General features: G+C 40.4%; 1 protein-coding gene across 5 annotated transcripts; it reads left to right on the forward strand.

The window, feature by feature from the left end:
* Positions 1-61,620: 61,620 nt before the first annotated feature.
* Positions 61,621-447,615, forward strand: LOC126469697 (WD repeat-containing protein 7). Of its 5 annotated transcripts, XM_050096866.1 has the most exons (29): positions 61,621-61,949; positions 62,594-62,700; positions 62,934-63,012; positions 72,718-72,886; positions 75,108-75,298; positions 90,972-91,117; positions 113,863-113,889; positions 156,177-156,267; positions 174,152-174,323; positions 205,093-205,175; positions 208,051-208,210; positions 212,604-212,824; positions 216,694-216,889; positions 234,770-234,939; positions 260,267-260,426; positions 267,656-267,793; positions 268,162-268,230; positions 294,505-294,606; positions 314,446-314,658; positions 316,259-316,535; positions 319,975-320,194; positions 335,308-335,572; positions 357,155-357,364; positions 359,062-359,248; positions 387,333-387,450; positions 401,322-401,474; positions 420,713-420,895; positions 432,957-433,061; positions 445,320-447,615. In XM_050096866.1, exons 1-29 carry the CDS (start codon positions 61,785-61,787, stop codon positions 445,500-445,502), a joined length of 4,560 nt encoding a protein of 1,519 aa, XP_049952823.1. In that variant the 5' UTR covers positions 61,621-61,784; the 3' UTR covers positions 445,503-447,615. The 5 variants fall into 5 exon arrangements, with proteins under 5 accessions (XP_049952823.1, XP_049952825.1, XP_049952824.1 ...); XM_050096868.1 differs by lacking the exon at positions 268,162-268,230; XM_050096867.1 differs by lacking the exon at positions 113,863-113,889.
* The last annotated feature ends 129,101 nt before the right edge of the window (positions 447,616-576,716 follow it).

Genomic DNA, 576,716 nt, shown 5'->3' on the forward strand with positions numbered 1-576,716 from the left:
CTGAAAGAAGGATATTGCAGAGACATGGCTTAGCCACAGAGTGGGGGATGTTTCCAGAATGAGATTTTCACTCTGCAGTGGAGTGTGCGCTGATATGAAACTTCCTGGCAGATTAAAACAGAGTGCCGACTGAGACTCGAACTCGAGACCTTTGCCTTTCAGTTTTAATCTACAAGGAAGTTTCATATCAGTGCACACTCTGCTGCAGAGTGAAAATCTCATTCTGGAAACATCCCCCAGGCTGTGGCTAAGCCATGTCTCTGCAATATCCTTTCTTTCACAAGTGCTAGTTCTGCAAGGTTTGCAGGAGAGCTTCCGTAAAGTCTGGAAGGTAGGAGACGAGGTACTGGCAGAAGTAAAGTTGTGAGGACGGGGCGTGAGTCATGCTTGGGTAGCTCAGTTGGTACAGCACTTGCCCTCGAAAGTAAAAGTACCAAAGTTTGAATCTCGGTCCGGCACTCAGGTTTAATCTGCCAGGAAGTTTCATATCATCGCACACTCCGCTGCAGAGTGAAAATCTCACTCTACAAATTCATTTCTGAAAAGCTTATAAAATTATTTCTGTGTAAATGGAGAATACTTTAATCACGAAGCTCTACAATCTAAGTATTTCTAATGAAATTAAAAAAGCAAATGAGCTAGAGATAAATGTTTTGTACAATGTTATGAACTGTGAATATTTAAATGCTAGATTTGGGGAACAACTTTGTCTAGAATTCAATAATGATTTCTAAGTTACTTTACCAAATAGATTTTCTAAATTAATTGATGATTTTATTTTGAAATAGTTAAAAAAGAGCAAATAAATTAAAATATAAAGGAATGAAGAAACTTAAAAAGCAGAAATAATGAATTTCATGATATAGAGTTCACAATGTAAAATTTTTAATATGATTTAGTTTTGTTAACTATTATATTTTAATTATTTACTTACGTACACAATTTAAAATTTTTAATATAATTTACTTTTGGTAACTAATACATTTTAATTAATTTACTTACATTCACAATGTGTCTTTTTTAAAAAAATAACTTACTTTTATTAACTAATACATGTTATTATGTTACAGTCACATTGTAAATTAAATAATGAAGTTAGAAATTAGTTAGTTACTGTAATTAGTCATGTTATTGTAAAAATTAGGTATTTTAGTTAACATTATAAAAGTCGGTTGATTTAATTAAATATACTGAATTTTTAATTAAATTTTTAAAAATCAGTTGTGTTAATTATAAAATACAGAATTTATTTGAATATTGCGTTAGTGTGACAGAACCTACAAAATTATTCTACTCTAGTAAGCACTAGAACACGCAAGAAATTACAGAAATAACTAGTAACTGCACAGGTATCTGTAAATAAGTCGCACGTGTTATAAGCTCATAAAAATATATAGCAAACGAACGGTGTACTCGATTTATTAGCAGCAGGAGGTGCTCTCTCGCTGACAGTCTAAGAGGCACTGAGCTAAGCTAACCAAAACAAACAAAAGCCTGCATGATATGAGGGTCGATAGCAATGGCGATCCTGTACGCTACACTGTTATTAAAATAGAAGCTTGTGCCCAGTAAGCACTCACACACGTAATCTAGTAGCTGCACAGGGAAATAGTAAATAAGTCGCTCCTGTTGGAAGCTCGTAAAAACATAGAGCAAACGAGCGGTGTACTCACCTTATTAGCAGCTGTAGGTGATCTCCCACTGACGTTCTAACCAGTTGTTTACCAGAAATTCTTCATGTTTCCCCTTTCTGTTCGTCTGTTAGTGTATGGCGGACGAGTTTTGCATTAACCTTCCATTTTTCCTAAATATTCACGTAAATTTTTATACCACACATCACAATTCAAATTAAGTTCTTATGCTATCGCATGGTTACATGATGGTCTTCTTGCAGTACCTGCCTTACACACTGCACGTTTGCATTGGAATGTGCTGTTGAAGGGCTACCAGCTCTGGGATCATATTGCATTGAATCTCTGGCTTCACGAAACCTTTTGTGCCTCTCAAAAACACGACTTCTTGAAAGTGCCTCACCTGCATATGGTTGCTTAATCATCATCCATATTTCACTAGTGGTTTTCCTGAGCTTAACGCAGAACTTAATGTTCACTGTTTGCTGACACTCAGCATCCATTGTGTCACCATAACTAATGCGCCAGGAGCCCAAATAGTATGTTGCTAAGCACAGACCTGCCACCTAGTGAGTTTGTGCAGAAACATGGTGAAAGTCATTTCAAGGATATGTGCTTGAAACGTAACGTAAAAACATTTGTTCCTTTATGGTGCTGCAAACTCATAAAAAAAATCCTGTCCTGGAACTTTTCTGACAAAGGGAGTATTCCTTCAGAGGAGAGATAATGTGGTGCTGCTCCAGCGAACTAGCAAGGCCTCACTGCTTCCATGTCATGAGACCTCGCCGCTATTATTCATGCCAAAGGTGGACGTAGTGGGTATTAGGCAAGTGGTCATTATTTTCTGGTTGATCAGTGTTTGTCATGGCAGACATCAGTGACAAAGGACTGTGGGTGAGGCGTGGGGCCTTATATCACTCTTGTCTAGAGCCAGTGTATCAAAATGGCTCTGAGCACTATGGGACTTAACTGCTGAGGTCTCCAGTCCCCTAGAACTTAGAACAACTTAAACCTAACTAACCTAAGGACATCACACACATCCATGCTCGAGGCAGGATTCGAACCTGCGACCGTAGCGGTCGCGCGGTTCCAAACTGTAGTGCCTAGAACCGCTCGGCCACCCCGACCGGCAGCCTGTGCATCGGGAGAATGACTCATGTGCGCACAGTGACACATGGTCTGAAGCGGGTTCAGTCGAGTACGTAGTTCTAATTTCCATCCACCAGAGTACAGTAGTGGAGAGGGACATTCAAGAAACAGGTCAAGAGAACGTTTTTGTGAATTGTTCTGTTTATTTCTTGAAGGCTTTTTTGTTTATTTATGTTCTTACAGTTTTGTATATGCTTTTAGTAGTGTGAACTAAATGTGGTCTAAACTCATGTAAATCATTGTTCTACTGATAAACGCTGTACGAACTAGCGTGAGAATTTTTTAAGACAGTGTGAATGCAGATGACGGGGAATTATGTGTCATAATATATTAAGTAAGTTTATGGTAAAAGGAAAGCTAATTCGAGTGGAAATGAAAATAGTTAATAACTTAAAGTACAAACAAAATATCAGAATGTTAAATATTTATTTCGGAAAAAAGTACAGTTCGAAAGTGTGTAGTGTGTTGATTGTTTAGCCATGAAAATCGCGGACTAACGCGGGAGAATAATGTTTTTCAATTGGCCTTAAAGAAAACTGACCAATCAGAACAGAGTATTCTTGGCGCGTCTTTTCTCTTGGAGATAGAGAATGCTTACAGCAGTCTAAGTAGTCGGAGCTTAGCTATTCAATGGTATGGTCATGTGTAGTATGAGCTTCGAAGGAAGTGTAATTGCCTGTTTTAGTTGTGCTACATGCCTCAAAAGTGCTCTGAAGTGAAGGCATATTTATCCTGGTGTACTTTTTAGAAAGTACGGATTTTTAAATAATTTTGTGTATGAGAAAAGATGAATTCCGCTTGGCATATTGAGCAGATCGGTGACTAAAAACTTGAGTGCATTAGACACCAATAAAGTTAATAGTATGGCGAGCATTTTCATTTAAGAAGAATCCGTGCTTAGTGGCTGTTCAGATTTCGGGAAATACGTCACCATAAACTTGCTAATGTGAATGAAAGGGTTTGTGCATGACTGTGTTAGCACTAGCACGGACTTGGTAGTGAACGTGTAATTCTCGACTTTAGAATGTACCGAAGTTTTGCCAGTATTTTCACCTTTCATTGAAAATTAAGACCTTTTCCTGATTCTTAGAATAGTTGTATGCAGCCTGGTGCAAATTGCAGTACGGTAGGTTTCTGCTCGGCTTTCCTACCGGCGATATGTTGCAACGAGTTCACAGATAGATGCAGGACACAAGGAACTGCAGCACCGCAGACTCATCTACACCCAGAAAATAAGCTGTAGGTGCGAATGTAGAATACAGGTCAATAGCGTATGCAAGTAGGACATCACAGAAACAGGAAAAGTTATACATTGTTACAGAGTTGGATTCTGTATTCATCTGGGCCCGCTGCATTGTGTATGTCATATAAACACATTATATATTATTTCATGACACCGAGACGCTGCTGTGTTCGATTCTATTTTTATTGCAATAGACCTATTTTGGCGCAATTGCCATCCTCAGATTATATGAGGTGATTTTGATGTCCATATGATATCTCTGTCAATTAACGTCATTACGCAATAAACTTTCATCATTGGAAAACTTCACAAATAACTTTTCCAGCTACAGTTTAAAACCTACAGTAGCTCCACCAACATCAAAGTAGCAAACGAACAGAGAAGTGACAGCAAAAACAGCGATATCATATGCACATAAAGACCACGTGATATAACCTAATGATGGCAATCACGCTGAAATAGGCGCATTTCTAATAACAATATAATCTAACACAGAAGCATCTTTGTCTCATAGCATAATATATGAGAGTATAAATTGTTGTAATGCATTGGGCAGTTTATATTAATTTAAAAATTATTTGTCGTGGCACAAAAGTGTTTTATACTGATCACAAGTCTTAAAATTGTGTACAAGAATGTAAACCGTACCACAGCAAGTTAACCACGAGGGCCCTTTTCCTGCAAAAGTTTGATTATACCACTATACATTCATAGAGGTGACAAATGTCATCAGATACTTTCTAATATCGTGTTGGACCCCCCTGTTGCCTGGCGTAGTGCATCAACTCGACGTTGGAAGCCTCAGCAGAAATAATGATCATGCTACCTCTATAGTGGTCCATAATTGCATATGTGTTGACTGTGCAGGATTTTGTGCATGAACTGACCTCTCGATTATGTCCGATAAACGTTCTATGGGATTCATGTTGGGTGATCTCGGTGGCCAAATCATTCGCTCGAATTGTTCAAGATATTCTTCAAACGAATCATGAACAACTATGGTCTGGTGACATGACACCATTATTTGGGAACATTAAATCCATGAATGGCCGCAAATGATCTCCAAGTAACCGAACATAATCATTTCCTGTCAATGATCGGATCAATTGAACCAGGGGGCTCAGTCCGTTCCATGTAAACACAGCTCCCAACATTACGAAGGTACCACCAGATTCAACAGTGCCTTATTGACAGCTTGGGTCCATGGCTTCATTGGGTCAGTGTCACAGTCCAATCTCTTACCAACTGAAATCGGAACTCATTTGTCCAGGCCACGGTTTGCAGGTCGTCTAAGGTCCAACCGATATGGTCACGAGTGCAGGAGAGGCACTGCAGGCGATGTCTTGCAGTTAGCAATGTGTGGTTTGAGGCGTCATGTCATGGACTGCAAGGCCCCTCCCGCCAGAGGTTCATGTCCTCCATTGGGCATGGATGTGTGTGTTGTCGTTGGCATAAGTTATTTTAAGTAGTGTGTAAGTCGAGGAACCGATGACCTCAGCAGTTTGCTCCATTAGGAATTCACACACATTTGAACATTTTTTTTGTGCCAAAAGAGAAAACCATCTACCGTAACGCACAGAACATCACTATTTCCAATCATTACAGTGAAACTAACAGAATTGGCTGCTGTTGACATTTTGGTACTGTTACGAGATCTAAACATGGTCATTTATTTGTTTTTGTGGCTGTTGAGCTTACCTTCACGCGATATTGCTTGTGTTTAGCACTGACAACTCTACGTAAACGCCTCTGCTCCCGGTCTTTAAGTGAAGGCTGTCGGGCACTGCGTTGTATGTGGTGAGAGGTAATCCCTGATATTTGTTATTCCTCAGTACACTCTTGACCATATGGATCTTGGAATAATGAATTCCCTAACGATTTCCGAAATAGAATGTCCCATGCGTCTAACTCCAACTACCACTTCTCGTTCAGTGCCTCTTAACTCCCATTGTGTGGCCATAATCACCTTGAAAACCTTTTCACATAAATTACATGAGTGCAAATAAGAGCTCCGCCACTGCACTACCCTATTATATATTGTGTACGCTATATTACCTCCATTTGTATATGTGCATATCACTATCCCATGAATTTTGTCGTGTCAGTGCATATAGGGGAAAGACAACCTGATTGCGATGCACTGCAAAAACTGCCAAAGGAGGGGTGTGGGGGATCTGAAGACAGCAGTGGGGAATGTGCGAAGGGGTGTAAATTAAGGTACAACGGTTGGAGAAAAATATGGAAACATCAGCAGAAATGAGAACAGGCTTGAACATAAATGCAGATGCTAGCCAAGCCTGCAAGTTGTGCTGTTATATTTGACCATGAACAGCACCTGTGCAATGTTTGAGCACGTTACTAGTGTCATTCATGTTCATAACAGTGTTCTGTTCGATCTGATCCATAGTGAAGAGATCCTAAGGGATGTGGAACATGTTAGAAAATGAGAATACACGATAAATATTTAGGAAATAAGAACAAATATTCCAATGTACCTTCCACAGATCCAAACGAAATAGACCTTGTGGATGTGGAATAGGTCAAGAAAAATCTTAAACATATTCACATTTAAAAGTATATAAACTTGTTACTAAATATTAAATGCTCAGTAACGTTAGGTGCATATGATAAGCCTTAGGCTTTTGTAGTCATACGTCATTAAATAAAACAAAAAAGTATTTCACAGCACTTGTTTACTATGATCGCATTACTGCACAAAATTTACACAGAAGTCGGATTGTACACAATATTCACATTATGTGATACTCTTAATAACATGATAAATATCATTAAGGAATAAATATATCAGGAAGCAATAATTAGTGTCCCATGTTCCTTAAACGCTCTCTGCAGCACATTCTTAAGTTCACACACAAATAATTCGTATTGCACCTTTCTGGGCAAAGAAAACTTCAGCTTGGCTTGATCAGTTACCTTGGAAAATAATCCGTATGACATTATGGAATGAAAGTAAGTACAGTACGCTAGATTTTATATTTTTATATCACCTATGACTGACAATATTCGCATAGCAAATAGAGATTTCTTTAGGCACTTCAGCTCCTCCCAATTAAATGTATTATCAAGCTGTAATCCCAAGAATTTAACACTGTCAACTTCTTCTAACAGCTTGTCATCATATTTTAGATATATACGAGCAGGAAAGCTTTTACAAGTTCTGAACTGCATATAGTACGTTTTTTCAAGGTTTGGTGACAGAGAATTGGCTAGAAGCCATTTATTAATGTCCATGAAATTTTCAGTAGCCAACCTTTCTTACCCTATACTTGATTTACTATTTATTGCAATGTTTTTATAATCAGCAAACATAAAAAATTTGGCATCTAGTAATGTTGCTGATTAAATGTCATTGATTTAAGTAAGGGCCCTAAGAGGGAACGTTGTGGGACACCACATGCTACTGATTCCCAGTTGGATGATGCCTGATAGCTTAATACACATCTCCTTCCTATTGACACCTTTCGTTTTCTGTCAGAGATATAGGATTTGAACCGTCCTGCAGCATTTCCTGTTACACAGTAATACAGTAATCAGCTTAAAGAGATATTGTGATGTATGCAAAAACAAAAAATGTCTCTGAGCACTATGGGACTTAACATCAGAGGTCACCAGTCCCCTAGAACTTAGAACTACTGAAACCTAACTAACCTAAGGACTGCACACACATCCATGCCCGAGGCAGGATTCGAACCTGTGACCGTAGCTGTCACGTGGTTCCAGACTGTAGCGGCTAGATCCGTTCGGCCATCCTGGCCAGCTGTGATGTATGCAGTCAAATGTCTGTGACAGATCACAAAATAAACAAGTAGCCTATAATTTATTGTCTAATGAATTAAGTAGATTCTCGCTGTATGTGTAGATAGCCTTCTCAGTACAGAAACCCTTTAAAAATCCGTATTCGTGACTTGGATAATTTTTATTTGTAGTCAGATAGTTAAGAAGATGACTGTGTATTATCTTTTCTAAAATTTCAGATAATTCCAGCAAAAGTGAAATTGGACAGAAGTATTTCTTTATCTCCTTTCTTATACAAAGGCTTAACTTCAGCATATTTCAACCATTCAGGAAGTTTTCCACTGATAAAAGACTGGTTACACAAAATATTTAAAGTGTCACTAAGCTCAGTTCAATCAATTCTGTTCACATACTGTCATAGCACTACGATTTTTTTTTATTTTAAAGATTTTACGATGGACATTCCTTCTACTGATATTGTGAGGGTCATACACATATTATTGTAGTTATTTGTAGTGACTGGTCTGAGATATTCCAAGACAGCATCTACTGAACCTGAAACACCATCTTTTCAGTAACAGTTATGAAGTGCTCATTGAAAAGTTCAGCAGCACTGCATACATCTGTTACTTATGTATGATGTACTCTTAATGCTATGTGCTCTTTTTCATCTCTGGTTCTATCAGTCTCTTCCTTCACTATATCCCATCTTGTCTTTATTTTGTTAAGTGATGTGACTATCCTTTTCTGAGAATGCATTTGCTTTGATGTCCACATTAAAACCTTCAATATTTTGCAGTATGTTTTGTAATGATCTATAGCATTTACATCAGAGAAGATCCTGACTAATAAATATAGTTTCCTTTTTGTTTTATAGAATACCTATATTCCTTGAATAATCCATGACTTTTTTTATCGACTTTGGACTAATCTGGGTTAGTTTTGGGGAAAACAGTTTTCAAATAAGTTAACAACATTATTAACAAGAGAGTTGTATTTCTCACAGATGCTATGAGCATTGTACACATCACTCCCATTCATGTCTTTGAGGAGTTTCCTAAAACAATTTTTTTTTTTGGTTGCTGAACTCAGATTTGATAGATTTTATATCCTGATCACTATTAACATTTAGCTAAAGGAAGTGCATGGCATGGTCTGAGAGGCTATGTATTATAGTTTTATAACATAATTTTGTTCATTAAACATTTCTATCAAGATATTATCAATAGCCATCTTTCAGCCCTCTACTGTTCTAGCTGGAAAGTTAAATGCATGAATTAAGTTGAATAACAATACTACCGACTGCAATAAGTTCTTACTGGAAAAGGTTTCTAGAAAATCTACATTAAAATCTCAAGCAAACACTAATGCTTTCTTTGTTGTTGTTACATAGGTCAATAGAGCTTAAAAGTGATTTATGAACATATTAAAATTACCTGCTGGTACTCAGTACACACTTACTATTATGAATGATTTATTACGAAATTCTACTTCTATTGCACATGCTTCCATATGCTGTTCTAGGCAGAATTTATGAATGTCTATGTTATTAAATTCATGGAAATTCCTGATGAATGTGGCAACTCATCCATCCTCTACTTCTGACCTACCAAAGTGAGAAGCTAACCTAAATCCTGCAACATTAAACACATCTATACCAGTGATCACATGATGTTCAGAGAGACATAATTTGTCAGCTGGGATCGATGACTCCAATTCATCAATTCAGATAGGTAATTCATTAATTTTACTTCCTAACGCTCAAATATTTTGATGCACTAAAGATATTTAGCATTTGGCTTTGACTGAGATAAAACTGGATAGAAATAAAATTTCTGCTGATTGGTGAAAATTTTTAACCAACAACTATGTTTGCTGACCTAGTGTGCCAGAATTATACAGTTTAGTTTTTTTTTTCAAACTGAAGGTTCGTTTCAGTCCAGACTCCTCTTAGAACTAACTTCTTTCTGTCCTACCTACCTTAAAAAGGTACTGCTTCAACACCTGTGAACAATAGTGTTTCACCACTGATGGCAGGGGCTCCCCCTACCCCTCCCCCCCCCCCCCTAGTTTTCCACCTATTAGCCCTGCCAGTTTAAGCTTCCCTTTCCTGCTGAGGCATAGGTCATTCCTAGTATAATTCCACCTACTGAGAGAATCGACAGGAACCACACAAATATGTGACCCTGCACCTGGCCCAAGCAGCTCTCCTGACAGAAGACTTCAAATGAGGTCGGTCATAGCGTCTCAGAACAGATACAGACTCAACACTGGCATGTCTTGATGCTGGTGCAATCTTTACCAGCTCACACTCTATGTTGTATCCAGAATCTCTGTCAATACTGTTGCCTGGCTCACCCACAATAATCACTGTGTCTTCCTTGGTAAATTGTTTACAGAGTGAACGTAAATCCTCTGTCATGTGACCCAGAGCAGCACTAGGTTTAAAAAAATTGCTGACCTGGTATTCTGATCCTCATTCATCGTGCAAAAGTTGGCCTACCCTCTGCTGTGGGAACTACCTTACAAGAAAGCTTTTCTTCCCTCTGCTGATTGCCCTACATTCTTCCTCAATTTTCTACAAAAAGGTTCCTATGCTCCGTCCATATCTATCGCTGCCTGTGACTCATAGGCTTCTAAGTGAGGCAACAGGTCAAACTTATTTTTTACATTCGCCACAAAGCTCTCTGAGAAAGTTCTAATCGTGTTGCTTCTGTTACCTGCTGCTACTTCCCACCTCTGTTTACCCTACTCTCTCTTTAACCTGTCCACGTCTTTTATAGTTGATCTATCCCAGCCTGAAGGTCAGCAGTTTTCCCCTCCTGTTCCACTATCTACCTACCTCCATTGCATATTTACAGAACCACTGCTGAGTCTGATGCACTTCCCCAGTTCCCTTGCCACTAGTCACCCCAATAGAAAAAACTACTGCATTCATCACACGAAACCCCAGAGCTAACAATTCTGCAGCAAGTGAGGCACTTTTCACTCATGGAAAAAATAATACTTTAGTAAGAATAACTCAATTAAATTCCGAAAAACAACATGTTTAGTAAAATTAAGCCTCTTCACATCTGTATGTTAACAAAGCTACTATGTGCAAAGTTTCTAGATCCAGCAAATTAAATTTAAGCTGTCTTTCGCACATAAGAACTGAAACAATGAAGGCATATGCTGCACTTAAGGTGCTGGAAACAAAAACGGACAATTACATGAGATTCCTTACCTTTACTGATTAAAACGAAAACAAAAAATGCGACTGTGACCCTACTTTCTGTCCTTTTCGCGTTTCCAGGAATAACACGGAACGAAAAGTGAAACCTTCAATGCTAAGCCTGAAAAACACACTAACACATGTATTTAATTATTCATCGGAATTAAATTAACTTTTATTTCAGTCTAAATCACGTATTTGTGCAAGAACACAAAGCTCGCGTGTCTCGCATGGGGCAGGGCTATCAGCACCATGGTGGATCCTTCCATAATGAAGGAAGCCGTCGAGTTTGATGTTTCAAGAGACACATTATCGAAGATTTATACCTCATTGAAAACATCATCCGCTAAGACACAGTCGAAACAAAATGGGCGTAGATGCTGCTAAAGTTGTAAAGAGTGTAAAGCATGTATGTGGAACTGTAAACGGATCATAGCCAAGACTCGACATACATTACGTTCCAAGAATAATGGAGATGTAACCCTTGTGCACAATTTATTATTAAGCCACCTCACAAGGACAATTATAAATTTAAAAATTACAGAGTCATCACCAGCCCAAGGATTTCCTAACAATTAAGAAAAGACCGAACTGGAAACCATCAGTTCAATTAAATTAAGAATTTAATTATAAGAATGTAATTTTTTTTAAAGACACTAACAAGATGAACAGCATTGTATGTCGTATATCAATGAGCTTGTTTAATTAAATTGATTTTTCCTCCCATTTTCGTTCATCACAAGCAAGCAGAATAACTTAAATAAAAAAAACGGGGAATAGAAAATTAATTTGAAATCTGGCATCAATGAGAAAGATAAAGGTCGCAGAGTTTATCTTTTACGTAGCACATTTATTTCATTACTGAATTTGATGCACGTCCTATGAATATACATGGCTGGTGCCTGAATGAAAAATTTAACTAAATAATTCACCAAAAATGGTAGAATAGCGCGATTCAAAAAGGTAAAACACACAAAACCGAAGTGAAACACAATAACTCAATCATTCCATCTACATAGCCACGACTGTACGAAAGTAACAAAGCAACAACCACATCGCCGATTTCAAAAAAAAAATAAATAATTATGCCACATTCCGAAAATACATAACTACACACGCTTCAGTTAAGCCGAAGTACTTAAATATGCCATGAATTTAACATAGGGAAGTTCTAATTCGACCTACTTCCTATCAGCAGAAAGGCTCTCTAGGAGCTACGAACTGTACTCACCAACTGCTAACTGCAGAGTGTCCTTTCTCCACCGAGCTTCGCCTAACTACTTTTGCAACGGAAGCTACCAAAGGGGTAGGCTTCCGCCACCAACCTGGCAGACAAACCCACCTCAGACTAAAATGGGTAAACCTCTGTGTCCAGGTACTGGGGCCCTAAATTGGTCATCCTGTGCTACCCTCCAAACGAGAAGCAAACATCACCTGCTCCTAGAAGACGACAACCAACTCGGTGTCCCCCACAAAAGAAACACGAAACCACCCGTAAAAACACTCATTCAGTCACATTCACGCACACATAGAGTAAGGTGAAGGGAAAACGTAATAAATACAGGTCATGGTTTCCTATGGAACACAAAAAATTATACATAATTCGTTTAATAAGCCTTAGTTTCATTGCTCAGTCCTTCTGGAAGAGTTAATAAATTAAACCGCAATCAGGCGTTGGACAGAATAGGATACGCAGAATCGAGTGAGACAAGTGTCTATGAAACGACTCTATAGAGACGTTTCAAGAGTGCTGACACTGAGAATTGGTGCTTAAGGGAAAATGAAAATAGTGGGAGGGTCCTGAGAGATGAATCTGACATAGTTAAATGTTTTCTTCTGTCATTGGTGGATAGACTGCGTGACGTGAAAGTTGTGGATAGAAAACCTGTGAGTGTGTGTGTGATATCCAGACCAATGGAGAGTTTTAAAAGAAGGAAAGTACAGCACAATTTGCAAGAAAAATATGAGGTCAGTGTTAGTGAGGAGAAAACGAGATAGCTCTTGGGAAATTTATCGATATTAGATGACGTAGTACAGTGCTCACTAGATAACGGGAGTGATCTGTAAGCCGTGAGTCAAAGTTAGATGAATTCTCTGACAGACAAAGAGTCTTTACTGACTATACTTGTTTCATATATACATCTTACGTTGTTTTAGAAAACGAAGCGACCTGTAAAGCAAGGAATGTTGTTGCCATTAACGATAAATGGGGTGCAATTATGCCAGTAATTTTCTAATAATACCAGGGTAACGTGTGGATCTGACTATTGGGACAGATTTCCTCTATAAGTTTGGGTTTTGGGAAAATATTTGATGATTTTCGAAGTAAACAAGGTAAAACTAACTGTTCCATTTCCAGGGAAGAAAATTTTGACTAAGGAAGAGAACGAATGTATACTCATTCAATACTGAAACAGCGAGGAGATTTTCAAAGACTGAAATGAATATGACGAGAAGGTGGGGTTGGATCCAGAGCAGGTACTTGTGGTCCAAATAAAAAATTAAGAAAAAGTAAATGAAATTTCAAGTTTGAATGACGGTAAGAGGGTATAGTCTGAAGAAGTGTTACTAAAGCACAGAAAGGTCTTTTCTGATAGCCCAGGACCTGTAAAAGACTCTTGAGTGTTCTTTAACTGTAAAGAAAGGAGCTCAGTTGTTTCAGAATCTGATTCCCATTGCTCAGAAACACAAGGGGGCTGTGAGATATTTAATACAGGATCTGTTAAAGTGGCGAATTATAGAAAGAGCTGTCAGTGTGTACAACAATCCAAAAAGTGTAGTACCAAAGAAGGATGGGTCAGTGACAGTGGTGTTGGATGCACGAACCCAAATAAAATGGGATTACGTGAGAGTAATAGGCGTGGAAATATGGACGAATTACTACAGAAGTTTAAGGGCTCAAAATTTTTCACATCCACAGATTGCATTTGTGGGTACTGGAATTTGTATCTAACAAAAGAGTCGCACAAATATACAGCATTCTTATTTGAAGTCCATTACTATCAATACAAAGTGTTACCTTTTGTCTTAAATATCAATGTCTGTGCATTTATCAGGGCCATGTCCCAAATACTAGGTGATGATCTGTTGAGAAATGTCACAGTCTACACTGATGAAGTGTTAATAGCCACTTCTACTTGTAAAAAACGCTGTTTCTAGGCAAGACGTTAGAGGCTGTTGGAAAAGTCGGAATGAAACTGAAACAATGTCATTATCTTACATGGGTCGAAAAATGCTTCCTTAGAAGCTCACGCACAGATCAGAGGTGGTGCGGAATTGGAGACCATCCGTTTCTTGGTACACAGATCGCTGTGTACGGGAGTGAAACAGTTAAGGTGTCAGGCTGAGATATTTCAGGTCTCTGTGGTTGGAGACGCTGCAGAATGACTTGGATGTTAGGCTATGGAGATAGATGTTGCGTTGAAAAGGAAATGAGACTCAGGGTTGACTTGCTGGTCTGTTTTTAGTGCTTCTTCACATGTTTGCAATGAAGATGCACAAGAGTTCAGACTCTAGTTTATAACTTCAGTAAGTGTAAAACATAGATTAGGCTTACTAGAGTCCACTCAATTATCAGAACAAATGGCCACCCCAGCCTGTAACTTTGTAAGGATTTGGGTATACACAGTAAGATATGGTACTACTGCCCACAAACCATGGAAGTGCCAGATTCTATTGCTCTATTCGAATCCTTAGGTTTCAGTACCCGTCACAGTGAAAGTGACATACCAGCATAGGTACATGTAGACCAACGTACAATGTAAACCAGTTACCCTATTCCAGAGGTACATACAGGCAGGCTTTTGTAAATCCTTCTTAGTGTAAAAGCTTAACTGAGTACAATACTCACTCACATAGTACCTGATGCACGCGGATAGTAGTCCACGACTGCTGTCTGGAACACTTCTCAGTCTGGAAATCTGTTTCAGTCTTGCACTCCCTGCTTTGCTCGACGTTAGAGGGCCTCTATATACGGCATTTGGGGCTGTTTGCTTACAGATGGTACGTGACTGCATCGCTTTTTACCTCCATTTCACAATCAGTGAGCGTGAAATCGGCTGTTTCTCAATATGTGTGAGCTCTTAATGGACTGAGAAAGCAGCTTGCACCGTACATCTCTACCAAAGTTACAAGGCTTATTGCTAGTTTCCATACTTAGATGATTTTCCTTTTTTCTAACAAGATTTCATGTTTCGGTCATTAAAACTGGATAAGACCAGATATGTAAAAAATGAGTTTAAATTCTTGGGACATATTATCATTGGAAAATGGATTCTACCAGACTCGGGAAAACTGGAAAAAATTAGAAATTATAAGGCACCGACAGACAGAATAGAATTAAAAGAGATACGAGGATTACTGCCAGCCGGTGTGGCCGTGTGGTTCTAGGCGCTTCAGTCTAGAATCGTGTGCCCGCTACGGTCGCAAGTTCGAATCCTGCCTTGGGCATGGATGTGTGTGTGTGATGTCCTTATGTTAGTTAGGTTCAAGTAGTTCTAAGTTCTAGCGGATTGATGAGCACAGATGTTAAGTCCCATAGTGCTCAGAGCCATTTGAACCATTTGGATTACTTAGCTTTTACACCCGTTTGAGGAACTAAAAAGTACATTATACAATAGTTAAGTTTTACATCATGCAGATTTTTCCAAACCTTTCTGTATCATAACAAGGCCATAATGACAAGGCGTGTACTGCTCCGCAAGCAGCTGTTGCCCAAGGCGATGTAATGAATATTGCAAGTAGGCTGTTTAGGTTTTTATATTGATAACACCACGTAGCCCTCTGTATGAAAATCGCTGGCTGTGCTGTGTGCAGTCTGTGGCTGGTTGGCATTGTTGAAATATTCTCTGTTGTAGTGGGCAGTTGGATGTGAACAGCGCATAGCATTGCTCAGTTGGAGGTGAGCCGCCAGCAGTGGTGGATGTGGGGAGAGAGATGGCGGAGTTTTGAGAGCGGATGATCTGGACGTGTGCCCATCAGAGACAGTAAATTTGTAAGACTGGATGTCATGAACTGCTATATATATTATGACCTTTGAACACTATTAAGGTAAATACAGTGTTTGTTATCTATCTAAATCTTTCATTTGCTAACTATGCCTATCAGTAGTTAGTGCCTTCAGTAGTTTGAATCTTTTATTTAGCTGGCAGTAGTGGCGCTCGCTGTATAGCAGTAGTTCGAGAAGCGAAGATTTTTGTGAGGTAAGTGATTCATGAAAGGTACAGGTTATTTTTAGTCATTGTTTTGTAGGGATTATTGAAAGTCAGGTTGCGTTGCGATAAAAATATTGTGTGTCAGTTTAGTGTTGATCAGAATAGGTGAAGAGCGAAATGTCTGAGTACGTTCAGTTCTGCTCAGCTGTTTGAAAATCAAATAATGTAAGAGGTTTATCTGCACAGTAATTCATTAATTTTTCTAAGGGGACGTCTCAATATGTTAACAATGAACTAAAAGCCCAAGGGATGAATTAGAATCGTGTTTAGACACTAAAATAAGCACCTCGAATGATGAATTAGAAACCAGTTTAGACAGTAAAGTAACTGCCCAAAGGGATGAATTAAGAGATGAAGACGAGGGATTTATTTCCAGGTTGAAGGTAGAGCTAAATTCCCAATTAAAACAACATGCTAAAAATTTAGAAGCAGTTAGTGATTCTTTCGCGGTAACTTCACAGGTGCACTGTGACCAAGTTACAGTGCAGCTTGAGACTCTGGTCCAAGAGACAACTGCACAGGACGAGAGGCTAAACGGTATACTTGAGGAAAACAAGGAGGCTTTTTCTAAAATAGAATCGCAGTTGAAAAAGGACGAAAGGAAATTCATCAGAATAGCTGGAAAAGTGATTACAGTCGCTCGGAAACTAGACAGTCAGCTAGTCACTTTAGAAACGCTTAAAAACAGCTGACGGAGAGTCAGACAGTGATTTCGAGGCATATGGAAATGTTGAGCGCGATAGAAACATGGATTCATTCAGCTGAGGAGAAAGTCCAAGAAATTGCTACCACCATAGCAGAAAGAGTTGCTACGCAATGTCAAGTGTTATGAGAAGCAATACAAGGTACGTTAACTAACAAGGTAAGCGCCCTGATGGACCGGACCAGCGAGCGTCAGAGCCCAGCGTGGTTACGTCACTGAAGCCTTCAACTATTCCAGCGTTGCTTGCTACAAACACAGCCTGCAGCAGAAGCAGGGAGGCGGTCTTATTCGCTGGGGTGCTCCCCTCCCCACCCTAGCCTCTGGTCACTCCCAGTCGGCCTGTACCAGGTGTTGTCTCACCAACGGTGAGCGAGAGCTGTCCTACTGTGTCTGCGCTGATCAGGGAAGCTTATGGCGCTCTTTCAATCCCGCTAACAGAGAGCCACTAACCAGTATGTGGAATCGACCCCACAGGCTTCTGGGGACGGAAAAATTCAGCGGGATGAACTCCCATATACATCTGGTGGATTTTGTACAAAACTTTCGAGATTGGGTAGAGACGACGCACATTACTCGTAAGCAGTTAATGGACATGCTTGAACAGCATTTAACCTCTGAAGCGAGCGTGTAGTTACAGATCACAGGGCGCTGTTCTATCGCTTTGAGCAATTAAGGTGCGAGTTTCTAGCATGGTACTAGAACTGGATTAGACAGCAGGGACCACGGCACTCCCAGATAATCGGTCCGTGTACAGTCCAAGTGGGGGCACCCTCTGGGAATTCTTCTGGAAGTTTGCTCAGTCCATCACCTGGACCTGTCCAGTGACACGGAGGAGTTCATACCTGTAACCTACCACCTGCCCAAATGGGCCAGAAAGCAATTTATAACTGTACCGGTAGTGAACCTGAAGTAATCGTTAGACGTGTTGACCACGCTGGACGAGTTTCAGGAAGAAAGAAATAGGCGTCTTGCCATCAGTGGAGAGCAAAACCTCGTTGGCAGTAGCGCTCAAAATTCTGGATGTAATAATGAAGGTCGCTATAGGCGATCTAACAACAACAGTCAGCCGTCATCAGCCAAATAACAGTGACAGAAATGCTATGTCTGTTCTGGTGGGACACTCGAGGGGAAGGAAGCGCGAGTATAATTACTGCCGGCGCGCCCCTCCCTAAGCAGAGAGGGTGGACACTCCTCAGGAGGAAACAGCAATTTTCAGTTTTAATCGAGGTTAGCCGGGGAAACTAATCCCCACGCGTAGAGCGTTGTTGTCGAGAGGTGGGAAGCTTGCTCTCAGCCATTGTTCACAAAAACACACTAAATGGTTTGAGTACCTACCTAACTCCGAAGAAATAATATACTAGTTCATGATACTATTGGTTATTCGCCAGCGGAATTGATGCCAGGGCAACCAGTAGCAATGTCTATCAGAACTGTGACAGAACTACCACCTCGTCTGGTGGGAGATTTAGAAGTTACACTAGCCACAGCATTGTTTTACTATATATATTTATGCATTTATGTCGATGCATAATTGGTTTGTTTTGTAAATACTATTCGTATTTTTACGCTGGGTCTTGCCTAGGGAAAACTATGCTATCGAACGAATACATCGATAGGTCGTGTGGAGAACCAAAGTGTTTAGGATCTTCGGAAGTGTTAACTCGGCCGCGTGGAGCGCGGGCAGAGGAGAGTCTGGCTGGGGTAGGGCGGTGGAGCAGGTGTGTTGTGTGACGCTCCCGCGAGTTGCCGCGCTTTCAGGGTTTGGCAGCATGTAATTGAGCTCGACTTGCTATGTTAGTTTCTGACATGGTGTCGCGGATGGGAAACGTTAGCTGGCACACATCAAGAGCCCTTTTCGGCTGGAGACCGTGTCGAGAAGAAGACGCGCCATCATCCACCTTCTGCAACAGCTATGGCCAACAATGAGTGATTGTCGCCACCTCCTCGACCGACGACTTCAAACCTTCAATCAACCAATAAGGAAGACTGGAAGCACGTAAAGTTTTAGAACTGTATGGCAGACCTCAGCTTTTAAAATTGATCCATTTGCCTCACAAAATTACAGCAAATTAGCATGAACCTATGTTGTTCATTGCCCCAATTGCATTACCAAGCAGGGTCCCTTCCTTTTCCGGAATGAACCCGAGTGTCGTTGAAATTCAAACGCCAGCATTAAAGCAATATCATTCGATTTCACTGCTTTAATTTCAAAGTTCAGTAAAGGTATTCATAACTGGCTACAATATTTAGATTACACAAGCACAAATTAAGAGTGCGAGTTTTGCTACCATATTTTAGCTTACCTGTGACTGCAGCTCAGCTTGGTATGTACTAAATTTTACTATTGTTAATTGTTCAGAATCATTTAATTCAAGTTCAAAGTTAAATTTCTTATTTCTAAATTGCGTATATTCAAGTAGCTTTTGAAGTGATTGTTGAGATAGCCCAAGACTAACCTTATTTTACTGAATTTCGTAGTGCTTCAGAAACAAAAGCTCACTATTAATTTCAGTCACTAAATTAACTTTCAATTTTCCAGTTTTATTAATTCTTTTGCTAAATTAAGTCAGAGTGTAGCGAAATTTATTACTTCTGACAAACATCCAGTTTTCAGACAACACGTGTCAACCTTCAGTTGCCACGCTTTTAGTGCTAATTATACGTGCAATAACCTTTCTTTTTCAGTTATTATAGTAGTTGTCCATAAGACTGGCGACAGTAATTTTCCCCACATCTCAAATATCTAATTAACGCCAATTAATTGTTAATGTAACGACCCCACATTTACTTTTTTTATTAACTTTACTCCTTTTCAAAATTAATTTCCACCAATTTCATTTGCATTTTTCCTTTCATTTAGATGTAACCCTTTCCTCCCTCTTTACCGACAGATTAACTTTGGTGACGATTGCTTTTCCCAAATTTCCATTAGGTACACGCAGTTTAATTTTTCACTGTCATTAAGGTCGATAAGTGAGGCGGAGGTTACAACTGGTTGTGGAATAATAAGATTCCTTAAAAAGCCAATAACCTGTGGGAAAAAACCACACCTGAGGGAGTCTCGTTCCCAAATTGTTTTTACTTTATGTACAATTATTTTGTTTTGAGGTAGGCCAGTACATTCTCAACATTATAAATGATGAACTGTGTCTTCCGTTTGTTATGTTTTTTGCTTCTTCCCATTAACCTTTTCAGAGTTACGAATTTGTTTTAATATAGTAATGATTGTCACTACTGCTGCTATTTTCTTTGTTACAACTTGAAGGATAGTAAGTCCATATTGACGCCTATCTAGCTCCTCAGCATCCTACATCTACATCTACATCTACATCCATACTCCGCAAGCCACCTGACGGTGTGTGGCGGAGGGTACCTTGAGTACCTCTATCGGTTCTCCCTTCTATTCCAGTCTCGTATTGGTCGTGGAAAGAAGGATTGTCGGTATGCCTCTGAGTGGGCTCTAATCTCTCTGATTTTATCCTCATGGTTTCTTCGCGAGATATACGTAGGAGGGAGCAATATACTGCTTGACTCTTCGGTGAAGGTATGTTCTCGAAACTTTGACAAAAGCCCGTACCGAGCTACTGAGCGTCTCTCCTGCAGAGTCTTCCACTGGAGTTTATCTATCATCTCCGTAACGCTTTCGCGATTACTAAATGATCCTGTAACGAAGCGCGCTGCTCTCCGTTGAATCTTCTCTATATCTTCTATCAACCCAACCTGGTACGGATCCCACACTGCTGAGCAGTATTCAACTAGTGGGCGAACAAGCGTACTGTAACCTGCTTCCTTTGTTTTCGGATTGCATTTCCTTAGGATTCTTCCAATGAATCTCAGTCTGGAATCTGCTTTACCGACGATCAACATTATATGATTATTCCATTTTAAATCACTCCTAATGCGTATTCCCAGATAATTTATGGTATTAACTGCTTCCAGTTGCTGACCTGCTATTTTGTAGCTAAATGATAAAGGATCTATCTTTCTGTGTATTCGCAGCACATTACACTTGTCTACATTGAGATTCAATTGCCATTCCCTGCACCATGTGTCAATTCGCTGCAGATCCTCCTGCATTTCAGTACAATTTTCCATTGTTACAACCTCTCGATACACCACAGCATCATCTGCAAAAAGCCTCAGTGAACTTCCGATGTCATCCACAAGGTCATTTATGTATATTGTGAATAGCAACGGTCCTATGACACTCCCCTGCGGCACACCTGAAATCACTCTTACTTCGGAAGACTTCTCTCCATTGAGAATGACATGCTGCGTCCTGTTATCTAGGAACTCCTCCATCCAATCACACAATTGGTCTGATAGTCCGTATGCTCTTACTTTGTTCATTAAACGACTGTGGGGAACTGTATCGAACGCCTTGCGGAAGTCAAGAAACACGGCATCTACCTGTGAACCCGTATCTATGGCCCTCTGAGTCTCGTGGACGAATAGCGCGAGCTGGGTTTCACATGACCGTCTTTTTCGAAACCCATGCTGATTCCTACAGAGTAGATTTCTAGTCTCCAGAAAAGTCATTATACTCGAACACAATACGTGTTCCAAAATTCTACAACTGATCGACGTTAGAGATATAGGTCTATAGTTCTGGACATCTGCTCGACGTCCCTTCTTGAAAACGGGGATGACCTGTGCCCTTTTCCAATCCTTTGGAACGCTACGCTCTTCTAGAGACCTACGGTACACCGCTGCAAGAAGAGGGGCAAGTTCCTTCGCGTACTCTGTGTAAAATTGAACTGGTATCCCATCAGGTCCAGAGGCCTTTCCTCTTTTGAGCGATTTGAATTGTTTCTCTATCCCTCTGTCGTCTATTTCGATATCTACCATTTTGTCATCTGTGCGACAATCTAGAGAAGGAACTGCAGTGCAATCTTCCTCTGTGAAACAACTTTGGAAAAAGACATTTAGTATTTCGGCCTTTAGTCTGTCATCCTCTGTTTCAGTACCATTTTGGTCACAGAGTGTCTGGACATTTTGTTTAGATCCACCTACCGCTTTGACATAAGACCAAAATTTCTTAGGATTTTCTGCCAAGTCAGTACATAGAACTTTACTTTCGAATTAATTGAACGCCTCTCGCATAGCCCTCCTCACACTACATTTCGCTTCGCGTAATTTTTGTTTGTCTGCAAGGCTTTGGCTATGTTTATGTTTGCTGTGAAGTTCCCTTTGATTCCGCAGCAGTTTTCTAACTCGGTTGTTGTACCACGGTGGCTCTTTTCCATCTCTTACGATCTTGCTTGGCACATACTCATCTAACGCATTATGTACGACGGTTTTGAACTTTGTCCACTGATCCTCAACACTATTTGTACTTGAGACAAAACTTTTGTGTTGAGCCAACAGGTACTCTGAAATCTGCTTTTTGTCACTTTTTCTAAACAGAAAAATCTTCCTACCCTTTTTAATATTCCTATTTACGGCTGAAATCATCGATGCCGTAACCGCTTTATGATCGCTGATTCCCTGTTCTGCGTTAAACGTTTCAAATAGTTCGGGTCTGTTTGTCACCAGAAGGTCTAATATGTTATCGCCACGAGTCGGTTCTCTGTTTAACTGCTCAAGGTAGTTTTCAGATAAAGCACTTTAAAAAATTTCACTGGATTCTTTGTCCCTGCCACCCGTTATGAACGTCTGAGTCTCCCAGTCTATATCCGGCAAATTAAAATCTCCACCCAGAACTATAACATGATGGGGAAATCTACTCGAAATATTTTCCAAATTATCCTTCAGGTGCTCAGCCACAACAGCTGCTGAGCCAGGGGGCCTATAGAGACATCCAATTACCATGTCAGAGCCTGCTTTAACCGTGACCTTCACCCAAATCATTTCACATTTCGGATCTCCGTCAATTTCCTTCGATACTATTGCACTTCTTATCGCTGTAAACACGCCTCCCCCTTCACTGTCCAGCCTGTCTCTGCGGTATACATTCCAATCTGAGTTTAGGATTTCATTACTATTTACATCTGGTTTCAGCCAACTTTCTGTCCCTAGTACTATATGGGCGTTGTGACCGTTTATTAATGAGAGCAGTTCTGGGACCTTTCTGTAGACGATCCTGCAGTTTACTATTAGCACATTAATATTGTTATTCCCTGTTGCATTTTGCCTACTCCTACCTTGCTGCGTCTCAGGAGGCGTCTTGTCGGGCCTAGGGAAGGGATTCTCTAACCTAAAAAACCACCATGTGCACTCCACACGTACTCCGCTACCCTTGTAGCCGCTTCCGGCGTGTAGTGCACGCCTGACCTATTCAGGGGGACCCTACATTTCTCCACCCGATAGCGGAGGTCGAGAAATTTGCACCCCAGATCTCCGCAGAATCGTCTGAGCCTCTGGTTTAAGCCTTCCACTCGGCTCCAAACCAGAGGACCGCGATCGGTTCTGGGAACGATACTACAAATAGTTAGCTCTGATTTCACCCCGCGAGCGAGGCTTTCCGCCTTCACCAATTCCGCCAACCGCCTGTACGAACTGAGGATGACCTCTGAACCCAGACGGCAGGAGTCATTGGTGCCGACATGAACAACAATTTGCAGTCGGGTGCACCCAGTGCTCTCTATCGCCGCCGGCAGAGCCTCCTCCACATCTCGGATGAGACCCCCTGGCAAGCAGACAGAGTGAACACTGGCCTTCTTCCCCGACCTTCCCGCTATTTCCCTAAGGGGCTCCATCACCCGCCTAACGTTGGAGCTCCCAATAACTAATAAACTCAGTGAGAGTGTTGTAGCAATGACACAATGGTGCAAGAAATCGTACCAAAAATAATTAATGTTAACTAATGAAATTTTGAGAATACATTTGTCTAGATAACGGATTAAGTGAGTCACATTGCAAGATCACAAGTTAATGTAAGCGCGAGATAAGCCATTGTAAATGTCAAATATTGGTACATAAATGACCGGTGACCGGTGTAACCTCCAGAACGTTGAATGCAGGCACGAAAACGTGCATGCACTGTGTTGTACAGGTGCCGGATGTCGGTTTTTGGAATGGAGTTCCATGCCTGTTGCACTTGGTTGGTCAATACAGAGACAGTTAATGCTGTTTGAGGATGACGCTGGAGTTATCGTCCAGTCACGTCCCATATATGCTCCATTGGAGAGAGATCTAGTGACCGAGCAGGCCAAGGCAACATGTCGACACTCTGTAGAGGATGTTGAGTTACAACAGCAGTATGTGGGCGAGCGTTTTCCTGTTGGGAAAAAAACCTCTGGCATGCTGTCGGTAAATGGCAGCACAGTAGGTCGAATCACCACAATGACATGCAAATTTGCAGTCAGGATGCATGGGATAACACAAAATCGCACCCCAGACCATAACTCCAGACGTAGGTCCAGTGTGTCTAGCACGCAGACAGGTTGGTTGCAGGACCTCAACTGGCATCTTTTTAACTAACATACAGCCATAATTGGCATCGGGGCAGAACCAGCTTTCATCAGGAAACGCAGCAGACCTCGACCCTGCTCTCCAATGAGCTCTCACTTGACACCACTGAAGTCGTTAAAGGCGGTGGTTTGCGGTCAGTGGAATGCACGCTACGGGTCGTCTGCCTCGGAGCTGTCCCTGAAGTAACAGATTTGTATCAGTTCGTTGTGTCACTGTGGTGCCAACTGGTGCCCAAACTGTTGCAGCAGATGCAGTATGATACGCAGGAACTTACGCCAAACACTATGGTCTTCCCTCTTAGTACAGCCACATGGCCATCTGGAACCCGGTCTTCTTGCATCTCTACATTCTAATGACTACCCCGCCAGCAATCATGTACGGTGGCTACACGCCTGTCAAGTCTTTCTGCAATAATGCAGAAGGAAGATCCAGCTGCTTGTAGTCCTATTACACGACCTCGTTCAAGCTCAGTGAGGTGTTGATAACGGCGTCTTTGCCGTCTTAAAGGCGTTCTTGACTAACATCAACTCACCACATCCAATCTCAAAGTTAACTAGCGCTCACGTCTGTTCCAGCACGTATTTAAAGCAAACCTGATTTGCTTCCTCATAGTGACGCAACTAGCGCCACTCTTATGCGACTGGCACAAAATTTGAATAGGTGTAATCTTTCAGATGTAGAAACACGCCTACCAATTTTTGTTTATGTTGCACAACCCCTTCTTGGTGTTGTGATTTTTTTCTGTCGGTATATATTGTGCTACTGAGCCACAAGGCATGTGCAAGCACAGCAACAGCTAATCTAGCCCTGCAACAAAGGGAGGGTGCACAAATAATATTTAATTCTTTTGATTGCAGATTCAGGTTTGTCTTCAAATTTGGAGTCGATTGAAATAGGTCACAGGCGAATGGATTCAGTGGTTTAAAAGTCAGTTTAATTAAATTCCGATTTAATCATATGAAATGAATTTTCTGCAGCAATGATGGACCTCTGTATCCTTGCCCAACCAGGGGACTCTCAGTTTGTGAAGGGATTATAATTTTCTGATATCTGGTTTAATTAAAATAGAATTTGTACAATATGGCGTATTCCTGGAAGGCTGTTTTCATTGATCCACTATTCCAGATCTTCCAACCTGGTAGGCAACATGCACTGCCTTCATGGGCTGGAACAAATTTGCAATAGGTGCACCTGTTAGGTTGGTCACGGGGCTCCTCTTCTTGCCGCTGGAGGCATACAGTCTCACTGGATCTTGGTACACAAAACCCACAGACGCCATTGATGTCCCAGATGAAGTCAGTGCCGGCCGCGGTGGTCTCGCGGTTCTAGGCGCGCAGTCCGGAACCGTGCGACTGCTACGGTCGCAGGTTCGAATCCTGCTTCGGGCATGGATGTGTGTGATGTCCTTAGGTTAGTTAGGTTTAAGTAGTTCTAAGTTCTAGGGGACTGATGACCACAGCAGTTTAGTCCCATAGTGCTCAGAGCCATTTTTTTGAAGTCAGTGCTTAGTTAGAGCAGGTTCGTGGCCATTGTCAGTGAATGAGTTGCTGCTGCTATGCACAGGTTTGCATGTTTGTTACATCGATAGTGGCAATTCGCTACAGTACTGTCAGTAATCAGTTTCCAGGTGCTGATAGTTAATAATTCCGAGGTGATGCAACAGCACATCCTCTGAATGGTAGGCTCAGTGATCGTATCATGTTTTCGGTCTAGCAGTCTAAACTGCCCCTGCCTGGGACTGGTCTTTTGAGTTTTCATGACTATTAGTATTTCAAATATCTCTTGGCGCAATCGGGGTTAGTCCTTCCATCACAATGTCTGTAATTTGCTTCCTGTTTGTTATTGTGCCTTGACCTGAAGGAAAACTGGATCTCGCCAGTTTCTTAGCTTAATTTGTGTATGGTAACAGTTATTCACTTGTAACAGGCTACCTCTCATTTAATGAGTACTTCTGAGACATTCAGGGTGTTCACAAATTGTTTTTGACTCAGAACACTGCCAATAATAATAATAATAACAGTAATAATAATAATAATAAATCCCGTGGAGGCCCGGGAAAAGAATAGGCCTCCGGTATGTTCTGCCAGTCATAAAAGGCGACGAAAAGAACAAACCACTAATAGGGCTAACCCCCCTTTTAGTGTGATTACTTGGTTCAGGACAGAACTAATGAAGCCTCGGACAAGCGCCGTCATGGTCGGGGACGACGCTTGAACCCTATGCCCGCCCACAATGGTAACGACACTGCTAGCCAACTGGAAAATGATTTAAATCCAAATAGAGGTGTTTTGCAGGATATGCTTCCTGCAACCACCCTAGAAGGAAAACAAAGACAGAGGATGAGATGGTCAGATGAAGTTAATCGACACCTCATGTTCTGTTATTACCAAGCAACAAACCTAGGAACCAACACAACTGGATACAGATCACAAGTATACACAACATTTATTACCAGATACCCAGAATTAAAATTTTTAACAGAACAACGACTAGCTGATCAGATCCGTGTAATAATAAAAAATAACAGGATACCCCAGTCAGAATTAGATAACATCAAACAACAAGTACAACAAATACTGGAACAAAATAATGTGCAATCAGAAGAAGAAGAAAATACAGTAATGGACTCAAACATCCCAGAGCAAACAAACAAAGAACAACACGCACCAATTAAACAATCAGAGGAAAACGAAATCTTAAGACAGCCACCAGAACAAGCACAAATAGAACACAAAGTGACACAGATATTAGATATAGAAGAAAAATTTCAGCTAACATATATAGAATACAAAGACACAAATACAGACATTAGACCATTCTTGCATAGACCACCAAATAACCCACAAGTCGAAACAACAATAAAAACTATCAACACAATCATACACAACAAAATAAATGAAAACACAACTATGGAAGAGTTACAACTACTGGTATATATAGGAGCACTCACTACACTAAATATACACACTAGGCAGAGATCAGAACCAACCAACACACAGAAGAAACCCACAAAACCAGCATGGCAACACAGGCTACAGATCAAAATAGAAAAACTGAGAAAAGACATCGGACAGCTAACACAATTTATAAGAAATGAAATCTCAGAAAAAAAACGAAAAAGGTTAGGTAAAATCTCACAACAAGAAGCGACAGAGCAATTAGACGAAAAGAAGCAGAAATTACAAGCATTCGCCAAACGACTCAGAAGATACAAAAAAAGTGAAAATAGAAGGAAACAAAACCAAACATTCAACACAAACCAAAAGAAATTTTACCAGACAATAGATAACACACACATTGAAATAAACAATCCACCAAACATAACAGACATGGAACACTTCTGGAGCAACATATGGTCAAACCCGGTACAACATAATAGGCATGCACGGTGGATACAAGCAGAAACAGACACATACAAGATGATACCACAAATGCCTGAAGTGACAATTTTGCAACATGAAGTCACCCGAGCAATTAATTCTACTCACAATTGGAAAGCCCCTGGAAATGATAAAATAGCAAATTTCTGGTTAAAGAAGTTCACCTCAACACATTCACATCTAACTAAATTATTTAACAGTTACATTGCAGACCCATACACATTCCCTGATACACTTACACATGGAATAACTTATCTGAAACCTAAAGATCAAGCAGACACAGCGAACCCAGCTAAATATCGCCCCATAACATGCCTACCAACAATATACAAAATATTAACTTCAGTCATTAAACAGAAACTAGTGACACATACAACACAGAACAAAATTATAAATGAAGAACAAAAAGGCTGTTGCAAAGGAGCACGAGGATGTAAAGAGCAACTGATAATAGATGCATAGGTGACATATCAAGCTAAAACTAAACAAAGGTCGCTACACTATGCATACATCGATTACCAAAAAGCTTTTGATAGTGTACCCCACTCATGGTTACTACAAATATTGGAAATATATAAAGTAGATCCTAAATTGATACAGTTCCTAAACTTAGTAATGAAAAACTGGAAAACCACACTTAATATCCAAACAAATTCAAATAATATCACATCACAGCCAATACAGATTAAGCGTGGAATATACCAAGGAGATTCATTAAGTCCTTTCTGGTTCTGCCTTGCTCTGAACCCACTATCCAACATGCTAAATAATACAAATTGTGGTTACAATATTACTGGAACATACCCACACAAAATCACACATTTGCTATACATGGATGATCTAAAACTACTGGCAGCAACAAATCAACAACTCAACCAATTACTAAAGATAACAGAAGTATTTAGCAATGATATAAATATGGCTTTTGGAACAGACAAATGTAAGAAAAATAGCATAGTCAAGGGAAAACACACTAAACAAGAAGATTACATATTGGATAACCACAGCGACTGCATAGAAGCGATGGAAAAAACAGATGCCTATAAATATCTAGGATACAGACAAAAAATAGGAATAGATGATAGAAATATTAAGGAAGAGCTAAAAGAAAAATATAGACAAAGACTAACAAAAATACTGAAAACAGAATTGACAGCAAGAAACAAGACAAAAGCTATAAATACCTATGCTATACCAATATTGACCTACTCATTTGGAGTAGTGAAATGGAGTAACACAGATCTAGAAGCACTCAATACACTTACACGATCACAATGCCACAAATATAGAATACATCACATACATTCAGCAACAGAAAGATTCACATTAAGCAGAAAGGAAGGAGGAAGGGGATTTATCGACATCAAAAACCTACATTATGGACAGGTAGACAATTTAAGAAAATTCTTTCTAGAACGAACAGAAACTAGCAAAATACACAAAGCAATCACCCACATAAATACATCGGCTACACCACTACAATTTCATAACCACCTTTACAACCCTTTAGATCACATAACATCAACAGATACAAAGAAAGTAAATTGGAAAAAGAAAACACTACATGGCAAGCACCCGTATCATCTAACACAGCCACACATCGATCAAGACGCATCCAACACATGGCTAAGAAGAGGCAATATATACAGTGAGACAGAAGGATTCATGATTGCAATACAAGATCAAACAATAAACACCAGATATTACAGCAAGCATATTATTAAAGATCCCAATACAACAACAGATAAATGCAGACTTTGCAAACAACATATAGAAACAGTAGATCACATCACAAGCGGATGTACAATACTAGCAAATACAGAATACCCCAGAAGACATGACAACGTCGCAAAAATAATACATCAACAGCTTGCCTTACAACATAAACTTTTAAAACAACACGTTCCTACATACAAGTATACACCACAAAATGTACTGGAGAATGATGAATACAAATTATACTGGAACAGAACCATTATAACAGATAAAACAACGCCACATAACAAACCTGACATCATACTCACCAATAAAAAGAAGAAATTAACACAACTAATTGAAATATCCGTACCCAATACAGCAAATATACAGAAGAAAACAGGAGAAAAAATTGAAAAATACATCCAACTGGCTGAGGAAGTCAAGGACATGTGGCATCAGGATAAAGTTGACATTATACCAATTATACTTTCAACTACAGGAGTCATACCACGCAATATCCACCAGTACATCAATGCAATACAGCTACATCCAAACTTATATATACAACTTCAGAAATCCGTAATTATTGATACATGTTCAATTACCCGAAAGTTCCTAAACACAATGTAACATATATCGTACAGTTAAAAGGAAATGACGCTTGATCAAGGTCCGCGTCACTTTCATTCCGAACCAGACCTAAGGTCTGAGAAAGGAAAGATAATAATAATAATAATAATAATGAACCCCGTGGAGGCCCGGGAAAAGAATAGGCCTCCGGTATGTTCTGCCAGTCATAAAAGGCGACGAAAAGAACAAACCACTAATAGGGCTAACCCCCCTTTTAGTGTGATTACTTGGTTCAGGACAGAACTAAAGAAGCCTCGGACAAGCGCCGTCATGGTCAGGGACGACGCTTGAACCCTATGCCCGCCCACAATGGTAACGACACTGCTAGCCAACTGGAAAATGATTTAAATCCAAATAGAGGTGTTTTGCAGGATATGCTTCCTGCAACCACCCTAGAAGGAAGACAAAGACAGAGGATGAGATGGTTAGATGAAGTTAATCGACACCTCATGTTCTGTTATTACCAAGCAACAAACCTAGGAACCAACACAACTGGATACAGATCACAAGTATACACAACATTTATTACCAGATACCCAGAATTAAAATTTTTAACAGAACAATGACTAGCTGATCAGATCCGTGTAATAATCAAAAATAACAGGATACCCCAGTCAGAATTAGATAACATCAAACAACAAGTACAACAAATACTGGAACAAAATAATGTGCAATCAGAAGAAGAAGAAAATACAGTAATGGACTCAAACATCCCAGAGCAAACAAACAAAGAACAACACGCATCAATTAAGCAATCAGAGGAAAGCGAAATCTTAAGACAGCCACCAGAACAAGCACAAATAGAACACGAAGTGATACACATGTTAGATATAGAAGAAAAATTTCAGCTGACATATATAGAATACAAAGAGACAAATACAGACATTAGACCATTCTTGCAAAGACCGCCAAATAACCCACAAGTCAAAACAACAATAAACACTATCAACACAATCATACACAAAAAAATAAATGAAAACACAACTATGGAAGAGTTACAACTACTGGTTTATATAGGAGCACTCACTACACTAAATATACACACTAGGCAGAGATCAGAACCAACCAACACACAGAAGAAACCCACAAAACCAGCATGGCAACACAGGCTACAGATCAAAATAGAAAAACTGAGAAAAAACATCGGACAGCTAACACAATTTATAAGAAATGAAATGTCAGAAAAAAAACGAAAAAGGTTAGGTAAAATCTCACAACAAGAAGCGATAGATGAAAAGAAGCAGAAATTACAAGCATTGGCCAAACGACTTAGAAGATACAAAAAAAGTGAAAATAGAAGGAAACAAAACCAAACATTCAACACAAACCAAAAGAAATTTTACCAGACCATAGATAACACACACATTAAAATAGACAATCCACCAAACCTAACAGACATGGAACACTTCTGGAGCAACATATGGTCAAACCCGGTACAACATAACAGGCATGCACAGTGGATACAAGCAGAAACAGACACATACAAGATGATACCACAAATGCCTGAAGTGATAATTTTGCAACATGAAGTCACCCAAGCAATTAATTCTACTCACAATTGGAAAGCCCCTGGAAAAGATAAAATAGCAAATTTCTGGCTAAAGAAGTTCACCTCAACACATTCACATCTAACTAAATTATTTAACAGTTACATTGCAGACCCATACACATTCCCTGATACACTTTCACATGGAATGACTTATCTGAAACCTAAAGATCAAGCAGACACAGCAAACCCAGCAAAATATCGCCCCATAACATGCCTACCAACAATATACAAAATATTAACTTCAGTCATTACACAGAAATTAATGACACATACAACACAGAACAAAATTATAAATGAAGAACAAAAAGGCTGTTGCAAAGGAGCACGAGGATGTAAAGAGCAACTGATAATAGATGCAGAGGTGACATATCAAGCTAAAACTAAACAAAGGTCACTACACTACGCATACATTGATTACCAAAAAGCTTTTGATAGTGTACCCCACTCATGGTTACTACAAATATTGAAAATATACAAAGTGGATCCTAAATTGATACAGTTCCTAAACATAGTAATGAAAAATTGGAAAACCACATTTAATATCCAAACAAATTCAAATAATATCACATCACAGCCAATAGAGATTAAGCGTGGAATATACCAAGGAGACTCATTAAGTCCTTTCTGGTTCTGCCTTACTCTGAACCCACTATCCAACATGATAAATAATACGGAACCATTATAACAGATAAAACAACACCACATAACAAACCTGACATCATACTCACCAATAAAAAGAAGAAATTAACACAGAAATCTGTAATTATTGATACTTGTTCAATTACTCGAAAGGTCATAAATGCAATGTAACATATACCATACAGTTAAAAAGAAGTCACGCTTGTTCAAGGTCCACGTCACTTTCCATTTTTGACCAGACATAGCGTCTGAGAAAAGAAAGAATAATAATAATAATAATAAGATGATGAATAACTTATCCGACAAAAGTAAGAATTGTTTTGTGGAATTTTGTTCTTTTGTACATAATTAAGTACTGTTTAGGGCAACAATGAAATAATGTGTAAGCTTTCTCAACTCTCCATTTCGCATTTTTCTGTAAGTGGGAGTTTTCGTGCTTTTCCAGTTTTTCAGATAACTGTTCAAATTGTTCAAATGGTTCCGAGCACTATGGGACTTAACATCTGAGATCATCAGTCCCCTAGAACTTAGAACTACTTAAACCTAACTAACCTAAGGACATCACACACATCCACACACATAGGATTCGAACCTACGACCATAGCAGTCGCACGGTTCCGGGCTGAAGCGCATAGAACCGCTCGGCCGGCCGGATAGCTGTGCAAGATCCTAACAGAGGTATTAGTTCCCGAATTTACTTCCATGCTGAAAGTCAAATATTCTTACGCTGCACCCACACCACAACTTGTGCTAACTGTACACTTTCTTGTTAAGTGTTTGCTTGTACTCACGCATATTTGATTTCGTCACTCTTTCAATCAAAGGATCTGTTCTCGGAGGTTATAGTTCCTTTTATGAAACTTCGTGGCAGATTGAAGGTGTATGCCGGACCGAGACTTGAACTCAAGACCTTTGCCTGTCACGGGTAAGTGCTCTATCAACTGAGCTATTCAAGCGCGACTCACGACCCCTTCTCACAGCTTTACTTTTCAGTTAGCAGATGTTTACACTCCACATGAAAGCTGATTCCCATGCAGTAAAGAACCAACTCCAAATACAAAGTGCCGTTTGACAAAATGATTAAACTCAAGTAGTAATGTCTACCAGCATGGCCACTTGATTAGAATTCAAGTGAGACTCTGAGATCCATAAGGGCCTAAAGCACACCACCATCGATCCCACATTTAAGTGACTATCACAGAAAGCAGCGATATAGCTTTTCGTGTATTTTCATATATACAATGCGGACCTACAGCACAGTTAAAACTGATTTACCATAAGATTTCTGAAGCATAAATAAATTCTACAATTTCACAACCGATGGTGATCTGCTTTAGGCCCTTACGATCCATCGTACATCCCCCCCCCCTCCTCAGATTTAGTGGTAAGAGGGCCCAGTGGACAGCCAGTCAGAAACTGAACACAGATTAAGCATGAAAACAGGAAGAAGGTATACTGAACTGTGAAAAAAGGCAAAATAAAAATAGTGAGCGGAGTAAGCTAGAGAAGTACAATAGGGAACACAGTTGAATAGCCATGGCATCTTGGTTAAGCGCTGCCGGAGTTGGACTACAAAGAGGACGAGCCCATGTTCAAAGCTCCACTGTGCCATTTTTTTTTCTCTTAACGTTATGAACTGTCCATATAGCCATTGTCATGTCTGTTTGTTGTATTTAAATTTATGTTTGTGTCTTGGTGTAACTTCCGTTTGCAATAGCGAGGTGTAAGGAACAGACCTATAATGAAAGTTGATTCTGCCCAATTCATGTCCTCCTCGCCGTGTCCAGCGACAGCGACTCCATCAGTTGTTTAGTCCGTATTGTGGTGGGCTCGGATGTGTCTTGCAAAACTCAGCTTTGCTTTGAAGATCCGGTCGCACGAAATACAATACAGTTGCCCAGTGGAGTTATACTTATTTTAGTGGCAACTTCTGCCACTGAATGTAACAGCAACACAAAATATAGCGGGAACAGGTAGAAGGCACTGTATTAAGACTTGCCTGAGCTTTCCAAGTGATTTATTGTTTCCAACTACAGTGCCCCCGTTCCTCTCAATCTGCATCACTGGATCCCAAAATGCTGAGGATACCACTTCGCTGTCTACAAAATGGCTTGGCATGGAACGGCTGCCTCAGTGACCCATGCACACACTGCTGTGAATCGGCCTCGTACAGCAGTGGAGTTGCCGCATCGTCAGAATGCCAGCAGTTGACTCAGCGGTCTGTGACCCTGCTGACTCAGGGCCACTCAGTGTGAGCTGCAGGCAGCCAGCTGTGTGCTTCTCTCTGGAGTGGCTGAGATCGCGACGACAGCAAGTGCCTACGATCCAGAGTCTGAATCTGCGGCCCTCGCCTCAGGATGCCTCCGGCGTGTGTTGGAAGCTAGGAAAAATGCCCGTGGTAGCGAGCCATGGAGGGGCCCGACGCTGGCTGGCTATGGACCCTGTGTCGGCCTCAGAGGATCGAACCAGCGACCTGCCATGGACTGGAGCTCTGGCGCCGCATCTGCTGCTGCGTGTAGCTGGTGGTGTGACATGCCCCGCCGTCCAGGAGAGCTGCCAGACTTGAATTAATCTCGTTAGAAACCCGCACCTATTTATATGTGGCTGTGCACCTCTATTTTACCATATGCGCCGCTTCACGTCATGTACTCATAACACGCTAGGTTGGCCAGTGGGCCCTTTCTGTCTGTGATTTGTGACACGCAAAACCGCTACATACAATCTTCCAGCAATTTGACGGCCCTGTAGCCTCTATTCTACTTCGAATCTCTTGGTATGCACAACTCACTGCAATCCGGCTCGCACCTGCCTGTAACTTGTGCTCAGAACATTGCAAAAAACTAACTTTCCCTATCCTAAACGGTGGTGCCGCTACATTTTTCCGCTCTTCAGAAGACGCGGTCCACGGGTCGACCCATAAATAGATCTTAAATTGTTTGGGTCGGCACCTATGGCATATTTCCTTACTATTAGAAAACTTAAATGTGGTCTAGCGCCCCTTAAAACCATGACATAAAACAAAGCGTAAAAATTCCGTACTCGATGACCACTGCTCAATCAACCTCTTACCTACTCGTCTCATGCCCTCGATATCCAATCCACTGGGACTTGACTACCCTTGGTTCCCTCTTGGAATTAGCGCTTCGCCTGATCAGAGGAAAAAAACAATACATAACAAAGTTAAGGCTTCGATGACACTTGGCACAGAAGTGCTCAAAATGATCGTTATTTGATGTTTCCTTTCCCTATACTGAGCGATATGTTGCACAAGCTGTTCGGCTGATATGTGCCCCTCTTGATCTAATATGAACTTGTTTATGGATCTCAGCAGACCTGGCTCCAGAGTTTGATTTAACAAGGTCAGAGTCTGCCTTGGCAAAAACTCTAATGTCTCTTCTGGCCAGTACAGCTGTGGCTGTGTAACATTCAATTGTGTGACTCCTGAAATTGACGCTGGTAGGTGGAAGGTTGGTCCTATTATGTTACACGTAGTTCCATTGATTAAAATTCCGCTACCCTCGAGCTCTATACGTTTCTCTTCTGAAAATACTCCCCGCTCAAAAAACTTGCCACCACTACCAAATTCTCGTAGGTGGAGAAGATCCAATGCATCCCGACCCATTGCAAGCTCAATTTTGGCTTCACGATGTCCCTTGGAAAGTCTGTTCCTTTCCCCCTGGCTAAAAATAACTGCACCGTGCATGTGTCCGGATTAGTACTTACCACCCTGGCTGGACATTCCGTTACCTTCCCTCTATAGCAGCTTTGTAATTCCTTCCTTGCCATCTCGGCATACCAGTTCCTAGCTGGCGAGATCAGTAATACCTCTTTAGTTTTTACTTCAACGCTCCCCACTTCCCTGGATATGAGTAGACCGTGTAACACTGAAACCTCGCGTTCTTCTCCATAACCGGGAAGCGGACCAAATTGTACACTCGTGTGCAGTCGGTTGTTACCCTTACTGTTGCAACATGGTAGAAAAAACGGCAAATTTTGCTCGCTGGGTTCTATTATTAAATATAACCTTGACGGTAGTTCCTTCTGTGCCTTGCGCAACCCACGTAAATATTGGTCTGGCGTTAATAAATCGATACTTATCGGGCCTTGCAATGCATGATGCAGTACTTCTTGCAGATTCGTTATTGCTCCTTGCACATCCCACACACTGTCAGCTACTCCTTGCAAAAGTCTGGTTAACACCACCCTGCTATCTAGCACTTCTAGATGCCCCTGTAGGGTTGGCAGGTTACGATTTATTACGTCTTCCGACGCCTTAGCGTATTCCACTACCTGCCTGCTAATGCGCGGAGCAACTGTGTGTTATTCAGGACTTCCAATGTCCCTATCTGAGCTGCATACCAAGCTTCTGTTGCCCTACTCTCCTCTGCGAGTTGCCTCAGCGCTTCCATCGTGTTGTTCGGTCCTTTTATATCGCTTTCGTCTGCGGTTACAAAAACTGTCTTTAAAATTTTTCCCCCTGCGTTCAGCCATCCTCGTCTCCATCTTACCCATAGCACACCTTCCTCCATCCATCCTACCTGCTTCCGTAGCGTTTTATAAGCCTCATGCAATTTCTTATACTCCCCTACAACTTCCTTCAGCATTCCCTAGCCCTCTGCACATTGCCTAAGCTCTTCGAACACTTCCTCAAGCCTCCTTACCTCTTTCCGCATTTCCCATACGTTCCATACCACTGGTGACTTGACACCACCACATCTTCCTGCCTTGAGTACAGCACACCCCCATCCAGGTGCTGCACCCGTAAGGCGTCCATCCTGATGATGAAGAGATGCATCACCGCTGACGCTCCCCCTTTCAGTGACCTGCGGACAGGGATCACTATCACCCTTCCTCCCTCTTCAAAAGGACTGCTGTCTGCAGCAGGCTATATTCGAAAATACATACCACATATGAAAATACAAAGCCTAATTACTCTATGCAAACCCAATGATACATGACACGAAAACAAAAAAACTACAAATACTCTACTACTTTCTGGATCACGAGGCATACGGTACTTTATGCTGTACTCTATCTTCCTGGTTTTCTCTGTGCTTAGCACCTATCTTCACTCTCTCTTTCTTCATCTTTCCTTCCTGTGACACGCTTGGAATCATGTCCGGGCAACCCTTAAATGGCTGTAACCGCCCAATGTGTACTATCGTTGTTCTAGTTGGCAGCTGAACCTTAACATAACGGGGGATGTGGTTTCATCAACTTGGTATGGCCCTTGATACCTCGTGAGGAACTTCTTCGTTTTCCCTTTTTGTGTATAGGGGCTGGACAGCATTACCCATTGCCCCACTCTATACTGCAGTAAACTTCCTTTTTGCTTTACTGCATCCTCCTGCCTTTCCAAAGCCTTTGTATTCGCCTTTTGTACCCGTCTCCAAACATCCCGAATTGTTCTTGCGAATTGACGTACAGATTCACCAGTCCTTCCTTTCTGTAGCCTCACCAAATCAAACGGTGACGGCATTTTTCGCCTGTACACTACCTCATATGGAGACAAACCGGTATTTCTATGGACTTTTGCACTGTATGTGCATACAATATGCTTCAAATACTCGCCCCACTGATGGTGATGAGAATCCACATAAAAACTCAGCATCTTCCCAATTGTTCTGTGTACTCATTCTGTCCTTCCGGTGGCCTGTGGATGCAACACTCTCCTCCTCAACTTCTTTACCTTCAACAGTTTACACAGTTCCTTCATTAAATCCGATATGAAGCTGGTCCCTTGGTCAGTAATTATTGTCTCTGGTACACCAAACTTCAAAATCCAGTTGTTTACTAACGCTTGCACGACCATTGCTGCCTGTTGATTTTGCATAGCCATCATCACCACATACCTCGAAAAATGGTCTATTGTTGTCAGAATGAATCTGTTCCTCGATGATGTTCGCCTGAAAGGTCCTAAGACATCGATCCCCAGCATAGAGAATGGACATGTCACTTCCAGCAATCGTTGTAGCTGTATCTGTTTCCAGCTCAAATCTGCTCTCTGCACACATGGTATACAATTCTTGACATGCTGATCCACATCTACTTTCCTACCTCTCCACCAATACCTCTCTGCAACTCTCCTATTCTTCGCTCTACTTCCTCCATGAGCAGATAACACGTGATCATGGTCTTCTATTAAAACCTCATCCCTGAACTTCGCTGGCACTTACTACCTTTGGCCCTAACGTCGTTTTCCTGCACAGAAGACCATCGTACATATTAAATTGTGGCTGTGTCCGATACAATTTACAATCGTTGTCCGCGTCCTGTAATTCTTGCCATACAGCCAGGTTATAACCTAGGACTTCTACTTTTGCCACCTTCCTACTTAGTGCATCCGCATTACCGTGCTTCTTCCCATGCTTGGGCACCACCTCGTAGTCAAATTCACTAAGCCTCACAGCCCATCTAGCGAGTCTAGTGGACGGATCCTTCAACCCCAACAACCACTTCAATGCAACAGGATCTGTCACTACCCGAAATTTTCTGCCATACAAATAACATTGATTACGCTAAGCATCTCCCTCCCAGTTGTTGAGTAATTCCTCTCTGCTGCATTCAACTGCCTAGATACGTAGGCTACAGGGTGTTCTTTCCCATCAAATTCCTGACTAAGAACACACCCTAATGCTTGATTTGATGCATCGCATGCTAGTATAAACTCCTTTTCAAAATCTGGAAACACAAGAACCGGATTTGATGTTAACACTTCTTTCAGTTTGTCAAACGCTTTCTGACACTCTTCTGACCACTCAAATTTCACACCCGTCCGTAACAATCGCGTCAACGGCTGTGCTAAATCTGCAAACTCCTTCACGTACTTACAATAAGAATTGCAAATTCCGCTGAATGGGTGCACTTCCTTAACTGTTTTCGGTTCCCAAAAATCCCTTACAGGCTGTACCAACATCGGATCTGTTAGCACTCCATCCTTACTGATAATATGACCCAAATATTTTACTTCTTCTAACGCGAAATGACACTTCTCCAGGCTCAACGTCAAACGAGTTGCCCTTAACCTCATAAAGACTTCCCTTAACCGCTGTCTATGTTGCTGTATACTACTTGAAAACACTGTAATGTCACCCAAATAAACCAGACACTGCCGTGGTTTCAAACCCCTCAAGACACTGTCTAGCAACCTCATAAATGTTGCCGGAGCGTTTTTCAATCCGAAAGGCATTCTAATGTACTGGTAATGGCCTCCAGGAGTAGAGAAAGCAGTTTTTGGACGATCCTCTGGAGCCACCTCTAACTGATGATAACCACTTGTCAAATCCATCGTAGAAAAGTACTGGCAAGGTCCTCAGTGATCCAAAGTCTCCGATATGTTTGGAATGGGGTATGCGTCTATTACTGTCTTATTATTGAGGTATCGGTAGTCACAACAGAGACTGTATTTATTAGTTCCATCCAGAGATTTTTTAGGCACAACGACAATGCCCACTCCCCAGGAACTATTATTATGCTCTATAATACTATCTGCAAGCTGCTGACCAATGAAATCCTCCACAACTGACTGCAAATACCTCAGTATTCTGTTTGGTCTACAGTAAACAGGTGCTTCATTCCCTGTTGGTATCCTATGTTGAACTAATGGAGTTGCTGGTAACGGCTCTTGTGGAAAAAACAAATCCTTAATTTCCCACAATAATTCTTCCATATACTCTCTTTCTCCTCCTTTCAAACCGAGGGAGGTGGCGCAGTGGCTAGCACACTGGACTCGCATTCAGGAGGACGAAGGTTCAATCCCGCGTCCGGCCATCCTGATTTAGGTTTTCCGTGATTTCCTTAAATCGCTCCAGGAAAATGCCGGGATGGTTCCTGCTAAAGGGCACGGCCGACGTCCTTCCTCATCCTCCCCTAATCCGATGAGACCGATGACCTCGCTGTCTGGTCTCCTCCCCCCCCCCCCCCAAAAAATCCCAACCCAACCCTCCTTTCAAATGCTTAATTTTGTCACGCAATGCAGTTCTATTGGCAGTTAGTGGTTGACCGCTTCGCCTACCTCTCAAACACCAGTCTTCGTCATCTGGCACATCCAAATTTGCTACTAAAACTCCTTTCCTCAAATTCGCGTCTACAGTGCTAAAATTATCCACGTTCACAGGAACTACTCGCCCATCGTTTTCCTCCTATACGCGTACAACATTACATTTCACAAAACAACCCAATGGACCCAAAACTTCATTATCCTCCAGTGGTTCAACATCACATACTGTACCCACAGGTAGACTTGACTCCACACTTACCCATCCCGACTTCCCAGTGCCACTAGAACACACTCATGTGAATGAAGCCTTAATGCCAATGTACGCGGTTCAATTGGTTTGTTCGTTACATTGAACGCCCTTCGTGACAGCTCTGCATTGACAACAGTTACCCCTAGCTGAAATAACATTCCACCAAGTTCCACAGTTCGTTGTCCAACGTCAATTTTGGCATGATGTTGATGCAAGAAATCTACTCCTAGGATCATGTCGTAGCCCTCGCTTACCCATGGTACTACCTCCATGAATGCATTAAATCAGACTTTCTCTATTCGAAAGTCAACGAACACCGACCCCAAAGGCGTGACATCCTTATCCCCCACTCCACGCAACCTATATTGTGGTGGGTCTACCTTCCTTCTCCCATTATATTCCTAGTAGCCACTGACACTTGCACCCCTGTGTCCAACAAAATCTTAAACTTTTTAGTTCCTATGGATCCTACCACTGAACATTCCACTTCTGCCACCGAATGTAACAGCAACGCCAAATGTAGCGGGAAGAGGTAGAAGGCACCGTATTAAGACTCGTCCGAGCTTTCCAAGTGATTTATTGTTTCCAACTACAGTGCCCCCATTCCTCTCGATCTGCGTCATTGGATCCCGAAGTGCTGAGGACACCATTTCGCTGTCTGCAAAACAGCTTGGCGCGGAATGGCTGCCTCAGCGTCCCGTGCATGCACTGCCGTGAGTCAGCCTTGTATGGCAGAAGAGTTGCGTCGTCGTCAGGATGCCGGCAGTTGACTCAGCGGTCCGCAAAGCTGCCGACTCAATGCCGCTCGGTGTGAGCAGCAGGCAGCTAGCTTCGCGCTTCTCGCCAGCATGGCTAAGATCGCGGTGACAAGTGCCCGTGATCCACAGTCCAAACCTGCGGCCCTCGCCTCGAGATGCCTCTGGCGTGTGATGGAAGCCAGGACAACTGCCCGTTGTAACGAGCCATGGAGTGGCCCGCCGCTGGCTGGCTACGGACCCTGTGTCGGCCTCAAAGGGTCGAACCAGTGACCCACCGTGGACTGGGACTCTGGCGCCTCATCTGCTGCTGTATGTATCTGGTGGTGTGACACGCCCCACCGTCCAGGAGAGCTGCCGCACTTGAATGAGTCTCGTTAGAAACCCGCACCTATTTATATGTGGCTGTGCGTCTCTGTTTTGGTATACGCACCACTTCGTGTCACGTACTCATAACACACTAGGTTGGCCAGTGGGCCCCTTCTGTCTGTGATTTGAGACATTGAAAACTGCTATGTATACTCTTTCATCAATTTGAGGGCCCTGTGGCCTCTATTCTACTTCGTAACTGTCGGTATGCCTAACTCACTGCAATCCGACCCCCACCTGGCTGTAACTTGTGCTCAGAATATTGCACAAAACTAACTTTCCCTATCCTAAACGGTGGTGCTGCTACGCAATCATTCTGCACAACTCATGTCCTCCTCGCCGTGTCCAGCGACAGCGACTCCATCAGTCGTTTAGTCCATACTGTGGTGGGCTCGGATGTGGCTTACAAAACCGATCTTTGCTTAGAAGATCCGGTCACACGAAATGTAATACAGTTGCCCAGTGGAGTTATACGTATAGATGTAATTAGGCTTGGACTTATATTTGCGGAGCTTTCGTTTATCGTCCAGGTTCTTTAGGCGGATATGCTCGAATTGTTCCACACTCTTGTGTACAGAGCGCCACTCTGATCGGTGCAATGCAAGCTCCTCACAACGTTTGCTCGGAATGCCACAGGCTGTGAGGTGGCGTTTGATGATGTCCTTATACCGCAGTTGCCGGCGCTTTCCACACGAGAACTCTGAGTAGAACACCTCTTTGGAAAGTCTACTGTCATCTATGTGTATGATATGGCCACTCCATCTCAGTTGGTGTTTCATTAAGAGAGCTTCAATGCCAGGCAGTTTCACGCGACGCAAAATCTCCACGTTTAGAACACGGTCTTCCCATTTCATGCGGAGAATTGATCTTAGATAGCGAAGACGAAAGTTGTCTTGCCTCCTAATGTCAGCTTTATAACAGCACCAGGTTTCCGAGACATAGAGTAAAGTTGGTAATGTTATAGCTTTGTAGACAGCAATTTTAGTTTGTAGTCTGAGATCATGTGATATCCATACTCGGTGATTCAGTTTGCCGAAAACTGACGATGCATTGGCTATATGAGCTGCAATTTCTGGTGTCAGGCTGTTGTTGCTTCTAATTTGGCTACCTAGATATTTAAAGTGTGACACGTATCCCAAATGTGTGTTGTCTAGCTTAATACTGCAGTCGTCTGTATTGGAACCCCTAAGTGGCTGTTCAAGGACTTGCGACTTGGTGATGTTAATGGCTAAACCAAATCTTCTGCAGGAGTCATTTGCAGGTTCATGTATGTTTGGAGAGATTCAGGAGAATTAGCCATCATACATACGTCTCTGCGTAAAGAATTTCTAAGATAGATATTTTATTTACGTGACTTTTTGCTCTGAGGTGAGAGTTGTTGAAGACAATTCTGTCTGTTCTCGAGTCAGGACCCATTTGACCACTGCAGGCTTTGGTCGCAAAATAAAGTGAGAAGAGTGTGGGAGCCAGTACACAGCCTTATTTTACACCGCATGTCACGGGAAACTGGACTGAAAGCTCGTTTTCATGGCGGATTTTTGCCATCATGTTGTCATGAAACTGTCTAATCAAGTTAATAATTTTGTCAGGGCAGCCGCTTTTCTTTGTATAATCCAGGGAGCTTCCCGTGGGACTCGGTCGAATGCTTTTTCCAGGTCTACAAAGTACATGAACAGAGGCTGATGTTGCTGTAAGCTTTTCTCTTGCATTTGTTTGACAACAAATATGGCATCCACTGTGCCTCTGTTCGGGCGAAATCCACACTGGGTCTCTGGCAGCACTTTTTCTGCAAGGTGCGTTAGCCGTTTGTTCAGTATGTGAGCCAGGACTTTACCTGCTGCTGAGAGAAGAGAGATTCCCCTGTGAGAACTACAGTCGGAAATGTCACCTTTGCCTTTGTAAATCTTGCAGATGCAGACATCTTTCCAATCTTGTGGAATTATTTCACACTCCAAATCTTTGAAATTAGAACAAAAAGTGGGTTCGTAATGTTTGGTCCATCATATTTATACAGTTCTGGTTGTAAGTTGTCTAATCCTGCCGATTTGTTATTTTTCAGCTTAGCCAATGCTAAAATGAACTCACTGAACGTACGGGCATCAGCAAGTTGATCATCGACTGGCACGCCTTCAAGTGATTTCTATGTATGGAACATTAGTCGTCTGATGGTTGGGATTAAGAACGTCATCAGAATGTTCTGCCCACCGAGCAAGGATATCAATCTGTTGCGTCAGCCGACAGGTTTTGTCTTTGTCATAAACAGGTGCTATCTTTCTTGATTTTGAACCAAAGTTTTCAGGCACCCGAAGAATCTACCTGTTTGGTTTGTGTCAGCGTATGATTGCATTTCATTGGTTTTATTCAGCCACGATTTGTCTTTGAGGACGCGCACCTTCACTTTCAGGTTGTAGTGTGCTACTTTAAACTTGTCAAGATCAGGACTGCGAAGATATGCTCTGAAATAATTAACAAGCTTTTTGATCTCTGCATCTGAATCGTCAAACCAATCTTGGTTCTTTTCCTGAGGTTTCCCCAAGGCTTCTGTGGGACATATGCGCAGTTTGGTAGCATATTCATTCCAATGCTCATCTACAGAGGCAGACTCGAATATCAAAAGCCCATTAGAACCGAATGCATCGTCCAGTTTTGCTCTCATAGTCTGATCGTGAACCAAGATTTTGCAGGATAATTTTGGTGGTATTTTGTGTGACGCTCGGCGTTGTGCTTTCAAAGTTATGTTTAATTTGGATCTCAGAAGTCGATGGTCTGTCCAACCCTCAGCAACTCTCATAACACGTGTGATCAGTACTTCACCAAGATCTTTTTTCCGTACTATCACATAATCTACACTCCTGGAAATGGAAATAAGAACACTGTGAATTCATTGTCCCAGGAAGGGGAAACTTTATTGACACATTCCTGGGGTCAGATACATCATATGATCACACTGACAGAACCACAGGCACATAGACACAGGCAACAGAGCATGCACAATGTCGGCACTAGTACAGTGTATATCCACCTTTCGCAGCAATGCAGGCTGCTATTCTCCCATGGAGACGATCGTACAGATGCTGGATTTAGTCCTGTGGAACGGCTTGCCATGCCATTTCCACCTGGCGCCTCAGTTGGACCAGCATTCGTGCTGGACGTGCAGACCGCCTGAGACGACGCTTCATCCAGTCCCAAACATGCTCAATGGGGGACAGATCCGGAGATCTTGCTGGCCAGGGTAGTTGACTTACACCTTCTAGAGCACGTTGGGTGGCACGGGACACATGCGGACGTGCATTGTCCTGTTGGAACAGCAAGTTCCCTTGCCGGTCTAGGAATGGTAGAACGATGGGTTCGATGACGGTTTGGATGTACCGTGCACTATTCAGTGTCCCCTCGACGATCACCAGTGGTGTACGGCCAGTGTAGGAGATCGCTCCCCACACCATGATGCCGGGTGTTGGCCCTGTGTGCCTCGGTCGTATGCAGTCCTGATTGTGGCGCTCACCTGCACGGCGCCAAACACGCATACGACCATCATTGGCACCAAGGCAGAAGCGACTCTCATCGCTGAAGACGACACGTCTCCATTCGTCCCTCCATTCACGCCTGTCGCGACACCACTGGAGGCGGGCTGCACGATGTTGGGGCGTGAGCGGAAGACAGCCTAACGGTGTGCGGGACCGTAGCCCAGCTTCATGGAGACGGTTGCGAATGGTCCTCGCCGATACCCCCGGAGCAACAGTGTCCCTAATTTGCTGGGAAGTGGCGGTGCGGTCCCCTACGGCACTGCGTAGGATCCTACGGTCTTGGCGTGCATACGTGCGTCGCTGCGGTCCGGTCCCAGGTCGACGGGCACGTGCACCTTCCGCCGACCACTGGCGACAACATCGATGTACTGTGGAGACCTCACACCCCACGTGTTGAGCAATTCGGCGGTACGTCCACCCGGCCTCCCGCATGCCCACTATACGCCCTCGCTCAAAGTCCGTCAACTGCACATACGGTTCACGTCCACGCTGTCGCGGCATGCTACCAGTGTTAAAGACTGCGATGGAGCTCCGTATGCCACGGCAAACTGGCTGACACTGACGGCGGCGGTGCACAAATGCTGCGCAGCTAGCGCCATTCGACGGCCAACACCGCGGTTCCTGGTGTGTCCGCTGTGCCGTGCGTGTGATCATTGCTTGTACAGCCCTCTCGCAGTGTCCGGAGCAAGTATGGTGGGTCTGACACACCGGTGTCAATGTGTTCTTTTTTCCATTTCCAGGAGTGTATAAGGTGCCAGTGCTTAGATCTTGGGTGCATCCGCGTCGTTTTATATTTATTGGGCATCCGAAAATATTTATTTGTCAAACGGAGTTCAAATTCAGCACATTAAGTTAAAAGATCAAGACCATTTGAGTTGCATTTCTCAATTCCATGGCGACCAATGACTCCATTCCAGGCATTGAAACTACTCTTTTAGCAGTCGGAAGAAAGTGGCTTTCGAATGGGAACCGCAAACGATTGATGACAGCAACAAGTCAACCGAATCCTCCACCGGAAAACACGTCTGGTGTGTCACACGCGGCATTAGTGACAGTATATGTGTCATATGACAGGAATCTCTTATCGACGCACCTAACTTGTATGCCTGATGAGTGAGTGAGATATGCCTCCTTGAGCGATTTTGGTGCTCGTATGAATGTGAATGTGATCACTCCCAAGGAAATAATGAAAATATAGTAGTCTGTCACATAAGCTGCAATAAATGAACACAACAGTTTCACAATCACATAGTTTTCTCTGTGAGGCAACAAAACACATATTTTCAACGTTTTTGAAGTTGCTTTCCATTTTAGAAGTTTTGACTGCTCAATTCCTTTGTTGTAACATTGTTCACACCCTTTTATTTGTTTTATTTCTGTGAGATGTCTACGTGGTATCTAGCCTGCTCTCACTATTCATCAGATTTATTTGCGAAGTAATGTATTCTTGCCACATTACTCATATTCTACAACCAATGTATAGTATGATAATTGTTCAAGACTAAAGAAAGAGAACAAACATTTCAATTACCAGATGGCAGCTGGTAATTTTGTGAAAATAAATAAATAAATAATTTGCCACTGGCTAGTTTAGAACACTGCTCATTTGCTTCATACTCCAACACCATGACCACTGAACCACACTATTTTTTTTATTACACCGTAACCACTTTTTTATCTCATTTTGCTCTATATTGTTCACTGAATTTGTTCGGGGCGGAAGTCCTATGACGTTGATCTGTTCACTCAGTTACTTTTATTGCAGAGAGTAGCTAACCCTCTGACGGAACACGCTGAGCTACCGTGTCGGCAGGGTATGGGTAGCTATAGGCGCTTGGTGTTATATTTGTTAAGCGTGGACCGTTCGCTGTTTCTATTTTGCTTTTTTTCAGAGTTCAGTGCACCTTCTTCCTGTTTCCATGCTTGTTCTGTGTTCAGTTTTTGACGGGCTATCCACTGGACCATCTAATCACTAAATCTGAGGGGATGCAATGGGGAGTTTCTGTTGTCAGCGCCACATATGGATTACTGTACGATAAACTTCATAGCTTATTATACTATAACTCATTCAGAAACCCACAAAATAGGTTTACTGTCAGCACAGCTTTAACATATATTGAAGTCCGACCTAATTTTACTATAATGTATAGTGAGTGAATTAGCATATCCGAAGAGTGGGCAGGCTATCATCTAGCAGGATTTATGCCGAGCGAATACGGAAAAAGCCTCCCACATTGAGCTACCATCTGGTGGCACCGACGTTAACTTCTAGTTGAATGACAAGAGCTAGTTGTGCACATCGTAAGCCGTGCACATTGTTAGTGAAATCCGTATGTGTTTCACCCATAAGGCAGTTACGTCACGCGAGTTGTGCATGCACGAAAACTCCTTAAAACGTGCGCAACTGAAGATGTGTTCATGATCCTGATGCCAAGATTCACAGAGACTAGAGGAGCAGTAGCATGGTAGATTTAAGTGCCGTGTCTTTCAGATTGTAACATCCATGTTACACAGCATTCAAAGAAAAATAACCAATAAATCCGCAAGGTGCCGAAACTTAACTGTTTACATGCTCTTGTACCCTTACATAGCAGTCGCCACTTATAATATGGAGATCGGTTTGGTTTTTCCGTCTGTGGTTCCCCCTCTGTCCTATCTCTTATTTATTATCAACTGAATCCTGAAATTCCCGCTAGACGTGATGGAGCCTGATGCCTATTGCGGTTGGGACAATAGCAGAACCGCCGGTGAGGTTTGACATCGCCAGATTGTCAAGGGAAACAGTTAAAATGAGAGCCAATTTAATTATTACTATTATATTTTCGATTAATCACATCATATCACTCTATCTCAAGAAGCAAGCGCCACAAAGTCAGTAAAAAGTTATTTAGGCAAACCTGAAAATTTAATCATTGCTATCATACTTTCGATTAATCACATCATCTCATGCCATCTCAAGAAGCAACGGCCACAAAGTTAGTAAAACGTTGCAGGGTACTGTACGATACAAGAAGATATTCTGTTCTGGAGGAGGAAGAGAATGGTAACATAGTGGAAGAATTGTTTTCTATGTCAACATGTGAACCTATTAATTGATTATATGGTCATTATGGAGCTTGAAAGTGTACTACTAAACTAAGTGGAACAATGGTTTTTAACAATATGTGAAGAAGAGTGCAGAGGAGAGCCGAAAAATGTGATCAGTGCTGAAAGATTAGAGCTAACTATAGAAAAATACAAGCCAGATATAGAGTGAGAAGCTAGAAAACAAACTTGATTTACTGAGGGTAGATCCTTCCAGTTCCTTACCAGTGTGAAGAGGAGGGTGTGACTACATTTTTGACCTGGTAGATGGTTTCCCAACGTTTGTCATATTGTACCCTATTCAGAAATTAAAAAAAAAGTTGTAGTAGAAAAACTGATAAGTGATTCGTTACAACAGGTATATCGCAGACAATGTTATCAGATAATGGCACATAATTTATATACAAGAAATTTGAAGAATGTTTATGAAGTGAAAACATTGCAATATAATGATATCTGCGTATTTCCCTCTGGGCCACAAGTGTGAAAGAATCACGAAAGAGTTAAACAGGCTTTGTAGAACATATTGACACGGAAAGCCCTCTGCATCGGATGAATATATGTAGAGTATTTTGGGAATGTAATCAACCACATTATGCATGAAGCCAGAGGCTTTGCACCTGTGCAGCTTATGTGGAATAGTTGACAAAATGATATCTTGTTCAAGTTTATGGAGGACCCTGCGATCTTTGATGTATCATTAGCTCAAAAGGAAGGGGCAGCAAAGGCTAACATCAGGAAGAAGGCACTGGAAAGAAAAAGGCAATGCGATGAAGTGTGCCACCTACTAGTTTTAAGATTGGGAACCTTGTTTTAGTGAAAACAATAGGAAAATCGAAAAGGTCACCTCAGAGACTAAGTAATTTACCGATTAGTGTAAGCGGCCGTTCGGGGTAGTGGAGAAACCTTACGCCGTGTCCTACATGAGCGACAGCAGTGAACGACAGCGAGCGACAGCTTCAGGCGACAAAACACAACCGCAAGTATAGTTACGGAAGTGGCCTACGTGAGCGACATCTGTGTCGCTGCCTTTCTTATGCTGCAGCCATATTTGAATCTTGTTTCTGCAGCACGCGCGATACACAGCGACAGCCCCGTGTCTTCTCGGTAAAGCAGTGGAGCGGACACGACGGTAGCTATGAATTACTTAACACCCGATTTTAAGGTAACTATTTGGTGAAAAAATTTGATTCTTCCGCAACTTGTAGCTTGATATCTTTAAACGATAAAGGTCTGAATTTATTTTCGTTACTCGTTATAGTTACTGCGATACACGAAATGGAGTACACGACTGCACGAAATTTTTAAGAATTTGCAGATATAAAATAACATTGTGTAGACTTTCCTTATAGTTCATGTAAGGCCATATATTACTGCGTATGAAATGTAACCAATATATCTAAATTGTATTTAAAGCTGAGAACGGAATGATATCTCTTTTCATCCCTGAGATATTGGTTGTTATATCGACACCTCCGGTTATATATGCAGACGGGTCGCTTGCGGCACGTCTGAACCTTTCCTGCGCTTCGGGAATCAAGTGGTCATAAAAATCGCCGTATCTCATAAAAGTTTCAAGATATCGAAACGACGAATTTTGGAAATGACAGCACGCAGAAAGGACTATTTTATCATATGATTAACACTCGATGCGTTTCTGTAAACACGTGAGCAGAGTGACAACAAGACTCCCTATACATTACACCATGAGGTTTTATCCGAATTTTCATAGCTAAACAAAGGGAGAAAAACAGGTAAACGGAGCATCAAAGTGACCAGCATGAAGTCTAGTTTGGCATGAAAATATTTAACTACTTGAAAGTAATCAGGGTAATTAACGAAAACTTAATTAATAAGCTGAGGGAAAATTGAAATATTTCACGAAAAGCTGCTGCCAAGCTATGTAAATAAAGTGTCAAAAATTTCATCTGTCGAAGACATAGCTATTTTGCTCATAAAGAGATACATTGGTGCGGTATTTAAATGTCAAAAAGGCTTTCTTTGAATCAAGTATGTTAGCAAAGCAAACGAGGTGTCAGTAAGATCATGCTTGCTAAATAAAACATGAAATTTAAAAAATGAAAGAAATCAGTCAAATATTTTATGAAATGATTTGTATAAAAGAAATAAGTAGATCAGAGAAACGTTCTACATGCCTTTGAATAATGGTCGAATTCATGAACAGAAAATGATGTGCACCAAATGTTTCCCTAATATTTTTTATTTCATACTTTTAGACAAGTCATTACACATAACGTTTGACTTTCTTTTCAAAAACTTTGTAAGCTTTGCTTTTACAGACTATTTAGCATAGCTGAAACGCTTGGCCTTAACACTTATTGCTGAAGAATTACGTTCGCAACCTCAAATATCTGTAAAATTTCATGGTTCATTGTAATTTATTAGGAATTAAATGCGTGCGATGTATGGGGATAGGTGTGAGGATCAGGTTCTTGGAAAGACCTTAAAAATATACTTAGCAATGCAGTGTAAACAGTATACATGAAACAGAATTGTAACCGAGTCAGTAAAAATATAAGAACAGCTGGGAATCGAACAGATGATCTTATCCTTACATGTAATCATGAACTGTATACACCACAGCTAGCTTTTGTTGACAGGTTTCTTCAATCTGCATACTTATGTTTGTATTTATTTAGTTAGTCATGTAGTAGTCATTCCTCTACATTTATTGGCTGTTTAAAGTTCATGATCATGTAACAAAACATTCGTATTTAATTTATTGATGAGATAGTCAAATGGATATTTATGAAATTCTCCATGGAAATTCCTCCCTTTGTAAATTTCATGCACAGCATTCCTTTTCGCTTTATTTTCTTAAGTCGACCTAATTCTGTAGCCGTACTCAACAGCTACAGTATTCTACAGGGTTAGGGACGCCGTTTTATAGAAACAGCTGGTTGGCTCTAAGCAGCCATCTTGTAGCACGATATGGTCGCTCGTATGCAGGACACCCAAGCTTTTCGCCCAATGCTGCTGCTTGTCGCTGGAGTGTCATGTATCCAGAAGTCGTTCGCTGTCGCTCGCTTCTGTCGCTCACGTAGGACACGGCCGTATCGTAGTACCTACCATGTGGAATACTGGAAATCTAGAAAGCCCTTGGCGTTGCGAAACATAGTTGGTCTAAAGAGGTACAAGTATGATTAAGAACAAAGTCTATTGGTAAGATAGGTAGAGTCAAAATTGCTGAAGAGGTGGTACCAAAAGTTACGAGACATGACGCATTTAAGGGGGGAAACTATATTAGTAGGTTCAAAAAATCCGATTTTTTTTGTTTAAATCGTTAGCTTAACTATTCAAGAATATGCTGTCAAAATTTCAAAGCGAAATTCGCATTCGTTTAGATTTTGTGAGAATAGAACCGAGTGCACATCGAGAACAGGCTCTGGCGGAGCATCACCACAGGTAGACTGGAGAGATGTTTAGGTGACCACACACAAAATGCGAATGAAAGTTTTAATTCCACTATTTGGCGATTAGCTCCTGAACACTTGCAGTCCGGACTAAGAGTTGTTGAATTGGCATCGTATTTAGCAGTGGGCTTATTCAATGAAGGAAATTCATCTCTTCTGATGGTCACGAACGAGGCAGGAACTGTAGCAGGCACGCAAAGCTTCAATTATGCCATACAAATGGATAACCAGCGCGTGAGCCGGCAGGATCGACGTAGTTCATTGGAATTGAAGGAAGGTCGGAAAGCTCAGAAAGCACTGCTGCAAGGGCAAAAAGAAGCCTATGAGGTATGGTGCTGGAATCGCAAATTAATCGGTAAGCATTTACATTATTGTTAACTTACTTGAATTTCTAGTTTCCGAGATTTTATTTTTCAGACGCGTTTATCTCGAAATGACTTTTTTCACATTTGCGTGCAGTGTAACTCAAAAAGTATAGAACCGCTCGTTATGAAAACTGACAGTATGATTCTTTATAAAATTACGAATTATATGAACGAACTTGTGAGATGATATGATCTTAAGGGTCTTTTTCTTTGCATAATTAGAGAAAACATCGTGAAAATCGAAGTAAATTGTGTCAACATCTGTAAAATTTTTAATTTTCATTATTTTCACCTACATTGAGGTTCATATTCTTATAAAATAAGTTATTAATGTAAAATCAAAATCTTTTTGATTTAAGATGTAAATCGGAATGGCTACACTGCATGCAATTGGAGAACTATACTCACAATCTTCAGCGGACATCACAGCATAACTTTGTTATTTTCGGCTGAAATTATTCAAAAAAATTCACAGAACTGTTCTAAATATGAATGAAATGATGTCAAAATTTGAGTAAATTGCCAGTAATTCTTCCCACCCAAAAAAATCCCAAAAAGCAGTGTCAGACAGCCTCCTAATATGGTTTCCCCGTTAATGGTAAATGAGTATCATGGTGCCTGCAGAAGTTTAGACAGAAACAAAGTTGTTTGAGCTGTATTTTGAGTGGCTCTGAGATTTTGTGTAAAGTACTGATGGAAGTGACGTAAGAGAAAATGGTACTCTGACAAAAAGAGTAATAGCCTTTGATATACAGTATGTTGGAGAAACGTTAAGTGTTTATAGATTATGAAATATCGTAAGAGGTGGCGAAAATAAACCAATTAAAAGTGATTAGTAAAGACAGTGTGGAAGAAGAGTAATGCTGATGTGTAATTGTACACTATGCACTACAGTAGAAGGACCGCTTCTTCGAAACCACCTAAATGTCTCATATTGCAACGCAGGAGTTCAAACTTTGACTCAAAGGTGCCCACAGACTTACTTTGTAATGCTGCAAAGGTGTGGCACACAAAAAAGGCCAGAGCTCAGAAATTTATGTGAGGTATAAGGTAAGTTAATGATGTCACAATGACACCAAATTTCACAACAATTCCGCGCAACGACAATGTGGACGTCTAACATGATTGGAAGGTCGTCACACACCCTCCTACTCACATTTCACCCTTTCTTTTGACGCCACTGCGTTGGAGGCCAGAACAGTGGCACCCTGAGTTGAAATTACACAGTTTTCTTATGGGTGGCCGAGGAAAACATTTTAGAATCGACACGAAAAGACCTTAGGGGGTGCTACAAAGGGCGTCAATGAAGCCACCCCTTCCCTTAGGTCTGTTCACAGCGTGGTGGGCAACAGGACAACGTTCTTGGCAATTTTTGACACTGCTGATACTGCCCCGACGCTTCAACCCTTCTCTAAAGACGTCATTGGCCAGCAATCCCATTGTATATTACTGCACCCCTTTGGTTAGCAGTGTGACCACAATTTTTGCTCTGGTGTGCAGGGTGCAACTACTAAAGACCGTTCAAAATCATTTGACAAAATTTGAATGTGATCTGAAGCAGCAAAGGATGCTTACACTTTCTCAGCCCTCCTGGTTTGCGTTCTCCTGCAGCGTGATAACGGAAGGGTATGACATTGACACATGCATGAATACAATGCCAAAGGGTCCCTCTAAGAACTCCAATTTGGCAATAGACTCAACGGCACCCCCCACATTTACTGAGAATTTTAAAAATGTACCTTTACGGATAAAACCTATGCAGTAACTCTAAGAATCTGCAGGCAGGCAACTGGCATCAGAGAGGTATCAAGTGGTTTTCTAGACAATCTTCGACAGAGGAAAGGAGGACGCTGAGTTCTCTCAGTTTCCTGCCGAGATGTCGGGATGGGGACATAGTACCAGTTTCTGGTAGGATTAAGCATTACATCAACTTTAGGATGGCGAAAAAGATAATACGTCAGGTGAGCATTGTAGTAATGAGAGAGAGGATTTGAAATATGCACCACCGGCTAGATGTGGTAGCCATGGAGCTTTCACACCTTTACTTTTATATGGCAGCTTTCTTAACAGCTGAAGACTGGCACTGGGTAGCTAGTGCCTCTTGGTCTCTAGCAAAGTGCACTGCGAAAAATGCCTCAGAATGCCAGTCTACAAAGTTCAACCACGCGAGTAAGAAAGCACAACAGATGGAGAACACTCACACTGTGATTAACCTAAGTGGCAAGCAGTTTGATGACACCACTGGGACGGCACTCCACAGGGGTATCAACTTCGCAATCACTCCTATAAATGTGCCCATTTCAGGTTCCATCAATGCAGGAGAGTTAGTAGCCAACACACTTCCACCGAATGTGGCAGAAGAAATAAGTCAGAGACCTGCAGTGCACTAATAAAGAACAGCCTCCAGAATTGATCATCTCAAGTTATGAGAGGCTTGCTCTCAAGAGGCTGCAGGAAGACAACAGTTTCATGATGTTACGAACAGACAAATGAATCTCCACAGTCGTTTTACAGCAGGCTGAATATGTTGAGAAAGTGCGCCAACTTCAGAAAGACCCTGCATACGGACTTTTGTAATGTGATCCTATGGACAAAGTTGACAAGACGACCAGGACTAACTTGCAGGAAATGGATGTGTCTCATAAGTTCATCAAACAACTACGATCGAGAGCGCCAGTTCCACCTGGACTATATGGGCTGCCAAACGTACACAAAGAGAATGTGCCACTGCACACAACTGTCAGCAACATTGGTGCATCAACGTACCCAACAGACAAGTACTTGAAGAAACTGCTGTTCCTATATATGGGGAAGTGTTTTTACCACATCCACAGATCAGAGGACTTCTTGCAACGTCTCAAGCAACTACATCTCACATAACCTGAGATAATGATAATTTTTTCATGTGGTATCCATGTTTACTAGGGTGCCACTGAAATACTGACTGGAACTGATTACAGAGAAATCAGACAATGCTCTGTTGGACCAGTTCAGGCACATGCTGATCTCAACTCATTTTCTGTATAGGGACCAATATTACAAGCAGACAGCAAGTGTAGCCATGGGAGACCTCTGTCTCCAGTGGTTGCCGATATGCTTGTGGCGAGCTCTGAGAAGAAAACACAGAAGTGGGAAGACAAACCACATGCTTCTTCAGGTGTGTGACTGATACCTTTGTGTTCTGACCCCATGGTTGGGAGAGGCTCAGTGAGTTTTTGGAACATCTTAAATCACGCCACCCAAATATTAAGTTCATCATGGAACTGGAAAAGGATGGCCATCTGTCGTTTCTGCTTATAGTTTTCAAAAAGAGAGCAGATGGGTCGTTGGGCTACAGTCTATATAGCAACCCCTACCCAAACACACACACACTGTTGTATACCTGCAAGCCAACACTTGTCACCAACCAGTGCGGAAAAATAGAATTCTGCAGACATTTGTCCACAGGGCACACATCTTGTCAGACCTAGATAGATTGGCAGCAGAACTGAGCACCTAGGATCAGTGTTTCACAAAAATGGATGCACGGCCAAATAGATTCGGAAGACACTTACCAGCCACTATACCAACGATCTATAAAAAGAGCAAGATGAAGCAAAGACTGTAGCATACCTTCCTTATTTAGGGTCTATTTCTGCCAAAATCAGCAAGATTCACTGGAAGTATAACATTAAGTGTCTGTTCTGTCCACCTACCAAAATAAGAGGACGACTGGTAAATGTGAACCAGGACCTGGGACTACAAAAATCAGGAATTTATAATATACTTTGCCAATGTGGTATGCTGTACATTGGCCCAACAACTAGGACAGTGGACATCAGATGCAAAGAACATCAGAGCCACACCTGACTAAGACAGGCAATTAAATCAGCCATTGCCAAGCACTGCCTGGAACTCAACCATCCCATAAGCTATGATGAAATTAGAGTTCTATAACAGACACCCAGATATTGGGACAGTGCCATTAGAGAGCCTATAAAGATAAAGATGATGGAAAATTTCATGAATCGTCATACTGGATACCATCTCAGTAGAGCCTGGGATTCTGCACTGGAGATGCTGAAAACACAAGGGGGTAGTAGTAGAACTCCACAAAAAGTGTAACTGAGAGTGTGGACACGAGTAACGAATCCCAGCCAGAATATGTGGCGCAACGGACGGAAGATGGAATGTCGCAGGACACTTCTAGCAGGAGAGGACTGCAGAGGGATCACTTAGATCTGCACCAAACTGGAAACAGACCATCAGTGCGCTCAGGCGTACTGGACAAAAAGACGGAATGCCAGTGCTTGGCCTGGTGCACCAGACCAAAGAGGGAGCACCCAAGGACACTTCTACGCAAATGGATTGCAGACAGAGCACCTGGAACCAATTTCATTCGACGAGCATGTGATGAAGATAACGAGTTATGATGGCGAGATACCATGTATCGGCCAGAATATCAGACATCTCAAAATCTCGACACATTGTTGGGAAACCCCAAAGAATTACAATGTAAGCGAAGTTCTACGGAAGGGAAAAGTCCACTTTGATTTTTCTGAAACACTATTGCTCATATGTCAGAGTGAATAATGATTAGATTCATATATTTGTATTCAGACAAATTCTTATATGTTTGCTAATATTGTTTGTTTAAAAAGTCAATACTTAAAATATGATGTATAAGTGGAATATCTCTTTAATGTTTTTCTTTAGAGCTGATTTTTATTATTCAAATATGTATACTAAAATTTTTTTGTGACAAGTCCTATCTTTAAATCTTATTGTTGCTCATCAGCAAACTTTTACTTTTACCAGTATGTTTAGTTACATACCATCTAAAATTTAAAATATTCTGTTTCATTACATAATATAGTAATGGTTATAAGAAATTACATACATCATAGAGCACAGCTGACATACAAAGTTTAACAATTCTTTCCTTTTGTTATTTTCCTACACAACATATTTATTTTCAAATGCCAACTTCTTTTGTCTGTTAATAGCTTGCAGTATTTCACGCCTAAATTTTATACAAGAGATACTGGGTGGTGTGTAATATAGTGAACAAAGTTGGGCGTTATGAATTGTGCCATACCACATTCTAGTAGCTGAATTTATACCACATTCTGCATACTTTTTAAATACAGATTGCGTGAATTCTTTCTCTAAACTTGGTTGCAGAGTTCAAAATCATCAATTTTACCTTGGAAATTGAAAATCAGGCATTAAGTTGGGTCCTGGGAAGACTCCAGAAGACGGACAGAATTGCCCAATGGATGACAAGGATTTTGGCCATCCATTTGCGAGTTCAAAACATAAAAGGGTAATGTAGGGATAGTGAGAGGTCAGTGTAAGGGCAGTCACTACAAAAGTACCCCTTCTTAGCTCTATATTAAAGGATTTGCCACTGTCATTTGGAGATATAGGGGAATATCAGGAAAAGGGTCAGCAATTGGTCCGATTAAGAACAAAACCTTTAAGGGACATGGTGTCTAGCCATATTTTGTTAAAGATAACATTCTCTGCTGCAGGGCACAATACAATAAGAACTTCAGGAACTGATTGCCTTGGTATTTAAATATTTCTGTGAGTTCCCAGTGGATGGACCTATAGGTGTCTTTAAAACTAGAGAGAAAGTCTGGCAACAATTCATTTGGGAAGGGATGAACAGTGATATTAAAACCAAAATATGTAAGTGTAAGGTCTGTGCTATGTCCAAAACTGCACAAAATACTAAGATGAGTCACTTGACATCTACACCTGTAGATCGTCTTTGCCAAAAATTATTCATTGATTTTATGGGACCCTTGCCAAGATCTAAAAGGGGGCACTGTGCTCTGATGCATTTACCCTGTTCACCTGGCTTCACTTCACCAATGTACTGACAACACAAGCTATTGCTCAGAATTTGAAAAATATTTTTCACACTTTCGGGCCACCTCAGTACATTGTAAGTGAGAATGTGACATGTTTTACATCAGATGAATTTTAAAAACTTAAGCATGGACATCAGGCACAGAACCACAACTCCTTACTACTCCAATCTTCCGAATGTACAAAAGGGTCAACAGGAATTTGAGAGCAGCACTGATAGCTTACCGTATTAAGGATCAGGAAAACAGGGGCCGTATGCTCCCCTGGTTAATGGTTGCATTTAACATGATGGTTGCATTTAACATGGCAAAAAATGAGAGCCATAAGTATATTCCTGCAGAGTTATTGCTGAGCTTTAATATTGACACCCTAGTGAGAAACCTATGGTCTCTTAGTGACCTATTTCCAGAAAAAAATCAATCCATGGCAAGTGGTTGTTCTGTGTAGAAGGGCAGAGAGGAAGACTTTGAGAGTATGCCAACATCAGACTCAGTACTACAATAGAGGTCAGTAGCCAAACCAATACGAGATAGGTGATCAGGTTTTTGTTAGGAATTTTCAGGCATCGCCTGAAAAGTTACAAAAAACAACTTCTGCCCAGATTAACTGGGCCATTTAAGTATTGGAAGATGCTGGTGATAGTACTCTTGTTGGACCTGGAAAAGGGGAGTACCATACATGCTCATCTCTCTCAGATTAAGCCAAGTTCCAACCCTGAGACTTAAATATTGATGAAGGCGTCTTCATTGACAACTGAGGAGGGCAGCGAGCATCACTGAAGCAGATACCTAACCATATTTGTATATATTTAGATTTAAACAAAACACGTATGAAATCATTCATATACACCATTCAAAGTGTCCAAACACTTCGATTATATTGTGAATGATACCTGTCATACATGTGAATGACCATCTCAGAAATTCTCGCGCAACTGACAGAGTGTTAAGTAATTTTACCTGGGATATTATTATTAAATGGGGTTGAGTAATAGGAAGATGATAGATGGACATTTACTTCTACTTTTCTTTCATTATGAGTTTGTGTTTAATATGTGCTGACAAAATAGTGCATCTGATACTCGAGATTCCAGCATTCACCATTATCTATGGGTTCTCTATATTTACCGGGAGTATTTTATCAAGTTGATAGTTTTGTTCCTTGGAGGTCATCTGTCCTAAACATCGTATTTATGTATACTGTTGTGCATTTATATTTGGCTTGCGATTAGCTTGCACCATTTTTTTCCTTGCTGCTATTTTTGATTCATTACATCACTTTTATGACCATCGACATATGGTTTTTGGACACTAATATATATGTTTCGGATCATGTCTGATATTTCACCCCTTTGTTAAACCTAAAATTTCTGTAGACTATGTGGTGTTGCAGTGGTACGATTTTAAATTGAGCCAAATGCTATTTTTGAATGTTCCACCTTTTTTCACACATGTCAGTAAATACATGTATAGTGACTATTGTACATTTTATATTGTGCACTTTTACTTTCATATAATTTCATCCACCTCATGATTCTAGTTTCGATTATTTTTTTTAAAGAATGTATTTAACATATACTCTCACAGCATAGTTGTTGTTATTCCATTTATGGTTTTAATGATTTTCTGGTATATTATTTTTATATTAATTCAGCTGTCAGACTTAGGCATTGTAGCTATATAATTTGTTGTTTGGTAAGCAGGATCTAAAGATGGCGTAAGTGTTCCAGTGAAACTAATCATTTAAGATAAATTTCTTTGATGATACAGCCAAGTTCCAACCCTGAGACTTAAATGTTGATGAAGGCATCTTCATTGACAACTGAGGGAGGCAGGGAGCATCACTAATGATACAGCTGTGGTGGTTCATTTCCCTTATTTATTTAACACAATGAAATCTAAGTAATTTTGCTGTCTCTTGGCAAGCTACCATTTGTCACTATAACTGAATGTAATTGTGCAGACTGTCTGTTACTGGTACTTGTTCTCCGTAAACAGTAACTGCTAAGTCAGACGCTAGTTTTCTGACTACTGTACTGAGTGGGCTGAAGTTGCTGAACTGAACTGTTTAATTGTTGGTGCAGAAATATCTGAGTGTACGCAGCGCGTCGTGTTTTGAGCCTGTCGGCGGAAAAATATCCATGTCCACCCATGAAAGCTGGAAGCAATTTGGTCCGTGGTTGACAGAATTGCCTACTGGCTGTCCACAATATCGGCGGTCGTATACGACACACTGAAGGAAGGGATGTGGAAGCAGGAAAATCCATTATCATAACATGAGTGAGTGTAGCTAGAATAGATTAATTACCGATTTCAGATGATGATACCGTCCCTTCTACCAGGTACAGTGCCAAAACTTTCTCCCCGAGAATCCTTGGCGTAGAAGGTCCTTCCTGAACCGGTCCTCCCGTTCTTTTAACGGCAAGTGAGAAATCTGCCACTGAAATACACGGTGAAATGTTTTTACATTCAGTTTCTTGACGTCCGGTGTGAATCAAACGAAAGTAAAATACTAATTTTAATAGCGGTAGCGTTCTATCGATCACTGCAGCTAAAAGTGCAGCCACAGTCTAATACATACAGCCAGGATACTCTATGGTGCGGAAATTGTTACCGTTTGACAGTTGGAGCGACACTAGCGCTCCAACGATCGGAAAGCATACAGTCGCATGCCTCGTAAGAATAATGTTTGTTTTTAATTATTTTCTACTTCATTAAGGAAATGGTTGTTATATTTTTGCGTTCCATGCGTTAGTAAGTTACCAAGAGCCATGAATTATCGTAAAATGCAAGTAAAAATCACCGAATCACACTGATTCAATCACATAAGCTACAACTTATTTGTGAAAAAATACTTTGGAATATGTATATATTTGCAGCTTATTCTACTGAAAGCAAGGGCATATAAAGACATGCTTTATGCATGAGAGGCACATATTTCTCTTGTTATTATCATAGGCATTTTCCTTGACACTTCAAAAGTTTTTGTGGATTGTAATGATTTGCCCATTCTTACACTTCACTTGAATTTCTAATAAACGAATATTTTTGTAAATGTAATTATTTTTGCTTCAAAAGCAATTTTGTGTTGATTATTCTTGTCATTCGTGGCTCAGATTTACCAAGAATTGTGGCACTGATTTCTTCTGTGTTCGAAAACAATTTTATTGCGTTTGACGATTTACTGTCACGCTTGTGTGGTTTTCCCTTATGCTACAGTTGTGGTGGCTTATTTGGTGCATTAAATAATGTAGTTATTACATTGCATATAGGTTTCTTACGTTCCATTTTCACTGGTTTATCTGAAAGTGTAGCGAACAATACTCTGCTTTCTTGGGTAGAAATGCGACGTCTTTCTGCAAAAGGTCAGGTCTTGTGGTGTATACTAGCAATTTTTTGTTATTAAATGAGAAAAAAATTATCCAGCAAATGTCTGTGCGTTACAAGAGAATCATAAACAGCCTATGCCGTAAACAGTTTCCTACCTCCCTGCATCCTTAGAAAACCAAATTAAAACAAATGTGGTGTCTTTTTTGTTGTCTATTTTTAAGGCTTTACATACGCTCCGTACTCCAAAAACTACTTTAAAAACAAAATATAAAAGCTATTATTCCGCAATCATCCTATATCGTGTTCAGTAGGGTTGCTTGCTGGCCGCTTGGGCCGCTGCTATCGCTGTGGATAACAAAAACGAGATGGAGTGTCGCGACTTTTAAGTTAGACTGTGGTGCAGCTGTCTTTACGAGCAGCGGGTTGAGGATCTTTGCTACTGTCAGCGATGTAGCGCCTGGAGATTGACAATTGCATTTTGCAGTAGTACTGGGGTGGTTGTGACAGTAATGTTAAGTGGTTGTAAGGCAATACATATTTTGTGATGATGAAACAGAGAGCAATATTTATGTATTAGCAGTGTTGTTCATAACTGTTAACCATGTCTACTGGAACAAATTTGGTTGTTCCAGTAGTACTTTGGGGTAAACACCCCCCTACACACTGCATTTCGTGTGTAATGTTGTCGAGAGATCAAAAAACATTGATCACCGGCTGCTATGACGGACAGATTTGCTTGTGGCAAATGAATCCTGATACTTTGAAGGTAATGTCGCAGTGAACAATTGCAAGCACGATCTAAGCGTGCAACAATGAAGGCTGTTATGTGTCTGTATTAATAAATTTTAGTGAATTTTTTTCTTTCCTTGCTGTTACGAACGCATGGCATGAGATATGCAAGAGAGTGGAATATATTACTTTATGTATATAAAAAGAAACATTGATACACTTACTACTGGCAAAAGTAAGGACATAAATTTATCGTGGACAGGTCAAAAAATGTGGCTTTTGGAAAAGATTTTAGGAAATGCATACATTACTAAATACAGCTTGTATGCTTCACCTTGTGTTGTTTTATTTATAAAAAAAGTGTGGTATCAAAATCGGACGACATATACATAAAGGGTAGTGAGCAATTAGGCATAATATAGCATATAAGATTTTGACAGCATTTCTAGGGCTACATAATCAGTATTGATAGTGTAGCAGAGAAACATAGTTACATATTGACTGCTGCAGCAAGATGGAAACCTTTGTGATGGCGTTAAATATCTTATTTCAAATGGCTTCTTTGTATCGCCAATTGCTGCTGCTAGAAACCCCTGTCTAGGTTAAGTTGATAACAAAACTAATAATTGATTTGATTAAAACTGAGTTTCGTGTGAATCCTACATTGATATTTTATTTCAGATGTTTCCCAGATGCCTTCTTGTTGGCCATACTGCCCCCGTCTTGTGCCTTGCAAAAGCAAGTGTTGTACTAGATAATAATTACATAGTTAGTTCTTCAGAAAGTGGGTAAGTTTATGTTGAATGAGAGTATGTTATGGAATGTTATCAGCCATTATTTCTAGCAATTAGAGCCTCTTTTACATTTAATATCAACTGTGTACAAATTTGCTTCAAGTGTTTGTTTGCTTGTGTGTTCAGTTAAATTCTAGCTTCTTAATTTTGTACGTTACTGTTGATAGGCAACTGACATTTTTCTTCTGGATTCTTTATTTACTATTAAAAAAAAATACTTCTTGCAGAGAGATGTGCTGCTGGGATCTAGTTGATGGAAAATGCAGAGAGGTGGTTAAGCTAGCACATGTGCACACAACTATTCAGGTAGGTTGTCATAAACTGCATTACATTACAGTAGTTATATTTCCCTAGATCCTATGTTGAGTGGTCTCATGGATGTGGAAAGAAGTCAAGACATTTAATTCCTGAACAGTGAAATGACATTACTGTATGACAGTGCTGATTATAATTATAGCTAAAACTAAAACAATGATGGAGTAGGAGTTGCCTATCAAAGTTATTTAATTGAGTCTTACACTCCACCATATTGTGTGTAACATTTAATGTGCCCTGGTAGGTTGTTGAAAATGTGTAACCATTTCTCTCACTGTTGTGCTATTGTTAATCCCTTGAAGTCCTGGTAGCTTAACACACAAACCAGAAAACCTCTTAAATCTATTTGTTACATTAAAGTTTTCATAATGTTTCTTCAAGTCTTCATATCACATAATAGACTGACAAAAAGTCAGGGGGAAATATGTTGTGGTTCATAGTGGCATTAAATTATGAACTGCCAAGGAATATAGGGCATTTTATTGCCTGCAATGCTGAAATGTGGTAGCACAAAAGGGTCAAGTGGTATCCAAGCCAAATTTCACACACTGCATAAGTAGACCATAATGATATATATCTCAAAATTTCAGGATGTTATTGCCAGAAATTCGTGTACAATGGAACTTTAAAGACGTATTTGGTGATGTGGCCATTGTTCCACAACAAAATTTTGTAAAAACATATCATAAACTGTTCTGCCTCTTCTTATCCTCTCCCAGAACTTTTTAATCACCAAGCAACAACATATAGACAGATTTACACAACCTATCATTAACTGCTAAAAACCAGTTGATTGTGCTTCGAACAGAAGTTCTCCCACACTTTAGCTACTGTACTCTGTACATTGAGTGGCAAATTGTACTGTCTTCCTGATGCTGTGGTAGGAACTGGAACTGTCATAAGAATATGTTCAAAAGGAATCAAACACCTGTCTGCCAAACGTGGCCAATGAAATGATCTTGCTGGTCCTGCTGGTGCCATGAAGTTCACAAATACATCACCTTCTGCTTCACAGCACTCTGCAACACATCATAAGTACCATTTGTCATCGCAAATAGCAATAACATAGCAATCTGGTTGTATGTTGCTGCTTTTGCTTCTGAAGCCTGAGACACACACTGTGAAGACACGTTGTGCATGAACCTATAATTATAACCGGACAGTCTGTTCATCTGCACATTGTCAGAGTCCACTGGAGAGAAGTGATGATGGCTCCTTGTGCCTGCAACAGTTTTAACGTGTTCTAGTCTGCTTTTTAGCAACTCTTTGACTGATTTCACCTCATCTTTCGAAACCTAGAATGATTGTATGCCAGAGGTATTTTTCTGTACCCAGGTAAATAATTGAAGAGTTGTTAGAATGTGACCTTCTGTAGGGTGCTGCAGGCTAGCTTGTGATGCCATGCCCTTAATGATAGCACCAATACCATCACATACATTTTTACCATGACTTGTTGCGAAAAAATTCCATTCTGCGTGAATCTGAAAATAATGGTAATGCATGCATAAATTTTTGATATTTTTACAGTTTTTGTACTGACTAGCTGCCCCATCACTGAAGTATTTCGCAAAGTGTATGTGAGGCATCTTGTTTTTCACATATGCCATGACAGTGCGAATGTGGGCATGAACTGCAGTGGCATCATGAATTAAAGTCGCTAAAAACGCACAGGTTCATGACGGACACATCACATGATTCACCTCTATAGTAAATCGCAAATGGCTGGAGAGTTGCTTGACTGTAGTCCCAATGATATCCTTGGATGGCATCTTGAACTATAAATGCATAATTTTCAGAAAAGTCTAGTATTACTATAATTTCATCATATTTCAAATTATCCTTACAAAACTGGAAATAAGCCAATTGTGCTGTTGCTGTGAAGCTGTGTGTGGTCAGTTTGTCCGTTTTTTTGACAACACATTTCAACAAAATCTTCCACTGTGCTTTGTTTTGTTTCAAGCCTCGTGTGATCCATGTGTGTCCATTGTTTATAAGAAACAAGTTTGTCATCCATAAGGAGTTCACCATACAGTTTATTCATGTGTTCTGCAAGATTTGCCTTACCAGGACACTTTCCACACCTGTGTATCATGCACTGGTAGGAACTGATGTCACACACTAGCAGCTTCATTGCACCTTTTTAATCCAGACCAGAATCATTTATAGCAGCAAACATCAGCTTAGCAATTTGATGGGTCGCGCATACACAAACATTGTGTGTGCCCCTTGCACTTACAGGCACAACCCATTTTGGCCGCAGATTGAAAAAAGATGATAAACCTACTTTGGTATTTGGGATACTTTTCCTTGAATTCTACATATAGTTCTGATATGTTGCATAGCAACAGTCTTTCTTTGCATCTGTACACATACATTTCCCATTTTCACTGTTACATAGTCTTTTTTTTCCAGGCATTATTCGGCGGTAGTCATTATTTTCATAAAACTCCGACACTAGCACCTTTATTTCTGAACTCAATTTCTTACCCTCAGCCTGCTGAAGTTGTGGAAGCACTCCTTGGGTTGATTTTATTTTCCTAGTTTGCTTTAATATAGGCCTATATGTAGAAACATTGAATTCCTTTGCAGTGTAGTCAATAGACCAGCTGGGAGGTGCAGGGGTAAGAATAGCTACTTTTTTCTAGCGTGTGTCAGCTATTTTGTGTTTTAATTCCATTTGAGCTTCTTGTAGTTTTCTTCTACCATAGCTGGACCTCTCTCTTTTCCCAACTTTGTGTGTCTTCATGGGAGACAAACCAAGAGCAGTCACTGAAGTATTAAACTGCTCATCCACTGTGGTTGTAGGTGGCCGATACTCTTAGTCACTGTCATGTAAATCATCAGAATATTCTTCATTTTTTAGAAGTGTAACACACCTGGAACATAACTTTTGTCCTGGTTTCATGTTAAGTCCCATGCACTGATTCACTTTCAATACTGATTTTATATCAATTTCTCTGAGGCTACACTTCACTGTCTTCTTATGAATCCGAAATGGATCAAAACAACTTTTTTGTAGGAAAGAATACTTATCCAGAAATATATCATATGATAACAAACACTAAAGTTTATTGGAACTGTACTTCTTGTGCCCACAGAGTGTATCGCGGATCTCCATAGCAACAAATCTTGGTCCGATTCATCCAGATCATATAGTACAAAGTGAATGTCACACTTTGTTCCATATGTTGTTTTGACGTTCAGATGCTTGTGCTCTACCAATACTGCAACTTGTTTGAACAAAAGCACCACTAGTACAGTCTTCTGCCTCCATACTGGCTTTCCACAACAGTACTGACCAGTCTGAACTAGAATCTTAAAAACATGAATAACCTATAATTGTGGCTTGTTTCCTTTCTTGTTCCTGCCTAACAATGACTCATCCTGTCCCTGAAAGCTACCATTGTTTAAATTTCTGTTGCCTAATGGTTCCCAACAATTGCTGCAGCTTTATCTGAAACAAGCTGTCTGCATCATCACTTTTACTTGCTAAATCGTGTTAAAAGAAATGTAACCAAGTACATCTGTCAACGTTTATTGTACGCAAATGCCTTGCAATAACAAGTTGAAATTTTGCCACGTATTATATTATGGTCTACTTATGCAGTGTTTGAAATTTGGCTTGGATATCACTTGTCCCTCTTGTGCTACCACACTTAGAAAATCCATGTTTTTCAGGTAATTTTTCAAATTTTTGTATTTTTGTGTGCATGTAACTCCATTTTTGTGACTGATATGGGCAAGATGAGTTCTGTGTGTTTAGGCCACATTAAGATTACCACAAAAAATTATACCCTTTTTGAGTGAATTATATTTGGCATAGAGGGCACCTAAAATATGTTCCTTTTAACATATTACATTTTTTTAATCACATTTTTGAATTTTTTATTTTCCTTCAGAAATATGTCATTGGTGTTTTGATTCATAGTGTGTGTTCTCTAAGTGGATGTTACTGGGTTGTAAAAATTTCACTGGACTGTGCGGAATAGTTCCAAAGTTATTAAGACCTGAAGTTGGGTCTGAAGACAGATTGCCAGATGCGGGTTGCAATTTCCGGGTCATGCCACCTTCTTTCACAAGCCATAATTCTGGAACTAATTAGCAGGGGAACTTAAAATTTTGTACATGAGTGTTCCACACTTGGTAGCATTGGTGTGCTAAATTTCAGCCAAATCTGAGACTATCAGCTGGAACATTTTCTCAAATTGGTTGAATTGACATGGAATGACCCTATAACGTGAGCAAAGAATATAAATTCATAAGCTCACAAAACTTAATATTCCTCTGAAATCCAGGCTCAGTGGAAACAAAAAAGTTAAATACAATATTTTTTGTCAGTGTGTGCTTGTAATGTCACAGCAGATTATGCAGGGCACTAGTTTGCCGACACACAGACTGAAACATCATAAAAGTAGTAAGAGATGAGTCTTACAGGATTGACAAGGCTGTTTATAAGTGTAACTTAAGAACAAGTCTAGAAGTTAACTGAAAGCTTGGACATGTACTGTATAGATACATATGGTACTACAGTGCCAATAAGTGCACATATTGCTTGAAACTACATTGTTTCCTAAGTTTTAACTTGAACATCAACATAAGAAAAATGAGGATAATGGAATGTAGTCTAATTAAATCGGGTTATGCTGAGGGAATTAAATTAGGAAATGAGGCACATAGAGTTTTGCTATTTGGACAGCAAAATAACTGATGATGCTTGATGTAGAGAGGATATAAAATGTGCCTGGTGATGGCAAGGAAAGTATTTCTGAAGAAGAGAAATTTGTTAACATCGAGTTTAGATTTAAGTGACAGGAAGTATTTTCTGAAAGTATTTGTGTGGAGTGTAGCCAGATATGGATGTGAAACGTGGACGATAAAGAGTTTAGATGAGAGGAGACATGTGTGCTACAGAAGAATGCTGAATATTAGATGGGTAGATCATGTAACTAATGAGGTACTGAATAAAACTGGGGAGAAGAGGAATTTGTGGCACAACTTGAATAGAAGAAGGGATTGGTTGGTAGCACATGTTCTGAGGCATGAAGGGATCACCAATTTAGTACTGGAGGGAAGTGTGGAGGGTAAAAAAACCAGAGGGAGACAGAGATGTATACAATAAGCAGATTCAGAAGGATGTAAGTTGCAGTAGTTACGCAGAGATGGAGGCTTGCACAGGATGGCGTAACATGGAGAGCTGATTCAAATGAGTCTTTGGACTGAAGACAGTGATGACGACAACAACAACAAAATACCCAAATAATAGTCAGTCCCAAATTTGAAGCTATTTTCCATAACAATAAATCAGTTTCTGTGGCACATGATACAAAGCGGAAGTTAAAAATTAAAGAAATCACATTTGTTGCATTTTCCAACTTGTAACCAGTCACCTTCCAAACTAACCTAGATCCTAGGCCACATTGCTGATGATTCTGTTATTTAATCTTCATACCAAATATAGTAAAAGTAATATAAAATCCAAACAAACATTTTAGCATTTTGTTCTGTCACTGATCTCAAATACCTGTGCATGCTTGCTTATACTGGCCACACAAACCACAGCCAGTCTGTGGCCTCGCTTATTCCAGTCTTCCACACCTTCCTGTCAGCTGCATCTTCATCTCCCAGACCCAGTATCTGCATGTCTCCCATAGTATTAGCCTTCCATCTCGTTCTAGGTCATTCTAGCGGTCTTTTTTCTTCAGCTTCTCCATCCATCACTGCCTTTGTTACAGTGTTCTCCCCACACCTCTTCACATGTCCATACTACCAGAGTCTTTTAGTTTTCACACTCACTACGATGTCAGTTAGTGTGTGTAATTGTTTGAGATATGTTTTTCATTATTCTCCACTTTTCATTTTCTTTCATTGGTCCATATGTTTTTCTAAGTACTTTATTTTCAAAAGTGATGAGTCCCGCGCCCCCCCCCCCCCCCCCCCAGGTCAATGTCTTGCTGGTTTGATGATGGTCTGATATAGTCTTAATTTTGCCTGCCTGGATTGTAATTTAGATGTTATGATGATCTGTGTAGCTCCTGTATTGTTAGGTCCCTGATTGGTAGATGGTTTGGTCCTAACTAAGATCTTCTTCCTATTACCGTGTACTTTGTTTTATTTTCATTTATTTTACATGTCTAGTTGCATAGGACCAAAGTGAGGAGCAAATCTCAAAGGCCCTGGAATGTCAGTACATGAAATTACAACATAAAAGTAATAACAGATAAAAAAAATTATGAAACCAAAAAAGGATGAGTCCTAAGTTTGTGTAAATGCAATTGACAGTGTAACACAGGAATCGGCTTAACTTTTCTAAGAACTCCTTGACAGGAGTAACCCATGAGGCAACTCTTCAGTTTAGATTTGAAAGTGCATGGATTACTGCTAAGATTATTGCATTCTTGTGGTAGCGTATTCAAAATCTATGCAGGAGTATTGATTTCATTGATTGATTTTAACAGGAGAGATAAAACAGCTAGGTCTAACCCACCACTGCCCACAATGAGACTAGGTTTATTGTGCAGTATTGCTCCCTGTATATCTAGTAAAGCCAACCAGTGCCCTTAAATAGTGCAAGGAGTCCCTCTACCAGTTTTTGTTACACACAATTTCTTCAGGTCTAGTTGTCCCGAAGATTCTGTATCTTTTACTCTCCAGTGCCATGCATTCAAAGATTAGGTGTGATGCAGTTTCTTCACCCTCATCACAGATCCTACATTTAGGGTCCTTTTCCATTATACCCATTGTGTGTAGGTGTTTTTTGAAGTTCCCATGGCCAGTCATCAGCCCAGTCATGAGTTTTATCTCTTTCCTGTTCAATCCCAGGATTACAGAGCTTCTTTTAAAACATGGCTTAGGCATCATTACCTTACCATGTTTTTGTTTATGGACCTTGGTCCAATATCCTACGTGTTGTTTCCTAAGCCAGTTCCGTATTTCTAATTTCATCTTAGCCTTGGTGATTGTCATGACAGGTTCCGGTCCAATAAATGGAGTTGTTGCCCCCATCCTAGCCAATCTTATCAGCTTGTTCATTGCCACAGATCCCTGAGTGGCCAGGGACCCACACTAGGTACACCCTATTGCTTCCCCCTAGCTCTGCAAGAGCCCTGTGGCAATCCGCAACAATCTTAGATCTTGTTGCAGGAGCTGCCAATGATTTCAGGGCTGCCTGGCTGTATGAATAGATGTAGATGCTACGGTGATTGTAGCATCTACTCATATTCTCCTCCACACATGCCCTGATTGCAGTAATTTTGGCTTGGAGTACAGAGACCAGTTTCCCTAGAGATGCTGCTCTCCAGTCTTGGCTGAACCCCGTACAACCATGCCCCAACGCCTTGATCTGTTTTCGACCCATCGGTGAACCAAACGATGTCCCCCATACGGTGTTGAACTGTTTTCTCCCACTGCTCCCTGCTTCCAATTATTATGTTGTAAGGCTTGTCGAAGCCGTTCAGAGTTATTATATAGTCAGTGGGCATTTCCCCAGCCATACCTATATTTACCTCACTCACTATGTTAGTGTGTGATTCTGGATATCCAAATGAGACCCAGTTTTGGCCAGTTTTAAGTCTATGTGCCCCAGCTACTGCCTCCATCTTAACCCAAAGGTGAAGTGGAGGCATATCCAGCATTGCTTCCATTCCAGCGGTTGGTGTGCTGCTAATTCTGCCCGTTATGGCTAAGCAGGCCAATTTCTGCACCTTAGCAAGCTCTTTAGCAGCAACCTGCTGTTCTACCTTCTTCCACCACACTACGGTCCCATAGGAAATCCTAGGTCTAACCACTGTGGTGTATATCCAGTGCATACCCCTGGGGCTTAGGCCCCAGTTTTTGCCACAAGCCCTCCTAGTACTCACTAAAGTGCTTTTTGCCTTGGAGCAGATACTCTTAATATGATGCAGGAGTATACAGCACGCCTTTCTGCACAAGTCAAGAAAGTGTGCTCCAAATGCAGATTGGATTTCTGCCTAATATTAACTGAGTGAAAGCTGCTAATTCTTGGGAATAAGCTGATATTGTTAATAAGAAATGGCAGTAAAGAATTATAATTTGTTGATTTTGAGAAACGAGTGTCAGAAACCCAGACTAATGAACAGGGGTCGACAAGAGGTTCGTGAACTTACACCACTTATTGCCCAAATCACCAGTTTCTGTGCCAAAAATATGCTTTGAGAATGGGAGGAGTTACCCCAAAATATAATACCATACGTCATAAGCAAAGTAGGTTACTTTTCATGTTGAATTATCGCTTGCTTCAGATACCATTCAAATAGTAAAAATGGCAGCAGTAAGTCCTTGAACAAGATCCTGGACGTGGGCTTTCCACAACAGTTTACCTACTTTCTTAGCTTCTTCCATCAGTACAGATCCCATTTTTCTCCAGGCCTTCCATGTTCTTTCCTACCACTGTAATATCATCTGCGAAAGCCAGAACATTTTTTTTCCCCTATGGTGATTCCTGCACATTCTTGTGTTACTCTCCTCTAGGTGGTGTTGAGTGCCAAATTGCTCAACATGGAGATGTATCATGTCCGTGCCACACTCCAGTTTTTATGTCAAGTGTTTCTGAGAACTCACCCCCCCCCCCCTCCTCCCCGGTACTTTCAGTGTACACTTTGATTCCATCACAAACATTTTAGTTAGTTTTATCAGTATGTCTGGTAGCCCACACACTTCCATTATACTCAACTCTCCTCTCGCTATGCTGTCATATGCTTAATTGAAGTCTATAAACCTACAGAAGTATCCTGATTGTGCTCTCAGTTCTTATCTAGTATTTGTCTTAGTGTGAATATTGGATCAGTTATTGACTTATCCTTCCTGAGCCTCCTTGTGCTGTGTATGGATTGAGCCTGTTCACGATAATGCTTGATGTTATTTTATAGCACGTACAGAGGAGTGATATTCCTCTATAGTTATGTGTCAACATTGACTCCCTTCTAGTATACCTGCTCACAGTGGGACACATTGACAAGCTTGGAAAATTGATATATTTTTCAATATGTTCCGTAATAAGCACTGTCATTGCTCATGAGTGGTTGCCATCATTCCTTCCACCTAGACAAATGTTTAAGTTTAGTCATTTTAATTTCATTGTGTTGTCATTGTAGTTTTATGTTTGATGGAGCCAGTGAAAGTCTGTGACTCCTAGTAATTTCCTAAAAATCAGTTATTACTATCCACAGATAACTGCTACATGCATACTATTCAAGTAGAATTTTATTTTTTTCTTTCCTGTGACAGAGAAAGAATTGTTTTGGGAGAATACAGGTTGTTGAACAGAATGAGCTAAGCTACTATCTCCTTAGTAAAAGTGCGAGTGAGATTACTCAAAGTACGGCAGACGTTTATCACTTGTGCTTTGCAGTATTGTTGGAAAAATGTGGTATTTCTTAAGCATTCAGCCTTTCTTGTAATTGTATCTACTTTATACCCTACAGCTTATGCAATTTTTCAGCTTACACAAAATATGTAATAGCTAAAGAAAAGGATAAACCCTGACAGATGACAACTATGACAAAAACTCATAAATTTTTTCACAGGCTCTGTTCATTGTCAATCGAGACATTTAGTCTTTGTACTATGCTTCCTAATGTTATGAACTCATATTACATGTAGACTGAAATACTCACAGGAAATATTTCATATTTGTATGTGAGTGGGTAATTAAAAAAAATTATGTATTTTTGCTTTTAGGCATACCATATGTCAGGCTGTGATGACGTTCGTCTATTCTGCAATGGATATTATTCTGAAATTTTAGTAATGGATCCATTTAGTTTGGAAATTCTCTTTACTCTGTCATCAAGGGTTAATCCTGACTGGATAAGTGCCGTTCATGTTCTTCGTCCAAACAAGAGAAAAGGCAAGTGTCAAGTAAATTTTACATCAGTTCATTTAAGCAGCTATTAGTATATAATTGCTTTTGTAACTGAAATTTTAAATAAGGCTGACCTAATCCAGAATACAATGAATTCAGTGTCCACATTATGAAGAATAAAGGAGAGAATGAGTTGTTGCTTCCTGTTAACGTTTACAGTAACATAACCAAGAAGTATTCTGGTTATTCTATGAATGAGTAATCTTAGACAAGTGCTGTCTGTCAAGTAAGTTCCAGTGATTTCTCCATGTGTGGGTCCACAACCTTGACACAATTTCCGAATGCTAAGACCACTTTAAATATGCACCATAGGCTGTAAAATTTTTCATACAACTTTCATTGCATTGGGATTTCTGTAATTACACTACTGCCACATTTTGATCTGTGGAAACACTGAAGCCACGTTTCTTCATATTGTCCTTGGCTCTTCCCACTCTGGATTGTAATCTGTTAAGTAACTTCCACATCATCCAGCTTTCGCTGGCTGAGGGGTAGATTGTGGTTGCTGTCCTCTATCTGAAAAGTTGTTCTGTCCATCATTCCAACCTCACCTAAGCTGCTTAGATGATCATGGGACATAACCCCTGGATTGCAGCTGTTCAGGAGTAGTAGTATGCCCAAGCAATGGATGGCTGCTGTTCTGCTCCACTTAACATCTCTTCCTTACAGCAGCTGTGTAAAAATGGTGGCACTGGTCCATCTGGGTAATAAAGTTCACTTGTTGCAGTAGGCTTAAGGCAACCTGTACTCAACCTACATTCTTAATTTAATGCTGTATCAATGTGCTGGTATACAGTGATTTGTACCAGACGAGAGAGGCATATTCCAGTGCATAAAAACGTAATTAAATTCCAGGTAAGAATTTTTTACCAGTTTGCAAATCACTGTATTGTGTGAAGATAAACATTTTGTTGCTCTTAGTGATTTTTGAATGAAGAGTCCTGTCAGGTGTTACTCCCAGGTATTTTTGAGCGTGCCAAGAAATACATTAAGCAACAGTTGAACACTAATCTGCCAAATTTTAGGCAGTCTGAAGAATACACACACTTTCCAAACATGAAAAATCACTAAATAGCTTTGGTTGCAATTTTCATTTGTGAAAATTTTGATGAGTATTTGGAGAGTTTAAATATGTTTCAGTTGAACAGAATATACTTTCTCATTTAAGAAGAAATTACTGTTTAAAGAACTTCCCCCAGAATTATGTTTGTTGTTACTCATTTTGATTTTTAACTTCCTGAAACTTGATTGTAGATTGACATCGTATGGTAACACAAGTTATAGAATCTTGTTATTTAGTTTTTAACTGAGGCAGAGTTCTGTCATTAATATTTAGCAGGTAACTGATGCAATTAGATGTTATAATTATCTGCTGTCTCTTACTAAACAATGAAAGCAAATATAATCAATGTACTATCTGTTTGAAAATGACAATGGACTACAGTGCTGAAGAGCTCACAATGGGAATTAAGTTTTCAGTTCATTACACATTATTATGAAGAAGGAAAAAAACCAGTAACAAAGGACTATTGATGATAATAGTTTAGGGTCTTAAATTTTCTACAGGTTTTCAGTGTCCTCTAAGGTGCAATTGTGTTGCATTGCTGTTGATTTTCTGCAACCATTATTGATTTTCTGAGCAGTGTGATTAAAAGGCCATACCCACAAAATTATTTGGTAGACCAGGTGACTGCAGGGATTTAATAATCACTTTAGCCTGATTTCGGCATTATTCTCTGCGGTAATATGTAACATACACTTGCTTTCTAACATGCAAAGTGCAGCATAACCTCTCTTCTTGAGTTCTGGTGCAGCAGACTGTTCTGTAAGGACCTAAGATAACTTTAAAGTAGGGCATACCACTAGTCAAACTAGCTACAGTGGCACAAACACTGAGTTGGTGAGTGGATGTGGTAGTTGTATTATAAACTGTTGCACCTCTGACTGGTGAGGTGCACCAGCTGCTCACATCAGTGAAACATTCTGAATGACTATAAATAGTAATAGATTGCTCCAATAACAGAAAACTAAATGTCATGCACAATGCTAAAGTTATTATAACTGAGCATTATTTTATGAAACTTCTTGCAAATTGTGCACTTTTTGTGTGTACATGTGTTTATACTCACTGGAAATTGGCAGAGTTTGATGATGAACAGAATGTGTGCAGTGACTTTAAATTATTTGTTTGCTTGTTTTATTGTAGATGATGTAGTCCTGGCATTGACTACAACTGGAACTGTGAAAGTTTGGACTTTGTTGGGCCAAGAAACTAAATCCCAAGAACCTCTATATGAAAATGAGAGCAAACAGATTCGCTGTTTGAATGCCTTGTCTATGACATGCTGCTCCTATAATCAGCGCACAGTATTGATTGTGTGTTCCAAATTCTGGCAGGTAACTTTACATGGATTTTAAGATTTGTATTTAAAATTCATACTTCAGAAATAAATTGTCTAAAAATTCTGTTAATTGCAACAGTTTTGTAGTATTTCTTAACATTTTTTTTAAATTTTGTGTCCTTGTGGAACCTGATACTGGAGAAAAATATTGACTGTAGATTTTTTTTTTTTTTTTTTTCATGTAACACTCAGCCATTGATGAAGTATATGTTACAGCCTACTTGAAGTTCTAGTAAAATAAGTTATATAATATAAATTGTGTTTTCCCTATTATTTAATTCTGGAAAATGCTAACAAAGGTGAACTTGCATGTTCACTAAAATATTAGCATCATATTACACAGCTTTCAACTTGTATATTGGATTCCTATTACAGTGACAGTTGAGCAAGCTGTTAAATCAATGTCCCGTGGAGCACGGGCATACATTACCTGATAGATGATGCTATTGCCTATTGTTTCCACTTGTTCTATCACAAGTGCAAGCCGTTTGCCCACACCTGCCTGTGTGCACTGTGGCTTGCAGTTGCTTAGGCTGTCTCTCCCCACTGCTTGACTCTCCATGCGTAAGTTGTTTGCCCACCCCTGCCTGCAGGCACCTGGCTACCTGCAAGTGGGCACTCAAGTTGCAACAGCCTGCAGCACTAAGAGAGATGGCATAGTGGTAAGATATCAGCCTTGTATTAAAGAGGATGGTGGGTCAAATCCCCATCTGTCCATCCAAAGTCAACTATTGTGTGTACACTTAAATTGCTTAAGCTAAATGCCAGGATGGATTCTTTGAAAAGGACACAGCCAATTTCTTTCCTCAATGTGAGCTCATGCTCAGTTACCGCTGACCTCACTGTTATCTTGGTACTGAACTGTAATCTACCTTCTGTTTGAAAGAGTGACTAATATGGTTGTTACATTCAAATAATGTAGATTTTATATTATCATGTGCATTAATTCAAACTTTAATATCTACAGTCATTGATTCATTTGTGTACAGCCATTTTTTCTGCAATTCCTTTTCTAAGAAACAATGGACATATTTGCATAATACATAATTGCGATAGATTTCTGATACGATGTGCTTACTGATCTTTTTTATTTTAATCAAGAAAAATGTGTAAGATAGAGAATGTTGCTGATGGGTAATTTTGAGGTTTATCTTATCTGGAGTTGCAGAAGGGTTTTTCTCAGAAATTTCTAAAGCCAGTGTGAAAAAGAACAAAAATCTGGTTATTTGCCAAGAAGTTCTGAAGAATAGGAAACATTGCCAACCAACCATGTTCTCGAAGACCAGCTCTGCCGCAAGAGTCTGTTTAGTGAATCTGAGAAATGACTGAAAGAAGTCTGAACTGGTCAACTTGTTGTTTAAGCAGCAAGCTTGATGTGTCAAAAGCAATGATTTTGAAAGATTTACACTTTATGCCAAAGAAGAAGGCATACCACATTCAGATACTTCACAAATTAGCCTGAATATATGCAGCTCAATACCATATTTACTCGAATCTAAGCCACACTTTTTTCCGGTTTTTGTAATCCTAAAACCCGCCTGCGGCTTAGAATTGAGTGTAAAGTAAGCGGAAGTTCTGAAAAATGTTGGTAGGTGCCGCCACAACTAACTTCTGCCGTCGAATTATGTAGCGCTACACAAGAATGCTTTGCAGGCACAAAGATAAATACTGGCGACTCCGCCCCAAGTTTAGACCACTGCATTTTCATACGTTATCCAATGAAGTAAATACAAATTCCGTATTGTTCATCTTCAAATGTAGCAGCATTTCAACGTACTACAAAAATCCGACTGGCAAGACTGTTTGGGATGTTTGTCAATATGCCCAACTCTACATTCTAAATTTTTACCTACCTGTGACGAGATCGTTGCTAATAAGAACTTTTATGAATCGTGAATCACATGCAGTATTCTCTTCACCATAAGAATAATACGAATATAAACATTTTTCCATGTATTCTTTCGTGTTTGCTGCTATCTCATTTAAATCCTGTCTGCCTAATAAACTATGAAACTAGAGTGAGACAACAGCAAAAGCGGAATAATATACATATGTCATGTTTATATTCGTATTATTCTTATGCCTAATAGTGATACAGTGAGAAATGAAGCATGGAAATGGACAAGATTTTTAAATCTAAGATGACTAATTTCTGTGCAGAATGTAATGTACTACAGAGGCGTCTGCAAAGATTTTAAAACGGAGAAAAATTTTCGCTAAACTCTCGTTCAGAACATCTATCATATGCAGTCTTTTATTTGGTTCTTGTTGATCATTATCCAAGAAAGCAGCAGTGTAAGTAACAACAAATAGCAGTCTCTTACCATTGTTTTGCTAATGAGATGATTCCTCTTTTTGTTAAATTGTAAACGGCGGTAACGCGCACAAAAGCAAGCCATGCCGCAAGCAGCAACAGTTCGTAAACACTCATTATCAGAATGCTACAAACAATGCATGTCACAGTACAGTAATGCATTTTCAGCTTAGAGTGACGTAAACACCTGTAACAAATAGAACGGCACTTGTCAGATCAAAGAAAAGCAATCAATTCAATGCAGACGAAGCACGTGAAAAAGGAATGGTACCCATATAAATACGGACGGAGCACCTGACGCATAGCAATGGCTACATGGTAAAGCTTAACTGCTAAGCTTAAGACTTGAACCAAACTACTGTAGCTGTATCGTCATTCATTTGACCTAAATTGTCTCATATTACAGTGGACCAACGTTGTTTCGATTTGGAGGTGCGGCCTAAAACTTTTCTCTCCCCTTGAATTTCGAGTCTCAAATTTCAGGTGCTGCTTGGATTCGGGAATTTTTTTTTTCCTTGATTTCGAGTCTCACTTTCCAGGTGCGGCTTAGATTAGAGTGCGGCCTAGATTCGAGTAAATACGGGCTGTCTTGTTAAAATTTGATAGAAATTGCACACAATCAATCTCAGGGATCACATTTTATTTACTGATGAGGCCACATTCGACATCTGTGGCAAAGTTAGCAAGTGTAGCTGTTGCATAAGGAGTAACAAGCCACCTCATGCTATTGCTGAATGCAAACACACACATTTAAAGTGAATGTGAGGTATGGATTCATGAAGACAACAGTTAATGGACCCTTCATCTTTGCAGAAGAGTTACAGGAAAGATTTGCCTTGATATGCTGGATCAATGCCTGGAACCACACCCAACAAGAAGTCATTGCTTACACTGTTGTGTCCCAATGGGATGTAGCATCCCCTCATTTTACTCTCATAGGAAGGACTTACTGCTACCTAAATCAAAGTTTCATCAGATAGGCAGAGGTTCAACAAAATTATGTCCATCCTGTTCACTTGATTACTCCCTTGGAATTCTTCACTTAGTAGTACATAAAGACAAGGGTGTAGAAAACAGTTAACAGATGTACAAGATCTAAGAGCTTGAATTCAGGATGCAGTGTCAGCTGTTCAGTAAGATTTGCTTCATAATGTATCCAGGTCTACTCTTTAATGACGGAAGTAATGCTTCGAAATGGACAGAGGCCAAGTTAAAGTGCATTGAAAATGTCTACATAGATTGACAATGAACATACATGTGTATATTGTGTTAATCAGGACTCAATGATCACCCTGTATAAAACATTTGGGTTCAGACTGAGTACTATACATCAGTGGAACACAGCAATTTGGATTTGTATGGATTTAGTCTATATGAAGTTAAGCTATAAACATTTGCCATCCAGCAGCTTAGTGAAAATAACAGATAACTCATTTAGTGAATGACTGGATGTGATTGCACAGGGTTTCATGAAACAAGTTTTGTTGTGGCAAACATGAGAAATATTAATATTTTAGTAATTTTGAAAACACTCTTTATTACTCACTATAAAGTAATTGCTGTAAGTGACTGAATATTGACTTAGGTGATTGCTCATTCAGTTGATGTGTAGGTGTTTTGGAAGTTTCAGTTCAGATTAAGATAAGAATTTTTCCTCTGTGACTATGCCATAGGAGGAAAGCAAAACCATCCAACTGAATGGCAGAAACTTACTCCCCTCAGTTCCCAATTTGCATTCTGACAAATGTAAGGTCTTTTTAACCTACTAAGATGACATTCTATGTGGATTATGTTGAAAATGTATTAGGATAAACCTCTTCCCTTAGTAAATTCTGAAGTGACACTGTTTTTATTAAAATAACGAATCCTACTTTAGGGTTACTGTTCTGTACAAAAAGTTTGGTGCTGCACTGTTACTCTAACAGCCCATAACAGCATGGTAATTGAATTCAGTTTTTCACAGGGACATAATGCTGCAAATAGATGAAGAACTATGAGATTGCTGGGAGCCACAAGGGATCCATTTCATATGTCACGTATGTTGAGGGCCACCAAACGAGGTTGACACTGGGGCATTCAACCTTACTTTAAAAGTGAGGTCTCACTGCGTGAGAAATTCAGAATGATCATCTAAAATGATGTGAAGCTGTATTTCCTACCCCTGATGCTGTGCTTGAAATGCCAGTCCTTCAGACTTTGGTCTTCCCGCTGTATGACCAACCCAGTTTGTGGGCTGTAAGTGGCTGTTTCTCCATCAGTTGTGGAGAAAGTCACCCTTTCTAATCCCCAAAGTGTACTACTGTAATTAATGATTGGAAAAATACAGGAAGATAAGATCACCTCTCGTATTTTGAAGTTTGGAAAAAAATAGGCTCACTTATATCGTGTCCCAGTGGTGTCAACTTTTGCCATGTTATTTGCCAGGCCATGGGTGATGTAGGCCTTCCTTTGTTGTAGTTCCTGCAACACTATCATCGGGGACCTGTATTCTCTCACCCCCTAGAAATCCACACAACAGTGATCCACCACCAGCCAGTGTCTGAAAGAGCCACAGAATGCAGATCCTAGGTCTGCCTGCTCCTCTTCAGTTCCTACACCTGCAGCAGATAAGCCCTTGTAAGAGTCCCTACCCTCTAAAGTAATTACAGAGAAAAAGAAGAAATCTCGTGACAAAGCTGCTCTAATGCAACCCTACCCGTGATGGAGATCCTCAGGTATGACCGGTCCCCTTGGCTCCCTTCATGCCTAACCGGGATGCTTTTAATGTGATAATTCTGTGGAATTGAAGTAGGTATTACTGTCACCTTCCGAACATAACAAAAACATCTTCCTGTTGTGTGATCAGTTTTGCTCTCCAAAAAACACATTTCACTGATGACCAGTCTCCAAGCCTTGGAAGTTACCATGCATTGTGTTGGAACCAAGCTGGCTCCTATGATGGTTTTGGCCTTCTTGCTTGCTATTACTGTTTACTTCAGCCCCAAGTCATGCATTAAACCTGCTGATAGTGCTTAATCTAGGTAGATGGCTAAAATGCACAGTTGTAATGGCAGCTGATATTAATTTTTTCCTTCAGTATTTTGTTTTATTTATTATGTTTAGTAATAAATGTCAGTATATTGAAATAGTACATCTACTGAAACATAAATGTTTCCCTGTATTTTTGTATCTCTTTTCTATGAGAGCGCCTGTTTTCGACTGTCGAAACTGAACAGTCAAGGAGTATGGCAGCGATGGATAAGAGAAACATACATTTGATGTGATGGTGTGACTGTTGTGTTGATTTTTTTTTTTTTTTTTTTTTTTTTTTTTTTTTTTTTTTTTTTCATGTGTGAGAACAGGGATAAATCATTTACGAGGGTTGACTGAAAAGTGATGCCTCTGCCTTCGTAACTCTTCAACAGTTGGCAGCATTGGTATGTGGCAAGTACTGGCTTGTTTCGTAGCCTCTTCTCTACAGCTCCAGTTGGTGGGAAGCCTTAGCATTGAACAGCTGTGTTGTTACAGTGTAAAACATAGAACCCTGTGCAGACAGTGTGCCAATGCGATTTAAGCAATGTGCAGTCATTGAATTCTTGACAGAAGGTGTCACTCCAAAGCAGATACATCAGAGAATAAAAGCAGTTTATGGTGATTGTGTTGAGTACTGTGCGTTTTCATTCTCGTAACACGAGAGTAGTTCATGGCAATTTTCAAGTCTGTGCACTTTCATTTCAGGAGTCAGCATCAGGGGTACCCATCATGCACAGATATTCAGATAGCCAAGGAAAGCAGTAATGTGACCCACATATTCTTGTGAAATGTCGCTTGTGCTTGAAGTTTCTGATTGATATGACAATTGTCCTGAATCAGTCTGTCAACATTTTGCTTGTGAAATTATGTGCTTGCTGTCACAGGACATCCAAATCTTTGTTTGTCACGCAGGTCAGATGTTGCCGCCTCAACATCTTTAAAGTTACTCGCCCAACAATGCACAGTACTCACATTAACACACGCGCCATAAACTGCTTTCATTCTCTGATGTGCAGGGTTATGTACTTCACACTGTAACAACACAACTGTTCAGTGCTAAGGCTTCCTGCCAAGTGGAGCTGTAGAGAAGAGGCTACAGAACAAGCCAGTACCTGCTGTGTACCAATGCTGCCAACTGTTGAAGAGTTACGAAGGTGGTGGCATTACTTTTCAGTCAGTCCTTGTAAATTAGTATGAGCATTGTATCAATGTGAACTACAGAAAGTCAGCAATTAATGTTACGTGAAACATATGGTGCACTTCTAATCTTGGATTGACTGTGTGGAAAGTTAAACAATGTGTGTTCACGATATGAACTTCACACTTAAAGGACTGTGCTTTAATATGAATAATCTTTAAGGTGTGTCATACCAGTCATTGAATTGAAACCGTTTCGTGAATGCTGCAGAGTAGGACATTATATAGAGGAATATACTCCACATTCGTCAGTGCCTGTAATTCTATTTGTGCACACTGTCACTGCATGCTCATAATAGCTGCAACAGTAGAGGATTTTTGTCATTACTTGCAACAGATGTATAACTGATCTGAAGACATTATTTCCAACATAGTCTCCAAATATCAGTACGCCATGTCTTTAGTTGGCAATCTCGTGGAAACCTACAATGAGGTGAGGTGCAGCCAAAATGGAGATTTTTGAAAAGACTGTGGAAGAAGGTAGGCAAGGCAAAGACGAAGGTAAAATTTATTGTTGGTAGGTTTTCTGAGAACATAAGCAACAAGCTGGAGAAAAGGTGGAAAAAATAATAGATCACCTCTGCAATACAGGATTAAATGAAGTTGCTTGAAAAGAAAGTTCATGAAGGAAATATTGCTGTTCAACTTATGGCAATACACAGAAAAGGTATGAACAATTGCAACAATATCAGTTCTATGAAAAGCAGAAAATGGCAGAACTGCTTATGATCCCTACATACAATGTCCAAAAGTAAAGCAGAATAGTATAAACAAAATGTGTGTTCCAGGCCATTGAAAATACCTTGCAAATAACAAAGGCAAAATGCATGTGGCACAAAAAAGTTTTATTTGGTTGTGATTAAATGGGTCCAAAGTAATAATTATCAATATAAGGTTTGAAAATTTTGATGCTTTTGCAAAAAATTTTCTCGATAAATACTGATCCAGAGCTAAGCAGGAAGCAGTAATAATAGTGTGTAAGAAGTAAACCCATATATCACTGTCAGTAAGGGAAAACACCAAAAAGTATTGTGAAGAATTGTCCAAAAAACAAATACATTTGTACAATTTCTGGACAGAAAGGAATACCATAAATTTATTGATGGAGAAAGTATACTAAAACAAGAGAGCAGCTCTGATAGGTAGTAACCATAATCTATCATAAATTTTTGGAAAGAGTAGGAGAAATTGAAGTGGCAAGGAGATGGTAATGCCAGACATAGTGAAGGGGGAGAGATGAATCTGTGTGTATGTGTAACTGTTGGAATGGATTTATTGGGAGAGTTTAGAGCTGATATAGATTGTGGTCAATATACAGTGGAACTGAGAACAGAAGACATATGCGTCAATGTACAGTGTGCTGGATTTAAGCAGTACTGTAGGTAGCTTAAATGTGTCAGCTATCTGTAGGAGGAAAAATAGAGAAGGAAGAAAATGATGATGAATGGGGCTGAATAAATGGATAGAGAGCTTAATGATGACTTGGAAACAGTAATTACTCAAGTGAAAGGTGGCAATATGTCAGACAAGAGTGAAGAGAACTACTATGGGTGAATAGAGTAGTATTTTGTAAGAAACAAGGTGTAGTTAAAATTTTTGAATGTGTTTGTTGTAGAATCGCATGAACCATTTACAGAAAAGCAGTATTCCATACCATCCTCAAACTGGAGCTGTAGAAGAGAAAATTGAAAGAATGTTGTATTGAGGTACAATAGTGTTACCAATTAATAAGTAAATCTTTTGTTGGTGAAAGAGAAAAAGTACACATACTGATAGGTGCAAAAAATTGTGTATTTTTACGACTTATTGCCACATTCACATGGTGTGAGCATTGTGAGTTGCTTAACATCATTTCAAGCATTAAGGAAACTGAAATGACTTCTTACATTGAAGAAAAAAAAAAAAACAGAATTTGTGTAGAGAGAAATTAAGTTTTGGGGTGACTGCGTACCACTGAAGGTGTGAAACCTTGCCCAGAAAAAATTGAGGCCATGAAAGTTCAAAATCAAAGAACAGAAAACAACCCACGTCATTTTAGGGATGTGTAGCTCTTACAAAACTATCCAAATTTGGACAGATTACTGAGCCCAAAGCAAAAATAAGAATAGAATGATGATGCCAGGAAGCATAAGAGAATTTAAAAGAAGCATTTAGAGAATATGTATTACATCATTACATCATTCAGATCTGAGCAGGCATTTCTGCAGTACAGCCAGAAATGGGTATGGTTTAAGAGTCATCTTTTTTAAAGTTTGGTGATGAAGAGAACAAAGATATTTGGCCAGTTGCATTTGCAACCTGAATTTGACTAGGTACATAAAGAATTAGTGAGAGCACCTAGCCTTAGTTCGAAGTTTCCAAAAACTTCGTATCTATTTCTGGAGGCATATGACATGCGTACACTGAGCATAGAGTATTAGTGTTCCTGAAGAAACTCGAAGTGGCTCATGGGAGACTAACTCGGTGGACAGTGTACTTACAAAAGTTACAATTTGAGATAATATACATTAAAGGAATACAAAATAACATGCCAGATGCACTGTGCATAATACATATAAGAGAGGATTGGGACGATAAAATAGGACATATTTCAAAGCATGTTGTTCTCAACATGCTTGGAAATATTTTTTTAAAGCAATCCCTGAAGAAAAGAAAATTATAGATCTATGGCAAAACGTGAGGAGGTATCAAAAGAGATGGCATATAGGAATACTAAAGCAAAAGTTGGAGGGTAAAGACAAATACCAAATTGCCAAAGTTTTATAAAATGCCATTTAAGTTAGGGGCATGTAAGTATAAGAAAATGTGTGGCAGAATGGAGAGAATCTGTTCTGATAAGATGATAGAGTATACCATAGAATACAGACATGTTAGAGATGTCACAACGTATAGGTGAAATATCAGACCAGCAGGTTACCACAGCAAAATATCCAACCAGATGAACTAAAAGATACTTTGCTTGTAGATTTTTATGGTCCATTGCAAAAAAAAAAATGAGGAGGCTTTGGTTATATTTTTGTTTTTGTTTGCAAGTGTTTTCAAAAATCTTTCAGGTTTATATCCCTTGAGAAAGGCAACATGTAAAGAAATAATTGAAAAAAGATCACCTGTGAAGTATGGTAAACTTACATAAATACGGAATGATATTTTCACTCTGTAGCGGAGTGTGCGCTGATATGAAACTTCCTGGCAGATTAAAAGTGTGTGCCAGACTGAGACTCGAACTCGGGACCTTTGCCTTTAGCAGGCAAGTGCTCTACCAACTGAGCTACCCAAGCATGACTCGTGCCCCATCCTCGCAGCTTTACTTCTGCCAGTACCTCATCTCCTACCTTCCAAACTTTACAGAAGCTCTCCTGCGAACCTTCATTTACTGTCTGCAACCCTGAGTTATATAATGAAGCTTTCACTGACTGGGAATTGCTTCAGGCTCTTGACTCATCTCACTATATGGCCAAAGGCTTTGATTTGATTCATAATCAGATAATCTATTATCTGAATGCAACCTACACTTTCCGTCTCCTTGTGGTCTCCAACCATATTTAGCTAGATGATGTTTTCTCTTCACAATGGAGAGGTAGTGTCATTATCCAATCTTTAAACGAGGCAAAAACTCAACTTCTATTGACCAGTTAGCCCCACCAATGTGCTCTGCAAATTGCTTAAAAGAATGGTAGTCCAATGATTTTGATGGGTTCTCGAATCTTGGAGCCTTTTGTCCTCCATCAGTTTTGTTTCATGGAGGGATGATCTAAAACTGACCATCTGCTTACATTGGAAACAGCAATCCTACAAGTTTTTTTCAAATAACATCTCGCAAAGCTTCTTTTTTACCTGTGTAAGGCATATGATGCCACTTGGCTCCATCACATTGTACTACTGTCCATGACTGGGGCTTCTGATGCTTCCTACAGCTTTTTAATGCATGGATTTTCAGTTCTCAGGTTGTATTAGGTCAGTGTTGGTATGTCACTCAGTTCCACTGGGTCCTTCAGGATTCTGTGCTGAGTGTTGTACTCTTCCTTGTTACCATAAGTGAGGTAGTGACCTATGTTAGACCAGTGGTTAAATCCGTGCTGTTGGCCCACAAATAGCTGTAGCTCTGTCTGTGGCCTTGGCTGAACAACTGCAAGGAAGCATCGCAAGGGTCCTGTTTGGACCTTTCTCCATGGTCACCAATTATCTCCTGTGGAAACATTAGTCATACTTTACTGTCATAGTACCACAGTTCATTCTGACCCAAAACTGTACTTAGGTACCTAGTGCTTGGACATCGTTGCACAGTCTCAATTTTTAGGACTCCTCTCTTATAGAAAGCTGACTTGGCTGCCCCATGTTAGTCCACGGTAGACTTTTCATGCGAAAACTTAATGCTCACTGCTTTCTCAGCTACACCTCTTGGGGTGCAGATTGCACTGCTGTACTCCATATTTGCTAGGCCCTGGCCTTTTCCTGATGAAACCGTGGTTGTCTAGCTTGAGATTGTCACATCATAGACTTGTAAATTATATGATCCTGCACATCATGGAGTAAGACACTACTGGAGCCTTCTGGATGAGTGCTGTAGACAGTCTTGTTCAAGTGGGGATCTTCCCTGTTAAGTTCTGACCATACCCTATCTTGCTCACTTACATAATCGTCGTGTAAAAATTTTCTAATGGTCCTCTTTTATAGAATTCTTCTTTCATGCAAGGTTTGTCAAACTGCTGATACTCACCCTTGGACCCTCTGCAGGGACCTCCCATAACCCCTGCTTAGAATGTGCTCCCTGTTCACTCTCCCTTGGTTATAATCCCATGTACTCTTCTTTGGGTAGTACCTATACCACGTACACTGTCCAGTCACATTAATGTGACCAACTGTCAAAAGCCTGAATAACAACCTTTTCAAGTGTGAGATGTGCACGAAGAGTAAGTGAGGTTCAGGAATGTACTGACAGGGATGTGGAGCCATGACAACTCCAGTGATGTGGTCAGCAGTGCTAAATTTTTTCATTGAGGAACCCTGGTGCAAACAATGTGATTGAGGTGGTCCCACCGATTCTCGATTGGGTTTTATATTCAGGAAGTTTGGTGGCCAGGAGCGAATAGTAATCTCATCCTACTGCTCTTTGAACCACACATGTACACTGTGAGCTGTCTCATGTTCAGTTGTCCTGCTGGCAGATGCCATCATATTGAAGAAAAGCAAACTACATGTAGGAGTGGATATGGTTCCCAAGGATAGATGCATACTTGGGTTGATCAATTGTGCCTTCCAGAATAATATCACCCAGCAAATGCCACATAAATATTCCCCAGACCATAATGTTCCCTCCTGGATGCAGTGTGTTTGCTTTCAGACGTTTCATGCCATACATGCCAACTGACGTCTGCCCAGTGAAGCATAAAACGTGATTCATCTGAAAAGGCCACCTGTCAACATTCAGTAGGTGTCCAGTTGCAGTATTGGCATGTAAATTTTGGCTTTAGTTGCCAGTGAACAGCAGTCAGCTAGCTGCATGAACAAAGCGCCTGTTGCACAGGTCCATACGCAGCAACGTTCACTGAACGGTTGTTGAAGAGAGACTTTTGATAGTCCCTTGGCTCTTCGGAGTGTTCAGTTCTCAACAGTTGCATGTCTGTTAAGCCGCGCACATCCCCGCAGCCATTGTTCACCCTGGTCATGTATGTATGGCCTGTGGTGCGCCACTGTTGCGTTGGTGCTGGCTTTTTTGGATAGTGCCATTTTGCCATGCTCAGTACACGTTAACCACAGTGGCACACAAACAGTTTACAAATTTAGCTGTTCTATAAATGTTACCACCCTCCACCCAAAAGCCAATGAGCAAGGCCTTTTGGACGTACGATAAATCACTCTGTTTCTGTATTATGACGACTGCTCTGTTTTGTGTGTCCCCATGACATGGTTTGTATACCTTACAATGCTAATACTGTCCTGTGCCGTCTGTGTGTGGTTATTGCATATTAGTGTTGACTGTAGTTAGTGGTCACATTAATGTGACTGTACCATGTATTAGGGCCAATCTATTTCAAGGACTTAGTTTCAGTACCCTTATGAGCTTTCACCATGTATTTCTCTTGGATTTTCAGCAGCGTCGGGGTGCTACCATCACTTACACTGATACCTGCACTGAGGTGACAGGTCATGAGATCCTGGTATAGTGTTGTACGTCCTGTTGTCCAACATAATGCAGCAACTCTCTGTGGCATGGACTCAACAAGTTCCCCTGCAGAAATATTGAGCCATTCTGCCTCTATAGCCATCCATAATTGCTAAAGTGTCGCTTGTGCAAGACTTTGTGCACGAATTGAACTTTCCTCATGTTCCATAAATGTTCAGTGGGATTCGTGTCAGGTGATCTGGATGGCCAAATCGTTCGCTTGAATTGTCAAGAATTTTCTCCGAACCAGTCATGAACAATCATGTCATCCATAAAATTTCCATCACTGTTTGGGAACGTGAAATTCGTGAAGGGCTGCAAATGCTCTCCAAGTAGGTGAACATAACCATTTCCAGTAATTGATCAGTTCAGTTGGACCAGAGGATCCAGTCCATTCCATGTAAACACAGCCCACCATTATGGAACCTCCACCAGCTTGCACAGTGCTTTGCTGACAGCTTGGGTCCATGGCTTCGTGGTTATCTGCACCATACTCGAATCCTACCATCAGCTCTTACGAGTTGAAACAGCTTCATCTGACCAGATCACAGTTTTCCAGTCATCTAAGGTCCAATCGATGTGGTCACAAGCCCAAGAGAGATGTTGCAGGTGATGTCATGTTGTTAGCGAAGGTGCTCGTGTCAGTTGTCTGCTATTTCACTGCATCGTCCTAATGGATATGTTTCTCGAACATCCGATATTGATTTCTACAGTTATTTCACAGTGTTACTTGTCTGTTAATGCTGACAACTCTACACAAATGTTGCTGCTCTCTGTCATTAAGTGAAGGCTGTAGACCGCTGTGTTGTCAGTTGTGAGAGGTAATGTCCAAAATTTGGTATTGTCGGCACACTCTTGACACTATGGACTTTGGAATATTAAGTATTGTAACAATTTGCAAAATGGAATATCCCATGCGTCCATCTCCAACTACCATTTCGCATTCAAAGTCAATTAATTCCCATCATGTAGGCATAGTCGCATCAAACAGTTTCACGTGAATACCTGAGTACAAATGACAGCTTTGCCATTGCATTATCCTTTTATACTTTGTGTACACTATATATATATATATATATCGTTATCCCATGACTTTCACCACCTCAGTGTACAAAACCATTAACTGAATGGGATATGTTTTCACCTCTCCAGCAAGGAAGAAATTTGGTGCTGGAAACGTCTAGTGTTTTTCTGGTGGAGCTGATAGCAATTAAGAGCCCTACATTTTATTAAACAGTTCTCCCTCAACTCCATTTTAAATTGTGATGGCTCAATGAGGTTCCTCCATGCTGATGATGTTACTCTTATTGCCCTGCGATATCTGATAGTCAAGATCATCTTCCTGCCCCTGCTTGTAATAAGTGGTGAGTTGTCTTTCTGGGCCCCAAGTCACAATGGTGGTCTGGAGAATGAATTGACTGAATATTCAGTTAGAGAAGCAGTTACTCAACATTCACTTTCACAGCCCCAGATGCAGATAAAATCTTTATTCACTCAGAGATGGAAAATCTAGTGGCCTCCTCCTCCTCATTCCAGAAGGAATCCACCATCCTCCTCATCAGTAAGGCCACAGTAACACACAGTTTTGTGTTATATAATGAGCTACCCCCCCCCCCCCCCCCACAGTGTTGTTACAGATCCTTAAACAGCAGCTCACATCCTGGTGGAATGCTCCCTCATTCTGGCTCTCCACGGCAAGCTTGGTCTTCTGGCTCTTGCACTTCTGATGTTGACAGATGACATACGATCAGTTGAACTGGTACTTTTATTCCAAAAAAAGTTGTTTTTATTCTCAAATGTAACACTATAAAATACTTTCAGGATGGGGCAGTCTGGTTGGACTTGGGAAACTTCCCAACTTGTGCTGTGCCTAGGCCCACTCTACATTATCTCCTCTGCCAGCTGCATTGGTCACCCCTCTTTTGCTCTGTTTGAATTGGTTTTAGATGAAGTTTGCCCCTTTCTTTCTGCCACATCTTGTCTTACTTAGTGGGGAGCCCCTGACGTATAGCACTCTGAAGTAGAGACCTTACGGGTTCCTCATCCTCAATACTAGATAATGAAAGAACAGTTGAACAGGTTTTCTTGCTTCCTCAGGGAGACTGAGTTATGTTACCGTCTTTAAAACTTTCACAATAATGAATTGGGGGTGGAATGGTCATGGGAAGGATGTCCCTGCTGCACATAGAGCCTCAGGAGACACTAGACTGACTGCCCATCCACTACTGACTTTATTATTTTTTTCACCTCATTTTACTGTTTCTGGTCCTACTGATGTTCATTGGATTTTTAGCCTTTTCACTTTTGCTGTTACTGATCTGTCAATTAGAAGGATTTATTTTGTTTTGTTTTGTCTTGTCTTACCCTGCATCAGGGTGGCATGGCTGTCAGGTACAGGGTAGGTGCCTCTCATTGCCAACAAGACTTTGGAAAGCCCTCGCCTGCCATCTGACCTGTAGACTGGCAAAACTAAACTAGATTTACCTCTTTTTTAAATTATGTTTGGCATCAGTACTTTTTTCAATGCTTCAGTTTGAGCACTCTTATGTTACCACAATTGATCAAAATCATTCTGACATCACACACCATGTGGACTACCCCCTTGAAAGAGGGATGATAACATTACTGTTCACTCCCATAACACTCTTCTTCCAACCAACAAACACTGTTTTCTGGTGCCACACTAAGCCAGAATGTATATAGTTAGCAAGCCACCAAACCCTTGCTATTCCATCTAACAATCATGCATGAGAAGACACTGTCAATAAGCCTCTTTATTTACATAACATATTTCTGGTTTCCTTGCTTAAGAATGCTTTACATTATTTTTAAAAAGTTTGGACGTTTGGTTGTTTCGGAATTCCAGCACATTGCCACATAATTGCACATTTCAGATTCCTTTTGCAAGGATGTGTACACTTAGTACAGCTACAGAATAATTCTGTTGTCAGAACTGATAGTATTGTTTCCCATGTTACTCAGATATATGACGCTGGAGACTTCTCGGTGCTGTGTTCGGTTATAGCTTCACGTGGCGAGCGCTGGATGGGTGGTGAATTTCTTGCAGCTGATCGTGTCTTGGTTTGGAGTGATGAAGGGAAAGCATACATGTACAAACTACCAGCCAAGTAAGTTTAGTAGTAACAGATTCCATAAATAATTTTTGTTTGTTTTTTTAGTTATACAGACTTTGACTAAAAAATAAAGGAATGGATAAATGTGAGCAGTGTTTTCTCGAATGAAAACTGGCATGTAAATTTTGAAGATAGCTGAACAATCCTTGTACTTTTTAGTCATCTGAATAGTACTTTGTTTACTGGCACATTTCACATTTAATGCACTGCCTACATATATAAAGTTCGTGAACACTTATTTGTAACCTCCTGAATTGCAAATAGCTCACACGACTTGTACTCGGAGGTATGTGCTCATACTGTGATTCTCAGCTATGTATGTTATAATATACTGTAGTATTTATTTTTAAAATAACTAGTAGATGGAATGTGTGGCCATTACTTACCTATTGGAGACTAAATTTCAGTACTGCCAAGAAATAAACATAAAAATACAAGTCACTGTCCTAGCCCTAGGAACTAAGCATCTTTCTTGGGGAGAAAGTAGGGACAGGTTACTCACACTAGGATGAAGGGGATTCACTTGTTGTGAGGATGAGACAAATCTTTCTCTCTCCTCTGCCACATGGCATGTGTGTTATCCTTGGGCCTGAGTGACTTGACCACCTTTCTTGTGTTCTTCTACCTATCCATCTTTCCTCCCTGAGGAAAAAACACACAGTTCCAAAGACTAGGCTAGTTTTTTTATGTCTTGCGTCCAGTTCTGAATTACATTAAGTATTTGAACAGTTTGATTTTTGGCTTTTAATGGTACCTGCTTCCAGGTTTTGCTAACTTGGATCAAAGGAATTTAAGAATTTACAAGTGTGTCCTAGCACGTAGTTTTGATGCTGAAGATTGGGTAGGAATGAACTACTGTTTTTGCAGCATACAAGGAACTTGAATTCATGTTATCAGATCACTTTTATTTAGGTAAAGTGGCTTCTAATGTGATGTTCTAGGGTACTCCAGAAGTTAGATTTATATTGGAAAATTGTGGAGGCATGTTCTTCCGTTTAGGAGCATTGTATAACAACCACACCTTAATATTTAGTATAACAACCAGACCTTAATATTTAGTGAAGCATAGCTAGCATTGTTAGAAGTTAAAACATTTTCTATAGGTAGTTTCTTTTCCTTTTGATTATGAATTAGTGTTACGTATATCAACATGCATGACATTGATACCTGATTTGACCCACAAATGAGCACTCCTTGCGTTATAGGTGGAATTGCCTTTTAATGCCTTACCATAGTGCCTCACATAGAAAGGCCATATATCCCTCTTCCCGTATGTTCCTTAAAATGTCAGAAATATGACCACACCACATTGAGACACAAATGGAATGTATTTTGTGGCGAGTGTGGATCAGCAGTGCACAAACTAATAATAAAATTTTTAGGTTCACTAGTTTGTGAAAATTGCTGGGAGAATCGTTGCTGTAGTTAGTATTGTGGGATCCTATATTGGTGGAAGACAGAAAAGATACAGGAGCTAAGAGTAAAGGTCTCCTTTCATGTGCTGAAGCAAGAAAGATGTATTCAGCTCTTTAGTCTCCAGCAGAGCCAGCTCTGCTGCAGATGAAGTGTACAAGAAAATTAAAATAATCAGAAATGGTACACATTTCACTGGGACATTCAAATCCCACTCTCTCCTACACACCTTAAGTTTCACAGCATAAGGAATACATTGTGCACCTGATTTAGTGAACTATCTTGCATGCATACTGTGTAAGGTTGCTTAGTTTTCCTGAAAATATACAATTGTCTTTGGTATTTAGATTATATTGTCACAAATTGTCAAAACCACTTTCCAGGCTGCTTTTATTTTGACAACATTGTACGTGCCAATCTACAATGATAGTTGTAAGCAAGGTGACAATTTGTGCTGCACAGATTGTGTTCTTGAGATCTACTTGCAGAAGTGCTCTGCACAGTCTTCAACATTGGAAAGTCTGTCAGAATACTTACACCAGTTCCGAAGCATAGTAATTGGTCCAAGGCTCAGTAAAAGCTCAAAAGCCAGTGTCCAAATACTTTTTGTGCTGTAAATGGGTGACTTAGTTTTATTGTGTGTGACACCAGATACTTAACTTGCAACCAATTTTATTCTTTTCATGAAACTTAAGTACTAAATAGTCTTAAATTTGCAGCCTATGTTCTTGTTAGCACAGTTATTTGACTTACAAATGTCCTCCAAAGCCAAAATATCTTGATACTTCAATGCTTTTTACATTGTCTATATGGGAAGCAGCTATATTTACAGTCCATTCAGCACTGACTGAGTACTGCTTCTGCTAAAGTGTTCCATTGAACACAGTGCCAAGGTATTGAAATGTTCTGTAGTGAGGAGATACAGTCAGCTTTGTGGTCTTACAATCCCATAACATTTCCTCTGTCTTCATTGAAATGATTGGGTAATAACTAGTTAACACTTAAACTATTCATTAAACAAGTAGAGAATTCTTTTATCAAACTGAACACTTTAACTTCCATTCTTCAACAGATTCATGAGGGATAGTGTGTGTTGTTTGTCCTATCTTTGTGAAAATCTTATTTTGTGTAGAAACTCCTAAGAATCTTCAAAACAAAACTGCAATAAGGGAACCACTCACCTGCAGCTGATGTATTTATTGAGCCCAGATTCTCTTAACAGCATAGAAAATTTCATGACCTTTTGAATGAACTTACCGCTCTCTTCCAGCATGTGCAGGCAGTTGAACACTTGCACATGTACCCCCCACACGGTTACGCGTTGTTGGTCTGGGCTCGACGTTAACTAATTGCAGGTGAATGGTTGTCTTTTGTCCTTTCTTTCCATCCTGTAATTTCCATTATTATAATATCCTCTGAACATAAGTTAATTCTGTATCAGTGTTCAGCTGTTCCCGTACTTAATGAAATTGGTGAATGACAGTATTGAAGGAGAATGATACTTTCCATAAGGCTCCTATACTTAGCAATTCAGAATTATTCATTTAATGCTCTCTCTCTCTCTCTCTCTCTCTCTCTCTCTCTCTCTCTCTCTCTCTCTCTCTCTCTCATTTCTTGAGAAGATATTTCAATTGCGCAGCAGTACATTTTATGAAATATGCTCATTAGTATCCTCAAAGTAGTTGTCTGATGCTTTCAATGGTGAATTGGCAAATTAATATCATAATGATGACGATATTCCCTGTAGTAGTCTCAGGATATTTGTAATTGTTAAAAGAAGCTCCTGTGTGCAGGACACTTTGAGACAGCGTTGTCATTCTGTAGCAGTGCTGCTGCTATGGTGTGTCCATTTGGTGCCACACACATCCAGATAAGGTGACAAATTGCAAAAAGTATGTTGCACTGTCTATACCAAATGAACCTTTCACCACTCTCTGTGGTGTAGTATTCTTGTGGCCCAGGTGTTTGTTGGAAAAAGTGTTGGTTGGAAATATGGGAATATTTCACTAATAGATGTCTGCATGATGAGTGGACTATAGTTTCACTTTTGGAGTTTATAATTGCAATCAGATGCTTTTTTGTCTGGCTAACATAATACAAGAAAGAAAAGTGTAAAAGAAGCTGAGCTCAGAAATCTTAAAATAATAAATGAACAACTTGTACAAAATTACAAGGACGTGTATAATATAAACTAATGTGAAATTGAAATGTTACATTGTTTTTATGTATCATTTTCCTTGGGTCCAAATTTGAGTGATTTTTTTTTTACAAATTTTGAAGTGTTTTAGTTTCCCTTCCTTTCCACTTTCAGATATGTTGTACTTGCAATTTGCTTTGTCAGTATTGTATTTAGATGCTAACTGTTTATTGCAGCACTTTATATTCCTTTCCTGTTTAAACGATACCAGTGGAAAATTACTATACGTTCAGGAGATTTGTTTCATGTAAGTGAATAAAAATATGAACTATGATCTCAGTTGTTCGGTGGAGGACTATATTGTTCAAGCTTTGTAATTCAAGAATGTCAGAATTTTGAAAGGCACTTCATCCACTGTCCTGTTAGGCAGCCCTGTTTGTATGTGTTAAATATTTGCAGGGAAACACAGATATTAAGCACATCATTTATTTTCTAGAATGAATTTTCATTCTGCAGAAAAGTGTGCACTGATTTGAAACTTCCTAGTAGATTAAATCTGTGCACTGCAGCAGGACTCGAACCCAGAATCTTCACCTTTCCTGAGCAAATGCTCTGTTGATTGTTATCCAGACACAACTCTTGACCTGGCACATAGTTTTAATCTACTAGGAAGTTTCAAATCGGTGCACACACAGATGAAGTGTGTAAATTGATTCTGGAAACAGTCCCTTAGGCTGTGGTTAAGCCATTTCTGTGCAGAATCCTTTCCTGCAGGAGTTGTAGTCCCAAAAGGCATGCAATTGAACTTCTGCTCTAAAGTTTGGAAAGTAGGAGAGAGGTCGTGGTGGAAGTAGAGTTGTGGGTGTGTCAAGAGTTGTGGCCGGATAGCTCAGTCAGTAGAACATATACATGTGAAAGATTAATGTTCCAGGTTGAATCACAGTCTGGCATACAGTTTTAATCTGTGGGGAAGTTTCATAAACTTTCTGTTTCTGCTATTATATGTATGTTACAGTTTGTGGATGGAATTGGACTCGGATTTAGTGAAAGGATTGGAGTTAAGACCTCAGCTTCATCACTCTGTTTCTCACTGTTTCCCTGAATCACTTCAGGCATTTATCACAATGGTTCCATTAAGAAAGTCCAGCTAATTTTTTTATTTTACTGTCTATATTTGTCATTGGGAAATCAAACTTCCTTGATGCCTAGTCAGCCAGTCTTCTCCAGTTTTGAATTTCACATTCACCTTTCTCCTCCTGTTTGTAGTTTTTTCAGCTCAGTGTGCTTTCACACACATTCTACACCTTTCATTCTGTATGTCTCATGGATCTACATTAAAGAAAGAAGAAAAAAAAATGTTATGGTATCAGCTGTCAACAATACATGTGGAAGTTAACTGGCATACACTTGGTACATCAGGCTAGTCTGAAACTAACAGAAAATTTTTATCAGAAACTCATCATTGGCTGTGTGTTAACATGAGGTTGTGAACACTTCATTGTGCTTTGTTTAATGACAGTGTAACAGGATAGAATAGTATTGTACATGTAACTGCTAAAATGTTTGAAGTAGTTGGTTAAAACAAGAAATGCAAAACACCAAAAGGTTATGTTACAGCTAACAAAAGTGAAATTATTGTTGCAGATCTTTAGTCATAAATACGCCGGTAGTTACTTCCTCCCAAACTTCGTATCAGTACAAGAAAATGCAAAATTAAAGACATAGCTAGTAAATGAAAAACAAATGCAGGCCAGTTCAACTGGGAGATTACCACCAAATTATTAGGTAATTGGTGGATGAAATGTGTTGTTCAAAACCATTCGTTATAAGAGGCTTAAAGTAGTTCTGGAGAGACAGATGTTGAAAATATGAATTGGAAAACAATGTTGTATGAAAAATGATGATGAATACAGTGTAAGAAAGAAATACTAAGGATGTAAAGGTAATGATGGAAAGTCATGGTAGAATATAATAAATGTAGTAAGGGTATCAGCCTACGAAACAGTAGAGGATTTGAGTAATTGCCAGCCACATGAACAAGACTGAAGACTTCACTAACTTTTGGACAAATCCTTTCCTGAACTAGAGTACACATGGTTGCATGCGCACACACCTAAGGGCTGTTGGTTGGGGGAGACTGCAACCAGCCACAAATGCTTTTAGAGAGATTTTATGTGATTGTCATTACAAATTTTGGAGAGATACCCATCTTCAGATGGCTGCACTAGTTTGTTAAAATGTTAACATTGCAGTGTCACCTTGTGTTTTTGCTGCGTTGTTGTTGTTGTTGTTGTTGGTGGTGGTGGTGGTGGTGGTGGTGGTTCTCATGCATTTAGTGTAATTTTTATTGTTTGAGGTTGAGTTAGGTAACTAACAGAACTGATGTATGTACTGTGTGTAAGAAGCAGAAATTGAATGAGATGTATTGACATATACGTCATTTCTCTAATGATAGATGTTTTATTTCTCCTGATAGTATGAATTAGGGAAATGCATTTCATGCCTAAAGGGAACAATGTGCACACACTCTACTAATAAATATTCCATCCTTAACTGAACAACAGTCATAAGAGTTCAGAGTGTAAATAAGATTGATAGGGAGCTTTGTCATCTCACTGTTATCAGAGGATGGAGGAAAAATGTAGAAACAATTTGCTGTTGAAATTCCTGGGAATGATTGCTATGGGTGATCCAGTATTGAAAGAAATTGCTCACCATTCACTTGCAATTAGCCAGATTGCCTTCACACAAGAATTTGCTGTTTATTTTTTTCCACTGGGTCACAAACTGTGTTCAGTCATTGAGCATCACACACAAAGTAATCCTGCATTTATTTGTGATTCCTTCATATGCTGCCATTCCAATCTTTTTTGACAGTGGTGTGCAGCTAAGATGAGCCATGGCAAATGTTGTAGTGAACAAAGTACCTCTTTGAGGTCTTGTTTGCCAATGCTGTGGGTGGATACTACTTCATTCTTTCCCCCACTACTCTGTGAACCTGTTGGACAGCAGTGCCTGCCTTCTCTCTGTCTGTCTTCTGAGTTCATCCCATGTATTTTATGTATCTTGTCCCAGCATTGTCTTCATTTTGTTTATCCTTATTCCAAGTTATTTACTAATTATAAGTAACTCATCTGTTTAATAATTGTTCGAAGCCTTCACAACATTTTGCTCAAAAGAAAAGTTGCCAAGTCTCAGATTTGGTATCTTGTATGTTTACTGTCATTCTGAATTTTCTTCAATTTACAGCAATAAAGTTTACCAGTATGTACGAGGAACTGCATTCTTTTTGTGCTACTATTTAATATTCACTAGTTGAATTGCACTTGGCTTAGTGGAAAGCATACACATTAATGCAAAGACATGCATGCTTGAAAATGCCCATATGTTCAAAATCGACTAATCACTGCTTGGAGTAAAGTATTATATACCAAACAATGGCGAATGTGTGTGGAAATGTGTCCTCCTCTAATAGATTTTTGTTAGCTGTGGACCCAAAATGTTGGATAACATCTCCTATTAGTATTTAACTTGAATCGCCATATATTAGCCAGCAAAGCCAACTGAAGAAATTGTGGAGGGTGACAGCATCATGCTGTTTATGTCTGAGAAACATGGCTGGAAGTAGTTAGAGCAAAACTCCAGTAGTCTTAAAAGTGGTGTGTAGTCATGCTCTAATGCCTGTACGTCAGTGCCTTGCATAGCCCAGCAGTTAAACATAGACTGGCACTTTCGTTTGACAAAATTCCTGATACAACCTCACTTTGCCAGCATCCATTCAGAGTATAATATGTGTGAATCAACAGTTCATCTAAATAAACCATGGGCAACTTTATTTCTTACACCTTTTTTTGAAAGTCTAATGTAGTATGTCTGTCTTGAAGCCATGTCATCTTATTCATACATTATAACACTTTTACTTTTTTGCCTTTCGAATCACACACAGTAAAATTTTTTTTCACAACAGGAGGAACCAGTCGATGATAGTTTTGGCAAAAGACTGCACAGTGATACAGCTTAAGATGCCAGCTTTGTCACCCCAAAGCTGTTCACCCTAGATCCCCTTCATACAGCAGATATTGTCCTCAGAAGGCAGAAAAGATAAATTCATCTACCATCCAGTAATACAGTAATTTTTTTTTTTTAGTGGTGAGGTAGCCTTAGCCTTATGTGGATTGTCAGAATGGCACTCTTAAGGCCTTGGGTTCAATGCAAGTTGTATGACAATTTTAATTTTGTCATTGTTGAAATACATTGATATACAACCAAAATTAAGGAAGAAGACTGCTGAATTTAGGTTAGATGCTGGTTTATGAATACAGAATTAACATGTGAAAAACTAATATTGCAAATGTATCACAAGTTTACCTTGATATTTATTAAAAATTAAATGCCATTGTGGTAAGGTGCCCTTCATATGATGGTCATGGTACAAGAAAAAATTATGTTACCAATATTTCTATGATTATAATTTTAAAAATTATAAATTGTAGCATCATAAAGAAATTCACCAGCTGCATCTTAAGTATGAAATCAATTTACTTTACCTCTTTGTTGACTGTTTTGTAGCCAGTGTACTGAATGCAGCTATCAGAAGTAGGTGAAGAGTAAAGAAAAAGGGACAAAGAAAATAAAATTAACTTTTGACTGGGGTTGCACCTACACCCCTCTTTGTACTTGACTGGAACCTTAAACTGCTTCTGCTATCATTTTGTTTTACCAACCAAAGCCATTGTAATGGCTCGTATCATCTGGTTCACTTTTCAACAATGTTATCTCTAGAACATAGGCCCACTGTTGTGAATGGTTTTAGAATGAGATAGCTGGCGCATTAAACCACATCACTGTTCAGTCCCTGTCCCCAACACAGTCCGTCCTCTAGTCAGCTTTATCCTCGAAGTCAGTTCTGTGCAACATAAACTGTGATTTTTAAAATGTCCAGGGTGAGAGGTCATGTTCTATACATAAAACTATTCCCTAATGATTTGTCTCCAACTGTGGGACATATCTTCAGAAGCAAAATAGTAACTGCATCTTTGTCTCGAAGAGCCCCTGAATTTATATAGCTTCATATAGGGCACCAGACAAAGATAATCGTGCAGTCAGCATCATGTGACGAATGTTGATGCCTTCTTCACAGCTATATAAATTCTATTGCCCCTTGAGCATTAGATGCAGTTGATCTTTCACCTCCGAAGATGTCTCTTGCAGTCAGAGGTGAAACATTAAGGAATAATTTTTTTTATGCTGGTGACCCAAAACATTATGACCACATGCTTAATAGCTTGTCTGTCTGTCTGTCTGTCTGTCTGTCTACGTCACTGTTTCTGTGTATCGGGGCTCTGACAGCTCATTCATAGGCTCTTTGAGATATGTGGCATTCTCTACACTGTGGTCGTGTAATTCACATAAGTAATGGATCACTGATTTCGGTATGTGGTGATGGTTCGTGATAGTGACAGAGATGGGTTCCATAGGGCTTACGTCAGGTGAGTTCAGTCACCGAGACATCAGTGAGAGTTCACTATAACGCTCCTCAAACCACTGTAGCACGGTTCTGGTTCAGAGACAAGCACAATTATACTGCTGAAAGACGATTTTGTCGTAGGGGAAGACATAAAGTGTGAAGGGATGCAGGTGGTTCAGAGGTCAATGTGTCTTTGATAACTATTATAAGTCCGATGCAAGTGAGAATGTTTCCCATAGCATAATACTGCTCCCACCAGCCTGTGTCCGTAATGTGCTGCATGTTTTGAGCCACTGTTCACCTTGATGGTGGCATTTGTGGAGACAACCATTGACACAGATCACCATGAATTCTGCTTTGCACAGCAGACAAGCCTCTGAACCCCACATTCTGGGAAGTCGGGGACATCCAACGATTTAGCACCTAGTGGTAGTTTCACTGTCCTCGTCCGTCTTGTCGTGGATGGTCATGACAGCAACATGTGCACATTCAACTAGCTTTGCTGTTTTTGAGATACTCATAGGCTCTGCGCAGTAATAATCTGCTCTTTGTCAAAGTTGCTCACTCGAATGGATTTTCCCATTTGCAGCCTATATCTTCGCTAGGGTGATCCCTCGTCCATGTGCAATCCACTTATTGTTACCATGTTATGTGCCTGCTATGCCACTAGGCTGCATCCAACATCGCATGGGCAGTAGCCATAACGTTTTGTCTGATCAGTGTATATCGACCATGGCCTCTCAGGTTGGGAGTTTCAAATGTAGTAAACACTGGCTGTAAAAGCTCTCATTATACAACCTGTGAAGTTGTCACAAAGTAGGTATGTTGTTATATTCTTCATAGTGTTGCAGCAGTTTATGCCTAGTAACACATTATTCATCTTGTCGCTGACAGTTTTATTGTTTGCACTTAAGTGTTTTTTTTTTTTTTTTTTTTTTTTTTTTTTAAGTAAATACTTCATTTCCTCTCATTTCAGCATCATGTCCCTTCTGCTGCAAATTTCCACATTAATGCAGCTTCAACATTTTGTCCACATGTGCTATCACCTTTTCCATCTGCGCTGTGACTTCTTTCCATGTTCCATCACCAATAAGTTTAATTTTGCTAACGGCAAGCCACTGTAGGTGCCCTTGAAGCCATTTTCTGTCGTCACTTTCCTTAATTGTTCAGGCAATGATGCACACTACTTTGTAATAGAGCATTGATGTACCTAGTCATGTAACTATGTTAGTGCCCACAGTTTCCAGGCTTGCTTTGTTTTGCTGACTAATACTTCACTAGTAGCTCAAATTATTCTTATATTTTATTTGTTTTATAATTTTCTTCTAGCAAGGGGATTTCGTAATTTTGTACACTACCTGTAGGCACTGGTTGTGTTTCTGTTCTGTGCAGAATAATTGTCAGGTTATTGTGTTCAGTAACTAATTTGTCATTTTTCCTGAAATGACATTTGCTGTTACGTGTTTCTGTTCTGTGCTGTGACTTCTTTCCATGTTCCATCACCAATAAGTTTAATTTTGCTAACGGCAAGCCACTGTAGGTGCCCTTGAAGCCATTTTCTGTCGTCACTTTCCTTAATTGTTCAGGCAATGATGCACACTACTTTGTAATAGAGCATTGATGTACCTAGTCATGTAACTATGTTAGTGCCCACAGTTTCCAGGCTTGCTTTGTTTTGCTGACTAATACTTCACTAGTAGCTCAAATTATTCTTATATTTTATTTGTTTTATAATTTTCTTCTAGCAAGGGGATTTCGTAATTTTGTACACTACCTGTAGGCACTGGTTGTGTTTCTGTTCTGTGCAGAATAATTGTCAGGTTATTGTGTTCAGTAACTAATTTGTCATTTTTCCTGAAATGACATTTGCTGTTACGTGTTTCTGTTCTGTGCAGAATAATTGTGAGGTTATTGTGTTCAGTGACTAATTTGTGTCATTTTTCCTGAAATGACATTTGCTGTTGTTGCAGTGAATACTCTTCAGTTATCATCCTAAGTTTATGCAACTTTGTTTCTTCATGAGCGAGGAAAACAGGTTTGGTTGGGGAAGGTTGGAGAGGAGGGACAGCTTTCTGAGAAGCAAAGGTGAAAGGAACTGACCTGCTTTGAAGACAAGAGGATACTTTTGAGTGTTTCTATCAACAGTACTTCAAATTCCACTTCTTGAAGACAGACTGGCTAACTGTTCTGTCTCCTTGTACTTTTCTCATTTGAATTTTCCTATGATATATAAATCTTTCTCTCCTTTTCATTTTACTTATATACAGCAGGTATCATTCTAATCAATCATTCTCCTGCCCCCCCCCCCCCCCCCCCAATTTTTTAAAGGGGGGAGAGCTTAGATCCATAAAGAAACTGGTAGGTTGTCAGCATTATTAGAAACTTTCTGTCAATTGCGATAGAGTAAATGCTGTAATATGAAAGAACACTATACTCAAATACTATTTTTTTTATCTAAGAACAGTTTCAGGCTATGATACTAATTTTATAAAACTTAAATATTAAGGTTTAGGCTTAAAATTGCATTTTCAGTTCTAAATTAATTCCTCAGTTTGGTGTTCATAACCCACTGATTTATTACTGACATAGACATTGCACAGATGGCTGTATCTCAGCTGAAAACACGCTTATCGTCTCCCATACACTTCAGTGATTTACACAGTATAAATGAAGAGATGCATCTTCATGTCAGTAATGAGCGCAGAAAAACTACCGGAAGCACTAGTATATTGGCTTGTATTCCAAGCCTAAAGGAACCTCTGCATAGTGATATGTAGAAATTTTAAAATACTGTGAGGAATAAAAACTACCAACCTGATGAAGGCCACATACCTGCAAAATTTTTTTTTATTGAAGTTAACATTAAGTATAAGTCTACACTTGAAGATGCAGAAAGTATAATTATACAACCAAGCACTCCATATTCGGAGAAAACCAAAATGAAAACTGTAGCCTGACAAACAAGGCCAAAGCCAAAAAAATAATAAAAAAGTTGTCAGAAGAGAGATGTTTAGACACTGTAGGAAAATTATTGGTCCATGGATGATTCCACATTTGAGAAGAAATGGTTAATAAAAAGGTCATTCATCCTGTTGAACTCTCTGACCCCCCTCCCCCCCTTTTCTTACGACCCCAAAACCACTGTGTGAACTAGGACTGTTGATATTTAAAACTATTTGGAATTCGATACATTGACTTAAAAAAAAAAAATCATTATTGGTCCTCGATATGTTGAAAAAAAAATTATCGATATATCGACGTACCATCAAATAGAAATATTGGCTGGACATTCAAAATACACTGCCAGTTTTAGAGCTTAAGTACTGATGTATTATTAGATATTTTGTACAGCAACAACCTAGCAGCCTGCTTATCCCACTTAGATCCAGAATTGAAAGAAAAATGATGCACATTCACGCTTGCCGATAACCACTTTGCTAGCAATGGTAACTGCAGGTAAGTGGCACAGTAAAAGGTGTCCGTTGTTAGATTTTGTCACGTACTGGATTTGACTGGAACATTTTATGTTGACTTCCCCGTTTTTTCATTTCTGCAAACGCCAGTGACCTAGCAGCTGTAGTGGCAGAATTGCATGGTGAAGTTAAATGTTTCAGTTTCTGTTGGTAGCATTGAGTGCTGATTGTGTTAGCATTTCCCCTCACACATCTGTGCCCACCACAAAGACCGATCTGGTCATTTAGATTTTTGTTCATCAGTTTCAGCAACAGTTTCTGATGAATGCCGATGTGAAGAAATAGCACACTAGTTGCATTAAAAATTGGTTTTAACGCAATTAGTGTGCTATTTCTTCACATTGGCTATCTTGTCATTCCATTCACACTGTCATCCCCCAGTGCAATTGGACTACTTCTTTGCGCCATCTATACTTGCTTCACATGTTGGGAGGGAGAGAGAGGGGGGGGGGGGGGAGGGAGAGAGAGAGAGAGAGAGAGAGAGAGAGAGAGAGAGAGAGAGAGAGAGAGAGAGAGTGGGCGTGTTGAAAGCTCAAAAAGTAATAAGACTCCTACACACAATGAAAGTAAAATTATGTTGTTCTTGTGAAAGTCTAGAATAACTTCAAATATTTATCAAAAATTGTGAAAAAAAGTATAAGGTGTACAACTTTGCTTCTGCCGTTTTTTCCCAAACATTTGAGGCTTTAATGAAACAAATTGGCTACATATGTATCATTCAAAGTATTTTCCATGGCTGGCCACTACTTTCTCCGATCTTATGGGCAGTGTACAAATCCCGCATAGAAAAAATTGTTCATCTTTTTAAGCGATCCACAAATTGATCCAATTTGTGACTTCTTAGTCGGAGGGAGCAATGTCTGGAGAATACAGCGGGTGAGGTAGGACTTCCCATTTTAATGTTTCCAAATACGTTTTGACCTCTTTTGCAACGTGGGGTCGAGCGTTGTCGTGCTGCAGAATCACTTTATTGTGCATCTTGATGTATTGCGGCCGTTTGTCTTTTAGTGATCTGCACAAATGCATTAATTGCATTCGATAACAAGCACTTACGATGTTTCACTTGGCTTTAACACCTCGTAGTACATGATGTTGAGCTGGTCCCACCAAATGCAGAGCATGATCTTGGAGCTGTGAATATTCACTCTGGCCGTCGATGTGGAAGCATGGCTGGATCCATCCCCATGATTTTTTGTGTTTAGGGTTATTGTAATGAACCCATTTTTTGTCCCCGGTCACAATGTGATGCAGAAATCCCTTCTGTTTTTGCCTCTGAAGCAACTGTTCACAAACACCGCTCAATGTCCCTTGGTTTCAGCTCACACAGGACCCAAGTTCATTCTTTCTGAATCACGCCCATTGCCTTGAGACGTTTTGAAATGGCTTCCTGTGTCACTCCCACTAATTGTGCCAATTCTTCTTGAGGTTGACGTGAGTCTTCAATCAGCAATGTCTCCAATTCTGCATCTTCAAAAAAACATTTTCCTTCATCATTGTCAGTCTGCGATGTTAAAATCACTGTTCTTGAAGCGTTGAAACCACTCGCAACATGTTCTTTCACTAATAGTGCCATTACCATACGTACTTCAGAGCATTCGATGAGACTAGGCTGCTGTTTTCTTTATGTTGAAACAAAACAGTAACACCTCCCGCAAATGATGAGAATTAGTGTCGTAAACTGATATTTTCATTCAAGAATAACTTTATGATGTAGACACAAATAGACTAATGTTTGAATGAGGTTATGTTGACCAAGGTCCAAGCTAACTACCTAATGTCTGCGATCTGTTTATTTCGACTCCTACTTACCGTTGTTGCCACCTATTGGCAAATGGTGGAAACAAAGTTGTACACCTTGTAATATAAAATAAAATAAAAATATCAGCACTTGATATTGGCATTTCGATAACATTATACCAGTGAAAAAATATTGCTGATATATATCAATATTTTTGGATAAAATATTGGGGTATCGTTATTTTATCAGCAGCCCTAGTGTGAACTATCAATCAACACAGAATAATACCTTCATTGCTTGAGTCACAAAGGTAGTAGGGCAACAGCAAAAAACATTTCAACACTATATAAGACATCTGTATAATTGGGGCTGGCGTATGTGTCAGTTTTTTTTGCTCTTAGGCAGTTTGGTACTCTGATAGTTCTCACAGAACTTCAACAAAGATGAAAAGTCGGTCATCAATTGCACAAGAAAACCTTTATTTGATCCAAATAAAGGTTTTCTTTTGCAGCTGATGACTTGTTGAAATATTCTGCAGCTGCTGAATAACAGCTTTGAGCAAATTCTCACAGAATTGTTTACACTAGGGGCAAATTTTTGCTGATAGTTACTGTGTGGTAGTGCCTTGTGTATACTTTCTGTAAATGTCTGGGAATCTACTGAGAGCAGATGTTGAAAGCATTTACACATAGCAGGGTGAGAGTGTCTGTGACAGCTTAGAGATCACTCTTTGCTAGGTTTTTCTCTTGTAGTTAGTGTGTGAAAGAGGAGGTTGCTATGGAAGAGCATTGGGCTGCAGCTACACTTTTAATACTTTTAGTGGCAAAGAAAGTAAACTATCCTGTTCATGTTGGGTAAGAGAGCATATTAGGTGGTGGGATGATTTTTGGAGCATGCAACAATCTCATTGTAGGGCTTGCAATGGAAAATCCACAACAATATTGAAATTTTACAAGAATGGTATCAATGAACGTGCAAGAAATCCTCTTTATAACCGAACCCAGAATTGCCAATTTAGATACAATTATGTGTAAATCTGTTGGTGTTAAGGACAGACTGCACGCGACACTAATATTTCTAGCATTAGCTGCATTTAATCTCTTTAATTTTTGGTAATGTAATTATGAAATATTACACCAATTTCATCTTGATACCCATTGACATTAAATAGCCCAACAGGGCTGATATCTGATAAATGAAGCATTTCCATAGAAAGATTTATTTGAACATTTTTACTTGTATTGACAGAAGGAACCTCTCATAATTTCCTGAAGATCGGTTCTTCAACACCCAATATAATATAATTAATAAATACCATGTTGTATAAAATTATAGATACAACTGTATTATTTGAAGCTAAACGACAATTTCCTCAGTTCCAAAATGATTACTTCTAAACATAATTTCACTTGTTTCTCTCTGTTAATTAATCCATGTAAAACTACTTTGCCTGATTCCTTGAATTACGGGTATTCTGGTAAATTTCTTCACTGGAGCTGTTAAAAACTGTAGCCACTTCGGCCTACAAACTTCGCCTCTTATCTCAGTTCCTGTTGTCCAGTGATTATTCATTCCATAATACTGGCCTTTCCTCATACAAACTGATTATATGCAAACTTCGTCCCGAGTCCAATTAGTTTATTTTCTTCATTACCTTTTTTGCTGACACATCACTGACATTCACTCACAATGTGTGTCCATGGCAACAGTGGTCTCCACTGTCCCGACAATCCTTCTGTACTTTATAGAGTGACACATCAGTGCCGATGTGGCACAGAGGGTAGCGTCCTATCTTTCATTCTTTTATATTGGTCTGTGATTGAGTCTCCTTAGGGACAGTTCTTTTACTTTTGTTTGTTAATTCTGTATAATATGTCTATGATGTTTTTTTATGTTATTTGCTACATAGCATTTTTTGAGTCTAGAACTTTCAAAATAGGCTAACTGCCTATGCTGTTCATGTAAGAGGTAAAACAGGCAATTCCTTCACTAAGAAACATTCCATAGCCACATATTATGGCTCAAAACATGAGTTTCTTGGATACTTCTGTTTAATGTGGGGATGAATATGGTAAAATATATTAACAAGATAAGGTAATGCACAAACTATGAAATATGGCACAGATCAGGGATGCAATATGGCTGCTCAGCACTCTGAATACTCTCAAGCCTCCTGACACTGCTGGTATAGTTTTTCTTGTCAGAGAGCTACAGTGAGCAGCTGTCAAGAGATGGATGTTGCCGTCTATATGAGAGGTCTAAACTTGAAGAGCGCAGCTCTTGGACGCTGTCAGTGGCATTTTGCAGCTGTATGGCAAAAGTAGAACATAAAAAAGAAAATAAAACTCCAGGAATGATTTTGCACACAGTTTTTATAAAAGAAACTTTTTTCCAAAAAAATGGTTTATAGGCTTTTGGTGTTAATCTTGCAAAATGTGTGTGGCTTAAGACTGCTCTTGTTAGCCTTAGGTACAATGAGTCAGTATTTAGAACCCATAGGTATCACAATTTGTATTTGATATATGTGAGGAAGCTGAACCAGGGATTAATGTACAAATAGAGATGGCAGATTGAGTGGTCTGAATTAAAGTAATGACAGATACACACTTACTGCTTGTTTTAATGGGGTACAATTATAGGGTGTACAAAGGAAATTGATGGTGTACTTGATACTTCGATGTTTGGAAATAGACGTTTGATGATACATTAGCTAAACAAAGCCAACGTAACTGCAGTATACATAGAAGGAATAAATGTGAACATCTTAAATTATATCATCCACTTTGTTTCCTTGAAAGCATTGTTTTGGGGGACAATACTGGTAGGTGGAAAGTATTCACCAGCATACAGTATTGGAACTAAGCTAGAGACTAATCATGTGATAACAGAATACTTCAAAAAGTTACCATTAACTAAGTTTCACACCCGTGTTAGACACATGTACCATGTTAAACCACAGGTAACCAAAGAAGATGGAATTAAATCTCTAAAAACTACAGGATGATGAAAAGAATGGAGAAAATTTCTGGAGCCCTTTTGAAATAGATGCTCCAGAGAAGAAATGAAACTTCCATATGATCGAGAACTCTTAAGTAGCGAAACCAGGACAGCTGGCTCAGACGACGGTGACGGTGACGGTGACGGTGACGGTGACGGTGACGGTGACGGTGACGGTGACGGTGACGGTGACGGTGACGGTGACGGTGACGAAGGAGAAATTAAGATAATGGTTGCGTGTAGACACTACCAGATCCTCTTTAAAGAAACTTCTCTTTCTTTTGTTCATGCCCTAAATAGGCATATCAAATGTACTTTCCATTATTAACTGTGCTTCTGTTCTTTCTTTTCATACTATCAATGAAGTAGTAAGTTGGAAAGTCCAGCTTCTGCTTTGTGATAACCATCATCTCAGTTAATCTTTTAAATTAACTTCATTTGACTGTGTCTTATTTTTGTGTACTGTCTGAGGTGGGCATATTTCTATCGGAAGTAGGGTTTCTCATAGTGTTTATAATTGCTGGAATGATACCCTGTACAGAGCAAGCACATCTGCAGCTGAGCTTTAATGACCTGGACATTATCAAGACATTAGACTCTTGCCTGAATTATATAACTTTTATTTTTTTGTGTAAGGTGTTTCAGCAGAATATTCCCATGCTTTTCCCCATGCACTTTGGAACAGTGAACAAATATAGCATGGCAGCACGATCATGAATCTACTCATTACTGAAGCATGTATTAATATAATGCAACCTCTGTATTGATTAAAGAACTGGGTTTGTTAATCTAATTACCGAAAGCGATGACATATCATTTCCTAAAAAATATACCTCAGAAAGCACTTTGTTTATGAAATAACTTGTTGCAATCGGCAGATGCCCTTCATTATGGTAACAACTTTTAGCTATTGATGATTGCAATATGTCCTACCAGAACTATGTACTGTCCACAAAATGTGATATACAAATAAATCTTCTGATTTTTGTATAATGAGATTAAAAATCATTCCTTTAGTCTACTTTTATTGTATAAAATACATACAGAATTTCTATGGACATTATTCCATATGGAAAGCTTTTTTGTGGAATAGATTGTTGGAGAGTCTAGAAACTTGTATCAATATAGTCAATAACTAAAATGTTAAAAGCTATGGGCTTTCAATGCAGTTACCTATGGTAGTTATGTCTTTTTTCATGTGTATAGATCATAGTTCTCATTATTAGTTTTCTTCTTTAAAAACACTGATTTATGTTGTCATGTGCTCACCTTGTTTGCTCTTTATTTTGTTTGTCTAGCTTTGTGTGGAAAGAAACTCAGTTCTGTATCTAGTAAGTGATATCTGCAGTCACCAGTTAATAGAATGGTGGTAGTAAATTTTCTGATACAGATACAACTCATAATGTTGATTTGAAGTTACTAGTATAATATACAAACAATATGTAAAGCTGTACCTGCTACCTACATCTATTTAAATTTCATTTATACTATCATGTGCCAATACATCATGTGGTCCATTGACCTGGTTAGTCTGTGACCATATTAGACACTCAACCATTAATAATTTCAAGAATGCCATGGTGAACATTTAAAGCAAGGATTCAGGATGATTATTGTTACTGAATATTACATAAATATCAAACTGTGAATTTTGAAACAATAAAAAAGATTAGTTCTTTTGCAGCAAAATCCCACAGCAGCAAGATTAAATAGTTTTAGCAAAATGAAGTCAACCCTAATGCACAATATACAGTATGTAGTAGCTACTTCATCACCATTTAAAGAAATAACTTTATTTTTATTGTCTAATCTACCATTATTAACTCTTAACTGAACTCTTTGTAAAAAATAATGTCCCAGACTGTAGTAAAGCTGATGTTACCTAATACATCATAAAAATTACTGTTAATGGAAAATCTTGGGTGGAATTCAAACGTCATTGCCAGGAAGATAACTCAGTGTTGAGGATGCGTTGAGCAGTAGACAGGAAGGAGTAGATTACAACAACTTTTGAACTTTATTTGTTCCATGTGGTTACTTATACTGAGGTAAATACATCAAAGTGTCAAATATCTTAATACATATTTTTTAGGTGGATTATAGGCATGATATCTGATCAAAAGGACACAGACACCTGTTAGTGGGATGTGCTCGTCCTTCACTTTTGATTACTTCAACTCGGCCAGTGCACTTCCGGTGAGGGCAGCTCATGTTTCCTCAACAGCTAAAACCAGAGAAGGTAGTGATGTTTGTTGCTGGGGTTTGTAGTGAAGTTGACATTCTAACTCATCTCAAAAGGTGTTCCATAGAGCTTAGATCAAGACTCTGGGCAGACCAATCCCTTTCAGGAATGTTAATGCCTACAAACCATTGCCTCACATATGCTTCCTTATGAATGTGTGCATTGTCATACTGGTACACTCATTGTCTCTGAACTGTTCTTCTACTGTACACAGTACACAATGCTGTAAAATGTGTTCATATGATTCTGCATATAGCATTTTCTTAAGTGCAACGAGACGACCACACCCTAACCATAAAAAAACGCCCTCATACTGTAATAAAAGTTTCTCTATACCTTGCTGGTGCGCTACACGATGGCAGGTAATCTTCTCTAGGTAGTCGCCAAACTGAAACCCTTCCATCAGATTGCCAAAGTCTATAGTGTGATTCATCATTCCAAATGACTCGTTTGTAGTTGTCCACTGTCCAGTGGTATCACTTTTTACACCATCTCAAGCCTCACTTAGCACTGATTTCAGAGTTGTGTGGTTTACAAAAAGCTGCCCAACCATTGTACCCCATTTTTTAAACTCCTCCACACCTCACTGTGCTAGCTGGACTTTTGGTAGCACTTTTTAACTCGAGAGATTTGTTCTGCTGATGTCTTAAGATTTTTACAACCCCCTGCCTCAATGCTCCCTTTCACTCGGTACATCAGGTCTACCTGGTTGTGGTTTAGCTGTGGTTGTTCCTATGTGTTTTTACTTCACCATCTCATCACCAACAGCCTACCTGGGCAGCTTCAGAAGAGTTGTAATGTCCCTTATTGATTTGTTACTCAGGTGTCGTTGAATGACTGGTCCACATTCGGAGTCTCTGCCCTCTCCAGACTGACCCATTCTGCTGTTACTACCTCTATACTGACAGCACAACATTCCCTGCCTCCCTTCATATATTGGTGGATCTGCCTCTCGTGAAGTCTTGTCAGTTCCACATATCCTAGGACACCTGGGTACTTTCGATCAGATAATGTATGTATGGTATTAATATACAATGAGGTGACAACACATTGGATAGCAATATACACGTATACAGATGGTGGTAGTGTTGCAGGAAAAGGGAAGTGTATTAGTGGAGCTGTCATTGCACTCAGGCGATTCATGTGAAAAGGTTTGCAACGAGATTGTGGCCGAACGACAGGAATCAACTGACTTGGAATGTGGAATAGTAGTGAGACCTAGATGCATGGGATGTTTCAATTTCTTAAATCGTTAAGGGACTTAATATTCTGAGGTTCACAGTGTCAAGAGTGTGCCGAGAATACCAAATTTCAGCCATTACCTCTCACCACGGACAACGCAGTGGCCAATGACCTTCACTTAGAGAGAGAGAGAGAGAGAGAGAGAGAGAGAGAGAGAGAGAGAGAGAGAGAGAGAGAGAGCAGCAGTGTTCGGTGGAAAGCTGCTAGTGCTGACAGACAGGCAGCACTGTATGAAATAACTACAGAAATCAATGTTGGATGTAAGATGAGTGTATCCTTTAGGAGAGTGCGGTGAAATTTGGCATTAGTGGGCTATGGCAGCAGACAACACATTAGTGCCTTTGCTACATCACCTGCAGTGCCTCTCCTGGGCTCATGACCATATTGGTGGAATCCTAGACAATTGGAAAAGTGTGGCCTGACCGGATAAGTCATGATTTCAGTTGGTAAGAGCTGATGGTAGGGTGCAGACTCACAAAGCCATGGACCCAGGTTTCTCCAAGGCACTGTACAAACTGGTGGTGGCTCCATAATGGTGTGGTCTGTGTTACAGGGAGTGGACTGGGTCCTCTGGTAGAACTGAACCGATCATTGACTGGAAATTGCTATGTTTGTCTACTTGGATACTATTTGCAGCCGTTCATGGACTTGATGTTTCCAAACAACAATGTGATATTTGTGGGTGACAAAGCGCCGTGTCATGGGGTGAGAATTGTTCACGATTGGCTTGAAGAAGATTCTGGACAGTTAAGTGTGTGGTGTGGCCATCTAGATTGCTCAACATTAATTCCATTGAATATTTATAAGATATAATCAAGAGGTCAGTTCGTCTACAGAACTGTGCACTGGCAGCACTTTCACAATAACAGACTGCTATGAAGGTAGCCTGACGCAATATTTTTGCAGGAGACTTTCAACAGCTTGGTGAGTCTGTGCCACGTAGAGTTGGTGCACTGCGCTGGGCAAAAGGAGGTCCTACACGGTAGTAGAAGGTATCCCATGACACTTGTCACCTTAGTGTATGTACTGTATGAAGTAAATAGAAGTGATGCATTGAAGAAAAACAAAAGAACGTAAACCAGAAAAGTACAGCTCGTAACGTAACTAACGCAAAATTACAGTTAATAGGTACACAAGTTAAACAGAGGCAATTGTTCAGCAAGGAAATTATGAAAGAGTGCTATAAGATTACATTTTTGACATAAGACTTTCAAAATTTTAGTATTTCATCTTAGACTAACTTTTATATTTTTGTTCAGTCTTCTGGTAATGTGTGTGCAATGTGACACGTGGTAAGTTTTCCTCATCTTTTCAAACATCCATTTATCATTCAGCAGTTTATCTTAAAGGTAAAATAGAACTCCATCTTCACCACATTAATCCCATGAAACATACTTTGTGTTGATAGGTGGCTTTAATAGGAAAAGCATTAAACATGTACGAAGCAGCTGTGTCAACTGAAAACTTAATGATGGATGAATACACAGGTAGTTCAATTCCACTAAATTGCTGCAGTATCATGTGAATCAGTGGAATATTATTTAATGACTCTGGAGTTTAGTATTTATTGTATGAATAATTATTTCCAGTGTAGTTTATTTCCATATTCCCACAGCTTATATATTTTCCCTTTCTAATTCAAGAGCATAAAAGGAAGACTGAGCAGTTCATGTAGGTATAATGTGTGTTCCATTTAGGTGATGTTCATGAACCAATTTCATGCTTAAAATTAGTTGGAAAAATTGGTACCTGTAGTATTTATGAGCAAAAAATTATATTTGTTTGAATGAATCAGACATTGAATTACCACTGGTAGTCATTACTAGACAACTGTATTGACACCAACAAGTAACAGGAAATATTTAACAACTCGTTTAATTCAGGATTTAGTTATTCTTCCTTGCACATATTAATTTTAGAGTATCATTAATTGTTGAGTCATTACTTTATTATGTTATGTTAATCTCATACAACATAACTAATTCAGGTTTTTTCTTTCATTTCTCGTGAACTTGCGTCGTGCGCACTAGCAAGCTGAAAGGGAAGAACATTAGTAGGTTGGTTGTTCATTTTTTTAGATTTTAAATGTTTGTGGTGGCAGATAACATTACTGAACTAATGAAATATTTTGTAATGAATGCTTTGTCTCTTTTAAGCAAAAGTCTGTACATCATTCTCTATTTTCACATATCTATCCTTTTTGTTCTGTTGTTGATTGTGTAGCTTTTCTTGTGCCTACTGTAATATATTTTCTTCCTTTCTTTTGTAGATAAGAATGTGTGATGTGATGTTATGTGTTTGCAGAATAACTTTCAAATACTGAATGTGTGCGCATGGCTGCATTTGCCTTTGCCCATTCCTAAATGTGTGAAATAAATTTGGCATTGTGAAGTTGCATGGTGTGATCCAGTCAGCAGAATACAGAAGTAATACTCAAATTTGTGTTATATAATAAATGACTTAAGAGAGTTCTTCTTACTCTGTATTATAACCCAAGATGTTGATGGGACATTGTCATTGATCTTTATTTTGTTGTTTGACAACTTCAGTTACCTCGGTTAATAACCCAGAAGTATTTATGAATATTTATTCAGGCTAATTTCTCTAAAGTTGCCACTTGAATTTGTTTCAGTAATACATTGTTCTCTCTTCTGTTTATATTCATACTATTAATGGGGATTGTCCAGGAATTTTTTTCTGATGACCTTCCATCAAGAGATGTTTGCAGTAAAACAAAGGAAAGTGCAAACAAAATAGTTGATTGCCCACTTGATGCTACTGGAACAGCAGCAAAATGTGGCTGTTTCTCAAATTGTAGTTCAGTCTGCTGAAATGAATCATGTAATATTTTGTATCTATTACAAAGATTAGTTGCTGCCCAGGAGCTGATTTATTTATACAGCCTACAACTAATTGTTCCTTCTGATTCAAAGTGTTTGTTAACCATTGCATATTTATTCAAGCAATTTCTCATTTGGGATGATAGGCATGAAAGTGAAGAAAGATACTGTAAGCAGAAGAGATGTGTAGCAAGATATTGAAATCAAATGAGGTGAGAACTGTAGGGAGGATGGTAAATGAGTGATACTCAGAGAGAAGTGACTGACAGATGCTTTTTGTGAGCTGGGAAAACTACTTTATGAAGTACTAGAACATGTACATTATCCGACAGTGTGTTTAGCCATGGTGAAACAACTTGTCAGATCTCTGCTGTGTCAGAAGTTACATCTATATTTATGGGAACTCTACAGCCACTGGCTATTAAGCTATTCTTAATCTCCTCTCATTCATTTCCCTGTTATATTCTACAACATGTTTCTTACCATCACTCTCAAAGTAACAGTAATCACACTTAAAGGCACCATTTATTCAGTCAGCCCCTTTACAAACTCTTAAGTTTCTTTATGAAATTTCACTAGAATGCTTCATCAGTGATAGATAATGTTTGCCTCTTAGTGGATTGTATGTTATTGTAGAACACCTTTCCTGTTGTCTGCTGTCCCATTTTCATCACAAAAGGATGTTGTCAATTCATGTTAAGTGCAGCTATGATGAAATACCACTCACTTATTGTAGTTGGGGTTTTGTGTGGTTGTGGAAACAGATGTGATGCAGCAGTGTACTGTACTTTTCACAAAGTACACCAGGAACACCATAAACATAAATCTACTTACACCCCCTTTCAGCAATCATTCTTGATTCTAGCACCGAAAACTTTATCAATTTGCAAATTCCCCCTCAGAAAGTTTCAGTTAATGTTTTGTCATATTTACCACAGAACACAGTTCAGTAACTGTAAAAATGTCCTATGATACCATGGAGCTTTATTCATAATAAAAATGTCTGTAGCTAAATTGCGTTATGATGTGCAGGATTTATTTAGCTTGAATGGAATTATTTTGACTTAATTTCATGACTTCCATATGGTGTCATGGATAAATGTGCTTGTCAATTAGTCTTCTAAAATAGAATATTCATGGAACGTCAATGCATTCATTGTAGAAAGTGTTGTTAAAGGTATTACATTGTGTTCAAATTTGTATATGTGGATTCATCTGTGTTCAAATTTGTATATGTGGATTCATCTGTCTTTCTCACTAAATCTAGATTCAATTGATAAAAAATGTAAAAGAAATCAAATAGCTGTAGTGTGGCACACAATGATTGTAAACAAACAGCTATTTCTAAGTCTGACTTCAGTATTGAGGAATCCATTGTACAGTGCTTTCCATTTATCTGATGACCACGTGTATGGTGCAATAGATGGTGGGTAGTGATCGCTTCATGGTTTGGGCAAATCAGAAGCAATGTCTGACTTCTAGTGCCACAGTACTAAATTCAAAATATATGCAAATAAATTTTGTGCTGATTCATGTCGTGCAAGGAGATGCCGGAATTGCTTGCCTTGCATTTATGACACCTACTCAAGAAATTAATCACCACACGATATAATTAATTGACTCAGGGCTGTTATCCCCGAGTTTCTGAACTTTATACTTTAATGCTCTCCACAAATAGAAATCACAAGGGTTTAGATCAAGAATTTGAGCAGGCCAGATATTGTTGCTAATTACTGTTGTGGAACACATTGTGAATTGCATGCAAAGAGAGCTCTTGCCAAATCGTTTTGGAAAAAATGCATAGCTTTGTTCCCTTTCATGAAGTGTATTAAAAAAATTTGCAAATGTTTTGCACATATATCATTAAAAAAATTGGTTCTGTTATTCTGTCAGCACTAACTGTGCACCGCTCTATTTTCTGATCGTGAGGGGGTTCCTTGTGAAGCAGAATAGATCTGTCAGCGCCCCAATGCTGACAGTTTTGGGAATGAACATACCATGTAAATGGAACAAAGCCTCATTTGAAAACAGAATTAGGTAAGGATCCATTTCACTGTTGTGACTTGTTTCAAAACTCATTCACAAAACTGAACACTGAGCACAGGATCGCAAGGTTTAAGTTCTTGCATTGCTGTTACTTTGTAGGTGCTTAACCCAAGTAATTTAGCATCTCTTCATACAGAGGTCCAAGAAATTTGTGTTTGCTGTGAAAGGTGTCTGATACTTTTTAGGGCATTTTCCAGGTGGTGTGCAATGTCATAGAGATGAGCTTCTATGTGCGCCATAAGTTGTCATACACACTTCCTGCAATCAGCACTTCTGTTTTCACAAAATTTATTTAATAATTTGTGAATCGTATCACAACTCTGAATTTGAACAGTTGGCAACTTCTGTTCAGTCAACCTCTGGACTGTACAACCAGATTTTGTATGCACATACAAATCGTAGATAAACACTTTTTGTGGAAGGGAATAATTCAGACTTTGCATTTTGCATTCAGAGTTCACTGTTAAACTTGCGATGTTTGTTTTGAACCCTAGTGCCAATCTGTACATAATCTAAAATATAATGTTCCTGTAACACCTCCATCTGAGGCAGTGGCTTGAAAACGTGTTGATGGCACAATAAATTGTATCAAATTCAAAACATGACTGGTTGCATATTAAACCTATGTAAAAAGCCAATTCAAACCACAGTTGCAATTTGCTATTTGCAGTGGGTATAATGAAAATACTAGTAAGTACACAACATAACATTCAAATTAGGTGGTATTTCATCTGAAACTGCAGTCATTACCCATTAAAGATGACGATGTTAAAGTTCAGAAAATGAATTAAAATAGACATTATTTTGCTTTACAGAACATTGTTAGATGAGAAAGAACTGCAGATGGTTTTTTTTCTCTAAATGATGCTCTGTTATCATTTTTATTGAAAAGAACAGGATGGTAGTTGTATCTATGTAAGAAATAATATATATTTTGAAACAATAAATTTATGTGAATAAATAGCTAAAGAAAACATGCAGAAGTATCAAGAGTTAAAGTATTGATACTACAAAAGCTGTAACTTGTATTTACAAAGCACCAGTTGGTGATAGAACAACCTGTTAAAAAGCATATAATCTGTGTTCAACAAATCAACACACAGAAACAAGGATGGATCTGTGTGGTAGTTCCAATTTAGACTTTCAAAGGAATCTAAACAAACAAACAGACTGACTTATTGGGCCTCCTGGCAACCTTCAATTTAAAAGCGACTGTAGAAACGTCAACTTGCATAGAAATCTAAACCACTATAATTGACTGGATAGTCACAATTGTGCAGATGAATTATCTTACAGAAACATGTGAACATCGGCTTTGGGTACTGCACTACACGGAAACTTACTCCTAACTTATAAAATCAACTAACTCAAGAAACTGCCTCGTTAAAGAATGGTTGCTTTTAGTTTATGTGCATAAACTAAAGTTTATGAGGATTTAATAGACTGTATGAAGAACAAGAATGAAATTACCAGTCTTTTCCATGTGAAATACTTTAAAACATAGCTTTGCACTGCAAGGAACTTCACATTCTGCACACCAACAGTGTTGCTTTTCAAAAGCTGCTTCTCATGCATACCACCTCCTAATAGATCTTTTCTTTATTGTGCTCAGCAAAAATTCTGGAAAATGCCTAGCTATGAGATGAGTCACTTTTGATGTTAGAACTAGACATCCAGTTGATGAGGCTTGTGGGGAGGGTACACAAAATATTTCCTGAATCTAATGTGAATTCTGACAATGTGCTTATTTTGCTACCCCTCTTTTTTCTTTTTCTGCCCCTCTTTTTTCTTTTTCTCTTTTTTTTTTTTCTTTACGGAATGTATGCAGTGAAGTGTTAAACTACCAATACACATCGAAAAATTGTAAATTTCTTTTTGTCTACTCCTGATCATTTCATAGCTTTGCAACTTGAAATTGTTCCTATCCACACTTCCCATATTCTGTTCGTAATCCATTACATCTTTTGGTTTTCGTATGACACCATGTGTTGAATATAATTCCTGAAATTTATCGCCATGGGACATGCTGACCACAATGACATCTCTCTTGTCCTTGCCTTGTTATCTGGCCATGCTCTAACCAAAACGTTGCCAAATCCAGATTAACATGCAAACCCTGTGAGGACATAGAATAAGGCCAAGGGAAAAAGAAGAAACTGATACAGTCTAAGAATTCTCTTAAGATGCACATATAAGGAAGTAATACAAAAGTGTACTTGGCCAAAGCACTCTTTACTGTGATATAGTGTTTTCTTATGGGGAAACTTGAGAGCTAGCAAAAGTTGTTTCATAGCTGAAAAGAGAACTGTAAGAGTTATGGAAAGTGCAGTTTCCAGAAGCTCATGCAAATTTTATTTTAAGATAAACTTTCTGTTCTTCCATTGCCTCTTTATGTATTTTGCAGGTAACAATTTTCATTATGAGAATCTTAGATGATAAGCAGCTTGCAGCTAAAAAAAGCAGGGCATTTATTCATAACACAAAAAGCAACCAGGATATACATGTTCAATATTGAAAGTTAGACAACACTAAAACAAAATCTACCACTCTGAAAAAGAAACAAGCTGTGCAATAAACTAGCCTGTTACAACAAAATTTGAAGTTATTTCTGCATTGAAAACAGCTGTTGATGCCTACAGCCTTCAGAAGGGTTATGCTGTAGTTGCGTATCTATCAGGTTAAAAACCTAAGTGTGTATGTTGTAAAATTTTACAGTAGTAGAAAGTTGGTATAGATGTTGAGTATAAAATAGTTGAATTTGTTGCATCCCTTGTAAAATGAGGTGATTGAATGGCTGCATGATTACTATCATACGTTACAATGAAGCTTATGTATCTATACATAAATCTGCTTGGAAAATAGTTTTTAATGAATTTCACATTCAAAGTATATATAGGTAAGCAAAATGTCCTCTCTGGAATCATAATGTGCATGCTCTATAAAAATTATTAATGATACAATAAAGAATACAACAACTGCATAATGTATTTATGGATAAGTGGGCCAGCATTTTTTCATTATTCATTACAATTGAGAATGTGGTGGTGGTGGTGGTCATCGTCCTTTGCCTGTGTATTACTAATGAGCAATGACACGGACTAATTTGATATTGAACTCTCTCACATTTTTTATTAACCACCATGTTCATCCACCCTGCTTTAGCTGGGAGGTATGCTGTCCTCTCAGCTTTTGCAGTTCATTCAAAAATCATTTAATTGGTTGCATTGCACAAACTAACTTTGCCCCAGTTTTCAATGAGTCAGTTTTACAAACAAAAAATAGGTATTTTTAAGCATTCTCGAGGTCTTCATTGACTCCTCAGGATATTTCCACCCTCCTTTTGCTTTTAATAGATGGCATTCTTTTTCTCATCGCTCTAGTGTCTGTCTTCGCTACACACACTGAATGATATATCTGGCCAGTCCAATACGCAGATATGCTTCTTCACTCCTGTTTCCTTATGATCAGTTAGCATTATTTTGTTTTGTGGATGATTTCTCCCCAAATGAAAATGTAGTAATTTACGCTAAAAGTATCGGACATGAAAGAGATGAATATAGTGGCATTGTTTTGAATCCATGAAGTATTTATGGAGAAATTACAGTATTTATAACTGTTTTTCTCTATTTTAATCATCATACGTCTGTAACTGTCATACCTAATTGACGAGTCTCTCCATGTTGATGCAGTTGATTTGAAATGGTGGAGAGAAATTTCATTTCGAACTAATACTGATCACACTTTGCTCGTTACTATCATTAATAACAGACTTAAATTTTATTTTTTTATTCGGTAATTTATAGAAATGTAATATACCCTATTGGGAGTAGTTCTCATCGCTTATTGAAAGAACACTTCTAGTGAAAAAATGTTACATCGGCATCATTTAATGTTTTGTAAAATTTCATTATCCCACAATTTTATGGTCTGAGTGCATCATTTAGATCATGTAGCTCAGCAATATCAATTAAAAAATAAGAAAACATGTAGAAAATGTAAGTACAGTGTGTTATCATAATATTTTTTTATTATTATTTTGCATGTACACGTCTGTATTCCTGGTACAGGTGGAAATCCTTCTGCCACAGTACCATAGCATTCCACTGAAGAAGCCAAAACTAAATGTTGCAGCCTATTGATGAAGTAGCTGTGCCATTCTGTTTCAGCTTTTCTAGCAGTGTGTTGTGACATGGGGATTTCAACATACACTAGGACTGCAGACATGCAGGCAAACAAAACACTAATTATTTAACTTTATTTTTTGTGTGATAGTTAAAACTTTGACAACCTCTCGTATCAGGTCAAAAAACTTATTACTGACAGTGCCTCATTGTGCTGTAAAACCCTATTTAGCAGCAAAAACTAAGTATCACACAACACAGAATGAATATTAACCTGCTGCTGCTGCTGCCACCGCTGCTGCGTTCTCATCTTTTAAAAAGTTATTAAAAAGAGGTCATTAGTCCACACATTTCAGCAGACAGTGCGGAATAATAATATAAAAACGTAAAAACCTCAATGAATATTTCCAGTTATGTTCATCCTTTCATGCTTGTAGACTCAGAGAGACAGTGTGTGGTGCAGTACTGAAACGCTTGGCTTTCGCTGTATTTTTATAAATAGAGAAGTGATAGTCATTATTTATTCCAGAGTAATGAGACAATGAGCTAATTTTTCTTTAGTATTTGACTGTCGTAAAATATGCTCAGTCTTCAGTTTTACATTGATTAACAGTACTTGCAGTTCCTGAAGAGTTTTATTATGCACAGAAATGTCACATATCACTTAATTTCCTTGCTTCATCAAGATCGTCATCCCATCACCATTTGTTTTCTAGTTCATTCAACAGTTAGTGTGCTAGTGGTGGTCTCTGAGTTCAGGGAGCACACTTCTGATCTTCCACTTCTTAAAAATGCATTTATGTAACAATAATTCAGTTTTCTTTCCCTTATTGATCTCTGGTTGCAAAGGTTCTGGGGACCCCCCCCCCCCCCCAAAAAAAAAGAAAAAGAGCACCTCAACACTGTACTATCACTTGTTGCAAGAACAAGAAAGCCAACTACTCAAAATTATCAGTAGTTAGAATCATGTGGAAAGATTGTCACGGTATTTAGAAACTAGTAATATCTTCCCTATTGTTGGCTGTTTCACCTTTTTAGTTTTGTTTTTGTCATTGCTGCAGCTTACTTCACTAATGTTTTATCGTGACAGCATGACTGGAACAAGTGAATATTGTCATGTAGAACAAGGTGTAGTTAAATGAATGACAAACACTAACTTCACTTAATGAAAATTTATTCAGCATTTGTATATACAAGAGCGCGGAGTGAAGTGCCTCCGGCCAGAACACACATAGTATAAACACAGCTATAGATGATTCCAGTGCAGTGATGCTTGACATTTGAGGATACTTCTAGTATTTACTCGAACCAAATATAGAAATTAGAATTGTACATTCCAGGTGAGTTTTGAACTCGCGACCCTCCATGCAACAATTTAGTATCATAACCACTACACCACGGTGCTACTCAGATCCTTCTGCGACAATATTGTTATAGGCGGTATTAAGAGAAACTAATTTGTCTTAGGTGAAACTGCTGTATGATTATTACTTCACAGAAAAAAAAGTTTAACTTCCTTTTCAAATTCTAGTCTAGATTTGAAAATATGAAGTAAAGTTAACATCTCCTCACTGAAGTATTTTTCAGAAAGCACTTGGGACAGCTGGCATTTTGCCAACTGGAATATATAAGGGTTGAAATAAAGCACCACAGATGGGGACATAGTACGAATATTCTGCTATTTCAGCATGTCCAGCTGACAGCTGGGGATTTTTGGGCATGAAAAGTTCATCTGGCAGCAGAAATGTATCTTACTGTGGCTCTGATAAATGAAAGTATTCCTATTTAATTCATTTCCATTTCCTATGCATTTTTTCTTTGACATTTCATGTTCAAAGTCAAATGAATAAAACAATACTTCACTTTTGTTTCAGATTATGGATTTTTGCATAAAAAAATTGATAGTTTGTTGCTAGCTATTCCTATTAGTAATTGGGAAGCAAACTGCAAGTGCACGCACTTGTCCACTCTAAGAGGACTTGCTGAAAAGTAAAGCCACTGAATTTATGTGAAACCTCTTAAAGCTTTTTAAATAAAACAAAATTTATTAACATTCTACATCTTTATTCTACATGTCTACTTCTCAACATAATCACCCTGGCATTTTTGATACGATACCATAACTGTAGAATGTTAGACTTTCTCGACAGAGCCACAACCTCACCTCTGCTTCCACTGCTTCATCACTATCAAAGTGAAGTCCTGAAAGGTATTCTTTAAGTTTTGGAAATCATATGGGACCAAGTTGGGGCTGTAAGGAGAATGATTGATGTCTGTGAAGGCATAAGATTGATGCTGATGTTGCGGCACCCATATGTGGTCTGGCGTTGGCATGCTGAAGGAGAGGTTGCTGCATGTGTGGAAGAAGTCTTTGAACTCAAAACTCAATTACAGCATGCTGTTTTTCCACCCACTGACAGAATTATGTTACACACTGCCACGTTATATGCTGCACTTCAGACCCCCCTCTAATGGCAGAGGGCTGTAAATATGTAGACACAAAGAATAGAGGTGTAGAATGTTAATGTATGTTTTATTTAACTATGATTCCACATAAATATGGAGGCATTACTTTACAGCATGCTCCTGTTTATTTAATCTTTTGTGTTACTTCTTCTCAGATATCGGTGAAATTCTGAGTCTTTCTGGGGTATTTTCCCCCCACATATATATTTGTAATGATGAAAATTAACTTTTTCTTTAAAAAAGTTGATTTATTGTTAATTTTAAGTTGTGTATGAAGCTTTTCATATCTCAGCCCATCTGAATAGTCCCTAATTGTGGCTTTACTTATGTGAAATTTATTACGCCAGTTGGTGTCTGTCAGCTGAGAAGTGTTGTGTAGAATTCAGTGTTAAAATGTTCATGAGACATCATTTAGTAATTATCAGTGAGAAAATACCAATTTTAAGGTGGGGGGAAAAGCGATTTTAGATAGAGCTATATAAATTGAGTGAACATTTATTCTGAGGCATTGTTATTGACAGATTTTAAAAATGGTTCATGGGTATTGTTATTGGACATGTTTAAAATTTTATCCCAATCGCTGAAAGTTGCTTAATTGATATTCAGATTCTTAGAATGGAATCTGGTCATATTTAGTAGTATGTTGCAGTTCTCATTTTTTAATGTGAAGCTGTCAATACAATAAAGATTAAAACTATTAAGAGTTGATGATCTCTGTGCTAAGCAGAAAATGCATGGCAGTAGTTTCAAAAAATCCACTTCCCTTGATCCAACTGATGCTAGTAAAAAGCACTCCATCTTCAGGCCACGAGTGGCCTACCGGGACCAACCGACTCCCGTGTCATCCTCAGTGGAGGATGCGGATAGGAGGGGCGTGGGGTCAGCACTTCGCTCTCCCCGTCGTAAGATGGTATTCTTGACCGAAGCCGCTACTATTCGGTCGAGTAGCTCCTCAATTGGCATTATGAGGCTGAGTGCACCCCGAAAAATGGCAACAGCGCATGGCGGCCTGGATAGTTACCCATCCAAGTGCCGACCACGGCCGACAGTGCTTAAGTTTCCTGTTCTCACAGGAACCAGTGTATCCACTGCTGCAAGGCCGTGATGCTAGTATACAGTTTACAACATGCAGCCTGGAATATTATCTCTTTTCCCACTTTGTTTCCAATATCTTGATTGTTTTAGGCTTGAGCATCTTTGTGAAACTACATGTTGTGTAGCAGTATTTACAATTTATGCTCTGCTGTATTATGATACATGGCAAGGTATGATGTAGTGAATACATAAACTACAAAGGCAGGAAATCTGTATGGATTACACCGTCCTACACTGTACAAATTATGTTACTGGCAATATTTTCGCTAGTGGAGAGGGGTCTTACAAGCTTGCCAGTTCATAAAAATTATTCGTTCACTGGAAATAACATGTCTGCTGGAATTATGTAACAGGACATTATGCGGACAAACTCTAAGGCAAGAACTGTAACAGAAAAGAAGGGGCAATGTAAACAATGTCACCACTGCCATGTGAGCAAAGTAATTTCTTACAGAAAGTGGTGTAATATTAACCCTCGTGCAGGTTCATGGCATACTTCGTACACATGTAAAGAATAAGTACCTCTGTTAATAAGGTAAATTTGTATGAGGAAGCTCAGAGCTTAATCTTAATTATAGCTTACAGTATTTGAATTAAACCACTATTTAATTAAATAACAGTAAAATAATCTTTAATTATATCATTCTGTTGCTGCATACAAGTGTTACCCCGCAACAATGACCCGCTCGAAGCACCGAAAAGATCGTTGCCATCAGATCTCAGCCAGATGCTTATTCAATTAATAATTATCTCATAGACAACTGCCTCATTGTGGGATTGTGCTTCTAGCTTGGAAATTTGGGGCATTTTCTTCCATGGGTCGAAAAATTTTTTTCTCACCTAGCCCACTGTTTATTTTACATTATTGCTGATCACTTGGACGTATGAAAACAACTTAAAACTGTGTTAGTGGAAGCAATGATGGGGAATAGGTATGGGCTCAAAGTTGTAAAGCAACAGTGGAAAGATAAGTGTTATTTGTGCACTTTATACATAGGAATGCCTGCTCAAGGGTTAAGGGGAGGTTTACTATCTTTGGCCCAAAAAAAGCATATTCCTTGAGGATTTTTTTCTCGGGATGTATTGCAGATATCAATGTCAAATGTGGTCAAAATGTTTATCGATATTTCCTTTACAAACTGGAACTTTTTTGACTGAGAATGTCTAAGAGCAAAGGCAGAAGTGCCGTTGGAATGAAACAACATTTTGATGTAGACCTCCACGCACGGTATGTCACAGGTCAGCCGGCTCATCTGAAATCAAAATTGAGTTGATGTTAGCGAAGTATATAAGATTCTTTAGGAGCTGTACCTCACTTAAGTTATATGGACCATAAGAAACAAAAGGTTTTTAATCGATTTTTTTAAATTATTTATTTATTTATTTATTTATTTTTTGCTTCATTGGCCTAGTAAAAATATTTATAGTTGATGGATTGGAATAAAAGTGGTACAACTCCTAGACAATTTAGTTAACTTCGTCGGAAACAAAGAATCATGGAAATCGGTTCAGTAGATTTGAAGGTACCATACCGCGTGATAAAAAAAAAGTAATTTAGAGAAAAACGAGTTTGAAGTTACGACTACATATAAATGCAATATTATGCAATGTACGTTCAATCTGCTATTCAGTATCCATAAACTAGTCCTCCCTCTTCCTCATAGAGGGCGTTCTACTTGATCTGGTCCATCCTGCGCTGCTCCGGAGCTGCTCATATGGATGGTGACAAGCGGTTTTCGGCCTCTTGATTCTGGTGGTTGTCCGAATGCTTGGCGAGCTGCGTCGAATAGAGTCCCAGGGTGACATCCATCATTGTCATGGTCTTCAGAATTGCTGAATACCCTTCGTTGAAGCTGCTCACTATCAGGAAAGCCGCAATCTCCATAGTCTTCGCACCAGAATGCAAATGCTTGGGGGTCAACTTCCAAACACACACATTCAAACTTTCATTCGAATTTTGTGGGTTTCCTTCCAAGTACCAGTACAATAACTTGTCCTCTGAAAGAAAAAAACTGGTGCATGGAAAAGGCCGCTTTCAAGCAGGTGTATTTTTTTGTTTAACCACTAATAACAAACATTAGAGGTCCATCATCATCATTTAAGACTGATTATGCCTTTCAGCGTTCAGTCTGGAGCATAGTCCCCTTTATAAAATTCCTCCATGATCCCCTATTCTGTGCTAACATTGGTGCCTCTTCTGATGTTAAGCCTATTACTTCAAAATCATTCTTAACTGAATCCAGGTACCTTCTCCTTGGTCTGCCCTGACTCCTCCTACCCTCTACTGCTGAACCCATGAGTCTCTTGGGTAGCCTTGCTTCTCCCATGCATGTGACATGACCCCACCATCTAAGCCTGTTTGCCCTGACTGCTACATCTATAGAGTTCATTCCCAGTTTTTCTTTGATTTCCTCATTGTGGACACCCTCCTGCCATTGTTCCCATCTACTAGTACCTGCAATCATCCTAGCTACTTTCATATCCGTTACCTCAACCTTATTGATAAGGTACCCTGAATCCACCCAGCTTTCACTCCCATACAACAAAGTTGGTCGAAAGATTGAACGGTGCACAGATAACTTAGTCTTGGTACTGACTTCATTCTTGCAGAAGAGAGTAGATTGTAGCTGAGCACTCAATGCATTAGCTTTGCTACACCTCGCTTCCAGTTCTTTCACTATGTTGCCATCCTGTGAGAATATCCATCCTAAGTACTTGAAACTGTCCACCTGTTCTAACTTTGTTCCTCCTATTTGGCACTCAATCCGTTTATATCTCTTTCCCACTGACATTACTTTCGTTTTGGAGATGCTAATCTTCATACCATAGTCCTTACATTTCTGATCTAGCTCTGAAATATTACTTTGCAAACTTTCAATCGAATCTGCCATCACAATTAAGTCATCCGCATATGAAAGACTGCTTATTTTGTGTTCACACATCTTAGTCTCACTCAGCCAGTCTATTGTTTTTAACATATGATCCATATATAATATGAACAACAGTGGAGACAGGTTGCAGCCTTGTCTTACCCCTGAAACTACTCTGAACCATGAACTCAATTTACTGTCAACTCTAACTGCTGCCTGACTATCCATGTAAAGACCTTTAATTGCTTGCAAAAGTTTGCCTCCTATTCCATAATCTCGTAGAACAGACAATAACTTCCTCCTATGAACCCGGTCATATGCCTTTTCTAGATCTATAAAGCATAGATACAAGTCCCTGTTCCATTCATAACACTTCTCCATTATTTGCCGTAAGCTAAAGATCTGGTCCTGACAACCTCTAAGAGGCCTAAACCCACACTGATTTTCATCCAATTGGTCCTCAACTAATACTCGCACTTTCCTTTCAACAATACCTGAGAAGATTTTACCCACAACGCTGATCAAAGAGATACCTCTGTAGTTGTTACAATCTTTTCTGTTTCCATGTTTAAAGATTGGTGTGATTACTGCTTTTGTCCAGTCTGATGGAACCTGTCCCGACTCCCAGGCCATTTCAATTATCCTGTGTAGCCATTTAAGACCTGACATTCCACTGTATTTGATGAGTTCTGACTTAATTTCGTCCACCCCAGCTGCTTTATTGCACTGCAATCTATTGACCATTTTCACCACTTCCTCAAATGTGATCCTATCTCCATCCTCATTCCTATCCCATTGTACATCGAAATCTGAAACATTACTGATTGTATTTTCAACTACATTGAGCAACTCTTCAAAATATTCCCTCCATCTGCCCAAGGAATCCACAGGATTCACAAGCAGTTTTCCTGACCTGTCCAAAATACTTGTCATTTCCTTCTTACCTCCCTTTCGAAGACTGCTAATTACATTCCAGAATGGTTTTCCAGCAGCTTGACCCAAAGTCTCCAACCTGTTTCCAGTCTTCCCAAGATTTCTTCTCAGATGCTGCAATTATCTGTTTGGCTTTGTTTCTTTCTTCAACATAACTTTCTCTGTCTACCTGAGTTCTAGTATGCAGCCATTATTGATACACCTTCTTTTTCCTTTTAGAGGCTGCCTTGAGTGTGTCATTCCACCAAGCTGTTTGCTTCATCCTACCTTTACACACTACTGTTCCAAGACATTCTTTAGCCACTTCTAGTACTGTGTCCCTGTACCTTGTCCATTCCTTTTCCAATGACTGTAATTGACTACATTCAACTAACTGGTACCTTTCTGAGATCATTGTTATGTACTTGGGCCTGATTTCCTTATCCTGAAGTTTCTCCACTCTTATCCTCCTACATATGGACCTGACCTCCTGCACTTTTGGCCTCACAATACCAATTTCACTGCAGATTAAATAGTGATCACTGTCATCAAAGAATCCCCTGGAAACACGTATGTCCCGCACAGCCTTCCTGAATTCCTGATCTGTTATTATATAGTCAATGACAGATCTGGTTCCCCTGCCTTCCCAAGTATACCGGTGAATGTTCTTATGTTTAAAAAAGGAGTTTGTGATTACTAAGCCCACACTGGCACAGAAATCCAAGAGTTGTTTCCCGTTCCTGTTGGCCTCCATATCCTCTCCAAATTTACCCATAACCTTTTCATACCCTTCTGTTCGATTTCCAATCCTGGCATTAAAATCCCCCATGAACAGAACACTGTCCTTGTCCTTTACTCTAACAACTACATCACTGAGTGCGTCATAAAAACTATCCATCTTATCTTGATCTGTCCCTTCACAATGCGAATATACTGACACAATCCTAATTTTCTTGCTAGACACTGTCAAATCCATCCACATCAGTTGTTCGTTTACATACCTTATTGCAACTACGCTGGGTTCCATTTCTTTCCTGATGTAAAGCCCTACACCCCATTGTGCTATTCCTGCTTTGACTCTTGACAGGTAGACCTTGTATTCTCCCACTACTTCTTTCTCACACCTTACCCGAATGTCACTAACAGCTAAAACATCCAGCCCCATCTTACTTGCAGCCTCTGCCAGCTCTACCTTCTTCCCAGAGTGGCCCCGATTGATATTAATAGCTCCCCATCTCATTACCATTTGTTTGCTGAGTCGTATCTTAGGAGTCCCTGGTGTGTCAGTTAGAGGTGGGACTCCGTCACCTCCAAAGGTCCGAGGCATTTTGCTCTGATTGTTGCCAGCATGATATTTAAAGTACCGGGGAAGCAGGTTGCTAGCCTTACTTACTCAGAGTCCCATTGAGTTTTACCCCTAATGGTTGAGGGACTAACCGGTGGATTTGGTAGTCTTTGCCGTATGAGCACAAAGGTGACCACAACTCAGAATATGTCCGAGATGCTCAGCCTTATTCCAAAGTAACTGGTATCCCGACTGTCGGGACCACTTACTTGACCACTCATACGTTGCCCGTGGTTCATGAACTAGGACATGACTACAGGAACCCACACCATGAACCACCAGTCCGTATTCAGAAAAACCTTTTCAGGGGTGGATTCTAAACACTTTTATGGTTCCAAAAATGCAATTAAAAGAATTGATTTTTTGAACCAAAAGATAGTAAACCTCCCCTTAATGCAGTGTGTAATGTTAGTGATGGAGATGGCAGACATTAAGGGATGTATTTAAATGAGGAGAAAATTTTTAAAAATTTCAAAAGCAGTCATAAGTTTGGCTAGTAATAAGGAACTGATAGTCTAATCCTTCAATGGAAATTGAGTCAGCCCTCTTATATGTGACAGACTTTTGTACGATGAGGAAAAGATGATGAAATATTTTTTGTCTTCTATGATTGTTTTTTGTTTCTCCAATGCACATAACACACAGTTGCCATATTCAAGGTGTCAGCTAGGAATTTGAAATTTTTGACACATTATTAACCGAGAAAAGTAAAATTGCCCACATCTTGTTATGCTAGCAGTCAAGTTTTGTAAAATGAAAATTTTGTGTAGCCCTAGCAGGTGGCTTGGATGACCACTGTTAGCAACAAATCTTAATATAGATCTACTTTTAACCCATGCATTACAATAAGGGAGAATGTATGTCACGCATGAACTTGCAGCTCTTGGCTATTAATTACCCTCTGACACACTTGTTACAATTTTTTTAAATTCTTTATGAAGCATGCTCCTTTTAGATGGATATTTTCACATGGTTTGGTTGTGCTAAAGCTATACTCTAAAAGACATCTTAGGATATGTGGTGGATGATACTTTTGATACCACTATCTTTTCCTCCCTCCCCTCCATTTGCAAGTGGCATATGGGAAGAATGACTGACTATAAAGCTCCGTATTAGCTCTTAATTTCTCTGATCGTTTTTATTGTGGTCACTTCATAAGATGAATGTGTGAGGAAGTAATAAGTTACATGACTTTCTAGAATATCTACACTTTCTGAAATGACATACAATTCCAATTTTTCAAGAATTTCACAATTACACTGAAGAGCCAAAGAAACTGGTAAACCTGTGTAATATTGTGCGTTGCCCCTGCGAGCACACAGAAGTGCCACAACACGACATGACATGGACTCGACTGATGTCTAAAGTAGTGATGGAGGAAACTGACACCATGAATCCTATAGGGCTGTTCATAAATCCGTAAGAATACAAGGGGGTGGAGATTTCTTCTGAACAGCACATTGCAAGGCATCCCAAATATGCTCAATAATGTTAATGTCTGTGGACTTCGGTGGCCAACGGAAGTGTTTAAGCTCAGAGGAGTGTACCTGGAGCCACTCTGTAGCAATTCTGGACATGTAGGGTGTTGGGTTGTCCTGCTGGAATTGCCCAAGTCTGTCAGAATGCACAATGGCCATGAATGAAAGGATGCAGGTGATCAGACAGAAAGCTTACATAAATGTCACCTGTCAGTCATATCTAGACGTATCAGGGATTCCACATATCTCCAACTGCACCTGCCCCACTTCATTACCGAGCCTCCTCCAGCTTGCACAGTCCCCTGCTGACATGCAGGGTCTATGGATTCATGATGTTGTCTCCATACCCATACATGTCCAACCACTCAATACAATTTGAAATGACTTTCTGGACGAGGCAACATGTTTCCAGTCATCAACAGTCCAATGTCTGTGTTGACAGGTCCAGGCGAGGCAGAAAGATTTGTGTCATGCAGTCATCAAGGGTAGACGAGTGGGCCTTTGGCTCCGAAAGCCCATATCGATGATGTTTCGGTGAATGGTTCGCACGCTGATACTTGTTGATGGCCCAGCTTTGAAATCTGCAGCAATTTGTGGAAGGGTTGCACTTCTGTCACGTTGAACAATACTCTTCAGTCATCATTGGTCCCATTCTTGCAGGATCTTTTTCCAGCCGCAGCGATGTCAGAGATTTGATGTTTTACTGGATCTCTGATGTTCACAATATACTTGTGAAATGGTTGTGTGGGAAAATCCCCATTTCATCGCTACCTCAGAGATGCTGTGTCCCATCGCTCATGTGCTGACTACAAGACCACGTTCAAACTCACTTAAATCTTGATAACATTCCATTGTAGCAGTAGTAACTGATCTAACAATTTCTCCAGACACTTGTCTTATACAGGGTGATTCAGGAAGATATGCGAAAATTTTAATATGTTGTTCTTCAAGCAAAACTAAAGGAAAAAAGTCTGCAGATTACTGAGTTGCAGCTAATATTATTTCCCCGAAATTTAGCAACTTCACTAATATGAAGCCATTGCAAAACTGTAAGAGGTTGACATAAAGCAAGATTTCCATTTATTTTGTTGTTATTGATCTGGTGAATGTAATAAAACATGTCCCAGACATGTATCTGCAGTAGTTTTCCAGAACATCCAGAAAGCAAAGATGTAATTTCATAAAATTTTTAATTTATTAACTACTGGGCCCAGTTTGTTTTTCAAATTCCAGACAATTGCACAAATTTTTCATCAGAAGTTGTAGACAATTTAATTTTGGAAAAATGATAGTACATCTACATATATACTCTGCTAGCCACGAAGCCGTGTGTGGCGGAGGGCACTATTCATGCCAAAGTCATATCCGCCCCCCCCCCCCCTCCCCCCTCCTCCTCCTCTGTTGCACTCGCAGATTGTACGAGAGAAAATTACTCAGTGTGAGCTTTAATTTAGCTTTGAATGGTGATCATTGCACAATTTGAAAGTTGGTGGTAATATATGCTCTACATCCCTGACGAAGATCGGGTTTTGGAATTTAGTGAGCAGCCCCTTCCATTTAGCGCGTCATCTATCTGCAAGTGTGCCCCACTTCAAAGTTTCTATGAGATTTGTAATGCTCTCGTGATGGCTAAATGTACCAGTCACGAATCTTGCCGCTCTTCTTTGGACCTCCTCAATCTCTTTAATCAGACCCAACTGGTAAGGGTCCCATACAGACGAACAATCGTCAAATACTGGACGAACTAAAGTATTGTAAGCAATTTCCTTTGTTGAAGGATTCTACCAATAAACTGCAATTTAGAGTTCGCCTTACCTGTTACTTGTGTAATCTGATCGTTCCATTCGAGATCATTTCTAATAGTCACACCTAGATACTTGACGGATTTTCTGCTTCCTAAGACTGGGCATTTATATTGTACTCTTATATTAATGTGGATTTTTGCTGTCTTATACACAATAGGTTACACTTACTAATATTGAGAGATAACTGCCAGTCGTTACACCCCGCATTTATTTTCTGCAAATCCTCATTGATTTGTTCACAACTTTTGTGTGATACTACTTTCCTGTAGACTACAGCATCATCGGCAAACAGCCTAATGCCGCTGTCGGTATCATCAACCAGTTCATTTGTGTAAATCGTTAAAAGCAGTGGACCCATTACACTGCCCTGGGGTGCACCTGATGTTACGCTTGTTTCGGTGAAGTCTCTCCATTCACGACGCCATACTGCTCTCTGTCTGTTAGAAAACTTACTATACAACCGTATGTCATCAGATAGACCGTAAGTGCGCACTTTTTTGAGCAAGTGACAGTTCGGTACCGAGTCAAACGCATTTCGAAAGAGAGGAAAATGGCATCGACCTGGCAGCTGGTATCTAGATCCTGCTGTATATCATGCACAAAGAGGGCAAGCTGTGTCTCACATTACCGCTGTGCCTAAAACCATGTTGGTTTGTGCAGATGAGCTTCTCAGAGTCTAGAAAGGTCATTGTGTCTGAACACAAAATGTGTTCCATGATTCTGCAACAAATCGATGTCAGTGAAATTGGCCGGTAATTATGTGCATCCAATTTTATACCCTTTTTATAGATTGCTATTACCTGGGCCTTCTTCCAGTCCCATGGAACTTTCCACTGTTTCAGTGATCTCTGGTCGATGATGGATAAGAATGGTGCTATAATTGTAGCATATTCAACATACAATCTTACGGGAATATCGTCTGGGCCAGATGCCTTCCTGGCATCTAAGGATCTTAACTGTTTTACAATCCCAGATACACTAAACACTATGTCAGCCATACTTGCATTTGTTCGATAATTGAAAGGGGGATGGTGCTGCTGTCCTCTACCGTAAATGAGTTTTTGAAAGCTAGATTTAGAATTTTGGCCTTCTGTTTATCATCATCCATTACATTACCCATACTGTCAGCAAGAGAAGGTATTAAATTATTTGTAGCGTTCATAGATTGCACGTATGACAAAAATTTTTTGGGGTTATTTTTAGAATCTGCAGATAAAATACTGCTCCCAAATTCGTTAAAAGAATCTCTCATTAACCTTTTGACTGATGCTTTCATTTCGCGTAATTTCTGTTTGTCAGCGGGGCAGTGACTACGTTTAAAACGACTGTGACAAATTCTCTGCTTTCTCGGCAACTTCCTAATATATTTGTTGAACCGACGTGTATCCTTTCCCTCCCATATATTTTTGCTAGACACACATTTCTCTAGCACATGGTGGACATTACCTTTAAATTCCGACCAAAGATGCTGAATATTTTTATGTCCCGCAGTGAATGCTTTGAGCTTACTATGAAGATATTCATTAATCACACTTTTATTTGCTTTCCCAAACAAGAAAACTTTTTTTTTTCCCAACTTCCACTGACATAGAAGCCACGACGACATTATGGTCGCTAATACTTTCTTCTTGATTAACTTCCTCAGAAAGATCAGGTCTGTTTGTCACCACGATATCTAATATGTTCCCATCTCGAGTTGGTTTTCTGTTGCTCAAGGTTGTATGTTGAGAGTGCTCCTAGAATAACTTCACATGAGTCTTTGCTTCTGCTCCCTGTGATAAATGTGTAATTTTCCCAGTCACTGGACTCCAGATTAAAATCTCCATCTATAACTAATGGATAATTTGGATATTTATTTCCTAGATACTGAAGACTTTCCCTGAAACGTTCTGCAATGTTTGTTGTGGATGCTGGTGGTCTATAAAAACATCCTAATACAATGGTCACTCCTTGTCTGATTGACAGCTTTATCCAGACTACTTCACAGTCCAACCCAGAATTGTTCTAAACCTCATTTAAACAGCTTTTAACTACAATAAACACACTACCTCCATAGCATCAGTCCTATCCTTCCTAAACATTGTACGATCAGAGTTCAAAATGTCAGTGCTGTTTGACTGGTTTCAACCAGCTTTCAGTACCTAATACGATATTGGCATTGCTACTGTTTGTTTCGGAGAGTAACTCAGGGGTCTTGCTACAGACACTACAACAATTTACTAACATGAGATGTAGCATCCTTTGGAATGACCTGTTAGGAGAACTAAGAATTTTTACAGTTGGCACACCCACATCAGTGTCATGAACTGGTAATTTTTCAGGCCAATGGTTTGTTTCCGATGGAAAGGAACCTAATCTAAAAAACTTCCATGTGCACGCCACAAGTACTGTGCTACCCACATAGCTACTTCCTGTGTGTAGTGCACAAGTACTGTGCTACCCACGTAGCTACTTCCTGTGTGTAGTGCACCCCTGATGTATTTAGGGGCGTCCTACAACCTTCCAGCTCATAGCATAGGTCGAGGAGTCTACAACCATTTTCGTCACAGTCGACATAGTCTCTGGTTTAGATTCTCCACTAACTCCAAACCAGAGGACCCCGGTACACTCTGGGTACGATGCTGCAAATCGTCAGCTTGGCTTCCACTTCTCGAGAGATGGGGGCCACCTTTGCCAATTTAGCCAGCCATCGAAAGGACCTAAGGATTTCCTCAGAACCGCAACGACTGGCAACGTTGGTGCCGACATGCACAACAATCTGCAGCTGGCTGCACCCCGCATGCTCGATAGCCACAGGAAGAGCCTCTTCCACAAATTTCTCTACTCCCCAATTCTATTCAATACCTCCTCAGAAGTTATGTGACCTACCCATCTGATCTTCAACATTATTCTGTAGCACCACATTTCGAAAGTTTCCGTTCTCTTCTTGACTAAACTATTTATCATTCACATCTCACTTCCATACATGGCTACACTCCATACACATACTTTCAGAAACTTGACTTCCTGGCATTTAAATCTATACTCAATATTAACAAATTTATCTTTTTCAAAAACGCTTTCCTTGCCATTGCCAGTCTAAATTTTATATCCTCTCTGCTTCGACCATCATCAGTTATTTTGCTCCCCAGATAGCAAAACTCGTAGGTGTTCATTCTTTCTGCACACTATATGAGATTGGAATAATAGAGAATTGTGAAGATGGTTTGATGAACCCTCTGCCAGGCACTTACATGTAATTTGCAGAGTATCTATGTAGATGTAGATCTGCTACTTTAAGTGTGTCATTTCCTAACGTAATTCCCTCAGCATCACCTGATTTAATTCTACTACGTTCAATTATTCTCGTTTTGCTTTTGTTGATGTTCATCTTATATCCACCTTTCAAGACACTATCCATTCCGTTCAGCTGCTCTTCTAGGTCCTTTGCTGTCTTTGACAGAATTACAATGTCGTACGCGAACCTCAAAGTTTTTATTTCTTCTCCATGGATTTTAATTCCTACTCCGAATTTTTCTTTTGTTTCCTTTACTGCTTGCTAAACATACAGATTGAATAACGTTGGGGATTGGCTACAACCCTGTCTCACTCCCTTTCCAACCACTGCTTCCCTTTCATGCCCCTCGACTCTTATCACCACCATCTGGTTTTAGTACAAATTGTAAATAGCGTTTCGCTCTCTGTATTTGACCCCTGCCACCTTCAGAATTTGAAAGAGAGTATTCCAGTCAACATTGTCAAAAGCTTTCTCGAATTCTACAAATGCTAGAAACATTGGTTTGCCTTTCCTTAATCTGTCTTCTAAGGTAAGTCATAAGGTCAGTATTGCCTCATGTGTTTCAACATTTCTATGGAATCCAAACTGATCTTCCCTGAGGTCAGCTTCTACAAGTTTTTCCATTCCTCTGTAATGAATTCACGTTAGTATTTTGCAGCCATGACTTGTTAAACAGCAGATTTTTCACATCTGTCAACACCTGCTTTCTTTGGGATCTGAATTATTATATTCTTCTTGAAATATGAGGGTATTTCACCTGTCTCGTACATCTTGCTCACCAGATGGTAGAGTTTCGTTAGGGCTGGCTCTCCCAAGGCTATGAGTAGTTCTAATGGAATGTTGTCCACTTCCAGGGCCTTGTTTCGACTTAGTGCTGTGTCAAACTCTTCACGCGGTACTGTATCTCCCATTTCATCTTCATCTACATCCTCTTCCAGTTCCATAATATTGTCCTCAAGTACATCACCCTTGTATAGACCCTGTATATACTCCTTCCACCTTTCTGCTTTCTCTTCTTTGCTTAGAACTGGGTTTCCGTCTGTGCTCTTGATATTCATGCAAGTCGTCCTCTTTTCCCCAAAGGTCTCTTTAATTTTCCTGTAGGCAGTGTCTATCTGACCCCTAGTGATATATGCCTCTACATCCTTACATTTATCCTCTAGCCATCCCTGTTTAGCCATTTTGCACTTCCTGTCGATCTGATTTTTGAGATATTTGTATACCTTTTTACCTGCTTCATTTACTGTGTTTTTATATTTTCTCCTTTTATCAATTAAATTCAATATTTCTTCTGTTACCCAAGGATTTCTACTAGCTCCCATCTTTTTACCTGCTCGATCCTCTGCTGCCTTCACTACTTCATCCCTCAGAGCTACCCATTCTTCTTCTACTGTATTTCTTTCCACCATTCCTGTTAATTGTTCCCTTATGCTCTCCCTGAAACACTGTACAACCTCTGGTTTAGTCAGTTTATCCAGGTCCCATCTCCTTAAATTCCCACCTTTTTGCAGTTTCTTCAGTTTTAATCTACAGTTCATAACCAATAGATTGTGCTCTGAGTCCACATCTGCCCCTGGAAATGTCTTAGAATTTAAAACCTGGTTCCTAAATCTCTGTCTTACCATTATGTGATCTATCTGAAACCTTCCAGTATCTCCAGGCCTCTTCCATGTATACAACCTTCTTTTATGATTGTTGAACCAAGTGTTAGCTAAGATAAAGTTATGCTCTGTACGAAATTCTACCAGCCGGCTTCCTCTTTTATTCCATACCCCCATTCCATATTCATCTGCTACAGTTCCTTCTCTTCATTTTCCTACTATTGAATTCCAATCATCCATGACTATTAAATTTTCATCTCCCTTCACTATCCGAATAATTTCTTTTATCCCGTCATACATTTCATCAATCTCTTCATCTGTGGAGCTAATTGACATATAAACTTGTACTTCTGCAGTAGGCATGGGTTTCGTATCTATCTTGGCCACAATAATGCATTCACTATGCTGTTTGTAGTAGCTTACCTGCAGTTTTTCTTTTTTAAACCTACTCCTGCATTGCCCCTATTTGATTTTGTATTTATAATCCTGTATTCACCTGACCAGAAGTCTTGTTCCTCCTGCTACTGAATTTCACTAATTCTCACTATATCTAACTTTAACCTATCCATTTCCCTTTTTAAATTTTCTAACCTACTTGCCCGATTAAGGTATCTGACATTCCACACTCTGATCGATAGAACGCCAGTTTCCTTTCTCCTGATAACGTCATCGTCCTGAGTAGTCCCTGCTCAGAGATCCAATTGGGGGACTACTTTACCTCCAGAATGTTTTACCCTAGAGCTGCATGCCCTCAGGAAAAATTACAGCTGTGCAGTCATTCACTGTACCAGCACAGCAAGGCCGTTTTGGTTAGTTTACAAGGCCAGGTCAGTCAATCATCCAGACTGTTGCCCCTGCAACTACTGAAAATGCTGCTGCCCCTCTTGAGGAACAACACGTTTGTCTGGCCTCTCAACAGATACCCCTCCATTGTGGTTGCACTTATGGTATGGCTATCTGTATCGCAGAGGCATGCAAGCCTCCCCACCAATGGTAAGGACCATGGTTCATGTGGGGGGCATCATCAGATAGCACACTGAATCTATTATCAAAGTGCATGGGATTTGGCAGGAGCCTGCGTCCACCATGCAGCCTTCGCCTTTAGGCTCGAGACACAGTCCGTCACCCACACTGAGGTGTGAGTGAGCCTGCCGACTCAGTTGCACCTGAGGTCGGCTCAGTGACAGAGAGCTGTGACATCCCCCCTCCCCCTCCCCCTGCACATTTAGTACAGCTGAGGCTGCCCCAGGCACCCCATCCCCACTGCACCTGAAGGTGGCACTCTGGAGCCTGTTGACTGTGGCCAACAATGCTTCCAGCTGTGTTAGGGCTGTGGCCAATTCCTCCTGCACCTGCACACAACAGACACACTCCCTATCCATCTAGCTAATATGTGATTTGCTATAAGAAACTTAAGGAAACCTACTGCAACATGAGGTTAACAGCACACTATAGTTGGCAGAAAGGACACTCAACAATGAAAAACAGTATGAATGTCTGGTAGAAGCTAGATCTGGTGCTTTTTTTCCTACTAGGTGCTATCTAGTGAATACTAAAGAAAAATAAACAGTGACCCACAGTAAACTGCTAGGGCCTATCTAGTGAATATTATTAAAGAATTAAATAGTAACCTACGATAAGCTACACCTACTGATTAACCCTTGTATTTATAATGTAAACAGACATTTACTTACACGTGAAAATGACCTAATAAAATTATGAAAACTGTATGAACGTGGAAGATTATCTGCTTTAAATAATACCATAGCCCATGTGAATTAACAATAAACTGGAAAAAAAAACAAAGCTCAGTGTTAAGGAAGCTGTAACATTCACAATAAATGTTCAAAAATGTAGAGTCCAATGCGTTCAGCTGCAAGTATATGAACAGATTTTGTTGCTAGTTTCAGTTTTACAGGGTTGTTCTTAATTTTGTCTATTGCATTCATAATGCGAGCAAGTAATGAATGCGAGCATGTAATGCCTCACGTGTATTGACTTTGTCCTCATAATACACTGTCTTTCATTCATCCCCATACACAAAAATCCATTGGTGTTAAATCAGGTGATCTGGGTGACCACATACGTGTAGCATCACGATCAATCCATTTCTTGGGAAAATGTTCATTTAAATGTGAAGTAACGGCATCTTCACATATCGAACACTTGTACTGATTATGAACGCTAGGTTGGGAACCTGTCTCCCCTAACATTCAAAATGCTCCGCTAATGGTTATGGTTTGTGCATTCGGAATCCTCAGAGTTGGATAATGTATGTAATATTCGTTAACTGCAGCTGTAGAATTACCATCACATTGGCCATAAATAAACACCTTAACGGTGTATTCCTCTGTCATAAATTTGAAAGGCATCTCTGTTTCATAAATAAGCTACGAACTAAAACAGTTCCTATGTGGTTTCACATAAATACACTGTTGTTGTTATGTTCTTTCTCTGAAAAACGCAGAGATCTAACTCGTTTCAAGGTTAGGAAATGACTGAAACAACTCACAAACTGTTGCCAACAATGACATAAATGTTTCTGCATTCTTAATGGACAGTAAATAGATTTTCTTGTATGATAATCTTTGCTTCTCTGGATATTCTGGAAAACTACTGCAGATACACATCTGGAACATGTTTTATTGGATTCGCCAGATCAATAACAACAAAATAAATGGAAATTGTGCTTTACTGTGACCTCGCACAGTTTTGCGATGACTTTATATTAGTGAAGCTGCTAAATTCCAGACAAAATCTTCTATTAACTGTAACTCCGTGACTAAACATTTGCAGACCTATCCTTATATGACCTTTTTGCTTTAGTTTTACTTGTAGAATAATATATTAAAATATTTCCAAATCTTCGTGAATCGCCTTGCATAGGCATTGCCGACTGCAGTGCCGTGTTCTGCCTGTATACATATCTCTGTATTTGAATATGAATGCCTAAACCAGTTTCCTTGGCGCTTCAGTGTATTAAGTTTGGTTTATAATGGAGTGAAAAGATTCGAGCATTAGGGAACCAGCTGTAGAGAACATTGTTCTTTTGGGTGTTAATAGCACCAGAGTGTAAGCAAACAACATTCATTCATTTCCAGTTCCTGTTCAGAGGCAGTCGTGTTGTTCAGTCAGTTGTTAGTCTTTCATCAAATCATTGAAAGAAGTTTGTGCAATTCACCTCAGCACTTGTCTTGATGCAGACATTACACAACGTTAGCTACTGCAATCAGTTTTTGTGTGCATGCTTGTTGTCATATTATGGTATTTATGAGCATTTTGTGAATGATGATTAGTCAGAGGAAAAGGTTTCGGTAATAATTGTAGCATATTGCCATGAGCTGTGCTGCATGCAATATGACATAGCACTTAGCATAGCTGGTGGGTGTGATGGAGGTCATCTGTTCCCAACCATCGCCAGTTATTTGTAAATTTTATATATATATATATATATATATATATATATATATATATATATATATATATATATATATATATATATATATATATATATATATATATAGAGTCGTATTGACCAACTAGAATCATGTTAACAACTTCAGTTCCTCTTCTTCCTTTGTTGTTTCCTATTTTTTCCAGTATTACCTCATTTTCTCCCCATGAAGTCTCTTCCTTTCTTCTGTCCATGTTGTTTCTGATTTTCTATTTCTTCTGCTTTGAAAGCTTTCCAAATTTATTATTTTATTTTTAAAACAGTTTCTTTCTGCTGTTTCTGATTCTTTAATGTTGTCTTTCTAGATCTTTCCTTACTTCTGTAATCCAGGCTATTGTCGATTTCTTCTTGCAGAAATATAGGAGTATTTGTTTTGTTAGTCTATGTCCATCCATTCAGTTGAGGTGTCCGAAAAAGGTTAATCTTCGTTTGGCCATTACTTCAGATGTTTTCTCTCTATTTTTTGTAGATTTCATTACTACTTATTTCCCAACGATCTGCAGTTTTTATTGCACCAATTATTTTTCTAATAATCCTTCTTTCCAGTACCTCTAGTCTGTCCATCCTACAGTTCATCGTTAGGCATTCAGATCTATTTAAACATTCTGGTCGTATCACTGTGGTGTAGTGTTTTAGTTTTGTTTTTCTAGATATACATTTCTTGTTGTAAATATTTTTGGTCAAACCATATGCTCTTTCCATTTTGTTAATTCTTACATCCATTGAAGATTTTTCTAGTCCATTCTGTTGAATAGCCTCTCACAGATATTTAAATTTATTTTTCGCTCTATTTTACCTATTTGTGTTTCTATGAATTTTGGCACATTTTTTTATTTGTCTTTTTTTTCCAGCTGGAATATTGAGACTAGTTCTATTTGATGTTTTATTGTTTCCTTGTTATTTAGTATTTCTCATTTCTAGAAAGTTTTAAAAAGTTCTTATGTTTGTAATGTTTGTTTATTCTGGTATTCTGGAATATTTGATGTTTGTGTAATTAGCAGCACATTCTGTTCAAAAGTTCAGTTTGGCTCTGTCTGTACATTGCTGTTCATAACAAATGTGCTTCCAGTGCTAAGTGTTACACTTCATTGACAGCCCTGCTTTCAAATTTTGACTTTATTGTGGTTATGATGTGATACTGTTTAGTGTAGAGGCCGTATCTCAATCACCTTGGCTCCAATTAGGCAACATGGAAGCTGTCATGTACATGGACAGGAACCGGAATAACAGAACATTTTTCCCAACATCTGTATCTTCAGGAAACCAGTGAATTCCAAAACAGTGGAAAAGTTAGTTGTCCCTCAAGCATCCATCAGCGTTCAACAGAGACCATGGTCAGGACCTGATGAAGTGGCTGACAGGATCCAACTGAATTTATTTATTTATTTATTGTTCCGTGGGACCACATTAAGGAGAAGTCTCCATGGTCATGGAATGAGTCAGTGCATGAAATTATAACACGATTGTAGAAACAGGTAAAATGAAATATAAGAAACATATTCAGGTGACACATCATTAGTTTAATTAAAGAAAATCAAGAATGTAACACTGGAATTGGCTTAATTTTTTAGCTCTTCCAGGAGCTCCTCGACAGAATAGAAGGAGTGAGCCATGAGGAAACTCTTCAGTGTAGACTTAAAAGCGTTTGGGCTACTGCTAAGATTTTTGAGTTCTTGTGGTAGCTTATTGAAAATGGATGCAGCAGAATACTGCAATCCTTTCTGCACAAGAGTTAAGAAAGTGCATTCCACATGCAGATTTGATTTCTGCCTAGTATTAACTGAGTGAAAACTGCTAACTCTTGGGAATAAGCTAATATTGCTAACAGCAAATGACATTAAAGAAAATATATACTGTGTGGGCAATGTCAGAATTCCCAGACTATTGAATAGGGGTCGACAAGAGGTTCTCGAACTTACACCACACATAGCTCGAACAGCCCGTTTTTGAGCCAAAAATACCCTTTTTGAATCAGAATTACCCCAAAAAATAATACCATATGACATAAGCGTATGAAAATATGCGAAGTAGACTACTTTTCGTGTTGAGCTGTCACTTATTTCAGATACTGTTCTAATGGTAAATAAAGCAGCATTTAGTTTCTGAACAAGATCCTGAACATGGGCTTTCCACAACAGCTTACTATCTATCCGTACGCCTAGGAACTTGAACTGTTCCGTCTCGCTTATAACATGCCCATTCTGTCTGATTAAAATATCAGTTCTTGTTGAATTGTGAGTTAGAAACTGTAAAAACTGAGTCTTACTGTGATTTAGCATCAAATTATTTTCCACAAGCTACGAACTTATTTCATGAACTACATTATTTGATAATGTTTCAATATTACACACAAGATCCTTCACTATCAAGCTGGTGTCATCAGCAAACAGAAATATTTTTGAATCACCTGTAATTCTAGAAGGCATATCATTTATATAAATAAGAAACAGCAGTGGCCCCAGAACCGATCCTTGGGGAACGCCCCATTTAACAGTGCCCCATTGGGACTGAACATCATTACCACTCTCAATATTGTGGAGAATTACCTTCTGCTTTCTGTTCTTAAAGTAAGAGGCGAACCAATTGTAAGCTACTCCCCGTACTCCATAATGTTCCAACTTCTGCAGTAATATTTTGTGGTCAACACAGTCAAAAGCCTTCGTTAAATCAAAGAAAACACCTAACGTTCGCAACCTTTTATTTAATCTGTCCAAAGCCTCACAGAGAAAAGAGACTATAGCATTTTCAGTTGTTAAGCCATTTCTAAAACCAAACCATACATTTGACAGCAAATTATGTGAATTTAAATGCTGCAGTAACCTTGTATATACAACCCTCTCGATAACTTTAGCAAACACCGATGGCATAGAAATAGGTCTATAATTATCAACATTATCCCTGTCTCCCTTTTTATAAAGTGGCTTCACTACCGAGTACTTTAATCGGTCAGGAAACTGACCACTCCTAAAGAAAAAGTTACAGATATGGATAAGTACTGGGCTAACATACACAGAACAATACTTCAGTAATCTTCTAGATACCCCATCATGTCCATGAGAGTTCTTGGTCTTTAGTGATTTAATTATTAACTCAATCTCCCTCTTGTCAGTATCATGGAGGAGCATTTCAGGTAACAGTCTCGGAACACTTTTTTCTACGAGCGCTATATGATTCCCTGTTGGGACTAGGTTTCTATTTTGTTCACCTGCTATATTCAGAAAGTGATTATTAAATACTGTACATATATGCGACTTATCAGTAACACGGACATTCCCACTACGCACTGATTCTATATCCTCGACCTGTCTCTGCAGACCAGCCACTTCCTTTACGACTGACCGTATGGTTTTAATTTTATCCTGAGACTTAGCTATTCTATCTGCATACCACATACTTTTTGTGTTCCTAATAACTTTTTTAAGCACCTTACAATACTGTTTGTAATGGGCTACTGCAATTAGATTGTGATTGTTTCTAACGTTTTGATATAATTCCCACTTTGTTCTACAAGATATTCTTATAGCTTTAGTCAGCCACCCAGGCTGCCTGTTTGTGCTAGTACCCTGTTTTGAACGTTTTAACACAAAGCAACTTTCAAAGAGCGCGAGAAAAGTCTTGAGGAAAGCATTATATTTATCATCTACTGTATCAGCACTGTAAACATCTTGCCACTCTTGTTCCTTGATAAGGTTTACAAAAGTCTCTACAGCAACTGGATCAGCTTTCCTAAAAAGTTGATAACTATATTTAACCTGTATTGCAGCACAAAAATCTTTTAGAGTTAAAATTTGTGCATCATGATCTGAAAGGCCATTCACCATTTTGCTAACAGAATGCCCTTCTAGTAATGACGAATGAACAAAAATATTGTCTATGGTTGTTCTACTGTTCCCTTGCACTCTCGTTGGAAAGAATACGGTTTGTATAAGATTATATGAATTAAGGAGGTCTACCAGCATCCTTTTCCTTGCACAATCACTTATACAATTAATATGGAAATCACCACATATAATTAACTTTTTGTATTTCCTATAAAGTGAACCAAGAACCTCCTCTAGCTTTAGCAAAAACGTTGTGAAATCTGAGTCTGGGGACCTATAAATAACAACAGTAAGAAGTTTAGCTCCACTAAATTTAACCACACCTGCACAACATTCAAACACCTTTTCAGTGCAGTACTTTGAAACATCAATTGACTCAAATGGGATACCGTTTTTCACATACATGGCTACTCCCCCACACCGCAAAGAGCTCCTAGAAAAGCTGCCAGCCAACCTGTATCCTGGTAAAGGAAGCCTCTGAATTATCTCCTTATTTAAGAAGTGTTCAGATATACCAATAATTTCAGAGTCAACATCTATAAGTAGTTCACTAACTTTATCTCTAATGCCTTGTATGTTTTGATGAAATATACTAATTCCCTCATTAATTGGATACCTAAGCTTTGTCGAAAGTGGTTTCTTTGTTAGAGAGACTTCCCTTAAGCAGGAATACCTGTCAGCTGACTTCAATCTAAAAAAGGTACAGCTCTAACACCCACAACTACCGGAATTTTCCCATGAGTGATCCCACCACCCCCACCTATGCTGTCACCTATAAGCTTTGCCAACCTCCCCTTTCCATACCTGTTGAGGTGCAGGCCATGTCTAGTGAAACCCGTCCTGCTGATAGACTCCACCGACACCACTGAAATGTGACTCATGCCTTCTGCCATTAGCGCACCCCCAAGTCTCATGTTATTACGCCTGATGGCTGTATTAAGATGAGGCCGATCGTGACACTGAAACAGTTCCACGAAATGCACATTCGTGTTGCCAGTCTGAGTGTCTATCTTTTCCAGGTCACCATCTATGTCATACTTCCCATCCCTATCAATACTATTACCAGCCCCACCCACAATCACTACCTGATCCTCTTTTGTAAAATCCCTACATAACCCCCCTATGTTAAGTCACCTGAGCCAATCCTGCATTAGGCTTCACAATGCTGGTGACCTGGTACTCACTCCCCAACACTTCCTGCAACTGCTGGCCTACACCTCTACCATGAGAACTACCTAACAGCAGAACCTTCTTCTTTCTCTTAGACTTTGCAACTGTCCTAGCCACTGTAACTGCTGAGGTCTGCTGCATACTTCCTACATCTACAGCCACTAGAGATTCCTCTCCACTAGACTCTGACAGTTGGTCAAATCTATTACAAACATCAATAGTAAAACTATCTGAAAATCTTCTTCTCCTAGCAGATCTCTTGCCAACAGCCAGTTCATATTCCCCAACCCCCTTTTCCCTCCTCATCCTATCTAGCTCCTCCTGTGCATTTTTCAACTGCACCTGAAGGGCACAGATCTTATACTCTTGCTACATAACCTGCAGTTCCAGGAGAGGATCTCACCAGAATGCCCACTGGCTTCCCCACTGCATCCCCCCCCCCAGTGAAAATCCTTCGAACAAGTCTCACACCGCAATCCACTACTCAAGAACCTACGGCAAAGTCCACACTTCTCACTCATGGTAAAATTTTACAGTTATTGAAACAAGAAAACAACTTTATCAAAGTCCGCTACTGCAATAAGAAGATGTTAAAAACTGACTACAATAATCACAAACTTGCTCCACAAGGAAAGTGACTACCATTATTGACAGTATTAATCAACAGCAAATGAGAATATAACAAAATACTAACACAGAAAGAAAATCAAACGTCTAATGACAGTAACGAAACTGAAAGCAATTCGCAAAAATTTCTTCTGAAGTTATTTCACTGGAAAACACCAAGAACACCGGTTGAAGACTGCCAAAGTTCCTAAATAAACTACTATACACAAACAATTAATTAGTACTTAGCTTTCGATGCGCCGCTACAGCTGCAACTGGTCAGCGCGGAATGTAAACACGGGTAAGAGGTTAAGTTGCTCGATGCGAAACACTCATAAATATCAGGTCACAACACAAGAAAGGCAGAGGTGAATGAAGAAACCACTAATAAGTCACTTATATAGTAAATATTATCACAAAAACCGTTAAAATATATATCTGCAACCTAAAAATAGATGAAAACTTAGAGAGCCAAATCACCAAATGCAACTGGTAGGACGAAATGGTATGTAGGGCATAAGTGCACTTTTACTTGCAGGTACACTAGAGGAGTTGTTAAAGAACAATGAAAACAAGCTGGATATCTGGGACAAATTCTAGGCTGAATTGGATTGATATTTGGTGGTGATAAGCAGCTAGCAGAACAATAATTGAAAAGCAGAGCCCAACATCATGGAGAAATGATAGATGTACATTTATACTTTTTTGACCCTATGCCACATTGTGAATTGGAATATGATAGCTGATAAAACCGTGCAGTTGATGACAGTAGTCACAGAAGACATGTATGAAACTGTCCTCATATTAAAGACTATCACAACAATTTAGGAATTGACCAAGTGGTGCAAGCACGTCAAGGAAATGCAACAGAAGTCTGATGAAAAAAGTATGACACTCTCGAATGTGATCCCTATGGCAGCTGTATAAGACCCCTACAACCTCACCTGTCTCAAACACCATGCAGTAAGAGAAGAGAGAAAGTGTTTTATGGCAGCTAGAACTGTGTCACTGAGTAAGCAAGAGATAGCAGCCATGAATGTCAACTCCATATGTCAGGAGGTAATAAACAATGTTGAAGGAGATTTGTATTGATCTTTATCACCAATCTTCACAACCAGTCAAATGCACCACAAAGAATATACTTCACCAACTAATACGTATGCCACAACCATGAGATGATAATCGACCATCTGACAAACATAAGTACAACTAATTCCTCAGTCAGGTATAACTCCCTGCAGAACAACAGATACCAGAATGTTTCCACAGTGGGTGCCATGGACATGTATGCTGCTGCCCAGAAAGAAGTGTTAGCTTACTTTGTCACCAGTTGTTAATCATCACAACAGTTCTCTTAACACTTGTCAACTACAGGTGATTATAGTGGACCTGTGAGATGAAGTCCATTGCCATACCCTGGATGAGGTGTGTCCCCAATGTGCTTTAGCAGTTCTGTTGCCATATGGAGGTACCAGCCACTTGCCTAGCTGCCACATTTTGGAAAACTGGAGGAAGCTGTGGAGGTGGGACCACCAAACATAAAAATCATCCACAGATGATAATCACAAAGATGTCAGGAAATCTCACTGACAACATACTCTGTGACCAACCTGTCCAAGTACTACGAAGCTCTTGGCTTCTTTTTCTGTGAGGCTGAATGCTTAGTGTTGCCAGCTGAAGAAGACTTATGTTCCACAATACAAAAGTGACTGTGCTGAAAGTCATAAAAGGAAAATACATCAAGCTGAAAGGAACAATAACTATCAATGACAGAACACAGCCTTTAATTTTTGGCATTTTAGCAGATAGTAGTCATTCTGTTACTCTCTGATGAGACTTGCTGCAGACATCACTAGCAGTCATAGACTGTGGAATTTCAGAGCTCCAGATTAAGGTATTCCAACAAGTGCACATAACAAAGTTTACTGTGGCCATTTGTTTGCCAGTTATGGTGATGTTATCCCACTGCCATTAAGATAAGTCAGCCATCAGTCTAGATGTTCACTTAAACTGTGAAGCTTTCATCAAAAAGCTACTTAGACTCAAAAGAGAAATTTACATACCAGCAACAATTACAAGCATATGATCTGATCGGGGAGCAATGTTGGTGAGTGTTAGCCTTTCTGCACCAATTTTTGGATACTTTAAATTCTTGAGTGGAGAAAAGACCAGACCATGTTAAAACACCATAACTATGGGGTCATCTACCATTTAGCCAGCACCTGTATAGGGTGTCACCAGCTGAATGATGGATAATCTAGGAGGAAGTGAAGAAAGATGCTGCAAAATGACATCACTGAAACTTCAGTGTCCTTGGTCCTTTCATTTGGCCCTTGTGAAGGAGTATAGCATGTAACATTTCTCTGTCTGCTACCAAAGGAACAAAACGAAGAAAAAGCTGTCAACCCATTGAAGTCATATTAGAATCACGAATACTTCGAAGGAGCAAAGTATTTTTCAGCTGTAGACATGCAGGTAGGCCACTGGCAATCGAGGTTGATGAGGCTGACTGTGAAAAGGCTGCCTTTGTAACTCCTGACAGAGCTCATGAATTTGAACTATGTAATGCTCCAGCCACCTTTGAACATATATTGGATAACATTGTTGTTTTTTGAAGACATTTGATGGATATCTAAGCTGCCTGGCAATGGTATTGTTGTGTGTTCAGACTACAGGCCTCTGCCTGAATTCAAACAAAATGCCTCATTGCCCAATAAACAAAAATCTTGTGAAATCTAGTTAATGGTGATGGTGTTGGCCCTCATCCAGGGAAAATAGTGGCAGTTACAGATTTTCCGACTCCTCGGCATGTGACGAGTTTTCTTGGAATGTGCTCTTACTTTTGGCGAATTGTAAGATTTCTTCCAAGGGCATGACGTGGTCTAGAACTATTGCGAGGGGATGGCAAATTTACTTGGTATTGGGCGAAAGGTAGATCATCCGTTTGTTAAGGAGGTGTTATCATCATCTCCAGTTCTGAAGTACAGCTTCTCAAGTACTCTGAGTGCAAGGAGAACTACTCAACAACCAAGAAAAATTGCTTTGTATCTGTTTAGGTCATCAACAAGTTTGAACCGTATTTATTTGGCAAAGTGCTCACGTTCGTGGTAGGCCACCGTTCTCAATGCTGGCTGACTAGCTTTAAAAATCCATTGTGTCAACTGAAGGCTGTCACAGAGGTATACAAAAATGGAAGCAAACACAAGGATGCCAACTGCCTTTCAAGGAATTTTTCTGTGTAACAAAACATATATGAAGTCTGTCATTGCTGCACTGAATGACATTGTTGCAGAACAGGAAAGATCCAGCATTGCTGAAAACTATATAAATGTTGTATTTAAGGAGTTGTGATCTGATGGGGCAGAAATGTTTTCTCAACATCCCATCTCATTTTCGGCCAGCTATCCAAAAGTTTTTCTACGAAGCTGCAACATCGGGTGATCTGGTATTTGCGAAGACTCTAGACAGGATCTCACTCAGCTATCACTGCCCAGGTCTCTACTGATTTGCTGTACACTATCTGAGCCACTGTAAGGAATGCAAGTGACACAAGTACATGCCACAAACGGCCTCACAGAACACTTTAATAAGGTTTTGACTGATATCCTTTTGATGTACATTGATGATGAACAGAGATTGGGTTACAGTACTGTCTGTTGCTACATTCACATGCGACACACTGAAGCAAGACACTACATGCTTCACACCATTCTTTCTGCACCAGTTATGGGACTGAAATGACAATGTATACACTGTTCCTATTTCAACTGGGTGATACTAAGGAAGACTACTTGAAACACCTCATTACTAGGACTGAAGAAGCAACACAGTTGGGCCAGTGAGATGCATTGCAAGAGACTGGTATGGATCTTAAAGTCTTTGTGGAAAGTGGGACTGTTGGAGAAGTCACTAAAATACTACTTGGAGCTGTACCATATCCTCCATTGCTTCTTGGTTGTCACGTGTGAAGTATCAAGATTATTTTCCTTCAGCAAGAAGACAAAAACATAGAGATATCATCCATGTCCTCCATATGAAAGCCTACTACAGTCCTGGGATGCAGGTATAGGATGGGTACTTCTCATTCAAGGACAATGCGGGCCTGTTCAACAGTTGCAAAGTTTTGATGGGAGGTACTACTTGTGATGCTCATGTTAGTGAAGAGGATGTGAGAACACAAACAGAAAGTGAGGATCCATCAGCACTAACATACAGAGGATCAGTGACGAGATCTAGATCCAGGATACTATAGTCAGCTCCAGTGAGGACTTGCGGAATAGTGTGTCGCTGTTCCTCCAGGAGAGGAAATAGTGCAGTGAGCCGTACTGCATGCAGTATGGTGTAGTGGTTAGCATTGCTGGCTGGTGTTCTACATGTCACCAGTTCAAACTCTACCACCAGCAATTATTTTTTTTATTTAATATTTATTATTTCTGGAGAGTTTTCAGAATTTTATGTTTATAATGTTAGTGTATTATGGAATATTCAGTTTTTGTGTAAATAGCAGCTATTTCTGTCCTGGAATTGCTCTGTACGTTCTGTACATTGAAGTTAATAAAAACATGCTTTCAGTGTTAGGTGTTATATTTCATTAACATCCCTGATTTAAGATTTGGACTTGATTATTGTGATGATTTAACCGTATTGCATAGGTTCTTCTGGGACTTCAGAGATTCACAACATAGAATGCAAAATGAAAAAAATATGTAGTAATATTATGCTTCTTGGCAGAAAATTGCTATTCTTAGATGATATTATTCACCTATAGTTTGTGTCGTGCATTGCAGTCCTCCCTTCAGTTGCAGTGATTGTCCAGGAAAAATTGCTTTCAGGCATACACACACACATTTTTTGACGAAACCTAAGTTTTTCAGTGTAACTCTAAAAGAATCTTAAGAAAATTGTCTTTGAAGTTTTCCAAGCTGCCTTAATAAGCCATTACAAGATTGTCTTTGTAAAGGGCTGTGAGGCTCTGTGGTAGAATGCTCATCTATCACATGGGTGGCTGAAGTTATTTTCCCATTCATGGTAAAATTTTAAACAAAGTTCACGTTTCATGAACATAATGTAAAACACACAATGATGAAGGATTTTAGTTTCTTAAGTTTTGTTTTTTAATCTTTAATAAAATGTCGGTAGCTAAGAATTAATGTTTACAATGAAAACTGGAGTTTTGTGTACAATAATGTCTTGCACTTCACAGAAATGCTAGTGGAAAATGCACACTTCTTTAAAAATTCTCTGGTTTGAATCAAACCTAATACCCCTACATGACAGGTGAGCATTCTATTGCAGAGCCATGCAGTCTTTTGAGAAAAATCGACCATATTTCAGGGTATTAAAGATGGGCAAAGAACTTCAGAGTTGATTTTATCAGGAGTTATTGAGAGTTGCATAGAACTGCTTATGATGATTGATATTTGAGTTCTGAACTTCATGTACCAAGAATATAAAAAATTGCAAAAATCAGATTGCCATGTGGTCTCCTTGTGAGCCACTTCCCATTGCCCAGAAGCATTCACATGTTTTGACACTGTCTGGTGTTGCTTTCTGTTTACTCTAGCCTATACTGCACTGCACTTTAAAATGTATCAAATTGTAAGCTGTGTTCTGTAATCATCGTAAATTTGCTGTTAGCTTGTTTGTTAATATGTTGGTGACTGGACAACTCAGGAAATTTGATTTTATTAAAATTCAGTGTATCAAAAGTCTGCATGGACACTACACTATAATGAATCCTATAAAAAGTGTTAAATTTACATATTTGTGTCTCTCTTTCAAATATATTCTTTGTCTAAAAGTTCACCATGGATGACAAACCAATTAAGTGCTGACATCTGAATAAACAAGAGTTAAATTATCATTAGGAAAAAGTTATTCTTGTAAACATAAGTGCTTCTTAGTTGGATATAACCTTTTTTATTGTTGGTTCAGTACATGGGCTTTGTAAACATTTTTAATTAGGCTGCTATAGTAGCCTGCAGAAGTTGGGCTTTATTCTATCTTGCATTTGTTATGCAACAGCTTCTGTCAGAATAAGAAGTCTCTCTGTCCCTAAGTACTTCGTAGTAAAGATGCTGAGGTCTTAGGAATGGGAAAATACTTGGAAAACTGAAGTCTGTGCTAATGAATGGCACATTGATGTGTAATGGACTTGAAGTTTGTACATTAAAAAATGAATATTTATATTTTTTCTGAAGCTGATGGTGAACTAATTTCAGTATATGACTTTGAGAGGATGTTACAGGAAAGTACCATTTCTTTTGGTTTCATTGAATAATATAGGTATAGATATGAAAGCAGTGTGCTGATTAATTTTTGTGGGGAAAAAATTAGAAAATATCTGCGCAAGACAGATGAATACCATGATGTTGAGACAGGGATAAGGGAACTACAGTGAATAAATGAAACAAATTTTTAGACAGATTGCTGTACAATAATAACCAGTCTGCAGAGTAGTTATTTACTTACACATAAATAAAAAAAAGTAGCAAGCATTGAGACTAGCCCAGTTCCTCCAATAAGGAAGAGTACTACTGATTATTTCAAAGATTTTTTTGAAAAATTCGAGGTTACATGAGAAATATCTGCAGTGACTATCGCAAAACTCTCAAAAACAAGCATTTGCTAGCTAGGCAACAAAATTCTTTATGTACATTAGTTGTTTGGCCTCGTGGATATGAAAGGATGGAAGAATAGTTGGACCACATCAGCCATGTCCATGATGACATAAAGTTTACAATAGAAGTAGGTGTCTGCACAGTAGCCGCTACCACAACCCATCACAGAAGACGTTGGCGCGTTGAGTGGAAGCCGTTTCAGATGCTGAAAACCTAACAAAGGAACTGAGCCATTTACGGAAACTATTCAGTGAAAACCGCGACAACCACCAGCAGATTTTGTAGACCATGTCTCCAAAGACACACAAGCAGAAGGCCTATTGAGAAGGCCTTCTGCACTAAGAAGCTAGTGTTTATGCCATTCTGTGGCTCAGTAACAGGAAAGATTAGCCAGTTCCTAAACAGGCAAGAAATCAATTCAGTCTTTAGGCCACCAGCAAAAATTATAACTGGTAAGGCCTTTGAAGGGCGATGTAGGCCCCAGAACACAAGGGCTATATAAAATATCTAATGGGTTTGGACAGTTTTATGTCAGACTGACTTGGGTGCTATTGAGCAATGCAAAGTAGGACATGAGGCAATTCTGTATATGGTATTTTGAGAAATCAGCAGTAGCAGGACATGATCAGAAAAATGAACACAGTACTGCATTCAACAAGACCTCTGTTGTTAAATGGACAAATAGTTTCTCTGAGAGCGTCATAAAAGAAGCAGTTGCAATTAAAGTTTGTCAATGCCCTCAATAAAGAGAGCAGTCTGCAGCTAAGCACAGCTTGAGATCCAGCCATCAGGAGGTTGAAGTAGATGTGGCGGGCACACAGTGAAAACATTACCATAGATGGCACCGAAGTGAGCAACAGTGATGTCACAGAAGGCAGTGTCGCTATACAGGAATGGTGCAATCGCATGACAGTCACCACTTGGCAGTGGCTAAGGAGCACTTGACTGAACATTTAACCACTTGACATGGCCAGAAGCTGAGAAAATTTTATCAAAATGTTTGTTTTCTTACTGAGATAGTATGTGGATGCACAGTACACTGACGTTCACAATTACTAAACTTTGAGTTACTGAAGTGGTGTCAAGGGTATTACAGAAAGAATAGAGTATCACTGAAAAGCAAACTGAAATTAAAAGTTGTTTAAAATTTTAGTTTATATAGTGTTTGGTGAAATAGTGCATGACTGATGATCGTGGTGCTAGGTGGTGGTTCAGTGAAAGGTGTGCCATTCGATTTCAAGCTATCTAAAAGATCTCTCGAGTAGGAACAGTGTTGGTGATTCTGGAGAAGTTGAGGAGGCAACCCAAGTGGAGAGTCTTCCACTGTGGCACTATAACCCCAGTGTTGACTCTGACATCTAAGATAAAAGTTAACAGCATACACACTGTTATTTGTGGTGTCGTTTATCTTGGTGTGCCAGCAATTGTTGGGCTGGAGGTGCATCCTCAAGCAATCTATGTGGCTCCATAATCTTGAGATCGACCAGGAGACAACAATTTCCACTAAGATAAATATTGCAACTGATCTTAAATTAGCTTATTTTATTTTTTATCTTTTTTAATGACGCAATCACATGAACATTTCACAATGCCATTACCAGTTTTACTGAGCCAGTGGTCATCTTCAGGCGAAAGGCACATGCTGCAAGTGGTTTCCCTCGAGTTGTCATTATTGATTGCTGACAACGCAATGGAGACCACTTGCAGCATGTGCCTTTAATTTGAAGACGAATGGTGACTGGTTCAAACCGGATATGACATTGTGAAATGCTCATGTGGTTGTATCGTAAAAAAAAATATAAAAATACAAAAGAACATAATCAGTCACTCAAATTCCATTGACAGGATCTCTCTCTCTCTCTCTCTCTCTCTCTCTCTCTCTCTCTCTCTCTCTCTCTTAAATTAGTGACAGAAAAACTCTAGGAAGGTCTTTCTCCCCGGAATGTACTGAAGTAGATGTAGCGCTCAGATGTTTTCTCATTCACAAGATTTTATTAATTTATTGATTTATGAAATGAGGAGGAAGAAATGAATAAACGTGTAAAGGAACAGCTGAATTTAGTCGAAACCTGAGTAGTACTAACATAAAACTTTCATGTTGACTTAAAAGAAACTTCAGCTTGTGGAAAGTAGATTCAGTATCCACTGTTTAATGTTAATATGAGCTGTATTAAAATTTCTTTTTTGTGTTATTGGGGTCTTGGTTTTCTTATTTTAGTTTGCTTTCATATTTTCTTCCCCTGCCTCTTCCTTAGATCTTGTTTTTGCACTGAAATCAGATGTGTGGTGAAGGACAGTTATACAAATACAACATGCCAAGTCAGAACATCACAAACTCTTAATGAAGGCACATTGACATTCCTGAAATGAGGCAAGTACATATTCAAATAGCTTGGTTCTCAATGCTGTGTGTAGCTTTCCTAACAATACTACTTAATGCAACACAAAACTGCTTCTAACTTCTTTGGAGAATGGGAACATATTGTGTGTGCAATAAAACACTAATAGTATAAAAGTGCCAGAGTAGCCTTTGCTTACATCAGGCTATAAAATTTTAGACTACTACAGTTTTTATTGTTTTTTGTTGCTGTATTTGGCTTCTCCTATAAAATTTGAGTGTGGTCTGTGAGAATGGTATTGGTTTCAGAAACATGAATTGCTTCTTTATCTAACTGTAGTCCGCTTACTTTCTGTGTGTGTACTGAATTGAGAATCTTGCCAATTTGTTGCTGAGTAATGATAACTTGTAGTTTCTAGTTTTCTTATGAAGTTTTGGATTCTGTGTTAAAAGTGGTTGTTTTGTTGTTACTCTTCCAGCTGTATTGCTGACAACAAAGACTTCCATAGCAAGTCCATTGAAACAGACAGTCCATTTCTCTACTGTGTGCTTGCAGCTCCAGAGGAAAAGGTTTGTTGCATACTTGTTGTAAAAGTGTTCTCATGAGTAATCAGTTGCAGTTAGTGTGAGAGTATCTTTTATTCTGATAACGTAGATTATTGCAGATATAGTCTGTCAATCAGTACATCAATGTTCACTTGGTGTGAGGCTAAATGAGCCTGTTTCCAATCATTGAACTCCATATCTTTCAATAGTGCACCATAAAGAATAAAATACTGTGAAAATGTTTTTAACACTTGTGTTGCTCTAGGCTACAACTGTCTCGGACAAGTCTTAATTTTTGTTACTTCACCAAGGAAACATAACTTTTATTTTGCCAAGCAAGAGATAATTTTAACAGTTTCTTCTTTTTTCCGCAACTGTTACAAGTAGGTATCTGCATTGTGCAAAACATCGTATGTCGTCTAGCGGAGGATATGTGAGGTTCCAGTATCATTGATTTTGTGTATGAAGTATGATTATTTCTCCATGTGGGTACAAATTGCTCTAATTTTAGTGCCATCTCCCTTATGTATAGCATTTGCTTTACAATTAAAAGTAATGAGATGCACCAGTATATATAAAAATACTTAAAATTCAATGCTACCAGGCCAACAAATTGGTGAAAAAGATTTCACCCAGATAAACTGTCTGTGATTTCATATTGAGTTTTAAATGCAGCGAAAAATCATGGTTCAAAAGTGATTGTCAGATACATGTTGTCGACCGTGAGTGACCATAAAAGACAAAAAAAAACCCTGTTATGGCAATTTAGCAAACTTCTGCCTCCACCATCAAGACAGAATAAATTTTCTATCAGATGATCTGTCTTAGATGAAGTGTGTAATTTTTATTTCCACAACAAAGCAGCTGCCAGACAGATACTCATCATGCTAAGTTGTGTGTTGTTTGTTGTATGTCATAAAGCCACAAGGCCAGGGATAAATCAAATTGTGCTGAATAAAGGATGTCCAGTGGTACACCAAGTACATCATGTACCAGATGCGTGGAAGCTTTTTACGAGTTTTGTTGTGTTGTGATGTGTTGCGTCGTGTCGTGTCATGTTTGATAAAATGATTGTGTTTGCAGAACATTTGACAGCTGGCACTTACAAACCTGCAAACAGTCTACGTGGCACTTTCACAGATGATTATCTCTAGGGACCTTTGTTTGTATGTAGCAGTGATGCACCAGAAGGCTTAATAGCTTGCTTACAGTCTATCATGAAGGAACACTGTAGAAAATGAACATTGTTTAGATCAGTGTGGACTGATTTGCCTAGAATATTAATTTTAATTCAAATAAGCCGACAACACAGTTTCATATCAGGCACTACCTCCCCTCATTGTATATGTCAATCGATAATGGGAATGCAATTGCTTATTGTAGTACAGCCGTTTCTCCATTCTTGTGCTTCTTGAAGCACTTGGGGTGTGATTGTAAAGCACAGGCACTAAGGAGGAAAAAACTGGGTGCAGCAGACTTCCGGGACTATGGGCAAATGATTTAGTAATCATATTGTACTGTGGTACAGTATTTTCTGAATCCTGCATCATTCCTGCTGATGGAGTAGTTTTGTGAAGACTACACTGAATAATAAATTGTTCAGTTACTAGATTTTTTGCGTGTTACTGTGGGTCCAATACACTCTGTGTACGTTGAACATGTATGAGGCTGTTTGTATACTTCAAATCACTGCCATCTAACCTGTTGTTGTTGTTGTGGTCTTCAGTCCTGAGACTGGTTTGATGCAGCTCTCCATGCTACTCTATCCTGTGCAAGCTTTTTCATCTCCCAGTACCTACTGCAACCTACATCCTTCTGAATCTGCTTAGTGTATTCATCTCTTGGTCTCCCTCTACGATTTTTACCCTCCACGCTGCCCTCCAACACTAAATTGGTGATCCCTTGATGCCTCAGAACATGTCCTACCAACCGATCCCTTCTTCTGGTCAAGTTGTGCCACAAACTTCTCTTCTCCCCAATCCTATTCAATACTTCCTCATTAGTTATGTGATCTACCCATCTAATCTTCAGCATTCTTCTGTAGCACCAAATTTCGAAAGCTTCTATTCTCTTCTTGTCCAGACTATTTATCGTCCATGTTTCACTTCCATACATGGCTACACACCATACGAATACTTTCAGAAATGACTTCCTGACACTTAAATCAATACTGGATGTTAACAAATTTCTCTTCTTCAGAAACGCTTTCCTTGCCATTGCCAGCCTACATTTTATATCCTCTCTACTTCGACCATCATCAGTTATTTTGCTCCCCAAATAGCAAAACTCCTTTACTACTTTAAGTGCATCATTTCCTAATCTAATTCCCTCAGCATCACCCGACTTAATTAGACTACATTCCATTATCCTTGTTTTGCTTTTGTTGATGTTCATCTTATATCCTCCTTTCAAGACACTGTCTATTCCATTCAACTGCTCTTCCAAGTCCTTTGCTGTCTCTGACAGAATTACAATGTCATCGGCGAACCTCAAAGTTTTTATTTCTTCTCCATGAATTTTAATACCTACTCCGAATTTTTCTTTTGTTTCCTTTACTGCTTGCTCAATATACAGATTGAACAACATCGGGGAGAGGCTACAACCCTGTCTTACTCCCTTCCCAACCACTGCTTCCCTTTCATGTCCCTCGACTCTTATAACTGCCATCTGGTTTCTGTACAAATTGTAAATAGCCTTTCGCTCCCTGTATTTTACCCCTGCCACCTTTAGAATTTGAAAGAGAGTATTCCAGTCAACATTGTCAAAAGCTTTCTCTAAGTCTACAAATGCTAGAAACGTAGGTTTGCCTTTCCTTAATCTTTCTTCTAAGATAAGTCGTAAGGTCAGTATTGCCTCACGTGTTCCAGTGTTTCTACGGAATCCAAACTGATCTTCCCCGAGGTTGGCTTCTACTAGTTTTTCCATTCGCCTGTAAAGAATTTGTGTTAGTATTTTGCAGCTGTGACTTATTAAGCTGATAGTTCGGTATTTTTCACATCTGTCAACACCTGCTTTCTTTGGGATTGGAATTATTATATTCTTCTTGAAGTCTGAGGGTATTTTGCCTGTTTCATACATCTTGCTCACCAGATGGTAGAGTTTTGTCAGGACTGGCTCTCCCACGGCCGTCAGTAGTTCCAACGGAATATTGTCTACTCCGGGGGCCTTGTTTCGACTCAGGTCTTTCAGTGCTCTGTCAAACTCTTCACGCAGTATCATATCTCCCATTTCATCTTCATCTACATCCTCTTCCATTTCCATAATATTGTCCTCAAGTACATCGCCCTTGTATAGACCCTCTATATACTCCTTCCACCTTTCTGCTTTCCCTTCTTTGCTTAGAACTGGGTTTCCATCTGAGCTCTTGATATTCATACAAGTCATTCTCTTATCTCCAAAGGTCTCTTTAATTTTCCTGTAGGCTGTATCTATCTTACCCCTAGTGAGATAGGCCTCTACATCCTTACATTTGTCCTCTAGCCATCCCTGCTTAGCCATTTTGCACTTCCTGTCGATCTCATTTTTGAGACGTTTGTATTCCTTTTTGCCTGTTTCACTTACTGCATTTTTATATTTTCTCCTTTCATCAATTAAATTCAGTATTTCTTCTGTTACCCAAGGATTTCTACTAGCCCTCATCTTTTTACCTACTTGATCCTCTGCTGCCTTCACTACTTCATCCCTCAAAGCTACCCATTCTTCTTCCACTGTATTTATTTCCCCCATTCCTGTCAATTGCTCCCTTATGCTCTCCCTGAATCTCTGTACAACCTCTGGTTCTTTTAGTTTATCCAGGTCCCATCTCCTTAAATTCCCACCTTTTTGCAGTTTCTTCAGTTTTAATCTACAGGTCATAACCAATAGATTGTGCTCAGAGTCCACATCTGCCCCTGGAAATGTCTTACAATTTAAAACCTGGTTCCTAAATCTCTGTCTTACCATTATATAATCTATCTGATACCTTTTAGTATCTCCAGGGTTCTTCCATGTATACAACCTTCTTTCATGATTCTTAAACCAAGTGTTAGTTATGATTATGTTGTGCTCTGTGCAAAATTCGACCAGGCGGCTTCCTCTTTCATTTCTGTCCCCCAATCCATATTCATCTACTATGTTTCCTTCTCTCCCATTTCCTACTCTCGAATTCCAGTCACCCATGACTATTAAATTTTCGTCTCCCTTCACAATCTGAATAATTTCTTTTATTTCATCATACATTTCTTCAATTTCTTCGTCGTCTGCAGAGCTGCAGAGCCATCTAACCTAGGGCAGATGAAACTTCAATGTCACTCAAACACTTTAATCCCCGTGGACACTTTCAGATGTCAAGACTGGAATGAAAGCTAATTGAACTGTAGATGGTGATTGGGTAATAAAGTGCTTTGCAGTGTTAAGTTTACCGTATTTACTCGAATCTAAGCCGCACTTTTTTCCGATTTTTGTAATCCAAAAAACCGCCTGCGGCTTAGAATCGAGTGCAAAGCAAGCGGAAGTTCTGAAAAATGTTGGTAGGTGCCGCTACAACTATAACTTCTGCTGTCGAATATATGTAGCGCTACACAGGTATGGTTTGTAGGCACAAAGATAAATACTTTCGCCAAAACCTCTGCGTCAGTAAATAAATAAAAAAAAAAAGGTGGAAGACGAGCTTTTTTTTTTTCTCCGCCCCGAGTTTCGACCACTGCATTTTCATACATTATCCAACGAAGTAAATACAAATTCCGTATTGTTCATCTTCGAATGTAGCAGAATTTCAATGTACTACGAAAATCCGACTGGCAAGACTGTTTAGGATGTTTGTCAATATGGCCAACTCTACGTTCTGAATTTTTTCCTACCAGTGAGAAGAGTTGGTTGCTAATAGGAACCTGATGAAATGTGAATCACATGCAGTATTCTCTTCACCATAAGAATAATCGATTATAAACATTTTGCCATGTATTCTTTCGCGTTTGCTGCTATCTCATTTAAATCCTGCCTAATAAACAACGAAACTAGAGTAAGACAACAGCAAACGCGGAAGAATATACGTATCGTGTCATGTTTATATTCGTATTATTCTTATGCCTAATGTGATACAGTCAGAAATGAAGTATGGCAACCGACCAGATTTTTAAATCTAAGATGACTCTAATTTCTGTGCAGAATTTGATGTACTACAGAAGCGGCCGCAAAGATTTTCAAACGGAGAAAAATTTTCGCAGAACTCTCGTTCAGAACATGTTCTGAAATACGCAGTCTATTATTTGGTTCTTGTTGATCATTATCAAAGAAAGCAGCAGTGTAAGTAACAACAAATAGCAGTCTCTTGCCATTGTTTCGCTAATGAGACGATTCCCCTCTCTCTTTTTTTTTATTGTAAGCGGCGTTAGCGCGCACAAAAGCAAGCCGTGCCGCGAGCGGCGACGGGCCGTAAACACGCACTGTCAGAATGCGACAAACAATGCATGACAGTACAGTAATGCATTTTCAGCTTAGGATGACGTGAACACCTATAACAAAGAAAACGGCACTTATCAGATGAAAGCAAAATAAGCAATCGATTCAAACCAGACAGAGCATGTGAAAAAGGAATGGTACTCGCATAAATACGGACGGAGCGCCTGACGCATAGCAATGGCTACCTGGTAAAGCTTAACTGCTAAGCTTACGACTCGAACCAAACTACTGTCGCTGTATCGTCATTCATTCGACGTAAATTGTGTCTCATATTACAATGGACCAACTTTGTTTCGATTTGGAGGTGCGGCCTAAAACTTTTCTCTCCCCTTGAATTTCGAGTCGCAAATTTCAGGTGCGGCTTAGATTCGGGAATTTTTTTTTCCTTTATTTCGAGTCTCATTTTTCAGGTGCGGCTTAGATTCGAGTAAATACGGTATTAGGAACTGTTGATTTTGTACTGCAGTTAAACTAGTTGTTTACAAGTTTGTGAACAGTGTGTTATAGTATGGAATTAGTCACATAAGGAGCCTCACAATTTCAGTTAGAGGCAACTGTCAATGCTGTTGAGTCCTGAAATACAAGTCGCCAGTTTTTAATTCTTGTGTATTTATTTATTTCATTGTGAGACCTTAACTTTTCCCAGTGAATTGAATGTTCAGATAACTTACGGGTTTGCTGCTGGGTGACGTCGTCGACCACCACTGATATTTTGACAGAAGCACACCCTGCCATTCTCAAGGCACAACTGGGCAGTTGTGCTGTGAGAATGGCAGGGTGTGCTCCTGTCGAAATATTGGCGGTGGTAGACGATGTCACCCGGCAGCAAACCCATAAGTTATTTGAATATTTATTTCATTCTTTATTTTTTATCCTCTACAAAACATCTAGACAGAATTTTTAAATTGCTAAAAATTCCAATAACATGCTGCCAAAAAGTGAAAAAGGGAAATGAACTATAAGCTGGACAATAAAACAAGTTTCATCTTGCTTCTGTAAACTTAAGTCTAAAAACAAGCTACACAGATTTAAAATTAGGACTGTCCATTGGCCCAATGGAAGTTACAGAAGGTAGAATCAGTTTGCATGGCAACCTAAGCCCAAAAACTACCACAGGTTTTCCACTCATTGTGAGTGTAGAGTAAATGATCAACCAGAGGTGTGATGATTATACTCAGAACATTGCAGCAGATGGCATCTGGGAGTGAACTTTTTCTAAGCATGTAAGGACTGGCTTAGGTTAGCATAGAAAACGAAACACAAAAATGTGTATAAATGACTGAAAAAGGTTATCATAATAAATGAACACACACGTAGGAATTTTAACTAGACATACCTACCTGTTAGCCTGTTGATATGAGTAGCTTGTCATGACTTGGACTCTATGAGAAACCGATAATGTTTGGGAGCTATTCTGATTTATGGCTTCTCACTCACAACCCACAACTCATGGAAGTAAGTCAGAGATGGTATTGCTCAATGTTGTCTCAGATGAGCTCCCCCTTTATGAGGGGGGAAAGGGCCCATACAAGCACCTTCATGCTTGTGGGGTGTTTCTCCAACCATTCTGACATAATGCTGGAGTAGTGAAGTGATACATTGTCTGGGTGAAAGTAAATGTCACTTATTTGTTACTGTACCCAAATATATGTTTATACGTGATCATACAGAAGGTTTCTGTATCGTTTTCCAGTGAAAGGCAATGCCCAACATATCGGGTGCATAATTTTGTTTTGTTTAAACTGCCACAATAGGAGAATACCTGCCGAAAGGTGGACTGTTGCCTAGTAGGATGCATCATTTCGTGCACCATTATCTGTGGTTTGAGCATCTGGTGGTGGTGATCCTGCACTCGTGATGATATCTGTACATTGTGATGTGTAGTGTTCATCAGTCACTGTCATCCATAGTTCATTCAGTGAGTGATTCGGTGAACTGTGGTCCTTTTATCTTGCATTAAAGTCCATGACAGTAATAGACAGATCTGTCATTGACACTCAATAGGTTGTGGCAGTTGACTTCAGAATTAGCAGTTGTGCATCAAACATCAGCAATAAGATGAACTAATTTTGTGTGTCTTGCCCATCGTGTGCTAGACTGTCGCACTGATGACCAGTTTGAGGTTTGATGACTAACAGTTATTTGACTTGGAGTCTATGGGATTTGCCACAGTGACAGGACTACTGCCTCTCTTTAACATTGCATCTGTCTGTAATGCAGTGTATTTTACAATAGCGTTTGTATTACTTTTCATTTGACAGGTGACTCCCAGCAGAATTTTTTGATTTAGTGCTTAGTGGAAAATGTATTCCTGGTCCTCAAAAATGATGTTTCAGCTCTGTAATGTGTCAGTTGTTAAATGAGCGTTAAAAAATAATGACCATGAATGATTAATTATTATTATTATTATTATTATTCAGTAACCTTAAGAGCCACTGTCATGATGTACCCTCAAACTACAAGTCAGTTCATCTGCATCTATATCACTACTCTGCAGTTCATACATTCATACATAAGAGCCTTGAATTGGGTTTATAGAACCATTTTCACACTATTTCCCCACCATTCCACTCTCAAACAGCACTTGGGGAAAACACACATTTAAATCTTTCTGTGCAAGCTCTGATTTATTTTGTTGAGATGATCATTTCTCCGTATGTAGGTTGGCATCAACAAAATATTTTTGTATTTGGAGGATCTCTGCAGTTTCACAATAATACAAAACCAGCTGTCTTTCTTTATATCACTTTGATGTCCTCCATCAGTCCTGTCAGATAAGGATCTCATACCACTGAAGAGGACATACAAGTGTAGTGCAGGCAATCTCTTTATTGGATCTGTTGCATCTTCTAAGTGTTCTGCCAATAAAACATAGTCTTTGGTTGACTTTCCCCACAACTTATCTATGTGACTGTTCCATTTTAAGTTGTTCATAGTTGCTATCCATAAGTATTTAGTTGAAGTGACAGCCTTTAGATTTGTGTGATTTATTATTAACTGAAATTTAATGTATTCCTTTTGGTACTCGCATGGATGACCTCAATTTTTTATTATTTAGGGTCTATTGCCTCTTTCCGCACCATATAGATGTTTTGCCTAAATCATTTTGTAATTGATTTTGACTTTACTAGGCAGTAAATGACTGCATCATCCACAAACAGTCCAAGAGGGCTGTTCAAATTTTCTCCTAAATCTTTTATATAGATTAGGAACAGTAGAGGGTCTATAACACTTCCTTGGGAAGACCAGATATCACTTCTGTTTTACTCAGACTTTGTCATTTTCTATGAACTGTGACCTTTCTGACAGGAAATCATGAATCCAGTTGCACAGCTGAGATGATACTCCATAGGCATGCAATTCGGTTAGAAGCTGCTTGTGAAGAATGGTGTCAAAAAGTCTTCTGGAAATCTAGAAATATACAATCAAGTTGAGATCCCCTGTAAATAGCACTCATATCATCATGTGTCTATTTGTCAATAGGGATTTCCTTCTAAGTAATTCATAATGTTCGAATGCAATATATGTTCAAAAAATCCTGTTGCAGATCAACATCAGTGATATGCATCTATAATTAGCAGAGTACTGCTATTTCCTTTCTTGAGTATTGATGTGACCTGTGCAATTTTAAGTACTGACCTTCCATCGAGAAAGTGGTTGTATATGATTGCTAAGTATGGAGCTATTACATCAGCGTACTCTGAAAGAACTCTGATTGGCGTACTTGCTGTTATTGGGTTATTTGAGATGCTTCGCTACACTGAGGATCTCTACTTCTAAGTTACTCATGTTGGCAGAATTCTTGATTCAAATTCTGGGATATTTACTCCTGCTTCTTCTTCTTGTTCGGCGAAGGAATTTTGGAAAATGATATTCATTAACTCCACTTTAATGTGTCTGTCATCAATAACATTACTGGCACTCACGCACAGTGAAGGTAATGATTGTGTCTTATTGCTGGTGTACTTTTACATACGACCAGAATCTCTTTGGATTTTCTGACCAATTTGAGACAGAGTTCCATTCTGGAAACTATTAAAAGCATCTCACATTACAACCCACTCCAAATATCGAGCTTCATTAAAACACCGCAAATCTTGGGAATTTTGTGTTCTTTTAAACTTGGCATACTTTTTTCATTGCTGCTGCAACAGCATTCTGACCTGTTTTGTGCACCATGGGGGGATCAGTACAATCACTTATTATTGTATTTGGTATAAATCTCTCAACTGCTATCAGCACTATTTTGTTGAATTCAAGCCACATGTGGTGTACACTTACATATTTGGTTCAAAGCAAATGGAGACTGTTTCTTAGGAAAGCACCAAGCAAATTTTTATTTTATTTTTATTTTTTTAAGATACGTATTTTTCTTATTTTTTTATGGGTTTAGATGTCACAGTATTCACTCTCTCTACAGTGACCTTGTGATCACTAATTCCTGTATCCTTCATGATGCTCCCCATTTGGTTAAGAGATTGTTTTCACAATCATTTTCACTTTGAGTGCACTCCTGAACTAATTATGTTGTAAAATGTTTATTTGGGATTCCAAGGGTTCCACCACCTGAGTTGGCGCAGTGGTTAGCACAATGCACTCACATTCGGGAGGACAACTGTTCAAATCCACATTTGGCCATCCAGATTTAGGTTTTCCATTTTTTCCCTTAATTGCTTAAAGGCAATACCAGGATGGTTCTTTTAAAAGGGCAAGACTGATTTCCTTCCCCATCCTTGAAACATTCTGAGCTTGTACTCTATCCCTAATGACCTCGATGTCCACAGGACATTAAACCTTGATCTTCCTTCTTTCCAAGGGTTTCATATTTTATGGATAAATGTCCTATAGCTGTGTGTTGAACATTTGTGCTTCTGTTGTTCTCATATATAATTCTACTTTCACATACTGGGCAAGCCACTGTACAGACTGTACGAATAGTGATGCACCATTCACTAGCAGAATAGTGCTAGTCCTGGAGCACATCTTCTGGAGCCAAAGGTTTCATGTCATTTCATTTGGAGGCCCCTACTTGCTCCAGTTGGACAAAAAGTACAGGACGTTCAAATAAGTGTATCGAGCTGAGTGCTTTCTGTTTTTCTCACAGAAGTTTTTTTATACAGAAATAATCATGATAATTTATAGTTTTTTTTAAAGAGGGATTAGAAATGTAGCAAAGAAGCAAATTATTTAAAATCCATTGTTAGCTTTTGACTTTGTGGGAGTGATTGCACAAATTCAGTGTAAAACTGGCTTTGTGTTTAGTGAAATACAAACATTTTTTGTAAGAGGATGAAATTGTTCTAAGGATGTTGTGAGGTTTGCAGATTGCCATTGAATTTAACACAACAATAATAGTGATAGTTTTGAAGTGGAAAGTAGGGAAAACAAATGAAGAAAAATGAAATACATGTTTTTCTGTGTAATAAGTAAAAAATGGACTCGGGACAATTATAGTAAAAGAAGTCATTTTACCAACATTAAGCTTGCAGAGACTTGTAAATAATCATTCCCACAAGAGGGAAGGAATTTCTTCTCCGCTTTGTAAAATAACTGCTTTATATCTGATCTTCACTTTCACACAAAAAATGTAAGGCTGAATGTTGTTTTAACACCACAGTGTTTTACTAGACATTGTCGTGTTGCCTGTGCTATGCAGTTTCCTTTTTCCATCCTTAGAACGGACTTTCTAAGTTTAACGTAGGTTGTGCATCACTGCGTATCTTGCCATTTTTCACGTAAACAAATCATTTTCAGAGGTGAAGGAAGCAATAAGTGGCAGGAAAAAAAAATCTGCAAACTGACTGGAAATCAAACCCCAGACCTTTGTATTTCCAGTCTTGCACTGATCCACAGAGCCACCAAGCCAACTGCTGGACTATACATGTAAATTAAATGTTTTTACTGATTACAAAGCAGTAATATTATCGGAGTAAATGTTGTGCTATGTAATACATAAAATGTATCACCACACACAGTGTGGAAGTCTGTTCTGACCATCATTATTTGTGTTTTGGTACCCATTCAGAGTGTACTGGTTGGGAATTCTGCATATTTAGTGTGGTTCAGCATCTGCAAGTGACTGCCTGTTCTGTTGGCTCCAGCTGACTTGTTGTTATTGTTGATGTTGTTGCTGTTGTTGCTGTTGTTGTTGTGGTCTTCAGTCCTGAGACTGGTTTGATGCAGCTCTCCATGCTACTCTGTCCTGTGCAAGTTTCATCATCTCCCAGTACCTACTGCAGCCTACAACCTTCTGAATCTGCTTAGTGTATTCATCTCTTGGTCTCCCTCTACGATTTTTACCCTCCACGCTGCCCTCCAGTACCAAATTGGTGATCCCTTGATGCATCGGAAGATGTCCTACCAACCCATCCCTTCTTCTAGTCAAGTTGTGCCACAAACTCCTCTTCTCACCAATTCTGTTCAATACCTCCTCATTAGTTATGTGATCTACCCATCTAATCTTCAGCATTCTTCTGTAGCACCACATTTCGAAAGCTTCTATTCTCTTCTTGTCCAAACTATTTATCGTCCCTGCTTCACTTCCATACATGGCTACACTCCATACAAATACTTTCAGAAACGACTTCCTGACACTTAAATCAATACTCGATGTTAACAAATTTCTATTCTTCAGAAACACTTTCCTTGCCATTGCCAGTCTACATTTTATATCCTCTCTACTTCGACCATCATCAGTTATTTTGCTCCCCAAATAGCAAAACTCCTTTACTACATTAAGTGTCTCATTTCCTACTCTAATTCCCTCAGCATCACCCGACTTAATTCAACTACATTCCATTATCCTTGTTTTGCTTTTGTTGATTTTCATCTTATACCCTCCTTTCAAGATACTGTCCATTCCGTTCAACTGCTCTTCCAAGTCCTTTGCTGTCTCTGACAGAATTACAATGTCATCGGCAAACCTCAAAGTTTTTATTTCTTCTCCATGGATTTTAATACCTACTCCGAACTTCTCTTTTGTTTCCTTTACTGCTTGCTCAATATACAGATTGAATAGCATCGGGGAGAGGCTACAACCCTGTCTCACTCCCTTCCCAACCACTGCTTCCCATTCATGCCCCTCAACTCTTATAACGGCCATCTGCTTTCTGTACAAATTGTAAATAGCCTTTCGCTCCCTGTATTTTACCCCTGCCACCTTCAGAATTTGAAAGAGAGTATTCCAGCCAACATTGTCAAAAGCTTCTCTAAGTCTACAAATGCTAGGAACGTAGGTTTGCCTTTCCTTAATCTAGCTTCTAAGATAAGTCGTAGGGTCAGTATTGCCTCACGTGTTCCAACATTTCTATGGAATCCAAACTGATCTTCCCCGAGGCCAGCTTCTACCAGTTTTTCCATTCGTCTGTAAAGAATTCGTGTTAGTATTTTGCAGCTGTGACTTGTTAAACTGATAGTTCGGTAATTTTCACATCTTTCAACACTTGCTTTCTTTGGGATTGGACTTCTGATTAGCTAATTTCCTCCTACAGTAATACTAGATATAACAAGAAGCAGTGAACTACTTGAAATCCTAGTTACTTGCCAGTTACCAGGATGGTCTCACCATCTCTAATACAGAATGAGGAAAAGATTACTGGCTGCATGCCATGGTATTTGCCCAAAATCTGCCTTATCTTATTCTGTATATGAGGAGTATAGTGAACCAGGGAATTGTTCAGTCTTCATCGAATTCTGGTTCTCTAAATTTACCAAGCAGGTGTTTGCTAGAATAATCTTTCCTTTCTTCCAAAGGTTCCCTTCTAAATGCTCTTGGCATCTCATTTAGTTTGTTCTATGGACTTCATTGATGTGTTGTTGACCCTAGCAGCATGTATGCTGGCGTACCTACTCAATAAGAATTGCAAACACTGGAGTTCTATTTAGGACAGCACTACCATCTTATATGCAGTTTCCTCTACAAAATCGCTTAGTATTAGTCCACTACACGAACCTGACAATGGAATGGTCCAATTTGGTGTATCGAAACCTACACTGAAATTTTTCATACAAGAAATGCTCTGTCAAAATTTTAGCTGCTAAGGTGCACTGCATGTGCTAAAGAAAATGTTAAACTTTGTCATATTTTACTGCACGAAGAACAACATATAACAGTGGTTTGTACAGCCCTTCCTCCCTAGTATGCGAAACAGCAAATGAACACACCCAGCCACGACAAGAGTGTGTAGCGTCCCGTAGCGCGAAGTTCAAAGTGCGCACACACACAAATTTTAGCATGTAAACCATACCAAAAATGTATCAAATCATTAATTCTTTTGAATAAGTTGGAGTTGATATTGACAGCTAAACTGTTACAGGTGTAACTGTTATGCAAATGACTAGCAGAGAAAAGAAAATCAAGTCAGTCTGTGATGATACATCATAAAGGGCTTCCATCAACTGGGACTTTAATTTGTTGACATCAAATATTTTACAAAAATTCCTGTAGCACAGTTCTTACGATAATTTTTTATTAATGTATGCTTTGCTAACAATTAAACACTTCCTTGTTTATTCCCCATAGTTCTCACAAAAATGTATTGGATGATGAAAACAAACATTTTGCTTCCACCAGGCACACCTCATGAAAGAAGTATTAATGCAGTTGGGAACTTCAGAGACGTACTAGTTGTATTTAGACATAACTGGAATGGAGTAATAAATGGTCATGACCATTGTTCCGCTTATTGTGCTGAGTACCGGACATACTTGATCAAATTTGTAAAATTTAGTGATGCAAACTGCCACTGCAGAAATGACTGAAGTACAGCAATACTGATCCGCTGATAAACCTAAAATGGCAAAGAACTGTTAGAAATTATATTGCCTGAGAATTTTCTTCCTTTTCTGTATAATTTTCTGAATTTGTTTAACCAGGTCGAAGCAACCTGGAGATTTTCATCTCACTTGTAATTCAGAGGACCTAGTCTCATAGATTTCCCTCAGTAATGGTGCATTGAATCTTTTCAATAGTTTTTCTTTCACAATTTTGCAAGTTTCATTTCAGTGCATATTTCGCACTTCGTGTAAATCTGTCTTCCACCTATACAATTCATGTTCAGATTTTATGATGCAAAACCGGCTTTGCACACTGCTTTAGTCTAAGCACTTTCTTCCTCTGTTCAACCAAAAACTTTACAGCCTTTTCTTTGTCATTCATTTTCTTTGGGGTAGGAAGGATATTTCGCACTTCGTGTAAATCTGTCTTCCACCTATACAATTCATGTTCAGATTTTATGATGCAAAACCGGCTTTGCACACTGCTTTAGTCTAAGCACTTTCTTCCTCTGTTCAACCAAAAACTTTACAGCCTTTTCTTTGTCATTCATTTTCTTTGGGGTAGGAAGGATATTTCGCACTTCGTGTAAATCTGTCTTCCACCTATACAATTCATGTTCAGATTTTATGATGCAAAACCGGCTTTGCACACTGCTTTAGTCTAAGCACTTTCTTCCTCTGTTCAACCAAAAACTTTACAGCCTTTTCTTTGTCATTCATTTTCTTTGGGGTAGGAAGGTACTCTTTTTGTTCTGAACTTTAATGAGCACAACAATCATCATTTGAACCACAATTCATGGACTTGTCTGAGTTATTTCCTGTTTCTTCCACTGTTTCTACAATTTCTAAAGAAATGTTGACATCATACCAGCTCTTATTCAGGAATTGAATAAATACTCTATCTGGATAATTGCCAGGTCCACACTTAACTTGGTCTTGATGAAGTGCAACAAGATCAACTCTCCAGTTATAGTTTTAGAAAGGATTTCTAATGGCTGTTTATTGGAGTGTCACTAGCACATGATGGTTTTTACCCATGATCTAGCCAAGGGTACAATGTTCATTGCTGTGTTATCTTCCCTCATTGTTATAAAGTCCCAACTATCGAGCCACCTCTTAGTGTACTATGCAGAGCTGCAGGAGGTGAAGAAAGCACTGGAGTAGATGATATTCTTGTTGGAGAGAAGTTGCTGTCTCCACAGGCTCTCTTAGTGCTCTACAGGCAATCCAGCATATGTATCCAGCAGACAGGGTAGTCGAGATGGTTCAGGATACTACACACCTGTAATGGCAGAAAAAGGAGATGGCCATCTGTGGGGTACCTAGACAAATTGGAATTGAGGGGAATGAGAAAGCTGACATAGCAGCTAAAGTGAGAGCAGCTAAATTGGCCTGTCAGAAAAAACATCACAGTTCATCATAATGCCCCCACCCCAACCTATTGTGCCATGGATAGCAAAGAGAGTGATGGCTGAGAGGGAAAGACAGTGTCAAGAAATCACCACCAAGAAGCTGCAGTCAGTCAAACCAACTATTCAGCCATGGCGCTCTTCCTTTCAGACTCAGAGAAGGGACGGAATGGTTGTCACTTGCCTTCGCATGGGTCACTGCTGGTGGACACATGCCCCTATCTCTTGTGGAATGAAGATCCACCCGAATGCAGTTTTTGTGATCTCACATTCGGACGATCCTTTCTTTTAACATTGTATTTCTTGTATGCTGATATTGGGGAAGCCTTTTATCTACTGAGGGACTTACCCTTAATTTTAGGCAATCACGAGACTATATCAAGAAAACTGTTGACATTTTGTATGCTATTAAGACTCCTGCCCAGTTTAATTGGATGAAAACATTAAATTTCTAATAAAACACACCGAAAAACCAAGAAATTTTACTAATATTTGATTATTGGGAACATAATTCATCAGCAGTCAATGTTAGTGCCAAGTGTTTCAGTTAATCTAAATAATTTCATAAATAAAGCATTAAAATTTATTTTGAAGAAGTCAACAAATTTTGTGAAATGATTTATCTAAAAGAAAAAAATAAAATAGATTAGGGAAACATTTGATGCACCTCAGTTGCTGTAATAGATTTAGATCATCATTCAAAGGCATGTCAAATGTTTCTATAATCTGTTATAATTCCTACTTTTAGACAAATCATTTCACAAAACATTTGACTGATTTCCTTTTTCCATATGAACTTCTTGACACTTCATTTACATAGCTAGCAGCAGCTGTTAGTGAAATATTTAAATGTTCCCACAACTCAGATTTTTTTCTTATTCGTCCTGATTACTTTCAAGTAATTAACTTTTTTTCTTCAAAACTAGAACTCACGCTGGTGAATTTGATACCCCATTTATTCAATTCCCACTCTTCATTTGGCTATGAAAATTCGGGCAAAAACCCAGTGCATCGTTTTTATAGGGAGTCTCGTTTCCACTCTGCCCAAAAATTTGACCAAAATATTTCAACTATTATTCATAGATGAAATACATGCCTCTTTTTGTGCTATCAATTGCAGAAAATCTGTTCCACCAGATATAAAATCCAAAATCTTGAGAATTACGAGTGTCATCATTCTGATGATATCAACTTTAAATACAATTTCAATATGTTGGCTACATTTCATATGCAGATATGTATGACCTAAAAGAGCTGTACGCAGTGTGTCTGCGGTGCGTTTTCACCTCTGCAAACTCTTAAAAATGTTTGCAGTCATTTACTTAGTTCGTGCAGCCCAGTAACTATAACAAATAATGAAAAGAAATTATCGAGTGAAGGTATCAGTCTGAAAGATTTTTTTCTTAAACTCAGATGATAAAAATTTCATAGCAGTCAGCTTGTCCACTCTAGCGCTTCACTGAGATGACTCATAGCTGTCGCTATCCATATTCTGCGTGCTGCAACAACAAGATTCAAACTCGTTTGATTTCAAACATCACCATTTATGCCAGATGACCATCAATGGTGTGGATGTTGCCAAACTAGGGCACTTCTGTAGCTATACCTGCAGTCATATTTTGTCACCTGAAGCTGTCGTGTAATGTCGGTTGTGTGTGTTGCTCCCTTAGGGCATACCCATATGGCACTTTCCCAGCATTGCACATGGAACTATAAAAATGTTGTTAACAAGGTTCCATGAATGATATAGCCTTAAAATTTGCACACTTCTCATGTTTTTAACATATTTGCCCAAACAGTTGTGAAAATGAAAAGCACTCTGATAGCCAATTTACCAGGCTGTCAGTTGAAAGTGCACCATATGAATTCAATCTGTATGTGCCTTAAAGTTCTTCATGTATGACAGTACCAGAGCAAGTCACACCAAGTTTTGAGATGTTTTACCAGATTGTCACTGTGCAATAATTAAGGCAGGAAATGCATTGGATGGTGACATTTCTTATTGTAAATTGTTGAAATGTCAGATATTACGAATGACTTTTTAGGCCATATCATTGATTTTGCCATATTTGCTGTAGTCCACAAACTTTATTATAATTTAATGCAACCAAATATTTAATATTAATTATTGTTTAAAATTAATTGGACTGGTCATAGTATGACTTGGTCGTATTAAACATAACAGCTATTTGTATGTTCTGGTATTGGACTATGTCTAAAGTTAGGCTGTCAGTGCAAAATTACTCTACGGAAGTTCTATTTTTAATTGTAATTGTGTTTTGCAGCTGCTTTCTTGCCCTCCAGCTCTACGTTACCATGTGATTCATCGACAAGGCCGGACTCTCAAGCTCTTAGTGCGTGGTGATTCAGAGGGTTCAGTAGTAGTGTGGTCTGTTCCAGATGTAACAGATGGGCAGCTATTACAGATAAAGCAAGAAGAATTTGACAAGCCACCAGGTATTTCATAATTTTTTTTCTTGATGCTGTTATCTAAGTCCTACTTTATTGTAGTCCTCTTGTCTGTAGTAGTGTATTGTGTTTTAGTGTGGTTTAATGGGTTTTGCATCCTTCTGTATTTTGTAGAAGATGGTTATCAAACAGTCTGTTACCTACAGTACAGGCCCTCCATTCAGAATCAGTCTTTTTAGCTATTCACTTGTGTTAACTGCTTTTATTTTGTTTCCATAACTCTTCAGTTTTCATGTCTACATCTACATCTACGTGATTACTCTGCTATTCACAATAAAGTGCCTGGCAGAGGATTCAATGAACCACCTTCATGCCGTCTCTCTACCGTTCCACTCCCGAATGGCACACGGGAAAAACGAGCATTTAAATTTTTCCGTGCGAGCCCTGATTTCTCTTATTTTATCGTGATGATCATTTCTCTCTATGCAGGTGGACGCCAACAGAATGTTTTCGCAATCGGAGGAGAAAACTGGTGATTGAAATTTCATGAGAAGATCCCGTTGCAACCAAAAAACGGTTTTGTTTTAATGTTTGCCACTCCAATTCACGTATCATGTCTGTGACGCTATCTCCCCTGCCCTTCTTTGTACTTTTTCGATGTCATCCGTCAGTCCCATCTGATGCGGATCCCACACTGCACAGCAGTACTCCAGAATAGGGCAGACAAGCATAGTGTAAGCAGTCTCTTTGGTAGACCTGTTGCACCTTCTAAGTGTTCTGCCAATGAATCGCAGACTTTGGTTTGCTCTACCCACAATATTATCTATGTGATCGTTCCAATTTAGGTTATTTGTAATTGTAATCCCTAAGTATTCAGTTGAATTCACAGCTCTCAGATTTGTGTGACTTATCGCATAATCGAAATTTAGCTGATTTCTTTTAGTACTCATGTGAATAACTTCGCACTTTTCTTTATTCAGGGTCAATTGCCACTTTTCGAACCATACAGATATCTTATCTAAATCATTTTACAAGTCATTTTGATCATTTGATTATTTTACAAGACGGTAAATGACAGCATCATCTACAAACAATCTAAGATGGCTGCTCAGATTGCCTCCTATGTCGTTAATATAGATCAGGAACAATAGAGGGCCTATAACACTTCCTTGGGGAACGCTGGATATTACTTCTGTTTTACTCGATGACTTTCCGTCTACTACTACGAACTGTGACCTTTCTGACAGGAAATCGCGAATGCAGTCGCACAACTGAGGCGATATTCCGTAGGCACACAGTTTGATTAGAAGATGCTTATGAGGAACGGTGTCGAAAGCGTTCTGGAAATCTAAAAATACGGAATCAGTTTGACATCCCCTGTCAATAGCACTTATTACTTCATGATTATAAAGAGCTAGTTGTTTCACAAGAACGATATTTTCTGAATCCGTGCTGACTATATGTCAATAAATCGTTTTCTTCAAGGTACTTCATAATGTTCAAATACAGTATATGTTCTAAAACCCTACAGCAAATCGACGTTAGTGATATAAGCCTGTAATTCAGCGGATTACTCCTACTTCCCTTTTTGGGTATTGGTGTGACTTGAGTAATTTTGCAGTCTTTAGGTACGTACCTTTCTGTGAGCGAGTGGTTGTATATAATTGCTAAATACGGAGCTATTTTATCAGCATACTCTGAGAGGAACTTGACTAGTATACAATCTGGACCAGAGGCCTTGCCTTTATTAAGTGATTTAAGCTGCTTTGTTACACCGAGGATATCTACTTCTATGCTTCTCATATTGGCAGTTGTTAGAATTCAGGAATATTTACTTCGTCTTCTTTGGTGAAGGAGTTTCGGAAAACTGTGTTTAATAACTCTGCTTTAGTGGCACTGTCATCAGTGACTTCACCATTGTTATCGCGCAGTGAAGGTATTGATTGTGTCTTGCCACTGGTGTGCTTTATGTATGACCTGAATCTCTTTGGGTTTTCTGCCAGATTTCGAGGCAGAATTTCGTTGTGAAAATTATTAAAAGCATCTCGCATTGAAATACATGCCATATTTCGAACTTCTGTAAAACTTTGCCAATCTTGGGGATTTTGCGTTCTTTTAAAATTGGCTTGATTTTTTTCATTGCTTCTGCAACAACGATCTGACCCGTTTTGTGTACCATGGGGGATCAGTACCATCACTTATTAATTTATGTGGTATATATCTCTCAATTGCTGTTGATACTATCTCTTTGAAAACATTCCACAACTTTTCTACACTTACATGATCAGATCAGAAGGAGTGAAGACTAGGACATGGAATACAAAATTCACCAACTATTTTCCAATAATCTAGAAATTCGCCAAAAAAAATTGTGGTTTTTGTGAAATGGTGAAAAGAAGGGCACATTTGACACTTCTTTACAAACACTGTTTTCTAGTAAAGCTTCAAAACCAGTCTCATTTGAACAACATGCTTTAAGTTGACCCAGGACAGTGGGCCTAATGTCCAACATGGACTAACGATGTTACTTAGATTGAGGCAAACTAGCCAGAAAAACCTCTCTGCGAATATAGTTTCAAATATGACTTCTTATATCTCATTGATTAAAGGCATTGATAAACATGAAACTTTGGACACAACTACTTAGCAACATAAGGTTTCCTAATATAAAATATCATTCATGTACTGCTTTCTAAAGTTCTAGAAAATCAGTTCAAACTTTACTTTTTCATAAAATTTGCAAAAATAGATCACATTCATTTTGCTTTTAGAACATTTGTTTTCCATAATTGATTTCAGACTAATCAAATTTGGAAAGAGCGTCATGTTTTATTTTCCTATGAGCACTAACAATACCAGAAAATGACAGAGAAATTTGACGGCTACATTGCAGCAATCTGTTGTTCTTGTTTCATTGCATGTGGTTTCTGTTTTATCTCACTATATTGCATTGGTCCATGTTGACATTGTGCCTACCAGTTGAAGAACATGAACCTACAACCCCACTGCCACAGGGGTGGTATCCAATAGCTATGCTATACCAGCCCAGGTGGGTTTATTCATCTGGGTTCCCAAGCATGTAATATGATTTGTTAATTTCGATTCGAAAGCCTTGTGGTGGTACCAGCCTGCTTACAAAGCCATTTGCTAAGTACTTTATCTCCGATTCTCAAGTCTGTAGGAGTATCTAACATAGGCAGCAAGCAAAAAGTAATATTGATTTTTAACTTCGCAAGATTGCAGTTTACATTTTTCGTAATTTTTGAACCACTTTCTGCCGATCATTTTCTGGAAATTGATACTTTGTGTTGTATACTGATACTGAACGAACAGTGTGTGGAAATGAGGTGTTGTTCTGGTGCGCAACAAGCATCCTGTCTTTCGGACTAATAAAATGAATGAGCTGTGTCTTGAGGGTGCATAAATTCCATCAGAGAAGTTAACAGTAAAAATTGAAATTGTTGTTTGCTTGCCGCCTATTTGAGATACTCCTACAGATTTGGGAACTGGAGATAATGTACTTAACAAATGGCTTTGTAAGGAAACTGGTACCACCACAAGGTTTAGAACCTACATTAAGAAATCAAATTACACACTTGAGAACATGGATGAAGAAACCCACCTGTGGCTGGTATTGCACAGCTATTGGGCAAGAACCGTATGGCGATGGGTTGCCAGTTGTTCTTGACCCAGTAGTGACAGTGTCACCATGGACCCATGCTATTTCGTTGGATATTTCTTGTCAATTTAAAAATAAAATCCATATGCAAGAAAACGTGGGTAGCATGGTGCTGCAATGTAGCCTGTTAACCATGGTACGTTCCCTCAAATTTCCCGTCGTTTTCAGGTATTGTTAGTGCATATTGGAAAATTGAATGTGATGTTCTGAATACTTCAAAATATGCTCTTCCAAATGTGATTAGTGTGAAATCAGTTATGGAAAACGGATTTTTTTAAAAGCAGATTGAATGGGATTCATTTTTGTAATTTTAGCAAAAGTCAAGTTTCAGCTGATTTTGTAGAAATTTAGAAATCAGTAATGTGAATGAGGATTCATACTGGAAAACCTTATGTTACTAAGTTGTTGCTGTCCAAAGTTAAAGCTTTATTTACAGTGTGTTAGCTCAAGTTGGAAATTAAACTGACTGCTCTGGTGTGGGGGGTCTTAAAACATGTTGTTCCATATGACTGGTTTTGAAGCTTTACTAGAAAATAGTGTTTGCAAAATAAGTGTCAAATATACCATGTTTCTCAACTTTCCACAAAAATTATCTTTTCAACAAATTTTTACATTACTGGAAAATAGTAGATGAATGAAATTTTGTGTTCCACATCCTTGTGCTACTGACTGCATATCAAGTTTCATCTTCAGCATGTGTTTACCCTACCAGACATAAGAATCAGAAGTTAAAATTTTTTTCTGCCATGATTTTCACACCGAACTTTTTTACACCCTTTTTTTTTTTTTTTTTTTTTTTTTTTTTTTTTTTTTTTTTTTTTTTCAAATTATCTAGCATTGTTAGCCTGCATTGGATAATCAAATACACTTTCTTTGACAGTTAAAGCCATGATCTTCCTAATGAGCTCAGTTTGGAAAGTTTTATAGAGCACAGTTTTTTGCAAAATCAGATCAAAAATGCCTTAATTTTTATCTTTTTACAAAATTTACAGTTTTGCAGTTCATTCATTGAATATTGGAAAGTAATACATAAATGAAACTTCTTATTTGAGAGCAATGTGTTTTTTAGATAACTATATCTCAAGTTTAATGTTCTTCGTACCTCTAAGCAGAAAGACCATTCTTAATAAAAACATTTTAATTTAATTAAATTTGTCTTGGTCTATAAAAAGTTATGTATCATTGTGCTGCTTTCGTGTACCTGCCTGAGTATGAATTCAGTAACTTGATGTCAAATTGAAAGAAGCAAGTAGTACTTCAAGGTCATTCTTTCTATGAGACACTTTCAGAAAATGTACATTGTAATCACCATAAACAATAAATTGCTTCCCTCTGTTTCACAGATAACATAACAAAGAATGCAAGTTTTTCAGAAATAGCAGAAAATTTCGCAATGGTGACTTATACACCACTACAATTAAAAAGTACTATTACTTAGTTTAAGCTCACAGGCGCATGCTTTTATACGTTGCTCTACACAAAAGTTTTTAGTTTCTAGATTTTTCTCTCTGTGATAAATTTGAACATTTGTGGCAACTCCTGCTCTCTTCATAGTGTCTCTACTTACATGAGCTTACAGCTTATAGCCGCCTGCATTTACCTTTTCCATATCTTCGACTGTATGATGTTCAGACAGGTAGAGTGCCCCCGTCTCACCCTCAGTTTCTAAATCTTCAAAAAAAACAAGAAGCTCATCTACTTCGTTTTTTAATTCCCTGATATTCTGATGATGCAATATACTAACTTTATTTTTCACCATATATCTATGAGAATCTTGTGATATTTTCACATCTCTAGTACCTGCCTGTCTCAGCATTTCTTTAAGCTTAATTTCATTCAGTATTGAATCATTGGACACAGATCTTAGCCTAAAAAAGAGGTGCTCCCACGAGTTTGAGCAGCCCCCTCCCCCACCCCCGCCTTAAAGATTTTGCCATTACCCCGGCCAATTTACCCTTCCTTTTCCTACTGCCATGCAGACCATGCCTTGTGAAGTCCCACCTACCAATAGTATGTACAGGAATCAAACCCATGCCTGACAAAGTAGCCACCTGAAGAACTGATAAAGCTCCATATTGACCCCCCTGACAGAGCTGTTCAGCTTAGAGACTGCTGGTGTTTCACCACCAGCAAGAGATGATGGACTACACTTCATCGCGTCTCATCCGCCCTGATGCTGCCCACTCCGACCGAGGGCCCTCCCCACAGGCATCACCCAGCTGCAGCGAAGGCCACCTGGCAGGATGGCCATTGCCGGGAGTCCCTATGCCCCAGGGGGGTGGGCATCTACCCCTTGGCATACGTAGGGAATTAATGGCACAGGCATGAGCAGAGCGATCCCTGTGTGGTCAGGGGGCTTCAACCAACAGGGTATGTGGCGGCCCCACCACAACAGACTGGCTACCGTGCTGGATATCAGATGCAAAGAAGTCCATGGTCATCGTTGACGCAGAATTGGCACTGCATAGTGCATGGTGGAAAACGCACCCAGGAAGGCATCCTCACCCAAGAGATGGAGACTGGGCAGGACTGCAACGCAACGATGAGAAAGTGGGGTGAAGATCTCAATGCACGATGTATACGATGAACCTTGGAAGATGCCCTTCCCCATTTGGCTCGCTCTTCGGAAAAATTTTGAGGAATGGGGGTCAAACTCTACGCGACAGGGGACAGCCACAAAGGCTGAAATGTGTGGAACTCCTTTTGGTCGCCTCATACGACAGGCAGGAATACCACAGGCCTATTCTTAGGGGCGTAAAAGGAAATTTACTCTGAAAGTAATGCTTTTCAAACAACCATCACAATATTTTCCCAAAACCGCACAAAAGTGCTGAAACATGTATGGGTGAAACAAAACAGAAAAAAAAATGTCTTGATAACGCAGAACTTCTCATCCTATTTTCGTAGCAAGCACGGACATAACAAGAAGAAGTGCACCACAAGATGATTAATCCGAAGACCTGTTAGAAACTGGTTCAGTAGTTGCCGGATAACAGGTGTCACCGTGCTTGTGCAGCTACGATGATGCAGGAAGCCTATATGTTCATTCTTGTAAAGCATTAAAAAATCTGACACTGTCATAAAAGAAACAAGACATTAGAGGATATTCCAAGAGCGTCAGAATATCATGAACCATGCTAAAATGCTTAATTCAAGTGCACATTCGTGTGCCCAGATTTGGATATAAATTTTCTTGGAGTACTAGTACTGTATTATCTAGTGTTTTGTTCTTTATTACGGCATAATGCCATACGTGCTAGAAGATGAAAACGAACAGTTGAAACTATTCAATAGTGTGGAATTAAACCCTTTGTTTAAAATAAATTGACTCTCTCAGCAGAAGAAATTAATAAAAGCCAAATTTTTTTTGGCAAACCAACAAAAATAACTTCAATGTTCTGCAAGGTGATTAATACTTGATTGTCACAAAGGTGAAAATAAAATAAAATCTGAAACTAATAACATATTTTAGTCTTCCCTAATTATGTGAATGTATTTTAATTCACTTGATAGCTCCCGGCCACAGAAATCTGTTTTGTTTTCATTTGACGTGAGAGCAATAAACAAAGAGGAAACAGCATAATCACCAAACATAAACATGGGTCAAGTGGAGACTAGCCACCTCCCCACTACAACTCTGACTGCTCTGCAGTTCAGCCCCGGACCTATGATATTTCCGAACCAGGGAAATAGTGGCACCCCCCCCCCCCCACCCCCATCCCTCAAGCGTTTGAGGTAAGATGCCAAAAATTTAAAAAAAAATCGACTTTTCAAAAATATGTTCATTTTGTAGTGCACATCTTTCTGAAGAGTCTGATACATAAAACAAGTGTGTTCAAGGAAATGTAAGACATGTCATTTGGTTTTAAATGTGCCAAAGTGCAGTGCCAGGCATCTTCACACAGCATTCTTCTATCACACGTCAATATATTTTGTTCTGTGGAATTCTAACTTGTAATATTTTGTAATGGATGCCATCAAACTATATTCAGGACAGTGGAAATTAAAACAGCCTCTCCCGCTCCCAGTCGGCCGGTTTAACATCCTGCCCCTTGTTCCCTTCTTTCCCTCCCCCTCCCCCTCCCCCTTCCCCTCCCCCTCCCCTCCCCCTCCTTGCATTCCTTATTGCCTATTAGCTTATAACTTCTTGTTTTGTGTGACATAAAATTAAATGTATAATACATAAAGGTAGAGACAAGCAAGACGGTACACATTTCTTCAATCCTAAAGTCCTAGCATTTTTTTCTTTCTAATATTGCTACAGCTTTACATGTGCTTTCCTTTCTGGGAAAGAATTCATTAACTCATCAAAGTTTGTCAAATGTTTTGCTACATGAAAAAACGAAATGATGATGTCTAATACTGAAAAAGCTGTCAATACAAGTAGTACTCAAGACTGGTGTGGTTTCTTGAACTGATTACATGTATTTTGTCACTATCTGATAGATAAAATGGAACAGGCCTGCCTAATATGGCAGCGATTTTAAACACACACCAAATAAATAAGACTGTTTTGGCACAAATGGTCATTTTTATAACAAGACAGAATATAATTCATGAAGTACCAATATCAAATGCCTATTAGGCCTCCTACAAGCAAAAGGTTTTATGTTATGAAATAGTTTCACATTTCATTCATACGCTCCAGCTTCTGAAGCATGGAATCGAAAAGTAGTAGTACGAAATTTTTATATGAATTTGGAATCATCATATTCTTCCATAATTTGTGTGATGTCCTCATGTCTTCTCCTTCCTTATTCTAACAAACCAATCTTGTCATCACTAATTCTGTAACTATTCCAGCCAGTGTCAAAACTTATTCTCTGGTTAACTTCACTGACCCTGCCAAAATCACCGGTTTAGTTATCCCGCATTTATTCTCCAGTTAGGCGTTATTACGTGTTCATACAACGCGTTTTCTGCACTACTCACAGAATAGAACTTCGGTGGCTGCTAGCTGGGGACTGTACAACTGGCCCTTATTACAAGTGTAGCAGTATGGCCAAAAATTTTCTGTCAGAATTTCATTTTCTTGGACACACAGAGAAGGTAATATGTAAGCTTTCTTACCTGTTATTTCCTGTTAGTCATTTATTTCCAATCTGGTGATCAGAATCTATGCATTAGGCTAGTAATAACAACAGTGCTGGTTCATTCGCAAACCCTGTCAACCACAAACAGCAATGGCCTTCAGCCATTTGGCTTTATTCCTCTCAGCTCACTGAGCCCCGTCCCCTTTTGTCTGTGGAAAAGTTTATTTCTAGATGCGACGGGGATTCCCCTGTGAGAGACATAGTGTACACTATGCATGCATTCAAAAATCAACTTATGATTCATTCAGAAATCAACTTAGAATTTGTTCAAAAACCAACAGGGATGCATTTCAAAATCATATGAATAACCGATAGAACAACATGTGCTGGATGCTAGGTGCTTTGTGAAACAATGCCCCCCCCCCCCCCCTCCCCCCCCCCCGCCCCTCCGTGAAATTGCTGCACGAGGTAGATACCCGGGTTTGCCCCCCACCCCCTACATCAAGGCCTGTTGCACATGTGTGAATTTGGCAGCTTAGACACGCCAGTAAATTTTTTCCTGGTATCATCTGGCTGCTTGCTGCTATTGCTTATACAGCTAACTGCCACACCTCTGTAGCCAGAAGTGGGAGAAGGTACTACTCATACGCAACTCAACTGCACATGTGCGTGAGCTCACTCGCAACTGCTCAAACAAATCTAATGTAAACAGTTGTGACATCTTCCTCATCAAAGGCAATTTGTTGTTATGAAGCATTGCAATGTCTTCCTAAAGCCTTTGATACATTTTGCTGGTGGCAGACACGTATGACCACTGTGTTTTGTTGTTGTATATGACGCATTTCCTTTGCCATTTAAGTTTTTTTAATCTCATTCATATTTTCTTGTTGCAGTATTATTCTGCAGCAACGAGATAAAGTACTATCCTTTGTTAGGGTATTGGTTCTTTATCAGTCAAAGTTACAAAAGTTTAACTGAAAACTAAAACAATGTAAAATTCCCAGAATTCTAAAAAATTCCAAAGTTTTCCCCTGTTTTCTCCTGGATGGAAAAATTCCCACGTTTCTCCTGGTTCTCCCAGTTGTCCCAGGTCGTATACGTCCTGTAGGTAGTAGCCATGGAAGAGGTGTGGCCACATCTTGCAGGAAAAAGTAGGTGATAGGTACCAGGTCACAAGTTCTTTCAAGCCCAGTGCACGTCTTAGCCAAGTGATAAGAGGATGTAGGATCACTGAGCAAGGATTTTACAAAGCAGAATCATATTGTAATAGTGGATGGAGCAGGAAACAGTATTGATAGGGATCAGGGCTACAATATTGAATGTGACCTGGTAAAAATAGGATCTGCAATGAACCATATAAATGTGGGCTTGATTTTTGTTTTCAAGAGGTATGATCAGGCCATACTATGGACGATGAAAAAACAAAAATACTGTCAATCCTCCTCCTTCTGGGACTGCATTACTAAAGAGACCATCGAAATCCGACTGCAGGACGATCTTATTAATAAAAGACAGTGACCTTCAACTTAGTCAGGCTTGGAACCCTGCAGTCAGCCTGGAGAGAAAGGTGCCGTCCCAGAGATCGAGGACCGCCCCCAACGGTGGCAGCAGGGAGACTGCAGACCCCAGTTCAGACCCAGGGTCCGCTTCCCCCACCACCTCCAGTAGCTGCCGCACTGGCGTCACCGAAGACACCAGGAGAGGAACAGTGGAGGGGGTAATGGCTAGTATACAGGGTGTTACAAAAAGGTACGGCCAAACTTTCAGGAAACATTCCTCACACACAAAGAAAGAAAATATGTTATGTGGACATGTGTCCGGAAACGCTTACTTTCCATGTTAAAGCTCATTTTATTACTTCTCTTCAAATCACATTAATCATGGAATGGAAACACACAGCAACAGAACATACCAGTGTGACTTCAAACACTTTATTACAGGAAATGTTCAAAATGTTCTCTGTTAGCGAGGATACATGCATCCACCCTCCGTCGCATGGAATCCCTGATGCGCTGATGCAGCCCTGGAGAATGGCGTATTGTATCACAGCCATCCACAATACAAGCACGAAGAGTCTCTACATTTGGTACCGGGGTTGCGTAGACAAGAGCTTTCAAATGCCCCCATAAATGAAAGTCAAGAGGGTTGAGGTCAGGAGAGCGTGGAGGCCATGGAATTGGTCTGCCTCTACCAATCCATCGGTCACCGAATCTGTTGTTGAGAAGCGTTCGAACACTTTGACTGAAATGTGCAGGAGCTTCATCGTGCATGAACCACATGTTGTGTCGTACTTGCAAAGGCACATGTTCTAGCAACACAGGTAGAGTATCCCTTATGAAATCGTGATAACGTGCTCCATTGAGCGTAGGTGGAAGAACATGGGGCCCAATCAAGACATCACCAACAATGCCTGCCCAAACGTTCACAGAAAATCTGTGTTGATGACGTGATTGCACAATTTGATTATGAAAATTTACAATTTGATCACGTTGGAATGAAGCCTCATCCGTAAAGAGAACATTTGCACTGAAATGAGGATTGACACATTGTTGGATGAACCATTGGCAGGAGTGTACCCATGGAGGCCAATCAGCTGCTGATAGTGCCTGCACACGCTGTACATGGTACGGAAACAACTGGTTCTCCCGTAGCACTCTCCATACAGTGACGTGTTCAACGTTACCTTGTACAGCAGCAACTTCTCTGACGCTGACATTAGGGTTATCATCAACTGCATGAAGAATTGCCTCGTCCATTGCAAGTGTCCTCGTCGTTCTAGGTCTTCCCCAGTCGCGAGTCATAGGCTGGAATGTTCCATGCTCCCTAAGATACTGATCAATTGCTTCGAACGTCTTCCTGTCGAGACACCTTCGTTCTGGAAATCTGTCTCAATACAAACATACCACGCCATGGCTATTGCCCCGTGCTAATCCATACATCAGATGGGCATCTGCCAACTCCGCATTTGTAAACATTGCACTGACTGCAAAACCACGTTCGTGATGAACACTAACCTGTTGATGCTACGTACTGATATGCTTGATGCTAGTACTGTAGAGCAATGAGTCGCATGTCAACACAAGCACCGAAGTCAACATTACCTTCCTTCAATTGGGCCAACTGGCGGTGAATCGAGGAAGTACAGTACATACTGACGAAACTAAAATGAGCTCTAACATGGAAATTAAGCGTTTCTGGACACATGTCCACATAACATCTTTTCTTTATTTGTTATTTGTGTGTGAGGAATGTTTCGTGAAAGTTTGGCCGTACCTTTTTGTAACACCCTGTATATAGGGTGCCGAGAGGAACAGCTTAGCATTCGTCAGGAACCACCTGAAGATGGCAGCGTGTACGTCTGCCGAAATATTGTGGAGAAATTACGACGCTACCCGGTCGGATACCCAAAAACCTGTTTAAATTGGAAATACGCCGCAAAAACTTCAGATCGCATAAAAGTGTTCCTGTTATCTGAGTATGGATTTTTTTTTCCTTGGGTGGGGGGGTTGTTGAAATGCTCAAGTAATAGCAGAATAAATCAGATTACATACTGCACCTGGTTATTATAGTACTTATAGAAAAAAGTGTAACCATTGGTAATGAATAACTTTCATGCCCAGATCAGACATGTGGCAGTTATAACGAAGAGCACATTCAAAGTTATTGCCAGACTTTCCAGGGCTGTTTGAGTCTTCATACTTTTCGTCAGTTCAAAGACATTTGTGTTCCTAGTATATTTTTTGTTGTCAGAGAGATGTTAAGGACATGTAAATTATTTGATTGTGTTGTGAGTTGCGATAGAGTCCTCATTGTGACATTACTTCTGCACCAGTGTGTGTGTGTGCGTGTGTGTGTGTGTGTGTGTGTGTGTGCGCGTGTGTGTGTGTGTGTGTGTGCGTGTGTGTGTGAGAGAGAGAGAGAGAGAGAGAGAGAGAGAGAGAGAGAGAGAGAGAGAGAGAGAGAGTGTTTGAGTGTAACTAAGGAGATAGGATACATTTTCTTTTATAAGCGTAGTGTGTTAGGTAGTTCGGTGTTATTTGGCCTGTGACAAATACTTTTGCAGTGTTGTATTATGTTTGAGTTGTTACGGGAGATTGTCGAAATTGAGAAATGGGGGTGAGTTACTCTATGAGCTGGGGTGTACTCTACTACTGAATATCACTGAAGGATTCTCACTCACTCATTGGTCATACCGGACTCGAGAATCCATTACCGCAGCAACGTATTTTCACCATCTTTCCCTGTCTTGGGCTATTTCCTTCCATTCACCTTCAATACCTTGGCTCCTCAAATCAGCCTTCACATTGTCCTCCCATATACGCCTTGGTCTCCCCGCAGGACGTTTTCCCTCTAAGTGGCCTACCAGTAATCTGCGCACTGCCCTGTCCTCATCCATTTGAGCTACGTGACCTGCCCATCGCAGCCTACGTGATTTAATAATACTGATTATGTCAGGGCTTGAATAGAGTTTGTGAACCTCTTCATTATGCAGTTTTCATCACTCTCCGCTAATGTCATCCCTTTTTGCTCCGAAAATTTTCCTCAAAATTTTGTTTTCAAATACTCGAAATGGCTTTTCATTTTGCACAGTGAGAGACCAAGTCTCATTTCCATACAGCATAACTGGTAGAATAATAGTTTTGTGTATTCTAATCTTTAAGTTCCTAGACAATATCTGCAATGAAAGTACTCTGTTCAGTGAGAAGTAGCATGCATTTCCCGCCCGTAATCTCTTCTTCAGTTCGGATTCAATCTCATTTCTCGAAGTGATGTCCATGCCTAGATACTTAAATGTGTTCACTTTTTCAAACTGCATGTCTCCAACTCTTAACATTTCCTGATCTACTGCTGTTGGCATTCTAGTAGTAACCAGGTACTGAAGGACTACAAAGATGAAACTTTCCCATCTGATTGGCAGATCAATATTTGTTGTTGTGAAGAGATTTTTGATTTAGTGCACATCAGTTGTGCACAGTCCGAAGTATAAGCCATCACTGCTGTACTTCTTGCTGGCCAAATATTACTGATGAAATTTTCTTATACTAGTAGGTTTCAAATTACCTTCAGATCAAGTGTTTCCACATAAATGTGTGATAGTGTCATCTGTTGCTGAGGTATTTTTCCCCTTACTCTAATACAACCAGTAAAATACAAGTTTCGCTATCTTACAAGTAGAAGCACAATTCCAATTGCCCATAATTATTTTATTTGACTGCTGTGGCATTTTCCCTCTCCTGAAATGAAATCCAGAATTTCACTGTCTTAGTGTTGTGCATCACGTCTAAAAATCATGCTTGATATATAACATTACGAAAGCTATCAGCTATCAGGAACACTACACAGATGGCTGAAGCAGTGAATTTGGTGTAGTGCTGTTCAAGAGCTCCGTAAGACTATTTAAACAGTGCGGTTATAAATTTGATATTTATTTCTTTTACTTTACAGAGCTTAATCCTTGAAATTATGATTAAATTTTACATGGAAACTGATCTTATAGTTTTTAAAAAAAAAAAGAAAAAAAAAGAAAAAAAGAAAAAAGACTTTACATTAATTCAATAAATTATCATTCACTGCAAATTATTAGCAAAGAATTCATTACTGATTGGTGTTTGACGCGCCAGGGATCTTCAGTTGTTTGTAGACACAAGTCTGACATTAATAACAGTGTTTGCATCTTGTGAAGATCTGCATACCCCTTCAGTTCTTTATGTTGCCTGTGATTTGCTCCATGTAACGTCAATAGATGATTTACAGTGGAGTGCACTGCTAGAGGATGTGAAATTTTGGTTTGGTGTAACATTCCTTTGAAGAGAATTTTGTGAAGCAGTGTGATGCATTTACAATGCCTTGCATTTTGAAAGGTAACAGGTTATTTTTCTTACAATTTAAAAGCTAATTTGGACTGCACGATTAACTGTTATGTCATTAGATAGAATCGGTATAAGTATGTTGCCTTTTGAGCTTTGCAGTGTAATTTTCAATAACTTAAAGTCAAAATACTCACAAATTTTATGTGCATCTATAGGTAGGAACATGTATTGTCAGTTCGTTTAATTTACTAACAATCAAGTAACAAAAGACACCAAATGTACTGTAATTATAATGTTTTAAACCTGTAACAATTCTGTTTATCATACTGTTAACTTAATGTGCTATTAGCTAACATAACAAGATTTAATTATCTTGTATTTAATGAAACCAGATTGACAATGTAAACAAAGTGTTTATTTGGGCTGCTATAATATATATTGAAATTCTGTTCACACTAAAAATTAATATGCTTATATTTGAAACAGGAAACATGGTAGGAATATTTGGGATAATGTAGTTTCAGTGTAATTGACAAAAATGTAATTAGCACTGTTTATTCGTATCATTTCACTTGTAACCACTGAAAGATGACATTTTTTGTAATTATCAACAACTTCTGTAATTGTGATTAGCGAATACTATACACAACAATACATCAGATGTTAGGAAGAGCATATAAAGCTCATCAGAAATTGTATGAAGGTTCCAGTACAAGCAGCTCTGTGTGATGTAATAAAAGTGTACACCTGAAACGATGACTGACTTTTCATGTATTTTGAGAATCATAGTATTCTCTGGTCCGTCTTCACTTACATACAGGAGAAGTCCTCTACAGTGAAGTGTTGAAATTAACATAAGTTCTGGCAACATTTATTATTTTGAACAAACTGAATTGCACTCATCCAACTTTAAGAACATTTATTTCAGCTACTATTGACAAAATTAATATTTCATAAAGACGTTCACTTTGAATTATTTTCTTTTGACACATTTATCCCCAGTGAGGCAGTTACGCTGCAGTGGGTCATATGAATAGAAAAGAGAATGTTCTCCAGAGAAAATTCTCAGAGCAAAAGAACATTCTCTGCAAAAGTTCTCAATTTTATGTTGTTGTTGCGGTCTTCAGTCCAAAGACCGGTTTGAAGCAGCTCTCCATGCTACTCTATCCTGTATGTGTGTGTCTCTTCATCTCTGAATAAATATTGCAACCTACATCTTTGTGAATCTACTTACTGTATACATCTCTCTCTCTCTCTCTCTCTCTCTCTCTCTCTCTCTCTCTCTCTCTCTACGATTTTACATCCTTCTGAATCTGCATGCTGTATTTATGTCATGGTCTCCCTGTACGATTTTTACCCTCTACCCCCACCCCACACACACTTCCCGCCAGTACTAAATTTGTGATCCCTTGATACTTCAGAATGTGTCCTTCCAAACAATCCCTTCTTCTAATCAGGTTGTACCACAAATTTCTCATCTCTCCAGTTGTGTTCAGTACCATCTCATTTGTTACATGGTCTACCCATGTAATCTTCAGCATTTTTCTGTGGCACTACATTTCGAAAGCTTCTATTCTCTTTTTGTTGAAGCTGTTTATCATCCATGTTTCACTTCCATACATGACTATACTCCAGACAAATACTTTCAGAAAGGACTTACTTACAGTTAAATCTATATTTGATGTTAACAAATTTTGTTCTTCAGAAATGCCTTCCTTGCCATTGTTACTCTACATTTTACATCATCTGTATGTTGGCCTTCCTCAGTTATTTTGCTGCCCAAATAGCTAAACTCGTCCACTACTTTGCATCTCATTTTCTAACCTAATTCCCTTAGCATCACCTGATTTAATTCAACAGCAGTCTAATATCCCTGTTTTACTTCTGTTGATCTTCATCCTATATCCTCCTTTTAAGACAGTGTCCATTCCACTCAAATTCCCCTCCAAGTCCTTTACAGTCTCTGGCAGAATTACAGTGTCATCGGCAAACCTCCAAGTTTTTATTTCTTGTCCGTTGACTTTCATTCCTATTCCAAATTTTTCTTTGCTTTCGTTTACAGCTTGCTCAATGTACAGATTGAATAACATTCGCAATAGGCTACAAACTTGTCTCATTCCCTTCTCAACTACTGCTTCCCTTTCGTGCCCCTTGACTCTGATTACTGCCGTATGGTTTCTGTACAAGTTGTAAATCACTTTTCATTCCCTGTACTTTACCCCTGCTACCTTCAGAATTTCAGAGAGAGTATTCCAATCAAATGCTCTCTGTAAGTCTACGTATACTAAAAACATAGCTTTGCCTTTCCTTAACCTATCTTCTATGATAAGGATCAGTATTTCCTCATGTGTCCCTACATTTCTCCAGAATCCAAAATGATCTTCACTGATGTCGGCTTTGACCAGTTTTTCCATTCTTCTATAAAGATTTTTGTTAGTATCTTGCAACCATGACTTACTAAACTGAGAGTTTGGTAATTTCCACACCTGTCAGCAATTTCTTTTTTTGAAATTGGAATTATTACATATTACATTCTTCTTGGAGTCTGAGGACATTTCACCTGTCTCATACATATGGCTCATCAGATGGAACAGTTTTGTCCTGGCTGGCTCTTATGAGTTAATGAGCATTGCGCTTCCATTTAAATCTGTGGCCGAAAGAGTCAGTATACAGGAATTGTGGAACGAACCCTGTCATCCAGGACTGTGTGCTGCAAAGGGTGCGGATTCACCATGAAATTGGGAAATTCACAGGCGTCTGTTGTCTATTGAGGCCTAAGCACTGTAGTGTGCGAGTGAGACAGACTAGAGCCTACGTCATAGAGAAACCCAGTAGAAGGCTTTTGTGGCCAAGGAGACATAGCAGTGTTAAATATGGTGGACCTAAGATCAGCCATAAAGGGAAACAATTATGAAAACTATTTAATTCTGTAGTAATGCAGGGAATGAAGCCACAGAAATTTTAATCTGCCATCATCCATAAATTTTCATGGTGATCCCAATAAAACTTGAATATTGATCATATCTATAATAGTTTAGGATTTACTGTGAAAGTGAAATTAACAGGTTTTTAACAAAGACCTGAATGCTAAAATCTGAATGCTTTGGTCGAGCTTAACAGTCGACATTCCATATAGAAGCGCATCATTAAAATGACAAGTGTTGTATATATCAACTCTGTATCTTTATTTGTTTGAACGATACAGTAAATTTAAATTATCAGTATTTTCACTTAATCATCAGATCATCATTTCCTCCACACAAAACACATTGAACGATGACAGCATGACACCTTATTGAATCATTAGGTAATAGAATATTTGCTGTAAAGTTTAGTGCATAATAGTTACTTTTGTTCTTTATTTATCAGAAAGCACATTGATGCAAGGCTACTGGCCGTGACATTCAAAGTTAAGAAGGAAATTGTATTAGTTTTATGTAAAAGAATTTAATGTTTATTATGTAATGGATATTATTGTTACTTTATTTAGAACGTGAAAGTGCCAAGCTTTGATTATTTAAATATGTTAAAATGTAAAGTGATGTAGAATAAGCTATAGCCAATCAGATCGATGGCTACAGGAAAAGGAACTGCCCTAGTCAGTTGAGCGAGGATATTCGGCGCGCGGGAAACATGGTCGTGGACGGGCAGAGGGAGTGCTGGTGCAGACGGCAAAGTGGACAGTTTGGCTGGAGACACCAAAGGGTACAGTTCAGATTGAGACGCAAAAGCGGACAGTCAGTCTTTAGCCAGCTAGGAAGTGAAACGACTTAAAAAATCTCACGTTGTGTGGTATCACGGGACTGTCTCTGAGCGGTGAGCAGCTGCGTGCCTGCTGTGAACTCTAACTTTTCCCATAGATAACTTGTATTTTTCAATGAGATTGTGAATGATCAAACTGTGTCAAATGGATATGTGCTCGAGTGTAACGGTAACGCTAAGTATGACTACTTTCGCTATTAGTTTGCTTTGCAAATAAACATTATTTTAACCAAATCACAACTGTGTGGCCTACGTCATTTATGGGTCATTAATTTAGTTCCCAATATTATTATTACTATTATTATATGTTATGTTAACATTGTATTTCGCAAACTTGCCATCAACCAAACAATTTAACCAAAGGGTCACAAGTGTCTAATTTAGGGTGTGTAGTGTGACACGCGCGGTCCAATCCTTAGATGAGTTTGAGCCAAGACATTTCGACGAAGAGGAACTGCATGTGAGCCCAAACATCTTTGGGATGTTAGCTTGCACTCGCCCAAGGCTGTCGGTTGTTCCGATAGAATGTTGTCTACTCCTAGGGCCTTGGTTAGACTTAGATCTTTCGGAGCTCTATCATATCTCCCATCTCATCTTCATCTACGTCCACATCCTTTCTATAAAATTACCTTTAAGTTTATGTCCATTGTATAGACCTTTTATATACTTCTTCCACCTTTCAGGTTTCCCTTCTTTGCTTAGGACTGGTTTCCTCCCTAAGTCCTTGATGTTCAAGCAGCTGCTTCTCTTTTCTCGAAAGGCCTCTTTAATTTTCCTGTAGGTGGTTTTTATCTTTCCCCAAGTGAAAAATGCTTCTAAATACAGACATTTGTCCTCTAGCCATTTTGCACTTCCTGCCAGTCTGACGTTTTAAACGTTTGTATTCCTTTTTGTCTGATCCATTTGCTGCATTTTTATATTTCCTCCTTTTATCAATTAAATTCAATATCACCTATGTTGTCCAAAGATTTCTAGAAGGCCTAGTCTTTTTACCTATTTGATCCTCCACTGCCTTCACTATTTCATCTATTAAAGCTATCCATTCGTCGTTTTTTGTATTCCTTTCCCCTATTATAATCAGCTGTTGCCTATTGCTCCCTCTGAACTCTCAGCGACCTCTAGTTCTTTCAACTTATTCAGGTACCAGCTCCTTAATTTTGTACCTTTTTCCAGTTTTTTCAATCTTAATGTACAGTTTGTGACCAATAAATTGTGGTTGGACTCCACTTCAGCCCCTGGAAATGCTTTGCAATTTAAAACCTGGTTTCCAAATCTCTGTCTTTCCATTGTATAATCAATCTGAAACCTTCCAGTGTCTCAAAGTCTCTTCAACATATACAACCTTCTTTTATTATTCTTAAACAAAGTGTTAGTGCTGATTAAGTTATGCTCTGTGCAAAACTCTACCAGGTGGCTTCCTCTTTCATTCCTTTCAACATTTATTGGTCACAAACTGTACATTAAGATTGAAAAAACTGGAAAAAGGTACAAAATTAAGGAGCTGGTACCTGAATAAGTGTGAGCTTCATGTCTATCATGGCTACAATAATGGGTTCACTGTGCTGTTCATAGTAGCTTACCCATAATCTTATTTTCTTATTCATTGTTGAACCTTCTCTTTCATTGCCACTATTTGTTTTTATGTTTATAACCCTGTAGTCACGTGACCAGAGGTCCTGTTCCTCCTGCCACCAAATTTCATATATTCCTACTACATTTAACTTCAACATATCCATTTTCTTTTTTTTAATTTTCTACTCCAAGGGATCTAACATTCAATGCTTCGATCCATGGAATGCCTGTTTTGTTGCTCCTGAGTAGTCCCCATCCGGAGATCTGAATGGGGGCTACTTTACCTCCGGAATATTTTACCCAAGAGGAAACTATCATCATTTAACCGTACAGTAGAGCTACATGCCCTTGGGAAAAATTATGGCTGTGGTGTCCCCCTTGATTTCAGCCTTTTGCAGTACCAAAAGAGCAAGGCCATTTTGGTTGATGTTACGAGCCCAGATCAGTCAGTCATCTGGACTGTTGCCTGTACAACTACCAAAAAGGCTGCTGCCCTCTATAGAAACCACGTTTGTCTGGCCTCAGATACCCCTTCATTGTGGTTGCACCTGTGGTATGGCTATCTACAGTGCCGAGGCACATGAACCTTCCCACCAACTGCAAGGTCCGTGGTTCATGGGGACACTCAGGTTCATATGAATAAAAAATTCAAAGCATATTCTCTGATAACAGAGGTAATTTTCACTATCTCCCCTCCTCCTTGAGAAGGTCCTCAGTGTGTGCCGTCTGCCGTGTCTAGCACAGAACCCACTCATAACATTACATTTCATTTAACTTGATCAAACAGGCAAACTATTTAGTGTAAAATATGGAACTAGCATCAGTGTGTTCTGGAAGTGTTGCACCGTGTTTCAATTTTACTTTTATGTGTGGCAACAAATTACACTACTGGCCATTAAAATTGCTACACCACGAAGATGACGTGCTACAGACACGAAATTTAACCGACAGGAAGAAGATGCTGTGATATGCAAATGATTAGCTTTTCAAGAGCATTCACACAAGGTTGGCACTGGTGGCGACACTTACAACGTGCTGACATGAGGAAAGTTTCCAATTGATTTCTCATACACAAACAGCAGTTGACCAGCGTTGCCTAGTGAAACGTTGTAGTGATGCCTCGTGTCAGGAGGAGAAATGCGTACCATCACGTTTCCAACTTTGATAAAGGTCGGATTGTAGCCTATCGCGATTGTGGTTTATCGTATCGCGACATCGCTGCTCACGTTGGTCAAGATCCAATGACTGTTAGCAGAATATGGAATCTGTGGGTTCAGGAGGGTAATACGGAACGCCGTGCTGGATCCCAATGGCCTCGTATCACTAGCAGTCGAGATGACAGGCATCTTATCCGCATGGCTGTAACGGATGGTGCAGCCACGTCTGGATCTGTGAGTCAACAGATGGGGACATTTGCAAGACAAAAACCATCTGCATGATTGCAAGACAAAAACCATCTGCACGAACAGTTGGACGACGTTTGCAGCAGCATGGACTGTCAGCTCGGAGACCATGGCTGCGATTACCCTTGACGCTGTATCACAGACAGGAACGCTTGCGATGGTGTACTCAACGATGGACCTGGGTGCATGAATGGCAAAAAGTCATTTTTTCGAATGAATCCAGGTTCTGTTTACAGTATCATGATGGTCGCATCTGTGTTTGGTGACATTGTGGTGATTGCACATTGGAAGCGTGTATTCATCATTGCCGTACTGGCGTATCACCCGGCGTGTTGGTATGGGATGCCATTGGTTACTTGTCTCGATCGCCTCTTGTTCGCATTGACGGCACTTTGGACAGTGGACGTTACATTTCAGATGTGTTACAACCCGTGGCTCTACCCTTCATTCGATTGCTGTGAAACCCTACATTTCAGCAGGATAATGCACGACTGCATGTTGGAGGTCCTGTACGGGCCTTTCTGGATACAGAAAATGTTCGACTGCTGCCCTGGCCAGCACATTCTCCAGATCTCTCACCAATTGAAAACGTCTGGTCAATGGTGGCTGAGCAACTGGCTCATCACAGTACGCCAGTCACTACTCTTGATGAACTGTAGTATCGTGTTGAAGCTGCATGGGGAGTTGTACCTGTACACACCATCCGAGCTCTGTTTGACTCAATGCCCAGGCATATCAAGTCCGTTATTACGGCCAGAGGTGGTTGTTCTGGGTAGTGATTTCTCAGGATCTATGCACCCAAATTGCATGAAAATGTAATCACATGTCAGTTCTAGTATAATATATTTGTCCAATGAATACCCATTTATCATCTGCATTTCTGCTTGGTGTAGCAATTTTAATGGCCAGTAGTGTATGAAAATGCATTTTTTGGGATGATATGAATTTTCAACATGTGGGGAAACTGTTCTGTTATTTAAGTTCGGTGGACACACTATACAAATGGAGTCTTAATATTATATGACATTTTCATCTACTGCAAACTGGAAGTGTCTCAGAGTTTTGTAACACGAGATAAGTTTGGTTAAATATGATGCATAATGGTCCACTCACCCGTTGAGTAAGTAAACAGTCACCCATGCAGTTCGTTATGAGAAACAGATTGCTAGTTTTGTAATAAAACAGTTGTTAATTTTTTGATCCACCTACTTAATTCTGACATAAAAAATATAAGATTTATTCTGTGAGAAAACGTGAAGATGAACATCTGAAAATGTCAGTGACACTGTTATGTGGCATATACCTAAATCTTCTCATACATTGGCCTGAAACTCAGTTCTACAAAATAGTGACAAAAATGTTTTAAATTTCACTTTGTTTGAAAAGTCACCCCCTCTTCTTTCATGATTTTTGGGAAGGAAGTTCATGAAGCAAATAATTTTTTATTATTAAACCCATATAAACTTCTATTGTTTCTCTCTTCAGTATTTCTTTGGGCTTTTTTTCCCTTCCAAGCAACATAAATTCTGTCATTTTACTAAAAAACTTGGTAAAACTTAACCTGAACAGGATTGACTGAGCTTGAAGAATGCTACAGAGCTCATTTCAAAAAAAGAATGTTCTCTACTTGTGCATTTTATTCATATCAAATCAGAGAATGTTCTTTGGTTTCTGGCAGGTTCACCCACCTTTTTACTCATTCTGGTAACATTCTTGGGCGTAGTATATTCTCTGATTTGCTTTATTCATGCAAACCTGAGAATTTTCTCTGAAATTTTGAGTATAAACTATATTCTCTGTATTATTCATATGGCCCAATATGGTGGAATGAGCTGAGATGGTGATTTAATTCCGGTAACAGTGCTAAAGTCAACTTGAGAGTTTCAGGTGTATCATTTTTAACATTAGGACTGAAAGCTGATTTTATTTGGAAAGTAACATTTTGGACTCGACGGTGGAACATTCTGGACCCAAAAAATTGCAAGGATGAGGGAATTGGAGTGTGAATCTGTGAGTACCGGTGGTTACAATCACAACAACTGAGGTACACAATCTTCAGTTATTTCAGCTTTTCTACAGCGCTGTCTGTTCAGTAGGCCTTGTGAAAAATTGTTATTTAATGAGTGTTTTTAATGTGTGACAATAATAGGGTTGGCAGTCAAGAAGTGAAGGAGGTAGAAAATTTGATGCAAGATAATGAGGAGACAATTGAAAATATGTTAATGACATATACTCAAAAGGAGCCGAAGTAGGTGGAAGTTCAGACAGTATTAGTTCACCAATTCAAGGTTTCAGTCATGAGGAAATGGCATTAGTGGCACTAGACAGCCAGACTGCAAAAAAGGAAAAAAGAATGCATGAAAAATAAAGTGAGAAATTAGAGAAAAAATTAAATAGTTTCGATAGAAACGTGAAGAGGGGAAGTCAAGCACTAAAATCTATCAGAAAAGATGTAGATGATGTCAGAATTCAGGTAAAGAAAACTGCAGAGACAACTGAGAGATTAGAAAAAGATTTAAATGATTTTAAAACACATGTAAACCAAGAGCATTGTACATATGAAATTTGTATTACTTATGTAGAAAACAAAGCTGAAAAAGTTGCAAATAAGCTGATCAGTGAGGCAATGACAGGAGGCTAAAAGTCTTCCAGTCTATGATTAAAAATGAAAATGACAGTATTAATTTGAAATTGAGTGAAACAAATAGTATATTTTAAAAAGAATTGTCAGATGTAAAAGTTGGTGTTGGTGCATGTATTGGTAATATTTCAGATGTTATGGCAAAAGCAGATGAAAAAAAAGTTGGAACTAGAAATTTTTGTAGTAACAATGGTATTACTGAGAACAGTATAAAAATGTAGAATTTTTCCAGGGGAAACAAAACTCACCCAGTGGACTTCATTTGCCTGTGTAAGAATACTTTTATTAACAATACGTCAGATAATGTGAAAATAAAATGTGTAAAGAACTTTTTAGTTGGGTGGGGTGGTGGTGATGGTGGTGGTGAGCCTTGTGCTGTGAAGAATGATGTTATTCATAATGATTTAGATAATGTTGCTGTTAATGATGTTTCTGATGTTGAAAGTGATGATGATAGTATGCGCTGTGAAGAATTAAGAGTTGATGAATTATGTTGAGATTAAAGGGGAAAGATTGAGGAAATGTGACAAGAGTACAATTGTAGGTCGTGATAATGATTTAGTGAAGAACAGGGAAGTACATGATGATCTGATTACACCAGTTAGTGTTAGTGAAATAGTGTCCACTTGTTCTGATGTCAGTAAACAAAGTGAGCCGATTAGTGATGAGGGTTTGAAGATACCTTGTGATTATTTTGATAAATTTAGTAATGGTAGTGAAATGCAGGATGTTTTGAAGGGAATATGTCAGGACATACATCCAGAGTGGGAGGAGTGTTGGGGTGAATTTTGAGTGTAATGAGGAGCCAGTAGATTGCAATGTTGTCAGTGTAGTTTTGGAAAGCTTGTAGCCTGTGGAAAATGGAAAATCTATAGAGAAAGTAAAAGGTACGGGTTTGAGAGAGACAGAAGAGGATTTGTTGTATGAATATGAAAACACTGATAATTTTGGTATACAGGGGAGTCCATTTATTTGTGTTTAAACCGATAATTGGAGGAGTTTTAGCCTGGTTGACACTGGGCTTCATTTGTGGTGTATCAAAAAGCTAAGAGAGAGAATAAAAGATGGGGATAATGCTGCCAAGTTTCCTGTAACTGGAGTCAAAATTAAGGGTGGCAGTGGAAGTAGTAGTATGGTTTATTAATTGAGATGTCAAGAGGTTGCAGTTGTGAAGTATGTCCTCCCAGAATAACTGCAAGCTCTGTATTTCCCTGTCTCAATTTCTCTTTCACAGAATTTTTCAGATGACTACTGAACTGATCTAGCACAAGAAGAGAACTCTTCTTCAGTAAAGTACCTTTCCTTGACTCCCACACTCTGTTAATCCATAATTTCATACCAGGCTCATCCATCCAAACTTTTTCATGTATGTGAGCACCACCACCTGGTGTTTTGCACTTGAAAATGATCATTGGATTAAGTTTAGTACAGTCAGCACAGCATGAAATGACAACTGTGTAGTGCATTTTTTCAAGCCCACTTGTTTTTATAGCTATAGTGTTACCACTTTTCATGGCAACAGTTCTGCTACTTGGGGCATCAAATGTCAGAGAAGTTTTGTCCATATTAACTATTCCACACTGATTTTCTTTTGATGTTGCATAATAAAGCAATGGAAGATAATATAGTGGCATTTTCTGAGATATTTTGGTTTTGGTTTGTATCCATTTGAATCATTTTTGTATTAATTCCAGTGCCATTTTGACAGTGTCCTTGAATCCATTTCAGTTTGTCATCTTCTAGTTTTGGCTATTTTGCACATTTAGTCTTCCTCATTTTTTTTTTCAGTTCTTCTTTACTAGCCCACCAATCATGCATGGGTTTTTCTGTTGGCGGAGGCCGAAATGCCATTCAGCCACTCTGTTTCCATCTTACATTTGCTGCTATTTTCAATTTATAGCCCACATCATATGAATACCTTTTATTTTTTTTCTGTTACGAAACTAGCTAAGAACAAAAATTTGTACCATTACAAATAACACAAATCACTTTCAATTCAAGTTCACTGGCACCATAGATTGCAGTGACACATCATAGGCTAGACACTGTTCTGGGTTTATGGTGGTGAGGTGGCAGGCAGATAGTGTTAGTAAGCTCTTAATACTCGCAACTCCATTTGTCACAGTGGTGCACTGCTGCTAGTTGAATCCTGTGTTGCCAGTTAGAGGCATGCTTACTGTGACATCAAATATTTGGCCATTTTTAAGACTGGTGGGAATTAAAAAAAAGGACATTTTTATATTAATTTTGAGTATCTGAATTTTGGAGGCAATTTTTCGAAGGAAAAAGTGAGTCTTACAATCCATAAAACTTTCTCTCTCTCTCTCTCTCTCTCTCTCTCTCTCTCTCTCTCTCTCTCTCTCTCTCTTTCTGCGCGCGCGCGCGCGCGCGCGCGCGCACACACACACACACACACACACACACACACACACACACACACACACACACACATTTGTGGACAATCTGTACTGTGCCAAGTGTCTTTCAAATTACCTGGAGCATCCATTTGAGACTTCAACACATTTTACCATAATGATACACAGTATTGGACGAGTAACCATGAATAGAGTCTTAATTGCATAAATCTTCTTATGCCCTGTGTTTCAAAGCTTTACAAACTACATACTCGGATAGTTAAATACTTACAATTGTAACTATGTGAAGCTCAGTGCCCATGGAGAGGGTCCTACACAGTTACCTTGAGCACACAGTTACTTGTGTGTATTCATGTCGGTAACAAGCTGAAATAGCATTTATATATGACCAAGCAGATGGAAACAGTTGAGAGGCAGCACAGCTATATCAAACCAAGTACAGTATTGACCCAACCACATCACCCATGTACAGGGAGGCAGCAGACTGTGCGTACACCAGATTTGGAGGAGCAGGTTCTACAGAACATTGAGGCAAACTATAGCTCCAAAGCTGGTGCACACACAGTCCTCCACCTCCATGAGATTCATTTTCCTGAAAGGACCCATAATCACACAAACGCCCCATAAAAGCTTGAAATGTTGTGTGAAGTAGTTGTTGTCTGTTAAGGTACTTGTTTTGTTATAGCCATGCTGCCATACAAAAACACCATCTCGGCTTGTTTGTGACATGAATACCAGATCATTCTGCTGCTTCCTGTACATTGTGTCAATCACAAGGCCTGCAACTCACTAGGGACACACGGCAAATGGTCACAGGAGCTGTCATTCATCAGCGCCATTTACGATAGCAACGATGCATTTCCAGATATATGTTCATAGGACCCTTTTTCCTCCATTTCCAGTCAGGAATCCATTCCCGCAGTTTGTAAGTTTTATTAATGTTCACCCTGTCTGCATATATACGTGTTTGAGTTGGAGATTTATGAAATGAATAGTTTTCATTGCTTGATACATGTGGTATGCAACAACACTACTGTTTCAAGACAAAGAAGTTTTATTTTGGCAAGGTAAATGAGATTTGTTGAATTCGGATTTGCTGAATTCAGAATTGTCATTCATATCTGTAGTGTGAACTAGAACAGTTGGCACGAACGCTACTCACTTACATTAGTTAGCTTGTATATAAAATTGATATTGATCAAGTTATCTGATAGTTAACTTGAAATGCTCTGTCATGGGGGAAAAAGAAAACTTATACTGATGTGCTCTTGGTGGAAAGAAAATATGTATTTGAATGTAAATTATCTGTTGAGTAAATATTGATAGGAGATTATGTGTGCTTTTGCCAATGAGAAGACACTGATGGTTGTTAGACTCAGATTAGAGTAAACGTGGAGAAATGATATACTGTAAATTGACTATTTGTATAGGGAGATCTATGGAACTATCATTAGTTATCGTGTTTCAAGTGGAAAATTGAGGTGTAAGTTGTGCTTGCTTGCCTCAAAACAAAAGTTAGAAGATATGTTAGTTTTTTGTGCATTGGCCCAACATTCCTGAAAAATGATTTACGTCATGGAAAAAAAGTTGATTTTGTAGTATGTAAGGGCAAGTTGAAAAAGTTTTGTTCTTAACATAGTATTACTGTTCCAAATGACCATTTGCTACAAAAAGATGTATTATTTGTTTTTACTGTCATACATATGAATGCTCAGGTTATTGTACTTTGTTTACTGTTTCCAGGATTGCCTGCAAAAGTTTTGTTCAACCTATGGTTGTACAATACTTTTGGGTGGGGGGTTATTGAAATGCAACTCATTTTTCTTATGATTTAGAAGCTAATTTGAATTGCTGATTAACTATTATGTCATTAGGCAGTACAGATATAAGTAACTTCACCTTATGAGATCTGTACTATAATTTTCAACAACTTCAATTCCGTTTACTCACAAATGTTACATCCATCAATTGGTGAGAACGTATATTGTCAATTTGTTTAATTGCATTAGAGCTTTTCACTTATGAACAATTGAGTAACAAAAGAGGCACCAACTATACTGCAATTATAATCTTTGAAACCTGTAACAAATCTATTTATCATACTGTCACCTTACTATGCTTTTGGCTAACATCACATCGAATTACCTTGTATTTGTTGAAATTCATAAAATGAAACCAGATTAACATTGTGAAATAATTGTTTATTCGGACTGCTGTATTATATATCAAAATTCTCTTCACATTAAAAAATAATAAATTAATATTTGAAATAGGACCACGGTAGGAATATTTAGGTTAATATAGTTTCAGTGTAATTAACAAAAATGTAATCAGCATTGTTGATTTGTATAATTTTTCCATGAAAATAAGAGCTCTGTAATTTTCTTTGTATCTTATACCTGAGGACCGGAAAATTTCGCATTTTGTTGTAAATGCCAAATAGATGCGACTTCTGCCCCAAAATGTGAAAATGCAAAAACACGTAATAGACACTATTTTTTCGTGAACAGTATCCAGATGAACTATTTTATTAGAGATAGTCTGAAATAGCTTTATTTTCTGCATATAAATATTGAAATGCAACCAATTTTCTGTTACTGGTATCATACATCATCTTCTGAAGCCCAGTTTGGAAAGATAATTGTGTAAGAACCTGTTTGCAAAAATGCAATGGTGTATCGGTGCACTTCATGGTCTGGTGCCAAAGCAGTAGTGGATGGTTGAATGGTTTATTTAAAATACACACTGCATAATGCAACGTAGTAATCAGCCATGGGGCCTATCATTTTATACCAAGTACATTTGTTGGTTAACTTAAGTTCAGAAGTTGTTTTCATACTGACACTTCAATATGGCAAATTAGGTGGTGAATGTATTGACCCATGTTTGCATCAAATTGCACTAGAAGTCAGGCCTGAACTATGTTGCTAACAATACTCTGCCAACCTCGACAAGCAATTGCATGGTAGCTGTTCCCAAATGCTGTGTGTTGTGCATTGCATGTTGTTTCTTTTCCTGAATTTCTAGAACAACCCTTATAACACCAGAAGAGATCAGTAATCCCTGTGTCAGTTCTGCTTTCAGAGAAAACAGGTGTAGGCTGCTGCTCTGTGAGAGAAGGCGGGGCTTCTTTCCGTGTCCCTCTTCCCCCCTTTGGCGGTCATAATCCTGTTTTGTTTACACACATACTTGTCTGCAACTATACAAGTATACTGTCTGCACTCTGCACCATAGTGATTGAAAAAACAAAGTCTGTCAAGTGTTTTGACTGCGGTGAAATTCTTTGCCTAACATTAAAATAGTTACTTTTGGTTCTATGTCTGTGCTGAGGGCCTTGCCAGCCCTGTGTGTAGCATTTTCAAGTGAGGCTGGCATAACTATAAATGCCCATGAAAGGTCAAACTTTGATAGTCTGCAGATTTTGCAATCATCAAATTGAGTGGGAAAATGTAAATCACATTCAGAAACACCTTAAATCGGACACCCATTCAGTTCAGTGGTGAAAAAATGCCACTCTTTTCAATAGAACAATCCATTGTTGAAAGCTTAAATACAGCCAAATGAAGAAAACGAAGGTCATTTCGGAAAAATAAAGTGTTGAAGTTCTCGCAAAACCAAACATTTAGGTCGAAAAGTTCCCAATCAGCACAACTTTTTTTAAACAGTTAGTTTCAAAGAATGAAGGCTTCGCTGGTCTTCACTCTTGTAGCATGACAACATTTTTAAATTTGTTCATCTAATCATTTACAAACAAAAAATGATGCAAAAAACTGCTAAAACAATGCATTTCCATTGTAACCACATTTTTTAAATTATCAACAACTTCTGTAATTGTAATTAGTGAATTTACTTTACCCAAAAACAACTCAGTTGTTAGGAACAAAATATAAGGCTCCCAAGAAATTTTGTGGAGAGTCCAGTGTGATGTAAGATACTGAGCAGCACTATGTGATGTAATAAAATTACCTGAAATGATGACTGAATTTTCACGTCTTTTGAGAACCATGCTGTTCTCTGGCTTGTTTCACTTACAAAACTTGCAGGGAAGTCATCTGCAGCGTTGAATTGAAATGAAGAGAAGTTGTGATCAGTGTTATTTCTGCTACTGTTGACAAAATTCATATTTCATGAAGACACATACTTTGAATGATTTTCTTTTGACAACATTTATCATCAGCAAGATGGTTACATTGCACTTTAGGACTGAATTGGTTTATCTACCACTTTGTTAGTTATTGTAAATTATTTAAAAAAATTGAAATACTCTGGTACTAATTTTCTGTCAAACCATTCATTGCTGTGTGGTATTATGGTATTCATGTCACTTGCAGATGGGAACTGGTGCATAATCTTACAGTAATTTACATTTACTAAAGTGGATGGATTGCATGTATGTGAAAACCCTCTGTGACAAACACTTTTATTATCACTTGGATGTATATGTAGTTGATGGCACACGAGGGAGAAAAATGATAGCGTAATTTCCTGTTCTAAATATATTTTAATTACTATCAAGCTAGTTGGTATATTCTTGGTTTCCAGGAATGCCTCCAGCTGTGACCACAAGTCTGTCAGAGGCGTGGAAAGCAATGAGGCGCCCACCTGTTGGCATTTTGGATCAACTGGTAATTTAGTCAGCCTTTTACTCAAGACAGCACTGGTATATTCCCTCACTGTTATGATTTTCATATTTTTCTTGTGAAGCCCACAAAAAGACAGAGTACATCTAGAATGTATTTTGTGGGCAATAAATGTTATTCAGTGACAGATGTTTAACCTGTCCCAGCTTTACCTTATTTTTGAGGATGAATCAAGAACATTATGAAGAATTTGGAGTTACCAGACTTAAGAACAGCTGGAAACTGAATATTTGTTAATTAGATTATAGTTCCTGATTTTTAGTATTTATTTCCCTAGTCTCTGTGACTCTTGAGAATCAAGTAACTTCAGTATATTGAGTTAATAGTTATTGTTACAAATGTAGCCTCTCCTCCCACATTTTTGTTTTTACAAAGTACAGTGTGTTGTAGAGCATGACATAGGTTAATAACTTGTTAGTTATCTAAATAGCCATCTAGCTCTTACCAATCTGTATGTACTTACTGACTTACTTCTTCCTTTTCTTGTAACTGTGGGTAACTTCCACTTCCTATGCTTTTCTATAGATTTTTATTAGTTTATTTTATAGCTTTTTCTTGAATTTGAATTTAGCTTTTCGAAACGGTGTAGTTTTACATTTATTAGTCATGTTTTATTTGCAGTAAGAGTAGTCCTGTTATAACAGTACACCATTTGTGAGGATCTGTTAAATGTTTTGTTTTGTAGGGGATGTGACTGACAGTTTACAGCAGATGTCATACTGGAAAATCATTGGCTGTCTTTTGTGGAGGGTATCATGACAGTCAACACAGAATTTAATGTCTGTTGCAAGTTTCCAGCCTTTGTTGAAATTTCTCACTAATCAAAGAGCCTTCCTTCAAATAAGTATTTGCATAGCTGTCATTTACTTTTGAAATATATTCTTACGCGTAACAGAGTTGTATGAAGGTTAGTAGGAATGTTTTACATTATGACACTCCAGTTGTAAAAATCTCGGCTTACATCTTTGCATGTGGAGATCTAACCTTTCGTGCCATCTAACCAAGAGGTGTGCACTCCCCTTATGGATATTACCATTGCTGTCAATGATTTACCATTGATAGAGATGAAATAGGCAAAGTTGATCAAGGTGGTGTAGTGGTTAGCAAATGGAATTTACATTTTAAAGGTGCTAGATTTCAGCCCTCATCTGCCCATTAAGGTGTTGGGATGGTTCCTTTGAAAATGACACAGCCAGATTCCTTTTTCCATCATTATGATCATGTGGTCCATTTCTAATAATCTTTATGTCAAAGGGGCGTGAGATTCTACTCTTTACTCCTTATTCTGCAGGATGACAATCACTCATGGCAGTTTACCATGTGGCATTAGCTAATAATGTCATTCTGTCCATTCTGTTTCTAGTATGCACTTCTGAAAAGTATTGACTGTTTAATGTTCAAACCCTTTGTGCTTGTATAGTGATGACTATTTTGTCATTTGGATGTTTGTTATTCAACTCTCACAGTGATTTTTTAATGTGAACAATGCCAGTTTGCATCACGGTTTGGAATGCCTACTAAATTGTAGGTCCCATGTAAATAGCTGGGTAAATCAGTTCAAAAATTCAGAACAAAACAAGGATGTTCCACCTCCAGTAGGACTCTCCCTTGTTCAGTACTGTGACCTTACCTAATCAGCACTATAGTGTTCAAACCAACCATAAGTTTGAAGACAGTTTCACACCTAGACAAACTGTAAGGAAATGACTACTGTGAGGCTGAACAGTGATATTCCTTGCATTTCAAGTTATTGCAACAGTGTTGGAAGGATGAAAAGTTTATACAAACAGCACACTCCTCCACATTGTTATTTTTCATGTGAGAGAACTGTCAGGAGTATTTGTGAAACAGAGTGCCAACTGCAAATGGGGCAAAGTATTCTCTCTCTTTTGTACTTGCCTCGTCACATGCAAACCACTCTGTTATTGTCATACAAATACACAAGGAAATCTTAGATCATGTCTGCAGCTGTGATTCTCACCATTCTGAAAAATCAATTTTGTTTGAGGAATTTTTATTCTTTGTGAGTACCACAATCCTTGTCTAAGAAGCAGGTGGTAGTAGGTTACATTTTGTGTTATAAATTCTTGAAAAAATGAAAACAAATGTATCTTTATGTGCATAATATTTGTATAGATAACGAAAACTGGATTATTTTAACATTCTAACCAATTCAGAAAACAAAGTGAATGTTTATAGATGAGAATGCCCTTCCTAGTCTGAAAGCATTTTTAAGTATCATAAACAAAGTGTGAAAGTACACTTTTTCAACTCTCAAAAGATAGTTTCCATAAAAGTAGTATCTGGAAGTGTGTTTCCAAAGTCACATAAGTACTTTCAAACCCATCTGATATAGATATAATAACAAATTCTTTCAATGGTAAACTACTTCACCATATCAATCAAAAGTTTTAATTACTACCAAACAGCAGAAGGCTTCAAAGTTCTCAGGCAGCTGGCCTAAGTCCCTGTCTTTCCCTTGTTGAATGCAGTGTTTCCGCACATCGGTTTCTATGCTCAAATATTATTTTAAGTTCAAAAATACACACACACACACACACACACACACACACACACACACACAAAATAAAAATTATGAATAATGACAACAAAGCAGAAATACAAATATTGAGAGAAATCTGAAATACACAGTTTGATTATTGACTTTATTTATTGTGATACAAGCAAAAAAACTATTATTGTTTAATATGTGGCTATGACTATGTGTAAGCTGCTAAATGATTATTAATCATAGACTTGTATGTTCTGAACTTCTGGTAAGAAAAGTGAGTCCTTGAGACATTTTAATTCTGTTTGTGGATTATAGACTGTGTCAGTTCCTTATGATCACATGTTACAGGATGCAGGAAGCCCAAAAGGTGTGGCTTTGACAGCAAGTATATATTTACCACAGCAGAGCAGATTGGTTGTAGGGCGTGAAGATGGCTCGATTATTATTGTGCCGGCAACACAAACGATAATGCTCCAGTTGCTTCACGGACGTCATCAACAATATGACGGTCTGTATATTACATTGTGTAAATAACTGGGCACATTATAAACTCCATAGTTTTGTTAATGTGTTTCAGTAACAAATCGATACGTATTGTAAATGAAATTGCTCCTCCACATTTTTCTGTCTGTATGTGAAAGCTAATCTCAGGAACTATGGTTTGGCATTTAATACAGTTTCCACAAATAAACAGGTAGTTAGTGCTACCTGTGAGAAGCCAGTGCAGGTTGCTAGTTATTTTATATTTTTGTGCGTATTGATAGTAAGCTAACACTTCATTGAAGTTCCCAAATTTGGATTTCTCATTATGGTACCATTGCTAGTGAGTAATTAAAATCTATTTATTCTCAATATTTATGTGTGACCATACAGAATATTAATTAACAATTATCTGCAGTTACATTAATTGTGGCTGGAAAGGTGGCATGTGACACACACACACACACACACACACACACACACACACACACACACACAAGGTGTGTTACACACATTACATTTGCAATGACTCGTTTTGTCAATTAATTGTGGAACCATGCATAAAGCACAAAATCCATTTTATCATTTTCTCTGAGAGCACATTGTGACATTTGCACCCATCACGCTAGGAAATATCTGTTACACAACAATTTTTCATCACTTATTATTACTGTAAACTGAAGTATGTAGTTGGTGTGTGTCAAAGTGTTCTAACAAATCTGAGCATGTACCATCCACTCTTCTTCAGTTGAGTAGTGCTGTCAAATTATCACCCCTAATTCTACCTCCGTAATTTTGTTCTGGATATCTTTGACTTTTGAGAGAATTTAATTATTCATACTGTGAAGCCTTCCCAAATATGGCTGTACTTCAAAGTAAATTGCGTGTAGTCAGTGTCAGGATGGTTCCTTTGAAAAAGGATGTTAAACACTTACCTTCCTTCCTTCTGCCTGTCCTTCCTTCCTTCTGCCTGTCCTTCCTTCCTTCCTTCATTATCAGAGGAATAAAAAATAAAGTAGATGAGCTGATAATGTGTTTAGATGATCTCAAAAATATGAATGAGATTGCTATACTTTGTCTGAGCACCATGTAACTGTGGGTATGGAAAATGTCAGTATAAATGGGTATAATTTAGCATCTTACACTTGTAGATCTAGTATGGATAAAGGAGGAGTTGCCATTTTCATGAAACAAGAGTATAAATACAGAACTGTTGAAGTAAGCAAATTTTGTGTTGATCAGCACTTTGAGATTTGTGCATGTGAACTTCAGATAGATAACATTATGTTGATATTAGCAACACTGTACAGGTCTCCAATAGGAGATTGGGAACTATTCATAAAAAAGTTTGACTCCCAATTATGCTATCTTTCAGACAAAAAGAAGTAGTTACTAATCTGTGGTGATTTCAATGTTAACTTTCTAAGCAATTCTGATAGGAAAGGTGAACTAGAAGTGTTGTTAACAACATGTAACTTAGAATCTGTGATCAATTTCCCTACACGTATAGCTCAGGACAGTAGTACTCTAATAGATAATGTATTTGCACAGCAAGAGGATGTAGAACAAACACATGCTTTCCCTGTGGTAAATGGATTATCTGACAATGATGCACAACTGATTAACTTACAAAACCTAATAGGGTGTACACTTCAGAAACCGTTAAGTAAAAGCGTGAGGGTGCTCAACCTGGTATCTATAGATCACGTCAGAGAAAGTTTGGGAAATGTAAACTGGGAAGATGTATATAATGGGCCAAATGCTAATGATAAATGCAGCATATTTTTTGATAAATTTATATACCTTTCTGAAAATTGTTTTCCAAAGAAAATTACTAAATGTAACCCACAAACTTTTCAAAGAAACCTTGAATTACTACAGGTATTAAAGTGTCTTTAGAAAGAAAAAGAAAACTATGGGACAGCAAGAACTAGTAAAGATCCATAAGTACTGTATAAAAATTATTGTAATATACTGAGAAAAGTTGTAAAGAAATCAAGAAATATGTATGTTAGAGAAGAAATTAACAATTCCAGCAATAAAATCAAATCAATATAGAATGTTGTTTGAAGGGAGACAGGAAAAGTAACCACTGGGTAGGTAGAATTACTGTTAAAGAGAATGAGATCATCTTAATCAACAGTACACAGGTAGCCAATGTATTTAACAATCACTTCTTAAGTGTAGGAGAAAAAATTGGCGAGAATAGTTCAAAAGAAAACGCCAGGCAGTACATGGAAGAGTCAGTTTTGAAAAATTTTAGTCAGATTAAGTTTCATCTAACAACCTCTTGTGAAATAAGGAAAATTATCAAATTTTTGAAAAATAAATGTTCTGTTGGAGTAGATGACATCTCTAACAAGTTATTAAAACAATGTGGAGCAATTACAGCTGATGTTTTGAGTCACATATGTAATGCATTACTGACTCAGGGTATTTTTCCAGACAGGTTAAAATATGCCATTGTCGGGCCTCTCTACAAAAAGGGGGAAACCACAGATGTCAATAATTACTGGCCAGTATCCTTGCTTACAGCATTTTCAAAAATCTTTGGGACAGTAATGTACACAAGAGTGGTTAGCCATCTCAACAGTTGTGGGGTACTTAGTAAATCACAGTTCGGATTTCAGAAATGCTGTCCCACTGAGGCAGCAATATACAATTTCACTGTCCACATAATAGAGTCTTTAAATAGTAAAATGTAACCAGTAGGGATATTCTGTGACTTATTGAAAGCATTTGATTGTGTGAACAATGACATTATGTTAGAGAAATTACAATTCTACGGTATAAATGGAGCAGCATATGACAGGTTTAAGTCATATCTACAGAACAGGAAGCAAAAAGTGTTTTTATATGCTTAAAATGGTTGAAAGGAGTTAGCCACAGTGAAATTACATTAGGTGTTCCACAAGGTTCGATCATGGGTCACCTCCTGTTCTTGATATATGTGAATGACCTCCCTTCTTATGTGAAACAAGATGCTGAACAGACACTGTTTGCTGATGATAGAAGCATAATTATTAATCGGGTAAAATAAAGTCCAATAGAAAATGATACAAATAAGGTCTTTGGAAAAGTTATTAATTGGTATTCTGCGAATGGGCTTGCTCTGAACTTTGAAAAAACACAGTACATCCAATTTTCTGCTGCAAAAAATATAATTCCTTCAATAAACATAACACATCAAAAGAAGTCAGTAGCCAGGGTAGAGCATACTAAGTTTTTGGGTGTACATATAGATGAGAATATTAATTGGAAAAAGTCATATTTTGGATCTCCTAAAGCAACTAGGTTCAGCAACTTTTGCAATCAGAATAATTGCCAATTTTGAGGATGTAGAAATTAGTAAGCTAACATACTTTGCATACTTCCACTCTCTGATGTCATACGGAATAATATTCTGGGGCAACTCAACACTTAGGCAAAAGGTATTCACAGCTCAAAAGAAAGCAGTTAGAATAATATGTGGGGTTCTTAGTCACACATCTTGTAGGCATTTGTTTAAAAGGTTAGGAATTCTTACAACTGCTTCACAGTACATTTACTTAGTAATGAAATTTTTTGTCAACAACATGGACCAGGTTAAAATCAACAGTGACATTCATGATTACAATACCAGAAACAAGAAAGACCTACACTATCCTTTACTTAACCTACCTTTGGCACAGAAAGGGGTAAAATATGCTGCTATAAAACTGTTTGATAAATTACCAGATGAAATAAAGTGTGTGACAGACAGCAATAATAGTTTCAAAGACAAATTGAAATCATACCTCCTTGACAACTCCTTCTATACCATAGATGAATTCTTGAATATGAGTAAATAAATCTGGAGATATAATGTATGCATTTTGTGCCATTTAAGGGAATGGGATAGATAATAGAAATATTTAGGTAAAAAAAAAAAAAAAAAAACCCAAACCCTTGTTTCCTGTACACATTTCTTGTGCATTTGACACATTCCACATCATAATGGTTTTCCGTGCTATTGATCAATGGAACACTTAATTAACTGACTAACTAACTAACTTTCATTCCTTCCATCTTTTCTTAGTAACAGCTGTGGCTCTTCCATTGTATGTTGGACTATGAATAGGAAACTGCAACTTTTTGTAACAGTAACAGATAGATTAAATCAATTAGCTATGTCTCTCTTCACATGAAAGAATCTCTCTGCACAGTGATTGATACATACCTTAGTCAATAGTGCTTTCATCCGTTTCACACATTTTTACCTTTTACATTAAAAAACCACATTCTTAGAAATAATATTGGAAAAACAAATTGCAAATGGTATTTTCTGTTTCCATAATTTTGCTGTGTTCACTATTTACTGCATTTATTTAGGGCGGTTGGAGACTCACTTCTTGGTAAAGTATAGCCCCAAACATAACATTTAAAAACTATATCTTTTTCAGATTGGCCGCCACATCAGGTCTTGTTAGGTCATACAGGACGTGTCAACTGTCTACTGTATCCCTACAATGTGCACCCACGTTACGAGAAATCACACTTAGTATCTGGTGGAGTGGATTTTGCAGTCTGTCTGTGGGATCTGTATGCAGGGCATCTCTTGCACCGTTTTTGTGTTCATGCTGGTGAAATCACTCAACTGCTGGTTCCCCCTAATAGTTGCAGTGTGAGTAGTCATTGTATAATTGTTTGCTTAAATCTTAATATAAATAATTTTTAACAGTGCTGTGTGTTGTTATAGAACATGTGATCAATAAATGTGGCGAATAATTAATTTGAAGGGGAAGTGGTTTATGTACGCAAGAATACAGCTTATTTTCCTTCCAAATAATCATCTTTGATGGTTATACGTTATAAATTTCTGTCTACACATGCAGAGGCCTCACATACTGGGCAAAAGCAGCCTATGAGATGATGTTCAGTACAGCATTCATGTTGCATTTTTGTAAGGGGTGATAGAAAGTAATCGACAAGGGCAAGGTTTGATTGCAAAGTGCAAGGAAAGGGGGAGGGGGAATAATGGAGCAAAATGACCTCCTCATGTGCCAGCAGATGATGCACAGTTATAGTGGTATTGGGCCTTTCAGTATTGTGCTCCTTTCCAGGAACCATTTGCTATGTGTTTTGAATGCACACATCAGACCCTCTTCAGAAGGCAATCCAAGATATTCATCCCCCTCCCCTGCCTTTCCCCCCTCCCCTGCCTTTCCCCCTCCCCTGCCTTTCCCCCTGCCCTGCCTTTCCCCCTCCCCTGCCTTTCCCCCTGCCCTGCCTTTCCCCCTGCCCTGCCTTTCCCCCTGCCCTGCCTTTCCCCCTGCCCTGCCCTTCCCCCTCCCCTGCCCTACCCCCTCCCCCGCCTTTCCTTGACAGTTTGAGATGATAATTCTGTTACTGACACCATACTATTGTTGGACTGCTACAAGTATGATCTGAGGTTACACTTCACCAGTAAAAAGTGTATTTCTTGAAAAAATGTAGATTTTTGTTTAATGACTTACAATCCAACAATGATGCTTCCATCCGCTGTGTGAAATGGTTTCTGTAGAGCACACTCATGAGGCTTTGTGATATTCCTGATGTGATTCAGGGAGCTCTAGCATTTATTCTTTGGCACAACGCTTAGCATTAAATTTTTATTGTCATCTTTGTGGTATTAGCAGCTGTTCATCCCGTGTTGAATGATCAGAGACTGTAGACTTCATAGTTGCCAGCGATGTGTGTTTCAGATAGTCTTATACTATTTCTTGTACTCTTGTCATTAGGCATGTTTTAGTGCATGTCTTCAAAGCATTGGCTGCAGTAAATGAAGTTGGTGTGTCATGTGTCGTGTCAGTGAATGCATAAATTATCTACATATAGGGGTCTTTGATGTCACATAAATAGTTAACCTTTCTCGTTATTAATAAACAAGAAGGTTAGGAGGGCGGAAACAGCAGTGACTTGTGCAAAGGAGCATGTTATCTGCAGAATAGGTGATCTCATTTATGACATGCTCTCCGTTTTCCGTTATATGCTGCTACTCCACAAGTTTCTTGAAGTTTAAATTTCTATATCCCTTCTAGTACTCTGGCTGGAAGCATCCTTGTTACATCAGTGTGCTGTTTTTGCTAATTTTTTACTATTTCACTAACAAAACATTTCAAACAGTATTTTAACCTTTTGTTTGTTCTTGATTTGTGTAAAATATACATGGTGTGTCAAAAAGAATCATCTGATTTTGCGTGTTTATATTTCTGAAACTAATAAACATAAACAATGAATTTTGTTTTTTGATAAATGGGAAACTCAAAAATTATATTCATAACTTTTCGTATATTTTCAATATGCCTCCCTTGAGGATGCACAGCATATGGCGATGCGGTATTCAAATTGTTCCCACACTGCAGCGAGTTTGTTGTGAGTTTTAGCTTCCATAGCTGCTGTTATGCGATGTTTCAGTCATTCATTGTAGTCGGTAACATAGGCACATAAACAGAGTCTTTTACAAACCCCCACAAAAAATAATCACATACAATCAGGTCCAGTGACCTTGGAGGGCAGTAATGTAAGGCTGAACCACTTGGTCCAGGGTGACCAATCCATCCAACAATAATCCTTTGATTTAAAAATTCCTGCACTTACAGATGCCAGTGTGGTGGTGCCCCATCCTGTTGGTAAATGAAGTTGTTCGAATCAGTCTCCAACTGTTGGCAAAGAAAGTTCTCAAGCATATCGAGGTATGTGCTTCCTGTAACAGTGTTCTCGCCAAAGAAAAATGGACCACTCACCTTTTCCCACATAACTGCACAGGACACATTAAGTTTTGGGGAGTCCCTCTCATATTGTACAACTTCATGTAGTAGTTCCGTACCCCGTATTCTCACATTATGACGGTTCACCTTTCCATTTCAATGGAATGTTGCCTTGTTACTGAACATGTGTTTGATGTCTGTGTCAGGCAATTTGCCTGTACACAAATGACTTGTTTCTTGGAATTGTTCATGCCATCGTCTAATGCTCTGTGCTGTAGAAGGATCCACTCCATACCTAGTACAAAAGTCATGCTGAACAGTAATTACTGACCCGCACTGCGTAAAATGTAGAACACAAAATGCTTTCTGTTGTCCTGTCACCATTTTTACTAGAACTGAAGTGGGTGCACACTGCTAGTACCTAGCAGGAACTACGTAAAACTCAAGAGTTTGCTCTTTCTAACAGTATGTTGTTCACGCACATATCTCAAATAACATAATAGTACGAAATTTAAGTGATTCCTAGCCTGTTTTACTCCATTTCCACTATTAATTGAGAGTACTTCTTTTCATGAAGCTGTTCCACACACAATTGTAGTTGCTCATGTGTGTCTGGAAACCATTGTGCTTACAGGACATGAAGATGCTTCAATACTAGCACAGTTACTATTCATTACTAAAATTATATTAAATGCTTTTTAAGTCTCTGTGTGTAATACCAGCACTTTTTTTCTTAGAAACTGATATCCACTACTGTCAGAAAAAGTGAAGTAAATGAAACGTGTTGTAACAGTGAGAAAATTAAACTGCCATTTACCCCTCAATCTCGGTCAGTCCTGTACTTGTACATTCCATCCACCATTACCGTTTCTGTGTAATGTAGTAATATTGTACTACAGCTTCACTGTATCTTTGTGGACTGGCTACCATTGAATCATCATTTTGAATTGTTTTAACATGTAGGAAGAACTTAGTTAATGTAATTTTCGTTTGTCACAGGGTATTTATGATAACCATTACCAGATCCTTGCACATATACAGTTATACTATCAGTTTGTCACCACCACATTCTTGATAGTGTAAAGCAAGGATGTACTTAACTTTTTGGAAGGACAAAACAAGCACCACACAGGATAAATGCTGATTACAGCACCTTAGAGAATATTTTAGCCAGTACATACTCTCCTACACTTCACAAATCAGTGAACACTATCTGTATGGTTTATCCATTGTTGAACGCATTGCTGATTGAAAATTTTTTTACTCCCAGTTATCCACAATAATTTTGTCAAATTTCAGTTGATTTTATGTGCATTCTGAAAACAATACTCTTGTTACAGATATTCTATTTAATTTTGGCCACCATGTTCATGCCCAAGTAGTTTCAGTTTCAGATTTTATTGATAGCTGGAAGCCACTATAGGAATGACTGACAAAACTGACACTCTGTGTGTCTCAGTTTTTGGAAGCCACATCCTTTCCTGTTTAGTTGACATGCATAAAGACTTCTGACTGCACTAAATCTCCCAAAGTAATGTTTCATGATCGAGCAGTGTGCTCATTGCAATGAAACTTCCTCACTGTGTGCTGTACTTGTACATTGAGCCCAATTCTTTCAATCCCACAGGTAGTTTTCTTAGTAACTGGTTTTAAGTCTTAATCCATCTTGAGCAAAAACAAAAAAAGTAAAGTAAATCTTGTATATTGATGGTTTAATTTTGAGTGTACATTATTTCTTTAAGGAGTCAGCTATGAGAATAAGTTATTATTTCATTTTAGTAATTTACAATGTTCTTGTATGTAGGCACGTATCCAGGGGTGTGTATGCAGTGTTGCAAGCGACCACTCGGTCACTCTTCTCAGCTTATCGCTCCGTCGCTGTGTGGTGCTGGCTTCAAGGCACCTCTTCCCTGTTGTTACAATCAAATGGCGCCCATTGGATGACTTCATGATTGTTGGCTGCAGTGATGGTGCTGTCTATGTTTGGCAAATGGAAACAGGTAAAATTAAAGTGTACCAGTCTTCTGGACACACACACACACACACATTGTCCACTAAGTAATATATACAAGGGCTGTGTCAGAAGCTTTTAGCAGTTCTTAAACTAGGACTCTGATAAGAATGGGGTTATCTCAGGTTGAAAGAGCAGTTGACTATCGTCATTCAGCGGTTTCTGTTCCATGCACAGCCATTTCTTCATCAATATGGCTGTAGATCTGAAGACAATCATGTGATGACCGCAACTGATCACCTTTTACTAAACATGCCTTGTTATCTTGACTGTTATAATTAGTTTGAAAGAGCATTGTTTTTTTTTTTACCTTGGAGTGTGCATGCAGCATTTCCCGCACCACTGAATTTCAAGCCATGCTGCGAACAGTGAGTGTGGACACAAGCAGTGCTGAGTGAGACATACAGACACAGTGCGAGATGGATATGTCACACTGCAGTTTTCATGCAGTAGCTACAAAAAAGTTAAATGCAGAAGAATGCCACTCTTCTTTGGTATGTGTTTTTGATGCGTTCTCCCCTTTTACATCTATTGTGTGAAAGTGGTTTTGTGTATTTTCAAGTAGCTGGGAGTCTCTTGAAGATGAACCCCATTCCAATCGCCCAGCAATGGTAGTGGCCCAAGAAAACATTGATGCTGTGAGAAAAATGATTAAAGATGATACTCATATCACATTTTGTGACATTGAAGGGGCCTAAATATTGGATTGACTAATCAAGAAATGGACCTTTTAGGTGCCACATTCCCTGACAGAAGCCTAGAAAATACACAAGAATGGATTGGTGGTGTTTTATTCTTGAAAAATTCAACAAATGGCAGTCCCAAGACACCCTCAATATTGTCACAGGTGACGCAACGTGGGAACCATTATGACCCTAAAACAAAGAGACAGTCTTCAGTACAATGTTTTCTAGGTGAGGAACCACCTGTGAAAGTTCAGAAAAGTTGAAGCTCTGGAAAGAAGATGGTAGCCACTTTCTTCACCAAGATGGGGGTCATCTCACCTGTGTGACCTCTGATGCGTCACACTAAGTCAATGCAGAGTGGTATGTGACTGAACGACTGCCGAAAAATCAGTGCCTCAGCACATATGACTGTAAGAGCAATGGATTTCTTGGAGAGGATAAAAGAGCAAGTGTTACCACATCCACCATATTCACCTCACCTGACTACGTGTGACTTGTTCCTGTTCCCAAAGATGAATGAAAAAGTTGTGGGTACCATTTTTCATCTGATGAAAAGGCTATCACAGCATACAGTGGTGCTCTAAGTTACTTCCCTAAAGAAACTTGGACTGAGACATTTTTGAAGTGGTTTCAAAGAATGAAAAATTTATAATAGTGCTCATGGACAGAATTTTGAAAAATAGTATCAGTTTTATTGTGAATAATAAAAAATTCTGAATTCTTGCTAAAAAAGTTTGACATAACCCTCCTATTTACGAAGGAAGCTTTCACTCTTATGAAAAGAAAGGATTGGTCACGAGACAAATTTGTTTACACTTATTTTCTGTAGTGTTCCCTCAACAGTTCCCTGTGTTATCTTGTGAATCATGATACATGTAGGTTTACCATGTTAACCTAACTTAATTGTTTTAAATTAATGTGCTTATATTATCTGTACCTATTGCTTTGAGTATCTGAATGTGATAGACATAATTATTACCATTGTGTGAAGAGGGAGAGGGGGGGGGGGGAGGGGGGGATAAAATAATTTGCAAAACATGCCAACCTTAGGCATCACGTACACAAAATATCCGTGGCAGGATTCAGCATGTGAAGAAGCTGTAGGAGGAGGACAGAAAGCCTTCCTGAAAAAACAGTAAAAAATCACCTGAGAATGAACAACAGTTTTTCAGGTTGAGAAAGCAGGTGATAAAATTGATAAGACAGCCAAAATGAGGCTCATGAAAGAACCACTGGACTTCATTAAAAAGAACTTCATAGAACACAATACAAGTGACTTTTACAGGTAGTTTTTAAGAAGACTCGGAGGATACAAACCACAGAACCTGTGCTTCAGAATGCCGGGCTGTTAACTTGCTCCGACAAATCATGACAACTGTTGGGACTAATGTGATACTTCTCTAAGCTATTCAGCTGTCCAGATCCACCTTCAAGATTTACCAGAGAGACCTGCAACAGTACATCTGCAGAAGACGGAATCATTGTGGAATTATTAAAGCAGATAGGGGAGAACAAATCAGCACAACTATTTGGTAAACTGAAAAACTGCCAGAATATTGGGCATTTACACTAGTCAACCCATCTCCACAAGAAAGATGACAGAGCAGATGTAAATAACAACTAAGGGAGCTCTCTTGTCATCATGTTTACTTGAAAGAGCACAAGCACAGCTTGAACATGAGATCAGCAAATACCAATAGGATTTTTGACCAGGATGCTTATGTGCAGAACAACTTTTCAAGATACACACAGTATGGAAGTATAAAACAATCCGAAACAGCTCAATTATCTGCACTTTTGTCAACTTCAGCAATGCATATGCCTCGGTTGACCATGACCAGCAGTCTCTTTTTGAGAGCCTAGAGGGACATGCACTAGACCCAAAGACAGTAAACGTCAGCAAGCAAACGTTCACGGACACAAAATACAAAGTAAAATTTAGGAAAGAAGTATCAGAGCCATTTACAGTTGAAACTGATGTTCACCAGGGGAGGGGCTATCACTGCTCCCCTTCGATCTGATCCCAGACCAAGTCATTAGGGAATGGGGAAAAGAATTAAAAATCCGAAAGCTCTGGAAGCCTACTCAACTTGTCTGGGATACTAATGACATTGAGGTTGCTTGCTTATCTTTTGCAAACAATTTAGCAATACTAGCAGACAGTGAAATCACACGCTGTCACACAGATGGATAGAAGTCATCAGAGAGTGCACCAGAAAGCCTGGCCTACAGATCTCTTTGGGAGGGGGGGGGGGGGGCGGGGGGAGGGAGAGTTTGTTTGCACTAAATTTAAATTCCAACAGGATTAGAAAAAGGAGGACAGAGAGTTCGGCTACAGAAAGTCATAGAACTTATAGGAGAATGCACTACAGTTCATGTGCACACATACAAAAGATAAGCACAACAGAATGATGAAACCTGAAGATCTGTATGCAAGCGAAACTTAAGTTTTCAATCAAAAAGGTGATCTGGAAAATATCTAGAAGGAAGAATGAAGGATCAGGAGTAAAATTTGTTACACAAAAAAAAAAAGGTTCCAACAATGAGGCTTACACACAAAATCACAGACAGTGTCCCATTTTAATCTATACCAGTTGATATCCCTGGAGTGGCACAATTTTGCAAAAAAAGTCTCTAGTAAAAGTTGTAAGGTTTGAAGGTGGTCATGGAGTGCTTACCTTGAACCCTGTGTTCCAGGTAAAACCAAGGTCAAGTTCATGTTTGTAAATGGTAACCTCTACTTTTTATACCATATTCATATTCTACATGAAAAAATATGCATTGTTTGTAGGGAACATTTTTTTCGAAAAACCAATGTTTTGTCACCAGGGGGCACGTAATTGTAAACTTCACAGGTTACCATTATCTCGAGAACAAAGTGAGATCAGGAAAAATTTTCAGTGAAAATTTTGTATGGTTTCTGACCTCTGTCCACTGGTGAAATATTTTCAATGAAACTTTTGTATGGTTTCTGACCTCTGTCCACTGGTGAAATTTTTGTAAATGTGAAATGGCCTTGAAATTCTTCAGTAGTGATTAACCTGGAAACAAATACCGTCGACATTAGCGGAACACAATGTGCACCACATGAAGGTTGCACAGCGGACTTCGTACATCATTAGCACTGAAAAGGGCTGATGAACAGGGTTCTCTCTGGAAATTTAGGATCTCCGGTGTTCGATCAACTGCCCATTTTGTCTAATGCGCATTTGCACTCCCTCTCGTTAACTGGTCTCGACATCATTCATTGTCTGATGGTTGATTGCCTGGAAAGCTGCCACAATCCTTCCTCTCATATCTTCTGGCGTCGGCGGCGGAGTTGAGTACACCTTCTACTTCACAGCTCCCCATAAGAAGAAATCCAATGGTGTTAAGTCTGGTGATCTTGGCAGAAATTCACGAATTGCACTAACGGTACCAATCCATCGATTCGGACAGGTACCTTTGGACATGTAAGGCCTGATGTGCAGTGGTGCCATCGTGTTGAAACAACATACGTGCTCATATGTCTGGCGGATATTTTCTAGTAAAGGAAGCACCAGATTCTGGAGAATATGAAGATAGTGCAAGCTGTTCAACGTTTCACCACAAAAGACAGGATCTATAACGTAATCTCAAACTATGCCCACCCAGACATTGATTGACCACTGTCTCTGTGTTCTGTGATCTAGTTGCCAGAGAGGATTTGCATTATGGAGATTGACTCCTCCCATGTTGTCGAAGTTTGCCTCATCTGTAAAGAGAGTGCGTGCGAAGAAAAAGGGATCATGACGTATTTGCGTATTGGCCCATCGACAAAATGCCAGGTGTGTCTCAGGATCCCCAGGCTCAATTGTTTGGGTGATATGTAAGCGATATGGGTGTAATTTAAAGTTTCATAAAACACGAAATACCTTTGATCGAGGCATACCATGCATTCACTGAATCTGACTACTCGAAAGGTGTGGATCTTGAGCGACAAGAGCACGAACTCCGAGCATGATCGCCTCTCTTGGGCCCATTTTTCGTCTCTGACTTTTCAAGGTCCATCTTTCAGCTCGCCTTACCATAGACCTAATTCTAACCTTCGTGGGATGACGGGCATTGGGATACCATTCGGCATACAATCTTAGCGTGGCTGCATAATTATCGCAACACTTGCCAACAATTTTTATCATTCTCAATGTTTCTAATGGCATGTTATCAGTCATTTCGGACAGATTAGAGTCAAAAAATAAATTGTACTGATCGCTTTTGCTATTACTGATTTTCTTAGTTTTTCCTTCAATGAAACATCCGGCAAGCATGTTGCAGGACAACTGACATATTACAGTGTACATGACCCATTTGTTTACACATGCTCACTGCTGTTTATGCCACAATGTGAAGCCAAAATGTACAGTATTTAAGTGCACTCTTTCAGAAAATTACTTAGGTGTTTAACGGATGTGTATCTTTCAGGCGGGCACTTTACATATCTCGATATTGACGTAAATAATAAAATAACCCATGGTAACCCATCCTTTTCGAATATGGAGAGAAGACTGAAATGAAAGATGGGTCCGCGAAAGTCGATTGGAGACAAGGTGACTCGGATAAATGTTCTCTTATGAGCTCCAGACATTCGTGTCTAGAATAATTTTGCTTGTACAGATTTGGAAAAATTTCACTTCGTAGGAACTCATTAGAGTCTCATTAGACGAGATTGTTCAGAGTCCCATGAGGTGAAAGTCATCAGAGTTTGACGAGGTAGAATTTTTCTAAGTCCCTTAACACACATTTTTTCTAAGTCCATAAAAGAAAAATTTATGAGAGTCATGCCACTCAAGACTTATTCTAAGTGAGCACAGCTGAGAAATTTTCAGTCTCCAAAAGTAAAATTTCTCTGAACCTCCAGTTGTTGTTGTGGTGGTCTTCAGTCCTGAGACTGGTTTGATGCAGCTCTCCATGCTACTCTATCCTGTGCAAGCTTCATCATCTCCCAGTACCTACTGCAACCTACATCCTTCTGAATCTGCTTAGTATATTCATCTTTTGGTCTCCCTCTACGATTTTTACCCTCCACGCTGCCCTCCAATACTAAATTGGTGATCCCTTGATGCCTCAGAACATGTCCTACCAACCCATCTCTTCTTCTAGTCAAGTTGTGCCACAAACTCCCTCTTCTCTCCAATTCTATTCAATACCTCCTCATTAGTTATGTGATCTACCCATTTAATCTTCAGCATTCTTCTATAGCAACACATTTCAAAAGCTTCTGTTCTCTTCTTGTCCAAACTATTTATCGTCCATGTTTCACTTTCATACATGGCTACACTCCATACAAATACTTTCAGAAACGACTTCCTGACACTTAAATCTATACTCGATGTTAACAAAATTCTCTTCTTCAGAAACGCTTTCCTTGCCATTGCCAGTCTACATTTTATATCCTCTCTACTTCGACCATCATCAATTATTTTGCTCCCCAAATAGCAAAACTCCTTTACTACTTTAAGTGTCTCATTTCCTAATCTAATTCCCTCAGCATCACCTGACTTAATTTGAATACATTCCATTATCCTTGTTTTGCTTTTGTTGATGTTCGTCTTATACCCTCCTTTCAAGACACTGTCCATTCTGTTCAACTGCTCCTCCAAGTCCTTTGCTGTCTCTGACAGAATTACAATGTCATCAGCAATCCTCAAAGTTTTTATTTCTTCTCCATGGATTTTAATACCTACTCCGAATTTTTCTTTTGTTTCTTTTACTGCTTGCTCAATATACAGATTGAATAACATCGGGGAGAGGCTACAAACCTGTCTCACTCCCTTCCCAACCACTGCTTCGCTTTCATGACACTCGACTCTTATAACCACCATCTGCTTTCTGTAAAAATTGTAAATAACCTTTCGCTCCCTATATTTTACCCCGGGCAACTTTACAATTGGAAAGAGAGTATTCCAGTCAACATTGTCAAAAGCTTTCTCTAAGTCTACAAATGCTAGAAATGTAGGTTTGCCTTTCCTTAATCTTTCTTCTAAGATAAGTCATAGGGTCAGTATTGCCTCACGTGTTCCAGTATTTCTACAGAATCCAAACTGATCTTCCCCGACGTTGGCTTCTACCAGTTTTTCCATTCGTCTGTAAAAAATTCATGTTAGTATTTTGCAGCTGTTACTTATTAAACTGATAGTTTGGTAATTTTCACATATGTCAACACCTGCTTTCTTTGGGATTGGAATTATTATATTCTTCTTGAAATCTGAGGGTATTTTGCGTGTCTCATACATTTTGCTCACCAGGTGGTAGAATTTTGTCAAGTCTGGCTCTCCCAAGGCTGTCAGTAGTTCTAATGGAATGTTGTCTACTCCCGGAGCCTTGTTTTGATTCAGATTTTCAGTGCTCTGTCAAACTCTTCACGCAGCATCATATCTCCCATTCCATTTTCATCTACATCCTCTTCCATTTCCATTATATTGTCCTCAAGTACATCACCCTTGTATAGACCCTCTATATACTCCTTCCACCTTTCTGCTTTCCATTCTTTGCTTAGAACTGGGTTTCCAACTGAGCTCTTGATATTCATACAAGTCATTCTCTTTTCTCCAAAGGTCTGTTTAATTTTCCTGTAGGTAATATCTATCTTACCCCTGGTGATATATCCCTCTACATCCTTACATTCGTCCTCTAGCCATCCCTGCTTAGCCATTTTGCACTTTCTGTCGATCTCATTTTTGAGACGTTTGTATTCCTTTTTGCCTGCTTCATTTACTGCATTTTTGTATTTTCTCCTTTCATCAATTAAATTCAGTATCTCTTCTGTTACCCAAGGATTTCTACTAGTCATCGCCTTTTTACCTACTTGATCCTCTGCTGCCTTCACTATTTCATCCCTCAAAGCTACCCATTCTTCTCCTACTGTATTTCTTTCCCCAATTCCTGTCAATTGTTCCCTTATGCTCTCCCTGAAACTCTGTACAACCTCTGGTTTAGTCAGTTTATCCAGGTCCCATCTCCTTAAATTCCCACCTTTTTGCAGTTTCTTCAGTTTTAATCTACAGTTCATACCCAATAGATTGTGGTCAGAGTCCACATCTGCTCCTGGAAATGTCTTAGAATTTAAAACCTGGTTCCTAAATCTCTGTCTTACCATTATATTATCTATCTGAAACCTGTCAGTATCTCCAGGCTTCTTCCATGTATACAACCTTCTTTTATGATTCTTGAACCAAGTGTTAGCTATGATTAAGTTATTCTCCGTGCAAAATTCTACCAGGTGGCTTCCTCTTTCATTTCTTACCCCCAATCCATATTCACCTACTATGTTTCCTTCTCTCCCTTTTCCTGCTATTGAATTCCAGTCACCCATGACTATTAAATTTTCATCTCCTTTCACTACCTGAATAATTTCTTTTAACTCATCATACATTTCATCAATTTCTTCATCATCTGCAGAGCTATTTGGTGTATAAACTTGTACTACTGTACTAGGCGTGGGCTTCATGTCTATCTTGGCCACAATAATGCGTTCACTATGCTGTTTGTTGTAGCTTACCCACACTCCTATTTTTTTATTCATTATTAAACGCACTCCTGCATTAACCCTATTTGATTTTGTATTTATAACCCTGTGGTCACCTGACCAGAAGTCTTGTTCCTCCTGCCACCAAACTTCACTAATTCCCACTATATCTAACTTTAACCTATCCATTTCCCTTTTTAAATTTTCTAACCTACCTGTCCGATTAAGGCATCTGACATTCCACGCTCCGATCCGTAGAACGCCAGTTTTCTTTCTCCTGATAACTACGTTCTCCTGAGTAGTCCCCGCCCGGAGGTCTGAATGGGGGACTATTTTACCTCCGGAAATTTTTACCCAAGAGGACACCATCATCATTTTATCATACAGTAAAGCTGCATGCCCTCGGGAAAAATTACAGCTGTAGTTTCCCCTTTGCTTTCAGACGTTCGCAGTACCAGTGCAGCAAGGCCGTTTTGGTTAGTTTACAAGGCCAGATCAGTCAATCATCCAGACTGTTGCCCCTACAACTAATGAAAAGGCTGCTGCCCCTCTTCAGGAACTATATGTTTGTCTGTGCCTCTCAACAGATACCCCTCTGTTGTGGTTGCACCTACAGTATGGCCATCTGTATTGCTGAGGGACACAAGCCTCCCCACCAATGGCAAGGTCCATGGTTCATGGGGGGCATGATTTCAAATTCCCCAGCAGTGATACTTATTAGTTAGCCTCATAGGTCCATGTTTCTCTTCTCTGATTGTGCCAGCACAAGCAGAGTGCTGGTCTCTGATTCTGCAACCTCCAAGCAGTGCACGTTGGGTTCCTCTGATGCAGACTGTATTTGCTTTCAGGTTAATTCCTACTGAAAATTTCAAGGCATTTTCATGCCCACAAAAATTTTACCAGTGAACAGAGTTCAGAAACTATACCAGATTTTCATAGACATTTTGTCCCAATCTTGCTTCATTCTTGAGATACTGGTAACTGGGAAAGTTACAACGAAGTGCCCTCTGGTGACAAACCATTGGTTTTTCAAAAGAAGTGTTCCCTGCAAGCATTGCATTTTTCTTTTCCACATAGAATACGAGTATTAAGTATAAAAAAAATAGAGGTTACCATTTGCAAAAATGAACTTGATCTTGGTTTTACCTCGAAAACAATGTTAAAGTTCATTTCGAGGTAACCATTCCCTGACCCCCTTCAGACATTACAACTTTTACTAGAGACTTTTTTTGCAGAATTCAGAATTGTGCTGCTTCAGAGATTGTGTGTGTGCATGCATGTGTGCATGCATGTGTGCATGCATGTGTGCATGCATGTGTGCGTGCTTGTGTGCGTTGCGTGCGTTCGTGCGTTCGTGCGCGCGTGCGTGCGTTGAATGCGTGTGTTTCTCTCTCTCTCTCTCTCTCTCTCTCTCTCTCTCTCTATAGAGAGAGAGAGAGAGAGAGAGAGAGAGAGAGAGAGAGAGAGAGAGCAGAATATGGAATCGATGGATTCAGGAGGGTAATATGGAACACTGTGCTGGATCCCAATGACCTCGTATCACTAGCAGTCGAGATGACAAGCATCTTATCCGCATGGCTGTAACAAATGGTGCAGCCACGTCTGGATCCGTGAGTCAACAGATGGGGACATTCGCAAGACAACAACCATCTGCACAAACAGTTCAACGACGTTTGCAGCAGCATGGACTATCAGCTCGGAGACCATTGCTGCGGTTACCACTGACGCTGTGTCACAGACAGGAGTGCCTGCAATGGTGCACTCAATGACGAACATGGGTGCACGAATGGCAAAACATCGTGTTTTTGGATGAATCCAGGTTCTGTTTACAGCATCATGATGGTCGCATCCGTGTTTGGCGACATCGTGTTGATTGCACATTGGAAGCGTGTATTCGTCATCGCCATACGTATGGGGTGCCAATGGTTAAACATCTCGGTCACCTCTTGTTCGCATTGACGGCACTATATATATATATATATATATATATATATATATATATATATATATAGAGAGAGAGAGAGAGAGAGAGAGAGAGAGAGAGACACACACACACACACACACACACACACACACACACACACACACACACACACACATCCATCAACTCCTATCCATCAAGTCCTCAATCTTTCCTCTCCCACATCTACATTGGCTGTTCAGAGCATCCTCCTACAGGCCAACTGCAAATTAGAACAGCATGCCACCCTCCACCTAAAAAAACTATCCAATCTCCTGGATTCCCACCTCCGGAAAGGCAACTCACTCACCCTCCACAACCTTTCCAGCAAACCTCAACCTCCTCTCATTGCACCAAGCGAGGTGGCGCAGTGGTTAGCACACTGGACTCGCATTCGGGAGGAAGACGGTTCAATCCCGTCTCCAGCCATCCTGATTTAGGTTTTCCGTGATTTCCCTAAATTGTTTCAGGCAAATGCCGGGATGGTTCCTTTGAAAGGGCACGGCTGATATCCTTCCCTAACCCGAGCTTGCGCTCCGTCTCTAATGACCTCGTTGTCGACGGGACGTTAAAACAACACTAACATAACCTCTAATTGCACACAGACCCAGTCTCTCCAATCTACTCAATCTCCCACTTCCAGCTCCACTCCCCCCAAAACCTCAAAGTTCTAATCAATACAATCTGGAACCACAACACCCTAATTCAGTAGTTAACCTTTCATCCAAACCTCTCTCCTAATCCGAAACCTCTGTCCTATCCAAAGGCTTCACCTTCAGCCCTACTCCCAGATTCAACCAAACAGCCCTCGTCAAAGATTTACTGTCCTACACTCGTACACTCTGCTGGAAATATCACTTTGCCACAAAGAAAAATAATCCTAATCCTACTCCTAATGATCCAACTCCCCAAGACACTATCCAAATTGAACCCTGCCTGGAACAGTTCCATCCTCTGTCACAGCAGGACCCACCTCCTCTTCCTCAAAATCACCCTCTCCAAACCTTCCAGGAATTTCTCACTTCCAGCCTTGCTTCTCAATCCTTCTTGAAAAACCTTAATCCTACTCCCAACATCACCACTGCTGAAGCCCAGGCTATCTGTGATCTGAAGGCTGACCAATCCATCGTCATTCTTCCGGCGGACGAGGGTTCCACGACCGTGGTACATGATCGTCGGGAGTATGTGGCTGAGGGACTGCGTCAGCTTTCAGACAACACTACATACAATGTTTGCCTAGGTAATCCCATTCCTGATGTCCAGGCGGAGCTTCAAGGAATCCTCAGAACCTTAGGCCCCCCTACAAAACCTTTCACCTGACTCCATCAACCTCCTGACCCCACAGACACCCCGCACCCTTACCTTCTACCTACTTCCTAAAATTCACAAACCCAATGATTCTGGCCGCCCCATTGTAGCTGGTTACCAAGCCCCCACAGATCGTATCTCTGCCTACGTAGATCAACACCTTCAACCCATTACATGCAGTCTCCCATCCTTCGTCAAAGACACCAACCATTTTCTCGAATACTTGGAATCCTTACCCAATCTGTTACCTCCAGAAACCATCCTTGTAACCATTGATGCCACTTCCTTATACACAAATATTCCGCACGTCCAGGGCCTTGCTGCGATGGAGCACTTCCTTTCACGCCGATCACCTGCCACCCTACCTAAAACCTCTTTCCTCATTACCTTAGCCAGCTTCATCCTGACTCACAATTTCTTCACTTTCGAAGGCCAGACATACCAACAATTAAAGGTAACAGCCATGGGTAACAGGATGGCCTTATCGTACGCCAACCTATTTATGGGTCGCTTAGAGGAAGCCTTCTTGGTTACCCAGGCCTGCCAACCCAAAGTTTGGTACAGATTTATTGATGACATCTTTATGATCTGGACTCACAGTGAAGAAGAATTCCTGAATTTCCTCTCCAACCTCAACTCCTTTGGTTCCATCAGATTCACCTGATCCTACTCCAAATCCCATGCCACTTTCCTTGACATTGACCTCCATCTGTCCAATGGCCAGCTTCACACATCCGTCCACATCAAACCCACCAACAAGCAACAGTACCTCCATTATGACAGCTGCTACCCATTCCATATCAAACGGTCCCTTCCCTACAGCCTAGGTCTTTGTGGCAAACGAATCTGCTCCAGTCTGGAATCCCTAAACCATTACACCAACAACCTGGAAACAGCTTTCGCATCCCGCAACTACCCTCCCAACCTGGTACAGAAGCAAATAACCAGAGCCACTTCCTCATCCCCTCAAACCCAGAACCTCCCACAGAAGAACCCCAAAAGTGCCCCACTTGTGACAGGATACTTTCTGGGACTGGATCAGACTCTGAATGTGGCTCTCCAGCAGGGATACGACTTCCTCAAATCCTGCCCTGAAATGAGATCCATCCTTCATGAAATCCTCCCCACTCCACCAAGAGTGTCTTTCCGCCGTCCACCTAACCTTCGTAACCTCTTGGTTCATCCCTATGAAATCCCCAAACCACCTTCCCTACCCTCTGGCTCCTACCCTTGCAACTGCCCCCGGTGTAAAACCTGTCCCATGCACCCTCCCACCACCACCTACTCCAGTCCTGTAACCCGGCAGGCGTACACGATCAAAGGCAGAGCCACGTGTAAAAGCACCCACGTGATTTACCAACTGACCTGCTTACACTGTGAAGCTTTCTATGTGGGAATGACCAGCAACAAACTGTCCATTCGCATGAATGGACACAGGCAGACAGTGTTTGTTGGTAATGAGGATCACCCTGTGGCTAAACATGCCTTGGTGCACGGCCAGCACATCTTGGCACAGTGTTACACCATCTGTGTTATCTGGATACTTCCCACTAACACCAACCTATCAGAACTCCGGAGATGGGAACTTGCCCTTCAGTATATCCTCTCTTCCCCTTACCCACCAGGCCTCAACCTCCACTAATTTCAAGTTGCCGCCGCTCATACCTCACCTGTCATTCAACAACATCTTTGCCTCTGTACTTCCACATCGACTGACATCTCTGCCCAAACTCTTTGTCTTTACAAATGTCTGCTTGTCTCTGTATATGTGCGGATGGATATGTGTGTGTGTGCGCGCGAGTGTATACCTGTCCTTTTTTCCCCCTAAGGTAAGTCTTTCTGCTCACGGGATTGGAATGACTCGTTACCCTCTCCCTTAAAACCCACATCCTTTCGTCTTTCCCTCTCCTTCCAGCTTTCCTGATGAAGCAACCATTGGTTGCGAAAGCTTGAATTTTGTGTTTGTGTTTATTTGTGTGTCTATCAACATACCAACACTTTCGTTTGGTAAGTTACACCATCTTTGTTTCGGGGAGCTCAGATAGAAGCAGTGGTTGTAGTAGACAAGTAAGTGTTCACTGTAAAGTTTATTTGCTGGGTTATGCAGTCATCAGAAAAAAAGAAACTAATGGACCAAAGAAAGAAAAATAGCACATGGAAAGGGAATTTGAAATGATGTGGAAGATCAGAAAAAGAATGTGAAAGCTCTTCTCAAGCCAAGAGGTTCCATATACAAATAAAAATATATATAAAGAAAAGGCTGCAAAATCTTTAAACTGTATTTTAGCATTTTTATAGTTCGTTCATAAGATGACATTTTTCGATCCACATGACATTTACGTGAAAAGGTCGAGACAAGAAAGTGAAAATGACATCCTGGTTGGATTGCGCAGCCGAACAAGAATCATTGCTTTGACATACGTATATCAAGCATTTGTGGTTTGCCTCACTGAATGCAATGAATAACTTCATTGAAAAGATAAGCGAAGCATTAGGTCATGGGAGTAAAGTTTCATGGAACCTTCTTCAGTATTACAAAATCCTTTGACTCAATAAACCATGCTCTGATTATCTATAAATTAGATAACTGTGAGGTCAAGGACAATGCTCTGAAATGGCTTTTCGTGATACCTGCAGAACAGAGAAGAAAAGGCAGCTATCACTTCAAATGCAGTGACTTATTATTCTAAATGGACTACAGTATCACAAGAATCCATTTTATGGTGAATCCTGTTCCTGTTGTGCATAAATGATATACCTGTAAGTATAAATTCCTCATTGGTTCTATTTGCAGATGGTACTTATATTTTAATTGAAGAAGATGATGTAAAACTCTGAGCTCTATTGTGAGCACACTTAACACCCTAGAAAATAGCTTCCAGTTAGATAAGTTGAAATTGAACATTGGAGAAACCAGTGTGGTACATTGGAAACTAAACATTCAAGAGGTGTGGCGTTTAAAATACAACATAAAAATCTACTTCTGGAAGAAGTAGATACCATCACATTCTCTGTTTTTTGTACTGTACGAAAGGATCATTTTACAATACTCATTTTTTTTATTTATAAGGTAATAAACATACAATAAAGCTACACTCCTGGCCATTAAAATTGCTACAAAAAGAAGAAATGTAGATGATAAACGGGTATTCATTGGACAAATATATTATACTAGAACTGACATGTGATTACATTTTCATGCAGTTTGGGTTCATAGATCCTGGGAAATCAGTACCCAGAACAACCACCTCTGGCCATAGTAATGGCCTTGATACGCCTGGGCAATGAGTCAAACAGAGCTCGGATGGCGTGTACAGGTACAGCTGCCCATGCAGCTTCAGCACGATACTACAGTTCATGAAGAGTAGTGACTGGCGTATTGTGACGGGCCAGTTGCTCGGCCACCATTGACCAGACGTTTTCAATTGGTGAGAGATCTGGAGAATGTGCTGGCCAGGGCAGCAGCCGACATTTTCTGTATCCAGAAAGGCCCGTACAGGACCTGCAACATGTGGTCGTGCATTATCCTGCTGAAATGTAGGGTTTCGCAGGGATCGAATGAAGAGTGGAGCCATGGGTCGTAACACATCTGAAATGTAGCGTCCACTGTTCAAAGTGCCGTCAATGCGAACAAGAGGTGACCGAGATGTTTAACCATTGGCACCCCATACCATCACGCCGGGTGGTACACCAGTATGGTGATGACGAATACACGCTTCCAATGTGCAATCAACACGATGTCGCCAAACACGGATGCGACCATCATGATGCTGTAAACAGAACCTGGATTCATCCAAAAACACGATGTTTTGCCATTCGTGCACCCATGTTCGTCATTGAGTGCACCATTGCAGGCACTCCTGTCTGTGACACAGCGTCAGTGGTAACCGCAGCAATGGTCTCCGAGCTGATAGTCCATGCTGCTGCAAACGTCGTTGAACTGTTTGTGCAGATGGTTGTTGTCTTGCGAATGTCCCCATCTGTTGACTCACGGATCCAGACGTGGCTGCACCATTTATTACAGCCATGCGGATAAGATGCTTGTCATCTCGACTGCTAGTGATACGAGGTCATTGGGATCCAGCACAGTGTTCCATATTACCCTCCTGAATCCATCGATTCCATATTCTGCTAACAGTCATTGGATCTTGACCGACGCGAGCAGCGATGTCGCAATGCCGGTCAACAGCTGTTTGCATATGAGAAATCGGTTGGAAACTTTCCTCATGTCAGCATGTTGTAGGTGTCGGCACCAGCGCCAACCTTGTGTGAATGCTCTGAAAAGCCAATCATTTACATATCACAGCATCATCTTCTTGTTGGTTAAATTTCATGTCTGTAGCATGTCATCTTCGTGGTGTAGCAATTTTAATGGCCAATAGTGTACTACAATACTTATTTACAGTGAACACTTTACTGCATTCAAATGGTGCAGAAGTTAGATTGTACTATACATATACCCCCCCCCCCCCCCCCACACACACACACACAAACTGAAAAACTGAAGCCTGCTGTGGGAACTGTGTGTTGTGAACGAATGCCCTCTGGAACTGGCAGCTAACAATGTCTGTGTCATATACATGTACATTCATCATTCACATACAAACAGAACCTACTCTTATAAACGACACAAGAGTTATCATGTATGGCAATGTTATGGTGTAAGTGGGAGCCTGGTCAGAGGCACATGTAATATTAAACCTGTTGGGAGTGGACAGCTTCCAGTGGTCCTTCACTACACAACTGGTGCAACTTGCGCCTGGATTTTGTTCCTGGATGATATTTGGTCAGCCCCTGCTGCTCGTGTAATTTGTAGATCTCTCTGTGCATCTGTTCTATGTGGACCTGTTCAGTGCTTGTGGAAATGTTTGACAGACCACTGTTAGAAGCAGTCATACACCACTGATACTTTGTACCCCACAAATGGTGCAATCCATCGATACATCCTTCCAGCTTCCTGAAACCCCACAGTGCAACCCTGTTCAAATGGCTGAAGCTGTTAAACAGTAGTACGTACTTGTCGGTGGGGCATGATTGTACCATAGAATGAATGTTGCAAACACTGTTTACTTCTAAACTTGGAAAAGTTACCACCTGCAGAGTCAAAACAGAGGGTGCACAGAGAGGCATCCTGAGCACCACTTGAGTGTCGATGACCATGAATCACTAGCACAACCATTCCTCAGTATGCGCCTATTACACTGTGGTGCCACTGAACGTAGTCCTTGAAGGTGGTGTGTTTTTTTTTCTTCAGGCGCATTTTTTCCAGATTTAGTATAAAACTAAAATCTTTAAACGTATCATAAATGAAGAACATATAATGCGTAAATTCTGTGACATATGTCTCAGAGTTTTACTGTATGCAAACTGTTTGTAGAGTATTTGACTCTTGATAAATCATCCTTTTTTCAAATGTAAATGCTTTTGAGCCAAAAGGTCATATAACGTACACAAAAGGTTAACATGTAACATTAATTTTTCGGAAAGAAAATAAACCTACCGCATATAGCACAAAAAGTGCTGAAATATGTCTGAGTAAAAAGAAAACTATTAAACGTTGTATTGTAGTTTTTCTTAACAAGCGGAGGGATAAGAAGAGCTATAACACCCAAACGATTATCATTTGACTTTCTTTTTTTCTACGGGAAATTCTGGGCCTTCTAGTGAGCCAGTATTTCCTTATAGTAGACTGGGATATTTTATAGCTTCAAACAATGGCACACTTTCATTTGAGAGCAGGTTAAAAGTCTGATTAACATTCCTTTTCATACATAGAGGGCTACAGCCAAGCTTCTGCAAGTAAAGTTTGAAAATATTTAGGATACAGTTATTGACCGGCCTGTTCAGATTTAAAGAAATGTGTAGCTTTATCACACATGTTAATGTCATTTTCGGTAAGCTGTTGTGTGTCCTTATCTGACGGTCCATTGAGGATTTTACTTGACAGTGATAGAGCTGCTCCTGCCTTTGTCAGTGAATATATTGTCAATTAAGTTTGTACAGTTACTTGTTACTCCAGTGGGAAAGTTAACTACAGCAGTTAGGTTGAACTATTCTATCAGATGCTTTAGTTCTTCCCTACTGTTTTTTTAAAGTTAAGAATTTGATATTGAAATTACCCATGATAATTAAATCAATGGTTTTTGTAAAGATTTGGCTCAAAATTTGTTCAATCTGGTTTAGAAAAATACAACTGAGGTATATTTGATGACAAGTTGCTTCTGTTTTGATACTGATTTCTGCAGCTTTTAGGAATGTGCCAACAACAGCAGTAACATGGAGATAATAATATAAATGAAGGCATGATATATTCTTTAGCTATTTAGTTAAGATATGCAAAATTACCATCTGTGCGAAATTTCATGGTCCTTAGTGTCAGTTTTTTGTCCATTCTTCCCTTAATATCTAAGTTGATCTGGTATATCTCTGCAGGCCATCTGGATCGTGTTTTGCATGGAATAAGTGCTGAAGAGGTATTGTATGCATGTGACGAAAATCCATCGGCGGCCAGTGCAGGAGAAATGGGTTTGGCCAATCCAGCCGTCCATTTTTTTAGAGGTCTCAGACATCGCAATCTGTCAGCCATAAGGCATGCCACTCAGGTTGGTGTCAATAAATCGTAAAATATTTAATATCTTGCAGTAAAGTTTCAGTTCTGTTTTTATGGACCTAAGTAAATGTTATTGGTTTAAAGGAACAGAGATGTTGTGCTACAGTTCAGTTTACACTTACATTGCTGTAAGTCTTATGATTACACAAGAATGGTGTGCCTTATTTTGTTATAACCTGAGGTTTGAATGCCTTGTGATTTGTCACTCAATTCTGCAGCAACAAAGTTGATGAGTGTCCAACAATGATGCATCAGAATGACAAAATTAAAGATTTTTCTTTTTTAAAAGTAATATTCCAGGCAGTAGTAATAAATGTAAACTTCTTTCCTTGGACAAATTCTGCATTGAGATGTATAACAACACATAAACACACTTTGTGGGACACTAGTGCCAAGGTGCAAGTAACTAAAACAGGAGCAATGCATGCTCAATCACCAACGCCAAACGAAGGTAGCTAATTAGAAAGAGAGTTTGGAAAGTAAGTTACACATTATTATGACAGGCCAAGTTATTTTTATTTAATGTTGCACTACATTTTGAAGTGACATGAATACATGACACCATTTTTCAGCATAATTATCAAGTCTCTGTAAACAATGGTTGGTCCGTTCTATCGTCTGTTCAGTTCCTTAATGATATAAATATGATGCTTGGTCATGGAGCCATTCAAGAACCACTGTGTGAACTTCCTCGTTGTGGGAAAATCTCATTCCTCTCTTGTAGTCAGATGAAAATGGTACCAGGGATTGACAATGAAGTCACCGCGCCCCCCCCCCCCCCCCCCCACTCTCAGTTTCTGCGCATAACACAAAGTGCGTGATCTAAGCATCAAATTTATTTTATATCCAAATGAACCATTTTCAGATGTGGCTTCCTTATCAAAACTTCATCTACTAAGTCCCCTCTACAACCTTTTGGAGCCTGTGATAGGAATTGTGAAACAATGAAACAACCTGTACATTACATCATCTCAGTGGAAAATAACGCAATGATTCACCCTCCCCTTACAGTAATTAATACTTAAGTATATTCTCTCTCTAACACACACACACACACACACACACACACACACACACACACACGCACACATTGACTGCTGCTGCTGATGCTGTTATTCACATTTAGAATTTCTCTTTTGGAGTAGAAGAAGTTGTCAAGCATATGTGGTTTCACTTTTTGTTTGAAGTTAATTTTATTAGCTATTAAATTCATTATATCACTGAATAGGTGATCAAACTGAGGAAAATAGTGCATACAGCTTTGGGGCAGCTTCAGTAAGGCAAAAAGAGGTTTTGCATGGTGGAAAAATGCTGTCACTTTTCAAGAAAGTGGGTGTCGTGGCAGTCCCATCATTCTTTGTACTTCGCTGCATAGTCTACACAAAAGAAAACCAAGAGAGCTACAAATTAAGACAATCATTTAATTGTCCCAATACATGCCACGAAGGAAAGATTGACCAATCCTTTACAAGACTAAGCAAGACTCAAAATAGCTGTATTTTGGAGTAAAATTGTTTAGTGCACTGCTACCAGACGCACACACTACCTCATTAAAAGCTTACATAAATTTTCTACAAAACTGGCTTAAAAAGAAAACTTTCTGTGTGATTGTGGAATTTTTTGATTGTGCAAAAGATGATCTAAAATTTTAACTTGTACTCGTTGTATGTCTGCTTGCAAATCTACTTGATTTTACAGTTTTCTTTATTATTATTATGTTTTATTCAGTTTGTACAAACTATTAACATCAGTAGCATGCAGAATGCTCAAAGATGAAATAAACAAATGGAAAAAAGGGCTAAATACCACTCTCCTTCTGTGCCACACTAACATGGAGTGATGGTTTGTGTAAGCCATTCCTCCTTTTAGAATTGTATTTATAAGTGCTGCTGTTATTTTCAAATTGTGACTGACAGAATACAACAAGCTTCATAAGGCACTAAATGAACTGTGAGGCTGTTGTCAGAATGCCCAACTGTTTAAAGGGTGGTCCACACACTTGTTTCCCGTAAATGATGAGTTACCCCATCAGACATTTCATATTCAAAATCTGGTATCGGTAATGCAAAAGTAGCAAAGCTTAGATGTTTAAGAAGAACTGTAATACATGATTTTCAATTCAGGTACTTTTCAGTATAAACACCGACTAATTCAAAATATCCTGTTTCATTTATTGATGAGTAATGAACTCAGTGACAATCCATTTGCAGAGAACTGGTCATCATTTTTAAGAAAATGCTATAAGGGGCAATCAAAAAGTTTCTGTTTGAGGGATTTGCTGCAGTGTATATGTGACATAATGTGACTCTGATGTGGATATGTAAGCACTGACATGTAGACAAGGGATCAGTGTGGCATTCATGTCTTTCTGACGTCTGTGCAGTAATTGTGGAAATGTGAACTTTAGCAACATTATTACCACATCCATCTAAACAGAACCAAAGTGGTGTTAGTCTTTTCTTGGCTGCTGAAGGATGAACACCAGTGGACATCCATCAGAGAATGAAGAATATGTATGAGGCAGGACATCTGTCTAAAACCTCCGTTGTGGAAGGCAGTATCAAGTTCTGTGCTGGTCACCATTCAACAGAAGATGCACATCACTACCCCAGATGTCATACGGCAGGAGTTACACCAGTTTATCAAGTGGGGCTTTTCAACTTGGTGCACCAGTGAAATGAATGGCTCATTGCTCACAGTGATTTTGCGTGATTGGCGTACCAGTTCTGGACTGTGTGGGCTTCAAACGGTAACTTCTTGATTGCCCTTCTATTTGCATTTTCCTGTGTTGAAGTTACTCTGTTAGACTTGATTATAGTACTTGCATTGTGTCAGCAAAGAGAATTATATCTGGGAGAACTGTATCTGCTTCTTTGATGGATGATGGAAGATCATTTATATATAACAGGAACAAGAGTGGACCCAGTATCAATCACTGGGGTAGTTATTTAGTTACTAACGAGTTAACACACACATCAATATTTGCTCCGCCCATGTACTATACACCTTTAGTGAGTAGTCCCCATTCTGAAGATGCAGTATCATTTTGTATACACACATAGTTTCTTAATTTAAGTCTCTGCATCATTTTAAATAGATAGTTGAAAACAGGTTACCAGCAAGATCTCTGATACTATTATTATATTTCAAATTCTCTAAGAGAATAGTGTGAACTACACAATCAAATTTTCTCCACAAATTAGTTACAATGTTTGAAAACACAGAGAGAGTTCAGTAATTTTTATGGGTAATATCTGCAGCTGTCCAGAAGTTTTCAAAGATGTCTTGGTAACCTATGAGAAAAACAAAGTGTGTTGTTCAGATTCACCTCAGCTTTTCACTGTTCCAACTCAGCTACTCATCCATAATACCTGTTGTTCTGCAAGTACTCCCTAATGTTCATCTACATCTGCGCACATACTCTGCTGGAAATCGTAAGATGCATGGTGGAGGGTATCTCCTACCACTATTAATCATTTCCTTTGCTGTTCCACTCACAAATAGAGTGAGCGAAAAACAAATGTTTATCAGCCTCCATATGAACCCTAATTTTTCTTATCTTCATGCTCCTTATGCAAAATATATACTGGTGGAAGTAGAATAGTTCTGCAGTCAGCTTCAAATGCCAGTTCTCTAAATTTTCTCAGTAGTGTATCATGAAAAGAACATTGTCTTCCCTCCAGTGATTCCCATTGGAGTTCATGAACCATCTCCGTAATACTTGCTTGTTGATCGGACAGCTTCGATGTCTTCATTCAATCTGACCTGATGGGGATCCCAACCACTTGAGCAGTACTCAAGAATTGGTCCACTTGTGTTCTGTACATGGTCTCCTTTATAGATGAGCTACACTTCCTTGAAGTTCTCCCAATAAACCGAAGTTGATCATTGACCTTCCCTACTACTGTCCCTTGTTTCAGTAAGTAATTAAGTTAATATTTTTGGATTACTCCTTCTGGGTTACTACTTGTTGGAGTGCAGTGTGCCATTTTACTCCCTGTGACACATAGCAGCCATCCGTATCATGGAATGGATTAGGGTTTTACTGAAGTACAGAGGATCGCATTTTATTAAAAATAGGTGAATGTTGTATACTGATTACTGGTGATATTGGTCTAATATGTTTGTGCATTCATTGTGGATTACAGTAATGTGTAACATTGTGCTGTGGGGCAATCTGTATGCTGCGATCACAGTATAGAAACTTTTACTGTTCTGGGATGACCAGTTTCAGCAATCTTGTTGTAAGTTGCGTAAGATCAGGTGTTGACAGAATAAGACTGTTGCAACAGGTGAGTTTGGAAGTACAAAAGTTTCTATACTGTGATCGTGCCATATGAACTGTGTGCGTCATTCCCAACAGTAATGTCTGTTTCATCCAACTTTTGTTTAATCCATACTATAAGACATGTCTCATAGTTTCATGTGCCATTTGTTCCTTAAACTACGAAAACCTGATTGATTAGTCACAGCATAAGTGTTCACTTAAAATAAAATCTGGAAAATGCCTCAGAACAAAACAACTATTTGTCCACTGTACTGATGCATAAATTTCCACAAGTTCTATTACCAGAGACTGATGGAATTCATTATTTCAAATTTTTATTGCATTAATACCCAGTTTAGAGTACAAAAATAAAACAAACAGTTCCAAAACACAAGAAAATTTTTGTGCACTTCCACAATCTTCCATTGCAATACATTTGAGGTCAGTAGAGTGTCAGAATGGTAAAGAGCCTTCATACTCAAATTGTAGTATGCTGCACAACATATTGTATTTTCATGTTTCTTTCACTGCACTTCTTGTCAATTTGTGAGAGTTTCAATTTTTTTAGTGTTATAGGTGGTTAACACCCACAATCTTTTATCATACCACTTGATGCCATTGTGTTAGTTGACACAAACTGGATTTCTGTTCATTTTACGTTCTCTTGTAGTTGTCAAGTTTCACCTGTCCCTATGAATATCTGGGTGTTCCATGATTGTGAAGATAGAGGAACAAATGTGGACTTGACTGCCTGTTGTCCTAAACAGGGCTTAATGAGTATTACCATTTTTGCTTGTTTCATTAGTAAAACGTATTGAAATCCAATATATGACTAGACCAACACTTGTATAGCAACAAATATTTTTTTGCAGACATAATCATCATATATGTATGAGGGTGATTTAAGTAAAAACCTTAAAAATTCCATAAAATTTAGAAAATGTGTGTGATAGAGTCGGTAGGTGGCAGTGGTATTCCTTGAGGTTCAGAAAGTGACTGACAGGTGTCAAAGTAATGCTGCAATGCAGGAGAAGGCCACAGCATCCACTACAAGATGGTTGCCCCATTGTCATCATCCACCACAATTGACCAGTGATTGAAAATCATCACAGTATGACAGCACAGTACAATGATTCATGTTTGTTGTTGTAGCAATGGAAATAGCCACAAGTTTGAAGATTTAGTGTTGATGCAGTGCAGAATATTATTCACAATGTACCGGACTTCAATAAGATATCTGCAAGATGGGTAACACATCAGTTCACTGCTGAATTGAAAGACCATGTCAATGCCTGTGAAGAAATTTTGCATCATTTCTATGTCAGAGGTAATGCATTTCTGAGAAAAATTGTTACAGGCAATGAGACTTTGGTCCACTATCACCAACCAGAAATGAAAAGGTCAAGCAATGCCACAGCTCATTACTGAAACCAAAAAATTCAACACTTAACCATCTGCTGGAAAAGTCGTGCTGATTCTCTTCTAGGATGAAAATGTAGTAATTTTTGATTATTAGGTGGATCGGGGAGTGATAGTCACCAGTAATTCTTATTCAGACATGCTGAAAAATCAACTTCACATATTCACAAGACTTTGATCCTAGTGGCTTTCATCTGTTTGGTGTAGTCAAAGAAACAATTTAGTGCAGGCGTTTCAGAAGTGATGAAAGCAGGCATTTCAGAAGTGACGAAAACCATGGTGCATGACTGGCTACACGCACACAACGAAAACAATTCTCTCATTGCAGTGTCTGTACACTTCTGAAGCAGTGGAATACGAGGGTAATCCCAAAAGTAATGTCTCCAATTTTTTTATAAGTACAGAACTCTGTTTGTGTGGCAGTTGGTCGCACTGTTATGAAGAGTGCTTCATGCGCTGTGTGTAAACATGCGCACGCCTCACTGAGGCGCTCAGTCTTGGCTTGGCAGCCGTTGAGAATGGAGCTCCTGTTGGATGTTACCGCCAAGTGTGAATTGTGTGCAGTTATTTGGTTTTTGAATGCAAAGGGCATTGTGCCGATTGAAATCCATCGCCAATTGACGGAAGTGTATGGTGAGTCGTGCATGGATGTCAAAAATGTTCGTAAGTGATGTTGAGAGTTTGTAGCTGGACAGACCGAAATTCATGACAAACAAAGGAGTGGGAGACCATCAATTTCTAAGGAGACAGTGTTGAAGGTCGAGCAAAGCATGCATGAAGATCGGCGAATCACCTTGGTTGATCTCTGCGTGTTGGTTCCTGAGGTTTCCTGAAGCACCGCTCACAGAATTTTAATGGAAACATTGAACTACCAGAAAGTGTGCGGAAGATCGGTGCCACGCATCCTGACTGAGGACCACATGTGGCAGCGAGTTGATGCTTCCCGCGCATTTCTTCACTGCCTTGCAGCCGAACAGGACAACTTTCTGGACTCATTTGTCACGGGTGACGAAATCTGGGCATACCACTTTACGCCTGAGACCAAGCAACAATCACACCAGTGGTGGCATCCTTCTTTGCCAAAGCTGCAGAGATTCAAACAAACACAGTCTGCCAGTAAAGTCATGACAACCATTTTTGGGATTGGAAAGGGGTATTATTGGTCAACTTTATGCCCACTGACACCAAAATTAAAGCTGGCAGGTACTGTGAGACTTTCAAAAAACTCAAATGGGCAATTCAGAACCGGAGAAGAGGAATGTTGAACAAGGGCGTACACATTCTCCACGATAATGCTCACCCACACATTGCTCGGCAAACTGTTGCTCTCCTACAACAGTTTCAGTGAAACATAATCACCCACCCAAGCTATAGTCCTGACTTGGCACCCAGTGACTATCACCTGTTCCCTAAGTTAAAAGAATATTTGGCCGTAAAGTGATTCAGCTCCAACGACGAGGTGAAAGAAGAGGTTCATAACTTTCTGAACAGCATGGTGGTGAGCTGGTATGACATGGGCATACAAAAACTACCACAGCTTCTACCAAAAATGCATAAACAGAAATGGTGATTATGTCAAAAAATAGCTAGATGTTCAAGCTGTAAACTGATGTAAACCATTGTAGAAATTAACAGGTCTATGTACTTAGAAAAAAACTAGGAGACCTTTTTTTTTGATTACCCTAGTGCATGCGTTTAACATCAGGGAGAGTAAGTCAAAAAATGACATTTAGGTTTTTCGTTCATTGTTACAATTAAAATATTATAGCACTTAAAGGTTTTCATTTGAATCACCCTTGTAGTAAGGATATGTGGTTCTGCCTTGAGCAAACACAATTTTTTCTTGTTTTACTACCCATACGTGTTTCAGAGAAGTTTCTCCACCTTCAGTGGGTTTCATTAATTTTCTGTTGAACAGTATACAAAGAATTTATGTATTATGACGTTTACCAGTTTTTAAGATTATAGTATTTACATTACTAAAGAATTGGCAGGGTATTAAAATCAAGAATAAATATGCATCTTATAATTATATATTGGTGTTCACAAATCTGTTTGGCATTTGCAGCACAGCTATAATTATTGTATTCCAGTATGTCATCTATGGTTTTAGGCCTAATATAATGATTTTTTCTGTAGGGCTACTGTCATTAAGTTATTCTGCAAACAAAGATTTGCTGTTTTACACTTTGACCATAATTTTTTAGGTTACGGTACTATATTAAAAAAAAAAAAAAATGTGTTTAAATGTATGCTGATTGTGATTAGGCCTTATGTATGTAAATGTGTGTACTTACGTTTTGTAGATCTTGTGTTTTCGTGGTTCTATAGGGTGCTTGAGTGGAGCTTCCTAACAGCCACTGTTTGTGTGATGTACATTTATTCTGCCATCTTGTCCTGGGTGGGAATTTTGAACTGTGTGTATGTATGTATGTGTGTGTGTGCGTGTGTGTGTGCGTGTGCGTGTGCGTGCGTGCGTTGGCACGCTCGCACGCGCGGGTGCATTCAGTGAGCTGTTTTGTTGTTGTAGGTGAGTGTGTGCCATCTGTTCGTTGTTGTGCATGCCTCTTTTTCAGATGTGTTTGTGTTCTGTGTGCTTATGTTCTGTGAGCCTGTGAGCTTATGTTCTGTGAGCTTATGTTCTGTGAGCTTATGTTCTGTGAGCTTATGTTCTGTGAGCTTATGTTCTGTGAGCTTATGTTCTGTGAGCTTATGTTCTGTGAGCTTATGTTCTGTGAGCTTATGTTCTGTGAGCTTATGTTCTGTGAGCTTATGTTCTGTGAGCTTATGTTCTGTGAGCTTATGTTCTGTGAGCTTATGTTCTGTGAGCTTATGTTCTGTGAGCTTATGTTCTGTGAGCTTGTGATTTTGTACTGGTGTTGATCTGTTTTCTGATGTGCGTTGTGGGTATTTTCCATTTTTGTTTTACTTTTTGGGTTTAGTTTGGCTGTCATGTTTGTTTCATTTCCATTTTCGACTGTTATTTGTTTGATTATTTGTAGGTCATTTTTGTAGTTGTCCTTGATGAGAGGAGTTTTATTCAATCTGTGTAGCATGTGTCAGATCCCAGCTTCCTCATGGGTGATGGGATGTTTTGTTGATGTATGGTTGTGCTGGTGTTTCTGGGTTTTCTGAGTGTGGGAAATTGGTGTTGGTTGTTGTCTGTGTATTGTAGTGTCTAAGTATATCAGCATGGTTAGAGGATTCATCTAGAATGCATATGACGTCATCTGCGTAACAATACCAATATACTATTCTGTGTTGTTTGGGTTTTACTATGGCTTCAAATATTTTGTTTTCAGTGTGATTTAGGAAGATGTTGGCTAGGATTCCACTGATTGGTCATCCCATGGGGAGTCCTTCCTGTTGTGAGTAGAAGTAGTTGTCAGATGTGAAATAGCTTTGTTCTGTGATTAATTTTAGAATGCTTGTTATTTGTTTTATGTGGTGTTTGAGAATATATGTCTGCTGTTCTAATTGCTATTTGATGATCTTGATGGTTTCTGTGGTGGGGACATTGGTATGCATGGATGTGATGTCAAATGATGTGAGTTTGGTTGTTGCTTCTGTGTTGATGTATTTGATCAATTCTATAAGCTCTTCAGTGTTGGGTATACTACTTCTGTTTGTGTTTATATAATGTTTCTGTAAGTGCGTATGCATTTCTTCTCTGGCTAGATGATATGTGGGTGTGTTTCTATAATTGATAAGTGGCCATATTGGTGTCTTCTGTTTGTGGACATCTAGCAGGTTTTTTAGTGTGCATTCCTTGGGGTTCTTTTGTTTTAGCCATTTTACTTTTTGTTTTGTGAATATGTGTGAGATGTTTTTTAGAAGTGTCTGTGTATCTTGCACTATCTTTGTGTTGGGTTACTGGTTAGTTTTATTATATCTTGTTCTCTTCTATAAATTTTAGGGTTTTACTTTTGTGCTACTCCCGATTTATTCCTACCATGATGTTGCTCTTGTCCAGTTTTGTGATGGAAGCTCCATTGCTTCTATTGTTTGTTTTTTTATTATATTTCTCCCCCACCCCCCTCATATTTCATTCCTCTCAATATGTTATTATGCATCTGATTTCCTTTTTTGTTAGCTCTCTTGTTAATCCTGCAATGAAATTAAGAGTTGTTTTCATCTCTTGTTGTTTTGTTATATTGTCACTTTCTGTTATTAGGTTCTCCATTGTCTTGTTTTTAAGCTGTGTGTTGACATTGTAATTAGGTTCTCTTTCTACTACATTTAGTTCTTGTTTTGTAAATTGTGTGTCAGTGAGGTTGACCAGTTGTATATGGAATGTGTGGTATGTCTGCTTATTGTATCTAACATTAGCGGTGTGTTACTTTGTATAAGTCTGTGTGGTTTTTGTTGTTTTCCCAACTTTATTTCCATTAGAATTTCTATGTTGTTTTTAACACTCTTCATGATGTCAATAAATATTTCTGAGATTTTTATATGATTTGTTAGTTCAAGATGAGTGTTGAATAGTTAAAAGGGTAAGCATGCTCTTCTTGGAATGCAGATATTTAATTTCCTGTTCCAGCTGGCCCACTTCTGCTTTGTGCTTGGCATGTTGTGTGCAGGTGACATAATTTTTACAGTGACATGTGAATACTTAGGTATTACTGGGAGTTTTGAATTTTATGTTGAGCATTGTCTGATGTAGTTTTTCTATTGCGCTTCTGAATTTGTTGCAGAACTTAGTCGGAAATGCCTGTCATGGCACTGAGTTAATCATTTTGAATTTTATGTTGAGCATTGTCTGATGTAGTTTTTCTATTGCGCTTCTGAATTTGTTGCAGAACTTAGTCGGAAATGCCTGTCATGGCACTGAGTTAATCATTTTGTGGTTGAAGCTCTTTCCTTGTCTGTGTTTGCTTCCTAAAATGTAATAAGGAAATGTGGTTCTACCTCGATCAAACACAGATTTTTATTTTTTTATTACCGATACGTGTTTCAGTGAAGTTTCTTGACCTTCAGTGGGTTTTATTTATTGTCTTTTGAACGACATATAAGGAATTTATGCATTGTGGTATTCACCAGTTTTTAAGAATATAGTATTCATGTTACCATAAATATTGGCAGAATATTAATGTGAGGAATAAATATGTACCTCATTACTACATATTGGTGTTCACAAGTCTGTTTAGTATTTGCAGCACAGCAACAATTATTGTCTTCTAGTATGTCATCTGCAATTAATAAGCTTTTATCAATGTTTTGCTTTGTCAATTCACAAATTTTAGGCCTAATATATTGATTCTTTCTCTATAGCAGTAATGCCATTATATAGTGTTGTTTTGTAGACAAAAATTTGCTGCCTTACTCTTTAACTAGCGTTTTTTAGCTTACAGTATTGTTTTTTGAAAAATGAATTGAAGTGTATGCTGAATGTGATCAGGCTTTGTTAAATGCTGGTTGGGAGAGGAAGCTGACTATGTCTGTAAATGTGTGTACTTACCTTCTGCAGGTCTCATGTTTTCATGCTGCTACGGGGTGTTTTTCAGTGAAGCTTTCTAACACACACTGTTTCACTATTTGTGTGATGTTCTGTTGTTTTGTAATCTTGTTCTTGGTGTTCTGGATGGTAATTTTGAATTTTCAGTGACACAGGCGTGCGTATGCCCATGTGTTTGTTTTGGTCTTCTGATAATTCCTATAGAGCTTAAATATCAGTCACAATCACAACAATCTAATGCCACTACAGAATTCAAAATTCCCATCCAGAACAGGATGGTGGAACAAGTGAACACCACACACAGTGAAACAGTATGTGTTAGAAAGCTCCACTCAGACATCCTGTAGAAGTGTGAAAACATGATATCTACAAACTGTAATTATTCAAATGTACGTAGTTTGCTCTCCCACCCCGATCAACATTTCTCAAAGCCTAATCACAATCAGCATACATTTTGAGGTATATTGTTAAACAGATAATAAATAAAATGCACTGAAGATGGAGAATCTTTTCCGAAATATGTATGGGTAGTAAAACAAGACAAAATTGTGTTTGCTTAAGGCATAATCGTGTATCCTTATTACATATTAGGAAGCAACTATGGACAAGGAAATTGCTTCTACCAAAAAGTGATAATCATCATTATTGGGATGCTACAAAACCCACATTCACTATTGTTCATTCCAAAAAATCTGTAGAGTTTCTGTCTGGTTGAAACAATGACAACATGTCAGTTTCTTTACAAAACTGAGACCTATACCACTTAAAACAGTACAATAATAACACTCTGCTCTCAGTTCTGAAGAATAGCTGAAAATGTTAAGGAAGCTGGAAACAACACAGAACCACAATAGCAAACAGAACCACAACTAGTAGGAAACTCAGCCTCTGAGCAGCTGCTTGAAAATTGACGTATGCGTGTTAACATGCACACAGGTAACTTATAGTCTGTGCATCTAAACATGTCTATGGCACTTGGCAGTTAGAAAGCCCCAGTCGCACACTTAAACATGTGTACAGCAGGTAGAGTGCCACATGCTATTTCTGCAGCAGTAAAATGGTTAGGAGTATCCATGTCTGATATTTCATAATAAAGCCAAGGAAGCTGTTAAATAGTAATTTTCTGATTCAGAAACATCTTCATTATTTGAGAAAATGATATGTTACTAGTGTGTGGGATGTCTGAAAGTACATGGAAATCACGAATATATTACAAATAAAATGTCTCTTGAACTGGCAGCACAACAAACATACAAATAAAGAGAGCTGGATTTTTATAAAATATTACAATAGCTTTTACATACTATTAAAATGTTAATAAATGAAAAACACAAGTTGAAAAGTATTTTCTTTCTGTTACAATAAGACCTTAATACAATCAGTGGTAAAACTGCGGTAACTACTATCCTTACTATCAGTGTTTCCACATTTTGTTACAAACATACAAAATATTCCCTCTTGTTTTGCAGGCAGAGCTCTATATTCACAAAATTCTTGTCGATAGTATGATTTGAGATGTTCTCTGGTACACAACAATTTTGTGTGAATAATTCATGACTAAACAAGACACTGATACCATGATTTAATGCGCTACTGTTCATAACATTTTCAGTTGAACGCTTCAGGTTTGTGACTTTGAAACTTCTCTACAGAAACAGAGTCGTAGAATAGTTATATTTATTTTACCAACTAAGAATTATGTTCCCAGAATGAGATTTCCACTCTGCAGTGGAGAGTGTGCCAATATGAAACTTCCTGGCAGATTAAAACTGCGTGCCGGACCGAGACTCGAACTCAAGACCTTTGCTTTTCGCGGGCAAGTGCTCTACCATCTGAGCTACCCAAGCATGACTCACGCCCCATCTCCACAGCTTTACTTCTGGCAGTACCTCATCTCCTACCTTCCAAACTTTACAGTAGCTCTTCCGTGAACCTTACAGAACTAGCGTGAGTCGTGCTTTGGTAGCTCAGTTGGTAGAGCACTTTCCCGCGAAAGGCAAGGATCCCGAGTTCGAATCTCGGTCCAGCACACAGTTTAATCTGCCAGGAAGTTTCATCACCCCCAGGCTGTGGCTAAGCCACATCTCTGCAATATCCTTTCTTTCAGGAGTGCTAGTTCTGCAAGGTTCGCACGAGAGCTTCTGTAAAGTTTGGAAGGTAGGAGACGAGATACTGGCAGGAGTAAAGCTGTGGGGACAGGGCGTGAGTCTGTGCTTGGGTAGCTGAGATGGTAGATCACTTGCCCGCGAAAGGCAAAGGTCCCGAGTTCAAGTCTCGGAGCGGCACACAGTTTTAATCTGCCAGGAAGTTTCAAGAATTATGTTGCTTTAGTAGTTTTCTGCATGATTTTTGTAGGCTATGACGAAAGCAGTGTACATTTTTAGGTTGATGTAAGTCATTCAGTGCGCCATCTTAGCTACTAGTCCTTACACTGAGGTGACAAAAGTCATGGAATAGCAAAATGCACATATTCAGATGGTGGTAGCGTCACATACACAGGGTATGAAAGGGCAATGCGGTGGCGGAGCTGTCATTTGTACTCAGGTGATTAGTGTCAAAAGATTTCAGACAGGATTATGACCGTATGATGGGAATTAACAGACATTAAATTTGGATTGGTAGTTGGAGCTAGATGCATGGGAAATTCCATTTCAGAAATACAGTGAAACAATTATTTTACTTTTTCGTGGAGTCCTGACTTAAAAACCTCAAAACTGAGGGAAATGCAGAATTGAGAAAAACATTAAAACCCCCAAAATGTGAGCAAAACATATGTAATTGTCATATATGATTAAAAATCATAATCCTCACCAATATAAATCGTGGATGTTTAACAGCAAGTAAAAACTCGCCAAAAAATTGAAATCAGTATCTGGCTGGGTACATGGTAATCGAGCTATTTTCCAAAATGCTACAACTACAAATTATACATCAAAACTCATGTTTTAGAGACATCTTTCCTTTGTGTTCACCCAGAAAAAAAATTATGAACATGGCGATTTAAACTGTAAACTGTGAAGTACAGAGAAAGGCGTTGGAATCTAAAATGTGGGGCTGCGTGTTTTCCTTTTGTTGCCAGTGGCAGTTTAATTGGGTTGAGTAGACTTTAAGCTGTGCACACACTAAGCGTGAAATATGTTTCCAGCTACTTGATGTGCACACCATGTGGAAACATCTCTTGAAACACGAAAACATCTAGCTGAAGCAATGTCCGTACAGATCAAAGGAAACAATGTTTCAGGCCAGCTACCTCATGTCACTGCCGCACGGTGCAAGTTTATGTTTATATGTCACATTGTGTTGTCTGTTGTGTAAGGTTGTTAGCTGTTTTGTTTTCTCTTGCTGTGTTTAGTTTTCCGGGCATGGGGCATGGAGGGGAGGGGGGGGGGGGGGGGGAGATGCAAAGGACGAAGCAGCAGACTGTCAAGTTATCATCATTGTACCAGGCTGATGGCTGATTGTCAAACATATGAAGCAAGCAGTACAAGAACAGCAAGAAAAGAAGACTCACTGCAAAAAAACTGCTGCTACATTTAGTAGAATATTGAGAGAAACACTACGTAGGAAAGAAAATAAGGTAATTTGTCGTAGCTTGCTTCAAAATCGAAAATAAATACTCAAGACTCTGGAACGAATCTCCCGTCAACAAAAAACTAAAACTAACAGCATGTCTACTTGTAATTGCTTTCCTGAAATTTCTATGTATCGGTGATACGATATTTGTCAGAAATTCAAAATCGTTAGATGCTATCCAAGTGAAATTACAGAAACTAAAACTGGCTTCCATACTCATTTCCTACATGTAGCAAGTTTTTCCGACCAGTTGTTCTGTAGTATGTTTTTACTCACCAAGGATGATGACAGTATGCAAACCAACAAATTGATTTCATACAACAACTAATCTGATTTTATCAACCATTACCAGCTGCTATACAAACTCATTATCATAATAATAATTTACTTTTGAAACCTATTGTGAAATTCTCTGATGAATGGAACTTTGTTCTGTAAAACTACAAAACACTGAGAGATTCTTATGGCCTTCAGGTCACAAAGCATGATAAATAAATAAGAAAGGAATGGATGATGATGATGTCTGTTATTTTGTTTGCATGAACCTTAGTAATGTGGCAGCATGTATTACAGTTTCCGTGGCTGCAGACATGACGTGGCAGACAATATGAAAACAATACAACAAATAGCATTGCAAACAATGCGAGTACAGTGAGAAATGTTCTCTGCCAGTGTGGACAGAAACAGTGGCATGAAACAAAGTCATACACAGATGCAAAACACTGTAGGAAATAATATCCCCAACAGAAAAATGTTTTTAGTGGCAGTGTGGACGTGGCTTCGCACTGTGTTTTTTTTTTTTTTTTTTTTTTTTTTGCAGTGGTGACATCACTAATTGGCTTTCGACTATAGTCCTTTGCGAGCACTTGTGAACAACCCCTGTGTGAACTGTGTTCATTTCAGTTATTCATTTCCTTCGTAGGGTGTGACGTAAGTGCACAGTATGCCATTTCAAAACAGTGGTGCATTGGAAGTACCATGTCACAAATATGTCACACTTATCATTAAATGTCAATCAATAAGGCATCAATCATGTAAGGCTTCGAGATATTTTGTGATAACTAATGTGCAATACAAGATTCAGAGGCGTAAGCTGTTATCGTAAGGGATAACATCATGGATAGGTGTGTTAGAGGTTTGCGACTCGATGCATCCCATTATTTTTTTTTCTTAACTTAGCATTGTCATCGTGTTCATTATGATCATAATACAATGTGTTCTGCAGTATTCGATGTTGTTAAACATTTCTGTCAGGTTAGAGAAAGAAGGATGAAATTAACATTTACTTGTTTGTTGTGAATGTGTAGCCATTTCCAAGTGTGTGGTTAGGCAGAAACCTAAGAGAACAGCTTACATTTATGTGAGTGAAATGAGCAGCAATAAAATTCATATTGTTCCTTGTCACAAATACTTTGCTGTTTTTTCGTTGTTTTTGAATATGTGGCTATTTCCTAGTGTGTGGTTAGACAGGAATCTAAGAGGACAGCTTAAATTGCTGCAAGTGAAATAATGAGCAATAACATTCATATTCTCCCTTGTCACAAATATTTCACACATTGTGCAGCTACGGATATATTCCCCTAAAGAGTTTTAGCTACAGCTGAGATTCTCCTGTTGCTAATAAACATCGACTTGATGCTATAGTGATCGACAAATTGATAGTCTCATTCCTGGTCGCCTTCGTAGTGCCACCACATTATGATTATGTCAGTTCCTGCAAAAAGTAGTATCAAATGTACTCGACCCATCATTATTGCATGGTGAAGCTAAAAACTGCAAATATTGTAGGAAATGCCGATCATGGATTACATACGAATTTCTTCCCTCGTGTCTCCCCTCTCTGCACCAGCATAAAATATTCCTTTAAGTCCACCACCACCCACAGTGCGGACCGTCTGTGTTGTGTGCCACTTGTAACTCGTTAAGTCACCTCAGATGTCAATAGAAAGAAAATGGAATGAAGTCAAGTGAGACATCAAGTAAGAATGTAGAATTGAGTAAACTTTATTAAGAAGAAACATAAAAACAGGGAATTATTAGTATTGATCTTATGATCTTTTCAGAGGGGCTACAAATTGATGATGTAGAACTGTGAGAAACATAAAATCGGAGAACAAAAAAATTGAAGTTCCACTGTAGTTAGAGAATTCAATATTCTGAGATCTGCGGTGTCAAGAGTGTGTTGAGCATACCAAATTTCAGGCATTGCTTCTCACGACAGACAATGCGGTGGCTGATGGCCTTCACTCCACAGCTGAGAACAGCTGCGTTTGTGTACAGTTGTCAATGCTAACAGACAAGCAACACTGTGTGAAATAAGTGCAGAAATCAATGTATAATGTATGATGAACATATCTGTTATGAGAGTGCAACCAAATCGATGTTAACAGGCTATGCAGCAGATGACTGACGTGAGTGTCTTTACTAACAGCACGACATCGTCTGCAGCACTTCTCCTGGTTTGGTGGCCATATCAGTTGGACCCTAGCAGACTGGAAAACGTGACCTGGTCAGATACATCCTCCTTTCAGTTGGTAAGAGCTGATGGTTGGGTTTGTGTGTGGTGCAGACCGCACAAAGCCATGAGCCAAAGTTGTCAACAAGACGCTGTGAAAGCTGGTAGTGGCTCCATAATGGTGTGAGCTGTGTTTACATGTAATGGACTGGGTCCTTTGGGCCAGCTGAACTGATCATTGTCTGGAAATTGTTATGTTCGACTATTTGGAGACCATTTTCATCCATTCATGGACTTCATGTTCCCAAACATGTCACTAGGCCACAGTTGTTCATGACTGCTTTGAAGAACATTCTGGACAGTTTGAGTGAATGATTTGCCCACCCAGATCGCCTGATATAAATCGCATTGAACATGTATGGGACATAATCAAGAGGTCAGTTCATGCATAAAAACCTCCACTGGCAACAAACTCGTGATTATGGATGGCAATAGAGACACCAAAGCTTTGTATTTCTGCAGAGGCATGCAAGGACCTGTTGAGTCCATGCCACATCAAGCTGCTGCACTACACGAGGGAAAAGGAGGCACGACACAGTAGTAGGAGGTATCGCAAGACATTTGTCACATCATTGTGATACCTTTTGGTTCAGTGATGTAGTGAGTGCTATGTTTTTAATTTTTGTACTTTGTTCTAAGCATATATTGCAGAATCTGAAATCTATGAAGTTTGTATAAGATAAGCCATGAAATTTGGCACAACACAAATTGGTACATTACATGTTTCAAAGTTGTGCCTTGTGTGATCTGGAAAATGCCACTCGGTAAATTTAAAGGATATTCATTGTCAGAACACCTTCCTCTACCAGCGTTCCTCCATTCTTTGGCATAAGCATCATGAAGTTCTCTTACCAGAGGCAGTTGAAACTCGACTATTGTCATTTTTCACCTTGTTACTGCTGTGTGGAGAGCATGAGCCTTTAAAATGCACAGGTTCAAGACATCAGAAAATAAATTTTTGTATCAGTTTGGTCTTCTGCACTGGTTTCACTGAATATAGTAGCATGTCATTGCAGTCAGTTGTTCCCATACTGGAGTTGTAATCTGGAACTGATTGTGATTTCATGATTATTTCACCAGTGTTCCTGTCCGTCTTTCGTGTCTCAGACATTTCTGTGGTATTACAAGTGGCCAACATCCACACTTCTTTTTTATTGGACCATTTCATGGCAAGCATTATACGAGGGCTATCCACAAAGTACATTACATTTTCGTTTGTGTCCGTTAGGGGTGGGGCTAGCGCGGCCATCTTGGTGTCATGGCATTCTGCCACTCAGTCGGCATCCTGCCGTGCTAGTGAGAGGTTCGTGCTGTACTCCGTTGAGTTACTGTGACAGTTTGAAATGTCAGCGTTAATTGAAAATGCCGCAAAGTGTGAAGTGCGTGCTGTAATAAGGTTTCTGACTGCAAAAAACTGTACACCGATAGAAATCTATTGGCAGCTTTGTGAAGTGTATGGGGACAACATAATCACTGAAGGTGGAGTGCATCAATGGGTCATAAAATTTAAAAATGGCCGAACTAACGTTCACGATGAAGAGCGAAGTGGAAGACCCAGTATAGTGACTGCCGGACTTGTCGAAAAAGTCGATGCCGCGGTCCGTGAAAACCGTAATTTCACAATAACGGAACTCTCTATGAGTTTCCACAAATTTCATGAAGTTTGTTGCACGAAATCATTACCAAAAAGCTTGGTTACCACAAGTTTTGTGCAAGATAGATACCAAAAATCTTGACAGAGATTCACAAAAATCAGCGAATGGCTGCAGCGTTAACGTTTTTGGACGCTTTCGAGAAAGGTGGCGACTCATTACTCGATTGCATCGTTACTGGTGATGAAACATGGGTTAAGCATGTGAACTGCTAGACAAAATTGCAGTCAATGCAGTGGGGGCACACAAATTCCCCCCAAAAACCCAAGAAATGCATGCAGACAATGTCGGCAAGGAAGGTGATGGCGACTGTCTTCTGGGACAGAAAAGGTGTGATTTTTGTGCATTTCCTGGAAAGAGGCACTACAATAAACTCTCGAAGGTATTGCCAAACTCTGCACAACCTCAGAAGAGCAATACAAAACAAGCGCAGGGGAAAGTTGGGCTCAAAGATCTTGCTGATTCACGACAACGCCTGGGCCCACACAGCAAATGCCACTCGTGAAGTTCTCGAATCTTTTAAGTGGGAGTTGTTTCCTCATCCGCCGTACAGTCCCGACCTGGCACCGAGCGACTTCCACTTATTCCCAGCAATGAAGAAGTGGTTGGCTATGCAGCGTTTTGATGACGACACACAGCTTCAAGAAGAGGTAACCACGTGGTTGAAGGCGCAGGCAGCCGAATTTTACGACGAAGGAATTTCCAAGCTCGTCCATCGCTACGATGGCAATTATGTAGAAAAGTAGTATTTAAGTGTGGCTTTCATCTGTATATAATAAAAAAAATTTCCAATACTTTATTTATTTTTAATTCCAAAACGTAATGTACTTTGTGGATAGCCCTCGTATCAGTGGACATAAGGTGGATTTCTCCTTGTTTCAATTTGTCCTGTGGTTTGGGCCTGTTCTGCCCATTTTTATGAACAGTAACACTTGTGGATGTTCCATGGTTATGAAGCTAGAACAACAGGTCTAGGCTCAAATACCAGTTTTTGACATAAATAGGGTTCCCACGTTCCATGAGAGAATATACTGTTTGCGTAATAATACTAATCAGCAAATTTAAACTTTTTTTTCTGCATCTGGTTTGTTAAAGGGCGCTTTACCTAATTTTGGGGTGTTAAATTCACTGGTAAAATCAGTTTTTCTGTATCACTTTATATTTCCTAGATATACAGTAGAATAAAAAACAGTACCATCTAACAGGGTGATTTCAGACACCGGTGCGAATTCGGACAGTATGGCTTATTTGCTCTGTGCCATATTTTGTGTCAGTTGTTTCCCTAGGTGAATAATTGATGAACAGTCTCAGTGTTAAAAATCCATGCAGAATCGTAAAGTGGAAACTTTCTATTGTTGCTCCGAGCGGGAAGTTATTTTAACCGTAATTGCCAACGGGCTCAGTAGCTAACAGTATCGAGACAATTTCTGTACAAGTTTGTCGAGTTTCTCGTGCAAGGTTATAAAATAATGATGGTTTTTGTAAAACAGTGTACTGTGTGGGGTGATTTCAGAAAATGCTAAGAACGTATAAAAGCAGGAGAGGTGCTACAATATAGTGTAATTATGACCCGGAACTTTGAGATAAAGCTGTTCATGATATTCAGCGTGGTAAATTATACAGAAAAAGTGTGATTTGTATGGTATACCTAAATCAACCCTACAAAATAAAGTGCAGGAAGCACATCCGAAAAAAATGGGAGGACAGCCAGTGCTAAATGAAGAAGAAGAAGAAGAAGAAGAAGAATGAGGAGGAGGACATGGTGAAGCAAGGTATCTTGAGGGCTGCACATTGGGGATTTCCCTTCACTAAATTGGATATTAGATATTTACTTAAACGCTGCCTTGATAAATCTGGCCAAAAAGAGAAGAAATTTTGTAATAATTTGCCAGGAGAAGAATGGGTGCATTTATTCCTCAAACGACAGTCAGAAAATCTTTCCATTCGCATAAGTGAAAATATTAAATGAGCTCGTGTAGGAGTGAACAAAGAAACTGTTAAGATGTTTTTCTCCAATACCAAGGCAAAGCTGGGAAATCTCCCACCTAGCAACATGATCAACCATGATGAAACCAACATGTCAGATGATCCAGGCAAGCAGCAGATAATTATGAAACGAGGGAGTAAGCATGCTGAAAAAGTGATGGACTCATCAAAATCTAGTGTCTCAATAATGATGGCAGCTAGTGCTGATGGTAAACTGCTTCCTCCATATGTCCTTTACAAATAAGAGCATTTGTGGGACACATGGGAAGGAGGTGGACCACAAGGAACCCGTTTCAATAGGAACAAAAGTGGATTGTTTGATCTGCCAGTATTTGAAGACTGGTTCTTTACAATCGCTTTGCCCTATTTGAAGAGGCAAAATGGGCCAACAGTCATGATTGGAGACAACTTATCCAGTCACCTGTCTTTACGTGTTATTGAAGAGTGTGAGTGGAACAATATTTCTTTCATTCTCCTTCCCCCCCAATAGCACGCAACTCCTCCAACCACTTCTTCAGGCCAATGAAAGCAGCGTGGCGAGCTGTATTAATGATTGAAAGAAACACACTCATAGGACCATTTCCAAGGATGCCTTCCCATCTCTTCTGAAGCAGACACTGACTAAGATTTCAGCAAACTCCAAGGAAAACATAAAGGGTGGATTTCGCGTCACAGGTTAATCCCTTTTGATCCAGATCATGTCTTACAAAAATTGCCTGATAATGAGGAGAGCCAGCAAAGCAACGCAGATGCATGGTCTTCCGCTTTTGAAGAAATGCTCAAAGAAATTTGTTATCCTCCAAATAAGCTTGGTAGCTCCCGCCGCCACCACAAACTAGACATTCAACCTGGAAAATCAATCACTGGCCGAGATTTTCAGGGAAAGGAAAACAGTGCTTAAACAAGTGACAGTGCTTCTAGCAGTAGTGAAAGTGAAAACAACACATCATCCAGTGAAGTTTTACTGCTGAAAGAAGAGGCTTTTCTTGTTGCAGAGTACAAATATAAACGTGGAAACAAGGAGCAAACAAGGCAGTATGTTGGAGTGGCCACAAATGTTGGTGTTACGGAAGTTAGTGTGAAATTCTTGCGCCCACACAAGAACAGTAAAAACATATTTGTGTTTCCTAATGTCCCCAATGAAGACACAATACACAAATTGTGAATTTTGAGAGTACTTCCCACACCAGTTGAGAAGAGCGGAATGTTCATTTTTCAAGATGATGTGCTTTAGAATCGAAGACAATCGTTTATTTAAAGTGTTTGCAACTTAATTTAGAATGATGAGTGAGGAAAATTATTTTGACCTTTTAGTTAAATTACTTTGTTTGTTTCTGTCTGTTTCTAATATTTCAGTTAATAACTGTAAAAAAATTTTATTTAAATTCATGCAAAATAAAATCGTATCTGTGATATATAAAATTCATTGTATCATTCCATATCAGTTATTTGTAACAAAAGGCTATCTTAATATGTGTAAAGTGTCACCAAAATCAAATAAAAAGCATGTAGAAATTAAAAAAAAAAAAAAAAAACAGTAACTGTCCGAATTCACCCTCTATATACTGTAATTTCGGGCAGAGATTTAAAAAACACACGTGTCCAAAATCACCCCAATCCATGGGGTGACTTCGGACAACTAACTGCCTCAGATAAATATACCTACAATATAATATACACTTTCTAGTTCTGGGACATTTTATTCGTCACACATATACCTTACCACTTCCATAACAATCAATGTAATCTAACAAAATATACTAAAGTTACACTCAAAATAATGACGAAATCATCCGAAATCACCCTGTTTGGTGGTACTGTTGAGCATTGAAAGAATAAAAATAAACAGGAAATACATATTCATAACTTTATAACTCAATACTTTTTATGTGTGTATATGGATATGACACCAACAGTAGGTCTAAATTAGTTCACAACATAGTTTCAACTTTAATCTTATTTGGTATTCGAAAAATGTGGCAAAGGTGCGCTTATTTTGTTTGCGATTTCATCACTGTCCCTAACAAGACCACAGCAGTAGTTACCCATCATCAAAAGTTCCCAGTGACCTCGATAATGGTGTGCCATCGTATGGATGTTTTTGTGTAAGTGTTCACAGAAATCAAGGTGAGAATGTAAAAAGTGAATATTAACTAACTTTCTACAGCTCACATTCTTGTAGCTGTCTAATAGATAATTCAGAAATATAGTTATCGTCTCTTCCGTTGCCGAAACAGCCCTTCATCACTGCTTTGAAAGCCGGCCACGGTGGCCGTGCAGTTCTAGGCACTACAGTCCGGAACCGCAGGACTGCTACGGTCGCAGGTTCGAATCCTGCCTCGGGCATGGATGTGTGTGATGTCCTTAGGTTAGTTAGGATTAAGTAGTTCTAAGTTCTAGTGGACTGATGACCTAAGCTGTTAAGTCCCATAGTGCTCAGAGCCATTTGAACCATTTTTGTACTGCTTTGAAAGAGGACCAATCAGCCTGTTCGATATTTGTGAGTTTTGTACCAAAGGTGGAATCTTTCATCAATTTCATTATTTTTGGCCCAACAAATATAATTTCTTTCAGCTTTGCTTCACTCAATTTATAAACCTTTTCTTTCAAATGATAACAGGCTTAACCTCCTTTGTCCATGGCTTTCACAAAGTTCTTCATAAGGCGCAACTTTGAGATGTCCCTCCATTTTCCTTTCCAGATACATACAAGCTCCTTTACACCATTCCTTGACTGTATAGTGGTTCTTAGTCTCACAGCTGTCTCATAGGCACAGGAACAGGAGTATGTGGTGAACCTACCCTGTAGACCTGTGTCTTGCAAGTTACAGAGAGGAATGGCAATCCTCATTTCTGGCCACCAGCAAATGCACTAAATATACATTTGGATTGTTTATGTTGTATCTAGTTGTGGTTGAATGCACTGCAGTGTTTGTATGGCAGAGTTAACTATCTCAAAAATGGTCTTTAGGCTCACACCACACCATCAGAACAGCGAATGTCATGGCTTGGCATTTTCTTCTTGGCCATTTTGCTGAAGTGATGGTAAGTCTCTGCAGGCAATATGAGGTGCAGAATGTTTATATTGATGACCAACAGGACAACTAGAATATAGTTTATATGGCTTCCTAACTAGATCAGTGAAGAGACATCTAAACAAAAGAACAGTAAAGAATGAAGTATGGAAATAAACAACCGGGGAATAAACAACCGAAATATATATTAATTTGTATCCCAGATGCAAAGTGTCTGTTGAGTAGTGTAATCGGCCTTTGAACAACAATAGACTTTTGTCAATCAGAGCTTTTGATATGGACAAAATATGCTTTGGAATGTTTTATGCACTTAATCCACAATGTTTCCAATTTTTAACAACTTGTGCTTTGGTGTTGAAAGACTTGTCACTAAAAGGAAACATTCTCAAAATCAACAGAAAGTGCTCTTTTGACATAATTTCACAGAAAACTGGAGTGTTCAAGAGTCTGTCTGTGGGGAAATAGTAATTTTCAGTTTTTCCACACGAGCCATAAGCAGACAGAGAGCAATGTAAGAATAAGGTCCCTTAAATTTAATTTATTTCCACCTTGACTATTGAGAACGTACCAATTCCGGTGTACTTAGATTGTTGTATAAATAAAATCTACGTAATTCATCTGCAATAGATTGTCACAAATATTAGGGAAAACGACAGAACGTCAGAATCTTGCTCTATGCTACACTTATCTCCTCAAGCTACACAGTTACAAAAATGAGTCAAATGCACCTTTCTTCAAGTTAGATATTTCACTACAGAAAGCTCTTTACCCAAACATTTCACTTCCACTTTCTAACACTTCAAATTCTGAAGAACTTTCAGCTGTTGTAGATGAGGACGGATGTGCAGTTCCAGCTGATGTACTCAGCCGAGGAGTCTCACTTCATGATTCTGTCAGCGAATTGTCACTGTTATAGCTTCTAGTGAGAATCTAAAAGATATCCTCTTCTCCACTACTGCAGGGGTGAGCCATTTCCTTCACAGAAATATTTATTAAAATAGGAACACACTACCACAGCAGCGAATGCAGACAGGGACTCTCAACTGAGCAGCTGAACAGCTGCTTGGTGCTCAGGAAGGAAGTATGACTCAACACTTTTTGAAGTCCAAAGAACAAAGGTACCTGAGTGGGAGCCCATCATGTCTGGACCACACGGGGGTCAGCAAGTCAGCATATGTAAACACATCTAGAGAACCTGGAGCAAGGAGGAGTGAACATGTGTTAATACATCTGCAGTAAATGGTGGAAGGTGCAGCGATGCATGCCAACACATCTAGAGCACTGAAAGGGTTAATTTGTGTGTTGTCATAAAATAGCACTTTTTACTTATATTCCTTAAATATTTATACATTAAATTGTTGTGTGTTTGCTATTAATTACAATGTTAGATGTTAAAATTTAGTTTTTCTTCTGCTTAGAGAGGACTTCATCAGCTCCAGCAGCTACATCATGCTACAAACCAGGATGGAACAGACCAACAGAAAAATCGCACATTGCCGTTGTCTATTCAAGGACTTCACACAAATCCAAAGGATCCAGAATCTCATATCCTCTTCTTTGACATTGAAGCTCTTATAGGTAAGACATAAAATGTTTCTCTAGATTTGATGGTCTATAGGCTTTGTTCTCAATGACAAGACTAATGGTGACTAATAGTGTTATGTGCAATATAATTTCCAAGTAAAATAACAAGGAATGAAGGAAGATTCACACAGTTCTCGTCATTGCAATCATGCCAGATCTTTTGTTTTACATTGTACATCTACATGCGTGTGCCATAAACCAGTGAATCTCACAAGGTACTTCACATTACACCACTTATAGGGCTTCTTCCTGTTCCATTCACATACAAAATATGAGAAAAGTTAATGCCTAAATGCCTCTGTGTACGTTGTAGTCCCTATGTGAGCGATACGTAGTGTTTTAATATATATCTGTATTACTCACTTAAAACTGGTTCCTAAAACTTCATAAGTGGGATAGCTGATAGATGGTAGCTACCTATCTCCACGTCTGTCAGTTCAGGTTTCTCAGCATCATTGTGACATTCTCCTATAGGTTAAACAAATGTATGACCATATACACTGTCCATGTTTGTTTATGTTCAATATGACATGATAGACCTGTTTGGTATTGATCCTATACCTTTGAGCTATATTCTGGGATTGGTTGCACGAGTCTGTTATAAGCAATCTCCAATGGTGGCTGATTGCATTTTCCCAGTATCCTACCAATGAATAGAAGCCTTGCACTTGTTTTACGCACGACTAAGGCTGTGTGATAATTTGTAATCAATGTCCTTGCAAATTGTCGCACCCAGGTACTCGTATGACTCAATAAGTCCAGTTGTAATTCATTGATTTTGTATAGTCATATAATATTACAGTTTTGTGTGTGAAGTGCACAGATTTTCATACCTGCACATTTAAAGGCAGTTTCCAATCCTTGCCCCACTTTTAAAATCTATCAAAATGTAACTGAATATTTGTGCAGCTTTTTTTTTTTCGAACAGTGCTTTATTATAGATAACTGAAAAATGTTGCTGACAATAACGTCTGTATTACTTACCTTTGCAGTGATGTAAGATTGGGTCAGTAATTGTGGATTTTCCTTTGGTAAGGAACATTTGAAAACTGAGTTAAGCATTTCTGCTTTTGTTTTGCAATCTTCAATTTCAGTTCCTGTGTCATCCATGAGTGTCTGGACACTGACTTTCATGCCACTGACAGCCTCTACATATGACCAGTAATTTTTTTTTTTTTTTTTACACCAATTGTGTAATAGTCACAGTTGTTTTTAGATGTTTATTTACAGAGACTGTATACCATGGAGAGCCCTCCCAATCATGAACTGTTCTACTGTTTATGTATCTGTCAAATGTATGGTCAACTATACTTTTAAATTTCTGTCACAGTTCCTCTGCATGCACTTGTCCAGAGGTAAATGTTTAAAGTTCTGCATTGAGATAACACAACTGCTTCTTTGTCTACTTCACTGAACATGTAAATATTTCTAATTGTTTTGGTTGCCTTTTGTACTTGAGTAATGCTTGTTGCTAAAACAGTCTCATGCTCACAGTTTTAATAGGAGGTATTTATTGTTATTTCATGGGATATCTTATCATGTCCACCACTTATAAAACTGAAATTAAGACAATTAGATATGAAACGGTTAAAGCCTCTTCCAGTACTATGGTAGGATTGGGGAACATGCATCCTGTTAAGCTTAGGGTTTCTCTAAATTTTTCATTTATATCTGGGGGTGTACCTTGTGGTTAATAGAAACATCCAGTTATAAGTTTATGCCTGCCCTTGGTACTGAGTGTTTTGCAAACAATCTTGCACACAGCTTCAATCTCTGTCTAAATGCATTTGAATTTCGTGTCTACTGCAACAAATAAACCACCTTCTTCCTGATTAACCTGTTCATTTGATATGCCTGTACACTTGAATGTACATCAAAAATGTCATTGTTATTGATTACAGGTTTTAACCAACTTTCTGTATCTAGTATTATGTGAGTTCTATTGATTTTTGTGAGCACTTCAAACTCTGGCACTTTGTTGTGAATGATTTGGCAACTGATCACTAGGATTTCAATAGTGTCATCTGTGGTGGGCATTTCATTAATTCATGAACTAATACTTCAGGTTCCATCAGAGGAGAAGTTCTTAAGATACATATTGAGATATCTGTATTTGCACTGCAAGAATATATTTTTACATCTAATCTGCCCCTCCAGATACAAAAACGTGTAGCAAGCTTCAACAGCAGCTGTTACTGTTTTTCTTCACGTCATTGAGAGTTTTTTGATAGCTGCATTTCATTTTTATTTGCAAATCACCCATGGTGCCTGTGGTGTAAATTTCATCAATAGATAATATTTCCACTTAAAAGAAACAAGAGATTTTTAATTGTTAGGCACAGCATATAACTTTTCACATCTTCTGATAACATGTTTCTCTTTTCGTTGTCAACAAAAGCAGGAGACTAACTTGCTCTGCACATGTACATATATATATAATTTGTAAGCGATCTTATAGTGTGTGATGGAGGGTACTTCTAGCGTCACTATACCTTATCCTCTTATCTATTCCATTCACAAGTGCTGCATAGGTAACATGAGTGTCAGTAAACTTCCATATTAGCTTTGAAGTCTCAGATTTTCATGTTGTGTTTATTCTGTGGGGGAGGAAATAGTATGTTGCCTGTCTTTCTCTGAAACATATTCTTTTAGGTTTCAATAGTAAACCTGTCCATGATGCACAACGTTTCTCTTGTAGTTCCTGTCACTGGAATTTGTTGAGCATCTCCGTAATACTCACACCAACCAAATGATATTGTGATGAAACATGCCGCTTACTGTTGGATCCCAACCATATCTTCTATTAATCCAACCTGGTAATTATCCCAAACTAGTGATCAATACTCAAGAACTGATCAAACAAATATTTCATAAGCTAGTTCTTTCGTGGATTAATTACATTTCCCTAAGATTCACCCTGTGCTTTGCACATGATTTCTTCTTGAGTTTTAGGAGCTGAGATTTTCGTATATTGTGTATTATTTCTTCCTACACTTTACTTTATTATTTCAAAACTTTATGTATGAAGTGGAATCTACAAAGCATTATAAAGTTGACCACTGGGTGGCATGACATGCATCTGGGCGCAACATTTTGAATTTCAGTGGCAGCTTCAAATTCAAGGCCGTCTGGATCCTTCCTTCCAACAGCTTTTCTGAACTACACAGATGGGAGCTATGAACACATCCTTTGCTCCCGTAATCCTCCTAGCTGTAATCTCCATTAACCCACTGTTCCCATACCCTCCACTCAACAGTTTCCCCCCATTCTTGTCCTGTCAACCTCTTAGAGTTCATGTCTCCATGTCACCTTCATTGTACGCCATTCTCCACTGACACTAACACCCATGTCAACATGCCTGACCCATGTACATGCCACCCTTCCCTCCTGCATACCTTGTGAAGAGACTGGCTCCCTCCCTCTGAGCTGCTAGCTAACCACATCAACCCCTCTTCCTGCCATCTCCCACCCGTTTTTTTCCTGCCTCTCGATAACGCCGCAAGGTGATGCATGAGGTAGCTGGAGAGGAGAAGGGTATAAATGTGCTGCTGGGGTAATGAGACATCGCATTTCCATCACAATTTCTTGGAGCAGACATGTACACCAACGAAGAAAAGTTAGATATTCTTTTAGTGTAGATAAAAGCAGAAAAAATGCTGTTAGAGCAATAAAGCGATATGGAGAGCTGTATCCTGATCGTGAACATCCTATGCACCAGCTTCTTGCATGTATTGCACAAGAAACAACTTGAATCAGGATCATGGAACACCATACAGAGGACAAGGCAGAAAACGGCAACTGGCGAGGTACATGAATAGGGCGATCTAGCGTTGACATATAACGACCCTACTGTTCCGTCACACCGTATCGCCTCGGAATGTGGTATAAGTCAGAGAACTGTTCTATGCATATTGCACCGGCATAGATTTTACCCATTTCACCTCTCATTACATCAAGCACTCTCCGGTGTGGAATTCGAACGGTGCCAGGAATTTTGCCTGTTTGCTCTGCAGCACCTACAAGATGATCCAACGTTTTTTCAATGAGTGCTTTTTACTGATGAAGCAACTTTTACCAACCACAGTATGTGAATTTGCATAATATGCATTACTGGTCAATAGAGAACCCTCATTGGCTTCGACAGGTACAGCATCAGCAACCTTGGAGTGTTAACGTGTGGTGCAGCATCGTCGTAAATGTCATTGTGGGGCCGTACGTCATTCCGGGTGTACTAAATGGCAATAAACTATGCACAGTTCCTGTGAAACATTCTGCCCATTTTGCTGGAAGAGGTACCACTAACTGTGCGTCAGTGCATGTGGTTCCAACATGATGGCTGTCCTGCTCACTCTTCCTGTGTGGCTACAGAGCTGTTGAATGAAAAGTTCCCGGATTGTTGAATAGGACAACGTGCTGAAGTGAAGTGGCCAGCCCAGTCTCCTGATTTGACCCCTCTTGATTTTTTTTCTGTGGGGAGCAATCAAATATAAAGTGTACGCTCAAATACCAACTACGCCAGATGATATGAAGCAATGTATCGTTGAAGCATGTGCTGATATCTCACGTGACACCCTCGCAGCCATTCACAAATCATTCGAACTGCGACTACAAATATGCATTGCAGCAGAGGGGAAGCATTTTGAGCACATGCTTCAGTAAAGTTTTGTATTGTGTACAGTATGTATTTTGCATCTTTGTTGTATTTGCTTCGTATTGTGATCAATAGTAAATATTTTCAAATAAAAAACAAATACATATGAAATAATTGTGACCGATAAGGGCCTCCCCATTTACATTTGTATTTCTGTTACTTAAAATGTATTAACATCTTGTAATATTTTAATACTGTATGTTGTCTTCTATTTTGGTGTCACAGTTGTCAAATAACTGAATAATATTTGCATGAAATCATTAGTTACTTTTTGCACAAAATATCGCAGTATGTATTACTATTGTCGGGTAAATGGACGTGTTTGTGTAAGGACAGACTCGTGACGTTTACCATGTACTCTGGACAACAGGAAAGGTCACATTGGACAATGCTGCTTCAAAGGATGAACATGATACAAGAACATATCTGTGTCTCAAAAACTATTTGCCTAAATATTATGATATACACGTATTTGAAACTGTCTTTTTAATCCCATCATGTTACGCTAGACTTTAGCATAGGGTTCCATTAAAAAGATGGCCTCATATATCTGTAATAAAAGTAGCACAAACATGAAATGTGATGTATTCAAGTAGCCTCGTCCCTGCAATTCACTGTCCAAATGGCATCTTCGTATCTATTACAGTTGGGGAGAAACAAGGAGTGTTATGACTTAGCTGCCTCAAGGGCTACTATCAACTTTATAAGTACTTGTTAGTTTGAACAACAATGTTGATTTCAGTGCTATTAGTGTAGTATCTCTCTGAAGATACTGAGAGCAAATGCATCATATATGGTGTCTTGCCATAACCTGTGTATGCTCTTATCATTAAAAAAACAAAGATTAAGTCTAAGTGATGTAGATTTCCAGAGCTGAAGTAGATTTTTGCAAAGAACAAATGTGACACAAAAATCAGTTACCGTATCTGACAGTTTATTACTGTTACTGCCGTGCAATTCAAGCTGCACAGATTGATTATGAGAGGACTGATCACTTCTGAGACTGGATTCACTTGCTGAGACTGGGCAGTAAGAGCTGTTAATGATTTAAATAAAGTATTATGATCAGAGTGATCCTTCTTATCTTGCCCAAAAGCAGATTGCATTTAAGCATGACAGATGCTCAGATCAACTTATGGTCAAGTGCTAATGTGGACCATAGATTCACTAATCTGACATGTAATATGACTAAAGATTTTGTGGGTATTTTACGTGGCCAAGTGGACATACATTAGTCCCTAACAAAGACACTATCTACTAAAATAATGGTCCTGTTAACACTACTGGGTCCTGTATGTCTGATTGAGCCTCAAACACAAAAACTCTTGCCTTATCCATGAAACGAAAAGTTCCACAGGTTGAATCCTGGTCTGACACACAATTTCCATCTGCCAGGAAGTTTCATAACAGTGCACACTCCACTGTAGAGTGAAATATTCATTCCAGAGAAGCTGGAAAACATCTCCTCTGGTCGATGCAATTACTGTCCTTGAACATTATTGAGCCTATGTTGACAATTTTAGAGGAGAAAATCTGATGAGTGCAGAATCTAGTGGAGTTTTCTCATCTTCATTATGACTAAAGGAATTATGTGCTGCACTGCGAGACAAATGATAACAAAATGCTTCAAGAGAATGTTCACAGGTTGTGCACACAGATCATGTGTACATTTTGCAGAGCATCCAATCAGGTTGAGTGAGATGTTAATGTGGTTCACTCCATTATCAGTTATGTTCTTTAAGCTGTTTCTTGTATTTTGGTAATCATCTGTGGTTTCCGTATTTAACCATTCCGGGAATTATGCAAACTGACAGACTATAGTTTCTATGCACACCAGTAAGAAAATTAATAATCTCCAGGAGGTATCACTGTAGTATTATTGCCTCTATCATTGACAATGACATCAATTCAGTGAGTAAGACTCCACAGATTTCTTCAGCAATGCCATACATAACTGAAGCAGTAAGCTTTATTTGTGACGGTCTTTTTGTTGTGCCTATCTGTGACTCAGCATCTCCGCTATATGGTGAGTAGTGACTGTCCTTTTCATAATATTGTTTCCTGTCAGTTTGGATCTTTTTACAACTCTGTTCTTGCACCATGTTAGATGACTGTGAGTGGTGCACCATGCGTTGTAGGAACATTGGGCACTTCTCATTGCTACAGAAACAAATTGGTCAATTTCAGTCACAGTTTGGTCACGGGCGTGACCAAACACAGTAGCTCCTATCTGCCATTCTGTTATGCCTACATGTCACTCCACCTTACTTCACGGATGTCATCCAAATGACTAGCACATAAACATTCAACTCCTATTTGAAAATGTTACCATCTGAAATTTGTATTGAAATGTGCGTACCTGTCATTTCAGTCATATCAAAATTGTGATGTTTAAAATTATGTCAAAGACTGAATAGCTAGTTTTGTGCAAGGATAGAACTTTTTTTTTAATGAATTCCATCAAGTTAAAATAAAAGTAAACCCAAAACTTGTTGTGTGCTTAATAAAGACCATCTGATGAAAAAAAAAATAAGTATAATAACCTGTAAACTACAATTAAACAATATTACAGTGCAATTGCTGCAGGAAGAGTACAGTACTATGTCCCCTGGTACCCTCGAAGCACAAGGGCTCATCAATCAAGCTGAGTATCAGAAAGTGGCTGCCCTCACACAGTCTGCATCACCAGATGCTCACAAGAAGATAGCAGGTCAGCAAAAAATTGGCTTTCTTAAAAATGTATGTGGAAAATTCCTGTAGGCTACAAAAATGTCACTTTTGTGATCCATATACTGCCACCTCTTTCACCATTCCATATACTTTATACGACAGATATTAATGTACTTAAAGAATAAAGCAAATTGTTGACATATCTGATTTGTCTGTGACTGTAATATTGAAAATTCGGAACAATTAACAGGTTAATATGTGAACATTATTCTTACTGATTTAGCAAACTGTATCCATTGAAATCAGATTATTGCGACTGTGATCAGTTTCTTTGTATTGTTCAGCTTATATTTGTTTCATGTGTCACAATTCATGACAGCCTTCTAATCTAAGTGTGACCCTGTCCAGATTTCTTTGGTCGGGTCAAGGACAAGGCGGGTGATGTGGAGCGCATCCTCAAGGAAAAGGATCGACATGGTACAACTCCCTACTTGTCATTTTTGCTGCATACTGAATGCTTTCAGTAGACTTTTGAGCAGTGTGATAGCTTTGCAGATACATGTTAACAGATAAAAATCTGTGTTGTATGAATTGATGTTCACTGCATTTCTCTTTTATGACAGTGTTTGGTGTTAATTATACTTTGCTTTTAATATGCTGAAATATCTTAGTGCATGTTGGTATTGTATGTAGCCTTGTAACATACCTTCCTGCTTGAAACTTTGTCATTGAAATGCTTCAAAAAATGTATTCAGCATCACTCTGGTTTATGTGCCTGTGTTTCGTAAATATAGCATCAGTAGTGCTGTTATCCTCTGGCTTGTTATCTTGTTATAGTTTAGCTATTACTTGTCTGAAACATAGCATTTTGTTTCAGAAAGGCATACTATTTAGAGAGGAATTTACATGGAGTTTGCTCAAACAAATCTGTAGTCAGAGAAACAAATTGCTTGTAATGGGTGTACATGTGCCTGTTTGGCAATTACTTCCACAATGAGTGGGGCAGAGAGATCTAAATTTACTTTTTGTGTGATTCTTTGTACTACACTTCCAAAGCATCAGGGCAGTGATCTGAGGTTTGAATTAATCATTACCATGTGCCACTTAGTCATGTGTTAATAAATATGATATTCAGTCTTCTGTTTGACTATATGGATTGTATATTGTATACTGCGTCTGAAAGCTGTGCATTTGAATGAATGAGCCAATGTAACTTTTGTGAAATATCAGTGCTTATTATGTTTCAAGAACAGAAATTCCAGCATGGAACAAATTAAAAAGAATGAAGAAGGGCAATTGCTCACCTATAAGTGATTGCTGTGTGGCAACAGATCAGCCTTAGAGTTACCCCCCACCCCACCCTCTCTCTTTTTTTCTTACCCCCCCCCCCCCCCCCCACACACACACACACAGAGAGAGAGAGAGAGAGAGAGAGAGAGAGAGAGCTCAGTTAATCCGAACAGGAAAAATGTTAATCTAAGTATGGAAAACTATGCATTAAACTTCTGTACATACACACTATTTTAATTTACACAGTACAGCAAACACATATTAGAAAAATTGGCAAGAAAATATTAGGTGTAAACAATGCATAACAATGAAAGAAAAGCTGTCAAACTTACTAAAAAACAGTGTACATTTTATCCCTACTTTTTAGATGACAAAAACTCAGTTGTTTTTTGGTGTAATGAAGACAGTCTGTTATGACGCATAGTTTTGCCATCGTCTCACAAACATCAAATCAGCAGGTGTAGCAGTGGGCTGTTGCTCCAAATAACGTAGCGTGAGGTCAAGGGCTTCTGCTGCATCACTGTGTGGCATCAGCTCTCCTTTGTCGCTTCCAGGCTCATTGTCACTTGTGTCACAGCAGTCCACTTCTTCCTGGTCTTGAGTTGCAGCAGCAACTAAATCAGCATCAGTAAGGTTCACCACACATGCCCCATCCACTGCCATACACTCATCTACTTCTCCTTCACTAGCTTCTTCACATCCAGGGATTGTCTGTATCATTTGTAGTAGATTTTCCTCTTCATTTTCAACTAGGTTGTCCTGAAATTCAAGAGATGTCCACAGTTTTTTCCACGATTTTCTCAGAGTATTTTCTGAAATATTCTGTCATGCCTCAGCGGGCCCTATAAACAACATCCTTCACATTGGTCTTTTTTATTTTGTCCACTAAAGGAATGCTATCATCTTGGATCAGCATTCTTAATAATTGTTTTCTGTAAATCAGTTTTATTGTTTGCAGTATGCCCTGGTCCATCGGCTGTAGAAGTGGTGTAACATTCGGCAGCAAAAACTTCGCCACAGTTTCTTCATCACATAGTTCCTCGGTGCTGGTGTGAGATGGCGCGTTATCAATCAAAAGGACTACATGGGGAGACAAATGATTTTCCTTCGAAAACCGTCAAACAGAGGGAACAAACTTGCCATGAAACCATTCTTTGAACAGCTTACCATCCATCTGTGCTTTTTTCTGGTTGCGATAATATACCGGCAGGGACTTGATGTTGAAGTTTTTAGAAGCTCTGGGCCTAGCAGATTTGCTGATCAACATTAAAGGCAGCTTGTGATTTCCAGCAATGTTGCTGCACGCTAATAGTCACATGATCTTTGCACATTTTAAAACCAGGAGCATGGTCTTCTGGTTTTGATGCCAGGCTTTTTGTTATCACTGCCCTAAAATTAAGGCCAGTCTCGTCAGCGTTATAAATTTGTTGAGAAGAATACTTTCCCTCTCTTATCATTTTTTCAAACTCACCCAAGTATTCCTTCGCTGCATCACGGTCAGAAGAAAGCTTCTCTCCAGTAATTGGTAGCGGACAGATTCCATGACGTTTTTTTTAATCTATCCAAGCAACCCGTACTCACACTAAAAGACTCATTACCATTCATTAACTTGTTTGGGTAAACAGCCTTCTCCTGAACCAGTGCTCCACTCAAAGGAGTTCCCCCTCTTTCTTGTGTAAACCGAAGGAAAAGAGCTTCGTCCATTTTATCGTACTGGGACTGTTTTATCGTACTGGGACTGTTTTGAAGTCTACTGAATTTCGAGTGTTTTTCCCGAAGATGTTTCACAGGACTGTTCAAGCTTCACCCAGTTCTTCTTCCAATCAAAAGTGGTTGCTTTACCAACACCCAGTCCCGTTGCCAGTTTAGATACATTCTCACCATTGTCTATCTGCTTCAAAGCATTCAGTTTTTCTTTGAGAGTTAACATTGTATGTTTCCATTTACTCATGATGAAAATATGTACACCACTACACCTGAATGAATACAATACAACTGTTACACATGCCAGCGATCGATAACTAACATAACCAAGTGCTTTGCAAGCCAGTTGGCAGTGCACTGACCTCAGACACTACAAAGGTCTCAACAATGCACAACAACAAGTGCAGGGAGTGAGAGCGAGCCATTGTTCCCACACTTGTTCCCATTTGTTACCATGGTGTACCTACTTATCTGCTTGGTATACTTCATTCTAGAAACTCGTCACCATAATTCCGGCTAATCTGAACAAATTGGTAATCCGAGCAAGATCCGGTCCCAATTAGTTCAGATTATCGGGACACTACTGTACTGTGGATCAATGAATCAATTGACTTCAGATGAGTGGTTGTCTATCCTCATTTTTGTTAATTGCTACCGTGCTGAATTTTCATTGCATCTTTTATTTACTGACAAAATGTGTGTGATGTGTTTATGTGCCTGTTGATGAGTCAATGTATCATGGGCCGTCTCTACTATGCTGCAAAAGGACACCGTTACGGTGTGGCTAATGGCTGTGTAGTACTTTGTGTAGCTGGCCATAATGTCTCCTTTGTTGATGCTGCTGAGTCTGCGTTGTCCATGTGGCTTCTCGTTGTCTAGGTGATGATTCCCTTGCTGCTCTGGGCCCAAGAAAAGGTGTGGGTTTTTAATTATCACTGGACTAACGAAATCATGATGCAGTATTCCACGGTTTGTGTAAAACAAAAACACATATTTATTGCCAGAACTTGAAAATGACTACACTTCACTGCGGCCAAAACTCAAGTGGCTGAAAACCCGTTGGTGACCAAAGATCACCGTCATAGCTACACAGAACATACAATTTCAGTATCGATTATTGATCATAACACCTATCCTAGTATCAAGTTAAGCAAATACTTTCTTCCAGCGCCCCTGCTTCAGCAGATATTCTCTGTATGCTTCATAGTGAAACACCACATGCATTTGTTGTTGCAATCTACACTGGTGGTAACATTTTGTCACTTCTGCCATTATCTTTAAGGTACCAAAGAAATTCATATACCTTGTATATAACACTCTTTGTTTGGCTCTGTGTGTCTTGAGACTGTCATCACTATAGTACACTTCCATGTGGTGCACATGTAAGTAAAGGCTGCATAGTGTATAGTAGCAAAGCAAAGCTGTGCCAGCAGCAGTGTGAATAAAGTGCAGTGTTGTAAACTCTGTTAATGATAGGTGTCTATTTGATAGCCTTTGCTTCTTATGGTGCTACCTGGATGTCACCCATGGCGGAAATGATGCTGTGATATCAGTGTGAGTTCCAGGTCACAGACCAGACTAGGCCAGAGGCTTTCCATGACATTTAGAGACGGGGAGAAGACAAAGGGTGAGAAAATTGGCCTCCTCCTCCCAGCCACCACTTTCACAGCTTGCTAGTATAGTGAATTAACTATTTAAATACTTTTGGAAAAAGTGGTTCAGAGAGATCCAGGATGATTTAGAAGGGTTGATTATAACAACGAAACAAATTGAAAACAGAAAAGAAAGGGCTATTCTGAGGAGCACACACGAGACATGAACAAAAAACATTTAAATGAAATCAGTAAACCATAACTAATGAAGAAAGGGCAGCCAGATCAGAAAGAATCTAAAAGTTGAGGAAACAGAAGAGGATAATGAAAAGCCAAATCTCTGCTTGGAATAAGTTAGTGTGTATGGACTGATTTAAGTGTTCCACTATGGACGTAGACTGTATAGGAAATATCCCAGATTATAATCATAGGCTGAAGAAAACTGGAATTTCAACTTATTTGTAGTTATTAGTCTTTCAGATCAAGTTGTTTGTCTGTGACACTTTGTTAACTTCTGCCATTTAGTAATAGCAATACCCTCGTGACTGTGGGTAATTTTCTGTGCCTGTTGTTTTTAACTCTTACATTATTCTCCATGTTTGTAGTGATAGTTTGTACAAATAACTTATCCCATTGTTTATTTAACTTGGCTTACAGACAAATTTTATTGTCCAGAATGAAATTTTCACTCTGCAGCAGAGTTTGCACTGGTATGAAACTTCCTGACATTAAAACTGTGTGCAGGACCATAACATCAACTCAAGTTCTCTGCCCCACTTTGAGCAAGTGCACTACCGACTGAGTTCCTCAAGCACAACTCACAACCTGTCCTCACAGCTTTACTTCCACCAGTACCTTGTCTTCTACCTTCCAAACGTCACAGAAGCTCTCCGGCAAAACGTGCAAGACTAACACTCCTGGAAGAAAGGATATTGCGAAGACATGACTCACCCGCAGTCTGGAGGATGTTTCCAGACAGAAATTTTCACACTGCAGTGGAGTGTGTGCTAATATATAACTTACTAGCAGATTAAAACTGTGCGGGACGGAGACTCGAACTCGGGACCTTTGTTTTTCACAAGCAAGTGCTTCATTCTATAAACATCCTCCAGGCTGTGGCTAATCCATGTCTGTGCAATATCCTTTCTTTCTGTAGTGCTAGTCTTGCATGTTCCGCAGGAGAGCTTCTATGAAGTTTGGAAAGTGAGAAACAAGGTACTGGCAGAAGTAAAGCTGTGAGGACAGGTCATGAATGTTGCTTGGTAGCTCAGTCAGTAGAGCAATTGCCCGTGAAAGGCAAAGGTCCCAACTTCGAGTCACGGTCTGCCGCAGTTTTAATATACCAGGAAGCTTCAACTTTTATCATGGATTTTGCTGCCCCTTTTTATTTGCTTGTGTTTCCCTGCCACACATTCACAAATTAGCAAAATGGAATTGAAAATAGTATCAGATGAGGATAGGCAGCTATTTACTTGTGGCTGATCGCTGTGTGGTGCTTAAGTGCCACCAGAGCCACAATTGGTTGTCTGTGTAGTAATATGGGAGAGAATGTGTACATGAAGTAGGAAAAAGTGTAGTTGCTCACAAGCTAGTGAAACTGTCTGCTTTTACCCATGTTTGTGTGCCTTATGTTAATCAGCAGCTGCTGAATGGCTGCCTCAGAATTGTTTCTCCTCGCATACAATGAAAGAAACCAGATGTTCAAAAAGCATCAAATTCTACATTGTCAGTGGTTTACTTTTATCTGTCACTCATCATATTTTGTTTTGAATATTGTGATGCAATTTACTATGTTAACATATCAGTTTCATACTCTCCAATCATCCTACAGCATATAGAATTTTTTTTTCTGTTGACATTTATGAAAAGTAAAATATGTATACAGTTAATGAAATGTTGCATCAAATGAAACCACAAGTTTACTGTTACCAGTCACCATTTATTTATCTCCATGACGTGTGTGTGTGTGTGTGTGTGTGTGTGTGTGTGTGTGTGTGTGTGTTAAGATTTTTTGAGGAACTTGTGGCACAGTCTCCAGTGGTCACAGGTTCCTTTCACTAACACATCGCAGATGGAGGTTTAAACCTTTGAAACGCATCGTGACTGCTAACAGTAAATTTATTGTTTCATTTGATGTCAATAACAGTCACGGTAAAGCCTAACCTAAAATGTTCGCATTTAAAGTTAAATGTTGCATCTGTTTCTGCCACTTAATCTAGCAAAGAAGCCCATAACAGATTTTACAGGTTGTGTAACAGTATTAACCAATTAGAACTAATTATTCTCTTCATATTTGTGTGTGACTTTATCAATAGTACAAGATCACAGCAGCAATACAGTATTACCCCTCTTTTACACTTTTCAGGGGATTGGAGAATTGGTGGTGTAAACTGGAGTAAAATTGTAAAGGGGTAGAATCGCTAAGCAACTGCTGATATTGCACTGCCTTCTAATTCTGCTTATCCACTGGAAAGTAGAATGGTACAAGTAGCTGAAATGTTGTGGGGTAGCCTTCCTGTGAGCTGATTCTTACGTTTTGCTTATATTTTATGGTATGGGAAATGGAGGTGTCCATAATAGGAATGTTATGTCTTTTTCAGAAGCATTCAAATTTTAATATTAACTCAATATTTACAATTACATAGCTGTAACAATTATTGTTTTCTACAAAAGAAGATTAATAGTTTTTTGTTTAGCTCTTTTGTTTGATGTGCCCTTAATCTGTTTCTTCAATTCATAGAGTGTCTCAAGCATATTTTTCACACTCTTCAACACAAGAAATATATTTTTCTAGTGCTTCCACTGCTGCAGCTCCCTGAGAACTGGTGGGCACTAATACACTCTTCTTCTTCTTCTCCTCCTCCTCCTCCTCCTCCTCCTCCATCACTGAGAGAAGATTAGCTGACAGTTTTTCTACAGCAAATTCCTCCGTGGTTTTTTCCTCTGCATCTATATCATTGTCATCTACCTGCAGAAATTCATTAAAAGAGCACTTTGGCTGCAGTGTTTCCCATACTGATGCCTTGTACCATTAAAGAATCCTGCTTTTTTTAAAATTGTTTATTGTATCCTCCTTCACAGCCTTCCATGACTTAGCAAGGAAATGCAGTGCTGTCAGCACTGAAATCCTGCTAGATGTGAGATCCATCCCAGAATCCATTGTGGACAAAAGCCTTTGAACGAAGTTCTTCCTATAAAATGACTTAAAGAAGTTTATAATTCTGAGATCTATAGGCTGCAGTTTGCATGTGCTGTTAGCTGAGAAAAATTCTAACTGCACATTTTGTAAGTTCTTGTAAATAAGGTGTGCAGGACTGTGATCAGCAAAAAAAAGTATTTTTCTATTTTCAGTTCCCATTTTCGCATCAAATGCAGCTAGCCACTTTCTGAAAAGATGTTAGGTCATCCAGGCTTTTTGGTTGGCATTGTGCGAAGTTGGAAGTAAATGTATATTTATAAAACGATGAGACATTTTTTATTTCCCTATTGAAAAGGGGTGAAGCATCTCACAGCCATCAGCATTAGCTTCCAACGTCATTGATAGCCTCAGTGTACATGTTTAACACCATGGCATTTCTTGTCTTTGAATGCCAAAGTTTTATTTGGCAACATATTAAAAAAAAGTCCAGTTTTGTCAGTGTTAAATATGTTTTTGGAATCATATTTTACAATTAAAGCCTGTAATTTTCCATTTCTCAACTGCTGCACAGTGTCACTGTCTACATCATTTGATTCATCACAGACGGTTCTATGAGATGTATTGTATCTTCTTCAAAACCTGTCAGTCCAGTCTTTGGAGGCACTGAAATTCTCTCTGTCAATAATGTTGGTCACTTTAAGTGCTTTCTCCCTTAAAAACACCTGTCAACTGCAATACCTGCTGCCCTTAATATCTCAAATCAATGTTTTGTGGTTTCCTCCAAAATCATCATATTTTGAACAGGTCACACACTTTCATTTTTCGGCGCTTTGCCTGCTTTCTGCAGCACTAGGTATGATAGTTTCTGTTTTTTACAATTGAATTCATAGTTGATACTGAAAGTTGCAATTCACATGCAAGTGCTACTCGTGTTCTGTGGAGAAATCCACTTTCTCCAAAATCCAGTCCTCCTCTTCCACAGTAAATGATTTTCTTTATTTTCTCTCCATTGATCAGAAAGAGCCGATAACAAAACAATAAAAATACCGTAACACAAAAAGATTAACAAGAAATAAAGAAGATTGTGGCAAATGACTTGGCCTCTCAATTCAGATACAGTAAAAAAGAAAAGGAAACTTAATAAACAAACTAATAAATCACCAATAACTTTAATGCTTCAACAACAAAAACAGTAATCATGAAATGAGAAACTTCACTGGCAAAAATGCTATAGACTCGCTCAACTATCAGCTCACGCTATGACGTCACACAAGAACAGTGTGTGGGATACAGTAGATTTATGACATCTCCAAACCATAAACTATGTTTCATTTAAAATGTATGACACCTGAGCTTCATTTTTAATATGTATACAAAGTTTATACACTAAGAAGAAACTTGTGTTCCAGTGAAATAGGCCTAAAAATAAGTTTCATTATCTAACAATGATTTATAGTACTGGTAGTATTGTTCCACATATGTTCAAGTTGATGTCAGTACACAAAAATAGCATTTGATTATATTTGCTTGTTAACTATTTGTTCTATATTTCAGCTCAGAGGCTTAGCCTTTCTCAGACTTTGTGAATTATACGCGCTTTAAACAGAGCACTCCTAGAGCCTGCATGAAAGTGGAGCTGCCAGGCAGGGTGTAAACGGCAAGAAATACAAAAATTCAGAAATGTACAATTGAGGTTTCCAACACATTGTCAGTGTACAGAACTTGACAGAATAGGAAAAAATGCGGAAGTGGGAAGAAAACATAAAATGCGGAAATGTGAAAGTGGGGGTAATGCTGTAGTGTGTGTTGCACATAGTGAGCAATATTATGGGGTTGGATTCCTGAAGTAAAATTAGAAGAAACACGAATATTAACATGGGTTTGGAAATGCGATTTTACCAGGCTATGCACTTGTCGCACATACCCATAGGTTAACTGAAGTAATAGTTCACTACACTTAATATTTGCTACATTTTATGCATAGTTCACATCACCTCACACAAGTGTTTGAACTTCCTATCCTCTGTCTGAATACATGTTTCAGTCTATTGCTTGTAGTGAGATTGTGTCTTAAACATGCATGACAGAGAGCATAGTGTCTCGTGTGCTTCCACAACATGTACAAAAATAAATGTTTCATTACTGATAGGTTTTACACGGACTTAATGTATCAGAAGCAAGTCCAAGGATTTTAATTTGGCATAGTGTTAATGACAAGAAATTAGCCTATCACTATATCCCACATATTAGTCATGAGAGAATTCAGCAACTGCATTGATATTAATATACATATTACTTATTGTTCAGGCCAATCGCACAATTTTTTCTTCTTTCTTTCTTTCTCTTTCTTTCATTTTTTACACCGTGACTAGTTTCACTCTGCCTGTGTCATCTTCATAGCAGTGTAGTTGTGTCTGCAGCCTGCCATGTCTGCATTAGAACTGCACATCAGGATAATGTGATTTTGTTCTGTAGTTGTGATACATACACGATGGGTTGCTGATGCAGCTACACAGATCAAAGATGATCCAGGATTCAACTCGTCTTGCTGTTACAGAAAAATGTGTAACTGGGTCTGAAAAAATAAACAGTATACATTAAGACTGTGATACTGTGGAAGACCCAATAGTCCAGCATGCATCAGAATTTGACTCATATTTATAGCTTGGCACACTTGGCAGTACAGTTGGATGCCTTCCAGAATCATCAGAACAGTTCGGCACGGCACTTCATCAGTAACGGTTGTCTGCCTCACTGAGTGAAGCTGGAAGTCGACGAAAATGATGATGAGTCGACAGTGATAAGTTTTGCATCCATTAATGAACTGTGTGCACTTTCAGCAGAAGTAGCTGACAAATGGATCAACATTGACAGTGTGGGTGTGCGCGTGGGTGTGCGCGTGGGTGTGCGCGTGGGTGTGCGCGGGGGTGTGCGCTGGGGTGTGCGCGGGGGTGTGTGGGTGTGCGCGCGTGCGTGCGGGTGTGCGCGCGTGCGTGCGGGTGTGCGCACGTGCGTGCGGGTGTGCGCGCGTGCGTGGGTGCGTGCGGGTGTGGGTGTGCATTCACTGCTGAGCCTGACATGTCTTAAGATGCACTGGAGGGCATACTCTGAAACGTGCAGGAGAACAATCACATGTACAATACATCTCTCAATGACAAAACATCCATTTACAGGGTTGCCACAGGTTTGACAAATCTGGGATTATGAGAAATTTCAAACATAGCAGGCAAATATCAGGGAAATTTGAAGAAAACGCTGGAAAAGATAGTTTTTGTCACAGTAGATGAAATGGTTTGTTTACTGAGGTGTCGTACATCATCGCTGGCTGGGTGCAGCTGAGTACGTGTGCCGCATCCCTACTTTCTCATTACTACTGTTTGTCCCCTTCCTACCACTCCACTCAGTTTGCAGTCAGTGCTGCCACCACTTCTTGCTGCTAGCCTATTGGCTGTCAATGAAAGACAGGGAGACATGAGAGGTGGTTTGTTGGGATCTGTTTCTCAGAGACTGTAGACACAGTGGCCGGAGACGGCAGCCATGTGCGCACGAGTTGTGTCTGAATGATTGCATGAATGTGTTTGTGCCTCGGATGATGCAGTAGTATATCAAGAGGTTGTAACAATGGAAAATTGAATTGAAATGCAGGAGGATCTGCAACAAATTGATGCATGGTGCAGGGAATGGCAATTGAATCTCAATGTAGGCAAGTGTAATGTGCTGCGAATACATAGAAAGAAAGATCCTTTATCATTTAGCTACAATATAGCAGGTCAGCAACAGGAAGCAGTTAATTCCATAAATTATCTGGGAGTAGACATTAGGAGTGATTGCATAGCCCCCTCACACTGCATTTTGCTTCGTGTAATTTTTGTTTGTCTGCAAGGCTTTGGCTATGTTTATGTTTGCTGTGAAGTTTCCTTTGTGGCTCTTTTCCATCTCTTATGATCTTGCGTGGCACATACTCATCTAATGTATATTGTATGATGGTTTTGAACTTTGTCCACTGATCCTCAACATTACCCATACGTGAGACAAAACATTTGTGTTGAGCCGTCAAGCACTCTGAAATCCACTTTTTGTCACTTTTGCTAAAAAGAAAAATCTTCCTACCTTTTTTACTATTTCTATTTACGGCTGAAATCATCGATGCAGTAGCTGCTTTATGATCGCTAATTCCCTTTTCTGCATTAACTGTTTCAAATAGTTCGGGTCTGTTTGTCATAAGAAGGTCTAATATGTTATTGCCACGAATCGGTTCTCTGTTTAACTGCTAGAGGTAGTTTTCAGATAATGCACTTTTTATTGGTGCATATTTTCAGTTATTCTGCATCTCTTGATGTTATCCACTGTGTTAGGTATTATTAAATATGAGGGTTGGAACTTTAATAGTGGCAGGTATTTATTTACAGCTTATACAAAACAGATATTGGTTTGCAAGTTAAACTGCCCTCCGGGGTAGTCACCAGCATTGTGTATAACCCATCGCCAGCGACATGGAAGTCGTAGGACACAAATAGCAGCACCAATTGTGTTGATAGTTAGAGTGGAATGGTCTGTTGCCTGACAAATCTCTATAACAGTTCTGAAGCAAATCCCATAAAGTGCTTCCTACAGCTTGAGTCTGAGGAGTGTGGGGTGTTGTACAGCACTTCTCAGACCCATCCATGTAATATCAGTTATAAATTGCATCACATGTGCCTGAGCCTCGTCCTGTAATGTGATGGATGAGTCCTGCAGGAAGTGTTGCTGCTTCTTTCTCTAAACTGATCACAGAACGTTTCTGAAAAAGACAGCATAGAGAAAGAAGCAGTGACAATTTAGTGACAATTTCTGCAGTACATGCTCCCCCCCCCCCCCTCCCTCCCATTTTGCAGGACAATGCTGTGGTGCATATGGTGCAAGTTAACTGATTTGTTAGATCGATGGGGCTGGGAGGTGCTGCCTCCCCCACCCCTGCCACCGCCCACTTTCACCACTTCCCTCCAATCTTTTCTTAGTCTTTTTCATTAGTTTTTCTCCTTTTTTCATGTTGTGTACAAAGGGTTACATCAGATTATGAGGTCATTTCTAATTTTTATTCATCCATTTTATTTTGTCACGTAACATGGTAATTGTTCAGTTTCTTAATAGTAATATTCTTTTTCAGATCATCTTTGTTGGGACGATCATAGTCTGCCTTACATGTAAAACAGGTTTCAGTTATCATCCCAGCAACAAAGAAAATAATCATGCAATTTGTAATTGTGATGTATGTGCACTTAATCTTAATTTTGCACGCTGTAGAGCTCAGTGACATCTAGTCGCATTCACTTAATAGTGTGGACCCATTTAAATACAAGAGGTATGAAACGTATAGGTTGCCTAACACATTTACTCAACAGATATGCAAAAATTGTAGGGAATTTGGATTTTGTATGCATAAATAATTTGTTTGTTGTGAATTTTTAGTATCTTCACACAGATGCGTGATTTAATAGCTTGTTGCTTGTCAAACCTTAAAAATGGTCTGCAATTTTGTATCCTTCTGAACATTTGTAGGTCTGGAAGCATTTGTGGACTCCATATGATTTAGTGTCACTTGTACAGCATCGTAGGATGATAAGAAAGAGTCTGCTGAATGAAATTAATAACGAATTTAGGAGTAAAGATAACAACTTTCCACATAGTGAAGGAAATGAGTTGTCGACAGGCACATAAACAAGACTGAAAACCTTGCTAGGCTTTGTGTGTGTGTGTGTGTGTGTGTGTGTGTGTGTGTCGTGCGGTTACATTGTGCTGGCTAAATGTACTGTGTGGGGAATGTAAGATTTAAAATTCACTGATAAAATTGCCAATGGATTGACTATTCATTGTTAATTCCAACAAAAAAGTTGTCATTACAATTTAAACAAAACAGTAAGACTGATCAACTGTAGATGAAGACTTCAGGAAAACTTTAAATATTGCCTACTGACAAATCCTTTACAATTAACCAAGTTGTCATTTTAAACTGAACGCACACTTAAATAAATTATGTACATTTCCGAGAAGCAATTGCTGCTTTTAGTAGCTATACCATTAAAGAAACCTGAATCACTAGCAGAATGAGATTTATCATTTGAAGTCCATACCTCGTTGTAAATGATCTTATTGATCACACAAAAAGTACATAATGAGTACAGGTTCTTCTCAAGACAAGTTTAGTTAATCCATTTTTAATTTTTAGTTAATTGTGTTACCTGCTACACTATAGAGCCTGATTTTATTTCTTGCATGACATTCTGATGTTTTCCTGAAAGTCATTTTAACTGTTGCTTTAACACTAGGTAAGTAATTAAATGACTAATACTATCTTAAGAAATTTTTCTGATATGTCAATAGTGCCTCACAGCATCAATCACAGTTGTCTTCTTGAAGAATTAAACAGTTGTAATATGAAAATGTACAAGTCACTAACTTATCTGTTAGGTTAAGTAGGGAATCATGTTAGTTAGCTTACACATTGTGGCAAGGGCACTTCTATTTGTAGAGACATAAATGATTTTATTCCACAATGCTCATCATTTCTTCACATATTTTATAAGGTCCCACTGAGCTTGTGGACTGTTAGTAACTGCCACTGTGATCTGCATCAACTGAACTTTGTCGATGTGCAGATAGCCCCCAACAGATCCAGATGGGAAATGAAAAGCTAACATGCAACAGGAATATTAAAAAATTAATAGCCCTGACAAATGTGTCCAATGTATGGTCCTTACAAAAATTTATATTTTGAGGGGTCATCTAGCTACTGAAATTAAAGTGTGGTCGAGATTTGTTATATGTTGTTGTTGTGGTCTTCAGTCCTGAGACTGGTTTGATGCAGCTCTCCATGCTATTCTATCCTGCGCAAGCCTCTTCATCTCCCAGTACCTACTGCAACCTACATCCTTCTGAATTTGCTTAGTGTATTCATCTCGTGGTCTCCCCCTACGATTTTTACCCTCCACGCTGCCCTCCAATACTAAATTGGTGATCCCTTGATGCCTCAGAACATGTCCTACCAACCGATCCCTTCTTCTGGTCAAGTTGTGCCACAAACTCCTCTTCTCCCCAATCCTATTCAGTACCTCCTCATTAGTTATGTGATCTACCCATCTAATCATCAGCATTCTTCTGTAGCACCACATTTCGAAAGTTTCTATTCTCTTCTTGTCCAAACTATTTATCGTCCATGTTTCACTTCCATACATGGCTACACTCCATACAAATACTTTCAGAAGTGACTTCCTGACACTTAAATCTATACTCGATGTTAACAAATTTCTCTTCTTCAGAAACGCTTTCCTTGCCATTGCCAGTCTACATTTTATATCCTCTCTACTTCGACCATCATCAGTTATTGTGCTCCCCAAATAGCAAAACTCCTTTACTACTTTAAGTGTCTCATTTCCTAATCTAATACCCTCAACATCACCCGACTTAATTCGACTACATTCCATTATCCTCGTTTTTCCTTTGTTGATGTTCATCTTATATCCTCCCTTCAAGACACCATCCATTCCGTTCAACTGCTCTTCCAAGTCCTTTGCTGTCTCTGACAGAATTACAATGTCATCGGCGAACCTCAAAGTTTTTATTTCTTCTCCATGGATTTTAATACCTACTCCGAATTTTTCTTTTGTTTCCTTTACTGCTTGCTCAATATACAGATTGAATAACATCAGGGAGAGGCTACAACCCTGTCTTACTCCCTTCCCAACCACTGCTTCCCTTTCATGTCCCTCGACTCTTATAACTGCCATCTGGTTTCTGTACAAATTGTAAATAGCCTTTCGCTCCCTGTATTTTACCCCTGCCACCTTTAGAATTTGAAAGAGAGTATTCCAGTCAACATTGTCAAAAGCTTTCTCTAAGTCTACAAATGCTAGAAACGTAGGTTTGCCTTTCCTTCATCTTTCTTCTAAGATAAGTCGTAAGGTCAGTATTGCCTCACGTGTTCCAGTATTTCTACGGAATCCAAACTGATCTTCCCTGAGGTCTGCTTCTACTAGTTTTTCCATTCGTCTGTAAAGAATTTGTGTTAGTATTTTGCAGCTGTGGCTTATTAAACTAATTGTTCGGTAATTCTCACATCTGTCAACACCTGCTTTCTTTGGGATTGGAATTATTATATTCTTCTTGAAGTCTGAGGGTATTTTGCCTGTTTCATACATCTTGCTCACCAGATGGTAGAGTTTTGTCAGGACTGGCTCTCCCACGGCCGTCAGTAGTTCCAACGGAATATTGTCTACTCCCGGGGCCTTGTTTCGACTCAGGTCTTTCAGTGCTCTGTCAAACTCTTCACGCAGTATCATATCTCCCATTTCATCTTCATCTACATCCTCTTCCATTTCCATAATATTGTCCTCAAGTACATCGCCCTTGTATAGACCCTCTATATACTCCTTCCACCTTTCTGCTTTCCCTTCTTTGCTTAGAACTGGGTTTCCAACTGAGTTCTTTTCTCCAAAGGTCTGTTTAATTTTCCTGTAGGTAATATCTATCTTACCCCTGGTGATATATCCCTCTACATCCTTACATTCGTCCTCTAGCCATCCCTGCTTAGCCATTTTGCACTTTCTGTCGATCTCATTTTTGAGACGTTTGTATTCCTTTTTGCCTGCTTCATTTACTGCATTTTTGTATTTTCTCCTTTCATCAATTAAATTCAGTATCTCTTCTGTTACCCAAGGATTTCTACTAGCCCTCGTCTTTTTACCTACTTGATCCTCTGCTGCCTTCACTATTTCATCCCTCAAAGCTACCCATTCTTCTCCTACTGTATTTCTTTCCCCCATTCCTGTCAATTGTTCCCTTATGCTCTCCCTGAAACTCTGTACAACCTCTGGTTCTTTCAGTTTATCCAGGTCCCATCTCCTTAAATTCCCACCTTTTTGCAGTTTCTTCAGTTTTAGTCTACAGGTCATAACCAATAGATTGTGGTCAGAGTCCACATCTGCCCCTGGAAATGTCTTACAATTTAAAACCTGGTTCCTAAATCTCTGTCTTACCATTATATAATCTATCTGATACCTTTTAGTATCTCCAGGGTTCTTCCATGTATACAACCTTCTATCATTGTTATAATCAATTACAATTGTTATAATCAATCATTGTTATAATCAATTACAAAATCATGGGCTTATAATATCACAGGATTAATTCTGGATGATCAGTTCGATTTTACACAGAGTACGCGAAGGAACTTGCCCCCCTTCTTGCAGCAGTGTACCGTAGGTCTCTAGAAGAGCATTGCGTTCCAAAGGATTGGAAAAGCGTGCAGGTCATCCCCGTTTTCAAGAAGGGACGTCGAAGAGATGTGCAGAACTATAGACCTATATCTCTAACCTCGATCAGTTGTAGAATTTTGGAACACGTATTATGTTCGAGTATAATGACTTTTATGGAGACAAGAAATCTACTCTGTAGGAATCAGCATGGGTTTTGAAAAAGACGATCGTGTGAAACCCAGCTCGCGCTATTCGTCCACGAGACTCAGAGGGCTACAGACACGGGTTCTCAGGTAGATGTCGTGTTTCTTGACTTCCACAAGGTGTTCGATACAGTTCCCCACAGTCGTTTAATGAACAAAGTAAGGGCATATGGACTATCAGACCAATTGTGTGATTGGATTGAAGAGTTCCTAGATAACAGAACGCACCATGTCATTCTCAATGGAGAGAAGTCTTCCGAAGTAGGAGTGATTTCAGGTGTGCCACAGGGGAGTGTTGTAGGACCATTGCTATTCACAATATACATAAATTACCTTGTGGATAACATCGGAAGTTCACTGAGGCTTTTTGCGGATGATGCTGTAGTATATCGAGAGGTTGTAACAATGGAAAATTGTACTGAAATGCAGGAGGATCTGCAACAAATTGAAGCATGGTGCAGGGAATGGCAATTGAATCTCAATGTAGACAAGTGTAATGTGCTGCGAATACATAGAAAGAAAGATCCTTTATCATTTAGCTACAATATAGCAGGTCAGCAACTGGAAGCAGTTAATTCCATAAATTATCTGGAAGTAGGCATTAGGAGTGATTTAAAATGGAATGACCATATAAAATTAATCGTCAGTAAAGCAGATGCCAGACTGAGATTCATTGGAAGAATCCTAAGGAAATTCAGTCCAAAAACAAAGGAAGTAGGTTACAGTACACTTGTTTGCCCACTGCTTGAATACTACTCACTGGTGTGGGATCCGTACCAGATAGGGTTGATAGAATAGATAGAGAAGATCCAACAACGGAGAGCAGCACACTTCACTACAAGATCATTTAGTAACTGTGAAAGCGTTACGGAGATGATAGATAAACTCGAGTGGAAGACTCTGCAAGAGAGATGCTCAGTAGCTCGGTATGGGCTTTTGTTGAAGTTTCGAGAACATACCTTCACTGAGGAGTCAAGCAGTATATAGCTCCCTCCTACTTATATCTCGCAAAGACACCATGAGGATAAAATCAGAGAGGTTAGAGCCCACACAGAGGTATACTGACAGTCTTTCTTTCCACGAACAATACGAGACTGGAATGGAAGGGAAAACCGATAGAGGTACTCAAGGTACCCTCCACCACACACCGTTAGGATGTGGATGTAGATGTAGATGTAGAAGTAAAAGGAAATAGAAACTTAAAATCTCTATACAGGCTCATTCTGATAAGACTGTAGTATGACTAAGCCTGTAGGGGTTGGATCAAGGAAAGGATCTGACTATTAATTCAAAACGCATCCAACAAACTAGTAAATACATGAGTCCAATGAGGGCATGATAATTGTTTCAAGACTTCATATTGCCTGAATCGTTAGTGAACCACCACGCTGGCAGGTCGATAGACACACAAACGTACACACAAGATTCAAGCTTTCGCAACAAACAGTTGTTCATCAGGAAAGAGGGAAGGAGAGGGAAAGACGAAAGGATGTGGGTTTTAAGGGAGAGGGTAAGGAGTCATTCCAATCCCGAGAGCCGAAAGACTTACCTTAGGGGAAAAAAAAGGACAGGTATACACACACACACACACACACACACACACACACACATCCATCCGTACATACACAGCCACAAGCAGACATTTGTCTGTTTGTGTCTGTGTATGTACGGATGGATATGTGTGTGTGTGTGTGTGTGTGTGTGTGTGTGTGTGTGTGCGCGCGCGCGAGTGTATACCTGTCCTTTTTTCCCCCTAAGGTAAGTCTTTCGGCTCCCGGGATTGGAATGACTCCTTACCCTCTCCCTTAAAACCCACATCCTTTCGTCTTTCCCTCTCCTTCCCTCTTTCCTGATGAAGCAACAGTTTGTTGCGAAAGCTTGAACTTTGTGTGTATGTTTGTGTTTGTTTGTGTGTCTATCGACCTGCCAGCACTTTTGTTTGGTAAGTCACATCATCTTTGTTTTTAGATATATTTTTACCACGTGGAATGTTTCCCTCTAATATATATATGATACTGCAGCCATTATGAATCAAGCAAAGTAATTAAAGACATTAGCTGCCAGGGGGCATTGATTTAATTTATATCAATTGGGCAAGTTGAAAAACTTGCCGGACTGGAATTGTAACCTGGGTCTCCTGCTTACTAGGCAGATGCACTGGCACTACACCATCAGGACAGAGTGGTCACCACAAATGCATGAACTATCCTTGCATGAGTCCAGTCAGACACAAATTCTCAACTTATTCCATGCCCTACTAATATAGTGTCCTACTCATTGGCCTCATTACTCACGGCATCTCTGCCATAAGAGTTAGAGTTTAGTGTGCACCCAAAGGGATCATTGGCTGTCATCATCTTTATTATGTATATGTTGTGTCTGTGATTGCCCCTCTGATATAAATCAGTGTCCACTGATAGCTAATCTCTAATGCCTTTGTGTTACAGAAACACACCTATATATTGGTAACAACTCTCATCTCCCCTTTGCCTGGACAGCAAGATCTTACCATATTTCCTCTATGCTGCAATGTGGACTGCATATATCACCTTGTCACTCACATGTGCATTTAAGGTGATTGGTGTGGCACCATCTGAAGATATCAGTCTCTGAATGTGCCTCTCTGCACTGTCCCGATATTTCAAAAGCTAAGAGCATAGTGAAATTGAAGTCTGTCAATTGTCTTGCTACTTCCTTGTCTAAAAGCCCAAAGCGACGAACATCTATCAATTGTCTTGCTACTTCCTTGTCTAAAAGCCCAAAGCGACGAACATCTATCAGTTGTCCTGATACTTCCTCATGTAAAAGCTGAAGGCTAAGTGCCTAAAAAATCCTCCCTGCTCCCAGTTCTTCATATTCCACCCTCCTGCCACAACACACACTTGCTTTCCAATCACGAAGTTTAGTAGCCATTCTCCCAATGGGGACACTCATAATAAAACTTGCCCTCCCTCTGCTGACAAAGCTGGCCAACTCTTATTTCTCCAAGCTGCAAAGTGTTAAGAATTTAGCTACAACCTTCCCCTCTTGAGAAAATTTTCTGCACTAGCCAATGCACACAGCAGCTGTGCTGTCTTTTCTTGGGAAATGAAATCCAATCCCCACTCAAGCTCCTCTTTTTAAGACTGTCAAATCTTCTTTCTTCCCACTATTGTTCTGCAGTGATCAGGGCAACAAACCCCATTGTCCTGGAAACAGAGGATGACACACTGTGCTCTGTACAAACCTGCTGACATTCCATTCCCAAATATAAGTCTTCTCTCACGAACCCAGGTAAGATCTTACCTACCTTTTTGAGATGGCAGGACACAAAGAAAACACACAGGTCCTGTCCTGTTCCAGCTTTACCTTTAGTGCACACTGCGAAGTGATATTCGGTGATGCCTGCCCACTGGCCACATCTACAGGTTTCCTAGAAAACCAACGTGCCGTGCCACCTCAGCACCAAACACAGGGTCAATGACCACCTGCTTATGAGACCAGTCACTACAGGGCATTGCCCTGCACCACACGGTGAGGACCTGCAGATCTCAAGTTAAGTTGTTGCCTGGGGGCACCTCTCCAGCCCCTGGCTATAAAGCTGTTCCTAGCTGAATGGCTCTTCAAGACTCGACCAAATTCTCAAGCCCAGTACCACATTCAAATTAAATACTTAGAGTTGATCAGCTTTACTTTATAGAGGGATGGCTTGACCTTGGCAGTCTTTGATATCATTCATTTTGATATCTAAGTTTGAATTAATTGACAAAAAAAGGCAATAGTTTGTCATATGGCTGATGAACAGTTAATTATTATATGAGTGAAACAACAGTCTGACACCTGCCTGATGAATTTCAGTTTATATGAATTCATTTTTGTTGTTATGGTCTGCAGCTCAAAGACTTGTATTTGTTATTTTATTTATTTATTTACATGCCAAGTTCTGTAGGACCAAATTGAGAGCAAATTTCCAAGGTCGTGGATCGTGTCAGTACATAAAATTACAACGTAAAAGTTATAAAGGATAAAAATAAATGTTTATGCGCCCAAAAAAAGTCAGTCCATAAATTCAAGTAAACGCAATCAACAATACAAGAATCAGCTTAATTTTTCAAGGAAATCCTCAACAGGATAGAAGGGGTGAACCCATTAGAGACTCTTCAGTTTCAATTTGAAAGCGCATGGATTACCGCAAAGATTTTTGAATTCAAGTGGTAGCTTATTGATAACTGATACAGCAGTTTGCTGCACACCTTTCTGCGCAAGAGTTAAGGAAGTTCAATCAAAATGCAGGTTTGATTTCTGCTGAGTATTAACTGAGTGAAAGCTGCTTATTCTTGGGAATAAACCGATATTGTTAACAAGAAATGACAGTAAGAGAGAGAGAGAGAGAGAGAGAGGCCACTGTCAAAATACCCGGACTCGTGAACAGGAGTCGGCGAGAGGTTCGTGAACTTACACCACTTATTGCCCGAACCACCCGTTTCTGAGCCAAAAATATCCTTTTAGAATGGGAAGAGTTACCTTAAAATATAATACAATACGACATAAGCAAAGTAGACTAATTTTTGTGTCGAACGATCACTTACTTCAGATACCATTCGAATAGTGAAAATGGCAGCATTAAGTCTTTGAAAAATATCCTAAATGTGGGCTTTCCACGACAGCTTACTATCTGAACACCTAGAAATTTGAACTGTTCACTTTCACTAATCATATGCCAATTCTGTGAAATTAAAATGTCAGGTTTTGTTGACTTGTGTGTTAGAAACTGTAAAAACTGAGTTTTACTGTAATTTAGTGTTAGTTTATTTTCTACAAGCCATGAACTTGGGTCATGAACTGTACGATTTGAAACAGAGCCAGTGTTGCAGACAACATCCTTTACTACCTAGCTAGTGTCATCAGCAAACAGAAATATTTTAGAGTTACCTGTAACACTAGAGGGCATATCATTTATATAAATAAGGAACAGGAGTGGCCCCAACACTGATCCCTGGGGCACCACCCAGTTGACTATACCCCACATCACAGACATTCTTAGCATTGTGAATAATGACCTTTTGCTGTGTGTTGCTAAAGTAAGAGGTGAACCAATTGTGAGCTACTCCCCGTATTCCGTAATGGTCCAAATTCTAGAGCAAAATTTTGTGATCGACACAAACAAACACCTTAGTTAAATAAAAAAGATGCTTAGCATTCAAAACCTTTTGTTTAACCCATTCAGTACGTCACAGAGGAAAGAGAATATAGCATTTTCAGTTGTTAAATGACTTCTAAAGCCGAACTGTTCATTTGATATCAAATCGTGTGATATAAAATGATCAATTATCCTTACATACACAGCCTTTTCAATAACTTTAGCAAACACTGATGGCATAGAAGTAGGTCTAAAATTTTCTACATTATGCCTCTCTCCCTTTTTATAAAGTGGCTTGATCACTGAGTACTTTAATCGCTCAGGAAACTGACCGCTCCTAAAGGAAAAATTATGGCTAAATACAGGGCTATTACAAATGATTGAAGCAATTTCATAAATTCACTGTAGCTCCATTCATTGACATATGGTCACGACGCACTACAGATACGTAGAAAAACTCATAAAGTTTTGTTCGGCTGAAGCCGCACTTCAGGTTTCTGCCGCCAGAGCGCTCGAGAGCGCAGTGAGACAAAATGTCGACAGGAGCCGAGAAAGCGTATGTCATGCTTGAAATGCACTCACATCAGTCAGTCATAACAGTGCAACAACACTTCAGGACGAAATTCAACAAAGATCCACCAACTGCTAACTCCATTCGGTGATGGTATGCACAGTTTAAAGCTTCTGGATGCCTCTGTAAGGGGAAATCAACGGGTCGGCCTGCAGTGAGCGAAGAAACGGTTGAACGCGTGCGGGCAAGTTTCACGCGTAGCCCGCAGAAGTCGACGAATAAAGCAAGCAGGGAGCTAAACGTACCACAGCCGACGGTTTGGAAAATCTTACAGAAAAGGCTAAAGCAGAAGCCTTACCGTTTACAATTGCTACAAGCCCTGACACCTGATGACAAAGTCAAACGCTTTGAATTTTCGGCGCGGTTGCAACAGCTCATGGAAGAGGATGCGTTCAGTGCAAAACTTGTTTTCAGTAATGAAGCAACATTTTTTCTTAATGGTGAAGTGAACAGACACAATGTGTGAATCTGGGCGGTAGAGAATCCTCACGCATTCGTGCAGCAAATTCGCAATTCACGAAAAGTTAACGTGTTTTGTGCAATCTCACGGTTTAAAGTTTATGGCCCCTTTTTCTTCTGCGAAAGAAACGTTACAGGACACGTGTATCTGGACATGCTGGAAAATTGGCTCATGCCACAACTGGAGACCGACAGCGCCGACTTCATCTTTCAACAGGATGGTGCTCCACCGCACTTCCATCATGATGTTCGGCATTTCTTAAACAGGAGATTGGAAAACCGATGGATCGGTCGTGGTGGAGATCATGATCAGCAATTCATGTCATGGCCTCCACGCTCTCCCGACTTAACCCCATGCGATTTCTTTCTGTGGGGTTATGTGAAAGATTCAGTGTTTAAACCTCCTCTACCAAGAAACGTGCCATAACTGCTGGTTCGCATCAACGATGCTTTCAAACTCATTGATGGGGACATGCTACGCCGAGTGTGGGAGGAACTTGATTATCGGCTTGATGTCTGCCGAATCACTAAAGGGGCACATATCGAAGATTTGTGAATGCCTAAAAAAAACTTTTTGAGTTTTTGTATGTGTGTGCAAAGCATTGTGAAAATATCTCAAATAATAAAGTTATTGTAGAGCTGTGAAATCGCTTCAATCATTTGTAATAACCCTGTACATGGCTAATATGTGCAGCACAATACTTTAGTATTCTGCTATGCACTCCATCATAACCATGAGAGTCCTTAGCCTTCAGTGATTTAATTATTAACTCAATCTCCCTCTTGTCTGTATCACAGAGAAGTATTTCGGACATCAACCTCAGAAAGACATTTGCCAAGAAAGTTATGATTGTCTGTAGAAACTAAATTTTTATTTAATTCACCAGCAGTGCTCAGAAAATGATTTTTAAATACTGTACATATATCTGATTTATCAGTAACAGAAATATTTTTACTGCGACCTGACTTTATATCTTCGACCTTGTGCTGCTGACCACACATTTCCTTCACAACTGACTGTATGGTTTTAATTTTATTCTGTGAATTAGCTATTCTATTTGCATACCACATACTCTTTGCCTTCCTAATAACATTTTTATGCACCTTACAGTACTGTTCGTAATGGGCTACTGTAGCCTGGTTGTGACTACTTCCAACATTTTGACATAATTCCCACTTTGTTCTACATGATATCCTTATCCCACTAGCCAGCCACCCGGGCTGCCTATTATTGCTAGTACCCTGTTTAGAATGTTTTAATGGGAATTAACTCTCAAAGAGCATGAGAAATGTGCTAAGGAAAGCATTATATTTATCATCTATGTTATTGGCACTATAAACATCCTGCCACTCTTGTTCCTTTACAAGGTTTAAAAAACACACTATTGCTGTTGGATTAACTTTCCTGCATAGTTTGTAATTAAATGTGACATTTGTTTGAGTACAAAAGCCTTTTAGTGATAAAATTTGTGCATCATGGTCTGAAAGGCCATTAACCCTTTTACTAACAGAATGCCCATCTAGTATTGAAGAATGAATAAAAATATTGCCTATGGCTGTGATACTGTTCCCCTGCACCCTAGTTGGAAAAACACAGTCTGCATCAGATCATATGAATTTATGAAATCTGCCAACATCCTTTTTCTTGCACCATCATATACAATATTTTTATTGAAGTCGCCACATATAACTAATTTCTGGTACTTCCTACAAAGTGAATTAAGAACCCTCTCTAGCTTGAACAGAAATGCTCTGATGTCAGAGCTAGGGGACCTATAAACAACAACAATTAGAAGTTTAGGTTCGCTAAATTCAACTTCCCCTGCACAACATTTAAATATCTGTTCAGTGCAGTGCCGTGATACGTCTATGGACTCAAATGGAATACTGTTTATTACATACATAGCCACTCCCCCATCCAGCAAGGAGCTCCTTGAAAAACAGCCAGCTAATCTGTATGCTGGTAAAGGAAGCCTCTGAATTGTCAAATTATTTAAGTGGTGCTGAGATATACCAATAATTTCAGAGTCAACATCTATAAGCAGTTCACTAACTTTATCTCTAATACCTCTTATATTTTGATGAAATATGCTAATTCCTTCTCTACTTGGAAACGTTACATCCTCGGAAGGTGAGCCCTTAGTTAGAGGGACTTCCTTTAAACAGGTATACCTATCAGCTGACTTCAGTCTAAAAAAAGGCGCAGCTCTAACACCAACTACTACAGGAATTTTTCCATTAGTGATCCGACCACCACCGTCACCCACTACACTGTCACCTGTAAGCTTTGCCAGCCTCTCCTTCCCATACCCATTGAGGTGCAGGCCATGTCTTGTGAAACCAAATCTACTGATAGACCCAACTGCCGCCACCGAGATGTGACCCATGCCCTTGCCATCAGCGCCCTCCCCACCCCCTTGTTAACGCACCTAACAGCCGCATTAAGAAGAGGCCAACCATGATGCTGAAACAGTTGCTCGAAATGCACATTAGTGCCAGCAGTTTGATAGACTCTGTCTTGTGCAAGTCTCTTCATATCTAAATAATTACTGCAACCTCCATCCATTTGAACCTGATTACAGTATTCATGCCTAGGTTTGGCTTTATAATTTTTAACACCCATCCCCCCCCAGTACAAAATTGTCTGTTCCTTGATGCCTCAGGATATGTTCTATTTAAAAAAGGTCTTTTTATCAGGTTGTACCGTAAATTTCTTTTTTCTCCCAATTCAATTCTGTATCTCCTCGTTAGTTAGTGGATCTATCCATCTAATATTCTGTAGCACCAAATCTCAAATGCTTCTGTTCTCTTTAGTGTAAATTGCTTATTGTCTAAATTTGTACCATACATGGCTATACTCCAGACAAATATTGCAGTACAGTGACACTGTGTTTCAGCACCTCATATATTATAAATTATAGTCCCCTGTATGTAAAGGCTAATCTCAGGGACTACTGTAGGGATTTTAATACTGTTTTCACTGATAGACTGACTCACTGGGAAGGTTTATGAATGTAATGTATGACCGCTATGCTAGGCAAGTCACCCAGCCATAGTTACTTAGTGCTACTCAAGCAGAGATGAGGCAGGTCACTAGTTTACAATAAAACAAAGATGTGAACTCTAAACAGTGCTTTTGAGTATGATGCCCAGATCAGTTTTGTTTTGTTTATTAGCCTTTTGATGAGTAAACACCTCTACCATTTACTGAATTGTTACCTTTACTCCATAAATTATTACATTCCACCAGGACCTTCCAGGTGATATTTGTGTAAATAGTATTGTCTTTCTGTTATTTGCACACTGTTACATTTGATTCTGAAACTAATTAAGAACATTAGGATACATACTTAATTGGACTCAATTGTTTTATTTATATATGTTTTGTACTTATGCTTAGTACATTACAGAATGTGGTGAAAAAATGTTTGTGAACTTCCACAGGCATATTGGCAAAAATGAAGGAGGGAGCTGAAAATGTTCAAACAAAGCTTCAAGCAAAAGCTGAAAATGTTAGCTTCAAACCTGCTCAGCCTGAAGGAAAAGGTATGTAATTTCACTGCGCACATTTAAGACTACCTCATCTAGGAGTTTGGTTGGAATGACAGAACATCCTAGGTGGCATATAAGTGATTGTCTTGGTTAAGGGGCATATCTGCATAGTGTAAGAAGAGGGAGGGCAGCAAGGAATACAGTGTGTGCTCTGAATGAAGGCAGATAAGCATTATGAATAATACTGTCAAAATTGCTTAGTGCGTACTTCTTTATTATATTACACTGCTCAAAAGAATCACGAGAATATGTATATGGAACATGTGTATCATTGTTATGTTGAATCTGTTTTGAAACAGGCAGTACTAGAGGTCATTTTGAGTAGTCGGAGATCTTCTCTTTCAATGTATGTAACAGCCAAAGTCATTTGCCATTTATCAGCTGTGTTATGCTTTACGGTATCAGGTGACCCCTCAGGGGGAAGGTAGCACCAGTGTCCCAATGTTCTCTAGTGAGATACCCAGACAGCAGTTGTCATTTGTGGTCGTTATTTGATCAAGCACATGTACTGCAACATCATAATGCAGTGAAAGTTACAAGGGCAGTCTGTTTGATCCAATAAGGATGGACTTTTCTTTGTGTTGCGGAAGAGCCAGTGTCTCACCATCTGTCACCCACACTACAGGGAGACAGGTCAGTGCAGAAGGTAAGTTGGACAATGTCACCAACAGATTACAGCCCCATGCAAAGACCAATACCTGGTCATCTCTGCACTGAGGCATCGTATGGCTCCTGCCAGAGCATTGGAAGACGCTCTCAGAAGTGTCACTGGAGCTGCTGTGTCCAATCAGATTGTAAGGAACAGGTTATGAGGAATGACCTTATGACCCTGATGTCCTGTTGGAGTACCCTGCTTGATACTACATCATCTCGCAGCTCATCTTCAGTTCTGCTATTCCCATGTCAATTGAAAATGTTATTCACAGATGAGTTCAAATATTATCTGATGCAAGGTGATGGCCTCGTTCATGTGTGGTGATCCTGTGGTGGTGTTGTGGTGGGTGGTACCTGCCAAATGTTGTCGAAGAAATCAACAAATTCGGCCAAAATTATGTGATGGTATGGGGAGGCATCAGTGTTGACAGCCATACAGATCTTTTTGTTGTCCATGGTCACCTTAAAACGAGGCAGTACATCCAACAGTTCCTCTTGGATTATATGGTGGCTCCTGCTTATGGTTGTAGCTCTGAATTCAGTCTCATGCACGATAATGCCAGGGCCCTTGTGGTGGACATTTCCAGGGATGTCTTTCGACCTAAATACCATCACGCATGTGTGGGACATGGTATCAGACATGTCTGTGGCAGTCATGTTCCACCACAACCTCTCAAAGATCTCTCAAGGGCTCTTGTTGAAGAATGAGGATGAATACGACAGTGTGGCTCACATGGAGCATGCCATGTGGGTGTCGGGTGGTGATAAATGTTCACATGGTATGGGGAGGCATCAGTGTTGACAGCCGTACAGATCTTTTTGTTGTCCATGGTCACCTTAAAACGAGGCAGTACATGCAACAGATCCTCTTGGATTATTTGGTGGCTGCTGCTTATGGTGGTAGCTCTGAATTCAGTCTCATGCACGATAATTCCAGGGCCCTTGTGGTGGGCATTTTCAGGGATGTCTTTCGACCTAACTGGACTCGCATTCGGGAGGACGACGGTTCAATCCTGTCTCCGACCATCCTGATTTAGGTTTTCCATGATTTCCCTAAATCGCTTCAGGCAAATGCCGGGATGGTTCCTTTGAAAGGGCACGGCCGATTTCTTTCCCCATCCTTCCCTCACCCGAGCTTGCGCTCCGTCTCTAATGACCTCATTGTCGACGGGACGTTAAACACTAATCTCCTCCTCCTCTCCTCTTTCGACCTAAATCCCATGAAGCAAGTGTGGGACATGGTATCAGACATGTCTGTGGCAGTCATGTTCCACCACAACCTCTCAAAGATCTCTCAAGGGCTCTTGTTGAAGAGTGAGGATGAATACTACAGTGTGGCTCACATGGAGCATGCCATGTGGGTGTCGGGTGGTGATAAATGTTCAGAGAGGGCATACACATTATTGGAGCTCTCAAAATCCAATTGAAAAGCACCCAGTATGATGGGAAAAATGATTGTTTCCACTTTGTTTTTGACACCTGTTGGACATTTCAGTTCTTGTTATGTAAATGAATGATGATGTAATGATTTTTTTTATGTAATTAATTTGATAAAGATAAAGGTATAATTTGCTAAGATACCCATTCCTCAGTTATTGCTCAGTGGAGTTTAGCAGATACCGGAGTCATGGTCCCCTTATTCTTTTGAGCGGTGTATTTCACAACTTTTGGCCTTGGTGTTTAGTTCAAAATGTACAACTTATGAAACAAAGTTTGGTGTCATCATGCAGTAAATATTTTTTCTAAAGTGCTGCATCATCCTTTTTTAAATATAGATCACAGACTTGTTCAATGAATTTATTAATAATATTAATAAGGGATGTATTTGTTCGGCTTTCCTTCACTTCCCTACAGTCCCCTCCCCTGTATGCAATCTCTAAGCATAGAAGGGATGGGATGGGGGGAGGAGGGATTTTTTTGGGGGGGGGGGGGTGAAGTGAGAACAGTTGTTTTCAGAAATGTATGATAACCTTTTACTCCAAGGAAAAGCAGACATTGTTGAGCTTGGAATGCAAGACACGTCAATTTTATAGACTATATCGATGAAACTCATTGTTTGTTACAAAGGAGCATTGAGTAGTGCATTCAAGTTTTTGAGCCTCTGAAAATTATCAACAGATAGCTGTAACGTGACACCCACAGCATCAAAACTTTAAATTTGTTTCTTCTTGTTTTCAAGATTTTTGGATGATGATGGACCATATATTATGAGAAAGCAATTAATGATTTGGTAAATGTTTTGGTTGTTGAGCAAAGCTGTCCATTTACTGTTAGAATTGAGGAACGGTACCATGTTCTTTTTGTCTTTTTTACATTCAATTAAAGATTTTTAATTCTTTGGTTCACAAGGAAAGTAATAATGTAAGAATTCATAAATTAAAATAGCGACATAAAGAAATAATATTACCAGTGGTGATCCATAATCAAGACCCAAGAGGAGATTGGGACACACAAATTCCATTTTATAGCATCCTGTGCACACATTTGCCGACAAACTGTGTCATGCCACAAGTGACACTGTTAGTTTCTTGGGGAAGTCTTTGTGGCAGCGTGATCAGAAACTTCATTGTGATTAAGCCCTTTGTTCTGCTTTTTTTCCCCATATTCTGTTGCTTCCATATTCAGTTCTGAACAAAGATAATTGTTCCTGTTTGTGGTCACTTAGTCAGTAAGACAATGTGCCAAAATTCTCCATCAAAATGCGCCATGACTAATGATCTACCTTCTTAGCTGATGTTACTAGTAGATGTTTGTGTGGTGTGGTATATTAAATCTGCTGATCTAATAAGTTTCTTCGTAGAGTCGGCACACATGGCACAGTTGTGGACTCTGTACTTAAAATTTTGTGTAAATATGATGAAACTTGTTTTGCTCATTTTTATGACTGTACGATTTTCACATATGCTGAGTCACTATGATTAGCAAACTGTGTAATTGGGTCTGAAGATGATCATTTCTGACCAAAATTAATAATCTGATATATGAGAAAAGGAAATAAAAACTATAATCTGTAACTGAAAAAGTATACAAATTTGATTTGTTTCAGTGACAGGCAGAGAAATTCAGATGTGGTCAGATTTGCCTTTGTTGCTTGATGAAATTCACAATCTGATGCGTTTCTCTGAGCTGTGTGTTCGGATTTTGTGCTGAATGAAATCCTGAAAACAGAAAAAGCTAATACTGTGACAACCTCAGTTGTGCATCTTAGACTTTATTTGTAGGGTTGAATGTTGGAGGGTCCTCAAAAATGGCTCACGTAAGAGGGCCTGCAAAGATTACTGTATGATGATGTTAATGTTCAACTGTAAAAACATTTGCAAGAAAGTGGCTAAGTTAGCCAAGACCAGAAATAGATAGGCCCATCATAATTGGCTACTCAGAAAATAAGTGGCATAGTCATAGCAATAGCCAAGAAACTTGAAATCTGCTTAGGTAGAAACTGAGTCTTTCTGCAAAATTATTTGGGTAAGATTAACTAATAAAAATAATAACTACCACCAAACAAATCAGCAAAAGTAGCTGGAAAATTCAGAGAGAACCTCATTTTACAGTTGTGTGTATGTACGTGCCCCCGTCTTGGTGCAACAGATAGAGGAGGTATTAACGACCCTACAATAAACGAGAAAGCTACAATTTCAGACATGCCAGACTAAGCAAAACCTGAAACATAGGAAAACCACCCTTGACAGAAATGTGTTAGATTTGTTTTTGCAAGAAACCTCTTTGACCATGGTCGTATAAAGATTGGGATCAGATATCGTGATGTGCTGATTGCTTGAATGTGTTACTGTTTTTAGCATTACATCCTCTTACACTGGTTCAGTTAAGCTGTATAAGGTTCAACTTCCAGTGCTGCAGCAGCAACTTAATGACAGTTTGACCTGTAGCCTTTGCCATTTCAACAACAATGTAATAGTCTACAAGATTATGATTAACTTGTTTAAGTAATTTAAGGTTAATTGTAGCAGGCTAGACATTGGCTCCCTATTGTACATCCATTTTTAGAATGGCTTGGTTTTTCAAAACTTTTTTTTTTTTGCAATCTGGATTCAAACTTGAATATATGATATGAAACAATTCTCCATAATTGTAATGCTAGTGGACTGCAGTGTAGGCAGAACTTAAATATTCTTCATGATAATGTCAATCTTTTTTAGGTACAAAAATCATATGAACACTTTCCATCCAAACACTGTTGCTACCTCTATGCACAATAATTAATTTTCGAGTTTTCCTTGGACTTTTTTATACCATTCAAAGACTTGATTAATTTTAGAGTTTTCCTTGTTGAATTTTTTTATACAATTGAAAGACTAGCAAGAAAATTTTGTCTTTTAACATGCATTTTATCATCAGTCCATTCGTTTAATACAGTTGTCAACTAAAGTAACATTGAAGTGATAAATGTTACATTTTTCACATCGTAAATCTTGAATTTGATGACAGTAATGCCACTTACACAAAGAAATATTATTCTATGATCATATTGTATGTGGTTTGGAGTTCTCTTAAGTCCTCTTTCATTTTCTTAAACAAATTTAGTTGGGTTTTTTGTTGTGAAAATGTCCAAAAAAAATTTCTGTTAATCTATTTTGGTTCATTCTGAAAATGTGTTCCTAAAAATCATTTCTTCTTTCCCTCGTTGTGTCTGAGAATTTTTTGGTAGTTTGGTAAAATGTTTCATTTCTGTTGTGAATTAGTTTGTTGTGGAATTTTGGATCAAGGATTTTTATTAATGTCACCCCTTTTTGCTCTCCAGCCTTTCAGCTTGGCCTAATTGGTGATGGTCAGTGTTTCAGCTGCATAAAGAGCTTTCTGTTTGATAAGTATTTTGTAATGTCTAATTTTTGCATTCCTTTAGAGTGAACTTTTGTTATGTGTTTTTGGTGAGTGTGGAAGGCCAGTTAAACTTTACTTCTTCTATATGCCATTGCCTTTTTCTTGAGGACATTTCAGCTGATACAGTCTCCAAAATATTTGAGTTCTTTGACAACCTTTTGATGGATTTTTATGTTTGTCATTATCTTGGCCTTTTCGAAGGAGATTATTGACACCTATTTTTTCTGCTCTTTTTTGTGGTTTGAGAGTCTTTTCTGTGGCTTCTTCACAGCTCTCCAGTAGTAGAACCATATCATCTGCAAAGGCTAGACAGTTGACTTTTATGCCTTTGTTGTTTGGTCCTAGTCAGATTATTAGGCTACCTCATTGCCTGTTTTTGCACTAAAAACTAATATCTTTTACTGATTTGTAGAAAATATTTATAATAAAGTATACAAGTCATTATTGTCATATACCACTGGAAGTACCTAATTTATTGAATGTGCTTCATTTCAGAAGAAAAATGTGTGCACCTTTGAATTCTAACCACTTTTTTACTAATACCAAATTGCAGTGCCTGTGCTGTTGCAGTGTACTTCGTAATGCCCTTCAGAATATCCATGCATGTCTGAAGGAACAGGCACTGCAGCAGTCTATAACCATATGAAATACAATCTCATATTTGCATTTGCGAATATGGATAAACTTTGGATGCACTGTGCATTGGTGACAATGAAAATTTGTGCCAGTTCGGGACTCAAACCCAGATCTTCCGCTTGACATGAGTGGGCATCTTGACTGCCTCGGCCACCTGAGCATATTCCATGGACTAACACACACACACACACACACACACACACACACACACACACACACACGGGTGAAATTGCATTTTATGAATAAACGTTGTTTTGGGTCAGAGGTGACAATGATATATTTGAAAAAGAATTTACATAACAGTGAACCAGAGTCATGAAAATTTAATAAGTAAATATATTCTGGATGGTGGAAAAATAATTACTCTGAAAATAACATTTCAGTCAAAAATTTACATCAGTCACAGCTGCAAGTTAACATAGCTTAGCTGCAATTTAAAGCATCAACTTTGTCACTCTGTATGGTTGCCTTGAGATTAAATATTTAGCTAGTTAGTTTAATTGTTTAGTCATCCATAGATCAGTTACAAAACTATATCGTACATATCATCTTAATTGAAAAAGGGAATAATTGCTAAAATATTAAGTAATTCATGCGTACAGTATTTTCGTCTTGTTTAAGTCTAGATTAGTAGGCTGTGTTGTTGATTTTGATATGTTGGATAAACACGTTTTTATACATATTTTCAAACAAGTTTACTATTAATCTAAAAAAAACAAAGAGCCTTTATTCTGTTCATTTGTTTCACACCAGTTTTATATAAAACTTAAGAAAACTGAAATTATGAAGCAGCATTAATGGCTTGTACTTATCTTTAGGAAGAAGATATCAATACTCTCAATAGGCAAATATAAAAATACACAATACTATCCTAGCTTTTGGAACTAATAGTTTCGTCCACCAGAAGGGGAGAAAGAGGGAGAGGGGGGGGGGGGAAGAGAGAGAGAGATGGGGAGGGGGGGGGGGGGAGGGTGAAGGAGAGTGGGAGGGACGGTGGTAGGTAGGTAGGTTAAAAAGAAAGAGCATGTCACTCCCTGAAGACAAGTGAAACCTACTTGTTCTGAGGAGGAGGGGAAATATGATTGAAGAGGAGGGCAGAAGGGAGGGTGTTATCAAAGGGATGAAAGAGAGTAAATTAGTCAGCACTGTGCATTGTGCCAGCTTCACTCCAGACATGACTACAACTGCGTGGTAAGTAAAAAATGGATTAAGAAGACAAGGAATGAATAGTGATTTGTAAGTACTAGAGAAAAAAAGGGGGAGGGGGCAGGAGGGAAGCTGAGAGAATGAGTATGAAAAAATAAAATTAAAATGAAGGAAATAGTGAGACAGAATAAATAAAAGATATATGTGATGAATAACATGATATTCATCCTCAGAAAAGGTGGCCCCTCTTGTCCTCAGGTCTGAGTGACCTGCCTTACCCTTTAAACCTCCCTCAACCACCCCTCTCCCCTCCCCAAAATGACATATGTATGATATCTGTACAATGTTTGGTACTTGTGCAGTAAATAATTGAAAGTATTCCTGGACTTTATGCACACCCTGTATATCTTCCAGGGTAAGTATCACTTATCACTTCACATTTTCCTACATTTCTCCGGACCCCAAAGTGATCTTCCCTGAGGCTGGTTTCTATCAATTTTTCCATTCTTTGGTAAATAATTCATGTCAGTATTTTACAACCATAACTTCTTAAACTGACAGTTCAGTAATTTTCATGCCTGTCAGCACATGCTTCCTTTGAAATTAGAATTATTACAGTCTTCTTGAAGTCTGAGAGTATTTCCCCTGTCTCATGGTTGGTTGGGTTGGGGAAGGAGACCAGACAGCGTGGTCATCGGTCTCATCGGATTAGGGAAGGATGGGGAAGGAAGTCGGCCGTGCCCTTTCAGAGGAACCATCCCGGCATTTGCCTGGAGCGATTTAGGGAAATCACGGAAAACCTAAATCAGGATGGCCGGACGCGGGATTGAACCGTCGTCCTTCCGAATGCGAGTCCAGTGTGTAACCACTGCGCCACCTCGCTCGGTCCCTGTCTCATGCATCTTCTACAATTGGTGGAATAGCTTTGTCAAGGCTTGCTCTCCCAAGGATTTAAATTTTCTAAGAGAATGTAGTCAACTCCAGGGGCATTGTTTTGACTTAAGTCCATCAGTGCTCTGTCAAAATCTCTTCACAAAATCATATCTTCAATCTCATTTTCATCTACTTCCTCTTCCCTTTCTATAACACTACTTTGAAGTTCATTTGTCTTGTATAGCCCATCCATATATTCCACTCACCTTTCAACTTTCCTTCTTCACTTAGTACTGGTTTACCATTGGAGCCCTTGATATTCATACAGTTGCTTCTCTTTTCTGCTGTATTCCTTTCCCCTCTTGCAATCAGTTGTTGCCTAATGCTCCCTTTAAAACTGTCAACAACCTGTGGCTCTTTCAGCTTGTTCTCTTGTCTTCTCTTCCTGACTTGTTAATTTCCTAACTTTTTGCAATTTATACAGCTTTTATCTACAGTTAATAAGCAATAAATTACGATTTGCCCCTGGAAATGTCTTAAGGCTTAAAACTGGGTTCCAATGTCTCTGCCTCAGCATTATATACTAAATCTGCATCTGTCTCTTGACCTTGTTGTTGACAGGATGTTAAAAACTAATTCTCCCCCCCCCCCCCCCCTCAATCTGCAATGTGGCAGTGTTCCCAAGTCTCTTCTACATACATAATCTTCTGTCATGATTCTTAAACCAATTGTTAGGAATGATTAAATTACACACTGTGCAAAATTCTGCCAGGTGCAATCCTTCGTCATTTGTTTACTCCAGTTAATACTATTCTGCTAATTTTCCTTCCCTTTCTTTTCCTCCTATTGAATTCCAGTCCCCCATCACAATTAAATTTTCATCTTCCTTAACTATCTGAATAATTTCTTTTCCCTCACCATATGTTCTTTCAATCTCTTATTCATCTGTGGAGCTGGTTGGCATATAAAGTTGAACTACTGTTGTGGATGTTGGCTTAATGTCTGTCATGGCTGTGATAATGCATTCACTCTGCTCTTCATAATAGCTTACCTGCATTCCTATTTTCTTATTCATTATAAGACCTACTCCTGCATTATCACTATTTGATTTTGTATTTATAAGACTGTACTCACTTGACTAGAAGTCATGTTCATCTTGCCACCAAACTTAATTCACTTTATATCTAACTTCAACCTATCCATTTCCCTTTTTAAATTCTCTAAGCCACCTACCTATCTATCTGACCCCTAGAATGCCATTTTTGTTTGTCCTGATGACATCATCTTCCCATATAGTCCTTGCCTGAAGATCCAAATGGGGCACTATTATACCTCTGGAGTATTTTTTCCCACAAGAGGATACCATCATCATTTAACCATACAGTAGAGCTTTGTACCATCAGGAAAAATGTCTATAATTTTCCCCTTGCTTTCAGCTGTTCGCAGTAAGGGCACAGAAGGCCATGCTGGCTGATGTTATGTGGCCAGATCAGTTAATCATCCAGACTGTTGCCCCTGCAGCTACTGAGAAGTTTGCTGCCCTCTTCAGGAACCACATGTTTGTCTGGCCTCTCCACAGATGCCCCTTGTTGCAATTGTACCTATAGTACGGCTATCTATATTACTGAGGCACACAAGCCAGTCCATCTTGGCAAGTTCTGTGCTTCATGGGGGGGGGGATACTGTGTATGTTAGGAAATCATTACAATATATGCAGTTATCAGAAAACACAGTATTAAACACCTAAAAGCTATGAAATCAATCCAGTTGAAATGTGAAAGTGTAGGTTGTTGCAGAATATGCACTGCTGTGTTATTTTAATATAATAAACAGTCATTTATGTGACAGTGTATGGTATATTAGCATATCCTAAACACATTCCAGTTAAAAATTGCTAAAAACAAACATAAATTACCTTTATCTCTCAAAGAGATTCTGACACTCTGATAAAATGATTTCTTCAAACAGATACTGCCACCTACTGGGTACATGCAGAAACAAAAACCAGAGATACACACAAAGCACAAGCTGTAAAGTATATGCTACAGTCAGGCACAGAACATTAGTTTATTCCCATGGATGGAAAAAATTAACAGTAGGATGTAGCATGTATGCTACATATTGACTGAGATCGTTAATATAAATCATTTGCTATATGAGGTAAGCAGTAGTAATAAAACTCGCAGATAATATAAAATAACAGAGATTGCTATTAATATATTTCATTCATGGATTCTTGTTGTTGGTGAAACAAAACTAATGCAAGCTAGTCTTCCCATATTGACTCTTCAGAATATATTGTATTCTGCACAAAATAATGAGTTACATTACGCTAGGAATATTTGTCTCTCTGTTACGAGGTATTGCACTGATAAATTAAGTTTCAATCACAGTTTGAAAACAACAGTAACATCCTTAAAGGTAATACTGGAAGGAGAAATGAAATATCCATCACTTAGCCTTAGCCAAAGTGTGCCACAAAAAACAGTGAGGTATTCAGTCATAAAATTCTTTGATCATGCATCTAATGATGTGAAGAAGTTAATGGGTAATAAAATTAACTTCAACACAAATTGAAATCATACCAGCTTGACAAGTACTCCTGTGCTATAAAAGTATTTTTGAATGGTGGTTGTGTGTGTGTGTGTGTGTGTGTGTGTGTGTGTGTGTGTGTGTGTGTGTGTGTGTGCACGTGTGTGGGTGGGTGAGAGAGAGAGAGAGAGAGACTGGGGGGGGGGGGGGGGGGGAGTAAGTGAGGTAGGAATAGATTGTACATACACTATGCGATCAAAAGTATCCGGACACCTGGCTGCAAATGACTGAAAAGTTCATGGCCCCCTCCATCGGTAATGCAGGAATTCCATGTGGTATTGGCCAAGCTTTAGCCTTGATGACAGCTTCCACTCTCGCAGGCATACATTCAGTCAGGTGGTGGAAAGTTTCTTGGAGAATGGCAGCCCATTCTGCACAGAGTGCACTGAGGAGAGAGATCGATGTTGGTCAGTGAGGCCTGACACGAGGTCAGCATTCCAAAACGCCCCAAAGGTGTTCTGTAGGATTCAGGCCAGTCCATTAAAGAGATGCGATGTTATTGTCATGCAACCACTCCGCCACAGACTGTGTATTAGGAACAGTCATGTTGAAAGATGCGATTGCCATCCCTGAATTGCTCTTCAACATTGGGAAGCAAGAATATGCTTAAAACATCAATGTAGGTCTGTGCTGTGATAGTTTCATGCAAAACAACAGCTGGCCGGCGTGATCGAGTGGTTCTAGGTGCTTCAGTCTGGAACTGCGCGACTGCTACAGTCGCAGGTTCGAATCCTACCTTGGTCATGGATGTGTGTGATGTCCTTAGGTTAGTTAGGTTCAAGTAGTTCTAAGTTCTAGGGGACTGATTACCTCAGATGTTAAGTCCCATAGTGCTCAGAGCCATTTGAACCATTTGAAGCTAAACAACAATGGATGCAAGCCCCCTCTATGAAAAACACGATCACACCATAACACCACCACCTCTGAATTTTACTGTTGGCACTACACATGCTGGCAGATGACATTCACTGGGCATTCACCATACTCACACCCTGACATCACATCACCACAATGTGTACTGCGGTTCGTCACTCCGAACAACATTTTTTCATTGTTCAGTCGTCTGATTTTTTACGCTTAATACACCAAGCAAGATGTCCACCTCCTCAGAAACTTCCTGAACAGTTAAACGACGATTTCTGTGAATCACAGCACAAACACTATCCACATGGCTGTCATCGGTTGATGTGGAAGGACGTCCAGGCTTGGAATTGTCACAGACCAAGATTCTGCCCTCTTGAAAATGTTTAAACTGCTTGTAGCACTGCGTGTGACTCATACAGTCCTCCCCGTATGCTTGGCTAAGCATTTGAAATGTCTCTGTGAAAGTTTTGTCGGCTGTACACATGCTTGCTTCAGCAGTTGTGGTTCACTTGATAATTGTCCAAGTGACATGAGGCAAATGGCAGTTTGTTGTCTAAACCTGCCACTAGGTGCACTCAGTAGCTGCAGTGTGCACTCTCTGCTGGTTAGTGCGCTATTTCAAAAGTTCGGTTTCTTTCTGAACACACCTCGTACGTCTTTCATTTTATGCAAAATGAGGCTTTTTGTGTTATACACTGTTTTGCCATTTTCTGAAGAGACAGACAGACATACATACAATGTTTCTTATTAGCAGAAATTCAACCTACATTATCACTATAGGGAGAAAAAAGAAAAAAAAGGGGGGGGGGGGGTGATCTGGATGTTTGTCTCCACAGCTTTACCTGTTCTGTTTCCCTAGCTTCCTTTTCACAAAATATAGTCTTCTTTTAGTAATACCTAGTACTTTTTCAGTAATGTTAAGAAAATATGTACCCCATGACGTTGGTGCTGAAGTATTTGCAGTCTTTCTTTACACACCTTCTGGATAATTTCTCTTGAAATTTTTGCATTAAACTATTACATTCTGTGCATTCAGCACTACCAGGTTTTTAGACACACATTCTACTGGAACATGTAGCACTTATGATGCTATTCACTGGCATTTTAATCCTTTCAGACCTGAATTTTTTATGAAGGGAGGAAAATTTTTATTTATATGGTAATGCTCTTAGTTGATTTTTAATTATTTTAGATGCAAAATTTATACAAAAATATTTACCAGTTTTCAAAACATAATTTGTACACTTGGCTTCATTTCATGGTCTAAAATAACTAATTACGAAATATTCTCTATTGTAATAAATAATAAAATGACAATTCAATAATTACCATGCAAAATAATAATAACAATATTAAATTATACAGTGGAATATAGCAAACCAACCACGTCCGCGTAGTCTGGTGGTCACAAGCTGCTGCGCACTGTCACGAGCTACTCCACATGCTGACACTGATTTGCTGATATTTTCATAGTGATGCCCAACAGTTGGCAGACTTGCACATGATGAAAATGTTGAACACCATGACACAGTAAAATTTAAGGTACACAGTTGTAGCCAGAGAATCTGAAAGGGTTAATGCTGAGGCACAAGACTTGGATTGAATGTATTCAGGAGCTTGCCTTTTATTCTTTTGGTAACCTTAAATTGTGAAATTCCAAGTAATTCACAGCTTTCATTAAGTTTTCCAAAGGTGGTAGATGGATCTGATGCGTGTGATGGATCTTCAACTTTACATTCATCGTGTATGTCTTGGTCATGGTTAAAGAAACAACTTTCAAATATTTCTTTTTACTGTGCTTCTTAAAAGCATTTTCAGATTCTTTGTCTGTCTTCAAATGTTTCCATGTAGAGCCTTTGATGAGAACAACAAACACTTTCAGTATTTTCACAGATATTTCGTAGCTTCAGCAATTCAACATCAGCTTGATTCAGACTTGACATGTCTATTAAATTGATTTCTTTGCTCCTATTACTTTTCTTACGAGTCACCATTGTTGACAAAAAGCATATAGAACATTTCTTTTATTTGGTGATTTCTAAATTGAGTGTGTGTATTGGGCTAAAGGACTGGATGACTGAAACTATTTTGACACTCTTATCTGTCAGAGATGTATTATGAAGAATCTGTAAGGAGAAAAAAGAGGTAGCGACTACTTTACGTTATCTCTAACATTCACATCGGGAAACAAATAAGATTTACACACACACACACACACACACACACACACACACACACACACACACACAAAACACCCTTCTCATTTTTTTAATGTTGGAAAGTATGATAATAGGTATTATGTAAAATAAAAAATTTCCAATGACACCAAAATCAATAGATTTGGTTCATAAAAAAATAATTACAGTGGTTACAAACTTATGAGCCACTAGTCTCTCAGTATCAGTTTATGACAATAAATCCTGTTTCAAAGTAGCCTGCTAATTGTAGTTTTGATCAAAATATGTAAGACACATTGGCAGAAATATTCGTGTCGAACATGTTGATGTCTGCAGGTAATTGCTATTTATGTTCTTTCCTTTTCTCCTTCACTAAATTTTTTCTATCAGAAAACTTTGTAGATGAACTAATATCCAGTCCCATTTGTTACGGATGCAAAAGATTGTGATGCTTTCAGTCCTCGACAACCAAACAAAGGGAACAACTTTTTTCTGCATACTGTTGAATGGAGTCAAAAATTCAAGACATGTATTTGGTTGGCATATGTTTAGACTACACGTAAAACCTGTCTGTATCTTAGCAACAAGTAGTGAAATATTTTGTTTCAGACAGCTATGGTACTGTGGTTTTAGTGTTCACAATCTCTCCAACAATAAGACCATAAAGTCCACATGTCATGGACTTGCGACCTCTTTATTGTTTCATTACTTGAAAAATAAGTGACATTTTGAAAGAAATTTAGTTTTAATTTCAGATGAAAACACTGGCCAGAATGCGATGTTAGGCTTTGATATTGTAAAAAGTAAAATGTTCCCTAGCTGACTCGGCTGTAACCAACCTATGCAATGGTACACTTAAATTAATTCTAATGTATGAATAAGGGAGAAGCTAACCCCTATTGCTTTCACCAATTAATGACTCATGAGCACCCAAGTGCATCACTGCAAATAAAAAATTCGAAAAGCTAGAAAAAACACTGTTCATAGGGCCTCCGTAATGCATGGTTGGGTGTCTTAAAATGTTCACTACGTCATTGCTCGGGGATCAGCCAACTTGTCTGTCACATTAACCCTAAATAAAGTCATTCACTCGTTCAGTATAAGCAGGCAGAAATTTTTCAGTCAAATAGTGTTCACTACTTAATAACATTTTGAAATTTTTAACAAACTGAGTTTATTCAAAATAATAAAATATCACTTTCCACCATTAATGACCATTCATTACTAAATTGATAACCATTTGTGAGGGTTTAAACAAACTGAACAGGATCATATGTTTATGGTAAATGTCTGAACATCCACAAAAAAATAATTAAAGTTCCTTTACCACAAGTGTAAACTAAAGGAACCATAATCATGAATTAACAAATTTCTAAGTGTGGCTCACTCTCATAATTGACCATGGAAAAGTTTTTAAACTTTGGACTAAATCACCTAACCCGAAATACACTTTAAAATATTCGCTATCAGCACACGCAAATATGACAAGTCCCCACTGCAAACAGTTCGTCTGATGTGAAGTCTTCTAAGTCCACACAAGTTAAAGAGTGTTTGCTATCAAAACACACACACAGATCTCAAGTTCATGACCAGATACTTAGAAATATTTGTGCTTTGCATTGTTATGCTGTCAATTAAAAATACAATTAAAACCAATAAACCTCATACATCCATAATAATATCTATTTAGTAATGCTGCTAGTACTTTCAGTATTATAAACCTTATTTTCGAGGTAATTCAAGTTTTGTGCTCGGTACATACATTCCAGCCTATAATTTAAAATAACAAACAATCCTGTTGGAGGAACATTCGCAAATGAGCATTATAGCAGAGGTTGAAAATGAAAATACCATTTCAGTTGTAAATTATTTTATTTTCACACGACTGGTTTCGGACTGTTATAAGCCCATCTTCAGGTGTTGTAGCTGTACTGTGGTCCCGGAGCGCCGCGTGTACCAGGTGCGGTGTGCTGCATATGAGTGCAGAACAGTGAGTCCCTTACACACAGCGCTCGGGGACCGCAGCACAGCTACGACACCTGAGGATGGGCTTATAACAGTCCGAAACCGGTCGTGTGAAAATAAAGTAATTTGCAACTGAAGCGGTATTTTCAACCTCTGCTAATTTAAAATAAGTAATATTAACAAAAAACCTGCTATAACAGTTTGATAGTGCTCACTGATACATAGCCATAGACACTATGTAAGAATCACTTAGTGTGTTATTGAGATATTAATGTTTAAAGATTATTTTATACATATAGTTTTTAATATTAAATAATGTGAAATTACACTTTGTAGTGAGGATGCATCTTCATCCACACGCTCATCTAAATTTTGTCTTTGTAACTATGTTACTGGCTTTTCTGTCACTGGTTGGGTTAAGTTTTTAATAGAGTTACCTGCATGTTAGATTTTCTCTATTCAGTTAAGTTGGCCATGGCAGATACCCTTCCAAGCCCACGCTACCAGCCAGGTCTTTCTCACCACACAGCCTGGGCCTCTGACCTATTGACGACACCATAAAGCTAGTGGGTATCAGCTCAGTCTCCATGGCTGTTAAAACACACTTCTTGGCTGACAAAACATTAGTTGATTCAGCTACTAATGTTACAACAGGATGTGTGCACACGGCCCTCTCTGCTTTTAAAGTCTCGTACCCTTTCCGGGATTTATCGTCTCAAGAATAAACATTTTGTAGCAATGTGCTTTCTGTATATGCTGCTGCACAGCCTGGAAATATCCAACAGAATAACTTAACTCTGCCCTGTGAGTGTTCATTCTTTCTTGTTCAGTGATCAGGATTTCTCATTAATTTCACATAAGAATTGAATCAAGTCACTAATGTTCCTGATGTGTCATTACATCTCGACACAATGCTGCACCTTTCACCATCTGGGAGGAAGACTACTCATGATATCAGTATGAAAAAGTTTACTGATTGCTACTTTTAGCCATCTGCAAAGAAAACAGTTAAACTGAAAGGGCTAAAAATGTATAAAGAAGGTAGCTCCAAGAACTAAATTTTTGTGTGGGCCAATTATACAGAACCTTAGTGTACTGTTGCAGCTCAAAACAAAGTGAATATTCTACATGAGTTGGCTTTCAGTTGGGTTTATAACAATGTAATCAAGATTAAGAAGTCAAAAGCTCAAGACTTCAGAGCACTTTTTCCTTTTGTGATGAGTGAGAACCAAAACTTTTTCAATACACTGATTGCTTGTGAAGAAAAAACAGACAGACCAAACTTGGACATATTTGGATCTTGACAACAGTAGCAGAGAGGACCAGAGAAAGTTTGATTTTTTTCATTTATAAGCCCCTTTAATGTGTCATCGTAACTGCGGTCTGCTTCACGTCTGCTGTGCAGCGAGCTTCGTTAAGTATTTACTGTATTTTTATTACTCGTCACTACTTCTTCCGTGTGTTTTTGCTTTCAGGAAGCTTTAATTGTCGAGTGCTAGTAATAGTTGTTCCATAGATTTCGTGTTTGTTTTGAATACAGTCAGAGAGAGTCCCTTTAGTCAGCCATAGTGCCAGTAGTGCTAGTGTTTGTTTTTAATACAGTCCAGAGACAGATAGTGCTATTTTCATTGTTTTCTACAAAAAATGTCTAGCAACCACAGTTTAGTCAACAATCAGCCGCCTTTAGTGAATTAGCAGTCTAGTTAAAAGTTGATTAACTCTCTACAGTAAATTGATTTCTTAGGATGGATAGGATGTGTGACTGCTGTGTACGGACGCAGGAGGAGCTGGCCACTGTTTGCGAACAGCTGAACGTGTTGATGGCCGCGGTCAGCCGTCTTCAGTCTGCTGCCTCAGAGTGTAGCGGCAGTGGGGAGTCTGGTGCGTCGCATGGTACACCCCAGGTGTTACATGCTTCACCCACTGTCCCTCTTGTCGAGACATCTTCACGGGTACCGGGCGCGGTTGGGCCACCCCCTCCCCAAGGGGAGTGGCGGGTTCAGCGGCGTTCACGGCGCACGAGGCGGAGGGTCACTGTGGAGGCTGGCCATGTGGCATCGCCCGCTCTGCCCGAGAGTGGACATGTGCCCGCTCCTTCAGCAAGGTCCGAGCAGGCACACAGGGGGAGGGGTTTATTAGTTATTGGGAGCTCCAACGTTAGGCAGGTGATGGAGCCCCTTAGGGAAATAGCGGAAAGGTCGGGGAAGAAGGCCAGTGTTCACTCTGTCTGCTTGCCGGGGGGCTCATCCGAGGTGTGGAGGAGGCCCTGCCGGTGGCGATAAAGAGCACTGGGTGCAGCCGACTGCAAATTGTTGCTCATGTCGGTACCAATGACTCCTGCCGTCTGGGTTCAGAGGTCATCCTCAGTTCGTACAGGCGGTTGGCAGAATTGCTGAAGGCGGAAAGCCTCACTCATGGGGTGGAATCTGAACTAACTATTTGTAGTATCGTTCCCAGAACCGATCGCGGTCCTCTGGTTTGAAGCCGAGTAGAAGGCTTAAACCAGAGGCTCGGACGATTCTGCGGAGATCTGGGGTGCAAATTTCTAGGCCTCCGCTATCGGGTGGAGAAATGTAGGGTCCCCCTGAATAGGTCAGGCATGCACTACCTGCCGGAAGCGGCTACAAGGGTAGCGGAGTATGTGTGGAGTGCACATCTGGGTATTTTAGGTTAGAGAATTCCCTCCCTAGGCCCGACAAGACGCCTCCCGAGACGCGGCAAGGTCGGAGCAGGCAAAATGCAACAGGGAATAACAATATTAATGTGCTAATAGTAAACTGCAGGAGTGTCTATAGAAAGGTCCCAGAACTGCTCTCATTAATAAACGGTCACAATGCCCATATAGTACTAGGGACAGAAAGTTGGCTGAAACCAGACGTAAACAGTAATGAAATCCTAAACTCAGATTGGAATGTATACCACAGAGAGAGGCTGGACAGTGAAGGGGGAGGCGTGTTTATAGCGATAAGAAGTGCAATAGTATCGAAGGAAATTGACGGAGATCTGAAATGTGAAATAATTTGGGTGAAGGTCACGGTTAAAGCAGGCTCAGACATGGTAATTGGATGTCTCTATAGGCCCCCTGGCTCAGCAGCTGTTGTGGCTGAGCACCTGACGGATAATTTAGAAAATATTTCGAGTAGATTTCCCCACTATGTTATAGTTCTGGGTGGAGATTTTAATTTGCCGGATATAGACTGGGAGACTCAAACGTTCATAACGGGTGGCAGGGACAAAGAATCCAGTGAAATTTTTTTTAAGTGGTTTATCTGAAAACTACCTTGAGCAGTTAAACAGAGAACCAACTTGTGGCGATAACATATTCGACCTTCTGGTGACAAACAGACCTGAACTATTTGAAACAGTTAACGCAGAACAGGGAATCGGCGATCATAAAGCGGTTACTGCATCGATGATTTCAGCCGTAAATAGAAATATTAAAAAAGGTAGGAAGATTTTTCTGTTTAGCGAAAGTGACAAAAAGCAGATTACAGAGTACCTGACGGCTCAACACTAAAGTTTTGTCTCAAGTACAGATAGTGTTGAGGATCAGTGGGCAAAGTTCAAAATCATCGTACAATATGCGTTAGATGAGTATGTGCCAAGCAAGATCGTAAGAGATGGAAAAGAGCCACCGTGGTACAACAACCGAGTTAGGAAACTGCTGTGGAAGCAAAGGGAACTTCACAGCAAACATAAACATAGCCAAAGCCTTGCAGACAAACAAAAATTACACGAAGCAAAATGCAGTGTGAGGAGGGCTATGCGAGAGACAAGTTAGACATATCATAGAAATGTTTTTGATATGCCTATGAAATAATATAAAAAATAAATTCGATAATGAGATGATATATGATGATGTACAATGTCTTATCCATATCTTGAAAAAATGTAATTTTATGACAAGGGCTGATTTTCTTATGACCTCTTCAATTAAAAGGCACTTGGTTAATGTGTAAGAAATATAATTGCAATTCAGCATCTCCTATATTAATTGAAACTATTTGACACATACATATTGACTATACAGTGTGGAAAAAGTCTAGTGGTAAGCATCTGATACAAGTGTTTCTTATTTTATTAACAGGTGGCACTGAAAATGGGAATGAAACCTCTTCAAAGACAAAGCCTCGTGCTGTGGCAGGGCTAGAGACCAACATTACTATGGAAACAGCACAACTTCTTCTGTCACTGATGCACGCTTGGGACATGGATCCTGATCTTGACAAAGTGTGTGAGAAGAAACTGGGTCTGCTGCGGCCAATGGTTCCTGTTTCTTTTGGTGTACTCTCCAAAGGAGGTCAGTAATGTAGTTATTGAAATAATAATAGTGTTTCGGCTTGTTATAAATATCAGTAAATTATCACTAGTGTGATACAACCAAATCATTTTCATGTGCTCATAATTTTCTGAAGTTGTACTGAGATGAAGTAATTAATTATGCATCTCAGAATATCGAACTAAAGACACATTTGATATGTTTCTGAAATATTGCCTGATGGGCTGTATTATCTCCTTTTGTAGGTCACCATTACTTACGCCAAAGAAGAGACATACCCTGCCACATCCTGCACATACCCAGTCAGTGACATGTCTGTCAAACGAACATACTGAAAAAGAACCATTTCATTCTGTACTGTGAGGATGAAGACATTCTTACAACCATTTTGTTGCAGTGTAGAATCAGCTGTATATTGAACAATATACTGGTTGTGACCTTCTCAGGTGTTTAGAAGTAACAGTTCCTTTTCAGAGCTAGATCTAATAGTTATGAGTGTTGACATTAACTCATTATTTCTCCCTAGTACCTGCCCTTGATTTAACCAGTATTATGCTCAAACTTATATGCTGCACCATGACCTTGAACTGTCAGTGCCTCATGCTACTGTGAACTGACAAATACAGTTTGGGGCATATGGGTCAGTAGCAAGTCATGTTATTGGACCAGTATCTACTAGCTTTTGGGTCATAGTGATGACAGTGCAGCATTTGGGCACAACTGCATTTCAACATACATTATCTCAGGCCCTAAATGTTCTCAGCTCCAGGGAAGTTGCAGAGTGAAAACAATGTGATTTCTTTGGTATAGTGATACCTGATCATATTTTGCTGAAAATTTTGATACCGTCTGCACTGCGCAAGATGCTTTTCCTTCCATGGCTTTTGGATAAACTAATATTTCATTGATTGGAAACACATATGCTAAGCTCATCTGGTGGCCAACAAAAAAGTATCCTGAAATGTCAGTTACAGTTAATTGTGAATTCACAGCAGGCAATACTTCATAAACACGCGAACTATTGAGATGCATCATAAAAGACCTGTGTCTTTTGGCAGTTAAATAATTGTATTAGTCTCTATTTGGAATAATTCATTTGTTTCATCATTGCTCATATGGAATAAATTGGTTGATTTTCTGATGTTTCCTTCATGTGTAACACTTCTTTCACAGCTAGGCAAAAAAGTGGAACTGTGTGCAGGTATTAGATATTTTGACCACTTGTCAAAAAGACAAATGGTACCCATCATGTTTCATCATGAGCTTATCAGAATAAAACAACACACATAAATAGCATTTATTTTGTGTGTTTAATTAACTATATTATGAAAGTCATTTTAGTATTTCGATAATAGACACAGTTCCACTGGCCAGTGTGGTGTACTTATCAGAATTTTATGATTTTAGACCTCGAACTTCCTTTGCCTGAGCTTGAGGGTGTAAGTCAAGCTGTGTTAAGTCAGATAATATCCTAAAGAAGAAGATATCATTGTTATTTGATTTCATTATATTCACATTTGGGTGCTTTGCTCATTTTAAATTCTTATCTTCTCCTATTTTTGATATTAAGGAAAGTACTTTATTTCCTGCATATTTTGTTGTACATTTTGACACTTTGCAGGTCACATGAGTTTACTGCTACCAACATGGCAGACAAGTGTAGATGATGCAGAACTAATGGCTGAAGTAGAAGTATCACCAATTGCTTTAGATTTACCAGAAGATGCTCTTCGTCTTGAAAGGCTGACACGCTTGTTCACATCACGTATACATTGGGAACTGAGTACAACACTCACTACTAATCATCTTCTTGCCATCATTGCTATTGCTAACACCCTGATGTCCATGAACAATGCAACCTTCGTACCTGAACAGGAACGCAACCGAAAATTGCACAGGTATGTAAGATATTTCTTTTCCGCCATATTCTATTGACATAAGCAAGAGTGAGAATGTTCAGAAATAAAAAGCTGCTATAACCTGATAAATTAATTTCTTAATGGGTTGTATGATCTGATTAACATGACAGAAACAAGCAAAAGTATCTCTTTATATGCATAAAAAATCATTTCCAAATGTAATGTTATGTAAGCAGGCTGTCAAACTGGTTTTCCTGTCTCTGACGATATATTCTGCTCTATGACAGTTCAACATTGCAATACATACAGGTTTGGAATCTTCTCAACAAAACAGTTTTCAGACCTGTATTTCCTGAATAATGTGGTTGTTTGCATTGCAACAATCTCTGGCTGTGCAGTAAAATGAATTATTTACAGAACTACTGGCTCGTTCATTTCTTTACCAGTGGAATCTGTCTGTTGGTTCACGACTTCATATTGAATATCACTGGGTTTTAGTTATTCCCCTCAGTTTTTGATTTCTCTCTCATTCTTTATTTACATTTCCAGTGAAACTTAGACTTACTATTTTGTGTCCCCACTAGTCACTGATCAACACAAAACCTTGAGCATGTTGTTAGCTAGTTGTGAACTTTCATTATAGCTACCTTATTCAATTATTTATTTAATTTCTGTAGTATGCGAGTACAATGCATGCATTTCTAGGCCAATTATCTTCTTATTCACATCTTCCCCCCCCCCCCCCCCCTTTCCCGCGCGCGCCCACACATGCAGGAAGTAAATGTTTTGTATCTTTGTATGTTAAAATAGAAGCTACATCAAGATTTTAAACATGGCTGCAGCAGCAACTGTTAAAATTCTTCACAATAAAGGATGGCAGCCAAACACAGTTGCAGGATAGAATTTTTTTATTACAATTCTTGACCAAGGTTTCGGTACATATAAACATACCTTCATCAGAAGTACATTTCCTGAATAGAAAGACACATTCATTAGAAAAGCCATATCAACGAAAGTGAGAAACAGAAGTTTAAATAACGGTGAAATTGCTAAAGTAATACAGGCACACAATCTTTAGTACTTACTGAAATTACATCATGCACTGGAGAGTAATGAAACAATTATGCCAAAAGGCGTCGTCAGTAATTAAAATATCATCTCCATTTGTACGACATGTGTAATGGGTACAGGATCAAAGCGAACAGTTTAACAATGTTACTTCACCTATGAACTGTTGAGACACGAGTGTGAAGGCACTAAGGTAGATTGTTTCGCCGAGAGAGGGCACTTGCATGTGCCAGACTCGCGCATATTACAATCCATAAATACATACATAAGCGCATTAAATTAGTAAAGGTTGTGGTAATTCAAACTTTGTCTTAATAAATGAAGCGTATCACGCCAATTAAAGACATTTATGTAAACTAGAAATATAGAACCAAATTTAACTGTGTCCTAGTGTCAAACGGATAAAGCTTGCGCTTGGAACATCTAACGAGAGAGGGCACTACTGTAATGCGCGAGAGTCTCGCGTAACGTAGGCAGTGAAATCATACTAGCGAAACAACCAAAATGTTATAATAAAACGAAACCATCTGTCTGTATGAATAAAACATAGTAGTCATTTAACCACACATACACATTGAAATTCATAATTAACAAACATCACATTATGTAGATCCCAACAAGATAGGAAAAGCGCATTTCACCGGCATCAACAAGCAAGAAAATAACTCCTAGTCAGCCAGACTATATTACATTAAGGCAATGAGGGGTTTGAAACTGTCTAAAAAATTTTTGTTTCGAAGCTGCACCTGTTCATTAAGAACAAAACCATCTTTTAGAGACAGATGCTTGAAAATCTCTAATTCTTCGAGCAAGTCTAGTTTGTCACCTTTATCAGCTTCATGAAGCAGCTCTACGTCGTCCAGTTCTCTTGGCGTGTGCTGTAAGAGCCATAGATGTTCAGCAAAAGTGGAATTATATACGTTTTCCCCATTTTTACCTAACTTGTGTTCTTTATACCTAACTTTAATGGGTCTACCTGTCTGCCCTATGTAATAGTTTGGGCAGTCATTACAAGTAATTTTGTATACACCGGACTTAGTGCTGAGTTCTTCTCGTGCTCCAATCTTATGAATTACTCTACGCTTGAGGCTATTATTTACGGAAAAAGCAACTCTATAACCGTATTGTTTCTGTAAAAGTCTTTTTATCTTATATGAAACGTTCCCTAAAAATGGAATAGAAATAAAGTTATTACTCTCATAGTTCTTTGCCCTGTTATCTCCTAAAGTAGAAAATTTTACTGCTATTTTTTTCCTAACAATTTGGTCAATTAATTTAGGGTCGTATCCATTGTTAGTGGCTATTGATTTTAATAAAAATATTTCATTTTCAAAACAATTCTGTGCTAAAGGTGTGCTCACAGCGCGATGAACTGCAGAATGAAAAAAGGCGATCTTGTGAGTTTGAGGATGACAGGAATCTGCTGGAATAATATTATCAGAAAAAGTTTCTTTACGGAAAATGTCGAAGCTAATGGTGTTACCCGATAACTTGAGTTTCAAATCAAGAAAATTGAGTTCTCTCTCGTGATGTTTGTTAATTATGAATTTCAATGTGTATGTGTGGTTAAATGACTACTATGTTTTATTCATACAGACAGATGGTTTCGTTTTATTATAACATTTTGGTTGTTTCGCTAGTATGATTTCACTGCCTACGTTACGCGAGACTCTCGCGCATTACAGTAGTGCCCTCTCTCGTTAGATGTTCCAAGCGCAAGCTTTATCCGTTTGACACTAGGACACAGTTAAATTTGGTTCTATATTTCTAGTTTACATAAATGTCTTTAATTGGCGTGATACGCTTCATTTATTAAGACAAAGTTTGAATTACCACAACCTTTACTAATTTAATGCGCTTATGTATGTATTTATGGATTGTAATATGCGCGAGTCTGGCACATGCAAGTGCCCTCTCTCGGCGAAACAATCTACCTTAGTGCCTTCACACTCGTGTCTCAACAGTTCATAGGTGAAGTAACATTGTTAAACTGTTCGCTTTGATCCTGTACCCATTACACATGTCGTACAAATGGAGATGATATTTTAATTACTGACGACGCCTTTTGGCATAATTGTTTCATTACTCTCCAGTGCATGATGTAATTTCAGTAAGTACTAAAGATTGTGTGCCTGTATTACTTTAGCAATTTCACCGTTATTTAAACTTCTGTTTCTCACTTTCGTTGATATGGCTTTTCTAATGAATGTGTCTTTCTATTCAGGAAATGTACTTCTGATGAAGGTATGTTTATATGTACCGAAACCTTGGTCAAGAATTGTAATAAAAAAATTCTATCCTGCAACTGTGTTTGGCTGCCATCCTTTATTGTGTAGAAGCTACATATTTATCAGTTACATATACATTCAGAAGTGGGTACGATAATACAGGTGTGTTGTTACCTATGCAGACAGAGTACAAGAATGTCACTGAGCTGGAACAGTAAGATAGAGGAAGAAAAAGAAGAACAGTTCACTGCCCAGCAGGCTCAGATCAAACAGGGCTGGAGTCTTTTGGCTACTCTGCACTGTGTGCTTCTGCCAGATAAAGTAGTGGCTAACGGTTCTCGTGCATTCAAGAGGCCACAGGTGGAAATGATGGCTAGGAGGTGGCAGCATCAGTGTCTTGAGGTAGGTGTAACATGTAATTTTTGTAGAATTCTCAGTAGTTGCCTTTGGACTTGGTCTAATAGCAAAAATTTTGCAATAAGGTGCTATTGTTGTTGACTTTTTTATTTATTTTGCGATCATTCCATTTTGTTGTTTGGCAGTCACTAATAATTCTCAGAAGTTTCTACCAGTAAAGATCAAAAAATACCAACACAAGATAAAAATTGTCTACTTAAAACTAGTTTTGAGGAAAAGAGAGGAATGAAACCATACCTTATGTAAGATACAGTTTATTTTTGCTTTACTTAAACATGTTTTAGTACATTCTGTGCTACCTTCTGTGGGTTTTTGTTAATTTTATCTGAAAATTATGACATGATAACATATTTGGAAGTCATACGGGGTGTCCCATGGGGAATGGTAAATAGTCAGGGATATGACAGGAACAATCATTCAAAGCAAGAAAGTGTGGTGAACATGGGCTCTGAAATGCATACCTCAAGAGCTATTGGCACTTCTTCATCTTCGAAACTGTGAAACAGATCTCTTCTACTGCTAGCTCTTTGTTTTCCATATTTTGAGAGATGGTAGTATGAACCAAAACAAGAGAAAAATGTCCAGGAAACATGGGCTGTAAACTGCATACCTGAAGTGCTATGAGCACATGTTCATCTTCACTACCATGAAACACATCTCTCCTACTGAACAACCGCTCATAGCTCATAAGGTATGTATTCTATGAGCAATGTTTACTATACTTCTTTGCTTCCAATGACTGTTTTTGTCATACCTCTGAATATTGACCATTCCAACTAGGACACCCTGTACAAGTCCCAGGATTATTTTTTCAGCACCAAGCCAGGTATTTTCCTCGAAAATCTTCTTCGAAATCCAGAACACAACTATCAGACTTCAAAAAACAATTCTTTATTCAAAATTAACAAAGAATGTATGGCTAGTAGTATCATCCTAAACTTGATACTTACAATTGTAAGTAATACGCCAGCTGCAAAACTACAAACAAAACTTCAAGCTGAGAACGTATGCATCAAACATGAAATACAGTCTCTGTATACAAAAAAGAAGTGGTAAATATGAAAATGCCATTACCACAAAAGCTGGGAAGGGTAACACAATCATAGTTATGATAGAAAATAAGTACACTGAATCAAACATCTACAGCTACAATGAAAAACATGTGACACAACATGAAGAATTAGAGATTCAATTTACATACATCATCCACAAGTTTTTGATCAACTAATGCATGGGGATAGGTCATACAGAGAGACTGTAGTAGAAGAGAACACAGAACTCAAGAAACATAGCTTATCAGATTAGATTAGTACTTGTTCCATAGATCATGAATACGACACTTTGTAATGATGTGGAACATTTCAGGTTAACAAAAGGTGTCTATACAAGATATTACATTGCACAAAATATTACATGACATTTAATATTTTTAATTTTTTGTGGGGGTTGGGGAAATTACCCACTTACTATATCCAAAAATTCATCTAATGAGTAGAAGGAGTTGCCATTAAGAAATTCTTTTAATTTCCTTTTAAATGCTATATGGCTATCTGTCAGACTTTTGATGCTGATAGGTAAGTGACCAAAGACACCTCTAGCTCTTTAAATAAGTGTCTACAGGATGATCTTGGATGAGCTCCAGCAATTATTCTGATTACTCGATTTTGTGCAATGAACACTCTTTTACTCAACGATGAGTTACCCCAGAATATGACGCCATATGAAAGCAGAGAATTAAAATATGTGTGGTAAGCTAATTTACTGAGATGTATATCGCCAAAATTTGCAATGACCCTAATAGCATAAGTAGCTGAACTCAAACGTTTCAGCAGATCTTCAGTGTATTTTTTCCAGTTCAACCCCTGATCAGTGCACACACCTAGAAATTTTGAATATTCTACCTTAGCTGCCGATTTCTGATCGAAGCCTATATTTATTAATGGTGTCATTCCATTTACTGTGTGGAACTGTATGTACTGTGTTTTGTCAAAGTTTAATGAGAGCCCATTTGCAGAGAACCACTTAATGATTTTCTGAAAAACATAGTGTACAATTTCACCAGTTAATTCTTGTCTGTTGGGTATGATAGCTATACTTGTATCATCGGCATAAAGTACCAGCTTTGTATCTTCATGAATATATTATCATCTTCCTAATTTCAGAAGGAGAGGTGGGTGGAATTTCAATTGTATCAGAATGTTAAATCATACAGCTTACTTGAAAAGGATTCTAAGCAATATACATACAATAGTGTATCACTGAACAAGAGAAAGTATTATAACAAAAACAGAACTCGCCCTACAGTAGCAAGAACGATTGAACACATCAGAGTTCAGTGCAGTACTTAACAAAAAAAACTAGTAATTCAGGAAATGAAACAGCTAATCATAGTATACAAAACCACCACACGTGGGGAAAAAAACATAAAAGAACAATATAGATGTAAAGGAAAAGGCCTTCAGAAAAAACTAAAGCAGAAAAACCTGTTTACCACAAAAGCAGGAAAGGGTCACAATATTGCAGTTATGACAGAAAAGGAGTATATTGAATTATAAAAAGATCATTACAGCTACAAGGAGTGACACCTATGACAAACATACAACGAACATCAGCCATTCTGAGGCTCATCGCAGAACAAAATTACTGTGGGTTCAACATTAACTTTTATTAATAACAACGAGTGCTACTAATATCAGCACCATTCAGTGGCCTTGTGGGAAATATACTCCTGAATCATGTAAAAAACAAAATCTGTGATAAGATAGTGAAATTAAAGTGATTCAATATTTGTATCAATACACATGTGATGTAATTTCTGTAGTAGCTTGGATCTCACTATTAAGGGAAAAAAACCATCTGTTCACAGTATACATGAAGGTCACGATCACAAACACCAATCTAATCATGACATAACACGTTAACAAACCAACTTCAAATATGTAAAAAAAAAATTATTGCATAGATGGTCAAAAATATTTTTATAGCTGAATTCCTCGCTAATTTCTGAGCCACACTAAGGTGAGGTGATGGATAGTGTATGTCATTTCTCATTCTGGTACTATATTATTGTGTTTGAACCACAATTAAGTCTAAACCCAAAAGCAGGTTCATCATTAAAATACAACACTTATCTCTGAAAGCACATTTATTACGAACATCGACATACAGCCAGAGCAGAACCAAACTCCTTGCCAGAGTGTGCTACTGTTTATACAAACATTGAACATTATGGAATGTACAAGCATCACAAATGTAAGATACATCAGGAACCTTCCAGGGATGGTAAATATTAAATAACAAATGATGTCAGGTGGCCAAGTTTGAACTGATGACTCGCAGCATCCCGGCCAGCAATGCTAAACCATCTCGCCACACTGCATGTACCACAGCTAATGGCATTGCTCCCTGACCTGGAGAGATAGTTACCCACTGTTTCAGAAGTTTTGATGGGAGCTGAGTACAGTACCCTGTATCTAGATCTTGAAAATGTCGTTTTTATGGCAGTGCTTTTGGATCCTCACATTCTACTCATTTTGTCACATCCTCTTCACTTTGATGATCACTGGGAGTAACCCATCCCATCAAAGCTTCGTGATCATCAAGTGGGTCTGTAGTTTCCTTGAACAAGAAGCCCCCATCATTCATTTGTGCCCAATTACTGTAGTAGGGCATAATTCAGAGGACATGAACAACACCTGCTTGCTTTTGTTATGAAGGGTCATAATCCTCGACTTCCTATGTACGTTCCAACAACTGACAGAGGATACGATGTAGCCCAAAGTAGCACTTTAGTGGTTTTTCCCAGTAGTCCCACTGTCTGCACAGTCCTAAAAATCCATACCAAGTCTCCCAATTGTACCTCACTGGCCAATGCTTGATGATATAGTGCTCCTGGTATTTCTCCAGGACATCCAGGGTCTGTATGCATGCCAACTGCCTTGCTTCTTTTGTTCAAGTGTTATGTATAGTCATCCTGAGTATCATGTTGAGTATTGTCAGTTGAAACAGGTATAGTGTACCCTATGTCATTTCAGGCTCATAACCATGGAGCAGAAAAAAATGGTGTGAAGCATGTAGTAACTTGCTTCCCAGTGTCTTATTCGAATGTCACAACAAGCAGTATTGTATTCCAGTCTTTCTGTTCAACATCTAAGTACACTGAGAGCATATCTGAAAACATCTTATTAAACCATTTTGTGAGCTCATTCGTCTGTGGGCAGCAGTCTGTTATCTTCCTGTGAGTGATGTTGCAACATGAAATTACCACTGATACTAGTCTCTACTAGAAAACTTTTACACCATCAGAGATCATGACACAGGGAGCCCTGTACTTCAAAATGATCTCATCCACAGTGAGTTTTGCAATTTCCTCAGCTTCAGCAATCGGCACAGCCTTGGTGACAGTCTCCAATTACTATCTCATCTGCTATGCTATTGTCCATCGGTTCTCATTGTCGACTTCTGGAACCTCCCCAAGACGTCAATTCCAATTCAGTGGGGAGACACTACTGCAGGTGGTATTGGTATGAGATGCCCCAGAGATAATTGTACCATTTGCTTCCATCATTGGCATTTCTTACCATGGCTCACATTATATCTAATGGATCAGTAGAGACCTGGCCAATGATACCTATGTCTGATTCTGTCTAGAGGCTTCATGAATTCCAGGTGACCAGTTGCTAGAGTGTCATGGAGATGGTTCAGGGTAGATGGCCATAGATGAGCTGGGGTGATGAGCAACCATTTCCTCCACATTGAGTCATAGTTCATCAAGGACAGTATTACATTTATTAACTGGAAATTGCTTTAATTGGTTCCTCCTCCTTCACGGCTTCCACAGTTTTTGGCAGTGCTGGATCTTCTTTCTGTTCAGCAGTAATGTCATTTCATTGCAGCGATGGCTGTCATTTCATTCACACTAGTGTGTTCCAGCAAACAATTCCTTGAAAGGTAGTCAAAAGTTCCTTTGTTTGCATTCGCTTTTTGTGTACCACAGTTTCATCATACTCCTGAAGCTAAGTCAGTGTGACAGAGCTTTCAGGCTAGTCAGTTAGTGTAGAGAAGGATAGTCTATCACAATGGTGAATAGTTTGACAGTTAAATAGGGCTGTAACCCGTTGATGGCCCCAATAACTGCTATGCACTCTCTCTTCTTCATAGAGTAGTTCCCCTCAGACTTGGAAAGTACTCTGGAAGGATAAGTTACCACCTTGATGAGAAATTTCTTGAATTTCTACCAGAATGGCACCTATCTCATTACTATTAGCATTGGTGTGAAGTTTTGTCTCGACAGTCTCGCAGGGGATGTGCCTTAGTACAGAAGTACTTTATGATTGCTGATAGTATGCACATATTCCAAGAAAATATATCACATATCAAATGTGGCGAGGAGTTGGAAAACATGACTGCTCTTATTTTCTCTGGATTGGGCTGGACTCTATCACCATTCTCAAGATTTTTCTTTCTTTTTCGGATTCAGGCTGAGGCACGCCATCTGATCACACTTGAACACAGTTGTCAGGTGACTTAAATCTTCTTCCAGTGTCTTAAATGAAAAACAATGTTGTGTCATCCAGGTAGGAGAGATACATTATCTGTTTAAGGTGTCGAAGCATGTTGTGAACCGTATGTTTGATTGTGGATAGTGTGTTACACTGTCCAAACAGCATAACTTCAAACTCATAGCTGCTGCTGGGAGCTATGATGACAATCTTTCTCAGGTCTGTCTCATCAACCTCAATTTGCCAGTAGCCTGCTACAGGGCCATAGTTAGAAATATTTTATTCCTTTACTATATATAGGGTGTTGACATCATCTTCACAAGGATCACAGGAGAAGATTGAGCACTTATTGAAAATTCAATGATATCATCCTGCAGCATCTTTCCACTTCCTCGCGAATTGTGCATCATTCTGCTGGCGACACTCTAATATATATATATATATATATATATATATATATATATATATATATATATATATAGTTATAATAGAGGGAAAAATATATCTAAAAACAAAGATGATGTGACTTACCAAATGAAAGTGCTGGCAGGTCGACAGACTGTCGACCTGCCAGCACTTTCATTTGGTAAGTCACATCATCTTTGTTTTAGATTATCCCCTGTGTTGATACTGTTTCCCTATGGGCCATTTGGTCTGCCATACCTCCACTGCAGATTTTGAAGTGTCTGAAAATTTGGGCAGAAGAGCTAACACTGGCCAAAATCGTTGTCTGGCCAGGCCAAATCCTATTGGCAGTTTGATACTACAGTGAAACCCATATATACACTCCTGGAAATGGAAAAAAGAACACATTGACACCGGTGTGTCAGACCCACCATACTTGCTCCGGACACTGCGAGAGGGCTGTACAAGCAATGATCACACGCACGGCACAGCGGACACACCAGGAACCGCGGTGTTGGCCGTCGAATGGCGCTAGCTGCGCAGCATTTGTGCACCGCCGCCGTCAGTGTCAGCCAGTTTGCCGTGGCATACGGAGCTCCATCGCAGTCTTTAACACTGGTAGCATGCCGCGACAGCGTGGACGTGAACCGTATGTGCAGTTGACGGACTTTGAGCGAGGGCATATAGTGGGCATGCGGGAGGCCGGGTGGACGTACCGCCGAATTGCTCAACACGTGGGGCGTGAGGTCTCCACAGTACATCGATGTTGTCGCCAGTGGTCGGGGGAAGGTGCACGTGCCCGTCGACCTGGGACCGGACCGCAGCGACGCACGGATGCACGCCAAGACCGTAGGATCCTACGCAGTGCCGTAGGGGACCACACAGCCACTTCCCAGCAAATTAGGGACACTGTTGCTCCTGGGGTATCGGCGAGGACCATTCGCAACCGTCTCCATGAAGCTGGGCTACGGTCCCGCACACCGTTAGGCCGTCTTCCGCTCACGCCCCAACATCGTGCAGCCCGCCTCTAGTGGAGTCGCGACAGGCGTGAATGGAGGGACGAATGGAGACGTGTCGTCTTCAGCGATGAGAGTCGCTTCTGCCTTGGTGCCAATGATGGTCGTATGCGTGTTTGGCGCCGTGCAGGTGAGCGCCACAATCAGGACTGCATACGACCGAGGCACACAGGGCCAACACCCGGCATCATGGTGTGGGGAGCGATCTCGTACACTGGCCGTACACCACTGGTGATCGTCGAGGGGACACTGAATAGTGCACGGTACATCCAAACCGTCATCGAACCCATCGTTCTACCATTCCTAGCCCGGCAAGGAAACTTGCTGTTCCAACAGGACAATGCACGTCCGCACGTATCCCGTGCCACCCAACGTGCGCTAGAAGGTGTAAGTCAACTACCCTGGCCAGCAAGATCTCCGGATCTGTCCCCCATTGAGCATGTTTGGGACTGGATGAAGCGTCGTCTCACGCGGTTTGCTTGTCCAGCACGAACGCTGGTCCAACTGAGGCGCCAGGTGGAAATGGCATGGCAAGCCGTTCCACAGGACTACATCCAGCATCTCTACGATCGTCTCCATGGGAGAATAGCAGCCTGCATTGCTGCGAAAGATGGATATACACTGTACTAGTGCCGACATTGTGCTTGCTCTGTTGCCTGTGTCTATGTGCCTGTGGTTCTGTCAGTGTGATCATGTGATGTATCTGACCCCAGGAATGTGTCAATAAAGTTTCCCCTTCCTGGGACAATGAATTCACGGTGTTCTTATTTCAATTTCCAGGAGTGTGTGTGTGTGTGTGTGTGTGTGTGTGTGTGTGTGTGTGTGTGTGTGTGTGTGTGTGTGTATGTATATATATATATATATATATATATATAAACACAAAGATGATGTTACTTACCAAATGAAAGCGCTGGCACGTCGATAGACACCCAAACATACACACAAAATTCAAGCTTTCGCAACAAACTGTTGCCTCATCAGGAAAGAGGGAAGGAGAGGGGAAGACGAAAGGAAGTGGGTTTTAAGGGAGAGGGTAAGGAGTCATTCCAATCCCGGGAGCGGAAAGACTTACCTTAGGGGGAAAAAAGCTTGTGTCTGTATGTGTGGATGGATATGTGCGTGTGTGCGAGTGTATACCTGTTTGAATTTTGTGTGTATGTTTGTGTTTGTTTGTGTGTCTATCGACCTGCCAGCGCTTTTGTTCGGTAAGTCATCTCATCTTTGTTTTTATATATAATTTTTCCCACGTGGAATGTTTCCTTCTATATATATATATATATATATATATATATATATATATATATATATATATATATATATATATATATATGGTAGATTATCCCCTGTGTTGATACCGTTTCCCTATGGGCCATTTGGTCTGCCATACCTCCACTGCAGATTTTGAAGCGTCTGAAAATTTGGGCAGAAGAGCTAACACTGGCCAAAATCGTTGTCTGGCCAGGCCAAATCCTATTGGCAGTTTGATACTACAGTGAAACCCAGCTTTTCCACACTTTTCAAGGGACTTAAAAAAAAACATTATGTAAAATGTGGGTAATAACATTTTAAGCGGTAAAAGTTATGTATTGGATACCTCCTTGCATTTTCACACTTAATGTGTGATATATGTCCATAACAGGCATCAAAAGACTTGTCGGGACTTGTTTATTATCTAGAAAAAACCGCTTATGTAACTGGAACTGATAACTGTCTGGGAAGTAGGAATGTTTGACTCCAGGTCATACATCATAATCAACATTTTTGAAAGCCTGCAGCTGTTATTCGATATTTAAATACTGAAATTCTGCACTACTTATGTATTTTTTCATGCTTAGCATGGCGTGTTTTGAGAATTTTTTCTCGTTGTTGAGGGCAAATATGTAGAAAGTATTTTGTGTTACATTTGCATGTGGTGTTCTGCGTCTCCCTTGTAGTTGTCTTTTTGAGGTTATCAGGTTCTGTGCCTCCTTAGTTATGTAGAAAACCACACACTCACAAACTATCACTCATGTTGTTTGGGTAACATGGAAAAAAAAAAAAAAGTACGTAACTACTGCACTTGACAACAAGAATATATTCTCGAAACATGTTTTGCTCAGCATGAAAAACTCGCGTAAACAGCGCTGTGTTTATACTAAAAAGTAAAAACATTTGAGCAATGCAAAAGTGAATGATGGTGTCAACTAGTGCTACAAGTGGCCAAAACATGCTAAATATGATTCTACAAAGGTGACACGATGATCACAACAATCAGGAATATGTGTTTGCGCTGTAAAGACAGTTTTGAAATGGTTGTTGTGATCGGTCATAATATATTTATTCCAATGAAACCAGTTATTTCCATCAGCCATGATGCCAAGTAGAGCTTGGCAGCAGCGGGAGATACGGCACGAATTGTTGCAACTGTTACACATTTACCGGTTCAAATCCACTGAGTATAGTGCTCTGGTGTAAAGAAACTTAACCACGTACTACTTATAAACACTACCAGATGGCCAACATCGTGCCAGCATCAATTTTTTCTCCACGAACACTTTTTCATAATGCATAAATTGTGGGAAGATTATAAATATGTTGACACAAAATAGGTCGCAGATTAACATTGTGAACATAGGAATTTAATGTCATAAACGGCAGGAAAAAATTAATTCTGGGAATGTAAAAGGGGTTTATACTGTAGTTTCCTCCATAGGATTTTCTGTACGTGTTTGGACTGGTTCGGCCAACCCTATGCACGTAACTTTTGGACGAGTTGTGGCTGTTCATGACAAGTAGGGAGTAGTCCTCCTTGACCACCTACATTGCTTATGATCATCAAAGGTATTTATATTTCTTTTTTGAGCCTAAGTAGTTTTTTGCAGTCAACAAAATCTTCTCAGTTCAGGTGAGCATATCAGTTGAGGACTGGAACTAATCTTATCAATGATGGTGGGATACCGATGTCCTCAACGGTAAAGGGCAACCATCCAGAAAAATCTTTGTTATGTGTGCTTGTCAGAATACCTTCATCAGTCTGAACCTACAATCTTCCACATTGTGTTACTCCTTGTGATGCCTTCAAGAAGTTACATTGGAGAATAAAATCATGACTACATTCTGTTAAAATAACAGATTAAAAAGGATTGTGTTCTGTCATTGCTAGTTATTGTGGGAACATGTGTTCTTGTTGCCTTAACATATTTCCAATTTGTGACCTAAAGCACAATCACTTCCATATCACAGAACATAGCCGCCCCCTTTTTTTTTTTTAAACAGATGAGCCATTGACAACTATCAGTTACAGAACACAGCCCTTCAAATTTGTCATTTTAGCAGAGTAGTACTGATGTTATTTTAGGCTGGGCTTTTTACATGCATCAAAAGCGGTCATACACTATGGAAGATAAGAGCACCAGACAGACTAAGCTATTCCAACTAGCACATAAAACAAAAGATTGGTCTGGATGGTTGGTTGTCTCTAAGCTGACTTTATCCTGCTGTCAAAAATGAGATGAATTCCAGTCATCAGTTGAGATGCTTAGTTAAACTGTGAAGCTCTTGTCAATTGCAAAAAGCTACTCAGACGTGCAATAAAAATCTAAATGCCAGTGATGGTCATAAACACTACAATTGGTCAAGGAGAACTTTGGATCACTGACTGTCACTAGCAGCCACCAAAATTCATCCCTAGAAAAGCTGAACCATTCCAGAACGGACAGCTCAGTGCCAGTGACAAAGGATCATACTCCGCTACCAATACATACAATGCAGTCGAGGAAGTTGCTATTGCACTGCCAGTAGGATTTCACCCAGCCAAGAAACAATGTCAGTGGGTTATAGCCATTCTGCATCAGTTTTCAGATGCTTTCAAATCAAGAATTGAGAAGACAGACACAGAACCTAGTAGTAAAACACCATATGAACATTAGGGGCCATCTGCTGATTATCCAGGACTTGTAAAGCATGTCACCAGCTGAACAACTTCTATTTTCAGAGGAAGTGAAGATGCTGCTAGATGATGTCATTGATCTTTCAGTGGGTCCTTGGTCCTCTCCTGTGCTCCTGGAGGGAGGAGGATGGCACATGGTGCTTCTGCATCGACTACCAATGACTGAACAAAATCCTGATCAAAGATTTTTACTATTGGCCAGTCAAGGTTCATGAGGAACACTAGAAAAATACTGCACTCAGAACTTCTGATGGCCCCTGTGAGTTCAAAGTTACGCCATTAGGACTATGTGATGCTCCACCCATTTTCAAATGTACAGTAGACAGCCTGCTTAGACACTTTATATGGATGACGTATCTTTGGTAGCAGGATGGCAATGTCGTTTTTTCAAAGACATTGGAAGAGCTTCTAAACCACTTCACAACTGTGTTGAAGTGTCTTCAGACTTTAGGTCTCCATGTGAATCCGAAAAAGTACCCATGAAATAAAAATCTTTGGATGCCTAATGGTGATGGAATTTGTCCTAATCCAGAGAAAATAAGAGGAGTCACAGATTTTTTGACTCTTCTCCCTGCTCGTGAGGTCAAAATGACAGTGGACACGCTGTTCCAGTTTCACCTGGATAATACTCAGGATGATTAAGTGAAATTTGACAAAAGAAGCAAGACAGCTGTCCCTCTGAACAGCTAGTGGAATGACCATGCGTGCCATAATGCCAAGCCCCAACCAATGAGATAAGCCCCAGAAAACTTGGGGTAGATTTTTATGCCAGTGTGGAAAGTGGGACTATTGAAAAAGTTACTAAAATGTAAATAAGGGCCATATCATATCTCTTTTGCTTGTCGGTTATCACATATGAAGTCGAAGATTATGACACTCTGCCAAGAAGCCAAAAGCACAGAGATGTTGTCAGACTCCACCATATGAAGCCCTACTATAGTCCTGACATAAAGATCATTGTCAGGGTAGGGGCTTCAAAACTTGCCCAACGACCGTGAAGGTGCAACATGAGAGGCTACCTTTGATGCTTTAGCAACACGACTTTTTCAATGCAAGAATCTGCCAGCACCACCATACAGAGGACCATTTACAAGGAGTAGAACTAGAGTGTTATAGTCTGCTCCAATGAGGACTTCTGAAACAATGTGTTGCTGTGTCTCCAGGAGAATTAGCAATGCCACGAGCTGTGGTGCATGCAGTGCAGCATAGTGATTAACTTCACTGTTTGGTGTACTGCAGGTCACCAGGTCAAACCCGACCAACAGAAATCATTTGACTTTTAATATTTCTGTCTTCTGAGAGGTTCTCAGAATTTCTTATGTTTGTAATGTGTTTGTTATGGAGAGTATCTGATGTATGGATATACAGTAACAAATTTTGTCCAAGAGTTTAGTTCAGTTCTGTTCTATCTGTACATTGGCACCTGTAATAAACTTCGTAACAATAACTATCAAATTTGTGTCATTTCCACATATAATTCCACACACACACACACACACACACACACACACACACACACACACACTTGCTAAACATCCCAACGTCAATAATGCCTTGAAGTCATATGTCACCATTCAAATACGCAAACAGTGAAACAAATTAATATCATACAGCTACAATAACATCTGAGCTGAAGGCAAAAAATTTGATTAAATAAATAAAATATGTAGGTATTGGTTAAAAACAGTTTATAAAACAATAGGAAACAGGAATACAGCATCATAAACTGTAAATAACTTGTTAAAAACATGATATGATTTAGCTATTTTTAGACTCAAAAATGTGTCAATTGTTTTAGATGACTAACTGTATACAGGGGTGGACAAAAATATGGAAATACCATAAGAACTGCATGGTTATACATAAATGCAGATGCTAGCGAACCCTGCAGATGGCAGTGTTGTATTTGACCATGAACGGCATCTCTGAAATGTCCTCAATACATCACAAGTGACAGTCGTAGTCGGAACAGTGTTAGGTGTAGTTGTGAGTGCATTATGTCAGAGCTAAGAGAATTCTACCATGACCAAGTGCTCGGTGCTCGTATGGTGGGTGCCTCCATGACCAAGGTAGTCAAAGTGTTTGGTGTTTTGAGGGGCAGTATATTGATGTTTTCTGTCACATACAGGGAAGGTGGAAAAATCACAATGCAGGCAAAAGTGTGTGTTGAATGGTTATGACAGATGGTCATTGAAGAGGACTGTGATGAAAAATAAAAGGCTGACAGTTGCTAAGGTAGCTGTAGAACTGATTGTCACACTCGGGAACCCTGTCAGCACCAAAACAACATGGAAGGAACACCATAAGTAGGGAATTACAGGACAAGCTGGAATTACAAAACCACTGATCAGTGATACAGATGCCCATAACAAGGAAATCTGATGCCAAAGTCATAAAACCTGGGCTATGGAGCATTGAAAGAAAGTCATTTGGTCGGATGAGTCATTTGTCTGATCTGATCCATCCCATGATACAGTGTTTTTTTTTCTGGTGGTGTTCCCATGTTTCAAGACAATAGGGTCCCTGTTCACAGAGCTTGTGTCATCGAGGACTGGTTTTTTAAGCACAAGGATGAATTGTTGCGCCTCCCCTGGCCACCAGTCACCAGGTCTCAGTATTATTGAGCATTTCTGGTCTACTTTGGAGAGAAGGTCACTTGATCACTATACATCTCCTCCATCATTACCTGAATGTGCACTGTTTTGGAGGAAGAATGGTATAAAATTCCCTTGAAGATCATACAGGACCTGACTTTATCTGTTCCAGCTGTTTTGAATGCCAGTGGGTTTCCTACTCTGTTTTAGGTATGGTGTTTCCATATATTTGTCCACCATTTGTAATGTACGGTACATATAAAACTGCTAACACAAAGTAACTGATAGCATTGTGTGGGAGGTGACCAACTGTATAACTATCATGTGGGGGATAATGATAAATGTTTCATTACCATTTTGAAAAAAATTGAGCTGCGGTCATGTAAGTCTGTGATGATAGTCCTCAATTACATATTCACCATTCAGTGTGACACACTTTTCTGAACCGTGTGTGACTTGACATAGACTTTGTTTGTAAATGTCTGCATTTCCGCTGCTCAGTAAATGTTCCACCAAAAAAACCATCTCATTGGTGCACTGGAAATCCTTACTGGACAACAGTTTCTTAATCTAAAGAAAGGAGAATACAGGGCTGAAGCAAAATTCAATACCCACAGAAGCAGCATGTACGACCATGTCCTGTACAGAATGAGCTGGGGTGTTGTCGTGGAGCAAAAGCACCCTCTTGAACAGCTGTTCGTTATGAGCATAGTCTGCTAACACCATACAGTACAGTCATAGTGATACACCCAGCACTTACCCATGGTGATTAGGCAACCAAAAAGCTACCTGGATTGCCCTGCCAGCAAATTCAGATGGCTTTTTGCATGAGTGTGGGCAGTTGCAGAACACAGCACAACCTTAGTTGTGTTCAAAATGTAATGCAAAATGTTAAATCAGATTGATGTGTGATTTCACTTTTTCGTTGTCACCTCACTTGCGATATGCCTGTTGTACAGCACAAGGTGCTCAGCTTCCCTTGCAATTCCTGATTCGTTAAAAGATATCTGTCCCTATGTTCTTTGTCGTTGCAACTTCTTTAATCATGCTGAGAGCATCTACACTACCTGACAACTGCATCGAAACTTTATCAGTGGGTTGCGCCATTTATGTTAGTCTCCATTAGTGGCGTGTTACAGGGACTGCAGACATGTACCTCAAAACAAACACAAAATGGAGCATGTAATTTTAATTTTTTCAAGGTGATACGTTTAACCCTACAACTACCCTTTCTATTTTACAAATTAGTAATCCAGACTTAATTTTCAACACACCATAAATGTATATTATTTCACTACTCAAGTGTTTAATCTGTATCTTTCACCATATACATAAACTGATGTAAAATTAGCATCTAATTACAATCCTTTGTATATAGAAATAGCTCTGAGCGAAAATTCGTATAACATCAATGAGATTTTACTATGTAGTCTTAATTTTCAGACAGCATAATAAATAAAAACTGATTAAAGCTACTTTTCTAAAACAAAAATAATGAACTATGTATTGTGTAATGCAGAATTTCTTTCCATTTTTTCTTTTCGAGTACAGAGATTAAGAAGGGCTACAACTCCCAAAACTGACTAGTTTTTCTTGTTTGTCAATACTTTGATTGATATTGAAAAAGTTCCACATTTTCTTAATGATTGAATAGATACGTGAAGCAGCACAGGCTCTGCTCTTGGCAGAACTGGGACGACTTGGTCCAAAGGGCCGAAAGGCACTTGCAGATAGCTGGGCAGCATATTTACCTATCTACACACAAGGTCCTGATGGCCATGGAGTGTTACAACCTGGTCACTCACAACAACAGGCGCCAGCCACTCCACAGCCTTCAGGTTCTGCCAGTGGCGACAGTCAACAGCAACAACGACAGGGTCATGACGACGAGATGGAGGAGGAAGAAGAAGGGATGGAAGGTAAAAATCACAATAAAAGTAAATACATTTGCACAAATTGTAGTATAGTTTATGGAAAGCTGTTGCAGCTGCAAAACGAGAACTGTAAACTGAAAATTAACGCAGTGCTTGTACTATTTAGAAAATCTGAGGAACTATTTTGACTGTGTGAGCCTCAGTTTTCAAGAAGGGAAGTTCTGTTCTGTTACTTGTTATTAATTTAGTCCACATGCTTGTTACCAAGTATTATTAGTGGATATCCCTAGTGGTGACAACAGTTCCCTGAATGAAATTTTCGCGTTACAGCAAAGTATACTCTGCATTGCAACTCCTTGCCTGATTAAAATGGTACGCTGGATGAAGATAATGTATTTTGTGACTAGTGCTCTTATTGACAAGCCATCACAGCCCCCAATCAACTCTTGTCTGCCAAGATTTCTCTCCTATTCGCCTCAAGCCCACAGAGACTCTTTTGTATTTTATCTATTAATTATGAGTGCGCACCAAAAAGTAATGCTTTCGAATGTTCTTGTGTGAAAATTCTTAAAGCTTTTTAATGCTCTACATCTTATTATTCATGTCTTCATATTTATTTCTCAATATAGTCACCGTTGTGACACACGCATTTCTCCCAACAAGAGACTTGTTTGTTGATACCATCACTGTAGAATGTTTGACTTTGTTGACGAAGCCACTCACTTGCCTCTACTTGCACTGGTCCATCATTATCAAAGTGAAGTCATCAAAGGTATTCTTTAAGGAAGTATCGGAAACAGGTGAAAATTGAATGGGCCCAAGTTGGTACTGTATAGAGGATGATCAATGACAGTGAAGCCAAGGGATCAAATTGTTGCAGGTGTCATAGCAGTCGTGTGTAGTCTGGCACTGTCATGCAAGAGCAGAGGGTGCTCCATGTGTGGATGAACTCTTTGGACTCAAAACTTGATTACAGCACACTGTTTCCCATGCACCAACATAGATGCATTACACACTGCCATGTTACACACTGTAATTTAGAGCCCTCTTGCGGCAGACGAATGCAAGTATGTAGACATGAAGTATAAAGATTTAGAATGTTAATTCTAATTGTTTTATTTTTAAAAAAACTTTAAGTTTCCAAATAGATTTTGGGGCATTACTTTTCAGCGTGCCCTCATAATTGATTCTTCCAAAGATCATCTCATTGCGATACAGGATTTGTCCTCATAATACAATGAAAATAAATAGCTCAAAATATTCATACACACACACGACATCTAAGTATGCATTTATGAAGATAGGACATGTGGTCAGCCATGGCCTCGACCAAGGATCTATTCCAACATTTGCTTGAAATGATTTAGAAAAATCACAAAAAATGTAAATTGGTATTGCTGGACAGAGCCAACTCCACCCTCCAGAACAGCAGATAAGTGTTTTAATGACTGCACTGTCTCATTTGGTTGTTCCCTATTGTACAATAGTCTTAGAATTACACACAGATTGATCCATGTAACTATAATATAAAACATATTTTTGCACATCATTGCACACACTGAGGACATCCATTGGTGACTCTCTTACCATGAATGTGCTGCAGTGCCCCTTACCTTAACTTCAGTACATACGGAAAATTGACTCCGGTCCCATAAACGTGCAACAGTGTCTGCTGCATGTCTGTGTGTCCTCACCTCAGACTGTATGGAGAACTGAGTTAGCATCCTCTTGTGATGAGTGAGTTGTTGAACTCAGGAGCATGACAAAACATTATCATCATACACTGTAGGTCTTGACACACGATTTTCTTGTGAAAGCATTGTGATGTGACAAGGTGGTGTATTTATCCTCTGTCATTATTGATCACTACTGTTGCTGCGATAGAAAATACTGTATTGAGTTTTTGTTCATTTTTCCTTGCTTGTTCATTGATTAGGTATAGAACTAGTAGTGGGGGAATAGATTTCATGGGCCCCTAGACAAACTTTTGTGAGGGGCCCCCAAGCCTTTTCAGCTCCATATTAGTTAATTATCACAAATATTGATTCTTCAGTGTGTTGTTTTACAAGTGAGCAGTAAATAAATGCTGTCTGCATAATGCACTGTCAATTAAATGTGCACTGTCAATTAACTGAAAGTGCCATATTTGCAGAGATACAAATTTTAGTCCACAATAATAATAATAATAATAATAATAATAATAATAAGTGACCCGTGGAGGCCCGGGAAAAGAATAGGACTTCAGTATGTTCTGCTAGTCGTAAAAGGTGACGAATAGAAAAAATCACTAATAGGGCTAACCCCCCTTTTAGTGTGATTAGTTGGTTCAGGACAGAACTAAAGAAGCCTTGGACAAGTGCCGTCATGGTCGGGGACGGCACTTGAATCCTATGCCCACCCACAATGGTAATGACACTGCTAGTCACACGGAAAATGATTTAAATCCAAATAGAGGTGTTTTGCAGGATATGCTTCCTGCAACCACTCTAGAAGGAAAACAAAGACAGAGGATGAGATGATCAGATGAAGTTAACAGACACCTCATGCTCTGTTATTACCAAGCAACAAACTTAGGAACCAACACAACTAAATACAGATCACAAGAACACACAACATTTATTACCAGATACCCAGAATTAAAATTTTTAACAGAACAACGACTAGCTGATCAGATCCGTGTAATAATCAAAAATAACAGGATACCCCAGTCAGAATTAGAAAACATCAAACAACAAGTACAACAATTACTGGAACAAAATAATGTGCAATCAGAAGAAGAAGAAGAAAATACAGTAATGGACTCAAACATCCCAGAGCAAACAAACAAAGAACAACACGCATCAATTAAACAATCAGAGGAAAATGAAATCTTAAGACAGCCACCAGAACAAGCACAAATAGAACACGAAGTCACACACATGTTAGATATAGAAGAAAAATTTCAGCTGACATATATAGAATACAAAGACACAAATACAGACATTAGACCAATCTTGCATAGACCACCAAACAACCCACAAGTCGAAACAACAATAACAACTATCAACACAATCATACACAACATAATAAATGAAAATACAACTATGGAAGAGTTACAACTACTGGTTTATATAGGAGCACTCACTGCACTAAATATACGCACTAGGCAGAGATCAGAACCAACCAACACACAGAAGAAACCCACAAAACCAGCATGGCAATACAGGCTACAGATCAGAATAGAAAAACTGAGAAAAGACATCGGACAGCTAACACAATTTATAAGAAATGAAATGTCAGACAAAAAATGAAAAAGGTTAGGTAAAATCTCACAACAAGAAGCGATAGAATAATTAGATGAAAAGAAGCAGAAATTGCAAGCGTTTGCCAAACGACTTAGAAGATACAAAAAAAGTGAAAATAGAAGGAAACAAAACCAAACATTCAACACAAACCAAAAGAAATTTTACCAGACAATAGATAACACACACATTAAAATAGACAATCCACCAAACATAACAGACATGGAACACTTCTGAAGCAACATATGGTCAAACCCGGTACAGTATAACAGGTATGCACAGTGGATACAAGCAGAAACAGACACATACAAAATGATACCACAAATGCCTGAAGTGATAATTTTGCAACATGAAGTCACCCAAGCAATTAATTCTACTCACAATTGGAAAGCCCCTGGAAAAGATAAAATAGCAAATTTCTGGCTATAGAAGTCCACCTCAACACATTCACATTTAACTAAATTATTTAACAGTTACATTGCAGACCCATAAACATTCCCTGATACACTTTCACATGGAATAACTTATCTGAAACCTGAAGATCAAGCAGATACAGCAAACCCAGCTAAATATCACCCCATAACATGCCTACCAACAATATACAAAATATTAACTTCAGTCATTACACAGAAATTAATGACACATACAACACAGAACAAAATTATAAATGAAGAACAAAAAGGCTGTTGCAAAGGAGCACGAGGATGTAAAGAGCAACTGATAATAGATGCAGAGGTGACATATCAAGCTAAAACTAAACAAAGGTCGCTACACTACGCATACATTGATTACCAAAAAGCTTCTGATAGTGTACCCCACTCATGGTTACTACAAATATTGGAAATATACGAAGTAGATCCTAAATTGATACAGTTCATAAACATAGTAATGAAAAATTGGAAAACCACACTTAATATCCAAACAAATTCAAATAATATCACATCACAGCCAGTACAGATTAAGTGTGGAATATACCAAGGAGACTCCTTAAGTCCTTTCTGGTCCTGCCTTGCTCTGAACCCACTATCCAACTTGCTAAATAATACAAATTATGGATATAATATTACTGGAAAATACCAACACAAAATCACACATTTGCTATACATGGATGATATAAAACTACTGGCAGCAACAAAACAACAACTCAACCAATTACTAAAGATAACAGAAGTATTCAGCAATGATATAAATATGGCTTTTGGAACAAACAAATGTAAGAAAAATAGCATAGTCAAGGGAAAACACACTAAACAAGAAGATTACATTGTGGATAACCACAGCGACTGCATAGAAGCGATGGAAAAAACAGATGTTTATAAATATCTAGGATACAGACAAAAAATAGGAATAGATAATACAAATATTAAAGAAGAACTAAAAGAAAAATATAGACAAAGACTAACAAAAATACTGAAAACAGAATTGACAGCAAGAAACAAGACAAAAGCTATAAATATGTATGCTATACCAATATTGACCTACTCATTTGGAGTAGTGAAATGGGGTAACACAGACCTCGAAGCACTCAATCCACTTACACAAATATAGAATACATCACATACATTTTTTGTGGACTGGCAAGACAGCCAATCCACGAGGACGGGAGGCCGAAGGGCACGCGTTTAAGCTCACGCAGGATGAGGTCTGGAAAATGACAAAGAATTGAGACTAGCAAAATAGGTACATAGCTGCTGGAATACTTAACTTTAATCCATAATTGGTGAACATCGGTCTGACAGTACATGCATCACAAGATAAATAGCAATTGATAATGGTGCCTTGCTAGGTCGTAGCAAATGACGTAGCTGAAGGCTATGCTAACTATCGTCTCGGCAAATGAGAGCATATTTTGTCAGTGAACCATCGCTAGCAAAGTCGGCTGTACAACTGGGGCAAGTGCTAGGATGTCTCTCTTGACCTGCCGTGTGGCGGCGCTCGGTCTGCAATCACTGACAGTGGCGACACGCGGGTCCGACGTATACTACCGGACCGCGGCCGATTTAAAGGCTACCACCTAGCAAGTGTGGTGTCTGGCGGTGACACCACAACATTCAGCAACAGAAAGATTCACATTAAGCAGAAAGGAAGGAGGAAGGGGATTTATCGACATAAAAAAACCTACATTATGGACAGGTAGACAATTTAAGAAAATTCTTTATAGAACGAGCAGAAACTAGCAAAATACACAAAGCAATCACTCATATAAATACATCGGCTACACCACTGCAATTTCATAACCACTTCTGCAACCCTTTATATCACATAACATCAACAGATACAAAGAAAGTAAATTGGAAGAAGAAAACACTACATGGCAAGCACCCGTATCATCCAACACAGCCACACACCGATCAAGACGCATCCAACACATGGCTAAGAAACGGCAATATATACAGTGAGACGGAAGGATTCATGATTGCAATACAGGATCAAACAATAAACACCAGATATTACAGCAAGCATATTATTAAAGATCCCAATACCACAACAGATAAATGCAGACTTTGCAAACAACAAATAGAAACAGTAGATCACATCACAAGCGGATGTACAATACTAGCAAATACAGAATACCCCAGAAGACATGACAATGTAGCAAAAATAATACATCAACAACTTGCCATACAACATAAACTAATAAAACATTACGTTGCCACATACGAGTATGCACCACAAAGTGTACTGGAGAATGATGAATACAAATTATACTGGAACAGAACCATTATAACAGATAAAACACCACCACATAACAAACCTGACATCACACTCACCAATAAAAAGAAGAAATTAACACAAATAATCGAAATATCCATACCCAATACAACAAATATACAGAAGAAAACAGGAGAAAATACCAATTATACTATCAGCTACAGGAGTCATACCACACAATATCCTCCAGTACATCAACGCAATACAGCTACATCCAAACTTATATATACAACTACAGAAATCTGTAATAGTTGATACATGTTCAATTACCCGAAAGTTCGTAAACGCAATGTAACATATACCGTACAGTTAAAAGGAAGTCACGCTTGATAAAGCTCCGCGTCACTTTCCATTTTTAACCAGGCATAACGTCTGAGAAAGGAAAGAAGTAATAGTAATAATAATAATAATAATAATAGTCACTAGAAGAAACAAACGTAACATTTAGTGAGAAGCCTTTGCAACATACTTCATTACCTTGATTTAAAAAGTCTGGTTGAAACTATCAGAAGATTCAATGTTCCATGTACAGTTCTCTGAAATTGTTCAGCTGACACTGTTCTTGCAACTGATGAAGTTAGCTACTACATCACTGAAGACCATTTTAGAAGCCAGTTCATGCTTTGTTGATGACAATGCTAGATGATCAAGTTTCTCTTCGCCTAAAGTTGATTTTCAATGATTTTTGATTATGCTAATTTACTAAATTCACTCTCACCCAAAGCAACACACACTTATAGGGTAGTGAAAATTGTGAGTGCAATGCAAAGTTCAGGAAAAAATGGTTCAAATGGCTCTGAGCACTATGGGACTCAACTGCTGAGGTCATTAGTCCCCTAGAACTTAGAACTAGTTAAACCTAACTAACCTAAGGACATCACAAACATCCATGCCCGAGGCAGGATTCGAACCTGCGACCGTAGCGGCCTTGTGGTTCCAGACTGCAGTGCCTTTAACCGCACGGCCACTTCGGCCGGCAAAGTTCAGGAAACAAAAATTGTAACTTCAACTTATAAATTTTGTTTAGAAAAAGAAATGAAAACCCTTTGTTTTCTGTTGTCTTTGTAAGATCTGGAAAAGTAGGTGCATTCACTGACTTAAACATTCATATTTCTTTGATAAAGACTATCACTCAGATCCTCAGGATAAGTTCTGCTTAATTTCTTAATTATACCACTATCATCCAAAGTTGTATTTATTCTGAAAATTGCTTCAAATATTGAACAAATATTTCTCATTTTTGAGTACTGACAATCCAGCAGAGAAACAATCTTGTGTGTGACTACATTAAAAACCTCTTCTTGGAACTGTTCTTCAGTTTCATCTGGGAGTGTGTCAAGTGCTCCACTACTACCCCAATGAGATTCTTCAAAGAAAACCTTCGTGTCCCTTCTCTCTTTTTTTCAAAACACTGTCTCAATCACAATTTCAACAGACATTTTTTAGCTCTGCTAAAGAATTCAGGCCAGAGAGCGCTTACATCCTAATCTATGGTGACTTAAGAGCTTTAATATTTTTCATTTTGCTGTTAAAGGAACATCCTTTGACTGCAGAATCAAACTTCTTACATTTATATATTCAAGAAAATTAGTGTTTTAAACTTGGAGGAACACTTGATCAGCCCATTTACTTCTTGTTATCCTATCACAATACAAATTGCATGAACTTCTTGTGTATTTTAAAGTTTCTTTTGGTAATTTTTCTGATGTAGGCTTCACTGCATCAGTTCTTCTACTCCATCTTGTTTCAGGCAGGTCATAAAGAAATCGTCTGCCATTGTATTTTAATAACCTTTTCTATTTCTGTGGGCTTGTACTGAAGAAATTGTACAGCTGGTTCAGACAGCTGAAGAATGTACCTACTGCTTCATTACTACTTGTAGCATGTAATCCTACTAAGTTCAGAGAATGAACTGCACAAGGAGAAAATGTTGCCTGTGGACAAATATCTCTAATTTGTGCTTGCACACCTTTTATTTGGCAGTCATATTTGATCCATTATCAAAGCACTGTCCACAACAGTGCTGTAAATCAATTTCATGCTTGTTAAATACATCTATGATAGCATTATTAATATTATATCACTAGTCTTTTTCTGTAAGTCAAAATATCTAGAAACCTCTCATGAATTTTCCATTTATTTTCCTATTTGTTAAAAAAAGAACTTAAAATCAGAATATTCTGTTCAGTCTTGAACACTTCTAGAATAGCATCACAGATAAATGGAAAAAGCAGAGCTTTCCACCTTTCTTCTAAGATTTTCTTTAATACTGTATATTGTCCCCACGCAAAGATTCTGTGCTCTGCAATATAAATAGTGCACTATATTTAAATGTTCCTCTTGACAGCTTTTAATGTAAATTGTATATTCTATTAAAAATGGGTTGTATTAACTCAATTAATCCAAAGAAGTTACCATTACTCTTAATTTAATGCAGACACATTGCTGCTCTAACTCTGTCATCTTGAAATTTGCAAACTGTGCAACACAATGTTGTACTCAATACACCACTGAACAATAACAAACAGACATACAACAATGAAACTTCCAGCAGTTACATATTGAACACATACTATGTCCCCTAAAAGGCACATTTCATGAGACTAACGACAGGTCACATCTAAAATTATTTTTAACAGCTCATGTAAAAAGTCCCTTTCTTTCAGCAATAGTTTCTGGAATGTGAAATGCATGCTGCTACCTCCAAGGCTTCCGTTCATCATGTCTCCGTGGTAAAGAATTATTTTTATCCAAGAAACTATACTCGTGGTTAGGTAGTATTGAGTAGAGCTCTCTCAAAGTTCCTTTTGTGTAGTCAAATCCTTTATCTAGTTTAGCTAACTTGGATATAACAGGTTTTTTTTTGGATCATTCTGAAATAATAAGCATCGCCAACAGCAGAGTTGTTTCTGGCTGTCACTCCATGTTAATCGGTCTCTTTATTTCAAATTTGTTGGTAGAGTACAAGGTCTGGCATCCCTGCACATGCCTGTGTTCAATTTGTAACTGCTGGAAGTTTCATTGTTGTATGTCTGTTAGTTATTGTTCAGTGGTGTATTGAGTAGAACGTTATGTTGCACAGTTTTCAAATTTCGAGATGACAGAGTTAGAGCAGCGATGTGTCTGCATTAAATTTTTTTGCAGACACACACCAAATGATGGAAGCCTGTGGTGATGAGTGCTTAAGCTGTACTTGGCGTTACAAATTGTTCACATGGTTTAAAAATGACCAGACGGAGGTTAAAGATGACCCTCGTTCAGGACGCACTTCGATTCTGCTGGTGACACTCATGTCAGAAATGTCAACGAAATTGTGTGTGCCAATCAAAGACTGACTGTTTGAGAGATTGCAGAAGAATGTAACATTTCAATTGGATCATATCATGAAACTCTGACACAGCATTGTGGAATGCATCGTGTTGGTGCCAAGTTCATCGCACAGCTCCTGAGTCAAGATCAGAAAGACCTTTGCCTTGCAACCTGTGAAGAGCTTTTGGATCATGCAAATGAGAATGAGATGTTCCTTAAGAGAATCGTAACTGGTGATGAGACATGGGTCAACAGTTATGATGTTGAGACAAAGATTTGATCTTTACAATGAGTTGGAAAAGATTCTCCGAGACAAACAAAAAGCTCATCAGGTCGGGTCAAATGTCGAAGTCATGCTGATCATTTCCTTTGACTTTGAAGGATTAGTTCATCATGAATTCCTGTCACGGGGACAAACTGTTAATCGATTGTACTGTTGGAATGTGTTGCGATGCCTGTGAGAAGGAAATAGCCTGAAATGTGGCAAGACAATTCATGGCTCTTGCATCATGATAACACACCTGCATGACTATTGCACAAAAATGAAATTGCTGTGCTGCCTCATCCTGTGTACTCTCCAGGCCTGGCTCCTGCAGACGTTTTTTTTTTATTTCCGAAGTTGAAAACCCCATTGAAAGGACGAAGATGTACAATGATGGACGAGATAAAAGAAAATTCACAGATGGTGCTTCATTTGACCCAACAAGAGGTGTACCAAGACTGCTTAAGGAAGAGGGGAGCAGTGTCTCAGTTGTGAAGGAGAGTATTTTAAAGAAGACAATGCACAATAAGTAAAAGATAAGCATAGAACAATTTTGTGCACGAAGTTCTGGAATTTTTTGAAAAGATGTGGTATTTGGAATGCAGGTGATGCTTGGTAAATTTTCTACTGTCTTTGCCTGCAATCAGTTAAACTGTTTGAAGATCAACATTAGAAATGCCCTTTGTAACAATTCTGTCTCTATCACTGTTATTAAATGGGTATGATCATATCCCAGGGTCATGTGGATTCCAGTCACAGTTGCTACATCCATCGGACTCAGACTTTTCTTGCTTACGTCTCCTCCGTCAGGCTGCAAAATGCCTACATCAGATGCAGTTAGTTTAGGTTTTTGCTCAGAACAAGTTTCTGCTTCTGCTGATGGGTTACGTGCATTGGACACTGGATTGCCTTTTGGAAAACAGTAGCTACCTATTTTTCTTCTGTTTTTTTCTTTTTGCAGGTCTTTCACAAATTTTTCACCATTGTACCATTTTTCTCATTGCTTCATTGGACCAGATTCATGTGCATAGCCCAACATTATCCTGGAAATAAATATTCAAAATACCTCTTAAAATATGTTTACACAAATAAGGGAAGTTTTAAATAACATCGGAAATAGTATTAGGCTATTAAATTATTTTTAAAATTTTATAAATTATCTCAGATTAAACAAACAAATAAAAACAATAGATAGAAAATTGCCTGACAGATTCACAGATACCTGTAGTACCTGCACAAGCAAAGAAGCCTAATTGTCCCAAAAAAAACAACTTGCACCCTGCCAATCACTCGTAATGTTAACTGAATAATTGAAAATAAGCACGGCACTTAAATCTGAAATAAACTACATATAAAACACCAGCACAGTGACAATAGAGCCAACTGCAAATAAAATGGTTGGCAGTATTGTTATCAAAGCTGTTTTTATGAAAATTGTAAAGTCACAATGACAGAGTTTCTAAATTCCTGTAGGCTTTTTTATCAGTGGATTAAATATTATTCATGTCACCAAAGAGGTTTTAGAAAGTCACCTAATCCCTTTTTAAATATATTTAATCTCTAGAAAAGTTATGATTATTTGTCACTTACAAATATGCCAAACATTGGATGTGGTAATTTATCATTTAATTTGGTGATTGTGATGTTCAGTCATTGCTACTGTTAAGTATCAGTGTGTGTTGTAAAGTTGATTTCAGTAGTTGAAAGGCTATAGCTTGTCCAACTTTTCTTGGCTGGTCTGAGAGGTTAGCATGGTGAATAAATGGGTAAGCACTGTGGTGGCTGCAGAGTGAGGAATATTGTGCAGGGAATATCTTTGCGAGTGTTAATAACGTTTGCAGCTTGCACCACATTCTCACCACTTGCTAAAGGAGATGACACACAGAAGTACCAAGGTTTCGTTAAGTCAACATTCATGTTCACATGTGGTACTTATTTGTAGGAATGAAAGTGATATGAAATTAAATTAAGGCCACAGCTCAAGGTCAAACAATAAGCAGAGTATTGCATAATAGTTACTGTAGTGCCTCTCAGTGTTAGCTTGCATAGATTGGCAGCAGTGACAAGCACAGTGGCAAGTGCCATGAAAACTTCAGAATTCTGTTGACGAGTGCTAAACAGTACTAGAGAGCATTGCGCCAAGAAAAGTTGGACGCACTATAAAATCTTTTTGTTGCAGTGTTTTATTTTCTGCAATTTTAAAGTAACAAAAGCATCACTAGCAACATTCACTGTACATGCTTGTATGATTGCCCAGCTCAGTCAGTTTGGTGAAGATTCCAGTCTTAAAAATAACTACAGTTGAATAATAAAAAAAACCCTTACATGGACACAATCTATATTTGTATCGTCTACACCTAATGTGACAGAGTTGCTTTCCCACTTTAAGCTGTAGTGTGTATTGTTTGTTTTTTATGTTTATTTTAATTCCAAACTGACCAATCATAAACAGCCTTCAAGATTTCATTGATTCCTCCAATAGAAGAGTTGATGTTTTATCAGTGATTAATGTGTTGCTGTCATCAGATAAGAGAATTTTTTCTCCATGCCTACAACATTCTGAAATAGCCATTGATACGTATCCAGTGGTGCAGTTGTCTAGTGCAGTGGACAGTTATTACCATTGCTTCTTTGGCATTTTTAATTAGTCCTGAGGCTGCAAATGCATGCAGAGGACAGCACTAGCAGGAAGTATCCACTGGAATGGACTGCGTGCATTTGCAGCCTCAAGACTGATTTAAAACACCAAAGAACAGACATTAACAGCTATCCACTGCAGTGCACAACTGCAACACAGGATTAAGAACAGTGTCAGACCAATAAATTAGCCTGAGGAACACCTTTGTTGATACGTTTCTTGTCAGACAATTGTTTTACTTAAAATTTATCATCAGCAGATGTATGAACTCACTCTACCTTTTGCACCTTGTTTTGTTGGTAAGAATAGAAACACTCATTCACTATTCCTCTTACACCTAGTGATTATAGCTTGTTAATTAGATTTTGTGGTCAGCAGCATCAAAAGTTTTGGACAAGTCAAAGAGTATATCAGTAACACAATCACCCTTGTCAAGAGTATCAAGCACCAGTTTTGTGAATTTTGTAACAGCCGATATTGTACTTATCCCACTTTGGAAACTAAACTGTGCTTCGTTAAAAGGGTTGTGCATATTCTTGCATTTCATTAGTCTTTCTTTCATGACTGTTTCAATTATTTTTGAGAATGCAGACAAGTAGTGAAACTGGCCTGCAGTTTTCAATACTCTGAACATTGTCAGTCTTTAGTAATGGCACATCTCACGTGTGCTTTAGGTACTCTGGAAAAATGCCTTAAATTAAATACTTATTTACTACATTAGTTAATGGTGCTTGTATGCTTTCTATGCACATCTTCAGAACATTGATTGAAGCCTTATCTGTGTGTGCTGACTTTAAGCTCTCTTGTGGGGAATCATCATCATTGTCCTTGCTGTGCAAGTCATTGTTCATGCTACATATGTTCTCAGAAAGATTTGGTTGCAAGTTCTCCACAATACCAGTGAAATAGTCATTCACATTTGTTATAACATCAAGTTGAACACTTATATTTCAAAAGACGACACAATACATATAAGTCACAGAGCGAGTAGACCACGTAAAGCATGTGTACACAGTAACGGTCAAATCTGCTCTGAGTCCAAGTTTAGCGGACGCTGGCTGGCTGGCCACTTAGGTGTTAGGTGGTGCGGCTGCTGCATGGCTGGCAGACAGCGCCGCATGTAGAGGACTCGTGTAATTGCGCGACAGCACTTTGAATGATGGGCGCGTCACAACACTTTTCCCCCCTTTGAAATTTTTGCACTGGTCTTGATGGAGGTGGCCTGTAGATGGCTAAATATTTCAAAAGACTGCACGATGGATAGGACTTCATCGAGAGTCGGATTTGCCAACTGAAGGGCACGTTGCCTCACTTCTTTGTCGGGCACCGACCGGATAATAGCATCCGATACCATGGAATCAGCATAGGATTCTTTGTGAACATCAGTAACAAATTGACACTTTCTACTGAGGCTGTGAAGTTCAGCAGCCCAAGTGCGATAGGATTGATTTGGTTGTTTTTGACAACTATAAAAGGCAACACTAGAGGCTACCACATGCTTTTGATTATGAAAATATACGGACAGAAGTGAGCACATTTCAGCAAACGACAGATACGCTGGATCTTTCAAAGGAGCCAGTTGTGACAACAATCGATACATTGGAGGTGAAATCCATGAAAGGAACAGAGACTTACATGTTTGTTCGTCCGTGACATGAAATGCCGAGAAGTGCTGTCAAAGACATTTTTCGTAATCAGACCAGTCTTCCGCCATCTCGTTGTAAGGAGGAAAAGGAGGTATAGACAACAACGAGAAACGCCCCACATTGGATACCGTGACGAAATCGCAAATCACCGACGTGAGAAGCGTTTGCTGTTCAATGAGACCTTGCAATAGTTGCTCTAAAGTAGCCATGGAAACTTGTGGGTCAATGATGAAAAGGAAAGATCCCATCCTCGTCGCCAGTTGTTATAACGTCAAGTTGAACACTTATATATCAAAAGACGACACAATACATGTAAGTCACAGAGCAAGTACACCACGTAAGGCATGTGTACACAGTAACGGTCAAATCTGCACTGAGTCCAAGTCTAGCGGACGCTGGCTGGCTGGCCGCTTAGGTGGCACGGCTGCTGCATAGCTGGCAGACAGCGCCGCATGTAGAGGACGCGCGTAATTGCGCGGCAGCACTTTGAATGATTGGCGCGTCACAACAACAATATTTGCCAGTTCCTGATGATTTTTTATTATTCTACCCATCATTGATTTCTTTGTTTGTTAAGTTTGTGCCTGCCTTTTCCAGTTCATGTTTTATGACATCCTACACTGCTTTTTTTATTTATTATGTTTTATTTCCACATTGAATGATATTTTGCAACAAGGAGTAATCATCATCAGGATTTCCTTCCAGCGAGCCAGGTAGGAACTTGGTGAACGATGTGCCTCATTGGTTTCTGTCATGGTATAGCTTTTCTCTCTCCATTACATCCCATGCTAATCCTCACCTCTTGAAATCTTTCTTAACCTAGTCTGTCCATCTCTTTCTAGGCCACCCAATTGGTCTTCTTCTTGGTACCTCCATCTCCAAATACTGGTGTGGAGTTCGAGCCGGGAGCATTCACTTCACACTTCACATGACCGAACCACTTCAATCTCAAAGCACTCATCCTCTCCTCTGTAGTCATTGTCACCTGCAGGTCTGTCCTTACATAATCATTCCTGACTCTGTCTCTCCTAGGTTTTTGTAGAGTTGACCTAAGGAACTTCATTTCACATGCTTGTATTTGACCCTCTTATCTCTTATTTATGACACAGGCCTCTAGACTATACATCATGACTGGCAGGAGATAAGTTTTATACATGGTCTGTTTGGCTCTTAGAGGGACTTCCTTTTCCCAGATTAGATTTCGTACTTGGTGGAAAAAGCTAGATCCTTTTGTTATTGTCTGCAGCTCGTGGTCTCGCAGTCAAGTTCTCGCTTCCTGAGCACGGGGTTGCGGGTTCGATTCCCGGCGGGGTCAGGGATTTTCACCTGCCTCGAGATGACTGGGTGCTTGTGTTGTCCTCAACATTTTGTCCTCATTCATGAAATTGGCGAGATAGGGCTGAGCAAAGGTTGGGAACTTATACGGGCACTGATAACCGTGCAGTTGAGCGCCCCACAAACCAAACATCGTCATCGTCATCATCCTTTTGTTATTCTGTTTAAGACTTCTAGTTTGGAACTTCCATCACATGATATGATGCTACCCAGATAACTGAAGCTTTTCACATATTCAACCTTCTCCCCCTCCGGTATGATGTTACAAGGTGTGTGTGTCCTGCTAATCTTCATTGCCACTGTCTTGTTCTAACTCACAGTTAACACGAATTTTTTAAATTTTGTGTTCCAGTAATCTAGTCTCTTCTGAACCTCCATTTCTGTCTCTCCTCAAATGGTGATGTCATCAGCAAAAACAAAGCATTGAGATCTTCATTTTCTTCTTCCTAACAAGGAGTACTCTCGTGTATATTTTTTTGTACCTGTGATGATAATCTGGGAACTACGAATTAGTGCGGTGCATTTGTAAAGAACTGAGAAATGTATGTTTCTGAAATCTCTTTCCATTACCTGCAGTTATTTTTGAAAGTGGCTACAGTTGAATGGGCCACTTTCAGAAATGTCTCCCCAAAAATTAATTTAAACAATGTGCATAATTTAGAGAATTTAGTATGTACATTATTTTCCATATACACTTCATCCCAGGATTGATTTGCCTGTGCCTTATAACAAGTATGTATTTCACTTTCCGAGAAGATGCTTTTGTAGGCATGCAGTTTTGTGGGTTTTATCAAGCCAGTCTTTAGCTTTAATATCTAAAAATAATGCTCTCAAAGGCCAAGGTCTCTTCTAAACACTTCACAAATTTTCCTTTCAACATATTCAAGTACAAGGGCCTCCTGAAAAGTAATGCATCTTAATTTTTTATGTGAGAACTGTTAAACCTTTATAAATAAAACAAATGTTATTAATGTTCTACATCTTTATTCTTCATGTTTGTATTTTTACAGCTCTGTGTCACTAAAGGGCTCTGAATTGTAGTGTTAACTTGGCGGAGTGTAACATAACTGTGTCTATGCATTAGAAACAGCAGGCTGTAATCGACTTTCGAATTCAAAGGGTTTATCCACACGTGAAGCAGCATGACAATGCCAGACCACATACAAGCAATATGACATTATCAATATAATTTGACACTTTGGCTTCACTGTCATCGATTATCCTTCCTACAGTCCCAACATGGCCGCATTTGATTTTCGTCTGTTTCCAAAACATAAAGAACACCTTTAAGGACCTAAATTTGATAGTCATGAAGTGCTGCAAGCAGAGGTGAGGGTGTGGCACCACCAACAAAGCCAAACATTCTGCAGTAATTGCAACAGACTGGTCTCTCATTGGAAGAAGCATATTGGTTGTCGGGGTGACTGTGTTGAGAAATGAATATATAGACATGACGAATAAAGAAGTGAATGTTAATAAATTCTGTGTTGTTTCAGAAGCTTTAAGAGCTTTTACATAAAAAGTTCAGAGGCATTATGCTCTCATACATGGTCTAAGACCAATGATCAACTTTTTGATAATCTAATAGCTGTGTTTACTATTTGTGGCACAGCCTCAAAACCTCTATTAATATTCATGTATCCACATATTGTTATGTTTGTTTTGGGGCTTAGACACTTTCCAGGATGTCAGCTTATTGAAGAAAGTGTCATCACCAGATGCGTGGTACACACACAGAATGATTGGCATCTTATGGATGTCTAGCTTTGTTAGCTCACTGGCTGCCAATTCAAAATGTTTATTTACACTAATAGTGGTAAGATCTTCTTCTGTCTTTAAAGAGTGGGCAGCTCTGATATAGATACATAATCACCCACTACTTAAGCTAGTTATACAGTAGCAATGCTCACATTCATGTGACGATAGTCTTATATGCTGCATTTCATTCTCTCTCCACTGGTGCTCTGTAATGCATACCACCTTGCTGTTCAAAGATTGTAATTCAACTTCAACCTGGTGTATACATTGTTGAACTAGCTCACCTGGGAGAAAAGAAACTGTGGCGAAATTGGAAATCGAGCACAGCACGAGTTGGAATTTTCTTTTCTAATGCCACTACCAGTTCAACCACAACCATTTCCAAGTGGTTATGAGCCTAACACCATGGGAGGTGCCTCATTACTGACTGAAAGTCATTATACAGTAATTTGTTTCCAATTAATTACTACAGTTCTGGGTATCCTGAACCATCATATTCATCATTCTTTTTAAATAAAACAAACTTTACTAACATTCTGCTTCTTTAATCTCCATGTCTACATATTTATTTCTCAACATAATCCCTCTGATGACGAACACATTTCTCCCAACAAGAGACCAGTTTTGTTGATTCTGTCAATGTAAAATGTTTGACTTTCTTAACGGAGCCACAACCTCACCTCTGCTTACACTGCCTCGTCACTATGAAAGTGAACTGCTTGAAGGTGAGAATGATCGATGACAGTAAACCCAAGGCATCTGATTTTTGCAGATGTCACAGCACTTGTGTGTGGTCTGGCATTGTCACGCTGAAGGAGAGAGTGCTCATTGTGTGGATGAACTCTCAAATTTATGCTTTCAGTTTTCTGAAGGTCTCACAGTACCTTGCAGAGTTTATGGTTGTGCCACACCTTGAACATCCCAGAACACTATGAGCATGACATAGCCTGCTGATGGCATGGTCTTTGACATTTTTGATGGGGGTGATCCTTTTTGGTGAAACTCCACTGATGCTCTCTTGTTTTAGGCTCAATATGGTGAACCCAGCTTTCATCACCTGCCACAATGTTGTTTAGGAACCTGGCAACCCCATACTCAAAACACACAAGAAGTTGCCGAAATGTATCCAATCTCCTCTTTGTCATGTCAGGAGTGAACATTCGAGGCACCCACCATGCACTATTTTCTCTGTACTGCACTTCTGTAATGATGGCGTGTTCACACTCTCATGATACGTCCGCAGCTTGTGGTCTTGCTGTCGCATTCTCACTTCCTGAACGTGGGGTCCTGGGTTCAATTCCTGGCGGGGTCAGGGATTTTCACCTGCCTCGAGATGACTGGGTGTTTGTGTTATCCTTATCATTTCATCATCATTCGTGAAAGTGGCAAGTATGGACTGAGCAAAGGTTGGGAATTTGTACGGATGCTGATAACCACACAGTTGAGTGCCCCACAAACCCATCATCATCATCATCATCTCGTGATATGCCGCCCTTGCTATTGCTCCTGTAAGTTCATCAACCCAATTCCAATATCTCTCATTGGTTGCCATATGCACTTGTCCACTCCAAGCTCTGTCACACACATTAAGGTTAGCATCACCATTTCCTTCATTATGAACACAAAAAAATCCCATTTTTGCACATAACTGATGTCAATACAATCAAGCAGGAAAGTTGGCCGAGTAAGGTGGATGACATCTAATACTTCAACTGATATTGAGAACAGAATAAAAAATTGTGAGGCGCTGCTTTCAGCATAGCTTCATTTTTATTATTTATGCAGTTCATATTCTGACCACAAAGAAATCTCTTTCAATTTAACAAAAGCATTCACAAATAAACACAGTGTATCCAATAACATAACCAGGACTATCCCAGTAATAAAATATAACACTCTCATAACTGTTAACATGGCAGCAATGGGTTTTATATCTACATGATACACACAAATAGTACCCCACTACCCACCCCCACATCATTCCTCATAACACAAAAACCTTACATTTTCCTCTCACTATCCATTAATCAACACATATTTGGATAACTACACAACAAACAAATAATAGTAAGTTTTAAAATCGTGAAAACCATCTACATCACTACTCTGCAATTCGCACTTAACTACGTGGCAGAGGGTTCATAGAAACTCTTCCCAATCTACATCTCGCCTGTTCCACTCTCCAATAGCATGTGGGGGGGAGGGGGGGGGGAATGAACAATTAAATATTTATGTGCAATATCTTATTTGTCTTGTTTTATCACACTGGCCCTTTCTCATTGTGTTGGTGGAACTCAGAAAAATATTTTTGCATTTGGAAGAGAAAGTGTAGTGACTGAAATTTTCTGGAAAGATTGCACCAGAGTGAAAAATGCCTTTCTTGTAATTATTACTGTTGTATTCACTAAAACAAGTCAATCTTCCAGTGTTAAAGATAGCAGGAAGCAAACCTCCTACCACAGAATACTCATTGCTGTACGAGGTAACTGGCTCGCATACTTTGCTGCATATGTGATCACAGTGCAGAATGTCTAAAATAATTAATATGGGTAACATAGTATGAAACATGTAACAAACATTTATTAAACACACACACACACACACACACACACACACACAGAAGTCAACTTGGATGGTTGGTAGGTGCATGGCACTGGAGTCGATGTCATATACGTTGTCTACTGTAACACATTAAAAGATAACTATTTAATCTATAGAGTTCTGTTTGGACTGCTATCTATGACAGTTATTATGTTTAGTCTCTGCATCTTAATGCCACAGACATGCAGACACACCTGTGTAAAGAGTGCACCAAACACTAATAAATGATTTTGCGTCATTCCATTGTTGTTTCACAATTGCAAATCCATTCCTATTCCTTCATTATTGCTTCAGCTAACACAGTGATAAATTGTGTTGTCATATGTCCAAGTCAGCAGCAGTAATATAAAATACAAAGCGAGCTACGCAAGAAAAAAATATATGATCCATGCAAGAAAAGATTACAAGCTAGCAGCACAATCCAACAATGAGGAAGTTTTCTACAAGATAATTAATAATGGAATAAGTGGTTGGTTGGGATCTGATGCAGCTGCACTGTTTAATGTTTCGAATTGGTCATTAGTGTTTCAGTAACACCTGTCCATGCCAACAGAGTGATATAATAATAGTTTATTTCATTATTGTGTAATAAAACAGTGCTTTAGTTCATATTATGTAAGTTTATTTTATTGATTTGAGTTGTCAAAAATTGTTTTCAGTGGAAGTAGTGTGCTATTGATAATCCATGCTTTGCATCTATAAACATAACTTGCATTGTATATCCATAATATGCTTGTGAAACAAGAATGTACTCTGTGCCTCATCGTACAAAAATCTTTTCCAGCTCTAATTTGTTGTTGAAAGACTGCAGGTACGACAGGTGTTTCATCACTAGAAATCAGTAAATTCTGTACCCAGTCATTGTACCCATTTTGTTATTCATCCGTGTTGTGGTGAGAGATCATCTCATATTTATGTCTCAGGTTGTTTATGTGGGTCTGAAATTGTGAACTATAAAAGCATTCTAATGCTAAATAATGTGATGAGTCACAGTTTTTATCAAACAAATACTCATAATAGACAATTATTGTGGTATAAAAAACTGCTTCCCTCAAAATGTTAGGCAATACACGTGCATACCATGAGAATGAATATACCTTCTTTGCTCGCAAACTTATTGCACATTTGAGAAAAGGGCAATATTGCTAATGCACGTAGTCCACAAGAGGATTGCAATTCGGTAGACCACTCATGTATTCCTACATAGGAACCATTGATCAAAATTGTACACATACAAACAGGCCCTACACTGCTGCTGGCACCAGTGTACATTTTGAACAATGCTACATGGTCATCTACTCTCCAAGTGGCATGCTCGTTGCTCTATGTAAAGTTTGCTAATGAGCACATATGAGACATAGTGACATTATGGACATTTGCTCATATAGCTTCTGCTATATGACCACTGTTCATTTGGTTAATGAATTTCTCTAAAGAGCTGTTGGAATGTGTAAGTTGCAGAATGTGTCACCACTTGAGCTAGTGACCTTTTGTTGGTGTCCACAGGATATCCACTGGTATAAATGGCTTGGTTGAGGTTTCAACTAGTATGCCCACCATTCTGTTACTTACCTGGATTTGACTCCTTTATGTTGTTTTGAGAATTGTGTTTGTATTTCATAATATTAGTTGTTTAGTCATCCTCTAACCATTTAGGGCATTGTGATAAAGATGACAAATTAATACAACAATAAACGTATTCTAAAGTTAACAAGTTTATATATGCAGGCATATAATTCATTAAGGTCTAGTTTCACAGGGGTTTTTACATTGTGTAAAAATATCTGCTGTATATAGGTACTCATAAACAAGCTAGCTGTAAGCGCAAAAACTAATTTTATAATATTCACTCATATCTCATTGCTAGTGACTACAAACGTGCACACAGGTGAGTGCATACACGTGTGCATGTGCTGACTCTCTCTCTCTCTGTGTGTGTGTGTGTGTGTGTGTGTGTGTGTGTGTGTGTGTGTGTGTGTGATGAAGGTTTTTGTAATTCATGTTAATTGTTAAAATTTGGATTCTATTAAATAAAATACTATAACCCATATCCTGAACTGTACGTATGTGTGTGTCTCGTTTCAGAGTATTGTGTGCGCAAGCCTTCAAGCATATCAGAATTGAAACGGAAGCAGACAACAGCAGTTGTTTTGCTGGGTGTGATTGGTGCCGAATTTGGGCAAGATGTTGGAGGTGAAGCATCTGGACGACGACGGGCTGGTGACGATCAGCGTCGTAAAACTTCCGTTGTTGAAGGCTTTGGTATTGGAAACAACAACCTCGCAATGCTGACAAGTAAGTCATTTTTATAATACTGTTATCCAGTGAGTCTCATGAACTATATTATAGTATGATAAATATACAAACTGCTGTTAGTTTTCTGTGTATTCATACTCAGCTGAATTGTTTTTTCTTTTTAAGATTTTCTTTGTCTCTTATAAGTGTGCAATTTATTTTTACCATGCAGTAGTTACTGCTAACAGATAATGTTTCTTGAGTTACATGCCATGTTCTCATGTTTTTTCAACAATGAAATGAGCCAGAGGATGCTTGTTGTTTGACTTGGTTGGCTTTTACAGAAAGTCATCAGATCATTTGCAGGTTTCTCTATATCTTCTTTGGAACTTTGAAAATTTCCTGCTGAGCTTACAACTTGTTTCCACAGCATTAATGCAGTGTTGATTTGTAGTAGCTATAAGAGAAATTGGTAGTAAATAGTCTTTCATGTTTAAACAATTTTATTCCTGGACACTGTTACTTTTATCTGTTTGCCACTGCAAGAAACAGCTTGGGGTAACATCTTATGCACCCCCAAGCCATATGTTTGTCACAACCAGTGACTGATAGTGCCAACACATGAATTACGGTTAGACAAGATTTTACAGCAAGTTTATTATTGGATCTACAGATGACTAGTGTTGGTTGATACCCGAAAGAAGTGAACAGATAAAAATAAATAAATCTAACAGTAAAACTGTTAAAATGTTATATCAGTCACATACTTCTCCCTCGACAAGATGTCAGACTGAAATGATAGGTAAATGTTTTACTTTCATATTCTGGGTGTTTATACACAGCAATTACAAACTTTCAGGAAAGATACAGCACACCTAGACGATGTAAAATCACAGAGCAATGCACAGTTGGAAACTCGTCCCTGTTGTGACATGAAACACACAAAAAGAAAGGAAGAAAGAAAGAAAGGGCACAGATAGGCTGAGAAAACATGTGTATTATGCGTAGTACAGCAGAAACCAAGAAATAAGATAAAAAATGGGTAATTGTTATCATCAAAGAAGGTATTCGAAAGTACAAGCCCGGACTGTGATGCAGGTCTCACATCTCCAGTGCATGGAGATTGCCAGACCTCACTTTTGCCTTTAGTACTCCTCTAGAGTATGAAACCCCCATTAAAACTGCTGAGGAACTTGTTGCATGCATCACGGCAGCTGCTGGGGTAGTTCAGGGCACACCTGAATTTTCCAGAACATCAGATCTACCTTGCACTGGAAATGTGAGGCCTGTATCGTGGTCAGGACTCATAATTCTGAACACCTTCTTTGATGATGATCATTGTCTGGTTTCATTCCTATATATTTCTGTTCGTGTCCTTCCTTTCTTGTGTTTTGTGTAATCACTACAGCACCAAAAAAGTGTTTCAGACAATGCGTTGCTATGTGGTTTTCCAGCATCTAGGTGTACTCTCTCTCCTGAAAATTTGTCACTGTTGTGCTGCAACACCCTGTAGATATACACTGCTTGAAGCACTTCAGTTTCGAGATCTAAGTAGTGATTGTTAGATGTTCAGCATAAATGAAATATGGTTGTTCTTGCAGTTGTTGAGCATCACTAGGCATTTGTAAATATTCAATGGCAATCTGTTCATCTCATAACTCCAATGAAATTATAAGTGAATTGTTAATTATAGTAAAACATAAAATATGGAAGAGCCATGAACAGTATTTTTGCCTTATGAGTCTTTTTTGTTATAGGTATAGCTCTTACACAGCTACTATTAGCACCACCTTCTCCACGTATTCCGGCTCACACACCCTTGAGACGTGCAGCAATTGATTTGATAGGACGTGGTTTCACTGTGTGGGAACCTTATCTTGATGTATCTAAGGTGCTTCTTGGTCTGCTTGAACTTTGCTGTGATGCTGATAAGCTTGTGCCAAGGTAATTTGAAAAAGTTAATTCTGTTCCTGTATTGTTCAGATTCCACTAGGCACCTGAGATTGTTTTTATCCGCCGTGTATCACACATTTTGCACCAATTTTCATAACTCAAGAACAAATTAAAAAATTGTGTGTTGAATGTAATGAGAACTACCAAAACATAGAATACAGATCACACCAGAAATAAAATTTGGAGCAATAGTTTAAGCCCGGTGGTTTATGTTTGAAATAAGAAACTGTTTTAAATGTACAAAATTGTTGTCCATGTGGTGAAGAACCACTAACATTAATTATAACCGTAAGTAACAATGTAGCAAAGAAATTAATATGTGATTCTGTTAATAATGGTGTCTGTGACCAGTGCTGTCATTATTGTCATCCATTAAGGTCCCACTGCTGGGAAAAGATCTCTTCTAATCACTTGTAGTATGGTGCCAGGATGGCCCAAGTGTTATTGACACCATAAATTGTCAGAAAGTCATCTCAAGATGGCCGGTTGGCCTGTAGGTGCAAAGAAACAGTTCCTCAGCCATCATGAAGTTATACAAAGAATAGTATGAACAACATATTTTAGTCATCAGAACTCATACAGCCTTGTATATGGTGTCTTGATGGCATGCAGTGACCTCAGGTGGTAGAACTTGCACCAGCAAAACATGACAGCATGTGACGGCAGTTGGCACAAGGACTTCAGGCCGGAAAGGCAGCAACAATAAAGGCACAGCATCAGCACCTCAACAAGCACGTAGCTACATCAGGCTTGCAGATGTCAGGCAAATAACAGCAGACTTGTGCATAGGCTAGCCACACCATTAGATGTGAATTTGGTGACCAGCCAATAGCTTGTAGGAGGTCAGGTGCAGGAGGCATCCAGGCATGGACTGCAAACCAAAGACCCCTGGAGAAGCCCAGGAGTCTGTTTATTTCAGCCTGCAGGAGGCCCTAGCCAGATTGTGCCAGCTTGTAGCCCAGCGGCATCAGTGCAAGGCGCACACCATAGACCAACAGCTAGTGGAAGCAGCAAACAGTTGTAGATGAAACTGCATGACTCACATTAGGTCAACAATCTGCTGTAGGTGTTCTCAGTGTAGCTAGTGTTTGGCAGTAGATACTGTAGGCTTCATTGGCCATCATTTATACTGGCTCACACTGATCTTATATGGACTGGGCATCAGTTCAAGTCACTTAGAGAGGCCCACCCAGCATGGTGTGAGGTAACCCAGGTCTCCACTGTGCCAAGCTGGTGACTTGCACCATAACAGCGATATTGTGGACCTGCCAGCAGAATTTTGCAGGCAGCATGCTGGCTCGCCTGGCTACAGTTTACGAGCTCTGCTAGGGAAAGGTGCTATCACAACCCTCCTCCTCCCTTCAGAATATCGGTTCCACTGAGTCACAGACTGATATTAATTCTGCAAATAAATTAAACATTACATGTTATATTTTTCCTTTTTACATTTATGTACACTTCTCATTCCAAATACGTTTACACTAATCCAGTCCAGTTCACAATGTCCAGTGGATGGTGTGCTTGATGACTATTTACTCTCTAAGGGTGACCCACTCAGTTGGTATATGGTGATGGAGAATTCAGGAGAGTGATGATTTCCACCATAGATTGGTACAGGCTACAAAAACTAGAACCAGAAGCAAGATGATGCTTGAAGTTCATATACCTATCAGTGTGGTTTGTGCTGGTATCTGCTGCAATACGGTTGTATGTGTTGAAATATTTGCTGTACACTTTTACACCCTCTTATGCTGCTATAAACTTGTCCAGAGAAGTGAGTGCATTGGGATCCAAGCTATTTTTTAGGAAGGTCAGGTTCTGAGTAGTTCGTATTTTCTAAAGTTTGCTGAGCAGGTACAGTAGCAGATATGTCCGGTTGAGAACCACAGTGCGTATTGTGGTTGTTGGAAGCCAAAAAGTTGTTCCCAAAATGTCACTAATCATACCGTTTATCAGTATACCCCTATCCTGCAGCTCCAAATGTTCCGTACCGTTAGATAACCCTTACTCATAGTATTACACCCTGTGTGGACTAGCTTTTTGGAAATCAGATGTGGTGCTTCTTTCCCTCCTAAGACCAGTTCTATTTCACACATCCCATTGGCAGTTTGGATCATTCTGTATCAGTATTACACAAAAACCATTCAGTGTGTTAGTGTTCTGTCAAAGATAGTAGTTTACGAAATGCCCTTCCTAAATCTACCCACAATTATGTACAATGAGCTTTCCCCCATTTAATTCATTTCTCCACCAACATCATAAAAAATTTCATTCCTCTGCATATGGTGCTTTCAAGATAAAAATGTTGTTGCCACCGCTGTGACCACAATCATTCCACCAGAAAATACCCACTGTACTACCCCTACACCAGATGCAACAAAACAAACATTATATCAGGTATACAGTGAAACAAAACAAAAGAAACCAACTCCCAGCTCACTACGCAATCAAGAAAATTAAAAAAAAAAAAATCTTCCAAAATATCGGATAAATTAGTCATCTGTCAGCAATGAGTCCCATGATTCATACCAAAATGTTAAGTTAGTCCAGTAGTTCATTACTGCCATGAATATTCCACTTACACCAAGGGTGCAAGAATCCATTAAACCTATGCCTGTCTCAAGCTCAGATTACAAAACAAGAATGATTTGCAACCTGTTGCAAAAACCTTTGCATGCCCATCCTTGTAACAGATGGATACAAGTACTTCGGTTGTTCAGTATGAAATGAAATCACCTACAACTGGCAGTTTGCATTTAATTTATTTATGCAATCAGTTTTGGTGTTCCATTATGCCATCTTCAGGCCCCTTAACTAACATAAATTGGGTGGAATTCATTCTAATGTGCAGTCATAATCAGAGCCAGTATTAAATAACAGTGTCCATAGTCTCTGGTTTACACGACACTATCCCTTTGTTTATAAACAGTCATCATCAGTTAAGGAAACCAGAGATCTGCAAGCACAAGTTATTTAATATTGCCTCCTGTTTTGACTGCACGTAAGATTGGATTCCTCCCAATTTACATTCATCAAGAGGCGTGAAGGTGGAGTAGTGGAACTCTGAAACTGGCTGCTTAAATAAATAAAATGCAAGAGAGAGGGCTGCAGCTGTTTCAGTTTTAATTTAATGTTGTAAAAACAGCTGATGACATGTTGGGAGATGGTTTGAGATCATTTTAAGTGGAGTGATTGTATCCTCATTGCGAGAAAAGAAGATGGCGCCGAATGAAACTTTGTTCTGTAACGATGTCTCAGTTTCCTTAAAAAGTGATAGTGACGTGTGTAAAATCTGCGTAAAAAAGGTAAAGAGAGGTATCCTATGCATCCAGTGCAGGTCGTGGTATCACGACAAATGTGTTAAAGTGAATCTAAAATATATAAAAGACGAACATGACTGGACATGCCGTCAGTGCGTTGTGAGTGTCACGAAAAACGAGGTAATGGACACGATAAAATCAAAAGAAAAAATAATAAGTGTGCTTACAGAGGATTTAATGACTATAAATACGAAATATGAAGAACTTCGGCAGAAATATCAAGAACTGGAAACGAAATACAAAGAGATAGAGCAAGATCATCGTCTAGCACAAGACAGTGTTGTTAACCGTCGTTCTGCGCAAAAAACGTGGCGTTTGCCGAAAAAAAACAAACAAACAGACAGTGAGTACAGTTCCGGCGATACCGCTAGCAAATAAATTCACAACACTGGACGAAGACTGTGATAAGACAAAGAACAATGACAAACAAAAATCAGTGACGAAACTTCCAATCGAGTGCGCAGCCAAGAAAACATCTAATACGAAAAATGAACCAGTGAACATCAAACGACGAGTTGTTGTACTTGGTGATAGCCACGCCAAGAAAATTGCCGAAAAAATAAATGAGTACAGTACGTTATTCACGGCAACAGGTATGACGAAACCCGGTGCACCTTTGACTGAGATTATTAAGAGCAGCAACTCACTTAATGAGCTATCTAAGAATGATGCCGTCATAATCATGGGTGGAAGTAATGATGTATACAGAAATGAGAGTAAACATGCGACCCAGTGTTTAATAACTACATTACTTGATCTGAAAGTTCCGAACATCATAGTTACTAGTTTGCCTCACAGATACGACCTGCAAGACAATTCCATCGTAAATCTGGAGCTTGCAAAAGTAAACAGACAATTCTACAAAATATGCAAGTCCCAACAAAATGTAACATTTCTTGATCTTCCAGATGCAAGAGATTTGTTTACAAAACATGGACTACATTATAATAACGCTGGCAAGTCATACGTTGGCAAAATGCTAGCGAAATTAATACAAAAAGACGACGACGTTGCAAGAAAACCAATTGCTGTGCAACCAGTTTCGACCAAGGAAATGGATAAACGAGAAAACAATTTCAGAATCGCAGCCACAGCGCCAGCTCAAACAGGAACATCACGTCCAGAAGATGAGACGGTGCCAGAACCAGCCTCGGAACATACAGCAAAGACTGAAATTATCGTCAAGAAAACTGTACCTACTCATCATCCAGATGCTCACACATAGTCAAATTAGTTTTAAAGACCCTCTACCTAATAATATATGCAGTAGTAATTTCGTTATGCACTTGAACATAAGAGGTCTGTCTGAAGGAATGATCCGGAAGCTTTATGATATAGAAATTTTGCTAGAAAGTGTGAAACAATCTGTGAAAGTAATATGCCTTAATGAACATTGGCTAAAATCTGAAAATATCAATCTCCTAAATAAACTTACAGGTTATAAACTGGCTACCAGCTTTTGTAGGGCCAATGGGTATGGAGGCTCTTGCATATTAGTTCATTCCACGGTAGACTATGATATCAGACAGAATTTTAGCCATCTGAATGAAGAAGGCACATTTGAAAGTTGTTGTATAGAACTTAAAGAGTATAACACACTAATTATCAGCATATATCGCACCCCTGGGTACCATATAAGCTCTGTATTTTTAGATAAGTTTGATACATTGCTACATAAATTAAAATGTGAGAAACTGTACAAGAAAGTGGTTATATGTGCTGACTTCAACATAGATGTAAGGACTGATGACAAATTTTCTTCACACTTAAAGAACCTGGTAGCCACAAATGGTCTAAATCTCAATTTCGATCAGTATACAAGAATTACAGCAAGCTCTGCAACATGTATTGACAATATTGTAAGTAGTTATAATTATTATGTAAAAGAAAAGTTTCTTCTAGATTTAGGAGTATCAGACCATAAAGCACTATTTGTATCACTACCGAAGCAAAATTCAGTCTGCACAACAAAAAGATGTAGGAATTTCAGTCAAGAAAATGTGGAAGTATTTTGCAAAAAACTAAGCCAAACCAAGTGGACAGTCAGCAAACACACTTCCACAAGTGACAATTACAATAACTTTTTAACTGAATTCTTGGGTATATTCAATGAATGCTTCCCTTTTGTAACAGTGAGGACCAGGTCCCAAAAAAGTAGATCCTGGGTAACAAAAGGAATTAGTGTGTCTAGTACTACTAAGAGGAAACTGCATATGGAGGCAAAAGTAAATCAAAGCCCTCAATTTCTTAAGTATGTAAGCACATACAAAAAAACATTTGACAAAATAGTTAAACTAGCAAAACGTACTGCAAATAACGACTCCATTTCAAATGCAAAAAACAAATCAAAAGCTGTTTGGTCTGTTATAAGAAGTGAAGTTGGCAGTGAGGCAGAGAGAAAATGCCCTTCTAAAATAGTGATAAATGGTAGAGCTGTTACAGAACCCAGTGCCATTTGTGAATCATTCAATGACTTTTTCATAAACTGTAACAAATTTGGTGACTGTTCACCACCAAATACAAAGCCCAATATGACAGATAGCAATTGCACATGTTTTAAGTTTTCTCATGTTTCCATCTCAGATGTCATCAAAATCATAATGTCCCTAAAAAATTCAAAATCTGCGGGGTGGGATGCGGTCCCCACTGAAATAATAAAAATAGTCCGTCACAGTATTGCATATCCACTCTCTTTCATAATCAACCAATCATTTGATGAGGGATGTTTCCCAGATCGATTAAAATATGCAGAAGTTCGGCCCATACACAAAAAAGGCAAACAAGATGAATTGGGCAACTATAGGCCAATCTCACTGTTACCAATTTTCTCAAAAATATTTGAAAGAGCTGCATGTGATCAGATTGAAAATCACAATTCATCTAACAGCATTATCTTAGGCAATCAATATGGTTTCAGAAAAGGCCGCAGCACAATCCATGCAATAAATGAATTAGTCACAAAAGTCAGCAGATGTCTTGATGATAGAATGTGTGTGTCAGGCATCTTTTGTGACCTGTCCAAAGCCTTCGACACAGTAAATCATGACCTGCTTCTCCAAAAATTGGCACGCTATGGTTTTCAAGGCAAATCTCTTAGCTGGATGTCATCATACTTGGCAAACAGAAAACAAAGAGTACTTATTAACATCAACGGCAAGAAATTTCTCTCTGGCTGGAGAAACACTCAATTAGGTGTTCCACAAGGCTCAATATTAGGGCCACTGCTTTTTCTATATTATATTAATGATATGCCATGTCAGGTCCAGTCTGATACTATCCTCTATGCAGATGACTCAACAGCCGTAGTCTGTTGTAAAAATGAGGTAGACCTAATTCGTCATATTGAACAAACACTTGGGGAAGTGGAGGCATGGGTCAAAAACAATAACTTAACATTAAACTTTACAAAAACAGAAATTGTTCATTTTACCACAAAACAATCTGCACAGTCTATAAGTGAAATAAGGTATATGGACAAAAAATTAGAGACTGCAGACTGTGCCAAATTCCTTGGCGTGTTAGTCAATAAAAACCTGTTATGGAGTCGCCATGTGGACAACATACTGGGTCGACTGAATAGCCTTGTATATATTATGAATATCTTGTATAGTATTACTGATTTAGCTGTAAGAAAAACTGTATATAATGCATATTTTGTTTCAGTCATTAGGTATAGTATAATTTTCTGGGGGTCTGAAAAAACAAATTTACTTAGAGCTTTTAGACTACAAAAAAGAATCATCCGGGCAATGGTGGGAGCAAAACCAAAGCAACAGTGCAAACCTTTATTTGTAAAACTGGATCTAATGAGCATTCCAAGCATATACATCTATGAAACTCTCACTTTCACGAAAAGAAACCCACAACTTTTTGAGGGCAACTTCTTCTTGCATCAATATGATACAAGACATAGAACGAGCTACATGTTACCTACCCACCGTTTAAAATCATATGAAAAAACCCCATACTATATGGGCATGAAATTTGTAAATAAAATATGGAAAGATATGGATGACCCAAATGTAAAAGGCACCAAAAGAGACCTGGAAAAATATCTGAAAGATAAATGTTACTATAGTGTAGAAGATTTCATGAATGGTAACAATGCATTATAATTGTAATTAAAATACCTCTTTGAAGATGTTACACCATGTATATTATTAGTTTGTTGTATTTTTAGTATTGTTATATATAGTGTAAAAACCGACAAGTCACCTATGTCACAATCTTTGATTGTATAAGGCATGTTATGTGATAATAAAAATTGAATTGAATTGAATGCAATGTCACTGAATAATCCACCACACACTGGATTTTCTTCATGTTAAGATAGTTCCAACAACACCTGTCAGAGGTGGATGGAACAAAATGTGGAAGTATCTCAAATGCACGCCGTAGCAAACCTAAGTATCAGTTAGGGTATTATGCAGATTTTTCATTAAGAAAAATGACGATAAAAACAAAGGAAGGTAAGGCCTGCCAAAGCCAAAATGGAATAAGTACATCAAAAACCATCATACGAAGACAACCACATCCAGAAACTGCATGGGACAGAGATGGAGGAAGTGTTGCACAAACACCATTTCCTAGCAGGTCACGCAACCTGTACCAGGGCAAGCCAGCCCGCTGTCTTCAAAATTCCACTGTCTGGTCCACAGTACTCCTGCAGTGACATGATGCAAGTCATCATCCTGGCACAGTGGAGGACTAAGTTACGTTATGTCATGTCATGTTGTCAGGGCTTCTCTCCATGACTGCAAGCGACACCTTGTCAAAATGGGACCTTGGCAAGCCAATATAAATAGTAGTAAGTCCAGCATACAGCATCTATTGTTGACTGCTGTCTACATTGAGGATGCCTCCACACCAACTGCCAATCCAATGTCGGTTAGCCAGGTCCTACACCTGATTGCTGTCTCTACTAGTCACTGGTCTATGGGTAGCACCTAGATCTGGCGCTGTCAGGGTATGAAGTGGTGCCATCTGGGTGAGGCATCCTGAAATTTGAAATATCCAACTCCTGGGTGTCTCAGAGTCGTCTTTGGTTCGAAGTCTGTACCTCAGTGCTTCCCGCACCTGACCTACCATGAGCGTCTGGCTAATCACTTCATTCTCAACTATTGGAGTGGCGAGCCTACATGCGACAACAGAAGAACTAGTTCTTCACACCTACCATTCATCTAAATGTATTGGAATGACTTCCTAACATTTTATGATATCGGAAGTGGCAAGTGACATCTATCAACCTCCTGGGTCAGCATACGGCATCATCAGCACAGTCCCCCCTGCAGGTCCGGGGGTTAGAATAGGCCCGAGGTATTCCTGCCTGTCGTAAGAGACGACTAAAAGTAGGCCCTCCCCCTCAAGGGGGTAGTTAGCGCCTGCGTCCGGAGACGGACGGTTCCACGACCTATATTTGCGGTCATTTTGGTTTTTCACTTCTTCTGGTTTCTTCCTTCCTTTGGTTTTTTCCTTTCTTTGTTCTTCTCCATCTCACTGTCGTACTTACTCTTTCCCTTGCCTCCTTCTCCTTGCCTTCTTCTCCTTGCCTTCTTCTCCTTGCCTCCTTCTCCTTGCCTCCTTCTCCTTGCCTTCTCTGGTCTCCGCCTCGGCATTTGAGACAGTCTGTCCTTTCTCTCCCTCTCTCCCTTCTTTTTCCTCTTCTTCCTTCCTCCCTGTGCGTGCCTGAAGGCCGACCCACGCATTCGCACACGTAGCCGGTGACGGGGTAACGTGTAATTCCCCGCCCTGGGTAGACAAGTAAGGCATGCACGTAGCCCCTGGTAAAGGCCAGGCCCAGGGAGGGGTGATTGCCTGAGCTGACACCTTCCGACCATGCCGATTGGTCCCTCCGTCCGTTTCTCGGGAGGTGTGACCTGAGGTGTAAACATTCATCTAAGGCGGGAGTGCCCTCTGAGAGGGTCCCCACAAGGAAGGAGGGCGCCATTAGAGACGCTGGCAATCATGGGGGATTCCTCCGCAATGGATATCTCTTCTTCTTCTCTCTCGACTTCTGCCCAAAAATGGAAACTTGACCAGCCACCAGTGACAAAAGTATTACTGCCTGCCCCACAGTTCCTCATAGTTTCTCGATCTTAGGATGGGAAGGATTTTTCTTCTGTCAACCGTTTTGTTATCCAGAAGGGCGTAGATGCCATAGCCGGATCTGTCAAGTCTTGTACCAGGTTGCGTAATGGTACCTTGTTACTAGAAACTGAGATCGCCTTTCAGGCACAAAAACTGCTTCGGGCCACACTCCTGTACACGTTCCCTGTCCGGGTGGAGGCTCACCGCACTTTGAATTCGTCTCGTGGTGTGGTATATACTAGATCACTCGGCGGATTGACTGACAAGGAGATTCAGTCTTTCCTCGCTGAGCAGGGCATGACGGCTGTCCATAAGGTCATGAAAATGGTCAATAATGACCTTGTACCGACCCGGACACTTTTCTTGACCTTTGATAGTGTTCAGCTGCCGTCGCGCATCAAAGCGGGCTACGAGGTTATTTCTGTTCACCCCTATGTCCCGACACCTACGTGCTGCTACCAGTGTGAGCGTTTTAATCACACTCGCCAGTCTTGTTCCAATGCGGCTAAATGTGTCACTTGTGGCAGGGATGCCCATGAGGGTGACGGTCCACCTCCGTCTCCTTGTTGTGTGAACTGTCAGGGTGACCATGCAGCGTCCTCCCGCGACTGTCCCATCTACAAGGAAGAATGCTGTACACAGGAAATTCGGGTCAAAGAGAAAGTGTCCACCTCGGCTGCTCGCAAGCTGTTTTAGGAAGCCCACGCTGCTCCCAGCGGGGAAATACAGTACTGTCCTCACCTCTCCTCGGACTACCAGGGAGGTGGCGACGCAGACATGCGATCTGACCTTCAGCACTACGGTCGTCCGTTCGGCCAGTGCTAAGATCACCCGGTCGACGTCTCCTCTTCCTCCCGTCACCCCTCAGACACAAGCACCTTCATCAGCTTCTGCCAAGACGGAGAACCAGAAGTCAGATGCACGGGCCTTCAAGAAGGAACCGTCCCATGCAGACTTCCTACGTACCTCGAACTCCCAGCCATCGACCAGTACTTCCACAAAACGACCTTCCAAGAAGGCTCATAGGAAGCACAGTTCTCCTTCTCTGCCACGGCGCATTTCTTCTCCTGCGCCACCCAGCAGTTGCCGCCCCAGGCCGTCATCTGTTTCACCTGACCGCACCGCTGGTAGCCGAACATCTGGCCGTTCACTGGCGGAGGAAGCACCCCCTCCCGGCCATCTTAACAAGATGGCCGATGAACCTATAGAACCAATGGACGATGACTGTCCGCCTACTGATAGCGGCGGCAGTGCTCGCTCAAAGCCAGGCCCTCAGTGGCCTTCGAGGTGACCCCTTCTTGCATCTTCTTTTTCTTTTTCTTCTCATGATGGCACTTCTTCACTGGAATATTCGCAGCATTCGCTCCAACCGAGAGGACTTGAAGTTGCTGCTCCGCTTGCACCGTCCGCTCGTCATAGCCCTCCAGGAAACGAAGCTACGCCCATGCAATCAAATTGCCTTGGCGCACCACACCTCTGTGCGTTTTGACCTACCCCCTGTGGCAGGTATTCCAGCTCATGGAGTGGTTATGTTGCTGGTCCGGGATGATTTTTACTACGATCCCATCACATTACACACCGGCCTACAGGCAGTTGCCGTCCGAATTACTCTCCCCACTTTTACATTTTCCATTTGTACCGTTTACACTCCATCATTGTCTGCCGTTACCAGGGCAGACATGATGCAAATTATTGCTCAGCTACCTGCACCATTTTTGTTAACTGGAGACTTCAATGCCCACCATCCCCTTTGGGGCTCTCCAGCATCCTGCCTGAGGGGTTCCCTGTTAGCAGACCTTTTCAACCAGCTCAATCTTGTCTGCCTCAATACTGGCGCCCCCACTTTTCTTTCGGACACAACTCACTCCTATTCCCATTTAGACCTCTCTATATGTACTACCCAACTTGCACGCCGGTTTGAGTGATATGCACTTTCTGATACATATTCGAGTGACCACTTCCTGTGTGTTATCCATCTCCTGCATCATACCCCCTCTCCGTGCTCAACTAGTTGGAACATCTCCAAAGCAGACTGGGGGCTCTTCTCTTCCAGGGCGACCTTTCAGGATCAAACCTTCACAATCTGCGATAGTCAGGTCGCACACTTCATGGAAGTCATTCTCACTGCTGCTGAATATTCCATCCCTCACACTACTTCTCCACGTCGCGTACCAGTCCCCTGGTGGACCACAGCATGTAGAGACACTTTACGTGCTCGTCGACGTGCTTTACGCACCTTTAAACGCCGTCCTACAGTGGCGAATTGCATCAATTATAAACGACTACGTGTGCAGTGTCGTCGTATTATTAAAGAAAGCAAGAAAGCCAGCTGGGCTGCTTTCACAAGCCACTTCAACAGTTTTACTCCTTGTTCTGTTGTCTGGGGTAGCCTGCGCTGGCTATCTGGCACTAAGGTCCACTCACCAGTTTCTGGCTTGACGGTCGCGAATGACGTCCTTGTGGCCCCTGAGGATGTCTCCAGTGCCTACGGCCGCTTTTTTGCAGAGGTTTCGAGCTCCTCTCATTACCACCCTGCCTTCCTCCCCCGAAAACAGGCAGAGGAGGCTAGGCCACCTAACTTCCGCTCCTCGAATCGTGAAAGTTTAATGCCCCATTCACCATGCGGGAACTCGAAAATGCACTTGCCTGGTAATGGTCCTCCGCTCCAGGGCCTGATGCTATTCATATTCAGATACTGAAGAACCTTTCTGCTGCGGGTAAAGGTTTCCTTCTTCATACTTATAATTGCATATGGATTGAGGGGCATGTTCCCGCATGCTGGCGTGAGTCTATTGTTGTACCGATTCCTAAGCCGGGGAAGGACAAGCACTTGCCTTCCAGTTATCGACCCATCTCGCTTACCAGCTGTGTCTGTAAGGTGATGGAGCGAATGGTTAACTCTCATTTGGTTTGGCTGCTCGAATCTCGACGCCTACTTACCAATGTACAATGTGGATTTTGTAGGCGCCGCTCTGCTGTTGACCATCTGGTTACCTTGTCGACCTTCATTATGAATAACTTCTTGCGGAAGCACCCGACCGCGGCTGTGTTCTTTGATTTGGAGAAGGCTTACGACACCTGTTGGAGGGCGGGCATTCTCCGCACCATGCATACATGGGGCCTTCGCGGTTGCCTCCCTCTTTTTATTTGTTCCTTTTTAATGGATCGACAGTTCAGGGTACGTGTGGGTTCTGTCCTGTCAGACAACTTTCGCCAGGAGAATGGGGTGCCACAGGGCTCAGTTTTGAGCGTCGCTCTTTTCTCCATAGCGATCAATCCGATAATGGATTGCCTCCCAGCTGATGTATCAGGCTCCCTTTTCGTGGACGGTTTTACCATCTATTGCAGTGCGCAGCGTACGTGTTTCCTGGAGCGCTGTCTTCAGCGTTCTCTGGACCGTCTTTACTCCTGGAGTGTCGCCAATGGCTTCCGTTTTTCTGCCGAGAAGACGGTCTGTATTAACTTCTGGTGCTACAAAGAATTTCTCCCACCGTCCTTACGACTCGGTCCTGTTGCTCTCCCATTCATGGAGACAACAAAATTTTTAGGTCTTACATTTGACAGGAAACTTAGCTTGTCTCCACATGTGTCATATTTGGCTGCCCGTTGTACCCGTTCTCTAAATGTCCTCCGTGTTCTCAGTGGTATGTCGTGGGGAGCGGATCGAACCGTCCTACTTCGCCTATATCGGTCGATCGTCCGCTCCAAGCTGGATTATGGGAGCTTCATATACTCCTCTGCATGTCCGTCCATCTTACGCCGCCTCACCTCCATACAACATCGGGGTATATGTCTTGCGATCGGAGCGTTTTATACTAGTCCCGTCGAGAGTCTTCATGCTGAAGCCAGTGAATTGCCACTCACCTACCGGCGCGATATACTGCTTTGTCGATATGCCTGTCGGCTACTGTCAATGCCCGACCACTCGTCTTATCGTTCCTTTTTTGACGACTCTCTTGACCGTGAATACGGGTTGTATGTCTCTGCCCTGCTACCCCCTGGAGTTCGCTTTCGTCACCTCCTTCAACACATTGATTTTTCACTCCCTGCAACCTTTAGAGTGGGTGAGAGCCACACGCCACCTTGGCTCCAGGCTCAGGTTCACGTTCACTTTGACCTCAGCTCACTCCCAAAGGAGGTTACCCCCGGTTCAGTATACCACTCTCGTTTGTCGAACTTTGTTCGAAGTTCATTAATATGACCTTAATTTATACAGATGGCTCTAAAACCAATGACGGGGTCGGGTGTTCTTTTATTGTCGGGGCACAAAGTTTCAAATACCGGCTCCATGGCCATTGTTCGGTCTTCACAGCTGAGCTCTTTGCCCTCTACCAGGCTGTTCTTTACATCTGCCGCCACCGACATTCTGCTTATGTCATCTGCTCCGATTCCCTGAGCGCCATCCAGAGCCTCAGTGATCCGTATCTGGTTCACACTTTCGGGCACCGGATCCAACGCTCCCTTCAGCAGCTGGTGGACGACGGCTCTCCGGTTAGCTTTATGTGAGTTCCTGGCCATGTCAGTATCCCTGGGAACAAAGCTGCAGATGCCGCGGCCAAGGCTGCGGTCCTCCAGCCTCGGACAGCTTCTTGTTGTGTCCCTTCATCAGATTGTAGCAGGGTCATTTGTCGGCGCATTTTATCGCTGTGGCATGCCGATTGGGCTGCACTTACGGATAACAAGCTTTGGGCCTTGAAACCTCTTCCCGCGGCTTGGACGTCCTCCTCACGCCCTTCTCGGCGGGAGGAGGTCGTTTTGGCCCGGTTACAAATTGGACACTGCCGGTTCAGCCATCGCCATCTGCTGACAGCTGCGCTGGCGCCGTTCTGCCCATGTGGGCAATTGCTGATGGTCCGCCACATTTTAATGCCCTGTCCAGATTTTAATGCACTGCGTCTTGATCTTGGCCTGCCATGTACTCTGGATGCCATTTTAGCGGATGACCCAGGAGCAGCTGCTCGCGTTCTTCGTTTTATCAACTTGACAAACCTGTCTAAGGACATTTGATTATGCTGGTTTTTTTAATCCTGTGCCTGTCTGTCTTTTATAGTATTGTCCCTTTTAGTTGCTGTTTTAACCTTGGGCCTCGCGGTGCTTCCTAACTTAGTCTGGGCGCTAATGACCATTGTAGTTGTGCGCCCTAAACCCACCAAAAAAAAATCACCAGCACAGTGTAGTGAAAAGAAGTGACATCTAGCAATACCATATGCTGGGTCAGCATATGGCATCATCAGCACAGTTTAGTGAGAGGAAACAAACTATTTCTCTCTGGCTGATCTCCCTTCGAGTGTTGTGCAATGGCAGAGCATGGGAAGTTTGCTTTTCAAGTGCAGTATGGGCCTGTAGGCTTAGACAGTGATTTGGTGGTGTTTAGAGTGAGAGGAGTACGTGTTAGTTTGCCCCCAGTCAGGGTGAACAATGTAACTTACTGAGCACAGAGGGCATGTCTCAGGCATCACCTACAGTTTGTGTTAAGTGTAGAAGATAAGGTCATAATGCCAGGGATTGTGTGGTTGCCCCCAAGGCATAAAGAGTAAATAATATAGAAGGTGTTATAGTATTGCTAATATTCAACCCATTTTTGTCATGCTGTGTTTGTCATGATGTGTTTGTCATATTGTGTTTTTTCCTGCTGTGTTAGCTACAGGCTTTACAGGGAGTGAAAAACACACACACACACACACACACACACACACACACACACACACACACACAGGTGGGTATCACTCAGAAAGTGGTTCAAAACTTTACTACATCGGGTAGCTCAAATAAGGGAAGGTAATATAGGCTTGCATAGGCAGTTGGATAATTTGAAAGAGAGAAGATCCTCAGGAGAATTACGTCAAGAACAAGAGGCTTCCTTGGCCATCAAAGCTTAAGAAAATGCAGCACCAATTGCTAAAATAAGTAAAATGCAAAACATTTGAGGTGGTGACTTTCTGTCAACTTGCTCTACTTTTACTTCAGCAACAGATATAATAGAAATCTACAACACAAAAGATGATTACAAAGAAACAAAAGGCAGAAGAGGAGCAAAATGATAATACGCGTGAAGAAGCTATTACGTGCATAAATGATGATGTGCAATTTGCAGCACCCACAAATTCTCCCAAGCTGTTGGAACTATTGTATAGTGCAAAAAATTGGGTAGGGGGAGGGGTGTGTGTGTGTGTGTGTGTGTGTGTGTGTGTGTGTGTGTGAGAAAGGGGGGGGGGGGAAGAGTTTTGAACTGGAAATTCAGACAGATTTTCCTCCTTGATATGTTGTGAAAAAAGTGAAATGTAAAGTAAATAAACACAGGTGAACTGTAAAGTAAATAAACACAGGAACAATATGTAAGTACATACGACAATAAACATATTTAAATTTAGAGTAAAAATACATGAATGCTGTATTATTTGTTAATTAGTGTAATAGTCTAATGTTTTATTGTACAATATACTGTAAATGAACATTTACTGTGTAGGAGTGAAGGTTTATGCATTATTTAATGCATAATTACAAATTTATACTTTTGTACATGATACCTGACAAATTTATGTTACCTCATGAGTTTTGTGTAGTCCAACTAGGAAAATTATTTTAGCCCCATGTGATTCTGTTTTGAGCAAGTTTTATTGTATAACAAAGAACCTGACCAACATGGGACATTGTAGGTATTTTTCCACAGTAGATTTACAGGAATGGCTATCATCAGCTAGAAGTAGCAGTGGAGGACCAGCTGAAATTGACATTTATGGTTCCTTGGAGTCCCGACCAGTATCGGCATATGCCATTTGGATTAAATAGTGCACTGGGCACATTTCAACATTTGTTGAACTGAGTGTTGACAGGATTAAAGTCAAAGCAGTATATCTGGTGTGAGATTAAGCATGGCACACACAACACTTGGTATTGAAAAGTGTCACTTTGTGCTGCAAGAAGTAAATTACTTAGGACATGTACTTAGTCATGAGGGAATACGAACAGATCCTAGGTTGGTGAATGGCACACAGAGTTTTCAAACAACTCAGATAGGGATGATCGCAGTCCTTTGTTAGGGTTAATGAATAACTATAGGAAATTTGTCCCAGGATTTGCAGATATAGTATGATCTCTCACGCACTCATTGACAAAAGGGGTAAAATTCAGTTGAATATCAGAAAGTGAAAGTACATTTGGAAAGCGAAAGGAATTGTTCACAGCTAGCCTGATACTGGTATTTCTGAAGTATGAAAAAGATTTCATATCATAATGTGATGATGGTAATCGTGCACTGGGCTGTGTGTTAAGTCAAAAATTAGAGAGGAAGGAATATCCAATCGCCTGTGCATCACGACAATTAAACAAAGTAGAGAGGAGCTATTCTACCACAGGGAAGGAGATGCTAAGCTTCATATGTAGTGTGTCTTACTACTTCTGCCATTTGTGTAGTAAAAATTTTAAAGTAGTAATAGATCACACAGCATCGAAATGGTTATTGGCATCAAAAGATCCATATAGTCAATTAGTGTGCTGGATGCTGAAACTGAATGTGATATTTGTAAGTAACCCAACTGGTAGACATCATGGTAATGCAAATGGTCTCAGTATAATGATTGGTGTGTTATTGGCATTAGGTCATTCCATTGTGGAGTGACTGAGTGCATAAGCTTCTGATGAAGAGTGTAAACTGTCTGTAATGCAGTCATAGTTCATCATACATGATTGTGTATTACGCAAGATAACTAAGTTTGGACTGTGCTGTGGTTTCAGTCATAAAGTGGGAAGTAGCATTAAAACAGGCACGTGATCACATGTTATCTTGTGATGGGGTTGTTAGAACCGCTGAATGGCAGGCAGCTGAGTACACTGTTGGCATAAACATAGATAAGATGTGGAGCAGTATGTTAGAATTGTGTATCGTGCACAGCAGGTTGAAGCAAGTGAACAACATATTTCACTTACAAAGGTTAACATGAGGCCAATGAACCCAAGATCCATTAAAGCACACATCTATCACCATATGAGGTGGTATATGGCTGGAAAATACTGTCGCTTCTGAAATGATGATTAAATCTAAGGTGGGGAAGAATGGAGTCATTGTGAAATTTTAGTATAACATTACAAGGACTTTGAAAGACGATACGGGAAGCCAGTACATATGCCCTAGAATGTCGTGAGAGAGGGGTCAGCTCAATGCTGAACTACCAAAGTACTATGCAGGACAATGGGTGATAAGCCCTTGCAACCTAAATGGTGAATGAAGAAATTATCACCCACTATCAAGGTCCATATCAAGTGATTGAGATGACCTTGCCAGTGAACGATGTTCAACAATGGTTGTACGTGTCAGACTTATATGTCCTTTTCAGTGTGCACTAGATTCACTACCACTGTTTCCAGTGCCAGACCTGAAAAAGGATGGAGGTGATAAGAGGAAGGAAAGGCAGGCCACACCAGTGTATTAAGGTGTCTGGTATTTTATTATCTATTTGTTTTGTGTTGTGTACCACAGTAATGAGAATATGTGAACTGGGTGTTGTACAAATGAGGAAGTAGCATGTTGTCATATTTTGCATGAGATGTGTGTTATAATGTGTGCATAGAGTTTATTTTGTGAAAGGTCAACAGTTACCTTGAGGGATATCTTGTACATAGTTTAGTTGAAAGTTTGTACGTAGGAAGTACAACCTATTCTATTGATAGTCTGTGTGATGGATCTTTGGTACTGGTAACTCACAAGGGAACTTCCCCATCGCACCCCCCTCAGATTTAGTTATAAGTTGGCACAGTGGATAGGCCTTGAAAAACTGAATATAGATCAATCGAGAAAACAGGAAGAAGTTGTGTGGAACTATGAAAAAATAAGCAAAATATACAAACTGAATAACCCATGCGCAAGATAGGCAATAGCAAGGATAGTGTGAACTCAGGGGCGCCGTGGTCCCATGCGTAGCGTGAGCAGCTGCGGAACGAGAGGTGCTTGGTTCAAGTCTTCGCTAGAGTGAAAAGTTTACTTTCTTTATCTTCGCAAAGTTATGATCTGTCCGTTCGTTCATTGACGTCTCTGTTCACTGTAATAAGTTTAGTGTCTGTGTTTTGCGACCGCACCGCAAAACCATGCGATTAGTAAATGAAAGGACGTGCCTCTCCAATGGGAACTGAAAACATTTGATTGCAAGGTCATAGGTCAACCGATTCCTCCACAGGAAAACACATCTGATATATTCTATACGACACTGGTGACGGCATGTGCGTCACATGACAGGAGTACGTTGTCGACCCACCTAACTTGTACACTTGGCGAATGGGTAAAAAGCTTCTTCTACCTTGCCCGATTTAGGTTTTCTTGTGGATGTGATAATCACTCCCAAAAAAGTGATGAAAACATAAAGAGTTTGTCATGTAAACCGAAAACAAAAAATCAAAATTTTCACTCGTGAGAAGGATTGAACCAAGAACCTCTCGTTCCGCAGCTGATCACGCTATCCACGGGACCCCCGCACTGCTCAGGTCACATTCTCCTTGATATTGTATATCGTTCGCATGAACTACTCAGTTTGTATATTTTGCTTTTTTTTTTTTTTTTTTTTTTTTCCATAGTTCCACACAACTTCTTCCTGTTTTCTCGATTGATCTGTGTTCAGTTTTTCAAGGCCTATCCACTGTGCCAACTTACAACTAAATCTGAGGGGGGTGCGATGGGGAGGTTCCCTTGTCAGTAGGGTCAGTTCATTGCTAGGCAACTGCAGGAAGCCAGCCAGGGAGCACAAGCAACATTGCTGCAAAAAGAAATGCACATGTCTGAAATGTACCAGTTAGTGCCTTAACCCTTATTTAACTAAAAGTCTGGTTAGTGGTTTATTTCTGTTTAGAAGCAAATAAAAAAAATTTATTTCACACAAAATGATATTTTTGATGCAAAACTGATTCCCTGAAAAAATTACCATATCTTTTACGGTTCCAAAGCAGTTGCAGATCTCAGGGACATCGTAATAGTCATTTACTACAAGGTTTAATTTGTGACACATGCAGTGAAATTATAAAGCCTTTTTATAAATTTCTCTCAATATTTTTTGGACTCTATCAAGTTTTCCACCTTCATAGCACATCTGTCATAGCCCTCTCCCACACATTTGTCAACATCTATGTTTAGTGCATTGCCAAATCCATTAATTTGCATGTCCAATTTTTCTACCTTGACAAAACCCATAAATTCTTCCTTAACATTTTTTCCCTTTCCTCTGAATATCTAAGACCTGTTGATAGTTGGTCCTTTCCTGATCTGTCAATGGCTTCATCAGCCAAAATGCTGTAGTCACTTGCAGTTTTGACATTACTGACCAATTTTTCTCTAATTAGGATACCACAGATCCTTATTGTAAGCATTTGCTCAAAATTTCATCATCAGACTCAATTTTTAGTGTAAGCAAATCTTGAAATACACCATCATCTTTCGCTTTTCCTCTCAATAGCAAATCATGAGTCCCACAAAAAATAATTGTGTTGACTACAGCTTGTAACACATTTCTACTGTCTTCAGTATTTTTTGTGTGTGACTTCTTTGCATAGCAACCTGTACATTTGTTTTTGTGTTGCCAAAAAAGTTGGCCGGCGTACACAACTCTCTGTGCCGTTGACTATATCTACATGTGCTTTACATTAATTGTGTGTTTCTTTATACTTCGTGAATGGTTGGAAAATTGGAGATCCCTGTACAAGGTTTAGTGGAAATAACACACAAAACAAATGCACCTTTAAATCTCTTTGTGTAAGCAAGTTTGTACATGTCTAACTATGTGTGATTGAATTTGTGTTTCAGATACATTAATCACCAGCAAAATCATAATTTTCTGGCAGTATCTAGCATTGCTTTAACATTTCCTTTCACTTTTTGGTAACCATTACTAAAGATCGTCCAACCCACTGCCCGACATCATTTTCATGAAAATTATCTCCATCTTCCAGAATCAATGTAGATTCAGATGCATGAGATTCAGAAGCTACCTCATCAGTAATACTGCCAGAATTTACAGACTGTGATTCCAATCCTTCTAGTGGGTTCAGTAGTGAGTTGCATAAGTTTTTATTACTATTGTTTCTTGGATGATCAGACTAGATTGTGTAACTGGCACTGGATCCATCTCGCTAGATTTTATGCCACCTGAATTGTCCTCTTTACTCTTTATTTTCCTCTTTTTTGGTTTTCTGATTGCAGAAATAAAGAAACAACCCTAAAAATCGTGTTTGTTACAGTCTGGTCAGTGAAAGCTGGCTTAGTTAATTAATTTGTTTTCACATTCTCTTGGATTACTCTTTTTAACCGAATTCAAAAAAGGAGATTTTATTTATTTGACCTGTATAAGTATGCAATAAGTATTTCATGATTTTCTTAAAAAGCAATAAATTGACTATGTTTGTGCATCATGCATATTTATCAGCACATTGTAATGGATTAAATAAAATGAAGTTTTATCAAATCAGGTATCAAGAATTTCATGTCTACTAACTTACACAGTGTGGCATTAAAAGTTGGCATTTGAATTGTGTGGTGTAGACATTCATAAAAATGTGAGTTTCAGCTTTCATTTGCCAGTCTGTAGAAAAATTGTGAAGTTTTTGTGTAGGTAAAATCAGTTCCAGCTGCATAAACTGATATGATCACCACAACTTTCATATCAGGTACCTACCTAACCTACACCTAGTTGAGAACACATTATTTCCTTCCACAAATAAAATATTAAGATTAATAATGAGGTAAACAGTGTAGTTTTTTGGAAGTGCTTCAAAACATCTCTAATGAGAAATCTAGAAATCTGAGAAGGCCATAAGTGATTTTATGCATAATGTATCATTTAGTTGTTCATGATAAGACTCCAGTTTTGGCACCACAAAAAGAGAATAATATTCAGTGGTTAAAAAAAAGCATGTGGATCTCTGAAGTTTTTAAGAACGTTAAATGGCTCAAAATTGCAGCACTAAAGAAACTGCAGTTTCCAGCAAATTTCATTCATGAGATTGCTAAAAGGCACAAACATGAAATGGTTTAACTTCCTCCATACGACTGTCATTTCAGTACAATTAAAGGGGTATGCCCACTAATAAAAAACAAAAAACAGAAAATTATGTCGCAGCAAACAACAAAAAATTCACGATCTTTGAAATTGAGACTCTGCTTGTGGAAACTGTCATTCAAGTGACTAGTGAGACTTGGATGAATATTATGAACAGAACTGCAAGCATCACCAGAGAGTCAGCCAAACATGAATACTTGTGGAAGAAGATGTGCGAAATTTAATTATACCTCTGGGAGGCAGTAGTGATAGCTCGAGCAGTGCTGAAGAAAACTATTCAAAATCAGATTCTAACAACGATGTCAGGGGTTTTTCCATTAGCTAACTACAACACACTCAGAAATTTAAGAGGGGAATGTGCCATCCAATTGTCAGTACTTCCTTCAGACCAGGTAAAGGGTACCATAAGCCACATCCTGTAACATCGTCACCTGGCAATGTGAACAGTCGATACCAATCATTCGTTTCACGGGCTGTACAAAGCTGGGTGTACAGATGAACATACTGATGTTAGTGTAATGATGTTGAGAGACTGGATTTACAGTTTACTTGTAGGTAAATGTCAATCATTCAGAGATAAGTATCAGCCTTATACAGTGATGCTAAAATAATTTCATAAGAGCATTAACCATGTCATTGTTTTACACGATGGAATAGAAGTAGTTGTGAAGATGAAGCAACTTACATATACTTTTAAGGTTTACCTTGTGGTTTGTAAGACATTTTATATTATTGTATAGGTGACTGAAAGTTCCCCTCTTTCTTACTCAAAGTGTAGGTTAATGAAGAAGAATGATTACCCTTTTTAATATTGTAATTGTAGACTTATTGCTTATTTTGAACTTTGGTATACTATTTACACTCCATTTCTTTAAGGAATGGAAGTACTGTGAAGCAGTAGTTAAAGTGCCTTGCTTGGGTGAAGAAACAAGTGCCAGTATAAGAAAGGCATGAACTGTAGAGCTTGATAGATAATTTTATTTGTACTCTCAACTGATACGAATAAACGCAAAAGTTTATCTTTTAGCTGCTATCTTTCTTTTCATTGTTTGGTAATGCACTACACAAGTGTTGGAGTGTCACAAGTCAGTTTCTGAGCAATGTTGAGTGGCCGTAAGGACCGAGGGGTAGATGGTGAAAACAGTACACAAATCCAAAAGGACAATGTAAGAGTAATCCTAAAGGTGAAAATGAAGAATCCACATCTACAATACATTCATACAATATACTCTGCAAGCCACCATACAGTGCATGGTGGAGAGTACCCTGTACTACAACTAGCGGTTTCCTTTCCTGTTCCACTCACAGATAGAGTGAGGGAAAAACAACTGTCTATATGCCTCTGTATGAGCCGTAAGTTCTCGTATCTTACCTACATGGTCCCTATGCGAAGTTATGTTGGTGGCAGTAGGATTGCTCTGCATTCAGCTTCGAATACTGGTTCTTTAAATTTCTCAGAAGTGTTGTTCGAAGTGAATGTCTTCTTCAAACCAAGGATTCCCACTTTAGCTCCCGAAGCATATCTGTAACACTTGCATGCTGACCAAACCTACTGGTAACATCTAGCAGCTATCCCCGGATTTACTTCAATGTCTTCTTTCAGTCTGACGCACTGCAGATCCCAAGCACTCATGCAGTACTCAGGAATAGGTCGCACTAGTGTCCAATATGCGATCATCCTTTACGGATGAACTACACTTTCCTAAAATTCTCCCAATAAACTAAAGTCGACCATTTGCCTTTCCTACCACAATCCTCACATGATAATTCCATTTCATATCGCTTTGCAATGTTACGCTTAAATATTTAAATGATGTGACTGTGTCAAGCATGACATTACTAATGCTGTATCCAAACATTACAGGTTTGTTTTTCCTACTCATCTGCATTAACTTACATTTCTCCATTGTAAGAACCAGCTGTCATTCATCACACCAACTAGAAACTTTGTCTAGGTCATCTTGCATCAACCTACAGTCACTTATATTCAACACCTTTCTGTACACCACAGCACAGCAAACAACCACAGATTGCTGCCCATGCTGTCTGCCAGATCATTTATGTATATAGAAAATAGCAGCGGTCCTATGACACTTCCCTGGGGCACTCCTGATGTCACCCCTGTCTCCTATGAACACTCGCCTTTGAGGACAAAATACTGGGTTCTATTACGTAAGAAGTCTTTGAACCAGGGAGCCTGTTCTGTATCCACGTACCTTCATTAAGTCTGCAGTGTGATACCATGTTGAATGCTTTTCGGAATTCTAAAAATATGGAATATGCCTGTTGCCCTTCATCCATGGTTCTCAGTATATCATGTGAGAAAAGAGCAAGCTGATTTGTGCATATGAGCTGTTGGGTCGCCAGGAAATTTACTATATTAGAACTCAGAATAAGCTCTAGAATTTTGCAGCAAACCAATATTAAAGACATTGGTCTGTAATTTTCAGGTCCATTCTTTTACCCTTATTATATACAAAAGTTACCTGTGCTTTTTTCCAGTCACTTGGCACTTTGTGGTCTTGGAGAGATTTGTGATAAGTGCAAAGTAAGGGACCAACGCCATAGGTACTCTGTGTAAAACCGAATTGGGATCTCATCCAGACCTGGTGACTTACTTGTTTTCAACTATTTCAGTTGTGTTGGTACCCCAGGGAAGGTTATTACTGTGTCATCCATACAGGACTCTGTGCAATGGTCATACGATGGTACGTTTGGAATTTAAAACTTAAACCTTTCTTTTGCTATCTTCTACTGCTAAACCATACTTGTCAGTGAATGACTGGATGGAAGCCTTAGACCCGCTTAGCAGTTTTAAATAGGACTAGAATTTTTTCTGGTTTTCCACCAGATTTTTAGCCAAGGCGTGACAGGGGTTGCTGTTGTATGCCTCATACATAGACCTTTTCACAGACACATGAACCTCTACTAATCTTCACCTGAAGCCATTTATGCGTCCTCTTTTGAACTGAGAGTACAACAGCCTTTGCTTCCTCAGCATTCTCCGAATTTCGTTATTAAACCACAGTGGCTCTTTTCCATCCTTAATCCTCTTAATAGGCACATACATGTCCAGAGCATGATATGCAGTCTGTTTAAACTTTCCTCATAATTCCTCTATGTCCATCAATCTGGAACTAAATGATCACAATTCATTGTCTAAGTGAGATGTTAACAACTGCTTATCTGCTGTTTCTAGCAGAAACAATCTCCTAGCCCTTTTGACTGATTCATTAACTTTTGTAACCTTAGTTGCTGTGATGACATCATGATCACTAATCCCCATCTCTATACTGACACCATCGATAAGGTCCAGCCTGTAGCTACAAGATCCAAGATACTTCCATTGCGTGTGGGCTGCCAAACTAGCTGCTCAATACAGTTTTTGGAAAACGTGTTAAAAGTACTTCACAACACTGACTATCTGTACCCCCTCCATTGAATCCATAGATATCCATTCTATACCGGTAGATTAAAGTTACCGCCAACTTGTAGCAGAGTCGATGGTTAGTAAAAACATCCAACAATTAACTTATCACCTGGATCCCTTATGTGCAACCAAATAACTTTACTATCACACTCAATTTCAACCTCAGTAGAGACAATATTTTTGTCAACTGTAGTGAACACTTCCCTTCTGATGGTGTCCAGTCAGTCTTTCCCATAAACATTCCAAGACTTGCTAAATATGTTAGAGCTTTTTAATTTGAGTCTTAGCCATATCTCAGTCCCAAGAATAATTTGAGGTTGAGAACTTTCTTGGAGGGCAGTAAATTCGGGAACTTTGTTACGAATACTTCAACAATTTACTGATAAAATTTTTACAGTCAAACTGTCCTTACTCTGAACACGGTATGATTTCCCTAAATGCATATCAACTGGTCAGTGTTCATGAGAGTACCTCAAACTACCACCTAGCCTAAAAAAATCCCATCTGCACCTCAAAAGTACTCTGCTACCCAAGTAGCTGCTTCCTTTGTGTAGTGTATCCGTGACCTATCAAGGGGAGTCCTACAAATCCCCACCTGATAATGCAAGTCCAGAAATCTGCAGCCAAGACTGTCACAGAGACAACGAAGCCTTTGGTTGAGACCCTCCACTCGGCTCCAAACCAAAGCACCACAATCCACGCTAGCAGTCATCACCACCACCTCCGCCAGCCAACTTTAAGAACTAAGGATGTCCTCAGAACCCATGTGACAGGTGTTGTTGGTGCTGACGTGAGCCACTACTGGCAGATGACTGCACGCTGTACGCTTGATAGCTGCAGGCAAGGCAACCTCCACATCTCGGATAAGGCCAGCTCAGCAGACGTACCGAGTGCACATTGGCTTTCTTTCCAGTCCTGAATGCTATCTTCCGAAGTGGCTCCATAATGGAGCACCCTGCCCCCATGTTTCTGCTCAGACCCTGCTGCAGGTACAGCCACCTGTTCACTCACAGGATGTATAGGCGATGACATATGGGCAGCCTCCACATTGGCTTTGCATCTAAAGCAACGCAAACACATTACCACCCGCCACTCACACTGCAGGTTCACCGTGTTGGATACACTTGAAGGTGCCTCAGGAGAAACAAGTGACACCTGAGATGTCCCATGCAATGCTCCAGAATCTCCGCCACTGCTACACCTCGATGCGGTAGCCTGAAGGTGACTGATCACATTCAACTGTTGGCTAACTGTGGCCAGCTCCTCCTGCATCCACACACACCAGGCACATGTCCTACCCATCCAAACAAGACTAATGGAAGAGTAAACCGTACAAACTGCCAGAAACATAGATATGCTTATCTAGGTTCCTGCCAGCTTTTACTGTTGGCCCTCCTCCCGGACATGTAAACGAGGGCCACTGATGCCTCAGTGAACTATATAGCTGGCTGTTCAGAAGATAACAACTGAGCTACAGACTGCCTGAATTTACACTTATAGATGGAAAAAAGAAAAAAAAAGTGACATGAAACTTCTTAAATACCAAAACTCAGAACCAATTAAGCAAATATATGCTATAAACGAAACACAGGAAAAGTTAAATACGTAACTTGATGCCCTGGAGATGTGTCACAGGCAATAGCTTTCACTGAACTGAGCGGCTAACTGCATTGAGTAAAAAGGGCACTAGTCTCAAAACAAACAGCTGGGTACATCTACATCTACATTTATACTCCGCAAGCCACCCAACGGTGTGTGGCGGAGGGCACTTAACGTGCCACTGTCATTACCTCCCTTTCCTGTTCCAAGCGCGTATGGTTCGCGGGAAGAACGACTGTCTGAAAGCCTCCGTGCGCGCTCTAATCTCTCTAATTTTACAGTCGTGATCTCCTCGGGAGGTATAAGTAGGGGGAAGCAATATATTCGATACCTCATCCAGAAACGCACCCTCTCGAAACCTGGCGAGCAAGCTACACCGCGATGCAGAGCGCCTCTCTTGCAGAGTCTGCCACTTGAGTTTATTAAACATCTCCGTAACGCTATCACGGTTACCAAATAACCCTGTGACGAAACGCGCCGCTCTTCTTTGGATCTTCTCTATCTCCTCCGTCAGACCGATCTGGTACGGATCCCACACTGATGAGCAATACTCAAGTATAGGTCGAACGAGTGTTTTGTAAGCCACCTCCTTTGTTGATGGACTACATTTTCTAAGCACTCTCCCAATGAATCTCAACCTGGTACCCGCCTTACCAACAATTAATTTTATATGATCATTCCACTTCAAATCGTTCCGCACGCATACTCCCAGATATTTTACAGAAGTAACTGCTACCAGTGTTTGTTCCGCTATCATATAATCATACAATAAAGGTACTACTATACTATTGACTACTGAATATACATTTACAAAACACGAGATTAAACTCTGAGATTCTGAGTCTAGAGGTCCATTGAATATTTATTATTTGCAAAGGTCATGGAATCAAGTAAATAAAGTGACACTAGTGACTTCTGGAACGGAGAACTACATTGGAAAGTAAACTCACTCGAGACAGAAGATCGAAAAATATGCAAATTCTTGCAACAAAAATATATAGCATTACTAAAAACAGCTAAACAATCAGCTACTGTTCACTTCCACTCAGAAGTAAATTAGAATAGCACTAAACTAAATGGTGTGTATAACTGGCACGATGCAGCTTCTCTCCGCTCTGCTCAAAGGCTGGAGGAGAATCAACAGTAATGTACAAACAAACCCACAACAGCAAAGCAAAAGAAAATCTAGCAGCAGGCAAATAACTGTGTGAAAGTAATGACATATGGAAATCTTCAGACACATCAACACAACTGGATGAGGAAAGCATGCGTACTTTCCTTCTAGCTTACACCACCAAAGTGTCTTACCAACTGAGTCCATGCACTCCACAGTGTGTATGCAAAGCAAAACAACATTAGATGGGCAACACTGATGCCTCCATCTCGATATCAGTGTCAGTCCGGCAAGGATACTAAACAATTTTTAAATGAAATATAAGTGTATTAAATCTCTACAAGTGTTCTCTTCTGTTATATCTAATAAGCTGCAGAATAAGAGCTTCTATTAAAGGCTTTCTTGTTCTAGATATCTTAATTTTTTATATTTGTGATCTCTTGTATTTTGCGTTTTACCAAAAGGTGTTGTGTTTGCTTCCTTTTCTTAGCATGACATATGGCCTGCCATTGACGCCAGCTGCAGATTCGTGCCGCACTGCTCGACATGCTCTCACACTTATTGCCACAGCACGACCAGCTGCATTCATCACTACTATGGCTAGAGAGGTGTGTGCATTTGTTTACATTTGTATACTGTCTCCTTAGTCTACTGCAAGTATAGCTTGCCAATGTATGTGACATTATACAAGGGTGTTTGCTGAGTACGTATGTAAATGTACATGGAGATAAAAAGTGCTGCACAGTGACTATTGTCGCATTTCTCTAAGTTGTGTAATGGAGGGTAGTTTGAATGTATGGTTTTTGAGCAAGAATTTACAAACATAAGGGATAAGTATAGCTTATGTTCCATTATATTCGTAACCACATGTAAGAACATTAAATTTCATTAAGAAAGTTGACATAATAACTAATGACTGTGTAATAAAACATGAGGGTGCAAGTCATTGGTTAAATTGTTGACAAAGACAATAGTTCCCCATTCTGTGAATTGTGCCATGTAACATAGCTTGTAGTAATGCTTCCAATTGCTGGAAATTTGCCCTTTGTAGCCAGCAGTCATAGTATTTCAATCCTTTGGCCTAGACCGGCCTATATGTACTCTATCAGATTTAAGTGTAGTGTGTAACTTGGCTGCTCAAGATGTCAGATATCATACATCAAGTTCTTATCTATGAGGTCGGTCCTTTGTGGTGGGACATTATAATAGCATACCAGATGTGCATGCACCAAAAGAGTCACACATACTGCAGCAGGGATGTCATCCCCATATACCAAGGCCAGCCATGGCATGCCAAACTTCATGCATGCAGCGTGTGCAGGCTGCAGGCATGCCGAGGCCCAGCCTGTCACTTGGGTTGTTCGGTCCTTCTCAGAAATACTCAAAACAGCATGACATTTCATTTAGCATTGCAGTATGGAAATTTTTGGTCGGCACAACTCTCCAAATTCAGCAGAATCGTTGTGTCAGCGCTGTTTACCCTTCACTATTTGTTCATAGTATGGAGGATGTTCACAGGTCCAGTGTCTGTTTGCGTAAAAAAATGCAGTCTAGCCATCTATCGTCACAATCCTTTAAAATGAATGGGAATGTCAGAAGAGAGGGATGAGCATTCTCAATTCACGTAAGCAATGGGTACTGCTTACCTGCCGTCAAACAACATTACAGTGCCATACAGAGAGAACTTAAACATTTAGATGACAGTGAAAGAACAGAAAATTGCAACAATTGACACACACAGGATTCATTGTTCTACAGATTGAGAAGTACTCTGTGCTAAATTTGCAGACATGGAGCACTCGGAGAAACTGGTGGTACAAACAGTAAAATTCATGAAGTTGCACCTATTGTTCATTGTCAGTTGCAACAGTTTTCAGTGGAGTTTAATGAAGATTATGTAAACTTCATATATTGCTGTAAAGTATGTTGGTTAAGTCGAGGGGCATACCTGGAATGATTTTTAGATTTAAAACTCACTATAGTTGAATTTCTGAAGGAAAAAGGAGTACAGGAACAAAAATTAGAACATCGAGAATGGATTGCAGTCTTTGCATTTTAAGTAGACTTGACTACACACTGCCCACAGTAAGGCATGGCAAGGCAAGAAACAACTTATTTCTGATATGATGGGGATGCATTTAAAAAGAAAATTGCATTGTAGAAGGGACACATTCTGAAAAAGACAGTCCAGTTCCCTAAGGTCACTGGCATTAAAGAAAGTGCGGGGTTTGAGTAATTCCTTGTGACCTAGCAAGAACTAAAAGGGTAGTTTTATAAAGGTTTTGAGGACACTGTCAGTCTTACACCCATTTTCCAGCTGTTTTCGAGAATGTTTGCCGTTTCTGTTTAAAATGCCCTGTGTTTGTACAGACGTAAATGATTGATGTGTAAGGTGATTCCAGTTTCAGTGATAAATCTTCATTGCTTTCCTCAGACAGATTTTCCAAATCTCCATAGTGTAGGTTGCAAAAGTACTGTAATATTTTGATCGACATATTTGTGTGTAAGATATTTTTTCGATTATGAAACTAAATAAGTCAAGATTACATTGCATACTATGTCTACAATGTGCCAAAGATAATTAATTAATACTGAAAACTTGTTTGTGATCTATGTTGTTGAGAAATGTAAAATATAAAACCAAGTCACATACAGTGCAACTGCACTGCCATTTAGATGTGGCACATTCACTGTTTTCTTCCCCTCTTCCACCTCCTCACTCTCAAACAGCGTGGTGTGGTGATGAGGGAAATGTGTAGTTAGGCTGAGCACTTTGGCACTCAGGCCCGCGCATGGCCCGCGAGCTGAAATTTTGGCCACCCTTGCTATGCCATAGACATCAGTGTACCTCTTGAGACACATGCAATGGTGTATATGCTCCTAAAATATTGCCACCCAAAATGAGATCACTCATGCCCCTTTACACAGTTTTTATAAGATCTTAATATGTCCCAGACATGAACCAAACAGTTTTACATGAAGAAGCACTTTCCAGGCTGAAACCAAAACTTGTCCTTGAACGAGACACTACCCCACTCTTCTTGTGTCCACTCATGATGGGAAATATGTCACATTCACCTAGATAATGGTTTCCTTTTTATACAGGGAACTCATCTGGTGGTTCACTGAGCATACAGAGCAACCTCTCAAAGCCACAGTCTTATGAGGTATATGTGAAGCAGAGACTATTGTGAGATCTGCAGCTATTCTGTATCATTTTGTTACTGTGCCAATTGGTTCAGTAGACTAGTGCACCGAGTTGTAGGTTTTCACATCAGAGTCTCTGTGCAATTCCATAAGCCATTCGGTAGCGAGTCGGTATGGCTCCTGAGGAACTGTGGTAGGCCCGTGCTGTCTTGCCATCTCTCCTTGTACCAGCCAATCAAAGACAAGGGACCACAGCTGCGGGCACGGTCACCTGATGACTGCACACATGGTACAGTTCACCACAGCATGTACAGTGCCCCACACCTGAAGTGACCAGCCGACTCCGCTACCAGACATGCTATTCCTATTGTTGTTTTGGACTACAGATGCATTGAGAGACCTCACAACTTCATCAGTGAACCGTGAGACATTTGAATTACTCACGGTAGCTGCACTGTCAGCCCCTACCAGCCTTTGATCAGACCCACGTCCCAAAAACCTAGGAAAAATAAAATAACCATTGCATTTGATGGCTGATAGGAACTGTTCAACTGATTTAGTCATTTCAGGACTTGCTAAACAAATGTATCTTCAGGTGCAAAGGGATGGCTGTAAGCTCTTTGATGAGCTGTCATGTATGGTCCACAGTTCCTAAACCAAATTAGATGCTTAGGCAAGATTAGGCGACTGCTTAGGGTGGCAAACTTTTAGGGGCAGCAAAGGGTGGAAAAAATTAATTTTAAATCAAAGAGTGAAAAAAATTGAGCAAATGAGGAGGAAAAATTAAAACACCAAATTGTTTTCAGTAGCATATGGAACAGTTACTTAATAAGTCTTTACTTACTTTGATGAAAGAAGATGCTGAAAAAGATTGTAGTTATTCCTCATTCTAAAAATATTTCAGTTAAAGCAGAAACGAAATAATACCACAATTATCCAGATGACCTAGTTTGATGCTTTGGTATGTCTCCCATTAGTATATCATGATTTCTAAATTCCAGGAAAAATTCATTCGCAGCAGAAAATACTTCCACACCTTTATTAGTCCAATTTCTTGCAACTGAATAAGTAACTGATGCCAAAATTGGTTGCACCAGTATATTCAGTTGATTTCTAGTTTAAAATGTTCATCCATTCTTCCTATTTCAATTATTTTAGGAAATATCAAAAATTAGGGACAAAATATGTTTTTCCCCATAAAATGAGGATGTCTGGTCTCCTTAGTTTAATGATTTAATGTATAATAGGATATTTACATTGTTGGATGTTGGTGGTTGTGGAGGAGTGAGGGTTATATAGGGAAGACTGATTGTAGTTTTAAAAAAGGGGAGGGGGGGAGGGAGGAAATATTTTTCAATTCTCACCTAGAGTGCCAAAACACCTAGCAACAGCCCTGTCTGTACGCTGCCATGTTCTCAGGTATTTCATAGCGCTTTATCGCATCCTGCAGATTATGTTGCCCGACTGCATGGTACCGCATTTTCTCAAGATACCTTGCATGCTCCTCCTCCTCCTCCTCCTCCTTCTTCTCCTTCTACCTTTTTTCTTAACAATACCATGCACACCATGTCCACTTCAATGATTCTCAGCTGAAATGCATCCTGCATCCATAACATGTACAAACTCGCTTTCCACTCAGATGCATCCCAGGGATTCTTCAGTAAGACCTGATCACTAAATCAAAAACTAAAAATCACTCAGTACTACTAAAATAATAAATTATTTCTGTAATCAAAACACACTGAACCAAACGAATGGCCTTAGAATACCTCACCACCTCTCGGTACAGTAGACAAATAATGAGCAGACATACCGATTGCTGACAGGCCTCAGTAGCCAACAGAATAGCAACTTCGGCAAGCAAACCAAAAATGACATAACTGCCGACACTTACCTATGGAACCAAATGGTGTGGATGATGCAGAATAGAGTTAGAGAGCATAGCATCCGGCTGACCAGGCACTAATCTGCAAATCATCAGGCCATCCTACTCCTACAACTAAAATACCATCTACCAAATATACACATCCTTTCAGACTCTTTATAATCCTTGTTACAATACTAGCTCATGCATCATGTTACCTATTTATCCATCAGCAATTAAGTCCACACAATTTCACTGTGGTTCAATCTTATTTGGCATCTTGAAAAGTCTGTAATTTTGGCCATCAGTGTCATTCCTACTCCCACTTGCCATCCCCTGCCCCTCTGCACCCCACCACCATCCCCCACCAACGCCACCGCCACCACAACAGCCCGCACACACCTTTCCCACGCAAGAGCCTGCGTACCCCTTCTTTCCCACACAAGGGCCCGCGTACCCCTTCTTTCCCACGCAAGGGCCCGCGTACCCCTTCTTTCCCACGCAAGGGCCCGCGTACCCCTTCTTTCCCACGCAAGGGCCCGCGTACCCCTTCTTTCCCACGCAAGGGCCCGCGTACCCCTTCTTTCCCACGCAAGGGCCCGCGTACCCCTTCTTTCCCACGCAAGGGCCCGCGTACCCCTTCTTTCCCACGCAAGGGCCCGCGTGCCCGCGTACCCCTTCTTTCCCATGCAAGGGCCTGCATATCCCTTCTTTCCCACGCAAGGGCCCGCGTACCCCTTCTTTCCCACGCAAGGGCCCGCGTACCCCTTCTTTCCCACGCAAGGGCCCGCATACCCCTTCTTTCCCACACAAGGGCCCGCGTACCCCTTCTTTCCCACGCAAGGGCCCGCGTACCCCTTCTTTCCCACGCAAGGGACCGCGTACCCCTCCTTTCCCACGCAAGGGCCCGCGTACCCCTCCTTTCCCACGCAAGGGCCGCGTACCCCTCCTTTCCCACGCAAGGGCCGCGTACCCCTCCTTTCCCACACAAGAGCCCGCATAACCCTCCTTTCCCACGCAAGAGCCCGCGTACCCCTCCTTTCCCACGCAAGAGCCCGCGTACCCCTCCTTTCCCACGCAAGAGCCCGCGTACCCCTTCTTTCCCACCCAACAGCCCGTACACCCTTCATCGCTTCCCCTCCCCTGCCCCCATCTTCTCCTCTCCCCTGCCTCCTCCTCTCCTGCCCTCTCCTCTCCTCCTCTCCTGCCCTCTCCCCTGCATCCTCCTCTCCTACCCTCTCCCCTGCCTCCTCCTCTCCTGCCCTCTCCCCTGCCTCCTCCTCTCCTGCCCTCTCCCCTGCCTCTTCCTCTCCTGCCCTCTCCCCTGCCTCTTCCTCTCCTGCCCTCTCCCCTGCCTCCTCTCCTGCCCTCTCCCCTGCCTCCTCTCCTGCCCTCTCCACTGCCTCCTCCTCTCCTGCCTCCTCCTCTCCTGCCCTCTCCTCTCCTCCTCTCCTGCCCACTCCTCTCCTCCTCTCCTGCCCTCTCCCCTGCCTCCTCCTCTCCTGCCCTCTCTCCTGCCTCCTCCTCTCCTGCCCTCTCCCCTGCCTCCTCATCTCCTGCCCTCTCCCATGCCTCCTCCTCACCTGCCCTCTCCCATGCCTCCTCCTCTCCTGCCCTCTCCCATGCCTCCTCCTCTCCTGCCCTCTCCCCTGCCTCCTCCTCTCCTGCCCTCTCCCCTCCTCCTTTCCTGCCCCCTCCCCTGCCTCCTCCTCTCCTGCCCCCTCCCCTCGTCTTCTCCTGCCCCCTCCCCTCGTCCTCTCCTGCCCCCTCCCCTCGTCCTCTCCTGCCCCCTCCCCTCGTCCTCTCCTGCCCCCTCCCCTCGTCCTCTCCTGCCCCCTCCCCTCGTCCTCTCCTGCCCCCTCCCCTCGTCCTCTCCTGCCCCCTCCCCTCGTCCTCTCCTGCCCCCCACCCTCGTCCACTCCAGCCCTCTCCCAATCCTGCCCCCTCCCCTCCTCCACTCCTGCCCTCTCGCCTCATCCTCTCCTGCCCTCTCCCCTCATCTTCTCCTGCCCTCTCCCCTCCTCCCCTCTCCCCTCCTCCGCCCTCCCCTCCACCCCTCTCCCCTATTGTCCTCTCCCCTCCTCCCCTCTCCCCCCTCCTGCCCTCTCCTCCCCTCCTGCCCTCTCCTCCCCTCCTGCCCTCTCCTCCCCTCCTGCCCTCTCCTCCCCTCCTGCCCTCTCCTCCCTTCCTGCCCTCTCCTCCCCTCCTGCCCTCTCCTCCCCTCCTGCCCTCCCCTCCCCTCCTGCCCTCCCCTCCCCTCCTGCGCTCCCCTCCCCTCCTGCGCTCCCCTCCCCTCCTGCGCTCTCCTCCCCTCCTGCGCTCTCCTCCCCTCCTGCGCTCTCCTCCCCTCCTGCGCTCTCCTCCCCTCCTGCGCTCTCCTCCCCTCCTGCGCTCTCCTCCCCTCCTGCGCTCTCCTCCCCTCCTGCGCTCTCCTCCCCTCCTGCCCTCTCCTCCCCTCCTGCCCTCTCCTCCCCTCCTGCCCTCTCCTCCCCTCCTGCCCTCTCCTCCCCTCCTGCCCTCTCCTCCCCTCCTGCGCTCTCCTCCCCTCCTGCGCTCTCCTCCCCTCCACCCCTCTCCCCTATTGCCCTCTCCCCTATTGCCCTCTCCCCTCCTGCCCTCTCCCCTCCTGCCCTCTCCCCTCCTGCTCTCTCCCCTATCCCCTCCTCCCCTCTCCCCCTCCCCTCCTGCCCTCTCCTCCCCTCCTGCCCTCTCCTCCCCTCCTGCCCTCCCCTCCCCTCCTGCCCTCTCCTCCCCTCCTGCCCTCTCCTCCCCTCATGCGCTCTCCTCCCCTCCTGCCCTCTCCTCCCCTCCTGCCCTCTCCTCCCCTCCTCCCCTCCACCGCTCTCCCCTATTGCCCTCTCCCCTATTGCCCTCTCCCCTCCTGCCCTCTCCCCTCCTACCCTCCTCCCCTCCTGCCCTCTCCCCTCCTCCCCTCCTGCTCTCCCCCCTCCTCCCCTCCTGCTCTCTCCCCTCCTCCCCTCTCCCCCCTCCCCTCCTCCTCTATCCCCTCCTCCCCTCTCCCCCTCCCCTCCTCCTCTATCCCCTCCTCCCCTCCTGCCCTCTCCTCCCCTCCTGCCCTCTCCCCCCTCCCCTCCTGCCCTCTCCCCCCTCCCCTCCTGCCCTCTCCTCCCCTCCTGCCCTCTCCTCCCCTCCTGCCCTCTCCTCCCCTCCTGCCCTCTCCTCCCCTCCTGCCCTCTCCTCCCCTCCTGCCCTCTCCTCCCCTCCTGCCCTCTCCTCCCCTCCTGCCCTCTCCTCCCCTCCTGCCCTCTCCTCCCCTCCTGCCCTCTCCTCCCCTCCTGCCCTCTCCTCCCCTCCTGCGCTCTCCTCCCCTCCTGCGCTCTCCTCCCCTCCACCCCTCTCCCCTATTGCCCTCTCCCCTATTGCCCTCTCCCCTCCTGCCCTCTCCCCTCCTCCCCTCTCCCCTATCCCCTCCTCCCCTCTCCCCCTCCCCTCCTGCCCTCTCCTCCCCTCCTGCCCTCTCCTCCCCTCCTGCCCTCCCCTCCCCTCCTGCCCTCTCCTCCCCTCCTGCCCTCTCCTCCCCTCATGCGCTCTCCTCCCCTCCTGCCCTCTCCTCCCCTCCTGCCCTCTCCTCCCCTCCTCCCCTCCACCGCTCTCCCCTATTGCCCTCTCCCCTATTGCCCTCTCCCCTCCTGCCCTCTCCCCTCCTACCCTCCTCCCCTCCTGCCCTCTCCCCTCCTCCCCTCCTGCTCTCCCCCCTCCTCCCCTCCTGCTCTCTCCCCTCCTCCCCTCTCCCCCCTCCTCTATCCCCTCCTCCCCTCTCCCCCCTCCCCTCCTCCTCTATCCCCTCCTCCCCTCCTGCCCTCTCCTCCCCTCCTGCCCTCTCCCCCCTCCCCTCCTGCCCTCTCCTCCCCTCCTGCCCTCTCCTCCCCTCCTGCCCTCTCCTCCCCTCCTGCCCTCTCCTCCCCTCCTGCCCTCTCCTCCCCTCCTGCCCTCTCCTCCCCTCCTGCCCTCTCCTCCCCTCCTGCCCTCTCCTCCCCTCCTGCCCTCTCCTCCCCTCCTGCCCTCTCCTCCCCTCCTGCCCTCTCCTCCCCTCCTGCCCTCTCCTCCCCTCCTGCCCTCTCCTCCCCTCCTGCCCTCTCCTCCCCTCCTGCCCTCTCCTCCCCTCCTGCCCTCTCCTCCCCTCCTGCCCTCTCCTCCCCTCCTGCCCTCTACTCCCCTCCTCCCCTCTCCCCCCTCCTGCCCTCTCCTCCCCTCCTGCCCTCTCCTCCCCTCCTGCCCTCTCCTCCCCTCCTGCCCTCTCCTCCCCTCCTGCCCTCTCCTCCCCTCCTGCCCTCTCCTCCCCTCCTGCCCTCTCCTCCCCTCCTGCCCTCTCCTCCCCTCCTGCCCTCTCCTCCCCTCCTGCCCTCCCCTCCCCTCCTGCGCTCCCCTCCCCTCCTGCGCTCTCCTCCCCTCCTGCGCTCTCCTCCCCTCCTGCGCTCTCCTCCCCTCCTGCGCTCTCCTCCCCTCCTGCGCTCTCCTCCCCTCCTGCGCTCTCCTCCCCTCCTGCGCTCTCCTCCCCTCCTGCGCTCTCCTCCCCTCCTGCGCTCTCCTCCCCTCCTGCGCTCTCCTCCCCTCCTGCCCTCTCCTCCCCTCCTGCCCTCTCCTCCCCTCCTGCCCTCTCCTCCCCTCCTGCCCTCTCCTCCCCTCCTGCCCTCTCCTCCCCTCCTGCGCTCTCCTCCCCTCCTGCGCTCTCCTCCCCTCCTGCGCTCTCCTCCCCTCCTGCGCTCTCCTCCCCTCCTGCGCTCTCCTCCCCTCCACCCCTCTCCCCTATTGCCCTCTCCCCTCCTGCCCTCTCCCCTCCTCCCCTCCTGCCCTCTCCCCTCCTCCCCTCCTGCCCTCTCCCCTCCTGCTCTCTCCCCTATCCCCTCCTCCCCTATCCCCTCCTCCCCTCTCCCCCTCCCCTCCTGCCCTCTCCTCCCCTCCTGCCCTCCCCTCCCCTCCTGCCCTCCCCTCCCCTCCTGCCCTCTCCTCCCCTCCTGCCCTCCCCTCCCCTCCTGCCCTCTCCTCCCCTCCTGCCCTCCCCTCCCCTCCTGCCCTCTCCTCCCCTCCTGCCCTCTCCTCCCCTCATGCGCTCTCCTCCCCTCCTGCTCTCTCCTCCCCTCCTGCCCTCTCCTCCCCTCCTCCCCTCTCCCCTATTGCCCTCTCCCCTATTGCCCTCTCCCCTCCTGCCCTCTCCCCTCCTACCCTCCTCCCCTCCTGCCCTCTCCCCTCCTCCCCTCCTGCTCTCCCCCCTCCTCCCCTCCTGCTCTCTCCCCTCCTCCCCTCTCCCCCCTCCCCTCCTCCTCTATCCCCTCCTCCCCTCTCCCCCCTCCCCTCCTCCTCTATCCCCTCCTCCCCTCCTCCTCTATCCCCTCCTCCCCTCCTGCCCTCTCCTCCCCTCCTGCCCTCTCCCCCCTCCCCTCCTGCCCTCTCCTCCCCTCCTGCCCTCTCCTCCCCTCCTGCCCTCTCCTCCCCTCCTGCCCTCTCCTCCCCTCCTGCCCTCTCCTCCCCTCCTGCCCTCTCCTCCCCTCCTGCCCTCTCCTCCCCTCCTGCCCTCTCCTCCCCTCCTGCCCTCTCCTCCCCTCCTGCCCTCTCCTCCCCTCCTGCCCTCTCCTCCCCTCCTGCCCTCTCCTCCCCTCCTGCCCTCTCCTCCCCTCCTGCCCTCTCCTCCCCTCCTGCCCTCTCCTCCCCTCCTGCCCTCTCCTCCCCTCCTGCCCTCTCCTCCCCTCCTGCCCTCTCCTCCCCTCCTGCCCTCTCCTCCCCTCCTGCCCTCTCCTCCCCTCCTGCCCTCTCCTCCCCTCCTGCCCTCTCCTCCCCTCCTGCCCTCTCCTCCCCTCCTGCCCTCTCCTCCCCTCCTGCCCTCTCCTCCCCTCCTGCCCTCTCCTCCCCTCCTGCCCTCTCCTCCCCTACTCCCCTCTCCTCCCCTACTCCCCTCCCCTTCCCTACTCCCCTCTCCTCCCCTCCTGCCCTCCTTCCCTACTCCCCTCTCCTCCCCTCCTGCCCTCCTTCCCTACTCCCCTCTCCTCCCCTCCTGCCCTCCTTCCCTACTCCCCTCTCCCCTCCTTCCCTCCTCTCCCCTCCATCCTCACCTCCCCCTCACGCCCCTCACCTACCCCCTCACCTCTCCCCTCCCCCTCACCTCTCCCCTCCCCCTCACCTCTCCCCTCCCCCTCACCTCTCCCCTCCCCCTCACCTCTCCCCTCCCCCTCACCTCCCCCTCACCTCCCCCTCACCTCCCCCTCACCTCCCCCTCACCTCCCCCTCACCTCCCCCCTCACCTCCCCCCTCACCTCCCCCCTCACCTCTCACCTCCCTCCCTCACCTCCCCCCTCACCTCTCACCTCCCCCCCCTCACCTCTCACCTCCCCCCACCTCTCCCCTCCCCCTCACCTCTCCCCTCCCCCTCACCTCTCCCCTCCCCCTCACCTCTCCCCTCCCCCTCACCTCTCCCCTCCCCCTCACCTCTCCCCTCCCCCTCACCTCTCCCCTCCCCCTCACCTCTCACCTCCCCCTCACCTCCCCCTCACCTCCCCCCTCACCTCCCCCCTCACCTCCCCCCTCACCTCTCACCTCCCTCCCTCACCTCCCCCCCTCACCTCTCACCTCCCCCCCTCACCTCCCCCCCTCACCTCTCACCTCCCCCCCTCACCTCTCACCTCCCCCCTCACCTCTCACCTCCCCCCCTCACCTCTCACCTCCCCCCCTCACCTCTCACCTCCCCCCCTCACCTCTCACCTCCCCCCCTCACCTCTCACCTCCCCCCCTCACCTCTCACCTCCCCCCCTCACCTCTCACCTCCCCCCTCCCCTCCCCACTCTCCCCTCCCCACTCTCCCCTCCCCACTCTCCCCTCCCCACTCTCCCCTCCCCACTCTCCCCTCCCCACTCTCCCCTCCCCACTCTCCCCTCCCCACTCTCCCCTCCCCACTCTCCCCTCCCCACTCTCCCCTCCCCACTCTCCCCTCCCCACTCTCCCCTCCCCACTCCCCCTTGCCACTCCCCCTTCCCACTCCTCCCTCCCCCCTTCTCTCTCTCTCTCTCTCTCTCTCTCTCTCTCTCTCTCTCTCTCTCTGTTATGCCTGTGTCTAATAACTCATACTTGTGACTCTGTTTTCCTCCTCTCCCAACCAATCCAAAACCCAATCCTCATATCCCTTTGTACATCATCTAATTTCTCCTTCATACACTTTGATGAATTTTATTATTTTAGCTGCATTGTTTTCTGCTGCTGTCTTATCCTGTCTCCCTAACCCTTGCCCCTCAATTCTCCTAATGATCCACATTATTATATTATCCACAGAATAATTTACTTAGTTATAGTACCATCAGCAAAGGTTCTTCATTATTGACTCTCCTTGTCCTCACAACAGACAGTTCCTCTGAGCCTATGATCTGAATGATATCCTTACTTTCCAAGAATTATTTGTCTGTTACACAAATGTGACTGTTGTGTTATTACTGGACAATAGGCTATTTTCCTATGGTAAAAATATGGCTCAGATTTTTGTTATTCTGATTGATTATAACATTTAAACAGCATTTACAGTTAATATTCTCACAAAATATCTGTTATTTTTATGCAATTAAAGCTTAAAAATCATTAAATATCAAGATCAGGTCACGTGATTGAAAATGCTCTGTTAACATCAAGACTAGGAGTAAGATGAAGCTACACTTCTGTTACAGGAGTGTTTGCCAAAGTTATGAGGTTTTTACATATGTTTACTGCAAACAGTTCAGCTATTTAGAGATGGAAAATGCAATTATAGTTTTTAAGTAACAATAGAAAGGAATTTTGTGAATGCTCATAGTGGAAGCCTTGCGAAAGTTGATTTGTTTATGCTCCACCCATTTAGAGCGGTGATATGTGCAATGACAGGCATCCTTTTCCCTGCCGCCTTCAACGTCATTAAACTCAGTCAAGATTAAGGAATTATAGAACTTTTGCAAATGGGTTCATATATTATAACTAGATTGTCGACTGTCGATCATGAGCTATGACCCAAAGCACAGCAGAATTACTCTTGGTAAAATTTATTGCCAATTTCCTTAGAACACAGTCAGCAGAGATGCTGTATGCGTTAGGTATTCTGTGATGCAATGGATAGTGCTTTAGACTGCAGTAAAAATGGTCAAATGTTCGAATCCTGGAAGGGTCATACATTTTTAAGACTTTCATATAAAATATTGAAATAGCATTAGCAAGAACCAATTGTAGCAGTTGTTTCAGTTGTGGGATGTATTATATAGCTTCATATTAGTCTTAGTCTAAGAAATGGACAGCAGAGGATAAATGCATTTACTTTGCGAACAAACAATTCACTTTTTTGGAAAGCATTGCTGCTAGTGAAGATATCATCATACGTCCACACTACAACAAAGTGTAGATGAGGTTATACAGAGATGTAAAGCGTGTACTACATGCGGGTGACGTAAATGTAAGCTCTTTGATGTCAGTGAGTGTAAACTAACTTTAGCGTCTGAACCAGACTTGCTTCATCTTTGTGTAAAATGATGAAACAATAAGGATCATAGCTAGACAGTACAAAGATAAAAACATTGTTTCTAATAATGCAAAACGTGTGTTGTCACATTAACTGAAAAACATCTTTTTCATCGTGACGTGTGTGAACAGTGATTGCAAATGTAAGCTTATGTAAACAGCAAGGGAAACAATAATTTTCATATGCGTGGACTTTAGAGCTGTTTTACAAATAAGTTAAAACGTTTTTTCGAGTTTGATTCAAACCACCAATCTATGGACATCGTCTTATAAAATTCAACGGTTTAACACTCTGACAACTGAGCTACCAAAAAACTGAGGTGTAGTTATGTAACATGACAATTTTCACTAGGAGTTTAATTTTGTTGAATTACGCCATCCTTCATTGTAACAGTGGGAGAGCAACTTGGAGATAAATTAATGTTAACTTCACAGTGCACTACATTTTTAATTCTGTTAGTGAAGTTAAGCATTGACATGGTAGCAAACTGTCAGTACATTGCAACCACGTTGTATGCATCTTATCATTCTCTGCAACCCTCAAAAACAACTTTTCAGGAGTTTTTGTAGATGTATTTGTACAGTGTGGCACTACACACCATTTGTAGCCCACTTTCCGAAACATAAATTCCAAAACAAGACAGCACTGTGAATTAGCGTTATGACAGTAGGAGCAGCAAGCTAGCCAGTGACGTCACAGGCATAATGTGACTCGAATGGACCATTTTAGTGAACGTTCAAATTATTTGAATTTCATTTCTGTTTTTATAAAAGAATACTGAAATTCAAGAGGGGGAAAAAGCATGACATAATTAATCATTTAATACAATTTCCAGTAAACAGTCAAATACCCTATTCATTATGACAATATTCATCATGATAATATTTAGCTTGAAATCAATGAAACTTTTGTTGATGCTTTGTGACATAATGAATTGTGAAATTGTATGGACTGAAGAATAAAATGTTCCCTTGTAACGTTTTCAGGTGGCTCGTTACAACACGTTACAGCAAAATGCACAGACCTTGAATGTAAATTTAAGCAACTCTGTTCTTCACCGTGCCAAGACAGAAATACTGAGAGGAGTTGAGCTGCTGATTGATAAAATGCAGAATGAAATGGCTGATTTGCTTGTTGAGGTATTTGTATTTTGTGTTAGTGTGTTTACTATTGAGTAACTGATCTTATGTTTTTAGTCTTGACTGCAATGATTTTGAACAGTGTTTGATACTGATAAGTTACCTTTTGATATGTAGTCATAGCTATTCTAATAACTCAGTATGTAGTTAATATTGTTTCTTTATTTGAGTAACTTCATATGGTCATCACAGAGTCTTGTTTGAGACATTAGCATTTGGTAATCACTAAGTTTTGTTTGAGACATGAAAGTTTAGTTCATATATTTTAGATATGGACTAATTTAAACTGATTATTTTGTGACACCTGAACAGTTGAAAAGACAGCAGCACAGGAAACCTTATGATATAGGTGCTGAGTCATAAGGAAATGTGCTGACTGCTTTGCTACTACACAATTTAACACGTCGAGCTTGAACTTGTCTACATACTCACAGGCTGTTGTCAACTGAAGCGCGTGAACGGACACAGACGAACTGTCCGCCTAGGAGATGCCCAATACCCAGTAGCGGTGCATGCCATCCAGCCTAATTCTAGGGACCTAAGAACCTGTTACACTGTATGTGCCTTTTGGCTTCTCCCACCCAACACCAGCCCCTCTGAACTGCGGAGATGGGGAACTTGCACTCCAACAAATCCTTTCATCCCGCCATCCCCCTGGACTGAACCTATGTTAAACAACCTCACTCCCATTTACTCTTCAGTCTTCTCCTCTTTCCCTTTCCTCTTTAGCCATTCACGCACCTTTTCATCCTACATAGTTGTGTTTATCTTTGTACTATATACCTCTTCACTTCTGTATGCATCCTCTTTGGTTTGAAGCTGGCACAGTACTTACAGTAGAATATCTTTGGCTTCCCTCTGACAACCATCCATCCTTGCTACCCTCCCTGTTTTCCTTTCCCTGTTGCTTCATTACCTGGGTTGTGAGTAACTGAATCTACTTTCCCTTCTTCCGTTTCTTTCCCCTCTCTCCTCCCTGATGAAGGAACATTTGTTCCGAAAGCTAGGAACATAAATTTTCGGTTCTGTTTTTTGTGTATGTATCGGCTGTACTGAGCTGAGGTAAGTACTGGCAAGCCCCTCTCTCTCTTTGTTAGTATTTGTTTCACATCTTTATATGAGATTTTCCATTAGTCATTTAGATCACCTATATGGTCCACATCCTTCATTGTTTTGTCCCTTTTGTTAGCTATCACTTACATCTGTCATCTTAACACTTTCTCTTCTTCAGTGTTTTATATATACACCAACTGTGCTAGTTTCATCTTCCTCTTATTATCTTGTTCCGTTTATAGTCCACTTCTCTTTTTTTTATGTATTGATTTATTTATTTAACATTCCATAGTTTTAACGTTCGTTATTCGCTGTTTTCCAGCCAACAATCACTGCCAACAATCTCTTCCACACCTACCAGTATCATCCATTTCCGTCGATTTCTTGTTGCTGGCGATATTTTTGTGGCATTGGCTATCTTTCTCTGCCACAGGAAAATTTTTTTGGGACATTTCTGCGCCACCCGCGATCTTTTTTGCAGCACGCGCGATCTCTTTTGCGGCACGCACGATCTTTTTTGCGGCACGCGCGATCTCTTTTGCGGCACGCACGATCTTTTTTCGCCACTCGCTATCTCTGTTTTTGAGCAACGTGTGTTCTTTTCCCCTGATCTGGACATACTTGCTTGGTCTGGTCAACTTTTTCCGTATTTTTCTTATTTAGTGGTCTTCCTTTGGTATTGAACATTACCAACACAATTTCTTTCTTTCTCGTCCTTCCCTCTGTGTTTTGTTCCTTCTTATGATTACTATTTCAACTTTAGTTATTTAATTTCCCTACCCATCAGTTACCCACTATGTACCCTAATCCTATACCACATTATTTACATTCATTCCGGAAACATGCATTCACCGTAGCCAAACTGCAATCCCACATACTTTTCCTCCGGTCCTGCTTAACCTTTGAAATTACCCCTAAAGGACTTACTTTAAAAGTTTCCATCTCTGGTTGCAATTCCCCCTTCCACCAGTCTCTCCTGGACTTCCAGAACCTTCAATCCTTAGCCCTTACCCAACTTGTCCTGAATCTCTACACTACTTCGTGTAAGCACCACTCCCAACAGCTCCTATCTCTCTTCAAAGTCCTCCACCTCTCAAACCCTTACTTGGAGAACACACTCAGGAATATCATCCTAGAAGCCAGCTGCAAACTTGAGTTCCATGCCACACACCACCTGAAAAAACTATCCACAGTGCTAGTGCAACACCTAAGAAGTGGGGTCCCTCTCCCTATCCCTCACAAACACCAACCACAACAGAACCTTCAACAAACCCCCCTCATAGCCAACAAACCTAGCCTAGCCACCCTACTCAATCTCCCCATCCCAGCACATACCCCACACAGACCAAATCTCAACTATAACCACAGTAAAATGCCACATATCACCAGTCCCAATTCAGTTCTAAACCTCTCATCCAGATCCCTCTCTCCTCCAGAGACATCTGTTGTAGCAAATGGCTTAACCTTTAGCCCCACGCCTAAATTCAACCACACTGCCCTGGTTAAAGATCTCCTCTCATTCACCCAGAACCTCAACTGGAAATATCACTTCACTACCCAAACACAGCCCCCAAATACTAGACCCAGTGTTGAACCCTGTCTAGAACAGTTCCGGCCGCCTTCTCAAAGGGATCCTCCTCCCCTCCCCCAAAACCATCCCTTGCAGACATTTCAGGAATTCCTCACATCCAGTGTTGCCTCCCAGTCCTTCTTGAAGAACATCCCGACAACCCCCAACATCACCCCAGCTGAATCCCGTGCCATTAAGGAGCTGAAAATAGACCGCTCTATTGTCATCCTCCCGGCGGATAAAGGCTCCACAACTGTCGTACTTGACCGTGTGGAGTATGTGGCAGAAGGACTGCGTCAACTCTCCGACACCTCAACCTTCAAAGCTGTTACCCAGGATCCCATTCCCTCCATCCAGACTGAGCTGCAGAAAATCCTAAAAATCCAAGGTCCCTCACAAGGCCTCACAATGGCTTCCATAGACTTACTCACTCCACTTGAACCACGTACCCCTACCTTCTACCTATTACCCAAAATCCACAAAGAGAACCATCCTGGCCGTCCCATTGTAGCAGGCTTCAAAGCCCCAACAGAACGTATCTCAGCTCTGGTAGACCAGCACCTCCAACCTATCACCCGCAGACTCCCATCCTACATCAAAGACACAAACCACTTCCTAGAACGCCTCAAATCCATTCCCACTCCTCTCCCACCTGAAACCTTTCTTGTCACCATAGATGCTGCATCCCTTTACACAAACATCCCACATACCCATGGTCTCTCTGCCCTTGAGCACTACCTATCCCAACGCCCACCCGAAGATCTTCCAAAAACCTCGTTCCTTATCACACTTTCCAACTTCATCCTCACCCATAATTACTTCACTTTTGAAGGCCAGAGCTACAAACAAATCAGGGGAACGGCCATGGGAACCAGGATAGCTTCGGCCTATGCCAACCTCTTCATGGGCCGCATGGAGGAGGCTTTGCTGAAGACCCAACACCTGCTTCCTCTGGCCTGGTATAGGTTTATAGATGACATCTTTGTGGTCTGGACTCATGGTGAAGAAACACTCCTTAATTTCCTCCATAACCTCAACTCCTTTTTGAATCTGAATTTCACCTGGTCCTTCTCCAAAACCCAAGCCACCTTCCTGGATGTTGACCTTCATCTTGTTGAAGCTCACATCCACACCTCTGTCCATATCAAACCCACAAACAAACAACAGTACCTTCACTTTGATAGCTGCCATCCGTTCCACATCAAACGCTCCCTTCCCTACAGCCTACGTATTCGTGGCAACTGTATCTGCTCCAGTGACGAATCCCTCAACAATTACACCAATAACCCCTGAAATGAGATCATCCCTTGACAAAATTCTCCCCACACCATTCAGAGTTGGCTTTTGTCGCCCCCCTAACCTCCGTAACATCCTTGTTAAACCCTACAATATTCCCAGACTACCTTCTCTACCCAGCGGTTCCTACCCCTGTAACCGACCCCGCTGCAAAACCTGCCCCATGCATCCCCCAACAACCACCTACTCCAGCCCCGTTACTGGTAAAACATACACAATTCAAGGCAGGGCCACGTGTGAAACTACACATGTCATTTATCAACTGACATGCCTGCACTGCACACCCTTTTACATCGGTATGACAACAACTAAACTGGCTGAGCGCGTGAACGGACACAGACGAACTGTCCACCAAGGAGATGCTCAATAGCCAGTAGCGGAGCATGCCCTCCAGCATAATTCTAGGGACCTAGGAACCTGCTACACCGTATGTGCCATTTGGCTTCTCCCACCCAACACCAGTCCCTCTGAACTGCAGAGATGGGAACTTGCACTCCAACATATCCTTTCATCCCGCCATCCCCCTCGACTGAACCTACATTAAGCAACCTCACTCCCATTTGCTCTTCAGTCTTCTCCTCTTTCCCTTTCCTCTTTAGCCATTCACACATCTTTTCATCCTACATAGTTGTGTTTATCTATATACTATATACCTCTTCACTTCTGTATGCATCCTCTTTGGTTTGAAGTTGGCACAGTAATTACCGTAGAATATCTTTGGCTTCCCTCTGACAACCATGCCTCCATCCTTGCTACCCTCCCTGTTTTCCTTTCCCTGTTGCTTCATTACCTGGCCCTCTGACAACCATGCCTCCATCCTTGCTACCCTCCCTGTTTTCCTTTCCCTGTTGCTTCATTACCTGGGTTGTGAGTAACTGAATCTACTTTCCCTTCTTCCCTTTCTTTCCCCTCTCTCCTCCCTGATGAAGGAACATTTGTTCCGAAAGCTAGGAATGTAAATTTTCGGTACTGTTTTTTGTGTATCTATCGGCTGTACTGAGCTGAGGAAAGTACTGGCAAGCCCCTCTATCTCTTTGTTAGTATTTGTTTCACACCTTTATATGAGATTTTCCATTAACCATTTAGACTATGTATCAGAATTGCTGGAAACTCATTGAAAAAGACTTCGGTGTATGACTTTGTTTAGGAGGCAGCTTCAAAGCTTACCACACTCAAAGTTCATTTTAAGTGATGGTGTATATTTTATATGTAATAAAGATCTATAGTTAACATTTTATAAAGATTTTATTAATTTTTGACTAGTAATTGTCATCTGCATTCCTATATCACATTAGTGCACAAACTTATTGCCAGTAGGTTTGGTGCAAGCACAGTAACTATAATTTTCAATTGTTAAGAAGAATAATTTGTGAGTTCTCGTATCACTAAACAGTGGCACTCCTAAATCTCTCTAGATATATTCCTAAATATTCATGTAATACAAGGCTCCTTCCTCCCTTAGTCCTTGCCAGTATGGACTAGTGATGCATGGCAATTGGTATCACTTGAAGAGAAGAATAATTTCAGGGGAACAGAGAAACTAGTGGGAGTGCTACTGCTTAAATGGGATGTATCAAACAGTTGTTGTAGCTATTAATGAAGGAGATACTAAGGATGAAAGGATGTTGTGACTTCCAAGTAATTGTCAACTTTTCTATGAAGGATATTTGGTACAGATATGATTCACATCCATTTTTGTACCATTGACATAGGGTCTGATGTGAATTTTATTGCCATTATACCCTTATTCAATTGCCTTATAAGAACATAGACAAAAATACACTGAAGAGCCAAAGAAACTGGCACACGTGCCTAAATTTGTGTAGGGCCCCTGCAAGCATGCAGAAGTGCCAGAACGTGAACTGGCATGGACTTGACTAATGTATGAAGTAGTGCTGGAGGGAATTCACACCATGAATCCTGCAGGGCTGTCCCTAAATCTAAGAGTAAGAGGGGGTGGAGACCTCTTCTGAACAGTATGTTGCAAGGCTTCCCAAATATGCTCAATAATGTTCATGTCTGGGGAGTTTGGTGGTCACCAGAAGTGTTTAAACACAGAAGAGTGTTCGTGGAGCCACTCTGTAGCAATTCTGGATGTGAGGGGTGTTGCATTGTCCTGCTGGAATTGCCCAAGTCCGTCAGTATGCACAATGAACATGAATTGATGCAGGCGATCAAACAGGATGCTTAGGTACGTGTCACCTGTCAGAGTCTCATCTAGACATATCGAGGCTCCCATATCCCTCCAACTGCCACACCCCACAGCATTACAGAGCCTCCACCAGCTTGAACAGTTCCCTGCTGGATCCATGAGATTGCCTCCATATCTGTACACGTCCGCCCACTCTGTACAATTTGAAATGAGACTCGTCCGACCATGCAGTATGTTTCCAGTCATCAACAGTACAATGTCGGTGTTGACAGGCCCAGGTGAAGCATAAAGCTTTGCGTCATGCAGTCATCAAGGGTACATGAGTGGGCCTTTGGCTCTGAACGCCCATATCGATGATTTTTCGTTGAATGGTTCGCATGCTGACACTTTTTGATGGTCCAGCATTGAAATCTGCAGCAGTTTGTGGAAGGGTTGCACTTCTGTAACATTGAATGATTCTCTTCAGTCGTCGTTGGTCCCATTCTTCCAGGGTCTTTTACCGGCTCCAGTGATGTTGCAGATTTGATGTTTTACTGGGATCTTGATATTCACACTACACTCGTAAAACAGTCGTGCGGGAAAATCACCACTTTATCGCTACCTCGTAGATGCTCAGTCTCACGCTCGTGCTCATAAATCTTGATAACCTGCCATTATAGCAGCAGTAACAAATCTAACATCTGCGCCATACACTTGTCATCTTATGTACGCATTGTCGACCGCAGCACAGTATTCTGCCTGTTTACATATCTCTGTATTTGAATATGCATGCCTGTATCAGTTTCTTTGGCACTTCAGTTTATGTTAACCAGCAGCCCAGTATTTTCCAAAATAATTGAACAGTTTCTTATAGTTGCCAGAAATTTTCGCCCAAGAAGAATGATACCTTCCCTTAATGCAGTAGTCAGCAGCTCATGGTCTCGCGGTCGCGTTCTCGCTTCCCGAGCACAGGGTCCCGGGTTCGATTCCCAGCGGGGTCAGGGATTTTCACATGCCCCGTGACAACTGGGTGTTTGTGTTGTCCTCATCATTTCATCATCATTCATGAAAGTGGTGAGGTTGGGCTGAGCAAAGGTTGGGAATTTGTACGGGCACTGATAACCCCACAGTTGAGCACCCCACAAACCAAACATCATCTTAATGCAGTACATAAAAAGGTAAATATCTGTGTTATGGCCCAAGACAGACCTATTGGACACAACCAACCACTATTATCATCCTCCACTTGTGGCATCCTCGGATATGAGATGGAGGGGCTCGTGATCAGTCCACCGCTGTCCCATTCCCCATCCTGTTTCTTGACCTTGGAATCGCTACTGATTGGTTAAGCTGCTCATCAGTTCACCTCTTGAGGCTCATTGCACCCCGTTCCATTCATCCCGCCAAGGAAAACACCCTTCCCATACTGGAAATCAAACCCGGCTCCCACTACGAGGTGGGGGGTATGTTAGGCTGTGGACGCAGACAATGCATTAAATATCTGAAACCAAGGAAGTTTGAGGTTTATTGTATATTTTAGAACAGTTACAGTAACTTAGGTGCGTCTTATGAGTCCTGAAAGAGTTGTCACACATTGTATTTATTCCACTATTTAACATTTAAGTGCAGTCCTGATTCAAATGGTGTGTCATAAGTACTGTAATCAAATAATATTAAATCGCTTCGCTTGTACAAATGCTTTGAGTCACATTTCATTTTATTGATTGTTATGTGCCATCTCTTACCAAAAAAAGAAAAGGAATTTCTATAAAACATTTACAATGAAGCTAAATGTGTTCCAGCACCAAAATCTCTGCTTCAAGAAGGAAAATGGACAGACCGCACTTAACAGCTAGAGAACTTTCTGAATGTTTTAAGTAACTCCTAAATTGCTCTGAGCCACACAAAGATGTCTGCCTGAAATTCTCTCAAAAAGCTATCCAGATTCATAAGCAGCAAATAAAGAGTAAATCGTAGACAAATAAAAAGGCTAAAAAGTAACAAAGTTCATGGTGCAGATGCTGAACTACTGAAATCAGCTGTCAAATTTACCATAAAGGAAGTTCTGTACATCATGCAGAACCTTAGGCAAACCAAGAAAATTATTAAAGAAATAGCAGTTAATGTAGCTTATGGTGTCTCTCAGTGAAGTGTGAATGGATCATTATTATTTTTTGTGTGTATAAGTGACAAGACAGGCAGCATGAATTGCTGATTGTTTCAAAACCAAGATGTCCAGAAGAAAATCGACATTTAAGCAAAAGACCAGCAAGAGTCCATCAACATAAGGAAATGATAGTAGGCGAAAAAACCCGAGACTGTACAGTGGATTTTTGAGTACAGACGTATATGGGTAATTCCACGTCAACTCACCAAGGCATCCCTGCTCGACCATCTCAGATTTTATTAAAAAATTTTATGAACACATGTCCCCAATGAACATTGGTAAATTTTAACATTCATCGAAGCAATACTGGCTGATATATATAGTCATTTGACCGACTCCGTGAGTGACATTGTGCAAAGCGAGTGTAAATTTTTTGTTATTAAAACTCTTATATCTAGGACATCTTTTATATTTAGTGTCTTCTCTTAAGAATAATAAAGAAAAGAATTTTATGAGTGGTATTCAGCCAGAACATATTATGCAAAATCACCAAAAAAAAAAAAAAAAAAAAAATTGACAAATTTTGGCTTCTTATGTCTCGCGGACTAAAGGTGTGACAAACGTGAAACTTGGCGTGTAGTAACCGAACAGACCGAGCGAGGTGGCGCAGTGGTTAGACACTGGACTCGCATTCGGGAGGACGACGGTTCAATCCCGCGTCCGGCCATCCTGATTTAGGTTTTCCGTGATTTCCCTAAATCACTCCAGGCAAATGCTGGGATGGTTCCTCTGAAAGGGCACGGCCGACTTCCTTCCCCATCCTTCCCTGATCCGATGAGACCGATGACCACGCTGTCTGGTCTCCTTCCCCAAAACAACCAACCAACCAACCAAGTAACCGAACAACCCAAGGTTCTCAAATATAAAGTCTCACTTATATATTAGTTTTTAATACTAAATAAATTAAACACAAAATAGAAAGAGTATGTAAAAAGGCCAAAAATGCAGTATTTTAATCTTGATTTTTCAAAGAACTGTGTTCTGTAAAACCCTCCAAAGTGGGCTCACTAGAAATACCATGGTTTTATCCACAAAACAGAGTCTGCAACTCTTGGTTTAGTGGCTAGCGTTGCTGCCTCTGGATCAAGGGGTTGGGGATTTTCTCTGCTCGGGGACTGGGTGTTTGTGTTGTCCTCATCATTTTATCATCATCATCATCATCATTTGTGACAGTGGCTTGATGGGACTGTGAAAAAATTGGGACTTCATATGAGCGCTGATGACCACTCAGTTGAGCTCCCCAAAAACCAAACATTATCATCATCATCCACAAAACAGTGTGTATTTGATTATCTAATACAAGCTAGTAATGCTAGATAATTTGAATCGAAGTTGATCACAAAATTCGTGGCATAAAAATAATTCAAACCTGGTGTTCTACTATATTGTAAATGCATGCTGAGCATGAAACTAATACACAATGGTTCGGTAGCACATGGATGTGGAATACAAAGTTTCATTCACATATTGTTTTCCAAAAATAAAAAAAATTCATCAAAAATATTATAAATTCTGTGAAACGGTGAAAATATGGTGTATGTGACACTTCCTTTACAAATACCATTTTCTATGGAATACGAAGTTTCGTTCGCCTATTATTTTCCAAAAAACTAAAGATTCATTGAAAATATGACAGTTTTTGTGAAACGGTGAAAATATGGTATATGTGACACTTCTTTTAGAAATATCATTTTCGATTAAAGCTTCAAAACCAGTATCATTCGAAAAAATGTTTTAAGCCCCCCAGAACAGTGGGTTCCATTTTCTACATGGGCTAACAATACTTCTTATATTAAAGCAAACTAGCCAGAAAAATCATGCTGCAAACAATGTTTTAACTTTGGATTTTTGTATCTCATTGATGAAAGTCGTGGTGAACAAGAAACTTTGGTTGTAACCACTAAACAACTTCTGGTTTTCCAATGTAAAATATCATTTACATCCAGCTTTCCAAATTTCCACAGAATAAGTTCAAACTTGACTTCTGTAAAAATTGCAGACATAGATCACATTATATTTGCTTTCCCTAATTGATTTCAAACTAATTACAGTTAGAAAGAGCTTGTTTTCTAGCATCCATAAAATCATGTCCAATTTTCCAATAACTGCTAACAATACTGTGCTCAAACTCTTTGAATCACCTCGAAGAAAAGAATTTATTGACAAATAGCCAACACTGATTCGAAAATATTGTTCTTGTGAAACACAGCTAGCTCTTCTTTCTCATGAAGTAATGAGTGCTATTGATAGGGGACATCAAATAAATTCCATGTTTTTAGGTTTCCAGAATGCTTTTGACGCTGTTCCTCAAAAGCGCCTCCCAATTAAATTTGCGTGCCAGTGGAGTATCATCTCAGTTTTGTGGCTGGATTCATGATTCCCTGTGTTATTGACTGGAGTGGTCTGTTATTCGCGAGTGTTCTTAGTTGTTCGTCCAAGCCCTACACCTCAGTAGTGTGTTTACATTTTGCGGCGTGCAGTTGCAGCTGTAGCAGTTATAAAGCTAAGTACTGACAAAGCTATTTGTACACTGTTATACAGTTATTAAATTACGTTTTCAGGGGTGTTGCATGCTGTTTGTGGCAAAATAATGGTTTAATAAACTTTTGGAAATGTTCGCTCGCTGTGTTCTTTAGAGTTTTCTATGCATTGAAGTTGTTTAGTAAATTTCGAACTTTAGTTTTCAGCTGACGTTTCTTATTGTTTCTGGTGAAATATTTCAGTAAAATTTTCATTCAGTGTTTTAACTTCGTTGGGTGTTCCAGTGGCTGATTGAATTTTTGGTTTTGGCTAATAATTTTGTGAAGTTTTATTGGTATTGATATTAGCTGTGGTGTACTTGTATTAATACAAGTAGTTGCTCTCTTAGTAGCCAGGGAATTTCGAGACTGTTATTGTTAGTTACGAACTTAGGGGGGAATGCAGTGGGAAAGCCAGTGGGCATTCTAGTGGCAGTTGGCAAGAAGGCAGCTAGGGGGAGGAGGTATTCAGACAGTTATACTTTGTGTATATGCAATAGATTTGACCAACTGTCAGAGTTGAGTGGAGAGGAGCCTCTTGTAGCTGTAGATGCAGGAAACATGCAGCAGTCCTCAGCAGTTAGGATGCCCAGGTCAGTTGCAAAGTCTAACAGCAAGGAGGAGGTTCTGCTGCTAGGTAGTTATCACGGTAGACGTGTAGGCCAGAAGTTGCAGGAAGTGTTGGGGGATGATTACCAGATCATCAACATTGTGAAGCCTAGTGCAGGGTTGGCTTAGGTGACTGACAGCGTAGGGGAGTTACGTAAGAATTTTATGAAAGAGGATCAGGTAGTGATAGTGAGTGGAGCAGGAAACAGTCTTGATAGGGATGGGGAATATTATGTAGGTGGTGACCTGGCAAAGATAGCTACTCAAACTGGTGACACTAATGTGCATTTTGTGCAACTGTTTCAGCGTTGTGATTGGCCTTATCTTTTAATGTGGCTGTTGGGCGCGTTAACATGGGGTTGCAGAAGGCTCTGGGTTACATTTCAGTGGTGCCAGTTGAGTCTATCAGTAGATCGGATTTCACTAGGCATTGCCTGCACCTCAATAGGTATGGAAAGAGGAGGTTGGCAAAGCTTATAGGTGACTGTGTAGTGAGTGGTGATGGTTGGATCACTTGTGGAAAAATTCCTGTAGTCGTTGGTGTTAGAGCTGCACCCTTTTTAGATTGAAGTCAGCTGATAGGCATACCTGCTTAAAGAAAGTCCCTCTAACTAAGGGCTCACTTTCAGAGGATGTCATGTTTCCAAGCAGAGAAGGAATTAGCATATTTCATCAAAATATAAGAGGTATTAGAGATAAAGTTATTGAACTGCTTATAGATGTTTACTTTGAAATTATTTGTGTGTCGTAGCACCACTTACATAATTTGACAATTCAGAGGCTTCCTTTACCAGGATACAGATTGGTTGTCTGTTTTTCAAGGCGTTACTTGTGGGGTGGGGGAGTGCCCATGTATGTAAAAACAGTATTCCATTTGAGTCCGTAGATGTATCACTGCACTGCACTGAACATACATGTATTTGAATGTTGTGCAGAGGCAGTTGAATTAAGTGAAACTAAACTTGTAATTGTTGTTGTTTATAGGTCGCCTGACTCTGACTTCAGAGCATCTCTTCTCAAGCTAGAGTCTGTTCTTGATTCATTTTATAGGAAGTGCCAGAAATTAGTTATTTGTGGTGACTTCAATATAAATATTGTATATGATGGAGCAAGAAAAAGGATGCTGGCAGATCTCATATGATCTGATGCAGACTGTTTTTTTTCCAACTAGGATGCAGGGGAACAGTAGCACAGCCATAGACAATATTTTTATTCATGCTTCATTTCTAGATGGATATTCTGTTAGTTAAAGGGTGAATGGCCTTTCAGATCATGATGCACAAATTTTAACATTAAAAGGCTTTTGTACTCAAACAAATGTCACATATAATTACAAACTATGTAGGAAAGTTAATCCAACAGCAGTAGAGAGTTTCTTACACCTTGTCAAGAAACAAGAGTGGCAGGATGTTTACAGTGCTGATAACATAGATGATAAATATAATGATTTCCTTAACACATTTCTTGTGCTCTTCAAGAGTTTCTTTCCATTAGAACCTTCTAAATGGGTACTATCAGTAGTAGGCAGCCCAGTTGGCTGACTAGTGGGATAAGGATATCATGTAGAACAAAATGGGAATTATATCAAAATGTTTGAAGTAGTCACAATCGAGCAACAGTAGCTCATTACAAACAGTATTGTGAGGTGCTTAAAATGTTATTAGGAAGGCAAAGAGTATGTGGTATGCAAATAGAAAAGCTAATTCCCAGGATAAAATTAAAACCATATGGTCGGTTGTGAAGGAAGTGTCTGGTCAGCAGCACAAAGTCGACAATATAAAGTCAGTTCGCAGTAAAAATATTTCTGTTACTGATAAATCAGATATATGTACAGTATTTAAAAATCATTTTCTGATCATTGCTGGTGAATTAAATAACAATTTAGTTTCTGCAGACACACTCATAACTTTCTTGGCAAATGCCTTTCTGAGATTGATGTCTGAAATACTCCTCTGTGATACAGACAAGGGGGAGACTGAGTCAATAATTAAATCACTGAACACTAAGGGCTCCCATTGTTATGATGGAGTGCCTAGCAGAATATTAAAGTACTGTGCCGCAGCCGGCCGGTGTGGCCGAGAGGTTCTAGGCGCTTCAGTCTGGAACCACGCATTCGCTACGGTCGCAGGTTCGAATCCTGCCTCGGGCATGGATGTGTGTGATGTCCTTAGGTTAGTTAGGTTTAAGTAGTTCTAAGTTCTGGGGGACTGATGACCTTAGATGTTAAGTCCCATAGTGCTCAGAGCCATTTACTGTGCCGCACATGGTAGCACTGTATTTTTCCTGAATGAGTAAAGTACTCAGTGTAAATCCGCTTTATAAAATTGAAGAAAGGGCTAATGTAGACAATTTTAGACCTGTGTCTATGCCATCAGTGTTTGCTAAAGTTATTGAAAAGGCTGTGAATGTAAGGATAATTGATCATGTTATCTCACATGATTTGGTATCAAATGTACAGTTCGGCTTTAGAAGTCATTTAACAACTGAAAATGGTATATTCTCTTTTCTCTGTGAGGTACTGGATGGGTTGAAAAAAAGGTTTTGAATGCTAGGCATAGTTTTTAATATAACTAAGGTGTTTTATTGTGTTGATCATGAAGTACTGCTCCAGAAGTTGGACCATTACAGAATACGGGGAGTAGCTCACAATTGGTTCGCCTCTTACTTTAGCAACAGTCAGCAAAAGGTCGTTATTCACAATGTTGAGAATGGCTGTGATGTAAGGTCTGAGTGGGGTACAGTCAAGTGGGGGGTGTCCCAGGGATCAGTGTTGGGGCCACTCCTGTTCCTTATTTATATAACTGACATACCCTTTTGTATTATGGGTAACTAATAAAATATTTCTGTTTGCTGATGACACTAGCTAGGTTGTAAAGGATGTTGCCTGCAACATTGGCTTGGTTTCAAATAGTGCAGTTCATGACCCAAGTTCATGGCTTGTAGAAAATAAACTAACGCTAAATCACAGTAAGACTCAGTTTTTACAGTTTCTAACACACAATTCAACAAAACCTGACATTTTAATTTCACAGAATGGGCATATGATTAGTGAAAGTGAACAGTTCAAATTTCTAGGTGTTCAGATAGATAGTAAGCTGTCGTGGAAAGCCCACATTGAAGATATTGTTCAAAGACTTAATGCTGCCATTTTCACTGTTTGAATGATATCTGAAATGTGTGATCGTTCGACACAAAAATTAGTCTACTTTGCTTATTTTCATTTGCTTATGTCATATGGTATTACATTTTGGGGTAACTCTTCCCATTCTAAAAAGATATTTTTGGCTCAGAAACGGGTGGTTCGGGTAATAAGTGGTGTAAGTTCACGAACCTCTTGTCGACCCATGTTCACAATTCTGGGCATTTTGACTTTGGCCTCTCAATATATATATTCCGTACTGTCATTTCTTGTTAACAATATTAGCTTATTCCCAATAATAAGCAGCTTTCACTCAGTTAATACTCAGCAGAAATCAAACCTGCATTTGGATCGAACTTCCTTAACTCTTGTGCAGAAAGGTGTGCAGTATACTGCTGCATCCATTTTCAATAACTACCACTCAAATTCAAAAATCTTAGCAGTAATCCACATGCTTTCAAATCAAAACTGAAGAGTTTCCTCATGGGTCACTCTTTCTATTCTGTCAAGGAGTTCCTTGAGAAATTAAGCTGATTCTTGTTATATTGTTGATTGTGTTTACATAAACTTATGGATTGACTTTGTTTGGGTTCATAAACATTTTATTTTTATCTGTTATTATTTTTATGTTGTAATTTCAGGTACTGACACGTTCCATGACCTTGGAAATTTAGTCCTACAGAACTTGACGTGTAAATAAAAAATTAAAAAAAGTTCATAGTAATTGACAGAAAGTCGTCGAGTAAAACAAAAGTAATATCTGACATTCCCAAAGGAAGTGTTGTAGGCCCTCTGTTGTTCCTGACCTACATAAATGATTTGGGAGACAATCTGAGCACTCTTCTTAGGAATGTTTGCAGATGATGCCGTTATTTACCCTCATGTAATGTAATCAGATGATCAAAACTAATTGCAAAATGATTTAGCCACAATATCTGTATGTTGCAAAAAGTGGAAATTTACTCCAAATTGTAAGATGTGTGAAGTCATCCAGATGAGCACTAAATAGCATCCGCTTAGAAAATTTTAGTTACACAATAAGTCTCACAAATTCAAAGGCGGTAAACTCAACAAAATATTTAAGGACTACAGTTACAAATAACTTAATCTGGAATGATCACACGGGTAGTGTTGTGAGGAAAGCAAACCCAAGACTGTGATTTATTGGAAGAACACTTAGAAAATTGTAACAGGTTTACCAAAGATACTATATACTCTACACTTGTCCACCCTTTTCTGGAGTATTACTGTGCGGTGTGGGATCCACATCAGATAGGATCGACAGAGGACATCAAAAAGTTCAGAGAAAAGCAGCTCATTTTGTATTATCATGAAATAGGAGAGTGAGTGTCACAAATGTGATACACGAATCGGGGTGGCAATCATTAAAAAAAAAACAGGCATTTTCTGCTGCAACAGGACCTTCTCATGCAATTTCAATCACTAACTTTTTCCTCAGAGTGTGAAAATATTTTATTGTTACACACCTACATAAGGAGAAATTATCATCATAATAAAATCAGAGAAATCAGAGCTCAGACATAAAGTTTTAAGTGTTCATTTTACTTGTGAATTGCTCAAGTGTGGAACAATAAAGAAGTAGCTGAAAGGAGGTTCAAGGAATCCTCTGCCAGGCACTTAATTGTGAATTGCAGAGTAATCATGTAGATACAGATGTAGAACAATATCTGTAAGTAACAGATGAATCTGAGAGAATGTATCGTGGCAGTGTTGCCCATGTTTTGTTGGATGTGGCTTCTGTTTTTAAATTGACAAGTAATGTCTCAATATATTGTATTGGTCCATGGTGACATTGTCACTACCTATTCCAGAACATGAACTGGTAACTCCGTTGTCATAGGGATCACACAGTACCACGAGTAGGATTCTTCATCCAAGTTCCCAAGCCTCTAATTTGGTTTCTTAATTTACATTGTGGTGGTACATGTCTGCTTACAAAGCCATTTGCTAAAAATCTTATCTTCAGTTCTCAAATCTGAAAGAGTATCTCACATAGCTGGCAAGCAGTTTTGATTTTAAGCTTCTCAAGATTACATTTTTTGTAATCTTTGAGCCACTTTTTGCAGTTGATTTTCTGGAAATTGATACTATCGGTTAGATGATGACATTGAAGGGAAAGAGTGTGGAAATGAGGTGGTGTCCTAGTACCCAACAAGCATCCTGTCTTTTGGGCCAATGAAATGAATGAGCTGGGCTTTGAGGATGCATAAATTTTATCAGGTCATCATTTTGTTTAGTTGATATGTCTGTAATGCTGCCTGTCAACAATTCATTTTCATATGTAAAGGTAACGGAACAGCCAGGTAACAGATCCATCAGTTTGAGACTTAGCATGGCTGCACATGATACTATGGCAACAAAACTTATTGTGCCATTAGAAACTTTGATAATACCAACAGAGCTCAAGTGAAGTGGTACAAACTGGTGATCATCTCTCATACCAGCACCATGCTGCTTCCTCGCTATATTATTTCTTGAAACTTTGTACTTCCTTAGATTTCTTGTTTATGTATTTGATGCCATATACATTTTGGTCACAGAAGTTGAATAGATCTAGTGTGAGTAGCCAATCGCTTAGTTGTGCCAATAATCCCATCACATATGGCCGGTGCCAAAAGTGATCATTTCAATACCAACATTGAAACTGTTTTTGAGGCTACACAGATTGACAAAATTCTTACAATTGTTGTATTTTGCAGTTAAGACGTCACTGTAATAATTTATTTAAGTGATATTTGTTTGATTTGAGGAAAAGTCAGTCAGTTTTCGAATAAACATGTGTACAGGTACCATATCATGTTGACAGTGATCTCAAATAATGCAGCAATAGACAGTTTGCAACATACCCTCGTTGAGTTAATAAGCTACAGAAGGATGTAATGTAGCTTGCGAATTTTCCCAGTGAAACCCCTGACCCCTGAGCAGTATCTTGAATAACAAACTAATAATTTTTAATAAGTCACTGGAACCTAAATTAAGGAAACAAATTACAGGCTTGGGAACCTGGCTGCAGAAATCTGTCCATAGCTGGTATTGCATAATCCATACGACAATGGGGTTACCTGTTCATGTTCTAGAATGGGCAGTGCTAATGTCACCATGGACAATGTAGTGGTCATTTAAAAATAGAATCTACATGCAATGAAGCACGGACAACAGGTTCCTGCAATGTAGTCTGCTGCTGTGATACATTCCCCCTCAATTTCATCTGTCATTTTTGGGTAATGTTAGCACACATTGGTAAGTTGAACACAATTTTTTTGATGCTTGAAAACATACTCTTTCCAACAGTGATTAGTATGAAATCAGTTATGGAAAGCAAATTATGGGAAAACAAACTCAATATGATATATATTTGTAATTTTTCTGGAAATGAAGTTAAAATTGATTTTGCAGAAATTTGGAAAGCTGGACATGGATGATATTTTATATTAGAAAACCAAAAATTGCTAAGTGATTATGTCCAAAGTTTCATGTTCATCAGGACTTAAATCAATGAGATATAAGAATCCAAAGTTAAAACTTTATTTGCAGTGCAATTTTTCTGGCTAGTTTGCTTTAATTTAAGTAGCATTATTAGCCCATGTTGGAAAAGAAACTCACTGTTCTGGGGCCTTAAAACACATTGTTTTGAATGAGACTGGTTTTGAAGCTTTAATAGAAAATGGTATTTGTAAAAGAAGTGTCACATATATCATATTTTTGCCATTTCACAAAAATCATCATAGTTTCAACAAATTTGTAGATTTTTGGAAAATAACAGCTGCACGAAACTTTGTATTTCAGATCTTTATGCTACCAAGCTACTGCACATTACGTTTTATGTTCAGCATGTGTTTAAAGAGATACAAGAATACAAAGTTTTAATTATGTATGCTGTGATTTTCATACCCAAGTTTGATTCAATTTATCTAGCATTGTTAGCCACATTGGGTAATCAAATAAATAATTTGTAGCTCAGACCATGGTCTTTCTAAGCAGCTCAGCTTTGGAGGATTTTATAGAGCATAGTTATTTGCAAAATCAGGTCAAAAATACGACATTTTTGGCCTTTTAACGAAAACTTCAGTTTTGCACTTAATTTGTTCAGTACAGTACATAAATGAAACTGAATATGTAAGAACCTTGTCTTGTTAGGTTACTACATGCCAAGTTTCACAGTAATCATACCTTTAGTCCCCGAGACATATGAAAGCCAAAATTTGACATTTTTTCGGGCAATTTTGCTTGAAATTTTCCGGCTGGGTATCATTCATAAAATTCTTTTCTTTATTGTTCTTAAGAGAATACAAGAAGTTGTACAATATGGGCAAATTTCATTTCTTTCAACCAACTGTTGCCCAAGATATAACAGGTCAAAGGCACCAGAAATTCCTGTTCTCTCTGCGCAATGTCATGCATGGGATCAAACAAGAATATACTGTACCTCTATTCTTCCAAGAAACACATCTTGCTGGTCCTGAACATCTATAACAACAGAAGTTAGTTCACAGAGGATGGTTCTCAGTCCACCAGTTCCAGCCTACTGATTGGGCACTTTTAAAACTACATGGATAGTTTTCAAAATTGTGTGTTTCAATTATTGTTTGATAATCTATTATATGAGGAGTCTTCACATCACTACACTCATTAAGCAGATTAACAAGAAGCATAGGGTTTACATTTTTAGGAAATGCTCTTTTGTTCATGTTCACCTCTCAACTCCTAAATCTTTTTGTGTGTGTTTTTTATAGGTTATGGACATAGTGCTTCATTGCTTAGATCCAGGCCATCTAAAGACAAACCGCCTGAATGACATATTCCCTGCAGTATGTCGCTTCAATCAAGTTAGTCACTGTCCAAATACACGGCGTATTGCAGTTGGCGCAAAAGGTGGACAAGTAGCTTTGTATGAACTACGTTCCAATAAATGTCAGGTAAGATGGTTGCTGTTTCCTAAATGTAGTTGATGCATTGTGCGCTTTAGAGAGAGAGAGAGAGAGAGAGAGAGAGAGAGAGAGAGAGAGAGAGAGAGAGAGAGGGGGGGGGGGGGGGAGGGAGAGAGAGAGAGAGGGGGGGGGGGGGGTTCATGGAATTCTATAGTATTTAAGGAAATGTATAGATCAAGTGATACTCCACTACAGAATTTTGGAAGTGTGTAAAGCCAGTTTTGTTTCATCAATTCTGAATATGAATTGTATAAGAGGAAGAAAGATTTACATGAAGTACAAAATATGTGCCAAAATGAAACTCAGAAAAGTCTGAAAGAAAAACTATTCAAAAAGTCTGTTACCATGGGAGATCTAAGAGATTGGGCACTCTGAATTCCAAGTGATATGAACGTTACTGGTTTCCAGGCTTCTTTGATCCGGTTAAACAGATACAGGAAATTGTATGTAAAAGGAAGTTGCAAAATTGTGAAGTGTACCTCAAGTAAATCTTTGGAGGAAATATTATCAATAGGTTATACGATACAGAAATTTGTAGCTAGTGTGAAGACAAAGCTTCTTGTTAACCTCTAAAATGTGGTGTATAAAGCCAGTCAGGTTTTGTGTAAGAATTGTTTGCAAACTGCAGTATATCATTTTGAGTGAAAAAAAGTCTGAGTCGCATGTGTAGTTGATGAATGCTATGACACATTGTTATGCAACATTGCCAGTGATAAGTATAATTGCATTACTGTTTCCACAGCTTTATATCTGTCTTCAGTAACATCAAGCCAAATTAGGACATAAATTTAAAAAAAAACAAGGACTCTTTACTTGTAAAAATCTTGGAATCGACATAGCAAAAACAGGAAAAATGGGAAAGAATAATTTTCAATGTTAAATCTAAAATGTCTTCTCATCATCTGCAGAAAATAATTTGTTGCTTTTGTTGGACTCTTGTCCTGGACGTAATGACACCTCTACCTTTAGAATGCTGATGAAAAGAAATTCAGATTCCACCCAAGACAGATAGTGTGATTAAGCCCCTCAATAAAAAAATTTTGAACTGTGTAAAACACTTTTCAGAAAATTTTCAGGCTATATAATTTTTGATAGCTCTTGTCATTTCATGTTTATCAGAAGAACAGTACTGTTAAACTTCAGTCGTTTCTGCATTGTCAGTTTGTGTCACCACATTTTACTAATTCGATCAAGTATGCCTGGTACGGAGCACAATATGCAGAACAATGTCATGACCATTTCTTACTGAGATCTATTGCTGCCTAAATAAAACTAGTAATGATTGCGAAGTGTCTGAATGCATTAATTTTTCCTTTATCAGGTGTGCCTGGTGTAAGAAAAATTTTTTTCCGTCATCCAATAAACAATTTGGATTTTTGTAATGACTACAGGAAGTAAACATGGAACGGATTCATTTTTAGTAAAATGTACTTTACTCAAAAATTATTATAAGAACTGTGCTGAGGGAATTTTTATGAAACATTTAATGTCAAAAAATTAAAATCCTGCTTATGGAAGACATTTGTAATGTATCATAATACACTTCTTGATTTTCTTTCCTCTGCTAGTCACTTGTGTAATAATTACATGTCGACATTGAGGTCATTAGAGACTGAGCACAAGCTCAGATTGTGTCAAGGATGGGGAAGGAAATTGGCCATTTCCTTTCAAAGGAACCATCCTGGCATTTGCCTGAAACGATTAAGGGGACCATGGAAAACCTGAATTTGGATGGGTGGATGCAGGTTTGAATCATTGTCCACCCAAAGAAGAGTCCAGTGTGCTAACCACGGCACCACTTCGCTCGGTTTTAGCTGTCGATATGAATGGCAAGTTATACAAAACATTAATGATTTACGACATTTTTGGTATGATTTAAGTACTTAAAATTCATGTATTTGCGCTTTGGACTTTGCACTATATGACACTACATCTGCATCTCATGGCTGTGTCTGCTTATTCAATTATTCGTGCTCTAGGCAGGAAGGGCTGTGCAAATTGTTGTTATAACCAGTTCGTTGTGTGACGAAAATGAGTAACTTTAACATATTTTAAAAAATACTTGTAGTGCACAAGATAAAATTTTGACAGTGCATTTCATTCAGTGTATTCTTCCTGCATGAAAGATTGAGGGTAGGTTTCGACTGTCAGATTGGACCATTTCCTTGTAAGAGTTTCAGAGATGTTAAACATCTGGAAGCCTAGATGATATTAAAAAGTTTCAAAAATTTTACGTTGTTATAGAACGACACTCTCAGGTTATAATTTATAAAATAGTTACTGGCAAGTATTAAAATGTTACACAGCCATTGTCCAGTAAGAGCACATGACTTTATGCTATGTATGCACTTATTACTAGTAGCTGTGAACAGACTTAGTTAAAAGTTTTGTTTCAGTGGAGCGATATTTGGCACATAATCTGTTATATAAAACAAATTAAAAAGGTATAAAGAATGAGATAGTGAGTGTAAAGTAATCTATATTTATAAGTTGGACTTCAATAAAATATTAACATGTCAAGTAATTGATATGAAATTATTTTATGTGCTAAGGAGTGTGATAACACAAGATCTTATTACTGGTGAAGGTCAGTGGTGAAGAAATGAGACAAATATTTCATTGCCCTGGAAGTCCATCACTAGATGATGATGTAGAAATTGACAGAGGTCATATACTGGGTGAACATTAATAAAAATGACAAACTGTAGGGACAGATTCTTGACTGGAAATGGGGCGAAAAAAGATCATATGTGCGTGTGTCCGTAAATGAATCATTGCTACGCTAGATGGTGCTCATGAATGAAAGTTCCTTTGACCGTGCACCATGTGTTCCTTGTGTGTAACAGGGTGTGCAATTCACACAGCATACTGTAAGCAGCAAGGTGGTCCATTATTCATGTTGGGCACAAGCCGAGATGGTGTTTGTGTATGGTCATGCAGATGCTAACTTTAGAGTTAGCATATTATGTAGAACCCGGTCCTCCAGATCTGGTGTAAACACAGTCTGTCGCCTCCCTGCACATTTGTCTGTTTGAAAGGACTCATGATCACACAAATGCCCAAAAAGGGCTTGTAAAGTTGTGTGATGTGGTTGGTGTCTGTGAGGGTACTTGTTTTGGTATAACTGTGCTGCCTGTCGACCATTTCCATCTGCTTGGCTATACACAACCACCATCTCGGCTTGTTCCTGACACGAATACCAGTCCATTCTGCTGCTTACAGTATGTCGCATCAATCGCACAGCTTGCAACACACAAGGAACTTCCATTAATCAGCGCCATCTACCGTGGCAACGATGCGTTCCCGGATATAGGTTCATAGGATCTTTCTTCCTCCATTTCCAGTCAGGAATCCATCCCGTCAGTTTTATTAACAATCACCTTGTGTAGAGTACTGGAAAATTTCATTATGGTGTGAAATGTACCTACCTGTGATTTCTCGTTTGCATTCAGTGTCTCACCAGTGGAAGTTCTGTGAATTACTGAAAACTGGTTTTAAGGTAACGTCTCCAATAACGTAGGCAAAACAACTTTTAATTAATTTTACTTGTTCCTTATTCATTGTTGCTATTGACAATGTGATGACCAATTTCAGCCCATCTGTAAAATTTTGGTCACACGCAGGCACTTCCAACATCCTACTATTTAGTGTAACAGTGTCCATCTATTCACAGTGCAAATTTCTAATAGAGTTCTGACAGAGAAACAACGTAACTTTAACTGCAGTTTACAGAGTCAGTGAACGCAGATATAAGACACAAATACACAGACGTTCATAATGTTTACAGGAGGAGGTGCCCAGATGGAAGCGTATTGACTGATTACCTCAGAGAAGTTAACAAGAAGTAGTGCAGGTTCCTGCTTAATGACACAGTACATGATTCTCACAGATATGCTGATCGTAGGAAGATGGCAATGAACTTCCATGGAAATATTAATTATGTATGAACTCGTACAGATCTTGTTACGTACTTCTTACATGATTGCCAAATTTTTCTACATGATGTGATTGAGTGATTACCAGGAACCGACTTCCTCATAGATGTTACTCATGTTACTCCTGGCAGCAGACTGAAGATTTCTGGGAGGGGAGGGGTACTTATAAACTGGCGTAATGATATTTCGGAATCTTGGAAACTACACATTTGTTAATAAATCTGTATGGTTCAAATTTATGAGAGAGGAAGGGCTGTATGTTCAGTCAGTAATTTGGTTTACAACAAAATATAAAGATTTACAGGACTTTTTATGTAACTACATTGCACACTGTTAATTACCTGTTATGGGTGTGGTGGAAAGATTTGAAATTATGTTAAATTGTGTAAATGGTTAATGGATGGCTTATTGTCAAATTTGTGTCATTATACCTGTTTAACATCCCAAAGGCAACAGCAATTTTGAGTGTGTCCGAACTTTATTTATCATTGTCTTGCAAGTCAATTAGTTTCATAAAAATTGAAACATGTTACAGAAAAGTCTGGATCCGATTATTTTAGAAAGTTCACTGCCTTTTGGTGTCTTAGTTTAAAATTGGAAAAGAATTTAAAATCTCTGAATCACTTAACTCCTACACCATTCTCCATGCAGCACAGTTCGTGACATTGCTCCCTCTCTAGGAGAAAAAGCAACACGATGGCTCGAGCACACTGGGTCTAGATCTTGTCCACAGTCTTCTATATGAGAGCCCTAGCAGATCCTTGTGGTTTTGCCAGTTGTCATGTCCTCTTCACTATGAGGAGCATCGAAAGTAGCTCCTTACTTTAAAGCTTCAAGATCACTGAGTGGGCCTTCAGTTTCCTTGAATTGGGAGTCTCTATTGTCAGTCTCCACCTCTGAACTTCAGTAGTGTTTCATGTGGAGGACATGAATAATGTCTCTGCATTTTTGTCTTTGCGAAGAAGGGTCATAATCCTCAACTTCATAGTGACATCCAGACAAGCAACAAATATTGATACAGCCCAAATTAAGGTGCAGAAACCCATACAAACTCTGAGACTGTGTATCACTGGCCAGTGCTTGCTGTTGTAGTGCTCTTAGCGCTTCTCCTGAATGTCAAGGCTCCATATGAGAGCCGGCTGTCTTGCTTGATTGGTGCAGGTGATGAGGTGTTTCACATAATCATCCTGAGTATCGTCTAGATGAAATGGGAACAGTGTATCCACTGACATTTCAGCCTCATGACTGTGAAGCAGAAAGGATGATACCAAAAAATGGGGTGAATAGAAACAAAATTTCCAGAAAAGTGCTATGGTACTGCGTTTGGAGGCAAATGAGAATATCATTCAAAGATTTGTTTTTCTATGTTGGTAGTGAACCTAACGAGGAAATTATGAATTTCCAAATTGGTGATACTGTCAGCTGATATTTTGTTTATTCTGTGATAAACATCATATGTGATGGTAAATTTGCTAAGTACCAGTGTAAGTTGTGTTGTTTTAATTTAAGTACTTGAAAAGCAAATTTGCAATTCCATTTAATTAATCAAAAGTTCAGTTTTAAAGTATGCTTTAGTTGTGACTTGTGTTTCAGCTAATTGAAAACATAGCGTTATGCTTTTGGAATTTTTGGGGTGATTATAAACAGTTAATTGCCTGTGTTGCTTCAGGAGAAGACTAACAATTTAAAGGAGATGAAGATCCACATGGCACAGTTCCTAACCCAGTAGATTATACTGTGATCAGAGTACATGGAAAAAGTAGGCAGTTTTTAGACTGTATGCATGAAAATTTATTTTATACAAAAATCAAGGCCGATTAAACAACGATTAAACATTTTTAGTGGAGGAGACAATGTTTGGAAGCTCTCCGTTACTTCTGGAGAGTACCTAAGACTTTGTAGATTCAAAGACATGATCATTTCTAAAGTTGATATCAGTGACTTAATTTATTAAGAAAGAAACCAAGTTCATCAGTTCAGTGTTATAAAACATAATTACTGACATAACACCGTTTGTTTGGAAAATAGAATAAAAGTCACAGTTCGTGCAAAATTCTTATTTCTTTACTGAATAACACTTTTTTTTAACCAGATAAATTTTGTTTCTCATCTCCTAGAACCACAACTGATTTTGACATGTTACTATTCACCCAATCAACCAATGCAACAACAAAAAGTTTAACATTGCTGTTTCCATTTACCCCCCTCTCTGGGGTGATAGAAACACAATTTCCCCCTCCCCGGCACAGCATATAATCCAGTATAATTTTGATTTTAATTTCTCTTTTTAAAATTATCAAGTTTGTCTTTTAAAGTTGAAAACTGCTTCTATTCACCCCATTTTATGGTTTGAAGCCCATATTAGCCTGTTCGTGTAAATGTTACAAAGGGTAGTTTTGTATTCCAAGTGCTCCGTTTGATATAATTGTACATTGAGAGAATATCTGACAGTGTCTTATTGAAGCATTCTTTCAGGCCATTTGTATGTGGGGGATACGCAGTAGTCATCCAGTGGGTGATCGCAATGTGAAATTACCTCTGACAGTAGTCTCGACTAGAAAACTTATAACATAATCAGAGATCGTCACATGGGGTGCTCCATGCTTCAAGATGCTGTATTCTACAAGGAACCTAGCAGTTTCCTGAGCTTTTTCAGTCATCGCAGCTTTGTTGACAGTGTAGTAGGTGAGCTAGTCATCAATTCCTATTTGTTGACTGTAGGAACCTCCCCAAGAGGTCAATTTCAGTCTGGTGGAATGGTACTGTTGCAGGCAGAATCGGTATCAGATGCAACAGAGCTAACTGCAGCATTGCTGGCATTCCTTGCATTGGCTCACACAATGTCTAATTGATTGGTAGAAACCAGGGAAGTGATACCCGTGTCTGAGAATGGTGATCTTTCTCATTGGTGAATGGTTTGCCAAATACAGGTAGAACATGTCGATGGCCCAAAAAACTGCAAGGCACTCCTTCTCAGCTGTAGAGTGGTTACTGACATACTTTCAGAGTACTTTGGAAGCACAAACTATCACCTCTTTAGCACCTTTTTCTGAAATTGTAGTAGAACTGCTTCAACCCAAAACAACTAACATCAATGTGAAGTTTTGTCTCAACTTTCGCGTCATACAATACTAGGACTGGAGTTGCTGTTAAAACCTCCTTAAGGATAAGGGAAGATCTTTCTTATGCCTCATTCCAGGAAAATTTGGCATCTCCCAGCAGTAGTTCTTGCAAGGATTGTGATTTGGTACAAAGTCCTTTATTATGAATCGCTGGTTGTACGAGAACATTCTGAGAAAACCTCTCACATCACAAATGTGCTGAGGAGTCAGAAAATATGCATCCATTTCTTTTCTGTTGCATTTCCTCAGTGCACTGCTGCCACCTGAAGAACTCCTTGGTTCTTATGACATCAATTACTAAAAGAGCTTGGTACATATCTTATGTGATTCCTTTCATAAGGTGTGAGATTTTGTTATGTTCTGTTATATTTGGACACACAATGTGGCATAGAATCCAGACATTCTGTATGTACGACTGTGTCATTTCCCCATGATGTTGCCCTGCTTTTAAATTGTTCTCACACTAAGTGGACTTGTTGCTGATTGTCCTCTCTCTCTCTCTCTCTCTCTCTCTCTCTCTCTCTCTCTCTCTCTCTCTCTCTCTCTCTCCCCCTCCCTCTCTCCCTCTCCTGGAATTTGTCCCAGCTGTCAGCCTTCTCTCCATTGTTCTTGAACCACCAATGGACTGTGTCATCCAAGTAATAGTATACATTTGTCAAACCCATCATGTCATCCCACTTCTTGTATTTGAGAGCTCAGTCAAATCCTTTGTCATTTCGTCGGGTCATGACCAGTGGCTCCGGATAACACTGAGATGGGCGCCGGATGTGCAGCTGACGTGTTGCTATTTTGGAGTCCACTGGTTTTCTTAATATACAGACAAACAATGCTCTGTTTGTATTCTGATCTCTAACAGTGTGGGCGACAGCTATTGTGTTGCCTAATTGGAGCCATGATGATATAGATGTTTTAAAGTACCCAGTGTCTCCAGAAAATGACATCATGTCTTCACTACAATAAAGTCAAAATCAAGAAGCAGGGTCATCATTGAAGTTCAATTTGTAGCACGAAAGCATTTTTATTATCAGCACCAATAGACAGAAAAGAGGACTGAGCTACTGAATCGAGAGTGCTACTGTTTATACAAAGCTCTAATATTCCAGAATATACAAACACAACATAATTTGAGAACCTGCCAGATATGATGAATACTTAATAACAAATAATTTCTGGTGGTCGGGTTTGAGCTGGTGATCAGCAACACGCCGGTCAGCAACGCTAACTACCGTGTCACACTGCCTGCAACACAGCTCACGGCAAATTGTACATGATACTGTGACATATACTTCTAGAAGAGTACCTTGTATTAGGCTCAAGGTTCTGCATAAATTACACTATAAAACAAGACAAGGAAGAAGGCTCTATCCAAGAAGCTGCATAAATTTCACTATAAAACAAGACAAGGAAGAAGGCTCTATCCAAGAAGAAAGATTTCAAGACTTCAGATATCTAGACATGTTAACCACTCCATGAAAGAAGAGTTATGCATGATAAAAATTGAAAGATGGGGGTAATTTGTGTTGAGTATACTAGAAATAGATCCCTGAAGAATACTATTAACAATTTTAGAGCCGAAAAGAAAAAAGTTTTCAGAACCAGGTGAGATTCCTTTCAATGCCTTAATTGATCAAATAGAGATGTATCTCTGTGAACTGTAGAAGTGCCACATGTAAGGAAAAAACTACACCTAAGAAAAATAATTAAGTGGTGATTATTAATAAAGGGCAGGTCAAGGATATAATTATACCCAAATCCTACATACTCATTTGTCTCATAAATGTTCAGGGTAAGATATTTGATAATCTGTTTGACATAATATTGCCAAACTGTGGGGTACCACATTCTGTGTGCCCTGACCAGTATGGCTATAGCAGAGGAAGATCAGCAGAAGATCCAATAAATAAGGGTATCTTACTGGCAATGGACAACACTACAAATCTAGCCATAACAATTTTTAATGTATGTGTATTTGAAAGCTTCCGGTCACTGGTATTCTTCAGCTGACCGAGTCGGAGTGTTCAGAGGTGCTGTACTACTGCCCAAGGCACTATTGCCATGGAAGATAGCCAGTGTCGAACCTTTGCCATGGAAGACACCCAGTGTCAAACCAGAGTTTGGGGTGTAGCATGGAGCCCATACTATAAAATTTACAGGACAGTAATAACATTAGTGGAGCAGTGCTATTAAGCTGTTCTCTGTAAGCTGCGACTCAAGAAGAATTGTGAAAGACAGTTGTAGTGCTTAGATTGCACCCTTTAAGTTTGTGGAACTACTCCAAATTCATTGTCAAAGCGTTAAGCTAATGTTAGCATCACAAAAAATGTTGTACCCTTTGTCAGTTGGCAAGTTGTCAAGACATCCTGTTATAAGTTGCTGATGTGATGATTACATCAAGTATAGTAATGAGATATCTATGTGTGTTCGTATAGGAATGCTGTAACTTCCCATGGCATATAGGATAAGCAAGCAGAAAAAGTGAAAGACAGTGCATCAAATTATTAAAATTACAATGGGACAGTTTCAACTCTCCTAAAAGCTGTTGGCTAAACCGACAGTCTATATTTAATGCCCAGAATGAACGTTTCACTCTGTAACAGACTGTGTGCTGTTTTGGAATTTTCTGGCTGTTCAAAACTGTGTGTCAGACTGAAACACAAGCTGGGAATCTTGCCTTTAGCAGAAAATGCTCTTACTGAGGGCTGAGCTATTCAGACACCCACAACCTTTTCATGATGACAGAAGTGAAGCTGTGAGGGCATCTAAGAGCATTTCCTATTGAAGACAAGGTTTGAGGTTCAAGTCACACAGTTTTTATCTGCAAGGAAGTATATTGGTTACTGTTGTGCCATGTATTTTGAATGTATAAGCCTGTGGATGTGTTCTACTGAGGTTGACGGGCTTCTTGTCCACAATACTGATGCATTGTTAGTTATTCTGGGAACCTAAAAAGTGGGAAATGAAACGCCCTATGGGCTAGAGAAAGATAATCAAATGCAATTGTACAGTTCTTGGAACTGAGGCTAATATGGAGAAAAAATTTTATCTCATTTTGAAACTGTGGAAAATTGACTGGGATGTTTCCAACAGTGGTATAACATCATCATAACAACATATAATTTCCTCCTCAACTTGGGGAATTGGGGGGGATTTAAGACTCTAATTTTTTAAAAATTAGATGATAACACTATCACCCTGAGAACTATACCTATGGAGCACATTATTGCTAAATACCGAAGCAGCCATTTGGACCCTTCCTTGTGAAAGAGCAGAGGAAATACGCACTGAAACAGCCAGGATACTGTGCAGAGCAAAACCACCAGTTTGCAAAGTGAAGAAAGAAGAGGTACAAGCTATTCAGAACCTTAAAGCTGACAAAAGTATATTGGTACTGCCTGCCAAAAAGGGAAATGCTACCATCGTAATGAAGACCGAAGATAATGAGAGTAGACCCAGGACCTCTTAGATCCAACAATGTACCAAAAACTAAGCGCAGATCTGACACTGCATATCATACGGAATACGAAATGGTTAATCATAATCACTGACAAAGGAAATAGTCCAGAAGACTGCCTGTCGCATTTGAGTGAGTGATTTCAGAAATGTGGTTTCTGTGGTTCAGTGAACCACTGTATCAATTAACGTGTTGGAATTGCTGCTGAAATGCTTTCATGTGTCTGAGGCTTACTGCACATTAAGGCTGTCTCTAGCACAAAAAGGAGTGCACAATGCTGCAACCAAAATTTTTGATCACTTGCCCAGTGATACAAAATGTCTATTAGTAGAAGTTTTAATGACAGTTGTATTTTCAGTCGGGTAACGTACCAGTAGTATTTTAATGTAGTAGAAAAAATTCCTTCTTTTTAAAAAATAATGTGTAGCCAGTAATAAAAATTATTATAAAAGTAGTGGTTCAGTACAGTTGTGTGGGATTGTAGGGCCTCTTTAGTTATCAAGAATGTAGGCTGTAATTATTACAGAATAAATAAATAAATTATGAAGAAAAAGTTTTCAAGTGAACAGCCAGATCATTGTCAGATATGAATACTATTTTGAAAACAATGAATGTACCTGCGTGACATGATGTTCTCTCCATTTGCATGATAACTTTTCCTTCCTACTATACGACATGAGAAACTGAGGTGTCTTAACAAATAAACAAATAAGTTTATGAGCTTGCTTCCACTCATAAAACAAGGCTTTTGGCATCATGATTCAGTGAATAGAAGATTGATTTGTTGTACTGGCATGTTCAAGTGTTGCCCTGAAATTCCTATGACATTTTTCTGGATAAAATAGGTCATTTGTTGCATGCCATATCAGTAAACCCAAAAACCAGCAACATTGCTGCAATAATGAAAACATTTGTTACGTCCAGTATATCTGAACTTAGTGGAATGGCTTCTGTGAACATGGGGCACTGTAATACCAGGAAGTGGTCTACATGCAGTTGGTTGCCTGGGTTAAATGTAAGAGAGGGCCTGATGGTGCTAATCTTACCAGGGTAAACAAATCAATAAATAAAAAGTAAACTTAGTTGTATATCTGGTGTTTTTGGAGTGTACAACAAAAGGAATCCAGACTTGACAACAAATAGTGTATGTAATTATCTCACTTCCAGAAATTCCATAAAAGTCACCCTTTTTTATCAGTAGAAGATGATATATGTAGCTCTGACTCTCAAGTATAAGTAGGAAACAAAGTTGTAATATAATTTTCAATGTGTGTTCTAATTATGCTAGCACATTGGTCACTGTATCTATTTTCTAGTGCCTGAAATAAATAAAAAATGACAAGGAGAGCGAAGAGGGTAGAAAGATGCCTCATTGTATCCTGTAATTTGTCTGTAAATCATTCTATCCATACGACCAAAACGTTGCAAGAATTTCCACCTATTGTACTCTTATTAAAACTGTTTCAGTTGAAACTCACAGAGATTAAAATTACTTACTTTTGCTGCATTCTTTTGTTGCCTGAATATTCTTCATTTCACAGATGATTCCAGCTCATGGAGCAGCAGTTACTGCCAACACATTCTCACCAGATGGAAAATACTTAGCCACCTACAGTTGCAGTGAGAACAGGCTTTCATTTTGGCAGGTATATTGCACAGTTGATTACATTAGTTTAGTTGTAACTTTAGTAAGAAATGGAAGTAATTATTTATTCATGTCATCAGATAACATTTCCAATGAAACCCCCAAGACTTCAGTTTTTCACTTAAATCATTTTCATTCTCATAATCAGTTATTTTGCGTTTGAAGCTGAAACATAAGAACTGATGCAAGATATAGCCATGAAGACTGTGACAGCTACTTTGTACACTGACCAAGGGGAACCAGACTTTGTTTTGGTTTAATTTTATTGACAGTATCTTCATTAAAATAAACACCTTCCAACAGTCTGTGTATTTCCCAAATTATATTTACATGGTCGCACTGTGAACTGTGCCTACACTATTGGTGTTAAGTTTCATATTATTGAAAGCTATGTTTGTTTTTCTTTCAAACAACAAATTAATTTGTGAATATGGCTACAATTTTACCTTTTTCTTGTAAATAGAGATGAGTTAGTCATTCCTACCCAGCACCTTTTACAACTTACAATAATAGAAATTCTTCTATGGAGTAGGACAAGACGTCAAGGAGAAACTTTTTCAATTTCTTTTCAGGTTTCACTTTTCTGTCTGTCAGACATTTTGTATCACTGGGCAAGTGATCAAAAATTTTGGTTGTAGCGTTGTGCACTCCTTTTTGTGCTAGAGACAGCCTTAATGTGCAGTAATAAATGTCTTTTTTACTTCTGGTATTATAATTATGTACAGTATTGTTCCTTTTGAACTGCAGCTGATTATTTACAACAAACTTCAGTGGGACAGTGAAGACTTTTATTTTTATATGAATTAACTCAGAACATTATTCTGTAAGACATTATTGAATGAAAATATGTGAAATACGTCAACTTACTGATTTTTATCTCCTCAGTATTTGCCATGATTCAAAGTGCACATGTGGCTGAACTAAGTTGTTCTAGAAGTTTCAAAATGTATTCTTTCCTGTTTAAATTCTCATCAGTATTGCCAGCTGAAATTTTTGAAGTTTCCACTCTGTTGTTTCCTCATGATGTGTTACACTTATCATTGGTATAGTACTTGGAGGTGTACAGAACTGGACATGTTGCGTCTTTTTGAAACTGAATGGGAGATCATTAGCAGAAAATAAGTCATCGATACTTTAAGAACATTGTTTACCATTTCACCTGTTGCTGCATTTATGCTTGGATTGATTACAACACTAGTGTCATTCACAAAAATAATTACTTCTGCTTGTTGTATATTAGATGGAAGATCATTTACATGTATGAGGAACAACAGCGGACCCAAGGTTGAGTCTTGAGGAACCACATCTGTGATTTCTCCCACCAGTCAGAAGAATCTCCCCCCCCCCCCCCCCATCCGATTACGTTGGTTGAATTACTAAGGACAACTTTCTGCATTCTTTTAGTTAGATGTGACAGTATCCGCCATACCATCAGTTGCATAAAACTTTAATTTACCTCAGAGAATATTGTGATTCACATGTTCAGATGCGTTAGGTCAGAGAAAATACCAACTAATGCTATTTTGTTTCTTAATGCTTGTGAAATTTGGTGAGTGAACGTGTGAATGGCTCTCTGAGCAACTATTTTGAAATCCAAACTGCGATCATTACAATTAATCATGCAAATCATCCATGGAATGTGAGCACGACTAACTCTGATTCTTCATAGACATCTACAAACAAACTCCACTATCAGTTGTCGATGCGGTCCATGGAGGAGGGTACTGTGAACAATGGCAAGTCATTTCCTTTCCTGTTGCACTCGCAAATAGAAGAAAGGAAAAATGACTATCTTAAAACCTCCATATGAGCTCTAATTTCCTGCATCTTGTCTTCTTCGTACGTACGCGAATTGTGTGTTGGTGGCAGTAGAATCATTCTGGAGTTGTGTTTTGCATTTGAGTTCATGAATCATCTCCGTAATACTTGCTTGCTGATCTAACCTACAGGTAACAGATCCAATTGTTTCAATGTCTTCCTTTAATCTGACGCATGGGGATTCCAAACACTCGAACAGTACTCAAGGATGGGTCACACTAGCATTCTGTCTCCCTTATGGATAAGCTACATTTTTCAAAAATTCTTCCAATAAAATGAGGTCAAACATTCGCCATTCCTACCACAAAGCTGATGACATTATACCACTTCATATTGCCTTGCAGTGCTACACCAAGATATTTAATTGGTGTGACTGTGTGAAGCATCTCTCTATTAATGCTGTGTTCAAATGTCACAGGATTGTTTTTCCTACTCATCAACATTCAGTTACATTTTTCTACATTTAGAGCAATCCACCATTTATCACACCAACTAGAAATTCTGTCTTAAGTCATCTTATATACTGCTAGAGTCACTCAATGACAACATCTTCTCATACACCACAGTGTCATCAGCAGACTACCGTAAAGTGCTGTTCACCCTAACCTTGTCTCTGTTGAACACCTGTCATCAAGGACAACAAAATGGGTTCTGTTACTTAAAAAAATCTCTGAGCCACTCACATATCTGAGAACCTAACCTGTATGCTGGGACCTTCATCAGCACACTGCAGTGGGGCACCATGTCAAATGCTTTCCGGAAATCTAGGGATGTGGAATCTACGTTTTGTGCTTCATCCATGGTTTGTAGGATATCATGTGAGAAAAGGGCAAGCTGAGTTTCACAGGAGCGATGCTTCCTTTGTGTAGTGCACCCTTGATCTATCAAAGGGAATCCTACCACACTCCACCCTATAATGCAGGTCCAGAAATCTACAGCCATGACCATCACATTATTGACGGAGCCTCTCATTGACAGCCCCTCTTAGTTCCAAAACAAAGGATCCCGATCGACTCTGCATACAATGCTGCAAGTTGTGAACTTCACTTGAACCATACAGGTGAGGTCAACAGTCTTCAGCACATCTGTCAGCCTCCCATAGCCTCAGAACCCAAGTGTCAGGTGTCATTGGTTCCTACACAAGCAACAACTTGCCGACTGCTGCACCCTGCACTCTTGATAGGCAGGGATAGGACCACCTCTACATCTTGGATGAGGTTCACCAAGTGCACATTGGAATTCCTTCTGACCCTGGGCACTATTCCTCCCCCCCCCCCCCCCCCACCCCCCCCACCCCCCCACCCTGTGTGTCTGCTCAGAGCCTGCTGAAGGAGCAGCTATCAGCCTATTTACAGAGTGAATGGGTGAGGCCAATTGGCCAGCCTCCAATTGACTCTCCGCTTTGAGTGATGAGACCATGCAACAATTGCCACTGTCCCTGCAGTGTGCACAGATCCTCTGCATCGGGTACACTGGAAGGTGCCTTGACAGCAGAGCCTATGGGTGAAACAAGTGACACCTGAGGTGCTCCATGTGACATGCCAACCTGCAGACATCTGACAGTGGCTCTTCAGCTGTTCACAAACTGAGGCCAACTGCTTTTGCATCCGCGCGCACTCGCACACTTTCACTATCCGTCCTACAACTACCAGCTTGAGAATTAAAATATGAAGCCAAACAAAAAAGCTAAATACATGACTAGATAATCTCCTAGTGCTTCACCAATGGAGGCTACTAGCTGGCTGAGCTGTGGCCAGCAGTTTCTGGCCATTCAAAATAAACAAATGCATGACTACTGCACTACAGAATGTGCAAATGTACACATTACCATTACTAAAATGCAATACTCTACCTCTCAAATACAAAAATATGCAATAAATTTTAGAATTAAACTTCACAAGCACACAAAAATGCACAAAGAATTTACGAATTAAATGTAGACTCAGATGGAAAGCTAAATGTGTGACTTACTAGTCTCCTGGCACTTCACCATCAAAGGCTGATTAATTATACGACAAAGATAGTCTCCTATACTAGATAGATCAGTGTCCCAAGAAAACCTCTTTCATGGAGTCTGTTGGCTACTATACCAGTAATATAATATCTGTGTATGTACCTGGCAAATATGCTGCCAATCTAGTTCACGGGTTGATTGTTTCATCAGGGTTTAGTGAATATTCATTTAATGATGATCTTTTCTCTCACTGGCATACTATGTGTAGACCAAGCTCTGTTCAAAGACTGTGAGCCTATTGTTCATGGTAAAAGATTACCCACATGTTATTCCTTTTATTTCAAATAATCTGTTGATGACTACCAAGTTTTTTGTGTGAATTCCATTGTATATGATCAGCTTGCAATATACTATAGCACATTGTTGTGGACCATCCCCATTCCTCAAGTTTTATTCACTTGGGCAGTGAAAGCAATCATTGATACATAATTTGCCAAGTTTGTGATAGTATAATGTGAAATATACCTGTTGTGATCCATTTTTGTGTGTAAACCCCAGAATCAAGATTCTTGTTGATGAGGAGGGAATGCCTGTTTTATTAAACACTGAGAAAGAAGAGCAGTGTTTATATCACATCAGGAGCAGTAATTATCATTTTCTTGTGTATTTCCTAAAAGTTAAATGCATGCAGCCATAGTTAATCAACGTAAAGAAGTATCATGTACCTGGTGCTGCTTACGTGACATTCCTCTCCAAGTATTACACCACTAAATCTTTTGATGTATCCACAATTTTCTTTGGGATTTTCTCCACTTGTTAAAGGCCTGAGTCCCGTGTGAAGAATGCTTTCACCTCTTCAGCAGCTGGAATACTTCAGAAGGTGAGAAGTTGCTTATCACAGCTCATTCTCTACTTCTTGTTTCTTGTTACTCCCCCTCCATCCACTAGGCCACCAAAATTTATGTTCATTATTTTCATATAGTTACAATATGTAGGCTCCCAGGATATACTTCCATTACTCCCACTACTGTGTATGTAGATTATCTGCAGATTCTGGCCACTGAAATATAAATTGACACATTTGGTCCCACAAGTGTTTTGTTGGGAGAAGGTCCATTGAATTTGAAAGCCAATGCAAGCTGTCACACCCTGCTGATTATGTCAGGCTTCTGTCAACTGATATTTCATGAATTACCCACAGACACTAGAATGTTTCTTGAGTCATAACTAATGGTGTCTACACTGTAACCTACAACTGCAAAATCAATATTTCACTGTAAGAGATGGTCCAGGTTGTCAAAGCGATACTAAATTGTGGTGTATCAATTTTTGTAGATTAGCGTTGTTCAAGAATTAAATGAGTGCTATGTAATGTCATTTGTGTCTCCATTGCTTGTGTGTTTGGCACCATGAAGGATTGTTTTTCTTTGAATTGGTGTCGAAAGCATCCTGTTAAACTGACATCATGTTTGAAGTCGAACTTTGTTCACTTAGCTTCTAATGACGCTTTAGGACACAGGAAGAGAACAATGCAGAAGAATTACTTAAGGAATATCAGCTATTCACATCTCTTTCCAGTCTGTAGTGTGGGGATGGGCAATTGAACCATGCTAATTTAATGTATGGTTTTCATCAGTCCGAGTTACAATATAACATATCACTGTGTCCCGAGATGAAGGTAATGGAATTACAGGTCCTAACACTGTGTTGCAAGGACAGTTCCTACCTGCAAAACTGAGAGAAATTGGTGTTGGAGGAAGATCCTTTTGCCAAAGTTGATTGTTGTTCTCGGATTCATTCTCAGCTGTTAGGTGGTCATCTTTGCCCTTGGCCACAATTCAACCATGATTGTTTCAGGTGGACGGATAATGGATTATCAAGTGCACGCAAAAGACTGCACAAATGAGTTTAAGTGGAACATTACATGATCAGTATCTTTGATGGTTGGAGTAGCATAGGGATAGACCAAGATATTTTGTGGGCTGTCTGGGCAATAGAAAAAAATAGAAAAATTCTTAAGAAAATATGGTAAGGAAAATAGGGATAATATTCATAGTACTTAATCGCAGCTAACAATTAAATATAGTCAGAGCCTTCCTTCATTCATCACTTGCAATTGAATGAATTATTCGCTATCGATTCATCTGGTGAAAACTGACCCGAAGCTCATGTTAAGTCTCTCCTAGTTCGTACCTTGGTCCAGCTGTAACCTCACCCTCCCCCCACCTGCTTCAACTCACCCATGTTAACCATCCAAGAATTCCTCTCTCTCAACCTTGCCTCACTTTTCTCATGACACAAACCTCTTGATGGAGGAAAGAAAAGCCATCAGCAGTCTCAAAATATGCCACAACCTGATAATCATCCCTGTGGATAAAAGCTCCACCACTCTTCTAGTGAACTTCAGTGAGTTTGGTTGAAAATTTCGACTCGCTGTCTATCACCTCTACTTGTAAGCCTTGCTCTATAGGTAGTACTGCAGAAGCCCTGTGTGACCTCAAATTTGTAGGCACACATGCTTTTGTATCATGTGCGCACTGTTGATGGGTGTAGAATACACTAATGCGTTTAAATGTATCCATAGCCAGAAATCTAACAGATTAAGTTCTGGTGAATGGTACAGCTGTGGTACCTGACCACCCCTTCCAACCACTCACTGATTAAACAATTGTCATAGGTGTAGTCGTACAAGGCACAGAAAATGGTGGTACCCCACTATCCATAAACAACATTCTTTGTCTTTGTGCAAATTGTGAGTAATTTGCCACATAGATGACATAATTCTTCCTTGTGGCTCAGTGGCCTGGTGCAAGTCTTTAAATTGGATGTCATTTCAGCATCTTGTGTGTATACCTAATGTACCCCAGTAATCCTACTGGGGAATGGGGACCTACAGTTTAACATCAAATCTGAACTGAATTTGAGCCAAATGTCATTTCTGGTGAATCTTCACAGAACTGACTGATTGAAGAGCATCTGTTAGTTTGTCTGGTAATGTTTATGGCTCTATGAGTCTGTCACCGAAGATTTGCTTCCCACATATTCATACTAAGTGAACCTGGTGCTTTGCTTCCACTCATGTATTTGCATATCCCCAAACATGGTTATTGTAATAATTTATGGTCCCACTGTTTATGCACCCTGCATCATCTGTTAAAAAAAAAAAAAAACTGCACACTGTTAATTGTGGACCTTGTCCTCACAAATGTACCATGTCTGCAAGTCACTGTAACAACCTGCTGAACCTTTTTTTTTTCAGATGGAATGTGACAGAGAGGAGGATATTCTTTGGTGCACATGACATGTACCAGTTGATTAATGCCACAAACCCGTAACAAAGTACTGCATCTGCCATTTCCTGTGTAGAATAATAGGACTCCATTTCACTGTTTATGTTGTTCACATTCCATGGATTGACTTATTGTGATGCCAGCACAAGCCTGTAACAATACACATGGAATGGCTTGTGTAGGAGACAGTTGTAAGAGCTATGTATGACAACAAGAAGACTAACTACAGAGACAAACACAGCCAATAAAAAATGAGCAATTAACATCAAAAGAACCACTGCATACTGACCATCCTCACCCTCGTGCATCGACCTGTTTATGGACCAGGTAGAGCATCTTAACTAACCAAGATCTTAAATCACCACACTGTTGCAAGTTTATTGGTGGTGGTGTACTGGATTCAGGACTAAGACATTAAATCTCATTCCTCCACAGCCTTAAAATCTATTTTCCATTTCATCTGAGCTTCAGCTCAGCCTGATGTCGGGCTTGGTGGAGTAGTGGTAAAGAGCATGTCTGAAAACTCAGAGATTGTTTGATTGAATTGCATTTGAACCACAGAAACTTTCCAGTATGTCTTTAACTTAGCCTTAACCTCTCAGTTATCTGAAAATTCACCAGGAATGATATGGTTAAGGACACACAAGTGTTACATTTCTTACTTAGCCACTCCACAACATGTGCTTTATTCATTCCTCCTTCCATTCTGGTGGAAGATGTAGAAGATTAAGCAGCCCGTTATTCAGGGTGAACCTAAATTTCACCAACAAAATTTCAGAAGTTGTTCAGGAATATGTTCAGAGTATTTTGGAACAAGGAACCCGTGGTCTCTTGTGGTCTTTCAGAGTAACCATGTAATTACAATTTATTCAGTATGTTAACCTATTTACACTTGTTTCTGTAAAAATAAACAAAACATACAATTCAAAACACAGAGTAAATGAAACAACCATTATACAGTTGCAAAAGTACTATGATTTGTGATCGCTCAGGTTTTCTTGGCATGATTGATTGATGGTGTGCTTCTGGGTGTTCAGTTGAGTTTTCTCACACAGAAGTTAGACTACTGACCCAGTCATTGTGCTATTATGTGTAATCACTGTCTGGACTCCAATCAGACTGCAGGTAAACATAACAATGCAAGTCAGGCACCTAAGGAAGATGACTGGGTTGGTTGTCAAAATATTGTGCATAAGATAGAACTGAAAATTCAGTTGAACGCCCAGAAGTACACCATTACTGTGCTGTGGTTGCTGTTGCTGCGAGAACGGCTCAGCCCACCAAGATTTTGCTGCTCTTCTTTTGCGTTTGATGAAACCATAAATGAGGTTCATATTAGCCAACTCTTTATTATTAAACCTGTCCATAAGCTGTGCATCACTGTTAACATAAAACAGACATCATCATCATCATCATCATCATTTAAGACTGATTATGCCTTTCAGCGTTCAGTCTGGAGCATAGTCCCCCTTATAAAATTCCTCCATGCTAACATTGGTGCCTCTTCTGATGTTAAGCCTATTACTTCAAAATCATTCTTTACCGAATCCAGGTACCTTCTCCTTGGTCTACCCCGACTCCTCCTACCCCCTACTGCTGAACCCATGAGTCTCTTGGGTAACCTTGCTTCTCCCATGCGTGTAACATGACCCCACCATCTAAGCCTGTTCGCCCTGACTGCTACATCTATAGAGTAGCAAGTACTATCTTGCCTATATCTAAAACAGACATGGCCAGAAAATCAAACACGAGACAGAACTGAGTGGTGCTGTATATAAGCTTGAGGGCAAAAAGTAATGTGAGCTTACTCTTCTTGATCTGCAAGGTGCATAATAATAAAGTGTGTCAGCTTCAGAATAGATTGCTTATGATAATTTTTCCAGAAATAAATACAGCTGAACTGGTATTACATCTTGAAAAATATTAAGCAAACAAATACACTCGGTATATTAATTTTGAGATGATGTATGAAATTTCAATTGCCTTCCTATCACATTACAACTCAGTTAAAATTATTACAAAGTTATAACTCTCTCTCTTTTGCTGGCATTCAATTGAAAGAGTTGCACCAGGTGCACACACATATGTACTTGCATGTTTTCCATTCTCCAGCCCTTGCTTATGTTCTCATTTACTGCTTAACACCTCAAATATATGGTAAGTAGTTATCTTCACTCATTTTGTTTTCATTATTATACCCAAAATGTTCCTAACTTGCTTTTTTGTGTGCTGTGTTCAGTAAAGAACAGGGCTGATTTTTCGTATTAAGGGAAGAGTGGTGGAGGGTAGTTTGTGATGGCAGCACAGGAGGTTAGGTCTATTGCAGAAGATATGAGATCAGCATGCTGACATTTTTTAATGTGTGCAATGCTCGTTGGACAGCTGTGAGCACATCATCTTCACTCTACTGTGGTGTGTGAAGGAGAGGGTGAATAAATTGTGCATAGGATGGCAGAAGTTAATGAAGATGGCCAGTACTATCTTGCCTAATGACACAATTGCAAGTTCAGCACGTAAAGCCATGTGGCACATACCCAGCAGTGCTCACTTGCATGTAGGATGTGATGTCCCAGAGTGTGAGCAGGCTTTATATGCTTCCTTTACTTACAACTATAATTCATGTTGTCATGACATAGCTAACTGGCTGTTTCCTTAGCTGCATAGTAAGGCCATGTCACCATTGAGTCACAGTCAGTGAGTGCTGTCTCACATGGAACGAGAGAGGGAGCTGCTGGCTGGCTGAGTTAGCTGAACTGTGTGGTGGAGAATGAGTGGCACTTGCAAAGCTTTGCAATGCTGATGTAGTGATTGTGTTGGGAGCAAAATGTATTAAAAATTTGAAGGTGAAGAAAAACATTAAAGACTAATAATGCACTGGATGCATAACTTCAAGCCAGCTTGATAAAAATGAGAGAAATTTCGAACTGTGATCAATGGTTCAGTGTTTCGTGATTAGCACTGGAGCTATACTTGGTGAAATAGGAGAGCTGATACTTTGATATTGGGAGGAGAATCTGACAGAGCACTAAAAGATCTAAATCAGCAGCTTTCTGTCTGGCCATGACAAAACTATTCCATCTGGTGTGCAAGATGTATGGGGGTCCTCCGTCTTCAAGAAGAATGTAATAATTCCAATTCCAAAGAAAGCAGGTAGTGATTTGTGTGAATATTACTGAACTATCAGTTTAAAAAGTCATGGTTGCAAAATACTATGCAAACATACATTTATAGGATTTGTAGACTGAAAGAAAGCTTTTGACAATGTTTACTGGAATACACTTTTTGAAACTCTGAACGTAGCAGGGCAAGAAAACAGGGAGCAAAAGTCTATTTACAACTTGTACAGAAACCGTACAGCTGTTGAGGGGGGAGGGGTTATGAAAGGGAAGTACTGGTTGAGAAGGGGGAGAGACAGAGATTGCTGCTGATCTCCAATGTTAGTCAGTATGTACACTGAGCAAGCAGTCAAGGAAAGAAAAGAAAAATGTGGAAAAGGAATTAAAGTTCAGGGAGAGGAAATAAAAACTTTGGGGTTTGCTGATGATATTGAAATTCTGTCAGAGACAACAAAGGACACTGGAAAGCAGTTGAATGGAATGGGCTGTGTCTTGAAAGAATAATATAAGATCAACATTAGCAAAACTAAAACAAAGGTAATGACATGTAGTCATATTAAATCAGGAAATACTGAGGGAATTAGATTAGGAAATGAGACACCAAAGTAGTATTTGAGTTTAGCTATTTGGGCAGCAGAAAACTGATGACTGAAGTAGAAAGGGTAGACTGGCGATGGCAAGAAAAGTGATTTTGAAGAACAGAAATTTGTTAACATCGAATATAGATTTAAGTATTAGGAAGTCTTTTCTGAAGTTGTTTGTCTGGAGTGTAACCATGCATTGAAGTGAAACATGTATGATGAACAGTTCAAACAAGAAGAGAATAGAAACTTTGGAATGTGGTGTTTCAGAAGAATGCTGAAGACTGGATTGCTAGAAAGTGTAACTGATGAGGAATTACCACATAGAATTGGGTAGAAAAGATATATGTTGCACAACTTTATTAAAAATAAGGGATTAGTTGGTAGGAGACACATTCTGAAACATCAAGGGATCTCCAGTTTAATACTGGTGGGAAGTGGCGGCGGGGAGATGCAGGAGGTGGGGGTATAAATCATAGAGGAAGAAAAAAGGATGAACAAAGTAAGTGGGTTCAAAAATTATATAGGTTGTAGTAGTTATTCAGAGATGAAGAGGCTTGTGTAGGATAGAGTAGCATGGAGAGCTGCAGTAAACTAGTCTTTACACTGAAGACCACAACAACACTAAAATACCAGTAGGCATCTTCTCATATACCTTCCATGAATCAGTATGACAAGTGACTGTTAGCTGAGTATTTTGGTTAGTTGTTGATGAAAATATTTTAATTGTCATGTTTCCTTAAGCTTGCAGTTTTTTACTTGGGGAAGACAACTGTGGAATGGCACCAGATGTTGAAGCTAGCATTTGGAGATAACACTTCAGGTCAGACATAGATGTATGACTGGTATAAGCATTTCAGAAATGGGCAAACATTGACTATTGATGATGACAGTTAAAGTTAGTCATTAGCTGAAGGAATTGGTGAAGTTTGTGACACATCTGCTTCAAGACAGTTACAAGTAACATTGCCTGCAGTTATATAGGGACCTTAAACAACTACTTCAAGTTGGTTCAGACTTTCTTTCAAAGGTTGTCACTGGTGACAAAAATTGGGTTTATGGCTATGATCCTTATATAATCAGCTATATTGGACTCTCATCGCTGGGGTGAGGGGGTGGGGCAGGGGGGAGGGGGGAGACCTTGATAAGTGGGTAACTTTTTTAAGTACATGTTGATCATTTTATTAGTATATCAACAACATTTTATACTGATAGGTTCATTGAGTATGGGAGCCGTACGAAAATGCTCCATGAGCTCAAATGGATCCCCTTCCGAATTGACCCATATTTGTGTAACATGAACTTCTTTGTTAATTTGGCAATCTCTCATCATACTTACATGTGATAGCTTTACCTTGATTGGCACTAGCTCCACACATCTTTATATCTACCGTAACAGTACAAGGAGTTATGTTTCTGTTACATATTTGTCCATTATAAAGTTGTTTATGGAAAGATATGTTCAGAAACTAAATACATATCATTTGCTTTCTGTTACAGACTTCAACAGGTATTTTTGGACTGGGAAATTCACAGACCCGATGTGTGAAATCATATTCGACAGCACCAATACCAGATGTTTCGCGCCTGAACCCAATGCGATTAGCTAAACTAGTGTGGATAAATAATCGCACAGTGTCCCTGATGCTTGCAGATGGATCTGAAACAAGATTCAATGTCTAAAAATTTGTTTACTCAGTATATTTTATGAATGGAAAAGAATATTGGGTTCTTTATGAAAAGATCTTTTAGAATGGAGTTTGTGACTGGAGATTATTAGTGGAAGCTTTGTTTGGCTTTTTAATAGCTAAACTGTGCATGAAATATTTCAAACACAAGTTTGTGTATTGAATGTTGAATTATAGCTTCGATCTTGCAATAGCCTGTATGGATTTTTAAATTTGTGCCAATTTGAAATTATTGATCACAAATCCATTCTTTAAAATCTTTATTAACAGAGTTGTAATGTTCACTCCACCCACAACATGCTGTGATAAGTTCATTGTTATAAAGTAATATATTGTTGTACAAAGTTCTGCTGTTAAATTCCATTTGTGAATAGATGCATTTAAACATTGGTTTTCAGCTCAGATTGTGTGATCTCTCTCTCTCTCTCTCTCTCTCTCTCTCTCTCTCTCTCTCTCTCTCTCACACACACACACACACACACACACACACACACACACACACACACACACACACACACTCACACTCTGTCACACACACACACACACACACACACACACACACACACACACACACACACACAAACAAACAAACCATATGGTACAATGTTCTGTTTTCCAGCTTTGTTTGTAATAATCATACTAGGATTGGCTTTTTTCCAGTAGAAAAAGCAACACTGATTATCAGTTTGTTTTTCATGTATTTATCTTCTGGAGCTTCAGCCATGTTGACCAGGATCCAGCATGATCAAATATGTGGAAGGCCAATATTCTTTGCTAATAATATGACAACATTGTTTTGTCTTGATCTGTGAGGCTTGAAACTTACTGTTAAGAAATTCTTGTGTTCGAACTCGTACCTGAAACTCATTGTACTTTGGTGATACAAAGTTTATGACTATGAAGATTAATGATAAAACAATGTAAATAATTCAAATTGAGAATTAATTCAGCATAATGTACTTTGAGAAGTGCTACATGAGATCTCTTTATCATCTGGTCCGAGATTACAATACATTAATTCGATGACTGATTTTACTGTTATACAGTAATTCTAAGGCATTGCATAGCACTTTAGTTATGTGGTGCTGTTGTCCATCAGTATATCATACAATATAAATCTGTTGTTTCATAATTCACAGCTTTCAAATCAACATGTTGCATAAAGGTATTGGTGAATGTGTGTTTAAGTATGCATTTCAGAAGTGTCCCTGTACATTCCACAAATTGAATATTAGTCCCATTAATTTCAAAGTGAAATTTTTTAATAATAGTTAATTCACTGTAAGTAACTTAAAAAGAAAATGAGGATACAAACTATCCCTAGTTCAGTTTTTGTGAGACGCACAGGCACATGCAATCCCCATTACTATTTTATGTTGTAGGTTAACAGATATTAGTAAACATCACAGAAAAAGACAGCTTGTTGTGCTGGAAATTGTCAGCTATATTTTATTATTTTCACCTAGCTATTGTATTAACATTTATATATTAATTTAAAATTATCGTTGCCTTGTGTTCCACTGAGAGAGTTGTCATTTGCACAGCTTATGATAATCATTACAGAAGAGTGTTTTGCAAATAAGACTTGCATATTCCAACATAATTTTGTCATTTCCCCATGCAAGTCATTTTTCCTAATTTTATTCTTGAGTATTTATTACTGTCTGTCTGTTAAAACATATCTGCACGTACTAAAAAAGAAAAAATTAAGGTTTTGATGGCACATAATTGGATTTGCAAATAACTGGTAATTACTGGTTTGTTTTAGGTGTATATCACTTGACTGATGAGTGTGTGTGTGTGTGTGTGTGTGTGTGTGTGTGTGTGTGTGTGTGTGTGTGTGTGTGTGTGTGTGTGTGTACACGTAAGTGATTGTTGTGAAAATATTTCTTGACCAGTTGTGTTCCATTACTTCATCATCAGATTTTTGTTAAGTTATATTTTTACTGTCTGTAAGTGGTGGTGTTAGAAATGTTGCAGTGTGATTGTGTGAAACAGTTTGTTGTTGATGCAATGAGTTACCAAATTGTTGACAATAATATGTACTTAGATGTTCATTGGGTTTATGCCCTTATGTATCCCAAAATATTAAAAAAAAAATCCCTCAAGTCTGTAGTCTTTCTTTTTTTGTTCCATGTAAAGGTCACTTTCTGCAAATTTTCTTTTTTATCTTTCACCATCAAAAACAGCTAATTCTAGATCATATTCTGCAGACTTAGTGCCAATTGTTACATACACTAACACATTATGTGGGTTGATATTTTCCATTATTTATTCAAAAGGACAAGGCTGGATCTTCATCTCACAATCTGACCTTGCTGCAGCCACCCACGAGATGATATCGTTAATTACTGTAAATAAAGTTGATATTTATATGAGGCAAACAACTGTATGATCACAATTTGCAGTGGTCACACTAAGATATGAGTACACTGGAGGTCAATGTAGTTTTGTTCAAGATTGAATTCCTACTTACCTTGTAAACTGACAGTGTCTGTGTTTTAATTTGTCAGTAAAGTAGACGCTGTAACTGCTCATCAAAAACTGTGGAAGTGATTTAATCAGGTGATTGTGTGAGTTCTGTATAGGGTTATAATATGTATTTGGATAAACACACAGATGTCATACACCTTTCCTCGCAGAACTGGACTGTTGTGTATCTATATAACAATACCATCATTGGTCTACATTTGCCTTTCATCCCTGTGTAATAAGTAATGATTTTGTCCCACCACACTACTGCTGACCAGACAGGGATCATCTCGTGCATTAACACTTTAAAGCAAGAACCATTCAGTACATGGAGCAAACAGCTCTTTCACAAACTTTAAACACTGTTTGCTTTGGATGCTCTCAGCATGTCATTGCTCACAGTCTGTTGTTATTGTGGTCATTATCCCCATCGTTGGTTTGATGCCGGTTTGCATATGAGAGAATTGTGTGTACAATGGAAAAATGATGTGGTAGTGTCTTGTCTTTCACATTTTAATACTGAAGCTGTTAAAAATTATCCAGATCACTCCTGAATGTAGCAACACTGTTGCCATAGCAGTCTCTTCCACTTCTGCCAACTAAGACTTCTGGAAGTTCTGCTGCCCTCTTCCAGGATGAAGCATGTTCACAATCCAGTTCCCCTTAATCTCTATCTCTTCACTGCAAGCAGCTTGTGAATACTATGCAGACTTAGTACTCACTGTTACACAGACCACAAACTGCACTGATCAGTCTGTATATGTGTCACTTCTTAGACATCACAATCTACTGTAATAAATACATCCTATTGTGGATGTGAACCCGAAGTTTCACAGTATGATGGAAAAATAACAACAAAACAAATGCTTATATTAAAAATCTGGCAGGGCGGGGGGGCAGTCAGAACCCTTAAGGCAGTGCTCCCCCTTTTCCTAACTGTGGCAAGAAAACTGGCTAAAACTTTCAGTTAAAAGGGAAGCTTGCAATTTAATGTGAAATTCAAACACATCTATTTGAAAGTTTATCATCTTACATTGAAGAGAGTAACGAGACAGTGGCTGGCTGATATAGTTTCACAGATTTGGCTTCACCTATTTGAATGAGAGAGAACTTTTATCAGAATTTTACAAGTTACTGTGAAAGTCAAAGTCAGCCTCAGGATTTTATACCATGCGAGTTTAGTGAATGACATGAAGATGTATCATGTGAAACATTAAATAAATGGCAGTTGGATTCCGGCCTGGTACAAGTTCAGTCTTGCTGCTTGTTTACTCACATGGCTTCTCATCTGCAAAACTAAGTGTTGGTCACTGATAATTACTTTTAGGCTTGGTTTCCTTTCACATGGCTTCTCATCTGCAAAACTAAGTGTTGGTCACTGATAATTACTTTTAGGCTTGGTTTCCTTGGATCTGTAGCCATATCAGAGCTCACAGAGGAACATATGTGCTTTTAATGGAAGGTAACAATTTGAAGCTGTGGGACAGCATTGGTTTTAAAGTCTGATGATTGTTCATTGCCCCACTCAACAAGGGCTAGCTGAGCATTTTTGTGAGTAACTAGAAAGTAGCCAGAACTTATTACCTGTGATCTGTTGTTCACTTGCTGACATCTAAACTACTGTCCTAAAAAATAATAGACTATTGTTTCAAGAAAAATGAAAAGGACATGCACTTAAATCTGCATTCAGGTGACAAAATTCTTCATTTGGATTAACAAGACAACTCCTCCTCGTCCTATGAACTATATACCGAATCGAAATTTCAGAGATTCAGGCAAGTCATTTCACATATTTTTAAAGTTGGCATCTTGCTCCTCTTGGAAAAGAAAAGCTATGAAACTTCCTCAGTACCATACAATGAATTAAAATCTCCACTGGTAAATTCAAAATAAGCTTTCTTGCCATAAAATGACAAAATTCTAGTAAAGTTCCAGTTGCTACATGGTATGTTATTCAGGTGGCACACAATAAACATGCAAAGTTCCCACAATCTAAGATGCAGTTACTTGAAATTCACTTTACAGTTCCATACCATTATTGCTCTCAAAATTCCAGTTACTAAATCCTTTTGAGATAATAGAGGTTCTTCCCATGATACAACACATTACTCTTACAGTTATCCGAGTGATACAGAATTGTGTACATACTGACAGTTGCAAACACAGACTGTTTCACTGAGACCCCCTAACGGAGACTGATGTGCCTTCCTGCAGCCATCCTATAGATATGCCTGCAGGGTTCGTACATTTCTTAAAAGTGCTTAAAAGTACTTAATTTTTATACTGTGGTATAAAAATCTTTATAGGTGCTTATTTTATCTTTTTTTAATTGTGGTCCTAATAACTCCTTATTTTTGTCTTGGCATTTGTATTCAAACTTAAAAAATTGATTAACTTGTCAAAGTTAAAAACATGAAAAAAAGACTGCACATGTAGGTTATGAGGGTTGCTCAGCTGCATGACATGTAGGGCAAGAGGGGTAAGGCTATCCCTCCCTCAGGCATGTAGAATAGTATAAGGGGGTTTGTTTGTACTGTTGCCCCGGATGATGATTACACGAATATTTTGTCAGGATTTGTAAGCGGTGGGTCCTTGAGGAACGGCAATATGCAAACATGAGAAGTAAGTTTAAACAGGTTCATTAACAAAGGCTGATTGTAAAATACACTCACTACGCGTACCCATCATCACTGTGTCTGACATCCAAATTACAGTCGTATCGAAAGGCTCCACGGTAAGCTAAGAAAAGAGACATATTTGTGCCCGAGGCCGCACTAGTTAATACTGCAAGCTGCGGACGGCGGGCAGTGGCGTACTCTGCACTGCAGTGCAGCCAGACGCACGTCTACTGACAAAGCAAATTGGCAGCATTCCAGACGGGTCGGCTGGCGAGCACATGTTACATACAGTACGGTTGCACGCAATCCGTAGACCCGTACATCACTCTCCCCAGAGAAAAAGAGCAACCATAAATGGCTCAAAATGACCTCCTGGGTGTTATGAATCTATTTCGCCATTTGTGGCATCAGAAGGCATTGCAACCTGTATTTCATTTGGAGACACAGTAACGTTCGGTACAGAGAAGCATACCTTCAGGATGACAATTGTAAGCATGACAAATGCTGTTGACAAGACAAATTAATAAAAGCAATAAAAACACAATACTGACAATCAAGTGTGCATTAACGTTACTGGATGGATCGAAGGACTTAATTCTATTTGCTGCTTCAATGAAGTTTAACTCATTATTGGAGGAAATTACCTTTTCATGGATATCCGTAATTAAATTACTGTCTTCAGAAAAACTCAATAAGGAACGCATTCCATATGTTAATACACTCCTGGAAATGGAAAAAAGAACACATTGACACCGGTGTGTCAGACCCACCATACTTGCTCCGGACACTGCGAGAGGGCTGTACAAGCAATGATCACATGCACGGCACAGCGGACACACCAGGAACCGCGGTGTTGGCCGTCGAATGGTGCTAGCTGCACAGCATTTGTGCACCGCCGCCGTCAGTGTCAGCCAGTTTGCCGTGGCAGACGGAGCTCCATCGCAGTCTTTAACACTGGTAGCATGCCGCGACAGCGTGGACGTGAACCGTATGTGCAGTTGAAGGACTTTGAGCGAGGGCGTATAGTGGGCATGCGGGAGGCCGGGTGGACGTACCGCCGAATCGCTCAACACGTGGGGCGTGAGGTCTCCACAGTACATCGATGTTGTCGCCAGTGGTCGGCGGAAGGTGCACGTGCCCGTCGACCTGGGACCGGACCGCAGCGACGCACGGATGCACGCCAAGACCGTAGGATCCTACGCAGTGCCGTAGGGGACCGCACCGCCACTTCCCAGCAAATTAGGGACACTGTTGCTCCTGGGGTATCGGCGAGGACCTTTCGCAACCGTCTCCATGAAGCTGGGCTACGGTCCCGCACACCGTTAGGCCGTCTTCCGCTCACGCCCCAACATCGTGCAGCCCGCCTCCAGTGGTGTCGCGACAGGCGTGAATGGAGGGACGAATGGAGACGTGTCGTCTTCAGCGATGAGAGTCGCTTCTGCCTTGGTGCCAATGATGGTCGTATGCGTGTTTGGCGCCGTGCAGGTGAGCGCCACAATCAGGACTGCATACGACCGAGGCACACAGGGCCAACACCCGGCATCATGGTGTGGGGAGCGATCTCCTACACTGGCCGTACACCACTGGTGATCGTCGAGGGGACACTGAATAGTGCACGGTACATCCAAACCGTCATCGAACCCATCGTTCTACCATTCCTAGACCGGCAAGGGAACTTGCTGTTCCAACAGGACAATGCACGTCCGCATGTATCCCGTGCCACCCAACGTGCTCTAGAAGGTGTAAGTCAACTACCCTGGCCAGCAAGATCTCTGGATCTGTCCCCCATTGAGCATGTTTGGGACTGGATGAAGCATCGTCTCACGCGGTCTGACGTCCAGCACGAACGCTGGTCCAACTGAGGCGCCAGGTGGAAATGGCATGGCAAGCCGTTCCACAGGACTACATCCAGCATCTCTACGATCGTCTCCATGGGAGAATAGCAGCCTGCATTGCCGCGAAAGGTGGATATACACTGTACTAGTGCCGACATTGTGCATGCTCTGTTACCTGTGTCTATGTGCCTGTGGTACTGTCAGTGTGATCATGTGATGTATCTGACCCCAGGAATGTGTCAATAAAGTTTCCCCTTCCTGGGACAATGAATTCACGGTGTTCTTATTTCAATTTCCAGGAGTGTATGTATGAATCATTGTAATAAACAGATAACATTCTCATTAATGGCAAATGTCCAGTTGCATGAAATGTAATTGGCAATACACTAGGCATATCAAATAGTTCACATGATAAATCACAATGTGTGGCATTCATGATTAATCCACTATTATTCAATTTGAGTGTAAAGGGTAGCTCAGGTGTATCATAATTTTTACATGTAAATGTGACATCAAGGGTGGAGTTAAATGAAAAAATTATACCTTCAGAACATAGTTTAAGGAATGGATGATAAAGATGCGTTAAAATTCTAGGGCAATCATCTCTTGTGGGATGATTCACAAACAATTCTTCCTCACAGCTGTACACTCTACTGTCTAAGAATACTGCCGATTCAGGGCAAATTAACTTATGACTACGTTTACACATATGCTAATCATTTTCATTTAGGGACACAAAATATCTTCGATCCTTGCTGATCAGTAGATAATCATTCAGTATGTACTTTACGTGAATACCTGCCTGTCTCCATTTCACAGGGTAAGTATACATTTTAAAATTATGCTTTGATCTAGCAATGGTTATAGAAACAATAACAGTTGATTAATCTTCAATCATTAAAGAGTGTATGGTGGTTAACTTATAGCAAAAGTATAAATTATGAGCTTTAACAGGGTACATCATAGTATAGGTTGCATCTAGCTTTCTTTCAATTGATGGTAGGATCTGTAAAAATTGTTCTGGATGTAGTAGTACATTGCTCAAACAATCATTTGGACTACTTCCTAAGGCTGTTCTTAAGTTAAGGGCATCCATTCTAGCATTTGATAAACTATCAGTAATCCTTAACAATAGAGTATTTAAATCTAAGTGAGCACTCACAGCATTTAATCTTTGGAATAATTCTTGGATATTTGCATTCGTTTTATGTTAGATAAATTGCGTTACAATCTCTTCAATGAAAACTGTATGGTTAGTAATGGTTATTTGCATATTCTTTAATACAATAATTTCATTAGAGAGGTTAGTTGAATCTGTACTGGACTGTTGTTCAAGAGCTAATATTTTGCCTTTAACTTCCAGTAGATCTTGACTAGTTAAAGTACCAAATGCAGTACGAAGGATACTCCCTCCAAAATCAAACCAGGCATGTTTGCGCCTAATTAAAGTTTTGTGTGGCAAAAGCTTTAAAAAAACAGTAAATCTCTTGTTCATTATTAGCAAATGTAGACTCTATCTGCATTTTGGCTATGATCCAGTTATTATACCAAAATGTACCCATATCCAAAATTGTATCATTACCCTTAACAGAATGAATTAGATCAATTTGCTTCTTTACAGAATTGAACTGTTGCTGGATTTCACTCAGATTGTACTTGAGGACAAGTTTTGCATTAGTAGTTGAAACTACCATGTCTGATCGTAGTTCAAACAAAACACCTGTACTCTGTGGTACTATTACTACAGCATTAGTAGCATACGCTATCATAGCAAACATTAGAATAAAAATGAACATGGTTAATTAGTTCTAAATAGTATATTTGACAGTGAACATAAAATAAATGAGTTTCTTGTGGTAGCCTGTGGAATAAAAGGTTTAGTTTCATTGTGCACACATGCAATAGCTTCAATACTAAATTTTCACAACACATTCACATGAACACATGGCTGAAATAAACACATGGATTGCAAACTCACACACTACACACGTTTACACAGATTGTACGGGTGTCTGGAACAGGATCGTTCGGAACATGGCGATGCCTCAGCCTCAAAGTCTGGGCAGCGACCGCGCGATTCTCGCTTCCCGTGTTTGAGAACAGCAGGTCTGCCTCTCGGTCAGTCCTTGTCGTCTTGTGATGCTACAGGAAATCGACCCAGAAATGGCTTTACACGATTGGCATGAACGACAATCGAACGAAATGGCAGTTGGCGCTTAAGAGTGACTGGCGACAACAACTCCAAGATTGGATATGGTCCTTTCCAAAACTACTGAAATTTTTTGACTTGACTCTTCTTTAACAACACATTGCTCAGATACACAAGATCAACTTGATACTGTGGCGCTGCTGCTTGGTGGTCATGTTGTCTTGTTCGCTGAAGAAAGGATTGACGATCTCGCTGTTTCACTCCCCTCCGTGCTTCCTTTAGTTTGCGTGCTAGATCCCTTATGTGTTCATTGCTGATTCCGGCAGCAGATTGTGCAAAGTCCAAGGGTAAATGAATTCTTCTTCTGTAGGTGACCTCATATGGACTTAGGCCAGTTGAACTGTGCATTTTGGCATTGTAACAACTTATCAAGTACAGTAAACAGACATCCCAATTGTCATGTTTGCTGCTCACATAATGGCCAACCATTTTAATAATTGTTCTGTGGACTCCCTCGACTCTTCCATTTCCTCCAGGGTGTGATAGTGTAGTCCTTAACTGAGTTATTTGCATGAGTTTACACGTCTGTTTAAGTAATTCATTCATAAAATTTGTTCCTTGATAGTGATCCAAACTTAAGAATCCATTCTTTTACAAAAACTGTAGCAATAGTCTTAGAGCTCTGATCAGGTATTGGTATCATGAGAAGGTATCTAGAGAAATGATCTAACATTGTCAATATGTATTTGTTTCCATCTTTAGTCTTAGGCACCAGTCCTACGACATCTAGTCCTACTCGTTCAAATGGTTCACTTGTCTCTGGCAATTCTTGCAATGGTGCTCTACTTTTTCCTACATTATTCCATCTGCTACAGGAATCACATTGTGAAACGAACTCGAAAACATCAGCGTTGCAGCTCGGCCACCAAAACATTTGAGCTATTTTAATGTTTGTTGCATTTTTACTGCAATGTTCTGATAATAAAGAATCGTGTTGTTCTCTCATGATTTGCTCTTTAATGCTTTCTGGAATAACTAGGTGGTTTCCTTTACTTGTGATTTTGTACAATAATCCATCTATTTCGACAAAACGTTTATCATTTTTCCACAATTTGCATTGTGGATCTTCTCCTTGAGCTGCCTTTAACTCTTCTTCTCGACTTATTGTAACACAAACATTGACTTTTTGAGTCATTGCATCAGCATTCAAATTGGTACTCGCTCAGTCTTAATGCCCATCTTGTTAATCTGGAACTTGGATCCTTTAAGCTCAATAACCATTTAAGTGCAGCATGATCTGTAATAACAGTAAATTCTCTTCCTGTTAAGAAATATCTGTTATATGTTATACCAAAAACCAAATCTCAAAGCTCCCTCTCAGTAGTAGTATAATTACATTCTGCTTTGTTTAATTGTCTGGAAACAAATGAGATTGGATGTTCATCACCATCAACTTCTTCAGACAAGGTTGCACCTATGGCAAAATTGGATGCATCTGTTGAAAGAATAAAATGTTTACTGAAATCTGGATAGGCTAACATTGGGGCTGTGGTTAGAGCAGTTTTAAGTTCTTCCATTGCCTTTTTGCACTCTGCTGACCAATTAAATGTGGTTTCTTTCTTCAGTAGCTGTGTGATTGGGTGTGCTATATTCACATAACTGGCTATAAATCGTCTGTAGAAATTTGACAGTCCCAAGAATGATTGTAGTTCTTTCAAATTCTGTGGTTCAGGAAAATTCTTTACATCTTCAATTAATTTTGGATCAGGTCGAACACCTTCACTGGTTATAACATAATCAAGACAGTTAACTTTATCTTGTGCAAAATGACGTTTAACTATTGATAAAGACAGGTTTGTGCTTCTTACACGCTCAAAAACAGCTTGTAGTCACTCAGTAAGCTGCTTCATGTTTTCACCAAAAATTATTACATCATCAAGGTAAACAAGTGCTTGTGTTGGGATGAGCCCTCGTAAAACTGAATCCATCAGGTGTTGAAATGTAGCTGGAGCATTATGAAGTCCAAGTGTCATACAAAGATACTTGTATACTCCTGTTGCTGCTACAAATGAAGTCTTTGTTTGATCATCTGGATGCACTGTTAACTGGTGATAACCACTTGTTAAATCACATACTGAAAAAATTAGACATCTGCCCAAATAATCCAAGGTTTCCACTAAATTTGGTAAGGGGTAAATGTCAGGTGTGGTCACAGAATTCAAAGATCGGTAATCAACACAAAAACGGAACTGTGGTTGTCCAGAAATTGATTTCTTCTTTACAATTATAACAGGCGGTGGGTCTGAAGGATCTCTCGGTTTTATAATTCCGGCTTCTAATTGTTCTTTAAACATGTCTTCTACCAACTCTCTTTGACCGAATGGTATTCGGTACGGTTTCTGAGTGATTGGGGCTGCATTCCCTGTATGAATATGATGCTGAACTAAATGAGTGACAGGTAAATCTGCACGTTCTCGGAATAAATCAGCATACTACAACAAAACAGGTGCTAAAATCTTCTGTTCATCACCTGTCAAATGTTCTTTTTCCAAATCTCGCGCTTCAGTTCATTATTAACTTCGCCTCCCCGTAATTTTGCGGTACTGTTACGAAAATCTGTGTTTATAACTGCAGCATTTGTTACCTTATCTGGAATCTGTATTACGTCACTTTTACTTACGTTCGACACTTAAGCAACTTTTGTTCCTCGTGGCAAAACAACATCCTCATTGCTGATATTCGTTATTGTAACTGGGACTTTTGCGACTTTCTGTCTCCCCATTGTAGCGACACCTACACTTCTAGCAACATAACAATCCATTGTATCCAGTAACTCACTTTTCTCGGATCGCTCAATTAATAACAAAGTTCCTCCCTTGCATCGGGGTGACGACTTCAACGTAGATTGTCTTTCCTGCTCCCTTGGGACTTTGCTGAGACTGATCAATTTGAACATCGACTCGGATAGTTTGAACTGATGCATCGCTTGGATGGTCTATTTCCACGACGTCAGTATTGCTGCTGCTTTGAGTACGATTTCCTAGGCCGTAGTTGCTACGGCCTAGTCTGATCTTTCTTTCTGCGACAAATATCTCTGCCTCGTTAGCGGACAAGAAATCAAATCCAAGTACACCGTCGTAACGCGTTTCGTTATTTGAAACTACTTGCACCCTTGCTGTGTATTTATATTTATTTTCACCTTCATCTTGGCCTTGGCCAAGAATGAATTCTACGTCAACTTCTCCATAGTTATGTAGATTTCCTCCGTTTAACCCTCGCAGTTTTAATAGCTGCGGTTTCAATTTATCCCGTTTATCTATGCAACACCACATTAATGAGGTCTGTGCTCCTGTGTCAGTAAGTAGATTGATGTTTCTCCCACGATATACAGCACCTATCACGAAGTCATTTTTTCGGTCTGATTTTCGCTGGAACTAACAGGAATCACTGTCTCTAGCAAGGGGCGGACGGAGTAGTGGCCCGTACGTCCCCGTACTCGTTTAAAGATCTGGCAGATTGTCTGTTGTTCGAATTACCTTTCTTCTTGTTGCGACAATCTCTCGAAACATGACCCTGCATTCCGCAATGATAGCAGATTCGACACTCTTTGCAATCCTTACGCTTGTGACCCAGCTTATTGCATCTGTAGAATTGTACTGTTGTGTTGAAAACTCTGCGTTCTTGTTTCTGCATCTCATTCGGTCGTCTTAACACTTCAACGAAACCAACAGCTGATTCTACTGCTTCCTGAAACGTTTTACATCGTGCCAATCTAACAGCTTTGCTTACTTCCTCTCTCTGCAACCCATGAATGAATGTGTTCAAGGCTCTCTGGTCGGCTTCGAACAACTGAATGCGATTTTCATCTTGTACGCTCTCGTACGTTTGAGCGTTGATGTTTCGAACTCTGTCGGCAAACTGCTGGATAGATTCGTCTCGTCGCATTTGCAAACTGTAAAGCTGTTCTTTCTAAAATCTGATCGCGTTTTTACGTTTAAATCTCTGAACAACAATCGTTCAAAACTCATTGTAATATTCTGTTTTTACACAAGTAGGTTCCGTGCTAATGAAATCTTGTGTTGCTTCCTAAATTATTAATTTGGGAACCACTAACTTATCGGAATCTGTCCAGGATCCTAACAGGGCGGCACCTTCAAGTTTACGAAAAAACACTTTCACATCATCTTCGGGTTTCCCGCTAAACACTGGTACTGATGGCAATAATGAAATTTTTTTATTGTAATCATACCTGTACTGCACGAACTGTCATTTGACAAGTCTCTCGGAATGTTATGCTAGCTTTTTTGTGTTTTTAAATGCCGAATCTCTTCTTGCAGTTCATTAATGACAGTTTGTAGATCGACAATGTTACTCTGACTGGATTGCGACATTTTGTCTAATTTAACGCCAGTGAGTCACTCAAATATAAAATAAAAATCCATCACTGTCTACCGTATTCTAGCCAAACTGGAGTAGACCAACCTGAATTCCAGCATTGGATGTACTCGCGTAGTCGGAAATGTTCACACTACTGCTGCCAAAGTTCACGTTGTGCTGCACCTCTTCAGGACTGTAGATTTTCCATAATTATTCCCATGCTGACACCACTTCTGTAAGGGGGTTTGTTCGTGTTTTTGCCCCGGATGACGATTACACGAATATTTTGTCAGGATTTGTAAGTGGTGGGTCCTCGAGGTACGGCAATATGCGAACACGAAAAGTAAGTTTAAACAGTTTTATTGACAAAGGATGGCTATAAAACACTCACGCTACGAGTACCCATCATCACTGTGTCTGACATCCAAAACGGTCGTATCGAAAGGCTCCACGGTGAGATAAGAAAGACATATTCGTGCCCGAGGCCACGCTAGTTGATACTGAGCGCTGCGGAAGGCGGCTAGTTACGTACTCAGCGCCGCAGTGCGGCTGCACGCGCGTCTACTGACCAAGCAAATTGTCAGCACTCTCAACAGGTCGGCTGGCGAGCGCGTGTTGCGTACCGTACGGCTGCGCACAATCCGTAGACCCTTACAATAGAGTAGGGGTACAATTGCACACACTACTGGCGACTGACACCGTTTGCTGTATGTAAACTAATTACTGCAGTGCCAGTAATGGGACATACTATTCGTTGGCAACAATGGCAAGGGGCACGGAAACCTAACCACTGGCTGGAGTGGTCGAGCGGTTCTAAGCGCTTCAGTATGGAATCGCGCGACCGCTACGGTCGCAGGTTCGAATCCTGCCTCGGACATGGAAGTGTGTGATGTCCTTAGGTTAGTTAGGTTTAAGTAGTTCTAAGTTCTAGGGGACTGATGACCTCAGATGTTAAGTCCCATAGTGTTCAGAGCCATTTGAACCATTTTTGAAACCTAACTAAATAGTACACCTGTGACAAGAAAATATCTGTGGCAAAGTATAATATGCAATTTATTGGCCGTCGCTACTTGTAACACGCGTTTCGTGGAAAAACTGTAGAACCGTTGTATTATTAAATTTTTGATTGAAATGCATGGAAAGTATGCATTTAGCCAACTATGACCATGACAGGATGAATATAAGCAATGGCTAGTGCCATTGAAAGACATTCACAAAGGAAAGTGTAAGATTTGCAAAGGACATTGATATAGCAATGATGGAAGAAGTGGCATTAAAAGCCCATATGAAAGGTAAGTGCTATTTCATGTTACATGTAACTGGATTAGACTGACTTGACTTGATGTGCTCCTATTGGAGTTTGAAGATTTTGTACAGCAGATTCCGTATCAAGAATGTAGAGATTTTGATGTTAAAATTTTAAGATTAGATGATTTCTTGCACAAGAATATTCATTCGAGAGGTTTCAAAGAAATCTGGAAGGTTTGAAGGAAGAGTTTAATCTGTTCACATGGTCAGGCAACCGTAGAGAATGGATTCTCAATCATCCAGGCATAGAAGTAGAGAATTTGAAATAAAGATTCTATATTGTCATGCAGCAAATTAAAGATCACCTTTAACTTTGTGAGGGGGTGCAGTATGTACAAACTACTAAGGATTTGTTGGCATCTGCATCGTCTGCAACAAAAAAATACATAGCTCATCTTGAGGAACAACAAGTGCAGAAGATAGTGTTCTGTCAGAAAGGAAGCACAAATTGCAAAGAGTAATTGGAAGGATTAAAGCAGAAAAGAATGCTGCTCGATTCCGACATTTATTCATTGCACAAATCAGCGGATGAACTTTCAGGGCCGGCCAGAGTGGCCGAGCGGTTCTAGGCGCTACAGTCTGGAACCGCGCGACCGCTACGGTCGCAGGTTCGAATCCTGCCTCGGGCATGGATGTGTGTGATGTCCTTAGGTTAGTTAGGTTTAAGTAGTTCTAAGTTCTAGGGGACTGATGCCCTCAGAAGTTAAGTCGCATAGTGCTCAGAGCCATTTGAACCAACTTTCAGGGCTTGCAGAAAAGACAGTGATCATTTCTTTCTTACTGCTCACAATCTAATACTAAGGAAAAAGGGTCATCAAAAGAAGGTAGTAGTTAAAACATTAGACAGCCAGAGTAAGGAAAAAACAGAGGAACTTAAAAACATGTTATGGTTTACTGTTTTTTATCTGTACTTTGGCATTTTTTTAATTAATTTACTTTTTACCACTTATAAATTTTTCATTTGGAAATCGCTATGTATTCTGAAAAAATGGTGAATTATTTGCGACAACAGAAAATATATAAATGCTACTATTGTTTGTTTTTATGCACAGCAATTTCATCTTTCGTTTTTTTTTTTTTTTTTTTTTTTTTTTTTTTTTTTTTTTTTTTTTTACCTACAGAAGTCATGAAGATACTGAGAAAACACGCTCATATATGCAAATAACAACGAATCACATACAAAAAATTTAACTTTCCCGAATCACAGTCTCAGAAAGTGTTACAAACACTAAGAGGATAAAAATTTATACTCATCAGGTCGTGAACTGACGACCTCTAGCATGGTAGTTCCTTGCCTTAGCCATTTGGCCACAACAAATGATACATAACACGTGCTCTATTTCTGTTGAGTTTAATGGAGAGGGACGCAGGCTGACTTTGTTGCAGAATGATATGAGCGTAAGCCATAACTGCATGAAATTCTGGAAGGTTTCCACTGTCAGGCATCACAAAATTCCTTACTTAAAAATTGTAAACGCTTTTCGATAATTAATAACTAAACAATCTACAGGAAAAAGTACGCAAAGTCACCAGTAATTTCAGCTAACACTTATGTAATAGACGTAAGCAGAGCTGATGTCTTGAAATTTAATGATTTTTAGACTCTTAATTTATATAAAAACAACAGGTTTTTTCTGAAAATATTGACCGAAAATGTTTTTTTGGATGTTATAATCATTCACAGTAACAATAATACAAACCGTATTTATAACAAATGAAAACGATTTATTATGAACTCATTTTACACTCGAGTGCAACCCAGTGTGTCTTCAGTAGAAAGTAGTCACTAAATCCAAAACTAAAATCACTCAACTGAACGAGTGGCCATACCGGAACCTGGCTAACTCTCGGTATAGTTTTAAATCCACAGGCAGACAGATTGGTAATAGGCCTCAGAACTTACAGAATGGCAGCTTTGACTAACGAACCAAAAATGACATCATTACCGAGGCTAACCTACTGCACCAAGGGGAATGGACGATACAGAATGGTGCTCCAGCATCGTGTCTCTGGGCTACCTCAGCCCACTGCAGTCTGCATCCTGCGTCACAGCGCGGGCAACGGTAGGTGGACATACTGGAGAAACATATTGCGCATGTCACTAACTAGAGAAGGGTTCAAAGTTTTATGTTTGGGTGGACTCTGTACTATACACTCAACATGAGCACCATGCTTTCGAGGAACATCGAAACGCTAGTCCACCTCTGATTATTGAATTGACAGCTCCAACAATTTGATTTCTCAGCTCTTGAAGAGTAGCTGCCATAGGTTGGACAAAGACTCTGTCATCTATGTACACCCACAGAAAAAAAATTGCAAGGTGTGAGGTCTGATGACCTGCGAGACCAAAAGCAATGAACATCTTATTGTACACCTCTTCCAGGCCAACATTTTGGGATGGTGGTGTTAAGATCACGGCACTCCTCGAGATGAAAGTTATATGGGGCGCCGCCATGCATAAAAATGAAATCATTGGAATCTTCGTGAAGTTGAGGAAACAACCAGTTTTACAGCATGTCCAGGTATGACATTCCTGTCACAGTTTTCTCCGCAAAAAAGAAAGTTCCATAAACTTATGAACAGGAACAGCACAAAACACACTCAGTTTCAGTGACTTTATTTCGTGGTCGACGACGATGCCACGAGTTTGTGACCCCCAGATTCTTACAGCATGACGATTTACTTTACCGGACAGATGAAACGTCAGTTCGTCTGAAAAGATGAGCCGTTCGGAAAACGTGTCCTCTGCCATATCCTGGAGAACTGAAATGCGAAATTCATATCTTCCGTTATGGTCGCCAGGACGCAATTGCTGTAGTAATTACGACTTGTAAGGTTCCATATACAGGTGTCATTTTAGAATATCGTTTCAGAAGACGCCGTGCCATTGTTTGAGGAAGTTAAAGTTCGTGGCATGCCCATCTTCCGAGGACTCCGTGTGAACGCACCTCGGTTACGCTCAACATTTTCATTAGACGGGCCTGTCTGATTAGTGCTCTTCCCTTTGCATGTACAACCAACTTCCTATGTTAGTCATAAACATGGTTGTGTAGAAGCGGCTTCTTGCTGAATCGGTGGCAGATGTATGCTGCAGTTAACAATGGATTGACTTCGCGCAAACTCCAATGCACGGAATGATTTCTCTTGTGGTGCAGTCACCAAGTTGCTACAAACAACCAACAGCGTACCTGTGCCAAACATGCACAATGTGTTTCTATGTTTTATAGTTTATCTCTAATAAACAAGTGAATTATATAGGGTGACAATTATTGAACTATATGAAAAAAACGTAAATTAGTTACAAAGTACGGCGTGCACACGCTTTATTCAACATGTAAACGTTACTACAGATATTCAGATTTAGGTTATGACATGTACGATGTGCCTGCTATCATTCGTGATGATGTGGCGCAGACGAATAGCGAAATTCTGCACGAGCTCTCGATGACCTCCTGAATGGCTGCTTTCAACTCGGCAATGGTTTTGGGGTTATTGCTTACACTTTGTCTTTAATATAACCTCACAAAAAGGAGTCGTACGCGTTCGGAGACAGAGAATATGGCGGCCAATCGAGGACCATGCCAGTGGCCTTTGGGTTCCCCACAGCGAGAAAGCGGTCCTCAAAGTGTTCCTCCAGGACATCAAACACACTCCTGCTTCGATGTGGTCGAGATCCATCTTGCATGAACCACATCTTGTCCATCAGGATCACTCTGGGTAATTGGGATAAAATCATCTTCCAAAACTTTCACGTACCGTTCGGTACTCACCATGCTATCAAGGAATATCGCACCGATTATTCCGTGACTGGAAATCGCACATCACAGAGTCACCTCAACGGGTGAAGAGACTTCTCGATCGCGAAATGCGGATTCTCAGTCCCCTAAATGTGCCAATTTTGCTTATTGACGAACCCATCCAACTGAATGTGGGCCGACAAAAACAACGCGCGTGCGCATGTGCATATTGTTTCCCATCATGCCTCGCGGCCAATCTTGCAGTTTGAAGTTCCTAATGCAAACCGTTCAGAAGTTGTCACGATTTTATTTCATATAGTTCAATAATCGTCACCCTACGAGTACGTATAAAAAGAAGGAACAAATGGAAAGAAACACAAAATACACTCCTGGAAATGGAAAAAAGAACACATTGACACCGGTGTGTCAGACCCACCATACTTGCTCCGGACACTGCGAGAGGGCTGTACAAGCAATGATCACACGCACGGCACAGCGGACACACCAGGAACCGCGGTGTTGGCCGTCGAATGGCGCTAGCTGCGCAGCATTTGTGCACCGCCGCCGTCAGTGTCAGCCAGTTTGCCGTGGCATACGGAGATCCATCGCAGTCTTTAACACTGGTAGCATGCCGCGACAGCGTGGACGTGAACCGTATGTGCAGTTGACGGACTTAGAGCGAGGGCGTATAGTGGGCATGCGGGAGGCCGGGTGGACGTACCGCCGAATTGCTCAACACGTGGGGCGTGAGGTCTCCACAGTACATCGATGTTGTCGCCAGTGGTCGGCGGAAGGTGCACGTGCCCGTCGACCTGGGACCGGACCGCAGCGACGCACGGATGCACGCCAAGACCGTAGGATCCTACGCAGTGCCGTAGGGGACCGCACCGCCACTTCCCAGCAAATTAGGGACACTGTTGCTCCTGGGGTATCGGCGAGGACCATTCGCAACCGTCACCATGAAGCTGGGCTACGGTCCCGCACACCGTTAGGCCGTCTTCCGCTCACGCCCCAACATCGTGCAGCCCGCCTCCAGTGGTGTCGCGACAGGCGTGAATGGAGGGACGAATGGAGACGTGTCGTCTTCAGCGATGAGAGTCGCTTCTGCCTTGGTGCCAATGATGGTCGTATGCGTGTTTGGCGCCGTGCAGGTGAGCGCCACAATCAGGACTGCATACGACCGAGGCACACAGGGCCAACACCCGGCATCATGGTGTGGGGAGCGATCTTCTACACTGGCCGTACACCACTGGTGATTGTCGAGGGGACACTGAATAGTGCACGGTACATCCAAACCGTCATCGAACCCATCGTTCTACCATTCCTAGACCGGCAAGGGAACTTGCTGTTCCAACAGGACAATGCACGTCCGCATGTATCCCGTGCCACCCAACGTGCTCTAGAAGGTGTAGGTCAACTACCCTGGCCAACAAGATCTCCGGATCTGTCCCCCATTGAGCATGTTTGGGACTGGATGAAGCGTCGTCTCACGCGGTCTGCACGTCCAGCACGAACGCTGGTCCAACTGAGGCGCCAGGTGGAAATGGCATGGCAAGCCGTTCCACAGGACTACATCCAGCATCTCTACGATCGTCTCCATGGGAGAATAGCAGCCTGCATTGCTGCGAAAGGTGGATATACACTGTACTAGTGCCGACATTGTGCATGTTCTGTTGCCTGTGTCTATGTGCCTGTGGTTCTGTCACTGTGATCATGTGATGTATCTGACCCCAGGAATGTGTCAATAAAGTTTCCCCTTCCTGGGACAATGAATTCACGGTGTTCTTATTTCAATTTCCAGGAGTGTAAGAACAGCTTTCGCTTGGATACAATGAGGACGATAATTTTGTAACTTCTACATTTACAACAGACACCTTTACAAAAGAAGAGTAGCCTAGCAGAGAGACGTTCAGCACTGCATCCCCCCCCCACCTCCCCCCTGCCATCTATCTCTCCCTAAATGGTTCAAATGGCTCTAAGCACTATGACACTTAACATCTGAGGTCATCAGTCCCCTTGACCTAGAACTACTTAAACCTAACAAACCTAAGGACATCACACACATCCATGCCCAAGGCAGCAGGATTCGAACCTGCGACCGTAGCAGCAGCGCGGTTCCGGACTGAAGTGCCTAGAACCGCTCGGTCACAGCGGCCGGTTCTCTTATATATACAGGGTGGTCCATTGATCGTGACCGGGCCAAATATCTCACGAAATAAGCGTCAAACGAAAAAACTACAAAGAACGAAACTTGTCTAGCTTGAAAGGGGAAAGCAGATGGCGATATGGTTTGCCCGCTAGATGGCACTGCCATAGGTCAAACGGATATCAACTGCGTTTTTTAAAAATAGGAACCCCATTTTTATTACATATGTAGTGTTGGCAGAAGAGCCAACGCTGTGTGCTAGAGGAGGCCGAAATGCACGCGTTTAATTACACGCTGACTGGAGTGAGGTCTGGAACAGTTAAAGGATTTGAGTCTAGCAAATAAAGTACGTAGCTATTGGAATACTTAACTTTAATCCACAATTGGTGTACATCTCTCGTTACTCTACAAGCTTCACAATATTAATTATCAAATGCTATGGCGCCTTGCTAGGTCGTAGCAAATGACGTAGATGAAGGCTATGCTAACTATCGTCTCGGCAAATGAGAGATTTAAAGGCTACCACCTAGCAAGTGTGGTGTCTGGCGGTGACACCACAACATATTCGTGTAGTACAAAAAGAAATATAAATGTTTTAGTTGGACCACTTTTTTCGCTTTGTGATAGACGGCGCTGTAATAGTCACAAGCATATGGCTCACAACTTTAGACGAACAGTTGGTAACAGGTAGGTTTTTTAAATTAAAATACAGAACTTAGGTACGTTTGAACATTTTATTTCGGTTGTTCCAGTGTGATACACGTACCTTTGTGAACTTATCATTTCTGAGAACACATGCTGTTACAGCGTGATTACCTTTGAATACCACATTAATGCAATAATTGCTCAAAATTATGTCCGTCAACCTCAATGCATTTGGCAATACGTGTAACGACATTCCTCTCGACAGCGAGTAGTTCGCCTTCCGTAATGTTCGCACATGATTGACAATGCAGCAACCAGCCACATAGCGTACCCGGAAAAATGTTACTGGCGCACCCAAGCTGCCAGGTTCACACGTGCGTAGCAGGCTCTGATCTACTACGCCGGGGCGGGGGGGGGGGGGGGGGGGGGGGGGGGGGGGCGGCTGCAAACCGGGGTATCCGAACCGGGTGGCAGTTTAGGGAGGAGGGGACAAATTTATATTCTTGAGGATAAAAACCTTGTTTGACAAAGCACCTAGCATCCAGCGCACGTCGGTCTATTGATTATCCATATGATTCTGAAACGCACCCCTGCTGGTTTTTGAACACATTCTAAGTTGATTTCTGAATGAATTATAAGTTGATTTTTGAATGCGTGCATAGTGTACGTGATGTCTCTGCCTGGGGAATCCTCGTCGCATCTAGAAATAAACTTTCCTGCAGATAAAACGGGAAGGGGCTATACGAGCTGAGCAGAATAAGGCAGAACCGGTGAATGCCAACTGCTGCTTGTTGGTTGAATCGGTTTGCAAATGTTCAGTGCTGTTATAATTACTTGCGAAATCCATAGATTCAGACTTCCGGAGTGGAAATAACGACTAACAGGAATAACAGGTAAGAAAGATTATGTATTATCTTCTTGGTGTAGGTCTCGTTCATGAGAAAGTGGAGCGTATGAATGAAATGTGAAACTATTTCCTAACGTAAAGCTTTTTGATTGTAGTAGGCCAAATAGGTATTTCGTATTGATACTTCATGAATTATATTGTCGTACTATAAAAATGACCATCATTGCCAAAACAGTCTCGCTTATTTTGTGTATGTTACAACTGCTGCAATATTAGAAAGGCCTAATTTTGTTTTATACAGCACACAGTGACAAAATAGACGTAATCAGATCGAGAAATAACGATTTTTCACGTAGCAAAACGTTTGACGAACTTTGATGAGGTAATAGTTCTTTCACAGAAAGGAAAGCACACCATGTAAAGCTGCAGCAAGATCAGAGAGAAAAATCGCCAGGATCTAAGGGTTGAAGAAATGTGTACTGTCTTGCCCGCCTCTCGTCTTTACTGGTTTCAGGTATCCTATATTTAATTTTATGTCACACAGAAGAGCAAGTTTTTAGTTAATAGGCAATAAAAAGTCCAGATTTTCTGAAGAGTTCTTGTTCTCCCGGTTACAAATAATCCCATCCACTATTAATTACGTTTATTTTTATTTTTTTATGTTTTAGAGGGGCAGGATGTCAAACCGGCCGACTGGGAGCAGGAGAGGCACTACAGGACATTTTAATTTCCACTCTCCTGAATATAGTTTGATGGCATGCATTGCAAAATATACACGTTTGAGTTCCACAGAGCGAAATAGAGCGACGTGGGGTATAAGAATGTTGTTTGAAGAGGCGTAGCACTGCACTTCGGCACACTTAAGACCAAATGATATGTCTTACGTTTCCTCGAAGTATGTATCAGACTCTTCAGAAAGATGTCAGCTACAAAATGAACTTATTTTTGAAAAGTCTTTTTTTTCATTTTTGACGTGCGCAGAGCAGTGTGAGTTATAGAGGGGTGGGAGTGGGGGTAGTCTCCACGTGACCCGTGTTTATATTTACTGATTTTTCTGTTTCCTCTTCGTTTACTGCTCTCACGTCAAATGAAAAGAAGACGGATTTCTGTGGCTGGGAGCTATCAAGTGAATTAAAATACATTCACATAATTACGGAAGGCTAAAATATGTTAATAGTTTCAGATTTTATTTTATTTCCACCTTTCTGACAGCCAAGCATTAATCGCCTTGCAGAACAATAAAGTTATTTTCGTCGGTTTGCTAAAGAAATTTGGCCTTTATTAAGCTTTCCTGCTGAGGCAGTAAATTTATTTGAAACGAAGTGTTTAATTCCACACTATTGGCTAGTTTCAACTGTTCGCTACATTTCAAGTGCACATTTTCATCTTCTAGCACGCATGGCATTATGCCATAATAAAGAACAAAACATGAGCTAATACAGTACTACTACTCCAAGAAAATTTACGTCTCGAAAGCCATACCGAAAAGCTTAATATCAGGTAGAGGCCTACGTCAATGGGAATCTGCACATACGAATGTGCGCTTTAAGGCGAACTATGCATTTTAGTATGGTTCACGAAATTCCGACGCTCTTGGAGTATCCACTGATGTCTTGTTTCTCTTATGATATAATGTAAGTAAGATCTTTTAATGCTTTACACTTAAGAACATACTGGCTCCCTGCGTCACCGTAGCTGCGCAAGCACGCTGACGCCTCTTATCTGGCGCTCTCTGGCAACTGCTGAAATGAATATTTCTAACAGGTCGCGGGAAAATATTGCGAATTGTGGTTCGAAAAGCGTTATTTTCAATGTAAATTTTCTTTTACGCAAGGTGAACTATGTGCGAGAATGTACGATGAATTTCTTAAATCGCAGAGCGTTTGCTCTCATTTAAAAATCAACTCTTTGATGACGAGCCACTTAGAAGAATTTGGAGCCCAGAAGATCGGAGATTTATGTCGGTATTAAAAATTTTACTGGCGTATTTGTATGATGTATCTTAAAGTGTAACATGCGCTAAACAGGTCAACATTATATGTGAAAGCTTAGCTTCTCTTGTAGCTTATTAATCTTAGAGACAAATACAATATGCGAAAGCTTTGCTTTTCGCGTAGCAACACTATGTATAGTAACTTAAACCATTAACTTTTCCTCTTGGTGGAATTCGAATTTATACTTCCGTAATACGAAAATTTGCGGCGAACATGTTGCTGCATATCAAAGATCTTTCCAAAATGTGTTTTTCCCCCCTGAGTTTTGCTTTCTAAAGTGCTGAGGAATTCTACGCTGCTGTATAAAACCATATCAATTCAAAGGATAGATAAGTTTTACAGTTCCGACTGAAAGTATACTGTCGCTTAACACGCAAAAGTGTATTTTCACCCGGGGAGAAAATTTATTTTTAGCCGGGAGATCCGGGAAAAATCCGGGATTTTTTTTTTCGTTGTCCGCGTATACACCCTGTATTACGCTATGGGAGACATTCTTCTGCGCTTACATGGGACCTGTGGTAGTAACCGAAGATACGCTAACAGCTACGAACCACGTGCATCCCTTCATGCTTGATGCCTTTCCCGACGGCGACGTCATCTTTCAACAGTATAACTGTCCGTGTCTCGGAGGCAGAACCGTGTAACAGTGGTTTGAGAAGCACTGTAGTGTCCTCACAACTATCCTGCGAACGGTTCTGACACTTGGATGATGTCATCCAGGATACCGAGCAGCATACATAGCGCACTTCCGTTGGGCATTTTGAACACAATAGCCAGACATCAACACGATATCGACGTTGTCTGCAATTGGTAAACGGTCCATTTTAACACGGGTAATGTATCATGAAGCAAATACCGTCCGCATTGGCGAAATGTTACGTGATACCACGTACTTATACGTTTCTGACTATTACAGCGTCATCTATCACAAAGCGAAAAAAGTGGTCCAACTAAAACATTCATATTTCTTTACGTACTACATGAACATGTAATAAAAAATGGGGGTTCCTATTCAAAAAAACGCAGTTGATATCCTTTGACCTATGGCAGCACCATCTAGCGGGCCAACCATAGCCCCATCTGGTTTCCCCCTTCAAGCTAGACGAGTTTCGTTCTTCGTAATTTTTTCGTTTGATGCTCATTTCGTGAGATATTTGGCCCGGTCACTATCAATGGACCACCCTGTATATTGTCACATAGAAGAAGGTGTAATGAGATGAATGACGAACACTAACTTCACTTAACGAAGGTTTATTTAGCACTTGCACATACAAGAGCGCGGAGTGAACTGCCTCTGGCCAAAACACATACGGTTTATATACAGTTACCGAACATTCCAGTACAATCATTCTTGACATTTGTGGATGCTTCTAGAATGTACTCGAACCGAATATAGAAATTAAAATTTTACAGTTTAGGTGAGTTTTATTTTTATTTTTTTTTAATATCACGTTTTGTTCTATACTGTTCGTTGAATTTGTTCGTGGCGGACGTCAGATGACATTCGTTCAGGTTGCTCGTTGATTCGTTCATTCAGTTTTTTATTACAGAGGATAGCTAAACCCTCTGACCGAACACGCTGAGCTACCGCGCAGGCATTTTTGAACTCACGAGCCTCAACGTAACAGTCTAGTCTTATAGCCACTACAACACGCTTTCTGGGACATCGCTCTCACCTTAAGAGAACAGGGTCTGGGTGTTACGCGCTTCTAGTCCGGGAACGAGTTTCGGTCCTGCATACTCTGACTCCCGATAACTGATGTGTCCCCCGGCGGTGATGTTCTTAGAAACTTCCTTTGCCGCTACGCTTTTCGTCACCTTTCCTCTTGTTGCCTGTCACTGGAGCTTCGAATTTACCCTGGGTTGCAGGATCCTTATAGGGCTTCATTCGAAGGATGTGGACCGTTTCTCTAATCTTTCGTCGTCTTGTGTCAGGGACGAAATCTTCAACTTCATAAGTAACATCAGACAAGCGTCTTACAACCTTATAAGGTCCAAAGTAGCGCCTGAGGAGCTTATCAGAGAGACCAACCTCCCGTACAGGAGTGAAGATCCAGTCGGGGTCACCATGTTGGTAGACAACAGGGCGGTGGCTCTCGTCGTACCTACGGCGATCGTTTCCTTGAGCCTGCAGCGTGCGGAGTCGAGCTAATTGCCGAGCTTCCTCAGCTCTGGTTAACACCTGGCTGATGTAGTCGTCGTCCACGTCATCAGAATGTAACTGAAACACAGTGTCTATCGTCGTAGTCGCCTCACGCCCATGCACCAGGAAAAACGGTGTAAATCCTGTGGTGTCTTCTTTGGCGGTGTTGTAGGCAAACGTCACGAAAGGTAGCACCTCATCCCAGTTGCCCTGCTCAACATTGACGAACATTGATAGCATGTCGGCCAAAGTCTTATTAAGGCGTTCAGTAAACCCATTAGTTTGCGGATGGTAGGCAGTCGTCATGTGATAAGTAATGTTACACCGACGGTTTATCTCTGTCACAAGATTCGACTGAAAAACTTTCCCTCGATCCTTAATTAACGACCTTGGGGCACCGTGTTTTAATACAATGTCTTCCACGATGAATTTGGCTACCTCGAATGCTTCGGCTGTTTTCACGTATTTTGTAATGGCATAGCGTGTCAGATAATCAGTGCAAACAATAATCCATCTATTGCTATTAGCAGACGTGGGAAATAGTCCGAGGAGGTCAATCCCAACACGCTGGGAAGGCGTTTCGGCTGGTGGAATTGGTATGAGTCAGCCAGGTGGTTTCTGAGGTACTGCCTTTCTTCTCAGACACTCTCAACAGTGCGACACATAGTGACAGACACTCCTAAATAAACCTGGCTAGAAAAATCTCTTGCGGATCCTATAGTATGTCTTAAAAAATCCTAAATGTCCGGCCTCAGGTGAGTCTTGGAATTTCTGTAGAACATCTAAGGGCATGTGTTTAGGAATCACTGGTAGCCACCTCCTTCCAAACGGATCAAAGTTTTTCTGGCAAAGTAATCCATTAACCACCTTAAATTGTCCTTTCACATCTTCTGACCGATTTAAGGCAAGCATAATTTGAGATATCTTGGTGTCCTCCTCCTGCTCAGCAGAGAGATCCTGGAGTGCAGCGAGACAGTCACTATCTTCATCAAAGTCTTGCACAGGGTTTCTTGAGACACAGTCGGCATCTTGATGTTTTCTTCCACTTTTGTACACTATGGTAATGTCATACTCTTGGAGACGTAGTGCCCACCTGGTGAGTTGTCCTGTTGGATCCTTAAGACCTGTCAACCAACAAAGTGAATGGTGGTCTGTAACCACTGTGAATGACCTTCCATAGAGATACTGTCGAAATCTGTACATGGCCCAGATCACGGCAAGACATTCTCTTTCTGTGGTTGAGTAGTGTCTCTCGGGTTTTGTAAGTGGCCTAGAAGCATAGGCTATAACCTTCTCTTTCCCATCCGAAATTTGCACCAGGAGAGCACCAATCCCATACCCACTGGCATCTGTGTGTAGTTCTGTAGGTGCTCTCTCAACATACAGAACAAGTACAGGGTCACTCCTCAGAGCTTTTTGCAGCACATCGAAAGAATCTTGTTGAACACCACCCCAGGTAAATTTAGCATCAGCGTTTAACAACTCTTGGAGTGGCCTGGCTTTGACACAAAAGTCTTTGATAAAACGATGGTAATAAGAATATAATCCGAGGAAGCTTCTCACATCTCTTATACTCTTAGGAATAGGAAATTCCGTTGAAGATCTCACCTTTTCTAGGTCTGGCCGCACACCTTCGTTTGACACAAGGTGTCCAAGTGTTTTGATTTCTTTTGCTCCACAGAGACACTTTCTTGGATTAAGTTTCAGTCTGTCTTGTTGGAGACACTTAAGAACGGCCTATAGTATATTTATATGTTCATCAAATGTCTCTGAGAACACTATAACGTCATCTAAATAACAAAGATACATCGTCCACTTTAGGTGACTTAGAAGATTATCCATCATCCGTTCAAAAGTTGCTGGTGCATTACACAAACCAAACGGCATTACCTTAAACTCATACAGGCCCTCAGGGGTGATGAATGCAGTTTTCTCACGATCAGCCTCATCTACTTCGACTTCCCAGTATCTAAAGTACATGTCCAAACTTGGCCCCCTCCTTACAATCTAGGGTATCGTCAATTCGTGGAAGAGGGTAAACATCCCTTTTTGTTATCTTATTAAGCTTTCTGTAATCAACACAAGAGCGCCAACTGCCATCCGTCTTCCTGACGAGGACCACTGGTGACGACCATGGACTCTCTACCTGGTCGCGAATTATTCGACATTCCGTTGCCGACCTTATTGGTTGACAGTCTCCAGTGCTAACTCGGTGGCTCACCGTAGATTTGTCTAATTTGCTCTTCACCTGTGGATTGAAGCATTCAGAGAACTCTTGAAGAATGGCAATAGCTTCTTCTGTTATTCCTTAGTGAGATCTGGTGATAGCCGAGCTAGAAGATCTTGTCTCGTAGTGGTAGCGCTAATTTCGCCCACATTTAAGGCATGGGAGGTTTCTATGATGCTCAGCTGTTCTTCAATTAACGGCTCAACGTTTGCTATGCACGTGCGTCTTGGAAGGATCTGCGGTTCTCGGCGACAGTTAACTATCCACAATTCACCGAATCAGTTCTTAAATGAGACGACAGATGCTGGGATGACCAAGTTATTCTGCAGTGGTATGATTCTCTTACATTCTACTACAAGATCCATGGGTTGATGCATGGCATGACACGTGAAAGTTACCTTTCTAGTGCTGACTGCAGGAATTATCACTTCATCCAGTGCACATAGTCTCCACACACTCGGATGTGCATCTTCCTGTCCACAGCATCACATCTTGTCTAGCATAATCTTCGAGCGACCACAACCTATAATTGCTTGAGAAGCTTTAAAAAAGTCCCATCTGAGAATGACGTCATGACCACACTCTTGTAAGATGATGAATTCTAAGGGGTGTGTACAGCCACTTATACCCACACAAATGACACATCTTCCTGTAGGTTTTACATATTTCCCATTAGCCACTTCCAGCAGAGATGTTTTGCTGTCGACGACTACGGTTTTCTGCAACTGGCGACGGTACTTTTCCGAAATGACTGAATATTATGCTCCAGAGTCCACAAGACCTTGGGCTGGTCGGCCATCCATGAGGATATCGACGTAGTTTCCTATCATTTTTGTAGTGATCGACGGCGGAGGATTTTTCTCTTCGGCGGCCTCACCTCCAAGGAAAGTAGCACCCTTTAGTTTTGCAGGTTGCGTCGGCTAGGTTATAGGCTGGAGCTTCTAAACGGGGATGGAGACCTTGGTCGGCGTGTTGGGGAGCGTCCTCTCCAGCGGCTAGCTTGCGGCGATGGTGACATACGTAGTCCTGCACCCATATCTTCTTGTTCATCTACATCGGTCTGCTGTCTTCTGGCGCGGTCGTCATCAAGTATCCGCAGCCTTTCTCGAGAATAGCGCACCACATGTTCCGGTCGCCCGCAGTGGAAACATACTGGTTGGTTATCCTGGCTCCTCCAGACGACAGTCTTCCTTGGTGCCCAAACAGGTTCCTCATGCAGCACTTTAGGAACGTAACTTCGCCTGGGTCTCGACTTTTTCACCGTTTTAAAGAGAAATGAAGGACGAGAGATTGGGTTCAAAGTCTGTTCCACTTCCTCCCTTATGACCTCTTGAAGCGTCTCGGTTTTTTGCTCGCCGTGCAATCCAAGTGCCTTCTGAACTTCCTCTCTCACTATCTGACGAAGAACACTTGTGAAATCAGTTGCTTCATCCATCATAGACATCGATACGACGTTTGGAAGCCGTTCAAACTTCTTGCGTGTAATTCTTTTTTGATGCATTGTCTCGCTATACTGGTACCATTTTATGAAGCCGTCTGCTGTCGAAACCTCCTTCAAGAGTAGGGCTTGATACATGTCCTCAGCAACACCCTTCATGAGATGTGCAACCTTATCTTCCTCCTTCATTCTAGGATCCACTATTTTACACAGCTCCAAAACGTCTTGAATGTAGGGTGCTGTTGTTTCTCCTGGACGCTGTGCCCTGCACTTTAATTTATCTTCAGCCTTGCACTTCTGTCGTTGTATGTCGCCGAAATACTTGCGCAGTTCCGTCTGGAATACTTGCCAGCTTGTGAACTTCTCCTCGTTGTTCTCATACCATTGCTTGGCAGTGCCCTCCAAGTAGAAAAATACGTTAGCCAAACACACGGTGTCATCCCATTTGTTAAATTTGGCTATACGCTCATATACCTTCAGCCACTTGTTTGGATCTTGCCATCGTCACCAGAGAACCCCGAAGGATGTCTCATACAGTTGCTGTCATCGTAACGTCCTCTTCTTCTTCTGTCTCCGGTAGATTGCGATCTGTTGAATATGACTCGAACTCGGGTTTCTCGCCACGTAAACGGCGGCTCCGTCGTGGCCTGATGGAGCCACTATGTCGTCGATAATGTGCGCTATCACAAGTTCCAGTACCCAGCGCCCCCGCCAGAATAATGTCACGTAGAAGAAGGTGTAATGAGATACTGTAAAGATTGAGCAGAATGTATATAGCTGCTTAGTATATAGCTGCTTAGTATATAGCAAGCTGTCAACTCAGCATAAGGTCATCACTGCGTGGAAGGCCGTTCTAGAGAAGTTACGGTTGCTGAGGTTAGGACATCTGAACCGAGGGCACATACTGCAAGAAATGTTTAAACCAGTTACTGAATCTCTCGATGACCTCTCTGTCAAATTATACAACGACGACGATGATGCTGTTGCCAGTTTCATTAACCGTGACAGCAACGCTAGAATAGTCAAAACATTCGGTGTCAGTGGCGAAAAACCATACATGCTGGGCACATAGCCTATAACTTTAATTGGAAAAACAATAGACGAAGAGGATAGGGGATTTCAAAGAACACCACGTCTACTGAACCTCATTTTCCCCAAACCATCAAAAACTGTAAAATCTTCACCCAGAGATCTGGAGATGTATATGAAATACTACAAATGACCAGTGTACACAGGAAAGCAGGAAACCGACACAATTCAAAATACAAGGGCATTATAAAACTTTTATTATTAGATGGTCGATGGTTCAAATGGCTCTGAGCACTACGGGACTTAACTGCTGAGGTCATCAATCTCCTAGGACTACTTAAACCTAACTAACCTAAGGACATCACACACATCCATACCCGAGGCAGGATTCGAACCTGCGACCGTAGCGGTCGCGCGGTTCCAGACTGTATCGCCTATAACCGCTCGGCCACCCCGGCCGGCTTAGATGGTCGGTATAACAGAGATGATGGTATTGACATTCAGCATAAAAGTCAGCAGTCAGTCTCGTAAGTATATGTACTACGATGACCAGAATGAGATAATAGATCGAGTATGACTACTCATGGCACCAGCTGCTGTGGGCAATACGGCTCATTCGAATGAGGGTGTCTCAATAATTTCAGAGTTTAGAGACAGAGTTATAGTCCAATAAGTATGGGGATGATAGTTCGAGAAATGCACAAACTGGCATGCCTCATAGGAATGTTATGATTGAAGATTTGGATGACTTTTGGCAGGGTGATCTTGTAGGTATGAGAAAAAATTCACATGAGAATACTGGATTCAAATATATTTTAATGATTATTAATACATTCTCCAAATTTGATTGGGCATTACCTGTTAGAACAAAAACGGGGATAAACGTTGCGGATATGTTTGAGCATTTGCTACAGACGGGGACGAATTGGTGCCCGGGCAACCTCCAAACTGATCGTGGGGGAGAGTTTTTCAATAAGCATTTCAACACCGTGATGCAGCGGTATGGAATACATCACTAGTCAACATTCACCCACCTGAAGGCGAGTATTGTGGAGCATCTGAACAGAACAATAAAATGTCAAATCTGGATGCGTTTCAATCTTCGTGGCTTATAGAAATGGACAGATATCCTCCCATTTATAATTGAAGAGGTTGGAGAGACATAGTCATGAGTAGTTTTGAGATACAGCGACTTTAAGTTTCATGGAAGTATAGAAATGTTGAAGACAAAATAGACACTTCTTTTTTTCTTTTAATTATACTTTCATACACTGCAAACCTTATGTAAAATGCATATCTTCTTTCTGTTATGTAATATTAATTTGAGAGTCTTTTTAATTATGATGTGGTCGAAAATGGCTTATGACTGTGTCTCCCTGAAAATAATTTAGAACACAAAATACGTTTTTAACGTTTTATTTTGAAAATTGTGCAACAATTAGTAATTTTTAACAATTTTTGCACCTTCACATACGCACATACACAACAGATAAGTCAGCCCAATACTTTATTTTACACTGCAAATGTGAAATCGAGGAAATTTTTCTACGTCATCATCGTTCACGTCATTTCCAACACATGACCGAAAAAGCTTTGATATGCTGCAGCTATGTATGCCATAAGAGAAGTATGTCATCAGTCTTTTTCTGATTAATTTGAAGTGGCTTTCTATATTTTATTGACAGTTGAAATAGATCTGGTTCAGCAGGTCTTCCTTTCCTCTGGCTACATAGATCCACAGTCTCAATGTGTCAGGATTGGCGAGGAAGGGAAAGCAGTAGGCACTCTTTGAGGTGATGAAGTTAAACATTTTATGATAGACATGTCGGTTTATTTCAGTAAAAAGTGGTTGAAAGCAGACCTAGAGAAACCGCCGAAACTGAATGGGCTGCTGCCCAAGAGAGCATGAGAGGAGAGCGTCTAACCGGGTCGGAGGCTACCAGCAGAAGAACGGACGGCGTGTCCGCTCTCGGCGGCTGGCCGCGGCTCCACCCCCACGTGACCACCTCCAAACCTCGCTTTTGGACAGCCAAACTGTGGGCGCGCGGTTCGGTAGCGTTACCTTGTGAGCAACACGTGATTTTAACTGCTGATGGTGGACACGTAATGGTCAAACCATTTAAGGATTTGGAAAGGGAGCAGGTAATCGGTTCTTAAGATGCATCTGACCAGATGGAAGGTGGTATGGTGGTACTATACTTCGGATGAGGCTCGGAAATGCAGAGTGCCACCAAGCTAAATGGCAGTGCACGGGGAGACACCCCATAACGGCACGCTTCATTATTGCAATGCTTTTCCGCTTTTCCCCTTTCCGCTGCTTCCAAACTCCCCTCGGAGTTATAGTCTGGTCAGCGGGCATGTTAAGGGTTTAGGTGTGCAAGTAAATTTACAGGTGGGTTTTCAAATTGGTGAAGTTACCCAGGTATGAGATGGAAGAAATCACGTTTGAAATTGGTATTACATAAGAAGATGGGACCTTTCTGTATCAAATGGCTATACATTTGCCGGCCACTGTGGCCGAGCGGTTCTAGGCGCTTCAGTCCGGAACTGCACTGCTGCTACGGTCGCAGGTTCGAATCCTGCCTCGGGCATGGATGTGTGTTATGTCCTTAGGTTAGTTAGGTTTAAGTAGTTCTAAGTTTAGGGGACTGAGGACCTTCGATGTTAAGTCCCATAGTGCTTAGATCCATTTGAACCATTTTTGTTATACATTGGATGATAGCGGAGATAGTAAATTTTAATATGTGTAAAGTCTCTTTAACAGCGGCAGTCAGGCATGCGAATGGCGCGCACGCGCAGTGAGAAGGGATTAGATTAGATAAGTACTTGTTCCATAGATCATGAATACGACACTTCGTAATGATGTGGAACGCGTCAGGTTAATAAAGGGTGTCTATACAAGATATTACATTAGACAGAATATTACATGACACTCAATAACTTTTTTTTGTGGAGGTTGGGAAATTACCCAGTTACTATATCCAAAAATTCATCTAATGAGTAGAAAGAGTTGCCATTAAGAAATTCTTTTAATTTCCTTTTAAATGCTATATGGGTATCTGTCAGACTTTCGATGCCATTAGGTGAGTGACCAAAGACTTTTGTGGCAGCATAATTTACCCCCTTCTGAGCCAAAGTTAGATTTAACCTTGAGTAGTGAAGATCATCCTTTCTCCTAATGTTGTAGCCATGTACACTGCTATTACTTTTGAATTCGTTTGGATTGTTAATAACAAATTTCATAAGTGAACATACATATTGTGAGGCTACAGTGAAGATTTCTAGCTCTTTAAATAAGTGTCTGCAGGATGATCTTGGATGAGCTCCAGCTATTATTCTGATTACACGCTTTTGTGCAATGAACACTCTTTTACTCAATGATGAGTTACCCCAGAATATGATGCCATACAAAAGCAGAGAATGAAAATAGGCGTGGTAAGCTAATCTACTCAGATGTATATCGCCAAAATTTGCAATGACCCTAATAGCATAAGTAGCTGAACTCAAACGTTTCAGTAGATCCTCCGTGTGTTTTTTCCAGTTCAACCCCTCATCAATGCATACACCTAGAAATTTTGAATATTCTACCTTAGCTACCGATTTCTGATCGAAGTCTATATTTATTAATGGGGTCATTCCATTTACTGTGTCGAACTGTATATACTGTGTGTTGTCCAAGTTTAATGAGAGCCCATTTGGAGAGAACCACTTAATGATTTTCTGAAAAACATCGTTTACAATTTCACCAGTTAATTCTTGTCTGTCGGGTGTGATAGCTATACTTGAATCATCGGCAAAAGTACCAGCTTTGCATCTTCGTGACTACAGAATGGCAAGTCATTAATATATATTAAGAACAGCAGAGGACCCAAGACCGAACCTTGCGGCACCCCATTCTTGATTGTTCCCCAGTTTGAGAAATCACCAGTTTTTTGCATATTATGTGAACTGCTTATTTCAACTTTCTGCACTCTTCCAGTTAGGTATGATTTAAACCATTTGAGCACTGTCCCATTCATACCACAGTACTTGAGCTTATCTAGAAGTATTCCATGATTTACACAATCAAAAGCCTTTGATAGATCACAAAAAATCCCAACGGGTGACTTCCGGTTACTCAGAGCATTTAATATTTCATTAGTGAAAGTATATATAGCATTTTCCGTTGAAAAACCCTTCTGGAAACCAAACTGACATTTTGTTAAAACTTTATTTTTACAAAGGTGTGAAGCTACTCTACAATACATTACTTTTTCAAGAATTTTGGATAACGCAGTCAGAAGAGAGATTGGGCGGTAGTTGTTGACATCAGACGTATCCCCTTCTTTATGCAGTGGTATAACAATGGCATACTTCAGACTATCTGGGAAAATACCCTGTTTCAGAGAGCTATTACATATGTGGCTAAGAATCCCACTTATTTCTTGGGAACAAGCTTTTATTATCCTGCTGGAAATGCCATCAATCCCATGTGAGCTTTAATTCTTGAGAGAGTTTATTATCTTCCTAATTTCAGATGGAGAGTTGGGTGGAATTTCAGTTGTATAGAATGGTGTGGGTAAGGCCTCTTCCATTAACTGCCTTGCTTCTTCTGATGAACATTTAGATCCTATTTTCTCTACAACATTTAAAAAATGATTATTCAAAATGTTTTCGACTTCCAGCTTGTTTATCAAGTTTCCATTCGATTTGATGGTGACGCCGTCATCCTGTACTCTTGGTTGCCCTGTCTCCCTTGTAATAGTATTCCAAATTGTTTTGATTTTGTTATCAGAGGTATTAATCTCAGACATGATGCACATGCTTCTGGACTTTTTAACAACCTTTCTTAATGTAGCACAGTAGTTTTTATAATATTTGGCTGTTTCTGGGTCATTACTCTTTCTTGTTGTTGTTAGATACACGTGCGGGAGGGGGAGGGGAGGGGATCAGGCGGCGACAGCCAGGGCGCGGGCTAGTGGTTGGGACGGCGCGAGTTGGGGAGGGGCAGGGAGGTAACACCAGTGCCAGGTGTTTGAAGTGATTCCACCGCCGCACGTGTGACTCTCGTTGACGGGTTCACCTGATTCTGACAGGTGGAGCGCACGTGTTTACAGCTTTGCATTATCACTGAGTGTGTCGGCCAGTGTGGCCGAGCGGTTCTAGGCGCTTCAGTCTGGAACCGCGCGCGACCGCCACGGTCGCAGGTTCGAATCCTGCCTCAGGCATGTATGTGTGTGATGTCCTTAGGTTAGTTAGGTTTAAGTAGTTGTAAGTTATAGGCGACTGATGACCTCAGGAGTTAAGTCCCATAGTGCTCAGAGCCATTTCAACCATACCACCGAGAGGCTGTACTTACTCCTGAGTTAACCTGAAAAAGAACAGGTATTCGTGATGGACGGTAGAGGGAATTTAGAATGTCACTGTTGTGTATAGGCCGCGCATCCTTGGAACAAGAATAATTATTGAGTTATCTAACATTTCTTTTGGGGTCAAAGCAACAAGTTATGTATCTTCATTAGGAGCAAATTAGTAGTTACACACAGTTAGTACTGTGTGTTATTAATTATCACTTTGGGTGTTCAAACAGGAAAATTACTTATTGAAACATGGCGTCATTTCAGGGAGAAAGTCTTTGGAATGAGAAGGTAGAGACTTAATGCATTCATTACTTCATACAATATCCTGATACTGATCCATAATTTCTCCATATGACACTTTTATTTAGAATGAAATATATTGGTATTGAAAATAGAGCTGTTGTCTGACCACTAGGCGTATCATGGGAGCATAATAAAAATACTGGTTAAAACTAGGGATGAACCAGGCTCGGCCGGCACTGCAGAACAGGCTGGGCGGGTAAAGCTCTGATAACCTGTTTCAGAGAGGGAGGCTAGGGTGACATCTTAGTTATCATAGCATGGGAGCATAAAATACATATTGTATAGGTAGAATGTTCATTTGCAAATAAAGTAACAAGGTGGTTGCTTAAGCCTTGCTCCCCCTGTTTTTGTTGATATAACTGGCAATCTCCTAAGTAAGAAGCAGTACATTGGTGTTTAGTCCCTGGGTCTAAGGGCATATGGGTGTTTAGATCTCAGATCGTATCTAGGGCGAACTGGGGGTGGTAGAACTTCTCTTTCATTCCACTTCACAGGAGGGGCAGAACCTGCTAAAGGTCCAGCGCTTGTCTCAGAAGGTGATGGGAGAGGTATAGTTCCTGAATAAGGTTTTAGTCTATCAAAATGGACGACCGCCTTGCAGTCAGGCAGTTGTAATTCTGCACTGACGGGAGAAGAGAGCCGAATGATTGAATATGATCCGTCATACAGAGCGGTAAGTTTCTTCACTCTTCCTTTTTTATACTAGGGTTTTTTAGCAAAACCAAATCACCAGGTTTATGGGGGGGGGGGGGAGGATGGCGTTTTTGTTACATCTATCCATCTGTTTCCTGGTTGCTTTGCGATTGTTCCCTTGCACCTTCTTCCAAATGGCCTTAAGGTGGCGGGCTAGCCCCCTAACAGCTTTTGTGATCGATTCCCAGAGGTAATTTATCGATCTCAAAGGGAGATTCCATAGGCGGCCAAACACTATCTCATAAGGGGTATGTTCAGTGGCTTCGTGGAAGCGGCTATTGTACGCATTATCCATGTACGGAATGTATCTTTGCCAGTCACTGTAGGCTGAGTTGATGTAATAGGAAAGCATTCTTTTCACAGTGCGATGGACACGCTCAATGCAGCCATTTTCCTGGGGGTGAAAAGTGGTGGTTCTCCATTTTCTAATTCACAGCAATTTGCAAACTTGGACAAATAAGGATGACATAAAATTGGTTCCTTGATCTGTTATCATGGCTTCAGGACTTCCGAAAGGAAGTACAAGATGATCCACAAAAGCTTGTGCTATTGTTTCAGCTGTGTCAGCGATGGGTACCAAAATAAGGTATCGGTAAAAGTGATCAATAATGGATAGAATATATTTACTTCCTTGTGTATTTACGGGAAGTGACCTGACTATGTCCAAAGCCACAAACTGAAAGGTTTTTGATGCCTCAGGAAGAGATTGTAATGGAATTTTGATTCGTGGGGGTGGTACTCTTTGGGCACATGTTAGGCAGTTTTCTTATATACTTAGCAACATCTCGCCATCTTTTGTCCCACCAACACTTAGTGGCAATGCGGGCGTTTGTGGCTCTTTGTCCACTATGGCAGGCTTGAATGCTGTCATGGCACTGGGCAATAATTGTGGATTGTAGGTCTTAAGATATTACTATACGTTTACCCAGGGGGGTCTTGCGGTATAGAATTCCATCTTCTTAACATAATCCGGATGGGAGCGATACTGGCAACATTTTGTGTCATTCTCCTGTGAGTCTTTTAATTCGTCAATTAACACATCGTCTGTTTGAGCTACTCTCACTTTTCTGCTATGGGCGTCAGCATTCTGGTGCAATGTTCCAGCTTTGTGTTGCACTTGGTAATCATACTCACTCAACTTCAGGGCCCAGCAGGTGAGACGGCTGCTAGGATCCTTTAAACTTAATAGCCACTGAAGTGCTGCATGATCTGTTACTACTGTAAGCTTTCTCCCATAAAGATAGCATTTAAAATAGTTGACTCCAAACATTAATGCCAGTAATTCTTTCTCCGTAGTACTGTAATTAATTTCCGCCTGATTCTGTCTATGGGATGCGTAACGAATTGGTCTTTCCTCACCATCAATAATTTGACTCAGAATATCCCCAATGCAGAAGGGGAAACTACTTAGAACGTCTCTGATATGCTGCACAGCAGTTTCACACTCGGGAGGCCATTGATAGGGTGCATTTTTTTCAACAGGTGGGAAGTGGTTTAGTTACTATGGCATAGTCCTTTACAAAGCGCATGTAATAATTGCTGAGTCCAATAAAGCTTTGCAATTCTTTTACATTTTTAGGGGAAGGGAATGTTCTAACTGCTTCATTTGGGTGGGATTTGGCTTTACTCCATCAGCACTAATAATATGCTCTAGATACTGTACTTGACTCTCAGCAAAGGAACATTTTTCTATTTTCAGGCTTAACTTGGTAACATGTTCATCTATGGTTCTGGAAAAGTCAGTGATATCATCTAGATAAACTAGACACATTGTAGGTTTCAGTCCTCTTAAAAGTAAGTCAGCAAAGCGTTGGAAGATGCCTGGCGCATTGTGCATCCCGAATGGCATTCTCAAAAATTCATATAGACCAGGGGGAACTACAAACGGCTATTTTTGGCCTGACCTGTGGTGCAATCGGTATTTGGTGGTACCCACTCTTCATATCAAGGGTAGTGCAGTATTTGCAATTTTCTAGCCTGTACAGTGTTTCGTCAATACGTGGAAGAGGGTAAGCGTCAGGAGTGGTTACCTTATTTCTGTTCTCATATCGATGCAAAGACGGTAGGTCTTCTCTCCATTGATTGATTTCTTTGGGACGACGACGACTGGAGACGACCAGGGGCTGGCAGAGGGTTGTATTATCCCTGCCTCTAGCTGCTGTTGGATAGTTTCCCCCACAACAGGCTGGAGGTGATCCGGTAGTCTATATGGTTTCTGCGCAATGGGCCTTGCATCTCCGGTGGGAATTTCATGGTAAACAAGGTCAGTAGCGGGCAAATAACGCCTTTCCTCGAATAACCAGGAGTGTTCATCCAAGACAGAGTACAATTTGTTTGGGTCAGCCACAGACAGATGAGCTAACTTATCTTTAAATTTGTCCCTGATCACAGGAGTAATACGACATATGCTGCGTCCTGGAAACCGTTGTTTTCGGCTAGGTTTTAACTTCTCTTGTGCAGGGTGGTTTTCTTCAATCTCGTGGCCGCTAGCTATAATGGTGCCACTAGGAATTTCTACCTCTTTCGTTCCAAAATTGTCCAAACAGACAGGAACATAAAATTTCGTTCCCTGCACTTCTGCTGTCGCTAAGCCACGTTTAAAATGTACCTGTAATCTGTCGAGGACATCGTTTTGATGGAGAGGGTCCACCAATAGTTTTTCTCAGCAGTTCATGGGATTTGACCCCAAACCAGAGAATGCGTCCCACGCCACCGCTGATTCTAACAGAGGTAGTTGTATGTAATGCCCACGATTGCGTGGAAGGAACGTGTGGAAGCAGCCTTGTTTCACAAGCACCTTGCGGCGGAATGGCGTGGAGGCCGCCGAAACGGTGGGTTTCCTCACCGAGACGGACAGTTTGCGTCCTTAAATCTACTACACACTGAGAGTGGTGGAGGAAATCATTCCCCAGGATGACGTAAAAATCTCGCCTTTGTTTTCGTATTACATCCATGTTGAAAGGGTAGTGGCTGGCTCAGATTTTCAATTTAACTAGGCAATACACAGCGGGTGTGATTATTTCTTTGCTCAGACTGTTACTGTGGTAACGGGGTGGTTTTAACACTCGTCTATCTCCATGTCCTACGAGTAGTACGCTAGTTTGCGCTCCAGTGTCGATAAGCACTCTTACATATTTTCCTCGAACTTTGCCATTGAGGAGGCTCTTCGCTGCCTCATTTACGACACCGTGGCGGACTGGGTGCGTGAATTTTCCAGGGGATCGCAGTCGGGTAGCGTGACTTGCCCTTGACCATTTCCCAACTGATTTTGATGTTGTGGTGAATTGTTGGTGACTTGTTCCCTCTGCTGATTGTGCGAGGGGCCCCTGTTTCCTCGGTTCTGCAAGTAGTTTCTACTCATATGTCCTATGGTTCCACACCAAGAACAATAAGGTACATGGCACTGCGCGGCAGCATGGCCTGCCTTTCGGCAGCATTGGCACGCCTGCTCATGTTTAAAAATTGGACATGGTTGTTCATTTGGACGCACCGAACTGGCAATAAAATGCCCTCGCCTCATCGCGAGTCATGTGGCATCATGTAATGAGGTGGGTGATGCTATTTTTACCTCTCCTCCAACATACGGGTCGATTCCATGTATAAATACGTCAATCGAGCGGGCTTCCGCTTGCTCAATTAACACCTCATTAGGGGCGGAATCTGAATGCAGCATGTAAGTGCGGCAAGCCACAATGCAGATTCAGTCAGCAAATGTCTCTACGTCCTCCTCTTGCTTCTGGTGGAAGGTGGACAACTTGTCCCTGTAATAGCTGGCGCCATGCCTGTCCGAATACCTCTCTTTCAACCCAGCATCTAACGTGGCAAAAGAGGTCGTGTCCCTAAGAGTGTGAACTGATTCAATATATGTACGGGTGTCACCTGACAATTTAAGGTAGAGTAAATTTAATAGGAAATCGTTTGGCCAAGCGATAGCACAGCCTACATCTCGGACAGATTGTAGAAAGGGATTTATTTGTTCATTAGGTTTCCTGGAAAACGTCGGAATGAAATTGACTGCAGAGAAATTGTTAGCCAAAGTTATAATGGATGGCTGGGGTACTGTGCTACTCAAGGTGCTTGCAGCCGTCATTTGCGACGCAGCGGGGTGTGTTTCTGACGCACTTAGATCGGCAGACTGGGTTTGAGCCAATTTTTGGCTTTCTTCTATCAATTCTATCTTTCTCAACATTAACTTATGGACTTCTACTTGAAGGGCAGCTACTGGGTCTGGTTTTTCGGTAGGTGGGGAGTTCCCTTCGCCAGTAGCGGTACTACAGGTTTGAGGTATGGTTACAATATTAGGACACCTAGTGCTCGCTGAAAACTTTACAATAAGAACACAAAAAAGGGCCTACTCTCGACAAGATGACGGCATAGCTGGCAGGAAGGAGGCGGAGGCGAAGAAAAATTCATCAATGAACTTACAGAAGCTGTAGTTGGAGCAGTGGTGGGTCGTTGACAGCCGCATCCTATTGGATGACGGCGGCGGGAAACTGGCGAAGATGCTGTTGGCAGCGTCGATGGCTGTGCAGCGTGCCTCAACTAGTCGGCCAGAACATGCTCGTTTCCTGGATGGTGGCACACGACCGGAACATGCCACCGTGCTGCATCGGAGCAGCGTGGAAGACGGCTACCTGTGGTGTGGCATACCATCGGACTGCCTGGGAATGGCAGCGGCGGTGGCTGGCTGTGTGGCGCGGCTAGGCGCCTGGCCACCAAGCGGCCTGGCGTCCACTGCACCAGCTGTTAGGAGAGAACGTCGAAACGATGGAAGACGGCGTGGCGAACCACGAATGCATGCTCTTGTTATTGAGTGTTGCATCTGGTGCATCAAGTGTGAAGTACTACTGGCAGCTTCAGTGGTTATGGCAGTTTGAACTTCAAGTAGGTCAATAAGACAGGCCTAACAGTGAGCGATCCCACTTCTGACACCAGATGTTAATGTGTCAGGATTGGTGAGGAAGGGAAAGCAGTAGGCACCTGTTGAGATGATGAACTTGAACATTTTATGATAGACATGATGATTTATTTCAGTAAAAATAGGTTGAAGGCAGGCCTAGAGAAGCCACTGAAACTGAATGGGCTGCTTCCCAAGAGAGCAAGAAAGACCGTCTAACCAGGTTGGAAGCTGCCAGCAGAAGAGAACGGTCGGCGTGTCCACTCCTGGCGGCTGGCCGCGGCTCCACCGCCATGTGAACACTTCCAAATTGAAGACGCGCAGTTCGGTAGCGTTACCTCATCAGTAACACGTGAATTTAGCTGCTGATGGTCCAACACGTGAGTTTCGAAGTGGTTCTGTCCGGTATAATGTAACATGACTTACGAGCTGAAACTAGCCACCAGGCAGAAGGCACTGGCGAACATCAATTGAAATATAAAAAATTATTTTTTTTATAATATTACATCCATTTAGTAATGGCTCACACTGTACAACTGACATGAAGGTTCCTATATCTGAGTAACAGTGCTTCACACTTAGTGTGATGGGATCTATATAGTCAAACTTAAATTGAGTCACTTTACTAAAATGAATGGGATCTCCAGATCTGGATAGAGTAGGTATCGAGATTAATGACTTCAGATCGCCCAAGCTTCTGAAGTCTTGTCTGTGCATTTTTGTCACAATGAAATTTTTTGGACTAGCAGATTTCACTACTTCTGCCCATTCATCTGCCTGTCTCATACAAGATGTATGAGACAGGCGAAATACCCACAGACTTCAAGAAGAATATAATAATTCCAATCCCAAAGAAAGCAGGTGTTGACAGATGTGAAAATTAACGAACTATCAGTTTAATAAGTCACAGCTGCAAAGTACTAACGCGAATTGTTTACAGACGAATGGAAAAGCTGGTAGAAGCGGACCTCGGGGAAGATCAGTTTGGATTCCGTAGAAATGTTGGAACACATGAGGCAATACTGACCCTACGACTTATCTTAGAAGAAAGATTAAGAAAAGGCAAACCTACGTTTCTAGCATTTGTAGACTTAGATAAAGCTTTTGACAACGTTAACTGGAATACTCTCTTTCAAAATCTGAAGGTGGCAGGGGTAAAATACAGGGAGCGAAAGGCTATTTACAATTTGTACAGAAACCAGATGGCAGTTATAAGAGTCGAGGGGCATGAAAGGGAAGCAGTGGTTGGGGAAGGAGTGAGACAGGGTTGTAGCCTCTCCCCGATGTTATTCAATCTGTATATTGAGCAAGCAGTAAAGGAAACAAAAGAAAAATTCGGAGTAGGTATTAAAATCCATGGAGAAGAAATAAAAACTATGAGGTTCGCCGATGACATTGTAATTCTGTCAGAGACAGCAAAGGACTTGGAAGAACAGTTGAACGGAATGGACAGTGTCTTGAAAGGAGGCTATAAGATGAACATCAACAAAAGCAAAACGAGGATAATGGAATGTAGTCAAATTAAATCGGGTGATGCTGAGGGGATTAGATTAGGAAATGAGACACTTAAAGTAGTAAAGGAGTTTTGCTATTTAGGGAGTAAAATAACTGATGATGGTCGAAGTAGAGAGGATATAAAATGTAGACTGGCAATGGCAAGGAAATCGTTTCTGAAGAAGAGAAATTTGTTAACATCGAGTATAGATTTAAGTGTCAGGAAGTCGTTTCTGAAAGTATTTGTATGGAGTGTAGCCATGTATGGAAGTGAAACATGGACGATAACCAGTTTGGACAAGAAGAGAATAGAAGCTTTCGAAATGTGGTGCTACAGAAGAATGCTGAAGATAAGGTGGGTAGATCACGTAACTAATGAGGAGGTATTGAATAGGATTGGGGAGAAGAGAAGTTTGTGGCACAACTTGACTAGAAGAAGGGATCGGTTGGTAGGACATGTTTTGAGGCATCAAGGGATCACAAATTTAGCATTGGAGGGCAGCGTGGGGGGTAAAAATCGTAGAGGGAGACCAAGAGATCAATACACTAAGCAGATTCAGAAGGATGTAGGTTGCAGTAGGTACTGGGAGATGAAGAAGCTTGCACGGGATAGAGTAGCATGGAGAGTTGCATCAAACCAGTCTCAGGACTGAAGACCACAACAACAACAGCCCATTCATCTGGCATGTATATTACTGGACGTCTGTTTCTCGCATACATTTTAATGCAACCCAAATCGTGATTGCAAGGAAGTCTAGTATGACCTACCATGGAGAAATAATGCTGCACAGATTCAAATCTTTCAGTGGCAACGATAGTCCTTTCCAGGACAATAAGATACCAATTCCTTGCCTGGCCCTTACAGTTATCTGTGAATATGTGGAGATTTTTGGCTTGAGTGTTCGTTATCTACATGTATTTTAATAAACAGCTCCCAACTTCATCTAAACCTCTTCCTCTGTCCTCACTCCAGAGAAAAACGTATCGCTTATTTGACCCACAATCATGGATACCGTTGTTATACATCCACATTTTTCTCTTGTAGAATTCTGGGCCAATTTTTAGTTTTGGCGTGGGAAACATTTGTTGCATATCCATTGCTATTATGTGGTACTCTTCCACATTCTCTTTAGCCAGAGAAGTTAAAGACATGATCATATTTGGCATCACATGTTGAACAGGTGTCGCTTTCAGCAGTTTGAAGCCTATCTTAAATTCGATCACAAAAAATGCCCTGAATTAGCTTTGTGATACAGTAGGGATACCCTTTTCCTTGGAGTATTCAGAGTTATTTGTCCCGAAATAAGGACTCAATTGTGAGATCACATCCAAAATATACTTTGTTGCGGTTCTGCTACCTGCTGTAGTGGCTGTTATATTTTGGTATAGCATTGTGGAAGTCTCTGACACGTTGCACTGCTTCATCTTGAAATTTATGTGGATGATTGCCTGAAAGAAAAGAGCACATGAGTTCATACATTACTTCATGTTATTATTATACTTCAACATTATTTTATTTGCTTAAAATGGATACCTTATAGTAAAATGTAATATACAAACCTCTTCCATCTTCTTTTGGAACTGCGCAACCCAACTTCATTCACTGTTGCAAATTTCTCACTCTTCTTGTGTGGTTCTGTAAACCAGGAACCCTGAGGAAAGCTTGCTTGCAAATCATGATTTCCATTCCATTTACTTTCACATTGTATGAAAATGTCACAGCTCTAGATGAAATTTGCCGTGTAGTCTTTTTTGCATAGCTGTGAAAGAAAGAAATGTGAAACAGAACAAGGTAAATTAAATTTGTGACAACTGGTCCATTCATGTTTTAAAAAAGTGGAAGGAACCTTCGCTCTTTTGATACCATTTTCATGCAACACATTAGGTAAGTATTCTGTGCATTAAAGTTACATATGTACCAAAACGAGTGGAAAATATTTTCTTCTTTTCCGAGTAGTTTCGTATTGCACTTATTTGAACAACTACAGGAACTTCCCAAAGATGCAGCCTGAACAGTCTTGTTGGTTTTAGAAGACACATACTGCTGACCCGCGTTATGTCAACGTTTGGCCTTAATTTTTTTCCACTGATCAATACTTCGCTTTCTTTTTCTTGAAGAGGTTGTCTTCTGGGGTGATACTTCATTTGCTCTACTTACTTCAAGCTGTAATATGCATAGAAAAATAGTCACAGAACTTTCGTGAGATATAGTCACAAGCCACACAAATCATTATATGCTTCTGAAATGGCATTGATAATAAAAATATTCTTACAAGTTTGTGGCCATATAAACTATATTATTACCGCAATCAGCGGTCATTAAAATTAGGCTCTAAAAGTTTCTCATTAACACAAAACACGACGATCAGCGGTGAGAGCGATGTTGCGACAAACAAAATTACAAGCCACTGAACAATGGTCACCAATGAAAAATATTTTTGTATGCTTACTTTTGTATACATCTTCTGAGCTACTACTGTTGCTAGATGGACACCAAGACTCATAACGATCACTGTAAAAAGGAACAGAATTCTCTTTTACGCTACTGTCACTGCCATATACGCCTAGAATGTGCGAAGCACCTCCAGATGTACGCGAATGTGGCTTGTGGCTACGTATTTTCTGAAAAAGACTCCACATGGGAGAGTATAGAACTACACGGCACTACGTCATCACCTGCCACCTGTTGGAGAAAGACGGAACTTCTTCAGTCCAAGATGAGGGCATCGATAAGAATGTCATAGCGTAAATATCTCAATTCCGTCACAATGTGTGAATTATGACTATATCTCTCCGACCCCTTCAATTGCTCAGTGTAATCGCTCCAAACATAGGACAATAAAAATGTGACCAATCGATGTTCACGATAATGGACTCTTGGATACGGTATACATCGCATTAAAACGCTGGATCAACTCCAAAATTAATTTAATGTAGGTGGTTTGATACGTATCTCAAAACACAAGACAGCATTTGAGAAATCATACCTCCCAAATGGGTCGAGTGAGACATTTACAGTTTCCAAAGTGCAGAGAACAAATCCTAGAACTTACATCTTAAAGTATAGCAATGGCACCGAAATTTGGGGATGCTTTTACAACGAGGAAATGTAGAAGAGCTCAGAAGCACACATGTTTCTCATAGAGCATGTCATAAGACATTGAGGAACACTTTGAACTCTGGCGCTTTGTTGTGAATGCTTAGGCAGTTAATCGCTAGTATTTTAATACTCTCATCTGTAGGAGGGATTTCTTTCGATTTTACACTGATACTTCTGGATTCCCCACAACTATTGTTATCTGGATTGGATGGAAAGTCTCCTAACCCAAAAAAAACCTTGCATGCACCCCACACACTATCAGCTACCTGTGCAGCAGCCTGTGATGTGTAGTGCACACCTGATCCATTTAGCTGGACGATGTAATTCTGTACCCCTTTGCGTAAGTCCAGGAATTCGCAGCCTACCTTGTCACAGAACCTTCGAAAGCCTCTGGGTCAGCTCTTCCAGTCGACTCATGACCATGGGGTCAGTATCAATTCTGAGGACAATGCTGAACACTGTGAGTGTCGTTGAAACTCCTTGCGCAAGGGAGTCTTCTCAATATTCTCTACCAGTTGCTAGAGTGAAACAAGTATGACCTCTGAACCTAGGCGATAGGCTTCATTTGTTCCAACATGCGCCACCATCTGCACTTGATTGCACCCTCTTCCCTCAATGGCTGCTGGAACAGCTTCTTCAGAATGTTGTATGAGGCCCCCAGGCATACATACAGAGTGCACATGGTGTCCTCTCCCTTGTTGCCACTTCCCTAAGGGGTACCATCATTCACCGTATGTTTCAACTACTGACGATGAGTGAACCCCTATCCTTTTTCGTTTGCCTCTTCTTGACACCGGACTAAACAGGTTTCTCCAAAACGGGTGAAGTAAGTTCCATTGGCTCAGTATCATTTTGAGGGAAAGACAGCACTACAAGCGTGTTGGTTAGGGGGATCAGTATATAACCCTGTAACGGACGAGTAATGACAGATACCTTACTTTTTTTCGAGGAGACAGGATCCAGAGGAGGGGATAGTATTTGAGGTACCTTTGGTAGCGGTGCCACAGATACATGTCACTCAAGAGCCCTTCCAACGCGCCAGTTCGCAGCAGCTGACAATTGTTTGACAATAGTCAGGGTGATTTCCAGTTGGTTACAAATGCCAACTAAGTCAGCATTCACAGTGGGACTGCCTTTTGACTGGTGCAATGTATTACATGACAGTGAAGAAATAACTTTAAACTAAGTCTCCTTATTATCTTTTAACCTATTGAGCTAAAAAAATATTAATTCTCTATTAGAAATGAAGCGAATATCCAAAATGAGACTTCTATTAAGGCAATAGAAAAATCCGCAGTAAAGATAACTAGTTTCCTAAAACTTTTTGAGGTTAATTTTTGTTGTTAACAAGTTAATTTACGATAAGTATAGATATTATATACACTCTTCTTTAAGGAAAAACTAGATTTAACGTAATATATTGGTTACAATATCTGCTAGAGTAACTAAATCATGAACGCCGATTTACTACAAATTAGATTACGCATAGGACAACGGCAACTTTCGAAAATTCTCAGAACTGCACGTTTATTTGCGTTGATATACAACGGAATCCCAGTTGATCTATTCTTTGACAGCAACTGTGAATTGCAAAGGCAGATATGATACGAAATACGTTATCCAGAACACTCGCACCGGTAACTTACGAAAATATTGTTTTGTAAGCATCAGAAAATTTTCCAAAGTAATCTATTTCTCAGGTAATTGTACAATGAGATCAGAGAACTAGTGTTTTGAAAGAGGACAGGCATACTGTACTCAAAAATTTTAAAAGAGCGGAAATAAGTTTATAAGCTACTATAAGCCTACAATTGATAACAGTACATGTTTATCGCGGCACTCGCGAATGTTCAAAACTTCACAGTATATCAAAATACGAACGGGTAATGATACAATCAATGGAAGATTATGCAGCAGTGACGCGAACAGTAAAATATGCGAATCTAGAAATTCAAATTGGCACACGAATCTTGCACATGTGGCCTCACACAAAAGAAAATTTTGGAGTCGGGTTTTGTACGTAAATAATCTCTCTCTTTGACTGTGTGAAGCTAGTGTATGTGGCACAAAAGCAATCCGACTGCACTTGCGAGTGACAATGTCAATGGAATAAGAAGATTACCGAAATAGCTTACCAGTTGCGTTAAAACAAAAAAAAAAAAAAAAAAAGAAAAGAAATCTAAATGACAAGATTGGTCTTCACAGTGGGCAGAGACGTGTGAGGGGAAATGGTGACGTAATCGGCGCTTCCTACAGAAACTGCAAAGTCTAATATCACCACGCAATTTTGACATTACAACTGCTAGGTCGCTGGCGTTGGCAGACACGAAAAAAAAAAAAAAAAACAAGAACAAAAACAAGGAAGTCGAAGTGTTCCGGACAAATTTGATATGTGACGAAACCTAACGACGTACCCGTCGGTAGTGTTACTTAAACATCGATTAACTATCGATTAATCGATATTATCTGCACTATCGTCACTATCGGTAGTCTGGCTTAACTACCGATAGTCATACCGTTTATAATGTAATTCTTTTTTAATTGGCGCTTGAAAAATTGTCGGATCCTATTACGTCCATGGCGCGTGAAGTGCAGAGGGAAAGTAGATTGTATGGCGGTATTTAATCAACATCAAAGATAGTGGCACCTTAGCCAGTCAATGCTGCTTATAAACTATGTTGGTAACACATTGGTCGTTGTTGGGGGTGGGGACGTGAGAAACGGAATTTTCTTGTTTGTCTTCCAATTATGACAATTTACGGTTGTGTACATCTCGTACCGATCAGATCCTTACGGTTAAAATCACACATGTAAATAACATGGATTCGTGAATGTGCAGTATACAGATTGCCATCTTGAAATGTGTGAGCCTGCTTACTTGTAGCAAGGAATAGAAGTGTAAATAAGGCTGCTGTAAGGCATTTACTATAGGGAAAAATATCATTTTAAAGATTTGTTAATTGTTTGTGATTGTACTGTATAATGCATTTTAAAATAAATACCATTATTATCATAATTAATTAAACACCGCTGCTACTTTCCTCTTCTGGGTCCTCATTGTACTTACAAGTGTTTTCAGTTGTACATTTTAATGTATAAGGTTATTCGAAAGCACAAAACACTGATGCAATCCTAACGCCCTGCGTCACTTCTACTTTTGTAAAAGGACAAGTATCATTCATATGTTGGTTTTCCGTGTTGTGTTCGATTAGCTGAGCTTGTTCCTTCAAGGACACACCAGCTCCCGCAAAACTGAATCTAGTAAAAGCACAATCTATCGAGTGACAAGTTTTTTTATTTGTATGGTGGCTGGACATAGTAATTAAAATATACAGCTGTATTTAAATGGTATCTGCTTTCACAGTATTGCAGTGCGTATTCGTAAATAATTCCGGCGAACTGTGAATGATTCAATGGATGTGAGACAAAACTAATCTCTTCTTGCCAAGAGTTGACGACGAATGGCCAGGAATGTTTTCGCAAAACTCCAAATCCTGTAGATATTTCTTAAGCTCTTGCCCGTTAATGCTGGAACCTCTTGTTTCAAACTTGTGCTCACCATTATTTATATTTACTTATTTTTTCCTTTTTTGAGTTAACATCATTCTGCTACGTGATTAATAATTTACGAGTGTCACAAGGAAAAATTCTTCTAGCTCTTTGGAGTATCGTAGGAGATGTCTTCAATGTGCCAACAATAGCTTCTTCGTCACTCATTTCGTTATTTAAACGCCGCACAACAAAAGGATTATTCTTCATGACGCAACGATAGTGCCACAACTGTTGAATCGCTGTCATCGGGATCAATGATACAAAGAGCACAGTAGCCACGAAGTGTTCTGGATGGTGCCGACATGCTAGCCGGCACGGTAGCTCAGCGTGTTCCGTCAGAGGGTTAGCTACCCTCTGTAACAAAAAATGAGAGAATGGATCAACGAAGAACCTAAATGGGTGTCATCAGACAAATTCAGCGAACAATATAGAACAAAATTAGATCACAAAAAAAACATGACACGATCAGTACTTTCCGCGCACCATCTGTCTCTGTTGGCCGAGGAAAGTACTCGCTTCCAAGACTACTTTGTTTTTGTAAGATTTTCGTAAATAGAGATTTTTGTTATTATTATGAAAATGAATCGTAAAAATCAGTCATCTGTGTGGAATATTTGCAAACAAGGGGGGAATAATACCCAGTTTGTAAAGCGTACAACCTGCATTAAAGACTATAAACACGATCAGAGAATATGACTAATTTAAGAGACCTCTTGAAAAGAAACCATGGCGAAAAACTAGAGAACCATGGATTAGTAACAGAATTGAAAGGTGACGGATCAACTTGTGAACCACCTAAAGTGCAAGAGATGCAAACGAAAGAATAAGGAAGCTACATAAAAAATTATTTTGACAGAAATCAGTTGTATGATTCCAGTTCAACAGTAAAAAAAAAAAAAAAATCTTGATTCTCTTTATGCACAAATGATCCCTATCGATATGCTGCAGTACAGAACTTCCGACCATCAAGGTTTGAAAAAAATTGTTTTCTCTTAGACAACAGATATGAGTGCCTATATAAAACCACAATTAACTGTTCACTGATCTCAAAACTATATGAAGGCACAAAAAATAAATTAGAATAAGCCCTTACAAAATGTAATTTTTTAGTGCTACAACGGACATGTGGAAAAGCAACGCAAATGAAGACGTACTGTCATTGATTTGCCTCTTTATAATGGACGAGAAATTAGTTTCAGCCATATTAAAAGCGACAAAAACTTTTATTCGAGGATTAGCATAAAATCCGGTCTGGCAGTTGCGGAGCCTGAACGTTCACTCCTGGACAGGTGCGTGATGACACGAGCAGGCTTTGGACACAGTCCAGTGGACATGGGATGGTAGACAGTGCGTGCTTCGCGATTGAACGATTTTTAATAGCATAATTACGTGTGATGTGGGTGTTTCATTATGGTATTCCTTGGAATAAAAAAATTGATCGATGTAATTACTTCTTTACTAAGCGTGCATATTCCCAAACAGAATGGTGAGCAAGAGAGAACCACCCACTGCAAACTGAATTTTTTAAAAATGAATAATATACCCTCTGTTATGTAATTGAATTTCCTGTCATGTGATCCTTCCTCTCTACTCAGAGTCGCCAGTTTCCAGGTAGAGGAGGGGGGTTGTGGGATTTACCAGAGGGGAAGGGGTAAATTAATTGATCAATTTAATTAAGTAGTCAAAAAATTGATAAGAGTGAGAGGGGGCTATTAGAATAACTCAGGCCTGAAAGTGTACCTGTATCAGTGAGGGGGAGGGGGGAGGGTTGGAGGTTTCCTGAGGACGAGTGGGGGGTGGGGGGTGGTTAGAGAACAATAGATTAAGGACATGTTAAGCAAAAGGATTGATTATCCCCAGGGGGTCATTGCCTGTCAATCAAAACAGAACAGTAGGTCTGCCCCTGAGTGCATACTTGCCCTGATGTAGGCAACCCACAGTAACATAACACGCTGGTGTCCTCATTGCCATACTACTACTGTGAGAAGAAAAATTGGTTCTTCCATCATCGTGATATTGATTCTTTCATTTTAAGCTATTTGTCCCTTCTCAGATAGCTCTTTGCATACAGGCAAATATTGGCTTCATACCAGTCCTAGCACTTTCAGCCGAGTATTCCAACGGGTATCATTGGATTTTTTCAGTGATCTATCAAGAGCATTAAGAAAACCACTTTTCTTTGCATAAGTGGCGAATTCTTTCGGCGCAGTCAAAAGACCATGAACTTGTGGACAGTTGATGCATTGCTCCATTAAAAGCATTCTGTAGCACTGTATTTAGGCAGGATTTGTTATAATAAAAAATAATACATATGAATGGAAAAAAAATTAATTTAAAGTATATTACATTTGCTCATAGGAATTTCGGTAAATCGGACTTCCTCTCTTACATTTCAATTGTAGATGCTGGCAGCAGACTTCAAGGACACCAGTGCACGTCAAAAATAAGAAAATCCTCCTTACTTGGTTCCACTTCACTTCAACAAAAAATATTTAATACTGATATCAAACCTTCTCTTATTTCGCAACATATATGATACAAAACACTCGTAGCCCGTCATACTCTCAGCCGCACATCTTAACAGAAATTTCTACATATGAGAGACTGAAAAAACAAAATCATGTACAAGGAAAAATGAATGACGTTTCTTTTTTCATTTGTCTGTGCCTTACCGCACATTCACAATTAATGTCTTTGCCAATGCTTATAGTCGATCGGTGTTTTATTTTTTGTTTTTGATAAATTTTAACCTTACGATATCCTGGGGATCTGTCACCATGTACCTACACAAGGAACAACTCAATCGTTAATAATAGAGAGTCGGGGGGCAAAGTGGGCATCAGGGCATTTTGTGAGTGCAGTCAGGGGAAAACCTATAGTTCTCTTTTAATTGACAGGTCCTTAACCTATTGTTGTTGTGCTAAGTGGATTATGACCCCCTGGGATAATGTGTCCTTCTGAGAAATCTCCCCCACCTGTCCTCCTCCTTCTCCTCTTCCCAACTCCTCAGGACACCTCCAACCCTCCCCCTCCCCCTCACTGATACACGTACACTTTCTGGCGTGAGTTATTCGAATAGCCCCCTCGTACTCTATCTGTTCGATTGACTACTTAATTAAATTGATCAACCCTTCCCCTCTGGTAAATCCCCCATCACCCCCTTCCCTCCCTCCCCTGTCTGCCTGGAAGTTGGCTGCTCTGTGTTGCAGAGGAAGGATCTCATGATAGGAAATTCAATTACATAGCAGAGGGTATACCGTTCATTTATAAAAAATTCAGTTTGCAGGGATTGGATCTCTCTTGCTCATCATTCTCTGCTGTTTCGGAAGATGCAGGTCTTGTAAAGAAGTAATTAAATCAGTTGCTTTTTTTTATTCTGATTTCACAAGGAATGAAACACTCATCACAAGTAATTAAACTGTTAAAAACCTTTTGATGGTGAAGCATGCACCGTCCACTGGCCAGCACAGAGCACCACCCGTGCAGACTGCCCGGAGTCAGGGTGCTCTTGGGGCCCCACAAAACAACGTGTTCGTCAGCAGCCTTGCCATGCACCTGTGTCCAAGGCGTGTCCACTCGGGGCCCATGACTGACAGACCAGATGTCACTTTAATCCCTGAACAGAAGCATCAGGTGGCAGCAACCATTTCATAATTGGTACCCAAGAAATTCCAGTCAAAACACGTACTCTCTCTCTCTCTCTCTCTCTCTCTCTCTCTCTCTCTCTCTCTCACACACACACACACACACACACACACACACACACACACACACACACACACACACACACTCACTCTCTCCCTCTCTCTCTATCTCTCTCTCTCTCACACACACACACACTCATTCTCTCCCTCTCTCTCTCTCTCTCTCTCTCTCTCTCTCTCTCTCTCTCTGTCTCGTCCGTAGTGCCCTACTGCCAGGCTTGCATAGACCACGGGTTGTGGCGGGACCGAACCATAAGCAGCATTAACTGGTAAACTCTTGCAGAATACTGACACATGCAAGAATTCCTTTCAAGGCAAATGCCTAACTCAGAATTGATCTAGAAATACAGCTGAAGTCAATAATAATTAATTTCTGGTCAGGTGATCGTGATGTAGGGGATATAAGGCGGACGGGAGAGCTCACCACCCCTAGTCGCATTCAGTCTCTGGAAGAAGAAGAACCATGAAGCATCACCAGCAGTCGAGACTCTCATCTGTTTCTCGATTGCAGAAGAAGCGTAGAAGTAAGTGCTCATTACATGTCATTGCTGCTACTACTGCATGTAGCAGTTCCTTCTCCTCCTTTCTTTCTTTGTTCAATTACATTTTTTCTGTGGATTCTTATTGTTTCTTCTTCTTCTTTGTTCAAATGGTTCAAATGTCTTTGAGCATTATGGGACTAAACACCTGTGGTCATCAGTCCCCTAGAACTTAGAACTACTTAAACCTAACTAACCTAAGGACATCACACACATCCATGCCCGAGGCAGGATTCGAACCTGCGACCGTAGCAGTCGCGCGGTTCCGGACTGAGCACCTAGAACCGCTAGACCACCGCGGCCGGCTCTTCTTCTTTGTTCGGCGGCCTCTGGGGTGTCCGAACCATCAGCAGCCACCATCAGCTCATTTATTTATTTATTTATTTATGCTGTGAACTCTGACCTGTCAGGATCAGCAGCAGTAGCAGCACCATGGGATTCTGTGGCGCACCTGACCAGCATGCTGGAAAGGATAACGAGCTGCTATTATCCATCTCGCTCATTGATTTAGACACCCAGGAAGTCCCCGACTCTCAGAAGAACTTTGCTGGGGCCCTACACCACACAGTGCGGGTCAGTATTGGTTTCCAACATATGCACCATCCAAGAACATTCTGGAGCTACTGCTAGGACAGTGTGTTGATGTGGTGGATGAGAAGCTACCAGTCCCACCCAGTGCTCTACTGCTTTTCACTTCAACTTATAATTTATTAGCTAGTGGTTCAAAGCACTTAATTATCGATATAGAAGCATCAATGGCCATTGACTAGCGTGTTGTGTTGTTGTCGTCGTCGTCGTGGTCTTCAGTCCTGAGACTGGTTTGATGCAGCTCTCCATGCTACTCTATCCTGTGCAAGCTTCTTTATCTCCCAGTACTTACTGCAGCCTTCATCCTTCTGAATCTGCTTAGTGTATTCATCTCTTGGTCTCCCTCTACGATTTTTACCCTCCACGCTGCCGTCCAGTACTAAATTGGTGATCCCTTGATGCCTCGGAACATGTCCTACCAACCGATCCCTTCTTCTAGTCAAGTTGTGCCACAAACTCCTCTTCTCCCCAAATTCTATTCAATGCCTCCTCATTGGTTATGTGATCTACCTATCTAATCTTCAGCATTCTTCTGTAGCACCACATTTCGAAAGCTTCTATTCTCTTCTTGTCTAAACTATTTATCGCCCATGTTTCACTTCCATACATGGCTACACTCCATACAAATACTTTCAGAAATGGCTTCCTGACACTTAAATTTATACTCGATGAAAACATATTTCTCTTCTTCAGAAACGCTTTCCTTGCTATTGCCAGTCTACATTTTATATCCTCTCTACGTCGACCATCATCAGTTATTTTGCTCCCCAAATAGCAAAACTCCTTTACTCCTTTAAGTGTCTGATTTCCTAATCTAATTCCCTCAGCATCACCCGACTTAATTCGACTACATTCCATTATCCTCGTTTTGCTTTTGTTGATGTTCATCTTATATCCTCCTTTCAAGACACTGTCCATTCCATTCAACTGCTCTTCCAAGTCCTTTGCTGTCTCTGACAGAATTACAATGTCATCGGCGAACCTCAAAAATTTTATTTCTTCTCCATGGATTTTAATACCCACTCCGAACTTTTCTTTTGTTTCCTTTACTGCTTGCTCAATATACGGATTGAATAGCATTGGGGAGAGGCTACAACCCCGTCTCACAACCTTCCCAACCACTGCTTCCCTTTCATGTCCCTCGACTCTTATAACTGCCATCTGCTTTCTTTACAAATTGTAAGTAGCCTCTCGCTCCCTGTATTTTACCCCTGCCACCTTCAGAATTTGAAAGAGAGTATTCCAGTCAACATTGTCAAAAGCTTCTCTAAATCTACAAATGCTAGAAACGTAGGTTTGCCTTTCCTTAATCTAGCTTCTAAGATAGGTCGTAGGGTCAGTATTGCCTCATGTGTTCCAACATTTCTACGGAATCCAAACTGATCTTCCCCGAGGTCGGCTTCTACCAGTTTTTCCATTCGTCTGTAAAGAATTCGTATTAGTATTTTGCAGCTGTGACTTAGTAAACTGATAGTTCGTTAATTTTCACATCTGTCAACACCTGCTTTCCTTGGGATTGGAATTGTTATATTCTTCTTGAAGTCTGAGGGAATTTCGCCTGTCTCATACATCTTGCTCACCAGATGGTAGAGTTCTGTCAGGACTGGCTCTCCCAAGGCTGTCAGTAGTTCTAATGGAATGTTGTCTACTCCCGGGGCCTTGTTTCGACTTAGGTCTTTCGGTGCTCTGTCAAACTCTTCACGCAGTATCATATCTCCCATTTTTCTTCATCTACATCTTCTTCCATTTCCATAATACTGTCCTCAAGTACATCGCCCTTGTATAGACCCTCTATAAACTCCTTTCACCTTTCTGCTTTCCCTTCTTTCTTAGAACTGGGTTTCCTTCTGAGCTCTTGATTTTCATACAAGTGGTTCTCTTTTCTCCAAAGGTCTCTTTAATTTTCCTGTAGGCAGTATCTATCTTACCCCTCGTGAGATAAGCCTCTACATCCTTACATTTGTCCTCTAGCCATGCCTGCTTAACCATTTTGCACTTCCTGTCGATCTCATTTTTGAGACGTTTGTATTCCTTTCTGCCTGCTTCACTTACTGCATTTTTGTATTTTCTCCTTACATCAATTAAATTCAGTATGTCTTCTGTTACTCAAAGATTTCTAGTAGCCCTCGTCTTTTTACCTACTTGATCCTCTGCTTCCTTCACTATTTCATTCCTGAAAGCTACCCATTCTTCTTCTACTGTATTTCTTTCCCCCATTCCTGTCAATTGGTACCTCATGCTCTCCCTGAAACTCTGTACAACCTCTGGTTTAGTCAGTTTATCCAGGTCCCATCTTCTTAAATTCCCACCTTTTTGCAGTTTCTTCAGTTTTAATCTACAGTTCATAACCAATAGATTGTGGTCAGAATCCAAATCTGCCCCTGGAAATGTCTTACAATTTAAAACCTGGTTCCTAAATCTCTGTCTCTTCTTTCCTGATTCTTGAACCAAGTGTTAGCTATGATTAAGTTATGCTCTGTGCAAAATTCTACCAGCTGGCTTCCTCTTTCATTTCTTAGCCCCAATCCATATTCACCTACTACGTTTCCTTCTCTTCCTTTCCCTACTGTCGAATTCCAGTCACCCATGACTATTAAATTTTCGTCTCCCTTCATTACCTGACTAATTTCTTTTATCTCATCATACATTTCATCAATTTCTTCATCATCTACAGAGCTAGTTGGCATATAAACTTGTACTACTGTAGGACGCGTGGGCTTCGTGTCTATCTTGGCCACAATAATGCGTTCACTATGCTGTTTGTAGTAGCTTACTCGCACTCCTATTTTTTTTATTCATTATGAAACCTACTCCTGCATTACCCCTATTTGATTTTGTATTTATAACCCTGTATTCTCCTGACCAAATGTCTTGTTCCTCCTGCCACCGAACTTCAGTAATTCCCACTATATCTAACTTTAACCTATCCATTTCCCTTTTTAAATTTTCTAACCTACCTGCCCGATTAAGGGATCTGACATTCCACGCTCCGATCCATAGAACGCCAGTTTTCTTTCTCCTGATAACGATATCCTCTTGAGTAGTCCCCGCCCGGAGATACGAATGGGGGACTATTTTACCTCCGAAATATTTTACCCAAGAGGACACAATCATCATTTAATCATACAGTAAAGCTGCATGCCCTCAGGAAAAATTACGGCTGTAGTTTCCCCTTGCTTTCAGCCGTTTGCAGTACCACAACAGCAAGGCCGTTTTGGTTAGTGTTACAGGGCTAGATCAGTCAATCATCCAGACTGTTGTCCCTGCAACTACTGAAAAAGCTGCTGCCCCTCTTCAGGAACCACACGTTTGTCTGGCCTCTCAACAGATACCCGTCCGTTGAGGCACGCAAGCCTCCCCACCAACGGCAAGGTCCAAGGTTCATGGGGGAAGCCTATGTGTCATTGCTTGAATGTAAATAAAATGGATATAATTGCAAATCTTTCTTTTTTATCTTATTTAACTACCCCATCAGTATATACTGTAAGGTAAGATGATTGTGCTCTAGTGGCTACACATATTATTATTATTACAAGTGTTCATTTTTTCTGTAAAAGCCCGTTGCACACCAAAACCTGATGTAGTTAGTATCATGGCTGGGTGGGTGAAGAGTCAGGACTTTGTTGTAAGTGGTTGGTACTGTGATGGTGCAGAAGAAGACTGGAAGAAGAAGAAGAAGAAGAAGAAGAAGAAAAATAGAATACTCCTCCCAGATAACGTAAGAGCAATTACTGTAGATCCATCCAACTGCAGTAAGACAAATGTTCTCATGTGACTACTAACACACTTGGATGAAGTCCGTTTTGAGCATGCCCGTGCATTTTCAGAAATTCTGTTTCAACCCAGGTTCCAGCTACTGCAAAAGATATTGCAGAGTGCCGATGGTGCGACATACACAACATTCAATCAAAGCAGTCAAATTCCCTCACCATAAAATGTAAAGCCAAACACGGTGTTCATATTTGATTATGTTGCTGTGGAAATCAAGATCAAATTCTACGATATTTTTGTTTTGGCCATCATATGGGTATTGACGTATTTTATTTGAGTCAGACATATTCCAGAATCCTAAAACAGTTGGTGAGGGATAATGTAGATCTCATTATAGCCTTCAGACAAAACAATCTGAATCTAAAACACATTCGCCAGGCATATATAGGAACTGACATGTCATTCAGTAATTTTGTAAAGGTGTGTGCAGGTTGTGGTGAAACAAGCGCCGTGTCGTTTGAGAGATGCAGAGGCGAGCGAGTGTGGTGGGACTCGCGCCAGTTCGCTGCTAGTAGCGCCACGTCACCATAACGAGTCTGTGCGTAGCATGCAAGTATTTCACCATAATTAAGAATGAAATTAATAGTTTAAGTTGCTTTTTCAAACTTTGTCAACATATGCTTTAGTATAATATTGTTTAAACTGTCAAGTATCAGATTGATTAGGTCAATGTTCTTACCTAAATACGTCGTTTCAAGAAAAAAAAATGGTGTTAAATAATAACGCTATGAAGCCAGAAATTGGTCATAATATGCAGATGTATGTCAAAATTAACTGGTACAAGTCTCTACGTGATTAAAGCAATATTTTGATCACAATCGACATTCTTAAGAAGAATGGAAGGCGCTAAATATTAGACTTAGAAATGTGAAAATTTGTATGAAGCTTCAGCTCAACTTAAAAATAATAACTACGTGACCCCATTAAGCTACCTCTAATAGTTTTCGAGTAATTTAATGAAAACTAAATGTTGAACAAAAACTTCCTTATTTGTAGTAAATTAATTATCTGTTATATTCATGCTAGAAAGTTTTGGTTACAGCACGTGATGAACCATATTAAATAATACAGCTATAACAAGTTTTAGGACACTGATGTTAATAACAGTAGTAGTAGCTTTATTCATCCGCAGATCTCTTATTACAAGGATATAGGACATGTCAAAGTATTTACAAATTTAGATCAATTTAAAATAAGCTAGTTCGCATACACATATATTTACAGACTTCTAGTTAGAGACAATCATTAGATTTACTCCTGGTATATAATACTTTTTTTACAAATAACTCATTAAATAATGTAATGCCACACTGTTCACTCATATCTCACCATCAGTCACTGCACGCACTATACACACATTGTTTCATAACACTTCACTCACTACGCACACACACACACACACACACACACACACACACACACACACACATACATACACATACACACCGGTGATCTCTGGGCCATATGTGTACCATCCTAACAAACTGAGTCAGCATCCCTCCATAATGAGTGAGATGTTGAGTTCAGAAAGAGGAAGAGGTGTTAGTATTGTGCTATACATAGCGTGCAGGTAAGTATTTCTAGAAAGGAAAAAAGAATGAAAAAAAACATAAAGTGAAGGTGTTACACTACTGGCCATTAAAATTGCTACACCAAGAAGAAATGCAAATGATAAACGGGTATTGATTGGACAAATATATTATACTAGAACTGACATGTGATTACATTTTCATGCAATTTGGGTGCATAGATCCTGAGAAATCAGTACCCAGAACAACCATCTCTGGCCGTAATAACGGCCTTGATACGCCTGGGCATTGAGTCAAACAGAGCTTGGATGGCGTGTACAGGTGCAGCTGCCCATGCAGCTTCAACACGATAGCCGGCCGAAGTGGCCGTGCGGTTAAAGGCGCTGCAGTCTGGAACCGCAAGACTGCTACTGTCGCAGGTTCGAATCCTGCCTCGGGCATGGATGTTTGTGATGTCCTTAGGTTAGTTAGGTTTAACTAGTTCTAAGTTCTAGGGGACTAATGACCTCAGCAGTTGAGTCCCATAGTGCTCAGAGCCATTTTTTTTCAACACGATACCACAGTTCATCAAGAGTAGTGACTGTCGTATTGTGACGAGCCAGTTGCTCGGCCACCATTGACCAGACGTTTTCAGCTGGTGAGAGTTCTGGAGAATGTGCTGGCCAGGGCAATAGTCGAACATTTTCTGTATCCAGAAAGGCCCGTACAGGACTTGCAACATGCGGTCGTGCATTATCCTGCTGAAATGTAGCGTTTCGCAGGGATGCGACCATCATGATGCTGTAAACAGAATCTGGATTCATCCGAAAAAATGACGTTTTTGCCATTCGTGCACCCAGGTTCGTCGTTGAGTACACCACCACAGGCGCTCCTGTCTGTGATGCAGCGTCAAGGGTAACCGCAGCCATGGTCTCCGAGCTGATAGTCCACGCTGCTGCAAACGTCGTCGAACTGTTCGTGCAGATGGTTGTTGTCTTGCAAACGTCCCCATCTGTTGACTCAGGGGTCGAGACGTGGCTGCTCGATCCGTTACAGCCATGCGAATAAGATGTCTGTCATTTCGACTGCTAGTGATACGAGGCCGTTGGGATCCAGCACGGCGTTCCGTATTACCCTCCTGAACCCACCGATTCCATATTCTGCTAACAGTCACTGGATCTCGACCAACGCGAGCAGCAATGTCACGATACGGTAAACCGCAATCGCGAAAGGCTACAATCCGACCTTTATCAAAGTCGGAAACGTGAAGGTACGCATTTCTCCTCCTTACACGAGGCATCACAACAACTTTTCACCAGGCAACGCCGGTCAACTGCTGTTTGTGATGAGAAATCGGTTGGGTACTTTCCTCATGTCAGCACGTTGTAGGTGTCGCCACCGGCGCCAACCTTGTGTGAATGCTCTGAAAAGCTAATCATTTGCATATCACAGCATCCTCTTCCTGTCGGTTAAATTTCACGTCTGTAGCACGTCACCTTCGTGGTGTAGCAATTTTAATGGACAGCAGTGTACTTTGAAAGGCAACTTACTTTAAAAGCATGAGTCAATCAGCCTCTCATACAATTTTCTTGGTTATGCCTTAGTTAACAAGTTCGGCAGAGTATCTTTTCTCTGCCTACATTTGCTAGTATCTACCATTTTCATATTTTCCGTACCAGGAAGGAACATCACGCTGGGAACCTTAATTTTTGTGTCTTTATTCTTACATTACTTAGAGCTGAGTGTCAGTACAACATATATCTATTACCACCTGTCCGAAACATGGATGCTCATTCATTTTGAATGAATGTGCGTATAATAACAACTGTATGCCACTAGACAAATTCAGGTGGAGGCTATAGGCTTAGCTTTGTAATAGCAGCTTGGGAACGCAGCTGAACATTGTTTTCCAGTAGCGTCAAGTCGGTGCGACTGCATCTCGCCAGACGCTGCCGCGCGTCCCGTAAAGGCCGGTTCCCACTAGGGCTGCCGCGCGTCAAAACGGCGCGTCAGCGGCGTGGTTGCCATGGAAATGGCGTCAGCGGCAAGGCGCGGCGGGCTCTGCGTCGCGGTTTGACCATGTCGAACCGCTTCCGCTGCCGCGTGCCGCGCTCCAGGTGCGCGCCGCCAATCACAGAACGCGCTGAGCGTGACGTCAGGTACGGACTCCCGGGCCACACGAACTTTCGCCGAACCGCTGGCGCGGACGCGGCGGCAGCTATGAAATACTTATCATCCGATTCCAAGGAAACTATTCGGTAGAAAAATTTGATTCTTGGGCATGTTACAGCCTGATATCTTCTCTCGATAAAGGACGGAATTTCTTTTCGTTATTAGTCGTGGTTACTTGCTGTATCGCATTTACGTAAACCTTTACACGAAATTTGAATGAGTGTGCAGAGGTAAAAACGCATTGCGTGGACTTTGCGTACAGTTCATTTTAGGTTATACATTATTGCGTATGAAATTTAGTCAACATATCGAAATTGTTTTTAAAGCTGAGAGCAGAACGATAGCTATCACCGTTCTCGAGATATTGGATGATATGTCGACGGACGGGCTGTGCGGTGACCGCGCGCGGGTCGCTCGCTACGCGACCGATACTTTCGTCCTGCTCGTCGTAAACCATGTGGTTGTATCAACTGCAAATTTCGTAAACGGTTCAAGAAATCGAAACGTGTTTTTTTTGCAAACGATAACTTGTAAAAACTTATGTATTTCGTCGCATGATAAATATCCAAAATCTGTTTACCTACCAAGATATGAAAGAAACTACAGTTTTTTCGGAAGGGATAGATGAATTTTTTTAAACAGCATTAATAGCATGTGTAATGAGAAGTTAAACCGAGACTAATTTGCTGGTATGTCGTAAGACGTAATTTGCTAATTATCTACAGCTATTGATTATTTCCTTTGGAAGTAACAAACGTTTTTTTCTTTATCCAGTGTACTTTATTGGTTCAAGACGCGTTTCGCCTTTTACTTTAAGGCATCTTCGGTGGAATCTAGAATGATTCAGTTTTGTTTTGATATGTGATACTTGCAGATTATAAAACAGTTCACATCTTTTTTTACGTGAATAACTGATTACTCTGAACGGAATGGACAGTGTCTTGAAAGGAGGATATAAGATGAACATCAACAAAAGCAAATCGAGGATAATGGAATGTAGTCGAAGTAAGACGGGTGATGCTGATGGAATTAGATTAGGAAATGAGACACTTAAGGTAGTAAAGGAATTTTGATATTTGGGGAGCAAAATAACTGACGATGGTCGAAGTAGAGAGGATATAAAAGTAGACTGGCAATGGCAAGGAAAGCGTTTCTGAAGAAGAAAAATTTGTTAACATCGAGTATAGATTTAAATGTCAGAAAGTCGTTTCTGAAAGTACTTGTATGGAGTGTAGCCATGTATGGAAGTGAAACGTGGACGATAAATAGTTTAGACAAGAAGAGAATAGAAGCTTTCGAAATGTGGTGCTACAGAAGAATGCTGAAGATTAGATGGGTAGATCACATAACTAATGAGGAGACATTGAATAGAATTGGGGAGAAGAGAAGTTTGTGGGACAACTTGACTAGAAGAAGGGATCGGTTGGTAGGACATGTTCTGAGACATCGAGGGATCACCAATTTAGTATTGGAGGGCAGCGTGGAGGGTAAAACTCGTAGAGGGAGACCAAGAGATAAATACACTAAGCAGATTCAGAAGGATGTAGGCTGCAATAGGTACTGGGAGATGAAGAAGCTTGCACAGGATAGAGTAGCATGGAGAGCTGCATCAAACCAGTCTCAGGACTGAAGACCACAACAAGAACAACTGATTACTTACAGTGAATCGAGTTTTTGGCGGACATCTGCGTTTCCCCTCACCTGGTCACATGCTGGAGGTTGAACTAAAACTTAGATTATGGAACATAAGCACATTTTCATGTTCGCTCTTTTTTCTTCTGTCACTAGCTGTAGACATTTTACCAAAAACACTGATTTGAAGTCATAACTACAGTGTGTTCACCTCATGTCCCTTCCTGTTTGATGTGTTTATGTGCATGTTGCCAATCTAAAGAATTATAAGCTGAAAACTAATGTTTGTTTATTTCTGTCCTCCTTATATCTTTATGTGTGTGTGGCTAGCCAGTGATTGTTATAGAAAGTTGAAAGAGAATGCAGTAGTTGTCAGACAGTGGTTGAAAGATTTGGTGTTCAGCTGATTTCAGTTCTGGTTTAAATGTTTTGTGGAGAAGTGCATGGAATAGTAAATTCACTGCTTACATTAATCGATAAAATAGCAGAATAGCATTTCAACAGATGATTATTATCAGAATACTATCACCCAACCCCTTTGTCCTCACTCTTTGACGCCTCATAATATGTCCTGTCAACTTACCCCTCTTGTAGTCAAAGTTGTGCCGTAATTTCCTCTTCCTCTTCCTGCTCTAATTCCGTTCCTCTTCTTTAGTTACATGATCCTCATATCTAATCTTCAGCATTCTTATTGATCACCACGTTTTGAAAGCGTCCATTGTCTTCTTGACAGAACTGTTCATAGCCCACGTTTCACTTACATACAAGGCTGCACTCCACACAAATACCTTTGTAAAATTGTACCCAATCATTAGAATTTATATTCGATGTGAACAAAGTTTCTTTTTTAGAACGCTTTTGTTGCTATTCACAGTCTTCATTTTATATCCTCTCTACTTCTGCCTTCTCAATTACTGCTTCCCTTGCAAGTCATTAAAGTCTTAGAAATGCAGTTTGGTTTCTGTACAAGTTGTAGATAATCTTGTGGCCCTATGTTTTAGAGCTTCAAAGAATGTTTTAATTAAGATTTTCAAAATCTTTCTCTAAACATGCAAATGCTATAAACACAGTTTCGCAGTTCTTCAGTGTGTCTACTTAACTAAGTGGTAGGATCAGTATTGCCTTGCGTGTTCAGACATTTCACAGGAATCTAATATTGTGCTTATGTTAGTTTGTACAACCCCTCCCCCTCTCGTCTCTACATATTCCTTCTACTTTCTAGCCTTCTCTTATTTGCTTAGTTCTGGCTTGCCAGATGAGTCCTTGGCAGTTGCTTCTCCTTTGAGCAAAGTTTTCTTTGTTCTTTCTCATTTTCATTCCCCTGTTTTCCAAGTGCAAAATCGCCTTGCAATTTTGGACTTTCTGTCAACGTCATGTTTAGACATTTCTATTTCCCATGGCCTACTTTATTTGCTGCATTTTTATATATTTACCTCGTGTCAAATTTAATATATCACGTTTTATCTAACGATTTCTACTGTACCTTCTTCCCGTTCACATACTGTGCTGCATTCACTTTTTCTCTCAAAGATATCCATTCGTATTCTAGCGGATTCCTTTCTCTGTTTCAGTCAGTCGTTGCATTACGGTAACTTTAAGATTATCGAAAAACTGTGGGTCTTGACTTATTCAAGTTCCATTTCCTTAATTTGCTACCGTTTACTGTCTCTTTAGTTGTAAACCGCAGCTCGTAACCAATAAATTATTGTAGGTTTGCGTCTGCACCAGGAAATATCTTATAATTTAAAATCTGGTTTCGAAAACTTTGTTCCAAGTATGTATTATTCTTTCATGATTCTTAAGCAAGGTGCTGGTGATGATTACATTGTGCTCTGTGCTAAATTCTATCAGGTGGCTTCCACTTTCATCCCTTCCCCCAAGTCTTTGTGTTTTTAGTGTTTTCCTGTACCTGCTACCGTATCACACTTTAAATTTTTGTCTCGCTTAACTATCTGAATAATCTCTTTTATCGTTCATTGTTTCAATGTGTAAGGAGATAATGAACAATCATGAACGGTAGTCATGAAATCTGTTTATATTGAAATGAGAAAACATAATAATGAAATGTGTAAAAGAGTACATTGTACAGAAAATGAAAAATTTGTATGTCTTCACCTAACTTCGTCTTTCCTTCATGTAGCTATAAGATATAGTTATTCAAACACACCGGTCGTTTCGGTGGGTCCCACCGCGTACCTCAGTAGCTGTTCGTCATTGGCTACCGCTAGCGTCTGCCGCTTCCAGGTGGGAACGCCAATTCCGCGAGCCTCCGCGTCAAAGCGGAAAACGCTTGCCACTGCCGTTGCCGCACGACGCGCTGCCGCGCTCTAGTGGGAACCGGCCTTAAAGGCCGGTTCCCACTAGGGCTGCCGCGCGTCAAAACGGCGCGTCAGCGGCGTGGTTGCCATGGAAATGGCGTCAGCGGCAAGGCGCGGCGGGCTCTGCGTCGCGGTTTGACCATGTCGAACCGCTTCCGCTGCCGCGTGCCGTGCTCCAGGTGCGCGCCGCCAATCACAGAACGCGCTGAGCGTGACGTCAGGTACGGACTCCCGGGCCACACGAACTTTCGCCGAACCGCTGGCGCGGACGCGGCGGCAGCTATGAAATACTTATCATCCGATTCCAAGGAAACTATTCGGTAGAAAAATTTGATTCTTGGTCATGTTACAGCCTGATATCTTCTCTCGATAAAGGACCGAATTTCTTTCCGTTATTCGTCGTGGTTACTTGCTGTATCGCATTTACGTAAACCTTTACACGAAATTTTAATGAATGTGCAGAGGTAAAAACGCATTGCGTGGACTTTGCGTACAGTTCATTTTAGGTAATACATTACTGCGTATGAAATTTAGTCAACATATCGAAATTGTTTTTAAAGGTGAGAGCAGATCGATAGCTATCACCGTTCTCGAGATATTGACTGATATGTCGGCGGACGGGCTGTGCCGTCACCGCTCGCGGGTTGCTCGCGACGCGACCGGTACTTCGTCCTGCTCGTCGTAAACCATGTGGTTGTATCAACCGCAAATTTCGTAAACGGTTCAAGAAATCGAAATGTGTTTTTTTTGCAAACGATAACTTGTGAAAAGTCATGTATTTCGTCGCATGATAAATATCCTAAATCTGTTTATATACCGAGATATGAAAGTAACTACAGTTTTTCAGAAGGGATTGATGAATTTTTTTAAATGGCATTAATAGCATGTCGAATGAGAAGTTAAACCGAAACTAATTTGCTGGTATGTCATAAGATGTAATTTACTAAATATGTAGGGCTATTATTATTTCCTTTCTTTTTTCTTTATCCAGTGTACTTTACTGATTCAAGACGCGTTTCGCCTTTTACTTTAAGGCATCTTCGGTGGAATCTAGAATGACTCAGTTTTGTTTTGATCTGTGATACTTGCAGATTATAAAACAGTTCACATCTTTTTTTACGTGAATGACTGATTACTTACAGTGAATTGAGTTTTTGGCGGACATATACGTTTCCCCTCACCTGGTCACATGCTGGAGGTTGAACTAAAACTTAGATTATGGAACATAAGCACATTTTCATGTTCGCTCTTTTTTCTTCTGTCACTAGCAGTAGACGTTTTACCGAAAACTCTGATTTAAAGTCGTAACTACAGTGTGTTCACCTCATGTCCCTTCCTGTTTGATGTGTTTATGTGCATGTTGCCAATCTAAAGAATTATAAGCTGAAAACTAATGTTTGTTTATTTTTGTTCTCCTTATATCTGTATGTGTGTGTGGCTAGCCAGTGATAGTTATAGAAAGTTGAAAGTGAATCCAGTAGTTGTCAGACAGTGGTTGAAAGATTTGGTGTTCAGCTGATTTCAGTTTTGGTTTAAATGTTTTAAGGAGTGCATGGAAGAGTAAATTCACTGCTTACATTAATAGATAAAATAGTAGAATAGTATTTCAACAGATGATTATTATCAGAATACTATCACCCAACCCCTTTGTCCTCACTCTTTGACGTCCCATAATACGTCCTGTCAACTAACCCCTATTGTTGTCAAAGTTGTGCCATAATTTCCTCTTCCTCCTCTATTTAATTCCGTACCTCTTCTTTAGTGACACGATCCTCGTATCTAATGTTCAGCATTCTTATAAATCATCACGTTTTGAAAGTGTCCATTGTCTTCTTGACAGAACTGTTCATCGTCCACGTTTCACTTACATACAAGGCTGCACTCCACACAAATACCTTTGTAAAATAGTATCCAACCATTAGCATTTATATTCGGTGTGAACAAATTTTCTTTTTCAGAACGCTTTTCTTGCTATTGACAGTCTTCAGTCAGGTTTGCGTCTGCACCAGGAAATGCCTTACAATTTAAAATCTGGTTTCGAAAACTGTTCCAAATATATATTATTCTTTCGTGATTCTTAAGCAAGGTGCTGGCGATGATTACATTATGCTCTGTGGGAAATTCTATCAGGTGGCTTCCACTTCCATCCCTTCCACCTAGCCTTTGTGTTCTTACTGTTTTCGTGTACCTGCTACCGTACCACATTTTAAATTTTTGTCTCGCTTAACTATCTGAATAATCTCTCTTGTTGTACATTGTTTCAATGTGTTAGGAGATAGTGAACAATCGTGAACGGTAGTCATGAAATCTGTTTATGGTGAAATGAGAAAACATGAATAATGAAATATGTGAAAGAGTACATTGTACAGAAAATGAAAAATTGGTATGTCTTCACCCAACTTCGTGTTTCCTTCATGTAGGTGTAAGATATAGTTAATCAAACGCACCGCGCGTTTCAGTGGGTCCTGCCCCGTACCTCAGTGGCGGCCCGTCATTGGCTACCGCTAACGTCTGCCGCTTCCAGATGGGAACGCCAATTCCGCGAGCCGCCGCGTCAACGCGGAAAACGCTTGCCGCTGCCGTTTCCGCACGCCGCGCTGCCGCGCTCTAGTGGGAACTGGCCTTAAAGGCCGGTTCCCACTAGAGCGCGGCAGCGCGGCGTGCGGCAATGGCAGCGGCAAGCGTTTTCTGCGTTGACGCGGCGGCTCGCGGAATTGGCGTTCCCACCTGGAAGCGGCAGACGCTAGCGGTAGCCAATGACGGACAGCCACTGAGGTACGGGCTGGGACCCACCGAAACGACCGGTGTGTTTGAATAACTGTATCTTACAACTGCATGAAGGAAAGACGAAGCTGGGTGAAGACATACCAATTTTTCATTTTCTGTACAATGTACTCTTTCACATATTTCATTATTCATGTTTTCTCATTTCACCATAAACAGATTTCGTGACTACCGTTCATGATTGTTCACTATCCCCTAACACATTGAAACAATGTACGATAAAAGAGATTATTCAGATAGTTAAGCGAGACAAAAATTTAAAATGTGATACGGTAGCAGGTACACGAAAACAGTAAGAACACAAAGGCTAGGTGGAAGGGATGAAAGTGGAAGCCACCTGATAGAAATTCCCACAGAGCATAATGTAATCATCGCCAGCACCTTGCTTAAGAATCACGAAAGAATAATATAAATTTGGAACAGAGTTTTCGAAACCAGATTTTAAATTGTAAGGTATTTCCTGGTGCAGACGCAAACCTGACTGAAGACTGTCAATAGCAAGAAAAGCGTTCTGAAAAAGGAAATTTGTTCACATCGAATATAAATTCTAATGGTTGGATACTATTTTACAAAGGTATTTGTGTGGAGTGCAGCCTTGTATGTAAGTGAAATGTGGACGATGAACAGTTCTGTCAAGAAGACAATGGACGCTTTCAAAACGTGGTGATCAATAAGAATGCTGAAGATTAGATACGAGGATCGTGTGACTAAAGAAGAAGTACGGAACTAAATAGAGGAGGAAGAGGAAATTACGGCACAACCTTGACAACAATAGGGGTTAGCTGACAGGACGTATTATGGGGCGTCAAAGAGTGAGGACAAAGGGATTGGGTGATAGTATTCTGATAATAATCATCTGTTGAAATGCTATTCTACTATTTTACCTATTACTGTAAGCAGTGAACTTACTCTTCCATGCACTCCTCCACAAAACATTTAAACCAAAACTGAAATCAGCTGAACACCAAATCTTTCAACCACTGTCTGACAACTACTGGATTTACTTTCAACTTTCTATAATTATCACTGGCTAGCCACACATACATACAGATATAAAGAGAACAAAAATAAACAAACATTAGTTTTCAGCATATAATTCTGCAGATTGGCAACATGTACATAACCAAACCAGACAGGAAGGGACATGAGGTGAACACACTGTAGTTACGACTTTAAATCAGAGTTTTCGGTAAAATGTCTACAGCTAGTGACAGAAGAAAAAAGAGCGAACATGAAAATGTGCTTATGTTCCATAATCTAAGTTTTAGTTCAACCTCCAGCATGTGACCAGGTGAGGCGAAACGTATATGTCCGTCAAAAACTCGATTCACTGTAAGTAATCAGTCATTCACGTAAAAAAAGATGTGAACTGTTTTATAATCTGCAAGTATCACATATCAAAACAAAACTGAATCATTCTAGATTCCACCGAAGATGCCTTAAAGTAAAAGGCGAAACGTGCGTTGAATCAGTAAAGTTCACTGGATAAAGAAAAAAAAGTTTGTTACTTACCATATGAAATAATCAATAGCTGTAGATATTAGTAAATTATATTTTATGACATACCAGCAAATTAGTTTCGGTTTAACTTCTCATTCCACATGCTATTAAATGCTGTTTAAAACAATTCATCAATCCCTTCTGAAAAACTGTAGTTACTTTCATATCTCGGTAGATAAACAGATTTAGGATATTTATCATGCGACGAAATACATGACTTTTCACAAGTTATCGTTTGCAAAAAAAAAACACGTTTCGATTTCTTGAACCGTTTACGAAATTTGCGGTTGATACAACCACACGGTTTACGACGAGCAGGACGAAGTACCGGTCGCGCCGCGAGCAACCCGCGCGCGGTCACGGCACAGCCCGTCCGCCGACATATCAATTCAATATCTCGAGAACGGTGATAGCTATCGATCTGCTCTCACCTTTAAAAACAATTTCGATATGTTGACTAAATTTCATACGCAATAATGTATTACCTAAAATGAACTGTACGCAAAGTCCACGCAATGCGTTTTTACCTCTGCACACTCATTCAAATTTCGCGTAAACGTTTACGTAAATGCGATACAACAAGTAACCACGACGAATAACGAAAAGAAATTCGGTCCTTTATCGAGAGAAGATATCAGGCTGTAACATGACCAAGAATCAAATTTTTCTACCGAATAGTTTCCTTGGAATCGGATGATAAGTATTTCATAGCTGCCGCCGCGTCCGCGCCAGCGGTTCAGCGAAAGTTCGTGTGGCCCGGGGTTCCGCACCTGACGTCACGCTCAGCGCGTTCTGTGATTGGCAGCGCGCACCTGGAGCGCGGCACGCGGCAGCGGAAGCGGTTCGACATGGTCAAACCGTGACGCAGAGCCCGCCGCGCCTTGCCGCTGACGCCATTTCCATGGCAACCACGCCGCTGACGCGCGGTTTTGATGCGCAGCAGTCCTAGTGGGAACCGGCCTTAAAAAAGCCATGTGCGCCACCGCCGCTGGCCCGAAAAGTTCCGAACGCAACATTCCTCCAGTACCTGTCTCTGAGCGTTGTCCTACAGCGTCTGCAATTTTCTCTCCGACACAGTATGGCGACAAATTTTAAGTTGACAAAACAACTACCTTGTACACCAAAGAAGAGATTGATTCTTTGTAACGAGACATTTCTGTGTGTCCCTAGTTCACAATACCACTCGTAACTGTCCTACTACTGCTGCTGGAAAAATTTTCTGGGAAAGTGAACTTACAAATACCCTACAGCTCTAGTGTTTCAAACACACGCAGATCATGGTTCAATACACTCCAGCACAACTAACGGAAATTGCCTCACTGCTCTAATTACACACATAAGTTGTAGTTAAAAAACCACCACTCGTAAACAACCGATCGTGATGAAACACACACACTTCAGAATCACATATACATTTTGCAAATCAAGAAATTAAATTTCTGCCACAAATAGATCGTAGCGTTAAACGTATCTGTGTCTTGTATGCACCGACATTTGGGAGCTGAAGTACCCTCCTCCATGCACTGTCCATAACCCTTGCACCGCTGACATAAGCACCGGCTGCACGTTTCTGTTACTGTATTGGTTACTTCTCTATAAGAGCCGCCCAGAGTGTGTCGCCTGGTCAACCAGAAGCCCCAGGGCGGTAACTCCCTTTTATCTCACAGCCCAGCGACCGCGGACCAGAAGTAGATGTCCTTTGATATTCGATACCCAGGAAACCACCGCTGCTCTCTCTCAAATGGCTGCTACCTGTTGTAACACGTGAACCACAAACCGGTAGACCACGGTGTTCCCCCCCCCCCCCAGCCCTCCCCTCCTCCACTTCCCCTCCCCCCCCCACTTATGAATTGCCGGGGAAAAGACTCAGTCTGTGCTGAGCTACTGGAGAGGGAGGATGTAAGGTATTTATTTACTTTATTTATTTTTGAGGGTGTTATCCTCCTGGATTCATTCCCGCTCAGGCTGCGGAGGTGAGCTGATCGCTACACGTTAAGCCCTCGCTCCCCAGGATGTATGGACGACGCGGAAAGGGAGGCAAAGCCGCCGCCCTGCTGCAATTGATGGGCCTCGTGCTCGGCGCATCAGAAGGCGGGGAATGCAAGAAGACGGCGGAGCGGAAGGAGCAGTGCTATCGCTGCCAAAAACTTGGTCATGTTGCCAAGTATTGTCGGAACCCAGTGGCGTTCCTTCGGTGTGCGCAAGCACACGATTCGCGCCACTAGACGAAGAAGGACGCCACACGCTGCTGTGCCAATTGTGGCGGCGCTCAAGAGGGGAATTACCGCGGCTGCAGCTACATCAAGAACTGGAGTCGCGGTGATAAAGCTACACGGAGACACAAGACCACCACAGCCGAGGCCGTTGCGTCTTCGCCACCCCCCGCCTCTGGCGGATCCGTGGTGGCCGATGACGCGGCTGTCCCACCGGACGCAGTCAGCGAGGCGTGCGCCAGGGTCCGCGCCGCCGCCGACGAAGAAATTGCTGCCCTCAAAACCGCAATGGCGAAATAGAGGGCAACACTCCGAGCCGAACTAGCCGAGGCTCAACAGCTGGTGCACAGTCTCCTTGACGCACTGGCCAGCCAGCCCCACCCAGCACAGAAGCAGGATGCTGACACGCAGACTGCTGCCCCCATGGAATCTGTAGTAATACAGGAAGCCACGAGGGTGGAAACACAAGACGCAGCCGCACAGACAACCGTCGCGGCGAAGAACAAGGCAACCCAGGTCATCATGGAGAAGGCCCCTTGCCCCCTCTCCAAGACGCAGCTGCAGAAGATAGTGTCCATTGACTTGGACACTCTCAGGTCCTACAACGCCCGCCCTCCTCTCACGCCTGTCGAGTGGGAAGTTCTCGTTGCCTCGATAGAACAAGCCCAGAACGCAAGCAAAGAACAAGGGGCGAGGACCGCCGAAGACGCCGAAGCCGCCAGCTGGGAGGATGTGACAGATCGTGAAGTGTCACAAGCAGACATATACAAGAAGATGGACAAGAAGAAGCACCCAGACGCCAGGAGGACTTAGAAGACTCTCCTCCTTACCGCGCCCGGCATCCATCATCATCACTGCCATCATCAACCACTCGCCCTGTCATTCGCTGACTGGCAGTCCCAGGCGTCAACAGGGCCAGTCAAGTAAAGGCCCCAGGTCGACGACGTGACCTACCGCCTGTCCCTGACCGGCAATCATTAGTACCTACTACGCACTACTGTCTCAGTTATTCCCAAACGTGCCAGCACACTTCAACCCGTAATAAGTGGAGTAAATGTCTGACGACAACAGACTCCTCCTTACCTTCCTCAAGAAGAGGGATTCAAGTGCGAAGCAGCAGCAGCAGCCTGCTGGATTGTCCTGCAGCTGCCCCCACACTCTGCACATCCTCGCCTCCACATTCCACTGCCCCTGCCCCCTACTTTTTCCGACTGCGCATGCTTGAGTATATGTTCACCTTTCTGTGCGCCTTAGTCTACAATTCCGCTCGAAATTGACAGGAAACCGTCTACAGCCGCCTCTACTTTTTTCGATGACCAAGTCTGCAGCTGTGGCGGTTCTCAGACAGGTATGTGCTTGTAGGCCAAAGATTCACAATGTGGGTGGTCCACTGCCGACATTTTATCGACGATAACGATGTATGGGAACGTCACACAATATCTGATTCCCCTTGTGCAGCTTGCCCCAGAGTGCTCACCTTGGTGAATGGGGCTCAACTGACCTAGTTCGCAGAGGTCGTTCGGAATTCGTGGGAACGCAGCATTCCACACTCACTCACCTGTACTGACTGGTCTGCGGACAGATCAGGTGGTCTCTTTATTTATTATCCTGCAGCAGCCCCCTCTAGCGTCTGACATGCGTTCATCTTGCAAGTTTCTCGCTCACACATTTTGACGACAAACTTTAAGGTGATAAAATAACTACCTTGTACACCAAAGAAAACACTAATTCTTTGTAACACCACCAGGAAAGGGACATTGCTTTATGCCCTACACAACAATACCACTCGACAAACACACTACTTTCGAGGGTGTTATCTTACAGCTGTCTTCACACACCACCGCCTGCACCCACGTCCACCCCCGTGCGCCCCCTCTCCCGCCATACACGTGTTAACCTACCACACACCTGTTGTACTTGTCTATCGTGTGTAAAGTCGATAACTCACAGAAAACTTCCACTATGCTGACATGACAACTACAGAATGTCATTTCGGGTCAAATTTTAAGCTCTGAAACATCTGTGTTATAAGCTGTTGTGTGACAGAAACTTTCAGTGTAACAGTCGTACCTAATGTCAACCTACTTCTTACACGCTATCAGCTTTATATAAAACAGAATCGTGACGATAATGAAGCTGTGATGGTTCCGCGAGAACAGATACAACCGATTTCTGTCAGTCTGACGGACAAATTGACGTATTTTGAGAGCGTTCAAAATTAATGTCTGTGGAAGTATTGTCATGCATGTAGGTATTACATGCACATCAGACACATGACTCATCAATACGGAACAGTGTCTTTCGTGCATGTCATAAAAAAAGAAAAAACAAAAAAAAAGAACAGCCATTTTTACATTCGACAGTAAGCTACAATGCATATCTCTCTCTCCTCGTTATTCTGTAACATCCAACAGAGTAAAACTATGAACTACATTAACAGCACTCTGTCCTCTATTTCTTCGCTGAAACTATGTCCTAAGGATACTGAGAAAAATCCTAGACATCCTCTCTTCATGGCCATCCGTCCCTGCAATATTGCCTCTGATTTAATTTGGAAGTGACCAGAAGTAGGAGGGCTAACCGCTACATTCGACGTCTCATGATTGAACAGAGCGAGCTGAGTTCAACGTAATCAATATTTTGCGCTCGGAAAGAGCATAGCACGTGTTTTGAAACTTGCACAATCGACCGACGCTAGTGGTATAGACTGCTATTCTCATTTCAATACAGTAATTACTGTTCTGCGAAGACAGTTCCATACCAGTTTTACTTACGGCACCCATCCAAGTACACACGATGTCTAGCTGTGTGCACGCTGATGAAGTTAGCAGTCCCTACTGGCATATGGTAGATACGAGACTGAGACATTTGAGAGTGTTGCGGTGATACAAAAGACGGTTAAGAAGGAGATGAAGAAGAAGAAACATATGGTTTATGCAGCATGGAGCTCTAGACAGCAGTTTGAAATATTTTACGTAAATCACTTGTGATATGAATCCTGAAGTATTGTTCTACTGTTTGGAGTCCATACTAAGTAGAGAGAAATGATCATAGGAGGTCATCAGTCGCCTAGAACTTAGAACTAATTAAACCTAACTAACCTAAGGACGTCACACCCATCCATGCCCGAGGCAGGATTCGAACCTGCGACCGTAGCGGTCACGCGGTTCCAGACTGAAGCGTCTACAACCGCACGGCCACACCGGCCGGCAATCACTGCAGTTATGAAACTGAAGACTCGATTCATGGACAGAGCACTTTGTAGATCAAACCATTCTGTAATTGTTATGACTGAATGTCGGTGATGGCCGAAACACATTCGTGGGTCAACAGGACCCTCGCACACCGCATGACCGGTTCGGGGCGCTCAGAGCCGGCCCGTTTCTTAATCCGGAAATGTCCACTTATCTGCTAGGGCCCAAGACCGCCGGCTCCGGCTGCACTACGCAACGCCACACCGCAAGTCGTGGCCGACGAGCAGGTAACTTTACCTCGCTACATCGACTCTACTTTCTCTCGTCATTTTTAATGCATGTGTTGATGACCATAATTCCACATTCTCCATCCATCGTTCCACATTGACCGTCATTCAACTGCCTGGACGTCACACTTTGAACGATTGTTCAGACCTCATATTATTATTACGATTCCAAATTCGCATACGATGTTCGATGCTATCAACACGTCTCATAATCTCAGTGGATGATTCTAGCTGTAAGTCCAAACAAAAACCTGATGAACAGTATTACGTTTCTTATTGGCCATCGTAGGAGGAAGTGTCTCGCAAAGTCAGCAACACAACAGTACCGCCTTTAACGTCGAGAAATGATCTGAAAGGACAACATGGAACAAGTGTCAGCATAGTTATATGTGAGAAATTAAATTTACGCGTAAACCTCTATGAATATAAACCATTACCATTAAAACTGTACTCAGAACCTATACATTTAATAGTCATCTAACCTTACATAAGGTTTAGAGGCATTACACGATTATCTGTCTCGGCCTAACCACATCACCTTACGCGTGGTAGTATTACAATTTGGAGCGATATGTGAGTGCCGGGAGAGAGTACAAATCAGTATCAATACAGGGTGAGTCAAAAAGCACTTTACAACTTTGGAATAATATAGAAATTTATTGAGATAACTTACAGAATCGGTAGATGTGTCATTTTGTGACAAACAAGATCAAGTTTGACTACCATTTGTGACGTGACAAACATCTCTCCCGTAGTCAATTTCTTCACACACTCTAGTTGCCTTGTTTATCTCACTTCATCACCGCTATCAGTCTATATTCAGATTTATGATTGTTTCATCAGTTTTATTAACAACTGGAGTACAGTCTTGTTTGTACACTGTAGTGTAATTTAAATCATGGGAAGTTAAGTTAGTACAGAATGACTATAATTAAAGTTAAACATTCAAAACGCTGTAGAAATAACACCACTGATCAGAATGACGTCATATTGCAACGGAATGTTATGGGAGAAGGGGGAAACGTATGGCACAAAAAAAAAATAGTGTGAAAATTGATGAACAGATGGCGCTGTATGTGTCAGAATACGTAAATGAAATCACCTGTCATACGCACGACCCATTGAAGTTGACCCGGGTACACGACTTTTCCTCCTTTCTTGTCTGCGACGTTCTCAATGCAGCATCGCATTCTGCTTATAAAGCTGTATGACAAGAATGATGACTGTGCGCTCGTCGCTCTGCAGAAGTTCCGGACACTGAAGGGCTTGAAAAAAGGCGTTGGTCCTATGACTGCCGTGGGTCTGGAGCAAATGATTCGGAAATTTGAAAAGACGGTTTCTTTTGGTGTGCAACTTAGTAGAGGGAGGAAACGAATTGATTCGACGTCAGTGGGAGCAGTGGCCACAGCAGTGTAGGAGGAGGTGAGTGGTGGTGTGCAAACGTGTACTGCACGGAGAATTGCCCGAACATGGGCATACTTGTGAGCACGGTGCGTAAAATCCTACGAAATATCCTTCTTTGCTATCCATTCAAAGTTACCCATGTACAAGAGTTGCTTCCTGTTGACCTGCCAGCAAGAGAGACCTTTGCTTTAGAATTTCTTGCCCGCATGGAAGTGGACAATGATTGGCCGTGGAAGATTTTGTGGATAGACGAAGCCTACTTCCATCTACATCTACATCTACACGATTACTCTGCAATTCACATTTAAGTGCTTGGCAGAGGGTTCATCGAACCACAATCGTACTATCTCCCTACCATTCCACTCCCGAACAGCGCGCGGGAAAAACGAACACCTAAACCTTTCTGTTCGAGCTCTGATTTCTCTTATTATATTTTGATGATCATTCCTACCTATGTAGGTTGGGCTCAACAAAATATTTTCGCATTCGGAAGAGAAAGTTGGTGACTGAAATTTCGTAAATAGATCTCGCCGCGACGAAAAACGTCTTTGCTTTAACGACTTCCATCCCAACTCGCGTATCATATCTGCCACACTCTCTCCCCTATTACGTGATAATACAAAACGAGCTGCCCTTTTTTGCACCATTTCGGTGTCCTCCGTCAATCCCACCTGGTAAGGATCCCACACCGCGCAGCAATATTATAACAGAGGACGAACGAGTGTAGTGTAAGCTGTCTCTTTAGTGGACTTGTTGCATCTTCTAAGTGTCCTGCCAATGAAACGCAACTTTTGGCACGCCTTCCCCACAATATTATCTATGTGGTCTTTCCAACTGAAGTTGTTCGTAATTTTAACACCCAGGTACTTAGTTGAATTGACAGCCTTGAGAATTGTACTATTTATCGAGTAATCGAATTCCAACGGATTTCTTTTGGAACTCATGTGGATCACCTCACACTTTTCGTTATTTAGCGTCAACTGCCACCTGCCACACCATACAGCAATCTTTTCTAAATCGCTTTGCAACTGATACTGGTCTTCGGATGACCTTACTAGACGGTAAATTACAGCATCACCTGCGAACAACCTAAGAGAACTGCTCAGATTGTCACCCAGGTCATTTATATAGATCAGGAACAGCAGAGGTCCCAGGACGCTTCCCTGGGGAACACCTGATATCACTTCAGTTTTACTCGATGATTTGCCGTCTATTACTACGAACTGCGACCTTCCTGACAGGAAATCACGAATCCAGTCGCACAACTGAGACGATACCCCATAGGCCCGCAGCTTGATTAGAAGTCGCTTGTGAGGAACAGTGTCAAAAGCATTCCGGAAATCTAGAAATACGGAATCAACTTGAGATCCCCTGTCGATAGCGGCCATTACTTCGTACGAATAAAGAGCTAGCTGCGTTGCACAAGAACGATGTTTTCTGAAACCATGCTGATTACGTATCAATAGATCGTTCCGTTAGAGGTGATTCATAATGTTTGAATACAGTATATGCTCCAAAACCCTACTGCAAACCGACGTCAATGATATAGGTCTGTAGTTCGATGGATTACTCCTACTACCCTTCTTAAACACTGGTGCGACCTGCGCAATTTTCCAATCTGCAGGTACAGATCTATCGGTGAGCGAGCGGTTGTATATGGTTGCTAAGTAGGGAGCCATTGTATCAGCGTAATCTGAAAGGAACCTAATCGATATACAATCTGGACCTGAAGACTTGCCCGTATCAAGCGATTTGAGTTGCTTCGCAACCCCTAAGGTATCTACTTCTAAGAAACTCACGCTAGCAGCTGTTCGTGTTTCAAATTCTGGAATATTCCATTCGTCTTCCCTGGTGAAGGAATTTCGGAAAACTGCGTTCAATAACTCCGCTTTAGCGGCACAGTCGTCGGTAACAGTACCGTCGGCACTGCGCAGCGAAGATATTGACTGCGTCTTGCCGCTTGTGTACTTTACATACGACCAGAATTTCTTCGGATTTTCTACCAAATTTCGAGACAATGTTTCGTTGTGGAACCTATTAAAGGCATCTCGCATTGAAGTCCGTGCCAAATTTCTCGCGTCTGTAAATTTTAGCCAAGCTTCGGGATTTCGCGTTCTTCTGAACTTCGCATGCTTTTTCCGTTGCCTCTGCAACAGCGTTCGGACCTGTTTTGTGTACCATGGGGGATCAGTTCCATCTCTTACCAATTTATGAGGTATGAATCTCTCAATTGCTGTTGCTACTATATCTTTGAATTTGAGCCACATCTCGTCTATATTTGCATAGTCAGTTCGGAAGGAATGGAGATTGTCTCTTAGGAAGGCTTTTAGTCACACTTTATCCGCTTTTTTAAATAAAATTATTTTGCATTTGTTTCTGGTGGATTTGGAAGAAACGGTATTGAGCCTAGCTATAACGACCTTGTGATCACTAATCCCTGTATCAGTCATGATGCTCTCTATTAGCTCTGGATTGTTTGTGGCTAAGAGGTCAAGTGTGTTTTCGCAACCATTTAAAATTCGCGTGGGTTCGTGGACTAACTGCTCGAAATAATTTTCGGAGAAAGCATTTAGGACAATCTCGGAAGATGTTTTCTGCCTACCACCGGTTTTGAACAAGTATTTTTGCCAACATATCGAGGGAAGGTTGAAGTCCGCACCAACTATAACCGTATGAGTGGGGTATTTATTTGTTACGAGACTCAAATTTTCACTGAACTGTTCAGCAACTATATCATTGGACAGGATATGTCAATGCACAGAACTGTCGATTATGGGCAACGGAAAATCCACTCGCAAATCAACCAGTACCACTTCATCCTGAAGAGGTCACTGTGTGGTGCGGGTTTACGGCATCATTTATCATAGGGCCATATTTTTTCGAAGAGATAGGTGCTTCCGGTCCTGTTACCTGTACCGTCGCTGGTAAGCTCTACGAGTGTCTTCTACGCAACCACGAAATTCCAGCTCTCCAACAGCGTGGATGTGTGGTTGAGATCATTTTTCTGCAAGATGGCGCACCTCCGCACATTGCAAATCCAGTTAAGCAGCTGCTGAAGCGCCATTTCGGAAATGCTAGAATTATCAGCCGCCATTTCCCTACAGTCTGGCCGTCCCGATCACCTGATCTTAATCCGTGTGACTTCTGGCTGTGGGGCTATCTGAAAGATGTTGTGTACAGTGTTCCGAATGCAAACGTTGCTGCATTGAGGGCACGCATTGCGCAACACATTCTGAACATGACCCCGGAAACGCTTCAATCAGTTGTGGAACATGCTGTTTCTCGATTTCAACTTGTTGCAAAAAACGGTGGACAGCATATTGAACACGTTTTGCTCCAGTCACACGGAAATTAATAATCCGATTTGATTTTGATAGATGCCTTTTATGCAGTTTTTGGCCTCAGGAAAATTAAAAACCGATGTGATTGATGCTTTTTATGTGGTTTTTAGCCTCGGGGCAATTAAAAACCGATTTTTCCCATCCGATGTGATATGACCCTACCATGGTGGATGGACTTAAGTAACTAACAGTATCATACGTGTAAACCTGTGCACACTGAGTAGTACAGTTTGTTTAACGTAAAACATACACTTTAGGTATTGTTGTATGATTCATTTGTCATTTGTAGTCGACCACTATTAAATTACGATGCTTACAGCGCCATCTATTGCTACATTTTGTATCTATTTATTTTTCTTCTGCCATACGTTTTCCCCCTTCTCCAATAATATTCTGTTGCAATTTGACATCATTCTGACCAGCGGTGTTATTTCCACAGTGGTTTGAAAGTTTAACTTTAATTATAATCACCCTGTACATCAATTCTATAACTATTGTGGAAGATAATTGGGTAGGGACGTTTCTATAAATTGAATATTTCTGCATAACACACGAAGTTCTGAGAAGTCAGCACTCAGAGGGGTGAGTGTGTGCCACAAAGTTTTTGCCCATCGTTCCTTTGTTATTTATAGGTATCGGTCATACATATACGACAAATGTCGGAGGACGACGGTATCGTAGTTGGACATATAAGCAGTTACGCCTCACTTCTGGCGTAACCACAAGCACCAGAACGATGATGCGGAACCCAAGAGCAGAGAAGGCGGTGAGGAAGCGGCGGCCAATGGTGCTCAGAACTGCACCGCAAAAAAATGGCTTGAGCACAATGGGACTCAACTGCTGAGGTCATTAGTCCCCTAGAACTTAGAACTAGTTAAACCTAACTAACCTAAGGACATCACAAACATCCATGCCCGAGGCAGGATTCGAACCTGCGACCGTAGCGGTCTTGCGGTTCCAGACTGCAGCGCCTTTAACCGCACGGCCACTTCGGCCGGCAACTGCACCGCACCACGCCCAGAGCGACATCTGGAAGAAGCGAATATAAGTGACGATCCTGCTAGCCTCGGCCGCTCAGATCGCAGACGCTAGTTATCAGTGACGTGTGTCAACTTGCCTGAACAGCTCACACATCAAGGACTCCAAATTATATTGCTTGTCGCCCGTTGTTGCGACTAAGTTAAGCACTGTCAATTTGCTTTCTAGAAATAAAACTGCTAATGTTATTTGTTTGAATTGTTGTATAGCATTCCGAGAACGCTGCATCCCTTAGGCACCCCATTAGCGACGAGTGGGCAAGACCCCACAACTGGCGACGAGTCATCAACCGAACTGCGGGCCAAATGGGCACGCCCATATTTTTGCAGGCGCCTAATTCTCTCTTGTCTACTTACCAGGAGCGCTCGCTTTGCTTTAACAGTTTGTTGTCGTTTCCGCTAAACAGTGTTTTCAGGCGGGCGTTGCAGAACATTTATTTGATTTTGTCGTTGTTTAGAATTCTTGCCTCGAATGTTTTTTGCATTGATGTCTTCCAGTATGACTCCCCCCACCTGCCCGCCCCCTGCTCAGGCGCCACAGCCGCAAGCGTTAGATACAACATAGCCAATGCAGATGTTTAAGTTTAAGATGACTCAGATTTCTACCCTGCTAAACACGGTGCAGCAGCTACTAGCCAACGCTGCGCGCCCGACAGAACAAGCACCGCCTACTACAGCTGCTATGCCACCTTTTCGGCAATTCAGTGAATAAGACGAAGAATGGCTCAAGTGGTTAGAACAGTTGGAGGCACATTTACTTACCTACAATGTTAACGCCACTCCGAGTTGAGGCGTAGCGCCGTATAACGATCCTGCCTTGGAGGCGGTTAAGTGGGAGATCTGTCTCCGAGCTGAATAGTGACAGATGGTGACGCGAGACTGGACGCGCACTAGTTTATTTATCAGCCGATAGAGGACAATAATGGATAGGGGACTGATTTAGTTTCGATTGTGCCCAATAGAGTGCTCTAAAGTAATAGAATGTTTTTCGTAAACTGTTCTAGTATTTTCATAAAGTGTTATTATGCCTTTTTGTGTATGTAAAATGTTATAAATGTGTTTTAGCAGTAGGAATGATGCGTGAGTGTGGTTTAAGGTTAATATGAAGATAATTGTTTAACGAGTTATGTAGTAGGATTTAGTGTGGGAACATTTCGAAGAAGTATGGATATGGACAAAGGAGTTTTGTAGAATAGATTTGTAAAGTAAGTTTATGGTAAAGGGAAAGTTAATTCAGGTATAAATAACAATAGTAAATAACTTTATGCATAAGCAAAACTTCAGCATATTAGATAATTACGTCGGTAAAAAGTGCAGTCGTTAGGTTTACTATTTTGCGATTAGTTATTGATGAAAAGCGCGGACTGACGCGGGAAAGTGTTGTTTTGCTATTGGTTGTTGAGTAAACTGACCAATGGTAAAGCAATATTCTTCGCGCGCCTTTCTCTGCTGGTAGAGGAGATTTAGAGTATTCTAGAGAAGTGTCGGAGCCTAGCCATGAAACAGTTCGGACGTGTGTAGTAGTAGTTCCGATGGAAACGATAAGTTGCCGGATCTAGCAGTGTTACATTCATCAAAAGAATGGTAAAGTGACGGCATAATTATTCCGATGGGCGTGTAGAAATTTCAGAATTTTTAAGTGAATTTTGTGACGAGAAAAGACATATTCCGCGTGACGAATTGAGCAGGTCGGTGGCTAAAAACTGTGACTGCATTTGGTACTGACAGACTTAATATTTGGCGAACATTCTCAATCAAAAACAATCAGCATTTTTGTAGCTATTACGTTTTCGGGAAATGCAACACCATAAACTTGCTAACGTGAATGAAAGGGATTGTGAGTGACTGTGTTAAGGCTAGCATGGGCTTGGCAGTGATGCTTGTTCACCTAAGTTTCAGAATATATTAATTGGGGACAAAATTTCTAACCTTTCATTTCGTGTGAAAACTTTCTCCCGAAACGTAGATTAGTGACTTCAATTGCAGCCTGGTTCACATCGAAGTACAGTGGGTTTCGCTCGGCTTTCCTACTGATGATCTGCTGAGACAATGTTCACAGGTAGGTGGAGGTTTGTCGTAAAGGGACGGAAAGAACCGCGCTGCCGCAGAGTGAACTGTCGTACGAACAAATAGTGACATCACTAACAAACTATTATGCTCAACAGGTGAATGTGGTAGCAGCTAGGTATCAATTCTTTAACTGCAAAAAACGGCCAGAACTAACTAATCGCGAGTGGATAACAGATTTGCAAGGTATGACAAGAAAATGCAAATTCAAAAGTGCTTGCGGTGCTTTATATTCAGATGTAATGTTGCGTGATGCGATCGTGTACAATGCACTGGATGTCAAAATCAGAGAACAAATTTAGAAACAGTCCGATCCATCATTTCAGCAGGTCGTGCAAATTCTAGATCGATACGATTCCGGTGCCTTGTCGGCTCATACATTTGAGCAGCCAGCCATCGTCGCGTTGAGTCCCTTCGTTGTGATCGCCCCATTTCGCACCGGCGGCTTGCGCTAGCTGACCTTCAACGCCGCGTGCACAGTTCGCTTAACAGGCGGCTACACAGGCGAACAGAATGAAGCCTTGTCCTCGCTGCTATACACGGCACAAACGCCAAGACTGCCCCTCCCGACACGCTCAGTAGGAAAGGACATGTGCAATCCGTATGGTTACAACGGAACAAACATAGGAATTCAGCCCACTCACAAAGCTCTCGTCGCAAGGCCCATGTCATTAATGCAGTATATTCCAATACTGCCACTAGCAAGCGTGCCGTTTTGTCTGTGATACGTCAATCAAACAAACTTTTTGTTCAGTTACTTATTTCTAGGAAACGTGTGAAATTTCAATCGGACACGCGTGCTTCTCTCACGTTGCTCAGTCGTCAAACATATGGACTGTTAGGCTACCCACGCTTGTCTCAACTAGCACACAACTGAAGGCTTATAAAGGACAAAACATTTCCGTTCTCGGAACATGTACTTTGCCTGCTATATATCGCTCGCATACGCGAACAGTGACTTTTACAGTGCTACATTCACGTGAATGTGAGAACATATTTGGACTTCGTTCTTTCGATTTGCTTGGCTTTAACATTCAGGACAATGTGTTGTCAGTGTCTGCATTCAGTGCAAAAGACAGTGTAGCTAGCTTGCTAAAAGAATTTCCGGAACTCTTTTCTGCAGGTTTGCGCAAAGCTAACAATTTTGTTACATATGTTACGCTGAAAAACAATGCTCAGCCGAAATTTTGCGGGCCAGACTCGTTCCCATTGCGTTACGGGACAAAGTCGCTGCTGAACTTAAAGAATTGCACGATAGTGGAGTTATTGCGCCCATATCAGCTAGTCAATGGACAAGTGCTCTGGTTTTGCTCCTCTGTGTTGACTTTAAGTCTACAGTCAACCTACAAACAGTCACTGATACATATCCATTGCCACGCCCAGAGTATCTCATGTTCAAATTAGGCTCTGGACGCTACTTTTCAAAAATTGATTTGCGCGATGCGTATCTTCAAATACCGCTCGATGAAGAATCTCAAAAAGTGTGTGTAGAAAATATTCATTTGGGCTTGTTTAAATATTCGCGTTTGCCTTTTGGCAGTACTTCCGCACCCGCCATTTTTCCACCGTATTTGGAACAGCTGACAGCGTAAGCGCCAAACCGTTCAAACTATTTGAACGATATTGTGGTCGCAGGTCGTACACCTGAAGAACATATTGCAAACTTGCGTGCTTTGTTTCGTGTGTTATGTGATGCAGGACATAACTGTAGACTGGACAAGTGTGATTTTTTTTAAACCTGAGAAGCAGTATCTTGCACTCCGTCTTCAGGCAACAAATGGCCCATCGGGACCATCCGACCGCCGTGTCATCCTCACTGAGGATGCGGATAGGAGGGGCGTGTGGTCAGCACACCGCTCTCCTGGTCGTTACGATGGTCGTCTGTGACCGAAGCCGCTACTATTCGGTCGAGTAGCTCCTCAATTGGCATCACGAGGCTGAGTGCAACCCGAAAAATGGCAACAGCACATGGCTGCAGTATTTTGGCAATGTCATAAACAGTCAAGGTGTACATCCTCTTCAGTCGCATTTGTTAGCCATACGTGACTTGTCAATACCTCGCAATATGACAGAATTGCAGTCAGTTTTAGGGAAAATGAGCTGTTGTATTCGGTTCATACCGAATGTTACACAAATCGCAGCTCCATTGCATCGCTTGCGTCGCAAGAATGTCCCCTTCTTTTCGACGGGTGAGAGCCAAGTTGCTTTTCAAAAACTTAAGAGGTGCACTGCACAATGATCGATGCTTAGTTCACTTTGATCTTGAAAAACCGGTAGTATTGCAAGTTGACGCTTCCTCTTACGGAATCGGTGCAGTGCTTTCGCACAGAAACGGTGAAAAAGACAGACCTATTGCTTTCGAATCAAAATTGTTGTCCAAAGTTCATTGTAACTATTCGCAAATTGAAAAAGAGGCTTTAGCTACTGTGTATGGTGTCACCAAATTCCACCACTATTTGTATGGCAGAAAATTCTACTTAGTAACGGATCAAAAGCCTTTGCAGTCATTGTTGCATCCGACGAAACCGATTCCTGTACGAAGTGCCCAAAAATTGCAAAGATGGGCTTTGTTGTTGTCTCAATACCACTACGAGATTGTGTATCATCCGACAGCTCAACATGGTAATGCGTACGCACTTTCACGCCTTCCGATTGGTCCTGATACGGACTTCGACTCTTCTGCTGCATCTTGTTGTCATATCGATGCACAGGATTCTGAATTGCTTTAGTCTTTTCCGTTAAACTATAAGAAAATTTCACAGGCCATGGAAGTTGATCCTGATTTGAACGTTTTGCTCAAATACATTCGCACATCTTGGCCCCACTCCGTGAATAGCATAAAGAATTCTTTAGCACGCCGATACTTTGCACGTCGGCGTGGTCTCGCTGTACAGGAAGGTGTCATTCTTGTTCAGACTGACAGTGGAAAGTTGCATGTGTTGATCCCTAACGCTTGCCAAAAAGAACTGTTGGAGTTACTTCACCACGGACACTTGGGGATTGTTTGTACGAAACAGTTGGCGCGTCGACACTGTACTTAGCAGGGTATGGACGCCCAAATGGAACAGATGACGTCGCAGCGTCACGCATGTGCGGAAAATCAGTCTGCTCTCCCACAAAAATTCACTGCTTGGCCTAAGTCGCAATCGCCATGGCAACGTGTGCATATCGACTTCACAGGACCTTTTTGGAACACTCGCTGGCTATTAGTGGTTGACTCCTATAGTAAGTTTCCTTTTGCTGTGCCAATGAACTCAACTACGTCACGTAGCTCACTTCAGGTGTTGTCATCGATTTTTTGTCTAGAAGGCTTACCTGAAGTAATAGTGTCTGAGAACAGACCTCAGTTCACATCCAATGACTTTGAAACATTTTGTGAACGCAATGGCGTACTGCATCTAACTAGTGCGCCGTTCCATGCACAGTCAATCGGCGCTTTGTCAGAACGGCGTTTTGTCAGAACATTCAAGCGCCAGATGGACAAACTTCGCTTCGCACACACCAGAGATCAAGCACTGCAACTGTTTCTAGCCTCGTATCGTTCGCACCCACGAGATGGACCATCGCCGGCGGAATTGCTTCACGGACGCCGCCATCGCACACTGCCCCACCTGCTCCACCCCCCTCAACATCCGGCGCCGCAAGAAGGCCGCAAGTATCGCTTCGCGCCGCATGACATCATCTTTTACAGGATTTTTAGCGGCAGCATACGGTGGGCGCGAGGCGAGATCGTCCGTCGACTTGGCGCTTGCATGTATCTTGTTTCAGGTCCAGATGGCTTGCAGCGCCACCATCAAAATCAACTTTGCCCGTGTCCTGTACACGATAATCTTTCAGTCTCTCTTCCCCAGATTCACGAGTCCAGATGGCAGCGCGGCCACTGCAGCCGCCAGAGTGTGTGATCACGGCACCATGGAACGATCCCATGGAGACGGAGCCTTCAGCTCCTCACGTCGTACCGATGGAGCTGGAGCCACCCACACCGTAGTAGTCGCTGCCTTCTTCATCTGGTACATGGCAGCAGGAGGTAGTTGCGTACCCTTCTGGTCGTTTTCTAGGGGACATTCCCGCCAGAGCACAGGGAGGGTGACGGGTTACAGCCAGAAGCTGGATGTCCTGCATCTCCCGCCGTGTCGCACTCCATACACGACGACGGTCCGTCGCTTTGAGGGGGAGGAATGTTCTGGCGTAACCATAATCGTCAGAGCAGAGAAGGCAGTGAGGAAACGGCAGCCAATGGTGCGCGGAACTGGACCGCACCGCGCCAAGAGCGACATCTGGAAGAAGCGAATATAAGCGACCCTCCTGCTAGCTTCGGCCGCTCAGATCGGCACCGGATCGCAGACGTTAGTTATCATTGACGTATGTCAACTTGCCTGAATAGTTCACATATCAAGGACTCTAAATTATATTGCTTGTGGCCCCTCGTTTGCGACTACTACTTGTAAACCTCCAAAGTTAAGTATCGTCAATGTGCTTTCTAGAAATAAAACTACTAATGTTATTTGTTTGAATTGTTGTATAGCATTCCGAGAACGCTGCCTCCCTTGCGCACCCTATTAGCAATTAGTGAGCAAGACCCCATACTAACATTGGAGGAAATATGTAATAGGATGATTTCCATCAGGGAAGCTGCTAAAAAGTGAGTTCAGATGACATTTTAATTTTTTTAAATGAAGCCCTTGTTATTATCTTAATATTTGCTAGCAGGTACCTATTACCTTTGACAGAAATGATTGCTATACATCGTAGTGTTGTAGGTATGGCATACATCGCAACACACTTAACATCGAAGTAATAAAGGGTGTTACTAAAACTTCAGGGGCACAAACATTATTTCCTGCCAGTGAAGAGCGGGTGATTGTTTCTCATTTGATATTCTTGTAAACATATGACTTCCCCATATCATTATCCGAATCACACTTGCTGATAAAAAGCTATTTGACATGAATAGATCGGCTTATGTCACTATTCAAAGGTAACATGTCAAGAAGTGATCTGTGCACATCTTTCCCCAAACGACACAAAAACGAACTCAGTAATCGAGTGGCTTAGAGTATAACACGTTATCAAGCTGCTCTGGATGAGACATCGATTGTAACGATAGCTAAAGGATGTTCCAAAAGCAAACATTTGGAACTATGATGAGTTCAATCTACAGAATGATCCTGGTGCTTGTAAAGTCATTGTAAAAAGGGGCGCAAAGCATACCGATATCGTAAAAAATGCCACAAAGGTTGCGATTTCCATCATGATCTGTGGAAATGCTGAAGGGTAGACGGCTTCTGTGTACGTTACATACAAGGCAGATGGAATGTGTTGTACATGTATGGAGGGCGATCACCTGGAGCCTGTTTGAACCGCTCAAAGGGTAGGTGGCTTTAAACTGTTATGTTTGAGGGTTGGTTTGAGTTTTTGCTCCTTCAATTTCTAAAAAAACAAATAAATAAATGAAGCGTAGCACCAAAGTAATGATGAGTGATAATTTGAGCTCTCACATCAGTTTCCATGTACTTACCTTATGCCATGAAAACAATATTGAATTTATTGCATTGCCATCTCACTCTACACATCATCTCCAGCCACTGGTCGTCGCTTTTGTTCGTCCAGTGAAAGGGGTGTAGCGAAGAGTACTCAATAATCGGAAGGAAACTTCTGAAGAGAGAAAAATGATGAATCTTCCTAAGACAGTTTTCCCATGTCTTCTGAAAAAAAATGATGGTTGTCCTTGAGCCAAACATGGCTGCCAATATGTGCGCTGGGTTCAAGGCTTGTGGTATCTATCCTCTGAATCGTTCAGTGGTGTTGAGTAAACTGTGTGATAATATAATGGGGTCAATGACTGATCACATGCGAAGTGGTAGTGGAGCGTTTCTTGATGAACTTTGAGGGAGAAGAGAGGAAATCAGTAGACCACAAACCAAGAGCCACCCAGCACGTGCATAACACTTGATGGATTGCCAGAAACGTCTGACAATACCCAAAAAGCAAAGAAAACAAGCGAGCCTAAACGAAAGGGTGAGGTAGGAGAGACCTCAAGTGGCGAACAGCTAGATGAAAATGATATTGTTTATGCAGATAGTGGTGACAGTATGGGATCCTCATTCAGGAGGAGAAAATCAATCAGGAGGAGAAGCTGAAAATAAAGCAAAAGATGACAGTGAAGTAGTGGGGTAAGGATAGCGTCACCCCATATTGTGGGTCGCCTACATCAGGGGCAAGCATACATTCAGTGTCTAACGTATTGTTCACTTTTGATTGACAGGTGCTTAACCTATTGTTATGACCCCCTGGATATAATCCATCATTGCAAGAAACCCTCCCCACTCCTCCCTCTCCTCCTACCCCAAATCTCTGGGAACTCCCCTCGCCAATATAAGTACACTTCCAGGCCCGAGTTTTTCAAGTAGGCCCTTCCCATTCTATGATTTTGATTTACTAATTAATTAAGTCGATCAAATAATTAACACCTCACCCTCTGGGAAACCCTCAGCCCTCCCTTCCCCCACTGGAAATTGGCGGGGGAAAAGCCTTAGTTGATTGATCATTTGGCCACAGATCGATTGCGGTGTATGGAATATTGTTTAAACAATTTCTGGTACACAAGGCAATGTGTGGAACATTGTTTCTTTAAACAATTTATAGGATACAATGCGGTGTATGGAACATAGTTTATTTATTTATTTAACGAACTTGGTGGGAAACCAACTGTAGTGTATGGAATATTAGTTTAAATAATATAGAGAGTGTGTGCAATATTGTTTATTTAAAAAGTTTATGGGATACAAGGCAGTGTTTGAATATATTTTATTCGTTTATTTAAAAAAAATTGCGAGAAATTGATTGCAGTGTATGGAATACAATTTATGTAAACAATTTATGGAATACAAGGTGGTGTATGAAACATAGTTTATTTATAGAATTTGTCAGGAAATCGATTGCAGCGTGGGGAACATTTAAGCAACTGCGGCAGTTTTTCATTACAATCCACGGGACCACAGCGCTCCTGAGCTCACATTCTCGTTGATGTTGCATATCCTGCGCATGGACTACTCAGTTTGTATATTTTGCTTATTTTTTTTCATAGTTCCACACAACGTCTTCCTGTTTTCTCGATTGATCTGTGTTCAGTTTTTCAAGGCCTATCCACTGTGCCAACGTATAACTAAATCCGAGGGGGGTGCGATGGGGAGTTCCCCTTGTAAGTATTTTCTCATCAGGTAGAAGAAAAATCTGTTCTAATCAGCTTAATATCAGTTATGTCATGCATCACAGGACTAGAATATTAAACCCATTTCGTTAAAAGATATCTCCACAACGAAGAAAAACACCTGATTATCACTCCCACTCAAGAATACCCTAGACACGGCTTCCTCCCACCAGGCAGCACATCATTGATATCAGATTGATAGGCTAAATAATGAATTGATCGTGAGAGTCACTTTTATGGCGAGTAATTTTTTTTCAGCAGTCATATTACACTCACCAGGTAGCTCAAATTGCAATGCCTGGAGGGAAGACTATGTTCTTTTCATGGAACTCTACTGAGAACCAACATTTTAGGCTGACAGCAGAAGGATCCAGGCAACATACATTTCACTAATAAAAACACGATCACAACGACTGTGTTACTGTCACCCTGCGTAAAAAGCTGTCCTGGTTCTACAGGCACACAAGAGAGTCGCTGACAGTGCTACACTTTTTGGTAGAAATGCTGTCTGCGATTTGAAATCAAGTCTGTCCATTCAACCACATACTTTCATTCGATCCTATACAGACGTTTTAGAATGATTACAGTCACCGGTGAATAATATTGCCACTCTCATATCTCGAAACGAATCACTTTTTCGAACCTGTGTGCTAGGGATCTCATACAGCAAGTTTCCAGAATAGTTTTTTAGACAGTGCCTCTGCATGTTGTACCTGTTCCTCAGTCTCCACCCCGTCCTCCCTGGACCTTTGTCCATGTGATCGTTCCAATTTAAATCAGAACCGAATGGAGGTCGGAGAATGCTATATCTAAGACCTTCTGCATTCCATGGAGAAACAGGGTGAGCTGAGCTAATACGACAGCACCGTGTTTTGATCACTTGGTGGTAATGGGAACATGTTGGTGTAGCTCCGTCAACCATGTACAATGTGTAAGACCAACGCCAAACCAAACTTTCTACTGCAACACAAGATAGTAGAAAAGACAGTACTAGGAGTTATGGTGGTGTTTCTTATTGGGAAAATTGGGGAGCCACCACATCATACAGAGAATGGAAGAAGGATGAGGATTTTCGTACTGCATTGCGGTGCATCTCCGAACTATATACCGGCAATGCAGTTCAAAGGAGATCTGGGTCTCTCAGGGTTCATTCATGTCTGTCACCCAAACATCTTTTCCCTCCTCATTAGTTTGTACCATCCAACAGAGTAAAGCTACGAGCTGTAAAAACTCCATTAATATCACCCAGTAGTGAACTCAATAATATATTACAGTGTACCTGTCTTCTGATATATCGAAAACAAATACTGTCTGCATGCTGACTTCAAGCATATGTGGCGATCCCATTACATATACAGGTACTGGTCCATTGTAGCCGGTGGCCTGTGATCGACGTTGCTTCCACAGACCAGTGTAAAGTTTTGTCACCTGTACTGTAGGAGGACCATATCCCCATAGACTATCAGTCGCAATAGAGGGACCCTATGTGTATGAATACTGCTTTGTACACTGCCATCATTTTGCTTACTCCACCAGGACTTCAAGGTCTGTTTCAGGTGCTAAACTGACATTAAAACATTTAGATCCATTGGCGCTCACTGAAAAGCTGGATATCTCCTGATGTAAATTATGCTGCTACTGCTTTCAAAACACACAAGGTGATTGACTTGAAAGACAGAGGCGGTATTTCTTATCGGAAAAAATGTGGAGGACTTTGTGACATGTGGAAACTGGAAGAACTTGCGGCATTGTGGGGTGTTTCCAATCAACTGCCCAAAGGTGATTGATGACCTCTACATTTAATCTCAACTTCCATAGCAACATGGTAGCACATGTCTAATTGTACCGTTTCGATTGATGTTTCATATTGCAGTCATGTACACAATCATTGTTTCATGCAGGCCATTCCCAGAAGGTGCTGCTCCCACAAAGTCTCTCCATCTCAAACAAGTGGAATCAGTCAATCATTATGTTGTAATCAACAGTGTACCAGTGGATGGATGGGATGGATGGGATGGATAGATGAGGAGTGATCTACTGCAATAAGTACCTCAGTTGATGGTGCAGTCAATTTTAGCAATTTTGTCAGTTTTCCCAGAATTTCAACACTGACCAATGATATGGTAGCAAATTTCCCAATATCCGTATCATCCACCCTACCACTACTTTGCGTGTACCATACAGTAGATTGCGAATGAAGATAGATGACTGTGTAGTACTTCCGTTCATGGCTAATTCATCGAGCGGGGTGGCGCAGTGGTTAGACACTGGACTCGCATTCGGGAGGACGACGGTTCAATCCCGCGTCCGGCCATCCTGATTTAGGTTTTCCGTGATTTCCCTAAATCACTCCAGGCAAATGCCGGGATGGTTCCTCTGAAAGGGCACGGCCGACTTCCTTCCCAATCCTTCCCTAATCCGATGAGACAGATGACCACGCTGTCTGGTCTCCTTCCCCAAACCAACCAACCAACCATGGCTAATTCTCGGACATACACGCCAAAGTATACCAGACAGCGTCCTATACTGATCTATATATTTCTAACACTTCGATCATAGTGCGTTATTTACGATTACGATTGCCCATCTTTCCCTATACAGATGGGAATCACAGAACATTCTCGCATTCTTAGGATAAAGTTAGAGATTGAAAGATCCCCCGCATTGTCTTTGACCAACCCTCCCTGTGACACTGTCCTCGATTTAATTTACAGCTGATTAGAAGTAGGAGGGTACTAAAACGTGCTACATTCCCCTTCTTGTGCTACATTCAATGAGCCGAACCCATAAATGCTGTTCAGCGAAGACTGTTCCACACCAATCTTACTCAAGGCGCCCATCCAAGTGCATAAGATCTCTGCAGATGTCTGCTTTGTCGAAGAGGTAGCAGATGTCAGATTGTTGTCATGATATAACAGACAGTTAAGAAGAAACGTGTGGTTTATGCATGATGGAGCACCAGATTGACGTAGTTTGAAACATTTTACATAAATCAACGATGCTATCAGTTCTCAAACATTGGTCTGGTGTCCATACCAAGAACATATTGGAAAGAGAGAAATGATTATGGAACATAAACACATTCGAAATGCTAAATGGTTCTACAAATAAAAACGTAATAACGCCAGAGCGGTGATCTTTCCGACCTATTAGTCGTGTGGAATGCAACTCTATCAGTATTCCAATGTAAGAAATATATTTACAGCGCATGACATACATTCTCCCTGCAAGTTTCTCTACGATAAACTATGGTGATAAAATGTAAATTGATAAAACTACTACCTTGAACACCAAAGAAAACATCGATTCTTTGTAAAACAAGCACTACATAGGTTTCCAGAGGAGAATGATGCTTGCTGTTTACGAACTTCAAGCCCAATTATGGTTTGGAAATCATGATATGTTCACAAGAGTCCTTTAAAATGATCGTCGGCACCCGAAAATTTGTACGAAGAAGCAGTGACATCTTAGGAGGAAATGAACACCACAATCAGTAGCCACAGTAGATGTAACAGTCCTATCGCAGTTTACCACCACCTTTGGTAACCTTCGTCTTGCACCCAGAAGTCTTGGTTCAGTTTAGGTTGTTTGCTCACGTGCGGGACAATATCTCCATTTCACCTTGACAGCATGTCTCTAGAATGCCTCCTCGTTCCACTATTTATTTTGATAAGTATTCATTTCATGGCATTTTTCTCTAACTTTACGTATTCTCAGTCAGTTTCCACAACTTGACTAGGTTTTCGAATTTTACATATTTTATGATATTTCCCTCAATTTTTAAATTTTTCACTTCAATTTTTCATAATAATACCACGGTTTCGTTGAATTTTACCGATTTTTTTTGTCATTTTTCATATTTTTTCCACAGTTTTCCTTATGTATATGGCCATACTCCTGACATACTCATATGCTGTTTGATTTTCTACGAGAATATTTGCGCACCTTATACGTCAACCTACTAATAAAATCCTAAGCTTTGACCTCTCCCCGATGATTCACGTGCATGCATTTCGGATAGGATGAACATGAAAGTATGGTAACAGTCGCCTTGTACCCATATGAAACAGAGGCCTCAATTTATGTCCAAGATGTTACAGAGAAATGGCGTACGTCACACACATTTTTCTTCATCTAGAAGAGGGTATTGAAATAGGTTTTCCATCGAGGAACATGATTCATCACACTTGCATCGGAAGCCCTCTGCTGGTAGTGGTGTAGAGACATTTGCTGTTACTGATTGCAAGTAGATAGCGCTCAAGATCACACACAGAATACGCAATCGTATACAAATTGATCGCTCTGTTCCTTCATGAGACGTGGAATGTAGCACGTTATAGTACCCTCCTACTTCTGACCAGCTGCAAATTAAATCGAGGACAGTGTCGCAGGGAGGGTTGGTCGAAGACAATGCGGGGGGATCTTTCAATCTCCAACTTTGTCTTAAGAATGTGAGAATGCTCTGTGATTGCCATCCAAATTGGGAAAGGTGGGAAATCGAAACCGTAAATTACACACTATCATCGATGTGCTAGAAATACGTAAATTAGTATAGAGCCCTGTTTGGTATACTTTGATGTATATGTTGGAAAATTAACCATGAATGGACGTACTACACAATCATTTATTTACATTCGCAATCTACTATATGGTGCACGCAAAGGAGTGACGGGGTGGTTCAGCGATGAGACAGAAATCGGAAAGCATGCTGTAGCGTCATTGGTCAGTGTTGAAAAACAAGGAAAACTGATAAAATTGATTGCACTATCAACTGTGTTGCTTCTTCCAGTAGATCATACCATATTGACAGTATCTTTTCCACCCCATCCATCCGATGGTACACTGTTGATTACAACATAATGATTGATTAATGCCACTTGTTTGAGATGGAGAGAGCCTTCGTGGGAGCAGCACCTTCTGGGAATGGCTTGCATGAAACAATGATTGTGTGCATGACTGCAACATGAGACATCAATATAAACGGAACACGTAGACGTCTGCTACCACGTTGCTGTGGAAGATGAGTTTAAATGTAGAGTTCATCAGTCATCTTCGGGCAACTGTTTGGAAACACCCCAAATGCTGCAAGCTCTTCCAGTTTCCATATGTCACGATGTCCTCCACATTTTTGTCTATAAGAAACAACCTCAGTCTTTTATTTCAGCCAACCGATCTGTTGTGAGAGCAGTAGCAGCATAATTGACGCCATGCGATGTCCATCTTTCCAGTGAAGCTCAATGGATATATACTGAAGAGCCGAAGAAACTGGTACACCTGTCTAATATCGCGCAGGGCCCCCGCGAGCACGCAGAAGTGCCGCAACACGATGTGGCATAGACTCAACTAATGTCTGAAGTAGTGCTGGAGGGAATTGACACCATGAATCCTGCAGTGCTGTCCATAAAACAATAAGAGTACGAGGGGGTGGAGATCTCTTCTGAACAGCACATTGGAAGGCATCCCAGATATACTCAGTAATGTTCATGTCTGGGGAGTTTGGTGGCCAATGGAAGTGTTCAAACTCAGAAATGTGTTCCCGGAGCCACTGTAGCAATTCTGGACGTGTGGGGTGTCGCATTGTCCTGCTGGAATTTCCCAAGTCCGTCGGAATGCACAGCGGACATGAAAGGATGCAGGTGATCAGACAGGATGCTTACGTACATGTCATCTGTCAGAGTCGTAGCTAAGTGTATAAGGGGTCCCATATCACTCCAACAACACAGGCCCCACGCTATTACAGAGCCTCCACCAGCTTGAACAGTCTCCTGTTGACATGCAGGGTCCATGGATTCACGAGGTTGTCTCCGTACCATACACGTCCATCCGCTTGATATAATTTGAAATGAGACTCATCCAACCAGGCAACACGACTTTAGTCATCAACAGTCCCATGTCAGTGCTGACGGGTCCAGGCGAGACATGAAGCTTTGTGTCATGCAGTCACCAAGGGTACACGAGTGGGCCTTCAGCTCTGAAAGACTATTTATATTATGTTTCGTTGAATGGTTCACACACTTGTTCACACACTTGTTTATGGCCTAGCATTGAAATCTGCAGAAATTTGTGCGAGGGTTGCACTTCTGTCACGTTGAACGATTCCCTTCAGCCTTGATTGGTCCCATTCTTGCAGGATCTTTTTCTGGATGCAGCGATGTCAGAGATTTGTGTTTAACTGGATTCCTGATGTTCACAATACACTTGTGAAGTAGTCGTACGGGAAATTCCCCACTTTATCACTGCCTCGGAAGTACTGTGTCCCATCGCTCAAGCGCTGGCTGTAACACCACGTTCAAACTCACTTAAATCTTGATAACCTACCATTGCAGCAGTAACCGATGTAAGAACAGCGCCAGACACTTGTTGTATTATATAGGTTTTGCCAATCGCAGTGCTGTATTCTGCCTGTTTATATATCTCTGTATTTGAGTATGCATGCCTATACCAGTTTCTTTGGCACTTCAGTGTAAGTGTTTTAATGTCAGTTTAGCACCTGAAACAGACCTCAAAGTCGTGGTGGAGTAAACAACATGATGGTGGTGTACAAGCTGTAGCTACGGACTGCTTGCACGTCTTACAGCAAACAAGTAAATGTATCAAACAACAACACAAGCGCCCTCTCTTGCAATCGATAGTCTACGAAGATACAGATCTCCTACAGTACAGGCGACGAAACTTTACACTGGTCTCTGGAAGTGACTTCGATCACAGGCCACAAGCTATAATGGACCAGTACCTGTATATGTAATGGGATCGCCACATATGCTTGATGTCAGCATGCAGCCAGTATTTGTTTTCGATATATCAGAGGACAGAGACACGGTAATATATTATTGAGTTCTCTTCAGTGTGTTATTAGTGGAGTTTTTATAGTTGGTAGTTTTTCTCTGTTGGATGGTACAAACTAATTAGGCGGGAAAAGATGTTTGGGCGACAGACATGAATACACCCTGAGAAACCCAGATCTCCTTTGGACCTGTATGTAGTTTGGAGATACACCGCAATGCAGTACGTCAATCCTCATCCTTCTTCCAGTCCCTGTATGATGTGGTAGCTTCCTAATTTTCCCAGTAAGTAACACCACCATAACTGCTCCTACTGTCTTTCCTATTGCATCATGTTGCAGGAGAAAGTTTTGTTTCTCGCTGGTCTTAGACATTGCACTTGGTTGACGAAGCTACAACAACATGTTCCCATCTCCACCGAGTGATCAAAACACGGTACTGTCGTATCAACTCAGCTCACCCTGGCATACAGGTTCGAAAAAGTGACTCGTTTTGAGATATGAGAATGGCATGAATATGATTCACTAGTGTCTGTAATCATTCTAAGACGTCTCTATAGCATCCAATGCAAGTATTTAGTTGATGGACAGAATAGATTTCAAATCGCGGATAGCATTTATACCAGAAAGAGTAGCACTATCGTCGACTATCGTGGGTGCCTGTAGAATCAGGACTGCTTTTTACGCAGGGTGACAGTAACACAGTCGTTGCGATCGTGTTTTTAATAGTGCAGATCTTACGTGAAATGTATGTTGCCTGCATCCTTCTGCTGTCAGCCTCAAATGTTAGTTCTCAGTAGAGTTCCTTGAAAAAAACATCGTCTTCCCTCCTGGCATTCCGATTTGAGCTACCTGGTGAGTGTAATCTGACTGCTGAAAAAATATTACTCGCCATAAAAGTGACTCTCACGATCAATTCATTAATTAGCCTATCAATCTGATATCCATGATGTGCTTCCTGGCGGGAGTAACCGATGGCTAGGGTATTCTTGAGTTGGAGAGGTAATCAGGTGTTTTTCTTCGTTGTGGCGATATCTTTTAAAAATGGTTCAAATGGCTCTGAGCACTATGGGACTTAACTTCTGGGGTCATCAGTCCCCTAGAACTTAGAACTACTTAAACCTAACTAACCTCACACACATCCATGCCCGAGGCAGGATTCGAACCTGCGACTGGAGCGGTCGCGCGGTTCCAAACTGAAGCGCTTAGAACCGCTCGGCCACACCGGTCGGCTGATATCTTTTAACGAAATGAGTTTAATATTCTAGTCCTGTGGTGCATGACATAATTGATATTAAGCTGATTAGAACAAATTTTTTTTCTACGTGTAGAGAAAATACTTAGGGGAAGTATGCCATAATGTTACAGGATTTTCACAACAAGTAACAATACTTTACCAATGTGAAAACGCATGTGCAGCACAATTTCTTCTGTCTTCAGAAATAACTTGCATAAAAGGAAGAGATCAACATTTGCATGAGAAATTCGATGTGTATGGTCAACGACATCGCTGTCTCGAATGGGGTAAACTGGATTTTCTAAGCTGCAGAGTCTATCTCGTGGTGGAATTGGTTAGAACTACTGTATACATCTCGGCCGCAGCTGTTTGTTTCACAGTTGAACCATAGCTGGTGGCGGGGGTTGTTACAAGGAGTTGGTGAAGGGAAGTAAAAGATTAGCTCAGCCTGTGATGGGCAGTTGGGTACAGAGAATGCACCGACCTATCTACTCTTCCTTGCGGTAGTGGGGGCTAGGGAAGTGACCAGTGAGCTGGGTGAGTGACGATAGAAGTGCCACATGTGTGGTGCGAGTATACTCCATGGAAAATTGAGAAGATTCAACATAACGAGTGTTGGCGCTGGGAGTATTGATAGTGTTTGAACTCCTACCACTCAGATCTCTCTGAACAGCCTTCGCAGCTGGTGGTCTCCTCTCTCTGGGTGTCATGCGAATCCTCGGCGGCAGCCGTGGTGGCCTTGGACCGCGTCTATGGCGGTAGTTTCCTCCAGTCTCTGAGTGTTGGTGGTGGTGCATGGGCGTGAACGTCCGAAATATGAATACCTGGGATGCAAGAGTGTTTTCAGCGATTTCAGGCATCTATCTGTAAATGGACCATGTTTCTCAATACAACGCAGCGGTATTTGCTGTTGTTACTATCTTATCATATGGCAGGCCCTTTCCTCCCTCCTCCTCCATGCTGCTGTAGTGAGAAAACAAGTCTACTTATGGATTCTGTGCTACGAAAAAAAATCCACTTGGCAGATCTGTAGTAGCCAGAAATTCTATAACTATGATGGTATAAATTCACGTTTAAATCTAAAATTCCAACAATCAGTTTATACATCATTGCTCCCAGTTGTGATGTCAACTAATGATAATTTAATTATTCATTAATATTTAAACAATTTTTTCATCAAAAACGTAACACTATTGTTTATGCACCCAAACTGCTGTGCGGTGTGGATCATTTTATTCCGAATAGATTTAAACTGTGTGTGTGTGTGTGTTTGTGTTTAAACGCCTATATTAACTATTTAACTAATATTCCCTGTACTACATCCTCTGAAGCAACATTTGCAGAGTTTTGTGACATCTTCAAGATATGTGTTTGTTTGACAATATTCCACACATAGCCTAACACCAGATTTATGAACTCCTGAAGCAGTTCGAATTCAACAACAAGTGTATCCCGAAGAAAGTACACCAAGGGGGTTGGGGCAGTTTAAAGTTCATGGTGGGATGAAAAAGTGTAATTTTTAAATATGCCATTGAATGATTCCTGTACATATTTGAAAGGCTCCTGTTACAGGGAAGGTTCGTTTCATGAAAATCTCTTTCTTAATTGAACAAGTAGAAAGATTCCTGATCATGTGGAGGGTTAATAAAAACTTTCCCCTTCTAATGCTTCTACCTTATTTATCATTCTCTCTTTCTCTGATAATTACTTCTCTGATTTTCATTCACATTATAAATACGGGATTCTATTTTAATTGATTGAAATAATGGCAAACCAATGAATTAAACATAATTATTTTACTAGAATGAGATTTTCACTCTGCAGCGGAGTGTGCGCTGATATGAAACTCTACCTTCCAAACTTAACAGAAGACCTTGGAAGGTAGGAGACCAGGTACTGGCAGAAGTAAAGCTGTGGGGACAGGGCGTGAGTCGTGTTTGGGTAGCTCAGTTGGTAGAGCACTTGCCCGCGAAAGGCAAAGGCTCGGGCTCAGTATACAGTGTAATTACGTGTAACGTGAACCGAATGACCGCCGCACTAAAATTAGACGCACTAATTGACTTCCTGCAGCACAAAGCCGCAGACGTGGCTATGTTACAGGAGGTGGTCACGATGGCTATAGAACAGGTACCGGGATACGAAGTCATCTGCAACATCGACGCAGAAACTCGCTGCGGAACTGCCACACTAATCAGGCACGGCCTCGAATTTGGCGACGTGAAAATGATGCCCGACGGACGCGTAATAGCGGTGAAGGTGGAAGACACTGATTTTGTAAACATTTACGCTCCGTCGGGAACGGAAAATAAGCGTGCCAGGAGCAAATTTTACAACGAGGACATCTGCGAGCTACTAGTTCACAGCAACAACGTCGTGCTGGCAGGTGACTTCAACTGCGTAATTTCACCCGAAGACCAGATCCCGGTACCCAACTTGTGCGCCGAACTGCAGGATTTAGTTAGGCGTCTAAAATTAGTAGACACCTGGCGTCTACTACACCAAAACCACACAGTATTCGCGTACCTGTATAACCGCGGCAGAAGCAGAATCGATAGAGTGTACGTAAACAGAGAGATGGCCACCTCTGTGACACAAGTAGAAGTCTGCCCTGTGATCTTCTCAGATCACTGTGCCTATCAGTGCAAACTCCGTCTACCGAGAAGCAAGCTTCCAGCAGGAAGAGGAACGTGGAAGCTAAATACAAGCCACCTCACGGACGGGAAGCTGAAGCAGGAAATTGCCGACACGATCCAGGCATGCAGACAGCGGCGAGGCGAGTACAATTCCACTACTGAGTGGTGGGTAGAACACGCCAAACCGCAAGTAAGACGGGAACTGATCAGGCACAGCGCTGAGAAGGCCTTCTGGAAAAGAAACACAGCAGACTTCTACACTAGGCGCCTACGAGACGCGATGGACGCCCCTGCGGACGACGAACTGTTTCTGCCGCGGATCAGAAGACTGAAGGCACGTATACTGAGCCTGAAAAGAGACAAAATGAGAGGAGTCATCGCCCGTAGCCAGACAAACGGCGAAATCGAAGAAGAACCTGCCACGCTGCACCACCTGCACAGGGAAAGACAGAGGTCTAATGGCAAACAAATAAGGCAACTCGTCGACAAGGACGGGAACAGGTTAACGACGAAGAAAGACATCATGAGCCACGTCAAAGACCATTTCAACGATCTGTTCCGAGGAGAAGAAAATGACGACGGAGAAATGGCGAGGATCCTGCAAGAAACCCGTCGGATCCTTACCAACGCAGACCGGGCACTACTGAACGAAAACGTCACAGCTGATGATGTGAAAGCCGCCATCAAAGACAGCAGAAACGGGAGAGCACCAGGCGCAGACGGAATCCCAACAGAATTCTACACTGCGCTTTGGGGCACAGTCGGTGGAATACTCACCGAAATAGTAAATGAAGTTCTGAACGGGACAGAATTGCCTTCAAAATTCCTGCAAGGGACGGTGATTCTGCTCCCCAAAACGAAGGCGGCCAACAAAATCGAAGACTTTCGGCCAATAACCCTGCTAAATTCAGACTACGAAATAGCAGCAAAGTGCCTGGCTGCAAACATCAAAGTCGCTCTAAAGAAAGCCATTAGCCCATGGCAAACCTGTGCAGTGCTTGGCAGGAACATTTTCGACGCCGTCTGCACATACAGGGACATCATAGCCCACGCAGCAACAACGAGGAGACCCGCAGCCGTAATCTCTGTCGATTTCCACAAGGCTTTCGACAGGATCAGTCACCGGTACATGCTGAAAACCATCGCACGCCTCGGATTCGGACCAAAATTCGGAAGAACAATCAGGAATGTCATCACAAATGCCACCTCAAAAGTAACAATAAACGGATGGACTGCCAAATCAATAAGACTGGGAAGATCCGTCAGGCAAGGATGTCCATTATCGATGGCACTCTTCACAATAGCCCTCGACCCCCTACTACGAAAACTAACAGCCGAAATCGGAGGATACACAATGGGTGCAACAAACATTGTATGCACGGCCTATGCCGACGACATGGGCATATTCATACAAAACGAAGAAGAACTAGAAATAATCCAGCCTATCACGGAATCCTTCGAAAAGGCTTCAGGTACCAAAACGAATCCGAGGAAGACAGTGCTAATACCAATAGGCAACGGCAGACTACGACCAGCGAGACAGTGGTACCGAGTGACAAACAACCATAGGGCACTCGGAGTGGAACTACAGCAGTGCCCTTTGAAAATGGCAGCACAAAACTGGCGCAGCGTCTTGAACACAACGAGAGGGCTCGTGAGGACACACGCGAACCGGAACCTGACGCTGAGCCAAAGAGTGCAGTTGGTAAACGAAACGATCCTGTTGAAAGCGTGGTACATGGCCCAAATACTACGTGCTCCGACAGAAATTGCGCGAGCGATAGGAGGCGCGGCGTACTACCTGCTCTGGAGGCGGGAAATCTTCAAGGTCTCCCAGACGACGTGTTTCCTGTCGAGGGACGAAGGCGGACTCGGACTGACTGACGTTAAGACAAAATGCGCGGCACTGCTCCTACACCGTGCGATGAAAATGAAGCACCAGAATAACAACAGCATAACGTCCAGCCTGATAAACGAATGCAAACCGGAATCTGAAGATGCGCCAGTGGACACCACCCACATTCCATTCAAGTTGCGGCACATAAAACAGATGGCAATCGACAAAAGTTACATCACCGCGGTCGTTGCCAACCCACAACAAAGAACGGCGAGGAAGATTTACAGCGCTCTGAGGGGGAAGGCAAGAAAGTCCAAAATAGAGACGAAACTTCCAGATCACGACTGGCCACAGGTCTGGAAGAACGTCTCGGAACGGACACTTCCTGAGCACGCCAGGGACACGTGGTATAAAGTCATCCACCAAACAGTGCCGACAAATGAAAAACTGGCACGCATAAAAATGCGGGAATCCCCAAACTGCGAACTCTGCAACCAGACCGACACCATCGAGCATCGTTTTGGCTGCAGAGAGAACGGGGAAATATGGACGACAGCGAGAAGAATGATCGCCCACATCAACAGAACCGACGAGAGGGCGATACATGTCTCAGCTGTCACTGTTCCGGACGCGAAGCCTTTCCCCAACGCGAAACGCCTGGCCACAATGTGGATCATCGCCATGACGGCACACGCCATCGTCAGCAAACGGCAGACCGACAAGGCGCAGTTCCTCACGGACCTGTGGGAGGAACACAGGAGGGCCAAACAACGCTCCAAGTACCGAGAGACCTTCCAGAACTTCCTGCAGGTCCCGCTGGACGCCGCCTTCCGAGACGCCTTCAACACGACGTGACCGACGCCCTCCCACAACACCCACACCCCAGTCGCTGAGGACGTCGCCCACCGATCCCTCCAAAGCCCCGACGGCAAGAGTGGTGCAGCGCGGAAAGCGTTTTACGAAATGTGCACAAAGTGAAAGTTTATATGTGTAGCAGTGCAAAAGTGAGAGTGACGTGTGCCAATTGTAGTGATACAGTGTCCAATAGCCAAATAAAAGCAGGCAAAGGAAATGATCAGATATAAATTTAGTGAAAAGGATACAAAGTGCTCCAAGAAAACAACAAAATGTCAAACAGTGTATTGCATGTAATTAATGTGTTCTCTCACTCACTCTCACTCTCACTCTCTCTCTCTCTCTCTCTCGCTCGCTCTCTCCACTCAAGGTACGTTTTTTCCTTTCTCTTATGTTTTTAGTACTTTTGCTTTTTGACTTGATTTTTTTTGTTTGTTGTTTTTGTTGTGTTGTAAATTTCGGCCCATCATGTGCCAAACGTAGCATGCCTCTCTGCGACTAATAATCCCCGGAATTCACAAATTTAATCACATAGATGTTTCTGGTCTATATTCCCCTTTTTCGCCTTTGGAAACATATAGCAAACATGCCAAAATAGGTGCATTTCAAATAGCATACAGGCAAATTTGTATTTTTCTCCCCTTTTCATGTAAATTCAAAAAAAAAAAAATCGAAGTAACGCAAGTTTTGTAATTAAAAGACATAAAAAAAAATCAGACAGGAAAATCTATCTGAAGGACACTCAGTGAATAAACGTGTTGTAACTCGACCAAGAACTACCAAAAGAACAATCAGAACAGAAACCTAGACAATGAATATCACCGTTGAATAATGAAGTACACCATTTAATGTAAAGATTTGTAATTGTTAAAAATTGTAAATAAAAGTTTATATACGGTACGTTACAAAAAAAAAAAAAGTTCGAGTCTCGGTCCGGCACACAGTTTCAATCTGCCAGGAAGTTTCATAATTATTTTATTGATTGCAACATTTAACATCTCGATAATAATGTCAATCTCCTGGGTGCCTTTATAATTATAAGCCAGCGGATAATTTACTCAGGTAATGGATGAGGACTGGATGTATTCGCATTCATACTAGTATTTGTGTGCTAGAGTCATACATTTACTGCATACCAGATTTTATTTCATGCATCACTATTAGTATGGTGCAACAAGTTACAAGTAATGTAGCACTGTCGAACGCTAACTGGACTTGGTTATTTAGTTCCGAGCTAAGGTACATTCCTCGATTCTAAATTTGCAGAGGTCTGGTACACTAACGAGCCGCTACACATCGCTTAGCAGGAACCCTTTCACTCGCCTCCAAGACGGCGGATTTACGCAGATCTTATGCTTTACCAGCTGTGTCTTACCATTTCATCATGCTCTTGTGCAACATCACTCAGAGATTTACCATTGCAAAGCTTCACACGATATCTTAAAATATTCAAAAGATTCTTAAATATTTCACACACGGATCTTAATTTAAAATCTACCCTGATGTCCTAACACTGAAATAAAAGAGTTAGTATCGTTGTGGCTCACTTATGGTGAACTCACCAACCATGCCACCCTTTCTTAGGCGAGCTACCCAACACGTCCACTCACCATGAAGTCCGCTGCCAGAGTGCTTTAGAACAGCACATCACCCATAATTCTTTGTTCCCCCTGGAAGTCCTCCAAAGTATCTTAAAAGCAGCTCCCCTCTTACTGCCAGCCTTACTCATCTCTGCTTGACCAAGACCTGAAGTTTCGACTAGCGGTCGCTCTCTTTGGAGCACCCTTACATCTCTGTCCAACAGACGCTATCGATTGCTGCAATACTGAAATTGTGCAAATATCTTTTTCTCACATACACACACACAACATGGGATATTGATTTATGGAATTACACAGGAAATGCTGGCTTTACAAGGTGTAACATTAATAAATAACCATTCGTTTTGCCTCCCTTGAGCTTGCAATTACATTTTCTGTTCTAACTGAGTTTACTTTTATGATTATCATTACATTTTCTACTCAAACTGAGCTTATTTCTATGAGAGGGTCCAAGCATGGACATCTCACCATGCTAGTTCCTACATCATCTGCAACGCAAGCTACAGTTCTCTCTCTCTCTTTGTATACAACGTTTAGTTCTGATCTTTTTCAAATGTATTTCGAGTCAGCCTGCTACTAGTTTTTTGACATCATGAATCTGTGTTTCTGAAATAGCTACCGTATCCGTCTTATAGCGTCTAATAAAAATCATGTGGCCGGAAATTAATTATTTATTGACTTCACGGTATTTCTGGCTCGATTCCCAGTCAGCCATTTGCTTTGGAAGGAATGAGTCCCACATGCACTGGTATCCGACAGGTTGGTTCATACAAGTGAAAACGGCGTGACCACTTAAGATGGCGGATGACGCCGACAGGATGTGTGCCTTTGGTCCAGGGATTAGTGCGGCACTTCATGGAGCTGTGGGGCAGCCAACAGCTGATAGATGTGCGACGAGCCCGTCTGGCGATTCGAAGTCATGACGTAATTGTTTTCCATATTCCACATATTGCAATCAATTTCCTTACAAATTCTTTAAATAAACTATATTTCTTACACCACTCTGCATCCTTTAAACTGTTCAAATAAACATTATTCCATACACTGCAGTCAGTTTCCTGATAAATTCTTTAAATAAATGAATAAACTATATTCCAAACATTGTCTTTTATCTCATAAACTATCAAATAAACAATGTTCCACGCACTGTCTAAACTGTTTAAACTAATATTCCATGCACTACAGCCGATTTCCCAACAAATCCTTGAAATAAATAAATAAACCATATGCCATACACCACCTTATATCCCATAAATCGTATAAATAAACGATAATCCAAACATTGCCTTGTCTACCAAAAATGGTTTATGTTCCATGCACTGCATTCGATTTATGGCCAAATGATTAATCAGCTGAGTCTTTTCCCCGGCAATTTCCAGTGGGGGAGGGGAGGGGCATGACTCGAGTATTTCCCCGAGGGTGAGGAGTTAATTAATTCATCAATTTAATTAAATAGTCATCAATTTGATAGAGTGGGAGTGGGCTATTTGAATAACTCAGGCCTGGAAGTGTATTTGTATCAGCGAGGGAATTCCCAAAGGGTTGGGGAAGGTTGAGGAGGAGATGAAGGCTGAGGAGGAGGGGGAGGTTGAGGAAGAGGGGGGAGGGCTTCCTTGGAATGATAGATCATCCCCAGGGATCATAATAGGCTTATCAGAACAATAGGTTAAGGGCCTGTCAATCAAAACAGAACAATAGGTTTGACCGTGACTGTATGCTTGCCACTGATGCTGGCAATCCAAAATGTGGGGTTATTCTTTCTTTACGCCATTACTAGTGAAGAGCCAAAAATTGATGATTTCATGGCTATACTGTAATAAAGGGAAACTGTATCCTGGGCTGCTGTATCGGCTATGTCCAAAAAGGGCATTATTGAGTGTGAGATGATGCACCTGATGTATGTGGTACAAAAGAGGAAATATTACTAAGATGAAGAAATCACCCACAAAATATGCCTAACACGAAACTGTTGTTGTTTTAGATGTCTATTAGATTCTTTGCATTATTTTGAAATGACACCATCTACCTAAGTTGGAAAATTTTTTACCTGCTTAATTTTTAGAAGACAAGTTTTTTTCTAATTTTTGAAATAAACCTTACATGGTTCTAAAGTATTTCTTACACTGCTTTTGATTCAAAGTTAGACAATTTTGTTACCTACAGGATTTAAAAAATCTGAAAATTGCAGAATTGCTGTTTTGTATATTCTAACTGTTCCAATGTCTACATCTACATCTACAGGGATACTCTGCAAATCGCATTTAAGTGCCTGGCAGAGGGTTCATCGAACCACCTTCACAGTTCTCTATTATTCCAATCTCGTGTAGTGCGTGGAAAGAATGAACACCTATATCTTTTCGTACGAGCTCTGATTTCCATTATTTTATCGTGGTGATCGTTCCTCCCTATGTAGATCGGCGTCAACAAAATATTTTCGCATTCGGAGGAGAAAGTTGGTGATTGAAATTTCATGAGAAGGTTACATCGCAACGAAAAACGCCTTTCTTTTAATGATTTCCAGCCCAAATCCTGTATCATTTCAGTGACACTCTCTCCCATATTTCGCGATAATACAAAACGTGCTGCCTTTCTTTGAACTTTTTCGATGTACTCCGTCAGTCCTATCTGGTAAGGATCCCACACCGTGCAACAGTATTCTAAAAGAGGACGGACAAGCGTAGTGTAGGCAGTCTCCTTAGTTGGTCTGTTACATTTTCTAAATGTCCTGCCAATAAAACGCAGTCTTTGGTTAGCCTTCCCCACGACATTTTCTATGTGTTCCTTCCAATTTAAGTTGTTCGTAATTGTAATACCTAGGTATTTAGTTGAATTTACGGCTTTTAGATTAGACTGATTTATTGTGTAACTGAAGTTTAACGAGTTCCTTTTAGCACTCATGTGGATGACCTCACACTTTTCGTTTTTTAGGGTCAACTGCCACTTTTCGCACCATTCAGATATTTTTTCTAAATCGTTTTGCAGTTTGTTTTGATCTTATGGTGACTTTATTAGTCGATAATCGACAGTGTCATCTGCAAACAATCGAAGACGGCTGCTCAGATTGTGTCCCAAATCGTTTGTATAGATAAGGAACAGCAAAGGGCCTATAACACTACCTTGGGGAACGCCAGAAATCACTTCTGTTGTGTGATGTCCTTAGATTAGTTAGGTTTAAGTAGTTAAAGTTCTAGGGGACTGATGACCATGGATGTTAAGTCCCATAGTGCTCACAGCCATTTGAACCATTTGAACTTCTGTTGTATTCGATGATTTTCCGTCAATTACTATGAACTGTGACCTCTCTGACAGGAAATCACAAATCCAGCCGCATAACTGAGACGATATTTGTATTGGAACAACATATGTACCAGTCCAAAGTACCATTATTCAAGATGACGGAGATGACGCCATCCAAGATGGCGGCGATGACATCAGCTAATGACGCAAAGACCGTTATCCAAGACGGCGGATTTTGGAGGGAAGTTTGAATTTTGGCAGTAAAGTGCCACGCACCCTCGCCCAGAAAAATGGCGTGAAGTCCCAACTCCAACATGATAATGCATAACACAACACTTATCTCTACTAATCAAAAAATGGTGGTAAAAAGTACTTGTTTTTATTGTTTAACCAAATTCAAGCAGGTGTGTTCGCCACTGGGTCTGGACTGCAACTGGCTTAGTTCATATCCACGCCAACAGTGGGCGCCCATGTGATGTCAGATCATGACGCAAGTACAGTCATTCAAGATGGCTGCTCCATGTATCCACCACGAGCTCCAGAGCCCAACTGGCTTAGCTCATATCGGTGCCACCAGAGGACGCCACCGCAGCTTCAGGTGATGACACAAGTAACGGAATTCTAGGTGGCCATATACAGTGTTTTCACATTGAGCTCCAGAGCCCAATTGGCTTAGTTCATATCGTAGCCACCAGAGGACGCTACTGTGATGTCGATTGATGACACAAGATCGTCCACTCTATCTCGCGCTGCGCCACTTGCCCGCTTACGTCAAACACCCTTGGCCGCCACCTCCATACAAGCACCGTACATAGTCTTCTGTACATATGCTAACTAAACTAACACCCACATTGTGCATCGACCCTATCAATTACCTAAGTACTTAATTCCATTTCAATTTTAATCATGTTCAATAAGCCAAATTAAAATTTCAAAATACAATTATCAAATGAGAAGTTCCACATTTTCCCACTATCAGTGCGGTGTTCATTCACGACATAGCACCCCCCCTCTCCCACACCTAGAATGCTGCACACCTATTGGCTACGGCATTAGTCACGTGATTCGACTTCATTGAACCTAGGACTTGGAACCAATTTTCACCAATGCCACACCCACCTGTACTTGGAATCAAATAGTTAAAGTCTCCACCACGATCCTCAACAGAGCACCACGCCCCCTTACCGACTCATGTTGGCGGGCTAACGTGTACTGACCTGCACTAATGTGCACTAACCTGTACTAATGTGCACAGCGCATGAGTTCATCTAGGTTGGTGGGGCGAATTGGCGGGAAAACAGATCTGAACACAAGCCTTTATTTTGCAATGCAGTGACGGAATCGCTTTTAATTTTCACATGTCAGACGCTGCCGCTATGCATTGATGTGTTTCATTGTAGGATGTTTCCCCCGCTACTAACTATCATTTTATATATAGGCCTGATGCAGGCATCGTATAATTTCTGAACCATGATCGGATTTCAATGGTGCTTGTACCATTCAATGCAAATGTTTTATGATTCGATAAGATAGTTCAGCGTTGAGAAACCGGGAAGAATGATGTGTGTCTGATAGGCCGGAAACGCATGCGATCTAACATTATAGCCAGTTTTTAAGTGCAGAATGTTGTAGGCTTAGAAGTGCGTGTGTTTATGTTCTCTCTCCTACCAATACCTTCCAGGTACAGATCCTAGACTCTAGAATAATAATTTAGAGTTGATAGCTTTGTTGATTTAGTTAAAAATGTGTCCAACTCGACTAGTCTCGAACGCCATCGCGTATAAAAATAAGTCTTTTCTTGTTCTTCTTAACTGTATGCTATTACATTACGGCACTTTGAAATGTGTTACTATACATCGCTAAGGAGTGCTACGCTCCTCTACATGATCACATCTCGAGAAATCTCGTGCACTTACGATTAGGAAAGCTCTATTCATTCACGAGATGAGGAGTGTAGCAGCCTTCTTCTGATCGGTTGGAGATTAATTCTCTAACGGTGTTGCAAGGCGGGCTAGTCAATGACTGTGTGAGGATGGTCTTTTACCCTAAGACAGGGAGATTACCCTAAGACAGGGAGAATGCTCTGTGGCTCCCATACACAGAGAGATGGATCGTAAATTAAGTACTATGCTCGAGGTCTTAGAAATATGTAGAGCGCTGTCTGCTATACTTTGATGATTTAAGTGTTCGGGAATTAACTTTGAATGGGCGTACTGAGTAATCTATCCATGTTCGCAATGATACTCGCACTGTAGAGAATGGATGTTTTAACTATGATACTGAAATTGAGGAAACATACTGTCACATGATTGGCCAGTGTTGAAGTTAGTGTTAAATTGTTCGCGCTAACAAGTTACATGTTTGTTATTAGAGTATATGGATGGTGTCTTTTCTATCCTATCCCTGCATTGATTAGCAGATAATGATTGACTGATATGGTTTGTTTGAGTTGGGGAAAAAGTTTTCGTGGATGGACGGCAACTTCCGGGGGTTACTTGAAGCGAAACAGTGATCACGTACATGAGTGCAATATGAGGAATGAATCGAAAGGGAATGAATAGTCGTAAGCTATTTCGTCAGTGTGAGAGACGAGTCTAAATGTATAGGTTGTCATTCGCTTACGGACATCAGTTTGGAGACCTACGCCAATGCCGTAAAAGTCTTCTACTTTCGTTATGTTGTAAGTGGTTTTTATTTAAAATAAGCAGATGTGTGGCATGTCATGGTAGTTGCAGTAACAAAATGATTTACACAGTGCGATGTCTAGATTTCTCTGAGAAGCCGTGTATCAGGGCATCTAATGTTAGTTTACAAGATGAGACAGGCATCGAAGTCATGGCAGAAAAAACGAAATGTTTGGTGTTGTACAAAAGCGTGTTAGAAAACAATGTTTGAGACAACCAAACAGGACCAAAGGGATCGTGTCATACGATAATTCACCTAGAGTGCAGGTGATCATACTTTAAAGTGCCCTCGGTGGTGTCTGTATGCTTAATAGAATTGTGTCATATATACAGCATCAGTAGGAGTAGCAGTTTGAGGTGAGAGCAGGTGAGGAAGGGCTTATATGGCCAGGAATGCATGGATGGCTGCACGCTATGCTATTGTGGGAAGTATTGTGAAATTTGTTTCCCCGTGCTGGAGGCCGAGCACAGCTATGTGTCATGATTAGATTAGATTAGTTTTTCGTCGATAGATCCGTGCTGAGGAGATCCTCGTGGATGTGGAACATGTCATTTTTTTAAAGCTGAAATAACAATACTAATAGTATGAATATATACAATACATCATTTGTTTCTATTAAAAAATTCGTCAGTGGAGTAGAAGGAGTTGGCCACTAGTAAGTCTTTCAGGCTCCTTTTAAACTGATCTTTATTTGTAACTAAATTTTTTATGTTTGCTGGCAAATTATTGAAGATGAGTGTTCCTGAGTAGTGGACCCCATTTTGAACTAAAGTAAGTGCTTTTAAGTCCTTATGGAGATCATTTTTGTTCCTGGTGTTGTATGTATGAATTGAACTGTTTGTTGGAAAAAGAGATATATTATTTAGGACAAATTTCATTAAGGAGTAAATATACTGAGAGGCAGTAGTTAGTATACCCAGTTCTTTGAAGAGGTTTCTACATGACGTCTGTGAATTTACTCCACAAATAATACGTATTACACGCTTTTGGAGTCTGAAAACTTTTGTTTGACTTGAAGAGTTAACCCAAAATATTATATCATATGACATTATGGAATGAAAGTAGGCAAAGTATGCAAGCTTTTTCATTTTTATGTCGCCTATGTCAGCTAACACTCGAATTGCAAATACAGATTCGTTAAGGCGTTTCTGCAGTTCTGTGGTGTGCTCCTCCCAACTGAATTTATTATCAAGTTGTAATCCCACGAATTTAACACTGTCAACCTCTTCTATCTGCTCTTCTTCATACTTTATGCATATGCTGGGTGGAAACCTCTTACAGGTTCTGAATTGCAAAAAGTTAGTCTTTTCGAAGTTTAATGTCAGTGAGTTGGCTTTAAACCATTTATTAATATCCATGAAAATATCATTAGCAGATCTTTCCAAAACTACACTCGACATACTATGTATTGCAATACTTGTGTCATCTGCAAACAGAACGAACTCTGCTTCTGGCAGTGTAACTGATGACAGATCATTAATGTACACAAGAAAAAGCAATGGCCCTAAGATGGATCCTTGTGGGACACCACATGTAATTTCTTCCCATTCTGATGATGACTGATGACTTAATTCACTAGTCCCTTGCACTGACACCCTTTGTGTCCTGTTAGCGAGGTATAACTTGAACCCTTTTGCAGCACTGCCCGTGACACCATAGAATTCTAATTTATTTAAAAGGACGTTGTGGTTCACACAATCAAATGCCTTTGACAAATCACAGAAAATACCTGCTGCTTGTACTTTGTTATTTAATAAATTAAGTACATTTCCACTGTAGGTGTAAACAGCCTTCTCGATATCAGAACCCTTCAGAAATCCAAACTGTGTTCTTGATAATATGTTATATGTGGTCAGATGGTTGAGAAGCTGCCTGTACATTACTTTATCTAAAATTTTTGAGAATACTGGCAAAAGTGAAATCGGTCTGTAGTTTGATGGTACCTCTTTATCCATTTCTTGAATAGAGGCTTAACATCTGCATATTTTAGCCAGTCAGGAAATATCCCAGTTATAATTTACTGGTTACACAAGTAACTTAGAACTGTACTAAACTCACAAGAACATGCCTTAATTAACTTTGTTGATATTTCATCATAACCACTAGAATGCTTTGTTTTTAAAGATATTATTATGCAAGTTATTTCTTTTGGTGAAGTGAGTGACATATTCATGTACCTGAAGCTATTTTTAAAGGCTATTTTCAGATATTCAACGGCATTATTTACTGATCCTGACAATCCATTCTATCAGTAATGGATATAAAGTACTTGTTAAATAGATTTGCCACACTATGCCCATCGGTTACTAATGTGTCATCTACCCTTAATGCTATTTGCTCCTGATCCTTTCTGGTTCTACCAGTCTCCCCTTTCACTATATCACATATTGTTTTTATTTGGTTCCCTGTCATTGCTATCTTATTCTCGTAGTGCATTTGTTTAGATGTCTGAATTACTTTTTTTAATATTTTACAGTATTCCTTGGATTTAGCTAAATCATTAGCATTGGAGATATTCTTGGTCCACAGATACATTTTCATTTTTGTCTTACAGGAAATCTGTATTCCTTGTGTAATCTATGGTTTTATTATAGACTTCTGTTTAATTTCAGTAACTTTTAGAGGAAAACAGTTTTCAAACATGGTACTGACATTGTTCATGAATGTGTTACATTTTTCATTCATGTCATGAGCACTATAAACATCTTTCCAGTTCATATCTTTGAGCAGTTTTATAAAACACTCAATTTTTGGTTGACTGACTACTCTCCTGTACTCAGATTTAACAGTCTTGATAATCTGCTTAGAATTTACATCTAAAACAAGGAGCTGCATGTCATGATCTGATAGTCCATTTATTACAGGTTTTATGATATGATTTTGTTCCTTTGATTTGTCTATAAAAATGTTATCAATGCTGTCCTTGAGGATTTAATGATCCTAGTTGGAAAGTTTAGAGTGTAAGTTAGATTGAAAGACAACATTACTAACTGCAGTAAATGTTTACTGGAAGATTGCATTAGTAAATCTGTATTAAAGACACCAGCAATCAAAATTTCTTTGTTTCTTCCTGTTAAATAACCCAAAAGAGCTTCTAGATGATTTATGAATAGATTATAATTTCCTGCAGGTACTCAGTAAATAGTTACTATTATATAGGATCTGTTATGGAACTCTACTTCTGTTGCACATGCTTCTAGATGCTGCTCTAAACAGAATTTATTAATGTCAATGTTCTTGAATTTATGGCAGTTTTTAATAAATGTGGCAACTCCTCCTCCATCTATATTTACTCTGCAGAAGTAGGAGGTTAGCTTAAATCCTGAAATGTCTTACATATCTATACCAGTGGTCACTTGATATTCAGAGAGGCACGTTATATCAATTTGGTTAGATGAATTCATTTCATCAATACAAATGAATAGTTCATCAACTTTATTTCTGAGTCCCAGAACGTTCTGGTGTAATAAAGATAACTGATACTGCATACTAATGGGATTATAGCTGCTTTGGCGAAGATGAACTGGCAGTTTCTGATTACTTTCTGTTAAACATTGTTTAAATGGAGGCTGTATGCTAAAATCTGACTCCTGTTCATCTGTTTTCTCAAACTGAGTGTGTCTGCCAATCTCTCTTAAAACTCGTTTTTTTCCCCTTCCCTATCCTAAAAAAGGCATCTCTCTGACACCTGTGACCACTGGTATTTTACCACTTGTGACAGTGTTCCCCCTTAAGTTTTCTGCAATCAACCCAGACAGTTTTCCCTTCCATTTCCTATTGAGGTGAAGGCCATGCCTAGTGTAGTCCCACCTATCGATAGCATCCACAGGAATTAAACCAATATGGGACCCTATATCCGTCCTAAGCAGCCACTCCAACTCCAAGTTCACCCTCCCGACGGAAGAGTACAAATGAGGCCGATCATGGCGTCTCAACACAGACACAAATCCCACATTCGTATGCTTCGTTGCTGATGCTATCTTCACCAGGTCACCCTCTATGGAATATTCAGAGTCTCTGTCAATGTTGTTTCCCGGACCACCCACTATAACCACAGCATCTTCCTTCATGAAATCTTTGCATAAAGAACCTACATCCTCTGTTACCTGACCCAGATCTGCACTAGGCTTGAAAAAGTTTGTGACCTGGTACTCTGGACCTAGATTTTCCTGCAGTAGTTGGCCAACACCTCTACCGTGGGAGCTACCTAACAACAGAACTTTCTTTCTCTTTACAAATTTCCCTACCTTTTTCAAGTCCTTGAAAGCTTGTTGTGCCCTTTCTACAGCTTCAGTTACATGAGGCTCATCCGATTCTGACTGAGGCAACAGGTCAAATCTATTTTCAAGATTTATGACAAAGCTGTCTGATGCTCTCCTATTACCTGTTGCCACTTCCCACCTCTGTTCACCCTTCTCCCTATGTTGGCGAAAATATATGTTTAATTCCGGAGATACGCATAAAATATCGTCCGAAATTGTGCTAAACGCATTCTTTGAAAATTATTTCCAGTAGTTAGTTCATGAGCCCACGCGAATAGTAAACGGTTGTGAAAACACACTTGACCTCTTAGCAACAAATAAATGGTTGAAATGGCTCTGAGCACTACGGGACTTAACTTCTGTGGTCATCAGTCAATTAGAACTTAGAACTACTTAAACCTAACTGACCTAAGAACATCACACACATCCATGCCCGAGGCAGCATTCGGACCTGCGACCGTAGCGGTCGCGCGGCTCCAGACTGTAGCGCCTAGAACCGCTCGGCCACAAGGTGACTAAAACCACATTGGAATTTTACTGTAGAAGCTAGGTTTGGGAAAGGTGACTCGTTTCGAGATATGAGAGTGCACATATATGATTGAGTCGTGGTTGTAATCCGATGCAGGTATGTGTTTGAATGGAGAGAGGTGATTCCAAGTGATTCACATCATTTCAAACATCTAGGGTAACACTAGAGATCTGAGAAGCTTGTGTACATTTTTCTTCTTACGACCTCAGTCAGCACATCATCTATTACTACTATTTGTGTTCCTTTTCAATCAGTCATCGCCTATAATTCGGTGGATATATCGAGGAACCTCTGATATGATATCGAGACAGAGTGCGTTAAAAATGCTAAAGCATTATGTAGATGGCGGTGGGGAGGGGGTGAGGGAGTCGCAAATACCGCAGACATACAACGTTCCTTATCAGAATCACTTTCAAAGTTCAGTGATTTTATCCTTAGGCTGCATCGTTGAGTGATAATACGTAATCCTACGATCACTGTCACTGTATTTGTCCAGAAAAAACGACCTCATTGAGAGGTAATGTCGTACCTCCATTCGTAATGCAGGTATAGGTTTTAGCATTGATACTTATGTGCACCTGTAGAACAAAGACTGATTGTGACATTAACATGCGCTAGTTGCTGGGACCGGTTTTTTCTTTAACATCTCGCCGATTACTTGTCTCTTTCTAGGACTCAGTGGTAGGACTCGAAAGAAGAACCTAAGAGAGATGGATGCCCTTCACTGATTTTCGATCAGTATTATTTGGTATGGTAGGCAATCAGTTATTGAGGAAGTAATATACTTAGTGGGTGCATGCTATGTTCGCATTTGAGCATCAGTTTTATAAACTACGAGTGTTTGTGGAAAGGAGATGACTATGTCCTATGGTAGGGAAGGTAAGGATTTGACTTGGAACACTGTGATAGCAATGGGGGGAGTATGTCTAGTCGTAAGGAAGGGACAGCTATATCCAGAGCCACTGCCGACAAGAGGGTGTATTTCTGATACTTCGCTCATTCTCGAATGCTGTTCAATTGAGAGCATGATCGTAATATTTAATTGTAAGTGTAATGATAAATATATATGTGAGCGGTTTTCCGGAATGATTCCGTGTATGCAAAGTCCAAGGTGGTAATGATTCACGTTTCCTGTTAACAGCAGCATCCGTGCGAATGCAGAGGCCTGATCGATTGTAGAAAAGTATATGACTTAACTTTTCCCTTGTCTAGATGGCCAGATAGCGAACTAATACTTACTATGTGTTGACCGGCTTTCATGATCAAGTGGAACTTTGAGAAGATAGTATCATTGCGGTGGGGTGTTATTCCCTCCCATGTAAATTGTTCGGTTGACTGTTTGTGCACATTTCGAGTCTTTATTTAGTTGAGAGAAGATCGAATGTGGTTTGTGGAAGATATGTCTGCCTGTTCCCTAGAGATGGGAAAGACCTTAGTTGGCTTGTAAATTATATGGATGATTTGGAGTATGTTAGATCAGCGAGATCGGTGTTTGCGGGTGGAAATATGATTTTTCATGTGTTTGTTTCTAGTTACTCACTGGTCTAGAGGACGCTCCACGTAGCTAAAGTTTCGTATTTGTAGAGAAATGATTTCGAGTCTATATGTCGCGAATTATTTTGCGTTAGCGATCGGGAATCTGCTGATGTGTACTTGGTATCGAGAAGTGCCGCAAAAATGGTATAATATTATGGTGAAAATAGGTGTGTTCTTGTAATCCTCGAGTCTGGAGACGTGCATAGAAAAGCGAGGAGGCAAGGAAGCAGAGACAGTAACGCATTTGTGTCGAGGGGAAACGATCGCTAATTTGTAGAACAGTTCTGAGAGTGACTTCGGTTCGCTGATGGATAAGGGGTGATTTTGTATGATGGGGGATGTGAACTGCATGTTTACTAGATCGACAAGGTACTCGTTGATATATTGCTGGGTTGGTGATCGGTTTCACGCTCCAATATTCTTACGAGTCTGGTATGTATTTGATGATCTGTAGACAAATTTTTTTCGGGTGGTGTACAGATATAAAAGATAAGTGCACTGTTTGTGTGAAATGTGTATATATTGTATTGTAAAGTTAGTGTGGCTTACACTGTGTATATATTTCATTGTAAAGATAGTATGGTTTATGTTATGGCATGACTAGAGTGGATGACTGTGTGTCCTATCGTGAGGGATGTATAGATTGAGGAGATTGATAACGATGAGGGTATGAGTGAGAGTTTTTAAGTGGAAAATTATATTCGCTATAAATACTCAAGCACAGTGGTCAAGAGGAGAGATTACGTGTACATTGAGTGGTGTCAGACTGTAGCAGGAATGGTAATATTTAATTGTAGCTACAGTGGTAAATATGTTCCTGGCTTGCAATATTCTTGTGAGTCTGGTATGTATTTGATAATGGGGGGAAATTTTGCGAGTTTAACTGTCAATGCAATTTAGCGATCTGTGTAATATAATGGCTGAAAACACCAGAAAGAATAGGTGGATTGTACTTCGATACCGGCTGCATAAGTAATTCGGCGTGTATATTCGATAAGAGCAAATGAGTATGCACCATCGATTGTGCTGGGATATAGGGGTCTGTACATAGCTGTACAAACATTTGAGTATGTTGAGAGCATGATGGGATCACGTGATGGGGTGGGTATCACGCTAGGGCCGTGAGGAAGACTGCATTGGACGTTACTGTACGTTATTTTCCTAACGAGGTTTTGTTAGGGCATGAAATTCCGTGCATAAAAGCTGAGAGAAGACGAAAACTAGGACAAAAGCGGACGTTAAGTATTTCTGTGGGGCTATGGAATTTACTAGAGTTAGAGTTGGTTATTATTTTGGATAGCAATGTGACTTGACTATAAGATTGATAACGTTGCTAGATGCGTTTGCGATGGTATGTAGCTACGCACGGTGAAGCGTCAGTCAAAGGTGACATATGGTCCATAAGAATCGCTAAGGAGAAATCAGGCTCTGCTATTGTGGAACGGAATTCCGCAGCGTCTTCGTCGGACCGCAGTTAGAGTGACGGTAGCGAAGAACGCCGAACGGGTGCGGCTCTGCTTGGACTGCATGCTCTGTAAATAAGCTCCTGGTCATTAACGGCATCTACATACAACTTTCGCCTGTGTTCGGCTGCAGCTTGCGGTTGCGCTCGTGAAAGCCGTAGTCGCATCGCCCCTTGCACACCACCTTGCGTCGGATACTCTTTCCAGAACTAATGACGAGTATTGCTTACGTCCATCACGTTTTTCAAGAGTATGAGCATAACTGCCCAACGATGAGTTGACGCTGAAGAATGAGATTACTCCAGCGCAGCTCTCCGCAGTTAACTTCAGTGAGTGCACTGCACATGGAACGTAGTGTGCGAGGTGATCTATTTTCTTAATATGCGCCTGTAGACCATTGTAACAACCAGGCATATTCGACACATTATCATAAGACTGGCCCCTCAAACAGCTTACATCAGGGTTACATTAGTTTAAAAAATAAAAAACTGTGGTGGCTACTTCTTCCCCATTGTGACTTTCTCTAGGAAGAAATGCAAGAAAACGTTCTGCTGCTTCTGCATTTGACCTAGCGTATCTTAGCATTAAAATCAATTGCTCAGTATATGTCTGGTGTCGAATCGACGCTTATTGAGAAATATTTGGCTTCAAAAATTTCGTCAACAGTGAATTTTAAAACCTGCAATATGTCAGTAAGTTCCTCGCAAATCGTTGAAGACAAGTATCATTATTTTCCCTTGCCGGCTTTGGCATATTTGACTAAATGCCAACTAAGGAACGATTCGCACTCCACGATTAACTCTAATACCATTACGTCGAGAACCAAGAATTTCATGATCACTACGAAATGTTAATCCATGGGATGACAAAAATTTAATCACTGAGATCTAAAACTGCCATCCAATATTCTTTTCCTTTGTGGAATGTAATTTCCAATGAGTTGTCGATTCGTTCGCGAATACGTCGGCCTCTAATTAGTGTCTGTACAAATACTCGGCACGTTGCATTATTCTCATGCAACTGAATTCGGTGCGACGCATTTTCCCAATCAGAAAATCCAATTTCAAATCGTGATTGGCTTTGTGCTTCACCAAAAAGAAAAATGGAAAACAGTATACTTTCAGCAGACGGAGAATACATGAGCCACTCCCGTTTAATTTGGCCACCACTTAAAAGTTTCCGAAGAAACATAGATTGAGAAAAAATCTTTTGCTATCGATGTATTGTCGGCTTGAAGCAGAAAAATCACACTCAAAGTGTTGACATTCTCCCGGATCTCTAATGCACCAAAAATCATGTATTTCTTTAGTAATATTTTGCCACAAGGCAGTGTCATTCTGGTATTCTGCTCCTAGATGGACTACTTTTTGACATAGTAATTGGATCTCGGTCGCGGCCTCTGCTTCCTCTGCACCCATTACAGTAGCTGTTTCTTGATCCTGGCCCTCCTATTCAGAGCACGGCCATTGTGTGGCTGGAAGACGTACTCGGAGGCGAATACGGTTGATTTTCCGTTGATTTGCGACTAAAAGGTTTTGTGTCTTCTTTAATTGTTCATAGCGTTTCTTTTGTTGTTATTGCCGCTTTTTACGTTTTTCTGAACCACTTTGGTGTTTTTTCTTTAAGGGCACCTTCGACATTTTGTTCCAGAAAGAAAAGGGAAATAATCGACTGATTTAAGTGTGGACCTGAAATTTAAAAATAACATTTGACAAGTAAGCACTTACTTATCTATTTAAATAAACTTAACTGAACCTAAACACTTACTTATCCTCTATATTTTTATCATTACACCATTTATTATTTTTTTGCCTTGCTATTAAGCGAACGGAGAGAGAACGAAGAACGGCGCGAAATGAAATAACATTTTATATAGTATCTACTCAAGAAAAACTTCGGCACTTAACACATGCCAAATTCTGTAATATTAGATGAAAGAAGTATGTAAAATAAAAGCCTGTAATCAAACTTACGTGGTCTCGTAAAGGTAATTTCAGTTTATTACAATCGTTGTCTCATTGATTTTCTCGAAGCGTTTGCAGTATTTACAGAAATCTAGCACACTTATCCACAGTCGTAAGTTTCGAAACATGAACCACAGTAAAACTTTTTTAATTTAATTCACGGTCGCAAAATTCACAAATCGCAATTACAGAACAAAACGAACATTAAACAATCAAAAGTGTTTCGAAACTCTCGATTACCATACAACATACGTATCCAACGAATCGGGGACTCCCCAGTGCTCTTTGTCACTCGAACTAGTACTACCAATCTTTTGAAATAGATGTGAACATTGAATAAATCAATAAGTGTACCAGAAGTTTGCATACACAATGGGGAGTTTTGAAGTGCGTTGCCCGGAAAAAGCTACTCTTGCTATGCCGCCCTCTCATTAGTTGGTACTAAAATCGCCGCAATGAAATATAATATTATTCTATAACAATCTGAAATGCTTTCCGAATTGCCTTAAATATGGCTATGTAACATAAAAAAAGAGCAACGCAATAATGTTGTCATTGAGGGTATGTTACATACAAATCTCCAAATTTAATTTTCATTCGAAGAAACATTTTCAATTTTTTTTCTCGATGCACGGGGCCCCTAGTAGGTGTGGGGCCCCTCGACAGTAGCCTACTCTGCCTAATGGATAATTGGGCCCTGGAGCCCACTCCATATCACTGAACTGCACCTTTGCAACCCGCTGGACAGTCTCTATTTCCACTATAACTTTTAAGTGTATGTAGTGGGCTAAACCAACATTAACACGCTTCGATCCATTGGCAATCGGGTGATAAGCATTGTTGAACAACAGAACTCTGTAATGTCTCAGCTGTGGCTTGACCAGTGGTACAGATGTTGGGTATAGTGGAAAAAATTCCGTGTCCTTCTCCGATATGTCAGGCTCTGCATCAGGCAGCTTGTCTGCATGCGAGCTTAACGGTGTTGGTGACGAATATAATGGAAATTCGAAGTCTGGAAACAGTTCTCCATGCTTACTTAATTTCGACTACAGCGTGTTGGAAGCTACATCAACAGGCTTGTTTGTGCGCTTACTTGATTTCTGCTGCTCGAATGTACTTGTTTTGCACTCCAACGTGTTGCAAGCTGTATCATGGTGCGAGGCTGCACGCTGGCTTCATATCTGCTGCTGCTGCTCCTCAGATGTATCAGCCATCGCAATACCTACGTCATGGAGGTGTTGAACCGAGGGAGAAGTAAAAGAATGTGAAATAATGCATACACACACACACACACACACACACACACACACACACACACACACACACACACACACACACACACGCGCGCGCGAGCGAGCGCGTGCGCGCGCGCGCGTGCGCGCGAGCGCGTGCGCGCGCGCGTAACTAATAGTGAACATTGAGAGAGAGGAATGGTTTAACACTTACAATGGAGTGTGCGACTCAGTTTCTTCGGCCGCTAATGACGCTTCATGATGATAATGATGATAACTTTTCACTATGGAGCACAGAGTGCAAGTGCTGGGTTTGCTTGATAGTTGGTAAGCCTGCACTGAGGACACATGATGGGAGGTAGACAATCGCATCATCATGGGAACTGGAACAAGTATTTGGGACTGCATTTATATCCCGAGATCAGCCATCTTGGATTCTGACGCCATTGAAGACGTTAAGGATCCAAAAATTAGGACCATTCAGATTAGTACCTGCAGGGTAACGTCATGGAAATACCGTTACCCCTCTCAGTGATTTATTGTGTTGGAATGCCAGACGTGAATAACATGTTAGGAATCCATAGCGGAGACTTCATCCTTGATGGGTAGTAAGCCTGGACACTACAAGTGAGTAATGGATAGAAATCTGCTGGAAATCTTAGATGTCCTATGAACAACGTAAAACACTTACAATTTTTGTGAGGAATCAGATAAAAATGCAGTTCCAACTGGGACATTAGATCACATTCTGTTTATAGGAAGGAAAGTAGGAGTTCAACGTTTTGTCTACATCAATATCTAATTTCCTTCACACCAAGGTGTGTCTACAGCGAAAACCGGTGTTAGTTAAAATGTTATACTGCCAGCCGACAAAAGCCTGTGTGGGTCGCTGTGGTGCGCCTGGTTGAGAATCCTACAGTTAGTTGGGAAACTATTGCAATCTGAATTCGTCTTTGGGCCTTCTGTTTCAGTCTATTGAATCTACTAATACAAATGCTAGTATGGTACTGTGCTAATTGATCCAAAACTATTATAACACATTTTCCTGTACAAACACACTTATAATTCCTCATAAATGATGGGTGTGTTTTGTGTGTGTGTGTAACGTCGCGAGTCAATACGCAATAGTATTTTGTTGTAGTAAATTACTTTGTAGTATGGCTCGTAGCTTTGGAGCCGTTGGCGGTGATAGAAACCCACTTGCATCTTAGCGTGACTCATTCGCTCCCGTCGCTAGCCTAGCCGTAGGAAGCGGTACCTGTGCCAACTCAAGCCCCTAAGAATCTAAATAAACTATATTAAATATTACTCAGTTTAGTTAAAAGTTAATATACTGACCTTTGTTATTAAAAAGGAGATTGTGTAAAAATCTCAGCTTTCTAGCTGGCATACTTTCAGAGTTAGGGAAAATTACCTAAAGCACCCCAAACCGATACTTGTAAGATTAAAGCAGTCAGGATTCACAACAGTTTGTCTTTTAGTATCATTTGGAATCATTACTGAAGTTCACAAAATGGCAGAACAATTTATTTAGATTTTTATTATTAAAAAACGTTAACTACTTTTCATTTTTCGTAATATAAAATTCAGGAAAGATCAGTATTTATTTAATGTGTAGTTGTGTGAGTAAATGGGAATGAGTGAGAGTGTGTATGTGGGACACACGAAAAAATTCAGTACTATCTCATGTTATACATTACATAACTATGTCATGGGAAAGAGTTAAGCAAACAAGTTGCAATGAAAAATTTAATTTCCCCACCATGCTGATGACGTATGTCCAAGGGTACATGCTTCTGTAAGAAGGCAGCCAGAATAGCTATTTGCAGAGAAATACTTTTCTAAAATTATTCCAAGATTAGTTTTTTTTGTTTGGTTTTGTAAAATATTTTATTAATATTTGCGTGAGGAAGTAACGTAAATGCATCTGTGAATAATGATTGGCGTAGGAGAGTTTTAGTGTGAAACTGATCTCGAAGGACTGTTTTGATTGGCTGCTCATTTTGAACAGCGAATCAGAGTTAAGCATTTGCCGCTCATTGGAAGTAGTGTAAGTAGGCTCTTTATGTTTTCTTATTGGCAACGTTACGTAGCGCTCTGTATGAAAATCACTGGCTGTACTGTGTGCAGTCTGTGGCTAGTTTGCATTGTTGTCTGCCATTGTAGTGTTGGGCAGCGGCAGCTGGATGTTAACAGCGCGTAGCGTTGCGCAGTTGGAGGTGAGCTGCCAGCAGTGATGGATGTGGGGAGAGAGATGGCGGAGTTTTGAAATTTGTAAGACTGTCATGAACTGCTATATATAATATGACTATTAAGGTAAATACAGTGTTTGTTCTCTATTAAAATCTTTCATTTGCTAACTATGCCTATCAGTAGTTAGTGCCTTCCTTAGTTTGAATCTTTTATTTAGCTGGCAGTAGTGGCGCTCGCTGTATTGCAGTAGTTCGAGTAACGAAGATTTTTGTGAGGTAAGTGATTTGTGAAACGTATAGGTTAATATTAGACAGGGCCATTCTTCTGTAGGGGTTATTGAAAGTCAGATTGCGTTGCGCTAAAAAATATTGTGTGTCAGTTAAAGCACAGTCTTGTATAATTCTTCAAAAAGGGGACGTTTCATATGTCGACCCTTAGCCGAGGATACCTCACTGGAATCTTCTGATTTTTTCCTTGTAGTTTGTGTAATTAGCGTAGATTTTGTTTATTGCTAGCGCATAATTGTAGAGAGAATCTCCTTTGTAGTTGCAGTCTTTCATTGTTGTACAGTAAAACAGTTGTGACATGCATGTAGATTTGCACCAAGTATTTAAGTAGACATTATTTCCATTTCTATGTTAATGTGTTATCTTATTTTGCTCTTCAAATTGTGCTTTTCTGTGTTATCGTGTGAAATATTGTGACAATAATGGCGTGTGAAAAACGTAACACTAGGCTCCAAAGTAAACTGAGAAATAATATTGACGACGAGCGTAGCTTATCAGCGCCGCCGAGCAATGAATTTACTAATGTTCAAAGTAGTAATTTGGTAACTGTGCATAGGGAAATGGAGCGGGCGTCAAATAATGGTGTAGACAGTGAAACAGGTAGTGGACAGGGAAGCATTATCGATCGATCGGTCGGCAACAGCTCGCCTCAGGAATCGGGAATGACAGAACACAATATTGCAAATACTGTAGACTCAGGTTTTGGGTTCTCACCGTTTTCTCAAATGAGTCAAGACACATTTTCCGCTTGTCAAAATGTGAATGTTGCCGGTGCAAATTCACTGCCGAAAAGCACTGAGGAACATGTTTCAGACACCAATGCATTGTTATTACAATTAATACAACAAATGGGACAAACACAGCAAAAGCTTCAAAAGTTAGACACGATGGAACAAAATTAGAGACAAACACAGCAACAGCTTCAAAAGTTAGACTCATTGGAACAAACTCTTGAACAAACACGTGAAGATTTAACTACTGAGTTACATAACATTAAATAGAAATGTCAAAAAGTCTGTAATGACGTAAAAACACAAATTTGTGAGCATTTTCAACCTATTTTTTCGTGGCATGAAAATGCACTACAGAATCACGAAGCAGCCATAAAAGAACTGCAAACTATTGTTCACGAAAATAATGAGACCTTGCAAGCTAAATTTGACTCAGTTGCATCTACCGATTCGGTTACGCAACTTGCAAAAACTCAGGAAAACTTAAAGGACACAGTAGATACTCTGAAACTTGGTTCAGAAAAACACACTGAGGAAATAAGTACACTATCGGAGAAAGTAGCCGAACTTTCGGATCAGTTCACTAATTTATCTACGAAAGTAGATGATAATCTGAATGACACAAAACCGGTAGTCTTTAATGACACAGAAGAGTGTGAACAAATTAGGAAATTCAATCAAAATCAAATCAATATACAGTACAAAAGAGAAATCCGGGAAGTACAAGATCAGTTGGCACAAGTAATACAAAAATTAGATATTTCAGAGGACACTCGCGTTCCAACACGGGAAGAGGGACTTAGAAATACGGAAAAGCCGCAAAATAATAACACAGGGCATTTCGGTAGTTATGAAAGAAATTGGCAATGTGCACCGAATTTTGAGATGGAACGGCCGACACGACCTAACAATGACCGATATGCGACTCGCCGACATGATGATTTTGACTATAAGCTGTTCATTACTACACGTAAATTCAAAACATTTAAGAATTCTGGCAACGACATTCATCCACAAGCATGGCTCCATCAATTCTCTCATTGTTTTCCTCCCAACTGGTCGTTAGAACACAGATTAGAATTTATGTGTGGCTACTTAGAGAATGAACCAGCTGTAAGAATGCGATCGGTCATTCACGATTGTCACAGTGAAGGAGAATTTTAGCATGCCTTCCTCTCAGCATATTGGTCTCAAGCTACACATGACCGAGTAAAACATAGCATCATGATGATGAAACACTTTGAACAATCTGAATTTTCCAGTCTTGTCAAATACACTCCTGGAAATGGAAAAAAGAACACATTGACACCGGTGTGTCAGACCCACCATACTTGCTCCGGACACTGCGAGAGGGCTGTACAAGCAATGATCACACGCACGGCACAGCGGACACACCAGGAACCGCGGTGTTGGCCGTTGAATGGCGCTAGCTGCGCAGCATTTGTGCACCGCCGTCGTCAGTGTCAGCCAGTTTGCCGTGGCATACGGAGCTCCATCGCAGTCTTTAACACTGGTAGCATGCCATGACAGCGTGGACGTGAACCGTATGTGCAGTTGACGGACTTTGAGCGAGGGCGTATAGTGGGCATGCGGGAGGCCAGGTGGACGTACCGCCGAATTGCTCAACACGTGGGGCGTGAGGTCTCCACAGTACATCGATGTTGTCGCCAGTGGTCGGCAGAAGGTGCATGTGCCCGTCGACCTGGGACCGGACCGCAGCGACGCACGGATGCACGCCAAGACCGTAGGATCCTATGCAGTGCCGTAGGGGACCGCACCGCCACTTCCCAGCAAATTAGGGACACTGTTGCTCCTGGGGTATCGGCGAGGACCATTCGCAACCGTCTCCATGAAGCTGGGCTACGGTCCCGCACACCGTTAGGCCGTCTTCCGCTCACGCCCCAACATCGTGCAGCCCGCCTCCAGTGGTGTCGCGACAGGCGTGAATGGAGGGACGAATGGAGACGTGTCGTCTTCAACGATGAGAGTCGCTTCTGCCTTGGTGCCAATGATGGTCGTATGCCTGTTTGGCGCCGTGCAGGTGAGCGCCACAATCAGGACTGCATACGATCGAGGCACACAGGGCCAACACCCGGCATCATGGTGTGGGGAGCGATCTCCTACACTGGCCGTACACCACTGGTGATCGTCGAGGGGACACTGAATAGTACACGGTACATCCAAACCGTCATCGAACCCATCGTTCTACCATTCCTAGACCGGCTAGGGAACTTGCTGTTCCAACAGGACAATGCACGTCCGCATGTATCCCGTGCCACCCAACGTGCTCTAGAAGGTGTACATCAACTACCCTGGCCAGCAAGATCTCCGGATCTGTCCCCCTTGAGCATGTTTGGGACTGGATGAAGCGTCGTCTCACGCGGTCTGCACGTCCAGCACGAACGCTGGTCCAACTGAGGCGCCAGGTGGAAATGGCATGGCAAGCCGTTCCACAGGACTACATCCAGCATCTCTACGATCGTCTCCATGGGAGAATAGCAGCCTGCATTGCTGCGAAAGGTGGATATACACTGTACTAGTGCCGACATTGTGCATGCTCTGTTGCCTGTGTCTATGTGCCTGTGGTTCTGTCAGTGTGATCATGTGATGTATCTGACCCCAGGAATGTGTCAATAAAGTTTCCCCTTCCTGGGACAATGAATTCACGGTGTTCTTATTTCAATTTCCAGGAGTGTATTTTGAAGACATGTTGCATAAGAATCAGTATCTTTCAAACCCATACAGCCCCTCAGAACTCATCCGCATTTGCTTACTCAAATTGCCTGAACATGTACGACATATTATTTTAGCAGGACGTTGCAAAGACGACATTGAAGCTTTTCAGGGACTGTTACAAGAACTGGAAACTGACACAGACAGTCGCCGGATGCGAAAACAGGAAAACAATCACTACAGGTCACATACGTCACAATTCCGTGACGACAGAAACAATAACTGGACATGACAAGGCTATTCTTACAACACAAATCGTGACCAAAACAGACACCACCCATATGACAACCACTGGCAGAGTAATAATAGTTACAGACAAAGATCGCATTTCCGTAGTAATGAATATGACAGAGATTACCTTAGAAACAGACAATATGGGAACCAAAACAATTATTATCAAGGGAGACAGAATAACTTCAGACGCAACAGTTCAGCGCGCAGGTGCGAATCAGGGAGAAATTCTCCACCACATGACCGACAAGAAAGAAATTATGAAATCTACCGACATGACGACAGACGAGATAATCATAACGAAAGACCTGAATTTCATCAGAACTGGCGGGATTCAAACAGAGCAGGGCACTTTCGACAACGTGAATTTGTAGAAGCTAGGTCTCCTAATCCCAATAACGACGCGCGCCAACAAAGAAACAGACAATGACTCGCACCGCAGGCAGCCACCTGCGCCGGCTGGCTCAGGGTAAAATAGCATACACGCTAACCTTGAGAAAAAATTTAGCATTCCTTACCGACATATACAACATGATAATTGCATTCAAATCAAACTGTGAGTACTATGAAGAGTAAAGGATAGCACCACACTTCATATGTAAAACCGTTTATTTAAAAATAATCTGCTTTTTAACTTTTGTCTTTGCCATAAAACTTTTCACTTCACATTTCTAGTATGCTTTGTCAGACTTAAGAAACTGTTAACATGGAACAATGTTTGAAGTTAAATATACAGTCTAGAACCTAGGGAACATTTTTAAACAGAAATTACGATTGCATTGTTATAGTGAACAGACGACACAGTGTTGTATTTGTACATTCTTGCTTGTTAGTTGCACGATCGTGTAACGACTATGAGGCTCACATACTTAGAACATATACTAGCACTGCTAATGAGATTTTCATGCAACATTTTGGTTTACTTGAAAAGACATTCTTTATTTGAAGTACTTTCTGTGGGATTAAAGATGACTTTGCACTTAGTTTCTTTGACAGCTACACAATTATATCACGACGCTACTAATGTGTGACACAATTTACATTGTTGCTTTTGTGCTGTATCTGCTTTATATCTGCACAGTTGTTCTGAATTCTTCTGGAAAGTAAAACATGTTTAATAGTGACTTTGTGGTATAGCTACAATAAGACAGCCTTTTTTTTATTAGCACAACAATACGTTACAGTGTAGTACTTTCTTGATCACGGTACTGTACGTAATAACTACGATATCTATACGCAAAGCATTTCACTTTTGTTTATCATGAGGTAAGTACATTGGCTTTTGCAGAACTTAGCTTTTGGAGGAAAATAACTACGACACTTCCACAGAGATTATCTTACAGCAAGACGCACATTTAGCGCTACGGTACACGTATTTGAGTGATTAATTTTGTACTTAAATCATTTATTTTTAAAGATATTTGAAGTACATTGATACAAAGGTTTTCCGTAATACATTTCATTCCATTGCTGTAATCTGTAACAGCTGAGGGTATAATTACATTAATCCTCAGGGGGGTACACGCTTACTTTGTGTACCATGTGTTTGGCAAGCACAAAGAGCCCTAGC

This window comes from Schistocerca serialis, chromosome 3 (assembly GCF_023864345.2).
Source record: "Schistocerca serialis cubense isolate TAMUIC-IGC-003099 chromosome 3, iqSchSeri2.2, whole genome shotgun sequence".
NCBI classification, from domain to species: Eukaryota; Metazoa; Arthropoda; class Insecta; order Orthoptera; family Acrididae; genus Schistocerca; species Schistocerca serialis.

What these genes read in the sequence shown, in the direction of transcription:
- LOC126469697 (XM_050096866.1), top strand. Translation starts at nt 61,785, where the DNA reads ATGTCTACTGGAACAAATTTGGTTGTTCCAGTAGTACTTTGGGGTAAA. An exon ending in GCTGATAAGCTTGTGCCAAG is followed by an intron (nt 359,249 to 387,332) that starts GTAATTTGAAAA and finishes TCCTTTTCTTAG; the next exon opens with CATGACATATGGCCTGCCAT. An exon ending in TGGCTGATTTGCTTGTTGAG is followed by an intron (nt 401,475 to 420,712) that starts GTATTTGTATTT and finishes TGTTTTTTATAG; the next exon opens with GTTATGGACATAGTGCTTCA.